At 42.0% G+C, this 496,062-nt stretch overlaps 2 protein-coding genes, 1 long non-coding RNA gene and 1 pseudogene across 8 annotated transcripts; 3 read left to right on the top strand and 1 right to left on the bottom strand.

Moving 5' to 3' along the window:
- The first annotated feature begins 42,208 nt into the window (after positions 1-42,208).
- Positions 42,209-387,162, top strand: sik3 (SIK family kinase 3). 4 transcript variants are annotated; one of them, XM_073030105.1, is made up of 25 exons: positions 42,209-42,417; positions 180,541-180,657; positions 187,767-187,830; positions 227,200-227,361; positions 270,508-270,632; positions 272,599-272,722; positions 306,969-307,087; positions 309,712-309,822; positions 312,276-312,419; positions 323,623-323,700; positions 325,458-325,567; positions 326,625-326,781; positions 329,987-330,136; positions 332,134-332,207; positions 334,285-334,428; positions 344,139-344,301; positions 346,337-346,462; positions 349,050-349,150; positions 352,612-352,727; positions 355,167-355,533; positions 358,541-359,442; positions 370,725-370,867; positions 376,515-376,641; positions 380,648-380,849; positions 385,618-387,162. In XM_073030105.1, the coding sequence occupies exons 1-24, from the start codon at positions 42,244-42,246 to the stop codon at positions 380,836-380,838; spliced, it is 4,089 nt and encodes a 1,362-aa protein (XP_072886206.1). In that variant the 5' UTR covers positions 42,209-42,243; the 3' UTR covers positions 380,839-380,849; positions 385,618-387,162. The 4 variants fall into 4 exon arrangements, with proteins under 4 accessions (XP_072886206.1, XP_072886207.1, XP_072886205.1 ...); XM_073030104.1 differs by having other exon boundaries at positions 42,210-42,417; positions 329,981-330,136; positions 385,707-387,162; XM_073030103.1 differs by having other exon boundaries at positions 42,210-42,417; positions 329,981-330,136.
- On the bottom strand, positions 52,220-52,997 carry LOC140716695 (chymotrypsin-like elastase family member 2B pseudogene; annotated as a pseudogene).
- A 25,394-nt stretch (positions 387,163-412,556) lies between the features above and the next one.
- LOC140716694 (uncharacterized) lies at positions 412,557-425,365 on the top strand. Its single transcript, XR_012096352.1, has 3 exons — positions 412,557-412,665; positions 416,600-416,721; positions 422,339-425,365. It is a non-coding gene; the product is annotated as an uncharacterized lncRNA (long non-coding RNA).
- Positions 425,366-483,231: 57,866 nt separating this feature from the next.
- On the top strand, positions 483,232-495,593 carry LOC140716945 (uncharacterized). Of its 3 annotated transcripts, none has more exons than XM_073030100.1 (4): positions 483,232-483,322; positions 487,740-487,804; positions 491,469-491,622; positions 494,491-495,593. In XM_073030100.1, exons 2-4 carry the CDS (start codon positions 487,762-487,764, stop codon positions 494,981-494,983), a joined length of 690 nt encoding a protein of 229 aa, XP_072886201.1. In that variant the 5' UTR covers positions 483,232-483,322; positions 487,740-487,761; the 3' UTR covers positions 494,984-495,593. The 3 variants fall into 3 exon arrangements, with proteins under 3 accessions (XP_072886201.1, XP_072886203.1, XP_072886202.1); XM_073030102.1 differs by lacking the exon at positions 483,232-483,322 and adding an exon at positions 484,620-484,633; XM_073030101.1 differs by lacking the exon at positions 483,232-483,322 and adding an exon at positions 484,741-484,815.
- The last annotated feature ends 469 nt before the right edge of the window (positions 495,594-496,062 follow it).

Raw genomic sequence — 496,062 nt, 5'->3', positions numbered from 1 at the left:
TAACAAGTTTATTAGAATGTCTTATCTGGAGTAATTTGTTACCACACATTAATCTTTGAAATTTTTGGAACAAATTGAGTTCTTCCTTAATCATTTTAGTCTCCTTTTATTCTTCAACATTCACTCATAATAAGTGAATATAGAGTTATGCTTCTCTAAGGCAGAAAAAGTAGTGTTTTTAAGAATATACTCTGTTTTATCAAACTTCACAGATAATGCCCATTTTTAAAAAATTCCACATTGAACACAAATACAGTAAGTTTATTAGAAGGTTATTTCTTTGTAGTTAGTTTTCACATGTTAAGCTTGAAATGATGAACTAATCAAGTTCTTCCTAAATCCTTTTTGTTTCATTTGTCACTGATAATGAGTGAAAATAGACTTCGGCTTCTCTCAGGTAATTTACACACCAGTCAACCTGATACTGTCACGTTAAATGTTAACTCTACTTATTACAGTAACAATTTGACACCTACAATCTAAAACCTATTAAACATGAAAAGTATTTGAAACAGCTTGTCCTCTGTCTTTGACATTAAGGCAGTGGTGCAATGCTGCAACCGTGATTCTTGTAAACAGGAAGATCTTAACAATGCAATCCCCTTTAAATATCGCCGTATCAATACAGCAAAGTGACTCTCAATGTCAGCTCCTATTGTTCAAGTTGTTACAATGTAAGAGTATCATTAAGTCTCACTAAAATTGTGTAAGATGGCATGATTGTAAAACAATTATTGGCATAAAATCAAGTTAGTTTTTGCATAATGATTTCTATCAGCCCATTCTGTATGGCTCATCTACAGGACCCTTTTGACCTTTGTCATCCCATAAGTCTTTGTCTTATTCTCCTTTCACATTTCAGTTTGCCTTCCTACCTACCCCTTGTAAGGATCAATGCCCTTGGTATTTGTCTTCAGTGCTACATAAAAATATATTTCAAAAACCCAAGCTACTCAAGGATCTCTGGTAACTTCTGAAATGGAATTGTGTTAAATACCACTCACTAAGTAGAGAGATTTAGAAGAAAAAGCCTAATATTACAACAGAAGTACAAGAGACTGCAAATACTGGGATCTGGAACAACATACAGAAACACAAGTGATTCTGCAGATGCTGGAAATCCAGAGTAACACACACCCAAGCCATCAGACTCCTCAATACCCAGAGTCTGGACTGACACCCACTTACTGCCCTCTACTGTGCCTATTGTCTTGTTCATTATTTCTTGTAATGCCTGCACTGTTTTGTGCACTTTATGCAGTCCCGGGTAGGTCTGTAGTCTCGTGTAGATTTTGTACTGTTTCATTAACACCATGGTCCTGAAAAACGTTGTCTTGTTTTTACTATGTACTGTATGGTCGAAATGACAATAAAAAGTGACTTGACTTGACTTGATAAAATGCAAGAAGAACTCAGTAGGTCAGGAAGCATCTATGGAGAGGAATAAACAGTCAGCGTTTTGGTAAGGGTCTTGACCCAAAATATCAAACAAATTGCCTGAGGAACTCAGGATCAAGCAGCATCCAGATGAAGACAGCCTCCGCTACATTGGTGACACCCGATGTAGATTGGAGAACCACTTTGTTGAGCACCCTCGAGCCATCTGCAAAAAGCAGGAGTTCCCAGTGGCCCACCATTTTAATTCCAATCCCAATTCCTATTCCAAGATGTTGGTCCACCTCCTCCTCTACTGCCACGCTCAGACTGGAGGAGCAACACCTTATATTCCAATCACTAACAAGATTGTGACTGGAATCAAACAAGAATAGGTTGAGTGAACTCGGCCTTTTCTCCTTGGAGCGACGGAGGATGAGAGGTGACCTGATAGAGGTGTATAAGATGATGAGAGGCATTGATCGTGTGGATAGTCAGAGGCTTTTTCCCAGGGCTGAAATGGTTACCACAAGAGGGCACAGGTTTAAGGTGCTTGGGAGAAGGTACAGAGGAGATGTCAGAGGTAAGTTTTTTTACACAGAGAGTAGTGAGTGTGTGGAATGGGCTGCCGGTAAAGGTAGTGGAGCCGGATACGATAGGGTCTTTTAAGAGACCCCTGGACAGGTACATGGAGCTCAGAAAAAAAAAGGGCTATGGGTAACCCTAGGTAATTCCTAAGGTAAGGACATGTTCGGCACAGCTTTGTGGGCTGAAGGGTCTGTATTGTGCTGTAGGTTTTCTATGTTTCTAAGAGAAAATTTGCAGATGCTGGAATTCAGAGCAACACACCCAAAATGCTGGAGGAATTCAGCAGGCCAGACAGCATCTAGGAAAATAGTACAGTTGATGTTTATTTTGTATTTTGTTTCTGTCTGAAACAAAATACATCACAATGTCATTTGTTTTGATGTCAAAAATGCACAAACTGTGATTTCTAACTGATAAACAATCAGGAAAGGAAGAGGTACTATTAGTTGCTAAGTTAATTTAGGGGAAACATTTGGTTTGTTAATAAACAGATTTTTGTATCCATGCCCTGAAACACAATTCACGGACCATGTTCTGAAGTTTAACTTCACAGTTCAGTGAAACAACATCTTCTAACTTTGGAAGAAATGGGATCCAAATTCCACCTATGCCTGGAAAAAAAGTCATCATCACAAAATTCAGCTTTCAACACCCACTTCAGTTGTTTCACATAGCAGGCAAAACTGAGCAACATGAAAGATGCTGCTCATTGACTGTTTATTCCTCTCCATAGATGCTGCCTGACCTGCTGAGTTTCTCCAGATTTCTGCAGAATCTCTTGTGTTTATGATCTGTAGAGGAAAATGGATCGTTGTGTTTTGTATTGAGATCCTTCTGCTGTTTCTGTTCTCAGTGATGGCTTTCTCATTAAAAGTCCACCTGCACTTCAAAATCCTCCTTTACACAACATTGCTAGATGAGTAGAAAGGATAAGATCAGAATCGGGTTTATTGTCATTGGCATATGTCATGAAATTTGTTGTCTTGTGGCAGCAGAACAGTGCAATACATAAAATTACTTTTAATTACAATAAGAATATATTAAAATAAATAAGTAATCAGATAACTGGATAGATAAATAATAAATAAACAAAAAATAGATAGATAGATAGATGCAAAAACAGAGCAAAATAGACAGGTTTACCCATGAACCCTTGAATTTTACCTTACTGCCAAAAAAAAGAATGATGTGGAGGATGCAGCAGGCTGTTCTTTTACAGAACACTCCAAGAAGAAGCTATGGAATAGAGTCACGGTCATAGGACTTTACAGCATAGAAATCAACCTTTCAGCATACTATGATGCCTCTCTACTCTCACCCCATTTGCCTTGTATATTTAAATATCTGTCCAAATGCCTTTTAAAAATTGCAGTTGTATCTGCCTCCACCAGTTCCACTGTCAGCTCATTCCAGATATCCACTAACCTTGTGTGAAAAACTTGCTCCTCAGATCTCCTTTAAGAGCACATACAGTACCACCAGTCTCAAGGACAGCTTCTAGCCCACTGCTATTAGACTACCGAATAGTCCCCTATTCTGACACGATAACTCTTGACCTCACAATCTACCTCGCTTTGATGTTGCAAATTATTGTCTGTCTGCAGTGCTCTTTCTCTGTAACTGTCGCACTTAATTCGGCATTCTGTTATTGTTTTCCCTTGCATCAATTTAACGCTTGGATATACTGAAATGATCTATATGGATGGCATACAAAACAAAATTTTCACTATACATGTGACAATAATAAACCAATAAATTTAAATTTATCAATTTAAATTTCTCCCCTTTTACCCTCAACCTATGTTCCAGACTCCTCTTCACTGGCTAAAAGACCCTGACTACCTACTCTATCAAAGCCCCTCATAATCTTATAAATCTCTGTCTGCGCTCTAATGAGAAAAGAATCTTTCTAATCTCCCCTTCATTCCAGGTAACATCTGAGTAAATCTCTTCTGTTACCACATCCCTCCTGTAGTGTGGAGACCAGAACTTTATACAATGAGGCCCTCCTTTGGTCAGGGTTCACCATGGATGTTGTGTGCCAGGTGACTACATGACATACAAGCCAGGACAGTATAATATGGAGAGCAAACTGTCCCCCACGTGGCAGGGTCCCCCTCTCCACACAGCTGATGAACCAAAAGGAACGGCAGAAACTGATACAGTTTGGCACCAGTGGCATCGCAGGATTTGCCAGTCAGCATTGACCTCAGTGTTGGACTGCCTTAGGGACTCCGGCTCCGGATTTTTCCTCGGGGTTTACTCCTGAAGCCTTCCCCATAATTGGGTACAGCCACAAGCAGTGGAGGTTTGAGATCAGAGTTCTCCTTCTCCTAGATGAGCTGCCAAGCTCATCAGACAAGCCCGATCTGCCTGAAGCGACTGGTTTCAAGGCACCAGTAACGCACCTTTGCCCCTTCTCCTGTCAGTAGTAGTTAAGCCAACGTGAAGGCCAGGAGGTGGACTTGGTTGTCAGAGGCTATTTGAGATGTACGCCATAGGGAGCATTTCATTTCATTTTTCAATCTTTTTATTGATTTTCAATTAAAGAATATACAAATCAGAGGAGGAGTTTAGCAAACCGATAATATAAAAGACATATAAACAGCAATAATAAAAACAGAAAGTATATAATGTCAAAATCGAATAGGTAAAATGTCACGCTGTTATATATACAATGGTCAAAAAAAACTACAACTCCTCATAGCAATCATAAAAAAAAGATTGGAAATTTTATTTGATAAAGGAAAAAAAACCCACTAACTAAACTGAAATTAAAAAAAAGAGAAAGAAAGATTGGGCAGTCCGATTGAGGATAAAATTTTTAAAAAAGGGAGAAAAAAAGAAACATCCTTCCAGTCATCTCCGAACCTTCATGGATAAGGATTTTCCCCAAAAGAGAATAAAGAAAAATAAATAAATAAATAGATTAGATCATATGAAAATATTGAATAAAGGGTTGCCAGACTTGTTCAAAATTAAAGGATGTATCAAATGTCCGGCTTCTAATTTTCTCCAAGCTTAGACATGACATAATGGAGGAGAGCCAATAAAAAACAGTAGGCGGATTAGTTTCTTTCCAGTGTAGCAAAATAGCTCTCCTACCGGGGAGCATTTAATAGGTAGTGGGAGCTTGTCCCCACTAGCACCCCCAGCTGTAACAACCTTAAGGAACCTTTACACAATATACTGCAGATGCTGGAATTCTTGAGCAACACACACAAAAAGTGCTGGAGAAACACAGCTGGTCAGGCAGCATCTATGGAGGGCAATAAACAGTCGGTGTTTCAGGCCCTTCATGAAAATCTTGATGAATGGGCTCAGCTCAAAATGCAATATTTCAAGCATAGACTGACCAATGTTTTGTAGGGCTGCAACATGGAATCCCAACTCTTAGACCCAAAACCTTATCCTCTGAAGGTAAAGATACCTTCTTCACTACTACCTGTGTCACTATCTTCAGGGAAAGAAATAAATAATAAGTAATACTGAGATCATGAATTGTAGAGTCCTTGAAAATAAGTCTGTAGGTCATGGAATCAGTTGAGAGTAGTGTTGAGTGAACTTATTCACACTGGTTCAGGAGCCTAATGCTTGAAGCCTCATGCTTGAAATGCTTAATGCCTGAACCTGATAGTGTGTGACCTAAGGCTCCTGTACCTCTTTCCTGGTGGTAGTAGTGGGAAGGACACATGGCCTGGATGGTGGGGGTCTTTGATGATGGATGCTGCTTTCCTGTGGCACCACTCCATGGAAATATGCTCAGTGGTGGGGAGGGCTTTGTCTGTGATGGACTGGGCTGTATCCACCACTTTCTGTCACCTTTTTTATTCATGGGCATTGGTGTTTCCATAACAGGTCTTTGAGCACCTTAAAAATTTAAAATTTGTGATCACTTGGTAATAAGATTCAGTCTCTGAATATAAATGCAAAAACAAATCTATTCAAAACATAATGCCCATCACCTCCCTCTGATGCTCCTCCCACTTTTTCTTTCTTCCATGGCCTTCTGTCAGACTCCCCCTTCTCCAACCCTGTATCTCTTTCACCAACTTCCCAGCTCTTTACTTCATCCGTCGACCTCCTGGTTTCACCTATCACCTTCTGTTTCTCTCTCTCCTACCCCTACCTTTTAAATCCACTCCTCAGCTTTTCTTCTCCAGTCCTGCTGAAGGATCTCAGCCTGAAACGTCGACTGTAGTCTTTTCCGTAGATGCTGCCTGACCTGCTGAGTTCTTCCAGCATTTTGTGTGTGTTGCTTGGATTTCCAGCATCTGCAGATTTCCTTGTGTTTGTAATCAGATGCGGACCATTCTGCTTCACCAGTGTTTAGCCCCCATCATGACCCCTTAAAGAAAGTGGGTCCCTAGAGTAATTGAAGTTGAAGGAAAGATTTCAAATTTTCAATGTTGGCCAATTTGTTTTCAATTAGTGATAAAGATTGGTGTTTTGCATAGTGGAACTGATGTGGTAGGGGAGGAAACCAGGAAAGCTCAAATCCTTTTCAGGAACATCTGCAATTCTCTGGGGAGCCTCAAAATAACTTTTAGAGAGGTGCAATTTCCTGGAGGAGGGGAAATTTAGTCACTGCCTTAATGCTTTCTTTGACTTTTATATGCGGTTTTGTGCAGAGCTGTACTTGGTGACAGTTAAATTGAATGCATTATTATTTTCAACATGGTGAATCATACTTGTTTGAGAAGCAAAAAAAAGGTTTCTTCATCCATATGGAGACAGCATCATTCCCATAGAATCACGTTCACTCTTACAGAGTAAATGGAGACCGTTCAGTGTTTGGTAATTACTGAGTTCTGCACGCCTTCGCTCTCAGAAGAAAAAGCTGCATTTAGAAGGAGTCATTTAATGTCCTAAACATCCAATTTGTACTCAAAGACCAAAATAAATGTATTAATAAAGTACGTACATGTCACCATGAACTACCCTGAGATTAATTTCCTTGCAGGCATTCACAGTGGAACAAAGGAATACAAAAGAATCAATGAGAAGCTACACACAAACAGCTAATGTGCAAAAAGATGTCTGCGATTAAAAATGAAAAAAAATCTGCAGATGCTGGAAATCCAGAGAAACACACACAAAATGCTGGAGGAACTCAGCAGGACAGGCAGCATCTGGGGAGGGGAATAAGCGGTTGATGTTTTGGACCAAGATCCTTCATCGAGATTGGAAAAGGAGGAGGAAGAAGCCAGAATAATAAATCACAAAATGCTGGAGGAACTCTTCCCTCTTCCTTTCATGTCTGGATGAAGGGTCTCGGCCTGAAATGTTGACTCTTTATTCCCCTCCAAAGATGCAGCTTGACCTGTCAAATTACTCCAATTTATATGGTTCTCATTTTTCAAAATGCATTTCAGTTAGGATTTTTTAACATTTGAGGAATTAAAGATAACGCATACACCCAGTGGCCACCTTATTAGATACCTCCTGTATCTATTAATGTGGCCACTGCGTGTATGTTTGTGGTCTTCTGCTGCTGTAGCCCATCCACTTGGAGGTTCGACGTGTTGTGCATTTACAGATGCTCTTCTGCACACCACTGTTGTAACGTGTGGTTATTTGAGTTACTGTCACCTTCCTGTCAGCTTGAACCAGTCTGGCCATTCTCCTCTGACCTCTCTCATTAACAAGGTGTTTTTACCCTCAGAACTGCTGCACATTGGATTTTTTTAAAATCTTTTACATTATTCTCTGTAAACTCTAGAGACTGTTGTGTGTGAAAATCCCAGGAGATCAGCAGTTTCTGAGATACTCAAACCACCCTGTCTGGCACCAATGATCATTCCACTGTCAAAATCACAAAGATTGTACTTCTTCCTCATTCTGATGTTTGGTCCAAACAACAACTGAACCTCTTGACCATGTCTGCGTGCTTTTATGCAATGAGTTGCTGTCACATGATTGGCTGATTAGATATTTGCATTAATGAGCAGGTGTACAGGTGTGCCTAATAAAGTGGCCATTGAGTGTAGATCTTCCTTTTCAATGTATTTCTACTTAAAGTAACAGAGTGTATGTTCATAACCCCCCCCCCCCCCCCAATAAATCTCCTTCCATACAGTTAAAGCCAGATTCTTCCCCACAGGTACTCACTGACTCAGATGTGGTTGCCAACATCCACACCTTAATGGCCTCCTTCCTTAGATAGCAAAAAATATACACTGCATGTCCATAAGTTCCCACAGTTGTCTTGACTATATTTCGACCTACTCTGACTTCTGCAAGGATGCCACTCCATTCTCCCACTTACCCCCCCTCCATCAAGCCTCTGAGATGCCATAGTGCCGAAGAGCTGAAACCGGATCCCCAACAACCAGTGGCCCATCGATACTAATGCCTGCACTGGGTCCATATCCTTCTATGACTGTCAAAATGTCTCTTAAATGTAGTGGTTGTATCTCCTCTGGCAGCATATTCCTGACCTCTGTGTAAAAGAAATAATTATATCAGATCCTTTTCAAAACATCTTCCTCTCACCTTAAACCTATGCCCTGTTACATAGAGTCAGGGAAGAAACAGGCCATTCGGCCCAACAACTCTATGCCAGCCTGCATGATTATCTATACTAATCTCACTGACATATGTCTCTGCATTTCAAAGGCATACAGTTAAGGTTAGTTGGTTCTGGGTCTGCTATATTGGCACTGGAAGCATGGCAATATTTCTGGGCTGCTCCTAGCACATCATCGGATTGTGCCAGTCATTGATGCAAAACTATGCATTTCACTGTATGATGTACATGTTACAAATAAAGCTAATCTCTAAAGTCTTAAAATCTTCTGTTCTTCTCACTCCCTCTCTCTCACCAACTACCCTCATCTTATAGTTTTGTTTCTTTGTCTTAGTTCTCTCTAGCTGCCTTTATTATTCTATCAACTAATGACTAAACTACAAACGTTTGTAGTCATTGATCATCAAAGATTTTATCCTCATGGCAGTGATATTTTCTATGTCCTCTCCATCGCTTCCCCACCTTCTCTGCAACTTAAAACTAACTCTTTTTCTTTCTTTCCCAGTTCTGATGAAGGGTCTTCCATATGAAATGTTAATTCTGTTCTACTCCTAGACGCTGTCTGACCTGTCCCGTTCCTCCAGTGCTTTTTGATTTCCAGCATCTGCAGAATCTCTTGTGCTTATCTCTATATCATTAGCCTTTAGGTTACCAGTCCAGTAATTTAACCTCCACACGACAGTACCATCAGTCAAGGAGAGCTATGGCAGTGTTGAAAAACAAACTACATTCCACAAAATGGAAGAATGAATCATATTCATGCAGAACCTTATCACAATGTACAGTGATGTCTCCAAATGCTTCAGATATGATAAATAATCCCTCACAGCAGCAATTCTTTCCCTGGGCAATGCGGCAGCTATTTAGTGTAGAGAGCATTGCATAAATCTATTTGTGGTTTGTTTTGGCTACCTTCAGGTGGATATCAGTCAAAGCACCCGGGATCATCTCCTTGAATGTTGCGGCAGAATCCAAAGCGCTTGAGTCAGCAGAAAGAGAGGTCTCATCGAGCTCAGTCGGATAAAGATGATAGATTTCCTTCCCTAAGTATTGAAGACTCAAATATATTTTTAAAAATTTAAATAGTTAAAGTAAATGAAAAATAATTTTCCCAGTTCCGGGCTGCACATAAGAGGTGGGAGTCAATGGAATGAGGAGGTCACTGAAGATTATGGAAGGAGAGGGGTGGCATTAATAAAATCAAAGTGATTTAGTTAAAAAGAGCAAAAAAAAGTGAAAATGAATAAAAATATCAGCCTGCTTTTTACCCCTGTCCTGTGATTCCTGGCAGTCGTCTGAATCACTGGAGAGCCCCAGCTCCTTAATAGGAGTGACGAATGTGAGAGGTGGGAATGATGCATGTTTTACAGTGTGTGGTATGGGGCACAATGGGACTGTTGTTGTCAAGGACCAGTGGGCAAAACCCGCTCTGGGTCTGTGAGTCTACTGGAGGAGTGTGTGTGTGTGTGTGTGTGTGTGTGTGTGTGTGTGTGTGTGTGTGTGTGTGTGTGTGTGTGTGTGTGTGTGTGTGTGTGTGTGTGTGTGTGTGTGTGTGTGTGTGTGTGTGTGTGAGTATGTGAGTGAGAGTGTGTATGTGTGTGAGAGAGAGAGTGAGAGTGTGTATGTGTGTGAGAGAGAGAGTGTGTGTTGGTCTGTGTGTGAGTATCTGAGTGTGTGTGTGTGTGTGTTGGTCTGTGTGTGAGTATGTGAGTGAGAGTGTGTATGTGTGTGAGAGAGAGTGTGTGTGTTGGTCTGTGTGTGAGTATCTGAGTGAGTGTGTGTGTGTGTGTGTGTGTGTGTGTGTGTGTGTGTGTGTGTGTGTGTGTGTGTGTGTGTGTGTGTGTGTGTGTGTTGGTCTGTGTGTGAGTATCTGAGTGTGTGAGAGAGTGTGTGTTGGTCTGTATGTGAGTGTGTGTGAGAGAGAGAGTGTGTGTTGGACTATGTGTGAGTATCTGAGTGTGTGTGTGTGTGTGTGAGAGAGAGAGTGTGTGTTGGTCTGTGTGTGAGTATATGAGTGTGTGTGTGTGTGTGAGAGAGAGTGTGTGTTGGTCTGTGTGTGAGTATCTGAGTGAGAGTGTGTGTGTGTGAGAGTGTGTTGGTCTGTGTGTGAGTATCTGGGTGAGAGTGTGTGTGTGTGTGTGAGAGAGTGTGTGTTGGTCTGTGTGTGAGTATATGAGTGTGTGTGTGAGAGAGAGTGTGTGTTGGTCTGAGTGTGAGTATCTGAGTGAGAGTGTGTGTTGGTCTGTGTGTGAGTATGTGAAAGAGAGTGTGTGTTGGTCTGTGTGTGAGTATCTGAGTGAGAGTGTGTGTGTGTGAGAGTGTGTTGGTCTGTGTGTGAGTATCTGGGTGAGAGTGTGTGTGTGTGTGTGTGTGTGAGAGAGTGTGTGTTGGTCTGTGTGTGAGTATATGAGTGTGTGTGTGAGTGAGAGTGTGTGTTGGTCTGAGTGTGAGTATCTGAGTGAGAGTGTGTGTTGGTCTGTGTGTGAGTATGTGAAAGAGAGTGTGTGTTGGTCTGTGTGTGAGTATCTGAGTGAGAGTGTGTGTGTGTGTGTGTGAGAGTGTGTTGGTCTGTGTGTGAGTATCTGACTGAGAGTGTGTGTGTGTGTGTGTGTGTGTGTGTGTGTGTGTGTGTGTGAGAGAGTGTGTTGGTCTGTGTGTGAGTATCTGACTGAGAGTGTGTGTGTGTGTGTGTGTGTGTGTGTGTGAGTGTGTTGGTCTGTGTGTGAGTATCTGAGTGAGAGTGTGTGTGTGTGTGTGTGAGAGTGTGTTGGTCTGTGTGTGAGTATCTGACTGAGAGTGTGTGTGTGTGTGTGTGTGTGTGTGTGTGTGTGAGAGTGTGTTGGTCTGTGTGTGAGTATCTGAGTGAGAGTGTGTGTGTGTGTGTGTGTGAGAGTGTGTTGGTCTGTGTGTGAGTATCAGTGTGTGTGTGAGAGTGTGTTGGTCTGTGTGTGAGTATCTGACTGAGAGTGTGTGTGTGTGTGTGTGAGAGTGTGTTGGTCTGTGTGTGAGTATCTGAGTGAGAGTGTGTTGGTCTGTGTGTGAGTATCTGGGTGAGAGTGTGTGTGTGTGTGAGAGAGAGTGTGTGTTGGTCTGTGTGTGAGTATCTGAGTGAGAGTGTGTGTGTGTGTGTGTGAGAGTGTGTTGGTCTGTGTGTGAGTATCTGACTGAGAGTGTGTGTGTGAGAGTGTGTTGGTCTGTGTGTGAGTATCAGTGTGTGTGTGGGAGGGAGTTTGGGAAAGCAGCTTGTTTTGCTGTTGTATATTGTTGTTGTTTGTGTTGTTCTGTTGAACATTGTGGATATGCTATGTTGGCGCGGAATGTGTGGTGACACTTGTGGGCTGCCCCCAGCACATCCTTATGTTGTGTTGGCTGTCAACGCAAATGATGCATTTCTCTGTATGTCTTGATGTACATTTGATAAATAAATGAATCTGACTCTGAAATGATCATGAATCTGGGTGCATGAACAAGATGTGGCCTCCTCACCCCAGCCCACTGACTTGTTTTGATGTACATGTGATAAATGAACCTGAATCTGGCTACAAATGGGAAGGGACACAGCCACTCTGCTGAAGTCACTCAGAACAATTTTGGATTCATGGACTTTGGAGGTGTTCATGGCCTATGGCCATGATTTAGGGGGTTCCTGCATGAAAGGAGTCTTCAGGAATCATTTCATGACTTGATGAAGGACTCAGCTCTAAAATGTTCTTTTATGCAACTTCTCCCCAAAATAAATGAGATTTGCTAATGTGAAGCTGCTAATTTGGTTTAATAATTGAGTCGTAATGATCTATGGGGTCTTTTATTGTCAGTACCTGCAGTTGAACTCTGTCTTTCTGTGTGTTTCCCCCTAGCTGTCAGTCTGGTTTTGTATTGCCATGTGCTCCTGTCCCCACTCCTGCTCTACTCCGGCCCCTGTATCACCGAGTACACCGTCTCTCACCTGTTTCTCATTATTACCTGTTTTGCTGCCACCCGTGTCTCATTGTGCTCCACCTATCATCTGCCTCTCTGTTTATTGCTCAGTGTATTTCAGTCCTGTGTTTTCACCTGTTTGTTGCCAGATTGTGCCAGTGAGTTTTCCTGAGTCTTTCCAGCATTTGTATCTGTACCCTGTCCATCTGAATATTGACTCTGCCTGTTTCCCGATTCTGGTGTTTGGATTTCTCTGCTTGAACTTTGACACTGACTTTGTTTGCACCTTGGGATTTGTTTCTCAGTTAATATCACTGTGTGCACAGTACTGGGTCTGCAGTTTGGATCCCTGCTCCAGCATCCTGACAGTTATTTAGTTTACCTGAACTTTTGCCAGTGAACCACACTGATTCAGAGGGATGCCACATTCACTCAGCATTTCCCAGCATCCCAAGGTCTGAGTCATGTTTATGTAGTGAAGGGGATCTTTCATAAATGCAGAATTGGCTTTTTATTCAAACAAAATCAGTAAATAAACAGAACTAAATCAAATTTAAATGTGAAAGTTTGTGTTAGTTTAGAAGTACAATGAAGCAAGGGTGGCATGGTAGCATAGCAGTTAGCATAACACTATTACAGTGCCAGTGACCAGTGGTTCAATTCCCACCGCTGCCTGTACATTCTCCCCGTGACCATCTGGGCTTCCTCCAGGTGCTTGGGTTTCCCTCACATTCAAAACATGTACTAGTTAGTAGGTTAATTGGACACATAAGTGTGATTGTGTGGTACAGGCTCAGTGGGCTGGAAGGGTCTGGTAATGTGCTGTTTCTCTATATAAAAAAGAAGTGAATGGTGGATAGTGCAGATATAAATTTTTGAGATTGATGGTCATTCTTAAGTGTTTCTGCATGAACACAACTTTGAATGTAGTATTAGCAGAATGGCTTCACAAAGGAAATTTCTGCTGCCTGGTAGCTATTTGCAATGTTTAATTCAGGTCATCAGGGTCACAGAGTGAGAGGAAATGACTGTCTATCTTCAAAAACAATGTTCATAGTCATTTTATTATTTCATACTTCTGATTCCTAGAACAATAAAAAGGCCTGTTTCTAATGGAGCACTCTTCATGATCTCAGTAGATCCAAAGTGTTGTAAAATCCTTTTGGAACTATCTTGATTGTGGTGTAAGAAATATAAGCCCCTATGATAACAAGTTGATAATAACCAGATAATGCTTTCAGTAATGCTTTTAAAGGATAAATATTAACCAGGCACAAATAGCATAAACACCATGGGATCTTCTGCATGAGAGAGCAGTCAGATCTCACTTTAACATCTCATTCAATCATTACCTTATCTCAGTGCTGTCATGGAGTGGAGTCAATTTTAGCTTGGTTTCTTGTTGTAATATGTACTGAGATACAGTGAAAAACCTGTCTTGCATACCGTTCATATAGATCATATCATTACACAGTGCATTGAGTTCAAACAAGGTGAAACAGAATGCAGAATAAAGTGTAACAGTTACAGAGAGAGTGCAGTGCAGGTAGAGAATAAGGTGCAAGAACATAAGGTAGATTGTGAGGTCAACAGTCCATCTTATCAAAGTTAAGACCAAAATTTATTATCAAAGTACATATGTTACCATATAATACCCTGAGATTAATTTTCTTGCAGACATGTACAGGAAAAAGATTAGTGTACTAGGGAACCATTCAATAGTCTTACAACAATGGGATAGAAGTTGTCCTTGGAGCCTGGTGGTATGGACTTCCAGGCTTTTGCATGCTGTGCTCAATGGGAGGGGGGAAAATGTCCAGGGTGGGTGGAGTCTTTGTTTTAGTGACGCACTGAGAAGTACAGATCGAATCCCTGGAGGGGCAGCTGGTTCCTGTGATGTTCTGAGGCTCAAAGGTTTCAGCTACAAACTCCAAAGGAAGGCTGAGAGTGTTACACTGTGCCCCAATTGCAAATGAGCTATGGACTTCACATAAGAAGAGTATTAAAGATGATGCTTAGGTGTAGTTCAAGACTTTCCTTCTTTCTTCAATCATATGTTTTTTCTTTGTGAGATGATTTCCTTCTGACGTCCACTGGAGCTGTGTTGGGACCAATGACTGAAGATAGTGCAGTGGGCTGAAGTGAATCTCACTCCCAGTCTTGTTGCTGGAGACATTGTTGAACATATTACAGGATGAAAATTAATTGGCATGAACTATTTTCTGGTCTGGTGTGATAATACCCTTCACCTTCAATATGGCACAACAACGAGGCAATTGGAAGAAGGGACTTGTTTTGTTCTATCTGCTTAAGACTTTAACAAAGTAAAGTGGCATCAATGATCAATACAAAATCATTACTGTGCAGTAAAGAGTCAAAAATTGAAAACAAGCTGAATCCAAAGGTACCTTAGTGGGTAAGTAGGTGAACGCAGTGCAGGAGCAGAGGTGTATCAGTTCATTTCCTACTTCTTCTGCAAAATGATGCATGAAGCCAAACCACCTTGGACTGAGTGAGCAATCTGTAAAAAGGCACTGCTAAACTGTCTACTCATCTCTGATTGCATCTTTTGTGACCAGGATGGGAAATGGCTGTGTATGGAGAAGACTTGATTTTCCGGTGCACTCTTGTCTTGCTTTCTTTGTTCACCCTCAAGAACATGAGGACATCTAAAATCAACCTAGCTCCATGTTATTTCACATCAAGCCTATTCAGCTCATTATCTCTAATCTTGTTGACCTTCAAGGCTCTTGGTTAAACCACCAACCCCCCCTCCTACCTTGCATATTATAATTCCTATCCTGGTTTTGAAGTTTGCCCGTGGTCTTTTTCCTCCATATCTTTGCTATCTCCGACAGCTCAACAACTCTCTGAGATGACTGCACTTCTCCAGTGCTGAACTTCAGTGTATCCCAGAAGTGGAAAGAAATATAAAGATAAACTTTATTTGTCACGTACATTGAAACACATAGTGAAATGCATTGTTTGCATCATCGACCAACACAATCTGAGGATGTGCTGGAGGCAGCCCGCAAGTGTTGCCGTGCTTCTTGCACCAACATAGCATTGCCACAACTTACTAACCTCAACTCGGATGTCTTTCGAATATGGGAGGAATCCCACATGTTCATGGGAAGAGCATCCAAACTCCTTACAGTCCGTGGTGGGAATTGAAACCTGACTGGTGTCGTAAAGTGTTGTACTAACTTCTACACTACTGTGTCTGTGAAGCTGTGTCTTCAGCTGCCACACCTGGAAATTACTTCCCAAAACTTCTCCACTTCACCCTCTCCACTCCTCCTTTTGTCAACCTTTTGGACATCTTAATATCCCTTAATTGACTCAACTATTTATTTTCATAACTTTCCCACAAATCCCCTTAATAAATTTAAGCTGAGTTAATACAAGTGGAATATCATTGTTGTATGGGATTTTTATCATCTTTGATACATTAATAAAAAATATGAGTGGGAGAAACAGACTGCAGTAAATTATCACCGCAAACACACACATAACACCAAAATGGTTACCATGGACACCAAAAGCACTTCCAGCAAGATGAATGTAGAAATACACCTGAAAATGGCACAAAATAAGTCCACTGGTTTAGAGAATACAAGATAGTAAATAACAAATGTAAAGGCAGCCCTCAGAAAATCAGGAAAATAAATCCAAAATTTCAATTATTTAATATACAACTGAGGAGAAGAAAATAATACCAAGAACGCACAAGGAGGAAAGACATTTGTTTATTAGTATTGACCCACGCAATCAGAAGAGGATTTTGTGAGACATGTTGCCAGGACTTAAGAACCTGAGTTACAGGGAAAGGCCGAATAGGTTAGGACTTTATTCCCTAGAGCGTAGAAAATCGAGAGGAGATTTGATAGAGGTATACAAAATTATGAGGGGTGTAGATAGGGTAAATGCAAGCAGACTTTTTCCACTGTGGTTGGGTAGGACTACAACAAGACACCATGGTTATGGGTGAAAGGTGAAATATTTAAGGGGAATATGAGGGGAACTTCTTCACTCAGAGGACGGTGAGAGTGTGGAACTAGTTGTTAGTGGAAGTGGTGGATGCATAAGATATAAGAGCAGAAGTAGGCCATTCGGCCCAACGAGTCTGCTCCGCTTTTCAATCATGGGCTGATCCAATTCTTCCAGTCATCCAAACTCCCCTGCCTTCACCCCATACCCTTTGATGCCCTGGCTAATCAAGAACCAATCTATCTCTGCCTTAAATGCACCCAATGACTTGGCCTCCACAGCTGCTCATGGCAACAAATTCCACAGATTTATTGTAACTAAATTACTCTGACTATAGTAATTTCTCCGCATCTCTGTTCTAAACGGATGTCCTTCAATCCTGAAGTCCTGTCCTTTTGTCCTGGACTCCCCTACCATGGGAAGTAACTTTGCCATATCTAATCTGTTCAGCCCTTTTAACATTCAGAATGTTTCTATGATATCCCCCCTCATTCTCCTGAACTCCAGGGAATACAGCCCAAGAGCTGCCAGATGTTCCTCATACAGTAACCCCTTCATTCCTGGAATCATTCTTGTGAATCTTCTCTGAACCCTCTCCAATGTCGGTATATCCTTTCTAAAATAAGGAGCCCAAAACTGCACACAATACTCCAAGTGTGGTCTCACGAGTGCCTTATAGAGCCTGAACATCACATCCCTGCTCTTATATTCTATACCTCTAGAAATGAATGCCAACATTGCATTCGCCTTCTTCACAACTGACTCAACCTGGAGGTTAACCTTTAGGGCAGGGGTGTCAAACTCATTTTAGGTCACGGGCCGGATTGAGCAAAATGCAGCTTCATGCGGGCCGGATCAGTCGGACGCGTGCGAACGCAGCTTTCGTTGCCTCCGTTTTTTCAGCCTGCTCTCATGTGTCTCAGTCTCTGCTATAACTACAAAGTGTTTCACTTTACAAATTCCGTTTCTTATGAAGAAGACTGCCGAGCAAGACTGCCGAATAAACACTAAAAACCCTGAAAACCTGGTACCTGAATAAACTCAGCATTAGCCATATCATACGCCATAGGCACTTCGATTACTGGGGCCAGCTTTAATAGTAATTAGATATTATCTCGCAGGCCAAAGATAATTCCACCGCGGGCCGGATTTGGCCCGCGGGCCTTGAGTTTGACATATATGCTTTAGGGTATCCTGCACAAGGACTCCCAAGTCCCTTTGCATTTTTGTATTTTGAATTCTCTCCCCATCTAAATAATAGTCTGCCTGTTTATTTCTTTCACCAAAGTACATGACCACACACTTTCCAACATTGTATTTAATTTGCCACTTCTTTGCCCATTCCTCTAAACTATCTAAGTCTCTCTGTTTCCTCAACACTACCCACTCCTCCACCTATCTTTGTACCATCAGCAAATTTAGCCACAAAACCATTAATCCCATATTTCAAATCAATGACATACATCATAAAAAGCAGCGGTCCCAACACTGACCCCTGTGGAACTCCACTGGTAACCAGCAGCCAGCCAGAATAGGATCCCTTTATTCCCACTCTCTGCTTCCTGCTGATTAGCCAATGCTCCACCCATGCTAGTAACTCCATGGGATCTTATCTTGCTAAGCAGCCTCATGTGCAGCACCTTGTCAAAGGCCTTCTGGAAATCCAAGTACACCACATCTACTGCATCTCCTTTGTCTACCCTGCTTGTAATTTCCTCAAAGAATTGCAGTAGGTTTGTCAGGCAGGATTTTCCTTTCAGTCCAAAGCCAGCTTGGTTTCCTCGGTTGTCATGTGCCTCCAGGTACTCCGTAATCTCATCCCTAACAATCGATTCCAACAACTTCCCAACCACTGATGTCAGGCTAACAGGTCTATAGTTTCCTTTCTGCTGCCTCCCACCCTTCTTCAATAGCGGGAGTAGTATTTGCAATTTTCCAGTCATCCGGTACAATGCCAGAATCTATCCAGTCTTGAAAGATCATCGTGAATGCCTCCGCAATCTCTCCAGCTGTTTCCTTCAGAACCCGAGGGTGCATTCCATCAGGTCCAGGAGATTTATCCACCCTCAGACCATTAAGCTTCCTGAGCACCTTCTCAGTTGTAATTTTCACTGCACAAACTTCACTTCCCTGACACTCTTGGATGTCCGGTATACTGCAGATGTCTTCCACTGTGAAGACTGATGCAAAATACAAAAAGATGAAGCTTTAGAGTAAAAAATAAACAATAGAAACTGAAATGGTTATCAAGCAGCAAATTGAACTGTGTGCCAGCACAATGGATATCTCTGAGTAAACAGGATTTGCATACACCTACACTTCAGACTTTGCTAATATGTCAGGCAGCACACCTACCTATGGAACATTTGTGTGAGAGACAGTCAGCATACTGGGCACTCAAGAGGCTGTTTTGCACTTTTTTATGCCACAGTTAAGTCAAGGGAAATTTAGTGGAGGGGCAAAGGTTCTCACTGACATAGTTCTTCAGACAAGAGCACCATAAACAGTCAATGCAGTGTCCCTGTCATAAGGCACAGGAGCAGAATTAAGTCACTTGGACAAACGAGTCCGCTCTGCCATTCCATCATGGCTGATTTATTGTTCATCTGAACCCCATTCCTCTGCTTTCTCCCCATAACCTTTGACACCCTGACTAACCAAGAACATATCAACCTCTGCTTTAAATATACTCAATGAATTGGCCTCCACAGCCATCTGTGGCAATGAATTCCACAGATTCACCATCCTCTGGCTAAAGAAATTCCTCATTATCTTCATTCTAAACAGACGTCTCTCTATTCTGAGTTTGTGCCCTCTGGTCCTAGACTCCTGCACTATAGGAAACATCCTCTCCACATTCACTCTATCAAGGCCTATGGTAAACTATGTGTATACCTGTCTGGACACGCCCCTCTGCTGACTGCTCCCGTGGCTCCTCCCACAGACCCCTGTATAAAGGCGATTGGAGGCACTGCTCCTCCCTCAGTCTCCAGGATGTTGTGTGATGGTCTCTTGCTGCTGACAGTGCTTTCTTCCAGCTAATAAAAGCCTATCGTTTGCCTCCCGTCTCCGAGGGTTATTGGTGGTGCATCAAGGCCTTTCAATATTTAGTAGGTTACAATTAGATCCCCTCCTGAACATTCTTCTAAACTCCAGTGAGTACAGACCCAGAGCCATCAAACGCTTCTCACACATTAACCCTTTCATTCCCGGAATAATTCTCGTGAACCTCCTCTGGACCCTCTCCAATGCTAGCACACCTTTTCTTTGATAAGGTCCCAAAACTGCTCACAATACTCCAAATGTGGTCTGACCAGTGCCTTATAAAGCCTCAGCATTGCATCCTTGCTCTCATATTCTAGTCCTTTCAAAATGAATTACATTTGCCTTGCTCACCACAGACTCAACCTACAAGCTAACATTTAGGGAATCCTGCACAAGGACTCTCAAGTCCCTTTGCGCCTCAGATTTTTGAATTTTCTCCCCCTTTTTTCTATGCTTTATTCCTTTTATTAAGGTGCATGACCATACACTTCCCAGCACTTTATTCAATCTGCCACTTCTTTGCCCATTCTCCCAATCTATCCAAGTCTTTCTGCCGACTCCCTGCTTCCTCAACACTACCTGCTCCTCCACCTATCTTTGTATTGTCAGCAGACCAGGCTATCAAATCGTCAATCCTATCATCCAAATCTCATTTGTCCATCCAGCCTGTTCTTTCCTCAAAGAATTCCAACAGATTTGTCAGGCAAGATTTTCCCTTGAGGAAACCATACTGAATTCAGCCTATTATATCATGCACCTCCAAGTACCCCAAAACTCATCCTTGATAATTGACTCCATCCTCTTCCCTCCCACTGAAGTCAGACTAACTGGCCCATAATTTTCTTTCCCTTGCCTCCCTCTGCAATTTTCCAGTCCTCCAGTACTACCTGACATGTACTTCAAGAGGCAGGAGCCTTAAAGCAGCAAATACCATTCTGATCACCCTAATCTGTATGAAGTAGATAACCAAAGATGTTTCTGGAAAAATAAAATTGGTAAATTCATCATTTATTATTCTCACATGGTCCAAGGCACAGTAAAAAAACTTGTCTTGCCCACTGTTCAAAGAGATCAAATCATTACAACAGTGCAGAATCAGAATCATTGAGTTACAATGGAAAGCAGTAGCTGAATGAAGTGTCACATGTGAATGTCTGAAAGCAAGGTTGACTCACACATGGGCATGGTTGGTTGAGTAAAGGTGACACAAAATGATGCAGAAGTCGACATTATTGTGTTTTATTCCGACAATCCAACCAGCAGCAAAAGCAGGCCACAGCGATGAGGTTTCTCGCAGGTTGGCAACGCTTGTTTAAAAGTACAGAAGGGATAAACACCATTGTCGGAGCGGCCAGTGGTGAGAGTAGGAGTGACAGGCTTTGGCTCAAAAGAGGTGTTGGCTCTGGGTAAGCTTCTGTTAAGGTTCTCTCTCACTGTGTAGTAAATAGCTGTTCTGTGTTCTTCGTGCCGGATGTTGGAGTAGTGGGAGACCCAGAGTCTCCCGGGGAACTACATCTGCGTGAAGTGCATCCGGCTGCAGCTCCTTGAAGACCGTGTTAGGGAACTAGAGCAGCAGCTGGATGACCTTCGGCTTGTACGGGAGAGTGAGGAGATCATCGATCAGAGTTACAGGGAAGTAGTCACTCATAAGTTGCAGGAGGTGAGTAGCTGTGTGACTGTCAGGAGAAGGAATGAGAAGGTGAATGCAGGGCACCCCTGTGGCTATTCCCCTCAATATTAAGTATACAGTTTAGGATACTGTTGTGGGAATAACCTCCTGGGTGAATGCCACGGAGACCAGGTTACAGGCACTGAGCGTGGGTCCATGGTGCAGAAGGGAATGAGGGAGAAGAGGGGAGCGGTAGTGATAGGGGGCTAAATAGTGAGGGGAACAGACAGGAGATTCTGTGGATGTGAACGGGACACGTAGAGAGTATCTTGCTCCCTGGTGCCAGGGTCAGGGATGTCTCAGATCACGTCCACTACATTTTGGAGAGGGAAGGAGAGCAGCCAGATGTCTTGGTACATGTACATACCCATGACATAGGAAGGAAAAGCGATGAATCCCTGAAGAGAGAATTTAGAGAGCCAGGTAGAAAGCTGAGAAGCAGGACCTCCCGGGTAGTAATTTCTGGATCGCTGCCTGCGCCACGCACCAGTGAGAGTAGAAACAGGATGACTTGGCAGATAAATGCGAGGCTGAGAAGCTGGTGCAGGGGGCAGGGCTTCATGTTCTTGGGTCATTGGGATCTCCTCTGAGGGAGATATGACCTGTTCAAAAGTGACGGTTTGTACCCGAACCCAAGGGGGACATTATTCTCATGGGCAGGTTTGTTAGAGCTGTTGGGGAGGGTTTAAACTAACTTGGCGGGGGGATGGGAACTGGAGTGAAGGGACTCAGGATAGGACGGATGGTAAAAAAGCAAAGATAGCATCCAGTCAGGCTGTCAGGAAGGGCAGGCAGGAGATAGGGCAAAATTGCAGCCAGCAGGGTGAGTATCAGTGCATTGGGGATGCAGAATCAAAAAGGGTGGCAAATGCAGTACTCAAAGTGTTATATATGAATGCACGGAGTAAAATAAATAAGGTGGATGATCTTGTTGCACTTTTACAGATTGTCAGGTATGATGTTGTGGCCATCACTGAATCATGGCTGAAGGGTGGCTGTAATTGGGAGATGAATGTCCAAGTTTACACGTAGTATCGGAGGGAGAGGAAGGTAGGCAGAGGGAGTGGTGTGGCTCTACTGGTAAAGAATGGCATCAAATCAGTAGAAAGATGTGACATAGGATCAGAAGATGATGAATCGTAGTGGGTTGAGTTAAGAAACTGCAAGGGTAAAAGGACGTTGATGGCAGTTATATACAGGCCTCCCAACAGTGGCTGGCAGGCGGACCACAGGTTACAGCAGGAAATAGAAAAGGCGAGTCAAAAGGGCAATAGTCATGGGAGATTTTAAACATGCAGGTCGATTGGGAAAATCAGGTTGGTAATGATCTCAAGAGAGTGAGTTTGTTGAATGCCTAAGAGGTGGGTTTTTAGAGCAGTTTGTTGTTGAACCTACTAGGGGATATACTGGATTGGGGGTATGTAATGAACCGGAGGCAATTAGAGAACTTAAGGTAAAAGAACCCTTAGGAACCAGTGATTACAATATAATTGTGTACAACTTAAAATTTGATAGGGAGAAAGTAAAGTCTGATGTAGCAGTATTTCAGTGGAGTAAGGGAAATTACAGTGGTATGAGAGAAGAATTAGCCAAAGTAAATTGGAAGGAGGTGCTGGCAGGGATGTCAGCAGAGCAGCAATGGTGTGCGTTTCTGGGAAAAATGAGGAAGGTGCAGGACATGTGTATTCCAAAAATGAAGAAATACTCAAATGGCAAAATAGTACAACCTTAGCTGACGAGAGTTCAAAGCTATTGTAAAAGCAAAAGAAAGGGCATAGAACAAAGCAAAAATTGGTAGGAAGATAGAGGATTGGGAAGTTTTAAAAAACCTACAGAGTGCAACTAATAAAATTATTGGAAGGGAAAAGATGAAATATGAAAGCAAGCTAGTAAATTATATCAAAGTGGATAGTAAAAGTTTTTTTTGAAGTATGTTAAAAATAAGTGAAATGAGAATGGGTATAAGACCATTAGAAAATAAGGCAGGAGAAATAATAATGGGGGAGAGGGAGATGGTTGATGAACTAAATGAATATTTTGCGTCGGTCTTCATTGTGGAAGACACTAGCAGTATGCCAGGTGTTGAAGGGTGTGTGAGGGAAGAGAAGTGGGTGCAGTTACTGTTACAAGGGAGAAGGTGCTCAAAAAGGTACATAAGCCACCCAGATCAGATGAACTGCACCCTAGGGTTCTGAAAGGGATAGCGTTAGAGATTGTGGAGGATTAGTAACATTTTTTCAAAAATCATTAGACTCTGGCATGGTGCCAGAGGACTGGAAAATTGCAAATATCACTCCACTCCTTAAAGAAAGGAGGAAGGTAGCCGGGAGGTATTTATAGATAGCCTGATCTCAGTGGTTGGGAAAATGTTAGATTCAATTGTTAAGGATGAGGTTATGGAGTACTTGGTGACACAGGACAAGGTAGGACAAAGTCAGCATGGTTTCCTTCAGGGAAAATCTTGCCTGACGAACCTGTTGGAATTCTGAGGAGATTACAAGTAGGATAGATAAAAGGGATGCAGTGGATGTTGTATATTTGGACTTTCAGGAGGCCTCTGACAAGGTGCCACACATGAGGCTGCTAACCAAGTTAAGTGCAAATGGCATTACAGGAAAGTTACTGGCACAGTTAGAGCATTGGCTGATTGGTAGGAGGCAGCGAGTGGGAATAAAAGGATTCTTGTCTGGTTGGCAGCCAGCGACTAGTGGTGTTCTGCAGGGGTCAGTGTTGGGACAGATTCTTTTTAGGCTCATCTTGGACAATGACTCCCATCCATTCCATAATGTACTGGTTAGGCACAGGAGTACGTTCAGCCAGAGACTCATTCCACCGAGATGCAATACTGAGCATCATAGGAAGTCATTTCTGCCTGTGGCCATCAAACTTTACAACTCCTCCCTCGGAATGTCAGACACCCTGAGCCAATAGGCTGGTCCTGGACTTATTTCCACTTGGAATAATTAACTTATTATTATTTAATTATTTATGGTTTTATATTGCTATATTTCTACACTATTCTTGGTTGGTGCGACTGTAACAGAACCCAATTTCCCTTGGGATCAATAAAGTATGTCTGTCTGTCTGTCTGTATATCAAAGATTTAAAAGATGGAGTAGATAGCTTCGTTGTCAAGTTTGCAGATGATACGAAGATTGGTGGAAGGGCAGGTAATGTTGAGGAAACAGGTAGTCTGCAGAAGGATTTAGACAGATTAGGAGAATGGGCAAGAAAGTGGCAAAAGAAATACAATGATGGAAAATGCATGGTCATGCACTTTGGTAGTAGAAACAAATATGCAGACTATTTTTCTAAACAGGGTGGGGGGAATTAAAAAATCTGAGATGTAAAGGGATTTGGGAGTCCTTGTGAAGAACACCTGTAAGATTAACTTACAGGTTGAGTTGGTGGTGAGGAAGGCAAATGCAATGTTATCATTCATTTCAAGAGGTCTAGAATACAAGAGCAAGGATGTGATGCTGAGGCTTTATAAGGCACTGGTGAGGCCTCACCTCGAGTATTGTGAACAGTTTTGGAAAAGATGTGTTGGCATTGAAGAGGGTTCTGAGGAGGTTCACAAAGATGATTCCAGAAATGGAAGGGTTATCATAGGAAGAATGAATGTTTGATGGATCTGGGTCTGTACTCACTGGAATTTAGAGGGATGAGGAGGGATCTCATTGAAATCTTTCAAATGTTGAAAGGCCGAGACCAAGTAAATGTGGAAAGGATGTTTCCCATGGTGGGGGAGTTTAGGACAAGAGGGCACAGCCTCAGGATAGAGTGGCATCCATTTAAAACAGAGATACGGAGAAATGTCTTTAGCCAGAGGGTGGTGAATTTGTGGAATTTGTTGCCAAATGCAGCTGTGGAGGCCAGCTCTTTGGGTGTATTTAAGGCAGAGATCGATAGGTTCTTGATTGGACATGGCACCACAGATTACGGGGAGAAGGCCGGGGAGTAGGGCTGAGGAAAGAAAAGTGGATCAGCCATGATTGAATGGTGGAGCAGACTCGATGAGCCAAATGATCTGATTCTGCTCCTGTGTCTTATGGTCTTATGGCCTTTTTCCAGTCAGGAAAAACAATCCGATCTCAAATCAAAATCCTGAAAAAAATACGAGGAGATTGAGTTTCTTAGCAACACTTTTCAGGTAAATTGCATGTAAGTACCTCATCACATCACAGTGTTCCCCCTTCCCTCAGTGAAATTATTCAGTCAAAGTCAGCATGTGCATGCATTAAAATGAGCTTGAGTATCTGTTGTACAGATAAGGTGCAACGTTGAAAACAGATAAGGAATATTGCACTTGCACAAAGAGGTAAGGGTTTGCCACTGTAATTCCTCTCTCTATGACCTCCTGAAGCCGATAATCAGGCTGAGTTCTGCACTCTGTGCTTGCACAGAAATGGACTGACCTTATGGAAGAGTAAATGCACAGAAATGGACTGACCTTGAGTAAATGCACAGAAATGGACTGACCTTATGGAAGAGTAAATGCACAGAAATGGACTGACCTTGAGTAAATGCACAGAAATGGACTGACCTTATGAAGAGTAAGGTCATTGGGCTGTGGGCTTGCCATGCATAAGAAGTTGGGTCATGTAGTTTATGGTAATTGTTAAATGATAGATAATTAGATTCCTTCAACAAAACAAATGAGAGGATGGGTTTAAAGGAGAACATATGGAAGACAAGTGGTTTTACTAACCTGCCCCGACCACTCGTTATTCTGCAACAACTCAATGAACTTCTTCTTGTTCTAATTAGAACATAGAACATAAAACAGTACAGCACAGTCCAGCCCCTTCAACCCAGAATGTTGTGCTGACATTTTAACCTACTCTAAGATCAATCTAACCCTTCCCTCCATGTTTCTTTCATCTCTCTCTTGTATAACTTATGTCTAATTTATCGTCTGAGTATTAGCTGGACCTATGTGCCTGTGATGCCACTGTAAGCATATCCTTCATTGTACCTGTACCTCACCACCTGTGCACAAGGCAGTAAACTCATCTTGACTTGGTTGATGTAGTAGGTGCATGGAACAGGCTGCCAGGGCTGGTGGTAGAGGCAGATACATTAGGGACATTTAAGACAATCTTAAAGAGGCATATGGATGAAAGAAAAATAGAGGGCTATGTGGGAGGGAAGGGTTTGATTGATCTTGGAGTAAATTAAAAAATCAGCATAACATCGTGGGCTGAAAGCCCTGTAGTGTGCTGTACTGCTCTATGTTCATCTAGACTTTCATGAAACCTCTCAAATCCATCAGAAGATAGATAAACCAACTTCAACTCTCTGTCCCAAGCCAAGAAGCCTGTTATTAGAATCCCCACTTCACACTGAAAATGATTACACTGAGGACCAAGTGTATAGAAAGCCTTCAAGGACTGCAAGATTCCATTATTCCTTCTGGAAAGCCATTGATGCAGAGACCATTAACACTTCACAGCTATGAAGGCCAGATTGCATAGTCTGCATACCTAAAACCAGAATCCTGATACAAGCAATCCACTTGGAGCTAAAGGAAGGTAGAGAAAACACTTTAATAACACACTCAAAGCCTCCTTGAAATAAGTGTCACATCCTCAGTGACTCCGTGGCCTGAAACAGTTCAAAAAGGTGGGAAAGCATTCAAGAATGCTCTCTGATAGGTACACATAGTGGCCAGACCAACCAGAGGTTACAGCTGTATTTACGTACCATAGAACCATAGAACACTACAGCACAGTACAGGCCCTTCAGCCCTCCATGTTGTGCTGACCCATATAATCCTTAAAAAAAAGTACAAACGACCATATGGCACAAACTCAAAAATATCCCTGGTGTCTGGGATTCATTATCAAGAATGCAGATTGGAAGAAGCCAGATGTTCATGATCCAGTCCTCATTAGGGGATCGGAGGTGGAGAGGATTAGTAGCTTTAAATTCCTTGGCATTCTCATATCAGAGAATTGTCCTGAGACCAGAACATAATGTCACAAAGAAGATACAACAGTGCCTCTATTTTCTTTGAAGTTTACATAGATTTGGCATGTCTTCTAAAACTTTGACAAACTTCTGTAGATGCACAGTGGAGAGTATCCTCATTGGTAGCATTACAGCTTGGTATGGGAAAACCAATGCCAGGAATGGAAAAGGCAACAGAAAGTGATGGATACAGCCCAGTTCATCACGTGAAAAGCCTTCCCCACCATTAAGCACATTTCCATGGAGCGCTGACACAAGAAAGCAGCATCCATCGTCAAGGATCCCCACTATCCAGACCATGCCCTCTTCACGCTACTACCATCGGGCAGGAGGTGCAGAAGACTTAGGCCCAACACCACCAGGTCCAGAAACCGTTATTACCCTACCACGACCAGGCTCCTGATGTGGCATGGATAGCTTCAATCACTGCAACTCTGAACTGATTCTATAATCTACAGACTCTATTTCAAGGACTGTGTACAACTTATGCTCTGATGCACCATCAATAACTCTCGGAGACTGGAAGTGAACGATAGGCTTTTATTAACAGCAAAAGGGAGCATGACATGTTGAAGACTGAGGGAGGAGCAGTGCCTCCAATCGCCTTTATACCGGGGTCTGTGGGAGGAGCCACAGGAGCAGTCAGCAGGGGTCTGTGGGAGGAGCCACAGGAGCAGTCAGCAGGGGTCTGTGGGAGGAGCCACAGGAGCAGTCAGCGGGGGGGGCATGTCCAGTCAGGTATATACATAGTTTACCACAGGCTCTTTGTATTTTTATATTTGCACAATTTGTCTTCTTTTGTGCATTGGCTGTTTGTCAGTCTTTGTTCATGTATAGTTTTATGAATTCTATTGTATTTCTTTATTTTCATGTAAATGCCTGCAAGAAAATGAATATCAAGGTAGCATATGGTAGTATCATAAACTTAGTTTGAACTTTAAAATTTACTTTGAACTTCAGTCTAAAATTGTTTTTTACTTTTTTGCCATCATAAGAATGTAAGAAAATCTGCCCCATTGAGAGCCCAATTTCTTGCCATTTTACAAATAGCCCTCTTTTCTGTTATGTGGATAACTTCATGTTTTTTTACATTATATTCCATCTGCTTTGTTCTCACCTACTCATTCAGCTTGTCTGTCTCCCCTTGAAGCCACTTTTCATCCTCCTCCACACTCACAATCCCACCTAGTTTAATATTGTTGTATCATTAAAACAGCATTGTGAATCACTCTAACACCATTTGTGAAAGTCACTAAAATGAGTGAGAACTTCACTTGTGAGGTTCACAGAATGACTTTGTTGGGTTTAGCTATATAAATGCTATGCTGAAGTTGTTGGTTTCAGTGCAGGGTTCTCTACTGATATAGAACACTACAGCAAAGTACAGGCCATTCAACCCACCATGTTCTGCCGACATTTTAACCTACTCTAGGATCAATCTAACCCTTCCTTCTTACATAGCTCTCCATTTTCCTATCATCCATGTGCTTATCTAAGGATCACAACAAGAGAAAATCTGCAGATGCTGGAAATCCAAACAACACCCACAAAATGCTGAAGGAACTCAGCAGGCCAGACAGCATCTAGGAAAAGAGTACAGTCAATGTTTCCAGCCGAAATCTTTCGGCAGGACTGGAGAAAAAAGAGCTGAGGAGTAGATTTAAAACGTGGGGGGAGGGGAGGGAGAAACACAAGGTGACAGGTGAAACCTGGGAAACCTGGGTGGGGGGGGGGGGGATGAAGTAAAGAGATACAGGGCTGGAGAAGGGAAGTCTGATAGGAGAGGACAGAAGGCCATGGAAGAAAGAAAAGGGGGGGAAGAGCACCAAAAGGAAGTGATGGGCAGGAAAGGAGATAAGTTGAGAAAGGGAGAAGGAAAAGAGGATGGGGAATAATGAAGGTGGGTGGAGGGGGGCATTACCGGAAGTTAGAGAAATCAATGTTCATGCTATCAGATTAGAGGCTACCCAGGCAGAATACAAAGTGTTGTTCCTGCAAACTGAGCATGGCCTTATCATGACAGTGGGGGAGGCCATGGATGGACATGTTGGAATGGGAATGGGAAGTGGAATTAAAATGGGTGGCCACCAGCAGATCCTGCTTTTTCTGGCATAAGGAGTATAGGTGCTCAGCGAAGTGGTCTCTCAATCTATGTTGGGTCTCGCCAATATAGAGGAGGCCACACCAGGAGCACCAAAAGCAGTAGCTGACCCCAATAGACTCACAGGTGAAGTGTCACCTCACCTGGAAGGAATATTTGGGGCCTTGAATGGTAGTGAGGGAGGAGGTGTAGCACTTGTTCCGCTTGCAAGAATAAGTGGCAAGAAGGAGTAAGTTTGCATTGAGACTCTGACTAGTGGATGCTTTAGGGAGTGAAACAGGGACCCAGCTATTCAAAACTAATATCAATAATTTGGATGAGGGGATCAGGTGTAATCCGTCTAATTTTGTTGCCGAGGTTTCAGGGAACATAGAGTGTGAGGACATGCAGATGCTTTATAATGTTACAAAAATATATAATGTCACAACAGAAAAGAGAAAGGAGGGGTATTATTTAAATGTCACAATGTTGAAAGGTGTTCGTTCTCAAAAGGTCTTGCGTGCCCTTGGACACAATTCACTGAAATTTAAAGTGTATATTATGCAATTAGATAGGCATGTGGTGTATTGGCCTTTAATGCAAGAGAATTTGAGCACATGGGTGGACTTGCTTCAGTTAGCTAGGGCCTTGGTTTGATCACATCTGCAATGTTATGAACAGGTCTGGTTATCTTTCCTAAGGCAAAGCATTCTTGCAATACTTGCAATAAATATTAATCAGTTTAATTCTCGGGATGACAGTTCTATTGTAAAATAAGAGATTGAAGAGATTACCCCTTTTCTATCCCAAGTTCAATGTGATCTCAATAAAACACACGAAGTTCTTAGAGGAATTTGGATGCAAAATTTGAGGAGTATTTGCTGGCTCTGGGCATGTACTTACTGGAGAAGAATGAGGTTGGATCTCATTGAAACCTATTGAATATTGAAAGGCCTAGATAGAGTGGATGGGGAGTGGATGTTTCCTATAGTGGGGGCAGTCCATTTTGTGTGTGTTACACAAGATTTCCAGTATCTACAGAATCTCTTGTGTTTAAGGTGTCTTGAACTAGGGATCATGGTTCCAAAACAATGGCCAGACCTCCAGGAGAGAGAAGAAATTTATTCACTCAGTCAATCTTTGAAATCCCCTAATCATTTTTGAATGGTAGAGCATGCATGAGGAGCTAAATGACCTAATCTTACATTTATTTCTCATTATTTAATTGCAGGTTTATATCTTTCAGGAATTGCTCACTTTTATTGGCATTAAAAAAGAAATGTTGTTCAAGGATCAAAACATGTTTTTAGAAAATGATCGTTTTTTCAGGCTATAATCACTGTCCAATGTTCATCTTGTGAACTGGATTTCTAAAGCTGAAACATTTCACTCTTTTCTTTAATAGGTGAAATCCCATTGCATTGCTTAATATCAACATATCCGAGGATCTATCCTGGACCCAAAATATTGATGCAGCTACAAAGAAGGCACAACAACAGCTATATCTCATTAGGAGTTTGAGGAGATCACCATAGACACTCACAAATCTCTACAGATGCACTGTGGAGAGCATTCTAACTGGTTGCGTCACTATCTGGTATGGTGGGGGACTACTGCACAGGATCAAAGTAAGTTGCAGAGAGTGGTAAACTTAGTCAGCTCCATCATGGGCACTAGCCTCCGTAGTATCCAGGACATCTTCAGAGGAGTGATGCCTCAAGAAGTCAGCGTCTGGCTCTCCTCCATTAAGTCATGTTTAAGTTTGGAAAAAATTAGAAGCAGGACGTTTGATACATCTTTTAATTTTGAGCAAGTCTGGCAACCCTTTATTCAATATTTTCATATGATTTAATTTTTTTAATCTATTTATTTTTCTTTATTTTCTTTAGGGAAAATCTTTCCTTATCCGCGAAGGTTCGGAAGTGACTGGAAGGATGTTTTCTCTCTTTCTTTTTCTTCTAATTTTATCCTCAAATGGACTGCCCAATCTTTCTTTTCTTTTTTTGTTTGTTTGGTTTAGTGGGGATTTTTTTCCTTTTATTAAATAAAATTTCCCATTTTTTTTTACGATTTGTTAAGAGTTGTGGTTTCTTGATTATATTATATATATAACAGCGTAACATTATACTTATCTGATTTTGACAATATATACTTTTTTTTGCTGTTTATACATCTTTTGTATTATCTGTTTGCTAAAACTTCTCCTCTGATTTGTATATTTTTTACTGGAAAATCAATAAAAAGATTGAAAAATGAAGAAGTCAGTGTCCATCATTAAGGATCCCCATCACCCGGGATATGCCCTCTTCTCATTGCTACTGTCAAAAAGGAGGTACAGGAGCTTGAAGACACACACTCAGTGATTCAGGAACAGCTTCTTCCCTTCTGCCATCCAATTTCTGAATGGATATTGAACCCGTGAACACTACCTCACTAATTTTTAATTTCAATTTTTGCATGACTTACTTAATTTAACTATTATGTATATACACACTGTAATTCATGTTTTTTCTCTCTGTTATCATGTATTGCATTGTACTGCTGCCGTAAAAACAACAAATTTCACAACATACACTGGTGATCTTGAACCTGATTCTGATAACGCATTGGAAAGTACAACATACAAAGACCTTCTCACAAAATTTCATGTTGCAATGAGACAATAGGTCACATTTCCACATTTAATCAAAGAGGCACATTTAATTCATACTTTAGGCCAGAAAAGAGGAGAGTTTTGGAAAAGTAATTATAAGACTTAAATATAAATAGTATATCTTGGAAATCCTTTATAATTCAGGCAGCGTTTTTGGTGAGTAGCAGAATTATCTGTTCGAGTCTGTAACCTTTAGGGTATAACTTTTAATTGGTAAATTAGTATTTTTTAATTATTGTCACGTGTCCCAAGGTACAGTGAAAAACTTGCATGCTATCAATACAACAGTGCATTGAGGTAGTACAAGGGGAAACAATAACAGAATGCAGAATAAGATAATACATACCAAATGCTGGAGGAACTCAACAGGCCAGGCAGGAATGAACAGTCGATGTTTTGGGTTGAGACCCTTCATCAGAACTGGAAAGGAAGGGGGCAGAAACCAGAATAACAATGTGGGGAGAGGGGAAGAAGTACAAGCTGTAAGGTGATAGGTGAAGCCAGGTGAGGTGGAAGGTGGGTAGGTGGAGATGAAATCAGAAGTTGGGAGCTGATAGGTGGAATAGGACTGAAAAAGGAGGAATCTGATAGGAGAGGAGAGTGGACCATAGGAGAAAGGGGTCGAGGAGGAATAAGGTGTTACATTTACAGAGAAAGGTTTTTAAAGAAAGAGCAAGGAGGAGAGAGAGAGATTTGGAAAGGGTAGGGGGTTAGTAGGGAGGAGTTTGGGGTCACCAGTAGTCCAATGTACCCAACCCTTCCCAAACCACAACAGCTGATGAACACTTCAGAAAAGCATTCTAATGTTTTAGTGAGCTTGTAGAACATCCTCCTCCAATATTAAAATTCATGCACACCTCTGCTGAGAGATGATTGAATCACTTTTACTGCAGAGTGGGAGAGTGAAGGACCCATTTTCTGTTGTAGAGTTAAATAATCAGGACATAGGTCCAACTTCATCAAGGAATGAAATGGGAATTTTAAAGTAGGAGAATGCTCTGCTTTGGAACTCACTGCCAGAATGGGAAGTAATGGCGGAATTTTCTTACATTTAAAAATATATCCAGTTTAGACACCACAATGCTCTAATCTGAGAGCTTTGAAATTATATTAGGCAGTGCAGCATTTTATCTACTGACATAAAAGGCCAAATGGCCCCCTTCTGTGCTATAAATTGCCATGAATTTATGTTTCTATAAAGTGAAGAGGTAATAGTTAGGTGATAACATGTCTGTATTTTTATAATACTGTCAAATTTAAAAGAAAAGAAAGGAGCTCAACGGTATCATGCCCCTGAAAAAGAACAGAATAGTGATGTAATTTTCCTAATTAAGAATAAAATGTTATCACAAAGAAAAATAAATATGAATAAGCTGACTCTTTAGGAGCCATTATTAGCACTGCTAAAAAGACAATAATATGATGTGACTTGTACCCAGGAATATGACTCAATTATCTCAAAGCAGATTATTTGCTTTTCATTCTGGCTGATTACTGTCTAAAATAACATTATAAAACTACTTTCTCAAAATTTCCCCAGTTTACTGTAGATGTACTTATACCCAGAATATGTGTAATTCCAAAGAGCATAGTGCCTGGTTAGGAATGAATTTACTAATAGATAATTTTGTTGATTTTTACACAAATTGCTACCTAAAATATATATTTCTTAGTCTGGAACCAGATGACTGGAATATATAAACAGAAGTACAAATTTGTGTAAGTTCCAATTTGTATCAGAAGGCTAAGGCAAGCTGTTGTAGAATTTGAGAAGAGTGTTGTACTCTGCCCAGCCCATCAGGAAAAGCCTCCCCACTACTGAGCTCATCCACAAGGAGAGCTGCATCCATTTCTCTCCTCAGTTCCTCCAATAGTTTGTTTTTAGCTTCAGTGTTTCAGCCTTTTCTGATATCAATATTTAGCAAACACATAACATTCCAAACCTTCAAAAATACTGGCAGCACATTTTTAAGAAACCTTAGAATTAAAATGTAAATATATTAGAGTGATCTTGCCGCTATCAAACCTGCATCTTTCTTTCTGTCTGTGCAGGCCCTATTACATTGTTCAGTGATCTTAAAGGCTTTAATTCACCTAATTTGATATCAGAATTTGGCATTCAATTCAAATTCAGAATTATTTATCACTTGTACATGGAAACATACAGTGAATTGTGTTGTTTGTATTAATAACCCAAGGATGTGCTGGGGGCAGCCTGCAAGTGGCACCATACATTTTGGCTCCACGATGTTCAGCAAAACAACACAAACAACAATAACAACAATGCAACAACAGCAACAAAACAAAACAACCCTTTTCTTCCTCCCGACCACCCATCCACTCACACACATGGACCGGCCGTCTCCAGGTGCTCAGTTCCAGTGATGACTTGCGGACCAGGCTTCTGACTTCCAAATACGCTGACCCAGGGATCTTCACTTCCGGACTTGCTGACTTTGGTCTTCAGACTTCAATATCAACCTTAGGACTCACTGATCACAGGATTTTGAACTCTGAACCTCAAACTCTGGACTTGCATGGGCCTTTGACCCCAGGAACCAATTTTATAACTTAGCAAGGAACAGGCAGAGCTGTACAAAAGGATCAAGAAATTGTGTGTGTGCTCTAATCACTGGGTTTAGTTGCCTTGAAGAAGTAATTCTATGCAACATCCCTATGACACAGGTTTCTAGTAAATCCCAAGTAAAAGCAGAAAATATTTGAAAATGTCGGTCAGGTAGCATTGGTGGAAATAAAAATAGAGTTAACATTTCAGGTTTGAAACCTATTGTCAGATCTGGGAAATAAAGAAGCTAATTAGTTTTTAATAGCAGAGAAGGTGGGGGCAGGAGGGATAAAATAAAGGTGCAGTAGTGGGCACTCGGATGAGCCCAAGTTGAGCCTTTTCCTTGTAGGATACAAGAAACAATATTTGTTTCAGTCCAACTCAGGTCCCCTCCTTAAGTCTTTCTGCAGAACATTGACAAGTCCATTGGTGCCTTTTTTCATTCATACAGAACTTGGAAACGTCATCAGTTTTCCTGCCAATTTCCACCTTTCTCTCACCTTTACATGGTCCATTTTCCATTTCTTTCTGATGAGATTTTCTGCACAGATGCCTCTGCGCAGTCTTGAGGTAATTACCGAAGGTCAAAGCCCTAAGGTCGAAGGCTGAAGTCAACAAGTCTGGAATTTGAAGCCTCTGCGTCATTGTGTATGGAATTTGGAGGCCTGTTGGTGAGCCTGGGCCAGGGACTGGAGACTGGAGGCCCAGAGAGCTGTCTGTGAGTGTGAGTGAGTGGGTGGGAGGGAGGGAAGGAGGAAAGGGGCTTGTTTTGCTGTTGTTGTCATTGTTGTTGTTGTTGTTGTTGCTTGTGTTGTTCTGCCGAACATTGTGGACATGCTGTGTTGACAAAAGAATGTGTAGTGACACTTGCAGGCTGCCCCAGCACATCCTTTGGTTATGTTGGTGTTAATGCAAATGACACATTTCAGTGTGTATTTCCATGTATATGTGATAAATGACTCTGAATCTCTACCATACCGAAGAGAGTCCTTGCTCACATCTTCTCTAGTTCCTACACCATTGTCCCATCAGCTTCTGTATTCAACAAATCACCCTTTGCAATTTCCACTGGCTCTTACAAATTCCTAACACTCTCCCTTCTCCTTTCCCATTTTGAATTCCCTGATCTGTTTTTCCATTCTCACCTGCTCACCTGCTACTCCCCACCATTTGTCACTTCCTTTTGCAACTGAAGCAGTTGTGACCTCTGTCCTTTCACCATCCAGAGATCCAAACAATCTATCTTGCTGAAACAATGATTCACTTGCATTTCTATTGATCTAATACTCTGTAGCTGCTGTTCACAGTATAGTTTCCTTTGCACTGGAGAATATTAGAATATTACTTACAAAGCATCTGCATTCCGTCTGCAGGACTGACAGTGTGAGTGTGCACATGACTGCCATTTTAATTCCTCTTCCCACTCACACTCTGAGCTTTTTGCCTGTGGCCTCTAGCACTGTTGCAATGAGGCCTAATGCGAGCTTGAGGAACAAAATCCTGTTTTGCATCTCAGCATGTTGCAGTCTTCTGGATTTAACATTGAATTATCCACTCTTTTATTACTTTGATCTTTCTTTCATCCTGTATCAGAAATGGCCATTTCTTCCAGTTCATTTATTTCATTAGGAGATTTGGTATGTCACAAAGACTCAAGCAAATTTCTACAAATGTAGATAAGGCCACTCTCAGGTTGGAGGAGTAACACCTCATATTCCAAACTGATGGCATGAATATCAATTTATCCTTCTGGTAATTTTACCCCCTCCCTCTTCCTTTATTCCCCACTCCGGCCCCTTCCCTCTTCTCCTCATCTGCCTATCACCTCCCTTTGCTGCCCCTCCTCCTTCCCTTTCTCCCATGATCTGCTCTCCTCTCCTATCAGTTTCCTTCTTTTCCAGCTCTTTACCTTTTCCTGGTGCAAGTTGATGGGTGTAGGCAGTTTAAATGATTTCAGCATGGACTAGATGGGCCAAAGAGCCTGTTTCTGTGCTGTATTTCTTTATGACTCTATTACTTCATCCCCTTTCCCTGTCCACCTGGCTTTACCCATCACCTAATTTGTCCTCCTTCCCCTCCCCCCCACCTTTATATTCTGGTATCTTTCCCCTTCCTTTCCAGTCCTGAGGAAGGGTCTTGGCCGAAGCATTGACTGTTTATTCATTTCCATAGATGCTGTCTGACCTGCAGAGTTCCTTCAGCATTTTGTATGTGTTGCTCTGGATTTCCAGCATCTGCAGAACCTCTTGTGTTTTAACAGATGTACCGTGGAGATCATTCTGAGTGGTTGCCTCATTGTCTGTTATGGAGGGGTCACTGCACGGGATCGGAAAAAGCTTTCAGAGGGTTGCAAACTCAGCCAGCTCTATCATGGGCACTAGCCTTCCCAGTATCCAGGACATCTTCAAAAGGATCCACATCGCCCGGGTCATGCCCTCTTCTCATTGCTACCATCAAGGAAGAGGTACAGAAGCCTGAAGGCACACACTCAATGATTCAGGAACAGTTTATTTTCCTTTACTATCACGTTTCTGAATGGACATTGAACAAACCCATGAACACCACCTCACGATTTTTGCTCTCTGTTTGCACTCCTTATTTTTAATATATTTCTTATTGTAATTTATAGTATGTTCTATGTCTTGCACTGTGCTGTTGCTGTAAGACAACAAATTTCATGACATATGTCAGTGATATTAAACCCGATTCTGTTTCTGATTATTGCTGATCTGGGCTCAGCTTTTCTCTTTCTATTAGTAAGGACTGGTGTGCTGAGCATATTCTATAACACTTCTATGAGTTTAAAGAAGCATTATCTGATTCTAACTGTACATTTACTTATTTGGTTTCACCCTATCACAGATATTCCCTCTGCCCTCCAGTTCCACCTCCTCTGCTACTGAGTACTAAGAGGACACACACAAGGCCGCAGATGCTGGAAATACACTTTCAGTTCCTCCAGCTCCTCTGAGGATTACTACTGAAAATTAATCTGTTATCTCTCTTTCCCAGCTCTAACAGAGGGTCTCTGATCTGAAACATTAGTTATGTTTCTTTTTATACAGATGCTGCCTTAACTGCTGAGTTCCTCCAGTATTTTGTGTGTGTTCTCTGGATTTCCAGCATCTGCAGATTTTCTCTTGTGCAGTATTGTGATCTGTGGGTATCTTCACTGATTCTGAAAATACAATTACTCAGATGAGGCAGAGCTAAAAACAGAACACATTATTGAACAGCCATTTTCAAACTGAACAATGCCTGGTGCAAAAATGCATCAAGGTGATAGAATGAGCCTTAAATGTAGACTGTGCTGACTACCCTTTACACAAAAATAATAATCCAAGCAAGCCACCTCAGTTATTAAACCAGATTAAGAGTGTCATGGTGGCATTGCAGTTAATGTGACGCTGTCACAGTTCAGAGCATCAGAGTTTAGAGTTCAATTCTGGACAATGTGGTTCATTGGGCCAGAAGTGCCAGTTCTGCACTGTATTTCTAAAATAAAAAAGGAAAAATATTATTATTTGCATGTGCCTATTTACAGGTACAAATGTTAAATTACTGCTTTTCATCCTTTCATATTTAAAAATCTTCATTTCAAAATTCAAAGTAAATTTATTATCAAAGTACATACATGTCACCATATAGAACCCTGAGATTAATTTTCTTGCGGGCAAGCTCAATAAACCCATAGAATAATAACCACAACAGAATCAATGAAAGTCTGCACCAACTTGGATGCTCAACTAGTGTTCTAAAGACAACAAACTGCAAATACAAAAAGAAGAAATAATAATAATAATATAAATAAGCAATAAATATCAAGAACTTGAGATGAAGAGTCCATTGATTGTGGGAACATTTCAATCATGGGGCAAGTGAGGTTATCCCTTTTGGTTCAAGAACCTAATGGTTGAGGGGTAGTAACTGTTCCTGAACCTGGTGGTGTGAATCCTGAGGCTTCTGTACCTTCTTCCTGATTGCTGCAGCAAGAAAAGAGAATGTCCTGGGTGGTGGGGGTCCCTAATGATGGATGCCGCTTTCCTGCAACAGCATTTCATGTAGATGTGCTCAATAGTCGTAAGGGCTTTACCCATAATGGACTGGGCTGTATCCACTTTTAGTAGGATTTCCTGTTCAAGGGCATTGGTGTTTCCATTCCAGGCTGTGACACAGCCAGTCAATATGCTCTTCACTACACATCTATAGAAGCTTGTCAAAGTTTTAGATGTCATGCAGAACTCTCTGCCTTCTGATCCCCTGATGAGGACTGGCTCATGGACCTCTGGTTTCCTTCTCCTGAAATCAATAATTAGCTCCTTGGTCTTGCTGACATTGAGTAAGAGGTTGTTATTGAAGCACCATTCAGCTAGATTTTCAATCACCCTCCGATATGCTGATTCATCACCATCTTTGATTCAGCTTACGACAGTGGTGTCATCAGCAAACTTGAATATGGCATCGGAGCAGTGCCTAGCCACACAGTCATAAGTGTAAGGTGAGTAGAGCGGGGGCTGAGCACATTGGCTGGTAATTCGAAAGAGGTACAGTATATTTAAAAATATATTTAGTACTATTGTATGCAGCCCATAGAATGTCATCAATGATCACTGGTGCCATCTTGAAATTGTACTTAACATCTCCATAACTTTGAACACAGCATACACAGTATATAGTTTAATTAACCTTTGCACAAACACCTGATCTCTATTTAATACTTTTAAAACTATAATTATACAATGTGTTTGGTGCACAATTAAATATGAATGCAATGGCAACAGTCTCTACTTTGGTTACCTTTAATACTCCCTTTCTGCCTTCATTAATTTTCATGCTGATTTTCTGACTTTCCTTCTTTCTTCCAGTTACTAAAATGCTCCTCTCCTTTTCTTCTTGCCCATTTTTTAGCCTCTACTAAAAATCCATCCACTGATTTCCCCAGTGAGGTTTGTATCTTGAACTTGTTCTCATCCCACCTATGATCCTGCTGTGAACACATGAGATTCTGCAGATACTGGAAATCCAGAGCAACTGGATTATCATAAGATGATGAGAGGCATTGATCACATGGATAGTCAGAGGCTTTTTCCCAGGGCTGAAATGGTTGCCACAAGAGGACACAGTTTTAAGGTGCTTGGAAGTAGGTAGAGAGGAGATGCCAGGGGTAAGTTTTTTACTCAGAGAGTGGTGAGTGCATGAAATAGGCTGCTGGCAAAGGTAGTGGAGGCGGATATGATAGGGTCTTTTAAGAGACTCCTGGACAGGTACATGAGGCTTAGAAAAATAGAGGGATATGGGTAAGCCTAGTAATTTCTAAGGTAGGGACATGTTCGGCACAACGTTGTGGGCTGAAGTTCTTGTATTGTGCTGTAGGTTTTCTATGTTTCTAACTCACACAAACTGCTGGAGGAACTCAGCAGCTCAGGCAGCATCTATGGAAAAGAGCAAAGCGTTGATGAAAGGTATAATATGTTGATGCTTTACTTCCTTCCATTGATGCTGTCTGACCGTCTGAGTTCTTTCAGCATTTTGTGTGAACTCAATATTCACTGACAACATACAGAAAATGCTGGTGGAACACAGCAGACCAGGCAGCATCTATAGGAAGAAGCACTGTCGACGTCTTGGGCCAAGATCCTTTGTCCTGACGAAGGGTCTCGGCCCGAAACGTTGACTGTGCTTCTCCCTATAGATGCTGCCTGGCCTGCTGCGTTCCACCAGCATTTTGTGTGTGTTGTTTGAATTTCCAGCATCTGCAGATTTCCTTGTGTTTGCCCAATATTCACTGTTTGCCTTGAAATTACATTACCCATATTATGAACAATATTTCTAGGTAATTTTATTCCCTTGTAGCTTCTTTTGTGAGCTATCTTGGTTGAAATTCCATAACACCATAAGCTATAGGAGCAGATCCATTTTTCCTCTCAACCCTATTCTCTCGCCTTCTCTCAGTAACCTTTGATGCCCTGACTAATCAAGAACCTATCAACCTCTGCTTTAAATGTACTCAATGACTTGGCCTCCACAGCCATCTTTGGCAACAAATCCACAGATTCATCAGACTCTGGCTAAAGAGATTCCTCCTCATCTCCGTTTGAAAGGGACGCTGAGCAATGTTGTTCAGACATACATGACTGATAACATGATTGGTAGGAGTTACAGTTTATGTTCTTTTATAGAAGCGTTTATAATTATGAGCACCATAGATAAAGCATTTTCCCCAGAGAAGGGGAGTCCAAAACTAAAGGGCATAGGTTTAGGGAGAGGAGGAAAGATTTAAAACTGACCTGAGGGGCAACTTTTTCACCCAGAGTGTGGTGAATACATTAAATGAACTTCCGGAGGAAGTGGTTGAGGCAGGCACAATATTATCATTTAAGATGCACTTGGATAGGTGCATAGAGTGGCAGGTCTTACAGGGATATGGGCCGAATGCAGGAATTTGGCACCATGATCAGCCAGGCCGAAGAGCTGGATTGCCCACAAAACTGGAATGGAATCATCACTTCATTCTGAAGGGTTGCTAAGGAAAAGGATACTACCTGCTTTGTTTTTCCTTTGTGGTAGAGATGTTACTTCAGTCCATTCATACAGTGCCCAACCAGAAGGGTTAGTCCAGATCAGGCCAGGATCGAGTTATCATCTTGGCTTGTCCTACATCCTCCAAGCCTGTCCACCACATAATTGTTTCTCCTTTCCAAAAGAAATTTTCCAGAAACTCCAGGGATTCTGTTTTAACCTGCTGCTGCCACGTGACAAATAATAGTTATTGTAAATATGCTTTGTGGAATTAGGTAGATCATGGGGTTTGTTCTTGATGTTTGTTGATGCTAATAAGTCAGTATTTATTACTCCTTTCCACTTGCTCAGAGGGCATGAAGAAACAGATTTACATTCTGAAGTTATGCTCAGTGATGGGGGTGGGGACAGATTTTTTTGCCTGAAAGATGTTAGTGAACCAAGTAATGACGATTCAAAAGCATGGGCATATTCTGGTGCAAACCTGCAATCATTCAGATTTATTCGACAAGTTGTCACAGTGTGATTTAGACCCATTGTGGTTACACTGCTTTAAAAAAACCTTGGGATTTCAAGAGGAAAGCAAGTGAGCGAGGGAAGAAAGTTATTTCATAAAGTCTGCACCTTCTTGTGTTCTGAAAGCAGAAATGTACAGAGCTTAAAAGGTCTGGCAGGAAAGGCTATACTTTTCAATTAAAGCACTAAGTTTCTCTTTAAGGTGCCAATGCACTTGCTATGTCCAGCAGTTAGAAACACATCTGCAGATGTTATTTTCAAATGTACTCTTTGGAGAAGCATAGTCATTGTTGCAGGTCGATGACGTTACATCAGATGTCAGTAACATTAACTCGCCATTCTATACAGATGCTGCTTATCTTGCTGAGTATTTGCAGATTTTCTAATTTTACTTCTGATTTTCCAGCAACTATAGTATGTGTTTTGCATGTTGTTTTTATTTAGTTTCTCAGCGCTGGTGCAAGATGAGTTATTTTTGTTTTATTTAATATAGCTTTGTCAAGGACATCAGCAAATGATATTTGAATTCGGATCTCTCAGTGATAATCCTGCAAGCAGGCAGCACCAGTTTGAGAACGCACGCAACGCCTTCTCGGAAATAACCTTCAGGACATTCGCCTCATTTGCATTGACGTCAGTGCTCCTGGCCGGTCGCTCGGCCAGGAATCACGTGACCGAAACCGGCTACTGCGCGCCGGGCAGGATAAGCGGGGTCGGTGAGTGTGAGTGTGCGTGTGTGTGCGCGCGCGCCCGCTCGCCCGAGAAGCCCCGCCTTCTCTCCCACTCGGCTCGCGCCCGCCCGCCCGCTGGTGTTTTCGACAAGATGGCGTCCAGCGGTGCAGCGAGGAACGGCAGCCTTCATCAGACCTCGCCGTTACCGCCGCAGCCGCACAAAACTGGGTCGGCCAGAATCAATTGCTACGAGATCGAGAGGACCATCGGCAAGGGCAACTTCGCTGTGGTCAAGCTAGCCACTCACATCGTCACCAAAGCTAAAGTAACGTATCTCTTCCTCTCGGGGTATAATGTGTAACATCGTTATTTCCTTCACCACCGTATCATGGTCACCTTCTTTACGCTGAAGTTTTGCTGCCGACTAGGGAAGGATGGCTCTCTGAAGTGGGTAAAGCTCCACTTGGGTTGACAGCTGTAGTAGTCTAATCAGGGCAGAAACGTCTTCTTTCCTGTCTCAACTCTTCTCTCCTTTGCTTCCTTTTGTAAAAAAAAGCCGAAAACTTGGATTTTATTACCGATTAGGTTTCCCGTTCGTTCCTCCTGTAGTTGTCGGTGATGTCACTAAAGTCCCTTTATTCAGTGTTCGGCCGGAGGGGGTCAGGCAAGGCCGGGCCGGAGCTGTCAACTCGGCCTGTCTTCAGCTCTATAGCCTGTCCTCCGCCAATGCGATTTTTCCTAACATAAGTTTTTCCCAAAGTTTCCGGGGTCTGTTTGTCGCTCCTGGACCGTACACACTTCTTAAAGTAACTAATTTGCAACACACTACATGAACAATTTGCGCTCAATGTACAGAGATCATTTATTATTTACGTACATTGATCCTGGTTATTGTGATCTACACAATAATTTGTTTTTTAAAAAAAGCCGACCTGAGAAAATATCGTTGGTTTAATTGAAAGTGTAGTTACATTACTTTATTATTTGGAGTGGAAAGCATAAGTGTTCAGCTATTTCTTGTAAATAGTGAAATTATTATCGCCATATATCTATTTCCTGCAATTACTCAGTGTGAGGCATATTATTCATGCAATGTTTAGTAAAATGAAATTTTTGATTTGCTGGAAACATTTAATGGAGAATCTAGTATCAGAGTTTACAATGGAGAGGAGGTTACACATTTGTCAATTGATACACCTAAGTGTATTTCCTAAAGGTCAGTTTCAGTTCACTATTTATGACAGAAGCTAGTTTGTAATTTTCATGTGATTTAATAGGTTTCATGTTTCTATCATACAGAGAAATTTTTATCAGTTACATTTGCCTTTTCAAAGATACAAATTTGGAAGTGCACATCTGTTTTAGTGCCATCAGTATTTTTATGTGCTGCATTAATTTTTCCTATTAAGGCAGATTCTTCTGAAATCAATAGGTAAATATGTACATTATTTACTTAAGCCAATGATAAAGCCTAATTTTATTATCTTAATTTCATTTATCATAATTACTGATGAGTTTTGGATGTTGTAGCTGACTCCAATGTTAGAATATCCTTTAATACATACTGTGTATGGTCAGTGGATTTAATTTACACTTTTCTTTGAGTTAATCTTAGTCAACTATTTTTGATGTGCCCTTTAAAAAAAACTCTGCTGTGCTCTGATGACTGACGTATACTTGTATATTAAGCACCGACATTTGTATTTCTATGCTAGGAATTCTTTGAACAATTGTTGTTGAATATGTTGCCATTGCCCAACTGTACATTTGCAACTTGCAAACCTTCAATACTCTTGCGTTTAAAAAAAAAAATCTCTGCATTGTACTGCAGGAAGGAATTCTTGATGTTGTTCACACAATTTTTTTGACATCTGCAGTGAAATTTGTGTTTTTGAATCAAAATTTGGAAAATATAGAAAAAATGAAATATCTATTTGATAGTTTTTATACCTCATAATATTTTAGCCAGGCACCCCAATTTAAACCATAATAGTTGGGAGCAGATATGACATTAGTTGAGACCTGATGAGGGATAGTACTTGTTTCTGAGCCTTATGGTGTGAATACTGAGGCTCCTGTAGCTTCTTCCTGGTGACCACCCAGGATATGCTCTCTTCTTGCTGCTGCCATCAGGAAGAAGGTACAGGAGGAACAGGACTCACACCACCAGGTTCAGGAACAGTTATTACCCCTCAATCATCAGGCTCCTGAACCAAAGGGGATAACTTCACTCGCCCCATCATTGAAATATTCCCACAACCAGTGGACTCACTTCAAGGACTCTTCATCTCATGTTATTGATATTTATTGCTTACTTATTTATTATTATTTCTTCTTTTGTATTTGCACAGTTTGTTGTCTTCTGCCCTCTTGTTGAACACCCTAGTTGGGTGGTTTTTCATTGATCCTGTTACGGTTATTATGCTATAGATTTATTGAGTATGCCTGCTTGAAAATGAATCTGAGGGTTGTATATGGTGACACATATGTACTTTGATAATAAAATTTACTTTGAACTTTGAATATACTAGATCATATAACATATATTGTTATTTTACTGACTTGCTTAAATAATTATGCATTTTGATGTAGTGAACTATTAAAAACTTTTATAGCATTGTTATCTTTAGTACTTGTTTTTTTAAATTTGAAATAGCTTCTGAATTTTTTGACTACAGCTGTTCTGTGACAAAGGGTGCTAAAAATGTCTCTGTACATCCTTGTCCTACATCCTCCAATTTGGTCCTTTTCTTTCCTGTGTTGTACATGACTTTATTATTGAGTGAACAGCATATAACTTGCTCTAGATTTCTGCCTGTGCTGCTCTGCATGTGGCCGTAACGATGTAAAAACAGTAATCCAAAATAAGTCATCTGCTTTGGCTGTGGAGAATCTTATCATTATTTTCAATGTTGTGAATTTATTACATAAATCCTGTGACAGTTTTCATTTTGGCTCTGGAATGTCATTGTATTTTTGTAACATTAGAATAATTCTATATATATGATGCCAAGAAACAATTTTTCCTTTATTCTTGAATTTTTTTCTTTTTTATTTGACTGAGACATTGCCTCTGCCTTGTTTTTCTTTGGTGGGAGGAGCAACGAGGTTGTCTGAGTGACAGTTTGCACACGCTGGAGTCTAGGTGATTCTGTGTCTGGACTCCTTGAAATACTTTTCCTGAATTAAGAAAGTATGTATCTCTGTGATTCCCCCACCACTCCTGACCCTGAGGTGGAGCAGTCCGTTTTATGACAGTGCCAAGAAAGGATTTTATTTTGATTTTTTTTGGAGGTGGGATGAAAGCCAAGGAAACATTGTGGTACTTCTTGGAAGGGATTTTGGTGCACTGTTGACTTTGAATTATGCTGGCAAGGACCTGCCAAGAAAGGTCTGATTGGCACACTTAATGAGACAAGAACACTCGAAAGCAGGTAGGGTAGCGTATGCCAAAAAATTGGCCTGGTGTTATTTCAGAGTTTCTAAATCAATCTGTCATTTTTAATATACTGTATGTGAGTTAATTTTCTGAATATCCTAGAATTAGTATGTAAATTATTTAATTAAATTGTTTAAATTATTGATAGTACAGCAAGTTTTGAAATGATAACTGTTACTTAATGCTACTGCTATTCATAGTTTTTATGTTTTTGTTCTGCAGAATTGAATTATCCATAATTTGGTAAAATAACTGAAGTAGACTTCACTGTTCCTGAAAATTGTAGCCTAATATATTCTTAGTGCAGTTATTGTGAGGACATACTGTTACTCAGTGATCCTTGTAAGTAACAGAAATGTTATAAAGTCAGTTGTCTTTGGGCAAAATTATAGTCCAGTGATGTCTCAAACTATATTTTTGCTTTTAAATGGTCCGTTAGTTAGTAATTACAATCCTGGGTTGTTTTCTAACAAGTTCAAAGAGAAATAAATATGTGACCTGAAAGGGTTAGTTTCTTTCATTTTTAGGCAGTGTCTATCAGAGTGCTCTGTTACATTAAGAACTTTAGAAATAGGAGTAATGGACCATTTGGCCTTTTGAGCCCACTCTGCGATTTATGAAAATCATGGCTAATCTATCATTTTCCTGAACTCTCCCCATTTACATATTTCCTTTAATATCCATAAATCTATCAGTCTTTGTTTTGAGCTCTTTTGGGGTTGAGAATTCCTGGATTCACAATTCCCTGTGTGAATAAATGTCTTTTATCAGTCTCATCTGGTTTACACATTCTGAGAAGTTACCTCAAGTTAACCAACCCCTTTTGTGAGATCTTATCAAAAGCTGTATGAAAGTCTGAATACAATACATCCAGTGGTTCTCCCCTTTCCACTCAATTTATCGCAGCTACACAAAATGGCAGTAGATTATTTAAGCATGATTTTCTTTCATGATTCCAAGTTTTAACTGCTCAATCAAATTATTGTTTTCAACGTCATCTATTATTCAATTTTTCATTATAAAGTTTAGCATTTCCCCTAATGATATTAAGTTGGTATTTCCCTTTTTTTAAATCTACCTTTTGTAAATAGTGGGATCACATTTGCAGCCCTTTAATCCATGGAAATGGTTACAAAATCCAAAAAATCTTGGCTTTGATAACCAGATAACTGTCTATATAACAGTATCTTTCAAAGCTCATTAAGTCTATAGGATTTATGTTTTTAGTCTCACCAACTTCTCTGGTTTTATTTTTCATTAATACTTCTTTGAATTCCTTGTTTTTGTTAGTCTCCTGTTATTTGGTATTTTGTCAATTTTTTTGGACTCTATAAAGATGCACACAAAGTAGTTGCTTACTTGTCATTTCTTTATTACCATCATAATTTTTTCATCTCTGCTTGTAAACAAGCCATATTTCATGTTAGAACTTTAGTTTTCACATACTTTATCTTGTACTAGAATAATGTGAAATAAATACATAATGTATTTCTATTTCATTGACATTATTCTGGACCAAAACTGACGAAAGCAAGCTTTGCACTAATTTTGCAGATTTCAGTTGAGGCAGTAATAACAACAACCTACACTGTTCTCATAAATTTAAAAATCTCTGCTGTTTGTACTTAAGTCCTTAATTATGATCTATGCCATTGTTATAACCTCTTTTTTTTCATTTTGTCAGAAATGCATATCATTTGGAACCAGCTTTCTTACCTCTGTGTGTTTCCAGGGAAACAATTGCAGTTCCTGCATCATTACTGATCTGATTCTGACATCACTCTCTGCAGTTGTGCACATAGGTAGAGCATGTGCTTGTGATTTTTTTTTGTTAAGGGCGAACGAGAATGATAAATAGGCAGGAATGAGGATAAACAGTGCAACAGTATTGATAAATAGAGGAGTTACCCATTGCACAGGCAAAGACTGCAGCCCAATCTCAGTCTATCATGTGTGAGGATATTATGTAATTTAAAATAAGCTTAAATTCCTTATTTCTAATGTTTAAAATCCACTGAAATTTCTTCATAATTAGGCATCTGAACATCTCATGATATTTCTCATTTGTATAATTTTTATCTTTAAGCTTCTCAATTATGGATAATGTGAAAATGAAAACGTAAAACTATGTGTAACTAATTCTTTACAAAGAATGCAAGAAGTCTTAACGCTAGTAGAATAATGGTATTAAATTTGTGTGTACTGATCAGGCCTAGCTTGTTTACTATACTGTATGTCATACCTTCCACTGAGATGCTGCTACACATTCAAATTGTACAGTCTTGTGTCCAACTTCAGCTGGTTTACTTTCAGCACAGAAGCTGAGAAAACAAACTATCCATTTTACTGTGCCTACATGTTTCAAGTCTTAACTTGCTCACTGTTTCTGTGTAATCCAAGTTTGGTAATTTGAACTACAGTATGTTATGTTGTTCAACCTCTTCCTCCCACATCGATTCTGTTATTGTCATTGGCCCAGTAACATTTAGCTCCATCCCTTATGTTCTCTGCTACCAAATCCACACTTTTATCACCTGCATCTGGTCACCAGCCTCATGAAGTTATGATTCATTTTGACCATCACTACCTACATCCTCAGTTATGTGTCCATTACTCTGTTGTTAATGTACTGTTTTCCCAAAACCATGTCAATATGTTAACGTCTCTCTATAACTATACCCACCCTTCCCGGTGATATTATTATGTCTCCGCATTTAATCTTGTGCTTTTCCAAAACCAAATCACATCTTGTTTTCTGTTGTAGTTTTGCAGCCTTTTCTTCCTTTCAGACTGCTAATCTCTCTGGCCTACCAGTTCCACAAACCTTGCTTTTGGGCCATCTAAAATCTTTCCCTGTGATTGATCTTTTGATTGAGATTATGAGAAATAATGTGAACAATATAATTAATGCAGGATTTTGGTTGTCCTCCAAATGTGGAGTATGCATTCCACTGGGTCAGTAAAGATTGTTTAGATTTAACTAATTTTCTGACAACCTATTGCTGTTTTTACTAATTGGATTATCATGGTTTGTAAATCAGGGTGGAATTTATAATTATGAGATGCCATAATGTTACAATAAGTTTTTCAGTTGAAGTAAAAGCCTCCCTTTCTGGTAAAGATTATATTTTGCTCCCTGTATAAACAATGAAAATGTTTTGCACTGGGGACAAATAAGTACACAAGCTTGCAAAACTGCATAAACAGTCAGCAGTTTTTGGATTGTTCTCTTTTCACAAGGTGTCATATCATCTCACTTTTACTTAGTAATAATCTGATCATGCAAACCTTTTCTCAGCACTTTAGTTGGCTTTATGGACTGGATGACATTGATGCTATTGGAATGGATGATGAATGATATGGATACTTCAGATGCATCTGCACCTTTCTCCCACTCCCTTTTTTCATATAATGTGTGCACAGTTGCTATAGGACTTGAATTGTTGTGCAGTTTATGAGCTTACTTGAATAATTAGTGTTAGAATGTATTAATCTTAGAGCCATGTAAATATTCTCAGCGCCTCTCTAGTAGCTTGATATGTGACAATGAAGAGTTGTTAAAATCATTAAGTATTTTGGGTTGCTTGTAAGTAACTTTTGTGCACTACATATTACTAGATGCTATTAGATCATTGAATTTGAATGCAGCATTTAATGTTATTTTTCAGGTTATCACATTAAAAAATCGTTTCTATAAGAGAGAAATTTGAACACAGGTGTACACAAGTCATTGTAAGAGTCTTAAGTTTATATTATTTAGGTGGCAGTCCTCAACTAGTGTAACACACCACAAAGAACTAAAATAGACCAGATAATGTATAAGAAATGATATGTAATTAATGAAAAACATATTTTTCATGTTTATGGTTGTGTATTGTAGCTTTTTGAGCTATGTCTGTGGTCAGAGGTGTATAGTCAAAATAAAAGTAGCTAATTCAAAATTATTCAATTGGATTTTGATGTCAAAACCCTATCTCTTTCTTTCCATGAGGAAGCAATGCGTAATCTGTCATCAGATCCTTCTGATAATGTTAACTCTGTTTTCAATTTAAGCTATAAACAGTTTTACATCACAGTAGAGGAAAGAAAATCATTGTAAATTTATCATCAGCAAATATAGTATGAGATACTGATTTTATAGTCAATGAGTACTTGGTAGTTTTCATACTAAAACTGAAATTGTTTTACACTGATGATCTTGGGAATGTAACTTGGATTTGAAAACCTAATCAATTCGTAACTAATGTGAGGATCTTCCAGGTACTATGACAATTCACTTAGTTTTAGTGTTGGATCTGTTATAACTCTGGAATTGGGCTGCTGTGTTGGAGTGAAGTCTACCCTCTTAACACTGTTGTTGTGGTTGGAATGCCTCCTCAAACTTCTTTTGCCTTTTTTTCTCAACATTGCTGGATCAGTATTCTGAAATTTCCCATCTGAATTAGAGATGACTGTAAATACTATTTCCATGCCCAATAAACAAATGTATTAATGTATTTTGCTATTTTTTTGCTTACTTCAGAATTGGACTTTTATTTTGTACTGTCCCTAAACCTGAGTCTAGTACTGGTTCAGATTTCTAATTCTCCATGCTAGAATTTTTTTGAAAATTCTAATTCCAGGAAAGTTAAAATGCAGGTTAGTGTGATTTCTAAGAAAGTAAAAGATGGACCTGTTCAAAATCTAGCGGCCCCTGCTGAGAACTGGTGTCTTCAACAGTTCCAATGATGTTTGCCTCATTATACTCATCTGTAGCCATTTATGATGTAAAAGTGACCTTGTTTGCTGTTCCCAGGGAAGTGTTGAGGTTTTGAAACTTTCATCAGAGCAGAAAACTATGAAGGTTCAAACAATGAAACACAAGGATAGAATGAGACTGCTCTGTCCTATGTAACAATTTCAGCTGAATGCTCAGGAAGTCAGAATTAATCCAACCACTTTTCATCATCTTGTCCTGTAGAATGTGCTTTAAATGTTCATTCACCATTTCCCTCAAAGATATGTTCCACTTGAATAGAGCTGATTTCTTAATGTTTTTGCTGCTTTGGTGAAAGTCATCTTTTGAATATGGTGGCACCATATCAGTGGTGGACTTAGACTTTCTTTGCTTTAATGAATTTAAAATTTTGATCTATCCATTTCAGATCTCTGTTTTAGATAATAAACCCTTGTAACTATCATTCCCTACCTCTCTTAATCTGGTTAATTCATTCTGTTTCTTACAACTATGATGTCTTTTTTATAATAGACACCTTAGAGCTACACAGTATTTTTCTTATTATTATCTCGGGTATTGATATGCATTGTCAACATAACAGAAAATAATTACTATACATCTTACTGATGTTTCTCAGTTACTGAAATATATGGACCCTGCTGAGGAAGAATTTTATCCTCTTTTATATATTAGATATGCAAAATTTCAGAAGATGACTTCGTTGGAACTGAACTTGAAAAGTAGAATTCAGTCATTAGTTGCATCATTATTATAGAGTTGAAAATCTATCCATCTATCCCAAGTTTTTTTCCAAGAGCATGTTTTACTTATTAGCTGTGTTATGTAGATTTCTGCTCGTATAAATTTTAAAAGAACTATGCTTTTGAAAAAGAATCTAGTGCTTTTCTGGCATATATGACCTATAAACTCTTCTCGTGTTTCCAGCCGGATACAGGTATCAATTATAACTGACATTTTGATGCCAAACTCTGTCATCTTCATCAGGGATCATCCTCGTTGGATCAGGAATCATGTGTTTGTCATTGAAACATTGGTTATAATTGATACCTGTACTTGGCTGGAAGCACAAAAAGAGTTTATCCAACTCTGCTTTTGTTCATTCTTTTCTAATGTGATACTCTGGCTGTCCAGTAACCCGCCTTAACAACTACCATCCAGTGGCACTGACTTCAACAATAGTGAAGTGCTTTGAGCAGGTGGTTATAGATCACTTTAAACCCCATCTTCCTGCCACATTGGACCCTTCCCAGTTCGTTTATCACTCAAATCGGCCCACTGATGATGCCATAGCCCCTACACTTCACCCTGTCCCACTTGGAAAATAGTGCCTCATATGCCAGAATGCTGTTATGGATTTCAGCTCGGAATTTAATAGGATCATCCATCGGAAGCTGGTGGGTAAATTGTCCTTGTTGGGTCTCAACATTTCTCTCTGTAACTGGATCTTGGATTCTTGACAGAAAGACCACTGTCTGTCTGTGTTGACAGAAACCTCTCTAGCTCCATCACGCTGAGCACCAGTGCTCCCCAGGACTGTGCGCTCAGCCCATGCCGCTAACGTATGACTGCATTGCTAGATCCAGTTCAAACTGAATCATCAAGTTTGCTGATGACACAACAGTGGTTGGCCTCATGAATAACTTTGACATGAGAGTGTACAGAGAGAAGGTAGAGCAGCTGGTAGATTGGTGTGTGCACAGCAACTTGAGTTTCAACGTGGACAAGACCAAAGTGGTGAAGGTGCTGGCTGACCTTTACTCACTGCATGTACACGGTTCCTACGTGGAGAGAGTTAGGATTACCAAGTTTCTGGGACGGCAGTAATGGACGATCTCACCCGGTCCCTCATCACAGCTTCTTTGGTCAAGAAAGCACAGTAGCGTTTCCACTTTCTGAGGAGGTTGAGGTGAGTGAAGCTCCACTCCCTCATTTTTTTTTTCCAAGTATAAGCTAATGTTTTTATTGACTTATGGCAGACTGTTTGAATAATATATTTCATCCCCGTGGACTTCAGTTGTTTACCATAATCTGTGAAATCCAGTCATTGAAGGCAGATACACGGGTGAAGATGGGGGGCCGTTTCTTGAGGGTGCAACCGTACAATGAAGTGCATGGAAATGCCATGCACTTACCATCTTTTATCAGCACCCTGGCAGTTCAGGGGTCCACCCGAATCACCTTTGCACATGGAAACAATACCATCTCCGCCAGCACACACCAATGTATTGGGTATGTTGCCCCACCAATCTGGTTTGGAGCATGTTGCACGGTCAACGACCGGCAAAAGAACTTGCTGGAGTTTTTCAGCACGGGGACCACCGGTGTAGAGCATACCCCATCCTGTGGCATAGCACGGATAATTATTGGGAAGAAGAGTGCCAGCTTTCGGAATACAGACCACATCAATCTCCTTACTTAGGGTCATAGGGCTGGTAAACTTGAGGAGTGCAATGTTATTCCCATAGGAAATGGATGTTTCATCCCAGTTTTTGTGGATAAAGATGTTCCTTGGGGCAATTTCAATTGCAACAGATTCTGTTTCTGAAGCCTGGAGATTGTGTTTGCCAAGCACTACCCGATATGTCCAATTCTCATGGATGCAGTGGGCAGCAGTCATTACCCAGTTGTCAGCAATGAAGGATCCTCCACAATTGTGGTGCCATTCGCTGTTATTCAGATATTGGAGAGAGATCTGCCAACGCCAACTGTGAGGTACAGCTTCCACACCGCTTACGTTCAGCAATTGAGCTGGCCGACACGCTGGAGGTCCCTCTGCACAACTCCAACGCTCTCCAGGCACACGATCTCCTGCCGGCCTCATGGACACCGCAGACCCTGCAACCCGCCGGCGAATCGACCACAGCTGCTGCCACTTGCGAGTCGGCGAAGTGTTACTTCTGCGGACTCGAGAAGCACCCCCGAAAACGCTGCCCGGCCCGAGAAGCTACCTGCTCCAGCTGCGGAAAGAAGGGCCACTTCGCCAAGGCCTGTAAGTCCAAGCCGCGAGCAGGGTCGAGCAGCACAGTGTGCGAGGCATGGGGGTCGCCATCTTGGTCGGCGTCACCTCCCCACTCCCTCATTCTAATCAATTTTTACAGGAGCACCGTCGAGAGTGTCCTGACCAGCTGCATCACGGTCTGGTACGGGAATTGCAAAGTATCTGACCGCAAGTCCCTGCAAAGGATTGCGGTGACTGTTGAGAGGATCGGAGGATCATTGGGCAGTCTCTCTTCCACCCATTAGAGATATTTATCAGGAGTGCTGTGTAAGCAGGGCCCTAAGCATTGGCAATGATTTCTCCCATCCGTCCCACAGTCTCTTTGACCCCAGGCAGGCAGGAGGTACCATAGCATTAGGACAAGAATTGTTAGGATGGAAACAGCTTCTTCCCCCGGGCCATCAGACTGCAGAACCTCCTGCCACCACCCAGGTCTCATCACGTATGAAGCGACAGTAGTGTTATACTGTTTACTTTTTAACTTGTATCGTGTATGCAACTTATTATTAATTTATTGTGGTAATATTACTTTATGTGTTATGTTTGTGAATTATACATATTGTTATGCACCTTGATCCAGAAGATCGTTGTTTCATTCAGCGGTATACAGGTTACGAATGAATGATAATAAACTAAATTTGAGCTAATTTGACAGTACACATGAGAAGAAACAAGTCCATTCCAGTTATCACATGTCTATTTCTATGTACTTCCAGTAGGAGTCACTGGACACCTTGACTGCATTTTGTCATCTCTTTAGCCCAGATACATAGCAGACATTTAATTTCCAATATTACTCCCACTGAGGAAAGGTTAGCTTTTCCTCGTCTATGGACAGGATTTTGTGTCCACCATTTCAGTGTTTGTTAATCACATGGGTCAGCACCTACCAAAATTGTCCTTTTTCCCTCATTAAGTTTGCACAATTTCACTGCTGTTCCATTTTCCCTCAATGGCTTTAAAACCTGTTAGGAGATATTAAATTCCTCCTCTACTAGTACTTTTGGAATTGCAAACCAAAGTTTTTGATTTTTATCTGTATAACTTGTTCAATTCATCTGTGTTCTGGCATGTTCTCTTGTTTATGCGGGTTGAAATGGCAGCTTAAGACTTCCAAAATATTGGATGAAAGTGCTAAGAATATGTAGAGGCCTGAGTAACTCTAATGCTTTTAAAAAATATTTCACTAAATCAAGTTTTCATTTTTTAATTTTAGAATAAGTTTAGGAGATTAAAATTTGTGGTGTGAGTAGCCTGAAAAGTATTGAAATGGTAGTTGAAGCTAAGTGCAAAATATTTTCAGAAACAATTGTAAAAGGGTATGAAAAAGTAATTTAAGAATTTGTTGACATTAAATCGATTTTCAGAGTAAAAATATAACTGATGCTAAATAGGGGGCATATTCTTAAATGAAATATTGAGTATTTTCATATTAATTTGTATGCTGTAAATAGTGGCTAATGAGTTTAGTTAACCTTTTAAATAAATATAGAAAACATCTTGAATCTCATTGAGGATTTGGGTTATTGTAGCTGAGTAGAGACCTTTAGAAATTTGGCTATTTTTGTAGCTGAATAGGCACCTTCAATTCCTTCTGTAACAAAGAAACAGGAAAAGTATCTCTCAAATAGTGCACACATGAATTGGCCTGCTTCCTTTAAGTTAGGACCTTCTTTCCTGTGTATGGCCCATATTGTTTCTTTGCAGCATATGCACAGTCACTTATGGCAGTGCTCTGCATAATATTGATATAACTGTGTGAATAACATTCTTTGTGCATAAGATCCAAAGTTTAAGGTTTCTGGAAATGTTCTGCACAGTTTAGTTTCTAGACCTGAAGGTTTTGTATTTCACAAGCATGATGTACAGAAAGAAAACTTGTACGTAGACTTGGGTGGTTTGATAATATTTGAGAACCTGACAGTGAAAGGGATTGAAGACTTGCTGATAGTTGGAAAGAGCAGCTATCAACAAGTATTCCAGTATTAAAGACAGTGTGAGGATTGTAGGATTACACTTGATAACTTTAATATCATAAGTAATGATTTTAGGAAGCATGATAATTGTTGGCTACTCATCCTGGAGAGATGTGCATGATGAAGTTGAATGTGAGAGGGTACAAGCTGAAGAATGGTCCTCATTGGTACAAATGTATGAGAGGACTTGCAGGGAATTATGGAGAGTAAGAGGATGTGGATGAAACATTTTTTGCAGGTAGCACTGAGCTGAGATAAAGCAATCTTTAAACTCTGCGTTTGGTGTAGGAAGGCAGAATAGGGGTGAAGATGGAAGAAAGTAATCAGATGTTGGTTTTAATAGGTTCCTGAATAAAGCAGTGTATCAATTCCTAAACAACAAGTGTTTTTGAATTATGTATTCTAGTCCTTAAAGCAATAAATATAATTAAACTATTGTGACTGTGGTTTACTTCAGATGTGATGGTAGCACTTCAATTCAGGTACTAAGATTGTAACACCTGATTCTACAGTTATGTCTTTTCCTACATAATTAATTGACAGTATTATATATTAATGTGCACTATTTGAAGCTAATTTATGACAGCAGTCTTGGAGAAGGAAGCAATTAATTACACAGTACACCTCACTCACTAATGATATTGGTATTTGGGGACTGTCCTGAGGGAGAGCTGTAGAGTTAGAGGTGTCATTTTGGAATGAGAAGTTAATGAGGTTACTTCTTTGCTCCTATGTGAAGAGGAGGTTTTCGTGAGGCACTTAACTAACCTTTAACTAGCCTTTAACTAGCCCTATCTCCCTTAACTAATACAATCAAGATTTGAAATATTACACACTATTTGAGAGTGTTTTCTTTTTTCCTTGACAACTGTTGTGAGTTTTAAATTTTGCATCCACACCATCGATCTTGCACATGCATAATGTTGATCAGAAGTGCTGGTCACTGTAGTTGCTAAGACGTCATCAACTGTAGATTAAAAGTAACTCACTTTTTGCCACTTGTTGATGGTGTGACATAAGTTGCTATGTGAGTAGAGAAAATAGACACAGAATTTCATACACAATGACAATTTATTGTTATGAGCAACTTCATACATTTTGTGTATGTGAATTTAATGGTAGTAAAATATAAAATTTGGCAGTATGATAAGGAAGGTTCCACTGAAACTAGCAATTCTGCAAAAGTCACGATGAAATTGATTGTAGTGAAAAGTTGAGTCTCCTCTGAAATATATGCTCTTGGGGAAGACATAAAGAAGTTACAAGGATGTTGCCAGGACTGGAAAAATATAATTAGTGAAAAATTGATTAAGCTATAGTTATTTTCTTTGTGACAGAACTTGCCTTACATGATATTAGAATAAAAAATTATTAAGCAGGATGAGAAATGTGAAAATGCTTAATATGGAAATGTGAAAATACAGTTGAGGTGAGAGAGAAACTAAAATCACACTAAGAATATACTGTATATATGGGATTTGGAGCTCTGATCCTTTGTGTTTACACAGTATTCGGATGTGTGCATTGTCCTTGATATTCATTGACTTACTAACTGCAGATTCACATACCCTTGAGGCCTGCTCATGACTCCATATCAAATTTATTTTGGAGACACCAAACAAAAAAACAGTAATGTATTTGAGATTGCTCCAGAATGTGGTTTGGTGTAAGACCAGCACTGGGGTTTGTGTGTTGGCTGGCTGAAATACTTCAAAGTTCAAAGTACAGTTGGCCCTCCTTATCCGCGAATTCCGCATGCGTGAATTCAACCAACTGCGAATCGTGAAAACCCGGAAGTGCTCTTCCGGCACTTGTTGTTCGAGCATGTACAGACTTTTTTTCTTGTCATTGTTCCCTAAACAATATGCAGTATAACCACCATTTTACATAGCATTTACATTGTATTAGGTATTATAAGTAATGTAGAGATGATTTAAAGTATACGGGAGGATGTGCGTGGGTTATCGTGGATCGAGATCGAAAAAAATCGAAAGTTCTCTTACTAAGTAAGTTGGAACAGGTACATCTGGTATTATTTAGAATCAGTCAAACGTTTGTCTTAGTATATAGTATGTATTTTACCTTTCTATGCGTATAAAACACTTAAGAACGTATGTTTAAGCGCTGGGCTCAGGAACGGAAGTTCTTGGGACTCGGGACAGACCGCTCCCGAGTGCGCTCTCCACCGTGCTGGGTTGATGTGGAGGATCAAAAATCCAAAACCCAATAATTAAACCACTGTGTTGCTTAGTAATAATTGTAGCTTTCATCGGGGCAGGGCCTTTCTCACTTTATCCTTTAAAATTGTTCGGATCGTTGACTGACGTAGCCTAACGCTTTTCCAATGACCAATGGCGTTTCACAACTTTCCGATTGCTTTATTATTTCCACTTTATTTTCAATCGTGATTATTTTAGCGAACAAAAACACTGCGGATTCAGATCTCAACCGCCGGGTCCTAATGTCCACCGCACTGAGACAGGTTAAATAAGGTCTGGGGTTCCGCTGGGTCCTAAGGTCCACTGCATTGAGACTGGTTGAATAAGGGACTTGAGCATCTGCGAATTTTGGTATCCGCAAGGGGTCCCGGAACTAATCCCCCGCGGATAAGGAGGGCCGACTGTATGTACATATACTATGTGCAACCTTGAGATTTGTCTCCTCACAGGCAGTCACAAAACAAAGAAACCCAATAGAACCAATTTAAATAAAAGAAGACCCAATATACAAGGAAAAAGAACAAATTATGCAAACAGTAAAATTAAGCAAATAACTTTCAGAACTAAAGTTCACAAAAGTGAGTTCATAGCCACGAAGCTAGTCACAGAAAACTGGGGAGCACAGCAGCACCTGAACCAGGGGAGACCAACAGCAGCACCAGAACCAGGGGAGACTAACGACACCAGAAGTAGGACCGAACAACAGCACCAGAACTACAGAAGGCCATGATGAGCACAGGAACCAGGGAGACCAACAGCAGCACCACAAACATGCAAGACCAACAGCACCAGAACCTGGGAAGGCCAAGAGCAGCACCACAACCAGGGGAGACCAATATCACCAGAACCTGGGAGACCAACAGCAGCACCGAAGCAGGGAAGACTGACGGCACTGGAAACATAGGGGAGGAACAGCAGCGGAACCAGTGGAGACCAACAGCAGCTGATTCAGGGGAGACCAACAGCATCTGAACCAAGGGAGATCAACAGAACCTGAACCAGTGGTGACCAACAGCATCTGAACCAGGGGAGATCAACAGAACCTGAACCAGTGGTGACCAACAGCATCTGAACCAGGGGAGACCAACAGTTAACAGAACCAGGAGATTTTTGTTTTGCACAGGAGGTCAATGTCCTTATTTCTTGAAAAAAAGAGTATTCGGTGTAGTTGAAGTATAGTAACTCCATGCGTCATGAAATGCTAGCTAAAAGTAATTATTTACTTTTCACACAAATTTTCATGAGATGAATTTTACTGTGTCTGAAATTGTTGGATAGTGATGTGTAAATTCTGTAAGTGTAAATATCCTTTCCTTGAATAGCCATAACATGGGGTTGCTTGTCAACTACGTGTGGTGGCTAATATTTGTGACCGTGCATAAGAATCATGAAAAGATATTTATAAGTTTTAAAATGGCAAAAGCTTTACATAGTTTGGAAAACTGTTGTGCATTGCCATTATGATATTACAGTAGTATAGCGGTTAGCGCAAATGCTTTATAGTGCCAACATTCACTTATCAGGGTTTGATTCCTGCTGCTGTCTGTAAAGAGTTTGTATGTTCTCCCTGTGACTGTGTGAGTAAATTGTTCTGTTTCTATTGGCAGACTATCTCTGCTTCTTACCTGCCTACAAAATTACTTGTGGAGCTTAGTGGTATCTTAATTAAACTATGAAAAATGCTAGTCATAATTGGAGAGGATAAATTTGCAAATAAATCTGGGGGGAAAATGAGATAGAGAAAATATTAGTTAATGAAGAAGAGGGAAAATAGACATTAAATTTTACGTTGTTAAGAAATACAACAACAAAGAATCAAAGAATAGTTATTATAGTTGATATTGGAGAAGTTAATTGGTGTCTATCAGTAAGCCTGGATTAGAAGTCTTTTATGCGAGTGTCCTCAAATAGCTCTGAAATAGTCTCCTTGTGCAAGAACAGCCAACAACCATTTCATAATATTATTAAATGGATTTTTATGACTTGTATGGCAGTCAGATTATGTTTTCAAAAGCAGTTTTTGCGTTGCTGCCTTTAAAACTGTGAAGTTGTTGTCACAATAATATATGCTAATAGATCATAACTAATAGATAATAAGTAATTTTTCTTTAATGTTATATCTGTAATTTTGAGTCTTTTTTTCCCTAGTTTTATATTACAGCTTTTGTTTTTAAATACTTTATTGTCAGCATCTGCTTTCCAAGATGCATGTGCCACATACCCACTGCTCTGTGGGTAACACTTCAAAATTAAATTGCAATTATATTTATGAATTTTGTATTTATCACTAGGTGAGATGGTCTGTTTGTAGTACCATTATCCATTGTTCTCCAAGGTGAAAAGCAAGATCACAACTTCCTCAACTCTTTTTTTTCTCCATTGAAAATGTAATTTGTATTGGGATGACGATTATCCTCTATTCTTGCAATTGCCTGAAACCCTTCCTAAGCATTGGCCAAACATTTGCACAGTATTCCATTGTGGCCTCACTAATGATCTACACAAGGTTAAAATAACACAGTAACTAAGTAAACTGGATATTAAAGTAATGACAATGGCAGCTGGTGGATGTTATTTCGCAATTCAAACTTCAGAAATATAAACGGTGAGTAACAATTGCTATAGTGCATGTTTGCACTATTGAAACTTGTAGTCAAATGGCTAAAATCTTGATGACTTTAAAAATAGATAATCAGTCGTGACTATTCTAAAACATCAAGTGTATTTTCCACATTGTATGCTTGCATGGACAGATGCATGAAATAAAGAAAGAAATAGTTAATTTACTCTAGACCTAATGATTAAAGTCCTATTAAGGTTAGCCCTGATTTGGGGTTGCAGTATTGTTTGAAGTAGTATGGTCACAGCTTCTGACTTTCACTATCTTAAAAATATGGTAACACAATATTTGTTACTGGCTTTAATGCAAACACAAATGTTTTAAAATTCATGTTCTACAGCAATTTTTACATGAAATTATTGTATTAACATTTCACAGCAGCCTTAAAATGTATACATTCAATAACCTCCATTATATTGCTGATACTGTAAATCTCATTTGTTCTTTTAGCTTAACAGATTTTTGATGTACAGGTAGTCCCTGAGTTACGAACATCTGACTTATGAACATCTCGTACTTACGAACCGAGGAAGGAGAATGCCGTCCGCCATTTTAAGTCGGATTGTGAAGTCGTCCGCCATTTTAAGTCGTTGCCATTGACACTGTGTTGAGTGTGTAACTTTGTATTTGGCTTAAATTTTTCTTAGCAAAGTTCACCCTGGACCCTCCCACCCACCCCCCCCCCCCCCCCCCCCCCCCACTTTTCCGTTCGGCTGGTGGCACAGTGAGATCAGCGCTGGGCTCGAGAACGGAGATTCCCGAGTTCGATCCAATGACAGACTGCTCCCAAGTGCGCTCTCCATCTGTGCTGGGTTGATGTTGAGCTCACAACTCAACCTCGTTTTAAAAAAAACAACACTGCCACCTCCAGTTTAAATTCCCACGCGGTGTATTGAGGAGGATCAAATACCCAAACCCAGCACAGCCCCCACTTGTCCCATTTAACCTGTCTCAGTGCAGTGGACTTTAGGACCTGGGGAATTCAGTGCAGTGGTCCTTAGGACCTAGCGGAGCTCGGGACCCGCTGCCTGCGGTGTTTCTGTTCCATTGACAGGAAGCGATCACAATTGAAAATAAAGTGGAAGTAATAAAGCGTTTGGAAAGAGGTGAAACGTCATCGGTCATTGGAAAAGCGTTGGGCTACAGTCGGTCAATGATCGGAACAATCAAAGGATAAAGTGAGAATAATGGAACATGTGAAAGGCCCTGCCCCGATGAAAGTTACAATTATTGCTAAGCAATGCAGTGGTTTAATTATTGGAATACATACATTTCTTAAGTGTTTTATATGCATAGATAGGTAAAATATATACTATATACTAAGACAAACGTTTGACTAACTGACGCTAAATAATACCGGTTGTACTTGTTCCGACTTACGTGCAAATCCGACTTAAAGACGGACTCAGGAACGGAACTCGTTCATAACCCGGGGACTGCCTGTATTGCTAAATCAACAATAGAAACGAGAGGGGATAAAACTATTGGTTTCTAATTTAACCATATGACCATATAACAATTACAGCACGGAAACAGGCCATCTCGGCCCTTCTAGTCCGTGCCGAACGCTTACTCTCACCTAGTCCCACCGACCTGCACTCAGCCCATAACCCTCCATTCCTTTCCTGTCCATATACCTATCCAATTTTACTTTAAATGACAATATTGAACCTGCCTCTACCACTTCTACTGGAAGCTTGTTCCACACAGCTACCACTCTCTGAGTAAAGAAATTCTCCTTTGTGTTACCCCTATACTTTTGCCCCCTAACTCTCAACTCATGTCCTCTTGTTTGAATCTCCCCTACTCTCAATGGTGCATGGCCTAGTGGGCAAGGCATCAGACTAGTAACCTGAAGGTCACTGGTTCGAGCCTCAGCTGAGGCAGCGTGTTTGTGTCCTTGAGCAAGGCACTTAACAACACATTGCTCTGCGACATCACTGGTGCCAAGCTGCATGGGTCCTAGTGCCCTTCCCTTGGACAACATCGGTGGCGTGGAGAGGGGAAGGCCTGCAGCTTGGGCAACTGCCGGTCTCCCATACAACCCTGCCCAGGCCTGCACCCTGGAAACTCCAGGCGCAGATCCATGGTCTCTCGAGACTGACGGATGCCACACACACTCTCAATGGAAAAGGCCTGTCCATGTCAACTCTATCTATCCCCCTCATAATTTTAAATACCTCTGTCAAGTTCCCCCTCAACCTTCTATGCTCCAAAGAATAAAGACCTAACTTGTTCAACCTTTCTCTGTAACTTAGGTGCTGAAACCCAGGTAACATTCTAGTAAATCTCCTCTGTACTCTCTCTATTTTGTTGACATCTTTCCTATAATTTGGTGACCAGAACTGTACACAATACTCCAAATTTGGCCTCACCAATTTATCTATACTCGTCTGCAAATACAAGAACAAAAAAATGTTATTAGTATGGTATCCACAATAACTTTGTGATATTTGATTCACATTAGTTGGAAGAATATAAATTCCAATGCACTTGTTTATCTTGAAGTTATTTTTTAACGTTTTCCCATTGTCTTGATTGTATGTTCTTAGGTATAGAGGTTTATAATTTCTCAAGGGGTATGGATGTGGTGGACGGTTATCGTCTTCTCCCCAGGATCTACAGGGCACTGATGTAAGATGAGATGGGAGAGGTTTGAAAAAGACGACACAGAGGGTAGTGAGTATATGGAATGAGCTGTTAGAGGAAGTGGTCGAGCCAGGTACAATTGCAACAGTTAGAAGACGATTGGGTCAGTGCTTGGAGGGTTATGACGCGGGGGGGGTGGGGGGGCGGGATGATGTGACCAGCATGGGGTACTTGGGCTGAAGGAGCTGTTTCCATGCTACCCAATTTCCCTCAGGATCAATAAAATATGTCTGTCTGTCTATATTACTCAGTTTCTGACCTTTTCTCAAAGCTACTTTAACTAAGAGCGGTAGAATTACTTCCTGTAGAACCGGATATCCCAACACACTAGATTGCTGTTATACTAAAATAAGGAATGCCTACTGTTCCATGCCTTGACTACATTGGCTAAAGAGCAAAGCTCCAGAGATGAGGACAGCAAAGATGTGGTCACGGGAGGCAGAGGAGCGGCTACGGGATTGCTTCGAGTCAGTGGACTAGGCCGTGTTCAAAGACTCATCTGTGGATCTGAATGAATCCACCGACTTTATTAAAACAGTCGTAGACGAGTGTGTGCCCACAAAATCATTGGGGAGAGTCCTCACCAACCAGAAGCCCTGGCTGAACCATGAGATCTGCAGTCTGCTGATGGCCAGATCAGAGGCATCCAAGACTGGTGACCACAAAAATTACAAAAGGTACAGGTACGATCTCTGGAAAGGCATCTCACTGGCGAACTGGCAATTCTGGACCAAACTTGAATCAATGAAGGATACTCAACAGTTGTGGCAGGGCTTGAATACTATCACCTTCTATAAACACTTTGCTTCCAGATGAGCTCAATAACTTCTGTGTTCGTTTTGACCATCAAAATGTGGAGGGACCTTCACAAGCTCCCACAGCCCCCAATGATCTTGTGATTTCAGTTTCTGAGGCCAATGTGTGAGCAGCCTTCAGGAGGGTGAACCCACGAAAAGCATTCGGCTCAGATGGGGTACTAAAGACCTGTGCTGATCAACTGGCTGGAGTGTTCACTGACATCTTTAATATATCACTTTGGCAGTCTGAGGGATCCACGCATTAGCAGCCAGTTCAAGTGGGCTTCAATTTTATTGGCGCCTAAGAAAAACGTGGTGATCTGCCTCAATGACTATCATCCAGTAGCACTTACATCCACAGTGATGAAGGTTGGTGATGAAACATATCAACTCCTGCCTGAGAAGCAACTTGAATCTGCTTCAATTTGCCTACCGGAGCAGCAGGTCCTCACAGATGCCATCTCATTGGCTCTTCACTCAACTCTGGAATGTCTGGACAGCAAAGATGCATACACAAGGATGTTCTTTATAGACTACAGCTCAGCATTCAATACTATCATCCCCTCAAAACTAATCAATAATCTCCAAAACCCTGGCCTCAATACCTCCTTGTGCAATTGGATCCTCGATTTCCTCACTAGGGGACCCCAGTCAGTTCAGATTGGCAACACCATCTCCTCCACAATCTCCATTTAGCACAGGTGCACTACAAGGCTCTGTGCACTGCTCTACTCGCTTTACCCTTCTGACTGTGTGACTAAGCACTGCTCCAATGCCATATTCAAGTTTGCTGACAACACCAGTGTCATGGGCTGAATCAGCATATCAGAGGGAGATTGAAAATCTGGCTGAATGGTGCCCTAACAGCAACATCTTACTCAATGTCAGCAAAACTAAAGAGCTCATTATTGACTTCAGGAGAAGGAAACCAGAGGTCCTTGAGCCAGTCCCCAATCAGAGGTGTAGAGGGTTAGCAACTTTAAATTGCTAAGTATTATTATTTTGGAGGATCTGTCCTGGGCCCAGCTCATAAGTGCAATTACGAAGAAAGCACGGCAGTGCCTCTACTTCCTTGGGAGTTTGCAAAGGTTCTGCATGACATCTAAAACTTTGACAAGCTTCTATAGATGTGTAGTGAAGAGCATATTGACTGGCTGTGTCACAGCCTGGAATGGAAACACCAATGCCCTTGAACAGGAAATCCTACTAAAAGTGGATACAGCCCAGTCCATTACAGGTAAAGCCCTTACAACTATTGAGCACATCTACATGAAATGCTGTTGCAGGAAAGCGGCATCCATCATTAGGGACCCCCACCACCCAGGACATTCTCTTTTCTTGCTGCAGCAATCAGGAAGAAGGTACAGAAGCCTCAGGATTCACACCACCAGGTTCAGGAACAGTTACTACCCCTCAACCATTAGGTTCTTGAACCAAAAGGGATAACCTCACTTGCCCCATGATTGAAATGTTCCCACAATCAATGGACTCTTCATCTCAAGTTCTTGATATTTATTGCTTATTTATATTATTATTATTATTTCTTCTTTTTGTATTTGCAGTTTGTTGTCTTTAGTACACTAGTTGAGCATCCAAGTTGGTGCAGACTTTCATTGATACTGTTATGGTTATTATTCTATGGGTTTATTGAGCTTGCCCGCAAGAAAATTAATCTCAGGGTTCTATATGGTGACATGTATGTACTTTGATAATAAATTTGATCTTTAAACAATACTGTAAATAAAAATAGTAAGTATCATAAACTTAGCAGTGGAGAGAAAAACATGATTAATATTTTGGGTTGAACACTTTGTGAACTTCTGATTGCTTTATTTGGCTCTGATTGCCACTGCTGAGTGACAAGACATTGAAAATGTCATATACCTGTCCAAAGAAAAACTAGGACTTGAAGTGCATGATGTTCCAAAACATGATAGTGAGAAACATTAATCACAAGTTCACACCTTGTCCTCAGAAAGATACTCTGTTGGACCTCTGAGATTGTCTTCCAAAAAAAAGGAGTTAAATCTAAATACAGAATGATCAATTTGTTTTTTTAAATTTGATAGATATTGCTAGGGTCCTCCTTGACTACCATTTCCCAATGGATGGAAAGCTGATCCATGAATTGCAGTGTGCATTTTGATATCTTCATTGTCTGACAGCTCTAGGGAAAATGCAGTAAGCTGCACTGTATCTTGCCTATTATGATCTTATTAAGCCTTTGACTCTATATCATTTGTGAATAGCAACTCCTCAAATTAATCAAATTCATCTTCATTTTACACTTGCTTCATGATATCATGATGGCATAATCAATGTGAGATGCACGAGAGAGCCAGTCTCAGCACTGACGGTTTCAGGTAAGGCATTACCATTGTTCTAATGCTTTTAGATGTTTCTGGCTGCGGTACTTCACTTTGCCTCCAGCAAGCTTCCTTCTGGAGTGGGACTGATCTACAGGACCAGAGGTCCATAAGACATAGGAGCAGAATTAGGCCATTCAGCCCATCGAGTCTGCTCTGCCATTCCATCATGGTTGATTCTGGAAGCCCCTCAACTCCATACACCTCGCCATTTCCATTGATGCCCTGACTGATCAGGAAACTATCAACTTCTGCCTTAAATTTACCCATTGACTTAGTCGCCACTGCAGTCTGGCAGAGTATACCACAGATTCACTACTCTCTGGCTAAAAAAAAATTCCTCCTTGCCTCTGTTTTAAAGGGTCACCTCTCAATTTTGTGCCCTCTAGTTCTGGATACCCCCACCATAAGAAACATCCTCTCCACATCCACCCTATCTAGTCCTTTCAGTATTTGTTAGGTTTCAATGAGATCCCCCCGTATTCTTCTAACTTTTAGTGAGTACAGGCCCAAAAGCTGCCAAACGCTCCTCATATGTTAATCCTTACATTCCCAGAATCATCCTCACAAATGCCTTACTTATGTAAGGGATGTACAGGTGTTTAGGAGACTGGCATTATGGATTTGTCAGCTTCGGGTGCTATGGTTTTGCAGGCATCTTCTGCACTGTGGGCACACTGTTCCCGGCTGCATTTCTAATTTGCATACCGCTTGTGTTATGAACAGTTTATGAGAATGAAACCTTGCTAGACCCTGGGGGTGACATGTACTGAGAAATTATTTACTTCACTTGAACAACGGTCACCCTAATCTCATGACACCTGCATTTGTGCTGCCCAGAAGCCAAGCTCTAAGTCTTTGTTAACAGAAGTATAAGAAAAGATGTACTTTAGGCTGAACTTCTGCAAAGTAAAGGTCTTCTGCCAACCTGCTGCTGTACAATGTTGCTTCCTCTGTAGTCTGAGATGGTGTGAGTTACTTCCTGTATTTTGAGAGCCACCTCCATTCAAAGATGGAAATTGATGAGGAGTCACCATCACCTTTAGTTTGTTAGCATAATCTTTGGCCATCTGAGGAAAATGATGTTTGAAGACCAAGGTTGGAAAACTGGTACTAAACTCATGGTTGATTAAGCAACAGTGATTCATAACCTTTGAGATGTTTCTGAGATTTGGACAGCTTCAATACTGGTGATGTCTCCAATGTTGACTGCAAAATCTTTCAAATCCACTGAGTAACGGGTGATCTTAAAGCTTGCTGAAAAGATGAAACATTTTCAGTGACTCTTGGGAATCCCTGGTTCATGACTGCTCAAAGTGTGTAAGATGCATATTAACTATATAACATATAACAATTACAGCACGGAAACAGGCCATCTCGGCCCTTCTAGTCCGTGCCGAAAGGATTCAAAGATTCATGTATTATCAAGGTATATAACGCTGAGATTCTTCTTCTCCAGATAGCCTCAAAACCAAGAAAAAACAACCGGCAATACAATCATCAACCCCAACCCCCATCCCCCACACTAAAAGAAACAAGAGCATTAGCCCCCAAATAACCTTCTCCCCATACAAAAACGCAACAAGAACATCGACCCCCCCAACCTCTTCCCTGCACATAGTGCAAAAAGAACACTAGCCTGCACAAAGAAGCTAACAGAAGAAAACAAGAACATCAACCCTCCCCCCCCCAGCACAAATTGCCATAAGTACATCAACCCTCAAATTCCTCTCCCACACAAAAAAGATGAGAAAGATCGGGGGAAATCATAGAATATTTTAAAAAAACTAAGACTGAAAAGAAATCATCCATATCTATAAAGGCAGAAAAACCTCCGGAAGGTGTTCTGGGCACAGTGACAAGCCACACAGCTTCCCCTCTCTGGCAGCAAAGTGATCCCACCAGCGATCAAAAGTCAGGCAGCTGGCGATCTGCCTCGATGTTTGAATCGCCCTCATTGCTATAGGATGGTATTTACAGCTTCTGTGTCTGGAGCATTGAGAAATACAGTATAAGTAAAAACAAGGAGCACTGTCATCTCACAAATTATCTATCTGCCTGTTCTGGTAAGCACTTCATGCTCCATAAATGTTAGATTTTAAGCTTACGTTAGCTTCATTAGCTGTCTTGATATCCACAAAAATGGAATGCTGACGAATCATCCTTAATCTTGACGGACATAGAAGGGGATTATATTGTTTAAAATATTTCTCTTTAAGATATAATTTCAGCTTTATTTTAATAAAACTTTCTTTTCCCCCCTCTTAAGACTTGTTCAAAGTATACTCAGTTGTGTACTGATTCCTCTGAGTTAGGAACACAACAGAAGTGTAACCTTTAATGGATAGTTTGCTAATCAAGCACTTGCTAAACTTCAGAACCCTTGTAATATTTGTTTCTTCAGAACTGTTTTTGACAACTTTTGTAAACCTCTTTGCACTATTAGATGCAAGAGCTTATGAAGAAATAAGCATCTAATTCCATTTTGTTTCATTTATATAGAAAGAAAATGAGTTCTGTTGTCTAATTCTGGCTCTTCTGGTAAGCTATGATATAATGTGATATGTGAAAAATGACCTGAGGTCTTCAATGGTATGTTCTTGTGCTTCTCTTCAATTGCTTTACCCATTAGTACGAAGAAGCTGTCAGTTCTTTACTGATGCAACACACAAAATATGCTGGAGGAACTCAGCAGGTCAGGCAGCATTTATGGAAAAGAGTACAGTCAGCGTTTTGGGTTGAGACCCTTCAGCAGGACTGGAGAAAAAAAGCTGAGGAGTAAATTTAAAAGGTAAAGGGAGGGGAGAGAGAAACACAAGGTGATAAGTGAAACCTGAAGGGGAGGAATGAAGTAAAGAACTGGGTAAGTTGATTGGTGATGGAGATACAGGGCTGGAGAAGGGGGAGCCTGATAGAAGAGGACAGAAGGTCATGGAAGAAAGAAAAGAGGGAGGTGATGAGCAGGCAAGGAGTTAAGGTGAGAGAGGGAAAAGGAGATGGGTAATAGTGGGGGGGGGGGGGGGCAAGGATAAATGCCAGGAGGGATGAATGGACAAGGGAGTTGCGTAGGGAGCGATACCTGTGGAAAGCAGAAAGTAGGGGGGAGGGAAAGATGTGGTTTGTGGTGGGATCCCATTGGAGATAGCTGAAGTTGCAGAGAACTATGCGCTGGACGCCATTCCCATTCCCTTTTCCCTCTCTCATGTTATCTCCTTGCCCGCCCATTGTTTTCCTCAGGTGTTTCTCCCCCTCCCTTCTTTCTTCCATGGCCTTCTGTCAGACTCCCCCTTCTCCAGCCCTGTATTTCTTTCACCAACTTCCCAGCTCTTTAGTTCATTCCTCACCCTCTTGGTTTCACCTATCACCTTCTGTTTCTCTCTCTCCTACCCCTACCTTTTAAATCCACTCCTCAGCATTTTTTCTCCAGTCCTGCCAAAGGGTCTCGGCTGGAAACATTGACTGTAGTCTTTTCCATAGATGCTGCTTGGCCTGCTGAGTTCCTCCAGCATTTTGTGTGTGTTGCCTGGATTTCCAGCATCTGTAGATTTTCTATTGTTTGTGAATCCTTTACTCACAATAATTAATTATTACACTTCAGAACTCACTACTTGTTAATTCTCATTGGCCATTTCCAACGATTTAAAGGTACCTTCGCTGTCTTGATTTTGCAATCTTAGCAGGTAAAACACCGGCCTACAAGCATTATTTTATCTAAGCCACAGAACACTTCAGCAGTTAACTATATACTCATAATGCTAGAACACTCTTCAAGAAACTTCTCCAAAATCTGTCTTTTCAACATGACCGTGTGTCCTAATTTAACACAATTTATTCCACTGATGGTTCAGATTGTGGCCTATTGCCTTCATCTGGGCATGGTTCAGCCCATCCTTTAAAAGTGTTTTCAGATTCCATTTGAAAATGATACATTTTTCTGTGTTCTTGGCTAGATTCATTGCTGTAACAATCTTCCAGTACTTTCAGTGGGAGAGTGATGTTTCCGTACTGAATTCGTATGTGGTAACCATGGCAATATATTTGCAGTCATTATTTTGTTTTGAGGTTCTATATTTGATTGTGTAATCATACTGAGAAACGGGAATGGCCTGTGGTCGATGCACCCATTGTCAACTTCTGAATGAGGACCAAGGGGAGAGGAGAGACTTGTCTTAGAAAATAGTGCTAAATTAAGGCAAGAATATCAGCTGCTGGCATATCCAGCTTTGTACATTTTGTTCTTTTACAATGAATGCAGTAAGTGGAATTTCTCCCTGAAATTGTTTCCATTTATTTTGAAGTCTAGCACCAGGGATCAGTGTGAAAATTTGACCCAGGGTTTGGTTAGAGTTACTTAAAAGTACAAAAGTTTAAGAACTGTGCCATAGCTAATAGACCTCATAAATCTAACATCCCTTCTTCACTCCCTACCTTTAATGCTTTCTGTATGCAATTTTCATTTTCACCCTGTGACAAGATGGGCTTCCTTCAGGTGCCTCAGCTTCTTACCATATCTCAGTAATATACGGGTTAGTAGGTTAATACGCCAGTGTAAATTGCCACAAGGGTGTGGTGAGAGAATCTGTGAGCAATGAGTTGATGGATTCAGAGGAGAATAAAATAAGATGATTTTAAGTGGGTTCTTGATTGTTAGTGCAGGTTTAGCATGCCTAAGGCCTGTTTCCATGCTGAATAGCTGTAACTGCAGAACCAGTTATTGAGCTGTAAAAGTTTAGAAGCTACTGTCACCAATATCAATAACAGTAGGTTCCAGTTACGGTAATTGGGTTATCAGTTAATCGGGGCAGCGGCTTATTTGGGTCAACGCTTAAAGAACAAAGACTAATTGAGAAAATAGCTGGATTCCCTTTGTTTATTTGGGACATTATGCTTCTTAGTTGGGACAGGAGACTGTTGCCAGACAGTTTCTAGCTAGCATCAGTCATTTGTAGTTGCATGCCTGTTAGATACTACAATGTGCTTAGATCGAACGGTTTTTAAATAGCGTCATTTCTGTGTGCTTGTGTTATCCATTTGGGCTGAAAGACACGGATTCAGAATAAGTGGTTTTTGATAATGTTGTCCCTGGACATTTATTCTTGGATTACGACACTACTATGTGCAGGAAGGCAATGAAGGCAGTCCATTATCTGCATGAGGTGTCTGCGTTGATTTTGTTTATTTACAGTAAGTCAAAAGAACATGGCAGCGTACACTGGATGAATTTCTCCATTGATAACTATTAGGAACTAATGCACAGTTTTATAGTACTTTAGTAGAATTGGTAGTGTTCTAATTTGTCCTGTATTTCATTTAAATACATAATTATGTTACTCAGTTTATCTTTTTTTTTAATATCCCATTTTAACTATTTTCATGAAACTTTGGCTAATTGGGGCAGCTGCTTACTTGGGCCAAAAAGTACTGGTCCTGATATGTCCCAATCCACGGTACTTGCATCTATACCAAAAATGTACCCCTTCAGTTACGGTCTTGAGGGATGGCTTCATGAATATACAATTAACCAGAAGGTTAAGAGATAAAACAGATCTCTCCTGAACTGGCTGCGATACAATGCAGGGACATTCGTTGATGGTCTTTTCGTAAGTTGTTTCAGTGGGATAGAATCAGAATGTCTCATGAAATTGTTTTATTCTTTGAACACAATAAAATAGGCCATAGTCAGCATGGTTTCCTTAACAGAAAACTTTGCTTGACAAATCTGTTCTTTGAGGAAAGAACAGGCAGGATTGACAAAGGAGAGTCAGTGGCTGTTTATTTGGATTTTCAAAAGGCCTTCCGGGGTATTCCGGGGTGCAGAGGGGCAACTTGAGTAGCGGCAGCATGCTCAATGGTTACGATTAAATATTCTCGTTTCAACGTGATACAGCTAAAATGCACAACTACTTCCAAAATCAGTACGGTCAACAAAGATGTCTTAATACGTTTAAGTGAACTATTGCAGCTTAAAACTGATGGAAACAACACTGATTGTGGACTGAAGCGTAGGATTCCACGGAGGAAGCGTGGCTGTAGATTGGGGATACAAGTGTGTTTAAGGAAATGGGGTTTTAAACTCCCAATACTGACTATCTTGCTGGCAAATGTGCAGTCTCTAGTGAATAAAATTAATGATCTCAGAGCTATGGTGCTGATTCAGAGGGACGTTAGGACCACGTGTGTCCTTTGTTTTATGGAATCCTGATTAACCCCTTCTGTACTGGATGCAGCGATTCAGATCGACAGGCTTACTATATATACACCATCAGGATAAATCTATAGGGTACACTGTCAGGATAGATCCATAGTCTCTCTCAAAACCAGAGGTGGAGGAGTATGCCTCATGATCAACTCTTCTTAGTGCACAAGTATATCAGTGCTCTCCCAATTCTGCTCACCAGACCTGGAATATCTAGTAGTTAAGTGCCGTCCTTTTTACCTACTATGGGAGTTCTTTCGGGTCATTTTGGTAGCAGTATACATTCCACCTCAGACTAAAGTCAGGCTTTAAATGATCTGAGCAATGGGATCAACATGCACAAAACAGCGCACCCTAATGCCTTCACCATCGTTTTGGGAGATTTTAACCAGGCCAGTCTGAAAAAATCACTAAGCAATTACCATCAACCGATCACTTGCAATACCAGAGGAAACAACACACTGGACCATTGCTACACCACCATCAAGAATGCCTACTGTGCCATTCCACACCCTCACTCCGGGAAGTCTGATCACCTGGCTGTACTTCTACTCCCTGAGTATAGGCAGAGACTGAAGACTGCAGCACCAGTAGTGAAGACCAAGATGGTTTGGACAAGGGAAGCACAGGAGTGCCTACAGGACTGCTTTGAATCGGTGGACTGGACTGTATTCAGGGATTCATCTTCAAACCTGGATGAGTATGCTGCAGTTGTTACCAACTTCATTAAAACTTGTGTGGATGAGTGTGTGCCTACAAAGACTTGCTGTACATTCCCAAATCAAAAGCTGTGGATGAACCAGGAGGTATGTCAACTGCTGAAGACTAGATCTGTGGCATTCAAGTCTGGCAACCTAGGCCTCTATCAGAAAACCAGGTATGATTTGCAGAAGGCTATTTCAAGGGTGAAGAGACGATTTCGAACAAGGTTGGGGGTGACATTGGATGCATGACAACTCTGGCAGGGTTTCCAAGATGTTACTTCCTACAAAGCGAAACCCGATAGCATGAATGGCAGCGATGCTTCACTACCAGATGAACTACGCCTTCTATGCTCGCTTGGAAAGGGAGAATATAACTACAGCTTTGAAGATTTCTGCTACACCTGATGACCTTGTGATCTCTGTCTCAGAGGCCGATGTTAGGCTGTCTTTAAAGCGAGTGAACCCTCGCAAGACGGAAGGGCCTGATGGAAGGCTCTAAAAACCTATGCCAACCAACTGGTGGGAGTAGTATTCAAGGATATTTTCAACCTCTCACTGCTACGGGCGGAAGTTCCCACTTGCTTCTAAAAGGCAACTTTTATACCAGTGCCTAAGAAGAATATTGTGAGTTGCCTTAATGACTATTGCCTGGTAGCACTCACATCTACGGTGATGAAATGCTTTGAGAGGTTGGTCATGACTAGAATGAACTCCTGCCTCAGCAAGGACTTGGACTGATTGCAATTTACCTATGACCACAATAGGTCAACAGCAGCTGCAACCTCAATGGCACTTCACATGGGTTTAGACCACCTGGACAACACAAACACCTACGTCAGGTTATTGTTCATCGACTATAGATCAGCATTTAATACCATCACTCCCACAATCCTGATTGAGAAGTTGCAGAAACTGGGCCTCTGTATTTCCTTCTGCATTTGGATCCTCGACTTCCTAACCGGAAGACCACAACCTGTGCGGATTGGTAATAACATCTGCTCCTTGTTGATGATCAACACTGGTGCACCTCAGGTTGTATGAGCTTAGTCCACTGCTCTACTCTCTGTATACACATGACTGTGTGGCTAAGGATAGCTCAAATACCATATATAAATTGGCTGACGATATAACCAGATAGAATCTCAGGTGGTGACAAGAGGGCGTATAGGACTGAGATATGCCGAGGATTCAAGGATATGTCGAACATCCAATTGCAGAAAGACATCCAGGAGCAGATAGGGAGACAGATTCTGGAAAGGAGTAATAATAACAGGGTTGTCGTGGTGGGAGATTTTAATTTTCCAAATATTGATTGGCATGTCCTTCGAGCAAGGGGTTTAGATGGGGTGGAGTTTGTTAGATGTGTTCAGGAAGGTTCCCTGACACAATATGTGGGTAAGCCTACAAGAAGAGAATATAATCAGATAATTTAACAGAATGGTATACAGAATTTACAATGGTATCATATCCTAGCTTTGAACATACAAAATCAAATTGTTAATTTGAAATAAAAAAAATTGATGGATTTTTGCTAACTGAAGTGTTAAAGAAATAGGAGAAAATAGTAATATACAACAAGATAAGTCAACAGCTTTCATCTCATTGATGATTGGGATAGAGAGATACATTTGCTATTCCCATTTCTGTGTTCTCAAGGGTGCTGATTCCTGTTGGAAGAATCTAAATCTGCAAATATGATAGAATGTTGCTAGATCTTGATGCAAGGATCCAATAACTATTGTAACTTGAAAGGTTAAAATTACAGTCTATTTACTAGAGAACACCACTCATTAAGTCATGTTGAAACAAACTATTTGTTAAGTTTCTGACTCATCAGACTGGGTTTCTCACAATAATTAGTCATCTTTTAGTCAGCTGAATTTATCACAAGATGACAAGATGATTTGAATGATAGAATAAGTGGCTTTGTTGCAAAGTTTGCAGATGATACAAAGACAGGTGGTGGGGCAAGCAATTTTGAGGAAATAAGGCATCAGAATGGCTAGGAGAACGGGCAAAGAAGGGGCAGATGCAATACAGTTTGGGAAGTGTATGGTTATGCACTTTGCTAAAAGAAATGAAAGGGTTGACTATTTTCTAAATGGAGAGAAAATACAGAAAAACTGAGGAGCAAAGGGACTTGGGAGCCCTTATGCAGGATTCCCTTGTGCAGAATTTGCAGGTTGAGTCTCTGGTGAGGAAGACAAATGCGATGTTAGCATTCATTTCAAGATAACTAGAATATAAAAGCAAGGATGCAATGTTGAGACTTTATAAAGCACTGGTGAGCTCTCACTTAAAGTATTGTGAACAGATTTGGGCCTCTTAGAAAGGATGTGCTGAAACTGGAGAGGGTTCAAGGGAGGTTTATGAAAATGATTCCAGGATTGAATGGAAGATTGTTTGATGGCTCTGGGCCTGTATTCACTGGAATTCAGAAGAATGAGGGGTGACTTAATTGAAACCTATAGAATGGTGAAAACCTTGATATTGTGGGTGTGGAGAGGATGTTTCTTAATGTGGGAGAGTCTAAGATCAGACGCCACAGCCTCAGAATAGAGGGGTGTCCTTTTGGAATGGAAATGAGGAATTTCTTTCGCCAGAGAGTGGTGAATCTGTGGAATTTTTTGCCACAGACAGCTGTGGAGACCAAGTCATTATGTATATTTAAGGCAGAGGTTGATAGATTCTTGATTATTCAGGGCATGAAGGGATATGTGGTGGAGAGGGTTTCGGTGGGGCGGGGAGGGATTGGGGCTGAGAGGAAAATTGGATCAGCCATGTAGAAGTGGCAGAGCAGACTCAATGGGCTAAATGGCCTAATTCTGCTCTTGTATCTTATAGTCTTATGGATACATATGTATTGAAATTTACATAGGAAGCCATTTGTGCATCACATTGAAGTTGGACAAAAATGGAAGTAATTGGCTAAATGTTACTTCCCCGATATTGGGTTGTATAATTGCATTTTCAAATACTTTTAAATAATATGAGCATTTTTATTTTCACTAACCTTTGAGACAGTTCCAGAATTCTAATTTTTTGTAATTTTTTTCCTCATCTGCCTTCTTATCTATATTCCTTAGTTATTGATATCACTACCAAGGGAAATACTGCAAGTTCCTGTTTATATTTTGCAGGCATCCCATAATTTTGTACAGTTGAATTAAATCTTTGTTCATTTCATTTGTATTTCAAATAATATCTAACTTCTTGAACCAGCTGACATTTTTATGCATCTTCTTTGCATAATCTCTATTACTCTTACATCCTTTCTGTGGGGTCATGGAGATGTACTGTGCAGCAGTGGGTCCAAACCTGTTCACAATACTCCCAAGTGACGCCTCACTAGTGCTTTGCAGTCTCAACGCTACATCCTTGCTTTTATACTTTGGTCCTCGAGAAATAAATGCTAACATTGCATTTGCCTTTCTCACCACAGACTCAACCTGCAAATTAACCTTTAGGGAATCCTGCACAAGGACTCCCAAGTCCCTTTGAGTCCCAGTTTTATTTGTATTTACTCTCCATTTAGAAAATAATCAACCCTTTTATTTCTTCTACGAAAGTGCATGACCATACATTTCCTGACACTGTATTCCATCTGCCACTTCTTTGCCCAATCTCCTTATCTCTCTCTGCCCATCTGTGCTAATCTCATTTGGCTGCACAATACCTACATACCACTGTTTCTTTCCTATCTAAATACTTGTCCATATGCATTTTAAACTTTGCCATTGTATCTCTTTCTGCTACCTTCTCTGGCAGTTTGTTCCATTGAACCACTTTCTTTTGTGTGTGGGGGGAGGGGAAATTCCCCCTCAAGTTTTTAATTTTCTCCCAGTTTTATTAATCAAAGTAGTAGAATGGATGGGACAATGCACATAATAATGATGAGTGGAGTGATGGAGTTCAGCTTGCTTTCATGTTGTGGAGTTTAAAGTGTTAAATACAGGGCGAGAAGCTTTTTAATGAAAGTTTACATCGATGTGCCTCAGTGCTATTGCTTATGTTGCCACATTTAGCTAATTGGTGAATGTTCATCACGTAAGTGGAAGTAACTTTTAAGTGGAAGCAGAGGTTCTGTTGAGGGTTCTGGATATTTCTATTTTCGCATTGACGGTTAAAATAATTTGTGACAAAAGCATGCAATTCAAAGTTCACAATTCAAAACTGCTTCTTTAAAGCAGCTAGTGTTGATGAATTATGGACTCCTTTGCATTGCAACATGCCCTGTTAAGTATTGAGTTGCTGCCATCTTCAATTCTTTTTGTTATTGATATGTTCATCTCTTTGAGATTATTTTGGTTTCTTGAATCTGATTTTTGTGTTACATCATTAGAAATTGGTTATGTTTTAGGTTTTTCCAAGTGTAGTCATAACTTAGTTTTGCTTGATCAGTCACTTTATTGAAGCTGAATTAGATATTTTTTCCAATATTGTGCTCAAAGTGAAACCCCAGGCAATGCTCTGTCAACATAAGTAGTTTTGAGACATTGAAGCAAAACAGCAAAGCTACTTTAGAAGTTTTAATAGTTATTTCAATCTTAATAAATATATATATTTCTGTATTCTCTAGTTTGTAGTTTATGCTTTGGAGATTTTTCAGAAAGTGTGTTTTTAGTGCTTCAATTTTGCGCATTGCTATAAAAGCTGTTAGTGTAAGTTTCAAAATCCACCCTGGGATCAGTTGAAGCTTCCAGACTTTTGGTGTATGTTTTGATCCCACATTAGTAAGCTGAAGGATAATTTGGCATTCACTAATTTGATTGATGGAGTTGTTGAAACATTGGACTAGCTCTTAATGACCAAGAGGCAAAAGTCACATTAATCTTCTGGTTTGACCCCATTCCTTTCCCAAAAGAAGAAATTTAGCACCTTGCTCTTTGAACATGCCATTTCCTTGAATATGCACGGAATTGTAAATAGCATTGCTGGTGACATGTTTTTTAAGGTGGAAATGCTAGAAATTGTATGAAGTTTTATTTTTTGGGTAGATACTTGGAATTGTGGACTAATAATATTGCAAAGAATTTTGAAACATTGCTTTACTTCATTGTTTGATCTCTCAGGAGGTAAAAATGTTAAAATTTCATATCTTTGATTACAGTGTCCCTAATTTCTGGCAAGATTTTAATGAATAAACATTGCAACATATATATTCTTCCTTTCACACCACCATCCCTGAACACCTCAGACCTCCCTTCCCCCCTCTGATCACAGCTCTCATCTGTGCTGGGTTTTCACCGTTCCTTCTGCTGGGACATCAACTGTCCAGACTTTAACACTCCTCTCCTATTCCAAACCCACTCCTTTTGAACGCTTGGCTCTCCATTCCCTTTGCACCAATCCTAACCTCACCATCAATCCTGCAGATGAGGGAGGCGCTGTAGTTGCCTGGCATACTGATCTCTACCTTGCTGAGGCCCAGCACTGATATGCAGACACCTCCTCTTACTTACCCCTTGAATAGGACACTGCTCAGGAACACCAGGCCATTGTCTCCCACACCATCACCAACTTTATTGACTCTGGGGATTTCCCATCCACCACCACCAACCTCATAGTTCCTGCACCCCGCACCTCCTGTTTCTACCTCCTACCCAACACAGACCCGCTTGTCCAGGAAGACCCATTGTTTCAGCTTGTTCCTGCCCCACTGAACTCACATTTGTATACTTCGATTCTGTTTTATCCCCCTAGTTCCGTCCCTTCCTACCTACATCCGTGACACCTCACACACTTCTGATCTTTTCAAGGATTTCAAGTTTCCTGGCCCTGATTATCTTATTTTCACTATGGATGTTCAGTCCCTGTACACCTCCATCTCCCACCAGACCTACCAAGTCCCCTTCCTTCATCCACTTTGCCTCCAACTTCCCCCCGGCCCTCAAATTCACCTGGTCCATTTCAGCCACCCATTTTAATTCCACTTCCCATTCCGATATGCCCATCCATGGCTTCTTCGTGATGCGGCCTCACTTAGGTCCAACACCTTGTATTCCACTTGGGTAGCCTCCAACATGATGGAATGAACATTGATTTTTCAAATTCTGGTAATGTCTCCCACTTCTCCATTTCCCATCCCTTTTCCCCCCTCTTGCCTTGCCTGTCCACCACCTCCCTCTGGTGCTCCTCACCCCTTTTTCTTTCTTCCATGGCCTTCTGTCTCTTTCACCAATCACTTCCCAGCTCTTTACTTCATCCCCCCCCCCCAGGTTTCACCTATCACCTTGTGTTTCTCTCTCCCCTCTCCCCACCTTTTAAATCTGCTCCTCAGCTTTTTTTTCTCCAGTCCTGCCAAAGGGTTTTGGCCCAAAACGTTGACTGTATTCTTTTCCATAGATGCTACTTGGCCTGCTGAGTTCCTCCAGCATTTTGTGTGTGTTGCTTACATTGCAACATGTGTATTTTTCCTGCAGGTGAAGCCTAAAACATGAAACAGTGCAGAAATTTGAGTTTGACGATGTTCAATTTACATCCTTTGTATTCTCTATCTCGACATAGATGGATCTTTTTCTGTGGAGTTTTCTTTTAAAGCTGAGAATGTGTTTAATCTTAAAGCAGGTTGAGTAGTTCAATTTTAGTGGAAATTTCTTCAATGAAGTAAATTACAATGCAAGTTATTTGAGATTGTTTATGCATACGATTATAGTAAAATAGAATGCCCTCGTCTATCACTGTAGAACAGGGGTGTCAAACTCATTTTAGGTCACGGGCTGGATTGAGAAAAATGCAGCTTCATGCGGGCCGGATCAGTCGGACGCGTGCGAACGCAGCTTTCGTTGCCTCCGTTTTTTCAGCCTGCTCTCATGTGTCTCAGTCTCTGCTATAACTACAAAGTGTTTCACTTTACAAATTCCGTTTCTTATGAAGAAGACTGCCGAATAAACACTAAAAACCCTGAAAACCTGGTACCTGAATAAACTCAGCATTAGCCATATCATACGCCATAGGCGCTTCGATTACTGGGGCCAGCTTTAATAGTAATTAGATATTATCTCGCGGGCCGAAGTTAATTCCACCGCGGGCCGGATTTGGCCCGTGGGCCTTGAGTTTGACATATATGCTGTAGAAAAATGAAAACAATATGCAGCATTGTGTGTCAAGAACTGTTTTTCTCTTGTCTTAATATTGCTTGTTATTCTTTACTGAAGGTATTGGCTGTTTGCTGAGGTATGCCTCACACAAGTGGCTATTATTTAAGCCTGAGTGCTAGTAGTGTCGGCAGCCTGAATTCATCACAGCTGAGTCTTGTCTTCATGAAATTGTATATATGATAATGACAGAGGTCACAAGATAAAGATCAGGAGCAGAAACTTTGACTCATTTTCCCCTCCTTGTCCCAAAACTGTTGATGCATTTGCAGCATGCTACCATCATCCTGACCAATATCAGTTATCTCATCGCAGTTACGCCATAGAACTTAGCAAGTTCCTGTTCAATATGGTTCAGCTGCTATCATGGAGTAACTTTGAAGCTAGTTTTTGGAAGTTGAGGCACATTGTTATCTTTATTATAATATCTAATAATAACAGCTAATTATTAAAACAATGATTGTTACAGGATGAGATACCATAATCCGCTTCTATTGGATGACTCGTATGGAAAGTGAAGCGGGGAGGACTTCAGTGTTCAACTGAGTAAATCATGTTAAATGCATATGTATCTGCACTGTTACTTGTCCATTTCAGGTTAGATGCAATCAATTCCATCATGAATGAGACAGTCTTGCTATTATAAGACATGATTACAATAATAGTGTCCCAATTTAAAAACAAAATGTAGTGAATATAATTACTGAAATTATGAGATAACGTACTTTATTTTTACAATTTTTTTTTGCCAGCACTATCGAACTAGTTCTTGAATTTCCTTAGTTTATTATTTGTACCCTCCCTTACCATTGAGGGGAATTTATCTTTTAGTGAAAGCTATGATATTAGATATGAAATTTTGTAACTTAGCATGTAGAAATTTTGCTGGTTCTTGAGTGCAGCAATGTTTAGAATCAAATTTGTAAGCAGTGTGCATAATTTTGGATCTTGAGGGAAGGCAGGTGACAGCATTTCTCGGCAAGAGCTAAAGAGAGAAGATTGGGAACAGCTGTTATTGGATAAATCCATATCTGAGATGTGAGAGTTATAAAAGAACAGGATCAGAATCAGATTTATTATCACTGGCTTAGATTACATGAAATTTGTTGTTGTGTAACAGTAATAGGTTTCAAAGGTACATTTAATGTCAGAGAAATGTATACAGTATACATCCTGAAATGCTTTTTCTTCACAACCACCATGAAAACAAAGGAGTGCACTCAAAGAATGAATGACAGTTAAACGTTTGAACTCCAGTCCCCCAGCTCCCCTCCCTCTCACGTGTAAGCAGCAGCAAAAAATGATCCTCCCCTCCCCCCACCGGCAAAAAAAAAGCATCGGCACCCACCACCAAGCCCTCAAGTGTGTAGCAAAGCAACAGCAAAGACACAGACTTGCTGTACCCTGAAGACTACTCGCTCACCTGGTATTCAACATGCCACAGCTTCTCTCTCTCTCTAATAAGGGAGAAAGAGGTGTCTCCATTTCACAGCGAGAGGGGAGACATAACAAACAGTTCGCTGGTTTATGATGTTAAAAGTCCGTTGCATTGCTTTTTCCGAGCTCTGTGCCCAAAGATCTCGGGTATCTGGGCAAACAGCCATAGACCTTCCGACTCCCACAACACACCGATCTCCTGCTGGGACACTGACCTTCTATCCACCTGTCTCCAGAGCCATGAGATCTCGGACCTTCGAAAGCGAGCGAAGCTCTTAGGCCATGTCCTTGGCACGTTGAATAACGACCAGTCGTGAAACCCCGAGAGCAGGTCCCATTCCTGCAAAGAACTGAAGTCAGCGTTAAGTCCAGGTCAGGGTCTTCAAAAGAACCCTGAAAAAGAAAAATAGAGATATAAAGATGGAAATCCAGCTGTTTCCGAAGATGCAAGCAAAGGAGTCGCCGTTTAGTGCCATCATGACTAGGCTCTGCCCTCTGGACAATATGGTGCAAAAAGATAAAATTACTATATATTACAAAAGTAAACAGTGCAAAAGCAAATAATGAGGTATTGCTCATGGATCAGAATTCAGGATTGGCATTTTCCAGTGAGGAATAAATACTAGGATAGCAAGGGTCAGGAACATTGGATACTGATGTTGCAAATTTAGTCTAAAAGAAAAAAGAAATTGCATATTTATCAAGCTGAAGTTAGACAGAACTCTTAAAGAATATAAAGAAAGCAAGAAAGAACTTAAGCGGCATCAAAATGGCCAAAAGGGATCATAATATTCTTGGCAAGTAGGATTAAGGAAAATGCCAAGGTAATTTGGGCATGTGTTAGATCAGAGTGGGAAGTACGAATATTTCAGGCAGGTTCATATCAAGATGGAGGAACATTAAGGTGGATTAATCCGCAGGCCCTGATGGGATCCACCGAGGTTATTGAGGGAGCAAGAGAGGAGATCGCTGGGGCATTGGCAAAGATCTTTGTACCTTCTCAAGCCATAGGCAAGGTCCCAAGAAAACTGATGAGTAGCCAATGTTGTCCTTTGGTAAAGAAGGGCAGTAGGGATAATTAAGCAAATTATAGACCAGTGAACTTTATATCAGTTGTATGGAAGCTATTGAAGAGGATTCTTGGGGATAGGATTTACTCACATTAGGAAAATCATGAGTTTTATTCAGAATAGACAGCATGGCTTTATGAGAGGCAGGTCATGTCTCATGATTAATTGAGTTTTTAAGGACGTAATGAAGATGATTGATAAGGGTAGGCCCTTAAGGGTAGATGATTGATAAGATGATAATATATAGGAGCAGAATTAGGCCATTTTTCCCATCGGGTCTGCTCTGCCATTTCATTATGGCTGATTCATTCTTCCTCTAAGCCCCAATCTCCTGCTTTCTCCCCGTATCCCTTCATGCCCTGACCAATCAAGAATCTATTAACCTTTGCCTTAAATATACATACAGACTTGGCCTCCACAGCTGCCTGTGGCAATGAATTCCACAGATATACCACTCTCTGACTTAAGAAATTCCTCCTCAACTCTATTCTAAGAGGATGCTGCTCTATTCTGAGGCTGTGTCTTCTGGTCTTAGACTCCCCCACCATAGAAAACAATCTCTTCACATCTACTCTTTCAAGGTCTTTCACCATTGATAGGTTTCAATTAGGTCACCCCTCTTCTAAATTCCAGTAAATACAGGCCCACAGCTATCGACGTTCTTCATAGAACAAACTGTTTAATCTTGGAATCATTTTTGTGAACCTCCTTTGAACCTTATCTGGCTTCAGCACATGATTTCTAAGATAATGGGCCCAAATCTACTCAAATACTCCAAGTGAGGCCTCACCAGTGCTTTATAAAATATCAACATTACATCCTTGCTTTTATATTCTAGTCCTCTTGGATGGTGCTAAATGGCGACTCCCTTGCTTGCATCTTCGGAAACAGCTCTATTTCCATCTTTAAAATCTCTATTTTTCCCTTTCTGGGTTCTTTTGAAGACCCTGACCTAGAGTTAGACGTTGACTTTGGTTCTTTGTGGGAATGGGTCCTGCTCTCAGGGAGTCACGACTGGCTGTTAACTGACATGCCAAGGGCGTGGTCTAATAGTTCGGCTCGCCTTTGGAGGCCTAGGATCTCGTGGCTCTGGAGACGGGTGGATCAAAGGTTGGTATCCCAGCAGGAGATCGGTGTGTCATGGGAGTCAGAAGGTCTATGGCTGTGTGTCCAGAGACCTGAGATCTTTGGGCACAGAGCTCGGAAGAAGCGCCACAATGGACTTTTAATATCGTAAACCAGTGAGTTGTTTTGTTATGTCTCCCCTCTTGCTGTGAAACAGAGACATCTCTTTCTCCCTTATTAGGGAGAGAGAGAACGTGCCTGTGGTATGTCAAATGCCGGGTGAACGTGTAGTCTTTGGAGTACTGCAAGTCTGTGTTTTTGCTATTGCTCTTGCTGCACGTTTGAGTGCTTGGTGGTGAGTGCCGATGCTTTTTTTTTGCCGGTGGGTGGAAGGGAGTTAGACGCTGTTTGCTGCTGTGTGAATGCGGGAGGGAGGGGAGCTGTGGTGGAATTTGGGGTTCTAACATTGTAACTGTCATTCATTCTTTGGGGCACTCCTCTGTTTTTGTGGATGGTTGTGAAGAAAAAGCTTTTCAGGATGTATACTGTATACATTTCTCTGACATTAAATGTACCTTTGAAACCTTTGAATGCTAGCATTGCATTTGCCTTCCTGCCCACAGACTCAGCCTGCAAATTAACCTTTAGAGAATCCTGCACAAGGACTCCAAAATCCCTTTATGCCTCAGATTTTTGTATTTTCTCTCAATTTAGAAAATAGTCAACCCTTTTATTTCTCTACCAGAGTGCATAGCTGTACACTTCCCGAGACTGTATTCCATCTGCCACTTCTTGGTCCATTCTCCTAATCTGTCTTAGTCCTTCTGTAGCCTCTCTACTTCCTCAAAACTACCTGCCCCTCTACCTGTCTTTGTATCATCTGCAAACTTCATAATAAAGCCATCAATTTCATCATAATGTGAAAAGAATTGGTCCCAACACAGACCCCTGTGGAACACCACTAGTCACCAGCAGCCAAACAGAAGAAGCTCCCTTTATTCCAACTCTTTGCTTCCTGCCAATCAGCCACTGCTTTATCCATGCTAGAATTTTTCCTGTATTACCATGAGCTCATAGCTTGTTAAGCAGCCTTGTGTGTGGCAAATTATAAAAGGCCTTCTGAAAATTCAAGTACACAACATCCATCAATTCTCCTTTGTCTGTCCTTGTTATTTCTTCAAAGAATTCCAACAGATTTGTCAAGCAAGATTTTCCCTTGAGGGAACGATGCTGACTATGGCCTAATTTATCATGTGCCTCCAATGACCCCATAACCACATCTTTAACAATTGACTCCAACATCTTCCCAACCACAGAGGTCATACTAACTGGCCTATGGTTTCCTTTGTTTGCCTCTCTCCCTTCTTGAAGAGTGGAGTGACATTTGCAATTTTCCAATCTTCCAAAACAATTCCAGATTCTAGTGATTCCTGAAAGATCATTACTAATGCCTCCATGATCTCCTCAGCCACCTCTTTCAGAACACTGTTTCAGGTGACTTAACTACCTTCAGACCTTCTAGATTCCCAAGAACCTTCTACCTAGTAATGGCAACGTTACTCACTTTATGACCCCTGACACTAGCAACTGTGTCTTCCACAGTGACAACTGATGCAAAATACTTACTCAATTCATCCACTATTTCCTTGTCCCACATCACTACCTCTCCAACATTATTTTCCAGTGGCCTGATATCCACTCTCACCTTTTTTACACTTTATATATCTGAAAAAACTTTTGGTATCCTCTTATAATATTATTGGCAAGCTTACCTTTATTCTTTCTTAATGACTCTTTTAGTGGTCTTCTGTTGGCATTTAAAATCTTCCCAATCCTTTAACTTCCTACTTATTTTTGCTCTATTATATGCCCTCTCTTTGACTTTTATGTTGGCTTTGACATCTCTTGTTAGCCACAGTTGTTAGCCATCTTTCCTTTTTGGGATGTTGTTAGCCATCAACTGTTAGCCACAGTTGTGTCATCTTTCCTTTTTGGGATGTATATATCCTGTGCCTTCCGAATTGCTTCCTTCTTTTTCAATCAATTCTGGCCAGCTCCTCTCTCATGCCTCTCTAATTCCCCTTTACTCCACTGTCATACTGATACCTCTGACTTTAGCTGCTCCTTCTCAAATTTCAGGGTGAATTTGGTCACTTGCCCCCAAGGTTCTTTTTCCTTAAGCTCTCCTTGGACATTAAGCTCCCAGCTATAGTCCTTCTGCCATGATTCTGTGATGTCTACAACATCATACATGCCAATCAGTAACTGCTACAAGTCCATCAGCCTTATTCCATATACTGTCTGCATTCAAATATAATACCTTCAGTCCTGTATTCACCCTTTTTGATTTTGTCTGCATTTTACGCTGCAACTCATCGCTGCAATTTTGCCCCATCATCAGCAGCTTCTTGCTAGGAGCCTCACAGCACATTGCTTCTGTTTGTAAACCAACAATCTCATCTTAAACACTGTCACTCCCGATTCCCAACCCCCTGCCAAATTAGTTTAAACCCACCCGAACAACTCTAGCCAACCTACCTGCAAGGATATTGGATCCCTTTAGATTCAAGTGTAACCTGTTCCTTTTGTACAGGTTACACCTTCACCAGAAGAGATTCCAATGATCTATAAATCTGAAGTACTGCTCCCTGCTCAGCCACACATTTTCCTACCAAATCATCCTTTCTCTCTCTGGCACATGGCACTGGCAGCAATCCAGAGATTACCATGCGGGAGGTCCCGTTTCTCAGCTTTCTACCTAGCTCCCTAAAATCTCTCTTCATGACCTCCTCACCTTGGCTACCTATGTCATTGGTGCCAGTATGCACCAAAACTTCTGGCTGCTCACCCTCACCCTTGAGAATGCCATGGGCCCAATCCGAGACACCCCTGACCCTGGCACCAGGGAGCCAACATACCATCCAGGTGTCTCTATTGCGCCTACAGAGCCTCCTCTCTGTTCCTCTGACTGAGGAATCTCCTATCAACAGTACAGTCCTCTTCACCTCTCTGCCCTTCTGAGTCACAGCACCAGACTCAGTACCAGTGACCTGGTCACTGTGGCTCCCCTCTCGTAGGTCATCCCCCTCAATAGTATCTGAAGTTGAGTACTTGTTATTGAGGGGCACAGCCACAGGAGTACTCTGTACACCTGTGCATTTCGCCTTTTTCTCCTGACAGTCACATAGTTACCTCTCTGGTGCAACCATTTGCGTTCTGTTTGGACAATTTAATATTGCTCCTGCTGCCTCTTTTTCTCGCATAGACATAGAGAACTGTATCTAGCTTTCTTTATAGAGATTTGTTTCTAGCTGTACTTAATAAAATGGCCAATGAGTATGTTTGCGGTCCTCTGCTGCTCCAGCCCATCCTCTTCAAGGTTTAATGTGTTATGTATTCAGAGATTCTTTTCTGCACACCACTGTTGTAACGATAAGTTATTTGAATTACTGATGCCTTCCTATCAGCTTGAATCAGTTTGGCCATTCTTCTCTTGCCTCTTTCATTAACAAGGTGTTTTCATCCACCGAACTTCCACTCACTGGATGTCTTCTTTGTTGTTTGCACCATTCTATGTAAACTCCAGAGACTGTTGTCCATGAGAATTCCAAGAGATTGGCAATTTCTGAGATAGTCAGACCACTCTGTCTAACACCAAAAATTATTCCACAATCAAAGTCACAGGATCATATTTCTTCCCCATTCTGATGATGATTTTTAACAACAACTGAACTTTTTGACCTCTTCATGCTTTTACGCATTGAGTTGCTGCCACATGATTGGCTGATTAGATATTTGCACTAATAAGCAGGTGTTATTAATAAAGTGGTCATTGAATGTATACTAGTGCTATATATTTTGAAACATGGTCATTATTCTTTGCATGTGGCTGTTTCTTCTGTTTTGTAATGTGATTTGTCTGGAAAAACCCAACCTTTCAATATGAGGTTGTTATCAGTGGACATGGAAATTCCCTTTTGGAGTTGCACAAAAGATTAAAACTGAAAATATGATAAAGAATAATGATCTGTGGCATTCAAGACTGATGACCAGGTTTGTACAAGCAAACCAGGTATGACTTGCAGAGGGCTATCTCAAGAGCAAAGGAACAATTCCAAATGAGGTTGGAGGCAGAATCGGATGCACATCAACTCTGGGAAGGTTCGCAGGCCATTTCTTCCTACAGAGTGAAACCAAACATCGTGAATGACAGTGATGCTGCACTCCCAGATGAGCTCAACGACTTTTACGGACACTTGGAAAGCAAGAATAAAAATATAGCTACGAAAACCCCTGCAGCATCCAGTTACCCTGTGATCTTTGTCTCAGAGGCTCTCGCCAGGCGACAGGCCCAGATGGAGACCCAGTAGAGCTCTAAAATCCTGTGCCGTCAAACTGGCGGTGGTGTTGAAAGACAATTTGAATCTCTCCTTTTCACAGTCACGTTCCCATTTGCTTCAAAGGGCAACAATCTCTTCCCACCCTGTCTCTCTCTCCCTCTCTCCCTCCCTCTCCCCTCCCCCTTCCCCCCCCCCAACTGAGGCCATGCAGCTGCCCCACCAATAAATTAGTGAATTGAATATGCAGCACTATGTCAACAATGTGAAACAGGTTCTTGCAATCACAAGAAAACTGACCAAGAACAGGGGAACCCTTTGAAACAATACCGAGGGATTGAAAATCAGTTGAGTTATAGATTGAGAGAACAGAAATAAAAGCAATATACTTCTATTAAACAATACATGAAGGAAATTAGTAGTTCTTTCAGGTGAAAGATATGTTGGGTTTCATCTTAAACACCTGGAATAAGATGAAATTGAAGATAATGCACCAAACATCGTGTATGTTTATTGAATCTTCTTCATACAAGAGCAGTTTTGAATCATGAGCAAGACAAAATAACATTCTTTAAGATTTTACTTTTGTACGATAGATGCTGGAAATCTGAAACAAAAACCAAGTACTGGAAACCCGGCATCAAAATCTTCTCTTTCCTTCCCTCCGAATATGTTCATCTAAAGCAAAGCCTGTAGTAGAAATAACTGGACTTTATACAAGAATTATGATTGCTACAATTGTAATGACCAATTTTTCTGAACCTAAGACCTGCTTTACTACCTTCTCCAGGTAGATGTAGAAAAGGTATTTGCAGGTTGAGGCTTGTCAGAAGTGAGTGAGTCGGACTTAAAAGGACTTGTAAATGTTTTTTGAACCATAGAAGCAAAATACCTTAAACCAGCTCTATTTTGTTAGCACTTGTAATACATGTAATGGTCATCATTCATATTTTCAAATGTAATTGAAGACAAATATGAGTAAGATGAATGAATGGTGTATCACTGGCGATGCTGTCTTTCAGTTATTGAGGCATTTAATAGGAGGATCAATGTGGATAAGGGAGAGGAGAACAAGAATACACTGAGGTAATTAAATGGGTGATAATGTAAATCAGAATATTAATTAATATAACCTATTTTGTGTATTCTGCTCAGTACCATTAGATTGCTTATGAAACCAACTTTGAGCCAAACCAAAAATGTGCCAAACAAGGATCTGTAGAGAAAAATTGCTCTGAGAAGCTGTGCTGTTTTTCTTTATAGAAATTGATTTACTTGCTGTGTGTTTCGGCATTTTCTGCTTTTATTTCTGATTTTTAATGTGTTGTTCAGCTGTGTTATATGGAGCAGATCTTTTATGATTGCTAATCTTTCTTTCCAAACTTTAAAAGAAAAATGAAATCAAAATGTGTTCTACTTGTGCAGTTTGTTGTGCATCTACTTTTTGAGGTGGTTCATTTTATGGAATGTGTAGACAACTGGGTGACCTATTGGGGCACCCTTTGAGAGAAAGGTAGTGCAGTGTGATGTGCTTTGGAAATTAAAGAAGAAAAACTCAGTTTATTAAAGAAGAAAGATGCGTAGCAAGACAAATATAGTTCCTCCTCATTTAACGAAGGACACTTTTGATGACAAAAATTCTGGTTGAGCTGTCACCCTTCAAGAATACTCTAACGTTTTCATTTCTTTTTCCCCGGCCTTAAGCCACATATAGCTGGCCACGCTGGAATACCAGTTTCTCCAGATAAATCAACACATTCTCCATAGTTTGGCCTTGCGCCTTATGTATTGTCATAGCAAAGCCTGACTGTATCGGGAACTGGCTCTGCTGAAGAGGGACATCTTCCCCTTCTGATAAATTGAGAATGATTCTTGAGATCATGACAGTCATTTTTGAACGCATCAATGTTTATCTTTGCTACAATGAGATTGTCGTGCAGTTCTTCCACCATCATTCGCGCTCCAATGCAAAGCCTTGGTGGATCCAAGTTCCTCATTGAGATGATGGGAGATCCCCTCTTCAATTCCAGTTTATGTGGTGGCAATCCAGAGAGTTCAACTGAATCAAGGAATTCTGTTGGAAAATGAATGGCGTTAGCTTCTTCACTTATGGGTCTGGCATTAAATGTCTGATGTAATGATGGATTTGGCCTTGAATAATCACAGAAGGATTCCATCCATTCCTAGTTGGAAAGACTTCTTTGGCACCAAAGGATGTCATTTGGAGGAGGCAATTGTATTGTCTGATGTTCTTCCTGAACTCGTTCGCATTAGGTTCATCATTGCTGTATAAATTGAGGAGTTCATTAGGTAGAGTCTGCAAATTGCCAATCTTGACCTTTCCCTTCATACAGCAGAAATTTGCAGTTTCTCCAGTGAATAGGAAGGCACGACAGTGAGGGCATACTCTGGTGATCGTACCAACATCAGCAGAAATGTTACGTGTTGCGAGTCCTGCATTTTACCTTGCTCTTTCTGTTGAAAGCGGCCATTGTCTTCTTCAGCAACTCTCGCAATAATTACTCTTTGCCGCATATTCTCGAGTTGATCTTTCCTTTTCTCCTCTGTCTCTTCCTCTCTCCTCCTCTGCCTGTTTTTGTCATTCTGGAGACACGCAGCCCTTTCACCCTTGGTCTCTTCATCTCTTCTACCATTTGTTCTTTCTCTCTGATCCTGGAGTCGTGCGGCCCTGGCCTAGTCTGATTCTTGTTCTCTCCCTCTCCTTGCCGCTTGCTGACGACGTTTGGCATCATCTCTTGACCATAATGACCCCCTTCTCTTTCCACGCAACATAATTAGGCTGTCCATATTTTTTTTACCCTAATGCTGGATAGAAGATACGAAGCAGTAACACCAAAGCCTCCAGGATGCTGATTTTTCTTGGTGATGCGGTTGGCGCTCTCCTAAATGGATGTGATAGTCCTGTCCTTTTGCTGCGGTTCGTGTTGCTGCTGTGAGCATTGTGAGACGCTGATGAGGCTGGCCATGCGCATGTGTCGTGATGTCGCGTTGCGGTTTCCATGAAGGGTGGAATTGGCTCTGAGCATCATGAGGTGCTGCTGAAGCTGGCCGTGCGCATGCGCCGTGGTGTCGCGTCGTGGTTTCCATTAAAGCTGGAATCGGCTTGGGTTGTGGAAAGCGGGGCCTGTCGATTGAGGAGTGAGCAATTTTGCACGAATATATAACCCTGAAGTTTGCATGCATTCTGTAAGTTAGTACATTTTAAGTCGATTTAGTCAAAAAAAAAGTGCCGCTGTAATGCACCGTTTGGGCTAATTGGAGGTCACAAACAGAGTATGAGAGTTTTAGTAGTATATAGATTGTGACTTCAAAACTGCAGATTTTACATTGCATAACAGAGTTTGGTATATTGTTTGTTTACAGGTTTGATTTGTCCATAAATCATTTAGTGTGCATTTTTATCTCAAGCTGGCAGGTTTTGATAGAGAAGCGAATCACTGTTTGTTTCTCAGAAGACTTCAAGAGAATATCAGAATGACAGTCTATTCTTGTTGTTGATGGCTGCAAATAAGTGTGCACAGGGTTATCTGTACACACTAGGATGCATATGGCTAGAAAAGCTGCTTGGTGTGGTGATTAATGATTCCATATTTGTTTTGGCTTAACAGTAACAAAAGTTAATTATATCTGATTTATGTAATGATGATTTGTAAAAGCTAAAAAGGATTTTACATTACCTTTTTTCTTTTAAGTTACAACATACAAACTCTAAAAATCATCTAGGTTTATATACTTTTGTGCTGATCATTTAAACTATTATCCTTTAGGTTTTGCTTATATTTTTGAATACACTGACACCTGTGTATCTTACATTGTTCAGGAATTGTATGGTTAAATGTGTTCCAAAGATTGTCACAAATCAAATTTGTGTATACTTGCAAGAACAAGAATATATCCTGTACTGCTTGTAGTGCAATCTTTCATTTATTTGTTTGATGATGTAGCTTAAGTAGCTTTGTATTTATTTTCCAATTTTTTTTACATCCTTCAATAAATCTGTTGCAATAAATCATGCAAAGTGAATATTAGCTGTTTACTCATTTACAGAGTAATCACATTCTTGTTTAGCATTTGCGCATGGCATTTTGCAGCCAAGATCAATAGGTAGCAATTAAAATGCAAGTGCTGACTGTTTTTCATCTTTTTCTTCACTTTCCCTATTCCACCAGAGCTAGTTGTTACCATTGATGCACCTCCTTCCCTCTTTCCTCCCAGTTTCTGCTCTTGTTGTAAGGTAACTGAATACAAGCGGGATAATGATCTGTCCATTGTGCAGTGGACTATATTACTGGCTTCACTTAAGAACTAATCCGTTGTTTGTGTGGCAGTCCTGATTCGAGATGAATGTCATTGCTTCAAAGCAATTTTAGTTGTAACATGGAGAAGAATGAATCTGGTTATATTTTTAAAATAATAGATTCAATAAATTGAATTTTCAAGTATTTTATATGCAATAGAAGGCCACATAGGAGTCTAAAACTATAAGGTTTGTGTGGTTGATAAATGTTCAGTATTTTTACATAGAGATTGTTTCCGTTTGGATGACTTCAACCTCTTCCTATCATTCATGCACTCCCCCAATTTTGATTTGTTGATATCCCTGAATTTAATCTATCATTTGTGGATGTCGCTTTGCTACCTATGTAATTTATATTCTGTGTGTTGTCTGAATTCCAACCAAGTTTTTCAATTGTAACTGTACTTCTCCATACTTGTGTACGTGACAATAGACTGGACTTGAAGCTCCAGTATTTCATAAAGTACTTCCATCTCCAAACCTGTGCTTCTTGCTTCAAGGCACTCCTTATGCTCCCCTATTTGACCAAGCTTTTGACTAACTGTCTAATTTCATTGCAACTTGGTATTAAACTTTGATAATGCTTACATTAAACACCATATTAGCATGTTTTATGTTAAATATTTTGTTTAATATTTATGTTAAGGGCACTATATAAACATGTTATGGTATATTTCCTGAGTTGTAGTTCCCTCCATTTAAATTTGAGAAAATGGAAACAATAATTTTGGTTCTAGTAAAAAATTCATTCAGTTTTGGAGGGTACAGGTTTTCATTCCCAGCCATTGGTAAACATTCAACATTATTCACACCTTAGTAGTGTCTTATTCAATTATGATATGAACTTGCGATTACTTGTCCTCTCCATCATAAAAACTGCCTCCTTCCCTTCCTTCCTAATCCAGCGTCTTTACCTATAGCTCAGTTCATAATCTACTGAAAATTTCATTTGTGCAGTTATTTGCTGCAAACTCCACTGTTGTGATGTTGTCCCAGGCTCTTGTATCCCTTATTGATATCCATTAGTTTTAAATTCTCTAGCTTTTATATTTTGCAAATCCTGTCATAGCTTCAGCCTTTCAGGGCTAAAACCTGCTTTAGCCCTGCATATGTTCCTCTGAAAATTCTTGTCATTCTATTCTTTTGTGCATAGGCATCCCTACTTTTGAAAGCCATTTAAATCTTATGCTGAAAAATTCCCATTCTGGGATCCACTGCCTCTTGGTTCCATGACCTTCCTTAAATTCCAGCTTTTCATGAAAATTCTAGTAAATGAAGAATGTTTTCTTTCCATGGGTCCTTGCTTGTGTATGACTTTCCCCTCTGTGAAACATTTGTGGATTTTCTTTCTCCATGAAAGGTGCTCCATGGTGTACTTACAGTGTTATTATAGTAAAGTTTAAAAGTTAAATTGTTAGCATGCCTAGATTTTTGTAAATTAAATATTTTGGTAAATGTCTAAAAACTATATTGAAACTAACAAGAATAGTAACGCTGTTGTTTAAAGGAATAAAGCAAGCAGAGGAAATGGGGTATTGAATTTCTGCTGTCTACATTGTCCCTTTATGTTCTACATCAGCAGAGTTTCAAGAGTACACTATTTTGTGTCATAGCTTCAGATGTGAGAGTACTGATTTATGAGATGTTCAATTCTAGGTTTAGTTGAACTTCCAGATATTATTAAACTGGTTTGTATAGTGTTCAGTGCAGAGATGTACTTGTGTGAGATCTGTGCCAGATGCATGATTGTTCCATTAATTCTATGCTATAACTTTTCAGTTAAAATATAGCATGCAAAACATTTGTCAGCAAAACTAGTTATTCAGTCCTAAAGGTTCATGTAATTACATTGTTGATTAAGTAAAAGCCAAATATATATATATATTGGTTAAGTGTGTATGTGTGTGTGTACCCCCCCCCCCCCCGGAAGTTTTTATGTTTTATTGGATCACAGTGGAGTTAATGTGGCTTTTTTGACACTGATGAACAGAAAAAGACTCTTTCATGTCAAAGTGAAAACATATCTCTACAAAGTGCTCTAAATTAATTACAAATATAAAACAAAAGATCATTCTTTGCATAAGTACAGGTAGTCCCCGAGTTATGAACTTCTGACTTACGGACAACTCGTATTTACGAACTGAGGAAGGAGAAAGCCGTCCGCCATTTTAAGTCGTTGCCGTTGAGTGTTTAACTTTGTATTTGGCTTAAATTTTTCTTAGTAAGATTCACCCTGATCCCGCCCTCCCGTTCCGGTCGGCTGGTGGCGCAGTGAGATCAGCGCCGGACTCGAGTTCGATCCAGTGACAGACTGCTCCCGTGCCGGGTTGATGTCGATCCAGTGACTTCTGTACCATCCGTGCCGGGTTGATGTTGAGCTCGAAACTCGACCTCGTTTAAAAAAAAACACTGCCACCTCCAGTTTAAATTCCCACGTGGAATATTGCAGAGGATCAAATACCCAAACCCAGCACAGTCCCCACTTGTCCCATTTAGCCTGTCTCAGTGCGGTGGTCCTTAGGGCCCAGCGGACCTTGGGAGCCGGCGCAGCTTGGGACCCGCCGCCTGCAGTGTTTCTGTTCCATTGATGAGAAGCGATCGCGATTGAAAAGAAAGTGGAAATAATAAAGCATTTGGAAAGAGGTGAAAAGTCATCGGTCATTGGAAATGTGCAGGAAATGGGAGAGATGCGTTTGAGAACAGAATTGATGGTGTCACTGAACCCCCGTCGGAGAGAAGATTTAAATTTCTTCAGTGTAGGGGAAGCCTACAGACTCTCACAGCTACCTGGACTATTCCTCTTCCCACCCTGTCTCTTGCAAAAATGCTATCCCCTTCTCACAATTCCTCCGTCTCCGCTGCATCTGCTTCAGGATGAGGCTTTTCATTCCAGGACGAAGGAGATATCTTCCTTTTTTAAACAAAGGGGCTTCTCTTCTTCCACCACCAACTCTGCTCTCAAACTCATCTCTCCCATTTCCCGCACATCTGTCCTCACCCCATCCACCCGCCACCCCACTTGGGATAGGGTTCCCCTTGTCCTCACCTACCACCTCACCAGCCTCCAGGTCCAACGTATAATTCTCCGTAACTTCCGCCACCTCCAACGGGATCCCACTACCAAGCACATCTTTCCCTCCCCCCCCTCTTTCTGCTTTCCGCAGGGATCGCTCCCTACATGACTCCCTTGTCCACTCTTCCCCCCCATCCCTTCCCACCGATCTCCCTCCTGGCACTTATCCTTGTAAGCGAAACAAGTGCTACACCTGCCCTTACATTTCCTCCCTCACCACCATTCAGGGCCCCAGACAGTCCTTCCAGGTGAGGTGACACTTCACCTGTGAGTTGGCTGGTGTGGTATACTGCATCTGGTGCTCCCTGTGTGGCCTTTTATATATGGGTGAGACCCGACACAGACTGGGAGACCGTTTCGCTGAACACCTACGCTCGGTCCACCAGAGAAAGCAGGATCTCCCAGTGGCCACACATTTTAATTCCACATCCCATTCCCATTCTGATGTGTCTATCCATGGCCTCCTCTACTGTCAAAATGAAGCCACACTCAGGTTGGAGGAACAACACCTTATTTACCGGCTGGGTAGCCTCCAACTTGATGGCATGAACATTGACTTCTCTAACTTCCGTTAATGCCCTTTCTCCCCTTCTTACCCCATCCCTGATATATTTAGTTGTTTGTTTTTTTTTGTCTCTCTCTGCCCATCACCCTGCCTGTTCTCCATCTCCCTCTGGTGCTCCCCCCCCCCCTTCTTTCTCCTGAGGCCTCCCGTCCCATGATCCTTTCCCTTCTCCAGCTCTGTATCACTTTCGCCAATCACCTTTCCAGCTCTTAGCTTCATCCCACCCCCTCCGGTCTTCTCCTATCATTACGCATTTCCCCCTCCCACCCACTACTTTCAAATCTCTTACTATCTTTCCTTTCGGTTAGTCCTGACGAAGGGTCTCGGCCCGAAACGTCGACAGTGCTTCTTCCTGTAGACGCTGCCTGGCCTGCTCTGTTCCACCAGCATTTTGTGTGTGTTGTTTGAATTTCCAGCATCTGTAGATTTCCTCGTGTTAGAGACTTATCCACACAGACTTGAGGCTGTAATTGCTGCCAAAGGTGCATCTACTAAATACTGACTTGTAGGGGTTGAATACTTATGCAATCAGTTTTTTAGTGTTTTATATTTGTAATTAATTTAGATCCCTTTGTAGAGATCTGTTTTCACTTTGACATGAGTCTTTTTCTGTTCATCAGTGTCAAAAAAAACAAATCCATCATGATTCAGTGTTGTAGAACAGCAAAACATGAAAACTTCTGTGGGGGGGGGGGAATACTTTTTATAGGCACTATATAATTGTAAAACAGTTCAAAGTGAGCCATCATATCTTACATTTCTGGCAGGGATTCATGATACTGATTTTATAATTTGTTCTTCTTATGTTTCTGAGCACTTAAGATTATTGTAATGTTTTCATCCATTATTAATTGTAACCTTAAAAAGTTGGTGAATTTGGTCAGGTGAAATGTGAAGGTATAAAATTCTTTCCTACTTCACCATTAACTTAATTCCCTCAATGTTTCAGATAGATGAAAATGGAGGCTGAGGGAGGGAGGGAATGGGGTGTGTTAACCAACTTGATCCTGAGCGTTGGGTTGGGCATTTTGATGTTAAATGTAAAGTCCTAATGCAAATGTATCTGTTACCTCTCTTTGACCTTGGCTTGTTCCTGGAAGCATGCTAGCCAATTGAAGGCAATGCTTAAAGATTTCCAAGCTTTATATACCTTTATTATATTGGATATGGGCCAAGGGGAGACAGAGATTCTTCCTGACTCATCAAGTTAACTTTTCCCCTTGTTTGCGTGGGGCATCTTATTTTCATCTTGCTGTTTCTCCCCCATGATTCTTTTTATTTGATTATAGGAAGAATCTGAAAGCAGTGTTAATGCACCCTGAAAGTCAAGGTTTATTCATGTTTGAAACTGTTTATAATTTGGGTTTCCTGTGGTTTTAAAGAATTCATGTATAATTTGTAAATGAGCATGATTTCTATAGCTAACCTGATTGTAAGCAGAATCAAGTTTTGAGATTTGGAAGAACTCCAGAAAGCCTGAGATAGGATATTTATTATCAAAGATGTTGTGTATTACTTTTATTCTTTTACTTTCTTTTTCTGTTTTGCACTTCCTCAGGGAAAAAGATTATTCTCTCACTCTGGGCTGTGTGGGTTATAGGGAGTCAGTAGTTTTTTTTTCTAGTGTGTCGCACCAGACAGTCAGCCATTCTTGTCTGGCGCGTGGTGTCAGGATTGGTCTCCTTTTGGGTTAACTGGGTCACGATATGAACGTTCCTGACTTGGCCCTTGTTTTTTACGAGGCCGAGTGGCTAGCTCAACGCTCAACCCGGCACAGATGGAAAGCGTGCTCGGGGGTGGCCCGACTTGGATTTGAATGCAGGAGCCTTTGCTCCTGACTCCAGCGCTGATGCCATTGCGCCACCAGCCGGCCCAAGTCAGTAGGTGAATCACAGCCTGTGATGTCCTTTGTGGTCAAAGTACTTAATTGGTTTCTTAATAAACCTCAGATTCATGAGATGTGACCATAGATTTAGATTGTCCATGCAACTCTATCCAAAAGGAAGCCTTCATTGGTTTGGACTGGTGTTCTGAGGAACCCCTTAAGTAATGATTCTGTGGTATTTGCTTTGCTGAGTTCCCCCGTAAGTATACTGCAGCTGTAATAGCAGTGCATCTGCTGTGTATCCTGATCTATCGCCTATTCCTAGGTTTGCACACCAAGACACATTTTAGGTGCTGCTGGAAGATCATTGACTTGGTGAAAGTTGTTTTTTGCCTGCCCAAAACTTGCACATCTTCCAACTGCCACATTGCACGTTACAGAAGCAACTGTTGAAGGATGAACTGAAGCTTGGTGCAGCTGCTGCAATGGTTCTGTGTGGAAGGACCACAGTCTAGGCTCCCTCTGTGACTGGGAAATGGAGGGGTTGAGGGAAATCTCTCAACTATTGTAAGGGTGCATCACCCCAATGGATCATGAATAGCAGTGGTGCCATAGTTCTAAAAACAAGTTAACACTGTTGAATGTCTGGACTAAAGACAATAAGATTATTTTTAAAAATGCACTGCATTTTCCCATTTGAATATTTTTTCCCTTTAAGATAGGTAAAAACCTCAAAGACTTTTTACCATTTATAAGGCACAGTTCATAGTGATCAAACACCATCCACTTGCCTGATTAAGTGCAGCACTGGCATTAGATTTGAATTAGTTTATTGCTATATACATGAGTGCAATGAAATCCTTGTTCGAGTGAAGCTCAAAGAGTAAACAGTACAAGTGGTATTAACTTAAAATAAATGTAACAATAAGCATAGAACGATGCAAAGATAGAAGTGCAATTTGAAGTAATGCAGGAAGGAATGCTAAAGTGACAACAGAATGACTGATAGAGGTAGCAGTAAGAGACTGAGCTGTGGCAGCATCACTAGGAAGCAAAAGAAGTAATTGGTTGTGAAGTGTGATAACAATGGTAAAGAAGCTGTTAGAGAGCCAAGCTATCTGAACTTTCAAGCTCTCTTTATTTTGATGCTGATAGTCTTAAGTTACATAACCATATTGATATATTGGGCAGCACGTGAGATTTCATCCCAGTAATAATGGAGTGATGCATTTTGGGCAGTCTAATAAGTGTATGACAAACACAAAATGGGGAGTATTACAGAATAGTGGGACTTTGGTATACAAGTCCATCGATCCCTGAATATTTTTTTGTTTGGTCACAGCTGGAGTATTGTATGCAGTTTGTTTGCCCCACTGTAGGGAGGAATTGATAACTAAGGAAGGTGTAGAGGAGAATTACCAGGATATTGCCTGGGATGGAATGTTTCAATTATAAGGAGAGACTAGATAGTTCCCTTTGGAGTTACGGAGGTTGAGGGGGTGGAGAGAATCTGATAGAAATGTACACAATTATGAAGGTTACAGACCATGAATAGAAAGAAACTTTAAAATTGGAGCGCACAGCTTTAAGCTATTCTCACAATGAATAAACTCTTCTTGGGCTTCTAGCCGGGTACAGATATCAATTTTAACTGGTGATTCGATGACTAACACTGCCATCTTCATCAGCTATGATGCCTGGGCATGTCTGGTTTGGTGGTATTTAATCCTCCAACATCTGTCCCTCCTGATTAGTTAGTTCTCATCCAATCAGCTCATTTCAACGGATGCTGCCTGACCTGCTGAGTTCATCCAGCTTGTTTGTACGTGTTGATTTGACCACAGCATCTGCAGTGTACTCTGTGTTCTACTGTTCCCTCTTATTTACAATTGAATTCTAGTTCTTGGAGCAAGTCTTTGGTCTTTGTTAAAATTCTTTTCCTCTAGTTTAATTTCAATGGCTTCCTTCGACAGGCAGTCCCAAAAGCCATTGGCATGGCTGTGGTGAACTACATATACCTGTCTGGACTGCTCCTGTGGCTCCTCCCACAGACCCCTGTATAAAGGCGATTGAGGCCTGAGCCCGGCCTCATTCTCCAGGATGTAGTGTTGTTCATTCTTCCAGTCAATAAAAGCCGATATCTCGCTTCTTACGTCTCAGAGTGAGTTATTGATGGTGCATCAATTTTATTGACTGGAAGTTAAAACATGGAAACCGTTTTACGTCCGGAAAGATTGGATTTGGACCCCCAAGACCCTGAAGCAGCTCTTGCCTTTGAACTCTGGCTTGCATGCTTCCAATCATACTTGGAGGAGGTTCGTGCAACTGACCCCGCTGTTAGGCACAGAATTCTCCTCTCGAGAGTCGCCCCAAAAGTTTATTCATTCATCAGGGACCTCTCGACCTACGAAGGGGTGCTTGATGCCCTCAAAAGGCAGTACCTGCGGCCGGTGAACGCCGTCTACGCCAGACATCGCTTGGCCACGCGCAGACAGCGTCCTGCGGAGTCGTCCGCCGAATTTCTCCGAGCTCTACAGGCATTCGTGCGGACTTGTGACTGCAAAACGCTCACGGCGGAACAGCATGCGGAACTCTTGGTACGAGACGCCTTTGTGACCGGAATTAGGTCAGTGTATGTGCGCCAGCGGCTGCTGGAAAATGCTGATCTTACCTTACGCTCGGCGATCGAGACGGCCGACACGCTGGAGGCTGCTCTGCACAACGCTGACGCTGTCCAGCCGCGCAATTCCCCGCCGGTTCCGTGGATACCTCCGACCCCGCCGCCACTGGTTCCCGCGAGCGAATTCGCCAACGCCGCTGCCAGTCGCGGTTGCACGCACTCCCCGAACCCGACCAAGTGAAAGCTGTGTTATTTCTGTGGGCTTGAGAAACATCCTTGAAACCGTTGCCCAGCTCGAGAAGCGACCTTCTCCAGCTGCGGAAAACCGGGCCATTTCGCCAGAGCCTGTAAGTCTACACCGCGCGCGGGGTCGAGCAGCGCTGCATTTGAGACGTGGGGGCCGCCATCTTCCATGCCCGGATGTGGGTGGCCATCTTTGCCGGCGTCACCATGCCCCGCCCCTACTTACCCGTGTGAGACGTGGGGGCTGCCATCTTGCATGCCCGGATGTGGGCGGCCATCTTTGCCGGCGTCACCATGCCCTGCCCCCGACTCGCCGGTGTTTACCAGGCACCAAGACGGCATTTCAACTCTGGCCACCGTAACCCTCGACCAAAGCGCTCCGCACCAGCTCGCAAGGTCAATGATGGACATCCTGGTGGAGGACTAGCTGCCTGTTTGACACGGGCAGCACTGAGAGTTTAATTGACCCGGACACAGTGCAACGCTGTGGACTCGTGACACGGCTGGTAAGTCACAGGATCACCTTGGCTTCTGGGTCGCATTCCACAGACATCCGGGTGGGTTGTGTAGCGACATTGGTGGTGCAGGGCACAGAATATCGGAACTTTGCGCTACTGGTCATGCCTCGACTGTGCGCACCTGTGCTATTGGGGCTGGACTCCCAGAGCCATCTCGAAAGTGTGACTATGGCATATGACGGGCCCCTCCCACCGCTCACTGTCAGGAACCCTCAGTTTTGTGGGACTTCGCCATATACCCCGTTACCGCACACACATACACACCGAACCACAAGTCCCGCCCAGCACCATGCCGATAGCTGTGCTACTGACACTACTTGCAGCCTCTCCACCCTCAAGATCCCTCCCCCATCGCTGTTCGCCAACCTGACCCCCGACTGTAAACCGGTGGCGACTAAAAGCAGGAGGTACAGCGCAGGGTGACAGGGCCTTCATTCAGTCAGAGGTGCAGCGGCTGCTCGGGGAGGGGATCATTGAGCCGAGCACAAGCCCATGGCGGTCCCAGGTGGTTGTTGTTCGGACTGGGCAGAAAAATAGGATGGTTGTGGACTATAGTCAGACCATCAATAGGTTCACGCAACTTGACGCGTACCCCCTACCCCGCATCGTGGATATGGTCAACCAGATAGCTCAGTACAAGGTGTACTCGACAATAGATCTGAAATCCGCTTATCACCAGCTCCCCATCCGCCCAGAGGACCGCCCCTACACCGCCTTCGAGGCGGGCGGCAGGCTCTATCACTTCCTGCGCGTCCCATTTGGTGTCACCAATGGTGTCTCAGTCTTCCAGAGGGAAATGGACCGGATGGTGGACCAGTACAACCTGAAGGCCACATTTCCCTATCTAGATAACATCACCATCTGTGGTCGCGACTGGTCGGATCACGACGCCAACCTCCAACGGTTTTTCCAAGTGGCCGAAGCTTTGAACCTTACTTATAACAGGGACAAGTGTGTGTTCAGAACTACCCGACTCGCTATCCTTGGGTATCTCGTGGAAAACGGGGTCATTGACCCTGACCCCGACCGTATGCGCCCCCTGTTAGAACTCCCTCTTCCCACCACTCTCAAAGCCCTCAGACGGTGCCTGGGTTTTTTTTCCTATTACACCCAATGGGTCCCCCATTATGCAGACAAGGCCCACCCCCGGTCAAGTCTACCACTTTTCCCCTCTCTGCCGAGGCCTGTGCGGCCTTCAGCTGCATTAAAGGGGACATTATCAAAGCAACGATGCATGCGGTGGACGAGACCATTCCCTTCCAAGTAGAGAGTGACGCCTCCGATTTCGCGCTTGCCGCTACCCTCAATCAGGAAGGCAGGCCAGTAGCATTCTTTTCTCGTACCCTTCAAGGCTCTGAACTTCGGCATTCCGCGGTGGAGAAAGAAGCCCAGGCCATAGTGGAAGCTATTAGGCACTGGAGGCACTATCTCGCCGGCAAAAGGTTCACCTTGCTGACCGACCAGCGCTCGATTGCATTCATGTTCAGCAACCAACAGCAGGGCAAAATCAAAAATGATAAAATTTTGCAGTGGAGAATAGAACTCTCCACCTACAATTATGATATCCTGTACCGGCCTGGCTGACTCAATGAGCCCCCTGATGCCCTATCCCGGGGAACGTGTGCTAGCGCACAGCTCGACCAGCTGTATGCCCTTCATGCACATCTTTGCCATCCGGGGGTCACCCGATTTTACCATTTCGTTAAAGCCCGGAACCTGCCGTACTCCCTTGAGGACATCAGGACGATGACCAGGGACTGCCAAATCTGCGCTGAGTGCAAACCGCACTTCTACCGTCCTGACACGGCGCAACTTGTCAAGGCCATCCGCCCTTTTGAGCGACTGAGTGTTGACTTTAAGGGCCCCCTTCCCTGCACCGACCGCAATGTCTATTTTCTCAATATTATTGACGAGTACTCGCGATTCCCCTTTGCCATTCCCTGCCCCGACACCACTACCACGTCCGTCATAAAAGCCCTGCGCCAGCTCTTCACTCTGTTCGGATATCCCTGCTATATCCACAGTGATAGAGGGTCCTCCTTTATGAGTGACGAGCTGCGCCGGTACCTGCTAGCTAGGGGCATTGCTACTAGTCGAACCACGAGTTACAATCCCCGGGGGGAATGGACAGGTGGAGAGGGAGAATGCCACAGTGTGGAAGGCCACACTTTTAGCCCTTAAGTCAAAAGGGTTGCCGGTCTCTCGATGGCTGGAGGTCCTCCCCGAGGCGCTCCACTCTATCCGCTCCCTGTTATGTACGTCCACCAATGCCACCCCTCACGAACACCTATTCTCTTTTCCCAGGAAGTCTGTCACTGGGACCACCCTACCAGTTTGGCTGACGTCCCCGGGGCCACTGCTGCTCCGAAAACATGTGAGGAGTAATAAATACTCCCCGCTGGTCGAGAGGGTTTACCTTTTGCATGCTAACCCCCAGTATGCCTACGTGGTCTTGCCTGATGGGCGGGAGGACATGGTCTCTGTCCGCGACCTGGCGCCCGCAGGAGCAACAGACCACTACCCCGTACACTCCACGGTAACTATGAACCCTGTACCCAAGGTGACACCGCGCACACCGTGCCCCACACAGACTCCTCACGACGCTCATGTACCAGGCATCTCGTACGCGTATATTCCGGGCGCCTCGCACACACGTGAGGGATCCCTGACACCTCCAGTTAGGCCAGAACCAGCACAACCTCCGTCTCCTGTGCAATCACCACCTCCGGCACCTGTGCAATCACCACCGGCACCTGTGCAATCGCAGCCGGAGCTACGTAGATCGCAGCGACAGATTCGACCACCTGATAGACTTAACCTGTAAATATACTTGTAAGAAACTTCGCCACCTGGGGACTCTTTTTAAAACAAAGGGGGGGGTGAATGTGGTGAACTACATATACCTGTCTGGACTGCTCCTGTGGCTCCTCCCACAGACCCCTGCTGACTGCTCCTGTGGCTCCTCCCACAGACCCCTGTATAAAGGCGATTGAGGCCTGAGCCCGGCCTCATTCTCCAGGATGTAGTGTTGTTCATTCTTCCAGTCAATTAAAGCCGATATCTCGCTTCTTACGTCTCAGAGTGAGTTATTGATGGTGCATCAATGGCACACTAGTTTTGTGTCATTGAAGTGCCATTGCAAATCCAATGTTCTGCTACCGCTGATTTCTCCAGATCACCAAACAGATACACCTCCTGTGCTCCTTGATGTAGGTTTCCACCATGCATCCCATCTGGCTGATATACGCTGCTCCGCATTTACAGGGAATTCTGTAAATGCCAGCCATCTTGAGTCCCAGGTCATCTTTGACCCGCATATGCTGTGATTTGAGCTTCCTTACAGGTTTGTGGATTGCCAGGATCCTGAAGGAATACTGGATTAATACCATCCACAAACCTGTAAGGAAGCTCAAATCACTCCTTTCACGGGTGAAAGGTGACCTGGAACTGAGGATGGCATGCATCCAAACATTCAATTTACAACAGAGAATCAGAAGAATGGTTGCCTCCAATTCCTGGACATTCTAATACGACGGAAATCGGACGATAGCCTCGAGCATGGCATCTGTTGGAAACTCACTCACATGGACATGTACAATAACAGCCACCATCACGCCTTCCAACGTAGAACAGTTCTTTCTACTTTGATTAACTGTGCAAAAACTTTTTCGCACCCAGAGAGTCTCTACAAGAGGAAATAAGATAATTACACATGGCGTTCCTACAGAATGGCTACAAGATGAAGAAAATCAATTGGGTCCTTAAAAGGGCCTACAGAAAAACCAGGAAACCTAACAATGAGGAAGAACCCGTCGCTATTGCCTGTCTTCCTTATATTCCCATGGTTTCTGGAAGGATCACCAGGATCATGAAGAAATATAGGATTAATACCATCCACAAACCTGTAAGGAAGCTGAAATCACAGTTTATGTGGGTCAAACATAGAACATAGAATAGTACAGCACATTACAGGCCCTTTGGCCCACAATGTTGTGCTGACCCTCAAACCCTGCCTCCCATATATCCCCTCACCTTAAATTCCTCCATATACCTGTCTAGCAGTCTCTTAAATTTCACTAGTGTATCTGCCTCCACCACTGACTCAGGCAGTGCATTCCACGCACCAACCACTCTCTGAGTGAAAAACCTTCCTCTAATATCCCCCTTGAACTTCCCTCCCCTTACCTTAAAGCCATGTCCTCTTGTACTGAGCAGTGGTGCCCTGGGGAAGAGGCGCTGGCTGTCCACTCTGTCTATTCCTCTTAATATCTTGTACACCTCTATCATCTCCAAAGAGAAAAGCCCTAGCTCCCTTAATCTCTGATCATAATCCATACTCTCTAAACCAGGCAGCATCCTGGTAAATCTCCTCTGTACTCTTTCCAGTGCTTCCACATCCTTCCTATAGTGAGGCGACTGGAACTGGACACAGTACTCCGAGATGGCCTGGGACTCAGGGTGGCTGGCGTTGACAGGATTTCCAGTGAATGTGGAGCAGTGCATGGTGGAAACCCACAACAAGGAGCACAGGGGGTGTATCCGTTTCGGTTATCTGGAGAAATCAGGAGTAGCAGAACATTGCATTCGTAATGGCCATAGGATTGACTTCAGTACAAAACTGTTGTGCCACGCCAATGGATTTTGGAACCACCTGGTGAAGGAAGCCATTGAAATAAAACTAGAGGAAAAGAATTTTAACAAAGACAAAGGTCTCACTCTGAACTGGAATTCAATTGAAAACAAGGTGAGTCAGCAGAAACCTGATTGGATGAAGCCTAACCAATCAGGAGGGACAGACAATGTGGGTATAACTGAGATGGTCATGGGGGATTTCAGGTTGATGCCAGATCCCAAGAGAAGGAATTTGTAGAATGCCAATGAGATGGTCTTTTAGAGAAGCTTGTAGTTGAGCCCACCAGGGGGATGGCAGTTCTGGATTGGGTGTTTTGGGTGTAGTGTATTAAGCCAGATTTGATTAGGGAACTTGAGGTAAAGGAACCTTTCGGAGTCAGTGAGCATAGTATGATAGAATCCACCCTGCAATTTGAGAAAGAGAAGCTAAAATCGGATGTATCAGTATTACAGTGGAGTAAAGGCATGTAAGAGGCACGAGAGAGCAACTGGCCAAAGCTGATTGGAATAGGGCACCAGCAAGGATGATGGCAGAACAGCAATAGCTGGAGTTTCTGAGAGCAATTCGGATAGTGCAGGAAAGACGAAGAAGTATTCTAAAGGAGGATGAGGCAACTGTGGGTGACAAGGGAAGTCAAAGACAGCATAAAGACAAAAAAGGGGACATAAAGCAAAAATTAGTGGGGTTAAGAGAATTGTGCAGCTTTTAAAGACCAACAGAAGGCAACTAAAAAAGCCTTAAAGAGAGAAATGATGAAATATGATGCTAGCCAATAATATAAAACGATACATTTTTTTTCAGACATATAAAAAGCAAAAGAGAGAACTGCTGCAAAAATGACAATGGAGAGGTAGTAATGGGGGACAAAGAAATGGCCAAACTTAATAAGTGGAAGACACTAGCAGAATGCCAGAAATGCAAGAGTGTCAGAGGGCAGAAATGAGTATCATTGCTATTACTAGAAAAGGTGTTTGTAAAAAGTGAAAAGTTTGAAGGTAGATAAGTCACCTGGACCCGAGTTCTGAAAGAGGTGGCTGAAAAGATTGTGGAGACATAAGTAATGATCTTTCAAGAATTGCTAGATTCTGGAATGGTTGTGGAAGACTGGAAAATTGTAAATGTCACTCCACTCTTCAAGAAGGGAGAGGGGCAGAACAAAGGAAACTATAGGCCAGTTAGTCTAACCTCGGTGGTTGGGAAGATGTTGGAGTCTTATTTTTAGGGACGAGGTTTCAGGGTACTTGGGCCTATTTTATCATGTGCCTCTAAGTTGGCAAGGGAAAATCTTGCCTGCCAAATCGGTGGAATTCTTTGAAGAATTAACAGGCAAAGGAGGGTCAGTGGATGTTGTTTATTTGGATTTTCAGAAAGCCGTTGACAAGGTGCTGCACATGAGGCTGCTTAACAAGATAAGAGCCCTTGGTATTGCAGGAAATATACTGGTATTAATAGAAGATTGGCTGACTGGCAGGAGGCAAAGAGTGGGAATAAAGGGGGCCTTTTCTGATTGGCTGCCGGTGACTATTGGTGTTCAGCAGAGGTAGGTATAGGGACCGCTTCTTTTCATGTTATATGTCAATGATTTGGATGAAGGAATTGATGGTTTTGTAACCAAATTTGTGGATGATGCAAAGATAGGTGGAGGGGCAGGAAGTAAGGTTTTTAGAGAGACAGTTTGGGAGAATGAGCAAAGAAGTGAGGGATGGAATATAGTGTAGTGAAGTACATGGTCATGTACATTAGTTGAAGGAATAAAGGTGTGGTCTATTTTTTAAATGGGGGGGGGGAGATATTCAAAAATCAGAGATCCTCGGGGACTTGGGAGTCCTCATGCAGGATTCCCTGAATGTTAACCTGCAGGCTGAGCTGGTGGTAAGGAGGACAAATGCAATGTTAACATTCATTTCAAGAGGATTAGAACACAAAAGCAAGGATGTAATGCTGATGTTTAATAAGGCATTGGTCAGACTGCACTTGGAGTACTGTGAGCAGGTTTTGGCCCCTTATCTAAGAAAGGATGTGCTGATGTTGGAGAGGAATATGATTTCGGGAATGAAAGAGTTATTGTATGAAAAACGTTTGATGGCCTTGGTCCTGTACTCCCTGGAGTTTAGAAGAATGAGGGGGGAGCTCATTCAAACTTATTGGACATTGAAAGGTCTCGATCGTGGGTCGCCAACTTGGGGTCCACGGACCCCTTGCTTAATGGTATTAGTCCATGGCATACAAAAGGTTGGGAACCCCTATTCTAGATGAGTGGATGTGGAGAGAATGTTTCCTATAGCGTGGGACTCTGGGACCAGAGACCACAGCCACAGAAATGAGGAGGGATTTCTTTAGCCAGAGGTTGGTGAATCTGTGGAATTCATTGCCATAAATGGTTGTGGAGGCCAAGTCATTCCATATATTTAAGTTGAAGTTTGAGAGGTTCTTGATTAGTCAGGCTGTCAAAGATTATGGAGAGAAGGCAGGAGAATGGGGTTGAGAGGAATAATAAACCAGCCATGATGGAAGGGCGGAGCAGACTTGATGGGCAAAATGGCCTAATTCTTCTTGTATGTCTTATGGTCTTCATGTTGTTGGATCAAAGATGTGATGTACACAAACATCTGTTCTTTATTGTTTTACTGATAAGGAGAGTGAATTTTATAATTAATTGGGTGGCATTTGGGAAAAGCTGTGTAGCTAGGCACAGGTCAAACACCATTTATAAATTTGCTAATGACACTACTGTTGTTGGTAGTATCTCGGATGGTGATGAGGTGTTCAAAAGTAAGATAAATTGGCTCGTTGAATGGTTTCTCAACAACAAGCTTGCACTCAATTTCAGCAAGTCCAAGGAACAGCTTGTGGACTTGAGGGGGAAGTCGGGAAATCACACACCAACCCTCACTGATGAAGTTAAGAGTGGAAAGGGGGAGCATTTTTTAAATTCCTGGGCATCAATATCTACAAGGGTCTATCCTTGCCCAAACATATTGATGTGATCACCAAGAAGGTACACCAGTGGCAATACTTATTAGTGATTTGAGGAGATGTGGTATGTCACCAAAGATTAGAGCAGATATTTATAGATGTGCAGTGGAGAGCACGTGGAGAGAGTTTGTTGTATTTCCCCCCTGGTATCAAGGCTCCAATTCATAGGATCAAAAGGGGCTACAGAGCATTGTAGACACAACTAGCTCCATCACATGCCCTTCCCACCATCATCAAAAGGCGGTGTCCTCAGAAGGCAGCATTCATTATTAGGGACCTTCACCATCCAGGACATGCTCTCTGCTCATTACTGCCACCAGGGAGAAGATTCAGGAGCCTAAAGACCTAATTAGCCAGCTAGTGGTGTAGTGGCATCCATACTAGATTTTAAGGTGAGTGGTCCTGGGTACAAATCAGGCCGGCTCCTTGTACTCTTTCCACCCCTACCTAGTTGAACGCCAAACTAGCAACTGGGCCTCATTTAAAAAAAAACAAAAATGCGAAAGAAACAACAAGGTTGCCATCCGATGCGCCACAGGACGCAGCAAGGGAAAGCAACATAGTCCTATGGTTAATATTATAGGAGACGCGAGATTCCGTAGATCCTAGAAGTCTTGAGCAGTGCACACAACAGCTGAAGGAACTCAGCAGGTTAGGCAGTATCTATGGAGGAGAATGAACAGCTGATGTTTCAGGCAGAGACTCTTTATCAGTCCTCTGTCATCAAAAGACCATAGGACATAGGAGCAGAATTAGGCCATTTGGTCCATTGAGTCTGTTCCACCATTCAATCATGGATCATCCTTTTATCCTCTCCTCAGGCCCACTCCCCACAACTTTTGGTGCCGTGGCCGATCAAGAACCTGTCAAATTCTACCTTTAATACACCTAAACAACCTGGCCTCCACAGCTGCCTGTGGTAACAAATTCCACAAATTCATCACTTGTTAAAAAAAATTTCTCCACATCTGTTTTAAAAGGATGCTCCTCTATCCTGAGGCTGTGCCTTCTTATCCTAGACTGCCCCACCATGGGAAACATTCTTTCCTCATCTACTCTGACTAGGCCTTTCAACATTCAAAAGGTTTCAGTGAGATTCCCCCCCCCCCCCCCCCAATCCTTCTTAATTCCAGCGAGTACAGGCCCAGAGCCATCAAACTTTCCTCATATGGTAACCCTTTCATTCCCGGAATCATCCTTGTTTTTTAAAATATATTTTTAATTAAATTTTTAAGAGAATTACATAAAATGAATAGAATAATAGAGTAATGAAAATTAATATTAGCCCTCCCCTCCCCTTAACCCTTCCCCCCCCCCTTAACATCCCTGTCTAAAAAAAAGAAAAAAGAAGAAAGAAAGAAGGATTGCCTGGATATCGGAGGATCCCCACATGCTCCATGGAGTTCAAAATAACTTTAGTATATATCTTTTCCCCGCCAAATAACTAATAATTTTATCTTCAAAGGACCTATATATTTAATCCTATCTTTTGTAGATAAGGGTGCCAAATTTTCAAAAATATATCATATTCATTTCTTAAATTATAAGTAATTTTTTCAAGTGGAATGCAGCTATATATTTCATTATTCCAATGGTCCATAGTTAAGTATGAATCTGATTTCCAAGTAACTGCAATAGCTTTTTTGGCTACTGCCAATGCAATTTTTATAAATTTTTTCTGATATTTATTCAGTTTAGGTTTCGGTATTATCCCTTCAATATCGCCTAATAAAAATAATATTGGGCTATGTGGAAGTTGTATCCAGAATCATCCTTGTGAACCTCCCCTGAACCTTTTCCAATGCCAGCACATCTTTTCTACGATGAGGAGCCCAAAACTGTTCACAGTGCTCAAGGTGCCTTATAAAGCCTCAGCATCACATCCCTGCTCTTGTTTTCTAGACCTCCTGAAATGAATGCTAACATTGCATTTGCCTTCCTCACCACCCTATTAGGGAGAGAGTGAGCCCGTGGTGTGTCGATACCGGGTGAACAATGTAGTCTCTGGGGTAACTGCAAGTCTGTGTCTTTGCTGTGCCTTGCTCATGCTTGAGTGCTCGGTGGCAAGTGTTGATGCTTTTTTTGCCGGTGGGGGAAGGGGAATTGATGCTTGCTGCCACTTATGCCCAGGAGTGGGGAGCTGGGGGGGGGGACTTTGGGGTTCTAACATTTGTCTGTTGTTCATTCTTTGGGGCACTCCTCTGTTTTTGTGGATGGTTGTGAAGAAAAAGCATTTCAGGATGTATATTGTATACATTTCTCTGACATTATATTGTACCTTTTGATACCTTTGAAAGCTACTCTGCCTGCAAGTTAACCTTCAGGGTGTTCTGCACAAGGACTCCCAAGAGTTTTGGATTTTCTCCCTATTTAGAAAATAGTCCGCACATTTATTTCTTCTACCAATGTGCATGACCATGCATTTTCCAACATTGTATTTTATTTGCCACTTCCTTGCCCATTCTCCTAATCTGTCCAAGTGTAATAGACTCTCTGCAGTGGGGTTCTATCGGGCTTGGTGCTAAACTCTTTGCTTATTGTGTGTATAAATAAATGTTTCTTATTTGAATAGAGGAACCACAATGTGGACGTTTGTTGAAAGTACCAAAATTGGTAGCAGGAGCATAGAACAGCACAGGAACAAACCCTTTGTCTTGCCATGTACTGAATTAATTAAATGGGTAATTAAGTTAAATGTCTAACTCAAAGTGGGTACAAAACTGACAGAATGAACTTCAGTCTGAGTAGTGGGGGGGGGGGGGGGGTGGGGCTGCATGGCCTTGATTGTTGTGCAGACCAGGCTCTCATGCTGCAGCGTCACCTGTTACAACCAGGCTGCTCCACAGTGTTTACTCTCTGGTAGACAGTGGCCCCAGCATGAGACGAGGAACTGCTGTGTGAGAACTATAGTAATGTTGAAAAATGGGGCTGTTTTCCATTTCAAGTATCAGTTGTGAAGAGTGGGCCAGTGCAGCAAAATATACTGTAACCTATAAGCCTACCGAATGGCCCCTAAAATGGACTCTCAATCTACCTTGTATTGTTCTTGCACCTTATTGTTTGCCTGCAACTGTACCTTCTCTACAGCACTTTATTTTGCATTCTATTTTTGTTTTTCTCATGCGTTATCTCAATGCACTTGTGCAGTGGAATGGTTTGTGTAGATGGCATGCAAAACAAAGTTTTTCACTGTACATGTGACAAAACAGTATTGAGGTTGAGAGGCTGGAGAACTTCAAGTTTCCAAGTGTGACCATCACCAATAACCTTCCCTGGTCCATTTATGTTGATGTCACAACCAAGAAAATTCACCAATGAGGAGACTGCCGGACGATGCTGAGGATGTTCTATGAGGCTGTGGTGGCCAGTGCTATCATGTTTGCTGTTGTGTGCTGGGGCAGTAGGCTGAGGGTAGCAAACACCAACAGAATCAACAAACTCATTCGTAAGGCCAGTGATGTTGTGGGGGTGGAACTGGACTCTCTGACGGTGGTGTCTGAAAAGAGGATGCTGTCCAAGTTGCATGCCATCTTGGACAATGACTCCCATCCACTCCATAATGTAGGTACAGGAGTACATTCAGCCAGAGACTCATTCCACCGTGATGTAACACTGAGCATCATAGGAAGTCATTCCTACCTGTGGCCATCAAACTTTACAACTCCTTCCTCGGAGTGTCAGACACCCTGAGCCAATAGGCTGGCCCTGGACTTATTTCCACTGGGCATGATTAACTTATTATTATTTAATTATTTATGGTTTTATATTGCTATATTTCTACACTATTCTTGGTTGGTGCGGCTGTAACAAAACCCAGTTTCCCTCGGGATCAATAAAGTATGTCTGTCTGTCTGTCAATGCCGCTATTTCCACAGGAAGTTAAAGAAATTTGGCATATCCCCGTTAACTTTTACCGATTCTTGTTGATGGAAAGCCTTCTGTCTGAATGCATAATGGCTTGGTATGGCAGCTGTAAGAAACTGCAAACAGTTATGGACAAATCTCAGCACATCCCAGGAAACTGCTTCCTCTCTATGGGCTATATTTATACTCCTCGCTGCCTCAGTAATATATCTAACATAATTAAAGACCCCACCCACCCTAGACAGTCTCTCTTTTCCTCTCTTCCATTGGGCAGAAGATACAAAAGCCTGAAAGCACATACCACTAGGCTCAAGGACAGCTGTTCCATTGTTATCAGACTCTTGAATAGACCTCTTGTATGATAAGATGGACTCTGGACTCACAATCTACCTTGTAATGATCTTTCATTTGTTCACGTGCACTGCACTCTTGGTAGCTTTTACACTTTATTCTGCATTGTTGTTGTATTATTTTATTCTAGTCACAAATGCAATGCACTGTGTAATAATTTGATCTGTAGAAAATTATGCAAGACAAGTTTTACCCTGTAATTTGGTACATGTTGACAATAATAAACCAATTTACCAATTTTTTACCAATAAAACATTCTACCAATTATTTTTCAATTATTGTACAGTGGATTGTGACAGTTGCATTTCTATAATTGGGCATTCTCAATCAAGTCATTTTAAAGGTTGTTTAGTGTATATGCTTGTAATTTGAAAACTGGTAGAAATCATATCCATTTTATGAGGGGTGATTGATAAGTTTGTAACCTAAGGTAGAAGGAATCAATTTTAGAAAACCTAGCACATTTATTTTTCCTACATTTACACACTTAGTCCAGCGGTTGTGGAGTATATGGATCCCTTCTTGTAGAAGTCGGCGTCTTGGACCTCCAGAAGTGGTCCACAGCATGGGGCGATCGACAGGTTCGTGGCCTAAGATTCAGATTCAATTTATTGTCATTTAGAAACCACAAATGCAATGCAGTTAAAAAATGAGACAACGTTCCTCCAGAATAATATCACAAAAGCATATGACAAAACAGACTACACCAGAAAATCCATATAACGTGTGGCAATCCCCAACCCAGAGTCAGGAGAGGCTGCTGCGTATTAATATCGCGCTACCGTCTTAGCGCGTTCCCCGGAAAGGAGCTCTAAATCCACCAGACAAACAAGACCAAAAACTAAAGCTACAAAACCTGCACAAAACCACATAGTTACAACAGTGCAAACAATAGCATAATTGATAAAAAACAGACCATGGGCACAGTGAAAATAGTCCAAAGATGTTAAAGGACTATAAGTTCAAAAGAAATCACCACACAGTTTCCACAAGTCCCCAGGGTCCCGACAGACTCGCCATCCCACGCTGGTGGCAGAAGGGAATACCCCTGCTATGGACTTCCACGGTGCCAACCGACTCAGCCTCGCAGATGCAGCACACAATGAAAGCTCCGTTGAAACCAGCCTCGCAGACGCAGCACACACCGAAAGCGACCTGACCGCAGTGGACTCCGAGTCCGTCGAACCTCCGAGCCGACGACCATCCCCTCCGGCACAGCTTCTCTGAGCACCATCCTCTGCCGAGCGTATTAAGACGGCCCCGCCAACGGCCATCGGCAACGCGACCCCGAGGACTGGGGGCCTGTTCTTCCCAGCAGAGTCCCGGACCTCACAGCAGCAGCAACGAAGAAGGTCTTCCTGGAGATTTCCCGATGTTTCTCCATGCTCCCACGTCCGTTTCAATCGATTATGATTGCGCATGGCACCCCACTTCACAAATAACAGATAATCAGCTCCGGAGTGGCTGTTGCAAGCTGCGTCGCGCCGCCATCTTGGAAAAGGTAGAAGGAGATGAGGTATTAACTTAAAACTTACTGCATTTTCACTCGGAGTTGAACTCCATGTGCATGTAACAAGAGCTGTATAACTCATCTCCTTCTACCTTAGGCCATAAACTTATCTATCGCTCCTGCTGTGGACCACCTGGAGGTTCAAGACGCTCTTGTTACATGCACTTGCAGTTCACCTCTTTGATAATGCAAAAAGTTTGAAGTTAATAACTCATCTCCTTCTACCTTAGGCCACAAACTTATCAATCACCTTTGCTGTGGACCACTTCTACAAAGAAGGGTACGACGAAGTGTGTACATGTAGGAGGGGACTATGTTGAAAAATAAATGTGCTAGGTTTTCTAAAATTAACTCCTTCTACCTTAGGCCACAAACTTATCAATCATCCCTCGTATGTTTACTTTTACTAATTGGTAGAGTTTGAAGACCTAGGCAGTATTTTCATAATCATATCATAAATGATTGCTATTAAACCCTTTTAATAAGGGTTTAAGCCTAAAAAATTTCCCATGATATTGGTTGGATATGAAATCGGAAAAGTAGGTAACATCGTATTCAAAAAATCTCTGATCTGTAAATATCTAAAAAAAAAGGGATCAAGGCAAATTATATTTGTTAGACAACTGTTCAAAAGACATGAAACAGTTATCCAAAAATAAATCATGAAAACATATACCCTTCATTTTCCATACCAAAAAGGCTTGATCCATAACAGAGGGTTGAAAGACAAAATTAGATATAATAGGATTTGATAAAATAAATCTATTCAAGCCAAAAAATTTACGAAACTGAAATCATATTCGTAATACATAACCATATAACAATTGCAGCACGGTAACAGGCCATCTCGGCTCTTCTAGTCCATGCCGAACGCTTACTCTCACCTAGTCCCACCGACCTGCACTCAGCCCATAACCCTCCATTCCTTTCCTGTCCATATACCTATCCAATTTTACTTTAAGTGACAATATTGAACCTGCCTCTACCACTTCTACTGGAAGCTCGTTCCACACAGCTACCACTCTTGAGTAAAGAAGTTCCCCCTCGTGTTACCCCTAAACTTTTGCCCCCTAACTCTCAACTCATATCCTCTACTCTCAATGGAAAAAGCCTATCAACGTCAACTCTATCTATCCCCCTCATAATTTTAAATACCTCTATCAAGTCCCCCCTCAACCTTCTACACTCCAAAGAATAAATACCTAACTTGTTCAACCTTTCTCTGTAACTTAGGTGCTGAAACCCAGGTAACATTCTAGTAAATCTTCTCTGTACTCTCTCTATTTCGTTGACATCTTTCTTATAATTCGGTGACCAGAACTGTACACAATACTCCAAATTTGGCCTTACCAATGCCTTGTACAATTTTAACATTACATCCTAACTCCTATACTCAATGCTCTGATTTATAAAGGCCAGCATACCAAAAAGCTTTCTTCACCACCCTATCCACGTGAGATACCACCTTCAGGGAACTATGCACCATTATTCCTAGATCACTCTTCTACTGCATTCTTCAATGCCCTATCATTTACCATGTATGTCCTATTTTGATTAGTCCTACCAAAATGTAGCACCTCACACTTATCAGCATTAAACTCCATCTGCCATCTTTCAGCCCACTCTTCTCACTGGCCTAAATCTCTCGGCAAGCTTTGAAAACCTACTTCATTATCCACAACTCCACCTATCTTGGTATCATCTGCATACTTACTAATCCAATTTACCACCCCATCATCCAGATCATTAATGTATATGACAAACAACATTGGACCCAGTACAGATCCCTGAGGCACACCACTAGTCACCGGCCTCCAACCTGACAAACAGCTATCCACCACTACTCTCTGGCATCTCCCATCCAGCCACTGTTGAATCCACTTTACTACTTCAATATTAATACCTAACGATTGAACCTTACTAACTAACCTTCCGTGTGGAACCTTGTCAAAGGCCTTACTGAAGTCCATATAGACAACATCCACATCTTTACCCTCATCAACTTTCCTAGTAACCTCTTCAAAAAATTCAATAAGATTTGTCAAACATGACCTTCTCCACACAAATCCATGTTGACTGTTCCTACTAATCAGACCCTGTCTAGCCAGATAATTATATATACCATCTCTAAGAATACTTTCCATTAATTTACCCACCACTGATGTCAAACTTACAGGCCTATAATTGCTAGGTTTACTCTTAGAACCCTTTTTAAACAATGGAACAACATGAGCAATACGCCAATCCTCCGGCACCATTCCCGTTTCTAATGACATTTGAAATATTTCTGTCAGAGCCCCTGCTATTTGTACACTAACTTCCCTCAAGGTCCTAGGGAAAATCCTGTCAGGACCTGGAGACTTATCCACTTTTATATTCCTTAAAAGCGCTAGTACTTCCTCCTCTTTAATTGTCATAGTTTCCATAACTTCCCTACTTGTTTCCCTTACCTTACACAATTCAATATCCTTCTCCTTAGTGAATACTGAATAAAAGAAATTGTTCAAAATCTCCCCCATCTCTTTTGGCTCCACACATAGCTGTCCACTCTGATTCTCTAAGGGACCAATTTTATCTCTCACTATCCTTTTGCTATTAATATAACTGTAGAAACCCTTTGGATTTATTTTCACCTTACTTGCCAAAGCAACCTTGTATCTTTTAGCTTTTCTAATTTCTTTTTTAAGATTCTTTTTACATTCTTTATATTCCTCGAGCACCTAATTTACTCCATGGTGCCTATATTTATTGTAGATCTCTCTCTTTCTCTGAATCAAGTTTCCAATATCCCTTGAAAACCATGGCGCTCTCAAACTTTGAACCTTTCCTTTCAACCTAGCACGAACATAAAGATTCTGTACCCTCAAAATTTCACCTTTAAATGTTTGTTTAATTATTGGATTAACCATTTGTTTATTCAATTTAGAAAGAACAAAGGGAAGCGAAGTCCCTAAGATGGAAACAAATGAAAATCCTTGTGCAGAATTAGATTCAAGGTTGACCCATTGCGGACTGGCATTAGTATCCACATCTTGTGTCCAAAATATTAAATATCGAATATTAATTGCCCAATAATAAAATCTTAAATTTGGCAGTGCCAGGCCACTGTTCTTTTTGGATTTCTGCAAGTTTTTTAAATTTAACCTAGGATTTTTATTCTGCCATATGGATGAAATTTTAGAGTCAATATTATCAAAAAAGGATTTGGGAATAAAGATTGGTACCGCTTGGAAAAGATAAAAAAATTTTGGTAAAATAATCACCTTAATAGCTTTAATTTGACCAATCAGTGATATAGACAGTGAGGACCATTTGGTAAGCTACTGTTTGACCTGGTCTATTAAAGGTAAAACATTGAAGTTAAATAAATCCTTATTTTTTTTTTAGTAATTTTAACACCTAGATAAGTAAAGTGGATGGGAGAAGGAACTTCAACTTTCTTTACCTATAGAGAAATGGGAGAAAATTTTTCAATTAGTTAACTTTTCTTCTATTTGTGCTAAACATACGTTGATTCAATTTAAAGTGGTGTATATAGCTCGTATGTCTGAAGATAAATTAGCTCGTTTTTACTGTCATATAAATCCGATTTGCGATAGATATCATTCTGAGGTAGCCTCTTTCACTTGTATTTTGGTCTTGCCCTCTTTTGGAAAAATATTGGAAAGATATTTTTGATACATTCTCTACAGTTTTGCACATCGATTTACAATCTCACCCTATCACTGCAATTTTTGGTTTACCAATGATCGATCTGCCCTCTTCAGCTCAGCGGATGATTGCATTTGCTACTTTAATGGCTGGAAGATCTATTTTATTGAATTGGAAAGAGATGAATCCTCCAACTATTTCTTAGTCGTTTTCCCAAACCATATCCTGTTTAAACTTAGAAAAAATTAGAAGTGGTACCTTTGATTCCTCGGTTAAATTTGAAGAAACTTGGAGGCCATTTATCCAATACTTTCATAGAATGTAATTTGACCTTTTCCGATTCCTTTATATTATTAATTTGAGTAGACGGTGTTGACGACATTAATGATTATATTCAATATAATAGAATAGCCCAGCTTTGTTTAGTTTAGCTTAGTTTAGTTTAGTTTAGTTTTATTTCTGTTTAGTTTAGCTTTGTTTAGTTTAGTTTTATTTCTGTTTAGTTTACTTTGTTTTTGATTTTTTAATTTGGGGTTTTTTCCCATCTTTTTATTTCTTTGTATCTTGTCTATATTAATAGTTGGGGAGGTCAATTATATTGGTGTTACCTATAGTTTATACTCACATGTATTAATTGCCCACAATGTAATCCCACTGTCTTTGTACTATTATGACCACTATGTATTTGTCTAGAAAAATTCAATAAAAAGATTGAAAAAGAAAGAAAGAAGACCTAGGCAGGGCAAAGAGGTGAATGAACTGTATTAATAATCCACTGAGTACTAGAGGGATAGAAGATGAATGTGTATGGCTTGTGCTGTAAATAAATTGAAGATGTAGTGAACCTCAAGATAATCTTTGAATATTTCATCAGTATCATAATTTCAATATTGATTGAGCTTATTCACCTGCAGGTGACCATCTGTGATAGCATTTTTCCACACTTCTTTCCTATGTTGATATTTATATCTATATGAATGTCACAATGTACTCATATCTTCCTGATGGCAGTGATATTCCTACACCTAAGTTTGTTATATTTCTGGTATGTATTTATTTTTAGTATTGAATCTGTCCTCAAAAAGTCTTTACAAGTGATGTGAAGCAATGGGTGAATATATGCTTGTAGATCAGTCACCAAATATACATATCTAGGCCATTATGAAAGATTGAACGGAGTAAGAATATTAGTATTTCTCCCTGTAATGTTGGTAAACACTTCCAAACAAGCTGAAAACTGTGGACAACTTTCTCCATTTCTTTATCCATTGCAGTAGGTTCTTATGAGGCATCCTATCAGCAGATTTCTTAAAATTCAGGAAAATGTATTCTGTAATAAGACCATAAGACATAGGAGCAGAATTAGGCCATTTCATCACGGCTGATCCAATTTTTCTCTCAACTGCAACCTCCTGCCTTCTCTCCGTATCCTTTCATGCCCTGACCAATCAAGAATCTGTCGACCTCTGCCTTAAATATACATAAAGACTTGGTCTTCACTGTTGCCTGTGACAAAGAATTTTACAGAAACACCACTCTCATAAGTCACCTGGATCAGATGAATTGCACCCTGGGGTTTTGAAAGAGGTAGCGTTAGAGATTGTGGTGGCATTAGAAATGATCTTTCAAAAATGTCACTCCACTCTTTAAGAAAGGGGGAAGACAACAGAAAGGACATTATAGACCAGTTAGCCTGACCTCAGTGGTTGGGCATATGTTGGAGTCAATTGTTAAGGATGAGGTGATGGAGGAATTGGTGACACAGGACATGATTGTACAAAGTCAGCATGATTTCCTTCAGGGAAAGTCCTACCTGACAAACTTGTTGGAATTCTTTGAGGATAGATAAAGGAGATGTAGTGGATGTTGTATATTTGGACTTTCAGAAGGCCTTTGACAATGTGCCACACATGAGGCTGCTTACCAAGTTAAGAGCCCATGGTATTACAGGAAGGTTACTAATGTGGTTAGAGCATTGCCTGATTGGTAGGAGGCAGCGAGTGGGAATAAAATGATTCTTTTCTGGTTGGTTGCCGGTGACTACTGGTGTTTTGCAGTGGTCAGTGTTGGGACCACTTCTTTTTATATTGTATATAAATGACTTAGGTGATGGAATAGATGACTTTGTTGCCAAGTTTGCAGTTGATACGAAAATTGGTGGAGAGGCAGGTAGTGTTGAGGAAATGGGTAGGATGCAGAAGGACTTGGACAGATTAGGAGAATGGGCAAGAAAGCGGCAAATGACATACAGTGTTGTAAAATGCATGGCCATGTACTTTGGTAGTAGAACTAAATGTGCGGACTATTTTCTAAACAGGGTGAAAATCCAGGAATCTGAGATGCAGCGGGACTTGGGATTCCTTGTGCAGAACACCCTGAAGGTTAACTTGCAGGTTGAGTCGGTGATGAGGAAGGCAAATGCCATGTTAGCATTCATTTCAAGAGGTCTAGCGTACAAGAGCATGGATATGATGCTGAGTCTTTATAAGGCACTGGTGAGGTCTCACCTTGAGTATTGTGAACAGTTTTGGGCCCCTCATGTTAGACAATAGACAATAGGTGCAGAAGTAGACCATTCGGCCCTTTGAGTCTGCACCGCCATTCTGAGATCATGGCTGATCATCTACTATCAATACTCGGTTCCTGCCTTGTCCCCATGTCCCTTGATTCCCTTATCCATAAGATACCTATCTAGCTCCTCCTTGAAAGCATCCAGAGAATTGGCCTCCACTGCCTTCTGAGGCAGTGCATTCCAGACCCCCACAACTCTGTGGGAGAAGAAGTTTTTCCTTAACTCTGTCCTAAAGATGTCCTTAGAAAAAACTCTGTCCTTAGAAAAGATGTACTGGCATTGGAGAGGGTCCAGAGGAGGTTCACAGGGATGATTCTGGGAATGAAAGGGTTATCATACGAGGAACTTTTGATGGCTCTGGGTCTGTACTCACTGGAATTCAGAAGGATGAGGGGGGATCTCAATGAAACCTTTCGAATGTTGAAAGGCCTAGACAGAGTAGATATGGAAAGGATGTTCCCATGGTGGGAGAGTCTTGGACAAGAGGGCACAGCCTCAGGATAGAGGGACACCCTTTCAAAACAGAGATGCGGAGTCATTTCTTTCGCCAAAGGTTGGTAAATTTGTGGAATTTGTTGCCACGTGCAGCTATGGCGGCCAGGTTGTTGGGTGTATTTAAGGCAGAGATTTATAGGTTCTTGATTGGACATGGCTTCAAAGGTTACGGGGAGAAGTCCAGGTACTGGGGTTGAAGAGGAGATAGAAAAAAAAGGGATCAGCCATGATTGAATGGCGGAGCAGACTCGATGGGCCAGATGGCCTAATTCAGCTCCTATGCCTTATGGTCTCTGGCTAAAGAAATTCCTCCTCAAATCCATTCTAAAAGGATGCCCCTCTATTCTGAGGCTGTGTCCTCTGGTTGTAGACTCTCCCAGTGTAGGAAACATCCTCTCCATATCCACTCTATCAAAGCCTTAAACCATTTGATAGGTTTCAATGAGGTCACCCCTCATTCTTCTGAATACTAGTGAGTACAGGCCCAGAGCCATCAAATGCTCTTCATATGACAAGCCATTCAATCCTGCAGTCATTTTCTTAAACCTCCTTTGAACTCTCTGCAGTTTCAGCACATCCTTTCTCGGATGAGAGGCCCAAACTGCTCACAGTGCTCCAAGGCCTTACCGGTGCTTTATATAGTCTCAACATTACATCCATGCTTTTATCATTCATTTCAAGAGGACTGGAATGTAACATTGCTTTTGGCTTCCTCACCACTGACTCAACCTGTAAATTAACCTTCAGTAAATCCTGTATAAGGACAGCAAGTCCCTTTGTGCCTCTGTTTTTTGTATTTTCTCTCCATTTTGAATATAGTCAACCCTTTCATTTCTTCTGCCAAAGTGCATGACTGTGTACTTCCTGATACTGTATTACATCTGCTATTTCTTTGCCCATTTTCCTAATCTGTCTGTCCTTCTGTAGCGCCTCTACTTCCCCAAAACTACCTGCCCCTCCACCTATCTTTAGAATGTCTGCAGTCTTTGCAACCAAGTCACCAATTCCGTCATCCAAATCATTCACATATAACGTAAAAAAAAAATTTGGTCCCTACATAGACCCCTGTGGAACACCACTAGTCACCAGCAGCCAACCAGACGAGACTCCCTTTTATTCCCATTCTTCGCCTCCTGCCAATCAGTCACTCCTTTATCCGTGCTTGAATCTTCCCTGGAATACCATGGGCTCGTAGCTTGTTAAGCAGCCTCATGTATGGCACCTTGTCAAAGGCCTTCTGAAAATCCAAATATGCAACATCAAGCAACTTTCCTTTGTCTATTCTACTAGTTATTTCTTCAAAAAATTCCTACAGATTTGTCAGGTAAGATTTCTCCTTGAGGAAACCATGCTGACTTTGGCCTATTTTATTATGCACCTCCAAGTACCCCAAAACCACATCTTTAACAATAGACTGCAACATCTGAGGTCAGAATAACTGGCCAATAGTTTCCTTTCTTCTGCTCCTCTCTCCTTGAAAAGTGGATTGATGTTTGCTATCTTCTAGTCTTCTGGAACCATTCCAAAGTCTAGTGATTCTTGAAAGGTCATTAATGCTTCCACAATCTTTCAGAACACTGGGGTGTACGCCATCTAGTCCAGGTGACTTGCCTACCTTCAGACCTTTCAGTTTCCCAAGAACCTTTTCTCTAGTAATGGTAACTTAATATACTTAATGATTCCTGACACCTGGAACTTCCACCACACTGCTAGTGTCTTCCACAGGAAAGGCTGATGCAAAATACTTATTCAGTTTGTCTGCCATTTCCTTGCCTCCCATTACTACCTTTCCAGCATTGTTTTCCAGCGGTCTGATATCCATTTTCTCTTCTCTTTTACTCTTTATGTATCTGAAGAAACTTCTGGTAATTTCTTTAATATTATTTGGCTAGCTTAATGTGGTATTCCATCTTTACCTTAATGACTGTTTTAATTGCCTTCTGTTGGTTTTTAATAGCTTCCCAATATTCTAACTTACAATTAATTTTTACTCTACTATATGCCCTCTCTTTGGCTTTTATGTTGGTTTTAACTCCACTTGTTAGTCACAGTTGTGTCATTCTTCCTCTTTGGGATGTTTATATCCTGTGCCTTTCCAAATTGCTTCCAGAAATTCCAGCCATTGCTGCTCTGCCATCATTCCCGCCAGTGTTCTTTTCCAATCAACTCTGACCAACTCCTATCTCATACCTCTCTAATTCCCTTTACGTCATTGTAATACTGATACACTTGACTTTAGCTTCTCCTTCTCAAATTGCAGGGTGAATTTGATCATATTATGATCACTTACCCCCAAGGGTTCTTTTACCTTGTGCTTTCTGATCAATTTCAGTTCATTGCACGACACCAAATCCTAGAGTGGCTGATCCCCTAGTGGGCTCAACCATGAGCAGCTCTAAAAAGCAATCTCTTGCGCACTCGGGAAATTCCCCTCCTGGAATTCAGTATCAACCTGATTTTCCCAATCTGCCTGCATATTGACATTCACCATGACTATTGTAACATTGCCCTTTTGGCATGCACTTTCTATCTCCTGTTGTAATTTGTAGATCACTTCCTTACTACTGTTTGGGGTTCAACTCCCATTAACTGCTTTTTAACCTTTGCAGTTCCTTGGCCATATCCACAATGATTTAACATCTTCTGACCCTATGTTTCCTCTTTCTAATGATTTGATTTCATTTTTTACCAGCAGAGCAACGCCAATACCTCTGCCTTCCTACCTGTCCTTGCAATATAACGTGTATCCTTGGACATTAAGTTCCCAGCTTAATGTCTTTCAGCTATGATTCAGTGATGCCTACAATATCATACCTGCCAATCTGTAGCTGTGCTGCAAGTTCATCTACTTGGTGTGAGGTTTTATCAGCAGCTGTCTCCACAACCTCTTCACTGACTGTTCTGGCACTCTGGTTCCCACCCCCCTGCAACTCTAGTTTAAACCTCACCATGTAACATTAAGAACCCTTCCTGCTGGGATATTAGTCTTCCTCCAGTTCAGGTGCAAACCGTTCCATCTGTACAAGTCCCATTTCACCTGGAAGAGAGCCCAATGATTTAAAAATTTTATGCCCTCCCTCCTACATCAACTCCTTAGCCATATGTTAAATTGTATAACCTTCCTAGTTCTGGCTTCACTTGCAAGTGGCACAGGTATGCTTATAATCAGTGTTGTTACAGTCAGTTGAATGATTTAACTATGGTACATCATGCATTACATTTCAAACCTTGGAAGACTTTCATAATGCAAACCGAATCTCACAAACAACTAATCTTACACTATTCTTTCTTTTATAATCTTATAATCAAAGCACACAATTGTTACACTTCTTATTCCCTCCCATTGCACTTTGGTCATGTTTGTAACTGGAGTAATTTGAAATGTTTAGCTACATTAAGAGTATTCCATAAAAGACTGTGGGAAGTAAGCTGTCAGGTCAAACAGCATCTGTTGAGAAGGAAATAGGATTTATGTTTCATGTCAATGATTTTTTATCTGCCCTCTTGGTAATCTCTATCTTTCCACAAGTTCTGCCTCGTCTTCTGAGAGCATCTATCATCTATTTTCAATTCAGATTTACAGCATTTGCAGTTTTTTACATTTTCTCTTTCAGTTGACCCCTCTCATTAAGGAAACACCCTTATGGAAGTCACAAATCACTACCCAGGTATTTGAGATAGGGAATAAAACTATGGAACTTGTATGCATATCAATTTCTCTTTCTGGTTTAAAACAAAATTCTCTCCCACTTCCTCTATTCACACCTCCTCTCTTCTATTCAACCCTCCTCTCTTCTATTCACACCTTCTCTCTATTTAAATATTCACACCTCCTCTCCTCTCCTTCACCATTCCCCATTCCCATTTTCCCCTCTCACCATATCTCCTCAACAGTGTTGCTGGAAAGTTTGTGAACCCTGTAGAATTTTCTCTCTTTCTGCATAAATATGTCCAAAAATATGAACAGATCTTCACATGTCCTAAAGCTAGATATAGAGAACCCAATTAGATAAATAACACAAAAAATACATTGTACTTAGTCAGTTATTTATTGAGAAAAATGATCCAATATTACCTTTGCTTTCAATAACTGGTGTGACTCCCTTGTATGGCAATAACTTCAATCGTACATCTCAGCTAACTGTTGATCAGTCTTGCACATCGGTTTGGAGGAATTCTAGACCATTCCTCCTTATAAAGCTGTTTCAACTCTGGGATGTTGGTGGGCTTCCTTGCATGAACTGCTTGTACAACATTTCTCTAGGATTAAGGTCAGAATGTTGACTCAGCCATTCCAAAGCACAATTTTCTTTTTTTTTAAACCATTCTGTTGCTGATTTACTCGTGTCTTTTGGATCATTGTTTTGTTGCATTATTTAACTTTTGTTCAGCTTCAGGTGATGGACTGCTGCCCTGACATTCTAATGTAAAATGTCTTGATAGAATTTTGAATTCATTGTTCCCTTATCGATTACAAGCTGCCCAGGCCCAGAGACAGCAAAGCAGCCCCAAACTAGTGTGCATTTCTGTCAAAATATTCAACTTTTGTCTCACTTGTCCACAGAACATTGTCCCAGATGTGTTGTGGAACATCCAGGTGGCCTTTGCAAACTTGAGAAGTGCAGCCATGTTTTCTTTAGAGAGCAGTGATTTTCTCCTTGGTGTCCATGAACACCATTCTTGTTCAGTACTTTTCTGACAGTGGACACATGAACAAAGATTTTAGCAAGTTCTAGAGATTTCTTCAGGTCTTTTGCTGTTACCCTTGGGTTCTTATTCAACTCCTTCAGCATTGCACGTTGTGCTCTTGGTGTGATCTTTGCAGGACACCCACTTCTTGGGAGAGTAACAATAGTGCTGTATTTCCTCAGTTTGTAGACAATTTCTCTTACTGTGGACTGATGAATACTCAGATCTTTAGGAATGGTTTTGTAGCCTTTCCCAGCTTCATGTATCTATAATTCTTCTAAGGTCTTCTGAAAGTTGTTTTGATTGAGGCATGGTGCCCATAAAGAGATCTTTCTTGAGAAGCACAGGCTCTGTCGGTAACCTGACTTTGTGTGTCTTTTTAAAAGAGCAGGTCACCTCTATAACCCACACCTCCAATCTCATCTTATTGATTGGAACATCTGACTCCAAATAGCTTTTGTAGAAGGCACTACCCCAGAGGCTTACATACTTTTCCCAACAAATACATGTAGTATTGGATTATTTTTCTCAATAAATAAATGAACAAGTATAATGTTTTTTATGTTATTTATTTAATTGGGTTCTTTTTAACTGGTTTTGGGACAAGTGAAGATCTGATCACATTTTGGGTCATATTTCTGCAGAAATAGAGAAAATTCTACAGGGTTAACAAACTTTCTAGCACCAGTGTACCTCTGGTGCTCCTCCCCTTTCCTTTCTCCCATGCCCTTCTGTCCTCTCCTATCAGATTCCCCTTTCTCCAGCCCTTTCTCTCTTTCACCAATCAAATTCTCAGCTCTTCACATTCCCCCCCCCTTCCTTGTTCATCTGTCACTTGCCACCTTGTACTACTTCCTCCCCTCCGACCACCACCTTACCCTGACTTATCCCCTTCCTTTCCAGTCCTGATGAAGGGTCTTGGCCCGAAATGTCAACTGTTTATCTTTTCCATAGATGCTGCTTGGTCTTCTAAGTTCCTCCAGTGTTTTGTGTGTGTTGCTTGGATTTCCAACATCTGCAGATTGTCTGATGTTTGTGACTGTGTAATTAAGTTATTTAAGATGTTCAGAGTTATAATTAGTACTGAACAATCTGGCTAGCTTTTAAAAACTAATTTAAAATTTGTGGCGTGTTCAATTCTTTTTCATTGTAAGACAAATATTGTACATATTTGTACAAAATGTACAAATTTGTACATATTTGTCCTACAGTGTTTTAAAGTTAATGATACTTGTTAAACTTCCTATGTATGTCATTATTTTGTTTACTGTCAACATCAAACAGGATAAAATCAGCTTATTTCCTGTGTCCCTTATTTTTGTGAGAATTGTGAAGTACGATGGGTCATTCAAGTTGTTTGACAACCTTTTTCTGTGGCCGAAGCTCATGAATCTTGCTATAGCTGACAGTGAAATCCATGGCAAGATCACAAGATGTTGTGATATTTTTCCTGAGGCTCAGCAATTAAAACTTTATTAGTGGAAGTAAATGCTCTGTTCACCGTTAACAGAAGTTGTCACAAATTCTGTTCAGGCATTGGTGGATGAAAAGTGGTAGGATTTTATTATGAATGCAAGCTATGTTGTGTGCTGCCACAGTGCTGTTAGGATTTTGACCTAATAATGCTGAAGTATTTGTGATTCAGAGTACATTTATTATCAAAGTATGTGCACTATATACAACCTGGAGATTTGTCTCCTTACAGTCAGCCAGAAAACAAAGAAACGCAGTAAACACCACTTACAACTCTGTCCTCCATCGCATCTCCCGTATTTCACTCACCTCTGCCCTCACCCCATCCCCCCCACCAGGGATAGAGTCCCCCTGGTCCTCACCTATCACCCTACCAGCCTACAGATCCAACGTATAATCCTCTGTAACTTCCGCCACCTCCTACGGAATCCCCCCACCAGACACATCTTCCCCTCCCCCCCTACTCTCGGCTTTCCGCAGGGATCACTCCCTACGCGACTCCTTTGTCCATTCATCCCCCTGCCCCCATCCCTCCCCACCGACCTCCCTCCAGGCACTTATCCCTGCAAACGGAAGAAGTGCTACACCTGCCCTCACACTTCTTCCCTCACCACCATCCTAGGCCCCAGACAGTCCTTTCAGGTGAAGCACCACTTCACCTGCGAGTCAACTGGGGTATATACTGTATCTGGTACTCCCGATGTGGCCATTTATACATTGGGGAGACCTGCCGCAGACTGGGAGACTGTTTCGCCGAACACCGGTGCTCGGTCCTCCAGCAGTGGCGGGATCTCCCTGTGGCTTCAATTCACTTCAATTCCACAGACCACTCCCACTCCGACATGTCTGTCCATGGCCTCCTCTACCGTCAAGATGAGGCCACACACGGGTTGATGGAGCAATACCTTATCTCCCGCCTAGGTAGCCTCCTACCTGCCAGCATGAACATTCAACTCAGAGACCTCCGTTGATACCCCTGCCCCCCCCTTACCCCATCCCTATCTATAATTTTAGTCTGGTTCTCTTTCTCTCTTTCCCCCCCCCTCACTATAATCTCCCCCCAGCCCTACCTTTCTTTCTCTTTTATTTCCCATTATTCTCCACCTTCCCCCAGCCCATTTCCCTTCAGCCTATCACTTCCCAGCTCTCTACTTCATCCCTTCCCCCACTTCTTATCCCCCCCTCGACCATCCCATGTTACTTCACTCCTGATGAAGGGTTTCAGCCCGAAATGTCGTCACTACCTCCTCCCATAAATGCTGTCTGGCCTGCTGAGTTCTGCCAGCATTTTGTGTTTTTATTTATTTCCAGCATCTGCAGATTCACTCGTGTTGACAGTACACACCGTTTTTTAAAAAAAGATCTTCATACACCCAATATGCAGGAAAAAAACAAATCGTGCAAACAATAAAAATAAGCAAATAACATTCAGAACTGAAGCTCACGAAAGTGAGACCACAGCCACAAAGCCAGTCACAGCCGGTCCAGGAGCCCATTGGTTACAGGCCACAGCCTCAGTTGAGTGCAGAGATGAGTAAACCTTGCAGAGCAGCGAGCTGAACACCAACCCATCCCTCATGTTCAGCCCTGACAGTCTAACCTTTTCAATCTGGCCTGGCACTTAAATCAGCCATACAGCGGGTCATTCCTTGCTCTTGGACCTGGGTCCTGCTGCTTTGATTTGGCCCATACCCAAACTTCCCAATCTGACCAAGAGCCTGTTCCTTGCTCTTGGGCCTGGGCCTCACTACCTCGACCCTGCCATGCGTTTACAAATCAAGCTGTGCATAATTTAGATTGTTTTGTTTGAGTAGTGGTCTTTCTGTGTGGTTGCTACCTTGTTATGGTTCAGGTCACGGGTGTGTTGGGTATTGCTGAAGAAGCTGGATGAATTGTTGCTGCATGTCGCAGATCATATCATAGCCACTGGAGTCATGAATTTTTGACTTGCTGATTTATAACTATGGCTGGTTGGTATCTGTTACTAGTGATGGCAAGTAATTTTGGGTCAATCTAGAAATTTGGGCTTGTCTTGAAAAATATCTTAATAAACATTTATTCAATGACATTTAATAAGTAAATTTGGAATGTTTGCTGACAACCTCTTAATGGATATTTTATGAATAATTAAATTATGTTATTCATGAACATTTGTATTTTTGGCATATTTGGTTGTGAAGACTGGTATAGAAAAGAAACGATTCCAATACACCTGCAAAATATCTACTTACAATATATAGCAAATGCACAACGTGAATATCAGAATTGTATTTGCAACAGCAGAATAAATATTTCTGAGATGAATTGTTAATGAATAATTGTGATTGCTTCCTTCTGTTTCTGACTTCCACCCACATTGACTCAGTCGACAATACCTCCACCATACCCTCCTTTCTGCAGCTGTGATCCTATCCCTGATTGGCAATGCAATTCCCCCAACCACTTTTACCTACCTCCCTGTTCTTTGAAACATCTAAACCCCAGTACATCAAGCAGTCAATCCTGCCCTTGACAGCCATATAGCGATTGTGAGCCATATAGCCAGAGGATCATGAAGCTTGCAGAAAATTGAAACAGCGAAACCATGAAGTGATTTAAAAGCAAAGATGAGAGTTTGTGACATTGTTAATATAATGGAGCGTAAAAAAACCAAACTGCTGGAGAAGCTCTAAGCTGGTCAGGCAGCATCTGTGGAGGCAAAAGGATAATTGGTGTTTCAGGTTGAGATCTTGTTTTAGTACTGTGTATTTAAAGGGGAGATGGCCAGTATAAAGAGGCAAGGGGGGAAGGGTGCGGTTGGAGTTGGCAAGTGGTAGGTGGATGTAGGTGAAGAGGGGTTGATGTGTAGGTGGAACTACACGGGTGAGGGAAGGGTGGAATTAAATACAGAGGCTGGGAGGTGATAATTGGAAACAATAATAGGCTGCAGATTATGAAAATCTGGAAGAAAGGAAGGCAAAGTGTGGAACTACGTTTGTAGATGAGGGAAGGATAATAGCTTAAGTTTTTATTACAGTCAGCCCTCCTTATCTGCAGATTCCGCATGTGTGGATTCAACCAAGCGCGGATCGGGAAAACCGGGAAGTTTTCTCTAGAATCTAGAGTAAGTAATAAGTAATCTAGAAATGACTTAAAAGTATAGGCAGTCCCCGGGTTATGAATGAGTTCCATTCCTGAGTCCGTCTTTAAGTCGGATCTGAAGTCGGAACAGGTACATCTGGTATTATTTAGTGTCAGTTAGTCAAATGTTTTTCTTAGTATATAGTACATATTTTACCTTTCTATTCATATAAAACACTTAAGAAACACATGTATTTCAATAATAAAACCACTGTGTTGCTTAGTAATAACTGTAGCTTTCAGTGGGGCAGGGCCTTTCACATGCTCCATTAAAATTGTTCCAATCGTTGACCGACTGTAGCCTAACACTTTTCCAATGACCGATGGCGTTTCACCTCTTTCCGATCGCTTTATTACTTCCACCTTATTTTCAATTGTGATCGTGATTATTTTCGTGAACAGAAACACAGCCTGCACCGCTGGGTCCTAATATCCACTGCACTGAGACAGGTTAAATAAGGGACTTGAGCATCCGCGTATTTTGGTATCTGCGGGGAGTCTCGGAACCAATCCCTGCGGATAAGGAGAGCCGACTGTACATTGATATTTTGAAATAATATCACTGTGCAATATTATTACTTGGAAACTTTGCTGTTGATCATTCAGAAATGACTAAAATGAATTGTTGAAAAATGAACATTGCACAGTTAAGTATTTTGCACATGTGTAAGCAGTACTAGACCAGAAATCTTAACTTATTCTTTGGGTGATAAGGAAGTGATTTTCTTTCTGTACACGAAAACACCTTGGGTATTGGTTGCTTGGCAATCTTCATGGTGCAAGACTAGTCTTTAATTTGTGTTTTACCCCTCAACTTTAAGGCAAACTAAGTTAATCTACAATTACCTCGATCCTGAGGCTCGCTGCAACTTGTTTATGATGCAAACAGAAATGTCTTTGCATATTAATAAAGGAAAGGAAAATCACACAAAAGTATATTTGCATTCCAGTTGATTAAAAAGAAAGTGATATGAAAGGTTCATGTTACTCAGTGTTAAGCTGATGCTTCAAAAGCTAGAAACATCTGATCTGAGGGTTAATCTTGAAAGGAGTCTTCATTAGTCATTTATTGATATCCCCTATGCATGTAATTTATCATTTCTAGAATATTTGTTATGTATTTTAGCTATACTGTGGGAATTTTGAGATAATAATTATCACCACAAAGAGATGAATTGTCTAATGATGTTGCTAAAGCTCGTAACTGAATCATACAAAAATTCTCCAGTTCATTTCTTGGTTTATACTCTGTTAACTGACCTCAACAATATCTTCTGTTAATATTAAGGAATTAGGAAGAGAAAATATGTCAGGGCTTTTACAGTTGTTAACTGATTCAAGATTGTTTAATGCCATTTCCTGTACCCCTTTGATCCGAAGTAGCACAAAAAACCCACAAAAGGTAAAGAACACAATAATAATTAAACTGCAATAATTATACAGTAGATACATAAGATTATATACATTGATTCTATGTCCATAAAGTGATGCAAGGCACAGGAATCTCTGTACATAAGGTGACAGGAAATGATAGTGATGGAAAGGGTTCACAAAATTCTCTTGCAACTGTACATTAAAAATATAAGTATCTTTTTCCATAGCTTAGACCAGTGTAATTCTAGATGGTGTCATGTACAGTTGCAAGAAAAAGTTAGTGATTTCTTTGCAATTATCTTTCTTTCTGCATTAATTACTCAAAAAATGTGGTCTAATCTTCATCCTAGTCAGAATAATAGACAAACACAATCTGTCTAAACTAATAATACACAGACAATTGTACTTTTCATGTCTATTGAACACATTTTTAATCATTCTCGGTCTAGGCTGGAGAAAGTATGCGAACCCTTGTATTTAATAACGGGTAGAACCTCCTTTCACAGCTTATAAACTCAACCAAACATTCCTGTAGTTGCTGATCAGACTTGCACAACGACGAGGAGGAATCAGACCATTCCTCCATACAACTGTTTCAGTTCATCAATATTTCTGGGATACCTTGCATGAACAGCCCTCTTCAGGTCATGCCACAGCATCTCAATTGGGTTAAGATCTGGACTTTGCCTTCGCCATTCCAAAACACAAATTTTCTTCTTTTTAAACCATTCTGTCGTTGATTTACTTTTGTGTTTTGGATTATTGTCTTTTTACATTATCCACCCTCCATTCAGTTTTGGGTGATGGACCTCTACCCTCAATAATTGCAAGCTGTCCAGGCCCTGAGGCAGCAAAACAACCCCAAACAATTATACTCCTTCTTCAGTGCTTCACAGCTGGAATGAGGTTATGGTGTTGGTGTGTAGTGCCCTTTTTCCTCCAAGCATAGCAGTGTGCATTTCTGGAAAAAAGTTCAACTTTTGTTTCATCTGACAACAGAACATTGTCCCAGAAGCGTTGTGGAACATCCAGGTGGTATTTTTGCAAACTTGAGATGTACAGCAATGTTTTATTTGGAGAGCATTGGTTTTCTCCTTGGTGTCCTTCCGTGAACACCATTCTTGCTCAGTGTGTTTCTTATAGTGGACATGTGAACAGAGATTTTAGCAATTTCCAGAGATTTCTGTAGGTCTTTTACTGTTACCCTTGGGTTCTTTTTCACCTTCAGTATTGCACATTGTGCTCTTGGTGTGATCTTTGCAGGACACCCACTTCTAGGGAGAGCAGCAACAGTACTGAATTTCCTCCATTTGTAGGCAATTTCTCTTACTGTGGACTGATGAACACTCAGATGCACATAAAGAGATCTTTCTTAAGAAGAGCATGCTGACTTTGTGTGTCTTTTTTATAGGGCAATGCACCTCTCCAACTCAACCTCCAATCTCAACTCATTGATTGGAACACCTGACTCCAAATAGCTTTTGTAGAAGGCATTACCCCAGAGGCTGACATACTTATTTGAGCCTAGACTGTGATTGTTTAAATGGTGTACCAAGTATAGACGAAAAGAAGTACAATTGTTTTGCGTTATTGCTTTTGGCAGATTGTGTTTGTCCATTATTGTGACTTAGATGAAGATCAGTCCACATTTTATGAGTAATTAATGCAAAAAACCAGGTAACTGCAAAGGGTTCACAAACCCTTTCTTGCAACTGTATATTGTGGACATGCTCTCCAAAATAGGGTTTGGGGAGGGAATTAACTATAGGATCAAACTGTTTTGTATGGACATCAGTAGTAAAATATAAATGAATGGATGGGAAATGGAGAACTTTTCCAGGAAGTCGGGTATTTCACTCTCCACTGACTGGTTTATGTGCTGTATAAAACCCTTTGCAGAATCTATTAGGGAGGATTTGAGCGTAAGAGGAGTGATAATACCAGGCAATCGGGGGCATTCAGATCATAGCTGCTTGCTAATGGGTTGCTTATCATTGCCATAGGTTTGGCCCATTCCTGCTCCTCCGCCATGATAGTCATCCACACCATCTTCAGTTTCATCTGATGACCATGATGTGTAATTCTAGGGCAAAAAGCATACTTAGCATCAGGCTGATCATAATAGAAATTTTGTCTGTGGCTGCATCAAATTGTCCGTAGAACTGAAGAACGTAAACATCAAATACCACTGCTCAAGTTCTACCTGTCCTCAGTGTTGCAAGGGATGGGTGCAGCTTTGTTGCTGTACAGTGTCACATTCAGTTGGAAGTTGTTCACCCTGTCCTGTGTGGAAAAGTTGTATCATAAAAACACCTTTGACCACGCATCCATCAGGAAGTTGTCAGCACGGAATGTACTGCAGACCTTGTGGAGGGAAGGACAAACTGGATTAGATCATGAACAGGTTGTCAAGACCATTTGGCAGAATGTCTTTTCTTCAAGTCTAGCTTCATATAAACTGTTATCACTCATATACTTTAAATGTTTCAGTACAGTAGATAGAAACAATTGTTCCATAACAATCATAACAATGACCAAGTGACAATTGGCTGCAGGGTGTTGATTACTTAATGCGTTCTACCACTTGAGCTAGAGGTTACATTGTATAGTTCTGCTTTCTCTCCTGTCTCCAGGCAACATGCTCTTCCTTGGTAAGTAAGTACCTGTAGAATGTAGACATTTATTTTGGATGGTCTGAAATTTTTACTGCTATTTGAACATTGGCCTGAATTGTTTTATTTTCATATGCAAAACAATGTTTTCTTTGATACCTACTTCTGTATGTTAAAAAAAAGTACAGGAGTACCTTTGACAATAATTTTTAATTGAACAATTTTCACTGAGAAATGAAGTTGGTTAGCCTTGTCTTTTATTTGTTTGTGGGGATAACCTATTTTTGTTAAGCAGCTGAAATTATTTAATGTGTTTGTAACACAGCAGCCTGTGTTATATAACCAAGTGCATGCATGGTAGTAATTGGTAGTGTAAATGAATGGAAATGGTGTTATTGCCCACTAAATGAACCAAGCCTCGGTGTCTGTTTTCCATTGTGTTTAGTTTAAACAGCTAATGTTTCAAAAACTGCCTGAAAGCATGCCTCTCATAACTTTGCATGATTCACCACTTCTCATTGGTCGTATCCAACAAGGACAGGAGATCTGCGTGGGAGAGTTTTTAAAGTGGAAAAGCCGTTGGTTGCATTGGGGCAGTTCCACTCTCTTGTCCTTGGAACTTCGGGTCCAGTGGTACGAGTAATTGTCACGGACTGGGCTCTTCCTTAGTTGCAGTGGATGACCATGACTACTTCAATGCTTCTCCAGAATTGCAGAATTGCCTTTCTGGATCTCACTGTTGATCTCATCTGCTAGGACAGGGGCTCACTAGGGCTATGAGGCTTGCTGGACACTCTTAGCTGCTTTAGCCCGCCTGTTGAAGCAGTGTACTGGGGTATGGCTGCTGTCACATGCAAACAGCCACTTGGAGCCACAGGTGAGAGCTGAGTATCCGGTGGGATCCAAAGGTGAGTGAGCTGCCCCAGAATGGACATGACAAATCCCTTCACTAGAGGTGCTACCCCTCCCTGGACACCCACTACAATCTTGATCTTCTCGTTTTTTCTTTAACAGTGATTCATTTTCTGAGAAACTCATCAAAATTAATAGTATTTTCTGTTGTTTTATTTTGTTCCTTTGTAATTTTCTGGCACCATTGTGTGTCTTCAGTTTTTGTGTTCTAAAGTCAAAGTTCTGTTTATTGTCATATGCACAGGTGCAATGAAAAACTTGTGGCAGACTCATGGGTACGTAGCATCATAAAAAGATCATTCACAAGATGAACATAAATTAAATAAATAACGCAATTTTGACAAAATGAACATAATGGAACAAAGTCCATTTTAGTGCAAAATTTGTTATCTTTACAGCAGCAGTACAATGCAATGCATGATAAAATATAATGTAATTACAGTTTTGCCGATGGGTTCAAGAACTGAATGGCTGAAAGGAAGTGAGACTTTCCTGAACTTTGTGGTGTGGAACTTCAGGCTTCTGTGCCTTCTGCCTGATGGGATGCTGTATGTTGCCTTCTTGTGGCAGTACCTCCTCAAGGTACTGCCAATCATGGGGGTGGGGGGGGTGGGGGGGGGGATGTGAGTTAAAGTCCCAAAATTATACTAAGGCCATCATTGTAGAAATGATTTTTATTTTTCCATTTATAATATGTGGGCATTGTTAACAAGATCAGTGTTTATTGTTCATTCTTAGAGAGGTGATGAATTGCCTTAAACTCTGGCAGTTCACCAGTTAAAATATACTACTACTGCTGTGGACTAAGGAGTTTCAATATTTTGGTCAAGGGAGAATGAATAAAAGGAAATAAATTTATAAACCAAGATGGTGTGTGACATGAAAGGGTAGTTGCAGGTTGTGGCATACTCAATACTTTCTTCTGTGGTGCTTTTAGTTAGTAGAACTTATGACTTAGAAATGTGCTGTTGATAGGTGCACATTGTGTATATGCTGCACTCTGCACTCACTACACTGCTGTTAGAAGGAATGCCTGTTTATTTCATAATTAGTACTTATTTTGTGTGAATTAAAAAAAGTAGATATTTATTTAACTAACAATTTTGAACTGTTTTCATAATTTATGGGTTGGAAAAAATTCCAAAGGCAGGACTAACAAAAGAAAATGTTCATTCCATATAATTTTCTATTCAGTGATGGGCTTATTTTAGTAACAAACTTTACTGACCAATAAAAAAGGAACATTGCTTGTGCATTTAGTTACGTATACTTTGGAAGTGGAAGCAAAGCTTTGATTCAAATCTGATTCCTCAGGCATGATGATTAATCTAACAATGGCATTCTCCGTCACCTTTGTGACACTCTCCTACTCTCCAACTATTGATTCCCTTAAAAGGCATGCTTTAGTAGTCACCACTTCAATAAGATATTTAAGTGTAAACTGCAATAAATGTTAATTTTGTCACCTCACATCCACATATTAACCTTTTCTATTTGTGAGGCAAAGAGAAAGATGAAGAGCCACAAAAAATGTAAAATGGGAAAGGAGGAAAGTTTGTATACTTTGCTAAACTTGGCAGCTTTTCAAAATGAAAATGGTGAGGGATTAATAGGAGAAGATTAGTGAGAAAGGAAGTACAGGGCAAGAAGTATTAAGTGTTGGAAATGGAAATGAACAATTTAAATTGGTATCTTGAGAGTAAAAAAAATTGAAAATTCTTGCACTTAAGTTGTTTTGTTTGTGTTTTAATGTTACATTTTGTGATTCCCAGGTATACTAATTTCAAGAAACCTGAAAGCTTCAATATTTGCATGTTGCTACTGCATAAGGAAATTAAAATTCCGTTTTACTTTGTGGTTCTTTGATAGGCATGTACTTTTGTATTAGACTGAGTTGTTTTCTTCTCTAACAAACTGAAGTGGCATTCTTTTCACATTTCAAAAAACTCCAGTAATCTAGTGCTCCATAGTTTGCCAATCCAGATGGTTTGGCATCTGGTTGACCAGGTACAGTGTCTAATAAAGCCTCAGCATTACATCCTTGCTTTTATATTCTTATCCTCTTAAAATGAATGCAAGCATTGCATTTGCCTTCCTCATCTGCAGCTTATGGAATCCTGCATGTGTACTCCCAAGTCCCTTTAAATTTTCTCCTTGTTTAGAAAATAGTCTATACCTTTAATCCTTCTACTAAAGTGCAGGACCATACACTTCTCAACACTGTATTCCTTTTCCCACTTCTTTGCTCATTCCCCTTGTCTGCCCAAGTCCTCCTGCAGCCCCCCTGCTTTCTCAAAACTACCTGATACTCCACCTATCTTTGCATAATCCTCAAACTTGGCCACAAAGCTGTCAATTCCATCATCCAAATTTTTGTTATACAATGTAAAAAAGAAGCGGTCTCAACACCAACACCCACAGAACACCATTAGTTACCAGCAGCTGATCAAAAAAGGCTCCCTTTATTCCATATAACCATATAACAATTACAACACGGAAACAGGCCATCTTGGCCCTTCTAGTCCGTGCCAAATGCTTACTCTCACCTAGTCCCACCGACCTGCACTCAGCCCATAACCCTCCATTCCTTTCCTCTCCATATACCTATCCAATTTTACTTTAAATGACAATATTGAACCTGCCTCTACCACTTCTACTGGAAGCTTGTTCCACACAGCTATCACTCTTTGAATAAAGAAGTTCCCCCTCGTGTTACCCCTAAACTTTTGCCCCCTAACTCTCAACTCATGTCCTCTTGTTTGAATCTCCCCTACTCTCAATGGAAAAAGCCTATCAACATCAACTCTATCTATCCCCCTCATAATTTTAAATACCTCTATCAAGTCCCTCCTCAACCTTCTACGCTCCAAAGAATAAAGACCTAACTTGTTCAACCTTTCTCTGTAACTTAGGTGCTGAAACCCAGGTGACCTTTCCCACCCTTTGCTTCCTATCAATAAGCCAATGTTCTATTCATGCTAGTATCTTTCCTGTACTAGTACCATGAGCTCTTGTTAAGCAGCCTTGTTAAGCACTTTGTCAAAAGCCTTCTGAAAATCCAAGTGCACAACATCCTCTGATTCTCCTTTCTCTATCTTGCTTGTTATTTCCTCAAAGAGTTCTAGTAGATTTATCAGGCAGGACTTTCCCTTCAGGAAACCATGCTGACTTTGACCTATTTTATCATGTGCCTGCAAGTACCCCAAAAACACATCCTTAACAATTGACTCCAACTTCTTTCCAACCACTGAGTATTGGCTAACTGGCCAATAGTTTCCTTTCTTCTGCCTCTCTCCCTTCTTGAAGAGTGGAACAGCACCTGCAATTTTCCTTTACTCTGGAACCATTCAAGAATCTAGTGATTCTTGAAATATCATTGCTAATGCCTCCACAATCTCTTCAGCTACCTCTTTCAGAACCCCAGGGTGTAGTCCACCTGGTCCAAGTGTCTTATCTACCTTCAGACTTTTCAGCTTCCAAAGTCCCTTCTTCCAGGTAATAGCAGCTACACTCACTATTGCCCCTGGCACTCTTGAATATCTGGCATACTGTTAGTGTCATCCACAGTGAAGACTGATGCAAAATACTTATTTAGTTTGTCTGTCATTTCTTTGTTTTCCATTACTACCTCTCCAGCATCACTTTCTAGTGGTTCAATATCTACTCTCCCCTCTATTTTACTCTTTGTATATCTGAAAAAACTTTTGGTATCCTCTTTGATATTATTAGCTAGCTTACCTTCATCTTTTTGCTCCTTATCACTATTTTAGTTGCCTTCTGTGGTATTTGAAAGCTTCCCAATCCTCCAACTTCCCACTAAATTTTGCTTTATTATATGCCCTCTCTTTTGTTTTCATGTTGGCTTTGACTTCCCTTGACAGCCATGGTTGTGTCATCTTGCCTCTTGAATGCGTATTTCTTGGTGTGTATCTATCCTGCACCTTCCGATTTGCTTCCAGAAACTCCAGCCTTTGCTACTTTACTATTATCCTGCTAGTGTTCCCTTCCAATCAAGTTTGGCCAGCACCTCTCTCATGCCTCTGTAATTCCCTTTACTCCACTGTAATACTGATAAACCTGACTTTAGCTTCTCCCTTTCAAATTGTAGGGTGAATTCTAACATATTATGATCACTGGCCCCAAAGTGTTTCCTTACTTTAAGCTCCCTCATCAAATCTGGTTCATTGCTCAACAACCATTCCTGAGTAGCTGATCCCCTAGTGGGCTCAACCACAAGCTGCTCTAAACATAAGAGCGTAAGAAATAGAAGTAGGACACCTGGCCCATCGAGTCTGCTCCGCCATTCAATAAAATCATGGCTGATCTGGCCATGGTCTCATCTCCACCTACCTGCCTTTTCCCCACAGCCTTTAATTCCCCTACCATGCAAAAATTTATCCAGCCTTAAATATGATCAAGATCACAATATGATACAGTTCACTTTGAAATTTGAGAAGGAGAAACTAAATTCTGATGTGTCGGTATTTCAGTGGAGTAAAGGAAATTACAGTGGCCAAGGTTGACTGGAAACGGATGCTAGTAGGAAGGACAGCAGAGCAGCAATGGCTGGAGATTTTGCAAAAAATGAGGGAAGTGCAAGACAGATATATTCCAAATAAGAAGAAGTTTTCAAATGGAAGAAGGACAGTACTGTGGCTGACAAGTCAAGTCAGAGCCAAAGTAAAAGCAAAAGAGAGGGCATACAATGAAGCCAAAACTAGTGGCAAGATAGAGGATTGGAAAGCTTTTAAAAACTTGCAGAAGGAAAAGATGAATTATGAAAGGAAGCTGGCGACTAATATCAAAGACGATACTAAAAGCTTTTTAAAGTATATAAAGGGTAAAAGAGAGTTGAGGGTAGATATAGGACCAATAGAAAATGACACTGGAGATATTGTAATGAGAGACGCAGAGATGGCAGAGGAACTGAATGCGTATTTTGCATCAGTTCTTCACAGTGGAAGACATCTGCAGAATACTGGACATTCAAGAGTGTCGGGGAAGTGAAGTATGTGCAGTGAAAATTACGACTGAGAAGGTGCTCAGAAAGCTTAATGGATAAATCTGCTGGACTTGATGGAATGCACCCTCAGGTTCTGAAGGAAGTTGGAGAGATTAAGGCATTAACAGTGATCTTTCAAGAATTGATAGATTCTGGAATTGTACCAAATTACTGGAAAATTGCAAATGTTACTCTGCTATTTAAGAAGGGTGGGAGGCAACAGAAAGGAAACTATGGACCTGTTAGCCTGACATCAGTGGCTGAGAAGTTGTTCGAATTGATAGTTAGGGATGAGATTACGGAGTACCTGGGGGCACATGACAACCGAGGAAACCAAGCTGGCTTTGGACTGAAAGGAAAATCCTGCCTGAGAAAACCTCCTGCAATTTTTTGAGGAAATTACAAGCAGAGTAGACAAAAGAGATGCAGTAGATGTGGTGTACTTGGATTTTTAGAAGGTCTTTGACAAGGTCTCGCACGTGAGGCTGCTTAGCAAGATAAGAGCCCATGGAATTATAGGGGAGTTACTAGCATGGATGAACCATTGGCTGATGGGCAGGAAGCAGAGAGTGGGAATAAAGGGATCCTATTCTGGCTGGCAGCCGGTTACCAGTGGAGTTCCACAGGGGTCGGTGTTGGGATTGCTGCTTTTTACGATGTATGTCAATGATTTGAATTATGGGATTAATAGTTTTGTGGCTAAATTTGCCGATGATATAAAGATAGTGAAGGAGTGCTGAGGAAACAGAGAGCCTGCAGAGAGACTTAGATAGTTTAGGGGAATGGGCAAAGAAGTGGCAAATGAAATACAATGTTGGAAAGTGTGTGGTCATGCACTTTGGTGGAAGAAATAAATGGGCAGACTATTATTTTGATGGAGAGAGAATTTAAAATGCAGAGATGCAAAGGGACTTGGGAGTCCTTGTGCAGGATACCCTAAAGGTTAACCTCCAGGTTGAATTGGTGATGAAGAAGGCGAATACAATGTTGGCATTCATTTCTAGATGTATAGAATATAAGAGCAGGGATGTGATGTTGAGGCTCTAAGGCACTCGTGAGATCACACTTGTAGTATTGTGTGCAGTTTTGGGCTCCTATTTTAGAAAGGATGTACCGACATTGGAGAGGGTTCAGAGAAGATTCATGAGAATGATTCTAGAAATGACAGGGTTACTGTATGAGGAATGTCCGACAGCTCTTGGGCTGTATTCCCTGGAGTTCAGGAGAATGAGGGGGAATCTCACAGAAACATTCTGAATGTTAAAAGGCCTGAACAGATTAGATATGGCAAAGTTATTTCCCATGGTAGTGGACTCTAGGACAAGAGGGCACGACTTCAGGATTGAAGGACGTCCTTTTAGAACTGAGATGCGGAGAAATTACTTTAGTCAGAGGGTGGTAAATCTGTGGAATATATTGCCATGAGCAGCTGTGGAGGCCAAGTCATTGGGTGCATTTAAGGCAGAGATAGATAAGTTCTTGATTAGCCAGGGCATCAAAGGGTATTGGGAGAAGGCAGGGGAGTTGGAATGACTAGAAGAATTGTATCAGCCATGATTGAATAGCAGAGCAGACTTGATGGACCTAATGGCCTACTTCTGCTCTTATATCTTATGGTTTTAAATATATTTACTGAGGTAGCCTCCACTGCTTCATTGGGCAGAGAATTCCACAGATTCACCACTCTCTGGGAAAAGCAGTTCCTCCTCATCTCCGTTGTAAATCTACTCCTCTGAATCTTGAGGCTATGTCCCTTGGTTCTAGTCCCACTTACCAGTGGAAACAACTTTCCTGCCTCTATCTTATATAACCATATAACAATTACAGCATGGAAACAGGCCATCTTGGCCTTTCTAGTCCGTGCCGAATGCTTACTCTCACCTAGTCCCGCCGACCTACACTCAGCCCATAACCCTCCATTCCTTTCCTGTCCATATACCTGTCCAATTTTTAAAAAAATGACAATATCGAATCTGCCTCTACCACTTCTACTGGAAGCTCGTTCCACACAGCTACCCCTCTCTGAGTAAAGAAGTTCCCCCTCGTGTTACCCCTAAACTCTTGCCCCTTAACTCTCAACTCATGTCCTCTTGTTTGAATCTCCCCTGCTCTCAATGGAAAAAGCCTATCCATGTCAACTCGATCTATCCCCCTCATAATTTTAAATACCTCTATCAAGTCCCCCCTCAACCTTCTACGCTCCAAAGAATAGAGACCTAACTTGTTCAACCTTTCTCTGTAACTTAGGTGCTGAAACCCAGGTAACATTCTAGTAAATCTCCTCTGTACTCTCTCTATTTTGTTGACATCTTTCCTATAATTCGGTGACCAGAACTATACACAGTCTTATCTATCCCTTTCACAATTTTATATGTTTCTGTAAGATCTCCTCTCATTCTTCTGAATTCCAGCAAGCACAGTCCAGGAGACTTAATGTCTGCTCATAGTCTAACCCCCTCATCTCTGGAATCAACCTGGTGAACCTCCTCTGCATAGCTTTCAAAGCCAGTATATCCTTTCTCAAGTAAGGAGACCGGAACTGCACGCAGTACTCCAGTTGCAGCTTAACCTCCCTGCTCTTGAATTCAATCCCTCTAGCAATGAAAGCCAATGTTCTGTTTGCCTCCTTCATAGCCTGCTGCACCTGCAAACCAACCTTTTGCGATTCATGCACAAACACTCCCAAGTCCTTGTGCACAGCAACATGCTGCAATCTTACCATTTATATAATAATCTGATCTTCTATTTTTCCTTCCAAAGCAGATGATCTCGCATTTACCAACATTGTACTCCATCTGCAGACCCTTGCCCACACACTTAACCTATTTATATCTCTCTGCAGACTCTCTGTATCCTCTGCACAATTTGCTTTTCTACTCAATTTAGTATCATCAGCAAACTTAGATAAACTACACTTGGTCCCCTCTTCCAGGTCATTAATGTATGTCGTGAACAGTTGCGGGCTCAGCACTGACCCTTGCGGCATATTGCTCACCGCTGATTGCCAACTGGCAGAACACCCATGTATCCCAACTCTGTTTTCTATTGGTTAACCAATCCTCTATACATGCTAATACTTCACCCCCAACTCTATGCATCCTTATCTTATGGATAAGTCTCTTTTGTGGCACCTTATCGAATGCCTTCTGGAAATTAAGTTAAATAATGCCCATCTGTTCGCTGCTATTCACTGCACTTATTATATCCTCCAAGAACTCCAGTAAGTTTGTCAAAAGGGACCTGCCTTTGCTGAATCCATGCTGTGTCTGCCTGATGGATCCATTTCGTTCCAGATGTCTCGCTACTTCTTCTTTAATGATAACATCAAACATTTTCCCAACTACAGATGTTAAACTAACTGGCTTGTAGTTACCTGCCTTTTGCTTACATCCTTTTTTGAACAGTGGTGTAACATTCACCTTTTTCCAATCCGCTGGGACCTGCCCAGAGTTCAGAGAATTTTGGTGAATTATCACCAAAGCCTCTAATGCAACCTCTGCCATCTCGTAGGTGTTTTTCAAATTCTCACCCTTGGCATCCAAAATCAGCACCAACTTGATTTTCCCAATCTACCTGCATATTGAAATCCCCCATTACTATCATAGCATTGCCTTTTTGACATGCATTTTCTGTCTCCCATTGTAATTTGTAGCCCATAACCGAGCTACTACTTGGAGGCCGGTATATCACTCCCATCAGGGTCTTTTTACCCTTTCAGTTCCTTGACTCTACCCATAAGGATTCTATATCTTTCAGTCCTATACCACCTGTTTATAAGGATTTGATTTTATCTTTTCCCATTAGAACAACACCATGTGCTCTTCCTTACCTGCCTGTCCTTTCAAAATGATCTGTATTCTTGGATGTTAACCTCCCAACTATAATCTTCTTTCAGCCTCGACTCAGTGATGCCCACAACGTCATACTTGTCAATCTCTAACTGTGCTACAACTTCATCTACCTTATTTTGTATACTGGTGTGCATTCAAATATAATGCCTTCAGTCCTGTATTCAATCACCCTTCTCGATTTTTGTCCTTCACCCTCATTCCACTGCAACTCATTCCACCGATTGCAATTTTGCCTGATCATCTGCCTGTCCTTCCTGACAGTCTCACTACACATTGCCCCTGCTTGTATATCAACTGCCCAACCTCAGCCATCTCACTGTTTCCCATCTCCCTGCCAAGTAAATTTCAACCCTCCCCGACAGTTCTAGCAAACCTGCCTACAAGGTTGTTGATTCCCCTTTGGGTTCAGGTGTAACCCGTTCCTTTTTTTTACAGGTCATACCTTCCCCAAAAGAGATCCCAGTGACCTAGACATCTGAAACCCTTCCCCCCCTGCACCAGTTCCTCAGCCACACATTCATTTGCCAAATGATCTGATTCTTACCCTCACTGGCTCATGGCACAGACAGCAATCCAGAGATTACTACCCTGGAGGTCCTGCTTTTCAGCTTTCTCCCTAACTCCATGAAATTTCTTTTCAGGACCTCCTCCTTTTTCCGATCTATGTCATTGATGCCAATATGCATCAAGACCTGACTACTCACCCCCCTTTCCCCCCAGAATGCTGTGGACCTGATCTGAGACGTCTCTGACCCTGACACCTGGTAGGTAACATACCATCTGGATGACTTTTACACATTCACAGAATCTCCTGTTGCCTCCCCCAATTATGGAATCTGCTATCACTACAGTACTCTTCTCTCCGGCCCCCCCCCCATTCCCTCTGAACCACAGTGCAGAGATCTGATCTCTGGGGCTTCCCTGGTAGGTGCTTCCCCCCCCCCCCCCCCCATGACCACAGGGGCTCTGCAGTGGCTCCCCATTTCCTTTTATTGAGGATTTGATAAGCTGCAACATCATCTAAATGTATTTAAACTTCATATCTGTATAATAACGACAGGAAGAAAGAAACTTGAATTTATAAAACACCTTCATTTTCAAATATCTCAAAAGAAACTCTATGCATGGTTTATTATCTGGGGGAACAACTGCGACTGGCACGCAATAGGATGGTGTTCAGAAAATCATAAAATAATTCAGCAGAGTCAACATGGTTTTATGAAGGGAAATCGTGTTTGGCTTGTATTTAGATTTCCAGAGGGCATTCGATATGATACTACATGAAAGGTTACTGCACATGGTAGGAGTACACAGGGTTCGGAAGACCAAAAGAGAAAGTTGAGACAAATGGGTTATAGGCAGTCAGTCACAAGCAGATTATATTTCTTTCTATGCTCTTAAGTATTACCTGTGACTAGATTGTATCATTTGTGATCTGAATAATTCTTTGTTATTGGGTTGACAGAGTGCTCTCTAAGTGTAGGAATGGAAAGAGTATTACTGAAAAACCAACAGGGTACACTCATTTGGTCCTGGTACCATTTTCTTTAACAGATTATCTGATCTAGTTACAGTCCACCATAAAGAGAAGAAAATAGTAAGTTGGCATGTGCCTCTGACAATAAAGTTTTCAAACTGTAGAAAACTTTTACAGATCATACAAATCAACCTGGCACTCAGTGTCAGTAAGATGAAAGAGCTGATTGTGGACTTCAGGAAGGGTAAGACGAATGAGCACATACCAATCCTCCTAGAGGGATCAGAAGTGGAGAGAGTGAGCAGCTTCAAGTTCCTGGGTGTCAAGATCTCTGAGGATCTAACCTGGTCCTAACTTATCGATGTAGTCATAAAGAAGGCAAGACAGTGGCTATACTTTATTAGGAATTTGAAGAGATTTGGCATGCCAACAAATACATTCAAAAACTTCTGTAGTTGTACCATGGAGAGCATTCTGACAGACTGCATCACTGTCTGGTATGGAGGGACTACTGCACAGGACCAAAAGAAGCTGCAAATTTAGTCAGTCCCATTTTGGGCACTCGTCTACAAAATACCCAGGACATCTTTAGGGAGCGGTGTTTCAGAAAGGCAGTGTCCATTATTAAGGACCTCCAGCACCCAGGGCATGCCCTTTTCCTACTGTTACCATCAGGTAGGAGGTACAGAAGCCTGAAGGCACACACTCAAGTTGTCACTTTTTATTGTCATTTCGACCATAACTGCTGGTACAGTACATAGTAAAAATGAGACAACGTTTTTCAGGACCATGGTGTTACATGACACAGTACAAAAAACTACACTGAACTACATAAAAAACAACACAAAAAAAAACTACACTAGACTACAGACCTACCCAGGACTGTGTAAAGTGCACAAAACAGTGCAGGGATTACAATAAATAATAAATAAGACAATAGGGCAGTGAGGTATCAGTTCAGGCTCTGGGTATTGAGGAGTCTGATAGCTTGGGGGAAGAAACTGTTACATAGTCAGGTCGTGAGAGCCCGAATGCTTTGGTGCCTTTTCCCAGATGGCAGGAGGGAGAAGAGATTGTATGAGGGGTGCGTGGGGTCCTTCATAATGCTGTTTGCTTTGCGGATGCAGCGTGTAGTGTAAATGTCTGTGATGGTGGGAAGAGAGACCCTGATGATCTTCTCAGCTGACCTCACTATCCGCTGCAGGGTCTTGTGATCCAAGATGGTGCAATTTCTGAACCAGGCAGTGATGCAGCTGCTCAGGATGCTCTCAATACAACCCCTGTAGAATGTGATGAGGATGGGGCGGGGGTGAGAGATGGACTTTCCTCAGCCTTTGCAGAAAGTAGAGACGCTGCTGGGCTTTCTTTGCTATGGAGCTGGTGTTGAGGGACCAGGTGAGATTCTCCGCCAAGTGAACACCAAGAAATTTGGTGCTCTTAACGATCTCTACCGAGGAGCCGTCGATGTTCAGCGGTTCACTCAGCGATTCAGGAACAGCTTATTCCCCTCTGCCATCCGATTCCTAAATGGACATTGAAGCTTTGGACACTACCTCACTTTTTCTAATATACAGTATTTCTGTTTTTGCACATATTAAAAAATCTGTTCAATATATGTAAAAACACAAAATGCTGGCAGAACTCAGCAGGCCAGACTGCATCTAATACCGACGGGTATTCAATATATGTAATTGATTTACTTGTTTATTTATTATTATGTTTTATTTTATTATTTTTTCTCTCTCTATTCTAGATTATGTATTGCATTGAACTGCTGCTGCTAAGTTAACAAATTTCACGCCACATGCTGGTGAAAATAAACCTGATTCTGATTCTGATCATAGCCACACACACAAAAATGGTACAGGAAAAGATCAGTTAGGTCAATTAAGTAAATTGTGCTTCCCAATTCTTGATACATACCCTTGCACATTATAGCTCCTGAAGTTCTTATCAAGATACTTTTTAAATGTGTAATGGTTTTTCCCTTAACCATCTTTTCAGAATTGGGTTTATTGTCACTGACATATGTCATGAAATGTGTTGTTTCGAGGCAGTGGTCAGTATAATATGTAATAATTACTATAAATTACAATAAAACATATTAAATAATATGTAAACACAAAGTACACTGCAGATGCTGTGGTCAAATCAACACGTACAAAAGCTGGGTGAACTCAGCAGGTCGGGCAGCATCCGTTGAAATGAGCAGTCAATGTTTCGGGCTGAGACCCTTCATCAGGACTGAAGAAGGGGGGGCAGGGGCCCTATAAAGAAGGTGGGGGGAGGGTGGAAGGTGCAGGTGAAAAAACAATCAGAGGAAAGATCAAGGCATGGGAGAGGGGAAGCAGAGAGGGGATAGGCAGGAGAGGTGAAGAAGGAATGTAAGGGGAAAGCACAATGGGTAGTAGAAGGCGGCAGAATCATGAGAGAGGTGATAGGTAGCTGGAAGAGGAGACAGAGTGAAAGTGGGATGGTGGAGGGAGAGGGAGGGAATTACTGGAAGTTGGAGAATTCGATGTTCATACCAAGGGGCTGGAGACGGTATATGAGGTGATGCTCCTCCAACCTGAGTTTGGCCTCATCATGACAGTAGAGGAGGCCATGTATGGACATATCCGAATGGGAATGTGAAGCCGAGTTGAAGTGGGTGGCAACCGGGAGATCCTGTCCCCTGCCCCCTCCTCCTCCAGTCCTAATGAAGGGTTTCGGGCCGAAACGTTGACTGCTCATTTCAATGGATGCTGCCCGACCTGCTGAGTTCATCCTGCTTTTGTACGTGTTAAATAATATGTAGTGTGATAAAAGAGCAAAATAGTGAGCAGAAGAGATTCTGCAGATACTGGAAGTCCAGAGTAACACATGTAAAATACTGGAGGAACACAACAGGTCAGGAAGTATCTATGGAAGGGAATAAATGGTTGATGTTTTGGGCTGAGACCCTTCATCAGGATTGCAAAATTGGAAGCTGGTGTTCATGGACCATTTAGAAATCTATTGGCCATGAGGAAGAATTAATAATAGTATTATTAGTAGTTAATTAGTGAAACAATATTGCTGCGAGGGGTGTCGGAGTTTGGAGTTCAATTTCAGTGTCCTTTATAAGAAAATTTGCACACTTTTCTCGTGTGTGTGGGTTTCCTCCCACAGTCCAAAGATGTACCGGTTGGTTGGTTAATTGGTCATTGTACATTGTCCTGTGATTAGACTAGAGTTTAAATCGATGGGTTGCTGAGTGGCGCAGCTTGATGGGCTGGAAGGGCCTGATCCATGCTCTACTCTATCTCAAAATAAAATAAAGAGGCTGTTCCAAAGATGTGAGTGTGTGTCTTCAGGTTCTGGTACCTCTTCCCTGATGGTGGTAATAGGAAGAGGGCACGTTCTGGATAGATTGCACCTTCTTGAGGCAGCACCTTTGGAAGATGCACTTGATGGTGTGGAGGCTGGTGCCGATGATGGAGCTGGCTCAGTTTACAATCCTCTGCAGCTTTTTATGATCCTGTGCAGTGGCTCCTACCATACCAGGCTGTAATGCAAGCTGTCAGAACGCTCTCCATGGTACATCTGTAGAGATTTGCTAGAGTCTTTGGTGACATACCAAATCTCCTCAAGCTCATAATCAAAGGTAGCCACTGCTATGCCTTTTTCATAATTGCATCAATATGTTGGGTGCAGGACAGATCTTCAGAAATGTTGACATTTTGGAACTTGAGGCTGCTCACCCTTTTCAATGCTCAGTTGTGGAAATAAGCTTCCCGTTCATGTTAGAACCATAGAACCATTGAACATTACAGCACAGAAACAGGCCCTTCCACCCTTCTTGGCTGTGCCAAACCATTTTTCTGCCTAGTCCCACTGACCTGCACCCGGCCCATATTCCTCCATACACCTCTCATCCATGTACCTGTCCAAGTTTTTCTTAAATGTTAAAAGTGAGCCCGCATTTACCACTTCATCTGTCAGCTCATTCCACACTCCCACCACTCTCTGTGTGAAGAAGCCCTCCCTAATGTTCCTTTTAAACTTCTCTCCCTTCACCCTTAACCCATGTCCTCTGGTTTTTTTCTCCCCTAGCCTCAATGGAAAAAGCCTGCTTGCATTCACTCTATCTATACCCATCATAATTTTATACACCTCTATCAAATCTCCCCTCATTCTTCTACGCTCCAGGGAATAAAGTCCTAACCTATTCAACCTTTCTCTTTAACTCAGTTTCTCAAGTCCCGGCAACATCCTTGTAAACCTTTTCTGCACTCTTTCAACCTTATTAATATCCTTCCTGTAATTTGGTGACCAAAACTGCACACAATACTCCAAATTGGGCCTCACCAATGTCTTATACAACCTCACCATAACATTCCAACTCTTATACTCAATACTTTGATTTATAAAGGCTAATGTACCAAAAGCTGTCTTTACTACCCTATCTACCTGTGACGCCACTTTTAGGGAATTATGTATCTGTATTCCTAGATCCCTCTGTTCTACTGCATTCCTCAGTGCCCTACCATTTACCTTGTATGTTCTACCTTGGTTTTTCCTTCCAAAGTGCAATACCTCACACTTGTCTGTATTAAACTCCATCCGCCATTTTTCCAGCTGGTCCAGATCCCTCTGCAAGCTTTGAAAACCTTCCTCACTGTCCACTACACCTCCAATCTTTGTATCATCAGCAAATTTGCTGATCCAGTTTACCACATTATCATCCAGATCATTGATATAGATGACAAATAACAATGGACCCAGTGTTACGACCGTGGCCCCCTCCTTTGTGAGAATGGCAGGATCGCTATTGATTCGAGTCAGGAGACCCAGGAAATGAGAGAAAGACATGCAGAATCCACAAAGAGTTTGGAATGTGTCCTGGCCTCCGAAAGGTGGAACCATTGGAAACGGCTATTGTCTCTTGGAGACGGACTTGTGTATTGAATCCTGTACGATGCATCGAAGCCCCCAGGCAATGAACCGAGGGGGGTGGGGGGGGGTTGGTGGAGGGATTGCATCATCCCACCCTGATTGACATCTGAGACCCTGTGAGTCAGGATAAAAGAGGGTCTGAGGAACAGCCCCTTCAGACGCACCAGAAGAAACGCTAACGATCCCGTAATAGCAAAAACCGGTGGGAAGGCCACATGCGAACGTTTCCATTTGCCCCGGAATCGGTGGGCCTTTACCACAGGAGAACGGTTTTTAGCTAACAACGGGGAAATCAACTCCCAACGTCTCTCGAAGGATTGACATCATAAAAGGAATGGGCAAGTTTTAACCCGTCTTTCTCTCCAACCAAAAAGCTGCAGCTTGAATGAACTACAGTGACTTTTATATTTCCATCGGACAATACATTATCCCCTAGACAACGATAGAGCTATTTCTTATTGATTATTATTATACCCGCGCTTTTAGATTTAGTATTGACGAAGTATATTATCTGTATGTTTGCATTGATATTATTTTGTGTACTTTTATCAATAAATACTGTTAAAAATAGTACCATCAGACTTCAACGGACCTCTCTATCTTTGCTGGTAAGTGATCCAGTTATGGGGTACGTAACACCAGCACTGATCCCTGTGGCACACCACTAGTCACAGGCCTCCACTCAGAAGCAATCCTCCACTACCACTCTCTGACTTCTCTCATTGAGCCAATGTCTAATCCAATTTACTACCTCACCATGTATACTTAATGACTGAATCTTCCTAACTAACCTCCCATACGGAACCTTGTCAAAGGCCTTACTGAAGTCCATGTAGACAACATCCCCTGCCTTCCCTTCATCCGCTTTCCTGGTAACCTCCTCGAAAAACCCTAATAGATTTGTTAAACATGACCTACCACCCACAAAGCCATGTTGACTCTCCCTATTAAGTCCCTGTCTATCTAAATACTTGTAGATCCTATCTCTTAGTACTCCTTCCAGTAATTTACCTACTACCGACGTCAAACTTACTGGCCTATAATTTCCCGGATTACTTTTAGAGCCTTTTTTAAACAATGGAACAACATGAGCTATCCTCCAATCCTCTGGCACCTCATCCGTAGATATTGACATTTTAAATATATCTGCCAGGGCCCCTGCAATTTCAACACTAGTCTCCTTCAAGGTGTGAGGGAATACCCTGTCAGGTCCTGGGGATTTATCTACTCTGATTTGCCTCAAGATAGCAAGTACCTCCTCCTCTTCAATCTGTATAGGTTCCATGACCTCACTACCTGTTTGCCTTAATTCCATTGACTCCATGCCAATTTCCTTAGTAAATATAGATGCAAAAAACCCATTTAAAATCTCCCCCATTTCTTTTGGTTCCATACGTAGCTGACCACTCTGATCTTCAAGAGGACTAATTTTATCCCTTACTATCCTTTTGCTCTTAATATACCTGTGGAAGCTCTTTGGGTTATCCTTCACCTTGACTGCCAAAGCAACCTCATGTCTTCTTTTAGCCCTCCTGATTTCTTTCTTAAGTATTTTTTTGCACTTTTTATACTCCTCAAGTACCTTATTTGCTCCCTGTTTCCTATACATGTCATACACCTCTCTCTTCTTCTTTATCAGAGTTCCAATATCCTTAGAGAACCAAGGTTCCTTATCCTTATTCACTCTGCCTTTAATCCTGACAGGAACATGCAAACTCTGCACTCTCAAAATTTCTCCTTTGAAGGCCTCCCACTTACCAACGACATCCTTGCCAGATAACAACCTGTCCTAATGCACGCTTTTTAGATCCTTCCTCATTACTTCAAAATTGGCTTTTTTTCCAGTTTAGAACCTCAGCCCGAGGACCAGATCTATCTTTATCTATGATCAAGTTGAAACTAATGGTATTATGATCATTGGACCCAAAGTGTTAAACTACACACACTTCCATCACCTGTCTTAACTCGTTTCCTAATAGGAGATCTAATATTGCATCCTCTCTAGTTGGTATCTCTATATATTGATGTAGAAAACTTTCCTGAAGACATTTTACAAACTCTAACCCGTCTAAACCTTTAACAGTATGGACGTCCCAATCAATACATGGAGAATTAAAATCCTCTACTATCACAACTTTGTTGTGCAGTTGTCTGCTATCTCTCTGCAGATTTGCTCCTCCCAATTCTCGCTGACTATTGAGTGGTCTATAATACAACCCCATTAATGTGGTCATACCTTGTGAAAGAATTCTTCCTCAATTATTCTCAAATCCTCTTAACCATTAACTTAAGCTACAATCTCAAATTGCTGATCCTCTGAGAAAGGAAATTTAACCGTAATGTTTACTGTCAAAGTCTCTCATCTCTTGATACAGTTTAATTAAATCAGGCTCCATTCAAAAGAAAAAAATCTCATCGTAGATGGTCTCTTGTTATAAATTCACTTCTGTATCCTTATTTTTAGAGAATTTGGATGGCTGCAGTGTGCTCTTCGCGCCAGATGTTGGAGAACTGGGAGACCCAGGGTCTCCCGGAGAACTACATCTGTATGAAGTGCATCCGGCTGCATCTCCTTGAAGGCCGTGTTAGGGATCTGGAGCAGCAACTGGATGACCTTCGGCTTGTATGGGAGAGCGAGGATATAATTGATCAAAGTTACAGGGAGGTAGTCACGCTGAAGTTGCAGGAGGTGAGTAGCTGGGTGACCGTCAGGAGAAATGGAAATAGGCAGGTAGAGCAGATCACCTCTATGGCCATGCCCCTCAAAAACAAGTATACTGCTTTAGATACCTTTGTGGGGGATGACCTCCCAGGCAAATGCCACGGCAACCACGGGTTACAGGCTCTGAGCATGGTTCTGTGGTGCAGAAGGGGAAAAAGAGAGAAGGGACTGGTAGTGATAGGTACCCTGTAAGTGAGAGGAACAGACAGGAGATTCTGTGGACATGAATGGGACACCCGGATGGTATGTTGCCTCCCAGGGGCCAGGGTTAGGGATGTTTCAGATCACATCCACAACATTTTGGAGATGGAGGGGGAGCAGCCAGATGTCTTAGTACATATTGGTATAGGAAGGAAAGGCAATGAATTCCTGAAGAGAATTTAGAGAACTAGGTAGAAAGCTGAGAAGCAGGACCTCCCGAGTAGTAATTTCTGGATTGCTGCCTGCGCCATGCCCCAGTGAGGGTAGAAACAGGATGATTTGGCAGATAAATGCATAAGCTGAGAAGCTGGTGCAGAGGGCAGGGCTTCATGTTCTTGGATAATTGGGATCTCTTCTGGGGTAGGTATGACCTGTTCAAAAGTGATGGGTTGCACCTGAAGCCAAGGAGGGCCAATATACTCGCGGGCAGGTTTGTTAGAGCTGTTGGGGAGGGTTTAATCTAACTTGGCGGGGGGGTGGGAACTGGAATGAAGGGGCTCAGGAAAGGACGGATAGTAAAAAAAAAAGTAAAGATAGCATGCAGTAAGACTGTCAGGAAGGGCAGACAGATGGTGGGACTTAGTTGCAGCCAAAAGGCTGAGTATCAAATCATTAGGGATGCAGAGTCAGAAAGGCAGCAAGTACACTACTCAAGGTATTCCATCTAAATGTGCGTAGTATAAGAAATAAGGTGGATGATCTTGTTGCAATATTACAGATTGCCAGGTATGATGTTGTGGCCATCCCTGAATCGTGGCTGAAGGGTGGTTGTAGTTGGGAGATGAATGTCCAAGTTTACACATAGTATTGGAGGGAGAGGAAGGTAGGCAGAGGGGTTGGTGTGGCTCTACTGGTAAAGAATGGCATCAAATCAGTAGAAAGATGTGACATAGGATCAGAAGATGATGAATCGTAGTGGGTTGAGTTAAGAAACTGCAAGGGTAAAAGGACGTTGATGGCAGTTATATACAGGCCTCCCAACAGTGGCTGGCAGGCGGACCACAGGTTACAGCAGGAAATAGAAAAGGCGAGTCAAAAGGGCAATAGTCATGGGAGATTTTAAACATGCAGGTCGATTGGGAAAATCAGGTTGGTAATGATCTCAAGAGAGTGAGTTTGTTGAATGCCTAAGAGGTGGGTTTTTAGAGCAGTTTGTTGTTGAACCTACTAGGGGATATACTGGATTGGGGGTATGTAATGAACTGGAGGCAATTAGAGAACTTAAGGTAAAAGAACCCTTAGGAACCAGTGATTACAATATGATTGTGTACAACTTAAAATTTGATAGGGAGAAAGTAAAGTCTGATGTAGCAGTATTTCAGTGGAGTAAGGGAAATTACAGTGGTATGAGAGAAGAATTAGCCAAAGTAAATTGGAAGGAGGTGCTGTCAGGGATGTCAGCAGAGCAGCAATGGTGTGCGTTTCTGGGAAAAATGAGGAAGGTGCAGGACATGTGTATTCCAAAAATGAAGAAATACTCAAATGGCAAAATAGTACAACCTTAGCTGACGAGAGTTCAAAGCTATTGTAAAAGCAAAAGAAAGGGCATAGAACAAAGCAAAAATTGGTAGGAAGATAGAGGATTGGGAAGTTTTAAAAAACCTACAGAGTGCAACTAATAAAATTATTGGAAGGGAAAAGATGAAATATGAAAGCAAGCTAGTAAATTATATCAAAGTGGATAGTAAAAGTTTTTTTTGAAGTATGTTAAAAATAAGTGAAATGAGAATGGGTATAAGACCATTAGAAAATAAGGCAGGAGAAATAATAATGGGGGAGAGGGAGATGGTTGATGAACTAAATGAATATTTTGCGTCGGTCTTCATTGTGGAAGACACTAGCAGTATGCTAGGTGTTGTAGTGTGAAGGAAGAGAAATGGGTGCAGTTACAATTGCAAGAGAGAAGGTGCTCAAAATGTTGAAAGACCTGAAGGTGCATAAGTCACCCAGACCAGATGAACTGCACCCTAGGATTCTGAAAGATGTTGTCTTAGAGATTGTGGTGGCATTAGAGATGATCTTTCAAAAATCATTGGACTCTGGCAAATGTTACTCTACTCTTTAAGAACGGAGGAAGGCAGCAGAAAGGAAATTATAGACCAGTTAGTCTAACCACAGTAGTTGGGAAGATGTTCGAGTCAATTGTTAAGGATGAGGTGATGTTGGCTGCCTGTGACTAGTGTTCTGCAGGGGTCGGTGTTGCGACCACTTCTTTTTATGCTGTATATAAATGATTTGTATGATGGAATGGATGGCTTTGTTGCCAAGTTTGCAAGTGATACAAAGATCGGTGGAGGGGCAGTTACTGTTGAGAAAACAGGTAGGATGCAGAGGGACTTAAGACAGATTAGGAGAATGGGCAAGAAAGTGGCAAATGAAATACAGTATTGGAAAATGCATGGTCATGCACTTTGGTCGTAGAAATAAATATACGGACCATTTTTTAAATGGGGACAAAATCCAGGAATCTGAGATGCAGAGGGACTTGGGAGTCCATATCATATTTTTACTGAGTTAAGTATTGTATGTAATTAGTTTTGCTACAACAAGTGTATGGGACATTGGAAAAAAGTTGAATTTCCCCATGGGGATGAATAAAGTATCTATCTATCTATCTATCTATCTACCCTGAAGGGTAACTTGCAGGTTAAGATGGTGAGGAAAGCAAATGCCATGTTAGCATTCATTTCAAGAGGTCTGAATTACAAGAGCAATGACGTGATGCTGGCACTGTTGAGGCCTCACCTTGAGTCTCGTGAACAGTTTTGGGCCCCTCATCTTCAAAAAGATGTGCTGGCATTGGAGAGGGTCCAGAGGAGGTTGACAAGAGTGATTCCAGAAATGAAAGAGTTATCATATGAGGTACGTTTGACGGCTCTGGGTTTGTACTCGCTGGAATTCAGAAGGATGAGGGGGGATCTTATTAAAACCTTTCGAATGTTGAAAGGCCTAGACGGAGTAGACTCTCCCATGGTGGGGGAGTCTAGGACAAGAGGACATAGACTCAGGATAGTGGGGCACCCTTTAAAAACAGAGGTGTGGAGATATTTCTTTAGCCAGAGGGTGGTGAATTTGTGGAATTTGTTGCCACATGCAGCTGTGGAGTACAGGTCTTTGGGTGTATTTAAGGCAGAGATTGATAGGTTCTTGATTGGACATGGCATCAAAGGTTACGGGGAGAAGGCCGGGAACTGGGGTTGAGGGGGTGATAGAGAAAAAGATCAGCCACGATTGAATGGCAGAGCAGACTCGATGGGCCAGATAGCCTAATTCTGCTCCTTTGTCTTATGGTCTTATGATCTATCCATCCATCATTGTCATTACAGTTGTATGATTTGAATACATCTTCGCTAAAATACTTGCCTTTATAAGAACACGGACTTCCGGTGGCTGTAATGGAGTAAGTTGCACTAGCTACGTGCTCCGAAATTATTTGCTTACTTTGCTGTTTAAACCTATCTCGGTGAGAGCACCATGAGTACAAAGCTGTCAAAAAAAGAGACTACTTTAGAGACTTTGACTGAAATGATCCAACAAATGTCAGAGAAACTCGAAAAATTGGATAAACTGGATGACTTGGAATCCAAGTTTGATTTGTTACAGAATTCCTTCGACCTGGTTAAATCTGAACTGAAAACGCTTAATCGGAAACTTGGAAGCATACAGCAGACTGTGAATGACCACGAAATTCGTATTAAGCTACACGAAGAATCTCTGCCGGTGTTGCAGAAGGATATTGAAGGTTTCAAGAGAATTTCTAAGGATCAACTTAAAAAATACGACGCGTTACTGAAGAAACTTACAGATTTGGAGACCAGGAACCGAAGGTGCAATATCAGAACTCTTGGGCTTCCTGAAAAACTGGAGGGTAATCAACCTATCGATTTTTGTGCTCAAATGCTGAAAGATTTATTCCCTGATATATTATCGGAACTACCAAAATTTGAGCGCATTCACCAAGTTACCCCCGCCTAATTGGGATCCTGCCAAACCTCGCTCTATTATCATTCGCTTTTATGACCATCAGATTAAAGAACAGATCCATCGTGAATCAAGGAAGAAATGTGTATTACAATTTCGTGATCAACAGTTTCGGATCGTTCAAGATTATCCACCGGAAGTTCTAAGAGCTAGACAGGCTTTTAAAGAGGTCATGTCTGATCTTTTTAAGCTTGGCTGTTGCCTTTCTCTCAGAGATCCGTGTAAACTCAAGGTTACTACTTCTGATAATAAGGTTTCTTGGTTTACGAAGCCTGAAGAAACTAAGAAACTTTTACTAAGTCTCCATCCTTAAATTCAACTTTGAGTTGTTTTGTGTTAAATGTTTTAATTTCAGGTGTTCAATCAAGTAATTGGCATTTTGTTGATAACAAGGTTTCTTGGTTTTACGAGGTCTTAATCACTTGTTTGAGTAAGTAACTGGCGCCTTGTTATCTTTCAAACTATGCAAAATATGCAGGCAGACTGCATCCATTTTCTCTTTTGCTGCTTTTCGCAGCTCTTTTTAAATGATACGTTATATTCTCTCAGTGTTATGTAGGAAGCTATCTAAACCGCTTCCCTTTTAAATTATCTTCTATTTGTTTCTTTACTCTTTTTTTGCACCCGCGAGTATTTGTTGTTTTACTTATTGATTTTCCATATTTGATTTTCCTTATCTGTCTTTCCTTTTTTACCGAGACTAATACTTATAATTTCCCATGGTTTTTTTTATCGTAATTAGCAAACTTATTTACTTTGATTTTTTTATATATATATATTTACAATCATTTATTCAGCGCAGCTATACATATATATTTTCTGGAGCCACCGGAGTTTTAGGTTGGGAACGTTAGAATTAGTCTTCAGCCTCCCTTGGCTGATTTCTCTCTTTGGGGGGAGGGAGGGGGGAAATGGGTTCTTCTATAAAGCTGATTGGATGTTTTTACTGTTTTACTTATTCACTATCTACATGTCTGTGATTACCTTTTATACATTACTAAAGGATACTTGATGGATTCTTTTATTAATATACTCAGTTTTAATGTGAAAGGTCTAAATAACCCTGTTAAACAAAATAAGATTTTCTCTTATATCCAGAAACTTAAAACTCATATAATCTTTCTCCAAGAAACCTATATTCATAAAGATGATATTTCACGTTCTTTCAAAGGATGCAAGGGTATACATTTTCACTCACCCTCTCAAATCTAGATCGAGAGGCGTCTCTATCCTGTTTGATCAGAATTTATCCTGTATTCAACATAATGTAATTTCTGATACAAATGGGCGCTTTGTTATTGTTTCGGGTAGTCTTGGGAATAAACTAATCGTATTTGCGAATGTATACGCTCCAAATACAGATGACTCATTGTTCTTTGAATGTCCTTTCTCTTTTCTGCCTGATTTGAATCGGTATTCCTTAGTGATGGGTGGAGATCTTAATTTTTGGCTTGACCCTATATTAGACTGCTCTTCAAGTAAAACCCCTGTCACTAATAAATCAGTCTTACTTTTTAAATCTTTTTTATCTCAATGTGGTATTCTTGACGTGTGGCATTTTTTACACTCCCAAGAAAAGGATTATTCATATTTCTCTCAGGTTCATCATATGTACTCTCGGATTGATTTTTTTTATATAAATAGAAACTTGCTTCCACAGGTACGATTCTGTGATTATAAGGAGATTGCTTTGTCTGATCATGCACCTGTGCTTCTGGCTTTAAGATTACCTATTTACTCTGTACCAAATAGAAGTTGGCGTTTTAACTTATCATTGTTATCTGATAAAAATTTTCTAAAGTTTTTGGAAAACCATATTACTGTTTTCTTTAAAGAAAATTTTAAAGGAGATACTGCTGGTAATATAGTCTGGGATACTTTTAAAGCATATATTCGTGGAGAAATTATCTCTTACTCTACATATATAAAGAAAAAAGCTGACAAAGAAAGGTCTGACCTAGCAGCAATATTAAAAGATCTTGATCGAAAGTATGCCCTATCTCTAGATCCAAGTATATATAATAAGCGTATTGAAATCCAATCCAAGTATAATCTTCTGCTGACTTACCCAATTGAACGACAGCTGTTGAGAGATAAAACTCAATTTTACATTCATGGGGATAGAACTGGTAGTTTATTAGCCAATCGCTTAAAATCTTTTACAGTTAATTGTCAGATCACAGAAATTTTTAAAGATAATGGAACTAAGAGATCAGATCATTCTGAAATTAGCAACATATTTAAAGACTTTTGCCTTAAATTGTATCAGTCTGACTCTTCTTCAGATGATACCTATATGAATGCTTTTTTCAGTAATATCAACATTCCTACATTGTCTGCTGATAGTCTAACACAGTTAGATCAACCTATTTCCAATGAAGAAGTGGCTGAGGCTATACGTGCTTTACATCCTGTTAAGACCCCAGGACCTGATGGCTTTCCTGGGGAGTCTTATAAAATTTTCACTATGTTACTTACACCTTATTTATCCTCTGTTTTATCAGAGTCCTTTAAATCAGGTAAACTCCCTCAATCTTTTTATGAAACTTTTATTTCTCTTATTCTTAAAAAAAATAAAAATCCAGCTGAATGTTCTTCATACAGACCGATTTCTTTATTAAATGTTGATGCAAAAATTTTAGCCAAAATCTTAGCTTGAAGACTTGAAAATATTCTACCATCTATAATATCACATGACCAGACAGGAATTATTAAAAATCATTACTCACATTTTAATATACGTCGGTTATTGAATGTGATATATTCACCATCCAAAAAAATATCAGAGTGTATATTATCCTTAGATGCAGAAAAAGCCTTTGATAGGATTGAGTGGAATTATCTTTTTAAGACCTTAGAAAAGTTTAATTTTGGGCCTAATTTTATTCGTTGGGTTAAATTAATCTACTTGTCTCCTACCGCTCAGGTTATTACTAACTCCCAAATTTCTAAGCCCTTTAAATTACAGCGGGGAACTAGACAAGGATGTCCTCTTAGTCCTTTACTTTTTGCTTTAGCTATAGAACCCTTAGCAATAGCACTTCGAGAAGCTAAGGACATTTCTGGTATACTAAGGGAAGGTATGTCTCATAAAATTTCATTATACGCTGATGATATTTTACTTTTTATCTCTAACACTGAAACTTCTTTACCTTTGGTTCTTTCTTTAATCTCCCAGTTTAGTTCTTTTTCAGGATATAAGCTGAACCTACATAAAAGTGAGCTATTTCCTTTAAATGACCTAATGTCATCAAATGCCAAATTTCCGTTCAAAGTTGTTACAAGTCAATTTACATATTTAGGTGTAACAATTACTAAAAACTTCAAGAATTTATTCAAAGAGAACTTAAACCCCTTATTGAATTATGTGAAAAAGACTCTTTCTAAATGGTCCCCTTTTTCTTTATCCCTAATTGGCCGAATTAATTCGATTAAAATGAAGATTCTTCCTAAATTTTTATATCTTTTTCAGGCCTTACCTATTTTTATTCCTAAAACGTACTTTGATTCTTTAGATTCAATTTTAACCTCTTATATCTGGAATAATAAACAAGCTCTTTTAAGTAAAGTTTACTTACAAAGAAATAAAGAGATGGGTGGACTAGCCCTACCCAATTTTAGGGTTTACTATTGGGCTGCCAATATAAGGAATATTACTTTCTGGTCCTATTATATTTATCGTAAAGATTGCCCATCATGGGTCTCCTTAGAAGTTAATTCTGTAAAAAATTCCTCTATTGTCTCTCTTCTTGGATCATACTCTTCTTTTTCAGCAAATAAAACAACAGATAACATAATTGTTAAGCAAACTTTAAGGATCTGGTCTCAATTTAGAAAAATTTTTGGTTTAGCGAATTTTTCATTATCATCTCCTTACTTTTTTTTTATCCCTTTCATGACTGATAAAGTCTTTAAAGATTGGGATGAATTAGGTATGAAGTGTTTTTGGGACCTGTTTATCTCAGGATCTCTTGCTTCATTTGACCAATTGTCAAATAAATTTGCACTCCCAAAATCACATTTTTACAGATACCTTCAAATTAGAGATTTTCTACGTTTCCAATTAGCTACTTTTCCTATAGGTCCTGATAAAAATTTACTGGACGATCTTTTAAAATTAAAACCTTTTGTTAATGGTTCTATTACCGGTATCTGTAACTTGTTGATTGATTCTAGACAAGACTTTTTAGATAAAATAAAGCTTGGGAGGATGACCTAAATTGTCAGATTTCTGACAATAGATGGAATAAAATTCTTAAACGGGTTAATAAATCATCTTTCTGTGCTCGTCATTCTCTTCTACAATTTAAAGTGATTCATAGAGCTTACATTTCTAAACAGAAGCTCTCCCGTTTTTACCCGAATGTTTCTCCACTTTGTAATAAATGCAACTCTGCTGATGCCTCTTTAATTCATGTGTTTTGGTTTTGCCCTACAATTGAAAAGTTTTGGCGGGAAGTATTTCATACCTTCTCTCAACTTTTTAGGGTCCAATTTGACCCAAATCCCCTTACTGCCTTGTTTGGTATTATTGCAAATGAAGATATAACTTTAAATACTCCTAACCTACAGGTTTTAGTTTTTACCTCTCTTTTAGCAAGAAGAGCAATCTTGCTTATATGGAAGGAGTCTACCCCTCCTACACATCTTCAATGGCTACGTGATATTATGTCGTATTTAAATTTAGAAAAGATCTGCTGCTCAGTCTTAAATTTGAAACAATCTTTTTATGATATTTGGGGACCTTTCCTAAATTACTTTTCCAATTTATAAAGTTTAACAGTGCACAGACTTTTATGTATATTTTTATCTTCTCTTCTTAAGTGAATATGTTTTTTTTTCTAATTATCCATTGTCATCCATCAGCTTTTTTCTTTGGTAGTTGGTAGGGGATTGACTTTTTTCTATATATAAAAAAATTTCTTTTATGATGTATGACCTATCTTTAAATTTTTGATTACAGAGTGGTATACCTTTATGTGTTATGCTATAACATTTTGATCAATTTTATTACAATATATGAATGTACACAAGTTATGTTGAGATGTATCTATGTGTTGCACTCTATAAATCTTTTTTTTCTTCTGAATAAAAATATTGTAAAAAGAAAGCCTTTACAAGAACACCTACTGGATGCCATAAAGAAAATAAATAAATTAGGCTGATAATTTGTAAAGGGCAGTTTTATTTTAGGACTAGCTATGCAACTGCGTATATCATTGCAATTGCGTGAGAAATAATTTCTGGCTTAAATCTAATATCTAGATTTTTAATAGTAAGATTTGTGAATAGACACGTTTCATTTAATGTGTGATTATTGTAAATGAGATGATTGTGAAATCCTGGTTCTTTCTCAGTCTTGATTAATAGAGTTTTTAAACTGCAAATGTTCAGATTCATATGATTAATATGTTTTTTTAATAGACACAGGATAATTTTTAAACAATTGTTCTCTGTTGAAGAATCACATTAGGATTCTGGATATGATTAACAAATTATATAAACTGATAGTAAAATTATGAATGGCTAAGTTGTAGTGTAGCTCTGATCATTACAGTTTAGTTTATTTGCTGGATAAATTTTGATATGTTCAATTTCACTCTTAACAATTTGAGCTTCATGTGTTGCAAAGGCTATCAATGTTTAACTCTTTGACGTTTTTTTGAGCACTGTGTCAGTTGTCAATGAGACTTAGACAGACAAATGTTAGATAGGACTGTCAAGAGCAGGTGTTGGCTTGTGTTTTTTTCAGTCACTAAATAAGGATTTGAGGACAATTATACAATCCTGGCTAAGATAACTTAATTGAAGTTGGAACCATCCACTTCCTTAACTCTTTGACCCAGTCATATATTTTTAATTTTTGCCTTTGAGATTGAGCTATGATATGGTATAGACAGAAAATGTAAATACAGGTGTCCCCCGTTTTTCGAATGTTCGCTTTACGACAACTCGCTGTTACGAAAGACCTACGTTAGTACTGTTTTCGCTAACCAACGAGGATTTTTGCTTTTATGAAAAAAAGATGCCGGCTTTATACGTGTGTTTACCCCGAGAAAGACTACAATGACCGTGAAGACTTGTGTGGGCAGCTGTTTGCGCATGCGTGTACGTGCCGATTTGTTTTTCTCTGAATCGATTTTGGCTTGCTGTCTTCCTGAGTTTGATAAGTGAAACTACACCGTACCTACAATATTTCTACTTTATATAGGGTGTATATTTATGATATCATTCCTGCTTTTACTATATGTTAGAGTTATTTTAGGTTTTATGTGTTATTTGGTTTGATTTGGTAGGTTTTTTTGGGTCTGGGAATGCTCAAAAATTTTTCCCATATAAATGAATGGTAATTGCTTCTTCGCTTTAGGACATTTTGGTTTACAAATGGTTTCATAGGAATGCTGTACCTTCGGATTGCGGGGGAAACCTGTAATTATTGAACTGCTTCAAAATTCAGTGACTCCACAGTCTGTCATTAATGAGTCTGTCATTATTGAAAAGAATCGTTCCTGTTCCATTGAAACAGGTACTTTGTTACATTTGTTACATTGGATTTTCTTGCTTTGATATTGGTTTTCTGGCCTGCAGCAATATTTATGGAACGTTCAGGAGACAGTCTGTAAAAAAAAAACTTTTAATAAACTGAATATACTTTGTGGCATGGTACCATGGTAGCATAGTAGTTAGCTTAATGATTTGCAGAGACAGAGATAGGAAGTATGGGGTTCAATTCATGCCACTGTCTTTCAAAACTTCTTATGTTCTCCCCATGACCACACTTGTTTCCTCCAGGTGCTCCAGTTTCTTTCCACATTCCAAAGACATACAGATAGGTAAGGGCTAAAAAATTGTTAGCATGTTATATAGGCGCCAGAAATGTGGTGATACTTGTGGGCTGCCCTCAGCACATTCTCTGACTATGTTGGTCATTAACACAAATGACATATTTCACTAAATGTTTTGATGTTTCAATGTTCTGTGACATAAAGCTGATCTTTTTTTCTGTTCCTTGTGAGTAGTGCACATAAATCTGTACATAGCAAAGCAGACTTCATAAACTGTTAATGGTTCATCGAGCATGCGTACTCAACAGAACCAGCAAGTACTTTGGTCAGCATCGATCTCATAATTAAACTTAAAATTGAAGTAAGATTGGATAGGTTTGGGTTGCTTTCTTTGTATCAGAGCAGGATTGGGGCACTTAATTGCATAATATTGTGAAGAGACTTTTTCCATGTCATGGTGTTTTGAAAAAACAAGGGCTACAATTTTAGGATAATTGATAAAAATCTTGGAGGGGAGATGAAGAAAATCATTCCACCCAGGGAATGGTGGGCCAGAACTCATTGCCTAAAAGAGAAGCAGAAGGCTGAAATTTGGAATGTTCTGTGGGGAGTAGTGGCAGAGGCTGTTACAATAGGGAAATTTAAAGGACTCCTTGATATGCACAGGGATATAAGAAAAATGGAGGGTTAGGGGCTATGTAGGAAGGTTGCTTAAGGTTGTTATTGCTGGTGATGGTAGTGAGTATAAGCTTCTACTACCTATTAAATGCTCCCAATGGTGTGCATCTCAAGTAGCCTCTGACAACCAAGTCCAGCTGCTGGCCTTCACGTGTGGTGTTGCTAATAAGCCTGGAGGAACTGTTTCTACTTTTTTACCCCAGCCTCCCGTCTCCTGCCACCCTACTGGGGATAGGGTTCTTCGTGTCCATACCTACCACCCTACCGGCCTCTGCGAACAACACATAATTCTCTGCAACCTCCACCATCTCCAATGGGATCCCATCACCCAGCACATCTTTCCTTCCACCGCCCCCCCCCCACCCACTTTCTGCTTTCTTCAGGGATCCCCTTGTCCATTTGTCCCTCCACACTGATCTCCCTCATGGCACTTATCCTTGCAAGTGGAATGTGCTGCACCTCCCCCTACACCACCTCCCTCACTACTATTCAGGACCCTAAACAGTCCTTCCAGGTGAGGCGGCACTTCACCTGTGAGTCTGTTGGGGTCGTGTACTGTGTCCAGTGCTCCCAGTATGGCCTCCTGGTGAGACCAGCTGTAGATTAGGAGGACCGTTTTGCCGCGTACCTATGCTCTGTCCACCAGAACAGGTGATATTTCACAGTTGCCACTCATTTTAATTCCACTTCCTATTCCCATTCCTCTACTGTTACGATGAGGCCACATTCAGGTTGGAGGAACAACACCTCATATTCCATCTGGGTAGCCTCAAACCTGATGGCATAGATATTGATTTCTTGAACTTCTGTGCCTTATTTCCTTGCCTGCTGTTGCTTCCCTCTGGTGCTCCTACTTCCTTTTCTTTCTTCCATGGCTTTCTGTTCTCTCCTATCAGACTCCCTCCATCTCCAGCCCTTTATTTCTTTTTCACCAATCAACTTCCCAGCTGTTTACTTCATCCTTCCCCCTTCAGGTCACACTTATCACCTTGTGTTTCTCTGTCCCCTCTTCTACCTATTAAATCTACTCTTCAGCCTTTTTTCTCCAGTCCTGCTGAAAGGTTTCGGCCTGAAACATCAACTGTACTCTTTTCCATAGATGCTGCCTGGCCTGCGGAGTTCCTCCAGCATTTTGTGTGTGTTGCTTGGATTTCCAGCATCTGCAGATTTTCTCTTGTTTGTGATTAGATCATACTTGGCTTTGCTTGGACACAAGACCATAAGATATCGGAGCAGAATTAGGTCACTTGGCCCATCAAGTCTGCTCTGCCATTTCATCATGGCTGATCCAATTTTTCTCTCAGCCCCAATCTTGTGCCTTCTCCCCGTATCCCTTCATGCCCTGACCAAACAAGAATCTATTAACCTCTGCCTTAAATATGCATAAAGACTTGGCCTCCACAGCTGCCTGTGGGCAAAGAATTCCACAGATTCACCACTCTCTAAATAAAGAACTTCCTTCTCATCTGTTCTGAAAGCCTCTATTCTGAGGCTATATCCTCAGGTCATAGACTCTCCCACCGTAGGAAGCATCCTCTCCACATCCACTCTATCAAGGCCTTTCACCATTCAATAGGTTTTAATTAGGTCACCTCTCATTCTATCCTGGAATCATTTTCATAAACCTTCTTTGTACCTGGAGGCACATGACAAGGTAGGCCAAAGCCAGCCTGGTTTTCTGAAATCATTTTTGTAAACCTCCTTGAGTTCTTGGAGGCAGATAACAAGATATGTCAAAGCCAGCATGGTTTCCTGAAAGGAAAATCCTGCCTGACAAACCGACTGCAATTCTTTGAGGAAATTGCAAGCAGGGTCGACAAAGGAGATGCAATAGACGTGGTGTACTTGGATTTTCACAAGGCCTTTGACAAGGTGCCGCACATGAGGCTGCTTAGCAAGATAAGATCCCATGGAATTACTAGCATGGGTGGAGCATTGGCTGGTCGGCAGAAAACAGAGTGGGAATAAAGGGATCCTGTTCTGGTTGGCTGCCGGTTACCAGTGGAGTTTCACAGGGGTTGGTGTTGGGATCGCTGCTTTTTATGATGTATGTCAGTGATTTGGACTATGGGATTAACGGATTTGTGGCTAAATTTGCCGATGATACAAAGATAGGTGGAAGAGTGGGTAGTGTTGAGGAAACAGAGAGCCTGCAGAGAGACTTAGATAGCTTAAGGGAATGGGCAAAAAAGTGGCAAATGAAATACAATGTTGGAAAGTGTGTGGTCATGCACTTTGGTGGAAGAAATAAATGGGCAGACTATTATTTAGTACCTTCCTCTGCAATTCGATCCTAACCAGAAGACCACAATCTATGCAAATTTTTGATAACATCTCCTCGCTGACGATCAACACTGGTGCACCTCAGGGATGTGTGCTTAGCCCACTGCTCTACTCTCTCTATACCCATAATTGTGTGGCTAGGCATAGCTCAGTTACCATCTGCAAATCTGCTGACGATACAGTCATTGTTGGTAGAATTTTAGGTGGTGACAAGAGGACGTACAGGAGTGAGATATGCCAACTAGTGGAGTGGTGTTGCAGCAACAACCTGGCACTTAATGTCAGTAAGATGAAAGAGCTGATTGTGGACTTCAGGAAGGATAAGACAAAGGAACACATACCAATCCTCATAGAGGGATCAGAAATAGAGAAAGTGAGCAGTTTCAAGTTCCTGGGTTCCTGGGATCTCTGAGGATCTAACCTGGTCCCAACATATTGATGCAGTTATAATGAAGGCAAGCCAGCTGCTATACTTCATGAGGAGTTTGAAGAGAATTGGTATGTCACAAATGCACTCAAAAACTTCTATAGATGTACCATGGAGAGCATTCTGACAGGCTGTATCACTGTACAGTATGGAGGGGCTACTGCACAGGACCAAAAGAAGCTGCAGAGGTTTCTAAATTTAGTCAGCTTCATCTTGGGTACTAGCCTACAAAGTACCCAGGACATCTTTAGGGAGCGGTGTCTCAGAAAGGCAGCGTTCATTATTAAGGACCTCCAGCACCCAGGGCATGCCCTTTTCTCATTGCTACCATCAGGTAGAGTCAAGTCAAGTCACTTTTATTGTCATTTCGACCATAACTGCTGGTACAGTACATAGTAAAAATGAGACGTTTTTCAGGACCGTGGTGTTACATGACACAGTACAAAAACTAGACTAAACTACGTAAAAAAAAAAACAAACACAGAGAAAGCTACACTAGACTACAGACCTACACAGGACTGCATTAAAGTGCACAAAAACAGTGCAGGCATTACAATAAATAATAAACTGGACCATAGGGCAAGGTGTCAGTCCAGGCTTCGGGTATTGAGGAGTCTGATAGCTTGGGGATAGAAACTGTTACATAAATGAGGGGTGCATGGGGTCCTTCATAATGCTGTTTCCTTTGCGAATGCAGTGTGTAGTGTAAATGTCCGTGACGGCGGGAAGAGAGACCCTGATGATCTTCTCAGCTGACCTCACTATCCGCTGCAGGGTCTTGCGATCCGAGATGGTACAATTACCGAACCAGGCAGTGATGCAGCTGCTCAGGATGCTCTCAATACAACCCCTGTAGAATGTGATGAGGATGGGGGGTGGGAGATGGACTTTCCTCAGCCTTCTCACAAAGTAGAGACGCTGCTGGGCTTTCTTTGCTATGGAGCTGGTGTTGAGGGACCAGGTGAGATTGTCTGTCAGGTGAACACCAATTAACTTGATGCTCTTTGCGATCTCTACCAAGGAGCTGTCGATGTTCAGTGGGGAGTGGGTCAGCAGAGTGAACAGCAGGTGCAGAAGCCTGAAGGCACACACTCTGCGATTCAGGAACAGCTTCTTCCCCTCTGCTATCCAAGTCCTAAATGGACATTGAACCCTTGAACACTACCTCACTTTTTTAAAATATACATTATTTCTGTTTTTTGCATGATTTTTAGTCTAGATAGATAGATAGATAGATACTTTATTCATCCCCATGGGGAAATTCAACTTTTTTTCCCAATGTCCCATACACTTGTTGTAGCAAAGCTAATTACATACAATACTTAACTCAGTAAAAAAATATGATATGCATCTAAATCACCATCTCAAAAAGCATTAATAATAGCTTTTAAAAAGTTCTTAAGTCCTGGCGGTAGAATTGTAAAGCCTAATGGCATTGGGGAGTATTGACCTCTTCATCCTGTCTGAGGAGCATTGCATCGATAGTAACCTGTCACTGAAACTGCTTCTCTGTCTCTGGATGGTGCTATGTAGAGGATGTTCAGAGTTATCCATAATTGACCGTAGCCTACTCAGCGCCCTTCGCTCAGCTACCGATGTTAAACTCTCCAGTACTTTGCCCACGACAGAGCCCGCCTTCCTTACCAGCTTATTAAGACGTGAGGCGTCCCTCTTCTTAATACTTCCTCCCCAACACGCCACCACAAAGAAGAGGGCGCTCTCCACAACTGACCTATAGAACATCTTCAGCATTCATTTATATTCAATATATTCAATATATGTATACTGTAATTGATTCATTTATTTTTATTAATTCTATATTATGTATTGCATTGAACTGCAGCTGCTAAGTTAACAAATTTCACGTCAGATACCAGTGATAATAAACCCAATTCTGATTTACTGCTGCACATTGTTCGCAACTTGTATATCAGTGTTCATTAAAAGTAATCAAGCATGCAGAAAGTCGAACAACAGGAAATGCTGTTGTACACTGTAACTTCCTGTTGTTCAACCTGGAGCATTATTACTGTTTTGCCATTGGAAACAAAATATAGAGGTCAGTTAACACAGGTTATTAATGACTTGTGGAAGTATGATATTACTAAATATGGCTGGTAGCCTACTTAACTTTAATTACCTTTTCCTGTGGCACAATTATATGGCTCCCTCGAAGTTTTCCTTTGCCCTATTTCATCTTTTGCATGTTTTACATGAACCACTGCAAGCATTCAGAGTACTTTTAATGAATTTTTGCTAACATTGTTAACATGGCACTTAATGTACTTAGAGTAGACAATCATGCTTCAAATATGCCAATCTTGAAGTTTGGATCTATATTTCTAAACATTCGTGTGCATGATCTCTAATTTAGTTTGTGGTTTGTTGTAAAGATTGAGTTATTTGTCTGCTGTGTTTATGTATAGTTAAAAGAAACAAAAAAATGTTGAAACTATCAGCTGTCTACCACCTCCCTGCTTCTAACTTCATTCCCCTCCTCCACCCACCTGTCACCTGCCAGCTTGTACTCCTCCCCCATCCCTACCTTTTAAGTCTGGCTGCTTCCCCCTTCCTTTCCAGTCTTGATGAACGGTCTCAGCCTGAAACGTCGACTCTTTATTAATTTCCATAGGTGCTGTCTGATCTGCTGAGTTCCTCCAGCATTTTGTGTGTGTTACTCTGTATTTCCAGCATCTCCAGAATCTCTTGTGTAAATGTTGAAACTACTTGGCTTATTTAGAGGATATGTGGATCAACATAACGGCACAGCTCTGTGACCTTCATCAAAACCTTTGCAGCAATACAGTATGTTCTCATGCAAGGACATTGAACTGAAATGTAAACTGTTTCACTCTACACAAATGCTGACCTTTCCTAGCATTTTTTATTTATTTCAGATAGCAACTATCCCAGTATTTTGTTTTTCCATTAATATGATTGAACTCTTCTGATTTTTAAAAGGTTTTGTAGCTTTCCAAAAATATATTTTGATTAGTTTATAAGTAATTTACAATAAGCATTCAAATAAAATTGTTTCAAATTTTCATATATTTTTGAGAAGCTGATTTTTCACTTGTTTGGAAATAATTTAAAGGCACCATAATGTAGTGGTTGGCATAACGCTATTACAGTGTCAGGATTATATTCTGTTGCTGTCTGAAAGGAGTTTGTATTTTACCAATGGTTAGTATTGACAGCAGAGCTAATTTTGTGCTTGTACAACAAAAGAGAAGCACTACTGTAAAGCTGATAAAAGTTCAAAGTATAAAGTAAATTTATTATCAAAATACATATATGTCACCATATACCACCCTGAGATTCATTTTCTTGTGGACGTAGTCAGTAATTCCAATAACCATAATAGAATCAATGAAAGACCACACCAACAGGGCAGACAACCAGTGTGCAAACTCTGTCCTCTTATGAATTAGAAAAGAGTCAGCTTTATCATCATTGACATAGGTCATGGAATTTGTTGTTTTGTGATAGCAGTACTCTTAATGACATAAAAATTACTGAGTTACAAAATAAATTAAGAGTGCTAAAGACGAATAACGAGATAGTGTTCATGGACTGTTCAGAAGTCTGATGGCAGAGGGGAAGAAACTGATCCTAAAATGTTGATTATGGGTTTTCGGTCTCTGTATCTCCTTGATGGTAGCAATGAGAAGAGGGCATGCCTTTGGGTGATGGGGGTCCTTAATGATGGATGCTGCCTTCTTGAGGCAGAACCTCTTGCAGATTTCCTTGATGGTGGTGAGGTTTGTCCCATGATGGAACTGGCTGAGTCTACAACCGTCTGCAGCCTCTTTTGTTCCGGCACATTGGAACTTCCATACCAGGCAGTGACACAACCAGTCAGAATACTCTCCATCATACATTTGAGGAAATTTGAGGTTTTGGTGACATACTAAATCTCCTCTAAAATTCCGAATGAGATATAGCTGCTGGTGTGTCTTCTTCATGTTTGCATCAATATGGTTGTCCTACAGAGATCCCTTGAGATATTGACACCCAGGAATTTGAAGCTGTCTACTCTTCCCATCACTGACCTCTCAATCAGTGTTGATGTGTCATCTCCTGACTTCCCCATTCTGAAATGTGCAGTAAATGCCTTGGTCTTGCTGACATTGAGTATGAGTTTGTTGTTGTGACACCTTTCAACCAGCTGATCGATCACACTCCAATATGCCCCTTCATTGTTATCTGAGTTTGTGTCAACAGAGGTGTTTTCAGTGAATTTGTAGATGACGTTTCAGCTGTGCTTAGCCACACAGTCATAAGGTTAGGAAGAGTTGAGCAGTGGGCTAAATGGGCATCCTTGAGGTGCACCTGTGTTAAGTGTCACCCAGTCCTAATGTCCTAACACTACCTTCCTGGTTTGTTCTAATGTGATTCCTTCTATTCATGTGTTCGATTGATAAGAAAAAATTCTCGCAAGTTTCTGTGGTGGTAATGAAGCTTAATCTTATCCTTCAGTGTGACCTTTTGAGATCACATTTTTAAGTATACATTCCTCAAATTAATGCGAGATTGCTTCATTGTTTGCCTTTCCCGTGTAATATTTAATGTTTTATGTGCTTAATATTCAAAAACCTGGTATTTGTATTTATATTTTCACTCCTCCCCCTTTTCAGACTTGCATTTAGCAGCAAAGCTGCCCCCTTGTGTCAATACCACCACCCCAGTACCTTGTTTAAACAATCTTCACTGTTTGCATTTAGCTAGAGCTCCTCTTGTATAGCCTTTTTGTTTCAGTAGAAACCCATGAAATCTCTATAAGCTTCTGTAATGCAAATGAAGTCCATCTAACAAATCTGAAGCTGAATTTAAGACAATAATTTACTTGTTCTTTAAATTTAAGGCAGTGGTCCCCAACCACCGGGCGGCGGACTGGTACCGGGCCTCAAAGCATGTGCTACCGGGCCACGAGGAAATGATATGGTTTGGTGATATCAAACAATATGAGTCAGCTGCACCTTTCCTCATTCCCTGTCATGCCCACTGTTGAATTTGAACACATGTGAGGTCATCAGTCGGTCATTAACCTACAACTACTTGATGAGTAAAAAACAAATGTCGCTTGAGAGTTTCTTTGGAAGAGGTGGTAGAGGACATAAAAGGCCTAACAATGTGATAATGCAGAGACAGCTGAGGCCGAAACTGCAAAAAAAGAAAGCTTCCTTCAACAGGAAATACGATGAGTCATAAATAAAATATGGCTTTAATGCGACCGGTGACTCACATGCTCCAGGCCCCCTGTGTGTGATATGTGGAGACAAGCTGTCTAATGAGGCAATGAAGCCCTCAAAGCTGCTTCAGCACCTTGAGTCCAAGCACCCCGCACTTAAAGACAAACCCGTTGAGTTTTTTGAGTGGACAAAATGTGAGCAAGCGGGACAGAAGCAAGTGCTGAGAGCCACGAAAACTAAATAGACTGGACATAACGAATCCCCTGTGAGTATCGCTGTCTCCCATCGCCCCTCAATGGGACCATCTTGTTGCAGGCTTCCACTGATTCAGCGATATTGGTGTGCTGCAATGATTTTATATTCTCATGTGAGGAAAATATGCGCTGTGTGTTTAATATTAAATTCGTTAAATTTGTTAGATAAACCCTTTTAGAAAGGAAATTGAGTGTATTAGCCACTTATAAGTGACTTATAGTTGACTTATCACCTATATTCCGGTCGTGATTAACACCCCCCTGTTGACCAGTCTGCAAGAATATTTTCAATATTAAACTGGTCCGCAGTGCAGAAAAGGTTGGTGACCCCTGCTTTAAAAAAGTCAGGTTTCCAAATATCACTCCAGTTCTTCCAACTTGTAAATTCTGCAGCAACTTTTGCATCATGACAATGCACGCAGGTAACACTAGTTTCTGTATTGTACAAACGTACATAAATATTTCTCGTAACTGCACGTTCCTGACCTCATGAGCTTTCGGTGTAGTAGTTTCTACTGTTTCATTAACCTGTTCCACTTTAAATGAACTAACAGTTCTTTTGCGCTTCACTGCCTTTGCTTCTTTGGAATTTGACACAGTGAATCAATAATTTATTCAATAAAAACAGTACAAATAAGCCAGTTCTAAAATCTGCAGTCTTATAAAGCCTCAGCATTATCTCCTTGCTTTTATATTCTATTCCCCTTGAAATGAATGCCAACATTGCATTTGCCTCCTTTTCCACAGACTCAACCAGTAAATTAACCTTCTGGAAGTTTTGCACAAGGACTCCAAAGTCCCTTTGCACCTCTGATGTTTGAACCTTTTCCCAATTTAGATAATTGTCCGCACTATTGTTCCTTTTCCCAAAATGCATTTTCATACATTTTCCAACTCTGTATTCCATCTGCAACATTTTTTGCCCATTCTTCCAACTTGTCTAAATCCTTCTGCAATCACATTGCTTCCTCAGTACTACCTACCCCTCCACCTATCTTCGTATCATCTGCAAACTTTGCCACAAAGCCATCAATTCAATTATAAAAATCATTGACAAACAATGTGAAAAGTAGTGGTCCTGTTACTCACCCCTGAGGAACACCACTAATTACTGTGAACTGATCAGCCAACCATGTACCTTTCCAGGAGTCTCTTAAAAGACCCTATTGTATCCGCCTCCACCACTGTTGCCGGCAGCTATTACACGCACTTACCACCTGCTACGTAAAAAAACTAGCATATGACATCTCCTCTGTACCTACTTTCAAGCACCTTAAAACTGTGCCCTTTTGTGTTAGCCATTTCAGCCCTGGGAAAAAGTCTCTGATGATCCACACGATCAATGCCTCTCATCATCTTATACACCTCTATCAGGTCATCTCTTATCCTCCATCGCTCCAAGGAGAAAAGGCCAAATTCATTCAAACTATTCTCATAAGGCATGCTCTCCAATCCAGGCAACATCCTTGTAAATCTCCTCTGCACCCTTTCTATGGTTTCCACATCCTTTCTGTAGTGAAGTGACCAGAACTGAGCACAGTACTCCAAATGGGGTCTGACCAGGGTCCTATAAAGCTGTAACATTACCTCTCGGCTCTTAAACTCAATCCCACGGTTGATGAAGGCCAATACAATCTATGCCTTCTTAACCACAGAGTCAACCACGCAGCAGCTTTGAGAGTCCTATGGACTCGGACCCCAAGATCTCTCTGATCCTCCACACTGCCAAGAGTCTTACCATTAATACTATATTCTGCCATCATATTTGATCTACCAAAATGAACCACCTCACACTTAACTCCATGTGCCACTTCTCAGCCCAGTTTTGCATCGTATCGATGTCCCGCTGTAATCTCTGATAGTCCTCCACACTATCCACAATACCCCTAACCTTTGTGTCTTCAGCAAATTTACTAACTCATCCCTTCACTTCCTCATCACGAAGAGAAGGGGGTCCCAGAACAGATCCTTGAGGCATACCACTGGTCACCAAGCTCTGTGCAGAATATGACCAATCTACAGCCACTCTTTGCCTTCTGTGGGCAAGCCAATTCTGGATCCACAAAGCAAGGTCCCCTTGGATCCCATGCTTCCTTACTTTCTCAATAAGCCTTGCATGGGGTGCCTTATCAAATGCCTTGCTGAAATCCATATACACAAATCTACTGCTCTACCTTCATCAATGTGTTTAGTCACATCCTCAAAAAATTCAATCAGGCTCGTAAGGCACGACCTGCCTTTGACAAAGCCATGCTGACTATTCCTAATCATATTGTACCTCTCCAAATGTTCATAAATCCTGCCTCTCTGGATCTTCTCCATCAACTTACCAACTACTGAAGTAAGACTCACTGGTCTATAATTTCATGGGCTATCTCTACTCCCTTTCTTGAATAAGGGAACAACATCTGCAACCCTTTAATCCTCAGTAACCTCTCCCATCCCCATTGATGGTCCAAAGATCACTGTCAGAGGATCAGCATTCTCCTCCCTTGCTTCCCACAGTAGCCTGGAGTATATCGTTTGGTCTCAGTGACTTATCCAACTTGATGCTTTCCAAAAGCTCCAGCACATCCTCTTTCTTAATGTCTATATGCTCAAGCTTTTCAGTCTGCTGTAATTTATCACTACAATCGCCAAGGTCCTTTTCCGTAGTGAATACTGAAGCAAAGTATTCATTAAGTACCTCCGCTATTTCCTTTGGTTCCATACACACATTTCCACTGTCACACTTGATTGATCCTATTCTCTCATATCTTATCCTCTTGCTGTTCACATACTTGTAGGATGCCTTGGAGTTTTCCTTAATCCTGCGCTCCATGGCCTTCTCATGTCCCCTTCTGGCTCTCCTAATTTCATTCTTAAGCTCCTTCCTGCTAGATTTATAATTTTCTAGATTTCTTATCATTACCAAGTTTTTTTTTGAACCTTTCGTAAGCTTTTCTTCTTGGCTAGATTTTCAACAGCCTTTCTACACCAAGGTTCCTGTACCTTACCATCCTTTTCCTGTCTCATTGGAACATACCTCTGCAGAATATTTGCCACATTTCTGCCATACATTTCCCTGAGAACATCTCAGAATCAGAATCGGGTTTATTATCACTGGCATTTGACTATCTTCACTGTCAAGCGGCATAGGCAGTAATCCCGAGATTACTACCTTTGCGGTCCTGCTTCTCAGCTTCTTTCCTAACTCTCTGTGGTCTGTTTTCAGGACCTCCTACCAATGTCGTTGGTACCAATATGTACCGCAACCTCTGGCTGTTCACCTTCCACTTCAGGGTATCGTGGATGCGATCTGAAGCATCCTGGACCCTGGCACCTGGGAGGCAAACTAATATCCGCGTTTTTTTCCTGCGTCCACAGAATCGCCTGTCTGACCCCCTAACTATAGAGTCCCCTATCACTACTGCCTTCCTCTTCTTTTCCCTATCCTTTTGAGTCACAGGGCCAGACTCTGTGCCAGAGGCTTAGTAAAGAACAAGGAAGGAGTTAAAAGAAGTTGGGGAGGGTATTGCTAATCATTTAGTAAGAACTTTTTAAGTCAATGTAGAACTTCGAGGACACAAGATTCCATCCAAAATGATTTATGGTTGTAAACACAAAATACACTGCAGATGCTGTGGTCAAATAAACATGTACAAACAAGCAGGATGAACTCAGCAGGTTGGGCAGCATCCGTTGAAAGGAGCAGTCATGGTTTCACCTGATGAAGGGCCTCGGCCTGAAACGTTGACTGCTCCTTTCAATGGATGCTGCCCGACCTGCTGAGTTCATCCAGCTTGTTTGTACATGATTTGTGATTGACTGTTAATTGAGACTATAAATTCATTTGCATGATGTCCTGTGGACTTGAGCCAGTCTCTTACAAGGATATGCTAGGCAATTTTTAAATTACTGTATGTAAATAGCATAATTGCCCAGCCTTTATTGTAATCATGTACAGTAACACACAGTTCCTGAAGTTGCATGGAGGGCATAAACTTGCCTGGTAAGATATCCTGTCATGAAACGAGCTCTTAGGAGCAGTTCTAGAATTGTCAGATTGTACTTGAGAGTGAGCACTCTGCATCTCCAAGTATAAGAGAGTAATTGTGCCTTCCCTTCCAACAAAGTAAGTATAAGATGCTACAAGAAAAATCTGTGTGTTGTGCACTGGTGATGAATCTGTCATTCTCTTCCACGTTATTAGATCCTTTACTTCCTCATTGAAAGACCACAATCAGTGCAGACCAGTAATAACATCTTCTCCCTGAAAATCGATACAGGCACACTGCAAGGATGCGTTCTTAGCCAACTGCTCTACTCTCTCTCTACACTCATGACTGTGTGCCTATGCACAGCTCAAACGTCATCTATAAATTCACTGATGCCAGACAGTTGTTGGCAGAATCTCTGGCAATGAGGAAGCATACAGGAGTGGGATACTGTAGGTTGGTTAGTTAAGTGGTTCCTCAATTAAATATACTTTTCCATTCCATCTGCTGCTATCTCTCTTCAAGGCTATGCTAAAGGACAGGGAGTTGTGGTCACTGATTCCAAAATGCTCACAGAGAGAGATCTGTCTTCTGACCAGGTTCATTGCCAAGTACTAGAGCCAGTATAGCCTCACCTCTCATTGGCCTGTCCACATATTGTTCCTTCCTGTTCACATTTAACAACTTCTGCCCCATCAAAACCTTTTTGTGCAAAGGAGGTACCAATTAATATTAGGGAAATTGAAGTCACTCGTGACAACAACACGGATATTTTTGTACCTTTCCAAAATCTGCCTACTGATCTGCTCCTCGATATCCATGTTGCGCGCTGTTGGGAGACGTATAGAATACTTCCAATAACGTAATTGCTCCCTTCGTGTTTTTAATTTCCACCCACACTTAGTAGGCAATTCCTCTATGAAACCCCCTCCCCCTTTCTGCAGCTGTGATTCTGTATCTGATTGGCAATGCCACTCCCCCACTTCTTTTACCTCCTTCCGTGGTCCTTTTGAAACATCAGACATCCACCAACCATTCCTGCATTTGTGACAGCCAAGTCACTGTTCTGGCTACAGAGGATTTAGGGAAGCATTTGGGTGAATTTCTGGAATTATTGAAAAAGACTCTAGAGTAGACACTGTTTTAGGTTCCATCCAGAGTTTATTCCAGTTGTGTTTGCATTGGACATTTAGCACCACTTGCTCAGAGGCAATGGAATCTAACTCTGCTGTGTTTTCAATGTCAATGCACCAAACCATTTCTGGTCATGATACTAATGTCATTGTAGGTAAATACACACTTATGTCCATAGATACTGTAATGAAGGGTCTCGGTCTGAAACAACAACTTTTTGTTCTTTTCCATCAATGCTGCCTGACCTGCTGACTTCATCCAGCATTTTGTGTCTTTCTCTAGTTTTCTAATGACTGCAGAAACTCTTGTTTTAAAAATATTCTGTAAATTGTTTATGGTAAAATAATTGAGAATATATACCATTGAGGAAATGCTTTTTAATAATATTAAACTTAATTTAGAAGGTTCATCTGAAAATTCAGTATTAGATGTTGCACTTCTTTAAAGAATGTTCATAATTTTGAGTCTGAAGTTGTTCTTGATCGTTTCAACCTCATGGAAGCCTTCAACTGTCAAACGAGATACATTGTGGAAAACTGTATTCATATTTGATTCCCCTGAGAAATTTGCCTCTATTGGCAGAATGATATACAGACTGATTCTTAACCAGTGGGTGCACCATAGAACAAGTTCACCATAGGTAAGAGTATTCACAGATAAATTCTTCATTATTTATCAGCAGAAATGATCACTGCTCTAAGATTTGGGAACTTTGACCACTAATAGCAGGCATCTCAAAGCAATTAAAACGACTACTGAATTAGTCTCCATACAGTGCATCAAGTTGAGCGGTAAATTAGACATAGCAATCAATGTGGTCTTCCAGGCACACCCAGACTGCAGATATGCTCAGCCAGCTTAGTGGATGGGCCATATTGACCATGCGGTATATCTGACACCTCACTTCTGACAGTGATACACTTGAGCTTCTATGCAAAGATGGGGAAACAATTTCAATATGTTCTCAACGCTCTTTTAAAAAAAAAAGTGAGACCTCTTTGGTCCAGCTGTTGCAATTTCATAGGGGTATCTGGGAGAGTACTGATCATGTTGAGTCTCTTTGGGAGTGTGTGTGTGCCCCATGAAAGTAACCAGTGAGTGCAGGTCCTTCCACAATGCTTGCCTATCCATACGGATGAATCTTTTATTCCATTTGGGCCTGTTGAACCTGTGTGACCCTTGCCAGCCCTCTTAGAACCCACAGAACTGGAGTGAAACCATGTCATCACCCTGATGGACTCTAGAAGAAGAAGAAGAAAAAAAAACACTCCAAAGGAGTAGACTTACTAACTGCAGAATGTTCTTGTTGGCATACTTTTGTGGTAGAATTGGACATTTGACCATTTCAATGTGACTTTGTTGATAGGGTGCAAGGTAATCATGGGATCATGAGTAATGAAGTTGGCTGCCTGATCCCGACTGTTTGACCATTTCTGTAAACTTTTACAATTCCATTAAACTGATAAATATGACTGCAAGGTTTATTGCAACTTGTATACTGAAATAAAATGAGTTCTGATATAATGAACTTGGTTTTCATGATGTACTATTCACAGTAAATGCCACTTTATTGTGTACATTTATGCACGACTGCAGTGTCCATTTCTTCTACAGTGAAGCAGTTTCATTGGACGTAACCAAATTTTAGTAAACATTACCGTGAAGTCGTTCAGGGGCAGAGTAGGTGACTCTTAAAAATTGTGCATTGTATGCCAAATTAAATTTGTATGTAAACTAGTGTTATTAAAGACTGGAGACAAAAGCCACAGTGATTTCTCTCAATGAAACCATATTAATTGCAGAAAATGCTACGAATGGAGGATACAATTACTTTTAATTTGTATGCAGGAAATAAATCAATCATTTTTCAAATAGTTGGCACACAACAGGGTACTTTTGAAGGTAATTATTGTCTTAATGTGGGATATGAGGTTACACAGCAGAATGTGATGATATTCATTGATAGAGAAATATTGTTCACTCTGTCTTTTGTAAATAAATTAACTTGTAAAAAATGATTAATTCTATGTAATATTAGATGGTAATGGTTATATTTTATGAAATGAGAAGTTCATGTTTATCCTCTTTAGAAATGACTATGTACAAGTTATGATGCTCTTTGTTTCTGAAGAAGTTAGTGCTGCACCCAACAGCTTTTAGCTCGCATTAGGGTTAGTTGAAGTCTTTGGAATAATGCTTTAACAATAGTGAACACATAAAACTACTTTAATTGTTAGTCCTAATCCTTTTGTAAATTGCTTGATGGGATTTTGAGATTATGGAAGTGTATGCAATATAAACAGAGTAATAGTAGAATAAGCTGCAATTAGATACTCAAGTCTTAGAACAAAAGGATTTATTGAGATAGTGTTTTTGAAAGACATGTTGGAATTACAATTTGATTACTTGTGATAATAGCACAGATTCTCTTAAATTTTCTAATCTTCATAATTTCTGCTTTTCAGGTTGCTATAAAGATAGTAGATAAGACACAACTGGAAGAGGAAAACTTGAAGAAGATCTTCAGAGAAGTCCAAATCATGAAAATGTTAAGACACCCTCACATTATTAGGCTGTATCAGGTGAAACAGTTATGCATTTTATAAGATTTAATTTACATCTGCTATTTTCTAATAGACTAACATTAAATACCTCGGTTATACGTATCAAAATATTTCTGCTTTTACTGGAAATTAATAGTGTATCAAATACAGTAGATTTGAGTTAATTGGGCCATCGGTTAATCGAGGCAGCCACTTATTTAGGACAAGTCTTAAAGGAGAAAATCTAATCAAGAAAAAGCCGAGATTCCGTCATTCATTTGCCAGTTTCTAACTAGCATTAGTTGTGTGTACTTGTGTGGCTGTTAAACACAACACTGTGCTTAGAGTGAAAATTTTTTAAATGGCATCAATTGCGTGTGTTTGTGTTCAAAAAGCTTTGAGTTTTGTCACTGATTATTGGCGAGAAATAAGCAGTAAGACAATTCAGGACTGTCTTGCTCACTGCAGTTTCAAACATTGAGGCTTGGAGATGCCAGAAACGGCCGGGAGTGAAAATGAAATTATTTTACTACTTCAGCAAGTTAGAACAATCACCTTGAATGTTACAATGAAAATGAAAATTTGGAAGATGCAGTTGAAAGAATTGTATGAAGGTAGTCCATTATCTGCACGAGGTGTCTGCACTGATTTTGTTCATTTACAGTCAATCAAAAGAACACGGCACCTACACTGGATTAATTCACCTGCAGATAACTATTAGGAAATTGGTCAGTGCTGGTTATCCACTTTGTAACAAGCGGAACTGAGGGAAGAGTAGTGTAGCGTTTGAGGCGACGCTATTACAGCTCGGGGCTTTGGAGTTCAGAGTTCAATTCCAGTGTCCTTTGTAAGGAGCCTGTATGTCCTCTCTGTCAAATGCATGGGTTTTCTCTGGGTGCTCCAATTTCCTTCTACAGTCTGAATCCAGACTGGTTAGTATGTTAATTGGTCTTTGTAAATTTTCCTGTAATTAGCCTAAGGTTAAATGGAGCCAGAAGGGCCTGTTCTGTGTTGTATCTCAATAAACAATAAATAATCAACAAAGTACAGGTAGTCCCTGAGTTACGAACGTCCAACTTATAAACAACTCATACTTACAAACTGAGGAAGGAGAACGCCATCCGCCATTTTAAGTCAGATCACGATGCCGTCCACCATTTTAAGTCGGGTCGCGACGCCTTCTGCCATTTTAAGTCGTTGTCGGTGACACTGTGTTGAGTGTGTAACTTTGTATTTGGCTTAAATTTTTCTTAGCAAGCTTCACCCTGGACCCCGCCCCTGCCCCTTTTCCGGTCAGCTGGTGGTGCAGTGAGTTCAGCGCTGGGCTCGAGAACAGAGGTTCCCAAGTTCGATCCAGTGTCAGACCGTTTCTGAGTGCGCTCTCCATTCGTGCCGGGTTGATGTCGAGCTCGCAACTCAACCTTGTTAAAAAAAAACACTGCCACCTCCAGTTTAAATTCCCACGCGGAATATTGAGGATGATCAAATACCCAAACCCAGCGCAGCCCCCACTTGTCCCACTTAACCTGTCTCAGTGCGGTGGACTTTAGGACCCGGGGAATTCAGTGCAGTGGTCCTTGGGACCCAGTGGACCTTGGGAGCTGACAAAGCTCGGGACCCACCACCCGCAATGTTTCTGTTCCGTTGACGGGAAGCGATCACGATTGAAAATAAAGTGGAAAGAGGTGAAACATCATCGGTCATTGGAAAAGTGTTAGGCTACAGTTGGTCAACGATCGGAACAATTTTAAAGGATAAAGGATAAAGTAAGAATAATAGAGCATGTGAAAGGCCCTGCCCCACTGAGAGCTACAATTATTACTAAGCAACGCAGTGGTTTAATTATTGGAATAATATGTTTCTTAATTGTTTTATATGCATAGAAAGGTAAAATATATACTATATACTAAGACAAATGTTTGACTAACTGGCGCTAAGTAATACCAGATGTACTTGTTGCGACTTACGTACAAATCTGACTTAAAGACAGACTCAGGAATGGAACTCGTTCGTAACCTGGGGACTGCCTGTATCTAAAATTTTGAGAGTCCTACACAGGAAACAAAAGGGTCTATGTCCTGTATCAGAGAGGTCAGTAAGTGAAGGGTATAGCTATGTTAATTAGTAGAATAATTAGTAGAGGGGATCTGATAAATTTTCTTCAACAGCTAATGATATATTTGGAACTTACTGCCTAAAACAATGGAGGCTGTAATGCTAGCCACATTTTTAAAAAAAAGCGCTGGATGAGGAATGGAAACCTAACTTAAAGAACAATGGAACAGGAGTTGGGAAGCTGACGTTAATTAGTGTGGATATGACAAGCTAAATGGCTTCATTCTGTGCTATAATAGAAAAAAAGAAAACTACAGCCCAGCATAGACCATTCAGCCCATTATGTTGTGCTAACCTTAAAACCTGCTGTAAGATCAATCTAACCCTTTCCTCTTACGTAGCCATAGACCATAAGACATAGGAGCAGAATTAGGCCATCTGGCCCATTGAGTCTGCTCTGCCATTCAGTCATAGCTGATCTTTTTTTCTATCTCCTCCTCAACCCTAGTTCCTGGCCTTCTCTCCGTAACCTTTGATGCCATGTCCAATCAAGAACCTATCAATTTCTGCCTTAAATACACCAAATGACCTGGCCTCCACAGCTGCATGTGGCAACAAATTCCACAAATTCACCACCCTCTGGCTAAAGAAATTTCTCCGCATCTCTGTTTTAAATGGACGCCCCGAAATCCTGAGGCTATGCCCTCTTGTCCTAGACTCTCCCACCATGGGAAACGTCCTTTCCACATCTACTCTGTCTAGGCCTTTCAACATTCGAAAGGTTTCAATGAGATCTCCCCTTATCCTTCTGAATTCCAGTGAGTACAGACCCAGAGCCATCAAATGTTCTTGGTATGATAACCCTTTCATTCCCAGAATCATCCTTGTGAACCTCCTCTGGACCCTCTCCAATGCCAGCACATCTTTTCGAAGATGAGGAGCCCAAAACTGTTCACAATATCTCAAGGTGAGGCCTCAACAGTGCCTTCAACAGTGCCTTCTAAAGCCTCAGCATCATATCCTTGCTCTTGTATTCTAGACTTCTTAAAATGAATGCTAACATGGCATTTGCCTTCCTCACCATCGACTTAACGTACAAGTTCACCTACAGGGTGTTCTGCACAAGGTTTCACAAGTCCCTCTGTCTTTCAGATTCCTGGATTTTCTTCCCATTTAGAGAATAGTCCGCACATTTATTTCTACTACCAAAGTGCATGACCATGTATTTTCCAACATTGTATTTCAATTGCCACTTTCTTGCCCATTCTCCTAATTTGTCTAAGTCCTTCTGCATCCTACCTGCCCACTATTTTTCTATCCTCTACATACCTATCCAAGAGTTTCTTAATTGTTCCACCACCAACCCTGACAGACATCTATCACTCTCTTTTAAGAAAAAACTTAACTCTGATATTTCCCCTTTGCTTTCTTCCAATCATCTTAAAATTATAACCCCCTCGTATTAGCTATTTCTACCCTGGGGAAAAAGTTCCTGGCTATCCACTCGATCTATGCCTCTTATCTTGTACACCTCTATTGAATCACTGCTCATCCTTCGCTGCTAAGAGAAAATCTCTAGCTCGCTCGACCTATGCTCATAAGACATGCTGTCTAATCCAGGAGGCAACTATCCTCTTGTACCCTCTCTAAAGCTTCCACTCCTTCCAATAATGAGGTGACCAGAAGAATATGGTCCTATTGGGATTTTATAGAGCTGTATAAGTGCCTCAAATTTTGGGTAGGTGTTTTTTTTTGTCAATTTTCACTCATCTGAAATTACAATTTGTTTCTCTCTCCACAAATACTGCCTGATTTCTATTTCCATACTTCCTGCTTTATTTCTTGCAAAAGAGCCACGGTGTATAATTTCCTTAAAACTGTCTATATTTTTAGAAGCATTTGGGTTGTAGTTTTAATGTAGGTTGAGTTAAGCTAATACAATGTGCATTTTCTTTGATTCATTTTTCATTGTTTTGTGCTGTTTTCTTTGTGCTTTCCTGCTCTGGCCAGATGAACCTGTAAGTGTTCTGCGATATAAAATATCCTGTTTTACTTCACATAATTAATACTCATTGTAAGGGAGAAACACAAGTGCAATACCAAAGAGACAATTTGTTTAAAGCATTTAACTTAATATTTATATTTTTGAAAAAGGGCTAGGCTATTTTAAAGAAACATTACTTATTATCATATCAAGAGCATATTTTCTAAAAATATTCTTTATTCATAATGTTTAAAATAATACCAAAGGGATATGTGATTATCTTCATTCACTACATGAAGCAATTAATTTCCTTCACTCACAATATGTCAATTTCGCTAATGTTTCATCCTTAAATATTGCATCAGCGAAGCACTTGAGACACTGGGACACAGGGACTTCATTCGACTGTAAAACAATCGTCCATGCAGTGGCTGCAACAAGCTTCAGTTCAACTGTTAGCATGTACTTCTGCAGCTGTATGTGTCAGTCAGCATAATTAATTTATGGTAATTTCCTTTCACTGGAAAGCTAATGAGTTTATGTGCCTGACGCTGAATGGATAGCATATGCCGTTGGGAACAGCCCTGAGAATGCAGTCTTGTGACTTACTCAGAAGGCGCTTTTAGAAAGATCACTGCATTCCCATCCAGGCCTTTTCAACAAATATAAAAATCACATACAAATAGAAAAGGCTGTAGTAGTTAGTCATTCATAAAGGCAGAAGAATTGTGCACTGCAGGACAATATCTAAGGGTTAAGGTAATTCAGATTTTTAGAGATTTTACATTACATGGTCCTAACATTCTCTTACAATGAGCATTAATTATGTGGAGTAAAAGAGGGTATCTTAAATCACAGAAACATTGTGGAATACTTTAAAATCTTTTTCATCCAACAATATTATGAAATTGTCACGATATGGACTGGCTACATCTGAACCCAAGTGTGGACTCCAAGGTGGCGACCAGAGTTTATTCAGAAGAATTCCAATAGAACATTGGTGGCTTGGCTGAGCGACATCATGAGACGTAACATTCCCAAAACTTGGACCCTGCAATTAGCACTAACTGGGTGTCTGCTTAAGTAACACGACTAGCACGGAATCCATGAGCCTGTCACAATCACCTTCACAAGTTTAAACAGAAAGCACCAGGCATCCATATTACAAAGAGCAAGTTGCATGAGAAAAAACACAAGGAGCTCTAAGCGATTAACAACTCTTATTAAACATCAATTAACCAATTCAAGTGCTCTAAAAATTTCAGAGCCCAATTCTCTCCAGCTCACTGCATGAGCCCGAAGTAACTCAAATACCATGTAATGGTGCATTACTGTTCTTTCAGGTTTTAAAACTTTCTGGTTTCTGCAGTGTTCCAGAGAAGAGGTTGTGTTTTTGCAACTTGTCACTTTTATTGAAATGTTTCTTTATTATTTCCTTCTATTTGTTGGCTAGGGATTGCAGAACGAGAACAGTTATCTGTTCGTGCTTAAAACCACAGGCAACAGGTATCAAATATGTGTTAGTGGTCTGAACCAAAGTTGGGAATGCTTCAGTTTTGTTCTGCCATTCATTGCTGTTCATGTGTAAACTTAGAACATAGAAAAGTACAGCACTGCACAGGCCATTTGTCCTGCAATGTTATGTGGTTTTTTACCAATTTATGCTAAATGCCCTCCTCCTGTGTATCATCCATATCCCCTGCCCCCACATTCCCTTCATATTCATATTGTTTTGTCTAACTAAAACCAAGCCACACAGAAGCTAACTGGGAACTATTAAAAAAAAACTTTACTTACACAGCAAACTTCCTGGAGAGAGTGAGTTCAGGAGAATCTAAGGGATTTCACCTCACACGATGGTTTCCTCAACACAAAATTGACAATGAACAATTAACTACAATTTCAATTGCTATAATCACTTACTTTAATACTTTATATATAGTCAGGTGCATTCAGAATTACGTATTTACAATTGTGGCACATGCAAATTAGCAGAACCCCTTCAATGCCATGTTCCAAAAGCCTCCAAAATACTCCCATAATATACCCCTTTTGTTACAGTGCTGAGGAATGGTAATTGACAAAACAGAAGACTGAATTGCGCATTGAGTGGCAGGGGTACACATTTAACAATGTGCTAATAGCAGAAACGTTTGCCTTATGAAAATAGGTTGAGTGAACTCGGCCTTTTCTCCTTGGAGCGATGGAGGATGAGAGGTGACCTGATAGAGGTATATTAGATGATGAGAGGCATTGATCGTGTGGATAGTCAGAGGCTTTTTCTCAAGGCTGAAATGGCTGCCACAAGAGGGCACGGGTTTAAGGTGCTGGGGAGTAGGTACAGAGGAGATGTCAGGGGTAAGTTTTTTATGCAGAGAGTGGTGAGTGCGTGGAATGGGCTACTGGCAACGGTGGTGGAGATGGATATGATAGGGTCTTTTAAGAGACTTTTGGATAGGTGCATGGAGCTTAGAAAAATAGAGGGCTATGGGTAACCCTAGTAATTTCTAAGGTAGGGGCATGTTCGGCATAACTTTGTGGGCTGAAGGACCTGTATTGTGCTGTAGGTTTTCTATATTTCTACATTCAGCTATTGTCTTCCCTTGTGTAGTTTTAATTGGGACAGAATCAGAACTGATGATTTTACTATCCAAAATTCATAATGTTTAAGCTAATTATGCACAGTGATAAAATCAGATCTTGTGGAAAGGTCCTAAACTGGGAGAGAGCAAATTACGACAGGATAAGACAGGAGTGTTGATGGGAGCAGCTGTTAGAAATAATCAACAGATCTGATGGTATCTGTGGAGTGAGAAACAGTTATTTCAGGTCAACAATCTTTCATTAGAGCTGAGAAAAGTGAGAAATCAAATATTTTAAATTTGAGAGGGGAAAAGTGGAGAAAAGCATGGTAAAGTGATTTTCCTAAATTATGAATAAGAGAATTACTTGAGTAAATATTTTTGATAGTGAGCAGCGTTGGAATCAGTTAATTTTATATATGTGAAATGCTTTTTAAATTGATGCTATATATTTAACCACCATTACAAAACGTTAAAATTTAATTTTCATGTATTAAGTTTGGTTTCTGTATGCCCTTGTGCCACAGGTTATGGAGACAGAAAGAATGATTTATTTGGTGACAGAGTATGCAAGTGGTGGAGAGATATTTGGTGAGTGTATTTATCTTTGATTTGCAATGGATGCTATAATCTTAAAGCAAATCTGATCATGCTTCATTTTTGTTGTAATGCTGCTAAGGATTTGCATCAAATTAGACGTATTGAAGTAAAATAATTGATAATTATATTTTACAGAATCAGGTTTAATATCACTGGCATATGTTGTGAAATTTGTTGTTTTGCAGCAGTACATGGCAATACATAATAAAAATGCTATAAATTACAATAAGAATATATATATAGATATAGTAGTGCAATCAGTACAAAAAAAGTGAGGTAGTGTTCATGGATTCATTGTCCATTCAGAAATCTTGCAGTGGAGGAGAAGAAGAAGCTGTTCTTGTAATGTTGAGTGCATGTCTTCAGGCGCCTGTGTCACCTCCTTGATGGTAGTAATGAGAAGATGGCAAATCAGAGCATTGAGTATAGGAGTTGGGATGTAATGTTAAAATTGTACAAGGCATTGGTGAGGCCAAATTTGGAGTATTGTGTACAGTTCTGGTCACCGAATTATAGGAAAGATGTCAACAAAATACGAGAGAGTACAGAGGATATTTACTAGAATGTTAACCTGGGTTTCAGCACGTAATTTACAGAGAAAGGTTGAACAAGTTAGGTCTCTATTCTTTGGAGCGTAGAAGGTTGAGGGGGGACTTGATAGAGGTATTTAAAATTATGAGGGGGATAGATAGAGTTGATGTGGATAGGCTTTTTCCATTGAGAGTAGGGGAGATTCAAATAAGAGGACATGAGTTGAGAGTTAAGGGGCAAAAGTTTAGGGGTAACACGAGGGGGAACTTCTTCACTCAGAGAGTGGTAGCTGTGTGGAACGAGCTTCCAGTGGAAGTGGTAGAGGCAGGTTCGATTTTTGTCATTTAAAAAAAATTGGATAGGTATATGGACAGGAAAGGAATGGAGGGTTATGGGCTGAGTGTAGGTCGGTGGGACTAGGTGAGAGTAAGCGTTCAGCACGGACCAGAAGGGCCGAGATGGCCTGTTTCTGTGCTGTAGTTGTTATATGGTTATATGTCCTGCGTAATGGAAGTCCTCAGTGATGGACAATGCTTTTTTGAGGCATTGCCTATTGAAGGTGTCCTTGATGCTGGTGAGGCTAGTGTCCATGACGAAGCTCGCTGAGTTTACAACTTTCTGCAACTTTTTCTGATTCTGTGCAGTAGCCCCTCCTTTCCAGATTGTGATGCAATCAGTTAGAATGCTCTCCACAGTATATTTGTAGAAATTTGCGAGTGTCTTTGGTGACATGCCAAGTCTCCTCAAACACTTAATGAAATAAAGCTGCTGTCATGCCTTCTTTGTAATTGCATCAATATAAGAGCATAAGATATAGGAGCAGAAGTAGGCCATTTGGCCTATTGAGTCTGCTCTGCCTTTCAATCATGGGCTGATCCAGTTCTTCCAGTCATCCCCACTCCCCATACCCTTTGATGCCCTGGCTAATCAAGAACCTTTCTATCTCTGCCTTAAATGCACCCAGTAACTTGACCTCCACAGTGGTTCATGGCAACAAATTCCACAGATTTACCACTCTCTGACTAAAGTAATTTCACACATCTCTGTTCTAAATGGATGTCCTTCAGTCCTGAAGTCGTGCCCTCTTGTCCTGGACTCCCCTACCATGGGAAATAACTTTGTCATATCTAATCTGTTCCGGCCTTTTCACATTTGGAATGTTTATATGATATCCCCCCTCATTCCCCCGAACTCCAGGGAATACAACCCAAGAACTACCAGATGTTCCTCATACAGTAACCATGTTGTTCCTGGAATCATTCTCATGAATCTTCTCTGAATCCTCTCCAATGTCAGTATATCCTTTCTAAAAGGAGCCCAAAACTGTACACAACACTCCAAGTATGTTCTCACGAGTGTCTTATAGAGCCTCAACATCACATCCCTGCTCTGATATTCTATACCTCTGGAAATGAATGCCAACATTGCATTCGCCTTCTTCACAACCGACTCAACTTGGAGGTTAACCTTTAGGGTATCCTGCACAAGGACTTCCAAGTCCCTTTGCATCTCTGGTTTTTGAATTCTCTCCCTATCTAAATAATAGTCTGCCCATTTATTTCTTCCACCAAAGAGCATGACCATACACTTTCCACATTGTATTTCATTTGCCACTTCTTTGCACATTCCCCTAAACTGTCTAAGTCTATCTGCAGGCTCTCTGTTTCCTCAACACTAACTGCTCCTCCACCTATCTTTGTATCATTGGCAAATTTAGCCACAAATCCATTAATCTCATAGTCCAAATCATTGACATACATCGTAAAAAGCAGCAGTCCCAACATCGACTCCTGTGGAATTGCACTGGTAACCGGCAGCCAGCCAGAAAAGGATTCCTTTATTCCCACTCTCTGTTTTCTGCTGATCAGCCAATACTCCACCCATGCTAGTAACTTCCCTATCATTCCATGGGCTCTTATCTTATTAAGCAGCCTCATGTGCGACACCTTGTCAAAGGCCTTCTGAAAATCTAAATGCACCACTTCTACTGCATCTCTTTTGTCTACCCTGCTTGTAATTTCCTCAAAGAATTGCAGTAGGTTTGTCGGGCAGGATTTTCCTTTCAGGAAACCATGCTGGATTTGGCCTATCTTGTCATGTGCCTCCAGGTACTCTGTAATCTCATCTCTAACAAACAATTCCAACAACTTTGGCTCGGACCTGACTTGTCAGCCATGGTAGTGTCCTTCTTCCATTTGAAAATTTCTTATTTGGAATGTATCGCTCTTGCACTTCCCTCATTTTTCACAGAAATTCCAGCCATTGCTGCTCTGTTGTCCTTCCTGCTAGTGTCTCTTTCCAGTCAACCTTGGCCAGTTCCCCTCTCATGCCACTGTAATTTCCTTTATTCCACTGAAATACCGACACATTGGAATCTAGTTTCTCCTTCTCAAAGTTCAAAGTGAATTTGATCATATTGTGATCACTGTTCCGTCAGGCTTCCTTAACCTTAAGCTCTCTTATCACCTCCAGATCATTGTACAACACCCAATCCAGCACAGCCAATCCCTTAATGGGCTCAACAACAAGCTGTCTAAAAAGCAATCCCTTAGACATTCTACAAATTCTCTCTCTTGAGGTTCAGTGCTGGCCTGGTTCTCCCAATCCACTTTCATGTTAAAATCCCCAACAGTTATCATGACATCGCACATCTGACATGCCTTTTCTATCAACACGTACAAAGAAGCTGGATGAACTCAGCAGGTCGGGCAGCATCTGTTGAAATGAGCAGTCAACGTTTCGGGCCAAGACCTTTTGTCAGGACTGAAGAAGGGTCTCGGCCCGAAATGTTGACTGCTCATTTCAACGGATGCTGCCCGACCTGCTGAGTTCATCCAGCTTGTTTGTACGTGTTGATTTGACTACAGCATCTGCAGTGTACTTTGTGTTTACGCCTTTTCTATCTCCTGCTGTAATTTGTAATCCACATCCTGGCTACTGTTTGGAGGCCTGTATATAACTGCCATTAGGGTCCTTTTACCCTTGTCATTACTTAACTCAACCCATAGAGGCTCTGCACCTTCTGATCCTATGTCATCCCATTCTCATGATTTAATATTATTTCTTATACACAGGGCCACACACACCATATATCCTTGGATGTTCAGCTCCCAATGGCATCCATCCTTTAGCCAAGTTTCAGAGATGGCCACAATGTCATACTTGCCGATCTGTAGCTGAATTTCAAGGTCGTCCATTTCATTTCATTTCTTATGCTGCGTGCATTCAAATATAACGTTTTGAGTCCACTATTTGTTGCTTTATGTTTTAACTGTAACTCATCCCACTGACTGTGATCTATTGTCTGTCCTTTCTATCATCTCTGTTGCATGTTATCTTTATTTCTGTTTTCCCCTTCCGTAGCCCTATCACTCCGGTTCCCACCCCCATGCCAAATTAGTTTAAACCCTCCTGAATAGTTCTATTAAACCTGCCTGCTCGGATATTGGACCCCTTTTGGGTTCAGGTGTAACCCGTCCTTTTTGTACAGGTCGTACCTCCCCCAGAAGATGCCCCAATGATCCAGGAACCCATACCCCTGCCCCCCTACACCAGTCTCTCAGCCACGCATTTATATGCCTGATTATGTTATTCTTGCGCTCGTTAGCACGCGGCACAGGCAGCAATCCTGAGCTTCCTACCCTGGAGATCCTACTTTTCAGCTTCCTACCCAACTCCCTGAATTCTCTCTTCAGGAAATCCTCCCTTATTCTGCCTATGTCACTGGTACCAATGTGTACCAAGGCTTCTGGCTGTTCACACTCTCCCTTCAGAAAACTCTGCACCTGATCTGAGACATCCCGTACCCTGGCAGCTGGGAGGCAAAACACCATGCGGGTATCTCTGTCAGGTTGACAGAACCTCCTGTCTGTTCCCCTATGACTACCGCATATTGACTGAGACTCCCATACTGGAAAAGGCCTGATGAGATAGAGTTTGTCAAATGTGTTCAGAAAAATTTCCTTAATAAGGAAGTGGGGCAGGTGACAGAGGTTTATGTCAGGAACACTTTGCATCTAGCGATCATAATGCCATTAGTTTCAAAGAAGATATGGAAAAAGATAGGTCTGGTCCTTGGATTGAGATTCAAATTGGGAAAAAGCCAATTTTGGTGGTATCAGAAGTGTGTGGATTGGGACAGGCTGTTTTCTGGCAAAGGTGTACTTGGTAAGTTGGAGGCCTTCAAAAATGAAATTTTGAGGATGCAAAGCTTGTATGTGCTGTCAAAATAAAAGATAAATATAACAAGTGTAGGGAACCTTGGTTTTCCAGTGATACTGAGGCCCTGGTCAAGAAGAAAACGGAGGTGCATAGTAGGTTTAGGCAGGTAGGAATAAATAAGGTACTTGAGTATAAGAACACTTAAGAACAAAATCAAGAGTGCTGAATGAATGCATGGGGTTGTCCTAGCAGACAAGGTGAAGGAGAATCCTAACAGATTTTACAGATATGTTAGTAGCAAAAGGATTGCAAGGGGCAAAATTAGTCCTCTGGTAGATGGATTTTAATACAGGCAAGTCCAAGGTGTTGCACTTGGATAGGACCAACCAGGGAGGGACCTGTAGAGTGAACTGGAGGGCACTGAGAAGTGCGTTAGAACAATGGAATCTAAGAATATATGTCCATAATTCATAAAGAAAGCTTTTGAAACATTGGCTTTCATAAATCAAAGTATAGAGTACAGGAGATGGGATGTTATGTTGAAGTTGTACAAGATGTTGATGAGGCCATTTTGGTCACCTATCTACAGGAAAAATGTAAACAAAGTTGAACGAGTCCAGAGAAAATTTACAAGATGTCACCATGACTGGAAGACCTGAGTTATAAGGAAAGATTGAATAGTTTAGGACTTCATTCCTTGGAACGTCAAAGATTGAGGAGAGATTTGGTAGAGATATACAAAATTATGAGGGGTATAGACACAAAATGCTGGAGGAACTCAGCAGGCCGGGGAGCATCTATGGAAAAGACTAAACAGTTGACATCTTGGCCTGAAATGTTGACTATACTCTTTTCTATAGATGCTGCCTGGCCTGGTGAGTTCCTCCAGTATTTTGTGCGTTGCTTGGATTTCCAGCATCTGCAGATTTTCTGTTGTCTGGTTAAGATTTTCAAACATTGTGGGGACCTTTTCTGAATTATTTTCAAAACCTTTGATTTGCTGTTAAGGCACGGATGATGACTAATAATTTTTTTTCCTTTTTTTCTTTACTAATCAGCTTTGGTCTTGGTAGTGGGTTAGATTTTTTTATATAACAAAATTACTATATTTCAATGTTACAAATTAATCAATCTGTATGGGTTAAGGAGTCTTTATATGCGATTTAGTATAATGTATTGATATACATTCTTTCTTGTACTCTATTATATGTAATTAATAAAAATATCGGAAAAGAAAGATTTTCTGTTGCTTGAGGGATATAGATAGGGTAAATGTAAGCAAGCTTTTTCCACTGAGGTTTGGTTAGACTACAACTAGAGGGCATGGGTCATGGGCTCAGGGTTAAAGGTGAAAAGTTTAAGGGGAACATGAGGGGAAACCTGTTCACTTAGAGGGTTATGAGATTCTGGAATGAGCTGCCAGCATGATTTCAACGTTCAAGCAAAGTCTGGATAGGTATGTGGAAGTTAGTGATAGGGAGGGCTGCGGTCCCGGTGCAGGTCCATGGGAGTTGACAGTTTAAATGATTCTGAATAGACTAGATGGGCCAAAAGTTCTGTTTCTATGCTCTATTGTTCTGTGACTTTATGACGCTAGATTTTGGAGAACTTAGATTGTGTTGTAGTCCTGCTGAAGGGTTTCAGCTTGAAACATCGACTGTACTTTTATCCATAGATGCTACCTAGCCTGCTGAGTTACTCCAGTATTTTGTGTGTTGTAGTGACAGTAATTTTGCCTGGCACATATAAAAAGTGTATTTTGGAAGCAGTTTCCATTTAGGGTTGAATTACCTTATTTTTGGAAAAAAGTGTTAGTATCAAAATATTATATCTGAATAATTCCACAAATTCTAATATATGTGATACAGGATTTACCTACAGTTTTAGTCTGGACTAAACTAATTCAGCAGTTGAAGCTAACAATGTTTGACCAAGTGACCAATCAATCCTTTAATGCTTTGTTCCTTCTGATGTCATAATGTGGTACTTGGGTGGTATATTCAGAGCAATAAAATTATTGAAAATGTTAAAGCAATTTGGTGACTTGGAACATTAGTAAAATATAATGATGTGGCGACCCACTTCCTAGCGCACTCGAACCGGCTCACAAATAGCCAGCGCGCCGGCACAAAGGCCAGGTCTGCTTCACCAACAAAAGGAAAAGCCTGCGGGGGTTTGTGAGTACGTGCCCCTTACAGCATCCGCGCCCAGGGAGGGCGGGATGAGGGAGGCTTTAAAGCAAGGCTGCGAAGTTCAAATAAAATCTTCTTTAATTGCAGTTTACCGACTCCGTGTCGTTATTTTAGCGCTGCGTGTAGCACACCGCTACAATTGGTGACCCCGACGGTCCAAACGATTTTTGGACCGGAGATGACCGACACCGCATCTGTTCATGCGGTTTCGTTGAAACTGCCAAGCTTCTGGACGCTGCGACCTCACCTCTGGTTCCAGCAAGCAGAAGCCCAATTCCACGTTCCCTCGACCAGGACACAGCGGCCCAGGTTGCGGAGTTCGTACAGTCTCCCCCAGTGGACGGCAAGTACACGGAATTCAAAGCCCTGCTCCTAAGGACTTTCGGACTCTCACGGTGCGAGCGGGCTGCCCGTTTACTGCACCTGGATGGCTTGGGAGACAGACCTCCATCGGCTTTAATGAATGAGATGTTGTCTCTGGCCGGCGGACACACACCCTGCCTCATGTTTGAGCAGGCATTCCTGGAGCAGCTGCCCGAGGACATACGCCTGCTGCTATCCGACACGGATTTCAGCGACCCCCGGAAGGTGGCAGCCTGGGCGGACTTGCTGTGGAACGCTAAGAAGGTGAGTGGGGCGTCCATCTCACTGATCACCCGGCCATGCTCCCAGCAGCAAACCAGTCCAGGCCCGGCCGCAGAGCCCGCTAACCCCAGAGGCAGGGGTGGGGAGCCCAACGAACAATGGTGTTTCTACCACCAGCGGTGGGGCGCAGAAGCCCGCCGTTGTCGCCCACCCTGCCAGTTCCCAGGAAACGCCAGGGTCAGCCGCCGCTGATGGCTACAGCGGCTGGCCATCGGGATAGCTTCCTGTATGTGTGGGACAAGAGGTGGGGATGCCGTTTTTTGGTCGACACAGGTGCCGAGATCAGCGTCTTACCTCCGATGAGTTACGACACCCGCATCAGGGTACCAGGTCCCCCCCTGAGGGCCGTGAACGGCAGCACGGTAAGGACCTACGGCACCCGTACGGTGCAGCTACAGTTCGGCTCCAGCCGGTTCACGTGGGACTTCACACTGGCTGCCATAGCCCAACCGCTTCTGGGTGCGGATTTTTTGCGGGCTCACAGCCTGCTGGTCGACCTGCCGAGGCAGAGGCTGGTCCACGCCGAGACCTTTCAGACGTTCTCCCTGGGAGAAGCCCAGTTGCCAGCCCCACACCTCGACTCCATCACGCTGTCCAACAACGACTTCACCAGAGTCCTGGCTGATTTCCCATCGGTTCTGGCACCGCAGTTCACGGCAGCCATGCCCCGACACGGCGCACAGCACCACATCCCGACCCAGGGACCACCCCGGTCGGCGGCTTCCCCCAGACAAGCTCCGACTGGCGAAGGAGGAGTTCAAGAGGATGGAGGAATTGGGGATCATCCGCCGGTCCAACAGCCCATGGGCCTCCCCCCTGCACATGGTGCTCAAAGCGACGGGGCTGGAGACCGTGCGGCGACTACCGCAGGCTGAACGAGGCTACTGCACCGGACCGCTACCCTGTGCCGCACATTCAGGACTTTGCAGCAAACCTGCACGGCGCACGGATCTTCTCCAAGGTAGACCTCGTCCGAGGATACCATCAAATCCCGATGCATCCGGACGACGTCCCCAAAACGGCTTTCATCACCCCGTTGGGCCTTTTCGAGTTCCTCCGCATGCCGTTCGGCCTGAAGAATGCTGCACAGACGTTCCAGCGGTTAATGGACGCGGTGGGCCGCGACCTGGACTTCGCATTCATCTATTTGGACGACATCCTCATAGCCAGCAGCAGTCGTCAGGAGCATCTGTCCCACCTCCGTCAACTCTATGCCCGACTGAGTGACTATGGTCTAACAATCAACCCGGCCAAATGCCAGTTCGGGCTCGACACCATTGACTTCCTGGGCCACAGGATTACTAAAGACGGGGCAACCCCTCTGCCCGCTAAGGTAGATGAGGTCCGCCATTTCCCCCGACCCACCACAATCAAAGGCCTTCAGGAATTCGTAGGTATGGTCAATTTCTACCACCGCTTCCTCCCTTCAGCTGCCCGAATCATGCGCCCCCTGTTCGCCCTGCTGTCGGGTCCGGGCAAGGACATTACCTGGGACGGGGAGTCCGCCGCCACTTTCATTCAAATGAAGGAAGCCTTGGCGAATGCCGCGATGCTAGTGCACCCCAGAATGGACGTCCCTACCGCCCTCACAGTGGACGCATCTAACACGGCAGCCGGTGGGGTACTGGAGCAGCTCATCGCGGGTCGCTGGCAACCCCTGGCGTTTTTCAGCAAACACCTGCGGCCACCCGAGCTCAAATACAGTGCTTTCGACCGGGAACTGTTGGCGCTATACCTGGCAATCCGGCATTTCAGGTACTTATTAGAAGGTAGGCCCTTCACCGCGTTCACGGACCACAAGCCGCTTACCTTTACGTTCATGAAGGTGTCCGATCCCTGGTCGTCCCGCCAGCAGCGCCATCTGTCCTACATCTCTGAATACACGACGGATGTCCGGCACGTCTCGGGTAAGGACAATGTCGTGGCGGACGTGCTCTCTCGCCCTAACATTCATGCCCTTTCCCAAGAGATAGACTTTGAGGCGCTGGCAGAGGCGCAGCAGGCAGACGAGGAGATCCCGAGTTACAGAACCGCAGTCTCTGGTTTGCAGCTCCAAGACCTCCCCGTAGGCCCAGGTGAGAGGACCCTACTCTGTGGCGTCGCCACCGGCCAGCCCCGTCCCGTCATCCCGGCACCTTGGCGGTGACGCGTTTTCGACTCCATTCATAACTTGGCGCACCCCTCCATCTGGACAGTTGTCCGGATGGTCTCCAGCACGTTCGTTTGGCACGGACTCCACAAGCAGGTCAGTGAATGGGCTAGAACGTGCATGCACTGCCAGACGGCCAAGGTGCAGCGGCACACCAAAGCTCTGCCGCAGCAGTTCCACCCCACCCACCGGCGTTTCGACCACATTCATGTGGATATTGTGGACCTCCTGACTATCGTGGACTGGTTCACAAGATGGCCAGAGGCGATCCCGCTCACGGACACCACCTCCGAATCTTGCGCCCGGGCACTGATCGCCACCTGGGTGTCCCGCTTTGGTGTACCGGCCCACATTACCTCCGACAGAGGCGCCCAGTTCACCTCCAGCCTGTGGTCAGCTATGGCCAGCCTTTTGGGGACACAGCTGCACCACACCACTGCCGACCACCCACAGTCGAACGGACTAGTGGAGCGTTTCCACCGTCACCTAAAGTTGGCTCTCATGGCCCGCCTGCGAGGAGCTAACTGGGCGGACGAGCTTCCCTGGGTCCTACTCGGCATCCGCACGGCGCCCAAAGACGATCTGCACGCCTCATCGGCCGAGTTGGTGTACGGCGCACCCCTGGTCGTCCCCGGGGAGTTCATACCAGCCCCAAAGGGGCAAGAGGACGAACCCGCAGCAGTCTTGGCAGACTACGCGAGAGGCTTGGTGACCTGGCCCCCATACCCACTTCGCAGCATGGGCAGAACCCGACCTGCGTACCCAAAGACCTGCAGAACTGTAAGTTTGTGTTTGTACGAAGGGGCGGGCATCGGCCACTGCTGCAACGGCCCTACGAGGGGCCGTTCACGGTGCTCAGGAACAACGGGTCCACGTTCGTGCTGGACATTGGGGGGAGAGAGGAGGTTTTCACGGTGGACCGACTCAAACCGGCCCATGTGGACTTGGCGCAACCGGTCGAGTTTCCGGCACCGCGGCGCAGAGGCCGACCTCCCAAACAGGGTCCGGCCCAGACTGTGGACATTGGGGGGTGTATCGCCGGTTCTGGGGGGGGGGGTTATGTGGCGACCCACTTCCTAGCGCACTCGAACCGGCTCACAAATAGCCAGCGCGCCGGCACGAAGGCCAGGTCTGCTTCACCAACAAAGGGAAAAGCCTGCGGGGGTTTGTGAGTACGTGCCCCTTACAGCATCCGCGCCCAGGGAGGGCGGGATGAGGGAGGCTTTAAAGCAAGGCTGCGAAGTTCGAATAAAATCTTCTTTAATTGCAGTTTACCGACTCTGTATCGTTATTTTAGCGCTGCGTGTAGCACACCGCTACAATGACATCATTTCCTGACTAAGTGGAGTAGTACTGACTTCAATCAAAGTGGTTCATTTTCAGATCCCTTTTTATAGGCATTTTCATGGCCATTCCATTTGTACTCGTGGCCTAGAAATACTGTCACTTACAGAAGTGTCAGATACACTATGTACAGTAATTGAATTTCTAAAAATATGTCTTAATTAAAGAAAATCTTAATTTTCCTTTCATATTTTCTCTGCACTTCATGCATTTATGAATGCAAGCATGTAGTCATTCAGACTAGCATCCAGTGGTGTCTTGCATGCCTTTTGATGTAACTTCCATGATTTTTCATCACATGTATTTTTCACAGGTAAAGTGTAGGCCATTTGCGCAGAAACAAGCTTCAATAATGCACGGTTTTGCTGTCACTTAAAGGTGTTCTGCCCAAGGAAATCCCAAGTCTAAGTCCACAGCTGGAGATCTTTCTCAGAAAGGGCCTTCTTGAGCAGTATGCTCACTCCACTAGATGGCTGTTTTCTTGGGCCTAACTTTCACTGTCCTCTCCACAGCATTCTCCCATATCCCTGACATTAAAACCTTGATTTATCTCCAGCAGCCAATATGTAACAATTTGGCCAGTAGTATAGTATATTTTAGCCATTACACTGCACAGAAACAGGCTATTTGCTCCAACCAATCGATATAGAGTTTATGCTCCACTTAGAACCTCTGACTTCCCTTGGCAAAATTTGTCAATGTATCCTATTCTCTTCTCTCTCAAATGCCAGTCTATTTTCCAGCTAAAAGCATTTATCACTTTTGCATCAGCCTCTGTCAAGAGCAAGTTTTACATTCTTACATATCTACTGATAGTTTCTTTTGGTATTTCCTGTTAAATTTTCAGAATCTAGTATTGCTGGCATGTAGCGAGTGGAAGCATTCTCTCTGTGTCCACTGTGTGGAAATCTTTCATAATTTTAAAGTCTTTAGCCTTGTTTTCACAAGAGAAAAGAGGCCCAGTGTGTTTATTCTTTGTTAAAATGTATTGTCATGATTTTCTGGTTTCTCATTTGTAAATCTGGTCTGCACTTCCTCCTGTGCTCACATGCCATATAATGCCAACTGTAGATTTGTATCTTGTCAGAATAATTGTTTTATGTTTCTATATGTCACCCAGTAATTATATTTGTCCAAACGACTCTCGAGAAAATATTTAAGTTTTCCTATTTCTAATCATTGATTTCTTAATTATTAAGAAAATAAGAGTAGAAGTGTAAGCAACAGTAAAATTAATATATTAGTCTTTTGAAATACTGTCCTACACATGCATGTCAGCTTGTTTCCCACTGGCACAGTATTTTTATTTAGCTCTGTGCTGGAACTTTGTAATAAATAGCTCCTTGTCTTGAGTTTTGTTTAAAAAATAAATAATAAAGGCATAGAAGAAAGATGGAAACTAGCATAGCCATGTTTATAGAACAGCACGTGTCACATTCCTTTCGCTCAGCTTAATTGAATGCTGTACAAAGGCCCATCTATAACAGCACACATATAGCACTTTGGCATATTTTGAGAAAATTCCACAGTCACATGAAGGAGATTGCACAGGGTTCTCTGTTTTTAGACTACCATAATTGCATTCAACTTAGAAGGTCTTGATGTTTTCTGTCAAGGACAGAATTTTGTATTTTGTCACTTGTGCTAAATTGACATTAAACCAAATATTAGGTGACCGATATTCCAGTTGATCGAATGGGATTGAATGTTGGAGTGGGAGTATGATGAGAAGCCTTTACTATAGTGCCCATTTAGCATTGCCAAGTGAAGGCTAATTTTTATCTGTGTTTCAAAAGTGGTATAGGATGGGAAATGACACTGGTTCTGAAGTTTGAACTGGAAGCACTGCAGTCATTGAGTGGATTGTACAATGATAATTTTCATGAATTTTCAAAGTGAACAAATCCCATAATATACATTTTGTGATGTATGTCAATGACAAAAGAGGAAATAATGTTAAAATTGCTGGGTAAATTTACAAGTTGTAAGTGTGTGTGTGTGTATTATATATATAATATATGTGCATACTCACTCACTCCCTCCCTCCCTCCCTTGCATTCTTTGAGTGAAACAAAGGTTCCGGCATCATGGAGTTAAATTTCATTTCTGGTTGACTCCAACAATTTCCACATGAAAATAAACTTGATTGTCCATTTTGGAAATAGTTTAGAATATGCATTTCTTTCAACATGATTGAAAAGGAGAATCCCGTAAAGGGTTTCTGCCCAAAACATCAACTGTTTACTCTGTTCCATAGATGCTGCCTGGCTTGCTGAGTTCCTCTAGCATTTTGTGTGTGTTGATACAGAAAGAGATGTTCTTTTACCTCCCAGCCCTTTCTTGGTTGAATATTTTAAAAGTATTTGTGTTTAATTTTATAAGTAGTGAAGTAAAACTTCCACTCAAAGCTAGTGCCCAAATGGCATTGTCTTTACTTTAAAGGATTTATAGGGGTATGTGAAGGTCAAAATGCTCGCCATGTCAAAGACTCAGGTCATTTAGCTCTTTGCTCAACAGATGTCAGTATTCACTCTTTGCATTCTGAATTGTTCAGTAATTTTAGTGCATTTTAGATGATTTGAAAGGGATCAACAGCTTGGAACCAGTGACTGTTTAGGAGATTAGCCCCTCCACCTCCCACCTTAATTACTGGATGGCAGGGAACCAGGACTTTGGAATTTACATGGCTATTATTGGGAATTAATGTACTGTACCTATTTAAAAAGTATGCAACACCTTGAAAGTCTTCATGTTTTATTGTATTACAGCATTGAATCACAGTGGATTTAATTTGGTATTTTTTTGACACTGATCAACAGAAAAAGACCTTTGTGTCAAGGTGAAAACAGATCTCTACAAAGTGATCTAAATTAATTACAAATATAAAACACAAAATAATTGATTGCATTAATATTCACCCCTTTTAATATGACATGCTAAATCATTGGTGCAGCCAATTGGTTTTAGAAGTCACATAATTAGTTAAATGGAGGTCACTGTCTGCAGTCAAGGTGTTTCAATTGATTGTAGTAAAAATACACCTGTATCTGGAAGGTTTAACTGGTGAGTCAGTACCCTGGCAAAAACTACCCCATGAAGACACAAGAACACTCCAAGCAACTCTGCAGAATGATTATTGAAAAGCTGAAGTCAGGAGATGGATAAAAGAAAATTTCCAAGTCACTTCAGTAATCAAGAAATGGAAAGAATATGGCACGGCCATAAATCTGGATGGCAGGCCGTCCTCAAAAACTGAGTGACAGTGCAAGAAGGGGACTAGTGAGGGAGGCCACCAAGAGACCTATGACAACTCTGGAGGAGTTATAGGCTTCAGTGGCTGAGATGGAAGAGACTGCGTATACAACAAATGTTGCCTGGGTCCTTCAACAGTCGCAGCTTTATGGGAGGGTGGCAAAGAGAAAGCCGCTGTTGGAGGGGAGAAATGTCACATGAAATCTCAGCTAGCGTTTGCCAGAAGGCATGTGGAAGACTCTGAAGTCAGCTGGAAGAAGGTTCTGATCTGATGAAACCTAAATTGAGCTTTTTGGCCATCAGACTATAAGTTTGGTGTAAGCCAAACACCGCACATCATCAAAAACACACCATCCCTACCATGAAGAATGGTGGTCCATGCATCATTCAGTGGAGATGCTTCACTGTAGCAGGCTCTGGAAGGCTTGAAAAGGTAGAGGGTAAAATTAATGCAGCAAAATACAGGGAAATCCTGGAGGAAATCCTGATACAGTCTGCAAGGGAACTGTGACTTGGGAGAAGATTTGTTTTCCCACAAGACAAAGACCCCAAGCATGAAACCAAAGCTACACAGGAATGGCTTTAAAACAACAAAGTTAATGTCCTAGAGTGGCCAAGGTCAGAGTCCAGACCTTAATCCAATTGAGGATTTGCGGCTGGACTTGAAAAGGGATGTTCACTCATGATCCCTATGCAATCTGACAGAGCTAGAGCAGTTTTGTAAAGACGAATGGGGGAAAGAAATGCAGTGTCCAGATGTGCAAAGCTGATGGAGACCTATCCACACAGACTCAAGGCTGTAATTACTACCAAAGGTGCATCTACTAGATACTGACTTGAAGGAGGTGAGTAAGTATGCAATCAATTATTTTGTGTTTTATATTTGTAATTAATTTAGACCAATTTGTTTTCACTTTGATATGAAAGAGTATTTTTTTCTGTTGATCAGTATCAAAAAAGCCAAATTATATCCACTGTGATTCAATGTTGTAAAACAATAAAATGTGAGAACTTCCAAGGGGGGTGAATACTTTTTATAGGCACTGTATATGGTTACTTACTGGGAATTAGGAGCAGCTTCTAGTCTTGGATAGTTGCAGATTGGAGGAAAGTGGATCAGAATAGCACCATTTGATCTTGGTGGTTTGGTGTGGTTTAGAACGAGCAGTATATGTAGCTGGGTTTGAATTATATGGGAAGGGGGAACTGGCAGAGTGTTTGAGAATTAGGAGCAGGAGTAGGCCACCTGACATTTACAACCTGCTCTGCCATTAATTATAATTTCATGCACGTTTGCTCTTAACCCCATCCTCCTGCCACCCTACCCTGCCTAGTAGGCTTAGCTTTCCAATCAGTTTCTGAGGGAAGATTGTGTTGAATGCTAAACTGAAGTCTCTGAGCAGCATTTGAACATATGTGTCTTTTTTGTCCAGGTGGGGTCAGGGCCAGGTGGAGGGTGATGGCAATGGTGTCGTCTGTTGAACGGTTGGGACGGTACGCAAACTGCAGTGGGTCCAGTGAGGTGGGCAGCAGGGTCTTGATGTGCCTCATGACATATACTGTAAATGCCCAAGTCAGTGGGTATATTTAAGGCAGAGGTTGATAGTTCTTGATTAATCAGGGCGTTTATAGTTTATGGAGAGAAAGCAGGAGAATGGGGTTGCAAGGGATAATAAATCAGCCATGATGGAATGGCGGAGCAGATTTGATGGGCTAAGTGGCCTAAATACACTTCTATGTCTTATGGTCTTTTTGTTTTCTACGCAGATGTGTATAATTTTGCACTTCTCCATGTTATATTCCATTTGTCTTGTTCTTGCCCATTTATCGACTTCATCTACCTCCCTCTTGAAGTGTCATTCCACCCAGTTTTGTATCATTAGTTAACCTGGTGACATGTTACTTCTCCTTTCAGCTCAAATGTAGATAAAGAATATGAACATTTGGGACTCAAGTACTGATCTCTATGGTATACCTCCAGTCAGAAGCCTGCCAGCCTGAGAAACTTTCAGACTCATCATTAACTAGTTCTGAAACTGTTAAGTAGCACAGTTCAACCCCCAATTCCATGAATTCTAATTTTGTTGACTGTCTCCTGTTTGGGAAATTATCAAAGGCTTCTGAAAATTCAAATATGCCACATCAGCAGGGTTCTCCTACCTATTCCATTAGTCATATCTTCTAAGAACTCCAAAAAATTCGTCAAATCTTGTTTTGTCTTCATTCAATCCATGTCTACTCTGCTCAATTTTATAATGATTTTCCATATGTTTAGTGATTACATTTGTCCTTATAGATTGCAGTATTTCCCTACTACTGATGTTAAGTTAAAGTTTCCTGTTTTCTTCTTGGTTATTGGTTTATTATTGTCCTATGTAATGTGATACAGTGAAATACATAGATCACTGGCCTCTTGAGATTAATAGGCTTTCAATTTTATAAACTGTTTGAATAACTCTTCGATTTCATTCACTTTGCCTCCAACTTTCACCTTGCTCTCAAATTCACCTTGTCTATTTCTGACATGTCCCTTCCCTTTCTTGATCTCACTGTCTCTATCTCTGGAGACAGCTTATTCTCCGATGTCTATTACAAACCCATGGAGTCTCTCAGCTGCCATGAATATACCTCGGCCCACCCTGCTACTTGTAAAAATGCCATCCCCTTCTCTCAATTCCTCTATCTCTGCCGCATCTGCTCTCAGGATGAGGCTTTTCATTCTAGACAGAAGGAAATGTCCTTTTTTAAAGAAAGGGACTTCCCTTCCTTCACCGTCAATGCTGCCCTCAACTGCATCTCTTATATTTCATGCACGTTTGCTCTTACCCCCATCCTCCTGCCACCCTACCAAGGATAGGGTTCCTCTTATTCCCACCTACCAGCCCACCAGCCTCCATGTCCAGCACATAATTCTCCGAAACTTCCACCACTTCCAACAGGATCCCACCACCAAGCACACCCCCCGCCCCCACTTTCTGCTTTCAGCAGGGATCGCTCCCTACACGACTCCTTTGTTCATTCATCCCATCCCTCCCCACTGACCTTGCTCCTGGCACTTATCCTTGCAAGTGGAGCAAGTGCTACACCTCCTCCCTCACTGCCATTCATGGCTCTAAACAGTCCTTCCAGGTGAGTCGACACTTCACCTGTGAGTCTGATGTGGTCATATACTGTGTTCAGTGCTCCTGGTGTGGCCTCCTGTATGTCTGTGATACCTGACGTAGATCGGGAGACTGCTTCACCGAGCATTAGGGTTCGCCTAACTTCGCCTAACCCTACACTCCGTCTGCCAGAAAAAGCAGGATCTCCCAGTGGCCATCCATTCTGATTCCACTTCCCATTCCCATTCTGATGCGTCCATCATTGGCCTCCTCCACTATTGTGATGAGGTCACACTTAGGTTGGAGGAACAGTTCCTTGTATTCCATTTGGGTAGCCTCCAACCTGATGGCATGAACATTGATTTCTCAAACTTCTGGTGATGCCTCCCACCCCTCCCTCCCCCTCCACCATTTCCCATCTACTGTTCCCTCCCTCACCTTATCTTGTAGCCTGCCAATCACCTCCCTCTGGTGGTCCTCCCTCTTTTTTTCTTCCATGGCTTTCTGTCTCTTTCACCAATCAACTTCCCAGCTCTTTACTTCATTCCCCCCCGCTTCCATGTTTCACCTTGTGTTTCTCTGTCCCCTCTCCCCATCTTTTAAATCTACTCCTCAGCTTCTTTCTCCAGTCCTGCTGAACGGTTTCGGCCCGAATCGTCGACTGAAATTTTTTCCATAGATGCTGCCTGGTCTGCTGAGTTACTCCCACATTTTGTGTGTGTTGCTTTTAATATTGTATTGGCCTTCGTCGGTCGTGGTCGACCGTGGGTACTGCACCTCTGGTAGTCATTGGGAGTGGCTTCTTCAGGGCGCAAGCCAGGGCAGAGTCGATAAGGAGATCCGTCTGTTGCCCATGCAGTGGGGACCCCCCCCCCCCCCCCCCCCCCCCCCATGCTGATGACAGGTCCAAAGGAACGACAAAAGTCAATACAGTTTGGTGCCAGCAGCATTGCAGGAGTTGCCGTGCCTTGTTGGTTACAGCAGTCAGCCACCTTCAGGACTCCGACTCCGGATTTTTCCTCGGGGTTTTCTCCCAAAGCCTTTCCCGTGAGCGGGTCTGGTCGCAAGGCAGCGGAGGTTTGAAATCGCAGTTTTCTCTCTTCTAGATGAGCTACCATCTATGGTTAATGAGCCCCATCTGCCTGGAGCAACTGGGCAATTTTAATAACTGTTTCGTTATGAATTCTAATATCCTCCAGTTCCTCTTTCTCGCTAGATTCTTTGTTTACCAATATTTTTCAGTCAGTTTTCTGTGCCACTTAATACTTGTTTAATTTATTTCTCATATCCTTATTCCATTTTGTCTTTGGGGAAACCCACGTTTGCCCTCACAGGTCTTTTAATTTTTATATATCCATAGAAAATCTGACAGTTCAATTTAACAGTTCTTATCAGTTTAGATAGAAACATAGAAAACCTGCAGCACAATACAGGCCCTTCAGGCCACAATGCAGTGCCGAACACGTACGTACTTTAGAAATTACCTGTCCAGGAGTCTCTTAAAAGACCCTATCATAGCTGCCTCCACCATAGTTGCTGGCAGCCGATTCCACGCACTCACTGCTCTCTGCGTTTAAAAAAAAAACTTACCCCTGACATCCCCTCTGTACCTGCTTCCAAGCACCTTAAAACTGTGCCCTCTCATGTTAGTCATTTCAGCCCTGGGAAAAAGCCTCTGACTATCCACACGATACAGTTACATAAACATTTTACAGTTATATTCTACATCTCTTTCTCACTGATGATTTAACTCTGTGTATTGAATTTCTCTCGGGCAGTGGACTGCACTGGGGATGGGATAGAGTGGGGGAGTGGGATTAGAGACCTGTGGCCACAAACTGAAGATTGCATTGTCTATTCATGTTTTCTTTACCATGCTAGTGTTTTATACAACTGTTCTATAGCTACCATGGGGTTGGGATCTTTAAGGTCTTCTTTGTGTACAGCTTGGCAAAGATGTTCAATTACATGGATTCCATGCAGCTGCAATTGGGGAAGAATACAGGTTCTATTTCTGCATCGTTCTGGGTATAAATAATCCTAGCACTCTTTCAAATGTCTTTTTCAACAAGCTCATAGTTTTTGTGGGTGACTGAAATTAACATGTATTCCCAAGGCATTTTAGTGCACCAAATTTGGTTAAGTCTAGTCTTAATGCCCAAGTATTAACATTAAAATATGTTATGAGTGAAGTATTTTAAGGTAGGAAGTATGATGGTCTTCTCTAGGCTCCTTGTTATTTATGTTACATTGTCAATGTTTAGTCAATTTAGTCAATGTATAATATTTCTGTGATATAGTTGTATAGGTGATGGGAAGCAGAGGGTACTGGCAAAAGAAGCTTTTCTGAGAGGAAATCTGTGTCTAGTATACTGCAGGGATTGATGCTGGAACCTTTGTTGTTTGTGATATACATTGACTTGACTATGAATGTTGGAGGTTTGATTCGAAAGTCAGTGAATGACATGAAAGTTGGTGTTATGAATAGTGAGGAAAGTTGTTTAGAACTACAGCAGGATATAGATCGGATGGAAAGTTGGGCAGAGTGATGACAAATGGAGTCCATTTCCTACAAATGCCAAGGGATGCCTATTGGGAAGTCGGTTAGAGACAATGTATATAAATGGTAAGGTGTTAAGGAATATCGATGAACAAAGGAACTGTGGGGTGTAAGCCTATTGTTTCTTGAAAGTAGCAACATTGGCTGGTGAAGAAGGCACATGGCATACTGGCCTTCATATGTCAGGACATAGAATATAGAAGTTGGGATGGTATGTTGCTACTTTACAAATCATTGGTTAGACTGCACTTGGAGTATTGTGTGCAGTGTTGATTGCCACCTTGTGGTTGTGCTGGAGAGAATGCAGAGAATATTCAACAGGATGCTGTCTGGATTGGAAGGCTTTAGTTAGTTATAGGATTTGTATAGGCTGGCTTTCTGTTCCCTGGAGTGGAGGGGTTGAGAGATGACATGATAGCGATACATACAATGATAAGAGTCACAGATAAGCTAGAAGGACAAAATCTTTTTCACATGGTAGGGGCATATTTTTAAGGGAAGAGGCAGGAGTTCTCAAGGGATTTTGCAAGGAAAGGTTTTTTCTGCAGATTGTGTCTGGTACTTGGAATGTGCTGCTAGAGGATGTGGTGGAGTCAGATATAATCACTTTAAAAGAGGCATTTAGGCAGGCACCCAAATAGCCAATATATAAGAAGGATATGGACCTAGTGTGGGAAAATGGGATTAGAATAGATTAGCAAAAAGGTTGGCATGGACTTGTTGGACCAAACTCTCTGACTCAAATTTGAGGCATTAAACCTTAAAACCAATACTACAAGGCATTTCTTTATTACAATGTTATAGATAGCAACTTGTTTAGAATCAGAGTCAGGTTTATTATCACTGGCATGTGTTGTGAAATTTGTTAACTTAGCAGCAGCAGTTCAATGCAATACCTGATAATATAGAAGAAAATAATAATAATAAATAAGTTATAGTATATGCATATTGAATAGATTAAAAATCATGTAAAATAGAAATAAATATAAAGTGAGGTAGTGTTCATGGGTTCAATGTCCATTTAGGAATTGGATGGTAGAGGGGAAGAAGCTGTTCCTGAATCGCTGAGTGTGTGCCTTCAGGCTTCCGTACCTCCTACCTGATGGTAACAATGAGAAAAGGGCATGCCTTGGGTGCTGGGGGTCCTTAATAATGGATGCTGCCTTTCTGTTACACCACTCCTTGAAGATGTCCTGGGTACTTTGTAGGCTAGTACCCAAGATGGAGCCGACTAAATTTATGACCCTCTTTTACTCATGTGCAGTACCCCCCCCCCACCCCAATACCAGACAGTGATGCAGCCTGTCAGAATGCTCTCCACGGTACATCTATAGAAGTTTTTGAGTGTTTTTGTTGACATACCAAATCTCTTCAAACTCCTAATGAGGTATAGTCCCAGTCTTGCATTCTTTGTACAGTGGCATGCAAAAGTTTGGGTACCCCGGTCAAAATTTCTGTTACTGTGAATAGCTAAGTGAGTAAAAGATGACCTGATTTCCAAAAGGCATGAAGTTAAAGATAACACATTTCTTTAATATGTTAAGCAAGATTACTTTTTTATTTCCATCTTTTACAGTTTCAAAATAATAAAAAAGTAAAAGGGCCTGAAGCAAAAGTTTGGGCACCCTGCATGGTCAGTACTTAATAACACCCCGTTTAGCAATTATCACAGCTTGTAAATGCTTTCTGTAGCCAGCTAAGAGTCTTTTAATTCTTGTTTGGGGGATTTTTTGCCCATTCTTCCTTGCATAAGGTTTCTAGTTCTGTGAGATTCTTGGGCCATCTTGCATGCATTGCTCTTTTGAGGTCTATCCACAGATTTTCGATGATGTTTAGGTTGGGGGACTGTGAAGGCCATGGCAAAATCTTCAGCTTGCGCCTCTTGAGGTCGTCGACTGTGGATTTTTAGGTGTGTCTAGGATCATTATCCTGTTGTAGAAGCCATCCTCTTTACATCTTCAGCTTTTTTTTTACAGACAGTGTGATGTTGGCTTCCAGAATTTGCTGGTATTTAATTGAATTCATTCTTCCCTCTACCAGTGAAATATTCCCTGTGCCACTGGCTGCAACGCAAGCTCAAAGCATGATCGATCCACCCCCCGTGCTTAACAGTTGGAGAGATGTTCTTTTCATGAAATTCTGCACCCTTTTTTCTCCAAACATACCTTTGCTCATTGCGGCCAGAAAGTTCTATTTTAACGTCATCAGTCCACAGGACTTGTTTCCAAAATGCATCAGGCTTGTTTAGATGTCCCTTTGCAAACTTCTGAAGCTGAATTTTGTGGTGAGGACGCAGGAAAGGTTTTCTTCTGATGACTCTTCCATGAAGGTCATATTTGTGCAGGTGTCACTGCATAGTAGAACAGTGCACCACCACTCCAGAGTCTGCCAAATCTTCCTGAAGGTCTTTTACAGTCAAACGGGGGTTTTGATTTGCCTTTCTAGCAAACATACGAGCAGTTCTCTGGGAAAGTTTTCTTGGTCTTCCAGACCTGAACTTGACCTCCACTGTTCCTGTTAACTGCCATTTCTTAATTACATTACGGACTAAGGAAACGGCTACCTGAAAATGCTTTGCTATCTTCTTATAGCCTTCTCCTGCTTTGTGGGCATCATTTATTTTAATTTTCAGAGTGCTAGATAGCTGCTTAGAGGAGCCCATGGCTGCTGATTGTTGGGACAAGGTTTGAGGAGTCAGGGTATTTATAAAGGTTTGAAATTTGCATCACCTGGCCTTTCCTCATGATGACTGTGAACAAGCCATAGCCCTAACAAGCTAATTAAGGTCTGAGACCTTGGTAAAAGTTATCTGAGAGCTCAAATCTCTTGGGGTGCCCAGACTTTTGCATGGTGCTCCTTTCCTTTTTTTTCCAACTCTAAAATTGTACAAAACAAAAATAATACACTAATCTTGCTTAAAATGTTGAAAAGAATGTTTCATCTTTAACTTTATGACTTTTGGAGATCAGTTCATCTTCTACTCGCTTAACTATTCACAGCAACAGAAATTTTGACTGGGGTGCCCAAACTTTTGCATGCCACTGTAACTGTATCAATATGTTGAGTTAATTCGTAAGTTTCTTAGTTATTGAATAGTTTCTGAAAGAGAAAGTAACTTGATTTAAGATTTTGATGGCATGTAATTGTTTTTGTTGGTTAATAAAGACAGTGAGCACCAGCTTGCAAATTGTTTTGTCTTTTATATTTTTATTGAAGCTTGTGCAATTAAGAATAGTGTTTGCATCACAGTCCTCTCTTTAGTTACCTGATGAGGTAACCGTAGCTTTTGGGCCAAGGACAGATGTCATCGGGTGGTGCCCAACCTTCATAGCGTTTCAACTCTTAACCACTACATTCTCCAGTTGGCGGGTCAGCAGTGGTGGCCAAGTCACTGCCACTCTGCTCCTGACTTTTAGCTCAATTCCTCTCGCCTGCTCCATATCCAGCACGAGGCTCTTTCTGCTTCCTCCCCCATCCTGCGAGCTGCTTAGTTCTAGCTCTTTTCATCAAGGCCGAGCACAGACAGCAATCTCCATGCTGAACTTGCCAGGAACCCTCTACAGCAGATCTCCATGGTGCCACGTCTGCCATTCTTTGTCCCTGCATGCCTGGACAATTGGTACTTCAGGGCCTTCTTCTTGTGAGCCTCCTCATATCCTTCCTCCCATAGTACAATGTCTGGTCAAAGTGTGGTTTGCACCACCTCTGGGAACAGCACCTTCCTCCCCACATCAACCTTCATCTCCTACGATTTGGCAGTTTGCAACAGATTGAATTTAGGCCTCTTTGATATGACTGGTGCGGCCCTCTCCTTGATGAAAATTACTGCCCTATTTGCCTCTCTGCCAGCTGATCTTTTTACAGTAAGTGATAATTGTAATTAGTAAAATAATTCCCTTTCATCTGAGATCACTCTTCTATAAAACATCAGTGTTTCTAATCAAAATTGACTGTGCTTGTTCCTATTCATGAATTGACATTTATTTTCACATTGATTGCTAGTATTTGTCCTCTGCACTTGAATTGTGCTTCTCAATGGAGTTCTCTAAAATCAAAAAGCATTTTAAAAATTGTATCTTCAGTTGTGCTTTCAGGTACTACTTAATTTTCTACAGCAACACACTCAAAATGCTGGAGAAACTCAGAAGGTCAGGCAGCATCTATGGGAATGAATAGATAGTTGACGTTTCGTGCTGAGATCCTTCTTCAGGACTGAGAAGGAAGGGAGAATTAATAAGAGTATCATTTTCTGAAATTGCATAAAATATCTAATAAGCTACAAAATTTGAAAGATTTTTTGAAAGTGTGAATTGCAAAGACTGAATCCTTTAGTTTAGAAATATCAGGAAAGTAAGTTAAAAGGTTGTCACATAATTGAGAAAGAAACATAGAAAACCTACAGCACAATACAGGCCATTCGGCCCACAAAGTTGTGAAGAACATGTCCCTACCTCAGGAGTTACTAGGCTTCCCTATAGCCCTCTATTTTACTAAGCTCCATGTACCTATCTGAAAGCCTCTTAAAAGACCCTATTGTATCCGCATCCACCACCATTGCCGGCAGCCCATTCCGTGCGCTCGCCACTCTCTGAGTAAAAAACTTACCCCTGACATCTCCCAAGCACCTTAAACCTGTGTCCTCTTGTGGCAACCATTTCAGCCCTGGGAAAGAGCCTCTGACTATCCACACCATCAATGCCTCTTATCATCTTGTACACCTCTATCAGGTCACCTCTCATCCTCCTTCGCTCCAAGGAGAAAAGGCCGAGTTCACTCAAACTATTCTCATAAGGTATGCTACCCAATCCAGGCAACATCCTTGTAAATTTCCTCTGCACCCTTTCTATGGCTTCCACATCCTTCCTGTAGTGAGGCGACCAAACCTCAGCACAGTACTCCAAGTGGGGTCTGACCATGGTCCTATGTAGCTGCAACATTACCTCTCGGCTCCTAAATTCAATTCCACGATTGATGAAGGCCAATACGCCATCCGCCTTCTTAACCACAGAGTCAACCTGAGCAGCTGCTTTGTGCGTCCTACGGACTCAGAAATCAGTATCCCTCTGATCCTGCACACTGCAAGAGTCTTACCATTAATTCTATATTCTGCTATCATATTTGACCTACCAAAATGAACCACTTCACACTTATCTGGTTTGAACTCCATCTGCCACTTCTCAGCCCAGTTTTGCATCCGCTGTAACCTCTGACAGCCCTCCACACTATCCACAACACCTCCAACCTTTGTGTCATCAGCAAACTTACTAACCTATCCCTCCACTTCCTCATCCAGGTCATTTATAAAAATCACGAAGAGTAAGGGTCCCAGAACAGATCCATGAGGCACTCCACTGGTGACTGACCTCCATGCAGAATGTGACCCGTCTATAACCACTCTTTGCCTTCCGTGGGCAAGCCAGTTCTGGATCCACAAAGCTATGTCCCCTTGGATGTCATGCCTCCTTACTTTCTCAATAAGCCTTGCATGGGGTACCTTATCAAATGCCTTGCTGAAATCCATATATACATCTACTGCTCTTCCTTCATCAATGTGTTTAGTCACATCCTCAAAAAATTCAATCAGGCTCGTAAGGCACGACCTGCCTTTGATAAAGCCATGCTGACTATTCCTACTCATGTTATGCCTCTCCAAATGTACATAAATCCTGCCTCTCAGGATCTTCTCTATCAACTTACCAACCACTGAAGTAAGACTCACTGGTCTATAATTTCTTGGGCAATTTCTGCTCCCTTTCTTGAATAAAGGAGCAACATCTGCAACCTTTCAATCCTCCGGAACCTCTCTCGTCCCCATTGATGATGCAAAGATCATTGCCGGTGGCTCAGCAATCTCCACCCTCGCCTCCCACAGTAGCCTGGGGTACATCTCATCAGGTCCCAGGGACTTATCCAACTTGATGCTTTCCAAAAGCTTCAGCACATCCTCTTTGTTAATATCTACATACTCAAGTTTTTTAGTCTGCTGCAAGTCATCCCTACAATCACTAAGATCCTTTTCCATGGTGAATACTGAAGTAAAGTATCCGTTAAGTACCTCTGCTGTTTCCTCCGGTTCCATGCACAATTTCCCACTGTCACACTTGATAGGTCCTATTCTTTCACGTCTTATCCTCTTGCTCTTCACATACTTGTAGAATGCCTTGGGGTTTTCCTTAATTCTGCACGTCAAGGCCTTCTCATGGCCCCTTCTGGTTCCCCTAATTTCCTTCTTAAGCTCCTTCCTAGTAGTCTTATAATCTTCTAGCCCTCTATCATTGCCTAGCTCTCTGAACCTTTTGTAAGCTTTTCTTTTCTTCTTGACTAGATTTATTGCAGCCTTTGAACACCACAGTTCCTGTACCCTACCATAAATTCCCTGTCTCATTAGAACGTACCTATACAGGGCTCTACACAAATATCCCCTGAATATTTGCCACATTTCTTCCGTACTTTTCCCTGAGAACATACGTTTCCAATTTAAGCTTCCAATTTCCTGCCTGATAGCCTCATAATTCCCCTTACTCCAGTTAAACGTTTTTTTAACTTGTCTGTTCCTATCTCTCTCCAATGTTATTGTAAAGGAGATAGAATTATGATCACTATCACCAAAATGCTCTCCCATTGAGAGATCTGACACCTGACCCTCCTATTGTGGGCTTATCTACATACTATGTCAAGAAACCTTCCTGAACACATCTAACAAACTCCACCCCATCTAAACCCCTTGCTCTAGGGAGATGCCAATCAATATTTGGGAAATTAAAATCTCCCATCACGACAACTCTTATTATTACACCTTTCCAGGATCTGTTTCCCTATTTGCTCCTCGATATCCCTGTTACTATTGGGCAGCCTATAAAAAACACCCAGTAAAGTTATTGACCCCTTCCTGTTCCTAACCTCCACCCACAGAGACTCTGTAGGCAATCCCTCCATGGTGTCCACCTTTTCTGCAGCCATGACACTATCTCTGATCAATAGTGCTACGCCCCCACCTCTTTTGCCTTCCTCCCTGTCCTTTCTGAGACATTTAAAACCCAGCACTTGAAGTAACCAAACCTGTCCCTGAGCCATCCAAGTCTCTGTAATGGCCACCACATCATATCTCCAAGTACTGATTCACGTTCTCACTCCTTGCATTAAAATGGACACATCTCAAGCCTTCAGTCTGAGTGCGTCCCTTTTCTATCACCTGCCTATCTTCCCTCTTGCACTGTCTACAAGCTTTCTCTGTTTGTGAGCTAACCTCCTCTTCCCCAGTCTCTTCAGTTCGGTTCCCACCCCCCAACAATTCTACTTTAAACTCTCCCCAGTAGACTTAACAAACCTCCCTGCTAGGATATTGGTCCCGTTGGGATTCAAGTGCAACCCTTCCTTTTTGTACAGGTCACACCTGCCTCAAAAGAGGTCCCAATGATTCAGCAATCTGAATCCCTGCCCCCTGCTCCAATCCCTCAGCCACTTATTTATCCTCCACCTCATTCTATTCCTATTCTTACTGTCGTGTGGCACAGGCAGTAATCCAGAGATTACTACCTTGGCAGTCCTGCTTCTCAACTTCCTTCCTAACTCCCTGTAGTCTTTTTTCAGGACCTCCTCCCTTTTCCTGCCAATGTCATTGGTACCAATATGTACCACGACCTCTGGCTGTTCTCCCTCCCACTGCAGGATATCTTGGATGCGAAGAAATATAATTACAGAAAACAGCACCATTACAATTTTCCTTGTTGAAACTCTTGTGCAATATTTTCTAGTCATGCCACCTCTTATTCAGCATTCATATGACACTCATTTTTTAGCAACAGCTCTAATGTTCTACACCAAGAAAGTCGATTGCTCACTGGTTACGTTCTAGATTTGGCATAATCGTGTGCTCTTAAAATTAAAAACTATGTATGGCGATGGGAATGATTCGTGCAAAGTTAAGATTCAGTTGCTACCACTGGACATTTTAACATGAAGTACTGCTTTCTGACCTTCTAACTCCAGCAAGAGCTGATTTCTTGCTTGAGTTGATAATACAATTTGAGAATTTTTCATTCTGAAAAACCAACTTGGTAACAGAGCTGCGAAAGCTGAATATTTCAGAATAACCAAACAAGGAATGATATCAGCAGAGGTTGGACATGATTAAAGTTAGAAAACAAGAAGAATCAATGTATAAAATAGAATACATTGACAAGTGGCAGATGGAGTTCAACGCAGGTAAGTGTGAGGTGGTTCATTTTGGTAGGTCAGATGCAATGGCAGAATACAGCATTAATGGCATGACTCTTGACAGTGTGGAGGATCAGAGGGATCTTGGGGTCCGAGTCCATGGGACACTCAAAAGCTGCTACGCAGGATGACTCTGTGGTTAAGAAGGCATACGGTGTGTTGGCCTACATCAATCGTGGGAGCAAACGCGAGGAAATCTGTAGATGCTGGAAATTCAAACAACAACACACACAAAATGCTGGTGGAACACAGCAGGCCAGGCAGCATCTATAGGGAGAAGCACTGTCGAGGTCGAGCAGCGCTGCGTCTGAGACCTGGGGGCCGCCATCTTGCATGCCCGGATGTGAACAACCATCTTTGCCGGCATCACCATGCCCCGCCCCTACCTACCCGTGTGCGACCAGGGGGCCGCCATCTTGCATGCCCGGATGTGAGTGGCCATCTTTGCCGGCGTCACCATGCCCCGCCCCCGACTCGCCGGAGTTTACCGGGCACCTGGACGGCTCAACTCTGGCCACCGTAACCCTCGACCAAAGCGCTCCGCACCAGCTCGCAAGGTCGATGATGGACATCCTGGTGGAGGGACACAGGACTAGCTGCCTGTTTGACACAGGCAGCACTGAGAGTTTTATTGACCCGGCCACAGTGCAACGCTGTGGACTCGTGACACAGCCGGTAAGTCAGAGGATCACCTTGGCTTCTGGGTCGCATTCCACAGACATCCGGGGGGGGGGGGTTGTGTAGCGACATTGGTGGTGCAGGGCACAGAATATCGGGACTTTGCGCTCCTGGTCATGCCTCGACTGTGCGCACCTGTGCTATTGGGCCTGGACTTCCAGAGCCATCTCGAAAGTGTGACTATGGCATATGACGGGCCCCTCCCACCACTCACTGTCAGGAATCCTCAGTTTGGTTGGACTTCGCCATATACTCCGTTACCACACGCACATACACACCGAACCACACATCCCGCCCAGCACCATGCCGATAGCTGTGCTACTGACACTACTTGCAGCCTCTCCACCCTCAAGATCCCTCCCCCATCGCTGTTCACCAACCTGACCCCCGACTGTAAACCGGTGGCGACTAAAGGCAGGAGGTACAGCGCAGGGGACAGGGCCTTCATTCAGTCAGAGGTGCAGCGGCTGCTCGGGGAGGGGATCATCGAGCCAAGCACAAGCCCTTGGCGGTCCCAGGTGGTTGTTGTTCGGACTGGGCAGAAAAATAGGATGGTTGTGGACTATAGTCAGACCATCAATAGGTTCACGCAGCTTGACGCATACCCCCTACCCCGCATCGCGGATATGGTCAACCAGATAGCTCAGTACAAGGTGTACTCGACGATAGATCTGAAATCCGCTTATCACCAGCTCCCCATCCGCCCAGAGGACCGCCCCTACACCGCCTTCGAGGCGGGCGGCAGGCTCTATCACTTCCTGCGTGTCCCATTTGGTGTCACAAATGGTGTCTCAGTCTTCCAGAGGGAAATGGACCGGATGGTGGACCGGTACATGCTGAAGGCCACATTTCCCTATCTAGATAACATCACCAGCTGTGATCGCGACTGGTCGGATCACGACGCCAACCTACAACGATTTTTCCAAGTGGCCGAAGCTTTGAACCTTACTTATAACAGGGACAAGTGTGTGTTCAGAACCACCCGACTCGCTATCCTTGGGTATGTCGTGGAGAACGGGGTCATTGGCCCTGATCCCGACCGTATGTGCCCCCTGTTAGAACTCCCTCTTCCCACCACTCTCAAGGCCCTCCGGCGGTGCCTGGGTTTTTTTTCCTATTACGCCCAATGGGTCCCCCATTACGCAGACAAGGCCCGCCCCCTGGTCAAGTCTACCACTTTTCCCCTCTCTGCCGAGGCCTGCGCGGCCTTCAGCTGCATTAAAGGGGACATTGCCAAAGCAACGATGCATGCGGTGGACGAGACCATTCCCTTCCAAGTAGAGAGTGACGCCTCTGACTTCACGCTGGCTGCTACCCTCAATCAGGAAGGCAGACCAGTGGCATTTTTTTCTCGTACCCTTCAAGGCTCTGAACTTCGACACTCCGCGGTGGAGAAAGAAGCCCAGGCCATAGTGGAAGCTATTAGGCACTGGACGCACTATCTCGCTGGCAAAAGGTTCACCTTGCTGACCGACCAGCGCTCAGTTGCGTTCATGTTCAGCAACCAACAGCGGGGCAAAATCAAAAATGATAAAATTTTGCGGTGGAGAATAGAACTCTCCACCTACAATTATGATATCCTGTACCGGCCTGGCAGACTCAATGAACCCTCTGATGCCCTATCCCGGGGAACGTGTGCTAGCGCACAGCTCGACCAGCTGTATGCCCTTCATGCACATCTTTGCCATCCGGGAGTCACCCGATTTTACCATTTCGTTGAAGCCCGGAACCTGCCGTACTCCCTGGAGGACATCAGGACGATGACCAGGGACTGCCAGATCTGCGCTGAGTGCAAACCGCACTTCTACCGTCCTGACACTGCGCAGCTTGTCAAGGCCACCCGCCCTTTTGAGCGACTGAGTGTTGACTTTAAGGGCCCCCTTCCCTCCACCGACCGCAATGTCTATTTTCTCAGTATTATTGACGAGTACTTGCGATTCCCCTTTGCCATTCCCTGCCCCGACACCACTACCACGTCCGTCATAAAAGCCCTGCGCCAGCTCTTCACTCTGTTCGGATATCCCTGCTATATCCACAGTGATAGAGGGTCCTCCTTTATGAGTGACGAGTTGCGCCGGTTCCTGCTAGCTAGGGGCATTGCTACTAGTCGAACCATGAGTTATAATCCCCGGGGGAATGGACAGGTGGAGAGGGAGAATGCCACAGTGTGGAAGGCCACACTTTTAGCCCTTAAGTCAAAAGGGTGCCGGTCTCCCGATGGCAGGAGGTCCTCCCTGAGGCACTCCACTCTATCTGCTCCCTGTTGTGTACGTCCACTAATGCCACCCCTCACGAACGCCTATTCTCTTTTCCCAGGAAGTCTGTCACTGGGACCACCCTACCAGTTTGGCTGACGTCCCCGGGGCCAGTGCTGCTACGTAAACATGTGAGGAGTAATAAATACTCCCCGCTGGTCGAGAGGGTTCACCTCCTGCATGCTAACCCCCAGTATGCCTACGTGGTCTTGCCTGATGGGCGGGAGGACACGGTCTCTGTCCGCAACCTGGCACCCGCCAGAGCAGCAGACCACTACCCCGTACACTCCACGGTAACTATGAACCCTGTACCCAAGGTGACACCGCGCACACCGTGCGACACCCAGACTCCTCACGACGCTCATGTACCGGGCATCTCGTACGCGTCTATTCCAGGGGCCTCGCACACACGTGAGGGATCCCTGACACCTCCAGTTGGGCCAGAACCAGCCCAATCTCCGTCTTCGGTGCAATCACCACCTCCGGCACCTGTGCCATCACCACCTCCGGCACCTGTGCAATTGCAGCCGGAGCTACGTAGATCGCAGCGAAAGATTCGACCACCTGATAGACTTAACCTGTAAATATACTTGTAAGAAACTTCGCCACCTGGGGACTCTTTTAAAACAAAGGGGGGGTGAACGTGGTGAACTACATATACCTGTCTGGACTGCTCCTGTGGGTCCTCCCACAGACCCTTGCTGACTGCTCCTGTGGCTCCTCCCACAGACCCCTGCTGACTGCTCCTGTGGCTCCTCCCACAGACCCCTGTATAAAGGCGACTGAGTCCTGTTGCCCTGCCTCATTCCCCAGGATGTAGTGTTGTTCATTCTTCCCGTCAATAAAAGCTGATACCTCGCTTCCTACGTCTCAGCGTGAGTTATTGATGGTGCATCAGGAGGTGTACAAGATAATGAGCGGCATTGATTGTGTGGATAGTCAGAGGCTTTTTTCCAGGGCTGAAATGGCTAACACAAGAGGGCATAGTTGAAAGGCGCTTGGAGGTAGGTACAGAGGAGCTGTCAGGGGTAAGTTTTTTACGCAGAGAGTGGTGATGCGTGGATTGGGCTGCCGGCGGCGGCGGTGGGGGCGGAAGTGATAGGGTCTTTTAAGAGACTCCTGGATGGATACATGGAGCTTAGGAAATAGAGGGCTATGGGTAAGCCCAGGTAGTTCTAAGGTAAGGACATGTTCGGCACAGCTTTGTATGCCAAAGGGCCTGTATTGTGCTGCAGGTTTTCTGTTTCTATTTTGTAGTCCTCCTCAGTCTAGACTGACATCTACATCATTTATTATTATACAGGCAGTCACCCGGGTTACATATGAGTTCCGTTCCTGAGTCCTTCTTTAAGTCGGATTTGTATGTAAGTCGGAACAAGTACATCTGGTATTACTTAGCGTCAGTTAGTCAAACGTTTGTCTTAGTATATAGTATATATTTTACCTTTCTATGCATATAAAACACTTAAGAAACATATGTGTTCCAATAATTAAACCACTGCGTTGCTTAGTAATAATTGTAGATTTCATTGGGGCAGGGCCTTTCACATGCTCCATTATTCTCACTTTATCCGTTATCCATTAAAATTGTTCTGATCATTGACTGACTGTAGCCTAATGCTTTTCCAATGACTGATGGCGTTTCACCTCTTTCCAAACGTTTTATTATTTCCACTTTATTTTCAATCGCGATCGCTTCCCGTCAATGGAACAGAAACACTGCGGGCGGCAGGTCCTGAGCTCCGACGGCTCCCAAGGTCCGTTGGGTCCTAAGGACCTCCACACTGAATTCCCCGGGTCCTAAATTCCACCGCATTGTGACAGGTTAAATGGGACAATGTGCTGGGTTTGGGTATTTGATTCTCCACAATATTCCGCGTGGGAATTTAAACTGGAGGTGACAGTGTTCTTTTTTTACAAGGTCGAGTTGCAAGCTCGACATCAACCCGGCACAGGAGTGGTCTGTCACTGCATCAAACTCGGGAAACTCCGTTCTCGAGCCCAGCACTGATCTCACTGCGCCACCAGCCGACCAGAACGGAGGTGGGGTGTGGTGCAGGGTCAGGGTGAATCTTACTAAGAAAAATTTAAACCAAATACAAAGTTAAGCATTCAACACAGTGACAACGGCAACAACTTAAAATGGCGGATGCGTCGTGATCTGACTTAAAATTGCGGACGGCATTCTCCTTCCTCGGTTCGTAAGTGCAAGTTGTCCGTAAGTCAGATGCTCGTAACTCGGGGACTACCTGTATTGTAATTTGTCCTCTACTGTGCCTGTTGTCTTGTTTATTAATTATTGTACTTCCCTGCACAGTTTTGTGCACTTTATGTAGTCCTGTGCAGGGCTGTAGTCTAGTGCAGTTTTTATGTTGTTTTACGTAGTCTAGTGTAGCCTTGTGTTGTCTCATATAGCCTAGTGTAGTTTTGTGTTGTTTCATGTAGCACTAGGGTCCTGGAGGAACGTTGTTTCGTTTTTACTGTGTACTGTACCAGCAGTTTATGTTCGAAATGACAATAAATTTGACTTGATATTGAGCATTTGTGCACTATTTTTTAAAAAAAAGGTATCATCTGAAAATTCAGAAAGTTTGTTTCTGACTCATAGGGTTTAAATTATTAATGGGAATGGTAGAACTCAATGCATTTCCCACTGTGAATGACTACCCTGTCTTCCATCTTGAAGCCCATGAGAAATTCATTCTGCTGCTTGTTTTATGGCTTTGCATTCTCCAATATTACTTATAGACCTATCATGGTGTACTTTATGAAATCTATGTGCTTTATTGATATCCAGGCCTGAGCCTGTCCTAATCCAGGTTTTCAACCGGGAACACTGACAATTCCTTTCCCACACAGCGGCTCCTTGATCAAGTCACTGAATTCCTTCGGCATATTGTTTAATTTTATCAGTACCTACTTTGTTTTACTGTCTTCATTTGAAACAAATTTTTTTCTCTTTGAAATTGATGCTGACTATTCATAATTTTTTTTCCAGTTGTTCTTCAATTATCACCTTTAATAGGAATTCCATTATTTTTCAATGCAGTATTAAACTGACTGGTTTAGATTCTCTGGATCTGTTCTCTCTCCATAAATGTAGGTATCGTGTTGGCTTGTTTTTTGGCACTACATCTTTTCATAAAGATTTATTAGATATGTGTAGTAAAAACTCTATCTTTTTCCTAGATTCTTTAGTTAATATTGCAGTGGGTGAAATTCCCCCTGTATGCTTTTTGACTCATTTCCTCAATTTGCATAATTCTTTCACCTACCTTGCGTAGCCTTATGTTAGTGGTCACCAACCTTTTTAAGCCCAAGATCCCCTACTGGCCTTAATGAAAGGCAAGATTGATCCCAGATCGATTAGTTATATGCATGTGCACCGGGGCAGAAAAGACTGGAAGTAAAACCCCACAACCCGGAAGTAGAAATAATGTGTAAACACCGGGGTACCCACCCCTTTTTCTGCTCCGCAGACCTGTGTAATAATGACAATATTCTTGCGGACTGGCCGACGGGGTGGGGGGTGGGTTGTTAAACATGACCGGAATACAGTGATACTCGAAGCAGATTCCTTATGTCCAGTCTATTCCGCAATTTAGTTTTCGCGGCTCTCGGCATTTAGTTGCTGTCCTGCTTGCTCAAGTTTTTTTTTCTGCTGAAAAATCTCAACGGGTTGTCTTTAAGTGCAGGGTGCTTGGATTCAAGGTGCCAAAGCAGTTTTGAGTGCTTCATTGCCTCATTAGACAGCCTCCTGCCCGCCCGCCACCAGTCGCCTTGGCCAGGTGCAGCTGGTCATGGGTGGGGTGAGAGGACAAAGTCAGGGCCGGAGGTCCCCATGGCAGTCGCAGTCCGGAAAGAGTGACCAAGTGAGGAGTGCGACAGGACGCGCGCCCGCCCCCCCCTTGTAGGATCTATCGGCTGACAAAAGTTTGTTTCAGTAGATCGCTGCGCGATAGCTGCTCTGCTACTTATGAAACCCTGAGCCTGAATTAGGTCGTCTGCGAATATTTTAGCACTGGGTTCCCCGTGAACATTCGGTGTGCTGAACAGGTTTAGAGGGACCCATCTGTCCGCGCTCCAGGCCAGTAACAATGGCACTTCTTGCCGGCCGCACGAGGCCAACCAGTGATCCCTGGTGCAAGGGTATCACTGCGTTTAGGTGACTGATGACCTTGCGTGGGTTCAAGTTTAACAGTGGTCGTGACAGGGAATGAGGAAAGGTACAGCTGACTCATATCGTTTCCTCGCGGCCCGGTAGTTGGGGACCACTGAATTACACTGTGTAGTGCATGGCGGAGAAGCTACACGCATGCGCACTGGGCAGAAAGAACAGAACTAAAATCCCACAACCCGGAAACAATCTCTCAACAGTATTTGTGTATTTATTTTTTATTTTTTTTCGGGATCTACTGGGAAAGTCTCGAAGATCGACCAGTTGATCGCGATCGATGGGTTGGCGACCACTACCTTATATAGTTTATGCCTTTTAATGTGACTGATCCTCAAATCTTTGTATGGAATCTATTTTTTGTCTTCCTTTTCACTGCTATTAAATTATCCCTTATAATTATTGCTAATCCTCTTACTTCTTTCTCCTTCTGTATATTTTCTAATGTGCTATGCCCAACAATGTCTAATTCCATTCCCGATTTTCCTGCTGTTATATTAACTGTACTGTTGGGTTCTCCCTGACACATGATTGATTTTGGCTTCTCTTTTTCATTAGAGAGGCCCTGAAGAACTGAGAAGGATGATTTGACATGTATTGAGTAAGGGGAAGAATATAAGTAATGTGAGAGTTGAGGATGATATACGAGCCTGGGGAGTGTTTAGATAATAAGTCTACAGGTGACACAAGTGTCGATAAAGCTTGCAATAATAAGTATACTGGTATGAGGTGGATTGATATGGTGTGTCTGTAGTTAACAATGATGGAAAGGATGTGAAGTTAGAAGCTCAGATTGAGGAGAATGTGGTAGAATTCGATTTAGCAGGGCCTGACTGATATGTGGAATTTGTGACTGGATTTAAAAGGTAGCACTTAGATGAAAAGAATGCTGCTAGAAATGGATCATTGGAGAGCATTGAAAGATGCTTTGGTTGTACTATGAAGTCAACGAACAGGAGTTAGTTCTACTGATTCACAGTAGAGGGGCAGTGGGGGAATGCTTGACCATAACAAAGAATTCATAAATATGAGAAATTGCAGTGTGATGAAACAGGGACAATGCACCTTAGTTAATGATGCATAGTGTAACTTCTGTTGAAGTTAATTTAGTGCCATAACAAGGGTGGAACGTTGATTGGAAACATTTACACAAGGAGTTGAAATGAAGACCATGGATGTGTGTTATGTTTGGAGAATTTGGAAAGGGCAAGAAAATTAGAAATGGGGTCATGTTCAGAACTACAGAGGCCAGGTGGAAAATTTGGTAGAGTTTCAATGGAATGGAGCATGAGGTTCAGATGTCTCCTGAAGAAATACCCCTTGGGTTTGATAGGGAGGAAAATCCAAGAAGTAAATTAAAAATATTTAGAAATAGAACCTTGGGAGATGGTTGCTTTTCTTAGGCTGGGAAGTAGAATGCAGCAGAAGGAATTAAATTAGTGATATTAATCTTCGTGACAAATAAACCTTTGTACAAACCTGCAACATGTATGGGCTGAATCTAAGGCATAGGAGAAAGATCTAGAAAAGAATTTGAAGTGATCCTAAATGATAGCAATCCTGCATCTATGAATGATCCTGTAGAATTGAGTGGCTTTATCAAAAGAGAATGATGTGCAAATGTATTTTGTGATCTAGACAGATTTCATAATGTAGGCTATATTGGTGTTGAGGTAAGTACTTACAAATTGTGCTTCTTGGACTTGAGGGAATGCCTTCATAAAATTGTAACTTCCTTTACATTTTACAGTTAAAAATCATTTTTAAAATCCAGAATCAAATGCACACTGCATTAACAAAAATTTAATATAATTGATAGTGGATGGACCTTGCTTTCAGATTTTGTGAATTTCCATGCAATTCAATTTTGTAGCAATTTGTAGATTTACTAAAACATAAACTTTTACAGCTATCACTTTATTCATCTCTTGGCAGAGCATCAGTCTGTTGGTACATCCTACCCTTTGATTTATTTTACCAGTTTAGTATTTCATGTAAAAGTGAAATATTTACCAGACTGATATCATCAGATCCTATTTTGTAACATCTGGAATGCTTTGAATTTGGAATCATATAAACCTAGCAATATAGGAACAAGAATAAACCATTGTACCCATTTGAGAGTCTGCTCTTGATTAGATCGTGACTAATCTTGACCACAAATCTGATTTCCTGCTTTAGTCCAAATTTTCGATAACTACACTTAATAGAAATGTGTCTCTGAACCATAAAGTTCCAGTTGTTGGCACTGATAGGTTTTGAAATGCTACTACCTTGGAGTGAAAGTGCACACCCTGATGATGCTACTGAATGACTGAGGTCTCATTGGAAAACTGTATTCTTGTGACACTGAACTCAATGCCCAATTTTAGCATTGCATTTTTGAAAGTAGTGTTTGAAAAAGAAAGAAATATTTGTATTGAGGAAAAAAAGAGCTGCTGGAAATACGCAATGGGTCAGGCAACATTTGGGAGGGAAATGGACAGGCAATGTTTTGGGTCGAGGCCCTTCACCTAGACTAAAGGTATCCCTGGACTGATCCTGCTCAGACACCTCCTCCCTCATCTCCATTCATGGACAGAACATCCCTTTCAGACAAGGTAATGTCTCACCTTGTCTACCTTATTTGATGCTCTTGATGTGGCCTCCTCTACATCGATAATATGAAGTCCAATTTAGGTGACTGCTTTGCTTAGCAGCTGTGCTCTGTCTGCAGTGAAACATAGAAAACCTACAGCACAATACAGGCCCTTCAGCCCACAAAGCTGTGCCAAACATGTCACAACATAGTTTTTTTCACAACTATCATAAAACTGATCAGTGTATGAACGGTCAATCAGTACTGCGTGTACTCATCTTGAAAGCTGTGTATGATATTCTGAAAGAAAATTATATATTCTGCATGGTTGCCATTAATTGTTAGCATGGAATTTTATTGGTTGGGTTAAAAAGGAAATTCCTCCAAGAAGGCCCTATGAATGGAGGTGTGGGGTGAGACATTTGAAGGGCTGAATGTATAATCTTAAAGGGCCATTTCGTCCTTGTGACTCTACCTCCAAGAAGTCTATCACTTCAAGGTCTCCCTCCAACTTGTATTTTGTCCTAACTTAAATGCTGTCATTGTTCATTTATTGTTGCTTGCTTAAGAATCTGTACATTCTACAGTTGGTAGCAGCATAGGAGCAAGGAATGCAGCAGTTCAGGGAGAAAGCCATGAATCTTGTTAAAGCGGCAATATCCTTCTCAAGCTAACTATGAATAACTACTAAATTCAGCTATTCTGAAGTCTCTCATAGTGAATTAATTTGGGAAAACTAAATTTCCAATACTACTTTGTCAAGAATGTGCATTAAACTCAAATCTGCATAGCTGCATGTTTGGTATTGTTGTAGTTTTCCTTTGTTTAAATGTATATAATATCCTTAAGGAAAACATCCCATTAATTGTAGATTCTCAGTTCTTCTGCTTGCTGTAAATGTTGCATTTGAAATCCTACCAGGAGATATGATGGCTCAGCCTGGCAAAGGGAGACTTTTTACTATTTGCTTTTTCTCTCCTAGCCTAAACTGAGCTGTCTAGGTTCTGGCATCTCAGCTTGTTGCATGGTTGCAATCTGAATGAAAAAATCCATTTGGTCTTGTGTTGAACATGATTTCTGTTGTTAGAGGCAATGGTCTTTTCAGGAGACAGCATGGTCCTTTAAAATTATACATAGTTTTTTAGTATTTTACTTTGAACCAATAAAACTACTGAAATCGTGTTTGTGTGCTAATTATAATTGGCTTTTCTAAAATATGTATTAGATATGATGGACTTGCCTTCAAGCTAATGAATTGTTCCTATTCTCTGCATTAATTTTTTCATGTTGATTAAAACAAAAATATCTGTTAGTTGTTCAGGGAAATAATGCAGTGGTGCATAAAAAAAAGTATATAGCTTTTGGTCTTAATAAATTTACCAAAGACTAATTTTTATATGATTGTTGTTTAGTATCATCACAGTTACTGACAGAAAGATGTGAGGTGTCACTTGCTGCAGCTGTTGTTTAATTCATGTACCTGACACTGTGCCTTCTTTCCCTCTTATTTTTCAAAAATGTAGATCACCTTGTGGCCCATGGACGAATGGCAGAGAAGGAAGCCAGAAAGAAATTCAAGCAAATTGTTGCAGCTGTCCATTTTTGTCACTGTCGAAACATTGTTCATAGAGACCTAAAGGCTGAAAACTTACTCCTGGATGCTAACCTTAACATAAAGATTGCAGGTACATAGATTTTAATTTGTCATTGTTTGTAAACTACTAAATTTGATATGAATTACTTTGCATGGATTGAAACATTTGAATCAGAGCATTGAATGGTCAACATACAATACAGATGTATCACAAACATGAGAAAATCTGCTGGAGATCCAAACCAACATACACAAAATGCCAGAGGAACTCAGTAGGCCAAGCAGCATCTATGGAAAGGCTTAAATTGTCAATGTTTCGGGCTAAGACCCCTCATCAGGACTGGAAAGAAAGAGGAGAAATCAATGTAAGAAGGTGAGGGGTGGGAGAGGAGTAAGAAGTACAAGGTGGTAGGTGATAGGTGAAACCGGGAGAGGGGGAGGGGGTAAAGTAAGGAGCTGGGAAATTGATCGGTAATAGAGATGCAGGACTGGAGAAATGAGAATCTGATAGGCAAGGACAGAAGACATGGAAGAAAGGTTGTGATGGGCAGGTAAGAAGATCAGGTGAGAGAGGGAAACGAGAATGAGGAATAGTGAAGGAAAGGGGGCAATTACCAGAAGTTTGAGAAATTGATGTTCATGCCATCAGGTTGGAGGCTACCCAGAAGCAATTTAAGGTGTTGCTCCTCCAACCTGAGTGTGGCCTCATCACGATAGTAGAGGAGGCTATAGACTGACATGTCGGAATGGGAAGTAGAATTGAAATAAGTGGCTACTGGGAGATCCTGCTTTTTGTGGTGTAGGTGTTCGATGAAGCGATCTCCCAATCGACATCAGGTCTCACCTAATGTACAGGAGGCCACACCAGAAGCACCAAGCACAGACAATGACCCCAACAGACACACAGGTGAAATGTTGCCTCACCTGGAAGGACTGTTTAGGGCCTTGAATGGTAGTGAGGGAGGAGGTGTAGGGGCAGGTGTGGCACTTGTTCCACTTGTAAGGAGGGAAATCAGTGAGGAGGGATGAATGGACAAGGGTTTCATACAGAGAGCGATCCCTGTGGATAGCAGAAAGTGGGACGGGGGAGTGGAAGGAAAGATGTGCTTGGTGGTGGGATCCCATTGGAGGTGGCAGAAGTTACGCAGAAATATGTGCTGGACGTGGAGGCTGATGAGGTGGTCGGTGAGGACAAGAGGAACCCTATCCCTGGTAGGGTGGCGGGAGGATGGGGTAAGAGCAGACGTGTGTGAAATGGAAGAGGTGTGGGTGAGGGCAGCATTGATGGTGGAGGAAGGGAAGCCCTTTCTTTGAAGAAGTAGGATATCTCATTAGCTCTTGAATGAAAAGCCTCATCCTGAGAGCAGATGCGGCAGAGACGGAGGAACTGAGGAAGGGGATGACATCTTTACAAGTGACAGGGTGGGGTGAGGTATAATCCAGGTCGTCGTGAGAATCATTGGGTTTATAGAAGTAGCCTCTATCTTTTATAAACCCACTGATGCTCACAGGTTTTAGTGCAGGGTTTCCTAACCTGGGGTCCATGGACCCTTTGCTTAATGTTATTGGTCCATGACACAAAAAAGGTTGGGAATCCCTGCTTTAGTGCATGTTTTGCGTTTTTGATTGGTATAAGAAGAACCCTATGAGAGCTTAGAAAATGAAGGATTATAATTACTGCAGTAATTTTGATGATTTCATTAACAGCGAGCACAAATACTACACTAATCTATTTTAATTTGTACTTCCAGACACAAAGCATTGCTTTTACCTTAGAGGTTGATTTTATTTTCACCCCTGATCAATGTTTCTTTAGAAATGAAATCAATTACTCAGATTTTTTAACTTGCTGCTTTGTTTGGATAGCACCTTGATTTAGATATTTGGTTGAAATAGACCAGGTAGAATTTGTGCAAGTATGCATCTTAAGGATAATTTGACATTCTTTATTAGTAATCTTAAAATTGAAGCCTTCATTCAATAAGAATTGCTGTGAAACCTGTGCTAATGTTTTGAATTGGCAGCAGATCGGCATGCATCTTGCTGACAGTAACCTTGAGCTGAGCCTGGCTGCACTGTTCCATAAAACAGACCTTCATTCTTATAAACTGTTTTGGCTTAGCTTGTAGCCAAATGTTCTAAATTCTGTTGGCAGAATGTGATAGTTCTTGCCAGGCCTGTTAAAGCAGACTGTTAATTCATAATATTTTACATGCCTTTAAATCCTTTAAATCAGTTTTAATTAATTTCCTGTTAACGTCAGTTTTCCTGTTAACATCAATTTTAACTAATAATATGTAGCTTAGTTCTTTGTTAACCTTTTACATGTTTGAATAGTATTTGAAATTTTCTTGACTTGCTCTGTTTTGTGCTCTCTTTCCACCCCTTCCCTATTTTCTATTGGCTTTTGATGTTGGTAAACAAAATATAATGAGAAGAAATTTTAAGATTATGACAAATATACACGAGTGAAGTGAAAATTTCATTGGAGTATAACTGAAGATAACATAAGCTCTAAATTAAAACATCATCCTGTTGCCCTTGTGCCCATGAAGAATTCACTCTTCAGTTGTGTAGTTCTCAGATCAGCATTGTTTCTTTGCGTGCTGTTGTATTGACATGTTGCCAGGACTTGCACTTGTAGATGCAAACTCATCATTAAAGGGACATCCTCGCAACATAACCAGCATTTGGAAGTTTGGTTGATTGCCGAGCTTGGCAAAATGTTTGCACGTGTTTCAGCTCCAATCGAGAAGCCATCATCAGTGTGCAATTGAGGGTGTTTTCTCCTCAGAATGCCTGCTTATATACTCCGAGGTCCGAATGGATTTTGATTAGACCCTGGAGGAGTATATAAGCCGGCACTCTGAAGAGACAACATCCTCAACTGTGCACTGATGATGGCTTCTCGATTGGAGCCAAAACATCTGCAATCATTTTGCTAAGCTTGGCGATCAACCCAACTCTCAAGTAGCCAACCCAAGCTACCAATATTTCACAATATTTCAAATGACCAGCTTTTTCTACCTACTGGAGGGTGACACTATTTAAGAATGCCCTTCCCCCTGTACAGTAGTTTAGGTCACAGAAATTTAGCCTCAAGGATCTCACAAATCAGTACTAAATATTTTGAGATACAGAACAAAAGTTCCCTCTTTCAGAGTTCACGTGAAGGGGAGAAACAATATAAAAGAAAAGATAAATTTTATCAGTTTTAATCAAGGGTTTGCACTATGGAAAATTACGATATGAACAGCTTTTTAGGAGTGCAACTCTGTAACATGGGGATTCACTGTATTCCCAAGACATCAGAGGGATATGAATAGGAAAATGCTTCACATTATCAGTTGTAATTGTTTCCAACATTTCCTTTTTTTTTGAGTTCAGATTTCCAGTGCTGGCATTTTCAATTTCACTCTTATCAGAGTTTGTGTGAGGTTGCAGGAGGATATCTACTTACATATTGTAACCTAGAAAAGCGCACAGGCCCTGTAGACTCTGAGTAGATAAGCTCTTCACTGACTCTTGCTGCTTGGCCTCTATAATGTCTTTTATGCCTACAACCCATCTCCATGCATACTAGCAAGAGAAGTATTAGATGGAGAAAAAACTCAGGAAATTAGTTTGGAGTGTAGAAATATTGAATATGATAAGGAGGCTCAATGTTAAGAGCAAACAGTAGGGCAGTGAAGTGTCTTGGAGCAGTCTGGCAAAATATGCTGTTGAATGTTGTCTTTTCATATAGCGGGGGAAATGGAATTATTTAAAGCTGGTTATTCTCTGAGGAAGCAGGAGCTATTTTGTTACGGTTCCCTGTTCATACCAACCTGCTATGCTGCTAATTTATACTTCAAGCTCCATGTAGTTGAGAATGGCTGCATACTGTGGGTTGGAATAGGTTATACCAGAAATTTTCATTGCATGTTCGACGCTTCTTCATTAACTTGGACCTGCAGAAGCTGGAAATGACAATTGTGGGTTTGACCTGTCAGTTGGTGTAAAGATGGTTATAGGTTTGTAAAGGACATTCAGTTTGCACCTGTAGCCAGCTAGCAAATTGTACCACTTTTTGTACATGGTTCTATCAGTGAAGAGTGTAAAACATAGAACGTTGCAGCATAGAACAGATTTTGTGGCCCATTAAATCTGTGCTGACCACTGTGCTCATGCCATCTTCTTGCACATGATTCTTATCCCTCTGGTCTCTTCCTGTTCATGCGTCTATCTAAATGCAACTTAAAGATTGTCATCATGTTTGCTTCTATCACCTTCTTTGGCAGCACATTCCAGGCACCTACCACTTTCTGTAAAATAAAAACTTGCCTTACAAATTTTCTTTAAGCTTTAAGCTTTTCCCCTCTGATCTTAAACTCTCTAGTATTTGGCATTTTCACCTGGAAAAGAACTATCTACCCTATCTGTGTGTCTCTCATATTTTTATATATTTCTATCAGGTTACCCCTCAGCCTCCAAAGCTCTAGAGAAATCATAAAATATAGAACAGTATGGACCCTTCAGTCTACTATATTATGCTAACGTTTTAACCTACTCCAAGATCAATCTAACCCTTCCCTCCCACATAACCCATCAGTTTTCTGTCATCCATATGTGTATCTTCGAGTCTCTTAAATCGCCTAATGCATCTGCCTTTACTACTGTGGTTTATTTCATTTTATGCAAAAAGAAAAAATGTTTCCCAACACTATCATGAGCTCTTTGTACTGTATAGGTTTGCCATGTTTTTGAGGTGATAAAAATTTCAAAGTGATTGTTTTCCATCATGTGCTGCCCAATGTATTTGTTTTCCCTGAAATCTATTGCTTAGCTGGAAAGGTTTGCTTTCAATTACAAATATAACTTAGAAGCAGCAAGCCACTATTAGCCTTTAGTGGAGAAAAGGTAAAGTTAGCATTGTAAGACAAAGAAATATTTTAAGTGTTAGAGATTCTGTTTATGAAACTTGTATAGATAGTTTTTGAGCTCAAAATTCTATTTAAAATAATTGTTAATATTCATATTTTCACTGATGGCAGGTATCCACAATGCTATGTTAACTTTAGAAAACTTAATCTACAGGTACTCAATGTCACTCACTAATCCGAGCTTTTATGCCCCTGTACCATTCCATCATTTTTGTATTGATAATCACTAAATGCAGATTTACACTTTTGTGAGGAAATGTGTAAATTCTGCTGGCAGGATTGTGCATGCATGAATGGAATGCACTAAAATTATACCTGGATCAGTTTTACATTTTCGTAGTTGCCATTATTGTAGACTGGGTGGTTGGTGGAGTATGTTTTAAACTTCATTTTCATCTTTATGGAAACTCTCTGATAACTGTGGAACTTTCCTGAATTATAAATTGTGTGTCTTTTTTTTTGGCATGTTTCTTTTTAAAGACCAAGCTGTTTTACTTCTCATGAAAATCCAGGCTCAAGAGATTCAAATATGTTCCTACATATATGCATGCAGTTATGAGTAATTACATTCATTGGGATAAAGAAAAGGAAATTTAATAACATCCCTCTGTTCCAAAAGTATTTGCAGTGTACAGAGAATTTTTATTTTCCATGAACCCTGAGCATTCCATAATAGCTACTGTAATGCCTATAAATCACAATATTGTATTTACTTTTCTATTTTGTTCATGGTTAGAACTGTCTGTTGATACATACCGGTAGTTGTTTTCTTTTTGCTCAAGGTTAAATTTCAAGTTACTTTGATACCAGCAAATAACTTCAAATTATTAGTTCTTTAAATAATAGTGTATCACAGATTAGAAGATGGTTGTGCAGCTAGTGATACGTTAGCATTTTGTGTTGAATCCCCAAAATGAACGTGGTGCCCAATAATATACTGGTATGAATAGAATATATGAAGTATATTTGGATTTGCTTTTTATTTTACTCGGTAAATGAAAGTTATTTCATGGTCCTACGTAAACCAAGCAAAGAGTTTGTAATTTTTTTGAGACTTTGTTTTTAGTTTTTATACTTTCTTTTTCAATATTTTTATTAATTTCTACATAGAAGAATACAAAGTTCAAGAAAATACATATTATAAAACAAAGGAAAGATATAGTCATACAGAATACATTATATTTGAATCACATTGACGAACTCCTTACCCTATATTCATGTAGATTAGATTAATTCATATGTTGAGATATGAATAAATTTTATATATATAGAAAAAAAAGTGTATACCCATTACCAAAGCTGAAGCTGTATGGTAAAGAGAAAAAGGAAAAAAAAACCTTATCAGATAGTGAAATATGCTATTAACCAGCATCTGTACTTCAATGGGAAATCAAAGGTTTTGAAAATAATTCAAAAACGGTCCCCACAAATTTGAAAATTTTGGTTAGATTCAGAAATTGAACAATGAATCTTTTCTAAATTTAAGCATGCCATAACAGGCTGTAACCACTGAGCATGATTAGGCAGAGTAGCATCCTTCCATTTAAGCAAGAGTGCCCTCCTAGCCATAAGAGAGATAAAAGCCAGAATGTGCAAGTCAGATGTCTTCAAAATGATACCAAATAAGGTGGTCAAAGGATTAGACTTAAAATTTATTTTAAGAAGTACAGAAAAAGTTTGGAATACTTCCTTCCAATATTTTTCAAGACTTGGGCATGTCCAAAACATATGAATGAACGAAGTTTCTCCATGCTACACCTATCGCAGTAGGGAGATATAGCCATATAAAAACGAGATAGCTTATCCTTCGTCGTATAAGCCTTATGGACCGCTTTAAATTGTATGAGGGAATGACAGGCACATAACGATGAAGTATTAACCTGTTTAAAAATGTTTATAATGGTTCAATATCCAATATTTATGATATGTTGATGGGAATGAGAAATGATTCTTTAGACAAAATCAAAAATCTTTGGGAACAAGATTTACAGATTTCAATTTCTGAAGAAATTTGGAATGAAATTTTTTAAACTGGTTTTTATGCTCTGAGCTTGACCTATTCTTAGAAAAAATATGAATGAGTCCCAGGATCAAAAGAGATACAAGTCAAAGTTGAGTTTATTTTCATCTGCACAAGTACATGTGTGCACAGATGCAATGAAAAACTTACTTGCAGTAGCATCACAGGGACATAGCATCAGGTAAGCAGGATTCACAAGGAAAACAAAAACATAAATTCCACACATCATTCATAAGAAAGAACCAAATAAACAGAGTCCATTTTAGTCACAAACACAAGATTCTGCTAATGCTGGAAATCTTGAGCAACACACACAAAATGCTGGAGGAACTCAGCAATCAGGCAGCATCTATGAAGAGGCAAGTTCAGTCCATGTTTTGGACCAACGGCCTTCATTAGGACTGGAAAGAAAGAGGGCAGAGCCATGAAACGAAGGTAGGGGGAGGGGAAGGAGTACAAGCTGACAGGTGAGGGGGAAGGTGGGCGGGATGGGGATGGGGGGGATGAAGTAAGAAGCTGGGAGGTGATAGGTGAAAGAAGTAAATTGATGAAGAAGAAGGAATCTAATAGGAGAGGAGAGTGGACCATTGAAAAAAGGGAAAGAGGAGGTGAACCAGAGGGAGGAGATGGGTAGGTGAAGAGAAGGAGTGACAGAATGGGGAATGAAAAAAAGAGCAAAGGAGGGAGGAGTTAGAAATTACTGGAATTTAGAGAAGTTGATTTTCATCTCATCTGGTTAGAGGCTACTCAGTTGGAATGCAAAATGCTGCTCCTCCAGTCTGAGTTTGGCTTCATGGCAGTAGAGGAGGCCATGGACAGACACATGGGAATGGAAAGTTGAATTAAAATGGGTAGCCACCAGGCAATGCTACATTTAAAGATTAAAGGTTAGCTGTATTTGTTACATGTACATCAAAGCATTGAGTGAAATGCATTCTTTGTACCAATGACCACCTCAGGTTAAGATGTGCTTGAGATAGCCTAAAGTGTAGCCATGCCAGATGAGCAAAGTTGCTGAACAAGGTAGTCCTCCAGTCTCACTAATGCAGAGGACGCCACACCAGGAGCACCAGATATAGTAGCTCACCAGATTCACAAGTGGAGTGTCACCTCATCTGGAAGGACTGTTTGGGGTCCTGAATGGTGGTGATAGAGATGGTGTATGGGGCAGATGTAGCATTAAGACCATGAGACCATGAGACATAGGAGTAGAATTAGGCCATTTAGCCCATTGAGTCTGCTCTGCTTATTTGATTATGGCTGATCCCAGATCCCACTCAACCCCATACACCTGCCCTCTCACCATACTCTCACCATATCCCTTGATGTCCTGACCAATCAGGAGTCTGTCAGCTTCCACTTTAAGTATACCCACGGGCTCGGCTTCACCACATTCTACAGATTCACCACTCTTTGGCCAATAAGGAGCCCTCCTTACTTCTGTTCCTGAAAAGATCAACCATCAGTTTTGAGACTGTACCCTCTAGTTCTGGATACCCTAACCAGAGGAAACATCATCTCCACATCCACTTTATCTATCCCTTTCAACATTTGGTAGGTTTCAATGAGATCCCCCTGTATTCTTCTAAATTCCAGTGATTACAGACCCAACACTGTCAAACGCTCCTCATATGCTAACCCTTTCATTCCCGGAATCAACCTTGTGAACCTCCTATGGACTCTGTCCACTGACAACACATTCTTTCTGAGATAAAGTGCCCAAAGCAGTTGATAATACTCTTAAGTGCGACCTGACTGGTGCCTTTTAAAGCCTCAGCATTATCTCCTTGTTTTTATATTCTATTTCCCTTGAAATAAATGTCAACATTGCATTTGCCACCTTTACCACAGATTCAACCTGTGAATTAACCTTCTGGGAGTCTTGCACAAGGATGCCAAAGTCCCTTTGAACCTCTGATGTTTGAACCTTCTCCCCATTTAGATAATAGTTTGCACTTCTGTTACTTTTACCAAAATACATTTTCATACATTTTCCAACACACTATTTCATATTTGTCATATTTGCAAGGATATTTTAGTGCAAAGTGATCAAAGAGATCGCTAAACAGGTTAATGCTTCAGGTGCAAAACCTTTGTTGAAGTATTTCAGACCTGAAACATTAACTGCTGACTGTTAGCTAATGGTCTTTACTGTAGAAGACACTAACAGTGTGGCAGGTGCGAGGGAAGAGAAGTGAATGCAGTTAATATGACAAGGGAGAAGGTGCTCAAAAAGTTGAAAGACCTAAAGGTGCGTAAGTCACCTGGACCAGCTGAATTGCACCCTAGGGTAATGACAGAAGTGGTGGTAGAGATTGTGGAGGCATTAGTAGTGATCTTTCAGGAATCATTGGACTCTGGCATGGTTCCAGAGGACTGGAAAATTACAAATGTCACACCACTCTTTAAGAAACGAGGGAGGCAGCAGAAAGGAAATTATAGACCAGTTAGCCTGACCTCAGTGGTTGGAAAGATGTTGGAGTCAATTGTTAAGGATGGGGTTATAGAGTACTTGGTGACACAGGGCAAGGTAGGGCAAAGTCAGCATGGTTTCCTTAAGGGATAATCTTGCCTGACGAACCTGTTGGAATTCTTTGAGGAGATAAAGGAGATGCAGTGGATTTTCAGAAGGAGTTTGACAAGGTGCCACACACAAGGCTGCTTACCAAGTTAAGAGCCCATGGTATTACAGGAAAGTTCAAGCATGGTTAGAGCATTGGCTGATTGGTAGGAGGCAGTGAGTGAAAATAAAAGGATCCTTTTCTGATTGGTTGCCAGTGACTAGTGATGTTAAGCAAGGATTGGTGTTGAGACCACTTTTTTAGGCTGTATGTCAATGTTTTAGATGATGGAGTAGATGGCTTTGTTTCCAAGTTTGCGGATGATACGAAGATTGGTGGAGGTGCAGGTCGTGTTGAGGAAACAAGAAGGTTGCAGAAGGACTTAGATTAGGGGAATGGACAAGAAAGTGGCAAATGAAATACAGTGTTGGAAACTGAATGGTCATGCACTTTTGTAGACGAAATACATGTGCCGACTATTTTCTAACTGGGGAGAAAATCCAAGAATCTGAGATGCAAAGGGACTCAGGAGTCCTTGTGCAGAACTCCCCACAGGTTAATTTGCAGGTTGAGTCGCTGGTGAGGAAGGCAAATGCAATGTTATCATTCATTTCAAGAGATCTAGAATACAAGAGCAAGGATGTGACGCTGAGGCTTTATAAGGCACTGTTGAGGCCTCACCTTGAGTATTGTGAACAGTTTTGGGCTCCTCATCTAAGAAAAGATGTGCTGGCATTGGAGTGGTTTTAGAGAAGGTTCACAAGGATAATTCCAGGAATGGAAGGTTACCATATGAGGAATGTTTGATGGCTCTGGGTTTGTACTCGCTGAATTTAGAAGGATGGGGTGGAATCTCATTGAAACCTTTCAAATGTTGAAAGGCCCAGACAGAGTAGATGCGGAATGGATGTTTCCCATGGTGGGGGAGTCTAGGACAAGAGGGCACAGTCTCAGGATAGAGGGGTGTCTATTTAAAGCAGAGATGCGGTGAAATTTCTTTAGGCAGAGGGTGGTGAATTTGTGGAATTTGTTATCACAGGGAGCTGTGGAGGCCAGATTGTTGGGTGTATTTAAGGCAGAGATTAAGAAGTTCTTGATTGGCCATGACATCAAAGGTTACAGGACAAAGGCTTGGGAATGGGGCTAAGGAGGCAGGGGTGTGAGGAATGGATCAGCCATAAGTGAATGGTGGAGCAGACTTAATGGGTCAAATGGCCCAACTCTGCTCCAAAGTCTTATAGTACTAACAGATTTCTAGCATCTACTGTTTTGTTGATTTTCATTTTATATTTGAAAGCGATTTTGTAGTTAAGCATCCTCTAGGGAATAGTGGTGAGCACATGGAAGAATTCTGGGTAGTACAAGGGTAGTACAGTGGTGCAGGTAATTGAGCTGCTGTCTCACAGTGCCAAAGAGGAGTCAGACATCAGGAAGAACCGTGGTAGTAGGGGACTCCATAGTAAGAGGTACGGAAAGCGGTTTCTGCGGCAACAGGCGAGATTTAAGGATGGTGTGTTGCCTCCCTGGTGCTAGGATCCAGGACATCATGGACCGATTGCAGGGAATCCTCAAAGGTGAAGGTGAACAGCCGGAAGTGGTAGTGCATGTCGGCACAAATGACATTGGGAAGAAGAGGAGGAAGGACATTCTGCAGCGGGACTTCAGAGAACTCGGAAGAAGGCTGAAAAGCAGGACTTCCAGGATGGTTATCTCTGGTTTGCTTCCAGTTCCTCGTGCTGGAGAGGGCAGGAACAGGGAGATAATGGATCTGAATGTGTGGCTGAGGAACTGGTGCAGGAAGCAAGGATTTACATTCTTGGACCACTGGGATCTGTTTTGGAGTAGGGATGAATTGTACAAAAGGGGCGCGTTGCACCTTAATAGGCGGGGGACCAGCATTCTGGCAGACAGGTTTGCCACTGCAACATGGATGTGTTTAAACTAAGTAGTGGGGGGGAGGGGGAAGAACTGGAAATATAAGGATGGAGTTGAAGGGAAAGTGAAAATAAGAAAAGTTAAAAAGGACAACAGAATCAATGGAGTAGAAAGCTCAAGAAGAGATCATACAGTATGGCCAAGTGAAATAGGAATTGATATGAAAGGAGAGGGGAGTAACGAATTAAAAGTATTATATATGAACGTACAAAGTATAAGGAATAAAGTAGATGAGCTTGAGGCTCAGTTGGAAATTGGCAAGTACGATGTTGTGAGAATAACAGAGACATGGCTTCAAGCGGATAGGGCCTGGGAAATGAATATTCAAGGATATACATCTTATCGAAAGGACAGACTGACTGGCAGAGGGGGTGGGGTGGCTCTGTTGGTGAGGAATGATATTCAGTCCCTTGCGAGGGGGGACATAGAAACAGGGGATGTAGAGTCAGTATGGATAGAACTGAGAAATTCTAAGGGTAGAAAGACCCTAATGGGAGTTATCTACATGCCCCCAAACAGCAGTCTGGATGTAGGGTGTAAGTTGAATGAAGAGTTAAAATTGGCATGTCGCAAAGGTAATGATACAGTTGTCATGGGGGATTTCAACATGCAGGTAGACTGGGAGAATCAGAATGGTACTGGACCCCAAGAAAGGGAGTTTATGGAGTGCCTCCGAGATGGAGTCTTAGAACAGCTTGTACTGGAGCCTACCAGGGAGAAGGCAATTCTAGATTTAGTGTTGTGCAATGAACCGGATTTGATCAGGGACCTTGAGGTAAAGGAACCATTAGGAGGTAGTAACCATAATATGATATGTTTTAACCAACAATTTGAGAAGGAGAAGGGAAAATCGGATGTGTCAGTATTACAGTTGAACAAAGGGAACTATGGAGCTATGATGGAGGAGCTGGCCAAAGTTCAATGGAACAATACCCTAGCAGGGAAGACAATGGAACAAAAATGGCAGGTATTTCTGGGAATAATGCAGAAGGTGCAGGATTGGTTCATTCCAAAGAGGAAGAAAGATCCTAAGGGGAGTAAGGGGCGGCCGTGGCTGACGAGGGAAGTAAAGAGCAGTATAAAAATAAAAGAGAAGAAATATAACATAGCAAAGATGAGCGGGAAACCGGAGGACTGGGAAGCTTTTAAAGAGCAACAGAAGATAACAAAAAAGGCAATACTCCAAGAAAAAATGAGGTACGAAGGTAAACTAGCCAAGGATGTAAAGGAGGATAGTAAAAACTTCTTTAGGTATGTGAATAGCAAAAAAATAGTTAAGACCAAAATTGGGCCATTGAAGACAGAAACGGGTGAATTTATTATGGGGAACAAGGAAATGGCAGATGAGTTGAACAGATACTTTGGATCTGTCTTCACTAGGGAAGACACAAACAATCTCCCAGATGTAATAGTGGCCAAAGGAACTAGGGTAAAGGATGAACTGAAGGAAATTTATATTAGGCAAGAAACAGTGTTGGATAGACTGTTGAGTCTGAAGGCTGATAAGTCCCTGGGACCTGATGGTCTGCATCCCAGGGTACTTAAAGAGGTGGCTCTAGAAATCGTGGACGTATTGGTAATCATTTTCCAATGTTCTATAGATTCAGGAATAGTTCCTGCTGATTGGAGGGTGGCTAATGTTGTCCCACTTTTCAAGAAAGGAGGGAGAGAGAAAACAGGGAATTATAGACCGGTTAGCCTGACGTCAGTGGTGGGAAAGATGCTGGAGTCAATTATAAAAGAGGAAATTACGACACATTTGGATAGCAGTAGAAGGATCAGTCCGAGTCAGCATGGATTTATGAAGGGAAAATCATGCTTGATTAATCTTCTGGAGTTTTTTGAGGATGTAACTATGAAAATGGACAAGGGAGAGCCAGTGGATGTAGTGTATCTGGACTTCCAGAAAGCTTTTGATAAAGTCCCACATAGGAGATTAGTGGGCAAAATTAGGGCACATGGTATTGGGGCAGAGTACTGACATGGATTGAAAATTGGCTGGCTGACAGGAAACAAGGAGTAGCGATTAACGGGTCCCTTTTGGAATGGCAGGCTGTGACTAGTGGGATACCGCAAGGTTCGGTGCTGAGACCGCAGCTGTTTACAATATACATGAGTGATTTAGATGAAGGGATTAAAAGTAGCATTAGCAAATTTGCTGACGACACAAAGCTGGGTGGCAGTGTGAAATGTCAGGAGGATGTTATGAGAATGCAGGGTGACTTGGACAGGTTGGGTGAGTGGGCAAATGTATGGCAGATGCAGTTTAATGTGGATAAATGTGAGGTTATCCACTTTGGTGGCAAGAACAGGAAGGCAGATTACTATCAAAATGGAGTCAAGTTAGGAAAAGGGGAAGTACAACGAGATCTAGGTGTTCTTGTACATCAGTCAATGAAAGCAAGCATGCAGGTACAGCAGGCAGTGAAGAAAGCTAATGACATGCTGGCCTTTATAACAAGAGGAATTGAGTATAGGAGTAAAGAGGTCCTTCTGCAGCTGTACAGGGCCCTGGTGAGACCGTACCTGGAGTATTGTGTGCAGTTTTGGTCTCCAAATTTGAGGAAGGACATTCTTGCTATTGAGGGAGTGCAGCGTAGGTTCACGAGGTTAATTCCCGGGATGGCGGAACTGTCATAGGTTGAACGATTGGAGCGACTGGGCTTGTATACACTGGAATTTAGAAGGATGAGAGGGGATCTGATTGAAACATATAAGGTTATTAAGGGATTGGACACACTGGAGGCAGGAAGCATGTTCCCGCTGATGGGTGAGTCCAGAACTAGAGGCCACAGTTTAAGAATAAGGGGTAGGCCATTTAGAACAGAGATGCGGAAAAACTTTTTCACCCAGAGAGTGGTGGATATGTGGAATGCTCTGTCCCAGAAGGCAGTGGAGGCCAAGTCTCTGGATGCATTCAAGAGAGAGTTAGATAGAGCTCTTATAGATAGCGGGGTCAAGGGATATGGGGAGAGGGCAGGAACGGGGTACTGATTGTGTATGATCAGCCATGATCACAGTGAATGGTGGTGCTGGCTAGAAGGGCCGAATGGCCTACTCCTGCACCTTTTGTCTATTGACCCAGCTTCAGTCCTTACCTCAGGTCCTGTTTGTGTGCGTCTGCATGTTGTCCCTGTGATTGTGGGTTTCCAATCTCCTCTCACTTCCCAGTAACATTCAGATCAGAAGGTTAGTTAGCCATTGTAAATTGTCCTGGGTGAATTGACTTTATTTCTTACATCCTTCACATACGAGACAAGCACATATCTTTACCTTGCGTTTCTGTCTAAATGTGCAATGTGCAATTTGTAATAATTTGTATTAAATATTATGTACAACAGGGCAGTCAATATAGCATAGGAATACAGTTGTATCAGTGTGAATTAGTCTGATGGCCTGATGAAAGATGGTATCCTGGAGCCTGTTAGTCCTGGCTTTAATGCTGCGGTACTGTTTCCCAGATGGTAGCAGCTGGAACAGTTTGTGGTTGGAGTGGCTCAGGTCCCCCAATGATCCTACGGGCCCTTTTTACACATCTGTCCTTGCAAATGTCCTGAATCATGGGAGGTTCACAACCACAGAGTCCTGCGATTGAGGGAAGTACAGTTCCCATACCAGGCAGTGATGCAGCCAGTCAGGATGCTCTCAATTGTGCCCCTGTAGAAAGTTCTTAGAATTTGGGAGCCCATACTAAACTACTTCAACTGTCTGAGGTGAAAGTAGTCCTGTTGTGCTTTTTTCACCACACAGCTGGTATGTACAGATCACGTGAGATCCTTGGTGATGTGTATGCCAAGGAACTTGAAGCTGTTCACCCTCTCAACCATTGATGTCACTAGGGGTTAGCCTGTCTCCATTCCTCTTGTACTCCACAACAAGCTCCTTTGTTTTTGCAGCATTGAGAGAGAGGTTGTTTTCTTGACAGCATTGTGTCAGGGTGATGACTTCTCTGTAGGCTGCCTCGTTATTATTTGAGATAAGGCCAATCAATGTAGAATGATCAGCAAATTTAATTAACAGATTGGAGCTGTGGGTGGCGACGCAGTCGTGGATACACAGAAAGTAAAGGAGGGGGCTTAGGACACAGACCTGAGGGGCACCTGTGTTGAGCGGCAGAAGTGAGGGAACCCACTTTTACCACCTGCTGGCAATCTGACAAGAAGTCCAGGATCCAGCTGTACAAGGCAGGGTGAAGGCCGAGATCTCTGAGCTTCTTGTCAAGCCTGGAGGGAATTATGGTGTTGAACACTGAACTGTAGTCCAAGAACAGCATTCTCACATGTGTATCCTTCTTCTCCAGATGTGTAAGGACGGTGTTTGGAGCTATGGCTATTGCGTCATCTGTCAATTGGTTGGGTCAGTAGGTGAATTGTAGTGGTCTAGTGTGGGTGGTAGCATGCTGCAGATGTAGTCCTTGACCAGCTTCTCAAAACCATTTACTTATTATTGAGGTGAGTGCAGCAGGATGCCAGTCGTTCAGACATGTTACCTTGGTCTTTTTAGGTACAGGAACAATGGTAGTTGTTTTGAAGCAAGAGAGCACTCTACACTGGGAGAGAGAGAGAGATTAAAAATGTCTGTAAACAAATGTCTGCCAGTTGTGCCGTGCACATCCTGACTACCTGCCCTGGATGCCTGGGATGCCGTCTGGTCCCACAGCCTTGTGATTGTCCACCCGTTGGAAACACCTGCGTAACTCAGCCACAGAAATGGCCAAGGTGCAGGTTGCTTCGGCAGCTCTCCTTGGGGGCTCAGCGTTCGTGACATCGAACTGAGTGTAAAAGAGATTCAACTCATTTCGGAAAGAGGCATTGATGTTGGAAACTCCTTTGCGTTTAGCTTTGAAGTCTGTGATGGTGTGCAGACCTTGCCATAAGCTGCGTGTTGTTGGTGGAGAGTTGTGTCTGGATCTTGTCCCTGTATTGTCGTTTCACTGCATTTACTGAGGTCCTTCTGGTTGCCAGCAATGTAATTTCTGTCCTGCGTGATAAGTGCTGCACGCACGGAACTGTTGATCCAGGGCTTCTGGTTTGGATGGACCCTGACCGAATTTTGGGGGACAACATCCTCGATGCACTTCCAGATGAAGCTTGTGACCCTATCTGTGAACTCAGAGACATGCTCATCATGAAAGCCATTCCAGTTGACGTTATCAAAGCAATCCTGTATGAAGGAGACCGATTGGTTTCCAAACTTCCAAAAAAAGTGGACGAAGGAGCGCTTTGTAAGCATTGCGGAAGGGACAGTAGCAAAGGTCGAGTATGCTATCTCCCCGTGTGCTCACCTGGATGTGTTGACAAAACTTGGGACAGACTTTAGATAACGATATTCTATTAAAGTCTCTGGTGACAAGGCAGCCTCTGGGTGTACAATCTCCATGGTGCTGATTGTCTTGTACAGTTCCTTGAGAGCCAGGTCAGTATCAGTCTGCGGCGGATTATACACAACTGTGGTAATAACCACCATGAACTGCTTAGGCAACCAGAAAAGTCGAATTGGTGAGTGGTCAAATTGGGTGGTGGGTGGAGGGGGTTGAAGACAATGTGGGGAGAATAATAAATGGAATTCATGTAGCTTTTAATTGTGTATGGTTGATAGTTAATGTGGCCCAGAAACAGAAAACCTACAGCACAGTACAGGCCCTTCGGCCCACAAAGCTGTGCCAAACATGTCCTTACCGTAGAACTACCTGGACTTACCCATAGCCCTCTATTTTTCTAAGCTCCATATATCCATCCAGGAGTCTCTTAAAAGATCCTGTAGTTTCCGTCTCCACCGCCGCCGGCAGCTCATGCCACGCGCTCAGCACTCTGTGTAAACAACTTATCCTTGACATCTCCTCTGTACCTACCTCCAAGCACCTTAAAACTATGCCCTCTTGTGCTAGCCATTTCAGCCCTGGGAAAAAGCCTCTGACTATCCACACGATCAATGCCTCTCATCATCTTGTACACCTCTATCAGGTCACCTCTCATCCTCCATCGCTCTAAGGAGAAAAGGCCGAGTTCACTCAACCTATTCTCATAAGGCATGCTCCCCAATCCAGGCAACATCCTTGTAAATCTCCTTTGTACCCTTTCTATGGTTTCCACATCCTTCCTGTGGTGAGGCGACCATAATTGAGCACAGTTCTCCAAGTGGGTCTGACCAGGGTCCTATATAGCTGCAACATTACCTCTCGGCTCTTAAACTCAATCCCACGATTGATGAAGGCCAATGCTCCATATGCCTTCTTAACCACAGGGTCAACCTGCGTAGTAGCTTTTGAGTGTCCAATGGACTCGGACCCTAAGGATCCCTCTGATCCTCCACACTACCAAGAGTCTTACCATTAATGTTATATTCTGCCATCATATTTGACCTAACAAAATGAACCACTTCACACTTATCTGGGTTGAACTCTATCTACCACTTCTCAGCCCAGTTTTGCATCCTTACAATGTCCTGCTGTAACCTCTGACAGCCCTGCACACTATCCATAACACCCCAGCCTTTGTGTCATCAGCAAATTTACTAACCCATCCCTCCACTTCCTCATCCAGATCATTTATAAAAATCAGAAAGAGTAGGGGTCTTAGAACAGATCCCTGAGGCACACTACTGGTCACCAGCCTCCATGCAGAATATGAGCCGTCTACAACCACTCTTTGCCTTCTGTGGGCAAAGCAGTTCTGGTTCCACAAAGCAATGTCCCCTTGGATCCCATGCCTCCTTACTTTCTGAATAAGCCTTGCATGGGGTACCTTATCAAATACCTTGCTAAAATCCATATCCACTGCATCTACGGCTCTACCCTCATCAAAGTGTTTAGTCACATCCTCAAAAAATTCAATCAGGCTCCTAAGGCACGACCTGCCTTTGACAAAGCCATGCTGACTATTCCTAATCATATTATGTTTCTTCAAATGTTCATAAATCCTGCCTCTCAGGATCTACTTCATCAACTTATTAGCCACTGAAGTCAGACTCACTGGTCTATAATTTCCTGGGCTATCTCTACTCCCTTTCTTGAATAAGGGAACAATATCCGCAACCCTCTAATCCTCCAGAACCTCTCCCATCCTCATTGATGATGCAAAGATCTTCGCCAGAGGCTCAGCAATCTCATCCCTCGCTTCCCACTGTAGCCTGGGTTACATGCCGTCCGGTCCCGGTGACTTATCCAACTTGATGCTTTCCTAAAGCTCCAGCACATCCTCTTCCTTAATACCTACATGCTCAAGCTTTTCAGTCCGCTGCATGTCATTCCTACAATCGTTAAGATCCTTTTCCGTAGTGAATACTGAAGCAAAGTATTCATTAAGTACCTCTGCCATCTCCTCCGGTTCCATACACAATTGGGTTGTAGGGCTTATTTCCATGTTGCATTGCTTGGAGCTTAAAATTAGTGAAGCATTGTAATAGTGATGGTATGTCAGTATGTGGTGGACTGTTTTGGTTCCCCTGTTTAAGAATCACTTCTGGACTTCAGAGATATATACTATTATGAATGGTTAAGAACGTTAGGTCGATATTCTTTGGAACTGAGAAGAGGAATGGTGATGTTATTCAAACATTTAGAGAAAGGGTGGATGGTAGGTTCTTGAGTCCAATATGAGAGAATTTTGAACAAGGGAACACAGTAACAGGATGAGGGAAGGTCATTTAAAACTGAAGTGGATATAAGTTTCTTCTCTTGGGGGATGGTTAATGTCAGGATTTCTCTTTCCCCAGAGGATTGTGGAGTCTAGAACAGTGAAATATTTATAGAGAAAGTGGGTAACCTTTTCAAAGATTGAAGAACTGAGGGTTATGAAGAACTGATACAGACAAGAAGTTAAGGCTTTGGACAAATCAGCCATGATCATATTGAATGACAGAGGAAGGGCCAAGTGGCATGCTCTGTTTTATTGTGTTTGATGTTGCTTCATATGTGTAGAACATTTACTTTGACTTAACCTGTCCTTACCTTCCACCCTTGGTCTCAGCATCCACTGCATTATCCTCTGCCATTTCTGCCAACTCAAATGTGACCTCACCATCAGTCAAATCTTCCCTATGCCTTCCTTCCCACTTTCTGCTTTCTGTAAGGGCTGTTGTCTTGGGATTCCTTAGTCCACTCTTCCCTTCCTATGCATCCCTCCCAGGCCCCTGGCACTTCTCACTGCAAATTATGGGGTTGTAACACCTCCCCCTTTATTTCCTATCTCATCACCATTCAGGGTTTGAAACAGCTCATCCAGGTGAGGCAGAAATTGACAGTGTCTCTGTTGGCGTGTGGCCAAGTGGTTAAGGCTTTGGGCTGGCGATCTGAAGGTCATTAGTTCAAGCCTCAGCTGAGGCAGTGTATGTGTCCTTGAGCAAGGCACTTAACCACACACTGCTCCTGCACTTTTATAGCCCAGCGGTGGTGGTTGGTGCAGTATGGACAAGACAAGACCAACCTTGTGCACTGGATTCAGTGCTCACAGTGTGTCCTCCTCTGTGTTGGTGAAACTAGGTAAAGACGGGGCGACTGTTTCAGAAAGCACTTGCACTCTGTCACCCTGGCCATTTTCAGCTTCCAATTGCATGTCATTTTATTGCTTTTTATTTTACTCTTTATTGCTGCAGAGAGGACAAATACAGATTGGAAGAACAACATCTTGTATTCTGCTTGCATAGCTCACAACCCTGTTTTCAAGTTCCAGCTAACTGACACTCCTGGTTATTTCTTCCCACAGATGCCCACCTATTCTTCTTTTCCCTTCCATTTTCTTTTTTCCACACAGATTTGCTTTTTATGCTTCTCCCTTTGTATGCCTCTCCCATTCCCCTCTCCTGGTAGTTACATCTTCACAAAAACCCCTCCCCATTCTATTACATTTATTACCTACCAATCTCTGTACAACCCCCTGCCTCATGTTGTTCCATCATTCCCTCTCCATCTGGTTCCATCTATTATCTTCCAGGATCTATCCCACATCTCACCTTATATTGAAGTTGTATAGGACATTGGTGAGGCCTAATTTGGAGTATTGTGTGCAGTTTTGGTCACCTACCTATAGGAATGATGTAAACAAGGTTGAAAGAGTACAGAGAAAATTTACAGGGGATGTTGCTGGGGATTTGATAGTGATATTCAAAATTATGAGGGGTAGAGACTGGGTAAATATAATCAAGCTTTTACCACTGAGGTTGGGTGGGACTACAACCAGAGGTCATGAGCTAAGGGTGAAAGGTGAGGAATTTAAGGGGAAAGTGAGGGGATACCTCTTCACTCAGAGGGTTGTGAGAGTGTGGAATGAGCTGCCAGCACAAGTGGTGCAAGTGAGCTTGATTTCAATGCTTAGGAGAAGTTTTGATAGGTGCGTGGATAGTAGCAATATGGAGGGATATGGTCTTGGTGCAGGTCGATGGGAGTAGGCAGTTTAAATGGTTTTGGCATGGACTAAATGGGCTGAAGGGCTTTTTCTGTGCTATATTCCCTATGACTCTCCCTGATCCCAGCAATCATTCCTCTTCCCTCTCATTCTTGATGCAGAGTCTCGGCCCGAAATGTTGACTTGTACTGTTTGCTCTCACAGGTGATACTTCACTGGCTTAGTTCTTTCAGTGTCCTGTATTTTGTTTCCAAGATTCCAGTATCCTCAATTTCTTCTGTCTTCATTTAGTTCCACCTTTCTCTCTGTGAGGTTCACAAAAAAAATGTTAAAAGTCCTTCAATAGTTCTGAGAGTATATTCATTGGTTATATTTGTAAGCCTATATTCCTGTACCTCCAAGGCTGTCTGAGAACCTTGTGGTATCTTAGTAATTGTAAAATTAATGAAAGTGACATTGATTTAATACAAGTTCTATAGTTCCCAATGTTCATAACCGTGAAACTTGCAATGAAGCGCTCTTCAATTAACGTGTCACTAGTCTGCACTGAGTAAACATTAGGCTAGTTGGTATTACATAATATAAAAATTAAAGCATTTATTTAGGGAAATGGACTCGGGAATGTAAACATATTAATTACAATTGTAAGCTGCTCAACTTTCATATTTACCATTGGTGCTTACTGAGTTTCTTGTGTGCATTCATTGAATATAATAATTTTGAGTACTTAGTTTTTCTTGTGATTTAAATCATGTACTTAATATGTTTTTAAACATTAAAGTTTATAGCTATAGTGGAATATGATATCAGTAAAATATTTTAAACAATTTAAGGTAAGTCAGATAATTTTAATCTCAGGCATTCAGTGGCTTCAGTTTGTGCTGGAATTAGCTGAGACGTCGGTTATTAGGTGATGTACAGTGATTGGATTGGCAAGTATTGAAATTATTACTCCAGTATTGGGAAAAAATTAGCTGCCAATATATTCAGTCCTGAGCAAAGTTGGAGTTGCAACCCCCACCCTTGCTCATTGATAGAATTTTTTGATGAGAGAGTTGAAGGAATAGAAATGCTGTGTCTGAGTCCCAGAATCCTTTAGATAGAATGGTACCTAAGAGGCTTATCAGCAAAGCTGAAATACTTGACGCAGAAAAATCATTGGGTATTGATATGAAGACTGACAACAGAAAGACATGGGAAACACAAAAGCATAACAGAAGATAAAATGTAAAAGCAGGAACATCATGATGAATCTTTATAAAATACAGGTCTGGCCTCAACTGGAGGATTGTGTTTAATTCTGGTTGCTACATTACAGGAAGGATGTGAAGGCATTAGAGTCATTCCAAATAAAAGTACATAAATATGTCCTGCATTAAAATACTATAGTTACTAAAGTTCAAAGTAAAATTTATTATCTGAGTACATACATGTCACCACATACAACCCTGAGATTCTTTTTCTGCGAGCATACTTAGCAAATCTATTGAACAGTAACTGTAAACAGGATCTGTTAACTATAAACATCAGGAACTGTAAACAAATTGTGCAAATATAGATGATAAATAAATAGCAATAAATAATGAGCATGAAATAACAAGATAAAGCAGTCCTTAAATGAGTGTATTTATCTCCTTTTGAACAATGGTTCAGGTGTAATAACTGTTCCTGAACTTGGTGGTGCGAGTCCTGAGGCACTTGTATCTTCTACCTGAAGTTAACACTAAGAAGAGAGCATGGCCTGGGTGGTGAGGATCTTTGATGATGAATGCTGCTTTTTTACGGCAGCGTTTCATGTAGCTGTGCTCAATGGTTGGGAGTGTTTTTACCCATGATGTACTGGGTCAAATCCACTACCTTCTGTAGGATTTTCCACTCAAAGGCATTGGTGTTTCCATACCAGGCCGTAATGCAGCCAGTCAGCACACTTTCCACCTCACATCTATAGAGGTTTGCCAAGGTTTTCGATGACATGCCGAATCTCTGCAGACTCCTGAGGAAGTAGAGACGCTGTTGTGCTTTATTCACGATAATATTTATATAATGGGTCCAGGACAAGTCCCCTGAGATAGTGACACCCAGGAATTTAAAGTTACTGACCCTCCACCTCTGATCCTCTGATTATTGGCTCATGGACCCCTGGTTTCCCTCTCCTGAAGTCTACAATCAGTTCCTTGGTCTTGTTGACATTGAGTGAGAGGTTGTTGTTACACCACCCAACCAAGTTTTCAGTCTCCCTCATGTACGTTGATTCATCCCCATCTTGGATACAACCCACAACAGTGGTGTGTGTTGTCAGCAAACTTGTATATGGTGTTGGAGCTGTACTTAGCCACACAGTCCTAGGTGTAAAGCAAGTGGAGCAGGGGGGCTAAGTACAGATCCCTGTGGTGCTCCTGTGCTGATGGAGGTTGTGGAGGAGATGTTTTTGCCAATCTGAATTGATTGGGGTCTACAAGTGAGGAAATCCAGGATCCAATTGCACCAAGGGGCATTGAGGCCCAGGTCTTGGAGTTTACTGATTAGCTTTGAGGGGACGATGGTGTTAAGCGCTGCACTGTAATTGACAAAGAGCATCCTGATGTATGCATCTTTGCTGTCCAGATGTTCCAAGGTTGTATGAAGAGCCTACGAGATAGCATCTGTTGTAGACCTGTTGCTTTGGTAGGTGAATTGGAGTGGATCCAAATCACCAGTCAGACAGGAGCTGATGCGCTTCAACACCAGCCTCTCAAAACAGTTCATCATTGTGGATGTAAGTGCCACTGGGCAATAGTCATTTAGATAGGTTACCACGCTCTTCTTGGATACATTACTAGGATACATTAGCAAGCAAGCAAGTTTATTTGTATACCATTTTTCAAACACAAGGCAGTTCAAAGAACAAGCTATAAAAATCAAACATCAAATTTCAGACAATATATAAGAGAATAAAATCACACAAAAAATAGATATGATAAATAGAAGTTACAGTGAAGGAGATTCTAATTAAAAGCTACAGTGAAAAGAAAAGTTTTAAGCCTTGATTTAAAAGAGCTTAAAGTTGGTGCAGACTTCAGGTTCTCTGTAAGGTAATTCCAGATACGTGGAGCATGGTAGCTAAAAGCTGCTTCACCATGTTTAGTTTTGACCTGGGAGATGGTAATCAGACTGCCCCATATGATCTGAGAGCTCGGGAAGGTTCATAATGCAGCAAGAGATAGGAAACATATTTTGGCCCTAGAGTATTCAGTGCTTTATAAACCAATAGTAAAATTTTAAAGTCAATCCTCCGATGAACAGGAAGCCAGTGTGGCGATCTGAGAACTGGAGTGTTATGTTCTATTTTCTTGGTCTTAGTAAGGACTCTAGCAGCAGTGTTCTGAATGAGCTGCAGCTGCCTGAGGGACTTTTTCCAGAGACCTGTGAAAACACCATTACAGTAGTCAAGACCACTAAAAATAAACGCATGGATGAATTTTTTGAGATCTTGCTGTGACATTCTTTATTTTTAAGTTGGTAGTAGGCTGACTTTGTAATTGTTTTAATATGGCAGTTAAAATTTAAGCTGGAGTCCATCACAACATCAAGGTTTCTGGTTTGGTTTGTGAACTGTAATGATATGGATTGTAAGTTAGCACTGACTTTTAATCATTTTTTGGCAACCAAAAACAATTATTTCAGATTTCTCTTCGGAGATTTCTTTTCTAGAGGAAATTTTGGCTCATCCAATCAGTAATTTGTTTAATACAGTTTTTTAATGATTGTATGGGAACCTAGTCACTTAATGACACTGTTATATAAATCTGAGTGTCATTTGCATAAGTAAGTGAGTCACTAATCTGCATAATTAAGTGTCATTAATGAGTTTAGTATTCTTTCCATAGGAAAAGAAAAAGCTTAGTAAAGATTTGATAGAGGTATATTAAACAGTGAGGGAAACTGGACAGTGGGAGGTTGAGCCTTAATGGTGAATTATGTCTATTGATCAATCTTCTGCAGACTGCTCCATTGAAGTACCTTTCCCTGACAAACCCCATCCTTCACTGCTCATACTGAATGATTCACCATATCTAAATAATGTCTTTAAGTTATTGTGTAGTGTGGCTATGTCTAAACTAAAATCAGTGAAACTGATTTACAGTTTGCTTCCAGCTTCACTTGCTTGCTCAAACCTGTCAGTGAGCAGATTAGAGTTCTTGACAGCTGCGGAAGGTTATGGTAATGGAAGAAAGTTGAGTGAGTGGATGCGTACGCCAGTTACAGCTTGTAAAATAGAAGAAAATGGTGAGATTGTTGATGTGGAAAGGGTTGCCTCCGAGCATACTATCGATAGCCATAGTCCTACAGTTGGCCACAAATCATGTAGACCAGTTAGGCCAGTACCCACTCTCCATTGAAGTGATGTGATTGTGTTCTTTCTTTATATTTCTTGCTGCTGGTGCCAGTACTGCATTGCCATAGCTTGCACAGTGGAATAAACTGTGTCAGCGGTTAGGGTATTGTCCATGATGGTTGAATAGCGCATTAAGTGTGCAAGCTGTGAAATGCTAGTGTGAGATTAAGAGTACTAAGTATATTTTGGGGAAATGGTTGAGATTAGGTCCTGATTGTTGGAATTCAGATTATTAATAAGTGGATGAGATCAACATTGAGAATCAGTGGCCAGGAAGTGGTTCTGCAATGTTTTGTGGAGAGCGAAGGGCATGCCAATGCACAGAAGAAGCCATGGTCATCCACTACAACCAAGGAAGACCCCAGTTATGACGACTACTTATACCACTGGCCTTGGACTTCCAAGATTGAGAGAGTGGCATCTGTCCCAGAGCAACAGCTTTTCCACTTTAAAATCTCCTGCACACATTTCTTTGTGCAAAGTTCAAAGTAAATTTTTATTATCAAAGTATGTATATGTCACCAAATTGTGCAGTTCACAACAGAAGAACTACACAAATCTGTTATTATCAATTATGACAGACAACCAATCAATCGAGACTAGTGGTACAGTTTGAGTGAGATGAATTTTTTTTAAAAATCACTGATCCTAATCAAGGTGGATATCTTTGAATTACATACTTAATTACATCCAGACCTTGGGACTGTGCTCTTCACATTCATGCCTGACACTCTTTTCCCATTTAAAAAAAAGTACTGCAAATGCTGGAAATGTGAAATAAAAACAGAAAATGCTGGAAACACTCAGCAAGTCAGGTAGCATCTGTGGAACAAGGAGGAGTTGCATTTTAGTTGAAAGATCCTTCATCAGAATTCGTACAAAGATCATGGGAAGTGGAAAAATGTTCTAAGGAAGGATCTTCAAGTTTAAACATTAATGCAATTTTGTATTTTACTGTTAATACCTGACCTCTTAAGGCTTTTCAGTATTTTTTGTTTTTCTATCTCCTTTAACTCTTGTTTTAGTGTGTGTAGGGAGAGCCTCTTTACCCTTGAAGGTACAGGACGTTTTTCTTTCTCCTGTCATGTGGGAACACCTGTGCAGAATTAGAAAATCTGATTAGGTATTTTCTATCTCACCCAATAAGCTATAAATGCCTTTGGAATGAATTACATTGCCATTTTTACTCACTAAACACTTTAAGTGTAAACTGACTTTTTAAAATGTGATGTAGTATGATAACAGGCCCTTCCAGTGCAATGAGTCTGTGCCACCAATTACACCCATGTGACGAATTAACCTACTCATCCATACATCTTTGGAATGTGGAAGGAAACTGGAGTAACCGCAGGAAACCCACACGGTCACAGAGAGAACGTACAAACTCTTTACGGACAGTGGTGGGATTTAGATATTCATTAAGCTGGATCCTGTGATTCAGCACAATATCAGAAAGTTGTGATAGTGCTACAGAGTGTGCACAGGAAATTCACCAGGGTGTTGCCTAAGATGGAAAGCTTCAGTTATGAGAAGAGACTGGGTATGTTTTCCTTGGGGTAGAGGAGGTTAAGAGGGGACATGATTGAGATGCATAAAATCTTGAGGGACATAAATAGTAGATTGCAGGAAATTATTTCCTATATCAGAATCAGAAATAGGTTTAATATCACTGGCATGTGTCATGAAATTCATTAACTTAGCAGCAGTTCAATGCTATACATAATATAGAAGAAGAAAAAAATAAAAGTAATAATAAATAAATAAGTAAATCAGTTACAGTACGGTATATGTATAATGAATAGATTAAAAATCATGCAAAAACAGAAATAATATTTAAAAAGTGAAGTAGTGTTCACAGGATCAATGTTCATTTAGGAATCAGATAACAGAGGTACATAAAACTGGAAGATAGATTTAAGGTAAGGAATAAGATTTAGAGGGGATCTGAGCAGGACCTTTTCCACCACGAGTGTGGAAATACATTGCCTGAGAGAATGGTAAAAGTAGACACGCTGACTGTATTTTAGAGACTTGACGAACACTTGAATCACCTTGGTGTGGAAAACTGGGGAAAAATACTGGAAGATATGATTAATATGGATGGTTCCTGATTGCAATGAATGTTGTAGGCTGAATAGATTGATTCCATGCTGTATAATTCTGTAACTATAAGATATGCAATGTGTTAACATTATAAATTGGTGGAAGCTATTAAAACTGCAGATGGTGGAAATCTGAAATAAAAATAAAATGCTGGAAATCCTTAGCTGGTTAGGCAACATCTACAGAAAGAAAAACAGTTAATATTTCAGACCGAAGACCCATTATCAGGGAAATTAACACTGGCTAGATTCAGTCATGTGGATGAAATTACATTAGTTGAAGCTATGGAAATTCTTCTGTGTTATTGTATTAAACTTGGACTTTGAGATTAGTCTGACATTTTTATTTGTGCAAAGTTTCACTTGGAGAAATAGAAGATTGCACCTTATCAGGGCTGGAGTATCAGAACTACTCCAACTTTCAGAATGCTTGGCCTTTATCTCAGAGACTCCACTCATTGGGATCTCTGACTTTCCAGTTGGCCACATCTTGGGCTTGCTGTGGCCCACATAATCCCAGAATCAAGACTCGCTTGTTTCTCCAGCAGATCCTATGAACCAAACCAATTGCATTCATGGTTTGGAGTAATGAATTACAGGGATGTGTATTAATGGATTTTCCCACAAAAATCAGAAACAAATTATCAGATTCTGTGTTTAATTTGTTTGTTTTATTACAAACACACAACTAATTGAGAATTCCTGATATTTGGAGACTAGATTAACTAAAAGCTGTTCTGAAAATTTCCTTTAATTGCTGTTGATGTGATTTTTTTTAAACTTCTGTAATACTGGTATAGTATTAGGTAATTAGAAAAATATGTGCAGTTTAATCTGTGGATAAGGATGTTGCTGTATCAGTGTTGATCAGGTGGATAGTGGTCAAAGATGGCATAATTTCATTTTATGTCAGGACTGATTGTCTTGGGAATTGCAGGAACAGACCTGAGTTGATCACATTTATATTCCTGTGTAGTAAGCTGCTAATTAAATTTAATTTTTATGTGGGCTGGGTACTATAGTGCTCAAAGGATTTGTGTGGGCCGTTAGCTTGAGATGATAACGCTGTTGGTTTTAAGAGCTCACGTCACACATGTGTTTGGTGTATTGTGCAAATTCAATTGGAAAATTCTGCTAAATGATCACAGATGAGACAGATTTTTTTCATCTTGCTTAAAATCAGTTTGTATTGAGATACACTTCTGATGATTCCTGCATCATGGCCATTTGGGTTATGGGAATTCACCCTTGCAGAATTCACAAGTCACTACCCATAAAAACTGAAGTACAGAATAAATCTTGCTGTGATGTAAGTTATCAGCAGCGTGTGGTGAAAACTGCCCAGCGGATTATCGACACCTAATTACCCACCATTGAGAACATCTACCATAAACGCTACACGTATAACAAGCTGGAGGAACTCAGCGGGTTGGGCAGCATCTGTGGAAATGAGCAGTAAACGTTTCGGGCCGAGACCCTTCATCAGGACTGTCATAAACGCTGCCTGGGCAGGGTGAAAAGCATTATCAAGGATGCATCTCACCCTAACCATGGACTTTTTACTCCCCTCCCATCCGGTAGGCGCTACAAGAGCCTCCGCTCCCGCACCAGCAGGCACAGGAAGAGCTTCTGAACCTGAACCTCACATCACAGTGCTAAGCAGTATTGCACCCATATTGGATAAAGCTATACTTTCTGGCAATTATTTATGGATTTCTTAACTAATAGTCATAGAACACGACACACTGGGGAGGGTTTAAACTAAGGTGGCAGGATGATGAAAACCAGAGTGATAGGGATTTGGAGGGGGCAGTTGGTATACAAGTTGATGCAGTGTGTAGTGTGACTGAGGAAGGGCAGGCAGATGATAGGGTAAAACTGCAGTCAATGGGATGAGCTGAAGTGTAACATGGGAGCAGAATCAAAAAGGGTGATGAATACAGGTCAAGGTGTTATACAGTGGTGCTAGTAAGTTTGTGAAACTTGTAGATTTTTCTCTATTTCTGCATAAATATGAACTAAGATGTGACAAACTGAGTTAGGGAACTGGAGCTGGATGAACTTCAGATCATTCATGAGGCAGAGGCAGAAATAGACAGGAGTTTCAGGGAGACAGTCACCCCTAAAAGTGAGGAGGCAGGTAACTGGGTGACTGTCAGGAAGGGAAGGAGAATAGTTAGAAAGAGCAGAGCACTCCTGTAGCCGTTCCCATCAACAATAAGTATGCTGTTTTGGATACTGTTGGTGGGGACGACTTATCAGGGACAAGTTGTAGTGGTCGCGTGACCCCTGTTTCCATCCAAGGGGTCAGTGTGGACATGGTGGAGGATTACAAATACCTGGGGATATGAATTGACAATAAACTGGACTGGTCAAAGAACACTGAGGCTGTCTACAAGAAGGGGGCAGAGCCGTCTCTATTTCCTGAGGAGTCTGAGGTCCTTTAACATCTGCCGGACGATGCTGAGGATGTTCTATGAGGCTGTGGTGGCCAGTGCTATCGTGTTTGTTGTTGTGCGCTGGGACAGCAGGCTGAGGGTAGCAGATACCAACAGAATCAACAAATTCATTTGTAAGGCCAGTGATGTTGTGGGGGTGAAACTGGACTCTCTGACGGTGGTGTCTGAAAAGAGGATGCTGTCCAAGTTGCATGCCATCTCGGACAATGACTCCCATGTACTCCATAATGTACTGGTTAGGCACAGGAGTACGTTCAGCCAGAGACTCATTCCACTGAGATGTAACACTGAGCGTCATAGGAAGTCATTCCTGCCTGTGGCCATCAAACTTTACAACTCCTCCCTCGGAGTGTCAGACACCCTGAACCAATAGGCTGGTCCTGGACTTATTTCCACTTGGCATGATTAACTTATTTATTTAAATAAATTTAATTATTTATGGTTTTATATTGCTATATTTCTACACTATTCTTGGTTGCCGCGGCTGTAACGAAATCCAATTTCCCTCGGGATCAATAAAGTATGTCTGTCTGTCTCTGGCACTGAGACTGAACCCTCGGCTCAGAAAGGAAGGAGGGAAAAGAGGAGAGCAGTAGTGATAGGGGATTCGATAGTTAGGGGGACAGATAAGAGGTTCTGTGGGAGAGATCGAGAATCCCGGATGGTCTGTTGCCTACCTGGTGCCAGGGTCTGCGATATCTCAGATCGAGTTCTCGGTATTCTCAGGAGGGAGGATGAGTAGCCAGTAAGTGGAAGGCCTTCAAAGACAAAATTTTGAGAGTGCAGAGTTTGCATGTTCCTGCCAGGATTAAAGGCAAAGTTAACAGGCATAGGGAACCTTGGTTTTCAAGGGATATTGGTGATCTGGTTAAGAAAAAGAGAGAGGTGTATAGCAGGTATAGGCAACAAGGAACAAATGAGGTACTTGAAGAGTATAGAAAATGTAAGAAAATACTAAAGAAGGAAATCAGGAAGGCAAAAAGAAGACATGAGGTTGCTTTGGCAGATAATGTGAAGATAAACCCGAAGGGTTTCTACAAGTATATTAAGATTAAAAGGACAGTAAGGGACAAAATTGGTCCCCTAGAAGATCAGAGTGGTCGTCTCTGTGTGGAGCCTCACGAGATGGGGGAGATCTTAAAACAGTTTTTTTGCATCAGTATTTACTTAGGAAACTGGTATAGTGTATATGGAAGGAAGAGAAACAAGCAGTAGTGTCATGGAACATATAGAGATTAAAGAGGAGGAGGTGCTTGCTGCCTTACAGCTAATAAAGGTAGATAAATCCCCCCGGGCCTGACATGATATTTCCTCGGACCTTGAGAGAGACTCGTGTGGAAATTGCAGGGTCCCTGGCAGAAATATTTAAAATGTCCTTAGACATGGGTGTGGTGCCGGAGGATTGGAGGGTAGCTCATGTTGTTCCATTGTTTAATTATGTTATGGTGTGGTTGTATAAGACATTGGTGAGGTGAAATTCGGGGTATTGTGTGCAGTTCTGGTCACCTAACTATAGGAAGTATATCAGTAAGATTGAAAGTGTGCAGAGAAGATTTACTAGGATGTTGCCGGGTCTTCAGGAGTTGAATTACAGGAAAGATTGAACAGGTTAGGACTTTATTCCTTGGAGCGTAGAAGAATGAGGGGGATTTGATAGAGGTTTAAAAAATTATGAGGTGTATAGACAGAGTAAATGCGAGTAGGCTCTTTCTACTTAGATTAGGAGAGATAAATATGAGAGGACATGGCTTTAGGAAGGGGAAAGGTTTAAGGGGAACTTTAGGGGGAACTTCTTCACTCAGAAAGTGGTGGGAGTGTGGAACGAGCTGCCATCTGACGTGGTAAATGCGGTCTCACTCTTTTAAGTTTTAAGAATAAATTGGATAGATACGTGGATGGGAGAGGTCTGGACGGTTATGGACTGGGTGCAGGTCAATGGGACTAGCGGAATAAAGTTTCGACACAGACTAGAAGGACCGAATAGCCTGTTTTCTGTGCTGTAGTGTTCTCTGGTCTATTAGATTTTCATGCAAGTCCTAAAACTAGATAAAGAGAACCCAATTAAATAAATAACACAAAAAATTATACTTGTTTATTTTTATTGAGAAAAATGATCGATATTACATGAATTTGTTGGAAAAAGTATGTGAGCTTCTAGTGTAATGCCATCTATGGAAGCTATTTGGAGTCAGGTGTTCTGATCAATGATATGAGATTGGAGGTGTGGGTTGTAGAGGTGGCCTACGCTTTTAAAAAGACACACAAAGTCAGGTTACTGACAGAGCCTGTGCTTCTCAAGGAAATCTCTTTAGAAGAAGAATTGGAGAGACATGCCAAGCTGGAAAAGGCTACAAAAGCATTTCTAAAGACCTGACTGTTCATCAGTCCACAGTCAGAAAAAATGTCTAAAAACGGAGGAAATTCAGTACTGTTGCTACTTTCCCGAGGAGTGGGTGTCCTGCAAAGATCACACCAAGCGCGCAATGTGCAATGCTGAAGGAGTTGAAAAAGAACCCAAGGATAACAGCAAAAGACCTGCAGAAATCTCTAGAACTTGCTAAAGTCTCTGTTCATGTGCCCACTATAAGAAAAACACTGAACAAGAATGGTGTTCATGGAAAGCCACCACGGAGAAAACCGCTGCTCTCCAAAAAGGACATTGCTGCACATCTCAAGTTTGCAAAGACCACCTGGATGTTCCACAATGCTTCTGGGACTGTGTTCCACGGACAGATGAGACAAAACAGAACCATAAAACATTACAGCAGAGAAACAGGCCTTTTGCCCCTGCTTGGCTGTGCCGAACCATTTTTCTGCCTAGTCCCACTGACCTGCACCTGGCCCATATCCCTCCATACACATCTCATCCATGTACCTGTTCAAGTTTTTCTTAAGTGTTAAAAGTGAGCCCACATTTACAACTTCATCTGGCAGCTCATTCCACACTCCCACCACTCTCTTTGTGAAGAAACCCCCCCACTAATGTTCCCTTTAAACTTTCCCCCCTTCACCCTTAACTTATGTCCTCTGGTTTTTTTCTCCCGTAGCCTCAGTGGAAAAAGCCTGCTTGCATTCACTCTATCTATACCCATCATAATTTTATACACCTCTATCAAGTCTCCCCTCATTCTTCTATGCTCCAGGGAATAAAGTCCTAACCTATTTAACCTTTCTCTGTAACTCAGTTTTCTCAAGTCCCGGCAACATCCTTGTAAACCTCCTCTGCACTCTTTCAACCTTATTAATATCCTTACTGTAATTCAGTGACCAAAACTGTACACAATACTCCAAATTTGGCCTAACCAATGCCTTATACAACCTCACCATAACATTCCAACTCTTATACTCAATACTTTGATTTATAAAGGCCAATGTACCAAAAGCTCTCTTTACAACCCTATCTACTTGTGACGCCACTTTTAGGGAATTATGTAGCTGTACTCCCAGATCCCTCTGTTCTATTGCACTCCTCTAATACCATTTACCTTGTATGTTCTACCTTGGTTTCTCCTTCCAAGGTGCAATACCTCACACTTGTCTGTATTAAATTCCACCTTCCTCACTGCCCACTACACCTCCAATCTTTGTATCATCGGCAAATTTGCTGATCCAATTTACCACATTATCATCCAGATCATTGATATAGATGACAAATAACAATGGACCCAGCACTGATCCCTGTGGCACGCCACTAGTCACAGGCCTCCACTCAGAGAAGCAATCCTCCACTACCACTCTCTGACTTCTCCCATTGAACCAATGTCTAATCCAATTTACTACCTCACCATGTATACCTAGCGACTGAATCTTCCTAACTAACCTCCTATGCGGGACCTTGTCAAAGGCCTTACTGAAGTCCATGTAGGCAACATCACTGCCTTCCCTTCATCCACTTTCCTGGTAACCTCCTCAAAAAACCCTAATAGATTTGTTAAACATGACTTACCATGCACAAAGCCATGTTGACTCTCCCTAATAAGTCCATGTCCATCCAAATACTTGTATATCCAATCTCTTAGTACTCCTTCCAATAATTTACGTACCACAGATGTGAAATTTACCAGCCGATAATTTCCCGGATTACTTTTTGAGCCTTTTTTAAACAACAGAACAACATGAGCTATCTTCCAATCCTCCGGCACCTCACCTGTGGATACCGACATTTTAAATATATCTGCCAGGGCCCCTGCAATTTCAACACTAGTCTCCTTCAAGGTCCGAGGGAATACCCTGTCAGGTTCTGGGGGTTTATCTACTCTGACTTACCTCAAAATAGCAAGCACCTCCTCCTCTTCAATCTGTATAGGTTCCATGACCTCACTACTTGTTTGCCTCATTTCCATTGACTCCATGCCAGTTTCCTTAGTAAATACAGATACAAAAAACCCATTTAAGATCTCCCCCATTTCTTTTGGTTCCATACATAGCCGACCACTCTGATCTTCAAGAGGACCAATTTTATCCCTTACTATCCTTTTGCTCCTAATATACCTGTAGAAGCTCTTTGGATTATCCTTCACCTTGACTGCCAAAGCTACCACATGTCTTCTTTTAGTCCTCCTGATTTCTTTCTTGAGTTTTTTTTTTGCACTTTTTATACTCCTCAAGTACCTTGCAATATCCCTAGAGAACCAAGGTTCCTTATTCTTATTCACTTTGCCTTTAAATCCTGACAGGAACATACAAACTCTGCACTCTCAAAATTTCTCCTTTGAAGGCCTCCCACTTACCAATCACATCCTTGCCAGAGAACAACCTGTCCCAATCCACGCTTTTTAGATCCTTTCTCATTTCTTCAAATTTGGCCTTGTTCCAGTTTAGAACTTCAACCAGATCTGTCTTTATCCATGATCAAGTTGAAACTGATGGTGTTATGATCACTGGAAATGTTCCCCTACACGCACTTCCGTCACCTGTCCTAACTCGTTTCCTAATAGAAGATCTAATATTGCATCCTCTCTAGTCGGTACCTCTATATATTGACTTAGAAAACTTTCCTGAACACATTTTACAAACTCTAACCCGTCTAGCTCTTTAACAGTATGGGAGTCCCAATCAATATGTGGAAAATTAAAATCCCCTACTATCCTACTATCACAGCTTTATGTTTCCTGCAGTTGTCTGCCATCTCTCTGCAGATTTGCTCCTCCAATTCTCGCTGACTATTGGGTGGTCTATAATACAACTCCATTAATGTGGTTCATACCTTTCCTGCTTCTCAGCTCCACCTGTATGGCCTCGGTAGACAAGCCCTGTAATCTGTTCTGTCTGAGCACTGCTGTAACATTTTTCCTGACTAGCAATGTCACCCGCCTACCCTTCATTTCTCTGCCTCTATCACATCTGAAACATCGGAACCCTGGAACATTAAGTTGCCAGTCCTGCGCCTCCTGTAGCTAAGTTTCACTAATGCCTACAATGTCATAATTCCATGTGTCAATCCACGCCCTCAGCTCATCAGCCTTCCCCACAATACTCCTCGCATTGAAATAGACACACCTCAGAAGATTATTACCACCACACACAACCCTTCTATTTGTGACTTTGCATGAAACTTTAACATCATTTATTTTCACCCCCCGCTCCACTATCTACTCTGTCACTCTGGTTCCCATCCCCCTGCAAATCTAGTTTGAAAGTTGAACTTTCTGGGAGAAGTGCACATTGCTATGTTTGGAGGAGAAAGGGCATTGCACACAAACAGCAAAACCTCATCCCAACTGTGAAGCATGGTGGAAGGAGCATCATGGTTTGGAGCTGCTTTGCTGCCTCAGGGCCTGGACAGCTTGCAATCATTGAGGGAACAATGAATTCAAAATTGTATCAAGACATTTTACAGGAGAATATCAGGGTAGCAGTCCGTCACCTGAAGCTTAATAGATGTTGGACAATGATCCGAAGGACAAGAGTAAATCAACAACAGAATAGCTTAAAAAGAAAAAAAATTGTGTTTTGTAATGGCCAAGTCAAAGTCCTTACCTTAATCCTATAGGAGTGTTGTGGAAGGACCTGAAGCAAGCAGTTCATGCAAGGAAGCCCACCAACATCCCAGAGTTGAAGCAGTCTTGTAAGGAGGAATGGCCTAAAATTCCTCCAAGCTGATGTGCAGGACTGATCAACAGTTGCTGAAAACGTTTGGTTGAAGTTATTGCTGTACAAGGGGGTCACACCAGTTACTGAGAGCAAAGGTTCACATACTTTTTTCCAATAAATACATGTAATATTGGATTGTATTTCTCAATAAATAAATGAACAAGTATAATTTTTTGTGTTATTTATCTAATTAGGTTCTCTTTATCTATATTTAGGACTTACATGAAGACCTGATCACATTTTAAGTCATATTATCGAGAGATAGAAAAAATTCCACAGGTTTCACAAACTTTCTAGCACCACTGTATTTGAATGCATGCAGTATATGGAATAAGGAAAGATGATCTTGTAGTGCAGTTTGAGATTGGCAGGCATGACACTGTGGGATCTCCAAGCCATGGCTGAAAGAAAATTATAGCTGGGAGTTTAATATCTAAGGATACACATTGTATTAAAAGGACAGGCAGGTAGGCAGAGGGGCTGGTATCACTCTGTTGATAAAAAATGAAATCAAATCATTAGTAAGAGGTGACATAGGGTCGGAAGATGTAAAACCCTTGTTGGTAAAGTACTAAGGTAGGTGGCGTTTTGGATAATGAAGTAGGTTTTCAAAGTTTGCAGAGAGATTTAGGCCAGTTAGAAGAGTGGGCTGAACGATGGCAGATGGAGTTTAATGCTGGTAAGTGTGAGGTGCTACATTTTGGTAGGAATAATCCAAATAGGACATACATGGTAAATGGTAGGGCATTGAAGAATGCAGTAGAACAGAGTGATCTAGGAATAATGGTGCATAGTTCCCTGAAGGTGGAATCTCATGTGGATAGGGTGGTGAAGAAAGCTTTTGGTATGTTGGCCTTTATAAATCAGAGCATTGAGTATAGGAGTAAACACGAGGAAATCTGCAGATGCTGGAAATTCAAACAACAACACACACAAAATGCTGGTGGAACACAGCAGGCCAGGCAGCATCTATAGGGAGAAGCGCTGTCGACGTTTCGGCCGAGACCCTTCGTCAGGACTAACCGAAAGGAAAGATAGTAAGAGATTTGAAAGTAGTGGGGGGAGGGGAAATGCGAAATGATAGGAGAAGACCGGAGGGGGTGGGATGAAGCTAAGAGCTGGAAAGGTGATTGGCGAAAGTGATACAGAGCTGGAGAAGGGAAAGGATCATGGGACGGGAGGCCTCAGGAGAAAGAAAGGGGGGGGGGGGAGCACCAGAGGGAGATGGAGATCAGGCAAACAACTAAATATATCAGGGATGGGGTAAGAAGGGGAGGAAGGGCATTAACGGAAGTTAGAGAAGTCAATGTTCATGCCATCAGGTTGGAGGCTATCCAGCCGGAATATAACGTGTTGTTCCTCCAACCTGAGTTTGGATTCATTTTGACAATAGAGGAGGCCATGGATAGACATATCAGAATGGGAATGGAACATAGAATTAAAATGTGTGGCCACTGAGAGATCCTGCTTTTTCTGGCGGACTGAGCGTAGGTGTTCAGTGAAACGGTCTCCCAGTCTGCGTCGGGTCTCACCAATATATAAAAGGCCACACCGGGAACACCGGACGCAGTATACCACACCAGCCGACTCACAGGTGAAGTGTCGCCTCACCTGGAAGGACTGACTGGGGCCCTGAATGGTGGTGAGGGAGGAAGTGTAAGGGCAGGTGTAGCACTTGTTCCGTTTACTCTCACCAATATATAAAAGGCTACACCGGGAGCACCGGAGTATAGGTGTTGGGATGTAATGTTAAAATTGTACAAGGCATTGGTAAGGCCGAATTCGGAGTATTGTGTACAGTTCTGGTCACCGAATTGTAGGAAAGATGTCAACAAAATAGAGAGAGTACAGAGAAGATTTACTAGAATGTTACCTGGGTTTCAGCACCCAAGTTACAGGGAAGGGTTGAACAAGTTAGGTCTTTATTCTTTGGAGCGTGGAAGGTTGATGGGGGGACTTGATAGAGGTATTTAAAATTATGAGGGGGATAGATAGAGTTGACGTGGATAGGCTTTTTCCATTGAGAGTAGGGGAGATTCAAATAAGAGGACATGAGTTGAGAGTTAGGGGGCAAAAGTTTAAGGGTAACACGAGGGGGAATTTCTTTACTCAGAGAGTGATAGCTGTGTGGAACGAGCTTCCAGTAGAAGTGGTAGAGGCAGGTTTGGTATTGTCATTGAAAGTAAAATTGGATAGGTATATGGATAGGAAAGGAATGGAGGGTTATGGGCTGAGTGCGGGTCAGTGGGACTAGGTGAGAGTAAGCGTTCGGCACGGACTAGAAGGGCCGAGATGGCCTGTTTCCGTGCTGTAATTGTTATATGGTTAAAGTTAAGAAACTGCAAGAGTAAAAAGACCCTGACGGAAGTTATATATAACCCCCCGAATAGCAGCCAAGTTGTGGGATATAACTTGCAAAGAGAAATGGGGCATGTAACAAGGGTAATGATATGATCGTCATGGGGGATTTCAATATGCAAGTAGTTTTGGGAAAATCAGGTTGGTGCTAGAGAGAGAATTTGTAGAATGATGGATTTTTAGAATAACCTGTGGTTGAGCCAATTAGGGGAAAGGCAATTATGGATTGGGTGCTGTGTAATGAACCAGATTTGATGAAGGAGCTTTAAGGTAAAGGAACCCTGGGCAGAAAGTGATCATAATTTGACAGAAATAACCCTATAGTTTGAGAGGGAGAAGCTAAAGTCAGATGTATCAGGATTACATGATGATTTGAAGGCACTGGTCAGACCACACATTGAGTATTGTGAGCAATTTTGGCTCCCTCATTTTAGAAAAGATGTACTGGCATTCTAGAGGGTTCAGAGGAGGTTCATGAAAATGATTCTGGGAATGAAAGGGTTAACACATGAGAAGCGTTTGATGTCTGTAGGCCTGTACTCTCTGGAATTTAGAAGAAGGTGGGGGGAGATCTCTTTGAAACCTATTGAATATTGGAAGTCCTATGTAGGTAGAGTGAATGTGGAGAGGATGTTTGCTATAGTGGGTGAGTCAAGAGAGCACAACCTCAGAACAGAAGGATGTCCCTTTGTAGAACAGAGTTGCGAAGAAATTTCTTTAGCCAGAGGGTGGTGAATCTGTGGACTTCATTGCCCACAGGTGGCTGTAGAGGCCAAGTCATTGAGTATTTTTAAAGCAGAGGTTGATGGGGTCTTGTTTAGTCAGGGTGTCAAAGGTTACAGGAAGAAGGCTGGAAAATGGGACTGAGTGGGATAATAAATCAGCCATGAAGGAATGGTGGAGCTGACTCGATGAGCCGAGTAACCTAGTTCTACTCCTGTGTCTGATGGTTTTATAATCTTACAGAACAGAAGTCCTCAGACACATCTAGTCTGTGCCAAACTATTAATCTGTCTCATCCTATCGACCTGCACCCGGACCACAGCCTTCCATATTCTTCTCATCTGCGTACTTATCCAAATTTCTCTTAAATGCTGAAATCAAACCTGCATCCACCACTTCTGCTGGCTGCTTGTTCCATACTCTCACCACTCTCTGAGTGAAGAAGTTCTTCCTCATTTTCCACTTAAACATTTTACCTTTCACCCATAATCTATGACCTGTAGTTCAAGTCTCACCAAACCTCAGTCCTGAAGAATACTCTTGGCCTGAAATGTCGACTGTTTACTCTTTTCCATTGCTGCTGCCAGGCCTGCAGAGTTCCTCCAGCATTTTGTGTGTCCTGTTTTGGATTTCCAGCATCTGTAGATTTTCTCGTATCCGTGGTAAAAGCCTACTTGCAATTACCCTATCTTTCATTTCCTCTCACAGTTGAAAGATATACTGGTTGGTCGTTGTAAGGCTAGGATTAAATTGAAGGATTGCTGAGTGGCATGGGTCGAAGGGCCGGAAGGGCCTACCCTGTGCTGTATCCCAATAAATAAATAATAATTAATTTTGTATACCTTTATCTATTCTCCCTTCATTCTCCTCTGCTCCAGGGAATTAAATCCTCATCTATTCACCCTTTCCCTATAACTCAGGTCCTCAAGTCCTGGCAACTCCTTTGTAAATTTTCTCTGCACTCTTTTAATCTTATTGATATTTTTCTTCTTGTTAGGTGACCAGAACTGCACACAATACTCCAAATTAGGCCTCACCAACATGAGGTCTAATGAGGGATCATTGTTCCATTCTTTGGTGATGGATTGTGTAGAGCTGCAATAGAAAGTTGACAAGCAATCTCTTTAACTCCATTCTATAGTGTACTGTACTCTTATTATGAATATGAGTACATCAAATAATCCATTATGTAACTGTGCATTAATGGATTTAATTTCAATCAGTTAATGTAGATTTTTGCCATTGAGTTTTTCTTGCTAGTCTGGTCATGCTGATCAATTGTTTAGTCTGTTGATGTACTTAGTGTATAGGTGCGAATGTTTTAAATATCAGCTGAGAAATTTCCAGTAAGCACACTTAAATACTTAATTGCAACCAATATGATGAGCAGTGAAAATATTATACCCTCCTCAGAAGAAATTTGGTTTTAGAAATGTTAACATGAAAACAAATCAGAAAGTTCACATGAAGACAGCTTGCTTTGTTCAAAAGAACGCAGAAAGAAAATACTTCTCACCTGCTGTTTTAGATGCTTGGCTACTGACTATTTTTCACTGTCCTATTAATAACAACTGACCAACCATTATGGAATTTATTTTCAGCTGCAGAGAATCTGTTTCTAATCCATGCCACTCAATAAGATTAAACTTTAAGCAAAGAGAACACAGATACAGAACAAAGGCCTGGAAATTCTATCTCATCGCACAAGGATTTTATATGATAAAGTATTTTTAGAAAGTGATTGTGTGCTTTGTACACTAATAGGACAATTTGGAAGTTAGATGCAAGTCATTTATATAAAAAGTACAATATGCAAAAACTGCTGGACATGTGTATTGACATAAAATGGTGTGTATTTTGGAGACATTTACAAGAAAATATACTGGGCAGACAAGGCTTACAAATAATTTCACTCACTGCAACAATTCAAAATAAATTTCAATTGAAAATTGAAGTTTGCTTTGACTTTTATTTAAATAGTTGAACTTTATATGGCCATGTGATGGGGATTCCTTGATGCCCATATCTTCCATATATGTTTTGTCAGAGATTGTTTATACTTCTCCGTTTGTTGCTGATGTTCATGGCCCGAAACCACGTAATATCTCTCCAGCTCCTTTGCATAACACCTGAACAATCCATCTGATATCTCCCTCATCAAATCTTTCAGGGTCTGTTATTTTTTCATTCTTTTCTTTTCATTTGACCATCACTAATAGGATCATAGACACAAGACCGTCTTGATCCTTTCCCAGGCTTCCAAATGCTCACTAACTCTTTCTCCTCTACAGTGTGGTCCTGTTCTTCCACTCCACAGGTTCCCCCCCCCCCCCCACTTTCTAACCTCCTCACCAATTCCCCCAGCATCTTCCCAGCCAATTCATTTCTTCCATGATCTTCACAAATCTGCACTGATAGGAGTTTGCATGAGAAATTTTGTGCCCATTTTCTCAAACAAGCCTTGTGTGCATAAAGTTTTAGAGAGCCTCCATCCTAGTTTAGTAAACGTTTTTATTCACAGTACTGCTTCTAGACCATGATATCTCCACTTGACAATGTTTTTGTCAGCTTTTTTTTTGACTAATATATTTGACCTTCAGTATGTAATGCATTCTATTGATACATTATTTAAAATGCAAACTTTAGATTAATTTGTTGAGCTGAAAGAACAATCTGGTAGTTTGTTGACATAGCCCAGTTCAGCTTCCAAATTTTTGTTCAGTAGTTGCTTTTGCTTAATCGGAGTGATGAATAACAATATTCATTTAAAGAATTAGATATTCTGTTCCAGGCATGTCTTTGTTTTCCTTCTCTAATGTAGTTCAGTGCTTTTTACTAATTGTCACACCTTTGTGGATCTGTTCATTATTGATTTAACTTGTTTTCATTGGTGTTCTGAATGTATGTGTAGATCAGAATAATAACTTGTCCTGATTGCTATCTAGTGTCCTTCCTCATCTGATAAATCAGTACTCCTCTGTGTTGAACAACACTTGGAAGAAACATTGAAAGTAGCAGAGCACAGAATAATCTCCGCATAAGGGACTTGTACTTTCGCCACCACTGAGTGAGTTTGTTGAGTCCCGAAACACATACCAACCAGACCAGATCCATGTCAGATGGTGAGCAAACTAACATGAGGTATAAATCCACTGAACAATAAATGGCAGATTGCCAGAGTTCTCTGTCCTGGGCCAGTCTTTCCCTCCTCTCCCAGGGATGAGGTCTTCAGAGCTTCTATTGGTGTTTCTGTAGCTCTGGGTGGGTTTTGAGAGGATAGGGTTGTTAACCCCATGCCCAACCCTCCTCCTTTTATAGCCAGACTTGGGACCATCCATGGAAGTCCCCTATTATAAATATCCTATGTGTTATCTTTAACCAGAAACTCTCCTGGAACAGTTGAGTGAGTGCTATGTCTACAAGGACAGGTCGCAAGCTGGGTATCCCACAGTGAGTGAATCTCCAATGTGACTCACCCATGAGTGACTGAACAATGCCATCCCACTATCTGTAGGGCAAATCAAGAATGTGATGTAATAGTCTCCACTTGTCTGGCTTAGGGAGCTCAATGCTATCCAGGACAAAGTGACCTACTGGTTTGACGATCATTCCTTCCAGCACCAGCAGGCTGTGGCTGAAATGTATACTATCTACAAAATGTATTGCAGACACATGCTTAGGATACTCTGATATAACCGTTTGTACATGCAGCCTCTTCAAATAGGAAAGTCAAGGACATAAGGCATGTGGGACTAGCACCACCTGCATACCCATTAACCCTACTTAGAAATACGTAGCTGTTCCTTCATTGTTGCTGGGTATGAATTGATTATTTTCTACCCAACAGCACTGTGCAAATACTTAAGTAATTCAAGAAGTACTTGTACCTTTACTTCTCAAGTGCAATTTGGCATGAACAGTAAACGTTGAACTTGTGTCCCAAAAGATGAAGCTATTATTGTAAATACCAGGGATTAGCATAAAGTGATGCAACTTTTATGTATAAAGATAACACACACAGAAACACAGTTTATTTATGTAAACAGGCCCTGCCTTGTTCTCTTGCTACCAGGAAGGAGGTACAGGAGCCTGAAGGCACACACTGAACAATTCAGGAACGGCTTCTTGCCCTCTGCTATCAGTTTCTGAATGGACATTGAACCCTTGGACACTACCTCACTACTTTTTTATTTCTACTTTTGCACTACTTATTTAATTTAACTATATATATATTTACTGTACTTCACACTTTTTCTATTATTATGTATTGCATTGACCTGCTGCTGCAAAGACAACAAATTTCACGACATATGCTGGTGATATTAATTCTGCTTAATTTATATTTCAGACTTTGGATTTAGTAACATTTTTACACCAGGACAGTTACTGAAAACATGGTGTGGGAGTCCACCATATGCAGCTCCTGAACTGTTTGAAGGAAAAGAATATGATGGCCCCAAAGTGGATATATGGGTGAGTTTTAAAGACAGTTTTCATATATATTAGTTTGCTCTTTGACAAAACTGTTATAGACCATAGAACCATAGAACACTACAGCACAGTACAGGCCCTTCAGCCCTCCATGTTGTGCCGACCCATATAATCCTTAAAAAAAGTACTAAACCCACACTACCCCATAACCCTCCATTTTTCTTTCATCCATGTGCCTGTCCAAGAGGCTCTTAAATACCCCTAAGGTTTTAGCCTCCACCACCATCCCTGGCAAGTCATTCCAGGCACTCACAACCCTCTATGTAAAAAAACTTACCCCTGATGTCTCCCCTAAACTTCCCTCCCTTAATTTTGTACATGTGCCCTCTGGTGTTTGCATTGTTTTATGTTTTCATTATTAATGTAACTTTTTTTTATTGTTTATGCCTTGAGAAGTTTGTGTATTATTTCATTGTCTACTGAAAGATGCTATGTAAACAAAGAGCAAAAATATTCCTCTCTACTGCTGGAAAAATTGAGGTGATTAATATAAACTTTGCAGTTAATTGCTGTTTTTTCATATGTTGCCATGAGAAATTTTTCTCCACCCTCACTTGCTGTCCCCGTTTTTTTTTCATATTTGGCACAGTGTGAGATAAAACAGCTTTTATATTTTGTGCAAGGAAGTAAGAACATCAAATTGCAATTAATAAAATCTTTCTTCTGAATATACTACCAAAGTTTTGCTGATTCTCTAAGGTAATACAGCATGAGAATGGACCCTTTGGCCCAACTGGTCCACACCAATCAAGGTGCCCATCTCAGCTTTTTCCATTTGCTTGTGTTCGGCCCATATCCCCCTTGACCTTTCCTATCCATGTACGTATCCAAATGCTTTTTAAATGTTGTTATTTGTATCTGTTCAACTACTTTCTCTGGCAACTCATTCCATATATGGATCACCCTCTGTGCGTAGAAGTTACCCCTCTGGTCCTATTTGCATCTTTCCCATTCATCTTAAACCTATCCTCTGTAGTTTTTGGTTCCCTTTACTTGGAAAAAAGATTGTTTGCATTCCGCCTAACTGTATCCCTTATGATTTTACACACCACTATTCTATGGTTTTGGAATGCTACTTGGATATGATACAGTTCCTTTCAACTGAGAGAATCCAGTCTATGAGGAAAGGTCAGATTATTCAGGTGTGAACCACAAAGAGCAGTGGAAATGTGGGATTCCTTCACCTAGAAAGAAGTTGATATGAAAGTTCCAGGACTAAAATTGCGAAATTTTCATTGGGTTAGAAGATAAAGGAATACAGATTAATGTTGAGGCACAAATCAGAGAAGATCAAATCCAAAGGGCAGAACAAGTACATGGGGCTGAATGGGTTTTTCTTGTTCCAATAAATGGCTAACACAGTAGAAGTCTTGTATGTGAAAGGAAGATTTTAATGGGATGTGTTTCTTTTAATGTGCTCGTTAAATGAGGGTTATTTGTGAACACATCATCACAACGCAAGGATTGGGATCAGCCAGGATGAATTTCTTAGAAACCTGTTTTGTATCAATTTTAAATAATTTTGATGCTGCTTTAATGTAGAGTCAGTTCCAGCTAATTAATTATTGAGATCCATCACAACACAACAGACATGTATCACAGAGAGTGAGTTAGGCTGTTGGTGATAATAACTTCCTGGAATATTCAAAGATTGGAAAATGGCTTTGAATTGAATAATGACCTTTTGCAACTCTTTCTGAACAACCCAATGCATTTTAAAGCTAGTATAATGTGAAATGTGACAGCCAATTTGTGCATAACAAGCTCCCAGGGAATTTTAGCGTATCGGAGTAAGACTGATTAAAGTGTTGCTGAGGATTCTGCAATGTTTGCAGGTTCACACCAGATATTAACAGCAGTGGAGAAAGAAAGAACAAAAGAATAGTTAAGTACAACGTATAATTTATGGTAGCATGATTGATCTTACTCTATATACTTTTTCTTTCAGAGTTTGGGGGTGGTGCTATATGTGCTGGTATGTGGGGCCCTGCCATTTGATGGCAACACACTGCAAAACCTGCGGGCCAGGGTACTAAGTGGCAAATTTCGAATTCCATTCTTTATGTCTACAGGTAAGAAAAGTTGTTTTGCACTATTAGGTGAAAGAAAAAAAATGGTCTTAAAATATTCATGGAATTCTGAGATATATATTTTATGAGCAAAGCTAGTTATTTAGGTTTTGATACAATTTTTTATTCTGTATGGCAACAAATAGTAGCCACGAAGTGGGTTTAAGATTGCAAAGAGAGCTGGAAAAGGCATGTAATAAGGGTAATGACACAATTGTAATAGGGGACTTCAATATGCAAGGGGATTGGGGAAAATCGGGTTGGTGTCGGATTGCAAGTGAGGGAGTTTGTTGAATGCCTGCGAGATGGCTTTTTGAAGCCACTTGTGCTTGAGCCTACTCAGGGAAAGGCTATCTTAGACTGGATGTTGTGCAATAACTTAGTTATTAAGGAGCTTAATGTAAAGGAACCCTTAGGAAGTAGTGATCATAATATGATTAAATTCATATTGCAGTTTGAGAGGGAGAAGCATAAGTCACATGTATCAGTATCACAGTGGAATAAAAGGAATTACAGAAGCATGAGAGAGGAGCTTTCCCAGGCGGATTGGAGGAGGATACTAGTGAGGATGACAGCAGAGCAGAGGTAGTGGAAGTTTCTTGGAATAGTTCACAAGGCACAGGATAGAAATGCCCTACAGAAGAAGTAGTTCTCAAATGGCTGGAGTAGGCAACTGTGGCTGATGAGGGAAGTTGAGGATTGCATTAAAGCCAAGAAAAGGGCATATAAAGTAGCAAAAGTGAGTGGGATGATTGGGAAGCTTTCAAAATCCAAGCCATAAGGGAAAAGATGAAATATGAGGGCAAACTAGCCAGTAATATAAAGCAGGATACCAAAAGTTTTTTTTCAGTTATATAAAGAGTAAAAGGGAGGTGAGAATTGATAATAGACCACTGGAAAATGATGCTGGTGATGCAGTAATGGGGGACAAAAATATTCCTCTCTACTGCTGGAAAAATTTAATGCAGATGAACTTAATGAGTATTTTGCATTAGTCTTCACTGTGGAAGGCACTAGCAGTGGGCCAGAGGTCCATGAGTGTCAGGGAGCAGGAGTGAGTGCCATTGCTATTACAAAGGAAAAAGTGCAAGGCAAACTGAAAGGTTTTAAGGTGGATAAGTCACCAGGACCAGTTGGACTACATCCCAGAATCCTGAGAGATGTTGCTGAAGAGATAACGGATGTATTGGTCATGATCTTTCAAGAATCACTTGATTCTGGCACGGACCCGGAGGACTGGAAGACTATAAATGCCACTCCATTCTTTAAGAAGGGTGGAAGGCAAAAGAAAGGTAATTATAGGCCAATTAGCCTAACCCCATGGTTGGGAAAGTGCTGGAGTCTGTTATTAAGGATGATGTTTTGGGTACTTGGAGACTACTGATAAAATAAGTCAAAGTCAGCATGGTTTCTGTAAAGGGAAATCTTGTCTGACAAACCTGTTAGAGTTCTTCAAGGAAGTAACAAGCAGGGTGGACAAAGGAAAGGCAGTGGATGCCATTTACTTAGATTTTCAGAAGGCATTTGATAAGGTGCCTCACATGAGGCTGCTTAACAAGATAAAATCCCATGGTGTTACAGGAAAGATACTGGCATGGATAGAAGAATGGCTGACAGGCAGGAGGCAGCGAGTGGGAATAAAAGGGGTCTTTTCTGGTTGGCTGCCAGTGACTAGTGCTGTTCCTCAGGGGTCATTATTGGGACCGCTACTTTTCACATTGCGTGTCAATGATTTGCATAATGGAATTAAAGGCTTTGTGGCAAAGCTTGCAACTGATACGAAGATAGGTGGAGGGGTAGGTAGTGCTGAGGAAGCAATGCGATTGCAGCAGGACTTAGACAAATTGGAAGAATGGGCAAAAAAAAGTGGCAGATGGAATACAGAGTTGGGAAATTTATGATAATGCATTTTGGTTGAAGGAACCATAGTGTGGACTATTATCTAAATGAGGAGAAGGTTCAAACATCAGAGGTACAGAGGGACTTAGGAACCCTCATGCAAGACTCCCAGAAGGTTAATTTACAGGTTGAAACATAGAAACCATACAACACAATACTAGGCCCTTCGGTCCACAATGCTGTGCCGAACATGTATTTACTTTAGAAATTACCTCGGGTTACCCATAGCCCTCTATTTTTCTAAGCTCCATGTACCTATCCAGGAATCTCTTCAAAGATCCTATTGTATCCTCCTCCACCACAGTCACAGTCACAGGCAGCCCATTCCATGCACTCACCACTCTCTGTGTAAAAAAAAAACTTATCCCTGACATCCCCTCTGTACCTACTTCCAAGCATCTTAAAACTGTGCCCTTTCATGTTAGCCATATCAGCCCTGGGAAAAAGCCTCTGACTATCCACACGATCAATGCCTCTCATCATCTCATACTTCTCTATCAGGTCACCTCTCATCCTCCATTATTCCAAGGAGCAAAGACCAAGAAAAGGTCAAGTCTGTCATGAAGAAGGCAAATGCAATGTTGGCATTTATTCCAAGGATTACAGAATATAAAAACAAGGAGATAATACTAAAGCTTTATAAGACACTAGTCAGGCTGCACTTGGAGTACTGTCGACAGTTTTGGGCCCTGTATCTCGGAAAGGATGTGTTGTCATTGGAGTGAGTCCAGTGGAAGTGTCAAGAGGATGATTCCAGGAATGTAGAGGTTAACATATGAGGAGTGTTTGGCAGCTTTGGGCCTGTACTCACTGGAATGCGTGGAGACCTCATTGAAACCTACTGAATGTTGAAAGCACAAGATGGGGTGGATGTGGAGAGGATGTTTCCAATGGTGGGGGTATCCAGAACTAGAGGGCACAGCCTCAAAATTGAGGGGCAAACTTTTAGAACAGAGGTAAGGAGGAATTTTTTTATCCAGAGAATAGTGAATCTGTGGAGTGCTCTGCCACAGTCTGCAGTGTAGTCCAAGACGGTGGGTATATTTAAGGCAGAAGTTGATAGTTTCCTGATTGGTCAGGGCATTAAAGGATATGGCGAGAAGGCAGGTTTACGGGGTTGAGTGGGATTCGGTATCAGCCATGATGGAATGGCAGAGCAGACTCGATGGGCTGAATGGTTTAATTCTGCTACTGTGTCTTATAGTCTATATTAAGCAAGCATTGGTTAGTATAATTTGATCTCTGTTTTGACTTTAAACTAAATCCCTTTGTAGTTCCTACAGATGGAAAGAATAGATGTCGATTCTTAGGATATGCTTGCCTTTTACAGTTTAAAGAGAGCCACCTTTATTCTTGATGGAAATGCAATCAACTAACTAAATTGGAACTTCTGTATGTTAGAGAATTTTGAAAGTTACTTTGATTTAAAGTACCATAAAACCATAGAACACATACAGCACAGTACAGGCCCTTCAGCTCTCCATGTTGTGCCGACCCATATAATCCTTAAAAAAAAAAGTACTAAACCCACACTACCCCATAACCTTCCATTTTTCGTTCATCCATGTGCCTGTCTCTTAAATATCCCTAATGTTTTAGCCTCCACCACCATCCCTGGCAAGTCATTCCAGGCACTCACAACCCTCTGTGTAAAAAAAAAACACTTACCCCTGATGTCTCCCCTAAACTTCCCTCCCTTAATTTTGTACATATGCCCTCTGGTGTTTGCTATTGGTGCCCTGGGAAACAGGTACTGACTATCCACCCTATCTATGCCTCTCATAATCTTGTAGACCTCTATCAAGTCCCCTGTCATTCTTCTACGCTCCAAAGAGAAAAGTCCCAGCTCTGCTAACCTTGCTTCATATGACTTGTTCTCCAATCCAGGCAACATCCTGGTAAATCTCCTCTGCAACCTCTCCATAGCTTCCACATCCTTCCTATAATGAAGTGACCAGAATTGAACACAATACTCTTTTAGTGCGGTCTCACCAGAGATTTGTAGAGTTGCAACATGACCTCTCTACTCTTGAACTCAATCCCCCTGTTAATGAAGCCTAGCATCCCAGAGGCCTTCTTAACTACCCTATCAACCTGTGCAGTGACCTTGAGGGATGTATGGATTTGAACCCCAAGGTCCTTTGTTCATCCACACTCTTAAGTAATTGACCATTAATCCTGTACTCAGTCTTCTGGTTTGTCCTTCCAAAATGCATCACCTCACACTTGTCCGGATTGAACTCCATCTACCATTTTTCTGCCCAACTCTGCAGCCTGTCTATATCCTCTTGTAACCTTCGACCACCGACAGCTCCATCCACGACTCCTCCAATCTTCGTGTCATCTGCAAACTTACTCACCCATCCTTCCGCCTACACATCCAGGTCATTTATAAAAATCACAAATAGCAGGGGTCCCAGGACAGATCCCTGCGGCACTCCACTAGTCACCGACCTCCAGGCAGAATACTTTCCTTCCACAACTACCCTCTGCTTTCTTCCTTTAAGCCAATTTTTTATCCAAACAGCCAAGGTTCCACTTATCCCATGCCTCATGACTTTCTGGATGAGTCTCTCATGAGGGACCTTGTCAAATGCTTTGCTAAAGTCCATGTAGACCACATCCACTGCCCTACTATCTTCAATTTCTTTTGTTACCTCTTCAAAAAACTCAATCAGGCTCGTGAGGCACGATCTTCTCTTCACAAAGTCATGTTGACTATCCATGAGTAGACTGTACTTCTCCAAATGCTCATAGATCCTATCCTTAAGAATCCTTTCCAGTAGTTTGCATACCACTGATGTAAGACTCACTGGTCTATAGTTCCCAGGTTTCTCCCTATTACCTTTTTTAAACAAGGGAACTACATTTGCCATTCTCCAGTCCTCCGGCACTTCCCCTGCAGCCAAAGAGGATTCAAAGATCATGGCTAATGCTCCTGCGATCTCTTCTCTCAATTCCCACAACAACCTGGGGTGTATCATATCCGGCCCTGGGGATTTATCAATCTTAATGTTTTTAAGAAGATCCAGCACTTCTTCCTTAATCTCCACATTGTCCAGCACACAGGCCCGCTCTACTTCAACCTCATCCTGATCAAGATCCTTTTCACTTGTGAATACTGAAGCAAAGTATTCATTTAGGACCTCCCCAACCTCCTCCGCCTCCAGGCACATGTTGCCCTCCTTATCCTTTAGCGGTCCCACCTTCGTTCTCGTCATCTTCCTATTCTTCACATACGCATAGAACACCTTGGGGTTCTCCTTAATCCTACATGCCAAGGCCTTCTCATGTCTCCTTTGAGCTCTCCTAAGTCCTTTCTTTATCTCCTTCCTGGCTACCCTATATTTCTCATGAACTCTTCCAACTTCCTGCTTCTTATATCTAACATATGTTTCCTTTTTCCTCTTGATGAGTTGCCTCACGTTTTGTCAGCCACGGTTCCCTTTTCCTACCATTTTTTCCTTGCCTCAGTGGGACAAACCTATCCTGAACCCAGCTCAAGTGGTCCCTAAATTTCTCCCACATTACTTCTGTGCTTTCCCCTTTGAACATCTGTTTCCAATTTACTCTCACTAGTCCCTGCCTCATCCCTTCATAGTTAGCCCTTACCCAGTTAAGCACTTTACCATTTCGTCTGATTTTATCCCTTTCCATAGCTATGCTGAAGCTAAGGGAGTTGTGGTCACTCTCACCAAAATGCTCCCCCACCAAGAGGACTGTCACCTGGCCAGGTTCATTACCCAGAACTAGATCCAGTATAGCCTCTGCTCTCGTCGGCCGGTCCACATACTGTGTCAGGAATCCTTCTTGAACACACCTGACAAATTCAGCCCCATCTATCCTCCTTGCACTCAGGAGGTGCCAGTCAATATGAGGGAAGTTGAAATCACCCATAACTACTACCCTGTATTTCCTGCTCCATTCTAAAATCTGCCTGCTTATCTGCTCCTCGGTGTGCCGAGGGCTATTTGGGGGCCTATAGACTACTCCCAGCACAGTGATTGATCCCTTCCTATTACTGACTTCCACCCACACCGACTCAGTCCTCCCTTTCTATAGCAGTGATACTATCCCTGACCAGCAATGCCACTTCCCCCCCCCCCCACCCCCCCCGTTTCTACCTCCCATCAAGCCTGCCCGCCAGGATATTGGTCCCCCTGGGATTCAAGTGCAACCCATCCTTTTTGTACAGGTCACACCCGCCCCAAAAGAGGTAAGTAATTTCACTTAACTATAACATTTCACATTATATTTCCATAAAAATCCTAATGTGAAACTTGTGAGGGTGAAAATCTCAATGTGTTTAATCAAATATCTGTGATGCAATTTGAAAAGCAGACATCATAGTGTAATGCTTAAATGGTTTCTTTAATTTCGACAGGATTTATTGATAGTGCTGGAAATGGCATTCATAGCTCACAGGGTGGGAAATAAAATTAATGTGGCACAAGGCTTGTCGGCGTTGATTTGCTGGTTTAAAGTGTTACCAGCATTGAAGCTATTAAAAATGGAAGTAAATTATAGAAATTAAAAAAGAAATAAAAGCACACTATACCCCCTGCCTCCTAGTCCATAGCATCACAAGCACCATTGAAATCAGTTATGTCTGTATAAATTGGCGCAGGCAATTTCCCGAGCACATACGTTGGGGAATTTCAGCAACTTGGTAGCTTGCTCTTGGATCGGTGGCAGTGTAAACTGATAGATTTAGTATTCTGAATCTAAAAATAAGTTAGAACTTCTGCATTTGACAATGCACGTGCGGTGGTGTCAAACCTAAAATGTTTAAGTAGTTAAGTGCCTGTGATTTCACTTGGAGCTGTCAGCATTAACCCCCAAGATCAGATCCATTATATTTCTTAATTATTTTGAGATGTAGGCAAGATTCATTTCATTCTGAATACAAATTTGAATACATTTTGAATACAAAAATAATTTTCAACTGCAGCAGTTGTGTTCAGTGTTCTATTTCAGAGTTTTAAGTGTGGCCTAAATAACATATACACTCAGTGACCACTTTATTAATTACCTCCTGTACCTAATAAAGTAGCCACTGATTGTATATTCATGGTCTTCTGCTGCTGTAGCCCATCCGCTTCAAGTTTTGACGTGATGTACATTTAGAGATGCTCCTCTGCACACCACTGTTGTAACGTGTAGTTATTTGAGTTACTGTCACCTTAAATCAGAATGGCCATTCTCCTCTGACCTCTCTCATTAACACAGTATTTTCATCCACAGAACTACTGCTCACTGGATTTTTATTTGTTTTTCGCACCATTCTCTGTAAACATTGAAATTATTGTGCATGAAAATCCCAGGGATCTCAATTACTGAGATACTCAAGCCCCCCCATCTGGCACCACAATCATTTCATGGTCAGAGTCACTTGGATCACATTTTTTCCCCATTCTGATATTTGGTTTGAACAACAACTGAACCTTTTGGCCATGTCTGCATGCTTTCATGTATTATGTTGCTGCCACATGATTGGCTGATTAAATATTTGCATTAACAAGCAGGTATACAAGGTGTACCTAATAAAATAGCTACTGAGTGTATAACTTGCTGGATGTCTTGGTTGCAACCTATGTATTTTTTAAGGCACAAAATTGATCTCAGATGAAAAAATTTGGAATCTCATCTTGTTTTTGAGGAAAGTGAGAAAGCAAATTTCTCAAATAAGAGAGCAAGACTAATCTGAGTGCCTTCTTGAATCACATATTTCTTTCATTTTACTAGAGAATGGGTTTCGGCAGGTACAGAGAAGAGTATTGTATGTTAATGACTGTGAAGCAGAGTGGGAAGTCTCTGATCTTGAGAAGGATGAAAGTTTAGTAGACTGTAAATCTAGAAGAGGTTTATCATCCAGGGAAGCCACAGACTTTCTGGAGACTGGCAATTCCAATTGAAAAAATTGCTTTAGTCTGTTCTTTCCTGGTGGCAGCTAATGAGTTGGAGAGTCTGGCTCAGATGGATGGGAAGGCAGCTAAGAGTATAGAGATTATTAAGATATGGATACGGGAGTGTAAGAGGGATGGTAAAAGGATGGGGAGAAGAGGGGAATAGGCAAAACTTTTGGGAAGGGGGCAGAGTTGTACATGAGATATCAATGTAGGAAGATAGGCAAGTCCTGAGTTGGAGGCGAGAGGAATTAGAGTATTGCATCAGAAATATGGAAGGCTGATGAGAGGAGAGGAAAAGGTGAGCGGGGGGGAAGAGGGAGAGATTTCAAATTGGCATTTAATTGGATTGAAGGCAGCAGTTGGTTTTCTCCTGGCTTTCTTGACAAGGTTTTAATTCTCTTTTTTTTTTTTTTTTTTTTTTCTAAATTTTATTTAAATTTTTAAATAATTACAAGTGAAGAAAAAAAAAGATATGTGACCCTTCCCCCCTCCCCTTACTCCCTCCCCCCTAACTACCCTATATAAAAAAAATTAAGAAAGAAAGAAAAGAAAGAAAGAAAGAGTGCCTGGTTGTTGGTAGGTCTCCACATGCTCCATGGAGTTCTTAATAACTTTAGTATATATATTTATTTTTTTTCCCCAAGTAGCCATTAATTTTCTCTTCAGAGCACCTATATATTTAATCCTGTCTTTTGTAAATAAGGGCCCCAGATTTTCAAAAATGTTTCATATTTATCTCTTAAGTTATAAGTAATTTTTTCTAATGGAATACAGCCATAGATTTCTTTTTTCCAACAATCTATACTTAAATATGTATCTGATTTCCAAGTAATTGCAATAGCCTTTTTGGCTACAGCCAGCGCAGTTTTTATAAATTCTTTCTGATATTTATTAAGTTTGAGTTTTGGTTTTGTCCCTTCAATATCACCTAGTAAAAGTAATATTGGATTATGAGGAAGTTTTATTCCCGTAATTTGTTCCAATAAAAGTCTTAAATTTGTCCAAAAAGGTTGAATTTTAGAGCAAGACCATGTAGAATGTAAAAATGTACCAGTTTCTTGGTTACATCGGAAACACTGATCAGATAAACTTGGATTTAATTTATTTATTTTTTGTGGTGTAATATATAATTGATGTAAAAAATTATATTGCACTAATCTTAACCGAACATTTATTGTATTTGTCATACTGTCAAGACACAGTCTTGACCAATTTGTTTCTTCAATTTTAATATTCAAATCACTTTCCCATTTTTGTCTTGACTTATGGACTCCTTGTTTAGTTGCCTGGTTTTGAATCAAATTATACATACAAGATATAAATTTTTTAATATTTCCTTTTTGAATTAAAATTTCTATTTCTTTAGATTTCGGCAATAACATTGTTTGACCTAGTTTTTCTCTTATATAAGCCCTTAATTGAAAGTAACAAAATAAAGTGTTATTTGATATTTTATATTTATTCTTTAGTTGATCAAATGACATTAATATACCTCCTTCAAAACAATCTCCTATATATTTAATCCCTTGTTGAAACCAATTATATAAAAGTTGGTTATCCATTGTAAAAGGAATAAGTCTATTTTGAATTAAAGATCTCTTTGCTAATAAAGATTTTTTTGTCTCATCATCAACATTTATCTTATTCCATAAATCAATCAAATGTTTTAATATAGGAGATTCTTTCTTTTCCCGTATCCATTTAGATTCCCATTTATATATAAAATCTTCTGGTACGTTTTCTCCTATTTTGTCCATTTCTATTCTAATCCATGCCGGTTTATCTTTCTCAAAAAAAGATGCAATAAATCTAAGTTGATTTGCTTTATAATAGTTCTTAAAATTTGGAAGTTGTAACCCTCCTAGATCAAATTTCCATGTCAATTTTTCCAACGATATTCTTGACATCTTACCTTTCCAAAGAAACTTCCTCACATATTTATTTATCTCTTGAAAAAACTTCTGGGGTAATTGTATTGGTAATGATTGAAATAAATATTGTAGTCTAGGGAATATATTCATTTTTATAGTATTTACTCTACCTACTAATGTTATTGGTAATGCCATCCATTTATCAAGATCCTCCTGAATTTTTTTTAAAAGTGGTAAATAGTTTAATTTATATAAGTTTTTTATGTCATTATCAATTCTTATACCTAAATATTTTATACCATTTGCCGGCCATCTAAATTGAGTTATTAATCGACATTGACTATAATCTCCATTAGTAAGAGGTAAAATTTCGCTTTTATCCCAATTTACTTTATAACCTGATATTTTCCCATATTCTTCTAGTCTATAAGATAATTTACCCAATGAATGTAATGGATCTGTTAAATAAAGTAGAACATCATCAGCAAATAAATTAATCTTATATTCTTCCTGATTAACTCTAAAACCTTTAATATCTGGATCCATTCTGATTAATTCAGCTAATGGCTCTATTGCCAACACAAACAAAGCAGGTGACAATGGACAACCTTGCCTAGTTGATCTTGTTAACTGAAATGGTGTCGAAATTTGACCATTCGTCACTACTTTAGCTTTGGGATTAGTATTCAAGGCGTTAATCCATCTTATAAATGGTGTTCCTAATCCATATTTTTCCAATACCTTGAATAAAAAATCCCATTCCAATCTATCAAACGCTTTTTCTGCATCTAAAGCAACTGCCACACTCATTTCCTCCCTCTTTTGCGCTAAATGGATTATACTAATTAATCGGGTTACGTTATCTGCCGATTGTCTATTTTTAATAAATCCTGTTTGATCCATATGCACTAATTTTGGTAAACATTTAGATAATCTATTAGATAAGATTTTTGCTATTATTTTATAATCAGTATTTAATAAAGAAATAGGTCTATATGATGCTGGTTTTAGAAGATCTCTATCTTTTTTTGGCAACACTATTAAAACAGCTGTTGAAAAAGATTCTGGAAGTCTATGTGTTCTTTCCGCTTGATGTATTAACTCCATAAAAGGAGAAATTAATAAATCTTTAAACTTTTTATAAAATTCAGGCGGAAAACCATCTTCTCCTGGGGATTTATTACTTTGAAGTGATCCTAGAGCTTCTTCAACTTCCTTCACTGTAAAAGGCATACCTAATCCCTTCTGTTCTTCCATATCTAATTTTGGAAGAGTTATTTGTGCTAAAAATCTTTCTATCTTAGCATCATCGTTTTTTGATTCTGATTTATACAACTCAGAATAAAAGTTCTTAAAAGCCTCATTAATTTCTAGAGGTTTATAAGTAACCTCATTCACTTTTGTTCGGATTGCATTTATTGTTTTGGAAACCTGATCTGTTTTTAATTGCCATGCAAGGACCTTATGTGATCTTTCACCTAGTTCATAATATCTCTGTTTAGTTCTCATAATTGCTTTTTCTGTTCGATATGTCTGGAGTGTATTGTATTTTAACTTCTTATTGATAAGTTGTCTTCGTTTTTCTTCTGTCATATTTCTTTGAGATTCTTTTTCTAATTTTATAATCTCTTTTTCCAGTTGATCTATTTCTATCATATATTCCTTCTTAATTTTAGAAGTATAACTTATTATCTGACCTCTCAAATATGCCTTCATTGTTTCCCACAGTATGAATTTATCATCAACTGAATGTAAATTTGTATCTAAAAAAAACTGAATTTGTTTTTTCATAAAATCACAGAAATCCTGTCGTTTTAGTAAAATTGAGTTAAATCTCCATCTATAAATTGATTCCTCTTTATCTATCATAATCATTGTCATTATTAAAGGAGAGTGATCAGACAATATTCTTGCTTTATATTCCACATTTTTCACTCTATCTTGAATATTCGTTGATAATAAGAAAAAATCTATCCTTGAATATGTTTTATGTCTATTTGAATAAAATGAATAATCTCTTTCTTTTGGATTGATTCTTCTCCATATATCAATCAAATTTAGATCTTTCATCAATGATAGAGTTAATTTTACTACTTTTGATTTTGTAATAGCCTTTATTGATCTATCTAAAACTGGATCTAGACAAAAATTAAAATCTCCACCTATTAATATTTTATCATGTGCATTAGCCAAATTCAGAAAAACCTCCTGTATAAATTTTACATCGTTTTCATTTGGTGCATAAATATTCATAAGTGTCCATAGTTCTGAAAAAATTTGACAATGTATAATTAAATATCTTCCTGCCGAATCAATTAATACATTTTGTATTTTAATTGGTAAGTTTTTATTAACCAATATTGCAACTCCTCTCGCCTTTGAATTAAATGAAGCTGCAATAACATTTCCAACCCAGTCTCTTTTTAATTTCTGATGTTCTATGTCCGTTAAATGAGTTTCTTGTAAGAAAGCTATGTCTATTTTCATTTTTTTAATATATGTTAAAATTCTTTTTCTTTTTACTGGTCCATTAAGCCCATTAACATTAAAACTTAAAAAATTCAATAAGTTAGTCATTATTTTTAATTATGTTACTCCAATCTATAATAATACCTAATCTTTCAACTGTCATGGTATCTTGGGAAATCTTTTTAGAAGTCTCCATGTTGCTATGTGTGTCCCCACCAATCATCCAGGCAAAAAAGTAAAAGAAAAATAGAGTATAAGGAAAAAAACAAAATACCCCCCTACTAATGTTGTGAAAGAAAAAAAACACAACATTACCCCCCTCTGTTGTACGGGTCATGGCAATCGCCATGATTACACACGTGAATCCCGTAGTAACCGATTCAAAGTTCCCCATCCCCCCCGCAACGTAAAAAGTATATATATAAGAAAAGGAAAGAAAAAAAAACACATTCTTATCAATTAACATTTCTAAAATTTTACTTTTCTCCCTTGTATCGTCCTTAAATGTCCATCAATTCCATTCACTGTCTCTATCTTCATCTTTAACCATTACATTTATAAGTCTCTACGTTGAATTAGGGAATAGATGGAAGTTTTTGTGCGAACACCTCCGCATCTCGATAATCGGAAAAAAATTTTTTTCCCTCTTCCAGAAAAACTATCAGTGTTGCTGGGTGACGCATTAAAAATTTATAACCTTTTTCCCATAAAATTTTTTTTGCTGAATTAAATTCTTTCTTTCTCTTCAAAAGGTTATAACTTATATCAGGATAAAAAAGAACTGGTTTCTCTGCTATCATCAATGGACCCTTTCTTCTTTTGGCACCTTGGGCAGCCGCCCTCAAAATCTTTTCTTTATCCTGGTATCTTAAACATCTTATCAAAATTGATCGCGGATTTTGTTCATCTTGAGATCTTGGTCTTAAAGCTCTGTGTGCCCTTTCAATCTCAATTGAAAATTCTTCCCCCATTTCCAATTTTTCAGGAATCCATTTTTGAAAAAATTTTATTGGGTCTTCTCCTTCGATGCCTTCTTTAAGTCCAACAATTTTAATATTGTTGCGTCTATTAAAATTTTCAAGTTTATCCATTTTTTCCACGAGTTGTTTTCTTTCTGATGTCCAGGCAATATTATCTACTTCCATTTCCTTCATTCTTCCATCCATGTCTTCCATTTTCATTTCCAAATCTGTAATTTTCTTTTCCATTTTTTCTTGTTTCTTTGTCATATTATCAAACATAGCCTCCATACTCATCATTTTTTCTTTCATTACTTTTTGGTTACTTTTAATTACTTTTAATGCTTTTAATTTATGCATTATTTGCCTCAAAATCTTGTATATATTTTCAAAGGACTTCTCATCTCCGTCTTTACCTAGTTGTTCCAGAGAGTCTGATTCTCTGTCAGAGTCGGTGTCACTTTCAGTTGAAGTCGCTGTTGGGATTTGTAGTTTTTGCTGTTGTCGTTCGCGCACGCTCACTCCTGTAAGCTTGCGCAGTTCTCGTTGATCTTTTCCTTTCGAAATGGCCGATGTTGCTGCAGTTTCCTGTTCCATTTCGCCAGTAGCGTGTTGTACCTGAGTCCGCGGTTCTTCGGTAGAAGTAGGCCTTGATTCTTTTCGAACTTCAGCTGTCTTCGCGGTAGTATTTTTCTTCGTCCTCTGTCTATGAGGCATAGCTTGAAACAATCCAAAGTAATTTATAAGTAACCTTATGAAAGTATTGGCTAGTTCTTCTTCATTTAAGTATTAATTTATTGGTTTTTTACGGGAGGGCTGGGTTCCAGCGTCTCGATCCTACGTCATCACGTGACGTCCCCCCAAGGTTTTAATTCTCAATGTCCACACTAAGGCTTTAATTCTCAATGTCCACACTAAAAGAATGACCACCATTAAGTTTGTTGGTGTCTGTGGAACAACTCTTTACAAGTAATCATTACTCCTTTTCTGAAAGTATTGATAGCAGATATTAGAAACAGAAACATAGAAAGTCTACAGTATAATACAGGTGCTTCGGCCCACAATGCTGTGCTGAACATGTACTTACTTTAGAAATTACCTAGGGTTTCCCATAGCCCTCTATTTTTCTAAGCTCCATGTACCTATCCAGGAGTCTGTTAAAAGACCCTATCATATCCGCCTCCACCACTGTCGCTGGCAGCCCATTCCATGCACTCACCACTCTCTGTGTAAAAAAAAAATATTAAAAAAAAAAAAATTCTTACCCCTGACATCTCCTCTGAACCTACGCCCAAGCTCCTTAAAACTGTGCCCTCTTGTACTAGCCATTTCAACCCTGGGAAAAAAGCCTTTGATTGTCCACATGATCAATGCCTCTCATCATCTTATACACCTCTATCAGGTTTCCTCTCATCCTCCGTTGCTCCAAGGAGAAAAAGCCAAGTTAACTTAACCTGTTCTCATAAGGCATGCTCCCCAATCCAGGCAAAATCCTTGTAAATCTCCTCTGCACCCTTTCTATGGCTTCCACATCCTTTCTGTGGTGAGGCGACCAGAACTGAGCATAGTACTCCAAGTGGGGTCTGACCAGGGCAATATTTTATATCATTTTAAAAAAAAATTCTTTTGTGCTTTATCAGATATTACATGTGATTGCAAATGGTAAAATTGCATAAATTAAATACAGAATGCTGGGCAAAACTCTATCCCAGCCTACTTAGTCTTTTACCATAGCTGAAATTTTACTATCCTGGCAACATCCTCCTAAACTTAACTTTTACTCTATCCATTGGAACCTCATATATTTGTGTGCAGAACTGTACCCAGTATTCATGCCATGGTATAACATAGTGTTAAGCATTTTATTGCAGCCTCTCTGCTCTTGTGTTATGTCTTGGCTAAGGAAAACATTTGTGTATGAGTTCTCCAGTTCTCCACATCTTCCTGGCACAACAAGGTAAGGAAATACATAATAAATCCTCCCATTTATTGTGTATTTCCTTGCTTTGTTGCACCTCCCCAAATGCATTGCCTCATACTTCTTTGGATATATTTCCTTTTTCTGACTAAACTATATCTTCCTGTAGTGTAAAGCATTCTTCCCCACTGTCAAAAACAGGTGCTATTTTTTTGTCATCTACATTCAAGTTTAAATCATTGTTATGTAGCACAAAAGGCAAAGGACTGATTACTGACACTATGAAACTCCACGAGGAGCTGCTCCGGTTAAAACTACCTAATTTGAATAATAAATGGGTACCTGTATTGAGCAATACACCCAAAATGCTGGAGGAACTTGGTTGGTCAGGCAGCATCTCTGTAGGGAGATGAACAGTCGACATTCAGGCTGAGACCTTCATCGGTCCTGATGTGATTTTTCAGGATTTCCAGCATCTGCAGAATCTCTTTCATCTCTAATGCAATTGTATTGAGAACCCAATAATATATAGGTTATTAATTCATCATTTAGTAGTCCGAATATATATACCATCAAGGCAGCGTTTCCATTCTTTGTAATCAGTACCCTCATTATATCATATTCTCCATAGTCTGTCAGTAATATTTAGATAGCAAGATAGATACTTTATTAATCCCAAAGGAAATTAGAGTATCACACTCTAATTACACGTGCACAGATATAAATATTAGAAGAGCAATAGAAAGGATAAAAAATAAGTTACCTCAAACAGCCCAACAGGAGGGAAGCCATCGCTTCCCTGGTATAGGTTGACTCATTATAGAGCCTGTGTGCATACATCTACTGATGCTTCTGGACACATCATCAGTGATGTTCCTGGAATCATCGGGTGTTTCGGGTCTTTCAACATCATACACCCTTCTCCAGGTGACCCAGCCGGGGCTGATCAGACCCGAGCTTGTGTCCAGATAGCTAGCTACACATGACTCCATGGCTCCCCCTCTTGAGCCACAACCATCTTGAGGCCCTCTCTGCCACATCGGTGGTACTGCGGATGGCTCTCCTCTTCCTCTCTCCCTCGATGCCCAAATTGCTGTAGGCTCTGGCTAAGGAACGGGCTGTGAATCCCCTACAACCAACTTCCACTGAGAGACACCTCGCTCTCCATCCAGCCTGCTGGCAGTTGCTGACCAGTCCTGTGTACTTAGATAGCTTCCTTTCAAAGGCCTCTTCCAAATGATCTTCCCATGGGACTGTCAGCTCCAGCATCGCCACCTGCTTCATAGACTCAGACACAAGGACAATGTCTGGTTGCAGGGTGGTGGCTGCGATATGGTTGGGGAACCCTAGCTGCCTTTCGAGGTCCACCAACAGCTGCCAGTCTCTTGCAGCACAGTTGTTTCAGTATATTACTAAAAGTGTTCCTCTGTTCAGCCAAGGTGGCATGCAGAGGGTGAGTAACATTGTCTAGTATTACCATGGTTTTAGAACAGAGAGTATGACTGCAAGGCCAGTTTTCTGTTCTGTGTGTCAGATGTGGGATGCTCAGGAGACTTCCAGCCTCCCCGATTTCCACATCTGCAGCTCAATAACCTTCAGCTTGTTAGGGAGAGTGAGGAGGTGATAGACAGGAGCTTACAGGCAAGTAGTCACCCCGGGGCCACAGGAGACAGATAAGTGAGTGACCGTCAGGAGAGGGAAGGGAGGGTGTCAGATAGTGGAGAGCAACCATGTGGCTGTCTCCCTTAACAATAAGTACTCCACTTTGAGTGCTGTCGGTGGGGGGGGGGGGGGGGGCGGGGGGCGGGGTGTGTGTGGGTGGACCTACCTGGGGGAAGCAACAGTGGCTGTGCCTCCGGCACCGAGTCTGGCCCTGTGGCTCAGAAGTGTAGGGAACGGAAGAGGAGGGCAGCAGTAATAGGGAACTCTATAGTTAGGGAGGCAGGCAGGCGATTCTGTGGGCGCAAAAAAGAAACAAGGATGGTAGTTTGCCTCCCAGGTGCCGGGGTTCTTGATGTTTCTGAGCGCATCCAAAATATCCTTATATGGGAGGCTGAACAGCCAGAGGTCGTGGTACATATTGGTACCAGTGGCATAGGTAGGAAAAGGGTGGAGTCCTGAAAGCAGAATACAGGGAATTAGGAAGGAAGTTGAGAAGCAGGACCTCAAAAGGCAGTAATTTCACAGTAAGTATAAGAATAGAATGAGCTGGAGGGTAAATGTGTGGCTGAGGGATTGGAGCAGGGGGCAGGGATTCAGATTTCTGGATCATTGAGACCTCTTTTGGGGCAGCTGTGATCTGTACAAAAAGGACGGTTTAAACGAGATTTGCAGGGGGGTGAAAACCAAAGTGAAGAGACAAAGGATGGGGGGGTTGGAGCACAAGTAGAGACACCTTGTATGGAGTTTGTGAGGAAGGATGGGCAGATGTTAGATCAAAGATGCACTCAGCCTGATGGTTTGAGATGTTTATGATATACTTTGCATTAAAATAGACACAAGGCAGATGAACTTAGAGCGTGGATCAATACGTGGAACTGTGACGTTGTGGCCATTACAGAGACTTGGATGTCTCAGGAGCAGGGATGGCTGCTGAATGTGCCAGGCTTTAGATGGTTTCAAAAAGAACAGAGAGAGAGGCAAAGGAGGTGGGGCGTGGCATTGCTAATTAAGCATAGTGTTACGGTCGCAGAAAAGGAGGAAGTCATGGAGGGGTAGTCTACTGAGTCAGTGTGGGTGGAAGTCAGAAACAGGAAAGGGGCAGTAACTCTACTGGATGTTTTGTATAGACCCCTGAATAGTAACAGGGATATCGAGGGGCAGATAAGAAGGCAGATGCTGGAGTGGTGCAATAATAGGGTTGTTGTGATGGGCGATGTTAACTTTATTAATATCGATTAGCATCTCCTTAGCACAACGGGTTTAGATGAGGTAGAGTTTGTTAAGTGTGTCCAGGAAGGTTTCTTGACGCAATATGCAGATAATCTAACTAGAGGAGAGGCTGTACTTGATCTGGTATTGGGAAATTAACGTGGTCAGGTGTCAGATTTCTCAGTGGGAGAGCATTTTGGAGGTAGTGACCACAACTCTATCTCCTTCACCATAGTGCTGGAGAGCAATAAGAGCAGAAAATTTGGGAAAACATTTAATTGGGGTAGGGAGAGATATGCAATTAGGCAGGAACTTGTGAGCGTAAATTGGGGGTAGATGTTCTCGGGGAAATGCATGGCAGAAGTGTGACAAATGTTCAGGGAATATTTGCATGGTGTTCTGCATAGGTATGTTCCATTGAGGCAGGTAAAAGAACCATTGTATACAAAAGATGTAGAAAATCTAGTTAAGAAGATAAAAGCTTACGAAAAGTTCAGAATACTGTTAGAGCTCTAGAAAATTCCAAAGTTGCTAGGAAGGAGCTTAAGAATGGATTAGGAGAGCTAGTAGGGGCCATGAGAAGACCTTAGTGAGCAGGATTATGGAAAACCCCAAGGCATTTCACATGTATGTGAAGAGCAAGAGGATGAGCCGTGTGACAATAGGACCAATCAGGTGAGATCGTGGAAACGTGTGCGTGGAGTCGGAGGAGGTAGCGGAGGTACTTAATGAATACTTTGCTTCAGTACTCACCAGGGAAAGAGACCTTGGCGAATGTGGGGATGACTTACAGGAGACTGAAACGCTTGAGCATATAGACATTAAGAAAGAGGATGTGCTGGAGCTTTTGAAAAGCATTAAGTTAGATAAGTCACCGGGACCGGATGAGATATACCCCAGTCTACTGTGGGAAGCAAAGAAGAAGATTGGTGAGCATCTTCCGATGAACTTTGAGTCATCAACAGGGACGGGAGAAGTACTAGATGATTGGAGGGTTGCAAATGTTGTTCCCTTGTTCAAGAAATGGAGTAGAGATAACCCAGGAAATTATAGACCAGTGAGTCTGACTTCAGTGGTGGGCAAGTTGTTGAAGAAGATCCTGAGAGGCAGGATTTATGAGCATTTGGAGAGACGTAATCTGATTAGGGATAGTCATCATGGCTTTGTCAAGGCCAGGCCATGCCTTATGAGCCTGATTGAATTCTTTGAGGATGTAACAGAACACATTGATGAAGGTCGAGCAGTGGATGTAGTGTATATGGATTTCAGTAAGGCATTTGATAAGGTTCCCCATGCAAGTCTCCTTCAGAAAGTAAGGAGGCATGGGATCCAAGGAAACCATGCTTTGTGGATCCAGAATTGGCTTGCCCACAGAAAGCAAAAGGGTGGTTGTTGATGGTTTGTATTCTGCATGAAGGTCAGTGACCATTGGTGTTCTGCAGGGATTTGTTCTGGGACCCCTCCTCTTTGTGATTTTTATAAATGACCTGGATGAAGAAGTAGAAGGGTGGCTTTGTAAGTTTGCTGATGACACAAAGGTTGGGGGTGTTGTGGATAGTCTGGAGGGTTGTCAGAGGTTACAGCGCAGCAGCAGTAGGATGCAGAACTGGGCTGAGAAGTGGCAGATGGACTTCAAGCCAGATAAGTGTGAAATAGTTCATTTTGGTAGGTCCAGTTTGAAGACAATATAATATAAGTGGTAAGACTCTTTGCAGTGTGGAGGATCTGAGAGATCTTGGCGTCTGTGTCGATAGGACACTCAAAGCTCTACACAGGTTGACAATGTTGTCAATAAGGCGTATGGTGTGTTGGCATTCATCAACCGTGAGATTGAGTTCAAGAGCTATGAGGTAATGGTACAGCTGTATATAAGACTTTGGTCAGATCTCACTTGGAGTACTGTGTTCAGTTCTGGTTGCAACACTACAAGAAAGATGTGATACTATAGGGAAAGTGCAGAGGAGATTTACAAGGATGTTGCCTGGATTGGAGAGCATACCTTATGGAAATAGGTTGAGTGTACTCGGCCTTTTCTCCTTGGAGCGACAGAGGATGAGAGGTGGCCTGATCGAAGTGTATAAGATGATGAGGGGCATTGATTGTGTGGATAGCCAGAGGCTTTTTCCCAGGGCTGAAATGGCTAACATGAGGGGGCATAGTTTTAAGGTGCTTGGAAATGGGTACCGAGAGGATAAGGCAATGGTGAGGCCTCACCTTGAGTATTGTGAACAGTGTTGGGCCCCTCAGTGGACCAGAGCACTTAACTCTGCTCCTGTGTTTATGGGATGTCAGGGATAAGTTTTTCACACAGAGAGTGGAATGCATTGCCGGTGGTGGTGTTGGCAGAAGATAAAATAGGGTCTTTTAAGAGCCTCTTAAAAGGTACATGGAGCTCATGAAAGTAGAGGGCTATGCGCTAGAGAAATTCTAGACAGTCTCTAGTATAGGTTACATGGTTGGTATAACATTGTGGGCCGAAGGGCCTGCAATGTGCTGTAAATTTCTATGTTCTATGTTTTTTTTGTAGGGTCCTTTGTTCTACTGCAGCCTCAAGTGTGTCCAGTTTGACTTCTATAACAGAGCCAGCCTTTCTAATCAGTTTGTTGAGTCTGTTGGCATCAACCGTGTTGATGTTATTGCCCCAGCACACCACTGCACAGAAGATTTATTTGGAAGCAGTAGTATGTGCAAGTCACTGGCTATATTTGACATTGATTCGTACTGGCATTCATACAATAATTGTAGAATTATTTATTTCAGTGTCAGGTAGTTTGTAATTTTATTCAAAAGCAGACTTTGCCTACTTGGTCCCTATGATTTATCTTAATCTAAGTTTCTGATTCAGTTAATTTTGACATTTTGTCTAATCTGTTGTTATGCCCATTTAGTATTACAGAAGTGTTCCTATTCTTTGAGCAACATTTCTCTCGAATAACATTTAAATTATGAATTAACTTTATAAGTGAAACTAAATAATGTTAGTAAAGCAATTCAAAGTATTAGTAGAAATGCTTAAAATTAAATACTAACTGGTTGTTGGAGAAAACTTTGAGCAAAATGGAGTACACTGGATTCAGTAAGTTGTAGCTATATTTAATTGTCCTTGTCACCATCCCTGTGACATTTCGTATAATGTTTCTTGCCATTATAACTGTCAGAATTTTCTTTGCTAAAACTGCCATATATTACTGCGCTATCAATATAAAAATCACGAGTATAAGGACAGAAGTACTGGCTGTTCCATGGAAACGTACTGAATAAAAATTCTGGATTTCTGCAATCCTAAAATTTATCAGGTTCCATATAGAATAATTTCAAAAACTGACTGTTAAGCTTTTGATCTGATCTGAGGGTTTAAAAGAAGGAAGACATTTGGAATTGCAGCTTACTTCTCAGTTTACTGTTGTTTAATGTTGTATTGATTACTCTGCTCTACAGCTCATCTTTTCACATTTTTAAAGCTTCCAGTTCTTAATTTTTTTCAAAATGTTTCCCATAGAGCTAAATTTACTGTTTAATTAAACATAGTTCTTCAAAGAATCAATGAATATTTTGTTTGCTTGATTGATTAGAATTTTCTTCCGATGATCTAGACTAATTGTGTAATGCTTATTGATCTATTCTCTTTTCTAGTAACTTTTCACAAATTAGAGTTGGTGCTGATTTTACAAGGATACAAAATCCAATTATAACTGAGAAAACATCTTTATTCATGTTTAATACAATACTTTATTTTTTGTAATGAAATTGTCAAGCAGGACATTTTTAAAGCGCAACATGCAAAAATAAAAATCAATGATTTTGCACAGGAAATTATTTGTGGCTAGATAAATCTAGGTCAGTTAGAATTGGTCTTTTCATTGACCTAAAAATCAATTTTATTTGGAGATGTAGATTTAATTCCAGATTTGCAATAAGTTCCTGTTTGCCTTCATCTAAATATGTTTTTCTCTGGTTCAGAAATTAAATGATTGGTTCATACTTTCAGAGTTGCTTCCAGATATTAATTTATTCTGGTGGTTGGTGCAGTACTCTGCAGACTGATACTAGTCTATCAGTTAGTGATGAAATTGCTCTGATTTCCATACCTGCAGCATAGACTTCTAGTTTTGATTTTACTGAGAGTATATATTTTATTATTTACTCTATACTTTTTAATATTTCTCTTATAATTATTGTTTTGACTGATAAAGAAGTCGATGAGATTTCACAACATGATCATATCCATCATTTGCCATAAAATGGTGACAAGGTAGCATCTTGCTTCCATTGTATTATTACAAATAATGCATTCTGCATCTGATATTAAAAATACCAATTAAAATCTATCCTTCGAAAGTTCAAGGAAATCCTCTTGTGAATGTGTCAATGTTGTCAGGGGGCTTACATGAATAAAGTAATGTAAAAAACTATTATGAAGCCATATAAAGTTTTGTATCAAATTACTTAGAAACTGCCCTGTTTAATATTCTGAACATTTTTTTTGTGTTTGGAAATCCTCCAGCTTGAACCTTTTCAGAGTCCTGAATGTTCTGGTTCGTATTTTAAAATTGAGCTAACTTATCTGTATAACTCAAGATGTGCTTTGCTGTCACTTATTGCTTCCAAAATATTTATATTGTTTCTTTTAATACCTCTGTAACTCAAGGCATTTCATCATGGTAGTTAACAAATTTTGGTTTCTGGCACTCAGCAGCTGTAATATGTGCCTTTGTTTTGTTATCTTGTCTGTCACTTCTTTTATACAGTGCAATTTAGTATTTCCTCACCATCTCTTGAGCAATATTCTGTTATACAGTTGTGACCTCTTTTTCTCCTGCGATTATGTATTTGAACTTTACTGACAAGAATTTTCATTGTTGCTGCTTTTGGTGCAGCTAGTTTTCAAACTGCCATTTTTTGTCCTCTTCAAATCTGTTCTTGCACAGGAGGTCTCGAAATATCTGCATGAGGAAAAATGATTATCACATCGTAGCTCATTAATCCAGGGGGCCCCTTCAATTCACTACTTCCATAAAACAACAATTTCTATCTTTAAAATTTCCAGACATTCTTTCCTTCCATTGTCGCAGCTCAAGTTGTGTTAAATGTTCTGTGAGTGTCCTGACATTAATTAAAAATATACACATCTCTTGTTTGCACTTGTGTCCTTATGTTCAATTGTTCAATTCAAGTGTTTCAAATTGATCTTTTCTGTACAGTTTGCTTTATTAAGTCTGTGTGTAAGATGAAGGGTTTCGGCCTGAAATGTTGACAGTTAATTTTCCTCCTCTGTTTGTTGAATGTAAAAGCTGTTTTGAAAGTTTGGAGAAGGTCTCTTTGGGAGTGTGTAAGTGCTTTTAGAAGTTCTCTATGGAGAGAAAACAAATAATGTTCACGAGTTGTGAATGCATATAGCTAAGTTACCATTTGATAACATTTTTTGCAGATCTATTTAGAAGCTATATTTGATGCTCAGAGGAAAAGAAATACAATTCAACCTTTGTTTAAAGTAGATTAATGCAAAGTTCTTGTTCAAGCCTCAGGCTCCTTCCCTGCCCTCAGTTACCCAACAAGTAATTTCTTTTTCTTCTCCATCACCTCTTTTGAATTTTGTTTTTTTTTCTTAAAAGTAATTTGTGCATTGCCTTGTATTCACACTCTAAACTGTAGGCTCAATATTCATCTGGTTTAAAATCCACCCATCCTATTCAGTGATCCTTTCAAGTTGCCTTATACGTTTTTCAGTCCTAAATAAAAAATGCAGTTGCTGTTCTTGTAGCTTTCTGTTATTTGCAATTGATTTAGAATAATGTAATTGGTTTCTTCTGTATACCACTGAATGCTATGCTGTTAACCAATATGATTTTGTTGAATGATTAATAATGAAATTCTGACAACTATGGCAATCAGTTCTTTGTAACCTAGGGGCTCCGCTGAGGACATGAGATGCAGGAACAGCTTCAACATCCTCCTTATTCTTTTACTTTCTTTATCATGGGATTAAAATGATTGATAATGTACTGACTGTGGCCTCATCTGTTTCTGCACTATTGTCAATTATGTTGATAAGTTAGTGATGGAATTGTATGGAATTACATAGAAATAACCACATAGAATATGCTCTGTGCCTTAAACAGTCTGCAGTGGTATTTATAGTACACCCAGGCAGTCACTCTAATCCAACATAGCTTTCATTATTCCCAGTGTTTGTTTAAAACTCTTTACTCATTAGAATTTTATATGCTTTCTTTTTTAGCATCATCTGAAAGTTTGGGTACCTGAAACATCATCTGAAAGTATGTAGCACAGATAGTTCCAAAGCAAAATCTTCAGCAACTGGGATTTGCATCCAGTTACATTGAAAGCTGTTCTACTCTTCCTTTCCTCTGTTTCAACCAACATTTTATTCTTGTTTGTAATATTTCTTTTCTGTTCTCCAGCATTTTTGGCCAAAAGTCTCTTTGTCACACTTGAGATGCTCTTCTGCACACCACTGTTGTACCGTGTGGTTATTTGAGTTACTGTCACCTTCCTGTCAGCTTGAACCAGTCTGGCCATTCTCCTCTGACCTCTCTCATTAACAAGGTGTTTTCACCCACAGAACTGCCGCTCATTGGATGTTTTTTTGTTTATTGCAGCATTCTCTAGAGACTGTGGTGTGTGAAAATCCCAGGAGATCTGCAGTTTCTGAGATACTCAAACCACCCCGTCTGGCACCAACTATTATTCTATGGTCAAAGTCACTTAGATCACATTTCTTCCCCATTCTGATATTTGGTCTGAACAACAACTGAACCTCCTGACCATGTCTACATGACTTTATACATTGATTGGCTGATTAGATATTTGCATTAATGAGCAGATGTACAGGTGTGCTTAATAAGGTGGCCACTGAATGTATCCATTCTCTAACTTCTAGAAATTCCTGATAGTGCAATTCCATAATTACTTAGACCATTTGGTTCCTTAATTAAATAAATAAATATTCCCCCCCAAAAAATTGCACCCTTAGTTAGAGATTATGTTGGGTTTAGATATAACAATTCTTGTTGCCATTCTGCACTTGTAGTATTCTGCGCTATTTTGTTTCCTTTCCAAAAAAAAATTGTTTTGGCTTTGAAGTTCAAATTCAGTAATGTGATCCCTGGATTCTGGAAGGAGAGATTGAGCGGGATTGGCTTCTCATTCTATTCAGTGTTTACAAAACTGAGAGGTAAATTAATTATTCTGAGGAATTAACGGGGCAAATGCTGAGAGGCTGTTTTGTCTCCTGGGAGGGTTCAGAAATATGATTCAACATAAATGTTTGGCCATTTGGCACCAAGATGAGGGCAAGTTTTTGTCAAAGGGGATTATGAATCTTTGGATCTCCAAAGTATCAATATCATATGATACACACTATTGTAGACATGTATCAGTGAAGTAATTTCACAGCTGGAATAAGTGGGGCCACAGCAGGGAATTCAAGGACATGGGGAACTGGCAGGCAAATGGATTTGAGATACAGGGATCAGCCATGATTCTTAATGTCTGAGCAGGCTCAAAGATGTGTGTGCAATATTCTTCCTTCTATTTCTTATGCTTTTTTGTTTTTTCGATGAAAATATTTACTGTACTATACTGGCTAGCTTTGAATCCAGGAAATAATTCTGCATTATTTATCGCAAGATAAATGTTCATAATTGTAAACTTCCTTATCATTTCACCTCCACCCTTCTCAGTGCTGTCAGAAACCATAAACAATGTGCTGGAGGAACTCAGTTGGTCAAGCACCAGAGGCCCCTTCGCTGATCCTTGCCTAGCATCATTGGTCACAGACCTCCATTCAGAATATCATACCGTTCACTACTGGAGGTCCTTAATAATGGACGCTGCCTTTTTGAGACGCCGCTCCTTGAAGATGTCTTGGGTACTTTGTAAGCTAGTACCCAAGATGGGGCCGACTAAATTTTCAACCCTCTGCTGCTTCTTTCGGTCCTGTGCAGTAGGCCCCCCCCATACCAGATAGTGATGCAGCCTGTCAGAATGCTCTCCACGGTATATCTATAGAAGTTTTTGAGTGTATTTGTTGACTTGCCAAATCTCTTCAAGCTCCTAATGGATTATAGTCACTGTCTTGCCTTCTTTATAACTGCATCAATATATTGTGACCAGGTTACATCGTCAGAGATCTTGACATTCAGAACTTGAAACTGCTCAGTGTCTCCACTTCTGATCCCTCTATGAATAAATATTGAAACATGAGATAAAGAGCCTTGAAATTGAGTCCATAGATTGTGGGAACATTTCAATGATGGGGAAAGTGAAGTTGAGTGGTTATCCCCTTTGTTCAAGGGCCTGATGGTTGAGGGGTAGTAACTCTTCCTGAACCTGGTGGTGTGAGTTCTAAGGCCCTTGTATCTTCTTCCTGATGGCAGCAGCGAGAAGAGAATGTCCTGGGTGGTGGGTGTCCCTGATGATGGATGCTGCTTTCCTGCAATAGCATTTCATGTAGATGTGCTCAGTGGTTGGGAGGGCTTTTCCTGTGATGGACTGAGCCGTATTCACTGCTTTTTGTAGAATTATCTGTACAAGAACATTGGTGTTTCCATACCAGGCTGTGATGCAGCCAGTTAATATACTCTCCACTACACATCTATAGAAGTTTGTCAGAGTTTTAGATATCAAACCAAATCTCTGCAAACTCCTGAGGAAGTAGAGGTGCTGCCATGCCTTCTTCGTAACTGCACTTGTGTGCTGGGCCCTGGATAGATCTCCTGAAACAATAGCGTCAGGAATTTAAAGTGTTGACCCTCCAATGAGGATTGGCTTATGGACATTTAGTTTCCCTCTCCTGAAGTCAATAATTAGTTCCTTGGTCTTGCTGACATTGAGTGAGAGGTTGTTATAATAACACCACTCAGCCAGATTTTCAGTCTCTCTCCTATAAGCTGATTCATCACCACTTTTGATTTGGCGTATGATAGCAGTGTCATCAGCAAACTTGATGTAAGGAATTGGAGTTGTGCTTAGCCACACAGTTATAAGTGTAAAACGAGTAGAGCAGTGGGCTAAGTACAGAGTTTGTGGTGCACCTGCGCTGATAGAGATCGTGGAGATGTTGTTGCCAATCTGAACTGACTGTGGTCTACAAGTCAGGAAATTGAGGATCCAATTGCACAAGGAGGTATTGAGGCCAAGGTCTTGGAGCTTATTGATTAGGTTTGAGGGGATGATAGTATTGAATGCTGAGCTGTAGTCGATTATTAAAAAAAAGCATCCTGATGTATACATCTTTACTATCGTGATGTTTCAGGGTTGAGTAAAGAGTGAATGTTATGGCATCTGCTGTGGATCAGTTGCTCCTGTAGGCAAATTGGAGCAGATCTAAGTCATTTCTCAGTCAGGAGTTGATCACCGACCTCACTATGGATGTAAGAGCTACTGGGTAATTGTCATTGAGGCAGGTTACCACGTTTTTCTTGAGCACTAGTATAATTGAAGCCTGCTTGAAGCAGGTTGGTAGCACATACTTTTGAGGCGAGACGTTAAAGATCTCAGTGAACACAGCAGCTAGTTGATCAGCACAGGTCTTTAGTAAGTGGCCAGGTACCTCGCCTGGGCCAGATACTTTCCGTGGGTTCACCCTCCTGAAGGCAGCTCACTCATTAGCTTCAGAGGTTGAAATCATAGGATCATCGGGAGATGTGGGAGTTTGTAATGGTTCTTCCATGTTTTGATGGTCAAAGTAAGCAGAGAAGTCATTGAACTCACCTGGAAGCGAAGCCTTGCTGTCCCCCATGTCACTTGATTCAACTTTATAAGAGGTGATATTATTCAAGCCCTGCCACAACTGTTGAGCATCCTTCGTTGATTCAAGTTTGGTCCGGAATTTCTATGTTGCCCATGAGATAGCTTTCCAGAGATCGTACCTGAACCTCGTGTAGCTTTCTTGGTCACTAGACTGAATGCTTCTGATCTGGCTCTCAGCAGATTTCAGATCTCATGGTTCATCCAGGTCTTCTGGTTGGGGAAGACTGAATGATTTAGTGGCAACACACTTGTCTACAACTGTTTTAAAGTATATTACAACCATGGTGTATTCATTCAGATCGCTAGATAAGCAGTTGAACACGGGTGAGTCCACTGACTCAAAGCAATCTGATAGCCAGCTGCTCTTCTGCCTCCTGCAACCACTTCTTTGCTGTCCTAATCTCTGGAGCTTTGCTCTTTAGCCTCTACCTGTATGCAGATAGGAGAAGGACAGCCAAGTGATCTGATTTACCAAAATGCAGTCTGGGCAGGAACAGTAGACTTTCTTTATCTTTGTATAACAGTGGTCTGGTATGTAGGGACCTCTGCTGCTATAGGTTATATGCTGATGGTAATTGGGCAGGGCTTTCTTCAAACAAGCCTGGTTGAAGTCTCTGACTGATTTGAAATGCATCAGGATGGACTGTTTCTTGTTTGGAGATGGCATCATGCAGTAGCAAGGTAGTGTTCATTTTACTTTTCATTGTAACTTATAACAATTTTTTTATGTCTTGCATTGTGCTGCTTCCACGAAAACAACAAATTTCAGGACATGTCAGTGATAGTAAGCATGATTCTGATTCTGTTTAAGTCTCTTGTACTTCCACTGCAAAAGAACCAAGCCCGCAGTGAATTCAACCGCTGACTTTTTTCTTGATGTATCTTCGTTAGGCTTAAGCTCTGAATTCTGAGTTGCTATCCATCACTGCTGCTCAATCATTTAAAAGAACATTTGCACACAAGCTCATAATTTGCTAACTTGTAAACAATGAAGGAATAGACATAGAATGTAGCATGCACTAAACAAAGTGAGTGAACTTTTATTGTAGTTTGTTATCTATTATACAACAAAATAAATTGTTAATTTTCTGAAAGTAACACTGGTTAAATATGCGTGAATGTACTGTATGTATGTGCATACATATGTGCTTTTATCTCTAGGTTTTGATTGTCCCTGTGATAATTGAAAATGCTGATATTGCATTCTAGATAGCAGTTACAAAGTGTATTCATTATACCTTTCTGTGCTGTATTCAGACCTAATTCAAAGAATTAAGAGGACATTGATAACCCGTTGTACTACTAAAACCTGAATATGAAACATGTTTCTACTAAAAATAAGAAATTATTTTTTATGCGCTTTCATGATTATTTATGTTGCTTCAAGAGCAAGGGAGATCAGTTTGACTAATTATTTCAGATGCAGACCTGAAGTATATATTTTAATTGTAACCCAGACAGGTAGTGTTTTAGAACTATGAAATGCATTTTGAGATCTGAAAGCACATAGTTATTAGTTTCCTTACCCCGGACTGCTTGCTTCTGCCTGTAACCCAAGGTCCAGAAACCTGACTGTCCAGGTAGGCTTATTGTTTCTGTCTGCTCCTGTCCCACTGAACTCATGTTGTCATACCAAGACTCTATTCTATCCCCCTTAGTTCAGTCCCTTCCCACCTAAATCCATGTCACTTTTCATGCCTTCAGTCTCCTCAGTAACATTCAATTCCCTGGCCCTGACTGCCTCACTTTCACCATGGATGTTCAGTCCCTAAACACTTTTATCCCCCATCAAGAAGGCCTCAAAGCTTTCCACTTGTTTCTTGAAAAAAGAATCAACCAGTTTCCCTCCACCACCACCCTCTTTCATCTGGCAGAACTGGTCCTCACCCTCAACAATTTTTCCTTCGGCTCCTCCCACTTTCTCCAGACTCAAGAAGAAGCCATGGGCCTCAGCTATACCTGCCTCTTCATTGGTTATGTAGAACAGTGCATGTTCCAAGTCTTTTCCGGTAACGCTCCCCCAGCTCTTCCTCTGCTATATTGATGACTGCATTGGTACTGCTTCATGCACCTGTGCTGAGCTTATTAATTTAATCAATTTTGCCTTTAACTTCCACCCTGCCTTAAATTCACCTGGTCTATTTCTGACACCTCCCTCCCTTTTCTCAATCTCTTTGTCTCCATCTCTGGAGACAAACTGTCAACAGACATCTTGTATAAACCTACTGATTCTCACAGTTATCTTGACTGTACCTCTTCCCACCCTGTCTCCTGTAAAGATGCTATTCCCTTTTCTCAGTTCCTTTATCGCTGCATCTTTTCTCATGATGCGGCTTTCCTTTCCAGGACATCAGAGATGTCCTCCTCCTTCAAAGAATTGGGTTTCCGTTTCTCCACTGTAGATATTGCCCTCACCCGCATCTCCTCCATTTCTCGAATATCCGCGCGTACCCCATCTTTCCGCTGCCTTAACAGAGATAGAGTTCGTCTTGTCCTTACCTACCACCCCATGAGCCTCTGCTTCAAACACATTATCCTCCACAATTTCCGCCATCTCCAAAAGGATCCTTCCACAAAACATAGCTTTATCCCCCCACCCCAAGTTTTCCACAAGGATCGCTTCCTCTGTGATTCTGTTGCCCATTCGTCCCTCCCCACTAATCTCCTTCCCGGTACTTATCCCTTCAAACAGCCAAAGTGCTACACCTGCCCACTCACCTCCTCCATCACTTCCACTCAGGGCTCCCAACAGTCATTCCAGGCAAGGCAACATTTCACCTTTGAATCTTCTGGGGTTGTCTATTGTGTCCGGTGCTCTCGACGCGGTCTCCTCTACATTGTTGGAATCAGTTGTAAATTGGGTGACTGCTTCTTCAAGCACCTCCTGCTCCATCCATCAAAAGCAGAACTTCCTGGTGGCCAAACATTTTAATTCTGACATGTTGATCGATGACCTCCTCTTGTGCCAAGATAAGGCCACCCTCAGGGTGGAGGAGCAACATCTTATATTCGGCCTGTGTAGGGTCCAACCCGATGGCATGAACGTCGATTTCTTCTTCCAGTAAATAATTTTTCCTTCCCCCCTCCTCTCTTCTTCTATTCTCCATTCTGGCCTCTTTACCTCTTCTCACTCACCTATCACCTCCCCTTGGATCCCCTCCTCCTTCCCTTTCTCCTGTGGTCCACTCTCTGCTTCTATCAGATTCTTTACTATCCAGTCCTTTACCTTTCCCACTCATACTCACCAGTCTTCACCTTCCAGCTCGCCTCCTTCCCCTCTTCCCACCTTTTTTATTCTGGCATCTTCCTCCTTCCTTTCCAGTCCTGAGGAAGGGTCTCGGTTGAATTGTTGACTGTTTATTCATTTCCATAGATACAGCCTGACTTGCTAAGTTCCTCCAACATTTTGAGCGTGTTGGTCTGGATTTCCAGTATTAGCAAACTTTCTTGTGTTTATGTTAGTTATTAGACAGCTATTTGTTGTTTACTGATCCCATTTGGCACTCGGGATTCCTCGAAGTGCCAAGACCTCAAGTTATTAAAATACTTGGTGGCTACCAGATGTATTGTAAGGTAAAATTAATTTTGAGATGTATAATTTGATCTCCATTTGCCATTATGTAGGTTATTTTGCAATACTGAATAATTTTAATAGGTAGACAATGTATTTTTGTGGACTTGGAGAATAATAAAACAATGTAAATTTATAGGTTGCAACTCAGTTTCTGTCTCTCTGTATTATAGTATTAATGTTTAATGCATTACATTTAAAAAGAAACAGAAGCTTTGTTCTATTATAAACTGGTTAGTCTTCTCGATTTTGCAGTGTACATGCGATTGCGAATTTCTCACTCAGTTTACACTGCACAAGGTTCCACTCTATTGTCATTTAGTGTTCTTGAAGTTGCCAGGTAGTAATTAACTGCCAAACTTCTTAAGTTGGAATCCTGCAGCTGGAATTAAGTATATTTATACATCATTTTCATCAGTTTTATGAATAACATGCAAAATAAATTTGTTACTGTGGTTGATTAGATTTTTTTGGACTTGGAGTTCAAAATTGCACCATCTTGGATCGCAAGACCCTGCAGCGGATAGTGAGGTCAGCTGAGAAGATCATCGGGGTCTCTCTTCCCGCCATTACGGACATTTACATTGCACGCTGCATCCGCAAAGCAAATAGCATTATGAAGGACCCCATGCACCCCTCATACAAACTCTTCTCCCTCCTGCCGTCTGGGAAAAGGCACCAAAGCATTCAGGCTCTCACGACCAGACTATGTAACAATTTCTTCCTTCAAGCTATCAGACTCCTCAATACCCAGAGCCTGGACTGACACCTTACTGCCCTATTGTCTTTTTTATTATTTATTATAATGCCTGCACAGTTTTGTGCACTTTATGCAGTCCTGGGTAGGTCTGTAGTCTAGTGTAGTTTTTTTTTCTGTGTTGTTTTTTACGTAGTTCAGTCTAGTTTTTGTACTATGTCATGTAACACCATGGTCCTGAAAAAAAAATTGTCTCATTTTTACTATGTACTGTACCAGCAGTTATGGTCGAAATGACAATAAAAAGTGACTTGACTTGACTTGAATATACCCAGTTCATAAAACAAAAATGGTACTTTTTTGTTGAAAATCCAATTACCTGGATTAATATAATTTTGTGAATATTTCCTCAGAATCAGAACCAGAATCAGGTTTATTATCACAGGCATGTGCCGTGAAATTTGTTAATTTAGCAGCAGCAGTTCAATAATAATTAAAAAAAACAGGAAAAAATAAATTAAATCTTATTCAGTATACTTTATATAGTATATCTATATTGAATAGATTAAAAATCGTGCAAAAAACAGAAATACTATATATTAAAAGAAAGTGAGGTAGTGTCCAAGGGTTCAATGTTCATTCAGGAATTGGATGGCAGAAGGGAAGAAGCTGTTCCTGAATTGCTGAGTGCGTGCCTTCAGGTTTCTGTACCTCCTACCCGATGGTAACAGTGAAAAAAGGGTATGCCCTGGGTATTGGAGGTCCTTAATAATGGACGCTGCCTTTCTGAGACAGCGCTCCTTGAAGATGTCCTGGTACTTTGTAGGCTAGTACCCAAGATGGAGCTGAGGTAAATTTTCAACCCTCTGCAGCTTCTTTCGGTCCTGTGCAGTAGCCCCCCACCCCATACCAGATAGTGATGCAGCCTCTCCACGGTACATCTGTAGAAGTTTTTGAGTGTATTTGTTGACATACCAAATCTCTTCATACTCCTAATGAAGTATAGCCTCTGTCTTGCCTTCTTTATAACTGCATCAGTATGTTGGGACCAGGTTACATCCTCCAAGATCTTGACATTCAGGAACTTGAAACTGCTCACTCTCTCCACTTCTGATCCCTCTTTGAGGATTGGTATGTGTTCCTTATTCTTACGCTTCCTGAAGTCCACAATGAGCTCTTTCATCTTACTGTCTGCTATGAAATTTGTCTTCTCATTTTCCTACAGTTTTTGTTGATTTTCTTAACATATTTTGTGGTAAAAAATCTCCTAAGAATTACACTTAAAGTTTTCTTGATCTCACTGGTCTGACAAATGATAGCTCTTACTTTCTCAAGAGTAATTCTCAGGAGATATTTTGTGAATCCAAACCTCATAGTCTGCCCTCATTGAATTCCCTGATCTTTTATGATTTCAATTGCAGACCCAAAAGCATCTGATCTGCCCTGCTCAAGAGTTTAGGATGCCAATTACTATTAGCTTCCTAGAATTACTACAAGCTACTGCTGCTGAATTCTACCATATTTCAGTCTTTTTCTCACTGCTGAATTAGGGCGGGCATGTAGACTTCTCTTTCAAGGAGGGGAAAATTATCTGAGTTTCCTGAGGCCCATATGAGCAGGTTCAGGAACAGTTATTACCCCTTAACCACATCAGGCTGCTGAACCAAAATGGATAACTTCACTCACCCCAACACTCAACTGATTCTGCAACCTACGGACTCACTTTCAAGGATCGTACAACTCATTTTCTCAATATTATGTATGTACGTATCTATCCATCTGTCTGTACATCTTTGTGTGTAGTTTTCCATTGATTCTACTGTATGTACTTTTCCATGTACTTTGATGGTAAATTTACTTGAAGTTTAAATTAGTTTTTGAGCACTGTTACACCAAAATGCTGTTGCACTTGAAAGTTTTGATTTTTTATGCGATTTTCATTAACTCATTGGGGTGACACACTGTTGTTTTAATGGCAATAAAATGGTGAGGAACAATCTTTTGGCCACTAGATCCCATAATAAGTTGTTTATATGTTATGCATCTTTACAAAATAATCCTAGTTTAAATTGTCCCTTGTATCAATGGGTTCTTTATAATATGAGGAGAGAATCAGCTTAATGCTTTAAAATTCCTCAAAGCATATGCTTATATCTACCAAACAAGGCAGCATTTTTATTTAAAGTACAGTTTGTATTTTGTTTGTTTGTTATAATGTAATAGTACTTTGGACAGTTTTAAACCTCATCTACAAAACAACTAAAGCTTACATGTGTTGGTCTGGTTGCTGATTACACTTATTTCTTTTCAGAATGTGAACATTTGATTCGACATATGCTTGTGCTAGACCCAAGCAAACGCTTGTCTGTGGAACAAATCTGCAAACATAAATGGATGAAAATAGGGGAACCAGATCCAGAGTTTGACCGGGTGAGCATAATTCAGTGCCTACCTACTATTCTGTAGAAGGAAGCCCAATCAGCCCATCAGGTCCTTATTAGGTTTGAGCAAAGCAATCCATCAGTCCTATTTTCCCCCTCTTTCCCTGCAACTTGTTCTTTTGCACATACCCAACAAGTCCCTTTTAATTCTTCTGCCACTTACGTACACTAGAGGGTAATTTCTAGTAAGCATTTCACTTGCCCAAGAGGCAACTAGAGCATCCAGTGGAAATGCACAGTTGCACACAGAATATGCAAACTCCACAAGGACTTTGTCCTTCAGTCTCTTCTCTCCCATTCTAAAAGTCAGCACTTAAAAAAAAACCCTCTATTGTTGAAAAGGAAACCTGTCACAGATTATTTCTTGATCTGACAGTAGTGTACTATCTGGCAAAATGTACTATTACAAGAAAGTTTAACAAATAGTTTGATTTCTTGTCCTTAAAGTGAAACATCACATTGTTGTGGCTCATCACAATAATGTCTCAGTCAAGGTAGAATCACTTCTTTACATATGAAGGTAAAATTGCAATTTTGGACTTTTTTATTTTAATCACACCTCTGTTTAAAAAAAGTCTTTTCCAAATATGTAAATATAATAAAAGTTCAAAGCCTTGTGACAAAATCAGTGGAGGTGGGTATGGATCCCATGTGTTTCAGCAGTGGATTCTGTTCTACTGCCAGTGCCTCAGTAATTTTTTTTTTCACTAAATAGTTTCCGCTTTTACTTGAAAGGCTTATTGATTTAGTTGAATTAACCATGATGTTCCAACCACTACAGCTGATGTCAGAATCCATAAACCTAGAACGGAAAAACTGCTGTTTGAGGTCCCTGTTCACTAATGGTGGGTGAGGAAAGCAAGTAGGCTTTACTTGAATGATATGTTGTTTAGTTCGCATTATGGGTTGTAAAGATGAGGACTTTTTTCACATCCAGGTCATCAGGGTTGAATAATGAGTGCCAATGTTGTCAGTGATGGAAATAGAAACACTTTGGTATTGTATTTTGTCTCTAAAAATGTTCTTGAGTGAAACTAAGATAGATAGATAGATAGATAGATACTTTATTCATCCCCATGGGGAAATTCAACTTTTTTCCAATGTCCCATACACTTGTTGTAGCAAAACTAATTACATACAATACTTAACTCAGTAAAAAAAATATGATATGCATCTAAATCACCATCTCAAAAAGCATTAATAATAGCTTTAAAAAGTTCTTAAGTCCTGGTGGTAGAATTGTAAAGCCTAATGGCATTGGGGAGTATTGACCTCTTCATCCTGTCTGAGGAGTATTGCATCGATAGTAACCTGTCGCTGAAACTGCTTCTCTGTCTCTGGATGGTGCTATGTAGAGGATGTTCAGAGTTATCCATAATTGACCGTAGCCTACTCAGCGCCCTTCGCTCAGCTACCGATGTTAAACTCTCCAGTACTTTGCCCACGACAGAGCCCGCCTTCCTTACCAGCTTATTAAGACGTGAGGCGTCCCTCTTCTTAATGCTTCCTCCCCAACACGCCACCACAAAGAAGAGGGCGCTCTCCACAACTGACCTATAGAACATCTTCAGCATCTCACTACAGACATTGAATGACGCCAACCTTCTTAGGAAGTACATTCGACTCTGTGCCTTCCTGCACAAGGCATCTGTGTTGGCAGTCCAGTCTAGCTTCTCGTCTAACTGTACTCCCAGATACTTGTAGGTCTTAACCTGCTCCACACATTCTCCATTAATGATCACTGGCTCCATATGAGGCCTAGATCTCCTAAAGTCCACCACCATCTCCATCTAAGATGGAGACTAAGATCCAAACTAAGGCTGATGCTTCAGTGTAGATCAGAAGTTGTTGGAGACGCTGTCATCAAATAAGGTCAGAGATTGGAGTACAAGAGGTCTCTCTTACTGTCCTGCCGGACATTCATCTTTCATTCAATCTTACCAAAATCAAAACAACTAGAAAAATGTTTGTACTTCTGTGGTACTTATTACAGCTTCAGGACACTCCTGGGTGCATCATAGCCAGTTACTTGAAATTAGATCACTGTTACATGGCAACCATTTTACATACGGGAAAGTACAGCAGACAAATAAATTAGAGGTTTTTAGTAGTGGTTGAAGGATAAATATTGACAAAGGGGCAATGAGCATCCCTTCTTCAAAAGGACCGTCTGGTGTCTTGTGTTCTGATTTTAAAGATGACAATGCCAGTGTAATGCACTGCACGAATGACAGTGTAAAATGCATAGATTTCTAAATCAGAAATAAGAATGACCCCTCTTACCATGCTATGCACTGATATGCTGTGAACATTTGCTTATATTGCTAAATTAATGTATTTTGAAGTAGTTAATTGACTTATGGGCCTTGGGAAGTCCTGAAGAGATGTAAAGCGCTATAAAAAATCTCAAATTGAAATCTAGTGAAATTGAGTGATTGTGTCATTTTACATCTGGATGATTCGAATTTCAGACTTCATTTACAAATGACTGATGTTAAGTAACTATTAGTTTTATACATCCTGAACACATAAAAGTTCCATTTTTTAAAAAAAAATGCAAAATGCTGTAAAGTTGAAGGCAAAATGTTTTAATTATATTATTGCTTTTCATAGTTAATAACAGAATCCAAGCAGGTCAAAGTAGAGATTAAAACAGAGCCTCTGAATGAACAGGTGCTCATGTACATGGCAGAATTGGGTCTGGAAAGAGAACGCACACTACAGGTACTTTGAGTCTCCTATTGTGTTTTTGTACTGTCCAAAGTGTGTGCAGTTATTCAATTTTTAACATGAATTCTTCTCTTTGATCATGTTTGTTGTGTGTTATTTAATTTGTCTTGTCGTCATTGATATTTTGATTGAGTTGCCAACCAGTTTGCAAGTAATCAATTACCATTGGTAGGTATCATGGTCAAAACAAAGCCTTGTTTTAAACCCTTCTAAACCCTTTAAACTCCAACGTGGAACTAGACAAGGTTGTCCTTTGAGCCCTCTGCTTTTTGATTTGGCATTAGAACCCTTAGCAATTACTTTTCGAGAGTCTAAAGAGATTACTGGTATTTTAGGGAGAGGTACTATTCATAAATTGTCACTCTATGCTGATGACTTATTGCTTTTTATATCTAATGTTACAACCTCTTTACCATTTGTGTTCTGTCTACTGACTAATTTTAGTCAGTTCTCAGGATATAAATTAAATTTATGTAAGAGTGAACTGTTTCCTTTAAACAATTTAATACCATCTGATATTAACCTTCCTTTTAAAATTTTAAGAAAACAATTTACATATTTAAGAGTAACAGTTACTAAGAATTATAAAGATTTATTTAAGGAAATTTTTTTAACTTTAATGAATTATGTTAAGAAACACTTTCTAATTGGTCGCCTCTCTCTTTATCACTGATCGACTGAATTAATTCTATTAAAATGAATATCTTACCTAAATTTATATACCTTTTTCAAGCTGTGCCTGTTTTTATTCCTAAATTTTTTTTGACTCTTTGGATTTAATTCTTTCTTCCTACATATGGAAGAATAAAAAACCTCGAATAAATAAAGCTCACCTTCAAAAAACCAAACAGAATGGAGGCTTTGCCTTACCCTATTTTAGGTTATATTATTGGGCAGTTAATATGCAAAATATTATGTTCTGGATATACTACATTAACTGTGAGAATTGCCGAATATGGGTTTCTTTGGAAGTCAACTCTTATGAAATTTTCCATTATTTCTTTACTTGGATCCTCGCTTCCTTTATCTTTAAATAAACTAACTGACAATGTGGTGGTCAAATATACTTTGAGGATTTGGTTGCAGTTTAGAAAACATTTTGGTTTATTGAGATTCTCCCTCTCGAGTCCCATCTTTTCTAATTTTTTTTTAAACCATCTTTAATTGACCTATCTTTTAAAGGATGGGATAGATTGGGTATTAAATGATTTCAGGATTTGTTTGATGCAGGGAATCTCTCTTTTGTGTAACTTCCAACAAAATTTAACCTTTCCAATATTCACTTTTTTCGATACTTACAGATTAGAGATTTTTTAAGGTCCCAACTACATACATTTCCTACAAATCCAGATAAGAATATAATAGATACAATTTTTAATCTGAAACCCTTTGACAGCGGTTCAATATCTTACATTTGCGGTCTGCTGTTGGGACTGGAAAAGGCCTCTTTAGATAAAATTGAAGGAGACTGGGAAAATGATTTACAGATTTTCGTATCTGAAGAGAGCTGGAAGAGTATTTTAAAATTGATTAATTCTTCATCATTATGTGCTTGTCATTCTTCATTACAATTCAAAGTGGTACATAGAGTTCATACGTCTAAAGACAAGCTCTCTCGTTTCTATGCAGATATTTCCCCCTACTGTGATAGATGTACTAATGGAGTGGCCACACTAATTTATATGATTTGGACATGTCTGAACCTTGAAAAATTTTGGAAAGATGTATTTCAAACTTTTTTGTACTTTTCAATGTTAGTTTTAAGCCCAATCCCTTGACTGTCATGTTTGGAATTGTTGAGGGTAGTATTACAAAACTGAAGCCATCTAATTTGCGGGTATTGGCCTTTATGTCTCTTATGGCCAGGAGGGCGATCTTGCTCAAATGGAAGGAGGCTGCCCCACCCACTCATTTTCAATGGCTATCTGAAATTATGTTGTCCCTTGATCTAGAGAAGATTCATTGTTCAGTTTCTGATTCTAAACATGATTTTCTAATGTTATGGGGACCCTTTCTGAGTTATTTTCATAATCTTTGAACTGTTATTAAAGTATGGATCTGAGCCTTTATTAATATAATATTATATAGCAAGGTATTTTTTTCTCTTTTTTTCACCAACCAGCTCATTTTGGTAGTGGGGGTAGATTTTTTAAATAAAATACAATTATTTCATTCCATTTCATAATTCAATCATTTTTTCTACATGATTGATCTGGAATATGGGATACTGTGATCATATTACTTTGATTTAAATGTAATGTGATTTGTATTACTTGTATCTTTATGAATTTTGTATTTGTATTCATGCAATTTATATAATATTAATAAAAATATTGAAAGAGAAAACATATCCTTGTTAATGCTGCATACGGAAGAGTAAATTGATAATGTTTTTCAATCAGCTTTTATGCAGGTCAGTTTAACACTGGCTTTACTTTTATTTCTAGTCATTGAAGACAGATGCCTATGATCAATTTAATGCAATTTACAGTCTGCTGTGTGACAAGTTAAAGCGGCATAAGACATTGCGTATCTCTGCACCGCCAAGCGTTCCTCGCTCTATGCCCTTTCAGTCGCCTGCAAATGTCCAGGTAAAGTGCAGTGAATTCCATAGATTTGTGACAAATTTTGATAAATGTTGCATGATCATCTTTGAACAAGTTAATATGAAATTCCTTACAGGATGTGTAGTGAAGATTAACTAGAATGGTTCAAAGCTTGGCTGGTTTACTTAACACTGTCATAAAGACAATCAAATATTCTACTTTCATAATTCTGTGTGGCAATAAGTTCCAAAGGTTCATCACCACTGAGGAATAGTTTTTTTTATGGCAATCCCTTGTTTTTAAAACAGTAACCTTTAATTAAAGAATCCCCTTTTTTTAAAAAAAAAATTCTCCCTGATTCCACCCTGTCAAGATCTTCAGGACTTATTTGTTTCAATTAAAGGGTCTTAATTCTTCTTAGACAACATGCGAAAATGTATATGTGTTATGGAAAGTATCTCTTAATCAAAGAGTACTTTATTGTCTGTAAAATTAATGCCTGCCACCTCTGCTTCATAGGCTGATGAGACTGGAAGCACTCTACTGAGATTTCCCCCTGACAGCAACCATGTTCTTCTTTTCCTGGTATTCTTCAGCCTATGATTCATGACCCTTATGCTCCAAGGTTGCATGTTACTCTTACTCCGGTGCAGGCAGCTGTCTTGGATTGCTGGTTTGTGCAGAACATGACACATAACAATGAAGTTTCTGAATCAGCTAGGCAAATACTGAAGCTCACCCTTAGGAATTCACAAGTGAGAATGTCTCTACCTCCTACCCTAAGGCCACGTCCACACTACGCTGGATAAATCCATAACCGAAGCTTTTTCTCTTCGTTTTTACCCTCCGCCCACACTAAGACAGTGTTTTCGTCCCCCGAAACAGGAGCTTTTCAAAAATGCTTTCCAGGGTGGGTACTTTTGAAAACACTGCTCAGGCAGATCAGTGTAGATGGGGTAACCGGAGACTTCTGAAAGCACTGTCAGACGGCAGCGCGCCATTTCATTGTTTTCTTGAACGCAACCTAACAATTTCAGAACAGACGGCAACGAGACTGAAGCCAGAAGAGTTAGAAATGCACTCACCAAATACTTTGGTGTAACTTACTGAAGTTACTGAAGAAATAAGTATACTGTACTCACTTTGTCCTGTTTTCTGTCCTTGCTCGTATGAAGGTGGTTTACCTATTTATGCAAGTTCTTTTCTGACAATAGATGTGTAACAGCCTAATGTAACATTGTATGGAAATGCAAGATAATACTGATGCAGACATGTTTTACACATTCAACAAGGTGCTTTATTAATGGAACAGAGTTGGTCAGTTTTTCAATGTTCGTCGTCAGCCAGGTCATACAGTCTGAACTCCCTGTCGGTTGCCTCCATACGCTTCAGTATTTGTTTTTTTTACTTTTAAATCTTCCTGTGCGAGAGCCAACAGCTGCCCGTCGTTTAAGTTTTTGTAGTCTGTAACTGAACAAACACGCACCATCTTTCACAGCGAGATTCAACACCAAGCATGTCGCTTGTTTTCGGTAGATGTTTTCCTGCATATGCAGGAGGAGATTCGACGAAATCTCCGTTTCAATGTGGATAGAGATATTTTTAGAAACGCATAGTGTGGACGCCTATCGTTTTTACATGAAGCCGGCGTCTTCAAAATTATCCGGTCTAGTGTGGATGTAGCCTAAGGTTTCCTACTCACCCAATCTGACTGTCATTTCCATAACAATAGCTCTCGTACTAGGTTACTGCCAGAGAAACCCCAACTGAAGCACCTATTGAAAGTGTATAACTGCTGGAGAAAGCACACGCCGTTAGTCAGTGTACACAGTGGATATCTGAAGTTATTTTCATAGCTTGCAACGAGTTCTGAAAAACTCCGGTTTTAGGGGACGAAAACGCTGTTTTAGTGTGGACGGAGGGTAAAAATGAAGAGAAAAAGCTTCGGTTACAGATTTATCCGGAGTAGTGTGGACGTAGCTACAAGTTGTCAGACTGTTCAACTATTGTAACTGTACAGCTACATTTGTAGGCTGCACTCAAGATCCAATCAATATGAGTAAGAGCATTGTGCAAGTTGTGACATAGTTTGCTGTTGGGGCAGGGGTGCAGGAATACATATGTTGCACCAGCATGAAAAGAATGCAGAGTGCTGGGTCCAGTTACATGATGGGTGTTACTTTACCAGTAACTGATAACTAGAATGACATAACCTGGGTTAAAATGACTTGAGGCACTATTTATGCATAACAATTGGATGCAAATTGATTGACATTCTAGATGAGTTTTGTTTGAAAATGGTTGCATTGGAAATGGCTGTGTACATTTGCTAGAATGGATTTTTTGGAGTTTAGGAGTTAATAGAAATTTTGTAGTTACGGAAAATGTTCAGAAAACTCTTGGGACCATTCACAATAATTGCTACTTAGCACATCAAAAGTTTCCATCTGCAGACAAAATCAGATATTTCAACCAATTTTCTGTGTTTAATGAAGTTTGAAAAGTTGATTTAAGGCTGATCTACCCACTTATCTCACTTGAAATTAGTAGTTCCACTGAGTCTACGTGCAAAGAGAGGGTGGTGTGAAATTCTAAGATCATACATTTTTGTGGAAGTATTTGAATGCATTCTCAAAGATAAAACTGACATGGTGTTTAAAAAAATTATGTGAGCGCTGTGTATCGTAGATTTGTATCACTTACTCAGTTTCTTAACCCATATAATAGATTTTAAAGCAGTTAAAGATTTGTGTTCCTATCACACATTAATTATTTTTGAGTAAATTTTAAAAAATCTTACAACTTTGAGAAAGTGTTGAATTCATTGTTTTTTTACTTTGACTGGTGAACTATTCTGGAGAGCATTTTTAGCTTTGAAAATTTATTCAATCCATGTTTCCCCGCTACCTGAAAGTAGTGTTCCTATGAAATCTTTCATAAGCTGAAATGGTGTAAAGCGAAGAAGCATTAATTTATATGGCACATAAAACCTAAAATAACAGTAACATATAGTAAAAGCAGGAATGATATGATAAATACACAGCCTATATAAAGTAGAAATAATATATGTACGGTGTAGTTTCACTTACCAGAATTGGGAAGACAGCAAGCACACTGGAAGGTTCACGCGTTTTTCTATCATACAGTTCTTTGTAAGCACTCAAAACATCCTGCAAACCTGCCCTAAACCTATGTGCCCTTTCAAAATTAAAGTCATACTTTTCTGCAATCATTGCAGCACTGTCAATTGTGGCAAAAATCTCACACAGTTCAAAGCTATGGCGGCTTGATGCTGAGAGCAAAACAAACGCTGAACGCTATTTTCGCTTTTTGCCACTCTTGTTGCTCGGGATGCGCACCACCTCTATAACGGCTGGCTGCAAGACAAACGCTGAACGCTATTTTCGCTTTTTGCCACTCTTGCTAATCACGGCACACGCTGCCTCTATAATGGCTCGCTGCAAAACTAACGCTGAACACTATTTTCGCTTTTCGCCACTCTTGCTACTCAGGGTGCGCGCTGCCTCTATAATGGCTCGCTGCAAAACAAATGCTGAACGCTATTTTCGCTTCTCGCCACTCTTGCTGCTCGGGGTGCGCGCTGCCTTTATAAATGGCTGTCTGCAAAACAAACGCTGAACGCTATTTTCCCTTTTCGCCACTCTCAATGCTCGGGGTGTGCACTGCCTCTATAACGGCTTGCTGCGAAACAAACGCTGAACGCCATTTTTGCTTTTCGCCACTCTCGCTAATCGCGGCGCACGCTGCCTCTATAATGGCTGGCTGCAAAACAAACGCTGAACGCTATTTTCACTTCTCGCCTTTTTTTGTAAAAGCGAAAATCCTCTTTGGATTTCTTCTGGTTAGCGAAAATAGGTACTAATGTAGGTCTTTCGTAAAAGCAAAGTGGTGTAAAGCGAACTTTTGTAAAACGGGTGATACCTGTACTCTTGCACACATGCACTCACTGGCCACTTTATTAGCCAAGGCTATTGGGGAGAGTTTAAACTAGAATTGCTGGGGGGTGGGAACCAAACTGAAGAGACAGAGGAAAGGCACTGTTGCCTCACAAATAGAGAAAGCTTGGAGACAGTGTGAGAGGGAGGATAGGCAGGTAATAAAGAAGGGATGCACTCAGACCGATGGTTTGAGATGTGTCTATTCTAATGCAAGAAGCATCATGAACAAAGCGGATGAGCTTAGAGTGTGGATCAGTACTTGGAGCTATGATGTTGTGGCCACTACAGAGACTTGGATGGCCCAGGGGCAGGAATGGCTACTTCGAGTGCCAGGCTTTAGATGTTTCAGAAAGGACAGCGAGGGAGGGTGGAAAGGACAGGTGGGGGTGTGGCACTGCTGATCAGAGATAGTGTCACGACTGCCAAAAAGAAGGAAGTCATGGAGGGATTGTCTACTGAGTTTCTGTGGGTGGAAGTTAGAAATAGGAAGAGGTCAATAACTCTACTGGGTGTTTTTTTATAGACCACCCAATAGTAACATGGACATCGAGGAGCAGATAGGAGACAGATTCTGGAAAGGTGTAATAATGACAAGGTTGTTGTGGTGAGAGATTTTAATTTCTCAAATATTGATTGGCATGTCCCTAGAGCGAGGGGTTTAGATGGGGTGGAGTTTGTTAGGTGTGTTTAGGAAGGTTTCCTGACACAATATGTAGATAAGCCTAAAGAGGAGAGGCTGTACTTGATCTGGTATTGGGAAATGAACCTTGTCAGGTGTCAGATCTCTCAGTGGGAGAGCATTTTGGAGATAGTGATCACAATTCTATCTCCTTTACCACAGCATTGGAGAGGGATAGGAACAGACAAGTTAGGAAAGTGTTTAATTGGAGTAAGGGGAAATATGAAGCCATCAGGCAGGAAATTGGAAGCATAAATTGGGAACAGATGTTCTCAGGGAAATGTATGGAAGAAATGTGGCAAATGTTCAGGGGATATTTGCATGATGTTCTGCATAGGTACGTTCCAATGAGACAGGGAAAGGCTGGTAGGGTACAGGAACCGTGGTGTACAAAGGCTGTTGAAAATCCAGTCAAGAAGAAAAGAAAAGCTTACAAACGATTCAAAATAACTAGGTAATGATGGAGATCTAGAAGATTATAAAGCTAGTTGGAAGGAGTTTAAGAATGAAATTAGGAGAGCCAGAAGGGGCCTTGGCGGGCATGATTAAGGAAAACCCAAAGGCATTCTATAAGTATGTAAAGAGCAAGAGGATAAAACGTGACAGAAACAATCAAGTGTGACAGTGGAAAAGTGTTTGGAACCAGAGGAGATAGCAGAGATACTTAATACTTTGCTTCAGTAATCACTACGGAAAAGGATCTTGGCGATTGTAGGGATGATTTACAGTGGATTGAAAAGCTTGAGCATATGGACATTAAGAAATAGGATGTGTTGGAGCTTTTGGAAAACATCAAGGTGGATAAGTCTCTGGGACTGGATGAGATGTACTCCAGGCTATTGTGGGAGGCGAGGGAGGAGATTGCTGAGCTTCTGGCAATGATTTTTACATCATCAATGGGGACGGGAGAGGTTCTGGAGGATTGAAGGGTTGCAGATGTTGTTTCCTTATTGAAGAAAGGGAGTAGAGATAGCCCAGGAAATTATAGACCAGTGAGTCTTACTTCAATGGTTGGTAAATTGATGGAAAAGTTTATGAGAGGCAGGATTTACGAACATTTGGAGAGGCATAATATGATTAGTAATAGTCAGCATGGCTTTGTCAAGGGCAGGTCGTGCCTTACGAGCCTGATTGAACTTTTTGAGGATGTGACTAAACACATTGAAAGTAGAGCAGTAGATGCAGTGTCTATGGATTTCAGCAAGACATTTGATAAGGTACCCCACGCAAGGCTTACTGAAAAAAGTAAGGAGGCATGGGATCCAAGGGGACCTTGCTTTGTGGATCCAGAATTGGCTTGCTCACAGAAGGCTCAGAGAAATTGTAGACGTGTCATATTCTGCATGGAGTTTGGTGACCAGTGGTATGCCTCAGGGATCTGTTCTAGGACCCCTTCTCTTGGTGATTTTTATAAATGACCTGGATGAGGAAGTGGAGGGATGGGTTAGTAAGTTTGCTGATGACACAATTGTTGGGGGTGTTGTGGATAGTGTGGAGGGCTGTCAGAGGTTACAGTGGGACATCGATAGGATGCAAAACTGGGCTGAGGTGGCAGATGGAGTTCAAACCAAGAAAGTGTGAGGTGGTTCATTTTGGTAGGTCAAATATGATGGCAGACTATAGTATTAACAGTAAGACTCTTGGCAGTGTGGAGGATCAGAGGGATCTTGGGGTCCAAGTCCATAGGACACTCAAAGCTGCTGCGCAGGTTGTCTCTGTGCTTAAGAAGGCATACGGTACATTGGCTTTCATCAACCGTGGGATTGAGTCAAGAGCCGAGAGGTAATGTTGCAGCTATATAGGACCCTGGTCAGACCCCACTTGGAGTACTGTGCTTAATTCTGGTCACCTCACTACAGGAAGGATGTGGAAACTATAGAAAGGGTACAGAGGAGATTTACAAGGATGTTGCCTGGATTGGGGAGCATGCCTTATGAGAATAGGTTGAGTGAACTGGGCCTTTTCTCCTTGAAGCAATGGAGGATGAGAGGTGACCCTGACAGAGGTGTATAAGATGATGAGAGGCATTGATTGTGTGGATGGTCAGAGGCTTTTTCCCAGGGCTGAAATGGCTAACACGAGAGGGCACAATTTGAAGGTGCTTGGAAGTAGGTACAGAGGAGATGTCGGGAGTAAGATTTTTACGCAGAGTGGTGAGTGCGTGGAATGGGCTGCAGACAACGGTGGTGGAGGCAGATATGATAGGTCTTTTTAAGAGACTCCTGGAAAGGTACCTGGAGCATAGAAAAATAGAGGGCTGTGGGTAACCCTAGGTAATTTCTAAAGTAACTACATGTTTGGCACAGCATTGTGGGTTGAAGGGCCTATATTGTGCTGTAGGTTTTCTATGATTCTATACTTGAACTTTCATATAAATTCAGACTCTCCTCTGGATTAATAATCAGTCCTCTGGTTGCTAGTCTTAACAATGTAATGATTGTGCCCCATTAGTTATTTCAACACCTTCAGTTTCTCTGGTATTTGAAACCAAATATTGGTATGTAAGGATAAAAGCGGCTAGTTCCCTCACAGGTGTTTGTGATCATTGATGGATTTCTTCCTGTTACGCCATTCAGCCCATTGAGTCCATTATGCCATTCCATCATGGCTGATGTATTATCCTTCTCAACCCCATTCTCGTGCCTTCTCCCTGTAACCTTGGACATACTTACTAATCAAGAACTTTAAATATACCCAAAGTGCTCACAATACCCCAAATGCGGTCTGACCAATGCCTTATAAAGTCTCAACATTACATCCTCCCTTTTATATTCTCTCAAAATGAAGGCTAACACTGCTTTTTCCTTCATTACTACCAACTCAACCTTCAAGTTAACATTTAAGGAATCTTGTACTAGAACTCCCAAGTCCCTTTGCACCTCTGATTTTTGAATTCACTCCCTGTTTGGATCCAACCAATTGACTTAAGGTGTTTTATTATTTCATATTGCTAAGACATAATTCCTATATTAGTGTTTTTTATGATGCAAAGTCATTGTACAGCCATCAATGTGCAAAAAATCAATAATGAAAACAAAAATTTGAGCAAGATTCAGCAGGTAAGGCACTCATCTGTTGAAAGAGGAACAGAGTTAAGATTTCAGGTCAGTGACCTCACAGAATCAGAGTTGATGAAAGGTCATCATCATGAGACATTAACTCTGGCTTTCTCTTTTCAGACATCGCCTGACCACTCTTGCTGAGTCTTTCCTGTATTTGCTGTGTCTATTTAAAGTTTACAGCATCTGCAATTTCCTTTTGCTTTTTGAAACAGTTTTCTAAAATAAAGAGAGGTACAGCTCAACCATGACAACTGAGGTGCTTTTGTGCCGTTTGATTAAAGTAATATTTGGTTGTGTGGCTTAATTTTGTGTCATTAAAAGAATAAGTGTACTGTCACATGTCAGACATAAATAATATCTGATAGTTTCATATGCCAGATATAAAGTTTTGGTGTGGTTCATTTCTTTTATAATGAAGGACCTTGACAAAACAATTAATTTTTCTGTCCGTGAAACGTATTATTTACAAAATAGCAGATGGCCGTAGACTTAACTACCAATATGTCTGGGAATGTTGTGTCATAAGAGCATAGCAACTTTGGGGGAAAAAGGCATTTAAATCATCAGAAGCTCAGCAAATTAGTACTTTATTTAAAAAGTTTTTAAAAATGTAAAAGTTTTTATTATGTTTAAATTTAAGCCTTTAAATTAAAATTTTCATTTGGTTCTATCATTATTGCTTTCTTTCTCACTGTAAAATGACGTACTACTGTACCTTATCTGTTCCATCAATACCTTAGGCATTTCAGCATGTAAAGCTTTGATCTATCTTTATGATTTATCTTTATATTGTACCCTTTTTTAAAGTTAGGTATTGTTTTATTTTTTGGCATGGTACCATTAATTAAACCAGCTTATCTGTGGTCTTGCATGTACATTGTGAACTTTAAGTTAAGCAGACGTACATTCTTTTTTATTGGTTTTACCTTAAACATTTTTAATTATATTTTAGGTTAATGAATGAGGTAAGTTTGAATAAATATAATTCTGAATATCTGCTGTACAAGTACTCATTTAATTTATTCCTGTGAGAAGTTTCTATTTTCTTACTATTAATGCTTGGATATTGTTGCAAGACAGATGTGTAGCCCTTTTAGTGCAACTTCTGTGTGATATTAGGTTATTTCGAGTATAATTATGTGAGGAATCACATACAGCAATTCCACACATAATTTTCTTTCCAAGACTGTTTCTACTTTGCAAATTTTGTACTATTTTGAATTGGAATTGACCTTATTGCTTACATCCTTCATATACATGAGTAAAATTTTTTATGTTACGTCTCTGTCTAAATGTTCAATGTGCAATTTGTAGTAATTCATAATAAACGTTATGTACAATAGGATAGTCAATATAGCATGGAAATACAGTTGTGTCAGCATGAGTTAAGCAGTCTGATGGCCTGGTGGAAGAAGCTGTCCCAGAGCCCGTTGGTCCTGGCTTTTATGCTGCGGTACCGTTTCCCGGATGGTAGCAGCTGAAACAGTTTGTGGTTGGGTTGACTCCGGTCCCCAGTGATCCTAATGGGCCCTTTTAACACACTTGTCTTTGTAAATATCCGGAATAGTGGGAAGTTACATCTACGGTACTAATGCTCTGGGCTGTCCGCACCACTCTCTCTGCAAAGTCCTGCATTTGAAGGAAGTACAGTTCCCATACCAGGCAGTGATGCAGCCAGTCAGGATGCTCTCAATTGTGCCCTTGTAGAAAGTTCGTAGGATTTGGAGGGCCATACCAAAATCCTTCAACTGTCTGAGGCGAAAGAGGCGCTGTTGTGCCTTTTTCACCACACATCTGATATGTAATCTTGTGAGATCCTCGGTGATGTTTATGCCGAGGAAATTAAAGCTGTTCATTCTCTCGACCCCAGATCCATTGATGTCAATAGGGGTTAGCCTGTCTCCATTCCCTCTGTAGTCCACAACCAGCTCCTTTGTTTTTGCGACATCGAGGGAGAGGTTGTTTTCTTGGCACCACTGTGTCAGGATGATGACTTCTTCTCTGTAGGCTGCCTCGTTATTATTTGAGATTAGGGCAATCAGTGTAGTGTCATCAGCAAATTTAATTAGCAGATTAAACACAAAGTATACTGCAGATGCTGTGGTCAAATCAACAAGTACAAACAAGTTGGATGAACTCAGCAGGTCGGGCAGCATCCGTGGAAACGAACAGTCAACGTTTCGGGCCGAGACCCATCATCAGGACTGAAGAAGGAGGGAGAGGGTGGAAGGTGCCAGGTGAAAAACCAATCAGAGGAAAAGTCAAGGGGTGGGGGAGGGGAAGCAGGGAGGGGATAGGCAGGAGAGGTGAAGAAGGAATGTAAGGGGAAAGCACTATGGGTAGTAGAAGAAGGCAGAATCATGAGAGAGGTGATAGGCAGCTGGAAGAGGAGGCAGAGTGAAAGTGGGGTGGGAGAAGGGAGAGGGAGGGAATTACCGGAAGTTGGATAATTCGATGTTCATACCAAGGGGCTGGAGACTACCCAGATGGTATATGAGGTGTTGCTCCTCCAACCTGAGTTTGGCCTCATCATGACAGTAGAGGAGGCCATGTATGGACATATCCAAATGGGAATGTGAAGCAGAGTTGAAATGGGTGGCAACTGGGAGATCCTGTCTGTTGTGGCGGATGGAACGGAGGTGCTCAATGAAGCAGTCCCCCAATCTGCGTCGGGTCTCGCCAATGTAGAGGAGTCCGCACCGGATGCAATAGATGATCCCAGCAGACTCACAAGTGAAGTGTTGCCTCACCTGGAAGGACTGTTTGGGGCCCTGAATGGTGGTAAGAGAGGAGGTGTAGGGACAAGTGTAGCACTTACGCTTGCAGGGATAAGTACCAGGTGGGAGATCTATGGGGAGGGACGTGTGGACCAAGCAGTTGCGGAGGGAAACAGTCCTTCCAGGTGAGGCAACACTTCACTTGTGCCCCAAACCTTCTTTTTAGGGCCCCTGCCCCCTCCTTCTTCAGTCCTGACAAAGGGTCTCGGCCCGAAGCATTGACTGCTCGTTTCCACGGATGCTGCCCGACCTGCTGAGTTCATCCAGCTTGTTTGTACGTGTTAATTAGCAGATTAGTGCTGTGGGTGGTGACACAGTCATGAGTATACAGAGAGTAAAGGAGGGGGTTTAGGACACAGCCCTGAGGGGCACCTGTGTTGAGGGTCAGAGGGGCACAGGTGAGGGAGCATACCAAGTATTTTACCTTGACTGAGTTATACACTGAGTTATATATACTTACTGTTTGTCAGCATTGTTCTTTTGTAAAAGAGTATTTGTTTTCTTTTCACTGAGTTTTTTTTTAACTTTATCAATCGTACTCTTCCTTTGTGCCATTTAAAGTCATAAGTCCTTGCCTTTTTTGTGGACTGCATTGGTGCCTTGTTCATCATTGTCCAGTTGTTATCTGTCCATTGTACCTTAAAGCTAGTGTTTTCACAGGTAGCTGAACTGAAGTCTTTAGATATGAAATAGTTTTACTTTCATGTAGAGGTTTACAGTGTGGAGGAACTGACTTCTTCTTTTCTGTTTTTCCTATGGTCAATCAACCAGACTGAGCAGACAGGTAACGCATTAAGTCTGAATGTGCCACAGGTACAGCTCATCAATCCGGAGAACCAGATAGTGCAGGTCAGTCATGACTGTTTTCATCATTGGATGTTTTATGATAAATACTTACTGCTCTGCTATTGAGTCATTGAACATTTTCTTCCAGTGCTACCCATACTTGCATAATATTGAAAAATCTTAGAATTAATTGAGTTATCTTGATGAAATGCTTGTTTCTTTCTTTCATGTGTATAAAGAATATGAAAAATTCACAAAGCTTCACTGTTATGAATAAACAGGTTTATTGGTCATGGATTACCTTATTTGAAATGTCTTTATATTTGTTACACAGCAATTACATGTGTTAGGTTTCTTTTATTGATCGTCAGTAGAATCAACCAGTGACCAAAATTTTAGATTTTGACAAAAAAAGTAAAACTGACATATGAACATCTCACCTCTTGTCATGAAATTATTGGAATATTCCCAAAATCTTGACCAGACCAGTCTCATGAATGCCTTTGACAGGAAGGGTTTAGAGGCTGAATGTTCTGTAGTGAATGACTCACTTGATTTCTCAAAACATTTTCTTTATTTACGAGCTACACAAAGGGAATGTGACAGAATAATCATTAATTTTCAGAATGAGTGCTGTTCTAACACTCAATAATTTCAGCACCATCCAGAACAATACATCTGCTTAATTGATCCTTTATCCATCTACTTGTATGTTAAATCCTTCCAGTAAGAATGTACTATTACAACAGTATTTACCATGTACTAAATTCCCTTTCCAGCTCAACACAACTTTTATGGCACCTTTCTCCCATAGCCAAGACTTGGGAAAGTCATCCCTGGCAACTTATCCTCCTGTGTCCCACCCTATCTGACTTGGAAATGTATTGGAATTACCTAATTACTGGATCAAGGTTCTGAATTAAATACCTAACAGCAATGTGGGAGTAACTCATATGGACTGCAGTGGTTTAAGGCAGGTGACTGCCACTCTGTCATGGGCTATTAAATGTGGCAGAAATGCTGTTCTTGGCTGGATACCATCAGCCTTTGATGAAATTTAGAAATCTTCTTCATCCCTTTTTAGCTTTCTCTTTATGTACCAAGAATTTTACATTTTTATGTCTGACATATCTCAAGTAGATTCATTAGTTTCTTGGTGCCATGGCCTTTTTAATGCGAAAATGTTTTGATTTTATAATAGGTGATGATCAGTTATATTATATTATAATGGGAATATTTGGTTTTCGTTCATACCTTACTCACTGCAAAGACATTTTCTACCCAAGCATGTTATTAACTATTTAAGAAATGGAGTGCAGAGTTTTGAAAATGGATAATACCTGCACATCATTTCAGTGTAGTTGATAAGGCATATTATAAATTTTTTTAAATGTTAACTTAATATAGTTTTAGGTTGGGTATGGGTTTACAAACAAATTAATCAAAATCTTCTAAATTATTATTATTTCTTATAATTCTAATTCCAATTAAACTACCATTGCCGTGGTATTTTCCAAGTTAGTCATTGCAAGAAGCTACATTCTTACGATTTTGTCTAATTGTTTAATTTACTTGTTTACTTGTATTACTTTTAATTAGAATAGAATTTTGAGAGGATCTCTGAAGCATTAATAACTCCTATTAACAAAATTTATAGATTCAGAGATTCTTTACTAAGATTGAGATTTTATTCCATCAAATCTAAATTTGATTTAGAATTGAAATATCAGATTCAGCTTGATTGTGATGAAGGAGAATAATGCCAGTGGATTTTGTTATGATTGCCACTTATCACATGTAATGTTACATTACCTCCTTAGACTGATGGCAACATGAATCTTGATAGCGATGAAGGTGAAGAGCCATCACCAGAAGCGTTGGCACGATATCTCTCCATGAGAAGACATACTGTTGGAGTTGCTGACCCTAGGTTGGTACTAACATTTTAGTAATTTTGTCTACAGAACCAGTACGTATAAAAAATAAAATTGGATGGCTGTACATTTAAATTTAATCCACACTGAATGTAGTCATTCCAAAGTAAAGACTGACTGGCTCTTTTTTGGGGGAAATGTGATAAGATTCAAAAGTACATATTAGCGAGAGGAAAGGTGATTTCATTCCTCATTTATTGTTTTCGGATATAGCAAATATGACAGCCTTATGCAATATGCATCTTAAATTTACTTTTAGACTTCCTTGATGTTTTAGGAGATGTATGTTCAACAATACAAATGAAACTTCTGTGCAGATATAGAAATTGTACAGCAACTGAGGTTGAGAGAGCAAGAAGAAAGGGAAAAGGAATTTGTATAGAATGGGAATTGCACTTGACTGGAAAATTAGGTAAATGAGGTTGTCTTTCCTTGGATATGAATTAGCTTCAGTGCATAAACAGGTATACATAAATGTGATATACTTGGAATTTCTCAAGATCTGGACAGTTCGAACAATGGGGATAGAATACACAATTTGAAAACTACTTTTTGAACTTCTGTTATGTTATTTTATAAATTAAGAGTTAAACAGTTTTGCTAGAAAACTTGCAGCTTTCATGTTTTAAAAGATGGTGTTACAGTGCCCCCAGTGGTGTAGTGGATAAAGCATAACTTGGTGCAGCACAAAATGTGTATGGAAAGGTTCCAGTTATAATCAGATCAGTGTGCTCTGCCAGAATGTGAAGACCTAGTGCTATGAAGGTGGAAAATTGCATATGTTTCCTAAGATTAACTGTAATCAAAAGATTCTTTGAAGCAAATTTTTTTATCGGTAGGCAATACAAGGACATGATAAAACCCAGCGTGATTCCACAGACCCGTCCCGCTCCTCAAATCATAGTAGAAAAACAAGTTACAGATGCTCACTCTTTGACCCCGATGTCTAGATTGTTTGATGAAGCTACCACTATTGTGCAAGCTCAATATAATTTAAAATTAAATAATAAAGCTAATTATAATTAATAAAATTCTGGTTGTTTAATAATGCAGAACTGAAGTTCCAGAAGATCTGCAGAAATGCCACCTGCCTGGTTTTCCACGTACCGTGCCTCAGGCTCCTTTCCTGCAAGTTGTTCCAAATGTTAATTTAATGCAGAACATGCTTCCCACGCAGAATTTACAGCCAGCCACACAATTGGAGTACAAGGTATGATGCCTCTACTTAAAATTTATTAGTAAGTAATAGATGAGGTTTAACTGAATACTCTACAGTCCCTGAGCCAAATATCAGTCATGTCCCCACATTGGAAGCTCCAACCATTTGTCACTGTTGACTCTAGACATTCTGTAACCAGAAATCTCAGTCACAAGATTTCAAATGGTTCTATTTATTATCAGAGAATGTATACAGTATACTACCTGAAATATTTGGTCTTTGCAGATATCCATAAAAAAACCCAGAAGAACCCCAATAGAATGAACAACAGAAAAACAGTAGAACCCCAAAGCCCCCTCACCCGTGCAAGCAGCAGCAAAGCATCAACCTCCCCTATCCCCCCACCACCCACCAAGCAATAGCAAAGCACCCAAAGTGAGACCATGATCTGTAGTCAGCAAAAACTATTGTTTACCCAACAGTTTGTCATGCCACAGGCTCTCTCACAAGGGGCAGAGATATGTCACTGTGAAAGGGCAGACTAACAGTCGCTGCTATGGTGTTACAGTCTGCCGTATCACTTTTTATTCTGAGATTCTCTGACTCGAGAATCAGCAGCAAACTCTCCCCACCATCAAAAGTGAGAGAGTAAGAGAGAGTGTGAGCTCTCAACTACAGAGACCTCCATCTGCACATCCGCCGCAGCAAAATCCTGATGTTCCTTCTCCCACAATGCTTCAGTTGGCACCACCAGCCTGGAATTGCTCATCCACAGGGCCACACCCCAAAAGTGCCATCTTTCAAGCCACGCCTGGAGAACGTTGGAAAACGGCTGGCTGGCGGACTCCAGGAGCGGGAACTCATCTGCCATGAGAAAAAGGAGTTTAGAGTGCCATTTCAGATCAGGGACCTTGATAGAACCCCATCCACCTTGAAGGAGGGTGGGGGGAGAGACATTAAAGAGAGGAATTTAAGCTGTTTTCGCAGACAAGGTTGAAGAGGCAGCCACTTGACGGCATCTTAACTCCATGCAAATTATTAATTTAATTAATGGAAATCTCTCATCATGCGAACAGATCCAGGAATCAACATAGACATTATGAGGAGCTTAGAAATACAAGTATGTGCAGGGCTTTCAGGTATAAATTACACAACTTAAAATATCAGTTTCATAAATGATTTAATAAATGAAAGTCATTGAATTGTGGAATTTGGATCAATAATTTGTGACTATGTGTAAATGAGAGGAATAAACGTGATTTTTTCATGTTGGGATTGAAATGACTTCCACCCAGGTTTTGAAGGTTCTGAGGTGACTAGTGAGACCAGTGTGGGAACCTCGGACTCTGACAAGGGTGAAGAAGGTTATGGCTGATGGGATGTGTAGAGGGTAGTTTGTGAGGGAATGTACTTCCTTTGCCATGAGGTTCTCAATACCACCCCCAATGTTCCTTTTCATTAAATGGTCATTGGGCAGTGATTCCCAGAGTTATCCCAATAAAAAGTAGGAAACATTCTGGGAATTAAACTCCTCAACTCCTTTCACGCTTGCAAAGGAAGACCTATTGTCTAATAAACTGCAAAGAATATTAGTTAGTGAAGTAATTCTAGGGAAGAAAAAGAAACATGATAATTGCAGATGTCAACCTAAATGATGAGTTCATAATACAAGATGAAAACTCGCCACTTCATTCTTAATGGTGAAGTACTTGATCATCTTTCTAGAGAGAAAAAGATTACAATCCAATAACTGTATTTCTGCATAGATTTTGGACCTTTAATTGGCAGAAATTTTAATAAATCAAATTTGATAAATGTCCCATTTCCAAAATGAAGCATCCTATAAATGTTTTGATTGCTAGTAATTTTCTTTGTATAAAACAAATATCAGAGAAGTTGAGCTTGAGTGCATATCACATTTACAGTATTTTCAGCACAGATCAGTTTTGTAGTGATGTACAAATATTAATTGATTAAGATCATGTTTATAATTTTTAAGAGACAATCACTTTCACGCTTTCCAAATTGGGCATGGCAAGATGCAGTCCTGGGGCTGTTTAGTTCAGAGCTGCTAAATCAAGTTCAATGTAGCCCTATTGGTTAAGTTACTGGAATGGCATTTTGAGGTCCAAGCTGTAAACCTAAGGTATTAGTTTAAAAGGGCAGCTTGGAAATTTGAATTCGAGTAATTAAGTAAATCCACAATAAAATGTTAGCACTAATAAGTGAGAATTATTTACTGGTCGTTGTTAATACATGCATTCATGAAGGACCATCATAGAAGAAAAACTTCAATCCTCATGCTGTAAGACCGAAATGCAACTCTTGACCCACTAGCATGAATGACTCTTAATTGCCTATAATGTTCTGGCTGGATTGAAGCAACCTTTGGAATCCTGTTAGTTTGTTTCTCCAGAGATAGTAGTGTAACTGAAAACGTTTAAAGCAAGTGACAGAGCAACTTCCTCTGTGTAACCAAGCAGAATGAATTGAAAATACACGTGGACTAAGATGTTAACTGTCCTGTGCTATCATCAGTGGGATCATCAGTTGATCTGCCACCTGTCTTCAGGAGTTTCGGCCCGCTTATGATCAAGACTCCCTCGAGGTGGTGGGCCAGCAGTGCTAAAGCACCACCTCCCACTGATGAGCTTAACAACTTGGCATCGGCCTCTATCAGAGTTGTTGGTCGCTTCCATCTAACAGATAGTCTATTCTTCAGGTATCTATGCAGCTACTGAAGAGTTTACAAAAGATGGATACACTGTCTGACTATCTGCCCCTCTGGACGTACTTAGTCCACACCCATGATGATCCTGCCTCTGCTGCCTCAGCTACAGCCATGCTGGTTGACTTGATCTCTCTTCTAGTAAAGCCAAGATCATGCAGCCACTCTGGAGAGTGAACGCAATAAAGCTACGGCGCAATAACCCACGTTCCAGAGTTTGCATACATTGTATACATTTAATTTGTAATCTTTGTTATCTTTTTGTCCTCAGTTTCTTTGCTTTTGCTTCCTGTGGTGTTTTATTACCTTCCGTTCTGATATTGAATTGATTTCCAATTACACAATTCACCCATTCATTCTCACATCGACTAATGTAAATTTATTATTGAAAAAAGGTAATTAAGGTAAGTTACTATAGTTTATTGCTGTTTCTAGTCAGGAAGTTACCATCATTCAGTGAACAGAATGTTAATTCTCTGTAGATGTGTATATGTTCTTGCATCTCTCTTTTGAATTCTTAAGGAACAGTCCTTACTTCAACCTCCAACTCTACAATTGCTAAATGGTATGGGACCTCTCGGCCGTCGTGCTTCTGATGGTGGAGCCAACATCCAGTTGCACGCCCAGCAGTTACTAAAACGTCCAAGAGGCCCTTCACCTTTGGTCACCATGAATCCAGTAAGTTTTTTTTTGTCATCTATATCAATGATCCAGATGAAATTGTGGTAAACTGGATCAGTAGATTTGCAGATGACACAAGATTGAGGTGTAGTGGACAGTGAGGACAGCTAGCAAAGATCTAGACCAGCTGAGAAAATGAGCTGAAAAATGGCAGATGGAATTTAATGCAGGCAAGTGTGAGGTGTTGCACTTTGGTAGGACAAACCAGTATAGGTCTTGCATGGTGAGTGGTAGGGCAGAGGGGAGTATTGTAGAACAGATGGATTTGGGAATGCAGATTCATAACTCCTTGAAAATGGTGTCACAAGTAGATAGGGTTGTAAGGAGAGCTTTTGGCACACTGGCATTCATGAATCAGTATTGAGAACTGGAGATGGGATGTTATGTTGAAGTTCTATAAGACATTGGTGAGGCCAGATTTGGAGTATTGTGTGCAGTTCTGGTCGCTTACCTACAGGTATCAATAAGATTGAAAGAGGCTTTTCCCATTGAGGTTATGCAAGATTAGAACTAGAGATCATAGCTTTAGAGTGAAAAGTGAAATGTTTCAGGGAAACTGAAAAAGAACTCTTTCACTCAGAAGGTGGTGTGAGTGTGGACATGCTACCAGTGGAAGTGGTGGATGCAGATTTTATTGCAACATTCAAGAGAAGTTTGCATAAGTACATGGACGAGAGGTATGGAGGGCTATGACCTAGGTGCAGGTTGATGAGACCAGCCAGAATAATAGTTCGGTTCGGACTAGATGAGCAGAAGGACCTGGTTCTGTGGTGCAGTGCTGTATGGTGTTTTGAGCCAAGATGTGACCCTGATGAAGGGTCTCAGCCTGAAACTTTGACTGTTTATTCTCCTCTATAGGTGCTGCCTGACTGGCTGAGTTCCTCCAGCATTTTGTGTGTTTGCTCGGGAAGAGCTTGTATTATTATTTACATAAAAATGTTAGATCTACACAGCTAGGAACATGGTGGAACTTAAAAATATCTGTTTATTTTCTCAGCTTATAGCAATTGTATGTGGTATTTGAGATGGTGATTAGATTTGTTGATGAGCAGGATAGTGGCAATTTTCATCTGCTTGTGAAAGCACATTTCCTTTGTTTTCACTTAGAGCATTTGCCTTGTTGAAAAGTGTAAGAGAATGTAAAATATTTTATTACTACCATGTACCACCATATTTAGAAATGCTGGTGTACTTTTTAAAAGTATTTATCTTGTACAAACAAATAGCCTTGACCTATCTATTTAGAGTAGAAGTTCCCAACCTTTATTATGCCATGGACCTTACCATTAACCGATTGGTCCATAGACCCAGGTTGGGAACCCCTGATTTAGAGTCACTAAAAATATTTCAAGAGATGTTCTTTCCTTGCCAGTAGGTAGCATATTGAGCAGTTGTTAACTGATTCATTGATATACAGAAGTCACTTAATTAATCATCTTGTAAATTAAAGTCTTTCACTGCAGTACTTTATTCATGATCTTTCCAATACCTTGATGTGCTCCTCAAGACTGTTTGCCACCATGGTGCCCCTCTCTTAGGACAATGTTTCTCCTTAAAATTATGTTGCAATGTTGCACACTTGTTTCACCTTATTCAGATTATAAGATTAGGATGTTATGTTACAGCTGTACAAGACATTGGTTAGACTTCATTTAGTGTACTATGTGGAGTTCTGGTTGTGATACTACAGGGGAATTGTAGCAATAGAGAACCAAAAACAAAATCACCATGATGTTGCCTGGAATGGAGTGCTGCTGTTTTAGGGAGAGATTGGATTGACTGGGTTTACTTTCACTGAAGTATCATAAACTGATAGGTAACTTTACAGTTTTATAAAATTATGCCTGAGCAAGGATTGGATATAATTACAATATTTAAAGGCATTTGGACAAGTGGTTGACTAGACAAGGAGTGAGGGATATACAGTTATTGATTCCTTTTCCTTGTAGTTTGTCTATACCTTGCATATCACTATGTACTCATTTTTCTCACAGCATGCTGTGCCAGTTGTGACACCAGTGGATGAGGAGGGCTCAGATGGTGAGCCAGACCAGGAAGCTGTGCAAAGGTATGTAACAGTACAGGTGAGCTGAGCCTTAAGATTTTCCCCAGAAGGAAATATGTCTTGAATATTCCTAGTTCTGTTCTGTTTACTTCTACATGCCTTGGCTTTGCCTCAGTCTATCAACTGCTGAAAGTATCAACCACTGCTTCATGATTCCTAGGAATCAACTTTTGAGTTCTTACTTCTGACCTCAAGCTTCCATAAACTTCAACTCATCCTGTGTTCTGTTGTTATTCTCCAGCATACAAAGTCCATCTCATCTTAAGTTTTTTTAAAAATTCCTTCCTGGTCTTATATTGTTCTGTGGCTCTGACTTTTATCAATTCATCCTTAATTCACTCACATCCAGTAGCCTAGATTTTGACATGCCCTCTCTTTAAAGCCCTTGGAGCATTTTCTTTACCCTTCCTTAAAATCTACATTTTTCTGTAATTTCAGTTTGATGTGATACCAGTAAAATAATTTTCAAGAAGTTTCTAATCTGTAAATATCTGGAAAAATGTGATCTAGGCAAACTATATTTATTAGACAACTGTTCAAAAGACACGAGACAGTTATCCATAAATAAGTCTCAAAAACACTTTATTCCCTTCGTTCTCCTTAAAAGAAAAGCTTGATCAATTCTGGATGGTTGGAAGAAAATATTAGATATAATAGGACTTGATAGGAAAAATTTATTCAATCCAAAAAAATTTATGAAATTGAAACCATATTCGTATTGTATGTTTAGTTATTGGATTAGTCATTTGTTTATTCAGTTTAGTAAGTGCAAAGGGAAGCGAGGCTCCTTAGATAGAAGCCAATGAGACCCCTGTACAGACTTGCGCTGGAGGTTCACCCATCGTGGACAATGAATTTCATCCAGATCTTGTGTCTAAAACATAAAATATCGAATATTAATTGCCCAATAATAGAATCTTAAATTCAGCATTGCCAAACCACCCTCCTTTTTTGATTTCAGTAAATATTTCTTACTTAACCTAGGATTTTTATTCTGCCATATATATGAAGAAATGTTCGAATTAATAATATCAAAAAAGGATTTAGAAATGAATTTGGTACCGCCTGAAGTAGATACAGAAATTTAGGTAAAGTAATCATCTTAATAGCATTAATTCTACCAATCAACGATAAGGACAATGGGGACCATTTAGTAAGCAGTTTTTTTTAACATGATCTACCTTTTTGAACAATCTTTTGGTGTGTTTTCAAGATCTCTTTTTGGCCTAGTGCTTATTTTCTTGCTTGTGCATCTCTGAAGCACTTTACGATGCCCCTCTGTGTTTTCAATGTTGTTATCTAAATATTGTTATGTAGAAAAGGAAAATTATTGTAGCCTGATGAACCAACAACTTTTGCACACTAATCACATTGTCAAATATCTATCATTTCCATTCAAGAACCTGTACTGAGCAGAAAAGGTCAAATTATCTTTATTTCTCCAATAAGAATACATTATGCATGGAACTGGGTATCTATTGTAGCTTACCATGAGCAATGCCATGGGAGATCAGATAATGCTTAGTAATTGTATAAGGAAGAAATCAGTTCTATTTATGATATGCCACTTTAAGGACTGTTGTGAGCTTTATCTTGTTGGGCAGCTTTTGGGTTCTGTTCCAATAAATAGCTTTCTATTTAAATCATCTATCTCAGTTCTTGCTGACTAAAAATAATTTAGCCTTTGCTCGCTTCGGAAACACTGCCTTACACAAGTTGCTTTTGAGAGCAAAACAACCTGTAGAGAAACAAAGTTTATTTGATAATATCTTACACATAAATCAAGTTAATCAATAAAATAAATGAAACTGGCAGATAACAATGATAAGTTATATCTATTCTCATCATTAACTAACCCTAGGCATGCTTGATGCTCCTACTTAGTGCAAAGAAATTATCTTTATAAACCTTAATAAATACTACTCTACCTTAAAGAGTTAACATGGCTTTTAAAAGTAACATTAAATTAGATAGTTATTGAAAATTTATAAACTAAATTTAGCCATAGCTTTCTATCTACTAGACTGCAGTATTACATTATGTAGATAAATTTCAACTTAAATATACACTTGTGTTGCAGGTATCTGGCTAACAGGTCTAAACGCCACACTCTCGCAATGACCAATCCTACAGCTGAGGTCCCCCTAGATTTGCAGAGGCAGCTGGGACAGCAGCAGGCAATCCGTTCACGGGCCTGGGTTCCTCACCCTGAGCAGCACAGCCGGTGAGTGGCTTTTGCATTGAGGTCTGAGTCTGAACCTCCAATATTAGCTGATTTCAGCATTCCAGAGAAAGTAGAATAGATTTGAGAGATCTCCTGTGCCCCATTAAAAAGAAAAAAGTAGTTGTCTAGATGCCTATCTTGATCTTTCAGTGCTAATACAAGATATTAAGAGGAATAGGCAGAGTGGATAGCCAGCTCCTCTTCCCCATGGCACCATTGCTCAGTACAAGAGGACATGGCTTTAAGGTAAGGGGAGGGAAGTTCAAGGGGGATATTAGAGGAAGGTTTTTCACTCAGAGAGTGGTTGGTGCGTGGAATGCACTGCCTGAGTCAGTGGTGGAGGCAGATACATTAGAGAACTTTAAGAGACTACTAGACAGGTATATGGAGGAATTTAAGGTGGGAGGTTATATGGGAGGCAGGGTTTGACGGTCGGCACAACATTGCGGGCCGAAGTGCCTGTAATGTGCTGTACTATTCTATGTTCTAATACACAAGTGGCATGTCTAGGTAGAAAAGGATGTATATTTTGTACAGTTCTTTTCAATCCATAGTGCAAGTTTCTAATCCAGCTGAATCTTTTGGAGAGGCATTTAGCACGGGATCCCAAAATGTCCTCATCCAACTTCTAACAACCAGTTACAGAGCAGCAAGCATAGGGAATGTGTTAGTTGTTTAGAAACATAGAAAACCTTCAGTACAATACAGGCCCTTCGGCCCATAAAGCTGTGCCGAACATGTCCTTACCTTAGAAATTACCTTGGGTTACCCATAGCCCTCTTATTTTACTGAGCTCCATGTAGCTGTCCAGGAGTCTCTTAAGAGACCCTATCATATCCGCCTCCACCACCGTCGCTGGCAGCCCATTCCACGCACTTGCCACTCTTTGCATTAAAAAACTAACCCCTGACATCTCCTCTGTACCTACTTCCAAGCACCTTAACCCTGTGCCCTCTCGTGCAAGCCAGTTCAGTCTTGGGAAAAAGCCTTTGTCTATCCACACAATCAATGCCTCTCATCATCTTATACACCTCTATCAGGTCACCTCTCATTCTCCATTGCTCCAAGGAGAAAAGGCCAAGTTCACTCAACCTGTTCTCATAAGGCATGCTCCCCTATCCAGGCAACATCCTTGTAAATCTCTGCACCCTTTCTATGGTTTCCACATCCTTCCTATAGTGAAGCGACCAGAACTGAGCACAGTACTCCAAGTGGGGTCTGATCAGGGTCCTATATAGCTGCAACGTTACCTCTCAGCTCCTAAACTCAATCCCATGATTGATGAAGGCCAATGCACCGTATGCTTTCTTAACCACAGAGTCAACCTGCGTAACAGCTTTGAGTGTCCTGTGGACTCGGACCCCAAGATCCCGCTGATCCTCCACACTGCCAAGAGCCTTACCATTAATACTATATTCTGTCATCATAGTTGACCTACCAAAATGAACCACCTCACACTTAACCTGAGTTGAACTCCATCTGCCACTTCTCAGCCCAGTTTTGAGTGGAAAAGCAAATTGTACTGAGGATGTGGAGAGTCTGCAGAGGGATGTAGATAGGTTAAGTGAGTGGGCCAAGGTCTGGCAGATGGAATACAATGTTGGTAAATGCAAGATCATCCACTTTGGAAGAAATAATAGCAGAGCAGATTATTATTTAAATGGTGAAAGACTGCAGTATGCTGTTGTGCAGAGGGACTTGGGAGTGCTTGTTCATGAATCGCAAAAAGTTGGCTTGCAGGTACAACAGGTTATTAAGAAGGCAAACAGAATGTTGGCCTTCATTGCCTGAGGGATTGAATTCAAGAGCAGGGAGGTCATGCTGCAACTATACAGGATACTGGTGAGGCTGCACCTTGTGTACTGGTGCAGTTCTGGTCTACATACTTAAGGAAGGATATACTGGCTTTGGAGGCAGTGCAGAGGATGTTCAGGTTGATTCCAGGGATGAAGGGGTTAACCTATGAGGAGAGATTGAGTCACCTGGGACTATACTCTCTGGAGTTCAGAAGAATGAGAGGGGATCTTATAGAAACATACAAAGTTTTGAAAGGGATAGATAAGATAGAAGTAGGAAAGTTGTTTCCATTGGTAGGTGAGACTAGAACTAAAGGACATTGCCTCAAGATTCAGGGGAGAAGATTTAGTACGGAGATGAGGAGAAACTGTTGTTCCCAGAGAGTGGTGAATCTGTGGAATTCTCTGCCCAGGGAAACAGTTGAGGCTTCTTCACTAAATATATTTAAGATATAGTTAGATAGATTTTTACATAGTAAGGGAATTATGGGTTATGGGGAAAAGGCAGGTAGATAGAGATGAGTTTACAGACAGATCAGCCGTGATCTTATTGAATAGCGGGGCAAGCTCAATGGGTCGGATGGCCTACTCCTGCTCCTATTTCTTATGTTCTTATGTTTGCATCCTATCAATGTCCCGCTGTAACCTCCAATCTTTGTGTCATCAGCAAATTTACTAACCCATTCCTCCACTTCCTCATCCAGGTCATTTATAAAAATCATGAAGAGTAGGGGTCCCAGAACAGATCCCTGAGGCACTCCACTGGTCACCGACCTCCATGCAGAATATGACCCGTCTACAACTACTCTTTGCCTTCTGTGGGCAAGCCAGTTCTGGATCCACAAAGCAATGTTCCCTTGGATCTCATGCCTCCTTACTTTCTCAATAAGCCTTGCATGGGGTACCTTATCAAATACTTCGCTAAAACCATATACAGTACATCTACGGCTCTACCTTCATCAATGTGTTTAGTCACATCCTCAAAAAATTCAATCAGGCTTGTAAGGCACGACCTGCCTTTGACAAAGCAATATTGACTATTCCTAATCATATTATGCCTCTCCAAATGTTCATATATCTTGCCTCTCAGGATCTTAAGCCTTTGTGGCGCAGAATATTGTGAAAGTGGAAAATGGAAGAGACTAAAAATAGTTTGAGGAATCAAGTAATAGCTTAATAGGTCATTACTTGTTAAGTAATTTGTGCAACTGACCACATGTGTGCACTTAGTTCTTGTTATTTCTTAGCTTACCCATAAGGTAAGGGCTGGTGGCATAAAGGGGAGATTTTAAAAAAAATGCAAAATGTAACAGGTCCTCCCCAGGTTATGACAGGGTACCGTTCCTATGAACTGTTTATAACCCAAGTGGTTTGTAAGTCTGAATTGTGGCTGTGAGCTATGTTCCCACACTGCAGCCCTCAGAAGCTATGAAATCCATACTGCTGGTCTTCCAAATGCTCACGTGTACAGGTTGTACATAAGTTGGCCATTCTTAACACAGGGAGGAAATGTAATAATTAATCACATTTGGTAATGATTATGTCAGAACATTTAAGAAAAAATCCAAAAGTGAAAATTAAGAGGTGTAAGAAAAGAGTTCAGAAACTGAATGAGGTTAGATCACTTCATTGTGGAGGAAGCATGGGCACAGACACAGTATTTCACATGGCCTTTTGTGCTAAGATTCCAATGAAAACCACCGAATGAAATAATAGTGGAAAAATTATTGAAGCTTCAGGGTAGGATTAGACAAGAGGAAATATTTCCAAAACTACATGCTAAGAAATTACATTTGTAAACATAACCTATCACTTAAGGACAAAACCTAATAGTAATCATTGTTTTCAATTTTCACATTTTATGAAAACCTGATTAAATCAATGGAAATTTTTTATTTTGCTCTTTTGTGTTTTATTCATTTTCAAGATGTGGCCTTCACTGGCAAGTAAAACTTTTATTGTTCATCCGGACTGCTATTTCAGAGGGTGGTTAAAAGTCAACTACATTATTGGGAGTTTGCAGTTATATGAACCATAAACATAAGAGACCTGATGAATAGTCTTAGCTTGAAACGTCAACTGTTTGTTCCCCTCTATAGATGCTGCCTGACCTGCTGAGTTTCTCCAGCATTTGTGTGTGTTGTTATGTATGGACCAGGTCTGGTAAGGGAAACGTGTTTCCTTCCCTGAAGGGCATTTTGTGAACAAGATGACTTTTTACAAAACCTGATAGGTTCATGATCACTATTAATGATAATAGATTTTTTATTCCAGACCTACTTTGTAAATTGACTTTAAATTCCCCATTTGCTGAGATGAGATTCATGTCACAGGATCTTTAATCCAGATCTCTGATTCTCTCCTGACAGCATAATTAAAATCCACTGTATTCACAGCCTCAGTCACTAAAGTTGTTAAGAACTTCTCTCTGTACACGATGGTATTAGTGAATCTCCCTTGACTGTGCTCATGAAAAGTCAGGGTAAATGAATTAGTCTGAGAGTACTGGTAATGCTGCAGACACGTCAGTGGTTGAAGTCACCTATGCCCACTTTGGTGGGGAAAGGTATGGGAGAGAGATAAGTGTCAAGTCACACACACAAAATGCTGGTAGAACGCAGCAGGCCAGGCAGCATCTATAAGAAGAAGTACAGTCGACGTTTTGGGCCGAGACCCTTGAAGGGTCTCAGCCAGAAATGTCAGCTGTACTTCTTCCTATAGATGCTGCCTGGCCTGTTGCATTCCACCAACATTGTGTGTGTGTTGCTTGAATTTTCAGCATCTGCAGATTTCCTCGTGTCTAAGTGTCAAGCCTGACTTTTTTGGTTAATGGGTAAGAATGGTGGCCCAGATTCTTTTTACTATGTAGGAATGAAAGACTTTGTTTTACTCAGAGTGCACCTCTTCCCCTCCCTTTCCCCTCAATAATGAGCAAAGGAAAATTATTTCAGAATAATGTTATGGAGGGCAATGGGGGGGGGGGGGGGTGGAAGTAGATCATCACTTCAGTGTCAATGATCAAGTTAATCTCAGCTTGGAGAATTGAGCTGGTCCTGTGGGGCTGTTTTGAAATATTATAGAGTCATTACTCCTTGTAACCCTTGCTGCAATACATACAATATTTTTGAACTATTGCAGCAACTGACTATATTTAATTTCGTTATTTCCTCTAGTTCGCTCACACACTGGCCTCTCTGTCCTTGGCTTTCAACGCTACTCCAATACTATTTAATGTAAAGTGTGAGGAAGTCACTTCATTTTTTAACTAATGTAGTACATCTTTCCTAACTCAAGACTGAATTAAACAGGTTCTTCTAATGATTCTGATATTGCCAAGTGTTACATCTTTAGATTGATCTTTTTTATGTTTTTACTTTTCTCACTTAATCTTCGTCATTTGTATCTTCTACCCTGTCACAAATATTCCTTCTCATTTCTTAAATTACCTCTGCTGTTTCTCTGCATCTTAAAACTTGTTTCATCTCAATTTTTCAGTTTATGATGAAAGTTCATCAATCAGATACATCAATTTTGTTTGCTTTTCACAGTTGCTGGCTGACTTGCTGACTACTTTCAAAATCTAGTTTTTATTTGTTTTCCTGTATCTTGACATTCCTCACAATTTTAATGTATGTAGTTTTACCATTTGCTATTTGAGGATAAATACTTGTAATTTAGTCTTATTTTAATATTAGTTATCAACATTCTATTGCAGAAACAGCTTGCAGTTCCTCCAGCATTGTTTGTGTGTTGCTTGGATTTCCAGCATCTACAGATTTTCTCTTGTTTGTAATTGCATTTATATAGTACTGTTGATATTGTTAAACAGTTCAAGGAAAATTGTCAGCTCAAATTTGACAGGTGCATATATTTGCTGAAAGAGACCCAAAACTTGGTCAGTATGGTAGCTTTCTGAAGGAGATGTATGAAGGTGGAATAGTTTAAACAGAAAACTTCCAAACTTTAAGGCCTTGTCAACGGACTACTTTGTCAGCAGTGGAGCAACTGAAGAGAGAAAAGTGCCATATGCCAGAATTGGATACCTGGTTATATGTAGATTACAGAAATGGGAAAGGAAAGGCCATAGAAATCCCAAAGATAATAGTCACTCTCATTGAGAAAAACAGCCACTTAGCATTTCACAAATGATGTTTTCTACAGGTTAAGTGGTATGCCCATGATTAACTGCAGGTTCACATGTAATCCTATAGTTGTACTATTCTCTGAGGAGAATGGTTTGCAAAAGAGATTATATAACTGCACATATTTAATACTACTCTATGTACAACTTTTAAAACCAAGTAATGTAGTAATGGGCTTGAAAATATATTTTACCTTATCTTAGAATTTTACTTGTATTTAGTGTGGTTGCCAAGAATTTTACTAAATTTGCCATTTCATCAGATATACAGTGCCTATAAAAACTATTCCCCTACCCCCCCCCCCCCCCCCCCCGGGAAGTTTTCATGTTTTATTGTTTTACAACATTGAATCACAGTGGATTTAATTTGGCTTTTCTGACACTGATCAACAGAAACAGACTTACATGTCAAAGTGAAACAAATTTCTACAAATTGATCTAAATTTATTCCAATAATTAAACCCAAAATAATTGATTGCATAATTACTCACCCCCTTAAAGTCAGTATTTTAGAAGATGCACCTTTGGCAGTAATTACAGCCTTGAATCTGTGTGGAGAGGTCTCTATCAGTTTTGTACTTCAGGGCACCGCAATTTTCCCTCACTTTCTTAACAAAACTGTTCAAGCCTGTCAGATTGCATAGGGATCGTGAGTGAACAACCACAAATTATCAGTTGGATTGAGGTCTGGACTCTGACTTGGCTACTCCAGGATATGAACTTTGTTGATTTTAAGCCATTCCTGTGTAGCTTTGGCTTTATGCCTGAGGTCACTATCTTGCCGGAAAACAAATCTTCTCTGAAGTCGCAGTTCTCTTGCAGACTGCTTCAAGTTTTCCTCCATTTTTCCCTGTATTTTGCTACATTTCTTTTACCCTCCACCTTCACAAGCCTTCCAGAGCCTGCTGCAGTGAAACATCCCCACAAGCATGATGCAAGGACCACCATGCTTCGTGGTAGGGATGGTGTGTTTTTGATGATGTGCGGCGCTTGGCTTATGCCAAACATCACGTTTATTCTGAAGGCCAAAAAGCTCAATTTAGGTTTCATCAGAGCATAGAATCTTCTTCCAGCTGACTTCAGAGTCTCTCACATGCCTTCTGGTTTTCATGAGAGTTTTTTTCAACAGTTGTTGTATGCAGTCTCTCCCATCTCAGCCACCGAAGCTTGTAACTCCTCCAGAGTTGTCTTGGGTCTCTTGATGGCTTTCCCCACTAGTCCCCTTCTTGCTCGGTCACTCAGTTTTGAGGACGGCCTGCTCTAGGTAGATATACGACTGTGCCATGTTCTTTCCATTTCTTGATGATTGACTTAGCTGTACTCCAAGGGATATTCAGTGATTTGGAAATTTTCTTTTATCCATCTCCTGACTTCTGCTTTTCAATAACATTTTTACAGAGTTGCTTGGAGTGTTCTTTTGTCTTCCTGGTGTAGTTTTTGCTAGGATACTGACTCACCAGCAGTTGGACCTTCCAGATGAGGTGCATTTTTTTTAACTATAGTCAACTGAAACAGCTTGACTGCACACAGGTGATCTCCATTTAACTAATTATGTGACTTCTAAAACCAGTGATAATTCGGTGTGTCATATTAAAGGGGGTGAATACTTATGCAATCAATTATTTTATGTTTTATATTTGTAATTAATTTAGATCTTTGTAGAGATCTGTTTTCACTTTGATACGATGGTCTTTTTCTGTTGATCAGTGTCAAAAAAAGCCAAATTAAATCCTGACGAAGGGTCTCAGCCCGAAACTCGACTGTACTTCTTCCTATAGATGCTGCCTGGCCTGCTGCGTTCCACCAGCATTTTGTATGTGTTGCTTGAATTTCCAGTATCTGCAGATTTCCTCGTGTTTGCAAATTAAATCCACTGTGATTCAATGTTATAAAACATGAAAACTTGCAAGGGGATGAATACTTTTTATAGGCACTGTAATGCAACAGATTAACAGAACTAAAATCTGAAAGCACACACTTAAATGTAGTTTACAATCAGTATTTACATAAACCACATGATTGCTGTTACACTGGAGTTCTCAGTAAAGGAGATAATTGATAAAATATGGAAGCTGTTAATAGCAACAAATTCCCATCTACAGTGCAATTCAGTGGCTTTGCAGGAATTGGGAGTTTTACTTAGTGATTCAACAGAAACAGCGGGGATATCAAGATTCTTATCTTTTAACCCTTGATCCTAAAGCTAACTTTTTTGTTCATTTGTGAGAAAATCTTGAAATTGTAATTCAGATGACATGAGTTGGGTATTTTTTTAATATATGGTTAGGTTTTGTAATCTTATAATCAGTCCTGTGATCATGTTTCATTATTTGTGTTAATTTCAAGATATTTAATTATCAAGTTGTTTTGTTTAATTCCCCTTTAAATAATGCTGAAGTTTAATCTTATTATTTTAAGAGCAATAAATCTAAAACAAATATGCTAGAAGTAATGCTCATTGGTGTTGAGTGTGCAAGCAGCTGTTATATTTGACAATTCCTGTGTTTTGTAAACTTAGTAGCAACAAATTAAATTATTGTTTTGCTCATTAACTTAATTTAAATGGTCATAATGATCAGTGAAGAACCCACAAAAGAGCAGTGTTTATTGTTGAAAATCAGCATTTTTCATAAGTAACACTAACTCAATAATATTGTATTATTAAAATATTTTCTCATTATGGAGTACAGTAGACTTTTAATAATCTACCATATAATTCTGTACAATCAAGTGAGAGTCTTGATTTCCTGATACTTTCAAAAGTAGTTGTCACATCAGGACAGCTTGTAATAATATGTTTAGACCACCAGGTTTCATTGCAGCCTGATAGCCATGAAGTCTCTTGTGAACATCCAAGAGAGTGATACAGTTTTTTAGACCATCGATATTACCTTTAATTTTAGAGCATGCAAGCTAGAATTTGTATGTTTTTAGCTTTACAGCAGCTGATACAAAGATTGAATTAAGAAATACTTGCTTCTTGAGGTGGTACCATGCCTAACATCAAATGCTAAGGTGGTTCAGCTGCAGCCGGAATGAAATTTTTACAGAAAGTGAAAGTATAATCACTAAATACATAAAACAAATCCACTAAGACATTTTTTAGGTAAAAAATAATTCTTAGTGTGTAATGGATAAATTGACCTATTATTTTCTTCTAGTGATGCTGGGAAGTAGAAATATCTATCATTGTATCTTTCAGAGGTGTGGATTGGTGAATTGATTCATTATTTTAAAGTTGTTTTCTCTTTATATAGCACTTTCTTTGTAACAAGTAACCGCTTGGAAAGTGTCTCTATGGAAGTGTTTACTTTATCAGATAGATTATGGGAATGAAATTAGTGTTCTGCAGAAAAGGATAAAAAGAAAACCACATACCTTACAGTCCTACTGCTCCAGTGTGTTCTTCATTGTTTGATGTAGCTTACATTTCAAATGAGTAATTTATCTTAGAAGAAATATGAGTCGTAAACATATTTTACCCGACTTTTACTTGACAATTTCAATCTTTCTGCAACACAACATATTGACCATTTGTGAATTCATTAATGCAGGTTTGCACAGAGCAAAGTAAATAAATTGGGAATAAATTATGGAAATTGCATGTGTAGGGGTTTGGAAAGAGCTGCATAAAGATCTGAGAAGACTTGTCTTGAAACAGTTATAAAATGGAACAGTGCTTGATGCAAATTTGAGGTTCAGGTGGCAAATGGAGTTTAATTTGTTGCACTTTCACAAACCTATTAATTTTCTAAATTGTGTCTGTTTTGCAGTGTTTGCTATAAAGACCCCAACACTCTGCACCTTCCAACTGAAAGGTTCTCTCCAGTTCGTCGTTTCTCAGATGGTGCTGCTAGCATACAGGCATTCAAAGCTCATCTAGAGAAAATGGAGAAAAGCACAAACACAAACAGTAGCATTAAGCAGCTACAGCAGGTGAGCAATTAGACAGCACTGATTAGAAAAAGTCGAGCAGTCCAGGGTGCAGTAATGCTGCCTGAAGATCTGAGGCTTGGAAGTAGTTTAATTGATCTCATTAGCCATTCCCAGACATAGAATCACAGAGAATGATGCAGACTTTTAGACCGCCTGCCCCATGCTGACCTTTTGCTCATTTACACTATTTAATTTGCCTTCGTTAGGTCCAAATTGTTATCTGCCTCTTAACGATATCAATTGTAAAAATAAAAATAAATAGAAATCTGATTCCACCACATCTTGAGCTGGGCATTCCAGATACATATCAACCATTCACAATGTTTTTTTAAAAAAACTCCCCTTCACCCCCTCCACCCTTATATACCCTTTACAACTCCCTCCTCTCATTCTAAACCTATGATATTCCTACCATGGAAAAAATGATGTTGATTATTTAACATTTATGGTTTTCATAATATTATATGCTTGTATCAGGTCACCCCAAGCCTCCTTAGCTCAAAGAGAAACAAATCTAGTCTATTCAATTCCACCCCCCCCCCCCCCCAACTAAAATCTTCCAATTGGCTAAATCTGGAGACAAAAGAGATTGAAAACAATCAATACCTGTGGCTGCTTGGTTTTTGCTTCTGATGATTTTCCTTTGTTCTGTCCAGTGCAACCCATGTTATAGTGTACTGACCAGAACTACACACAATATTCCTAGTGTAGTTTAACCAGTGTTTTGTAAAAGTTAAATTGTGTCCTAAACATTGTATTCTAAACCTTGATTTATGAAGGCAAATGTGCCATATGCCTTCTTCACTGGCCTATCTACCAATGTGTCTCTTTTAGGGAACTATGGACTTGAACCTCAAGGTCCTTCAGTTCTTGAACATTTCTTGGTGCCCTGCATTTATTGTCCATAATTGTCTTACTCATTTGTCTTCCTGAATTGCATCATCTCACACTTGTTGGGATTAAATCCCATCTGCCAACACTTCAACAAGTTTTCCACCTGATTTATATCCCACCTTAGCTAACCTTATGATCCACAATAACACCAATTTCTTTGTCATCTGAAATCTAAATCCCCCTGAAAGCTCATTCTGCACCATCATGCCCGTAAATGCCCAGAGGTGGGACATATTCAGAGATGCTGACCAGATACTGGTATTGAATATTGACTACCTAAATAGATGGCCTCCCTACTATTGTATCCACCCTGCTATCCAGGCTAAACATTTGATTACTCATGAAGATAAACTTGTTTGGAAAAGACAATGCCATTAAGGAGAAGAATTTCATTTTTCAGTAATATCTCTTAACTAAATTTGCAGCTGAAGAAAATACTCAAAGTGGGATTCCTTGAATGGGATACCTGTGATAGGAAGGTATCTTTGCTTGGATATGTAGAAGTTTTTACCAATTAGCTTGATTATGTAACCTACTGAAATTGAAGCTTTGTTTGAATTTTCTATGGGTATGATGGGTATCAAGTGCAGGCCCTAATCAATTGCTTCTTGACAATTGTTCACTTATGTGATAAAATGAAAATGGAAAAGAAACTGTTTTAACCAGCAGTCTTGGATAATTTTACTCTCATAATTCATGATCTGGGGGTTGCTGGCAATGACAGTATTGATTGTCCATCATTTATTTTCCTTTAAGAAAATGATGAAGAACTGTGATCAACTACATGATCATTTACAAATAGCGAAACCTAAACTACAAATAGGGAAAAGTACTTGTGAATACTGAGGGTTGTTCATACAGTTTACCTTTGATTATTAAGCAAAATATTGTCACATTACACCAGAAGTAAGCACTTACTATAAACACTTTATGATGCACATGTTAGATGATTATTGTTTTGTCAGAAATGAAAATCAGAGCATTCATTTATCTTACATATAAATCCAGCAATTTTTGTACTTCGATTGATAAGAAAATTATTTTTGATTAATCTTGCTTGGATTGGTTACTACAAATTTCAGAAGCTCAAATTTCAAATCTTGTCTCCAAAGGACCACCTCTAAGCTCTTTTCATTTTTAGGAATGTGAACATTTGCAAAAGATATATGGAAATGCAATGGATGAAAAAATATTTGAGAAGACGCAACAACAGCACATTCTTTATCAACAAGAACAGCAACAACAAATTCGACACCAACAGATTCAGGTAGGTAATGATTTAAAATGCGGAGCCGAAAGAGATGGGGGAGATTTTGAACAATTTCGGTATTCACTAAGGAGAAGGATATTGAATTGTGTAAGGTAAGGGAAACAAGTAGGGAAGTTATGGAAACTATGACGATTAAAGAGGAGGAAGTACTGGTGCTTTTAAGGAATATAAAAGTGGATAAATCTCCGGGTCCTGACAGGATATTCCTTAGGACCTTGAGGGAAGTTGGTGTAGAAATAGCAGGGGCTCTGATAGAAATATTTCAAATATCATTAGAAACGGGGATGGTGCCGGAGGATTGGCGTATTGCTCATGTGGTTCCATTGTTTAAAAAGGGTTCTAAGAGTAAACCTAGCAATTATAGGCCTGTCAGTTTAACGTCAGTGGTGGGTAAATTAATGGAAAGTATTCTTAGAGATGGTATATATAATTATCTAGATAGACAGGATCTGATTAGGAACAGTCAACATGGATTTGTGCATGTAAGGTCATATTTGACAAATCTTATTGAATTTTTTGAAGCGGTTACAAGGGAAGTTGACGAGGGTAAAGCAATGGATGTTGTGTATATGGACTTCAGTAAGGCCTTTGACTAGGTTCCTCACGGAAGGTTCAATCATTAGGTATTAATATTGAAGTAGTAAAATGGATTCAACAATGGCTGGATGGGAGATGCCAGAGAGTAGTGGTGGATAACTGTTTGTCAGGTTGGAGACCGGTGACTAGTGCTGTGCCTCAGGGATCTGTACTGGGTCCAATGTTGTTTGTCATATACGTTAATGATCTGGATGATGGGGTGGTAAATTGAATTAGTAAGTATGCAGATGATACTAAAGTAGGTGGCGTTGTGGATAATGAAGTAGGTTTTCAAAGCTTGCAGAGAGATTTAGGCCAGTTAGAAGAGTGGGCTGAACGATGGCAGATGGAGTTTAATGCTGATAAGTGTGAGGTGCTGCATTTTGGTAGGAATAATCCAAATAGGATATATATGATAAATGGTAGGGCATTGAAGACTGCAGTAGAACAGAGTGATCTAGGAATAATGGTGCATAGTTCCCAGAAGGTGGAATCTCATGTGGATAGGGTGGTGAAGAAAGCTTTTGGCATGCTGGCCTTTATAAATCAGAGCATTGAGTATAGGAGTTGGGATGTAATGTTAGAATTGTACAAGGCATTGGTGAGGCCAAATTTGGAGTATTGTGTACAGTTCTGGTCACCGAATTATAGGAAAGATGTCAACAAAATAGAGAGAGTACGGAGAAGATTTACTAGAATGTTAACCTGGGTTTCAGCACCTAAGTTACAGGGAAAGGTTGAACAAGTTAGGTCTTTATTCTTTGGAGCGTAGAAGGTTGAGGGGGGACTTGATAGAGTTGATGTGGGTAGGCTTTTTCCATTGAGAGTAGTGGAGATTCAAACAAGAGGACATGAGTTGAGAGGGGGCAAAAGTTTAAGGGTAACACGAGAGGGAATTTCTTTACTCAGAGAGTGGTAGCTGTGTGGAACGAGCTTCCAGTAGAAGTGGTAGAGGCAGGTTTGGTATTGTCATTTAAAGTAAAATTGGATAGGTATATGGACAGGAAAGGAATGGAGGGTTATGGGCTGAGTGCGGGCCAGTGGGACTAGGTGAGGGTGAGCGTTCGGCACGGACTAGAAGGGCCAAGATGGCCTGTTTCCGTGCTGTAATTGTTATATGGTTATATATGGCATGCCCTTTGTTCTATGAATGCTATTGAACTTAATGATTGTCATAGAGTCATAGAACACTTCAGCAATGAAACAGGCCCTTTGGCCCATGTAGTCCATGCCAAATGATTATTCTGCCTAGTCCTATTGACTTGCACCTGAACCATCCGTGTACTTATCCAAGCTTGTCTTAAATGTTAAATTGAAACTGCATCCACCACTTCATTTGGTATTCTCACCACCCTCTGAGTGAAGTTCTCATGTTTGCCTTTCACCCTTAACCCATGACTTCTAGTTCTAGTCTCATCCAACTTCAGTGGAAAAAGCCTGCTTGTATTTACCTGATCCGTACCCCTCATAATTTTCTATACCTCTATCAAATCTCCTCTCATTCTTCAATACTGTAGGGAATAAAGTCCTAACCTATTCAACCTTTCCTTATAACTCAGGTCCTCATTTCCTGACAACATCCTTGTAAATTCTCTCCGTACTCTTTCAATGTTATTAAAATCTTTTGCCTTTTCAGTTGAAAAGAGAGGACTTCAGAGAGAAGGATATATGGAAACACTTAACATTTTAGCTTGTTGAATGGTACCAATAATTTGTGAGATTAAGAAGATGAAAGATTCAGTTGTGCTACAAGAATTTTTTGTTAGTTTCATTGGTAGAAAAACATAGTCCAGCCTGTATAAAAGGCCTTTTTAGATTTTCAGGAGTGTCAAACTAAGGGAGGTAGGATGTACAGGTTATGGAAAATTATAGAGTATAGATTTAATTGCATGGAAAGTATTAAAGTAAAAATTGTGACTATTATATTCATAGCTGGCAACCAGTGCATTTATTACTGCTAATTTATTTTTACTGCCAAACGCAATCATTCATTTCTTTGCCGCTAAAGGAATGTATTCGCCCAGCACAGCCTTCACCTCCATTGTCAACAGCTTCATTGGTACAACATGTGGAAAACCAGCCAGCATTAATTACTCACCAGCTTCAGAGGTGAGCAATCCAAGCACATTTTATCCTGGCTTGAGTAATTATATAATAATGTCTTTTATAATAACTATAAAATAATATCCTCTGGGTCCGATTAAAGGTGTATTTGGTCGTCTTGTATGTCTTTTTTATGATTGAAGTCACTGCTGGATGCTTATCTGCAGAGAGGTAAGTACTGTAGAACTTATTCCATCAGTGAGTTGCTCAATAGTTATGGAGCTGGACTTATTGCATATCATTGTGTTGTCGCCTGGACTTGTGTACAGTTGTTCCGAGATGGAGTGAGTAATTGTCTTGGGCGTTTTTATTGGGATTGCAAGACCCTGTTGGACATTGGTAATGTAGAATACTACAAGTCCAGTTCACTGGTTCATTGGTGAGACCAGCACAGTCATGCACTCAGGGACTTGAACTATATATTTTTTTCTTTGTGAATTTTTCTGAAGTTCTAACTATTTGTGCTATTTTGCAGAATGCTGTGTGCTGTTGTTAATATGTATTGCATCTTGACACCAGAGGAGTGCTGTTTTATTTAGCTATATTCAAGTATGGCTGAATGATAATTAAACTTGAAGTTGAACTTTTTAATTTTGTAAGCACTGTATTTTCATAAGTTTATTAATATTGTGATTCTAATTGACTGGCACTTCTGATCCTTTTACTGTGAGTTTAATTCTCATGCCAGACTCTCATAATCAATAGTAACTCTAAAAGAGGGCTGTCCTGTTGTAGCTGGCAGCCCAGACGTTGGGCTTTGGTTCTCAAGTTTGTTCAGACAATTCAAATGAACTTTAAAGATCTAATTTGCACATAAGGGCTTGAAGTTCTTCCAATATCCAGAACATTGCTTTGGCAAGTTTTTGTTGTTGAATGAATACAAGTTTCCCCTGCTATTCGAAGGTAGAGCGTTCCTTTGAAATGGTTCGTAAGCCGGATTGTTGTAAAGTGAAGAAGCAATTACCATTTATTTATATGGGAAAAATTTGTGTGCGTTCGCAGACCCAAAAAATAACCTACCAAATCATGCCAAATAACACATAAAACCTAAAATAATAGTAACATACAGTAAAAGCAGGAATGATCTGATAAATACACAGCCTATATAATGTAGGAATACTTTTCTGCAATTATTGCAGCACTGTCCACCGCAGCAAAAATCTCATGCAAGCGCTATCGGCAGCACTCGCGGCCAAAACACACTGCGCAAAGCGCTCTCGGCAGCACTCGCGGCCAAAACACACTGCGCAAAGCGCTCTCGGCAGCACTCGCGGCCAAAACACACTGCGCAAAGCGCTATCGGCAGCACTCGCGGCAAAAACACACTGCGCAAAGCGCTATCGGCAGCACTCGCGGCAAAAACACACTGTGCAAAGCGCTATCGGCAGCACTCGCGGCAAAAACACACTGTGCAAAGCGCTATCGGCAGCACTCGCGGCAAAAACACACTGTGCAAAGCGCTATCGGCAGCACTCGCGGCAAAAACACACTGCGCAAAGCGCTCTCGGCAGCACTTGCAGCAAAAACACACTGCGCAAACGCTCCCGGCAGAAGCACACGGCGCAAGTGCTCCCGGCAGAAGCACTCTTTCCAGTCCATTAGGCTTTACAATTCAACCGCCAGGACTTAAGAACTTTTTAAAAGCTATTATTAATGCTTTTTGAGATAGTGATTTAGATGCATATCATATTTTTTACTGAGTTAAGTATTGTATGTAATTAGTTTTGCTACAACAAGTGTATGGGACATTGGAAAAAAAAGTTGAATTTCCCCATGGGGATGAATAAAGTATCTATCTATCTATCTAAAAATACACAGCCTATATAAAGAAGAAATAATGTATGTACAGTGTAGTTTCACTTACCGGAATCGAGAAGAAAGCGAGCACACTGATGATGGTGTGTTAGGCTGAGTCGTTGGAGGTTGGGGTGGTGGGAGACTTGGGTGTCATCTCATCATTGTCTGTTTCCATCAGGACAGGCAGGTCACCTTCTTCTACGTCTGCCTGCCTTGATGTCAAAGGTCGAGTGTTGTCGTCTGCTGTGGCTGATGTGGAGGGTTTGAAAAACGACAGTATGCTTGACTGCTTAGCCTCGCGCATTTTTCTATAATACACGTCTTTGTAAGCACTCAAACCATCCTGCAAATATGCCCTCAACCTACGTACCCTTTCAAAATTAAAGTCATACTTTTCTGCAATCATTGCAGCGTTGTCAATCGCAGCGAAAATCTCACGCAATTGCTTCCCGTTCAGTTCCTGGACGCCTTCACTTTCGGGCCGTTCACTACTGCGTTTGGCTTCAATTGTTATCCTTTCCTGTTGCATTGCATCAGCTCTTCATCTCTCAGTTCTTGGTCATGGGATGCCAAAACCTCTTCAACATCATCATTGTCAACTTCCACAAGCCCTTAGCCAAACTCATTATATCCTTACTTTGTTCACCACGATCGAAGCGCTTAATTATGTCTAGTTTTACGCTAAGTGTAACCCTACGCACTCTTTTAGGCTTTTCCGATACCTTAGAACTCATCTTGCTAACGGATGCACAAAATAAATCGACATAAAGCACAGATGCTCACAGGGATGTGTATAAGCAATGCAGGCTAGAATGCAGTTCCAGGGGAGGGACTTGGCTGCTCGGCGCGCGCTCACCTTTTTTCATAACAGGGAAATCACATTCTGTTAGTGAAAACAGGTAACTAATGTAGGTCTTTCATAACAGCGAGTTGTCGTAAAGCGAACGTTCGAAAAACAGGGACACCTGTAATGATTTTTCAAAAATATTTTGGTGTGTAATTGTGAATAAGCTGCATATGAATTGGAGCGGATGAACTTGCATGTTAAATCACTTGAGGAACAATGCAGTAATAAGGTAGTATTGATTTTTTGACTTGCCATTTGCTGAAAACTTATGTTTAAATAATAAAAAGTTGGTATTGCTATTATTAACATAGAATTAGTTTGAAAGTAGAACATTTGGAATACACTATAAGATTTTTAAACAGACTTTAAAGAGGCGCCATGTTCTTGATGGGCCAAATGGCCTAATTCTGCTCCCATGTCTTATGTTGAATTAAATGTCCTTTTAATAAATATGCTTCTTCAGTATCTTTCAAACTTTACTAATTGGGATATGGCTAGTGCTTTTAGAACTGTAATATGTGAAGTATTTGTTAAATTGTATGTTTATAAACTTACTTCCAACCACATCAAGTGCTACTTGTTCAAAAAACACCTATTATATGAAATTTGGCTAATGGCCAAAGCACATATATTGCATAGGCTCTTTAAAATCCCATTTAATTTGGGTGTGATACATTTATAGGAAGTTGTTATTTAATAAAGTCACTGGGAAGCTCTACAATTCAAATAAAGTAACATTTTGAAATTATATGACGAAGGTCCATTAATTGAAACCTCTTTTATCTGCCATCAAATTACAACTTAAAAAAATTGCCTTCTACAGGTTACGAATTCAACATGAACAGTCAAGCCCCCCTCCAAACCATCCCAACAATCATCTCTTCAGCAAGTCTAATAACAGTCCTCCACCTGGCACTACAGCCATCATGCAGTCCAGCAGTAAGTATCATCCAATGCCATTTATAGAGACTAGGTTATCCAGACTAAACACCTTTTGGTACTCTAACTTGTTTTGCTTGATGTCTGATTAATGTTGTTTTGATGTTCAAGCAGGATGAATCTAATCATAATCTCAATCTTAACAGTATTCTGGTATTAACTGCCTGTTTTTATCATTCTGGATAATATATTAATACATATATAGTCAAACAACTTTGCATATCTTGTAATGAGCAAACAGAACATGGATTTGTCTGTAGTTTTATTTGTAAATTTGAACATGGTGATTATTCTCCATTGTTACGTTCCCCAGTAACCGGGTGACTTACCAGCAAAGATAGAGAGGTCCGCTGAAGCCTGCTGATACTATTTTCAAACGTTTTATTTATAAAGGGGCACAAACGTATGGTTAATACAAAACATTCAGATCATATACATCGTCAAAACTCAATCCAAAGCACAGGTAAAGTAATAATCAATCAAAAATAAGCTCTATCGTTGTCTAGGGGATACTGAGTCCAATGGAATATAAGAGTCACTCAAAGTCTGCAGGCTTCCCCGTTTCGGGAACCGCTGGCATTTCACGTGTTGGAGAGAGAGAAAAGGAACACTTGCCCGTCGTCCTTGCGAAGCAAATCCCTGCTGTTAGTTAAAGCGGTTTTTCCTTTTGGGTCCAGCCACAGACTCCCGATCCGGAATCTAACGCACGTGTCTTCCTTCAGAATGGCTTCCCGCTCCGACGGGAAGCACTACCGTGTCTTCTTCGTGTGTCTCCTTGGTGCGTCTGAGGCCCCGCCTCGGCAGCCCACCTTTTATCTGGACTGGCAGGGTTGTAGATGTCAATCAGGGTGGGGGCGAGGCAATCTTTCCCCCATCACCCATCTCACATTGCCCTGAGGATTTGCACGTAGGCCAGTTCCTTATTCTACAAAGGTGTCTCCCAAGACAATGGCTATGTCCAAGGCTTTTGTCTTGCTGAGCGACCAGCCCACATTCCAAACCGTAAGGCTCTCTCTCTCTCTCTCTCTCTCTTTGCGATTCTCACAAAGGAGGGGGCTGAGGTCATGACACCATGTATACAAGATGTTTGGCTGATTGAACAAGTGAAATGTATTTTCCTGCAGCCTATAATATTACTCATTTAAGCTACTTCTAGTTTTTTTAAATATGCTGTGTTTTATGGCACGCTCCCATTCTAAATAAACTAAGGTCAACTAAAAACTATAGTACATTCTCACGTGAAATACTCAGTTTAACTTTTTTCATCTTCATGCTCGTTGTCAGGTTATGTGTTGTTGCATAGTTAAAACAGGAATTTTCTTCTGGCAATAAAATCCATGGTTGCTAAATCATTATTTGGGTATAAAATCAGTCTAGAGCTTCTGACCAAAGCTGTTCAGTTGAATTAATGAGTTAATTGGGCCTTCTATTAATATTAAGCTACCGTAGATTCCAGACTACAGAGCGCACCTGATTAAAAGCCGCTGGCTCTAATTTTAGAAATTAAATCAATTTTTTACTTGTACAGGCCGCACCGGATTTTCGGCCGCAGGTGTCCCACGTTGTAATATGAGATATTTACACAGAAAGATATTACACGTGAGGATTTTTTAACTTTTAATTAAATCCATATGGTAACATAAACAAATACATATTGCAAATGCTTTTTTTCGAACCGTGCCTGTAACGCGGCTACTTTTAAATATACGTTGCGTATACTTTTTTACTGAACAACATTCCAATATCTCCTAACGACTGGTAAAAAATATATATACTGCAGCCTACCAGGAAAAGTTATTGATTGCCTTTAACTTAAAAGCAGCGTTTTGGCTCCGCCGCTCCCCCCCGCCGTCCCGTTTATCGCAAACCGGCATTTTTCCCACAAGACGCGGCGAAACCGGGTGTGACGTCATAGCATCCCGCGATGTAGTACAGAAAACAAATATAGTTAAAACTCTTCTAACTTTAACTAACAAATGAATTACTAAGCGAAAATATTATAAACTAAATAACTGCCATAAAGGCAGCACAATGCTTTTCTTCGAGTGTTTTCCATGTTGATGAGGGTGAGTACAAATGACTGATTTACAATAATTTAATTGTGAAAGTGCGCTTGATTTATCGTACAATTTCATTGGACCTCTGTGAACTACTCATCAATTTTATTGGTCTACTGTTACGAGGCAAAATGTTTTTGGCGGCATGAAAAAAAATCATGTATTAGCTGCTTCGTATTAAAGGCCGCAGAGTTCAAAGCTGTTCAAAATGTGGGAAAAAAGTAGCGGCTTAAAATCCGGAATCTACGGTATTTGAAACTTTCCAGGTTCCCAGGCTAACATGGGATCTTGCTGGAAATGTTTCACTGGAATGAGTAGACTGGACCATTGCAGTAGAAGTTCACTGTCTGAAATGGATGTTTTTACATTTTTAATTTTTTAGGTTGTGCTGCTGCCTCCCCATCTCAATTTCAAGGCATACCCTCCCAACATGCTCTGTTTCAGCAGCCCAGTAACAGCCCTCCTCCTCCAAACCTTAATCTTCCTCGAATGAATTTACAACCTGGATTGTCACAGCAGTCGCAAACACAGCCAGTTACAATTCAAGTACAGGAACCACCTGATATGCTCAGCAACAACTTGCTACAAAGTGCTGGGCAAAATCTGCATACCACACGTCCCCGTGGAATCATCGGTTCAGGGAATCAGATTCCCCTTCAGCAGAGAGGGTTGCACATGCCATCTCTTGGGCTTGGACAACACAGGGCCTTGGCAAAGCAACTGAGTGCAGATAGTGCAGAGGTAAACAGGTAAGAGTATACTTGAATCACATTGCTAAGTTTTAATACTTTAGCTGATTAAAATTAAAAGTTAGTAAGGAATCTAGTAACTTACATAGTTATGCAGGAATTGTTTCTGCTGTCAGCAGTGTGTTGTCAATAATCATTAGAACTATTTCTGCATTACTGATTTAAAATAACAAGTTGATTTTTTAAAAAATTAGGCTTTGATTCTTAATTTTAGATTTTATTTTTAATTTACATTTTAATATGGTTAATATAATTATCTTCAAATGGAAATCTTCACACAGCATGCAAAATTTGACTTCAAAAATAGTTTTAGTTATGATTTTACTGCAATGTGTAGATCAAGATATTTTATTGGGAAATTAAGATGAATAATGGATGACATTGTTTCTGGGTATTTTAGAACAGTGTACAGCAGAAGAAAAATGAAGAACTCCAGCGCCAAACCAAACAAATGGTACTAAATGTTAGCAATACGCACAAAATGCTGGAGGTACCTCAGTAGGCCAGGCAGCATCTATGGAAAAGAGGAAACAGATAATTCTGGCCGAGACCCTTTGACATGCGTCCTGAAGAGGGGCCTTGGCCCAAAACTGCGACTGTTTCCTCTTTTCCATAAATGCTATCCAGCCTGCTGAGTTCCCCCAGCATTTTGTGCATTGCGTTGGATTTCCAGCATCTGCAGACTTTCTCATGTTTGTGGTACTAAATTTCGGCTTGGTTCTGGATTACTTCATCTTTTGTAAATTACATTGTAGTTTTTAAAGCTTTAAAGTTCAGAAAGGAAGCTACTACAAAAACCACATATTTGTACGTCACCTGTAAAATGGTAATACATACTAAGATGCTTCACGGGAGTGTTAATAAATTTGACCAAATTGTAAAAAAGATTTCAGGGCAGGAAATAATAGAGGTGGGTTAGAAGAATTATCTTAATTGGAGGAAAAAAACACTAAACTTAGGCTGGCTGCTTAAGACACTAGCAGCTGAAGAAATGGCCTTGAGTGTTGGAGTAATTAATAAAGAGGCCAGAACTAAAGGAGAACCAATATCATGGAGAATCTAGGAATAGAGAAGAGTCCAGAGATAGAGGTTTGAGTTGAAGGTGTACAGTTCTCAAGCCCAACCCCAAATTTTTAAAACTCCCTACTTCTGAATACAACAGAAGTAGGAAAAGACATGTTCCAAAAGAAATGGCCTGACCTATAAATGTTTTAATGTGTTTGTGAGCATTCCATTTAGCTTTCCAATAGTTAAAGGAAGATGCTTAGGGAATAATGTAAATTACTTTACAATGCACATTTGCAAGGAAAGGCAATAGTACTTCCTCTGACTTTCCCAAGTTTAGTTAATAATATTGGTTCAAAATCCTATTTGAGATCAGATTCTCTAACCTCTGTCTTGCTGGGCATAAGCTGTTTCATTCGATTTCCTTTGAATCCTCCTGTCAAATTCTTCACTGCCAATGTGTAACTCATACATTAGTTGCTGCAGGTTTGTTTCCCGTAGTAGTATTCTGCTGTAGTAGTTGGGAGTGCTGCCCAACCAATAGAATGCCAAACCTGCTAAACAGGGTTTCTCCCCCACTGTTGTCAATGCAGCCTTCACTCATATAGCTTCTACTTTACAGACACCTGCCCTCACTTCATACCCCCCCACCACCAGAAATAACAGGGATAGAGTTCCCCTAGTCCTCACCTATGACCCTACAATCCAACATACAATTCCCTGCATCTTCTGCTATCTCAGATTGGTTCCCAACACCAATTCATCCCCTCCCCTTCCCTCTTTATTTTGCACAGCGATTGGTCTCTCCAAGACTTCCTGGTCAGCTTGTTCCTCACCTGCCGATCTTTCTCTAGGCACTAATCCCCACAGCACACTAAGTGTTCACCTCCCACACTGCCATTCAGGGCCCTAAACAGTCCCTCCAGTTGAGGCGGTCCTTTGCTTTTGAATCCACTGGTGTCATTTATTGCATCCAGTGCTCCCTGTGTGGCATTCTCTATAGCAGTGAGACTTGACGCAGATTGGAGAATCGCTTTGTTGAATACCTTTGTTCTGCCCGCTGTAGCAGCCATAATCTTCCAGTAGCTGGTCATTTTAATTTTACTTCCCATTTCTATCCCAACATGTCTGTCTACAGCCTCCTCTACAGTTAAGTTGACACTGGATGTAAATTATATATTCCACTTCAGTAGTCTCCAGCCTGATGGCATTCTTCTAACTTCCGCTAACCATCTCTCTCTGCCCTCTCTTTCCCCACCTTCTCAATCCTCCCATCTTTTCCCTTTCTCACCTCCTTCCCTTTATTCCATGTTCCACTGTCCTATCAGATTTCATCTTCTTCAGCCCTTTGTCACTTACATCCTTCTTATCTGTATTTACCATTCACCTGCTAGCTCTTGTACTACCACTTTTCCCACCTTGTATACTGTCTATCTCACTTCTTTCTTTCCAGTCCTGATAATTGGTCTTAGCCTGAAACATTGATTGTTCATTTCTCTCCCTAGATGCTGCCTGATCTGCTGAATTCCTCTTGCTTTCTGTGTGTGCTGCTAATCAGACTGCCTCCCTGGGGAATAATCCAGTTACAGGTCTAATGCACAGAACACAGGGCAGCCCCTACTTATAGGAGCAAAGCTATTTCCTTCTCCCGCTTACCAAACTGCCCTGTTACTGTAATGGTTAATAGCTGTGATAATACTGTGTCAATAAGTGAACTGCAGATGCTAGTTCAGTCTGTCTTTGAGCATTTTTCAAATCTCTAATATGGAAGTTCACTGATATATATATATTCAGACCCAAAACCTAGGTCAAGGTTTCAAATGCTATCTTGCAAGATCTACAGTAGAATTCTATAAATATAACTTCTCGGTTTACATTATGAAATAAAAAATCCAACTTGCTCACTAATGTCCTGACACTCCTCTGAACTAGCTTATATGTGACTGTCAGTTTAATTCATAACTATCATAAACTTTTAACACTGATCTCTATTTGTTTTCAGTCGCCCTATTAGTCGATTTTCTCCTTTGAGCTACGATCAGTCGCACTTGCACCCTCACCTTTTCCAGGAGCAGCTTCGATTTTTAACTAACAACTTCAGTCCAGCAGCAGCAATGTTTTCCCAAGGCATGAAAGTTTCACAGATGGACTCACTTTCAAACTATAACCAAACCATAGCTGGTAAAGCCGTAATGCAGCATGAGCATCAACAAGATTTCACAGCTTCATCACTACATCAGGCTTTGCTTTCTCCAACGCCACCTGACTACACAAGACACCAGCAAGTTTGTCAGCAGTATGGCCATATGATTCAGGGACTGCTTTCACCCAGGCACTCGTTGACAGGCCAACAGGACCTGCGCTTACCTCCTGCTGAAATGCCACATTTTTTAAAACGTCACCAGCGGCAGCAACATCAGCAAGAATATGACTTGCTGAGACACATAAACCAAGGGGTGGGGGATGCTGGAAACATGACTGCCAACTTATGCGGGCACCAACAGACTTTATCAGAGCGACAAACATTAAATATGCCTTATCATAGTACAGAACCATATCATCAGCATCATCTACTGCAGGTCAGAGGCCAAGATCATATTCCACAGCCCCCTTCGTCATCCCAAGGCCACAGTTTTGTACATCACCCCCCGCTGATGCATTCGGAGAGTATGGAAGAGGACTGTGTGAATGAGGGGAACAGGGAGGGGTATCCAGACAATACTGACTCAACTGACACATCCACCAAATGCTGTCAAGAGAATCCAGAGCTGCTCAATATTATTAGGTGTGGGGCTGCAGAGACACTACTTGCAAATATAAATCATGTGCACAAAATGGGTGTTTCACAGCCGTACAGTCATCAGGCAGTCCCTGGCTTTGCAACAGGCAAAGTGCCAAGCAGAGGTAAGTGATGAAAAGTAGCATTTATCAATAATGGGATGCCTTTTCATACCATTCCTTAACACCTGATCATTACAGAAAGAAAACTTACCTGGTATCTCACCTTAAATGATTTTTGTATAGTCTGGTCCTGAATAATACTCAGTCACTTAATCACTTAAAATGACATTGATGTTTCGGTAGCACTTACAGTACTAGTTAGTTAAAAAAGAAGCCTAGCATGATTCTTTATTCAGCAGATTTATTTTTTATTTGCTTTACCAAAATTTAATACTGGAAAAACTTCACCAGTGATGGGACTGGTGTCTGACAAATTGCATGCTACTGACATGCGGGATGTTAGCTTTCCGTTTAGGAGGCTGTAACTGTAATTGTTTTTTGCCTAGTCCATCCTCCCACTTTGAACCTTCCCTGTGTAACCACTATTCTGACTTGTGAGTATCCATATTTTCCTTGTTGGTAAAAAATGAAATCAAATCCTTAGAAAGAAGTGACATAGGATCGGAAGATGTAGATTCATTCTTGGTAGAGTTAAGGAACTGTAAGGGTAAAAAGATCCTGATGAGAGTTACATATAGGTCTCAGAACAGTAGCCAGAATGTAGGCTAGAAATTACAATGGGGACTAGAAAGTGCATGTCGAAAGGCTAATGTTACGATAGTCATGGGGGATTTCAAGGGGCAGGGAGATTGGGAAAATTGGGTTGGTGCTGGATCCCAAGAGGGGGGGATTTTGTAGAATGCCTACAAAGGGAGATCAGCTATTCTGGATTGTGTGTTGTGCAATGAACTGGAATTGATTTGGAGAGATAAAGGGTACTAGTGACAGGATTCTGTCTGCAATTTGAGAAGGAGAAGCTAAACTCAGATGTTTCAGTACTACAGTGGAGTAAAGGAAATTACAGAGGCACAAGAGAGGAGCTGGCCAAAACTGATTGGAAGGAAACACTAGCAGGGATGATGGTGGAACAGCAATGGATAGAGTTTCTGGGAGCAATTTGGAAGGTGCAGCACAAATACATCCCAAAGAAGATGTGTTCTAAAGACCCTGATGGGAGTTACATACAGGCCGCTGAACAGTAGCCAGGATGTGGGATGCAAATTACAATGGGAGATAGAAAAGGCATGTAACAAGGGCAATGTTACAGTAGTCATGGGGGAATTTCAATATGCAGGTTGATTGGGAAAATCAGGCTGGTGCTATACCCGGAGAGAATTTGTAGAATGCCTATGAAATGGCTTTTTGGAATAGCTTGTGGCTGAGCCCACTATGGGAGACGCAATTCTGGATTGAGTGTTTGATTAAGGAACTCATGGTAAAGGAACCCGTAGAAAAAAATGATCATATAATGAGAGAAATCACCCTGCAATTTGAGAGGGAGAAGATAATGTCAGATGTATTAGTATTACAGTGGAGTAAAGGGAATTACAAAGGCCTGAGAGAGAAGCTGGCAGAGTTGATTGGAAGGGGGCACTATCAGCGATGACAGAAGAACAGCAATAGCTGGAGTTTCTGGGAGCAATTTGGAAGGTGCAGGGTAGATGCATAACCAGCCAGTGGTGTAGTAGCATCCGCACCAGAATTCGAAGCGAGTGGTCTCGGGTTCGAATCTGGCTGGCTGGCTCCTTGCATGTTTTCCATCCATGCTGGGTTGAGCATCGAGCTAGAAACTCGGCCTCAAAAAAAACAGACAAATGCTAAAGAGTTGGAAAGGTTGCTGCCTAATGCACCACAAGGCACAGAGAGAAACGGGTAGATACATTCCAAAGATGAAGTATTCTAAAGGGAGGATGAGGCAGGTGTAGCTGATAAGGGAAGTCAAAGACAGCACAAAATCAAAAGAGGGGGCCTATAATAGAACAATAATTAGTGGGAAGTTAGAGGATTGGAAGTTTTTTTAAAAAACCAACAGAAGGCAACTAAAAAAAACACAGAGAGAAAAGATGAAATATGAAGGTAAGCTTGCAAATAATTTCAAAGAGTATACAAAAAGTTTCTTTCAGATATATAAAGAGTAAAAGAGAGATGAGCATGGATATTGAGCTGCTGGAAAATGACGCTGGAGAGGTAGTAATGGGGGCCAAAGAAATGGTGGACGAGCTTAATAAGTATTTTGCATCAGTCTTCACCATGGAAGACACTAGCTATATGCCATAAATTTGAGAGTGTCGAGGGCAGAAGTGATTGCAGTTGCTATTACTCAGGAGAAGGTGTTTGGGAAACTGAAAGGTCTGGAGGTAGATAAGTCACCTAGACCAGATGAACTACATGCGAGGATTCTGAAAGAGGTTGCTGAAGAAATTGTGAAGACCTTAGCAATGATCTTTAAGAATCACTAGATTCTGGAATGGTTCTAGAGGACTGGAAAATTGCAAATGTCACTCCACTATTTAAGAAGGGAGGCAGGCACAAGAAAGGAAATTATAGGCCAGTAAGTCTGACTTTAGTGGTTGGGAAGATGAAGTTCATTATTAAGGATGAAGCTTTGTGATACTTGCAGATGCATGATAAAGTAGGCCAATGCCAGCATGGCTTCTTTAAGGGGAAATCTTGCCTGACAAATCTGTTGGGATCTGATGTGAAATAACAGGCAGTATAGACAAAGAAAAACAAATCATAAACAAGAAATTCTGTAGGTGCTGGAAATCCAAAGCAACCCAGACAAAATCCTGAGGATATAACAGGCAGGATGGACAAAAGAGAGTCAGTGGATATTGTTCACTTGGATTTTGAGAAGGCTTTTGACAAAGTTCCGCAAGAGGCTGCTTAACAAGATAAGAACCAATGATATTACAGGAAAGATACTAGCATGGATAGAAGATTGGCTGATTGGCAACAGGCAAAGTGTTGGAATAAAGGGGGCCTATTCTGTTGGCTGCCAATGGCAAGTGGTGTTCTGTAGGGGTCGGTATTGGGACCGTTTCTTTTCACATTATGTGTCAACAATTTGGATGATAGAATCAACGGCTTCGTGGCCAAATTTGCAGATGATAACAAAGATTAGGTGGAGGGACATGTCGTGTTGAAGAAGCAAGGTGTCTGCAGAAGAACTTAGATTGGGAGAATGGGCAAAGAAGTGGTAGGTGGAATATAGTGTATTGTCATGCAGTTTGGTAGAAGGAATAAAGACCCTAGGCTATTTTCTAAATGGAGAGAAAATTCAAAAATCAGAGGTGCAAAGGGATTTGGGAATCCTCGTGTAACTTGCAGGTTCAGTGGATGGTAAAGAAGGCAAATGCAATCTTAGCATTCATTTCAAGAGGACTAGAATATAAGCAAAGATGTGATCCTGGAGGCTTTATAAAGCATTGGTCAGACTTACGAACATTTTTGTGCCACTTTTCTAAGAAACTGCACTGGCATTGGAGAGGGTCCAGAGGATGATCACGAGAATGATCCTGAGAATGATCCCGAGAATGATCCCAGGAATGAAAGGGTTAATGTATGAAGAGTGCTTGATGGCTCTGGGCCTGTACTTGCTGACATTTAGAAGAATTGGGATCCCATTGAATATTGAAAGTGCTAGATAGAGTGGATGTGGAACGGATGTGCCGTGAGTCTAGGATCAGAGGGCTCAATCTCAGAATAGAGGGACACCTATTTAGAACAATAGACAATAGGTGCAGAAGTAGGCCATTCAGCCCTTCTAGCCAGCACCGCCATTCACTGTGATCATGGCTGATCATACACAATCAGTACCCCGTTCCTGCCCTCTCCCCATATCCCTTGACCCCGCTATCTATAAGAGCTCTATCTAATGCTCTCTTGAATGCATCCAGAGACTTGGCCTCCACTGCCTTCTGGGACAGAGCATTCCACATATCCACCACTCTCTGGGTGAAAAAGTTTTTCCGCATCTCTGTTCTAAATGGCCTACCCCTTATTCTTAAACTGTGGCCTCTAGTTCTGGACTCACCCATCAGCGGGAACATGCTTCCTGCCTTCAGTGTGTCCAATCCCATAATAACCTTATATGTTTCAATCAGATCCCCTCTCATCCTTCTAAATTCCAGTGTATACAAGCCCAGTCGCTCCAATCGTTCAACATATGACAGTCCCGCCATTCTGGGAATTAACCTTGTGAACCTACGCTGCACTCCCTCAATAGCAAGAATGTCCTTCCTCAAATTTGGAGACCAAAACTGCACACAATACTGAGGACAGAGCTGAGGAAGAATTTCTTCAGCTAGAGGGTGGTGAATCAGTGGAATTTATTGCGATGTACAGCTGTGGAGGCCAAGTCATTGAGTATATTTAAAGCAGAGGTTGGTAGTTTCTTGGTTAGGGTGTCAAATGTTACGGGAAGAAGGCAGGAGAATGGGATTAAGAGAGATAATAAATCAGTCATGATTGAATGGCAGAGCAGATTCAATGAGCTGAAGGACTTAATTCCACACTTATTTCTTATGGTCTTATAGTCTTATAAATAAACTTGAATATTGATAAATAAAGTTGAATCTTGAATCTAGTTGTTTCCACATTTAAAATGTGTGTGGGTTGGTAGGTTATTTAGGGACTGTAGATTGTTTCTACTCTGTTAGTGAGTGGTAGAATCAGGGCATGTTGATGAGAATACGGGGAGAATAAGTTACAGGAAAAAATAGCAAGTTAATGGGGTTGCTGTCTGCCCAGGAACAAACTCAATGGGCCAAAGTGGTTTCCCCCTTCTCTGTCATCTTGAAATATGGAAACAGGAAAAATTCCATGCTGCACTGAAAAAAGAAAAGCAAGTTCTGGTTTGTTACCCAGAGCAGCACTCTTATCACACTCTAGATAGATAGATGGAACCATAGAACATTACAGCACAGAAACAGGCCTTTTGGCCCTTCTTGGCTGTGCTGAACCATTTTTCTGCCGAGTCCCACTGATCTGCACCTAGACCATATCCCTCCATACCCCTCTCATCCATGTACCTGTCCAAATTTTTCTTAAATGTTAAAAGTGAGCCTGCATTCACCACTTCAACTGGCAGCTCATTCCACACTCCCACTACTCTCTGTGTGAAGAAGCTTCCCTTAATGTTCCCTTTAAACTTTTCCCTTTTCACCCTTAATCCATGTGCTCTGGTTTTTTTTCTCCCCTAGCCTCAGTAGAAAAAGCCTGCTTGCATTCACTCTATCTATACCCATCATAATTTTATACACCTCTATCAAATCTCCCCTCATTCTTCTACGCTCCAGGGAATGAAGTCCTAACCTATTCAACCTTTCTCTGTAACTCAGTTTCTCAAGTCTCAGCAGCATCCTTGTAAACCTTCTCTGCACTCTTTCAACCTTATTAATATCCTTCCTGTAATTAGGTGACCAAACTGCATACAATACTCCAAATTCAGCCTCACCAATGTCTTATACAACCTCACCATAACATTCCAACTCTTATACTCAGTACTGTGATTTATGACCCTATCTACCTGTGACACCACTTTTAGGGAATTTTGTATCCCTCTGTTCTACTGCACTCCTCAGTGTCCCACCATTTACCTTGTATGTTCTACCTTGGTTTGTCCTTCCGAAGTGCAATACCTCACACTTGTCTGCATTAAACTCCATCTGCCATTTTTCAGCCCATTTTTCCAGCTGGTCCAAATCCCCCCGCAAGCTTTGAAAACCTTCCTCACCGTCCACTACACCGCCAATCTTTGTATCATCAGCAAATTTGCTGATCCAATTTACCACATTATCATCCAGATCATTAATATAGATTACAAATAACAATGGACCCTGTGGCACACCACTAGTCACAGGCCTCCACTCAGAGAAGCAATCCTCCACTACCACTCTCTGGCTTCTCCCATTGAGCCAATGTCTAATCCATTTTGCTACCTCACCATGTATACCTAGCGACTGAATCTTCCTAACTAACCTCCCATGTGGGACCTTGTCAAAGGCCTTACTGAAGTCCATTTGACAACATCCACTGCCTTCCCTTCATCCATTTTCCTGGTAACCTCCTCGAAAAACACTAATAGATTGGTTAAACATGACTTACTACGCACAAAGCCATGTTGACTTTCCCTAATAAGTCCCTGTCTATCCAAATACTTGTATCTCTTAGTACTCCTTCCAATAATTTACCTACTACCGCATTAGGGTAGTAGGTAACCCTCCAATCCTTGGGCACCTCACCTGTGGATACCGACATTTTAAATATATCTGCCAGGGCCCCTGCAATTTCAACACTAGTCTCCTTCAAGGTCCGAGGGAATACTCTGTCAGGTCCTGGGGATTTATCTACTCTGATTTGCCTCAAGACAGCAAGCACCTCCTCCTGTTTAATCTGTATAGGTCCCATGACCTCACTACTTGTTTGCCTCATTTCCATTGACTCCTTGCCAGTTTCCTTAGTAAATACAGATTCAAAAATCCCATTTAAGATCTCCCCCATTTCTTCTGGTTCCATACATAGCCGACCACTCTGATCTTCAAGAGGACCAATTTTATCCCTTATTATCCTTTTGCTCTTAATATACCTGTAGAAGCTCTTTGGATTATCCTTCACCTTGACTGCCAAAGCAACCTCATGTCTTTTAGCCCTCCTGATTTCTTTCTTAAGTATTTTCTTGCACTTTTTATACTCCTCAAGTACCTTATTTGCTTCCTGTTTCCTAAACATGTCATACATCTTTCTCTTCTTCTTTATCAGAGTTCCAATATCCCTAGAGAACCAAGGTTCCTTATTCTTATTCACTTTGCCTTTAATCCTGACAGGAACATACAAACTCTGCTCTCTCAAAATTTCCCCTTTGAAGGCCTCCCACTTACCAATCACATCCTTGCCAGAGAACAACCTGTCCCAATCCACACTTTTTAGATCCTTTCTCATTTCTTCAAATTTGGCCTTTTTCCAGTTTAGTACCTCAACCCGAGGACCAGATCTGCCTTTATCCATGACCAAGTTGAAACTACTGGCGTTATGATCGCTGGACCCAAAGAGGTCCCCTACGCACAGTTCCGTCACCTGTCCTAACTCGTTTCCTAATAGGAGATCTAATATGGTACCTTGATATGGTACTATGATCTTTAGTTGGTACCTCTATATATTGATTTAGAAAACTTTCCTGAACACATTTTGCAAACTCTAACCCATCTAGACCTTTAACAGTATGGGAGTCCCAATCAATACATGGAAAATTAATCTCCCCTACTATCACAACTTTATGTCTCCTGCAGTTGTCTGCTATCTCTCTGCAGATATGCTCCTCCAATTCTTGCTGACTATTGGGTGGTCTATAATACAACACCATTAATGTGGTCATATCTTTCCTGTTTCTCAGCTCCACCCGTATGGCCTCGGTAGACAAGCCCTCTAATCTGTCCTGTCTGAGCACTGCTGTAACATTTTCCCTGACTAGCAATGCCACCCCCCACCCTTCATCCCTCTGCCCCTATCACGTCTGAAACATCAGAACCCTGGAACATTAAGCTGTCAGTCCTGCCCCTCCTGTAGCCAAGTTTCACTAATGGCTATAATGTCATAATTCCATGTGTCAATCCATGCCCTCAGCTCGTCTGCCTTCCCCACAATACTCCTCGCATTGAAATAGACACACCTCAGAAGATTATTACCATCACACATAACCCTTCTATTTCTGACTTTGCATGAACTTTTAACATCATTTATTTTCATCCCCGCTCCACTATCTACTCTGGCAGTCTGGTTCCCATCCCCCTGCAAACTTCCCCAATAGCACTAGCAAACCTCCCTGCAAGGATATTGGTCCCCCTGTACTTCAGGTGTAACCCATCTCTCTTGTACAGGTCTCACCTGCCCCAGAAGAGGTCCCAATGATCCAAAAATCTGAAACCCTGCCCCCTACGCCAGTTCCTCAGCCATGTGTTCATCCTCCAGAGCATCCTACACTTACCCTCACTGGCACGTGGCACAGGTAGCAATCCTGAGATTACTACCCTCGAGGTCCTGCTTTTTAACTTCCTACCAAGTTCTCTATACTCACTCTTCAGGACCTTCTCACTCTTTCTTCCTACGTCATTGATACCGATGTGTACCATGACATCTGGCTGCTCACCCTCCCACTTCAGAATGCTGTGCACGTGCTCAGAGACATCCCTGACCCTGGCACCCAGGAGGCAACAAACCATTTGGGAGTCTCTGTCACGACCACAGAACCTCCTGTCTGTACCTCTAACTATCGAGTCCCCTATCACTACCGCTCTCCTCTTCTTCCATCCTCCCTTCTGCACTGTAGAACCAGACTCAGTGCCAGAGATCCGGATGCCACAGCTTGTCCCAGGTAAGACATTCCCCCCCCCCCCCCCCCCCAACAGTATCCAAATCGGTATGCTTGTTGTTGAGGGGAATGGCCACGGGAACCCTGCTCTGCCTGCCCTTTCCCCTTCCCTCACCTGACGGTAACCCAATTACCTGTGCCCTGCTCCTTTGGCGTAGCTACTTCCCTGAAACTACTATCTATAAACTTCTCATTCTCCTAAATGATCCGGAGGTCATCCAGAGCCTGCTCCAGTTCCTAACGCGGTTTGTTAGGAGCTGCAGCTGGATGCACTTCTTGCAGGTGTCGTTGTCAGGGACACCGGAGGTCTTCCTGACTTCCCACATCCTGCAAGAGGAGCATTCCAACATCCTGCCTGGCATTCTCTCTAAACTGACTCGTTAAAAAAGAAATCAAATGAGAAAACAACAACACCAACTTACTGGAACCTACCCTCATCTCTGCCTGTTCATGCCGAAGCCTGTTGAGCCAAAGCTGTCCCACTCTGACTCAGAGGGGATGTTAGGGGTGTTTTTCACACAGAGAGTGGTGTGTGCGTGGAATGCACTGCCAGCGGCAGTGGTGGAAGCGGATACGATAGTTCCTTTTAAGAGCCTCTTAGATCGGTACATGGAGCTTAGATAAATAGAGGGCTATGCGCTAGGGAAATTCTAGGCAGTCTGTAGAGTAGGTTACATGGTTGGCACAACATTACAGGCCTTTTGGCCACAATGTGCTGTAAATTTCTATGTTCTGTGTATGTAATTGTTTTTTGTAATCAAAAACACAATTACTGCATCTAATGTCGTTAATTCAGCAGTATTTCAAGCCAGAAATGTCAACTACTGATGTATCGTACATCATTTTTAGCTTTTGATAAGAATGTTTCAGCTTTAGAAGGGTGGATTGTATTTTATGTTAGCTCCCAAAAGCAGAATTTTATTCACTTTACAATTTGAATGTATTTTCTCACTTAGGCTTGCATTGATAATTGGTGCAGACCCAATACTTCAGGCCCCAGTAAAAGAAGTCTGGCATTTAAACAACTGTTAATTACTATTGCATGGCTTTGATTCAATAGGTTGTGACTAGTTATTGGTCCTTAACATTTGTCATTTATCTTTCTGTTAGTCACTGATATTAAAAGCATGCCTCTTCTAATAAAACTTCATTAATTCCTGCAATACTGAGAGCTTTGCTGCTAATAACATGATTAACATTAGTGTATTTGCTCATGATACGAAAATAATTGGAAAGGCATATTGTGATGAGGACTGTGACTTGGCTGTGGGATGTAGATAGACTGAATGGGCGAAAACTTGGCAAATGGAGATTACTGCAAGAATGTATAAGGTCATGTATAAGGTAAGTGGAATTAAAAGACATTGGCATCTCAGTAGAAAATGACTGCAAAGTACAGAGAGGCACAAAAACAAGAAAATCTGCAAATGCTGGAAATCCAAGGAACACACAAAATACTGGAGGAAATCAGCAGGCCAGGCAGCATGTGTAGAAAAGAATAAACAGCCGACATTTTGGGCTGAGACCCTTTGTTAGGACTGAAAAAGATATGAGGTTAGAGCAAGAAGGTGCAATAGAGGAGGCCATGGACTGGCATATGGGAATGGGAAGTAAAATTGAAGTTGGTGGCCACCATTTTACTTCCCATTCCCATTCCGACATGTCTGTCCATGCCTCCTTTCCTGCCGCGATGAGACCACACTCAGGTTGGAGAAACAACACCTTATGTTCTGTCTAGGTAGCCTCCAAACTGATGGCATAAGCATCGATTTTTTGAACTTCTGGTTAACTGCCCCCACCATTCCCATTCCTGTTTCCCTCTCTCACCTTATCTCCTTACCTGCCTATCACCTCCTTCTGGTGCTCTTCCCCCTTCCCTTTCTTCCATGATCTATCAGACATCTCCTATCAGATTCTCCTTCTCCAGCCCTTTACCTCTTTCACCTATCAACTTCCCAGCTCTTTACTTCACCCTTTCCACTCTCCCAGTTTCACCTATCACCTACCACCTTGTACTACTTCCTCTCCTCTCCCCACCTTGCTCTAACTTCTCATCTTTTTTTTCCAGTCCTGATGAAAGGTCTTGGCCTGAAACGTCGACTGTTTACTCTTTTCCATACATGCTGCCTGGCCTGTAAAGTACAGAGAGGTTTAGTTCTTCTTATGCATGAATCATGTTAACAGATAAATACGTCACGTAGTTAAGAGAGCAAGTAGCCTATGTTGGCCTTTACTGCAATGAGGGTGTTTGTTGCACAGGGTTTTGCTGAGGTCACACCAGGAATACTGTGCCTAGTCCTGGTCTCTTTACCCTAGAAGGAAAATAATTGTGTACTTTTAGGGATATAGTTATATAGCTTTGGCAGTCCAAAAGAGATTCACTTGGCCAGTTGAGAAGAATGATCTGTCGAGAGGCTAAAGAGGTTGGGTCTGAATTCTTTGGAGTTTAGGAGAACGAAGGGTGATCTTATTGAAACAAATAAGGTCCTAAGGGGGTATGCCAGATTAGATGTTAGGATGTTTTCATTTGCGGGAGAATCTCAAACAAGGGGACATAGTTCCAATATAAGGGGCCAGTCAATTACAACTGAAGTATGTTGGAGGGTGCTGAATCTCTGGAGTTCTCTGTCCAGGGAGTTGTGGAGGCTAGCTTATTAGAAGTATTAAAGTGGAGGTAGATAGATTTTGAAAGATTGGGCTTGAGGGCTGTCTGTAGGGAGGATGGGGAGATGGGTGTTGTCACACAGTGTAGATATTAAGTCTGAGTGTAGATCAGCCATGATCATATTGAAAAGCAGGAGACTTGAAGCCAGGTGGCCTCCTCCTCCTCATGTTCCTTTGTTTTTGTGTACAGTTCAAGTGATTAGGAAATGATATGTTCATCAGTTTTGGGTGCTACAGTGTGACAGAATACAGAGGAGATGAACAGGAAAAGTGTTATGAGATCCTGAACAACAACATAATAAATATTAGTCACTTCAGCTGATAAATTGTAACAGATGATGTGAAACTGCTTCAAAACTTTCTCTTATTTCAGAGTCCATAACAGGGGATCGAATGGATGGAAGGGCCTCTATGCAGCCAATGGAAGTAAATGATCACAATGGAATAGGTTACACAAGACAGTCAACTAAAATTCTCCAACGGCATCACACCATTCAGACAAGTGATGATGCTTATGTATGTGCAAAATATTTAATTCTCTTGCACCATTAGCTGTTAAATAGCTTGATTCCCTTGATTTACAGTGTGATAGAGAAGTTTTAAGTAAAAATGATGTATGTGGTTAATATGTTCAATTCTTTTGTTTTTCTTTTTTTTTCCATTCTTGGCCCAGTAACGTTCAAAGTTAATTACCATTGATTTAACCAAATATTATGATTGGAAATCACCAAGATGCATGACATTTAACTATGATCCCTTAAAACATTGGCAAAATCTTCCTCTAAATTTCTTCTCTTTAACTGTGGCTTCATCCCAACTCTTTCGTAATGTAATAAAGGACAAAAAACTGAAAATACTCAAACAGGTCTAGCCAGCATCTATAGAGGCAGAAACTGAGCTTACAGTTTAGGTCAATGACCCTTCATCAGAACTGGAAAAGTGAGAAAATGTGCACATTTTAAGTTACAGAGTTGTGAGACATAGCCATGCCAACCTTTCAGTCATTTGCAATAATCCCATTTGTCCTCATTCAGTGTGTATCGATCATAAGTGCCTGTCTGAATGTCTCTGAAACATAGTGTTTGTATCTGATTCCGTGTTCCCTCTGGCAATGAGTTCCAGATAGCAACTGCTCCCTATTTTAAAAAAATTGTACCTCCTCAAATTGCTTTAAACTTAAACTCATCTTAAACTTATGCCCTCTTGTTTTAGAAACATAGAAAACCTACAGCACAATACAGGCCCTTTGGCCCACAAAGCTGTGCCGAACATGTCCTTACCCTAGAACTACCTAGGGTTACCCATAGCCCTCTATTTTCTAAGCTCCATGTACCCATCCAGGAGTCTCTTAAAAGACCCTATCGTTTCTGCCTCCACTGCCGCCACATGCAGCCCATTCCATGCATTCACCACTCTCTGTATAAAAAAAAATTTACCCCTGACATCTCCTCTGTACCTATTTCCAAGCACCTTAAAACTATGCCCTCACGTACTAGCCATTTCAGCCCTGGGAAAAAGCCTCTGACTGTCCACATGATCAATGCCTCTCATTATCTTGTACACTTCTATCAGGTCACCTCTTATCCTCCATCGCTCCAAGGAGAAAAGGCCGAGTTCACTCAACCTATTCTCATAAGGCATGCTCCCCAATCCAGGCAACATCCTTGTAACTCTCCTCTGCACCCTTTCTATGGTTTCCACATCCTTGCTGAGGTGACCAGAATTGAGCACAGTACTCCAAGTGGGGTCTGACCAGGGTCATATATAGCTGCTGTCACGGTTGATGAAGGCCAATACACCATATGCATTCTTAACCACAGAGTCAACCTGCGTAGCAGCTTTGAGTGTCCTATGGACTCAGACCTCAAGATCCCTCTGATCCTCCTCACTGCCAAGAGTCTTACCATTAATTCTATTTTCTGCCATCATATTTGACCTACCAAAATGAACCACCTCACTTTTCTGGGTTGAACTCCATCTGCCACTTCTCAGCCCAGTTTTGCATCCTATCAATGTCCCGCTGTAACCTCTGACAACTCACCACACTATCCACAATACCCCCAACCTTTGTGTCATCAGCAAATTTACTAACTCATTCCTCCACTTCCTCATCCATGTCATTTATAAAAATCACAAAGAGTAGGGGTCGCAGAACAGATCCCTGAGGCACTCCACTGGTCACCGACCTCCATGCAGAATATGACCCATCTACAACTACTCTTTGCTTTCTGTGGGCAAGCCAGTTCTGGATCCACAAAGCAATGTTCCCTTGGATCTCATGCCTCCTTACTTTCTCAATAAGCCTTGCATGGGGTACCTTATCAAATGCCTTGCTGAAATCCATATACACTGCATCTACGGGTCTACCTTCATCACTGTGTTTAGTCACATCCTCAAAAAATTCAATCAGGCTCGTAAGGCACGACCTGTCTTTGACAAAGCCATGCTGACCATTCCTAATCACATTATGCCTCTCCAAATGTTCATAAATCCTGCCTCTCAGGATCTTTTCCATCAACTTACCAACCACTGAAGTAAGACTCACTGGTCTATAATTTCCTGGGCTATCTCTACTCCCTTTCTTGAATAAAGGAACAACATTCACAACCCTCCAATCCTCTGGAACCTCTCCCGTCCCCATTGATGATGCAAAGATCATTGTCAGAGGCTCAGCAATCTCCCTCGCTTCCCACAGTAGCCTGGGGTACATCTCATCAGGTCCCAGTGACTTATCCAACTTGTTGCTTTCCAAAAGTTCCAGCACATCCTCTTTCTTAATGTCTACATGCTCAAGCTTTTCAGTCTGTTGCAAGTCATCCCTACAATTGCCAAGATCCTTTTTCATAGTGAATACTGAAGCAAAGTATTCATTAAGTATCTCTGCTATCTCCTCCAGTTCCATACACAATTTCCCACTGTCTCACTTGATAGGTCCTATTCTTTCACATCTTATCCTCTTGCTCTTCACATACTTGTAGAATGCCTTGGGATTTTCCTTAATTCTGTCTGCCAAGGCCTTCTGGCTCTCCTAATTTCTTTCTTAAGCTCCTTCCTGCTAGCCTTATAATCTTCTAGCTCTCTATCATTACCTAGCTTTTTGAACCTTTTGTGAGCTCTTCTTTTCTTCTTGACTAGATTTACAACAGCCTTTGTACACCACAGTTCCTGTACCCTACCATCCTTCCCCTGTCTCATTGGAACATACCTATGCTGAACTCCACGCAAATATCCCCTGAACATTTGCCACATTTCTTCTATATGTTTCCCTGAGAGCATCTGTTTCCAATTTATGCTTCCAAGTTCCTGCCTGATAGACTCATATTTCCCCTTACCCCAATTAAATGTTTCCCTAACTCGTCTCTTCCTACCCCTCTCCAATGCTGTGGTAAAGGAGATAGAATTGTGATCACTATCTCCAAAATGCTCTCCCACTGAGAGACCTGACACTTGACCAGGTTCATTTCCCAATAACAGATCAAGTACAGCTTCTCCTCGCGTAGGCTTATCTACATATTGTGTCAAGATACCTTCCTGAACACACCTAACAAACTCCACCCCATCTAAACTCCTTGCTCTAGGGAGATACCAATCAATGTTTGGGAAATTAAAATCTCCCACCATGACAACCCTGTTATTATTGCACCTTTCCAGAATCTGTCTTCCTATATGCTCCTCGATGTCCCTGTTACTATTGGGTGGTCTATAAGAAACACCCAGTAGAGTTATTGACCTCTTCCTATTCCTAACTTCCACCCACAGAGACTTCGAAGACAACCCCTCCATGCCTTCCTCCTTTTCTGCAGCCGTGACACTATCCCTGATCAACAGTACCATGCCCCCACCTCTTTAGCCTCCCTCCCTGTCCTTTCTGAAACATCTAAAACCTGGCACTTGAAGTAGCCATTCCTGCCCCTGCACAACCCAGGTCTCTGTAATTGCCACAACATCATAGCTTCAAGTGCTGATCCACACTCTAAGCTCATCCGCTTTGTTCATAATACTCCTTGCATTAAAATAAACACATCTCACACCATCGGTCTGAGCGCATACCTTCTCTATCACCTGCCTATCCTCCCTTTTGCACTATCTCCCTTTCTCTATTTGCGAGCCAACCTCCCGTTCCTCTGGCACATCAGTTCGGTTCCCACCCCCCCCAGCAATTCTAGTTTAAACTCTCCCCAATAGCCTTAGCAAACCTCCCTGCCAGGATATTGTTCCCCCTGGGATTCAAGTGCAAACCGTTCTTTTTGTACAGGTCACACCTGCCCCACATGTGGATAACCCTACTAAGATTTGACCTTTTCCTATCTCTAGCTCCAATAATTCGTTTTTACTTCTATCACGTCACTCCTCGGCCGCCTTTACTCCAGGGAAAACATACTTAGCCTACTCAATCTTTCACCATTGTTGTTGTTCCTCTCTGCACTTTGTGGCGCATCAGGCAGCAACCTTATTTCTTCAGCATTTGTCTTTTTTATGAGGCTGACTTGTTAGCTCGTCGCTCAACCCAGCACAGATGGAAAGTGTGCAAGGAGCCAGCTGGATTCGGACCTGGGACCACTCGCCTCGAAGCCCACAGCAGATGCCCCTGCACCACTGGCCGGCAAAATCTTTCACCATAACAAAAACAAAAAACTATACATAACAGACAAAGACTAACAACCAACCAACGTGAAAAAGAAGACAAACTGTGTGAATAAAAAAATAATACTGAGAATATGTGTTGTAACGAGTCTTTGAAAGTAAGCCTTTAGGTTGTATAATAAGATGCTCCTCAGGGCTGTGTCCTAAGCCCCCTCCTTTACTCTCTGTATACCCATGACTGTGTTGCCACCCGCAGCTCCAATTTGCTAATTAAATTTGCTGACAACACTACACTGATTGGCCTAATCTCAAACAATAATGAGGCATCTTACAGAGAGGAAGTCATCACCCTGACACAGTGGTGTCAAGAAAACAACCTCTCCCTCGATGTCGCAAAAACAAAGGAGCTGGTTGCAGACTACAGGAGGAATGGAGACAGGCTAACCCTTATTGATGTCAGTGGACCTGGGGTTGAGAGGGTAAACAGCTTTAAGTTCCTCGGCATACACGTCAGCGAGGATCTCGCCTAGTCTGTACACACCAGCTGTGTGGTGAAAAAGGTACAACAGTGCCTCTTTCACCTCAGACAGTTGAAGAAGTTTGGTATGGCCCTCCAAATCCTAAGAACTTTCTACAGGGGCACAATTGAGAGCATCCTGACTGGCTGCATCACTGCCTGGTATGGGAACTGTACCTCCCTTAACTACGGGACTCTGCAGAGAGTGGTGCCGCCAGCCCAGCACATCCGTAGATGTGAACTTCCCACTACTTAGGACATTTACAAAAACAGGCATGTAAAATGGGCCCGAAGGATCACTGGGGACCTGAGTCACCCCAACCACAAATTGTTCCCACTGCTACCATCTGGGAAACTGTACCGCAGTATAAAAGCCAGGACCAACAGGCTCTGGAACAACTTCTTCCACCAGGCCATCAGATTGATTAATTCAAGCTGATACAATTGTATTTCTATGTTGTTCTGTTGTGCATACTATTTATTATAAATTACTATAAATTGCACATTTCACATTTAGACGGAGACGTAACGTAAATATTTTTACTCCTCATGTATATGAAGGATGTAAGTAATAAAATCAATTCAATTCAAGTTCAGAGTAGTGGTAAATAAAGTTACCTGTGCCTTCCAATGTACAGAACCAGGCCCTTCTGCCCTCCTTGTCAATACTGATATTCAATTCCTATCTGTAATAATCTGCTGAAGCCTACTGTGCCCTAGTGTTCATCCTGATGCTTCTTAAATTTTGTGGGAATACCCGTCTCCACCATCTTCTCAGGAGTGTGCCCAGATTGCAACCCCGGTCTGGGTGAAAAAATTTCTTTCTCTGTTTCCCTCTAAAGATCTTACTCCTCACCTTAAACCTACTGTGCGTCTTCTGATGTGTGTTCCTTTTGGAGGAAAGATTTCCAAGCTAGTTCATTCATGTGAAGTCATCACCATTTTAAATTTTTATGAATAATGAGGCAAGAAAATCTTTATGGTTTTAAAATACTAATTTTGCTACTTCCTAAATTTGTTTGCTTGTTGCCAGATTTAATTTGCTTTTCATTCCTCCTAAAGGACCAAGCCGAGCCTTCAGGGATGAGTTTATTAGCTGGAAAGGTGCTTAGCTCTGCTCGTATGTCAGATATTCTTAGCCAGTCATCACTCACGGGGAGTCAACAACTGCAGAACAGAGAGAGTGAAGGTGAGAACTTCTGGAATGTGATAAACAATGATATTTTAAATAAATAAAGTTGCACATCTGCAATTAGTCCAAACCAATTGTACTTTTTGCTTTGAGATTATATCTGCATCAATAATTAATATTTTTGAATTATTTAGAGAAAAATTCAATTCTGTATAATTGATTTTTCTGCTGTTTTTCTTGAGATGGCATAAGTTGGATACTATATGGTGCATACTCTGCATTCACTATTCATAAGTGATTTTGAGAGAATGATTTTGGATGCAAACAACAGAAAATCTGCAGATGCTGGAAATCCCAGCAACACAAGCAAAATGCTCGAGGAACTCAGCAGGCCAGGCAACATCTATGGAAAAGAGTACAGTCGGCGATTTGGGCCGAAACCCTTCGGCAAGACTGGTGAAAAAAAAGCTGAGGGGTAGATTTAAAAGGTGGGGAGGGAGTGGAGAGAGAAGCACCAAGTGATAGTTGAAACCTGGAAGCGGGGGGTGGGGGGGATGAAGTAAAGAGCTGGGAAGTTGATTGGTGAAAGAGACAGAAGGCCAAGGAAGAAAGAAAAGGGGGAGGAGCACCAGAGGAAGGCGATGGGCAGGCAAGAAGATAATGTGCGAGAGGGAAAAGGAGATGAGAAATGGTGAAGGAGAGTGGCAGTTGGGGGTAATTACCAGAAGTTCAAGACATTGATGCTCATGCCATCAGGTTGGAGGCTACCCACCTGGAATATAAGGTATTGTTCGACCAACCTAAGTATGGCCTTATTGCGACATTGGAGGAGGCCATGGATAGACATATTGGAATCAGAATGGGAAATAGATGGAGAATGGTAAAGGGGTGGCGGTCATTACCGTAAGTTCGAGAAATCAATGTTCATGCCATCAGGTTGGAGGCTACCCACCTGGAATATAAGGTATTGTTCGTCCAACCTAAGTATGGCCTTATTGCAACATTGGAGGAGGCCATGGATAGACATATCAAATGGAAATGGGAAGTGGTATTAAAATGGGTGGCTACTGGGAGATCCTGCTTGTTCTGGCGGATGGAGCATAGGTGCTCAGTGAAGCAGTCTCCCAATCTGCATCAGGTTTCACTGGTATACAGGAGGTCACACCAGGAGCACCGAACACAGTATATGACCACATCAGACTCACAGATGAAGTGTCAGCTCACCTGGAAGGACTGTTAAGAGCCATGAATGGTAGTGAGGGAGGAGTTGTAGCAGTTGTTCCACTTGCAAGGATAAGTGCCAGGAGGGAAATCAGTGGGGAGAGTGGAATGGACATGGGAGTCGCATAGGGAACGATCTCTGTGGAAAGCAGAAAGTGGGGATGGAAAGATGTGCTTGGTGGTTGGATCCCATTGGAGATGGCAGAAGTTTCGAAGAATTATGTGCTGGACGCGGAGGCTGGTGAGGTTGTAGGTGAGGACAAGAGGAACCCTATCCCTGGTAGGGTGGCAGGATCCCAGTGGCCAACCATTTTAATTCTATTTCCCATTCTGATTCCAATATGTCTATCCATGGCCGCCTCCACTGTTGTGATGAGGCCACACTTAGGTTGGAGGAACAGCACCTTGTATTCCGTTTGGGTAGCCTCCAACCTGATGGCATGAACATCGATGTCTCGAACTTCTGGTAATTACCCCCAACCGCCTCTCTCCTTCACCATTTCCCATCCCCTTTTCCCTCTCTCACCTTGTCTCCTTACCTGCCCATCACCTCCCTCTGGTGCTCCTCCCTTTTCTTTCTTCCATGACCTTCTGTCTCTTTCACCAATCACTTCCCAGCTCTTTATTTCATCCCTCCCCTCCAGGTTTCACCTATCACCTGGTGTTTTTCTCTCCCCTCCCCCCAGCTTTTAAGTCTACTCCTCAGCTTTTTTTTCTCCAGTCCTGCCAAACAGTCTGGGCCTGAAACGTCGACTGTACTCTTTTTCCATGGATGCTACATGGCCTGCTGAGTTCCTCCAGCATTCTGTGTGATTTTGGATGCAACTCCTTTTGTATGATTATTTCTACTGCAGCTGCATGAAGGATATTGTATCTAATCAGTCTCCACACTCAATGCTATTAGCTCAGTGAACATGATTTAGCTGAGTAAAATAACTAAGCTTAAAATTGGAGATAATCAATTTAAACAGAACAGGTGCTGTTTTCTCCCAATAGGGATTATTAGTTTTTAGTTCCAAGTGCTCCTGCCGCATTTTGTCACCCTGCAACCTTATCCTTCCATCTCTTTCAATTGTGGAGGACGGCATGTGTATAAATGTCTCTCTCCAGCAGACTTCATCATGATTCCAGTATTTCTACTACTTTTTAATGTTTTTTAATTGTACATATGATTTTTTTGTGTTCTATCGCTGAGCAGCAGTGAATCATCTGATTGGCCTGTCAGAGTTCTCTTTGGGAACTAGTTGACTTGATCAGCATTTCTGATCTGGCTATTGTTCACAATTACATTTAATTTAAAAAATCAAAATGAGGATTATTTAAAAAAAATTGTGACAAGATTTTAGTTATCCTGAAAATAAAATCATATTAGGTCAGTTGTCAAAGCAGTTCCATGAGACTCTTGTGAGCATTCTGTTTCTTCTTTTAACGTGTTTTGTGGTGGAAAATCATATGTAGAATAATGGGAGAGAAATTCATCAAACTCTATCACTATTTGTATATGTCTGACTAAATCTTGATTAGCTTGTGCTTTCCTGTGTTAAATTATAGATCGTTAATCATACTTACATTTAGCTAACAATATTATGAAACTTGCATTGGTATGATACCTTTCAGCATTAGATATAAGAATCAGGAGTAAGTCATGTTGCATTTTGAGCTTGAGGTCATATTGCCTCTTGAACTTGTATGAATCATATCGTCCTTCAAATCCCCTTACCAGCCCAGTTGCTATATCTTTTGATTGCCTTGGCACCGAAATATATTGTTTCTATAAAACAATTGGTAAGTAACATTAAAAAGAACTGAAAGTGTTGTGCAAAGTATAACATGGAAGCAGCAATCAACAAATATAGACAGCAGATTTCTTTGTGATGCTCAAAAGACAACTGGATAAGTTTTGAAAGGAAATTATTTTTCAGAGCTGTGAGAAGAGGATCCAAGAGAGTGACTATCTGGATTGCTCTTGTATAGAGCTAGTATGGATAGGACAGGTCAAGTAGCCTCCATGCATGCTGTGATTTTATAAAAATGCTGACTCTAAGTTCCTTCTAAAGATAGAAAGCAAAATCCATCCAGGGCTGCAGGAAGAATTCAATGTGATTTTGAGAATGTCTCATGAAAACTGCGAATAATTTCAGTTATATATGTTCAGATTATGAACAACCTTGATTCAATTTTCTGCAACTAAGTCTGAAGACAGAGTGAGAATGTAATGGGCAAGAATGGCAGGGTGTAGAAAGTCAGATCTTGTCTGAAGTGCCACAGGGAAATGTCTCTCAGTAGGAAAGCAGATATAACCAGAAGGAAAGGTGAGGGTGAGCCATACTTCATGCCTTATAGGAGTTACTTTCTCTTTTATTGGCTGGAGTTGACCATTCGCTGCATGACAACATTTAAAATTAGTACAGTGCTAACATGGCACAAAATATTGTAGTCTCTCCATCTTAAAATGGTAATTGAAAATCAAAACTAAATCTTTCTAAAAAAAAACCCTGCAAACTATTTTTGATGAAACTAGAATAAATATTTGGTGAGGGTATTACTGGCTTGTGGTTTTTCACTCTATAATTAGATCTTAGAAACGTTGATTAAAATCCTGTGATTTCAAGTAGTAAAAGCAGGATTTGACAATCATTTGTAAACTAGTGAATCTAACTAAGAATAGCTAAAAATAGGAAATGTATATTCCAAAGCACTGGTAAATGCATTGTTTCTGTTAGTCCTGCCACTGGCCTTGGGTATAACTGACTAAGATTTGGATGTAAACCATGCATTAAGATTTGATTTAAATTGTTTTGTTTTTATTATCTTCTCATTGATTCTTACCTGTTTTTCACAGAGCATGATGGAAGTTCACAAAGTTCTGCTGAACCAAACCCAGGAGAGGGTTCAGCACATTCAAATAGTCCTTGCTACCCTGCCAAATGCATCACTGACATCCTGAAAGAACTGAATCCACCATTTGACAGCAAACTACATACCTACAAACATTCTGATTTGGCCTTTGGAATGGAGCAGGCAGGCGTGTAACGGATAGTGTGGTGAGCTATGGTGTTATAAGGAATTTGTGCATGTTTGGTTTATCTAGTATTTCATTCGTTTAAAAAAAACTGATAGAAATACTAGACAAGCCCAACATTATCAGTGAAGAATGGAATGGAGTTAAAGCTTCAGATCAATGACTTTTTTGCCGTATTTTGAAATTCTGCCTCAGTTAAAATAATGTTTTAAATTGACTTCTTCATGATATATTGTCTGTATATTCCAATCGTATTTTCAAGGTTTTGATGTTTTAAAAGGTAGTTAGCCATCAAGCTTTTTTTTTTATTTGATATCTGACAAATTTCCTCATTGTGATTAACTGTTCAGCTTATGTGATGATAGCAATGTTCTTCAAATCCCCTACAACATCTGCCTGATAGAATATACAGTTAAGTAGGTCTTTGTGGGTACCTTGAGCTCAGAGAAGTATAACACTCTGCAGTTGACTAGGTCAGGTTGTTCCATTTTGCTCTGTTTCTAGTTGATAGCACCACTATCTGTGTGCTAGCTTTGCTGACAATTTATTTTCCATTACAGTGAAACCTGATCTTTATTTTTCCAATAGAGTCATAGAACACTACAGCACAGAAACAGGCCCTTTGGTCCATCTCATCTGTACCAAACAATTAAACTGTCTGGTCCCATTGACATGCATCTGGACCATAGCCCATCCATGTACCTATCAAAATTCACCTTAAATGCTGAAATTTAATGCTTCCACTGGCAACTCATTCCACTCTCTCACCACCCTCTGAGTGAAGAAGTTCCATAAGACATAGGAACAGAATTAGGCCACTCAGCCCATCGAGTCTGCTCTGCCATTCCATCATGGCTGATTTATTATTCCTCTAAACCCCATTCTTCTGCCTTTGCACTGTAATCTTTGAAGCCCCGAATAACCAAGAACCTGTCAACCTCTGCTTTAAATATCCCAATGACTTCACCTCCACAGCCATCTGTGGCAATGAATTCCACGGATTCACCACCCTCTGGCTAAAGAAATTCTTCTCCATCTCTGTTATATAAAGGGAGGTCCCTCTATTCTGCAGTTGTTCCCTATGGATTCAACCACTGTAGGAAACAACTTCTTTGCATCCACTCTGTTTCGGCCTTTCAATCTTCAATAGGTTTCAGTGAGATTCCCCTCATTCTTCTAATCTCCAGTGAGTACAGGCCTAGAGCCATCAAAAGCTCCTTGTACGTTAAGCCTTTCCCTGGGATCATTCTCGTGAATCTCTCTGGACTCTCTCCAATGCCAGTACATCTTTTCGTAGATATGGGGCCCAAAATTGCTCAATACTCTTAAGTGCAGTCTGACCAATGCCTTGTAAAGCTTCAGCATCACATCCTTGCTCTTATATTCTAATTCTCTCAAAATCAGCATTTGCCTTCCTTAACACTGACTAAACCTGCAAGTTAACCTTTAGAGAACCCTGCATGCGGACTTCCCAGTCCCTTTGCACCGCTGATTTTTGAATTTTCTCCTCATTTAGAAAACAGTTTACACCTTTATTCCTTCTACTGAAGTGTATGACCAGACACTTCCTTACAATCTGCCACTTCTTTGCCCATTATACCAATCTGTCCAAGTCCTTATGCAGACTCCCTGCTTCATCAACACTACCTGCCCCTCCGCCTATTCTTGTATCATCCACAAACTTGACTACAAAGCCATCAGTTCCATCATCCAAAAGAAGCAGTCCCAATACCGACACCTGCGGAACACCACTAGTCACTGGCAGCCAACCAGAGTAGCCCCCCCTTTGTTCTAATAAGGTCCTTGCCTCCTGTCAACCAGCCAGTCTTCTCTCCATGCTAGTATCTTTCCTGTAATACTATGGGCTCTTACCTTGTTAAGCAGCCTCATGTGCAGCATTTTGTCAAAGGCCTTCTGAAAATCCAAGTAAACAATATCCACTGACTGTCCTTTATCTATCCTGCTTGATTTTTCCTCAAAGAATTCCAACAGATTTGTCAGGCAAAATTTCCCTTAGGAAGCCATGCTGGCATTGGCCTACTTTATCATGCGTCTGCAAGTATCACAAAGCTTCATCCTTAATAATGAACTTCATCTTCCCAACCACTAAAGTCAGACTTACTGGCCTATAATTTCCTTTCTTGTGCCTGCCTCCCTTCTTAAATAGTGGAGTGACATTTGCAATTTTCCAGTCCTCCAGAACCATTCCAGAATCTAGTGATTCTTAAAGATCATTGCTAAGGTCCTCACAATCTCTTCAGCCATCTCTTTCAGAACTCTGGCGTGTAGTCCATTTGGTCCAGGTGACTTATCTACCTTAAGACCTTTCAGCTTCCCAAGTAATATTCCTTTGTAATAGCAGCTACACTCACTTCTGCCCCGACACACTCGAATTTCTGGCATACTGCTAGTGTCTCTTGAGTGAAGACGGACGCAGATTTTTTATTAAGGTCATCTGCCATGTCTACGTCCCTCATTACTACCTCTCTAACGTCATCTTCCAACGGTCCAATACTCACTCTTGCCATTTTCAGACTCTTTATATTTGGAAAAACATTTGGTATCCTCTTTGATATTATTGGCTATCTTCATATTTCATCTTTTCTCTCCTTATGTTTTTTTGTAGTTGCCTTCTGTTGTTTTTTAAAAGTTCTCCTATCTCTAACTTCCCACTAATTCTTGTTATATTATTTACCCTCTTTGCTATATGTTGTGTTTGACTTCCCTTGTCAGTCACACACAGCTGTGTCATTCTCCCTTTAGAATACTATTTCATTTCTGGAATGTATCTACTCTGCACCTTCCAAGTTGCCCCAGAAGCTCCAGACACTGCTGTTCTGCTGTAATCCCTACTCATGTCCCTTTCTGATCAGCTTTGTCCAGCTTCTCTCTCATGCCTCTATAATTCCCTTAGTGGACTCAACCACAAGCTGCTCTAAAAAGCTATTTTGTAGGCATTCTGCAAATTCTTTCTCTTGAGATCCAGCACCAGACTGGTTTTCTCAACTTAGCTGCATATTGAAACCCGCCTTGACTATCGTAACATTGTCCTTATTACATGACTTTTCTATCTCCCGTTGTAATTTTTAGCCCACATCCTTGCTTACTCTTCAGAGGCCTGTATATAATTCCCATCAGGGTCTTTTTAATTCTGCAGTTTCTTAAGTCTATCCATGAGGTTTCTACATCTTTCAGTCCTGTGTTCCCCCTCATTTTCCCCTTAAACATTTCACCTTTCACCCTTAACCTGTGACTTCTAATTATAATCTCACCCAAACTCAGTGGTAAAAGCCTGCTTGCATTTACCCTATCTATGCCCCTTGTAATTTTGTATACCTCTATGAAATCTCCCCTCGTTTTATTACGCTATTCAACCTTTCTCTATAACTCAGTTCCACAAGTCCTGGCAACATCTTTGTAAGTTTTCTCTGCATTCTTTCAATCTTATTAGCATCTTTCCTGTAGATCGGTGACCAGAACTGCACACAATACTAGTCCTCACCAACATCTTATACAACTTCAACATAACATCCCAATCCTGTACTTAATAGCAGTGTGCACAAAATGCTAGAGGAACTTAGCAGGTTAGGTAGCATATTTAGAAATGAATATACATTGGATGTTTTGAGCCAGACCCTTCTTCAGGACTGCAAAGAAAGGGGGAAGAAGCCAGAATAAGTCGCTGAGAGGAGGGGAAGAAGTGTGAGCTCAGTATATTGATTTATAAAGGCCAAGATGCCAAAAGCTTTCTTTACAAACTTATCTACTTGTGATGCCACTTTCAAGGAGTTATGGACTGAATTCCCAGATCTCTTTGTTCTACCACACTCCTCAGTACGCCACCATTCACTGTGTAAAACCTACCCTGGTGGCCCTCCCAAAGTGCAACACCACACTTGTGTGCATTAAATTCTGTGTGCCATTTTTCCAAATGCATGTTTTGATAGCCTTCTTTGATGTTCACTACACCCTCAATCTTGTTACCATCCATAAATTTGCTCCTGTTTACTATATTATCATCCAGATTGTTGATATAGACAAGAAACAACAATGGACTCAGCACTGATCCCTGCAGCACACCACTAGTCACAGGCCTCCAATCAGAGAGGCAACCACCTACTATCACTCTCTGGCTTCTCCCACAAAGCTACTGTCTAATTCAATTTACAACTTCATATTGAATGCAAAATGACTGAACCTTGATGACCAACCTCCCACGCAGGACCATGTCAAAGGCCTTGCTAGACACCATCCACTGCCTTGCCTTCATCAACTTCCCTGCTAACTTTCCCAAAAAATTCTATAAGATTAGTTGGACATGACCTACCATACACAAAGCCATGTTGATTATCCCTCATCAGTCTCCGTTTATCCAAATACTTATGTACCAGGTCCCTTGGAATACCTTCTAATAACTTTCCCACAACTGATGTCAGGCTCAGCAGCCTATAATTTCTTGGCTTATTCTTAGAGTCTTTCTTGAACAATGGAACAATATTCACACCTCACCCATTGCTAAGGACATTTTAAGTATCTCTGCTAGGGCCCCTACAATGGCCATATCTAAACATTAGCCCAGAAAAGTCATTTTCTGCTCATTATTTTGCTGCTGACTATATTGAAATCCTGTCAACTTCACTGATTGACATCATAATCTTGTTGCTCGGCTGGTCTCAGCCACTCACTGAGGTAGCGAGGGAGCTAGGTCACTAACTAGTTATAAAGTTGAAATATCTTTCATTCATCCATTACATCCAGCTAATCGCTAGTTTTTTTTTGTTCTTCTGCAGATGAGTGTGTTCAGCTATGAGGTGAAAGGTCCATTTTGCCAACATTATCTATCAGCATCATGCCCAAACTTCATTGTATTTCTTTCCAGCACAATATCGTGACTCATCCCCTGTCAGTTGAGTGGTTGCGCTGCTTGCCACACCTGTCAGTACCAGTCATGTGGAAAAGAGAAGATTGAAGTTTGCAAGATTACAAAAATGAGAGTGCAAAAGGCCATGGCTCCCAGGCAGTCTCATGTCAAGCCCTCTCCTGACCTAAGCCTGCCGAAACAAAACCCCACCAAGCCCTGTGATGTCACTTTATCCAGGGAGAGTAACTGAGTAGTTCAGCATGCGCCCTGAGGCCTAATTTTCTCTGTGAGCAATAAGACTGCTTGCTGTCCCTCTGGTACTCCTCCATTTTCAATTTTTGCCTAACAGTGGTGCAATATGCTTTGTTTTCATGTTTCTTTACCCATGTTGATCACTGCGTTTTCTTTCTCTTGTTAATATCTGCGTCATTTACCAAAAAAAAGTGTACGACCATTTCTTTTGAGGCAAGTTAGATTTTTATTTCCCATCCCTGTAGAACCTATTATGTTACTTTAAAATATGAATTAAATGAACTGTGTTAAAAGGAAATTGTCAAAATAGATGATTTTGTTATATTTGAATTGTAACTTGCACCTTTGTTAAAGTATTTTTCCCTTTTAATGGCATTGTAATTGTGACTAGTTTCCTTGTGCCAGGTGAAACTTGTTAATGTTAACCCTTTGAAATCTCAGTGCGTATTATGTTTCTATGTCTTCTTTTATATAAAAACACCTAGAGCCTGCCAAAAAGATCAGGTTAAGGTTACTTTCTGAACTCTAAAATTTATCAGAAAAAGTACAGTTAGATAGAAAGATTTATCTGTTTCAAAAAATGTAAGAAGCAGAACTTTGAAAGGAATTTGCACGAATGGAAAGAGACTACAACTAACCCAGTCAAGCAGTGTTGAACTGTGATTTTATGAATCTTTTTTTTAAAATAAAAACAAAAAAGTAGCTTGGGACAGAAAATTTTTAGACCTGATTGAAAATTAAAATATCATCCACTTATCTGCTTCTGAACTACATATCTGCCCAACTTCTGTCATTTGTAAACTTTTTGTTACTTTTATTTGGTGAAAAAAATTTAAAAACTTGATATTCAGCTGTTTAACGGGAAGGTACCAAGAAAACACTGAAAGCTTTTATTGTATGTATCTTTTCTTTGTTTACATGACACTGTATTTATGGGAGAGTCAACTGCCAATCCAAGGAAATAAAATAACTGAAATGCAGTGCCATCTCTCATCTGTAACACATTTTTAATGTTGCTTTGTATTGTAGTAATCAATACGCAGTATATGTTGAATGTATATTAATATACTTTGCTATTTCTGTTTCGGAAATGTTGAAAGTACTTTTTTTCTTGTTTATGTTGGACAAAAGGTTCAGTGATCTAGTACATTGTGTGGGTCACTTGCAACTAGTAATTTAGTTGGAAAGTGGGATCATGACAAATAAAACCTATGTAATTTGACCTGACAAATGTTATTATTTAGTTTTTGTAAAGTTACCAGCAATGTTGTTTCTCAGTTATTCAATATATATCACAATACATTTATGATGTCTCTTTTTCAATTGCATTGGTCCAAAATTCAGTGCTTGTAGTTAGCTTGTTGAATTGTGTGGTGGTGATGACACACACATGTGATAAAGGTCTAAATCTATATATTAAAGCAATTAATGCTGGTCTGTGAGAAATTAGTGTTTAATTTTGCACATTAATCTCCATTTATATTAATACATGATATTAGGTAAAACTTTTGCGATTATTACTGAAATGCACCCAAAGCACAAATATTTATATGAAAGTTTGAGAGGTTGTTGCACAACATTTTATAATCAGTGCATACTAAAAATTCCTGGACCAAAGAAGAACCTAAACTTGTACAGTGCCTCACATCCTGAAGTCTGAAATGCACTCTTGTGATTAGTCTCCCATATCCTCTACTTTAGTTATTTAATTGGTTCATTGAGTCCCAGGATGGACTGATTAATTATGCCATTGTCAGATCAGACTGCAAATTCAAAAGTTTCGGGTGTGAGCAGCTGCATATATGGGAGAATCCAGTAAATATAACATATGTAGAGCCAACAGTATTTGAGCACATTCCATTAAATATCCAGAACTATTCATGTTATTAACATGTGTTATGTTTAGTCTGTGTAAAATTTCCATGTATTCCCTGTGACTTCATGGGTTTCCTCTCACATCACAAAGATTTGCAAGTAGGTGGTGAATAAGACACTAATTAATGGGTGAGTGGTAGAATTTGGGAGGAAGTTGATGGGAATGTTGAGAGAATAACAAGTGGAATAAATATACATGGATGCTTGATGGTCAGTATGGATTTGGTGGGTGGAAGCGCCTGTTTCAGTATTGAATGATGTCATGATTTTTCTAAAAGAAATAGAAACTTCTGTTTTGTGTGTAAGTATAATATTGCTAAATTGAATTAAAACATCAGTGATGGATATTGTGTCTGCACAACTACATATTAGCTAAGTAAAAACGTACATGTGGGGGTAAGGTTAACTGGTGTATTCACTTTGCAGAGGGAGAACAACTGATCAGTGCACATAGGTAAGTTATCAGTCAGGAAGTAGTGCTAAGGGGAGTCATTGCACTAAAAGAAATAGATCCATACATTACACTTTCTCCCCCTTTAGATTAATGTAACATAAAACTGTATACATAACAAAATATTCAATTTCCCTTTCACAAACCATATTCAAATAAACATGCTTTCGCAATAACAGTCCATTACTAACTTCACTATACTAAAGATTCAGTCTTTTGGGTGGTGCCCTTTTTCTTTCAGGATAGCACCTCTGGACCTGTGGAGTGGTATCAAGTTTGGCAGGTGTCTTGTCAAAGACAACTTTCTCTGTTGCAGGTGTCACGTTGCTGTTAGTGACATATCATCACTGAGTGGCAAATCCAGTGGATGCACTGAGCCTGTGTTGTTGGATTCTGTTGACTTGGGTGTGTTCTTCAGCTAAGTATCCAGAATCTGGTCCACATGATGTCTCCATGTCTGATCTCCAACATTCACTGTGTACATTTGTAGTCTAGTTCTTGTAGCTATCCTACTGGATGTCCACTTGTCTTCTCAGTAATCACATGCTAGGACTTCATGTTCAACCTCGAAGTTCCTTGCTGATTTACGTGACAATGAGTTCTGGTTTCAGGAGGTCTATGCTAGAACTCAGGCTCCTGCTCATGAACAGCATTGGAGTTGCTTGATTTGCTGTCACATGAATAGAGTTCTGATACACAAAATCAAAGTTGTTCATCTTGTGCTGTGGAGAAAAGTCCTTCTTGTCCATAGCTTTAATCAACTTATTGAAGGTTTGGACAAACCTTTCAGCCAACCTGTTCATTGGTGAGGAGCTGACTTGAAATGTTTGATGTTTTTCTTCATGAAGTCAGAATTCTTCTGATGTGTATTGTAGTCCATTGTCACTCACAATTTGTTGTGGTAAGCCATTTCTGGAGAAGATGGTCCTCAGGGTGCACACAGTCTTTGCTGAGGTGGTTGACTTCATTGGTATGACCTCTGGCCACTTCGAATGAGCATCCACAACAATCAGAAACATGGAATTCATGAATGGTTCAGCAAAGTCAATATGTACTCTTTGCCATGGTGATGATGGCCGCTTCCACGGGTGTAATGGTGCTTGTGGGGGTGCATTTTGAACTTTGTGGCATCCCAAACAGCTTTCGATCAAGTCTTCAATCTGTCTATCTATTCCTGGCCACCACTCATTGCTCCAGGTGAGACACTTCATCTTGACTGTACCCAGGTGTCCTTCATGTAGATTCTCTAGTGTTCATTGACATACAGACAGTTGGTCTCATCTCACTGAGATCTTTGGAAACAGGATTACCATGAGCTGGCCATCCTTGCATGGTGATGTCATAGACTTTTGACAATGTCGGGTCATTGCTTGTTTCTCCTTGTATTTCAGATTTGCTACCAGCAGCTGGTCCACCAATGCTGTATGGAACATCTCTGCTGGAACTTTTCTTCTTCAGTTGTGAACAGTGGAAGACATGACAAGCCGTCAGTGTTGCTGTGTTGTTTGGTACCCTCGAGTTCTATGTCATAAGAGTGGGCTCCAAAGAACAGGGCCCAACGTTGTAACCGGGTAGCAGACATCACTGGGATTTCCTTCATGAGATTGAAATTGAACACATGGGGCAGTTGATCTGTCATGAGAATAAACTTTTGACCATAAAAGTAGTAGTAGAACTTCTTTATTCCCCTTTCTAGACTAACGGCCTCTTAGTCAATCTGTGCGTTGTTACGTTCTGCGCTTGTCAGTGATCTTGAAGCAAATGCAATTGGATGTTCAGATCCATCTTTCATAGTGTATGACAAAACAGCTCCAATGCCAAAAGAGGACACATCACACACAAGACTGATGGGCAGTGATATGTCATAATGGGCGGGCAGTTCATCAGATGTTATTCGTCGCTTTGTTTCCTTGAATGCTCTTTTACATCTTTCTGACCATTCCCACTTTACTCCTGTCTGAAACAGTGCATTCAATGGATGCAGCACTGTAACAATGTTTGGGAGAAACCGGTGGTAGTAGTTTACAAGAATCAAGTATGACCCGAGTTGTGACACGTTTTTTTGGTTTGGGTGCCTTCAGCACTTCTTCAATCTTAATTATAGCTTATGTCATCCTTGGTTGTCAATTACATGCCCACAATATGAGATTTCATTCTTGAGAAACTCACATTTGTCTCTCTCGCATGCAGACCGTACTCACTCAGCTTGCTAAGCACTTTACCAAGGTTCTGGAGATGTTCTTCATCATTCTTGCCAGTCACGATGATGTCATCAAGGTAACATTGTGTTCCTGCGTTATCTGGGAGCACTTGGTCCATTGCTCTTTGCCAAATTGCTGGAGCTGCTGCAATGCCAAAGGCAAGATGATTATACTGGAACAGTCTTTGTGAGTGTTGATTGTGAGGAATTTCCTGCTTCTCAGTATCCATTTGCAGATAGGCTTGTGACAAGTGAATCTTTGAAAATCCTCTCCCTGCCCACCAAAGATGCAAAGATCTCTTCTGTTCATGGCAGGAGATACTACACAATACGTTTGATGCTCACTTTGAAGTCCCTACGTATGTGAACTGCTCAGTCTTACCTTTCTTGATCACTGGGACAATGGGCCTGGCCCAATCACTTCATTCAACCTTGGAGAGAATTCCAGACCCCTCCAAGCTCTGAAGTTCAACCTCCACTTTAAGACGTGTATAAGGCACTGGATGCGCTTTATGGGATCTTGGTGTTGCTACTTCATCCAGTTCAATTCTGGCCTTAATACCTTTGAGTTTACCAAAACCCTCTCAAAGACCATCTCATTAGCAATAAGCAGCTGTGACAGTCTCTGGTTAGTGCTACCATTTGGGCTGCAGTTGACTGTTGATGCCACACTGAGAGCTTTGATTGTGTGCCTGTCTAGTTGGATTTTTCTCACCCATTTTCAAAAAGTTCTAGCCCTCCACTTTTCAATACATAAAGCTCTAACTGCTGTTTTTTTGCCTCTGTACATCACATTTACTTTCAGTTTGCCTTTGGGAAACCCTTTTTCACCTGTGTAAGTCTTTAGCATCACTGAGATCTTTTCTAATGGTAGCTTAGAAAACAGTCTGTTGCAGTCAGCCTCAAAAATTACGGACAAAGCTGACCCTGTATCCAGCTCCATTTTCAGTTTTACACCAGACACATCTGCTGTGATGTATGTGATTTTGAAACCTGCTTCAGTAATGCTATACAGTTCTAGGCATGACAGCTCACCTTTGTCAAAGTCTGTGTTGTCGTCTGATTCTGTTTCACATTTGGTCACATTATGCATTTAGTTTTGTGTTTGAAACTTTTCACTAGGTGTGGTTTTTATTTTTGCTTTTTGTCTGACTTGCACACTCTATATGACTTTGGCTGGGACACTTCATGCAAACTTTTTCTTTGAACCAACAATCATTTGCATTATGGGAGCATTTGCCATGTCGATAATATTTTTGGTGTTTTGCATCAATCAGGGTCATTTTGTGCATTTCACATTCTAAACTCTTTTTCTGTAGTTTTGGTGCACCCTTTTCTGCAGTCTCCAACAATATTGCAATGGTCAATGCCTGTTCTATGGTTAGGTCTCTTTCTGACAATTGCCTCTTTTGAGTACTTTGACTCATGTGAGGGCATGCCACATACAAGCCTGTTAGCTAATGCATCAGAAAGTTCATCTCCAAAGTCGCAGTATTGGGAAAGTTTGCGCATTTCAGCAATGTATTCACAAATGCTTTCATCCTTTGACTGGTTCCTTTTGTGAAATCTAAATCTCTCAGCTATTACCGGTAGTTAATGGCTGAAGTGATTTTGTAAAATTGTAATAATTTTGTCAAACGTCTTGCTTGCTGGCTTTTCAGGAATTACTAGGTTGCATAAGACTCTGTACGTTTTAGCACCCATTAAGCTAAGAAGTGTGGAAACTTTCTTTTCCTTATCTATGTTGTTCATATTACAATACAGTTCAACACTCAATATAACCATATAACAATTACAGCATGGAAACAGGCCATCTCGGCCCTTCTAGTCCATGCTGAATGCTTACTCTCACCTAGTCCCATTGCCCTGCACTCAGCCCATAACCCTCCATTCCTTTCCTGTCCATATACCTATCCAATTTTACTTTAAATGACAATACCAAACCTGCCTCTACCACTTCTACTGGAAGCTCGTTCCACACAGCTACCACTCTCTGAGTAAAAAAATTCCCCCTCGTGTTACCCTTGAACTTTTGCCCCCTAACTCTCAACTTATGTCCTCTTGTTTGTATCTCCCCTACTCTCAATGGAAAAAGCCTATCCACGTCAACTCTATCTATCCCCCTAATAATTTTAAATACCTCTGTCAAGTCCCCCCTCAACCTTCTACGCTCCAAAGAATAAAGACCTAACTTGTTTAATCTTTCCCTGTAACTTAGGTGCTGAAACCCAGGTAACATTCTGGTAAATCTTCTCTGTACTCTCTCTATTTTGTTGACATCTTTCCTATAATTTGGTGACCAGAACTGTACACAATATTCCAAATTCAGCCTTACCAATGCCTTGTACAATTTTAACATTATATCCCAACTCCTATACTCAATGCTCTGATTTATAAAGGCCAGCATACCAAAAGCTTTCTTCACCACCCTATCCACATGAGATTCCACCTTCAGGGAACTATACACCATTATTCCTAGATCACTCTGTTCTACTGCATTCTTCAATGCCCTACCATTTATCATGTATGTCCTATTTGGATTATTCCTACCAAAATGTAGCACCTCACACTTATCAGCATTAAACTCCATCTGCTGTCGTTCAGCCCACTCTATTAACTGGCCTAAATCTCTGCAAACTTTGAAAACCTACTTCATTATCCACAACGCCACCTACCTTAGTATCATCCGCATACTTACTAATCCAATTTACCACCCCATCATCCAGATCATTAATGTATATGACAAACAACATTGGACCCAGTACAGATCCCTGAGGCACACCACTAGTCACTGGCCTCCAACCTGACAGACGGTTATCCACCACTACACTCTGGCATCTCCCATCCAGCCACTGTTGAATCCATTTTACTACTTCAATATTAATACCTAATGATTGAACCTTCCTAACTAACCTTCCGTGCGGAACCTAGTCAAAGGCCTTACTGAAGTCCATATACACAACATCCATTGCTTTATCCTCGTCAACTTCCCTAGTAACCTCTTCAAAAAATTCAATAAGATTTGTCAAACATGACCTTCCACGCACAAATCCATGTTGACTGTTCCTAATCAGACCCTGTCTATCCAGATAATTATATATACCATCTCTAAGAATACTTTCCAATAATTTACCCACCACTGACGTCAAACTGACAGGCCTATAATTGCTAGGTTTACTTTTAGAACCCTTTTTAAACAATGGAACCACATGAGCAATTCGCCAATCCTCCGGCACCATCCCCGTTTCTAATGACATTTGAAATATTTCTGTCAGCCCTGCTATTTCTACACTAACCTCCCTCAAGGTCCTAGGGAATATCCTGTCAGGATCCGGAGATTTATCCACTTTTATATTCCTTAAGAGCGCCAGTCCTTCCTCCTCTTTAATCGTCATAGTTTCCATAACTTCCCTACTTGTTTCCCTTACCTTACACAATTCAATATCCTTCTCCTTAGTGAATACCGAAGTAAAGAAATTATTCAAAATCTCCCAAAATCCTATACGATTCCCAATCTTCATTAGCACTATCAAATTTGTCAACTTTCCCAACAAAGGCCATCGTCACATTATTTTCACTTTGATTTTGCTAGTTATGTGCCTCTTGCTGTGTACCATGCACTATTACTGAAGCATCCCTTTGTTAGCATCTGTGACAGCCTCTTCCATACTCTTTCCTTTCGCTCTTTCCCTCCTTTTCTTTGCATTCTGTCATCTCATAACTGTTGGTGCAGTTGGTGATATCCGCTGACGTTCAGGTTCGTAGTTGTTACTGGTTTGTGGTGTCTGTACAGCTACATATCAATTAAATAAAAGCACGCATGTGGAGGTGAGGTTAAGACCATAAGGTTCGATATTGTCATTTAAAAACAAAATTGGAATGGTATATGGACAGGAAAGGAATGGAGGGTTATGGGCTGAGTGCAGGTTGGTGGGACTAGATGAGAGTAAGCGTTCGGCATGGACTAGAAGGGCCGAGATGGCCTGTTTCCAGGCTGTAATTGTTATATATGGTTATACATAAGACATAGGATCAGAATTAGGCCATTTGGCCCATTGAGTTTGCTCAGCCATTAAATCATAGCTGATCCTTTTTTTATCCGTCCTCAGCCCCACACCCTGGCATTTTCCCCGTAACCTTTGATGCCATGTCCAATCAAGAACCTATCGATCTCTGCCTTAAATACACCCAGCGACCTGGCCTCCACAGCTGCATGTGGCAACAAATTCCTCAAATTCATCACCCTTTGGCTAAAGAAATTTCTCCGCATCTCTGTTTTAACTGAACACCCCTCTATCCTGAGGCTGTATCCTCTTGTCCTAGACTCCCCCACCATGGGAAACATCCTTTCCACATCTGCTCTGTCTAGGCCTTTCAACATTCGAAAGGTTTCAATGAGATACCCCCTCACCCTTCTAAATTCCAGTGAGTACAGACCCAGAGCCATCAAACGTTCCTCATATGATAACCCTTTCATTCCCAGAATCATCCTTGTGAACCTCCTCAGAACCCTCTCTAATGCCAGCACATCTTTTCTTAGATGTGGAGCCCAAAACTGTTCACAGTGCTCAAGGTGAGGCCTCACCAGTGCCTTATAAAGCCTCAGCATCACCTCCTTGCTCTCATATTCTAGACCTCTAAAAATGAATGCTAACATGGCATTTGCCTTCCTCACCACTGACTCTACTTGCAAGTTAACAATAGAACCATAGAACATTACAGCACAGAAACAGGCCTTTTGGCCCTTCTTGGCTGTGCCGAACCATTTTTCTGCCTAGTCCCACTGACATGCACCTGGGCCATATCCCTCCAAACCCCTCTCATCCATATACCTGTCCAAGTTTTTCTTAAATGTCAAAAGTGACATTCACCACTTCATCTGGCAGCTCATTCCACACTCCCACCACTCTCTGCGTGAAGAAGACCCCCCCTAATGTTCCCTTTAAACTTTTCCCCCTTCACCCTTAACCCATGACCTCTGGTTTTTTCTCCCCTAGCCTCAGTAGAAAAAGCCTGCTTGCATTCACTCTATCTATACCCATCATAATTTTATACACCTCTATCAAATCACCCCTCATTCTCCTATGCTCCAGGGAATAAAGTCCTAACCTATTCAACCTTTCTCTGTAACTCAGTTTCTCAAGTCCCGGCAACATCCTTGTAAACCTTCTCTGCACTCTTTCAACCTTATTAATATCCTTCCTGTAATTAGGTGACTAAAACTGCACACAATACTCCAAATTCGGTCTCACCAATGTCTTATACAACCTCACCATTACATTCCAACTCCTATACTAAATACTTTGATTTATAAAGGCCAATGTACCAAAAGCTCTCTTTTACGACCCTATCTACTTGTGACGCCACTTAGGGAATTATGTATCTGTACTCCCAGATCCCTCTGTTCTACTGCACTCCTCAGTGTCCTACCGAAGTGCAATACCTCATACTTGTCCACATTAAACTCCATCTGCCATTTTTCAGCCCATTCCTCCAACTGGTCCAAATCTCTCTGCAAGCTTTGAAAACCTTCCTCACTGTCCACTACACCTCCAAACTTTGTTGATCCAATTTGCCACATTATCATCCAGATCATTGATATAGATGACAAATAACAATGGACCCAGCACTGATCCCTATGGCACACCACTAGTCACAGGCCTCCACTCAGAGTAGCAATCCTCCACTACCACTCTCTGGCTTCTCCCATTGAGCCAATGTCTAATCCAATTTACTACCTCTCCATGTATACCTAGCGACTGAATCTTCCTAACTAACCTCCCATGTAGGACCTTGTCAAAGGCCTTACTGAAGTCCATGTATACAACATCCACTGCCTTCATCCACTTTCCTGGTAACTTCCTCGAAAAACTCTAATAGATTGGTTAAACATGACCTACCACGCACAAAGCCATGCTGACTTTTTCTAATAAGTCCCTGTCTATCCAAATACTTGTAGATCCTATCTCTTAGTATTCCTTCCAATAATTTACCTACTACTGATGTCAAACTTACCAGCCTATAATTTCCCGGCTTACTTTTTGAGCCTTTTTTAAACAACGGAACTACATGAGCTATCCTCCAGTCCTCTGGCACCTGACCCGTGGATATCGACATTTTAATTATTTCTTCCAGGGCCCCTGCAATTTCAACACTAGTCTCCTTCAAGGTCCGAGGGAATACCCTGTCATGTCCTGGGGATTTATCTACTCTGATTTGCCTCAAGACAGCAAGCACCGCCTCCACTTTAATCTGTATAAGTTCCATGACCTCCCTACTTGTTTGCCTTGTTTCCATAGACTCCATTCCAGTTTCCTTAGTAAATATAGATGCAAAAAAACCCATTTAATATCTCTCCCATTTCTTTTAGTTCCATACATAGCCGACTACTCTGATCTTCAAGAGGACCAATCTTATCCCTTACTATCCTTTTGCTCTTAACATACCTGTCGAAGCTCTTAGGATTATCCTTCACCCTGACTGCCAAAGCAACCTCATGTCTTCTTTCAGCCCTCCTGATTTCTTTCTTAAGTATTTTCTTACTCTTTTTATACTCCTCAAGCATCTTATTTGCTCCCTGTTTCCTATACATGTCATACATCTTTCTCTTCTTCTTTATCAGAGTTCCAATATCCCTCGAGAACCAAGGTTCCTTATTCTTATTCACTTTGCCTTTAACCCTGACAGGAACATACAAACTCTGCACTCTCAAAATTTCTCCTTTGAAGGCCTCCCACTTACCAATCACATCCTTGCCAAAGAACAACCTGTCCCAATCCTCGCTTTTTAGATCCTTTCTCATTTCCAACCCGAGGACCAGATCTATCTTTATCCATGATCAAGTTGAAACTAATGGTGTTATGATCACTGGAACCAAAGTGTTCCCCTACACACACTTCCGTCACTTGTCCCAACTCATTTCCTAATAGGAGATCTAATATTGCATCCTCTCTAGTCGGTACCTCTATATATTGATTTAGAAAACTTTCCTGAACACATTTTACAAACTCTAACCCATCTAGACCTTTAACAGTATGGGAGTCCCAATCAATGTGTGGAAAATTTACCAAGGTGTGGAACAACCTTTAGGTTGTTCTGCATAAGGACTCCCAAGTTCCTTTGCATCTCAGTTTTTTGGATTTTCTTCCCATTTAGAAAATAGTCTTCACATTTATTCCTACTACTAAATTGCATGACCATGCATATTCCAACATTGTATTTCATTTGCTGCTGTCTTGTCATTCTCCTAATCTGTCCAAGTCCTTCTGCAGCCTACCTGTTTCCTCAACACTATGTGCCCATCAACCAATTTTTGTATCATTTGCAAACTTGGCAACAAAGTAATCTATTCCATCTTCTAAATCATTTATACACGACATAAAAAGAAGTGGTTCCAACATCAACCCCTGCGGAACACCACTAGTCACTGGCAGCCAACCAGAAAAAGATCCTTTTATTCCCACTCGCTGTCTTCTACCAATCAGCCAATGCTTTAATCATGCCAGTAGCTTTCCTGTAATGCCATGGGCTCTTAACTTGGTAGGCAGCCTCATGTGTAGTACCTTATCAAAGGCCTTCTGAAAGTACAAATATACAACATCCACTGCATCCCCTTGTCTGTCCTTCGTGTAATCTCAATGATGCTGTGATCTCAACTCTAAATTATTCTGATGTACTCTTGTTCAGCCTTGCATCATCTGCCCTATGTTCCCAGTGTATTATGAAAAAGTAGAAAAATAGTCTACTTCAGGGCAGCATGGTAGCATAGCAGTTTGCGCAATGCTTCACATCAGCCAGCTGTAAGACTGGGGTTTGATTCCCGCTGTTGTTTGTATGTTCTTCCCATGACTGCGTAGGTTTCCTCTGGGTGCTCCAGTTTACTCCCACATTCCAAAGACATACGGTTAAGGTTAATAGTGGGCATGCTATGTTAACACTTTAAGCATAGCGACACTTGCGAACTGCCCAGCGCATTCCTCAGTGATTTGACTTGATGCACAATGATGCATTTCATGGTATGCTTTGACGTACATGTGACAAATAAAGCTATTCTAATCTAAATCAATGTTACATTCTATTTTGGATTGTATCTTACTTGCTTCATGATGTCTAGAAATGCTTTGGCCAGAGAAACAATTCTCGCATGCACCAGATTCCATTGATACCTTTGATAAAGTTTACATGGATTTGTGTGCTTGAAAGTACTCTTCACCAGAGCCATCAAATTAAATAGTTAAAGCATGTTTAAATTTTAAAAGACATGTATCGTAGGAAAGACAGATGAACTCATGCCATGGAACAACATTTAGAATTATGAGATTGTAACCATCAGTGAGACATAGTTGCAGGAGGGGCAGGACTGGCAGCTCAATATTCCAGGGTACAAACACGCTGCTGCCCGACCTGCTGAGTTCCTCCAGCATGTTTGTACGTGTTGATTTGACCTCAGCATCTGCAGTGTACTTTGTGTTCAATATTCCAGGGTTCCGTTGTTTTAGACATGACAGAGTAGGAACAATTAAAGGACAGGGGTGGTGTAACTAGTCAGGTAAAATGTCACAGTAGTACTCAGAATAGACGGGAGAACTCATCTAGTGAAGCTTTATAGGTGAAAATGGGGAATAAGGAAGGTATGATCATTTTAACAGGGCTATATTACAGACCACTCAACAGTCTGGGGGATTCAGAGGAACAAATTTGTAGTGAGATCACAGACTGTTGCAAGAAACATAAGGTTGTGATAGCAGGTGATTTTAACTTTCCACATATTGACTGGGAATCCCATACTATTAAAGGACTAGATGGGATAGAGTTTGTCAAATGTATTCAGGAAGGTTTTCTTAATCAGTACGTAGAAGTCCCAACAAGAGAGCATGCCATATTTGATCTGCTATTAGGGAATGAGACAGGGCAGGTGACAGAAGTTTATGTAGGTGAAAACTTTGCATCAAGTTATCAGAATGCCATTAGTTTCAAAGTAAAAATGCAAAAAGATTGGTCTGGTCCGCAGGTTGAGATTCTAATTTGGAGAAAAGCCAATTTTGATGGTATCAGAAAGGATCTGACAAGTGTTGATTGGGATATGCTGTTTTCCATATTTGGCAAGTGGGAGGCCTTCAAAAGTGAACTTTGAAAGTAGAAAGCATGTATGTGCTTGTCAGAATAAAAGCTAATGATAGCAGATTTTCAAAAGAGATTGAGGCCCCAGTTAAGGAAAAAAAAGGAGGTGCATTGCAAGTATAGGTAGGTAAGATCAAATGAGCTGCTTGTAGAGTATAAGAGATGCAAGAGACCACTTAAGAAAGAAATCAAGAAGGCTAAAAGAAGCCATGAGGTTGCCTTAGTGGACAAGGTGAAGGAAAATCAGAATCAGGTTTAATATCACCAGCACACGTCTTGAAATTTGTAGAATCCTAAGGGATTCTACAGGTGTGTTGAGAACAAAAGGATTACAAGGGACAAAATTGGTCCTCTAGAAGATCAGAATGATATTCCATGTGTGGACCCAAAAGAGATAGGGGAGATGTTAAGTATATTTTTTGCACTTGTATTTACTCAGGAGGCATCAACAAAGTCTATCGCAATGAGGCAAAATGGCTTCAACTTCATGGAGCCTGTACAGATTACAGAGGAGGAGGTGTTTGCTATACTGAGGCAAATCAAGGTGGATAAAACCCCAAGGCCTGACAAGGTGTTCCCTCGGACCCTTCTGGAGGCAAGTGCAGAAACTGCAGGGCCCCAGCAAAGATATTTAAATCATCATTAGTGTCTGGTGAGGTCCTGAAGGATTGGAGGATAGTCAATGTAGTTCCACTGTTTAAGTAAGGCTGTAAAAATAAACCAAGAAAATATAGGCTGGTGAGCCTGACATCACTAGTGGCGAAGTTATTGGAAGGTGTTCTAAGGGAAGAGAAATATAAGTATTTAGATAGACATGGACTGATTAAAGATAGTCAGCATGGCTTTATGCATGGTAGGTTGTGTCTAACCAGTCTTAGTTTTTTGAGGAAGTTACCAGGAAAGTGGATGAAGGCAAGACAGTGGATATTGGACTTCAGTAAGGTATTTGACAAAATCCTGCATGAGAGATTGGTCAAGAAGGTTCAGTCAGTCAGCATTCAAGATGAGGTAGTAAACTGGATTAGACATCAGCTTTGTGGGAGAACCCAGAGAGTGGTAGTAGAGGTTTGCCTCCCTGACTGGAGGCCTGTGACTTACGGTGTGCTGCAAGGATCTGGGCTGGGTCCGTTGTTGTTTGTCATCTATATCAACAATCTGGACGGTAATTTGGTTAATTGGATCAACAAATTTGCGGATGACACCAAAATTGCGGGTGCAGTGGACAGTGAGAAAGACTATCATGGTTTTCAGAGGGATCTGGACCAGTTGGAAAAATGAGCTGTGAAATGGCAGATAGAAATTAATGCGGACAAGTGCGAGGTGCTGCACTTTGGTAGGACCAACCAGGTGGAGTGTGGTAGAACAAAGGGATCTGAGAATACAGGTCCATAATTCACTGAGTGGTGTCACAGGTAGATAGTGTTGTAAAGAAAGCTTTTAGCACATTGGCCTTCATTAATCAATGTATTGAATACCGGAGATGGGATGTTATGTTGCAGTTGCTTAAGACATTGGTGAGAACTAATCTGTAGTATTGTGAGCAGTTTTGGTCACCTACTTAAAGGAAAGATGTAAATAAGGTTAAAAGAGTACAGAGAAAATTTACAAGGATGTTGCCAGGTCTGGAGGACCTGAGTTATGTAGGCCTCCGTTAGTCTCGATAGACCATGGATTTGCACCTTGGAAAGTTTCCAGGGCCCAAGCCTGGGCAAGGTTTTTTTTTAATGGAAGACTAGCAGTTGCCCAAGCTGTAAGTCTCCCCTCTCCACGCCACCGATGTTGTCCACAGGAAGGGCATTAGACCTGAGCTATATGGAAAGATTGAATAGGTTAGGACTTTATTCCTTGGAATGTAGAAGATAAGAGGAGAGATTTGATACAGGTGTAAAAAATTATAAGGGGTATAGATAGGGTAAATGCAAGCAGGCTTTTTCCACTGAGGTTGCGTGGAACTTCAACTAGAGGTTATGAGTTAAAGGTGAAAGGTGAAAAGTTTAAGGGGAACATGAGGAGACACTTCTTCACTGAGAGGGTCATGTGTGTGTGGAACAAGCTGCCAGCGCAAGTGGTACATGCGAGCTCATTTTCAATGTTTTAGAGAAGTTTGGATAGGTACATGAGTGATAGGGGTATGGAGGGCTATGGTCCTGGTGCAGTTTGATGGGAGTAGGCAGTTTAAATGGTTCTGCATAGATGGGCAGAAGGGCCTGTTTCCGTGCTGCATTTTTCTATGACTATGTGGAGGCATTGCATGAATGTTTTGTTTGTGGTGTTAAAGGTAGAAAGAGTAATGAAATGTAGTATAATTTCTAACGGCAAGCATGTGAAAGAATCATAAAAAATCGATGCTTGCTTTTAGTATTGTCGATACTTGGATTGTGAATGATCCTGGCAAGATCAGAATTGTGGATCTCTTTTTCTTATTTCTGAAAGGTTGAGGTGACCTGTCCTGAATGAGTGTAAACCATTGTTTCTTGATCACATATGAAGGAACCGAACTGCTGGAAATAATCTGTTCCCACAACACATCCTCATTACAAGGCACAGCAGCGTTTACACCTTTTGAGGAGATTGAGGCATACGAAGCTATCTTCCCCTCATTCTAACAACTCTTTAGAAGAGCACCATTGAGAGTGTCCTGTTTCTCTCCAAGTGATCATCATGTGGCATGGAAGCTACAAGACATTGGACCACAAGATCCTACAGAGAACTGTAAAGACCACCGAGAGGGTCACCAGGGCCGCCCCCCACCCCACCCCTATTTGTGACATTTACTGGGAGCATTGCAGATAAAGGATCCAAAACATTGTTGAGGATCCCTACCACCCATCCCTCAATCTCTTTGATGCACTACTGTCAGGAAGGAGGTACAGGAGTATCAGGACTAGGACTGACAGACTGAGTAACAGCTTCTTCCCTCAGGCTGTGAGACTAATGAATACCCTGCCACCACCGAGGTCTCATCACTGGGACAATGAGCTGTTTACTGTTTACCTGTGCTGTGCACTACATGCATTTTGAATTATATTTTATTAACTTATTTATGGTAGCATTTTATGTGCTCTGTGTGATATATGTTTTGTGGGTGCACCTTGGTCTGGAGGAATGTTGTTTTGTTTGTTAAATATGTGTACTGTACAGGAAGATGAAAATAAACTTGAGCTTGACTAGAAAGTTTTAGAATGAGCAAGTGACAAAGACCTGAATAGGTAAGAGAGATAGGTTCACATCCTTCAAATATGTCAGTGAATTACTCAGCTTGTCTGAATCCAGCTCACAGCTTAATTGAGTTCTTCCATAACGGTGAGATTGATCTTGCAAAGGATGTCTATGATATAAAATGTTTCCTCTCCCCACCTCAAAGCACAGGAAGGTGTTGAGTTGATGCAAGTTTTGTGGTTAAGTACCTAAGAATATGAGGAAGGTACCCCCAACAAAACTCCTAATACCTAAACAGGTCAGGTGAAGAGCTCTTGGTGGGGAAGCATTTTGGTGAGAGTGACCACAACTCCCTTAGCTTCAGCATAGCTATGGAAAGGGATAAAATCAGATGAAATGGTAAAGTGCTTAACTGGGGAAGGGCTAACTATGAAGGGATGAGGCAGGAACTAGCGAGAGTAAATTGGAAACAGATATTCAAAGGGGAAAGCACAGAAGTAATGTGGGAGAAGTTTAGGGACCACTTGAGCTGGGTTCAGGATAGGTTTGTCCCACTGAGGCAAGGAAAAAATGGTAGGAAAAGGGAACCGTGGCTGACAAAACATGTGAGGCAACTCGTCAAGAGGAAAAAGGAAGCATATATTAGATATAAAAAGCAGGAACTTGGAGGGGCTTATGAGAAATATAGGGTAGCCAGGAAGGAGATAAAGAAAGGACTTAGGAGAGCTTGAAGGGGGCATGAGAAGGCCTTGGCATGTAGGATTAAGGAGAACCCCAAGGCGTTCTATGCGTATGTGAAGAATAGGAGGATGACAAGAACGAAGGTGGGACCTCTAAAGGATAAAGAGGGCAACATGTGCCTGGAGGCGGAGGAGGTTGGGGAGGTCCTAAATGAATACTTTGCTTCAGTATTCACAAGTGAAAAGGATCTTGATCAGGATGAGGTTGAAGTAGAGCGGGCCTGTGTGCTGGACAATGTGGAGATTAGGGAAGAAGAAGTGCTGGATCTTCTTAAAAACATTAAGATTAATAAATCCCCAGGGCTGGATATGATACACCCCAGGTTGTTGTGGGAATTGAGAGAAGAGATCACAGGAGCATTAGCCATGATCTTTGAATCCTCTTTGGTTCAGGGGAAGTGCCGGAGGATCGGAGAATGGCAAATGTAGTTCCCTTGTTTAAAAAAAGTAATAGGGAGAAACCTGGGAACTATAGACCGGTGGGTCTTACATCAGTGGTATGTAAACTACTGGAAAGGATTCTCAAGGATAGGATCTGCGAGCATTTAGAGAAGTACAGTCTACTCATGGATAGTCAACATGGCTTTGTGAAGGGAAGATCATGCCTCACGAGCCTGATTGAGTTTTTTGAAGAGGTAACAAAAGAAATTGATGAGGGTAGGGCAGTGGATGTGGTCTACATGGACTTTAACAAGGCATTTGACAAGGTCCCTCATGAGAGACTCATCCAGAAAGTCATGAGGCGTGGGATAAGTGGAACCTTGGCTGTTTGGATAAAAAAATTGGCTTACAGGAAGAAAGCAGAGGGTAGTTGTGGAAGGAAAGTATTCTGCCTGGAGGTCGGTGACTAGTGGAGTGCCGCAGGGATCTGTCCTGGGACCCCTGCTATTTGTGATTTTTATAAATGACTTGGATGTAGAGGCAGAAGGATGGTTGAGTAAGTTTGCGGATGACACGAAGATTGGAGGAGTTGTGGATGGAGCTGTCGGTGGTCGAAGGTTACAAGAGGATATAGACAGGCTGCAGAGTTGGGCAGAAAAATGGCAGATGGAGTTCAATCCGGACAAGTGTGAGGTGATGCATTTTGGAAGGACAAACCAAAAGACTGAGTACAGGATTAATGGTCAGTTACTTAAGAGTGTGGATGAACAAAGGACCTTGGGGTTCAAATCCATATGTCCCTCAAGGTCACTGTGCAGGTTGATAGGGTAGTTAAGAAGGCCTATGGGATGCTAGGCTTCATTAACAGGGGGATTGAGTTCAAGAGTAGAGAGGTCATGTTGCAACTCTACAAATCTCTGGTGAAACCGCATTTAGAGTATTGTGTTCAGTTCTGGTCACCTCATTATAGGAAGGATGTGGAAGCTATGGAGAGGTTGCAGAGGAGATTTACCAGGATGTTGCCTGGATTGGAGAACGAGTCATATGAAGCAAGGATATCAGAGCTGGGACTTTTCTCTTTGGAGCGTAGAAGAATGAGAGAGGACTTGATAGAGGTCTACAAGATTATGAGAGGCATTGATAGGGTGGATAGTCAGTACCTGTTTCCCAGGGCACCAATAGCAAACACCAGAGGGCATATGTACAAAATTAAGGGAGGGAAGTTTAGGGGAGACATCAGGGGTAAGTTTTTTACACTGAGGGTTGTGAATGCCTGAAATGACTTGCCAGGGATGGTGGAGGAGGCTAAAACATTAGGGGTATTTAAGAGCCTCTTGGACAGGCACATGGAATTCTTTCCAAACTTTCTGCAAGAATTATTTCCGGAAATTTTGGCATCTTTACCTATGATTGATTGAGTTCACAGGTCTCCCGTGTTTAGACCTCCTAACAGAGATAGACCAAGATCAGTAACAATCTGTTTTCATGAATTTAAAACAAAGGAACTGTTAATAGGCGAATCTTGTCGAAGAGGCATGATTGGCTATCATGGTTGGAAGATTAGAATTGTTGAAGATTACTCTTGACGCTGTACAGGAACGTGCTAAATTCAAAGAAGTTATGTCCAAGTTTTTAAACAAAGGTTTCAAGCTTTCCCTTCGCTATCCAGCTCGTCTCAGAATCACACTGAAAAATGGATCTTCTGAATGGTTTCATTCGACTGCTGAAGCACAAAGGTTTTTAAAATCTGAAGGTTAGCTGGTTAGTTTGTCCTTACATGAAGACACAAGATTAACAATAACAACACAGAATAGTACAGCACAGTACAGGCCCTTCAGCCCACAATGTTGTGCAAATATAACATATTTGCTGCACAAATCACTCTCTCACCTAGATGGGGTCAGTTGTGCTGTGAGGATTACATTCCTTGACTTCTCTAGTGCCTTTAACACCATCCAGCCCAAGATCTTAAGGCACAAACTAACGGAGATGGGAGTAGACTCTCACATGGTGGATTGGATAGTAGACTACTTGACAGATAGACCTCAGTATGTGCGGTTGGGAGACTGTAGGTCTGACACGGTGGTCAGCAGCACAGGAGCGCCGCAGGGAACCGTACTCTCTCCGGTCCTGTTCACCCTGTACACATCAGACTTCCAATATAACTCGCTGATGACACGGCCATAGTGGGGTGTGTCAGGAATGGACAGGAGGAGGAGTATAGGAAACTGATACAGGACTTTGTGATATGGTGCAACTCAAACTACCTGCGTCTCAATATCACCAAGACCAAGGAGATGGTGGTGGACTTTAGGAGATCTAGGCCTCATATGGAGCCAGTGATCATTAATGGAGAATGTGTGGAGCAGGTTAAGACCTACAAGTATCTGGGAGTACAGTTAGACGAGAAGCTAGACTGGACTGCCAACACAGATACCTTGTGCAGGAAGGCACAGAGTCGACTGTACTTCCTTAGAAGGTTGGCGTCATTCAATGTCTGTAGTGAGATGCTGAAGATGTTCTATAGGTCAGTTGTGGAGAGCGCCCTCTTCTTTGTGGTGGCGTGTTGGGAGGAAGCATTAAGAAGAGGGACGCCTCACGTCTTAATAAGCTGGTGAGGAAGGCGGGCTCTGTCATGGGCAAAGTACTGGAGAGTTTAACATCGGTAGCTGAGCGAAGGGCGCTGAGTAGGCTACGGTCAATTATGGAAAACTCTGAACATCCTCTACATAACACCATCCAGAGACAGAGAAGCAGTTTCAGTGACAGGTTACTATCGATGCAATGCTCCTCAGACAGGATGAAGAGGTCAATACTCCCCAATGCCATTAGGCTTTACAATTCAACCGACAGGACTTAAGAACTTTTTAAAAGCTATTATTAATGCTTTTTGAGATAGTGATTTAGATGCATATCATATTTTTTACTGAGTTAAGTATTGTATGTAATTAGTTTTGCTACAACAAGTGTATGGGACATTGGAAAAAAAAAAGTTGAATTTCCCCATGGGGATGAATAAAGTATCTATCTATCTATCTATCTAAACCTCACCTCCCATATAACCCCCCCCCCCCACCTTAAATGAGAAACTTTTAATTTGCAAATCCTGTAGAAGGGGCATGATTCATTATAGAGTGGAATATTAAGATTCTCGAAGACTGTTCGCTTGAGGTTATGCAGGATTGTGCTAAGTTTAAGCAAGCTTTGTTGGAATTTTTTTAACAAGGGTTTTAACCCATCCCTTGGCTACCCAGTTTGACTGAGAATCTCATTAAAGATGGATCCTTCGAATGGGTTTGTTTGAATGCTGAAGCACAAAGATTTTTAAAATTTGAAAGCTAACTGCTTAGCCTGTTTTTTCATGAAGATATAAGATTAAATGTTTAATGTCTTTCTGTATGAATGATTGTATCTTTTACTTTTGGTAAACCTTTGTAACTAATTTCCTTTTGTATTTTTTAATACTGTATTTTTGATATATGAGAATTGAATTTCTTGTTTGGATATTGTTTAGTCTAGGTTGGAATATAAATAACCTTGAAACTAATTGGAGTGATCCCCAGGTTTTTTTTTTGGGGGGGGGGGGTTGTCTGTAGTTGTAGATGCCGGCTCTCTATTGGTCAGTCTTCTTTCTTTGGGAGGTGGGCAGGGGTATGATTTTTTTTCTCTCAGAAGCTGTTTTTGAATTTTTTTTTAGCCAACTTGTTGCTTGGCTACAAATTCTCAAGGATTATGGATTGGTTTTAACTTATATTTTAACCCTTCCTTTAAATAATATTAAAATGGATCAAGCTATTAATTTACTCAATCTTAACATGAAAGGGTTAAATCACCTTGTTAAACGTAATAAGATTTTTGCTTATATTAGGAAATTTAAGGTCCCTATTATTTTTTTTTACAAGAAACTCGCATACGCAAATGTGATAATCTACATTCTTTTAGCCATTGGAAAAGATTTTGTTTTCATTCATCTTTTCAGGCCAAATCTAGAGGAGTTTTGATTCTTATAGATAATACACTTTCCTATGTCCAACATAAAGTAGTGTCTGATACTGATGAACGTATTGTTATAGTTTCAGGATAATAAATTAATAGATAATAAATTAATAGTATTTGCCAATGTGTATGGCCCAAATGTAGATGATCCAGGATTCTTTGAGTGTTTTTTTCGATTTTACCAGATCTGAGTCTTTATTCTTTGGTGATGGGAGGAGATTTTAACTGCTGGCTAGACCCAATTTTAGACCGATCATCTTCTACACCAGCATCTCTTAATAAATCAGCTTTGTTTATTCAATCTTCTTTATTGAAATGTGGTATTGTTGATATTTGGCATTTCTTATATCCTTTAGATAGGGAGTACTCGTTTTTTTCCCATGTTCATCATACATATTCCAGGATTTATTTTTTTATTGATAGTCAAATTATTTCATCAGTTTGTTCCTGTGAATATAAAGAGATTGCTGTTTCAGATCATGCTCCTGCATTTCTATTTTTAAATCTCCCTGGTTTTCCTCAAACAGATTTTGGTGTTTTAATACAACTTTGTTAACTGATAAGGAATTTTTAAAATTTCTAGAGGGACATATTATTTTGTTTTTTGAAGAGAATAAAAAGGAAGAGTCTTCTAATCTTATTGTATGGGATACTTTCAAGGCCTATGTAATGCCCAGGGCTATCGACTTGTGTTTGTCTAGGGGAAAATCCGTCCACCTGCCAAACCGTGTCTCCCGTTTGCGTAGATGCTGTGAAGTGCACACTGGTACAAACTCACACACACAATATCAGACAGCACACAATGTACGGTTTACAGATTACACTTTATAAATCTTACTGGAACTAGGTAATTAATAGCAATACAATATAAAAAGAAAAGAAAAAAAGTGCCAAAACTTATCAGAGTTCAATCAGTTTGTGCACAACCGTTGGAGCTCAATTATCGAAGCCTTCTGTCCACCGTTCGATCTTCTCCGACCTCCTCGACCTGCCGCCTGGGACCAACCTTGGTGGTCAGCCAGAGCGTGTCCAGCATGACCTTCCTCTTCGGTTCTCCTCCCGAAAATCCCTGCACTGACTCCAGGTTCCCACACATACAGACAGAATAACATCGCTTTCAGTGGTTAGTTCCTCCGTTATCAATAATTATAACCCAAACATTTCAACTAAACAGAGCATTACCTCATCAGTTACATACAAAGCAGCCATTTCATTCTAACGCTACAGAGAAGCCATTTTATATATGCAGTTAACATTACAGTTAATAATCTGAGAACCCTGCACCTATATTAGAGGACAAATTATTTCTCATACTGCAAATGTTAAGAATAAAGCTAATAAAGAAAGAATTGAATTAGTCAATGAATTGAAACAATTAGATCAAAAATATGCTATAGCACCAGATCCTGTTTTATATAAAAGACGTGTTGAAGTTAAAACTAAATATGATCTTCTGTTAAACATATCCAATTGAAACTCAGCTTCTTAAAGATAAAACTCAATTTTACATTCACAGAGATAAATCAGGCAAAATATTGGCCAACCAATTAAAAACTTCTGTAGTTAAGTGACAAATTAAAGAAATTTGCAAAACTAATGGTGATAGGACAACTGATCACTCTGAAATAAATGATACCTTTAGAGAATTCTATTCTAAACTTTATAGTTCTGATTCCCCTAAAGATAATACTGTAATGAATAATTTTCTAGATCAATTAAATATCCCTGCACTTTCTGCAGATAATTGCAAACAGATGGATTAACCCATTTCTTATGAGGAAATTGATGAGGCTACATGTTCATTACACTTGGGGAAGGCTCACATTAGGGTTAGGGTTAGGTCCTCAAGTCCCATTTATTCTAATTTTTTTAAACCCTCCATGACTGATTTAGTTTTTAAGGAATGGGACAGGTTGGGTATTAAATGTTTTTGGGATCTGTTTTTTGGAGGAAAACATTTTTCATTTAAGCAATTGTCAGCTAAATATAGTTTACCCAAAACTCACTTTTTTTTAGATATTTACAAATCAGAGACTTTTTAAGATCTCAATTATGTACATTTCCTATAAGCTCAGATAAGAACTTACTAGACGTAATTTTTAGTTTGACACCTTTTCATAATGGTTCAATATCTAATATTTATGGTATGTTACTGGAGACGAAGAATGTTCCATTAGACAAAATTAAGAATCTCTGGGGACAAGATTTACAGACGTCAATACCTGAGGAAACTTTAAATGAAATTTTTAAACTGCTTAATACTCCATCGCAATGTGCTCGTCATTCCCTCATACAATTTAAGGCGGTACATAGAGCTCATATAACTAAGGATAAGCTATCTCGTTTTTATATCTCCCTACTGTGACAGATGTAATAATGAAGAAGCTTCATTAATTCATATGTTTTGGACTTGTCTGAATCTTGAAAAATATTGGAAGGAAGTTTTTAAAAATTTTTCCCTTACTTTTTAAAGTCATTTTTAAGCCTAACCCTCTGACAGCCCGATTCGGTATTGTTGCAGGAAGGCATATTAAGCTGAAGGCATCTGATTTACATATTTTGGCCTTTAGTTCTCTTATAGCTAGGAGGACGCTTTTGTTTAAATGGAAAGATGTTTTTCCTCCTACTCATGTTCAGTGGTTATGTGACGTTATGTCATGTTTAGATCTGGCGAAGATTCGTTGTTTAATTTCTGAATCTCGTCAAGACCTTCCAAACATTGTGGGGACCTTTTCTGAATTATTTTCAAAACCTTCAATTCATTGTTTAAACTCAGATATTGACTATTATTAATTTTTATTATATGAGAAGGTATTTTACCTTCTTTTCTCCTTAATAAACAGCTTTGGTCTAGGTAGGGGTTAGATTCTTTTTTTTGTAATAAATTAGTATATTTCAATATAACTATTGATTAACTTACATGAGATTGTTATTATGAACAGATATAATGTAATTGGTAGATTTAAAAAAATCTTTTTTGACCTTTTATATACACTTTCTTGTACTCTGTATTCTTCTATGTAGAAACTAATAAAAATATTGGAAAAGAAAAAAAAAAGAAATTACCAAGGGTTACCTACCCATAGCCCTCTATTTTTCTAAATGCCATGTACCTATTCAGGAGTCTCTTAAAAGGCCCCATTGTATCCGCCTCCATGACAGTCACCAACAGCCCATTTCACGCACTCATCACTCTCTGCTTAAAAAAACCTTACCCCTGATATCCCCTCTGTACCTACTTCCAAGCACCTTAAAACTGTGCCCTCTCGTGTTAGCCATTTCAGCCCTGGGAAAAAGCCTCTGATTATCCACACGATCGATGCCTGTCATCATCTAATACACCTCTGTCAGATCACCCCTCATTTTCCATCGCTTCAAGGAGAAAAGGCCGAGATCACTCAACCTGTCTTCATAAGGCATGCTCCCCAATCCAGGCAACATCCTTGTAAATCTCCTCTGCACCTTTTCTATGGTTTCCACATCCTTCCTGTAGTGAAGCGACCAGAACTGAGCACAGTACTCGAAGTGGGATCTGACCAGGGTCCCATATAGCTGTAATGTTATCTCTCAGCTCTTGAACTCAATCCCACAATTGATGAAGGCAAATAAACCGTATGCCTTCTTAACCGCACAGTCAACCTGCACAGCAGCTTTGAGTGTCCTATGGACACGGACCCCAAGATCCCGTTGATCCTCCACACTGCCAAGAATCTTACCATTAATACTATATTCTGCCATCATATTTGACCTACCAAAATGAACCACCTCACAATTATCTAGTTGAAGTCCATCTGCCACTTCTCAGCCCAGTTTTGCATCCTATCAATGTCCCACTGTAACCTCTGACAGCCCTCCATACTATCCACAACACCCCCAACATTTGTGTCATCAACATATTTACTAACCCATCCCTCCACTTCCTCGTCCAGGTCATTTATAAAAATCATGAAGGGTAAGGGTCCCAGAACAGATCCCTGAGGCAATCCACTGGTCACCGACTTCCATGCAGAATATGACCCATCTACAACCACTTCTGTGGGCAAGCCAATTCTGGATCCACAAAGCAACGTCCAATTTGATCCCATGCTCCTTTCTTTCTCAATAAGCCTTGCTGAAATCCTGATACACTACATCTACTGCTCTCCCTTCAGTCACATCCTTAAAAAAATTCAATCAGGCTCGTAATGCGTGACCTGCCCTTGACAAAGCCATGCTGACTATTCCTAATCATATTATGCCTCTCCAAATGTTCATAAATCCTGCCTCTCAGGATCTTTTCCATCAATTTACCAACCACTGAAGTAAGACTCGCTGGTCTATAATTTCCTGGGCTATCTCTACTCCCTTTCTTGAATAAGGGAACAACATCCGCAACCCTCCAATCCTCCGGAACCTCTCCCGTCTCCATTGATGATACAAAGATCATCACCAGAGGCTCAGCAATCTCCTCCCTTGCCTCCCTCCTACCGTAGCCTGGGTTACAATTGCTGATAATTTTAGCAAGACATGAAGTAGGAACTAGATGAGTTGGTACAAAGAAATATGGTTAAAAGGAGTCAAAATTTGTTGTATTGGAATGAAATTGTTAAACATAACCTTTGCACTATTCTAGTGTTTGTTGGAATTTGGGAGCTCTGGTCATTGATCTCTGCACTTGCACATAACTAAAGCTTACAAAGCTCAGTTATAGTTCTCTTCCTTATCAGATGAGATAACTGCTGCTTGATATATACAAGAATGCCTGGGAGCTAGGCAGCAGCAGAAGAAAACAAATCCAGCAAACAACAACTTAAATAATAACAGGTGAGACAGAGATGATTTCAAATCCCATAACTTTAACATCTTAGCTGTCACACATGATGTTGTTGAAATGATTTGCTTGAGAATATTTACTTTGCAGTTAGGTGTTCCATTGTAAAAATGTTAATTATTTTCAGATTTATTTTAACTTGAATTTTAATAAATACTGTTAAAGGACTTCAGTTTAAAAGAAATGTCTACTGAAAATTAAACTTCATTAAAAATGTTCATGAACACTATCAGTTGTGAAAATCCTATTTTAAAAACCATATTCTAAATCTAACAGGACATTGAGGATCTTCTTCTCTACTATATTGAGAATTTATGACATAGGCGTAATAGACAAGTGGTCTTCTGTTTTAATTATCTTACCTTCAGTATGAAGGCGATTGAATTAGTGAAGCACTACATGATCCAACACCTTTACTTGGTTTAAGGAATTTACATTTCACTTGAATTAGTTGATGCTGCTTTTGGATGGTAAAATGGTAATTTGTTTACACTCCACTGCATTTTTGAGGAAGTGCTGCAATAACAGGACCAGCGACCCAGGTTCAATTCATGCTGCTGACTGTAAGACATTTGAGCATCTCCCTGCGATTATGCCGGCTTCCTCCGGGTGCTCTGGTTTCCTCCCACATTCCTCTGACATCCAGGTTAGTGGGTTAATTGGTCACATGGTGCAGGCTCATTGGGCTGGAAGGGCCTGTTACTGTCCTGCGCCTCTAAATAAAATAAAATAAAAATTGATTTCTCCTCTGGATGTCCACGATGCTTGCTTTGAGTAGAATTATCAGTGAACAGTCAAGAGTGGAAATAATGACAGTTTTAATATATCCCCAGCTTAGCAAGAGATATTGAAGCAAATCATGATGAAACCTGAAACTTCTCTGAACACCAAGCAAGATATTAACTGAGCAATGGTCAAGTTATAAACCTAGAAATTGTATTGCTTTGACCTTAATAAACTTGCAAAGACTGAGTGTGAATTCATGTAGGCATGACAATCAGAAATTCTAAATTATTTCTTTACAGTGTCTAAGTCAGCAGTCATCATGAGGGCAGTTATAGACAATAGACAATAGTTGTCATGACTTTTCTACTCTTTACACCCTGAACCATTGAAGTAATGCACAACTCTATAGACACAGTTTTCATTTAAAAGCAACATTTGATGCTGCAAAGTTTAATTGTTTAATTACTTTATTGATATTGTTTAATGATTAACAAAGCAGTGGACACTAGCTGTAAAACTATTAAGCTGAATAAAATACCATCCAGATATCCGTATTACTGTCTTTAGGATATCTGTAACAAAGCACATTATTGAAGCAAATTAAAAATTAAGTAGAATCAGATGCTTTTGAAATATCTAATGTGCATTTTGTATTTATCTCACAAGACGATTCAATGGTCAATGCCCAAATAAAGTTCAAAGTAAAATTTATTATCAGAGTACATACATGTCACCACATACAACCCTGAGATTCCTTTTTCTGTGGGCATACTCAGCAAATCTATAGAACAGTAACTGTAAACAGGATCAATGAACAACAAACTGTGCAAATGCAGATATAAATAGCAATAAATAACAATAGGGAGTCCTTAAAATGAGACCGTTGGTTGTGGGAACACCAGAAATAGAATCAGTGTAGTTATTCCCTTTTGTTCAAGAGCCTGATGGTTGAGGGGTAGTAACTGTTCTTGAACCTGGCGGTGTGAGTCCTGAGGTAATAGTTCGTGTTTTTATTGTTTAATTTACCTTTCACAGGCCTTTCATTTTGTTACTAAAAATATCTTTGGAAGTCAAGTGGATATTTTGATTAAAAAGTAACCCAATTCAAATTACTTATGACTTTGAACTTGTAAGTGGATCATTTACACTTTTGGAAGCTATTACAAAGATGGCCACAATCACAATCCGCCAGCATCTCACTTTCTCCGTTGCTGCCTTGAAGTTTCTGTCTATGGATAGGATGCATATCTGCAGCTACTTAATGCCTGCCCGTGCTTCTGAAATGGCTTTTCTCCCCATTTGCGAGAAAAAGGGTGGGTGCCAAACTGTATCATGGTCTTATTTTCAGGAGGATTGATGAACTGGTACGTTCTCAGTTTTCCCTCTCACTGTCTAATGGGAATGTTAAGCCTGTCAGACAGCTGATGATATCAGTTCCTGTCAGTTGTAACTCACTTGGAAGCACATTCATTTCAGAGGTTTGTAAGTCTTTCCTGAGACTTTGACAGAGATCCATGTATCCAGTATCCACTTCAGTGCAATACAACAAAGTGCAATACACCGGGTGGTAGCTGTCTTTGGATGATTTGCTCAAGGATCATCTCAAGGATTACATCTACAGCATACTACCACCCAAACTGGACCCCCTACAATTTGCCTACCGATACAACTGATTGACAGATGATACAATAGCCACAGCTCTACACATCTGGAAAAGAGGGATGCTTATGTGAGATTGCTGTTCTTGGACTACAGTTCAGCATTCAACCCCATAATTCCATCCAGGCTCGACAGGAAGCTCAGAGACCTCAGCCTTGACCCTACCTTGTGCAGCTGGATCCTGGACTTCCTGTCAGATCGCTGGCAGGTGATAAGAGTGGGCTCCCTCACCTCCACCCCTTGACTCTCAATACAGGAGCCCCTCAGGGCTGTGTACTGAGTCCCCTCCTTTACTCCCCATATACCTGTGACTGTGTCACTATCCACAGCTCCAATCTGCTAATTAAATTTGCCAACGACACTACATTAATTGGCCTAATCTCAAACAATAACGAGGTAGCCTACAGGGAAGAAGTTATCTCTCTGACACAGTGGTGACAAGAAAACAACCTCTCCCTCGATGTCACAAAAACAAAGGAGCTGGTTGTGGATTACAGGAGGAATGGAGACGGGCTAACCCCTATTGACATCAATGGATCTGAGGTTGAGAGGGTGAACAGCTTCAAGTTCCTCAGCATCCACATCACCGAGGACCTCATGTGGTCTGTACACACCAGCTATATTGGTGATAAAGGCACAACAGCGCCTCTTTCTCCTCAGACGGTTGAGAAAGTTTGGTATGGGCCCCCAAATCCCAAGAACTTTCTACAGGGGCACAATTGAGAGCATCCTGACTGTCTGTATCACTGCCTGGTATGGGAACTGTACCTCCCTCAATCGCAGGACTCTGCAGAGAGTGGTGCGGACTGCCCAGCGCATCTGTAGTTGTGAACTTCCCATGGTTCAGGACATTTACAATGACAGGTGTGTAAACAGGGCCTGTAGGATCATTAGGGACCCAAACCATCCCAACCACAATCTATTCCAGCTGCTACAATCAGGGAAATGGTACCACAGCACAAAATCCAGGACCAACAGGCTCCAAGACAGCTTTTTCCACCAGACCATCAGACTGAAGAACTCACACTGATTTGAGTGTACTCCATGTTACATTGACTGTTCTATTTATTGTAACTTATTATAAATTACTATGATTGCACATTGCACATTTAGATGGAGACGTAACGTAAAGATTTTTACTCCTAATGTATGTGAAAGATGTAAGAAATAAAGTCAATTCAATAATATCTCTATGTCTCTACATTTATGTAATCTGTGTCCTCTGGTCCTGGACTCTCTCACTAATGGAAGCATCCTCTGAACATTCTTCTAAACTTCAGTGAGTACAGGCCTAGAGCCATCAAATACACCTCATACATTAACCTTTTCATTACTGGGATCATTCTCATGAACCTCCTGTAGATCCTCTCCAATGCCAGTGCACCCCTTCTTAGATAAGGGGCCCAAAGCTGCTCACAACACTTAAAATGTGGTCTGGGCCATGTGACAAAATTGAAGACAATTTAAAATAAAAAGTATTACTCTGACCCGGGTTAATATGTTTTAACTGTAACACCATTTGCCTGCTATTATTTTGTATAGGAACATGAGGTGCAAACTTATGGAAGCTGGGCTGCAAACTGATCTGAATGAAATAAGGAATGACTGGCAAATGAGTGACACAGCTAGAGGTGCTATTGAACAGAATGATAATTCCAAGATTGGTAAGCAGCTCAATTAAGTATTGATGTTCCATCAAAACACTTGGATATTTTATAAAGTAGCAAGAACAATGAGTCTATTCTGTTGTTCAGTGAGCAGACCCACTGTATGCTCTAACTCCATGCCTCGTCTTTTTCTCAAATTTCTGAATACCATTGTTGATCACAGATGTAAAATTAATAATAAACCTATCAGGGCTGAAATGGCTAACCTGAGAGGACACAGGTTTAAGATGCTTGGGAGTAGGTACAGAGATGATCTCAGGGGTAAGTTTTTTACTCAGAGAGTGGTGAGTGCATGGAATGGGCTGCCAGTGATGGTGGTGGGGGCGGATACAATAGGATCTTTTAAGAGACTCCTGGATGGATACATGGAGCTTAGAAAAATAGAGGGCTATGGGTAAGCCTAGGTAGTTCTAAGTTAAGGACATGTTCGGCACAGCTTTGTGGGCCGAAGAGCCTGTGTTGTGCTGTAGGTTTTCTATGTTTCTAACAATGTTTACTATCTGTGGATTGTTTCCAAGCTTCATTCCCTGTAAACAAGACTGTGATTCTTAAACTTTGCACTGAGTCATTCTTCCCCTCTGCAATCAGATTTCTGAATGGACAATGAACCAACCCATGAACACCACCTCACTGTTTTTTTGCTCTTTTTTTGCACTGCTTATATAGAACATAGAAAAGGACAGCAGAACAGGCCATTCAGCCCACATTGTTGTGCTATACCAGCTAAAAAAGCAAATCAAACAGACCCAAACACCTGTTCCTCCTACCTACACCATGTCCAAATCCGTCCATCTTCCTTATATCCATGTGCCTATCCAAATGTCTCTTAAACATCTCTAACGCATTTGCCTCTACCACCATACCAAGCAGCACATTCCAGGTATCCACGACTCTCTGAGTGAAAAACTTACCCCTCATATCCCCTTTGAACCTCTCACCTCTTCCTCTCTCACCTTCAATGCATGCCCTCTGGTATCAGACATCTCAACCCCAGGAAACAGATACCCCCTGTCCACTCTATCTATGCCTCTCATAATCTTGTAAACCTCTATCAGATCTCCCCTCAGCCTCCGCCGCTCCAGAGAAAACAACCCAAGTTTGTCCAACCTCTCGTGATAGCACGTGCCCTCTAGACCAGGCAGCATCCCGGTGAACCTCTTCTGCACCCTCTCCAAACCCTCAACATCCTTCTAAACCAGGCAGCATCCCGGTGAACCTCTTCTGCACCCTCGCCAAACCCTCAACATCCTTCTAAACCAGGCAGCATCCTGGTAAACCTCTTCTGCACCCTCTCCAAACCTTCAACATCCTTCTAAACCAGGCAGCATCCTGGTAAACCTCTTCTGCACCCTCGCCAAACCCTCAACATCCTTCTAAACCAGGCAGCATCCCGGTGAACCTCTTCTGCACCCTCGACAAACCCTCAACATCCTTCTAAACCGGGCAGCATCCTGGTGAGCCTCTTCTGCACCCTCGCCAAACCCTCAACATCCTTCTAAACCGGGCAGCATCCCGGTAAACCTCTTCTGCACCCTCGCCAAACCCTCAACATCCTTCTAAACCGGGCAGCATCCCGGTAAACCTCTTCTGCACCCTCTCCAAACCCTCAACATCCTTCTAAACCAGGCAGCATCCTGGTAAACCTCTTCTGCACCCTCTCCAAACCCTCAACATCCTTCTAAACCAGGCAGCATCCTGGTAAACGTCTTCTGCACCCTCTCCAAACCCTCAACATCCTTCTAAACCAGGCAGCATCCTGGTAAACCTCTTCTGCACCCTCGCCAAACCCTCAACATCCTTCTAAACCAGGCAGCATCCTGGTAAACCTCTTCTGCACCCTCGCCAAACCCTCAACATCCTTCTAAACCAGGCAGCATCCTGGTAAACGTCTTCTGCACCCTCTCCAAACCCTCAACATCCTGCTAAACCAGGCAGCATCCTGGTAAACCTCTTCTGCACCCTCGCCAAACCCTCAACATCCTTCTAAACCAGGCAGCATCCTGGTAAACCTCTTCTGCACCCTCGCCAAACCCTCAACATCCTTCTAAACCAGGCAGCATCCTGGTAAACCTCTTCTGCAACCTCGCCAAACCCTCAACATCCTTCTAAACCAGGCAGCATCCTGGTAAACCTCTTCTGCACCCTCTCCAAACCCTCAACATCCTTCTAAACCAGGCAGCATCCTGGTAAACCTCTTCTGCACCCTCTCCAAACCCTCAACATCCTTCTAAACCAGGCAGCATCCCGGTAAACCTCTTCTGCACCCTCTCCAAACCCTCAACATCCTTCTAAACCAGGCAGCATCCTGGTAAACCTCTTCTGCACCCTCGCCAAACCCTCAACATCCTTCTAAACCAGGCAGCATCCTGGTAAACCTCTTCTGCACCCTCTCCAAACCCTCAACATCCTTCTAAACCAGGCAGCATTCTGGTAAACCTCTTCTGCACCCTCTCCAAACCCTCAACATCCTTCTAAACCAGGCAGCATCCCGGTAAACCTCTTCTGCACCCTCTCCAAACCCTCAACATCCTTCTAAACCAGGCAGCATCCTGGTAAACCTCTTCTGCACCCTCTCCAAACCCTCAACATCCTTCTAAACCAGGCAGCATCCCGGTAAACCTCTTCTGCACCCTCTCCAAACCCTCAACATCCTTCTAAACCAGGCAGCATCCTGGTAAACCTCTTCTGCACCCTCTCCAAACCCTCAACATCCTTCTAAACCAGGCAGCATCCTGGTAAACCTCTTCTGCACCCTCTCCAAACCCTCAACATCCTTCTAAACCAGGCAGCATCCTGGTAAACGTCTTCTGCACCCTCTCCAAACCCTCAACATCCTTCTAAACCAGGCAGCATCCTGGTAAACGTCTTCTGCACCCTCTCCAAACCCTCAACATCCTTCTAAACCAGGCAGCATCCTGGTAAACCTCTTCTGCACCCTCGCCAAACCCTCAACATCCTTCTAAACCAGGCAGCATCCCGGTGAACCTCTTCTGCACCCTTGCCAAACCCTCAACATCCTTCTAAACCAGGCAGCATCCCGGTGAACCTCTTCTGCACCCTCTCCAAACCCTCAACATCCTTCTAAACCAGGCAGCATCCTGGTAAACGTCTTCTGCACCCTCTCCAAACCCTCAACATCCTTCTAAAACAGGCAGCATCCTGGTAAACGTCTTCTGCACCCTCTCCAAACCCTCAACATCCTTCTAAACCAGGCAGCATCCTGGTAAACCTCTTCTGCACCCTCGCCAAACCCTCAACATCCTTCTAAACCAGGCAGCATCCTGGTAAACCTCTTCTGCACCCTCGCCAAACCCTCAACATCCTTCTAAACCAGGCAGCATCCTGGTAAACCTCTTCTGCACCCTCTCCAAACCCTCAACATCCTTCTAAACCAGGCAGCATCCTGGTAAACCTCTTCTGCACCCTCTCCAAACCCTCAACATCCTTCTAAACCAGGCAACATCCTGGTAAACCTCTTCTGCACCCTCTCCAAACCCTCAACATCCTTCTAAACCAGGCAGCATCCTGGTAAACCTCTTCTGCACCCTCTCCAAACCCTCAACATCCTTCTAAACCAGGCAGCATCCTGGTAAACCTCTTCTGCACCCTCGCCAAACCCTCAACATCCTTCTAAACCAGGCAGCATCCCGGTGAACCTCTTCTGCACCCTCGCCAAACCCTCAACATCCTTCTAAACCAGGCAGCATCCTGGTAATCCTCTTCTGCACCCTCTCCAAACCCTCAACATCCTTCTAAACCAGGCAGCATCCTGGTAAACCTCTTCTGCACCCTCTCCAAACCCTCAACATCCTTCTAAACCAGGCACCATCCTGGTAAACCTCTTCTGCACCCTCTCCAAACCCTCAACATCCTTCTAATCCAGGCAGCATCCTGGTAAACCTCTTCTGCACCCTCTCCAAACCCTCAACATCCTTCTAAACCAGGGAGCATCCTGGTAAACGTCTTCTGCACCCTTGCCAAACCCTCAACATCCTTCTAAACCAGGCAGCATCCCGGTGAACCTCTTCTGCACCCTCTCCAAACCCTCAACATCCTTCTAAACCAGGCAGCATCCTGGTAAACCTCTTCTGCACCCTCGCCAAACCCTCAACATCCTTCTAAACCAGGCAGCATCCCGGTAAACCTCTTCTGCACCCTCTCCAAACCCTCAACATCCTTCCTTCCTAAAATATACACACTTCAAACTATCTGACCCACTATACCTGTTATTTCAATTTTGCCTTTCAATACTTTCCCTGACATCTACCTCCTGGCCCAATCCTTCCCTCACTGACCTGGAGCTCCAGTTCCCAGCCCCCTGCAAAACTAGTTTAAACTCTCCCGAGTAGCATCAGCAAACCTCCCGGCTAGTTCAAGTGCAACCCGTCTTTCTTATACAAGTTAACCCTCTCAATAGGCTCATATGCAAACAGTGCTCGATAGCTAACTCTGCTAACAGCCTTGTGACTCAGCAGTGAGGGGGTCACCTTTCATAAGCAATAATCATCTAGATTTGGTATGATTTGGGGTTCAACCAAACAGGAAAGTTGTGGTGTACTGATTAATGGAAACTCAAATGAGCAAATGCTGTGTGAATACTGCCCATACACATTTATCGGTCGGCAAGAAATTACAAATCGTACTCCGCATGAAGTTAGAAAGAAAGGATGTTTATCAATTTAAGCTTTATTAAACAGTTAATAGGAAAAAGAAAAGAAAGGGCCCATTCCAGTTAAACCAGTCCAATGTGCTCCTGATGTTCGGATCTCATAGTAGTGTATCTCTTACTCAGGAGCTGAACCCATAATCTGTGTAAAAGCTCCTACCAGATTCCAAACCCCTCGAAATCCATCTTAGGCAAACCGACTCTCTCTCAGGAGTACGGGCCTTTCCTCCTTGGAGCCATTCATCTGTACAAAATACTTGCAACAAAGACTCTACCTCGAACTGGATTCTGCGGCATTTTTCCTTGTGCCTGCTCCACAGCTCCTGCCAAAAAGACCCCAAACTGCTACTGTCCTTCAGAAAACTCTTCCCTACAGCTTTCTAGAACCTTCTCTCACATCCCACAATCCTGATTGGCTGACTCACATTCCTAAGCTGGACAACATGGGTCCTTATCTGAGCCAAAGCCAAAACATACTTTCCAGCATGGTACACTGCCTTTACAGAAATCTGCTAATATGAACTACCTCACAGCATAGCAGTGGAAATCTTAACCAGGGCATTACACGTACAACAAGAGATACAGTGTGGAACAGGCCCAACGAGCCATGTTGCCCAGCAACCCACCTACTTAACACTAGTCGAATCACTGGACAATTTACAATGACCAATGAACATACTAATCGTTACATCTTTGAAATGTGGGAGGAAACCTGAGGAAATCAATGCACTCACGTGAAGGATGTAGAAACTCCTTACAGACAATGTTGAAATTGAACTCTGAACTCTGACACCCTGAGCTGAAGTAAAGCGGCACCCCAAATTCCCTTATAGAACCCACCCTGCATCTCTTTTATGGCTCTATACACTCTCCAAGCTGTAATCAAAATACTCACAGTTGTGGTCAGACAAGGGCATTATAACTTAAAATATACTTCTTATTTTGCAGATTATAGGTAATATTTTATTGGCAAAAATTATCTACTGGATGAACTCAGTGCGTAGACTGGTATCTATGGAAGAAAGGAATGGTCAACTTTTTGGATTGAGACCTGCTCGGCCTGCTTGAGTTTTTCCAGTGGATTCTTTGTTGCTCCAGATTCCAGCATCTGCAGTCTTTTGAGTCTCTAAATTAGGTTATGTGCCCACTATCTGTACTATCCATGAACATTTTAATAATCTGTGTACATGGACTCCTGACTCTTTGATCTTCCACCATTTCTAGCTTTTAACCATTCAACAAGAACATTATTCTAACTTCATTGGATTCAAAATGGATAGCCCCTCAGTTTAACCCATTGCAAACACATGACATTGTTTGCCTTCAGTAGTTTTTCCAGCTGCACTCACAGGGAAGCCACAAACATTTTTGCCAGTTTATTCCTGTTTGTGTTCAGGGTCTCAGTCAGTTTCCTAACTAGATAATTGACTTGCTTTTAATTACATGAGTTCAAATTTACTGTCATTCAACCGTATGCACGTATACCATCAAACGAAGCAACGTTTTGGACCAAGGTGCTGCAGTTATAGCATACTTTGAATAACAATCACATTCCAAGAAATTTCTGGGATACCTATATAACAATCAATAACATTTCTCTATTCACAACTGTGGAATATATTTATCTCCAATAAGGTACCTTCAAAATGTATTGGGTTGGGACAGGGAAGTCCAAGCCATTCCCAAATACAATTCCTCCAAAATGGCTAACTGCATGTTCAGCTATTTATATAGTTAGCTCCAGAATTCCACCCCTAAACATTTCCTCTTCTGTACCACTCTTTTTCTTTGTAGTGTATTTTGACCAAACTTTCTGTCATGTGCTTTAATATCATTTTAATAGTATTATTTTTTAATGATGCTTTTCTTTTGCCTCACTGAAAGCTCTACTTAAATTCAAATTCTTGGTCATAGTCATAGTGATAGAACACTACAGCACAGAAGAAGGCCCTTTAGCCCATCTAGTCCATGCCGATTTATTATTCTGCCTTGTCCCATCACCTTGCACCCAGGTCATAGACCTCCAGACCCCTTCCATCCATGTACCTATCCTAATTTCTCTTAAATGTTGAAGTCGAACTCACATCCACCACTTCCACTGGCAGCTCACTCCATACTCTTACCAGCCTCTAAGTGAAGAAGTTCCCTCTTAAATATTTCACCTTTCACCCTTAACCCACGACCTCTAGTTTTGGTCTTTTGATGGTGGTGTAACATATCTCAAATTAAACAATCAAATTACTTAAGAACATAAAAAAATACAACAGAAGTGATATCATCTTAGTCATTTTTGGTTTCCTCAATAGCCTCAAGATTTCAAAGAGTTTGGACAACCTTGGTGTCTCTGTTGCAGAGCTGCCAAAAGTAGTTACTCCTTTGTCAGATGAAGTTCATGAGATATTCCAAAAAGACAGTGCAAAGCTTGAGGAGGAGTTTCAGAAGAGCTTAAAAGAGTTCAAAACCCAAATCCTTCTCTACACTGAAGATATCTACAACAGAGTCAACCAGAATGTTGAGGAGTACCCAAAGTGTAATGGAGGTCCTCTGGCTGGAGATCTTAAGGAGGTAGCTCTTCAGAATGCCAAGGAGTTCCATCAAATATTGACCCCCATTACCTGAGGAGTTCCAGGAGAAAATGAGGTCCAAAATTGAGGATTTTAATAAGAAGATCAACCCATATACTATATCAATTCACGATATCGCCAACCAACGGCTGGAATCCTTCCAAAAGAATGCTTCTCCTTATTCCAGGAAATTTAATGAACTGTTCTATGAATGCTTTGTGAATCTGAGAATGAAATTCACCCCTTTGGTCCAAGAGATCAATTACTTTGAAAGCAGATTACTGTCTCCAGGGATTACGTTTTGCCAAATTTTCAGTTAAAAACAGATTTTAAGAAACTCAAATGGTTGTTACTGCCATGATGAGGCCACTCTCAGATTGGAGGAACAACACCTCATTTTCTGTTTGGGTAGCCTCCAACCTGATGGCATTAATACTGATTTCTCTAACTTCCTAAATGTCTTCCATTCCTACTCCTCTCTTCCATTCCCCATTCTCGCTCCCTTCTTACTGCTGCTCTTCTCACCTGCCTATCACCTCCCTCTGGTGCCCCTCCCCCTTCCCATTCTCCAATGCTGCACTCTCCTCTCCTATCAGATTCCTCCTTCTTCAGTCTTTTACCCTTTCCACCTATCAACTGCCAACTTTTCACATCATCCTTTCTCCCCCACCCACCTACCTTCCCCCACACCTGGTTTCACCTATCACCTGCCAACTGTGCTCTTCCCCTCACCACACTTTTATTGCAGTATTTTTGTTTCTTGCCACAATAAATAAATAAAAACAAAACACCCTGTTAATGTAAATAGCTTGTGATTCCTTATGACTGAAATATGAATGTTCTGCTATGCATTCTTATAACAATAGCTATTTCTGTGTAAGATATACCTAATCTCCTGCCTTCTCTCCATATCCCTTCATGGCCTGACTAATCAAGAACCTTTGCCTTAAATACAACCAATGACGGCCTCTACAGCCGCCTGTGGCAATGAATTCCACAAATTCACCACTCTCTGGCTTAAGGAATTCCTCCTTCTTTCCATTCTAAAAGGACTTCGCTCTATTCTGAGGCTGTGTCCTCTGGCCTTAGACTCCCCCACCATAGGAAACATCCTCTCCACATCCACTCTATCAAGGCCTTTCACCATTCGACAGGTTTCAATGAGGTCACCTCTTATTCTTCTGAATTCTGGTGAATACAGGCCCAGAGCCATCAAGCGCTCCTCATATAATAAGCTTTTCAATCCTGGTATCATTTTTTGTGAACCTCCTTTAAGGTTGGAAATGGATCTCAAGAGGGTGAGTTTGTTGAATGCCTACGAGGTAGCTTTTTAGAGCGGTTTGTCGTTGGGCCTACTAGGGGATCAGCTATACTGGATTGGGTGTTATGTAATGAACTGGAGGAACTGTGAGCTGCACGTTAGACTGTTTCATGAAAATGGGCCCTTTTCTTTTTTGTTGCTTTTTCTTTACTAACCCTTTAGTCAAATTAAGAATTATAAAGCTAAATCGTTTACTTGTATGTGATGTACTACCTGTTATTTCATGGTACTTATTTGTAACAGAGTGACAAATTACGCAGCAACCACACAAACAGGGTTTTGGGTTGGGCTCACACCTCAATCTCACACGTTTTGCGGGGCCGGAAATTGTCTTCCCTAGACTTGCACAGCTACGGAACCAGAGTGTTTCATGAGGAAGGTGCAGGGTAGATGTATTCCAAACACAAAGAGATACTCAAATGGCAAAATAGTACAACCTGGCTGACAAGGGAAGTCAAAGCTAGTGTAAAAGCAAAAGAGAGGGCATAGAACAAAGCAAAAATTAGCAGGAAGATAGAGGATTGGGAAGCTTTTAAAAACCTACAGAGAGCAACTAGAAGATTCATTAGGAGGGAAAAGATGAAATATGAATGCAAGCTAGCAAACAATATCAAAGTGGCTAGTAAAAGCTTTTCCAAGTATTTAAAAAATAAGAGAGTTGGGAGTGGATATCGGACCACTAGAAAATGAGGTTGGAGAGATAATAACGGGGGACAAGGAGATGACAGATGAACTAAATGAGTATTCTGCATCAGTCTTCTCTGTGGAAGACACTAGCAGTGTGCCTGATGTTGAAGGGTGTGAGGGTAGAGAATTGAGTGCAGTTACTATTACAAGGGAGAAGGTGCTTGAAAAGTTAAAAGACCTAAGGATACATAAATCACCCAGACCAGGTGAACTGCACCCTAGGGTTCTGAAAGAGGTAGCTTTAGAGATTGTGGCGGCATTAGAAATGATCTTTCAAAAATCATTGGACTCTGGCATGGTGCCAGAGGACTGGAAAATTGCAAATGTCACTTCAATCTTCAAGAAGGGAGAGAGGCAGAAGAAAGGAAATTATAGACCAGTTAGTCTGACCCTAGTGGTTGGGAAGTTATTGGAGTAAATTTTTAAGGATGAGATTATGGAGTACTTGATGACACAGGACAAGATAGGACAAAGTCAGCATGATCTCCTTCATGGAAAATTCTGCCTGACGAACCTGTTAGAATTCTTTGAAGAGATTACAAGTAGGATAGATAAAGGGGATGTAGTGGATGTTGTATATTTGGACTTTCAGAAGGTCTTTGACAAGTTGCCATACGTGAGGCTGCTTACCAAATTTAGAACCAATGGCATTACAGGAAAGTTAGAGGATTGGCTGATTGGCATGAGGGGCAAGTGGGAATCAAAAGATCCTTTTCTGGTTGGCTGCCAGTGACTAGTAGTGTTCCACAGGGGTCGGTGTTGGGACCACTTCTTTTTATGCTGAAAATCAATGATTTAGATGATGGAATAGATGGCTTTGTTGCCGAGTTTGCAGATGATACAAAGATCGGTGGAGGGGCAGGTAGTGTTGAGGAAACAGGTGATAACTTAAAAGTTGTGGTGTTGTGGATGATCTGGAGGGTTGTCAAAGGTTACAGCAGGACATCGATAAGATACAGAACTGGGCTGAGAAGTGGCAGATGGAGTTCAACCAGATAAGTGTGAAGTGGTTCATTTTGGTAGGTCAAATATGATGGCAGAATGTAGTATTAAATAGTAAGACTCTTGGCAGTGTGGAGGATCAGTGAGATCTTGGGGTCCGAGTCCATAGGACACTCAAAGCTGCTGAGCAGGTTGTCAGTGTTGTTAAGAAGGCGTATGGTGTGTTGGCCTTCATTAATCGTGGGATTGAATTCAAGAGCCGAGAGGTAATGTTGCATCTACATAGGACCCTGGTCAGACCCCACTTGGAGTACTGTGCTCAGTTCTGGTCCCTCACTACAGGAAGGATGTGGATACTACAGAGAGAGTGCAGAGGAGATTTACAAGGATGTTGCCTGGATTGGGGAGCATACTTTACAAGAATAGGTTGAGTGAACTTGACCTTTTCTCCTTGGAGCAGTGAAGGATGAGAGGTGACCTGATCGAGGTGTATAAAATGATGAGAGGCATTGATTGTGTGGATAGCCAAAGGCATTTTCCTAGGGCTGAAATGGCTAACACGAGGGGGCATAGTTTTAAGGTGCTTGGAAGTACGTATGGGGGGGAGATGTCAAAGGTAGGTTTTTTACTCAGAGAGTGGTGGGTGTGTGGAATGCATTGTCAGCAAAGGTGGTGGAGGTGGATACAATAGGGTCTTTTAAGAGACTCTTAGATAGGTACACGGAGCTAAGAAAAATTGAGGGCTATGTGGTAGGGAAATTCTTGGCAGTCTGTAGAGTGGGTTACATGGTCGGCACAATGTTGTGGGCCAAAGGGCCTGTAATGTGCTGAAGATTTCTATGTTTCTATGTTTTCTATGTATACAGTACCTGGAGTATTGTGTGCATTTTTGGTCCCCTAATCTGAGGAAAGACATTCTTGCCATAGAGGGAGTACAAAGAAGTTTCACCAGATTGATTCCTGGGATGGCAGGACTTTCATATGAAGAAAGACTGGATCGACTAGGCTTATACTCACTGGAATTTAGAAGATTGAGGGGGGATCTTATTGAAACGTATAAAATTCTAAAGGGATTGGACAGGCTAGATGCAGGAAGATTGTTTCCGATGTTGGGGGAGTCGAGAACGAGGGGTCACAGTTTAAGGATAAAGGGGAAGCCTTTTAGGACCGAGATGAGGAAAAACTTCTTCACACAGAGAGTGGTGAATCTGTGGAATTCTCTGCCACAGGAAACAGTTGAGGCCGGTTCATTGGTTATATTTAAGAGGAAGTTAGATATGGCCCTTGTGGCTAAAGGGATCAGGGGGTATGGAGAGAAAGCAGGTACAGGGTTCTGAGTTGGATGATCAGCCATGATCATACTGAATGGCGGTGCAGGCTCGAAGGGCCGAATGGCCTACTCCTGCACCTATTTTCTACGTTTCTATGTTTCTGTTTTTAAGCAGGTAGGCTGCAGAAGGACTTAAACAGATTAGGATAATGGGCATGAGAGTGGCAGATGACATGCAATGTTGGAAAATGCATGGTCATGCACTTTGGTCATAGAAATAAATGTACAGACCACTTTCTAAATGGGGAGAAAATCCAAAAATCTGAGATGCAAAGGATCTTGGGAGTCTTTATGCAGAACAACCTGAAGGATAACTTGCAAGTAGAGTCGGTGGTGAGGAAGACAAATGCAATGTTAGCATTCATTTCAAGAGGTCTAGAATACAAGAGCAGGGATGTGATGCTGAGGCTTTATAAGTCACTGATGAGGCTTCACCTTGAGTATTGTGAACGGTTTTGGGCTCCTCAGCTAAGAAAGGATGTGCTGGCTTTGGAGAGGGTTGAGAGGATGATTCCGGGAATGAAAAGGTTATCATGTGAGGAACGTCTGATAGCTCTGGGTTTGTACTCACTGGAATTTAGAAGGATGAGGGGGGATCTTATTGAAACCTTTTGAATGTTGAAAGGCTTAGGCAGAGTAGATGTGGAGAGGATGTTTCCCATGGCAGGAGAGTCTAGGACAAGAAGGCACAGCCTCAGGATAGAGAGGTGTCCATTTAAAACAGAGATGTGGAGAATTATTTTTAGCCAAAGGATGGTGAATTTGTGGAATTTGTTACCACAGGCAGCTGTATAGGCCAAGTCATTGGGTGTATTTAAGGCAGAGATTGATAGTGTTGTAATGTGAGTATTATTAAAAGTAAGTTAATACTAATCGGGGAGCTGTTGGTAGCAAGAGGCGGGATCCGGGGTTGGCGGGGTCTTTACTTCCGCTCTTTCTACTCCCAGTATGCATTGTATGTAGTTCCTCTACCCATGCCGCACGAGGTACCTGGAAGCCTCTGTATTGTAAATATCATTTGCTGTCCCAGATAAAGATGCTCTTTTGGCCATCAAATGGTCGAGTGGTCTTTTTGTAAAGTAGAAGTTACCACATATTTTTGGCGATGAGGTAAACTGGTTTTGTGGACCCGTTTTCGATCAGGAGCTGTGAGCGGGCGAGGAGCCTCGTGTTCGGATGGCTACGTTCGGAACGGTCGGTGTGTTCGACGAGCAAATCGAGGAGTGGCCGGAGTACGAGGAAAGGTTGGGCCACTTTTTCTGTGCTAATGGAATTACTGAGGAGGCTAAGAAGCACTCTATTCTCCTGAGTGTGTGTGGGGCAAAGATGTACAAGCTGATACGGAACTTAGCTACACCACGGAAACCGGGAGAAATTCCATACGACGAACTGGTCAAGCTCGTGGGGAATTACTGAGGAATTACCACAATCCGAAGCCTTTGGTGATAGTTCAATGGTTCAAGTTTCACAGCCATGTCTGGAAGCCAGGTCAGTCTGTGGGCGATTTTGTGGCCGAGCTTCGGCAGCTGTCGGAGCATTGTGATTTTGGAACCGTGTTGGCTGACATGCTCCGTGACAGATTAGTATGCGGCATTAATAATGCCGCCGTACAACGCCGCTTGTTGGGGGAAACCCCACCATTGACTTTCAAGACAGCTCTAGAGATTGCTCAAGGCATGAAGTTGGCTGCTGATAATGCCAAAGATATACAGAAAGGATATGGGGGGTCGCAGTCGACGGCAGTGCTCCAAGTCAGGAGGGAGACTGGTAAACAGGCAAAGCGGGTGGAATGTTTTCGGTGCGGAGGAACACACTAAGCAAATGTTTGTAAATTCAAAGATACTGTCTGCCATGCTTGTAGCAAGAAGGGACATTTAGCTAAAAAGTGCAGGAGCATAAAGGGTAAGGTTAAGCCTGGGCAGGGGAAAGCTCAACAGACTCAGGCAGCCACACACCACCTAGGAGAAGCAGACGGAGAGGCAGCGTGTGCCTACAACATGTTTGGGGTGGAAACGGATGAGGGACCACCTGAACCATACTATGCCACAGTTACTGTCGGGGAAAGGACATTAAGTTCGAGATTGATTCAGGGGCTACTGCTTTGGTTGTTAGTGAAGAGACCTACAGGAGGACATGGGGATCCAACCTGCCTCCCATCAGACCATCTAAGCTCCAACTCAGGACCTATACGGGGCAGCCCATACCTCATTTAGGGGTGATATATGTGGATATTTCGGCCGGGGGCCAGAAGGCTGAAGCCAGGCTGGTGATAGCTAAGGACAGTGGGCCCAGTCTTCTGGGCCACGATTGGCTTCACAAAATCCGGCTTGACTGGCATGAAGTTAAGTATGCACACATGATGGAGGACATTCTGCAGCGGTATAGTGACGTTTTCAGGGACGAGCTGGGCACACTGAAGGGCGTGACCGTGAAACTCTATGTCAACCCTGAGGCCACATCACGTTTTTTTAAGCCCAGGTCGGTGCCCTCTGCCATGAAAGGCAAAGTCGAGGAGGATCTGGAACATTCACAGGGGCTGGGCATCATTGAGCCCGTCCAGTTTTCAAGGTGGGCAGCTCCTATTGTTCCAGTTTTGAAGACAGATAAAACAGTGAGGATATGTGGGGACTACAAGCTTACGGTGAATCAGGTCTCTAAGCTGGAGGAGTACCCATTGCCACGGGTGGATGACCTGTTTACAACCCTGTCAGGAGGTAAACTGTTCACAAAGCTGAACATGAGCCACGCCTTCCAACAGTTGCTGCTCGACGAGGATTCAAAGGAGTACGTCATCATCAACACGCACAAGGGTTTATTCAAATACACTCGCCTGGTGTTTGGAGTGGTGTCTCGCCCCGCCGTTTTCCAAAGGACAATGGACTGTTTGCTGCAGGGGATTCTGCATGTAGCAGTGTATCTTGATGATATTTTGATCACGGGAGCAATGGAGGGGGAGCATCTGGCTAATTTAGAACAGGTGCTGAAGAGACTCTCAGACGCAGGGCTGCGGTTGAAACGTGGAAAATGTGTGTTCCTGGCTCTGAGTGTGACCTACCTGGGACACAAGATTACAGCTGAGGGGCTTTGCCCAGTGGAGGACAAAGTGAGAGCTATCAAGGAGGCCCCAAGCCCCAAGAGCGTCACTGAACTCAGATCATTTTTGGGCATGGTGAATTATTATGGCAAGTTTCTTCCTGACCTCTCAAAGGTTTTGGCCCCACTGTATAAGCTGCTTCACAATGACACTACGTGGCGGTGGGGTGAAGAGCAGGAGGAAGCTTTCAAGGAAGTGAAAGAACTCCTCCACTCAGCGAAGCTGCTCGTTCACTATGACCCAGACAAAGAGATCACCCTTTCATGCGACGCTTCGCCCTATGGAGTCGGGGCAGTTCTCTCCCATGTAATGGAGGACCGTTCAGAGAATCCTATTGGTTTTGCTTCACGTACCCTGACGGCTGCTGAGAAGGGATATTCACAGCTAGACAAAGAAGGTCTGGCCATTGTTTTTGTGGTCAAACGTTTTCATCAGTACCTCTACGGACGTGCATTTACAATTTATACGGACCATAAAGCACTGATGAGCCTTTTTAGGGAGACCAGATGCATCACCGCTAGCCTCAGCCAGGATACAGCGTTGGGCTCTCACACTGTCAGCCTACCAGTATACTATCGTGTACAGAGCGGGTGGGGATAATGCAAACGCCGATGCGCTGAGTCGACTCCCTTTACCTGAGACGCTTGTTACTACATATGTGCCTCCAGAGACTGTGTTTTCATTGGAGAGGCTGTCTGCGACACCTGTAAAGGTGACCCAGATCAAGCAATGGACAGAGAGGGACCCAGTCCTGTCTCAAGCCAAGACTTTTCTTTTACAAGGTTGGCCCAGAGTTGTGGAAGGAGAGGAACTGAGACCTTATGCCAAACGCAAGACTGAACTGAGTCTGCAGGATGGTTGCATTTTCTGGGGGGCGAGGATCATCGTGCCTCCCCCGGGCCGTTCACAGATTGTGGAGGAAATTCATGAGACTCATCCAGGGATGTCTCGAATGAAAAGCCTTGCAAGATCCTACATCTGGTGACCAAGAATGGATCAGGATCTGGAGAACAAGGTAAAATCATGCATGCAATGTCAGACCAATCAGAACATGCCACCACCAGCTCCTATGCACCCATGGGAGTGGCCAGTCTACCCCTGGTCTAGGTTACATTTGGACTTTGCTGGTCTCTGTATGGGACAGATGTTTCTTATAATGGTAGGTGCGCATTCCAAATGGATCGAAGCTCACATCATGAGCAACATCACAGCCCCTCAACCATAGACAAACTCAGGCAGGTGTTTGCAGCCCACGGGTTGCCTGACACTCTGGTCACTGATAATGGCCCGACGTTCACCAGTGAGCTGTTTGGTGAGTTCATGCGGCAGAATGGCATTCGTCACATTCGGACGGCCCCTTTCCACCCAGCCTCAAATGGTTTGGCTGAGCGGGCTGTTCAGACAGTGAAGGAAGGCCTGAAGCGGATGACAGGGAACTCCCTTAGTACCCGGCTTTCACGTTTCCTGTTTAAATACCGCCTCACTCCACAGACTACGACTGCATGCACTCCAGCAGAGATGCTGATGGGGCATAGGCTCAAGTCAAGATTGAACCTGCTGCGCCCGGACATGAAGGCAAAAGTGGAGAGAAAGCAGGAAAAGCAGAAGGAGGGACATGATCAACATGCGCGAGACAGACAGTTAGAACCGGATGACAATGTCTATGTGAGAAACAATCAGCAATGGCTACCTGGTGTTATTCTTAAGCAGAGTGGTCCAGTCTCCTATGTCGTTAAGCTGACTGATGGGCGTGTTTTCCGCAGACATCAGGACCATGTGTGCCTGCATCATGATTCCGACTCAGAGGTAGACAGTTCCATGGAGTTTCCAATGGTGAGACAGACTACTGGGGAAGCATGTCCACCAGTGACTTTGCTAGAGGGAGACACACTGGCAGAGGGGGCAGAGTCCCCTGAAGAGGATGGACATTCTCACGCAGACACACAGACCCCTCTCGTGTCCCCAACACTAGATCCACCCAAAACGTCCTCACCAGCGGTGCCTGCTGGGTCACCGGGGGTAGTGCGTAGAACGGAGCGCCCTCACAAACCTCCTAACAGACTGAATCTTTGATTGGATAGTTTCTTTTGTTGTTAGATTGGATGTTGAATATGCCATGTTTTTTTTACGTGTTTTTGTATTGGTAACCTGTTGCTAACGATACCACTGTTTTTAATTCCCAGTTCTTCTATATTTGGGGAATGTTGGATTTTAAAGGGGGAGAAGTGTTGTAATGTGAGTATTATTAAAAGTAAGTAAATACTAATCGGGGAGCTGTGGTAGCAAGAGGTGGGATCCGGGGTTGGTGGGGTTTTTATTTCCGCTCTTTTTACTCCCAGTATGCATTGTATGTAGTTCCTCCACCCAGGCCGCACGAGGTACCTGGAAGCCTCTGTATTGTAAATATCATTTGCCATCCCAGATAAAGATGCTCTTTTGGCCATCAAGTTGTCGAGTGGTCTTTTTGTAAAGTAGAAGTTATCACAGGTAGGTTCTTGATTGGACACAGCATCAAAGGATTCAGGGAGGAGGCCGGGGAGTGGAGCTGAAGAGGGGAAAAAGGATTAGCCATAATTTAATAGTGGAGCAGACTCGATTGGTCAAAATGGCCTAATTCTGCTCCTATGTCTTATGGTCTTTGGCCCACAATATTTCGATATACACGTGACAAATAAAGCTAATCCCTTTGAAAGTGGCATTGACATAGAGATAAACTTGAATTTCAAACATTAACAGAAACCTGTTTTTTCCCACAATCCGTTCTCATTGTTTTGCACCATTTGCAGAATGGTCAATGTTTAATTTAGTGCAGTCACAACCTTTTTGATCATGTTGCAAGAGTTTGTATTGAAGCCATGTTGCAATTTGAAGGGTTAGGGATCGGGGCAGGCTGCTGAGGGCATTTCTGTGGGGATAGGGTTTAGCAGTCACAAAGCAGAAACTAGTTGTGGAGACACAGGATTCTGCAGATGCTGGAAATCCAGAGCAACACACACAAATGCTGGAGGAACTCAGCAGGTCAGGCAGTGTCGAAAGGGGAATAAACAGTTGACTTTTTGGGCAGAGACTCTTCATCAAATAATTATGGAAGATGAGACATTAGGGTACAATGCAGAATAATACAACAGAACAATGCCTTGTCATACCCTGCATTATCAAGAAAAATGTGCAAGGACCAAAATAAAGTCAGTCATCAATTAAATTAAGTTAGTATTTATTATGTTTTAAGGCAGAGACCTTTCAGGTTCCCAGTGAAGGGTGCTGGCCTGAAACATTGACTGTTTATTCCCCTGCATAGATGCTACCTGACCTGCTGAGTTCCTCCAGCATTTTGTGTGTGTTACTCAAGCAGTCATGGAGAATGCACACAACAAAAGATGTGGAGCCTCACAATAGCATATTTTAGTCCAGAGTCAGGGTGGAAACCAGCCTTTGGCTGAAAATCCCATCAAGCCTGTTTACCAATCACAAACACAGGGCATGGCTTCATGGTGATCAAAGTTGCTTAGAGGTTAGCATTTGACCAGGAGGCAGGGACAGAGTGGCTGTTATGGAGTAGTCCAGATAATGATGATTCAAACCACTGGATTTACAGAGACATACACTCAGTGGCCAGGTTCCTTAAGGTTGTTACAGCTGGGGGTGTCAGTGGGGACAAGCTCCCACTACCTATTAAATGCTCCCTATGGCGTACATCTCAAATAGCCTCTGACAATCAAGTCCACCTCCTGGCCTTCACGTTGGCTTAACTACTACTGACAGGAGAAGGGGCAAAGGTGCGTTACTGGTGCCTTGAAACCAGTCGCTTCAGGCAGATCGGGCTTGTCTGATGAGCTTGGCAGCTCATCTAGGAGAAGGAGAACTCTGATCTCAAACCTCCACTGCTTGTGGCTGTACCCAATTATGGGGAAGGCTTCAGGAGTAAACCCCGAGGAAAAATCCGGAGCCGGAGTCCCTAAGGCAGTCCAACACTGAGGTCAATGCTGACTGGCAAATCCTGCGATGCCACTGGTGCCAAACTGTATCAGTTTCTGCCGTTCCTTTTGGTTCATCAGCTGTGTGGAGAGGGGGACCCTGCCACGTGGGGGACAGTTTGCTCTCCATATTATACTGTCCTGGCTTGTATGTCATGTAGTCACCTGGAATGTAACATCTACAGTTGACCCAGTCCAATGGCCTCATTCTTTGGCCACTTTATTAGGCACACCTAAACATCTGCTCGTTAATGCAAATATCTAATCAGCCAATCATGTGACAGCAACTCAATGCATAAAAGCATGCAGACATGGTCAAGAGGTTCAGTTGTTGTTTGGACCAAACATCAGAATGAGGAAGAAGTACAATCTTTGTGATTTTGACAGTGGAATGATCATTGGTGCCAGACAGGGTGGTTTGAGTATCTCAGAAACTGTTGAACTCACAGGATTTTCACACATAACAGTCTCTAGAATGTATAGAGAATGGTGTGAAAAACACCAAAACATCCAGTGAGCAGTAGTTCTGTGGGTGAAAACACCTTGTTAATGGGAGAGGTCAGAGGAGAATGGCCAGACTGGTTCAAACGGACAGGAAGGTGACAGTAACTCAAATAACCACACGTTACAACAGTGGTGTGCAGAAGCATTTCTGAATGCACAGTACATCAAATCTTGAAGTGGATGAGCTACAACAGCAGAATATACAATCAGCACCACTTTACGTACAGGAAGTACCAATAAAGTGGCCACTGAGTGTAGATTGTTAATGGGTGTTGCAATATAAAGATGCTTATGCCTGTTAAGGTTTATAGGAGGTGATATAACTCAACTGATCATTCTACTGTTTTGCTAGGTGATGTCTCTTGTCTAATACAGATAGATGGTTAATGGCCAGAGCGCGCACACCATCCAATGTGCTCTGCAATTGTATTTCTTCTATAAACAGGCAAAACTCAGATGTTTTTACAGCTCAAAGACAACAGTGTGAGAGAGGGAAAGAATCTCAGCTCTGATAGACACCGATAATGTCGAGACTTCATGGATTTCTACCTCAGTAAATTAAAGAATTATACAAAAAGTCTTTATCCTCAGAATTCACAAAGACAAACATAATGAAAGATGTTAAGTCCAGTAATAAATGAAAGCCATAGTATGTTAACTCAAACAACATAAAAGAACTGGGCAAAACCAGAGCAAGTCTGTTTGGGTTGTCATGAGTGTTCATGTGAGCAACATGTTTTGGGTTTTGTCTGGGAGTCACTAATTACAGCTTCAGACTGAATCACTGTTGGAATTGCAGGAGCATTCTGCTTCCTTCAGTCTCTGCAGGCTGTGAAGTTATCACAAAGGGAACCTTGTCAAAGTAGAGATATAGTAGATTCTACATTTCCAATTTGCAAGATAAACAGGCATTGAAAACTTCTGCCACAGGTTGTTACTTTGTCGTATTAATCGACCTTTCCTGTTGGATGTAGAGCTTTCATTGCCTTTAACCATAACATTTACACACAACAGAAAGTGAATTAGTTTGGAAAGACAAGCATGTCTTTAACTGTACTTGTGGTAAATGAAATGTAATTCCCTCGGCAGCTCTGAGCAGAGGAACACACTCAAACTGAGTTTCCCGATATACACCTGCTTCCAATGTTCACTTTGTGACTTTAAAACAAAGAGAATCTACCCCAGGTGGTTTTCATTCATTACTAAGCACTATTAAAGCTGTACCTTGTAGGGTCATCGGCAGAGTTGCTCCCTCCATCAACATTGCTGGGGTTCATCAACGGCTGGAAGTTCTTTGTTGAAGAACAATTACAAATGATATCTGGAACCATTAGCTCAATACATCAGACAAAATGAAGATATCAGGGGAATTACTATTAAAGGGACAGAGCATAAATTGGCTTGTTACACGGATGACATTTTGATCTATCTAGGGCAACCAACATACTCTGTACCAAACTTGATGCAATCGTTTGAACAATATGGTCAATTGTCAGGATACAAGATCAACATAGATTAAAAACCCAATTACTTTCATATAACTATAGCCCACCAAGAGATATTGAAAGCAGATATCCCTGGGCATGGCAAACAGTCTTTCAAATATTTGGGCATCATTATACCAAAAGATTTGGCAAAATTATCAGAATTCAATTATCAACCTATATATAAAAAAATTAAGGAAGATATAACAAGATGGAACCTAATTCCTTTTTTAAATCAAAATCAATTCAAAATCAAAATCAATTCAATGAATGGAACAAAATGTGATCAAGATATATTTGGCAAGGTAAAAGGCCTAGAGTTGGTCTCAAAACTGCAATTAATTCTGGTTTTTAGGCTGTCAGCACCACTCTCTGTAGAGTCCTACGATCAAGGTTGATACAGTTCCCATACCAGGCAGTTATACCTCCTGGTATGGACCTCCAGGGTTGTGATCTCAGGATTGCCACTTGTGCAAAGTGCCAGTGAGGCCAGTTCTATGGAGATTACACAGTTTAATACGTGGCTAAAGGGTTGGTGTAGGAGGGAGGGCTTTAGATTTTTGGATCATTGCTCTCTCTTCCAGGGAAGGTGAGACTTGTACAGAAGAGATGGTTTGTACCTGAACTGGAGGGGGACTAATATCCTGGCGAGAAGGGTTGTTAATATTGCACAGGATGGGGGGGGGGGGTGTGTGGTTTGAACTAGAGTTGCAGGGGATGGGAACCAGAGTGCCAGAACAGTTAGTGGAGAGGTTGTGGAGACAGATGTTGGCAAGACCTCAGACAAAGTCAGGAATCAAAAGATTGAGCATGGTGTGACTAGTGTGTATATTTCAATCCAAGACATATTGTAGGAAAGGCAGATGAGTTCAGAGTATGGATTGACACCTGGAATTATGATATTGTAGCCATTAGTCAGATTTGGTTACAGGAGGGGAAGGACTGTCTGCTCAATATTCTTGGGTTCTGTTGTTTTTAGTCGTGACAGAGCGGGTGGGATTACTAGTCAGGGAAAATGTCATGGCAGTGCTCAGTCAAGACTGAGAAATAAGAAAGGTATGACCATGTTAATGGGGCTGTATTACAGACCAACCAACCGTACAAGGGATTTAAGGAAACAAAGTTGTAGAGAGATCACAGAATGCTGCAAGAAACATAGGTTTGTTATAGTAGGTGGTTTTTAACTTTCCACATATTGACTGGGAATTCCATACTGTTGAATGACTAGATGGGATAGAGTTTGTCAAATCTGTTCAGGAAAGTTTTCTTAATCAGTTCATAGAAGTCCCAATGGGAGAGTGTGTGATACTTGATCTGTTATTACAGATTGAGACAGGGCAGGTGACAGAGTTTGTGTAGGGAAACACTTTGCACCTAGTGATAACAATGCCATTAGTTTCAAGTTAGTTATGGAAAAGGATAGGTCTGGTCCAGGGTTGAGATTCTAAACTGGAGAAAGGCCAGTTTTGATGGTATCAGAAAGGATCTGGCAAGTGTGGATTGGGACAGGGTGCCTAATGGCAAATGTGCACTTGGTAATTGAACGGCTTTCAAAGGTGAAATTTTGAGGGTACAAAGCTTGTATGTGCAAGGAATAACAAGTTTGGATTTCGAGAGATGTTAAGGTCCTGGTGAAGAAAAATAAGGAGGTGCTTAGCAGGTATAGGGAGGTAGGAACAAATGAGGTACTTGTGGGGTATATGAAATACAAGAGAAGACTTAAGAAAGAAATCAGGCGGGCTAAAAGAAGGCAAGAGGTTGCTCTAGCAGACAAGGTGAAGGGGGATCCTAAGGGATATGTTAAAAGGATTGCAAGGGACAGAATGGTCCTGTGGAAGATCAGAATGGTAATGCATGTGTGGAGTCAGAAGAGATGGGGGAGACGGTAAATGGATTTTTTTGCATCAGGAGATGGACAGAAGTGAGGCAAAGCAGCAGCGAAGTCATGGGCCCCGTACAGATTACGGAGGAGGAGGTGTTTGCTGCCTTGAGGCTAATCAGGGTGGATAAATCCCCAGGGCCTGACAAGGTGTCCCCTCAGACCCTGTGGGAGGCAAGTGCAGAAATTACAGGGACCCCAGCAGAGAGAGTTAAAACATCTTTAGCCACGGATCAGGTACCGGAGGAGTGGAGGATAGCTAAGGTTGTTCCGTCGTTTAAGAAAGGCTGTAAGAATAAACCAGGAAATTATAGGCTGGTGAGCCTGACATCAGTAGTGGGAAAGTTATTGGAAGTCATTCTAAGGGACCGGATATATGACTATTTGGAAAGACAGGGACTGATTAGGGAAAGTCAGCATGACTTTGTGCATGGTATGTCTTGTCTAACCAATCTTATTGAGTTTTTCAAAGAAGTTACCAGCAAAGTTGATGAAGAGAATGTGGTTGATGTTGTCTATGTGGACTTTAGCAAGGATTTGACAAGGTCACGCATGGAGTTTGGTCAAGAATGTTCAGTACTCAGTATTCAAGATGAGGTAGTAAATTGGATTAGACATTGGTTTTGTGGGAGAAGCCAGAGAGTGGTAGTAGATGGTTGCCTCTCTGCCTGGAGTCCTGTGATTAGAAGAATACCGCAGGGATCAGTGCTGAGTCTGTTGTTGTTTGTCATCTATATCAACGATCTGGATTATTATGTAGTTAACTGGATCAGCAAATTTGTCGATAACACCAAGATTAGGTGTGTAGTGTACAATGATTTAGACTATCGAAGTTTGCATCGGGATCTGGACCAGCTGGAAAAACGGGCTGAAAAATGGCAGATGGAATTTAATGCACACAAGTGTGGTGTTGCACTTTGGGAGGGCCACCAGGGTAGGTTTTACACAGTGAATGGTGGCGTACTGAGGAGTGTGGTAGAACAAGGGGATCTGAAAATAAAGGTACATAATTCATTGAAAGAGGCATAGAACAAAGAGATCTGGGAATTCAGTCCATAACTCCTTGAAATTGGCGTCATAAGTAGATAGGGTCATAAAAAAAGATGTTGTCACATTGGCTTTCATAAATAAAAGTATTGAGTGCAGAAGATGGGATGTTATGTTGAAGTTGTATAAGATGTTGGTGAGGTCTAATTTGGAGTATTGTGTGCAGTTCTGCTCACCAATCTACAGAAAAGATGCTAATAAGGTTGAAAGAGTACTGAAAAAATTTACAAGTATTTTGCCGGGTCTGGAGGACCTGAGTTATAATAACCATATAACAATTACAGCATGGAAACAGGCCATCTTGGCCCTTCTAGTCCGTGCTGAACGCTTACTCTCACCTAGTCCCACTGACCTGCACTCAGCCCATAACCATCCATTCCTTTCCTGTCCATATACCTATCCAATTTTTTTTATATGGAAAGATTGTATAGGTTAGGACTGTATTTCCTATAACTTAGAAGACTGAGGGGAGATTTGATGGAGGCATACAAAATTACGAAGGGTATAGATAGGGTAAGTGCAAGCAAGCTTTTTCCACTGAGCTTGGGTGAGACTACAAATAGAGGTCATGTGTTAAGAGTGAAAGGTAAAATGTATAAGGGAACCATGAGGGGAAACTTCACTCAAAGGGCAGTGAGAGTATGGAATGAGCGGCCCATGCAAATGGTGGATGCAATTTATATTTCAATGTTTAAGAAAAGTTTGATGTGAGGGAAATGGAGGGCTATGGTCTGGGTGTAGGTCAATGGGACTAAGCAGTTTAAGTGGTTTGGCATGGACTAGATGGGCCAAAGGGCCTGTTTTAGTGCTGTTGTTGTCTATGACTCTATTTCCTGGCTCCTTTATTTTCTCTTCAATTAGTTTTTATGTTTTGGAGTTACAAAACATGACATTGGTGACGAGCAAGTTTTAAAAGAAATCGAGACAACGACCTACCTGTTGAAGCACAGTGAACATTCAAGTTCAAAGAAAAATGAGCACACACTTCTTTTGTTGGGACAGACACAGTTGAGTTTTAAAAGAGGCAAAAAATGGACAAATTCATGGGTTCATTAACAGTGAGTACTGGAGATAATAAATAAAAAGCAGAAATGGTTGGCTACATCAGAAAGATTGATGGTTTCAAGTACACAAGCGATAACTGGGTATTATATACTAAGTAAATTGAGCAGTATTTTCAAGCAAATGAACAGCCAATGAGAAATGAGTGCCAGTTATGCTGAGTGCATTGGATTTAATGCAGTGGTCCTTAACCTTTTTTATGCCATGTACCCCTTTGTCAGTCTGGTGAAGCCTGTGGACCCCTTTGCAGAATAATGTATTTAAATATATAGAATAAAATATATAGAATTACAAAAGAAACCAATTATATTGAAATATAGATATCAAAATATTAATAAAAGACATTTTTTAATGACATATCAGTGTGAAGGCTGTTATTGCTTAGCTTGAAGAACATTCAGCTGTGGGGTAGCCTTTGATAAAGCAGCAATGCATGTCATGTTGGACATCCAGTCGATTTAGAATTTTGGTTTTAATGATTGCAAGTGTTGAAAATGCTGATTTGCAAAGATCTGTTGTTGCAAATGGAATTAAAGTTTCCATAGCTCGCTTTCCAAGGCAAGGATAGGCTTCTCTCAAGGAACGCTAGAATTCTCCAAGGCTTTTTGAGTTAAACTTCAATTGTACTAAGAATTTTGTCCCAAGATCAATGAGTTCATCTTTAGCTAGTGTGGTGAACTACATATACCTGTCTGGACATGCCCCCCCCCCCCCTCTGCTGACTGCTCCTGTGGCTCCTCCCACAGACCCCGGTATAAAGGCGATTGGAGGCACTGCTCCTTCCTCAGTCTCCACGATGTTGTGTGGTGGTCGCTTGCTGCTGACGGTGCTTTCTTCCAGCCAATAAAAGCCTACCTTAACTCACGTCTCCAAGAGTTATTGATGGTGCATCAGCTAGATCAAATCTTTGATACAGTTTATATCAGAAAGAAAATGATTGTGGATTCATGGTTCAACTTTAATGCCAACAAGATGGAAATAACTTTTGAAAGGAGTTCCAAAGTGTTTCCAGATGTTCGCAGACGTCTTTCTTCAACAAAATTGACAGAGAATTTTGTATCTCTGCTCCATCTCAGTAAAGCACTTCCTCCAGCATTTAAAAGTTTGCAAAGATAGTGGTCTCTTGTCTTTTCTTCCATACTGGCAGCTTAGCCAAGAAAGCTTGTAATTTTTCAGTGGATCAATTTTTCTATGGATACAGTCCTTTTTTCAAACTCTTCCAAAAGTGGGTTTTCGTTTTCTTTCAGAAAAAACATGAAACTTGTCCTTAGTTTGAACAAGCGCTTCAAGATGGTGAACTTTGAACTTCTGTGTGGTAGAGAAGCACTTCATATTCTGCACCCATTTCTTGACAAAGTTGTTTAAAAATGCAATTATTCTGAGACCTGTTTCTAATAAAGTTAATGACTTTTATGGCTGTTGACAAAACTTCTTTCATGTTTGTTGGAAGAGTCAGTGGACGTCTGTGTAAAAAGAGTCAATGAGTGATGATGACGTGAGGAGCTTCTCTTTTTCACTAAAGTAGCAAAACCAGACATATTACAAAGCATCACAGGAACTTCATCTGTGCAAAGAGTATAAAGTTTTATTTCCAGTCAAGGTTTTGTCAGCAACAAAACATTTGTCCATTTCCAAAACAACAACAGCCTTTGTAGTCTCCAAAAGGGATTCGCCAAATAAGAATTCTTCTTTTGATGGCGAAGTCCCTTTGCACTTCAGATTTTTTCCTCCATTTTGAAAATAGTCAACACTTTTATTTCTTCTATTAAAGTACATGACCATAAACTTCCTGACACTGTACTCCATCTACATCTTCTTTGCTCATTCTCTCAATCTGTCTAAGTCCTTCTGCAGCCTCTCTGCTTCTCCAACACGACCTACCCCTCCACCTCTCTTCATATCATTTGCAAACTTGGCCTCCAATTCCTTCATCCAAATCATTGACATATAATGTAAAATGAATTGGTCCCAATACAGACCCCTGTGGAACACCACTCGTCATTGGTAGCCTGTGGTAAACTATGTGTATACCTGTCTGGACACGCCCCCCTGCTGACTGCTCCTGTGGCTCCTCCCACAGACCCCTGTATAAAGGCGATTGGAGGCACTGCTCCCCCCTCAGTCTCCGAGATGCCGTGCTCCATTTTGCTGCTAATAAAAGCCTATTGTTCACCTCCCGTCTCCGAGAGTTATCGATGGTGCATCAATTTTATTAGTAGCAATTTTAAAGCATGGAGAGCATTTTATGACCTGACAGATTGGATCTCGACCCTCAATCCCAGGGAGCCGGCGACGCTTTCGAACTCTGGCTAGCATGCTTCGAATCGTACCTGGAGGAGATTCATGTGACCGACCCTGCCACAAAGCGCAGGGTTCTCCTCTCCAGAGTCACTGCAAGGGTCAACTCCATGATCAGAGACCAAACGGACTACCAGGGTGCGATGGATGCCCTCAAAAGACAATACCAGCGGCCAGTGAGCACTGTCTACACAAGACATCGCTTAGCGACATGGCGGCAGCGGGCCAGAGAGTCGAGCGCTGAGTTTGTCCGGGCCCTACAGACACTCGTGCGGGCCTGCAACTGCAGGGGACTGACGGCGGAACAGCATGCGGAGCTGCTAGTAAGAGACGCCTTTGTTACGGGGATCAGGTCAGTGTACGTGCGCCAGCGGCTGCTGGAACATGTCGATCTTACCTTACATTCGGCGATCGAGCTGGCCGACACGCTGGAGGCCGCTCTGCACAATGCTGACGCTCTCCAGGCGCGTGATCTCCTGCCAGCCTCGTGGACACTGCAGACCCCGCAACCCGCCGGCGAATCGACCTCGGCTGCTGCCAGTCGAGAGTCCATGAAGTCCCCGCAACCCACCGGCATGTCGACCACGGCTGCTGCCAGTCACAAGTCTGCGCAGTGTTACTTCTACGGACTCGAGAAGCACCCCCAAAAACGCTACCTGGCCCGAGAAGCTACCTGCTCCAGCTGCGGAAAGAAGGGCCACTTCGCCAAGGCCTGTAAGTCTAAACCATGAGCGGGGTTGAGCAGCGCTGCGTGCGAGGCATGGGGCAGCCATCTTGGTCGCTGCCATCTTGCCTGCCCGCTACGTGCAAGGCATGGAGGCGGCCATCTTTGTTGACGCCAACTCACCCTGCCTCCAACCCACGGGTGCTTACCGGGCACCAAGATAGCGATTCAACTCTGGCCTCCGTGACCCTCGACCAAAGCGCTCCACACCAGCTCCCAAGGTCAATGATGGACATCCTGATGGAGGGGCACAGGACTAGCTGCCTGTTTGACACGGGTAGCACTGAGAGTTTTATTCACCCGGACACAGTACAATGCTGCGGACTCGTGACACAGCCAGTAAGCCAGAGGGTCACCTTGGCTTCTGGATCGCATTCCACAGACATCTGGGGGGGTTGTGTAGCGACATTGGTGGTGCAGGGCACAGAATATCGGGACTTTGCGTTACTGGTCATGCCTCAACTGTGTGCCCCTGTGCTATTGGGGCTCGACTTCCAGAGCCACCTGAAAAGTATTACAATGGAGTATGACGGGCCCCTCCCACCAATCACTGTCAGGAATCCTCAGTTTTGAGGGACTTCATCATATACCCCGCTACTGACCACACACACACACCGACCCGCACATCCCACCAAGCACCATGCCGACAGCTGCGCTACTGACACCACTTGCAGCCTCTCCACCCTCAAGATCCCTCCCCCACCGCTGTTCGCCAACCTGACCCCCGACTGTAAACCTGTGGTAACTAAAAGCAGGAGGTACAGTGCGGGGGACAGGGCCTTCATTCAGTCAGAGGTGCAGCGGCTGATCAGGGAGGGGATGATTGAGCCAAGCACAAGTCCTTGGAGGGCCCAGGTGGTCGTTGTTCGGACTGGGCAGAAAAATAGGATGGTCGTGGACTATAGCCAGACCATCAATAGGTTCACGCAGCTTGACGCGTACCCCCTACCCCGCATCGTGGATATGGTCAACCAGATAGCTCAGTACAAGGTGTACTCGACCATAGACCTGAAATCCGCTTATCACCAGCTCCCCATCCGCCCAGAGGACCGCCCCTACACCACCTTCGAGGCGGGCGGCAGGCTCTATCACTTCCTGCGCGTCCCCTTCGGTGTCACAAATTGTGTCTCTGTTTACCAGAGGGAAATGGACCAGATAGTGGACCAGTGCCAACTGAAGGCCACGTTCCCATATCTGGATAACATCACCATCTGTGGTCACGACTGGCAGGATCACGACACCAATCTCCAACGATTTTTCCAAGTGGCCAAAGGCCTGAATCTTACCTATAACAGGGACAAGTGTGTGTTCGGAACCACCCGACTTGCTATCCTTGGGTATGTCGTGGAGAACGGGGTCATTGGCCCTGATCCCGACCGTATGCGCCCCCTGTTAGAACTCCCTCTTCCCACCACTCTCAAGGCCCTCTGGCGGTGCCTGGGTTTTTTTCCTATTACGCCCAATGGGTCCCCCATTACGCAGACAAGGCCCGCCCCCTGGTCAGGTCTACCACTTTTCCCCTCTCTGCCGAGGCCCGCGTGTCCTTCAGCTGCATTAAAGGGGACATTGCCAAAGCAACGATGCATGCGGTGGACGAGACCATTCCCTTCCAAGTAGAGAGTGACGCCTCTGACGTCGCGCTGGCTGCTACCCTCAATCAGGCAGGCAGACCAGTAGCATTCTTCTCTCGTACCCTTCAAGGCTCTGAAATTCGGCACTCCACGGTGGAGAAAGAAGCCCAGGCCATAGTGGAAGCTATTAGGCACTGGAGGCACTATCTCGCCGGCAAAAGGTTCACCTTGCTGACCGACCAGCGCTCAGTTGCGTTCATGTTCAGCAACCAACAGCGGGGCAAAATCAAAAATGATAAAATTTTGCGGTGGAGAATAGAACTCTCCACCTACAACTATGATATCCTGTACCGGCCTGGCAGGCTCAATGAACCGTCTGATGCCCTATCCCGGGGACCGTGTGCTAGTGCCCAGCTCGACCAGCTGTATGCCCTTCATGCCCAACTTTGCCACCCGGGGGTCACCCGGTTTTATCACTTCATTAAAGCCCGGAACCTGCCGTACTCCCTGGAGGACATCAGGACGATGACCGGGGCTGCCAAGTCTGCGCTAAGTGCAAACCGCACTTCTACCGTCCTGAAAAGGCGCAACTTATCAAGGCCACCCGCCCCTTTGAGCGACTGAGTGTTGACTTTAAGGGCCCCCTTCCCTCCACCGACCGCAATGTCTACTTTCTCAACATTATCGATGAGTACTCGCGGTTCCCCTTTGCCATCCCCTGACCCGACACCACTGCCACGTCCGTCATAAAAGCCCTGCGCCAGCTCTTCACTCTGTTCGGATATCCCTGCTATATCCACAGTGATAGAGGGTCCTCCTTTATGAGTGACGAGCTGCGCCAGTACCTGCTGGCTAGGGGTATTGCTACTAGTCGAACCACGAGTTATAATCCCCGGGGAAATGGACAGGTGGAGAGGGAGAATGCCACGGTGTGGAAGGCCACACTCTTAGCCCTTAGGTCAAAGGGATTGCCGGTCTCTCGCTGGCAGGAGGTCCTCCCCGAGGTGCTCCACTCCATCTGCTCTCTGTTATGTACGTCCACCAATGCCACCCCTCATGAGCGACTCTTTTCTTTTCCCAGGAAGTCTGCCACTGGGACCACCCTACCGGCTTGGCTGACGTCCCCAGGGCCAGTGCTGCTCCGGAAACATGCGAGGAGCAATAAATACTCCCCGATGGTCGAGAGGGTTCACCTACTTCATGCGAACCCCCAGTATGCCTACGTGGTCTTACCTGATGGGCGGGAGGACACGGTCTCCGTCCGCGACCTGGCGCCCGCAGGAGCACCAGACCCCTACCCCGAACACTCCACGGTGACTATGAACCCCGTACCCACCGATGTATATACCCACGAGACACCGCGCACGCCAAGCCCTACACAGACTCCTCATGACACTCCCATACCGGGTGCCACGCACACGCATGAGGGATTACTGACGCATAATGGGCTGACACCTCAAGTCAGGCCGGAGCCAGCACAACCATCGTCACCGGTACAATCACCACCGGTGCTACGTAGATCGCAGCGACAGACTCGACCACCTGATAGACTTAACCTGTAAATATACTTGTGAGAAACTTTGCCCCGTGGGGACTCTCTTTTAAAACAAAGAATGTGAATGTGAATGTGGTGAACTACATATACCTGTCTGGACACACCCCCAACTGACTGCTCCTGTGGCTCCTCCCACAGACCCCTGCTGACAGCTCCTGTGGCTCCTCCCACAGACCCCTGCTGACTGCTCCTGTGGCTCCTCCCACAGACCCACTGCTCCTGTGGCTCCTCCCACAGACCCCCTGCTGACTGCTCCTGTGGCTCCTCCCACAGACCCCCTGCTGACAGCTCCTGTGACTCCTCCCAAAGACCCTGCTGACAGCTCCTGTGGCTCCTCTCACAGACCCACTGCTCCTGTGACTCCTCCCACAGACCCTGCTGACAGCTCCTGTGGCTCCTCCCACAGACCCCCTGCTGACTGCTCCTGTGGCTCCTCCCACATACCCCTGCTGACAGCTCCTGTGGCTCCTCCCACAGACCCCTGCTGACTCCTCCCACAGACCCGCTGCTGACTCCTCCTGTGGCTCCTCCCACTGACCCCTGCTGACTGCTCCTGTGGCTCCTCCCACAGACCCCTGCTGACTGCTCCTGTGGCTCCTCCCACAGACCCCTGCTGACTGCTCCTGTGGCTCCTCCCACAGACCCCTGCTGACTGCTCCTGTGGCTCCTCCCACAGACCCACTGCTGACAGCTCCTGTGGCTCCTCCCACAGACCCCCCCCACTGACTGCTCCTGTGGCTCCTCCCACAGACCCAATGCTCCTGTGACTCCTCCCACAGACCCCTGTCTGGACTGCTCCTGTGGCTCCTCCCACTGACCCCTGCTGACTGTTCCTGTGGCTCCTCCCACAGACCCCCTGCTGACTCCTCCCACAGACCCCTGCTGTCTGCTCCTGTGGCTCCTCCCACAGACCCCTGCTGACTGCTCCTGTGGCTCCTCCCACAGACCCTTGCTGACTGCTCCTGTGGCTCCTCCCACAGACCCACTGCTGACTGCTCCTGTGGCTCCTCCCACAGACACCCTGCTGACTGCTCCTGTGGCTCCTCCCACAGACCCCCCCCCACTGACTGCTCCTGTGGCTCCTCCCACAGACCCAATGCTCCTGTGACTCCTCCCACAGACCCCTGTCTGGACTGCTCCTGTGGCTCCTCCCACAGACCCCCTGCTGACTGCTCCTGTGGCTCCTCCCACTGACCCCTGCTGACTGTTCCTGTGGCTCCTCCCACAGACCCCTGCTGACTCCTCCCACAGACCCCTGCTGACTGCTCCTGTGGCTCCTCCCACAGACCCCTGCTGACTGCTCCTGTGGCTCCTCCCACAGACCCCTGCTGACTGCTCCTGTGGCTCCTCCCACAGACCCCCTGCTGACTGCTCCTGTGACTCCTCCCACAGACCCCTGCTGACTGCTCCTGTGGCTCCTCCCACAGACCCCTGCTGACTCCTCCCACAGACCCCTGCTGACTGCTCCTGTGGCTCCTCCCACAGACCCCCGCTGACTGCTCCTGTGGCTCCTCCCACAGACCCCTGCTGACTGCTCCTGTGGCTCCTCCCACAGACCCCTGCTGACAGCTCCTGTGGCTCCTCCCACAGACCCCTGCTGACTCCTCCTGCTGACTCCTCCCACAGACCCCTGCTGACTCCTCCCACAGACCCCTGCTGACTGCTCCTGTGGCTCCTCCCACAGACCCACTGCTCCTGTGGCTCCTCCCACAGACCCCTGCTGACTGCTCCTGTGGCTCCTCCCACAGACCCCTGCTGACTCCTCCCACAGACCCCTGCTGACTGCTCCTGTGGCTCCTCCCACAGACCCCTGCTGACAGCTCCTGTGGCTCCTCCCACAGACCCACTGCTCCTGTGGCTCCTCCCACAGACCCCTGCTGACTCCTCCCACAGACCCCCTGCTGACTGCTCCTGTGGCCCCTCCCACAGACCCCTGCTGACTGCTCCTGTGGCTCCTCCCACAGACCCCTGCTGACTGCTCCTGTGGCTCCTCCCACTGACCCCTGCTGACTGCTCCTGTGGCTCCTCCCACAGACCCCCTGCTGACTGCTCCTGTGGCCCCTCCCACAGACCCCCTGCTGACTGCTCCTGTGACTCCTCCCACAGACCCCTGCTGACTGCTCCTGTGGCTCCTCCCACAGACCCCTGCTGACTGCTCCTGTGGCTCCTCCCACTGACCCCTGCTGACTGCTCCTGTGGCTCCTCCCACAGACCCCCTGCTGACTGCTCCTGTGGCTCCTCCCACAGACCCCTGCTGACTGCTCCTGTGGCTCCTCCCACAGACCCCTGCTGACTGCTCCTGTGGCTCCTCCCACAGACCCTGCTGACTGCTCCTGTGGCTCCTCCCACAGACCCACTGCTCCTGTGGCTCCTCCCACAGACCCCTGCTGACTCCTCCCACAGACCCCTGCTGACTGCTCCTGTGGCTCCTCCCACAGACCCCTGCTGACTGCTCCTGTGGCTCCGCCCACAGACCCCTGCTGACTCCTCCCACAGACCCCTGCTGACTGCTCCTGTGGCTCCTCCCACAGACCCCTGCTGACTGCTCCTGTGGCTCCTCCCACAGACCCACTGCTCCTGTGGCTCCTCCCACAGACCCCTGCTGACTCCTCCCACAGACCCCCTGATGACTGCTCCTGTGGCTCCTCCCACAGACCCCTGCTGACTGCTCCTGTGGCTCCTCCCACAGACCCCTGCTGACTGCTCCTGTGGCTCCTCCCACAGACCCCTGCTGACTGCTACTGTGGCTCCTCCCACAGACCCCTGCTGACTGCTCCTGTGGCTCCTCCCACAGACCCCCTGCTGACTGCTCCTGTGGCTCCTCCCACAGACCCCTGCTGACTGCTCCTGTGGCTCCTCCCACAGACCCCTGCTGACTGCTACTGTGGCTCCTCCCACAGACCCCTGCTGACTGCTCCTGTGGCTCCTCCCACAGACCCCCTGCTGACTGCTCCTGTGGCTCCTCCCACAGACCCCTGCTGACTCCTCCCACAGACCCCTGCTGACTGCTCCTGTGGCTCCTCCCACAGACCCCTGCTGACTGCTCCTGTGGCTCCTCCCACAGACCCCTGCTGACTGCTCCTGTGGCTCCTCCCACAGACCCACTGCTCCTGTGGCTCCTCCCACAGACCCACTGCTCCTGTGGCTCCTCCCACAGACCCACTGCTCCTGTGGCTCCTCCCACAGACCCCTGCTGACTCCTCCCACAGACCCTGCTGACTGCTCCTGTGGCTCCTCCCACAGACCCCTGCTGACTGCTCCTGTGGCTCCTCCCACAGACCCCCGCTGACTGCTCCTGTGGCTCCTCCCACAGACCCCTGCTGACTGCTCCTGTGGCTCCTCCCACAGACCCACTGCTGACTGCTCCTGTGGCTCCTCCCACAGACCCCTGCTGACTGCTCCTGTGGCTCCTCCCACAGACCCACTGCTCCTGTGGCTCCTCCCACAGACCCCTGCTGACTCCTCCCACAGACCCCTGCTGACTGCTCCTCTGGCTCCTCCCACAGACCCCCTGCTGACTGCTCCTGTGACTCCTCCCACTGACCCCTGCTGACTGCTCCTGTGGCTCCTCCCACAGACCCCTGCTGACTGCTCCTGTGACTCCTCCCACTGACCCCTGCTGACTGCTCCTGTGGCTCCTCCCACAGACCCCCTGCTGACTGCTCCTGTGGCTCCTCCCACAGACCCCTGCTGACTGCTCCTGTGGCTCCTCCCACTGACCCCTGCTGACTGCTCCTGTGGCTCCTCCCACAGACCCCTGCTGACTGCTCCTGTGGCTCCTCCCACTGACCCCTGCTGACTGCTCCTGTGGCTCCTCCCACAGACCCCCTGTCTGACTGCTCCTGTGGCTCCTCCCACAGACCCCCTGCTGACTGTTCCTGTGGCCCCTCCCACAGACCCCCTGCTGACTGCTCCTGTGACTCCTCCCACAGACCCCTGCTGACTGCTCCTGTGGCTCCTCCCACAGACCCCTGCTGACTGCTCCTGTGGCTCCTCCCACTGACCCCTGCTGACTGCTCCTGTGGCTCCTCCCACAGACCCCCTGCTGACTGCTCCTGTGGCTCCTCCCACAGACCCCTGCTGACTGCTCCTGTGGCTCCTCCCACAGACCCCTGCTGACTGCTCCTGTGGCTCCTCCCACAGACCCTGCTGACTGCTCCTGTGGCTCCTCCCACAGACCCACTGCTCCTGTGGCTCCTCCCACAGACCCCTGCTGACTCCTCCCACAGACCCCTGCTGACTGCTCCTGTGGCTCCTCCCACAGACCCCTGCTGACTGCTCCTGTGGCTCCTCCCACAGACCCCTGCTGACTCCTCCCACAGACCCCTGCTGACTGCTCCTGTGGCTCCTCCCACAGACCCCTGCTGACTGCTCCTGTGGCTCCTCCCACAGACCCACTGCTCCTGTGGCTCCTCCCACAGACCCCTGCTGACTCCTCCCACAGACCCCCTGATGACTGCTCCTGTGGCTCCTCCCACAGACCCCTGCTGACTGCTCCTGTGGCTCCTCCCACAGACCCCTGCTGACTGCTCCTGTGGCTCCTCCCACAGACCCCTGCTGACTGCTACTGTGGCTCCTCCCACAGACCCCTGCTGACTGCTCCTGTGGCTCCTCCCACAGACCCCCTGCTGACTGCTCCTGTGGCTCCTCCCACAGACCCCTGCTGACTGCTCCTGTGGCTCCTCCCACAGACCCCTGCTGACTGCTACTGTGGCTCCTCCCACAGACCCCTGCTGACTGCTCCTGTGGCTCCTCCCACAGACCCCCTGCTGACTGCTCCTGTGGCTCCTCCCACAGACCCCTGCTGACTCCTCCCACAGACCCCTGCTGACTGCTCCTGTGGCTCCTCCCACAGACCCCTGCTGACTGCTCCTGTGGCTCCTCCCACAGACCCCTGCTGACTGCTCCTGTGGCTCCTCCCACAGACCCACTGCTCCTGTGGCTCCTCCCACAGACCCACTGCTCCTGTGGCTCCTCCCACAGACCCACTGCTCCTGTGGCTCCTCCCACAGACCCCTGCTGACTCCTCCCACAGACCCTGCTGACTGCTCCTGTGGCTCCTCCCACAGACCCCTGCTGACTGCTCCTGTGGCTCCTCCCACAGACCCCCGCTGACTGCTCCTGTGGCTCCTCCCACAGACCCCTGCTGACTGCTCCTGTGGCTCCTCCCACAGACCCACTGCTGACTGCTCCTGTGGCTCCTCCCACAGACCCCTGCTGACTGCTCCTGTGGCTCCTCCCACAGACCCACTGCTCCTGTGGCTCCTCCCACAGACCCCTGCTGACTCCTCCCACAGACCCCTGCTGACTGCTCCTCTGGCTCCTCCCACAGACCCCCTGCTGACTGCTCCTGTGACTCCTCCCACTGACCCCTGCTGACTGCTCCTGTGGCTCCTCCCACAGACCCCTGCTGACTGCTCCTGTGACTCCTCCCACTGACCCCTGCTGACTGCTCCTGTGGCTCCTCCCACAGACCCCCTGCTGACTGCTCCTGTGGCTCCTCCCACAGACCCCTGCTGACTGCTCCTGTGGCTCCTCCCACTGACCCCTGCTGACTGCTCCTGTGGCTCCTCCCACAGACCCCTGCTGACTGCTCCTGTGGCTCCTCCCACTGACCCCTGCTGACTGCTCCTGTGGCTCCTCCCACAGACCCCCTGTCTGACTGCTCCTGTGGCTCCTCCCACAGACCCCCTGCTGACTGTTCCTGTGGCCCCTCCCACAGACCCACTGCTGACTGCTCCTGTGGCCCCTCCCACAGACCCCCTGCTGACTGCTCCTGTGGCTCCTCCCACAGACCCCTGCTGACTGCTCCTGTGGCCCCTCCCACAGACCCACTGCTGACTGCTCCTGTGGCCCCTCCCACAGACCCCTGCTGACTGCTCCTGTGGCTCCTCCCACAGACCCCCTGCTGACTGCTCCTGTGGCTCCTCCCACAGACCCCTGCTGACTGCTCCTGTGGCTCCTCCCACAGACCCCCTGTCTGACTGCTCCTGTGGCTCCTCCCACAGACCCCGGTATAAAGGCGATTGGAGGCACTGCTCCCCCCTCAGTCTTCGAGATGCTGTGCTCCGTTTTGCTGCAAATAAAAGCCTATCGTTCTGATGCACCATCAATAACTCTCGGAGACGGGAGGCAAAAGATAGGCTTTTATTAGCTGCAAACGTGACCACAACATCTTGGAGACTGAGGGGGGAGCAGTGCCTCCAATCACCTTTATACAGGGGTCTGTGGGAGGAGCCACAGGAGCAGTCAGCAGAGGGGCGTGTCCAGACAGGTATACACATAGTTTACCACACGTTCACCTCCCGTCTCCAAGAGTTATTGATGGTGCATCATAGCCAATCAGAAAAGGCTTCCTTTATTCCTACTCTTTGCCTCCTGTCAGTCAGCCATTCTTTATCCATGCTAGAATCTTTCCTGTAATACCATGGGCTCCTAACTTGTTAAGTGCCTCATGTGTGGCACCTTGTCAAAGGCCTTCTGAAAATCCAAGTACAGAAGTTTAAAACCTCCTGCTCAAGCAAACCTGACCTCAATGATCTATAAATCTGAAACCCTGCCAGTTCCTCAACCACACATTCATCTGCCACATCATCCTATTCTTGTCCTCACTGGCATGTGACATGGGCAGCAATCCAGAGATTGCTACCCTGGAGGGTCCTACTTTTCAGCTTTCTACCTTGCTCCCTAAAATCTCTCTTCAGGACCCCCTCACCTTTCCTACCCATGACATTGATGCCAATATGCTCACCCTCCCCCTTTAGAATACTGCGGACCCGATCTGAGACATCCCTGACCCTGGCACCTGGGCGACAACATACCAATAGACAATAGGTGCAGAAGTAGACCATTCGGCCCTTCGAGCCTGCACCACCATTCTGAGATCATGGCTGATCATCTACTATCAATACCCGGTTCCTGCCTTGTCCCCATATCCCTTGATTCCCCTATCCATAAGATACCTATCTAGCTCCTTCTTGAAAGCATCCAGAGAATTGGCCTCCACTGCCTTCCGAGGCAGTGCATTCCAGACCCCCACAACTCTCTGGGAGAAGAAGTTCTTCCTTAACTCTGTCCTAAATGACCTACCCCTTATTCTCAAACCATGCCCTCTGGTACTGGACTCTCCCAGCATCTGGAACATATTTCCTGCCTCTATCTTGTCCAATCCCTTAATAATCTTATATGTTGCAATCAGATCCCCTCTCAATCTCCTTAATTCCAGCGTGTACCGTCCGGATGTCTCTATCACGTCCACAGAATCTCGTCTCTATTCCTCTGACTGAGGAATCTCCTATCACCTCTGTTCTCTTCTAAGCCACAGCACCAGACTCAGTGCCAGAAACCTGCTGACTGCGGCTCCCCCTGGTAGGTTGTCCCCCTCAACAGTATCCAAAACGGTGTACTTATAATTGAGGGGAACGTCCACAGGAGTACTCTGTACCGGCTGCCCCTTTCCCCTCTTTCTCCTGACCGTCACCCAGTTACCTGTCTCCTGCAACCTAGGGGTGACTACCTCCCTGTAGCTCCTGTCTATCACCTCCTCATTCTCCCGTATGAGTCGAAGATCATCGAGCTGCAGCTCCAGTTCCTAAATACGTTCTCTCAGGAGCTGTAACTTAGACTGCGCCTGGTACAGATGTGGTTATCCGGGAGGCTGCAGGTCTCCCAGACTTCCACATCTCACACACAGAACATGACACAGCCCCTGGAGCCATTCTCATTGCACCAACAGATGAGGAACAAAGAATGAAAAAGATGAATAAACTTGCCAGATATTTACCTTATCCAAACCTGATCTCATGGAAGCCTGATGAGCCAATGCTGGCCCACTTATACAATGACTGCTCTGCTTGCCCCTTCCTGATTTTTATTCACCTTTTCTATTGAAATCCTTTCACTAATTGGTTGCAGTCCAACTTCAAAAACTGCTGTGAAGCACTGCCTTTTTAAAATCTTCAGCCATGAACGTGTTAAGGAGCTGCAGCTCGATGACCTTTGGCTCACAAAGAAGATTGAGGAAATGATAGAGAAGAGCTACAGGGAGGTAGTCACCCTAGGTTGCAGGAGGCAGGGAACTGGGTGACTGTCAGGAGAAGGAAGGGAAATGGGGAGCACAGAGCACCCCTGTAGCCATTCCCCTCAATAATAAGTACACTGTTTTAGATACTGTTGAGGTGGACGGCCTACTGGAGGGGGGGTGGGCACAATGACTGGGCCTCTGACTCTGAGTCTGGTGCTGTGCCTCAGAGGGGAAGAGCGGGGTGAGAAGAGGACTGCAGTAGTGATGGGGATTCCATAGAGGAGTGGACGCAATAGCCTCTGAGGTGGTATGTTACCTCCCAGCTGCCAGGGTTTGGGATGTCTCGGATCAGGTCCACGTCATTTTAAAGAGGTAGGGTGAGCAGCCAGAAGTCTTATCACATATTGACACCAATGACATGGGTAGGAAAGGGGAGGAGGTCCTGAAGAGAGATTTTAGGGAGCTAGGTAGAAAGGGGAACCAATATTCTTGTGGGCAGGTTTACTAGAGCTATTCAGGAGGGTTTAATCTAATTTGGCAGGGGGATGGGAACTGGAGTGACAGGGACAAGGATAGACCAATTAGTGTGGTGAGAATGCTAACAAGGACAGGCTGATGATAGGGCAAAATTGCGATCAATGGGATGAGTTGCAATGTAAAATGGGGACAAAATCAAAAGTTGCAATTAGTACAGGACTGAAGGAATTATTTTTGAATGCACACAGTATACAGAATAAGGCAGATGAGCTTGTAGCATAGTTACAGATTGGCATGTATGACAATGTGGGCATCACTGAATCATGGCTGAAAGAGATTAAAGTTGGGAGCTTAATGTCCGAGGATACACATTGTATCAAAAGGACAGGCAGGTAGGCAGAGGGCCAAACATGAGAAAATCTGCAGATGCTGGAAATCCAAGCTACACAGACAAAATGCTGGATGAACTCAGCAGTCCTGATGAAGGGTCTCAGTCTGAAATGTCAAGCTGTACTCTTTTCCATAGATGCTGCCTGTCCTGCTGAGTCCCTCCAACACTTTGTCTGTGCAGAGGGGTGGCTCTGTTGGTTAAAAAAATGAAATCAAATTATTAGAAAGAGTTAACAGAGGGTGGAAGGCGTAGAATCCTTGAAGGTAGAGTTGAGAAACTGCAAGGATAAAAAGATCCTGATGGGGTTATATATAGAACTCCCCCCCCCACTCCAAACAGTAGTAAGGATGTGGCCTACAAATTAGAATGAGAGATAGAAAATGCATGTCAAAAGGGCAATGTGACAATAGTCAAAGGGGATTTCAATATGCAGGTAGATTGACAAAATCAGGTTGGTGCTGGATTCCAAGAGAGGGAATTTGTAGAAATTAAGAGAAGTCAAAGCCAACATACAAGCTAAAGAGAGGGCATATAATAGAGCAAAAATTGGTGAGAAGTTAGAGGATTGGGAATCTTTTAAAAGCCAACAGAAGGTAACAAAAAAAAGTCATAAAGAAGGAACAGATGGAATATGAAGGGAAGCTAGCCAATCATTTAAAAGAGGGTACCAAAAGTTTCTTCAGATATAAAAAGTGTCAAAATAAGGCGAGAGTAGACATCGGATGCTGGAGAGGTAGTAATGGGGGGACAAGGAAATGGTGGACGAAATGAATAAGTATTTTGCATCAGTCTTCACTGTGGAAGACGCTAGTAGAACGCCGGAAGTTTGAGAGTGTCAGGGGGCAGGAGTGTGTGAAGTTGCTAGGGAGAAGGTGTTTGGGAAACTGAAAGGTCTGAAGGTAGATAAGTCACCTGGACCAGATGGTGTACACCCCAGGGTTCTGAAAGAGGTGGCTGAGGAAATTGTGGAGGCATTAGTAATGATCTTCCAAGAATCACTAGATTCTGGAATGGTTCTGAAAGACTGGAAAATTGCAAATGTCACTCCACTTTTCAAGAAGATAGACAGACAGACAGACATTCTTTATTGATCCTGAGGGAAATTGGGTTTCATTACAGTCGCACAAACCAAGAATAGTGAAGAAATATAGCAATATAAAACCATAAATAATTAAATAATAATAAGTTAATCATGCCAAGTGGAAATAAGTCCAGGATCAGCCTATTGGCTCAGGGTGTCTGACACTCCGAGGGAGGAGTTGTAAAGTTTGATGGCCACAGGCAGGAATGACTTCCTATGTTGCTCAGTGTTACATCTCGGTGGAATGAGTCTGTGGCTGAATGTACTCCTGTGCCTAACCAGTACATTATGGAGTGGATGGGAGTCATTGTCCAAGATGGCATGCAACTTGGACAGCATCCTCTTTTCAGGGAGAGAGGCAGAAGAAAGGACATTGTAGGCCAATTAGTCTGACCTCAGTGGTTGGGAAGATGTTGGAATCTATTGTTAAAGATGTGGTTTTGGGGTACTTCGAGGCACATGATAAATTAGGTTGTAGTCAGCATGGATTCATTAAGGGAAAATCTTACCTGACAAATCTCTTGAAATTCTTTGAAGAAACAACAAGCAGGATAGACAAAGGAGACACGCACAACACGCTGGAGGAACTCAGCAGGTTGGGCAGCATCCGTGGAAATGAGCAGTCAACATTTCAGGCCGAGACCCTTAGTCAGGACTGAAGAGGAAGGGGGCAGGGGCCTTATGAAGAAGGTGGAAGGTGCCAGGTGAAAAACCAATCAGAGGAAAGGTCAAGGGGTGGGGGAGGGGAAGCAGGGAGGGGATAGGCAGGAGAGGTGAAGAAGGAATGTAAGGGGAAAGCACTATGGGTAGTAGAAGAAGGCAGAATCATGAGAGAGGTGATAGGCAGCTGGAAGAGCAGGCAGAGTGAAAGTGGGGTGGGAGAAGGGAGAGGGAGGGAATTACCGGAAGTTGGATAATTCGATGTTCATACCAAGGGGCTGGAGTCGACCCAGACGGTATATGAGGTGTTGCTCCTCCAACCTGAGTTTGGCCTCATCATGACAGTAGAGGAGGCCATGTATGGACATATCCGAATGGGAATGTGAAGCTGAGTTGAAGTGGGTGGCAACCGGGAGATCCTGTCTGTTGTGGCGGACGGAGTGGAGGTGCTCAATGAAGCGGTCCCCCAATCTGCATCGGGTCTCGCCGATGTAGAGGAGGCCACACCGGATGCAATAGATGACTCCAGCAGACTCACAAGTGAAGTGTTGCCTCACCTGGAAGGACTGTTTGGGGCCCTGAATGGTGGTAAGAGAGGAGGTGTAGGGACAGGTGTAGCACTTATGCCTGCAGGGATAAATGCCAGGTGGGAGATCCGTGGGGAGGGACATGTGGACCAGGGAGTCGCGGAGGGAACAATCCCTGCGAAAAGCAGAGAGGGGTAGAGAAGGAAAGATGTCCTTAGTGGTGGGGTCCTGTTGAAGGTGGCAGAAGTTGTGGAGGATAATATGCTGGATCCGGAGGCTGGTGGGGTGGTAGGTGAGGACAAGGGGAACTCGGTCCCTTTTGAGGTGACGGGAGGATGGGGTGAGGGCCGAAGTGCGGGAAATGGAGGAGATGCGGGTGAGGACATCATTGATGACGGCAGAAGGGAAACCACGATTCTTAAAGAAAGAGGACATTTGAGAAGTCCTGGAACGAAAGGACTCATCCTGGGAGCAGATGTGGCAGAGACGGAGGAACTGGGAATAGGGAATAGCATTTTTCCATGTGGCAGGGTGGAAAGAGGTATAGTCAAGGTAGATAGACAAAAGGGAGTTGATCGATGTTGTGTACTTGGATTTTCAGAAGGCCTTTGATAAGGTGTCATGCATAAGGCTGCTTAACAAGTTAAGAACTCATGGTATTACAGTAAAGATAGAAAATTGGCTGACTGGCAGGAGGCAGCGAGTGGAAATAACGGGAGCCTTTTCTGGTTGACTGCCAGTGACTAGTGGAGTTCCACAGGGGTCTGTGTTGCGACCAATTCTTTTTACGTTATATGTCAATGATTTGGATGATGGAATTGATGGCTTTGTGGCCAGGTTTGTGGACGATATGAAGATAGGTGAAGGGGCAGGTAGTTTTGAGGAAGCAGAGAGGCTACAGAAGGACTTAGATTAGGAGAATGGGAAAAGTGGCAGATGGATTACAGTGGTGGTAAATGTATGGTCATGCACTTTGGTAGAAGAAATGAAAGGGTTGATTTTTTTCTAAATGGAGAGAAAATACAAAAATCTGAAGTGCAACAGGACGTGAGAGTCTTTGTGCAGGATTCCCTAAAGGTTAACTTGCAGGTTGAGTTTGTGGTGAGGAAGACAAATGCAAAGTTAGCATTTATTTTAAGAGGACAAGCAACAATGTAATGTTGAAGGTTTATAAGGCACTGGTTGATGCACCATCAATAACTCACTCTGAGACGTAAGAAGCGAGATATCGGCTTTTATTGACTGGAAGAATTAACAACACTACATCCTGGAGAATGAGGCCGGGCTCAGGCCTCAATCGCCTTTATACAGGGGGACTGTGGGAGGAGCCACAGGAGCAGTCAGCAGGGGTCTGTGGGAGGAGCCACAGGAGCAGTCAGCAGGGGTCTGTGGGAGGAGCCACAGGAGCAGTCAGCGGGGGTCTGTGGGAGGAGCCACAGGAGCAGTCAGCAGGGGTCTGTGGGAGGAGCCACAGGAGCAGTCAGCAGGGGTCTGTGGGAGGAGCCACAGGAGCAGTCAGCAGGGGTCTGTGGGAGGAGCCACAGGAGCAGTCAGCGGGGGTCTGTGGGAGGAGCCACAGGAGCAGTCAGCAGGGGTCTGTGGGAGGAGTCACAGGAGCAGTCAGCAGGGGGTCTGTGGGAGGAGTCAGCAGGGATCTGTGGGAGGAGCCACAGGAGCAGTCAGCAGGGGTCTGTGGGAGGAGCCACAGGAGCAGTCAGCAGGGGTCTGTGGGAGGAGTCAGCAGGGGTCTGTGGGAGGAGCCACAGGAGCAGTCAGCAGGGGTCAGTGGGAGGAGCCACAGGAGCAGTCAGCAGTGGGTCTGTGGGAGGAGCCACAGGAGCAGTCAGCAGGGGTCTGTGGGAGGAGCCACGGTCTGTGGGAGGAGTCAGCAGGGGTCTGTGGGAGGAGCCACAGGAGCAGTGGGTCTGTGGGAGGAGCCACAGGAACAGTCAGCAGGGGTCTGTGGGAGGAGCCACAGGAGCAGTCAGCAGGGGTCTGTGGGAGGAGCCACAGGAGCAGTCAGCAGGGGTCTGTGGGAGGAGTCACAGGAGCAGTCAGCAGGGGTCTGTGGGAGGAGCCACAGGAGCAGTCAGCAGGGGTCTGTGGGAGGAGTCACAGGAGCAGTCAGCAGGGGTCAGTGGGAGGAGCCACAGGAGCAGTCAGCAGTGGGTCTGTGGGAGGAGCCACAGGAGCAGTCAGCAGGGGGTCTGTGGGAGGAGCAACGGTCTGTGGGAGGAGTCAGCAGGGGTCTGTGGGAGGAGCCACAGGAGCAGTGGGTCTGTGGGAGGAGCCACAGGAACAGTCAGCAGGGGTCTGTGGGAGGAGCCACAGGAGCAGTCAGCAGGGGTCTGTGGGAGGAGTCAGCAGGGGTCTGTGGGAGGAGCCACAGGAGCAGTGGGTCTGTGGGAGGAGCCACAGGAACAGTCAGCAGGGGTCTGTGGGAGGAGCCACGGTCTGTGGGAGGAGTCAGCAGGGGTCTGTGGGAGGAGCCACAGGAGCAGTGGGTCTGTGGGAGGAGCCACAGGAGCAGTCAGCAGGGGTCTGTGGGAGGAGCCACAGGAGCAGTCAGCAGGGGGTCTGTGGGAGGAGCCACAGGAGCTGTCAGCAGGGGTCTGTGGGAGGAGCCACAGGAGCAGTCAGCAGGGGGTCTGTGGGAGGAGCCACAGGAGCAGTCAGCAGGGGGTCTGTGGGAGGAGCCACAGGAGCAGTCAGCAGGGGTCAGTGGGAGGAGCCACAGGAGCAGTCAGCAGGGGTCTGTGGGAGGAGCCACAGGAGCAGTCAGCAGGGGTCTGTGGGAGGAGTCAGCAGGGGTCTGTGGGAGGAGCCACAGGAGCAGTCAGCAGGGGTCAGTGGGAGGAGCCACAGGAGCTGTCAGCAGGGGTCTGTGGGAGGAGTCAGCAGGGGTCTGTGGGAGGAGCCACAGGAGCAGTCAGCAGGGGTCTGTGGGAGGAGCCACAGGAGCAGTCAGCAGGGGTCAGTGGGAGGAGCCACAGGAGCAGTCAGCAGGGGGTCTGTGGGAGGAGTCAGCAGGGATCTGTGGGAGGAGCCACAGGAGCAGTCAGCAGGGGTCTGTGGGAGGAGCCACAGGAGCAGTCAGCAGGGGTCTGTGGGAGGAGTCACAGGAGCAGTCAGCAGGGGTCTGTGGGAGGAGCCACAGGAGCAGTCAGCAGGGGTCTGTGGGAGGAGCCACAGGAGCAGTCAGCAGGGGTCTGTGGGAGGAGCCACAGGAGCAGTCAGCAGGGGTCAGTGGGAGGAGCCACAGGAGCAGTCAGCAGGGGGTCTGTGGGAGGAGTCAGCAGGGGTCAGTGGGAGGAGCCACAGGAGCAGTCAGCAGGGGTCTGTGGGAGGAGCCACAGGAGCAGTCAGCAGGGGTCAGTGGGAGGAGCCACAGGAGCAGTCAGCAGGGGGTCTGTGGGAGGAGTCAGCAGGGATCTGTGGGAGGTGCCACAGGAGCAGTCAGCAGGGGGTCTGTGGGAGGAGCCACAGGAGCAGTCAGCAGGGGGTCTGTGGGAGGAGTCAGCAGGGATCTGTGGGAGGAGCCACAGGAGCAGTCAGCAGGGGTCTGTGGGAGGAGCCACAGGAGCAGTCAGCAGGGGTCTGTGGGAGGAGCCACAGGAGCAGTCAGCAGGGGGTCTGTGGGAGGAGTCAGCAGGGGTCTGTGGGAGGAGCCACAGGAGCAGTCAGCAGGGGTCAGTGGGAGGAGCCACAGGAGCAGTCAGCAGGGGTCTGTGGGAGGAGCCACGGTCTGTGGGAGGAGTCAGCAGGGGTCTGTGGGAGGAGCCACAGGAGCAGTCAGCAGGGGTCAGTGGGAGGAGCCACAGGAGCAGTCAGCAGTGGGTCTGTGGGAGGAGCCACAGGAGCAGTCAGCAGGGGTCTGTGGGAGGAGCCACGGTCTGTGGGAGGAGTCAGCAGGGGTCTGTGGGAGGAGCCACAGGAGCAGTGGGTCTGTGGGAGGAGCCACAGGAGCAGTCAGCAGGGGGTCTGTGGGAGGAGCCACAGGAGCAGTCAGCAGGGGGTCTGTGGGAGGAGCCACAGGAGCAGTCAGCAGGGGGTCTGTGGGAGGAGCCACAGGAGCAGTCAGCAGGGGTCAGTGGGAGGAGCCACAGGAGCAGTCAGCAGGGGTCTGTGGGAGGAGCCACAGGAGCAGTCAGCAGGGGTCTGTGGGAGGAGTCAGCAGGGGTCTGTGGGAGGAGCCACAGGAGCAGTCAGCAGGGGGTCTGTGGGAGGAGCCACAGGAGCAGTCAGCAGGGGTCTGTGGGAGGAGCCACAGGAGCAGTCAGCAGGGGTCTGTGGGAGGAGTCAGCAGGGGTCAGTGGGAGGAGCCACAGGAGCAGTCAGCAGGGGTCAGTGGGAGGAGCCACAGGAGCTGTCAGCAGGGGTCTGTGGGAGGAGTCAGCAGGGGTCTGTGGGAGGAGCCACAGGAGCAGTCAGCAGGGGGATCTGTGGGAGGAGCCACAGGAGCAGTCAGCAGGGGTCTGTGGGAGGAGCCACAGGAGCAGTCAGCAGGGGGATCTGTGGGAGGAGCCACAGGAGCAGTCAGCAGGGGTCTGTGGGAGGAGCCACAGGAGCAGTCAGCAGGGGTCTGTGGGAGGAGCCACAGGAGCAGTCAGCAGGGGTCTGTGGGAGGAGCCACAGGAGCAGTGGGTCTGTGGGAGGAGCCACAGGAGCAGTCAGCAGGGGTCTGTGGGAGGAGCCACAGGAGCAGCCCAGACAGGTGAGTCCTCATTTGGAGTATTGTGAGCAATTTTGGACCCCTTATCTATGAAAGGACGTGCTGACATGAAGAGGGTTCAAAGGAGATTCACAAAAATGATTCTGGGACTGAAAGGGTTAACGTATGAGGAGTATTTGGCTCTGGGCCTGTACTCACTGGAATTCAGCAGATCGAGAGGGGATTTCATTGAAATCTTTCAAATGGTGAAAGGCTGTGATAGAGTGGATGTAGAGAGAATGTTTCCTATGGTGGGAGAGACCAAGACCAGAGAAATTCCTCCTCATCTTTGTTCTGAATGTACGGCCCTCTACACTGAGACAGAGATGAGGAGGAATTTCTTTAGCCAGAAAATGATGAATCTGTGGAATTATCAGCCACAGGCAGTTGTGGAGACCAAGTCATTGGGTATACTTTAGGCAGAGGTTGATAGATTCTTGATTGGTCAGTGGCATGAAGGAATGCAAGGAGAAGACAGGAAATTGGGGCTGAGAAGGAAATGAATCAGTCATGAGGAAATGGCAGAGTGGACTTGATGGCCTAATTCTGCTCTTATTTATTATGGTATATGATCTTAATATAGATCCTCTGAGATGTTGGGATCCAGGAACCTGAAGTTGCTCACCCTTTCCAATATGGACTCTTCGATGGGACTGGTTTGTGCTTGTTGGTGCATAACGGGTGTCTATAAGTCAGGTGTTCCTATGCAAGGAAGGAGCTGTAATGAAGGCAGAGTGGGACCTGTGGATTTTGCCAGATGGGGTGAGACTAAACAAATAGGAGGAGTTTGGGAGGTGGCAGCCTTGTATTTCTGCTGGTCTCCTCTGGGCAGGAAATAAATATTTCCCAATGACTGGAGAAAATGCAGATACAGCTCTGCAGCTGAATTGTGAATCACACTATTCATTCTTCATTGACAAGCTGAGGTGCCAGCTTGGTATCAGCTGGTTGTATTGGCAGGCTTTACTGATTTATATAGCTGGTGATTTAGTGTTCATAGAGTTTTGTGTTTGTGGAGATGGGTTAATAGAGCAGTCTGTAGCATGTACTGTTTGGAGCTTGCATGGATCATTCTACAGACTGCTCTATTAACCCCTGATGAGACACTGATCTCAAAACATTTTGGCTTGTTTTTTTTAGCCTGTTCCAATATCTGCCAGGAGAGGGCAGCAGCTCCACTTTGAAAAGCAAAAAAGAGACAAGCATAACAAACATTTTCGTTTTCTGTACTGTTGCCTTGTGTGAATCCTGAAAGAACAAGTCAACAAACTATATGTTAATCACAAAACATAAAGAATTACAACTGTGAAGGGGAATTTTGCCCCAATGCAGTGAGAAATATTCACCACAATCCAAACCCATCTACATGGTTCCCTCAGTCACAGAGTTACAGAGCAACTATAGCACAAAAACAGGCATTTTAGCCCAACCAGCCCATGCGGACCTGATCTGAAGTCTAGTACCCAGACCATACGTCTGCAAACCCTTTCCCTCCATGTACCTATCTAAATTTCAGTTAAATGTTACATTTAAACCTGCATCCATCACTTCTGCTAACAGCTTGTTCCACACTCACTCTGAGTGAAGAAGTTTCAAATAATATTTGGATGTGATGAGCGTTCATGCCCCACCATCCTTTCAGGATGAGTCCCTGATCACCAACATTATCAGAGTGAGAAGATCTTTCCTCATCAGTACTAAGTCTTTTACTAATTACTTTAAATCTACAATAAAAACCCTGGGTTTTGATCACCTATTGAGGAAAGCAAGTCATAAGAACATGGGAGATAGAGCACAAGTAGGCTATTCTGTCCTTTGTGACTGCTCAGTCATTCAGAACCAACCTTTACATTTGGATGGCTTCTCTGTATTAACTCAGTCTCCCCCGACTCCTTTGAAATCTAGAAATCTAGCCACCTCGGAATTGGATCTACTGAGCAACTGAACCTCCACAAAGGGAAAGAATTTCAAAAGTCCACCATCCTCACAGAGAAACAAATCTCCTCTCATTTCTGCTCGAATAGTCAATCCCTCACTCAGAGGACTGTGATCACATAAGTTTCCTATCAATGCTCCATTTTCTTCCCATACCCAAAGATGTAGATAAATTGGCCAAGTGAGGGATAGGATCTGGGTGGATGATAAGATGAGAGAAGAGCAAAATGAAATTAATATAGGATAACTGTAAAGGGGTGCTCTTGGTGGGATGAAAGGCCTCTTTTTATGCTGTATGACTGTGGTTTCTATGACCATTGATACTATACCTTTCTCTTCACTACCGACTACACAGGAAACCTTCTCTGAATGAAAGACCTGTAATCCTGCTGCCTCACCAATTTCTGTTAGCCACCATCTCTACCTTAGACCTTGACATGGAAGATACATACAGTATAGTAAGTGTAACATTTCTCCCAGACCAGTCCTGATGAAGGGTCTTGGCCTGAAACATTGACTCTTTATTCCTCTCCATAGATGCTGTCTGTCCTGCTGAGTTCCTCCAGCACTCTGAGTGTGATACTTTATTCTGCCATTGTTTTCCCTCGTTTTACCTCAATGCACTGCTGGATTGACCTATATGAATGATGTGCAAGACATGTTTTTCACTGTGACAATAATAATCCTGATTGGTAATTTATCAATATCTTCCGATGAACACTGGTCTTGTTTCCAGATTGAAAGTGATCACTTTTCCCAGAAGGTAAGGATTCCACAATCCAAGATATGACATCATTTAATGTCATTTCCAGCCCACAAGTGTAAGGAGAACAAGTGTTACTCTGCATCTGATGCAGCACAAAATAAACGTAATAGGTAAATAATGACCTAAAATGCAATAAATAATGCATTAGATACCTTATATACATTGTACATCCAGAAAGTGGCACTTGGTACAGGAGTGTCTGTACATAAGGTGACAGACAGGAAATGATAAAGTAGTGGTGGTTGGGGGTGTGGAGGGGTGGTTAGTGGGTGGAGGTGTTGATCACCCTTACTACTTGGGGAAGTAAATGTTTTCGAATCCGATGGTCCTGGTGTGGAGGTGACATAACCTCCTCCATGATGAAGTTCACAGTCTTCTTGAGATCTCTGCAACTATTTTTCACCATATGGAGATATGAATTGTTTTCTGATTTTTCATTTACATGAATTGGCCGGGGATATGATTGGAGTGGTGAATTGAACCGGGATATGATTGGAATGGTGAATTGAACCGGGATATGATTGGAGTGGTGAATTGGCCCGGGATATGATTGGAGTGGTGAATTGGCCGGGGATATGATTGGAGTGGTGAATTGAACCGGGATATGATTGGAGTGGTGAATTGGCCCAGGATATGATTGGAATGGTGAATTGGCCGGGGATATGATTGGAGTGGTGAATTGGCCCGGGATATGATTGGAGTGGTGAATTGAACCGGGATATGATTGGAGTGGTGAATTGGCCGGGGATATGATTGGAGTGGTGAATTGAACCGGGATATGATTGGAATGGTGAATTGGCCTGGGATATGATTGGAATGGTGAATTGGCCCAGGATATGATTGGAGTGGTGAATTGGCCCAGGATATGATTGGAGTGGTGAATTGGCCTGGGATATGATTGGAGTGGTGAATTGAACCGGGATATGATTGGAGTGGTGAATTGGCCGGAGATATGATTGGAGTGGTGAATTGGCCTGGGATATGATTGGAATGGTGAATTGGCCGGGGATATGATTGGAGTGGTGAATTGGCCCGGGATATGATTGGAGTGGTGAATTGGCCCGGGGATATGATTGGAGTGGTGAATTGGCCCGGGATATGATTGGAATGGTGAATTGGCCCGGGATATGATTGGAATGGTGAATTGGCCTGGGATATGATTGGAGTGGTGAATTGGCCTGGGATATGATTGGAGTGGTGAATTGAACCGGGATATGATTGGAGTGGTGAATTGGCCGGGGATATGATTGGAGTGGTGAATTGGCCGGGGATATGATTGGAGTGGTGAATTGGCCGGGGATATGATTGGAGTGGTGAATTGAACCGGGATATGATTGGAGTGGTGAATTGAACCGGGATATGATTGGAGTGGTGAATTGAACCGGGATATGATTGGAGTGGTGAATTGGCCCGGGATATGATTGGAGTGGTGAATTGAACCGGGATATGATTGGAATGGTGAATTGGCCTGGGATATGATTGGAATGGTGAATTGGCCCGGGATATGATTGGAGTGGTGAATTGGCCCGGGATATGATTGGAGTGGTGAATTGAACCGGGATATGATTGGAGTGGTGAATTGGCCCGGGATATGATTGGAGTGGTGAATTGGCCCGGGATATGATTGGAGTGGTGAATTGGCCCGGGATATGATTGGAGTGGTGAATTGAACCGGGATATGATTGGAATGGTGAATTGGCCAGGGATATGATTGGAGTGGTGAATTGAACTGGGATATGATTGGAGTGGTGAATTGGCCTGGGATATGATTGGAGTGGTGAATTGAACTGGGATATGATTGGAGTGGTGAATTGGCCTGGGATATGATTGGAGTGGTGAATTGGCCGGGGATATGATTGGAGTGGTGAATTGGCCCAGGATATGATTGGAGTGGTGAATTGGCCCGGGATATGATTGGAGTGGTGAATTGGCCCGGGATATGATTGGAGTGGTGAATTGGCCCGGGATATGATTGGAGTGGTGAATTGAACCGGGATATGATTGGAGTGGTGAATTGAACTGGGATATGATTGGAGTGAACCTAGTATATTTTCCCTCTTTATGCATTACTTAATTAAGTTATTTTAAGATATTTCTTATTGTAATGTATAGCATTTATTAGTACGTATTACATTGTACTGCTGCTGCAAAACAACATATTTCATGATATATGCCAGTGATATTAAACCCGATTCCGATTTTTACTGATCATTCACGTAAAACTCCCCGGACCCTCTCCACTGCCAGCAAATCCTTTCCTAGATCTGGGGCCCAGAACTCATCACAATACTCAGAATGCAGTCTGATGAATGTCTTACAAAGCTTCAGCTCACCACTAGAAGGGGTGTGAGTGGATCGCCTCTGAACCTCTGTCTGGCGCTGTGGCACCTGTAACAAGGGGGTAGTTCCAGCCACAGCTGTTTGTCCACCCTCCACACTTGGCAAGGTGATGATCACTAGATACACAAGAGTGGGGATACACACAAAGTGCTGAAGGAACTCAGCAGGTTAGGCACCATTGTTGACGTATCGGGCCGAGACCCTTCATCGGTATCCCTTGTGCTTACACAGAAGATTGGGCCCTCTGAAAGCCTCTACTGTGCATTGAAGTCATACCTCCGAAAGAAGTGTAGGCATTCATATAGTGCCTTTCCCATCTCTTTCAGGAGATTTTAACGCACTTTATATTAGCTAATTGTAGGCAACATGGTAACCGAGATACACAAAACAAGCTCCCACAAGGGGCAATGCTATAATTGTTAAATATTCTGTTCAGTGATGTGAAACAGGAGCTAAATGTTGTCCAGGGCAGGGTTCAGGAGCAGCCATCGGGCTGCTGGACAGGCTTCACTCGCCTCAGTGATGAACAAACCGTTCAGCCTGTGGACTCTGCAGCTCACGCTCTGTGTAAAACGAACATGTGTTCAGTGATGTGAAACAGGAGCTAAATGTTGTCCAGGGCAGGGTTCAGGAGCAGCCATCGGGCTGCTGGACAGGCTTCACTCGCCTCAGTGATGAACAGACCGTTCAGCCTGTGGACTCTGCAGCTCACGCTCTGTGTATTATTTGTTTACTGTTTTAACAATTTGCACGATTTGTCCTCTTTTGTACATTGGATGTCTGTCAGCCTTTGTTGTGTGTGGCTTTTCGTGGGTTCTGTTGTGTTTCTATATTTTCCTGTGGCTGCCTGCAAGAAGATGAATCTCAAGGTTGTATTTGGTATACGTACTTCCATAATGAATTTCAACTTTGAACATTGCAATTGAGTATCTCAGGTCAAAGTCAAAGTAAATTTATAATTTAAGAGTTGTCCAGGGCAGGGTTCAGGTTGTATTTGGTATACGTACTTCCATAATGAATTTCACCTTTGAGGGATAACATCTTCTGTTTTTGTTTAAAGTCACTTTGTAAGATCTTGCAAATCAACCAGAGAGTAGATATGGGCTTGGTTTAATATCTATTTGAAATAAAGAGTTTCCAACACTGCAGTATCAGAATGTCAATCGCAGATCTGTGCTCAAGATTCCAGAATGGATCCTGAACGCAAACGTTGTTCTCAATTACTTTGGCAGCCCTCACCAGGGACCCTTCGCACCCACGCAGGCCTCGGTGGGCCATGTAAGATAGGACGGGAAAAAATGGCTTTGGGATAAGTGGTGCAAAGGGGAACACTCCCAGTGCCAGTGGAGGAGCTGAAATATCAAAAACACAGATCTGCAGACAGTGACATCGCCATCTGCGAGCTGTCTGAATAGGTACCGGGTACAAAATGTCTCCAGACTGTACAAAGGTTGCAGATTGTGTTGCCCTGTATTGTCTTTTGACAGCCTCTCAGCAAGGAAATCATACTACCTGATAAAAAACTTGTTTTCTGATAGGTTTGTCTTGCAGGAACTGAGCAATAGGTCAGGTTTAATTTATAGGTGGAGGAGATTGATTCTGGCATGTGCCTACCTCATTTGTAATTTTCCCAGCTTTGATGACTTGGAGAAAGCTCCCACGTGGATAATATTTATTTTAAAATATTCTGATGAATGTAATGTCTGACTATGTTTCCAGCTGAGATGGAAACAGTGAATCTCCATTAAAGATTGGAGATTGCTTGTTGTCATTCTTCAGTACACAAGTATAGGAGAGAATGAAATGATTGTTACTCCAGTCTAATGCAGCACAGAAACACAACAACCACAATAATCCCAATTAATATACATGTAAAACCAATCCTATAAAACACAAAGGACAAGGACACATAAAACACACTGAATACAGGAACATAAACTGACACGAGGTGCAGGAGTTCCTGGTGGACAGAAGGTAACTGACAGGGAAGGATAAACTGACAAAGTGACTCCTGACAAAATGTTATCTTCGAGGCAGCAGCAGGGGAAATGAAACACAGGAGGACAGTGATTGTGTCAGTGCAGGTATACAGTGTGGAGTGTCAGTGTGAAGTGACAGTGAATGGAGGATGGAGGGGGTGGTGAGGGACTGTGGAGAGGAGTGTGTCAGTGTAGGGATGAGGGGTGGAGTGTCAGTGTGAAGTGACAGTGAATGGGGGATGGAGGGGGTGGTGAGGGACTGTGGAGAGGAGTGTGTCAGTGTAGGGATGAGGTGTGGAGTGTCAGTGTGGAGTGACAGTGAATGGGGGATGGAGGGGGTGTGAGGGACTGTGGAGAGGAGTGTGTCAGTGTAGGGATGAGGTGAGGAGTGTCAGTGTGGAGTGACAGTGAATGGGGGGATGAAGGGGGTGGTGAGGGACTGTGGAGAGGAGTGTGTCAGTGTAGGGATGAGGTGTGGAGTGTCAGTGTGGAGTGACAGTGAATGGGGGATGGAGGGGGTGGTGAGGGACTGTGGAGAGAAGTGTGTCAGTGTAGGGATGAGGTGTGAAGTGACAGTGAATGGGAGATCGAGGAGTGGTGAGGGACTGTGGAGAGGAGTGTGTCAGTGTAGGGATGAGGTGTGGAGTGACAGTGAATGGAGAATGGAGGGGGTGGTGAGGGACTGTGGAAGGAGTGTGTCAGTGTAGGGATGAGGTGTGGAGTGTCAGTGTGGAGTGACAGTGAATGGGGGATGGAGGGGGTGGTGAGGGACTGTGGAGAGGAGTGTGTCAGTGTAGGGATGAGGTGAGGAGTGTCAGTGTGGAGTGACAGTGAATGGGGGGATGAAGGGGGTGGTGAGGGACTGTGTAGAGGAGTGTGTCAGTGTAGGGATGAGGTGTGAAGTGACAGTGAATGGGAGATCGAGGAGTGGTGAGGGACTGTGGAGAGGAGTGTGTCAGTGTAGGGATGAGGTGTGGAGTGACAGTGAATGGGGGATGGAGGGGGTGTGAGGGACTGTGGAAGGAGTGTGTCAGTGTAGGGATGAGGTGTGGAGTGTCAGTGTGGAGTGACAGTGAATGGGGGATGGAGGGGGTGGTGAGGGACTGTGGAGAGGAGTGTGTCAGTGTAGGGATGAGGTGAGGAGTGTCAGTGTGGAGTGACAGTGAATGGGGGGATGAAGGGGGTGGTGAGGGACTGTGTAGAGGAGTGTGTCAGTGTAGGGATGAGGTGTGAAGTGACAGTGAATGGGAGATCGAGGAGTGGTGAGGGACTGTGGAGAGGAGTGTGTCAGTGTAGGGATGAGGTGTGGAGTGACAGTGAATGGAGAATGGAGGGGGTGGTGAGGGACTGTGGAAGGAGTGTGTCAGTGTAGGGATGAGGTGTGGAGTGTCAGTGTGGAGTGACAGTGAATGGGGGATGGAGGGGGTGGTGAGGGACTGTGGAGAGGAGTGTGTCAGTGTAGGGATGAGGTGTGGAGTGTCAGTGTGGAGTGACAGTGAATGGGGGATGAAGGGGGTGATGAGGGACTGTGGAGTGGAGTGTGTCAGTGTAGGGATGAGGTGTGGAGTGTCAGTGTGGAGTGACAGTGAATGGGGGATGGAGGGGGTGGTGAGGGACTGTGTAGAGGAGTGTGTCAGTGTAGGGATGAGGTGTGGAGTGACAGTGAATGGGGGATGGAGGGGGTGATGAGGGACTGTGGAGAGGAGTGTGTCAGTGTAGGGATGAGGTGTAGAGTGACGGTGTGAAGTGACAGTGAATAGGGGGTGGTGAGGGACTGTGGAGTGTGTCTGTGTGTGTATGAAATGTGGAGTGATGGTGTAAAGCCCACTGTTCTACCCTCTCTACACTTGATGATTCTGATGATTCAATCTTTGCTGGCAGAATTTCTGATGGTGACAAAAAGGCGTACAGGAGTGAGATATACCAGCTATTTGAGTGTTGTAGTAGCAATGGCCTTGCACTCAATGACAACAACCCAAAGTGTGATTGCAGACTTTCGGAAGGGTAAGTCGAGGGAACAGAAACCAATCCTCATCGAGGGATCAGAAATGGAGAGAGTGAGCATTTTCATGTTCCTGGGTGGGTGCCAAGATATCTGAGGACCTAACATGGTCCTAACATATTGATGCAGCAATAAAGAAGGCAAGACTGTCTATATTTCATTATGAGTCTGAGGAGATTTGGTTTGTCACCCAAAACACTCAAAAGCTTCTACGAATGTACCATGGAAAGCATTCTGACTGGTTGCATCACTGGGGGGAGGGGGGGGCTACTGCACAAGATCAAAACAAGTTGCAGAAAGCTGTAAACTTAGTCAGCTCCATCATGGGTACCAGCCTCTGTAGTATCCAAGACATCTTCAAGGAGCAGTGCCTTTGGAAGGCGACGCCCATTATTAAGGACCTCCAGCACCCAGGGCATGCACTTTTCTCACTGTCACCATCAGGTAGGAGATACAGAAGCCTGAAGGCACACACTCAGCGATTCAGGAACAGCTTCTTCCCCTCTGCCATTTGATTCCTAAATGGACATTGAACCTCACTACTTTTTTATTTCTGTTATTTTGCAGTACTTATTTTAACTTAACTATTTTATTGACATATATATACTTAGTGCAACTGAACTTTTTTTCTCTATATTTACTTATCATGTATTTCATTGTACTGCTGTGGTAAAGGTAACAAATTTCACAACATATGCTGGAAGTTCAGGAGCCTGGATATATGCACTCATTGTTTCAGGAACAGATTCTTCCCCACCACCATCAGATTTCTGAATGGACAATGAACCTATGTACACGACCTCACTTCTTTTGCTTTCCTTTTGCACTAGTTATTTAATTCATTTACATATATATTTCTTATTGTATTTTATAGTATTCTTATGTATTCCACTGTTTTACTGGTGAAAAACAATGTACAGAATGTCAGTGGTATTAAGCCTGATTCTGATTGTGATTCTGACTCGATTTGAGTTGACTAATTAGCTACAACATAAGCAAAATTGCAGCAATAACTCTTTTCGAAAGTGGTCCACCTCATGACATTCCAATGTGCTTTGAGAAGTGAATGGTGCTAAGTAAATGTAGTTGCTTTCTTTTCTACTCTGTTATTTATGTCAGGCAACCAACTTAATTCCCATCCAAACTGATTCCAGCCCAGGTGGCTAAATGCCACCACTGATCCCCAACCCCTCCACCCACCCACACCGTGTCTTCTCTGTTTGGCATCTTCTAACCACTGCTGCTTGTCACTGCAGAGGTTTGGGCATCACACACGAAATGCTGGAGGAACTCAGCAGCTCAGGCAGCATCTGTGGAAATGAATAAACAGTCGGCAGGCATTTCAGGCTGAGACCCTTCATTGGCTATGATGTGCAATGTGTGCACTGCCTTGCCATTCAGATGGAATGTTATCCGTAACGTTGCTTACGTGTGATCTGATACTCACTATGTGCTTATCCCATGTTATTCAAGGCTTAACTGATTTCAAAATATGAGTAAATAGTTTACAGAGCTGTCCTCAGGAACCCGCTTACAAATTAACTGGAATTTCAGATGTTGTCAGGAACTTGTTTTCCTCATAGTTCTTTCTCATTCCTTTTATAACACAAGGGCACAGATTTTGGATTTTTTTGCACAATTTGCAGAACAGTGGTCAATATTTATTTTTGCACACATGATTTTTGGATTGTGATGCAAGAGTTTGTATTGGAACCAGTCCCTGCTTCTGGCAGCTTGAGGGTTGCGGATCAGGGAGGCAGTCTGTTGTGGTGGTTTTTGTGGGGGTGAGGTTCAGCAATGTGCAACGCACAGTTGTGTAGAATGCATACAACATAGGACGCTATGGTTGCGTAGCGGTTGGCGTGACACAACAAAAGATGTGGAGCCTCACAATAGCATATTTTAGTCCAGAGTCAGGGTGGAAACCAGCCTTTGGCTGAAAATCCCATCAAGCCTGTTTACCAATCACAAACACAGGGCATGGCTTCATGGTGATCAAAGTTGCTTAGAGGTTAGCATTTGACCAGGAGGCAGGGACAGAGTGGCTGAGTGTTATGAAGTAGTCCATTGTGTATAGAATTGATATCTGGTTTCTGGCATTCAGAGCCTTTCTGCTGATACCAGCCTCAACAGCAGCTCAGCACCATTTGATGTCTTCTTATCAAAGATGATAGTGATCTAATCAAAGTGTCATCAGAAGCTGCATTTTCACAGATATGGGTTGCAGATGGCTTATCTGAATACTTCTCCTGGGTAACAGAGGAGAACTGCGTTGTGTAGAGATTTGGCTGTTAAGTTCACCAAACATGTCCTTGCTGGAAGATAGCCCACTGCAGATGAGAGAATTCATTACTAGCCCTTCACTGAAGCAAATCATATCCCCCAGCTGATCCTGGTACAACCAGGGTGCTGGTCATTGGCAGGAAAACACTCACTGAACAAAGTTGTTGGATTTGAATTCTTTCATGAATGAATCTGCCGGTAATTTACGTCACACATCCTGAAAGGGAGTGGGGGTGGGGGGGAGAGCGACAATTGCCTTTAACCATAACATTTACACACAACAGAAAGTGAATTAGTTTGGAAAGACAAGCATGTCTTTAACTGTACTTGTGGTAAATGAAATGTAATTCCCTCGGCAGCTCTGAGCAGAGGAACACACTCAAACTGAGTTTCCCGATATACACCTGCTTCCAATGTTCACTTTGTGACTTTGACTCTACCCCAGGTGGTTTTCATTCATTACTAAGCACTATTAAAGCTGTACCTTGTAGGGTCATCGGCAGAGTTGCTCCCTCCATCAACATTGCTGGGGTTCATCAACGCATCATGCCTTGAAGGAGTTGGAAGGTTTTTTTTGCCAAATACAATCAGGAATTAAGGATATTTTTATAGATATTCTTAAGATATTATTTTTAAAGAGATTAAAGATTAGCTTTATTTGTTACATGTACATCAAAACATCCAGTGAACTGCATCATTTGTGACAAATCGAATCAGTGCAGATGTGCTGGGGGCAGCCCACAAGTGTCGCTACGCTTCTGGCACCAATGTAGCATGCCCACAACTCACTAACTCTAATCTTTGAGGTTGGGGGAAAAATGGAACACCCTGAGGAAACCCAAACCATCATGGGCAGAATGAGATTATGGAGTACTTGGTGACACAGGACAAGATAGTACAAAGTCAGCATGGTTTCCTTCAGGGAAAATCCTGCCTGGTGAGCCTGTTAGAATTCTTTGAGGAGATTACAAGTAGGAGAGATAAAGGGGATGTAGTGGATGTTGTATATTTGGACTTTCAGAAGGTCTTTGACAAGTTGCCATACATGAGGCTGCTTACCAAGTTAAGTGCAAATGGCATAACAGGAAAGTTACTAAGATGGTTAGAACATTGGCTGATTGGAAGAAGGCAGCGAGTGGGAATAAAAGGATCTTTGCCTGGTTGGCTGACAGTGACTAGTGATGTTCCGCAGGGGTTGGTGTTGGGACCACTTCTTTTTATGCTGTATATCAATGATTTAGATGATGAAATAGATGGCCTTTTTTGCCAAGTTTGCAGATGATACGAAGATTGGTGGAGGGGCAGGTAGTGTTGAGGAAACAGGTAGGATGCAGAAGGACTTGGACAGATTAGGAGAATGGGCAAGAGAGTGGCAAATGAAATACAATGTTGGAAAATGCATAGTCATGCACTTTGGTGGTAGAAACAAATATGCAGACTATTTTCTAACCGGGGAGAAAATTCAAAAATCTGAGATGCAAAGTCCTTGTACAAAACACTCTAAAGGTTAACTTCAGGTTAAGTCAGTGGTGAGGAAGGTGAATGCAATGTTAGTATTCATTTCAAGAGGTCTAGGATACAAGAGCAGGGATGTGATGCTGAGGCTTTATAAGACACTGGTGAGGTCTCGCTTTGAGTATTGTGAAGTTTTGGGCTCCTTATCTAAGAAAAGATGTGCTGGCATTGGAGAGGTTTCAGAGGAGGTTCACAAGGATGATTCCAGGAATGAAAGGGTTAACATACGAAAAACATTTGATGGCTCTGAGTTTGTACTCGCTGGAATTCAGAAGGATGAGGGGGGATCTCACTGAATCCTTTTGAATGTTGAAAGGACCAGGCAGAGTAGATATGGAAAGGATGTTCCCATGGTGGGAGAGTCTCGGACAAGTGGGCACAACCTCAGGATACAGGGGCATCCATTGAAAACAGAGATGCGACAAAATTTCTTTAGCCAAAAGGTGGTGAATTTGTGGAATTCATTGCCACAGGCAACTGTGAAGGCCAAGTCACTGGGTGTACTTAAGGCAGAGATTGATAGATTCTTGACTAGTCAGGGCATGAAGGGATACGGGGAGAAGACAGGAGATTGGGGCTAAGAAGGAAATGGATCAGCCATGATGAAATAGCAAAGCAGACGCATTGGACTAAATGGCCTAATTCTGCTGCTATAACTTTTGGCCTTATGGTCTTTTGGCGCCTGCGTTTCATCTGCAGAATGTCTTGTGTTCAATATAACTGGACGTATTCATACTGTAGCACTTTTTCTTCTTTTGAATACATTGCCATTAATCATGAAACATAATGCAGTACAACACAGGTGCAGGCCAATCAGCCCATGCTGACCATGGTACCAAATCAAGTTAACCCCATGTGTCTGTACACAGTCTATGTCCCTTCATTCTCTGCCTGTTAATTTGTCTGTCTAAATGCTACTGCTATATCTGATTGTCAACCCTCTCTGACAGAGCCATTCCAGGTGCCACTCTCAATGTGCTTCATTGATCTATTTTACTTCGCTCACCTTAAAGCTATGCCCTCTAGTATTTGACATTTCACCATCTATCCTGTCTCTGCCTCTCATAATTTTATAGACTTCTATAAAGTCTCCCCTCAGTCTCTGATATTCCAGGGAAACCAGTCCATGTTTGTCCTACCCCTCCTGACAGCTTACACTCTCTAATCCTGGCAACATCCTGGGAAACCTCTTTAGCACCCTCTCTAAAGCCTCCATATTCTCTCCGTAACCAGCAGATAGAACTGCACTGAATATTCCAATTGTAGCTTCACCAAAGTTTAAACATCTGCAATATGACTTCTTGACATTTGTACTCAACAATGAAGCAAGCGTGCCATATTTGTTCTTTGCCACTCCAGCAGATTGTGGTGCCCCAAGATCCTTCTACACATCAATGTTCCCAAGGATCCTGATATTCACTGTATCTTTTCCTCTTACATCTGAACTCCCAAAGTGCAACATTCCACATAGGTCAAGAACTCCATCTGACATTTCTAACTGCCCAATATCTTGCCAAATCCTTTGATATTCTTCATATCACTGTCTGGTATGCAGGGGCCACTGCACAGGGTCAGAGAACACTGCACAGGCTTGTAAAGTCAGCCAGATCCACTCCTCAGCATCAAGGACATTGCACCATTGCACCATGGGTGGCTCTGTGGCACAGGAGGGAAGGAAAAGGAGTGGGAGAGCTATAGTGATAGGGGATTTGATTGTAAGGGGAATAGATAGGCATTTCTGCGGCCGCAAACGAGACTCCAGGATGGTATGTTGCCTCCCTGGTGCAAGGGTCAAGGATGTCTCTGAGCGGCTGCAGGACATTCTAGAATGGGAGGGTGAACAGCCAGTGGTCGTGGTGCACATAGGTACCAACGATATAGGTAAAAAACGGGATGAGGTCCTACAAGGTGAATTTAGGGAGTTAGGAGATAAACTAAAAAGTAGGACCACAAAGGTAATAATCTCTGGATTACTACCAGTGCCACGTGCTAGTCAGAGTAGAAACAGGAGGATATTTCAGATGAATACGTGGCTTGAAAAATGGTGCAAGGGGGAGGGATTCAAATTTCTGGGGCATTGGAACCAGTTCTGGGGGAGGTAGGACCGGTATAAACAGGACGGTCTGCATCTGGGCTGGACTGGAACCAATGTTCGAGGGGGAGCGTTTGCTACTGCTGTTCAGGAGGCTTTAAACTAATGTGGCAGGGGGATGAGAACAAGTGCAGAGAGACAGAGGGGTGTAAAATGAAGGTAGAAGCAAAAAGTAGTAAGGTGAAAAGTAAAAGTGGCAGGCAGGCAAATCCAGGGCAAAAAGCAAAAAGAGCCACTTTTCAACATAATTGTATAAGGGCTAAGAGTGTTGTAAAAACAAGCCTGAAGGCTTTGTGTGTCAATGCGAGGAGCATTCGTAACAAGGTGGATGAATTGAATGTGCAGATAGTTATTAATGAATATGATATAGTTGGGATCACAGAGACATGGCTCCAGGGTGACCAAGGATGGGAGCTCAACATCCAGGGATATTCAATATTCAGGAGGGTAGACAGGAAAGAAAAGGAGGTGGGGTAGCATTGCTGGTTAGAGAGGAGATCAACGCAATAGAAAGGAAGGACATTAGCCTGGAGGATGTGGAATCGATATGGGTAGAGCTGCATAACACTAAGGGGCAGAAAACGCTGGTGGGAGTTGTGTACAGGCCACCTAACAGTAGTAGTGAGGTTGGGGATGGCATTAAACAGGAAATTAGAAATGCGTGCAATAAAGGAACAGTAGTTATAATGGGTGACTTCAATCTACATATCGATTGGGTGAACCAAATTGGTAAGGGTGCTGAGGAAGAGGATTTCTTGAAATGTATGCGGGATGGTTTTCTGAACCAACATGTCGAGGAACCAACTAGAGAGCAGGCCATTCTAGATTGGGTATTGAGCAATGAGGAAGGGTTAGTTAGCAATCTTGTCGTGCAAGGCCCCTTGGGTAAGAGTGACCATAATATGGTGGAATTCTTCATTAAGATGGAGAGTGACATAGTTAATTCAGAAACAAAGGTTCTGAACTTAAAGAAGGGTAACTTTGAAGGTATGAGATGTGAATTAGCTAAGATAGACTGGCAAATGATACTTAAAGGGTTGATGGTGGATATGCAATGGTAAGCATTTAAAGATTGCATGGATGAACTACAACAATTGTTCATCCCAGTTTGGCAAAAGAATAAACCAGGGAAGGTAGTCCACCCGTGGCTGACAAGGGAAATTAGGGATAGTATCAAGTCCAAAGAAGAAACATATAAATTAGCAAAAAAAAGCGGCATACCTGAGGACTGGGAGAAATTCAGAGACCGGCAGAGGAGGACAAAGGGCTTAATTAGGAAAGGGAAAAAAGATTATGAGAGAAAGCTGGCAGGGAACATAAAAACTGACTGTAAAAGCTTTTATAGATTCGTGAAAAGAAAAAGATTGGTCAAGACAAATGTAGGTCCTTTACAGTCAGAAACAGGTGAATTGATCATAGGGAACAAAGACATGGCAGACCAATTGAATAACTACTTTGGTTCTGTCTTCACTAAGGAGGGCATAAATAATCTTCCGGAAATAGTAAGGGACCGAGAGTCTAGTGAGATGGAGGAACTGAGGGAAATACATGTTAGTAGGGAAGTGGTGTTAGGTAAATTGAAGGGATTAAAGGCAGATAAATCTCCAGGGCCAGATGGTCTGCATCTCAGAGTGCTTAAGGAAGTAGCCCAAGAAATAGTGGATGCATTAGTGATAATTTTTCAAAACTCCTTAGATTCTGGATTAGTTCCTGAGGATTGGAGGGTGGCTAATGTAACCCCACTTTTTAAAAAAGGAGGGAGAGAGAAACCGGGGAATTATAGACCAGTTAGTCTGACATCGGTGGTGGGGAAAATGCTAGAGTCGGTTATCAAAGATGTGATAACAGCACATTTGGAAAGAGGTGAAATCATCGGACAAAGTCAGCATGGATTTGTGAAAGGAAAATCATGTCTGACAAATCTTATAGAATTTTTTGAAGATGTAACTAGTAGGGTGGATAGGGGAGAGCCAGTGGATGTGGTATATTTAGATTTTCAAAAGGCTTTTGACAAAGTCCCACACAGGAGATTAGTGTGCAACAAAGCACACGGTATTGGGGGTATGGTATTGATGTGGATAGAGAATTGGTTGGCAGACAGGAAGCAAAGAGTGGGAGTAAACGGGACCTTTTCAGAATGGCAGGCAGTGACTAGTGGGGTACCGCAAGGCTCAGTGCTGGGACCCCAGTTGTTCACAATATATATTAATGATTTAGACGAGGGAATTAAATGCAGCATCTCCAAGTTTGCGGATGACACAAAGCTGGGCGGCGGTGTTAGCTGTGAGGAGGATGCTAAGAGGATGCAGGGTGAATTGGATAGGTTAGGTGAGTGGGCAAATTCATGGCAGATGCAATTTAATGTGGATAAATGTGAGGTTATCCACTTTGGTTGCAAGAACAGGGAAACAGATTATTATCTGAATGGTGGCCGATTAGGAAAAGGGGAGGTGCAACGAGACCTGGGTTTCATTGTACACCAGTCATTGAAGGTGGGCATGCAGGTACAGCAGGTGGTGAAAAAGGCAAATGGTATGTTGGCATTTATAGCAAAAGGATTTGAGTACAGGAGCAGGGAGGTTCTACTGCAGTTGTATAAGGCCTTGGTGAGACCGCACCTAGAATATTGTGTGCAGTTTTGGTCCCCCAATCTGAGGAAAGACATTCTTGCCGTAGAGGGAGTACAGAGAAGGTTCACCAGATTGATTCCTGGGATGGCAGGACTTTCATATGAAGAAAGACTGGATCGACTAGGCTTATACTCACTGGAATTTAGAAGATTGAGGGGGGGATCTTATTGAAACGTATAAAATTCTAAAGGGATTGGACAGGCTAGATGCAGGAAGATCATTTCCGATGTTGGGGGAGTCCGGAACGAGGGGTCACAGTTTAAGGATAAAGGGGAAGCCTTTTAGGACCGAGATGAGGAAAAACTTCTTCACACAGAGAGTGGTGAATCTGTGTAATTCTCTGCCACAGGAAACAGTTGAGGTCGGTTCATTGGCTATATTTAAGAGGAAGTTAGATATGGCCCTTGTGGCTAAAGGGATCAGGGGGTATGGAGAGAAAGCAGGTACAGGGTTCTGAGTTGGATGATCAGCCATGATCATACTGAATGGCGGTGCAGGCTCGAAGGGCCAAATGGCCTACTCCTGCACCTATTTTCTACATTTCTATGTTTCTATTTACAATAGGTGATGCTTCAAGAAGGCAGCATCCATCATTAAGGATGGTCACCACCCAGGACATGCCCACTTCTCATTATTACCATCAGGGAGGAGGTACAGGAGCCTGAGGACACACACTCAATATTTTAGGAACAGCTTCTTTACCTCTGCCATCAGATTTCTGAACAGTCCATGAACCCATGAATACTACCTCAATATTTTTTGGCTCTTTTTTTGCACTACTTATTTAATTATATTATTTTTAATGTGTTGCACTGTACTGCTGTTGCAAAACAACTAGTTTCATGACATAAGCCAATGGTATTAAACCTCATTCTGATTGTGATTCTGATTCCACTGGAGTTGCAACCTAATGATGTAATTGCATCTGCTTATGTGTTGCCTGAACAGTTCTAAAGGCATTTATTTTATTCTTATTTATTATTGTTATTAGCATCATTATTATCATTAATGTTGGTGATGCTGCAGGTAATATTGCAGCTCTCTAAAACTCTGGTTAGATCACACTTGGAATATTGTAGTCACCTCATTATAGGAAGGATGTGGAAAATTTAGAGTGGGTGTAGAGGAGATTTACCAGGATGCTGCCTGGTTTAGAGAGCATGTCTTGTGGGCGAGCTAGGCTTTCCTCTTTGGAGTGAAGCAGGGTAAGAGATGACTTGATAGAGGTGGATGGAAGCTTCGGAGAGGGTGTAGAGGAGATTTACCAGGATGCTGCCTGGTTTAGAGAGCATGTCTTGTGGGCGAGCTAGGCTTTCCTCTTTGGAGTGAAGCAGGGTAAGAGATGACTTGATAGAGGTGGATGGAAGCTTCGGAGAGGGTGTAGAGGAGATTTACCAGGATGCTGCCTGGTTTAGAGAGCATGTCTTGTGGGCGAGCTAGGCTTTCCTCTTTGGAGTGAAGCAGGGTAAGAGATGACTTGATAGAGGTGGATGGAAGCTTCGGAGAGGGTGTAGAGGAGATTTACCAGGATGCTGCCTGGATTAGAGAGCATGTCATATCTGGAAATGGTAGGGGAGTCCAGGACAAGAGGCCACGACTTCAGGATTGAAGGACATTCATTTAGAACAGAGATGTGGAGAAATTACTTTAGTCAGAGGGTGGTAAATCTTGAGAATTTGTTGTCATGCATTTAAGGCAGAGATAGATGGGTTCTTGATTATTCAGGGCATCAAAGAGTATGGAGAGAAGGCAGGGGAGTGGGGATGACTGGAAGGATTGTGAGTGGGAGTGATGGGTGCTTGGAATATACTGTTGGGGCTGGTGGTAGAGTCTGATACATTAGGGATATTTAGGGAGATAAGCATACGGGTGTAAGGAAAATGGAGGGTTATGGGCTGTGTGGGATGGAAGGGTTAGATTGTTTTGTTGGTTATTGGTTTGTATAGGGTGGAACAACATTGTGGGCTGAAGGACCAGTACAGTGCTGTACTCTTCAATGTTCTAAATCAATGAACTGTGAAATCAGGTGGGAAATTCAATCCAAAACTGTTAGTTTCCTACTGGGTAGTACAAATTAAAATTGTATTTTATATATTTCAGAATCAGAATCAGTTTAGGAATCTGACAGGAGTGCCGAGGAGAGTGCAGGAGGAGCACAATCAGTTTTCAGAAGCAATCAGTCCAACCCTGGGCGGTTTCTGTACCCTGAGCTTTCACAGAATGATGTGGCCACCGTTGGCCTCAGAGGTAACAGTGTTAGGGTTTAATTAGATTAATGTGGTCTGACAGCTACTCGCTTTGTTAATGTTTGCCGGACACAAACACTGAAAGATCAAAAATTCTTATCCTTGACTCAATGCTGACACAAGTAAGAAAAGATGGAATTGGAACTGGTTAGCCATTCCTTATCAGATGTGAGAGATAACATCAAGCTAATAAACATTAGAAGTCAGAGCCTCACACAGCAGATCCAACATCGGTCAGGTAAGGGATGCTCCACTTTTCTGCTTTGGTCTGTACTGTATGAGCATTGGTAAAGTAGGAACATTTAACTTAGTAGGAGTTCTGTGATATACAGAATGTCATGAAACTTGTTTTGCAGCAGCAGTACATAAAAGTACTATAAATTACAATGAGAAATCTAAGTAAAAAAATTAATTTAAATAAGTAGTGCAAAAAAAAAGCCAGAAAATAGTGAGGTAGTGCTCATGGGTTCATTGTCCATTCAGAAATCTGATGGCTGAAGGGAAGCTGTTCCTAAAATGCTGAGTGTGTGTCTTCAGGCTCCTGTACCTCCTCCCTGATGATAGTAATGAGAAGAGGGTATGTCCTGGCTGGTGGGAATCCTTAAAGATGAATACCACTTTTTTGAGGCATCACCATTTGAAGGAAGATGTCCTCGATGATGGGGAGTCTAGTGCCCATGATGGAGCTAGCTGAGTTTACAACTCTCTGCAGCTTTTTCTGCTCCTGTTCGGTGGCCCCTCCAGACCAGACAGTGATGCAGCCAGTCAGAATGTTCTCCACAGTATATCTGTAGGAATTTTCCAGAATATTAGGTGACGTACCAGAAGTGTCAAATATAAGACAAATTGGTTTGGGTTTCTGCATTTTGAACAGTGCAAGTATTGATTGGACGTGATTTTAAGTTTTCTTCATCAGGCACTTTTAATGTTTGAGAGATTTGGCTCTTATGTCATTTACTGAATTAACCTTCAATTGTTCCAATTAATCATCCGATTAACTTCAGGGTCTATGCACTTTATTGCAGCCAGATATTGGGTTCTTCAAAACTGGGAGGTCTGGGAGCCTTTTCTCTGTCCAGGTCTTCAGTGTAATGCTGAGTCAAGTGTGGAGGAGATTGAACGAAGCGAGCAGCTGGCAGACCACGTTAATCTAATTAAACCCTAATGTCATTACTTCTGTGGCCACATCAGCCTGGAAAGCTCAGGGTACAGAAATGGCCCAGAATGGGACTGGTTGCTTCTGTTGTGAGGCTTATAGGAATAAAGGAGGAACTATCATTAAGAGCACAACAGAACTGATCACTGGCTTCAGCTCCAGTCTACTGCATTTCAGCATTGACCCAAACTCCACAGCTCACTGGAGGGAAGTTAAAGCATTTACACCCCTCAGGGAGAAGAAACTCCTCTTTACCTAGACCCAGAAACTACTTGATGTTCCAGCCATGATCTGATCTTTGTGTCTTTTTATTTCAATGCTGTAAGATCTGCATTTATTTTATAATATTTATTATAATATTTTATATTTTATTTTATTTAGAGATACAACATGGTAACTGATGCTTCAGGCCAAACAAGCCTGTGCCACCCAATTAGACCCATGTAAACAATTAATATACTAATCCATATGTCTTTGGACTGCGAGAGAAAACCGGAGTACCAGGAGGAAACCCAAAGTACACTGCAGATGCTGTGGTCAAATCAACACGTACAAAAGCTGGATGAACTCAGCAGGTCGGGCAGCATCCGTTGAAATGAGCAGTCAACGTTTTGGGCCGAGACCCTTCGTCAGGACTGAAGAAGGAGGGGGCAGGGGCCCTATAAAGAAGGTGGGGGGAGGGTGGAAGGTGCAGGTGAGAAACCAATCAGTGGAAATATTAAGGGGTGGGGGAGGGGATAGGCAGGAGAGGTGAAGAAGTAATGTAAGGGGAAAGCACTATGGGTAGTAGAATAGGTACTACCATCTGGGTAGTCTCCAGCCCCTCGGTATGAACATCAAATTCTCCAACTTCCGGTAATTCCCTCTCTCTCCCTTCCCACTTTCACTCTGCCTCCTCTTCTAGCTGCCTCTCACCTCTCTCATGACTCTGCCTTCTTCTACTACCTGGTCTTGGCTCAAAAGTCGACTGTTTATTCCTCTCTATGCACACTGCCTGACCTGCAGGGTTCCTCCAGTATTTTGAGTGTGTGCTGCACAATTGCAGGATTTCCACTTCTGGCAAAAGCACTTCCAATGGTGGTCTGATTGCTGACACAGTTGCAGGCTGAAGAGGCATTTGTTTCAACCAGCAAGCGAGTGTGTGACGTTCACCTCATCAATTGGCCAATGATGTTTACCCAAAATCCCAAATGAATCAGAATCAGAGTCAGCATTATTATCACTAACATTTGTCGTGATCTTTGTTGTTTTGCAGCAGCAGTACAGTGTAATACATTAAAAACTCTATAAATCACAATACAAATATATATATATAAAATAAAATTAAATAAATAGTGCAAAAAGAAAGCATAAATAGTGAGGTGGTGTATATGGGTTCATTGTCCATTCAGAAATCTGATGGCAGAGGGGAAGAAGCTATGCCTAAAACAGTGTGTGTGCCTTCAGGCTCCTGTAGCTCCTCTCTGATGGTGGTAATGAGAAGAGGGCATGTCCTGGTTAGTGGGGATCCTTAATGGTGGATGCTGCCTTTTTGAGACATCATCTTTTGAATGTGTCCTTGATGTTGGGGAGGCCAGTGCCCATGATGGAGCTGGCTGAGTTTACAACCCTCTGCAGTGGTCCCTTCATACTAGACTATTATACAATGAAGACTGTAGCTGACCTGTAACATTACAAAAGGATCCCAGAAGAGAATTAAAGTCAATTACCATGTACTAATATTCTCTCTAAATATTTCTTCTTTGAATTCGAGTCCAAGGAGCAATTGGAAACTATAGACCCGTTAGCCTGACATCAGTGGTTGGGAAGTTATTGGAATCGATTGTTAGGGATGAGATTATGGAATACCTGGAGGCACATGACAAGATAGGCCAAAACCAGCATGGTTTCCTGAAAGGAAAATCCTGCCTGACAAACCTACTGCAATTTTTTGAGGAAATTACAAGCAGGGTAGACAAAGGAGATGCAGTAGATGTGGTGTACTTGGATGTTCAGAAGGCCTTTGACAAGGTGCCGCACATGAGGCTGCTTAATAAGATAAGAGCCCATGGAATGATAGGGAAGTTACTAGCATGGGTGGAGTATTGGCTGATCGGCAGAAAACAGAGAGTGGGAATAAAGGGATCCTATTCTGGCTGGCTGCCGGTTACCGGTGGAGTTCCACAGGTGTTGGTGTTGGGATCGCTGCTTTTTACGATGTATGTCAATGATTTGGACGATGGGATTAATGGATTTGTGGCTAAATGTGCTAATGATACAAAGATAGGTGGAGAAGTGGGTAGTGTTGAGGAAACAGAGAGACTTAGATAGTTTAGGGGAATGGGCAAAGAAGTGGCAAATGAAATACAATGTTGGAAAGTGTGTGGTCATGCACTTTGGTGGAAGAAATAAATGGGCAGACTATTATTTAGGTGAAGAGAGAATTCAAAATGCAGAGATGCAAAGGGACTTGGGAGTCCTTGTGCAGGATACCATAAAGGTTAACCTCCAGGTTGAGTCGGTGGTAAAGAAGGCAAATGCAATGTTGGCATTCATTTCTAGAGGTATAGAATATAAGAGCAGGGATGTGATGTTGAGGCTCTATAAGGCACTCGTGAGACCATATTTGGAGTATTGTGTGCAGTTTTGGGCTCCTTATTTTTGAAAGCATATACTGACATTGGAGAGGGTTCAGAGAAGATTCACAAGAATGATTTCAGGAATGAAAGGGTTACCGTATGAAGAACGTCTGGCAGCTCTTGGGCTGTATTCCCTGGAGTTCAGGAGAATGAGGGGGGATCTCATAGAAACATTTCAAATGTTAAAAGTCCTGAACAGATTAGATATTTCCCATGGTAGGGGAGTCCAGGACAAGAGGGCACGACTTCAGGATTGAAGGATGTCCATTTAGAACAGAGATGTGGAGAAATTACTTTAGTCAGAGGGTGGTAAATCTGTGGAATTTGTTGCCATGAGCAGCTGTGGAGGCCAAGTCACTGGGTGCATTTAAAGCAGAGATAGATAGGTTCTTAATTAGCCAGGGCATCAAAGGGTATGGGGAGAAGGCAGGGGAGTGGGGATGACTCGATGAAGTGGATCAGCCCATGATTGAATGGCTGAATGGCCTACTTCTGCTTCTGTATCTTATGGTCTTATGGTTTAATGGCAGAGAGTTGAAAAGGTTTATGTGACAAAAGTTATTGTCTCGGTGTTAGATTGCACCAGACTGGTAGTAAGAAAGGGGAAGGAACGAGGAAGTTTTACAGGTTTGACTCAATGAAAAATAAATAAACGAAGAATTAAAAGCTGACTGGTGAATAAATTGTTAAAAAAGTATTATTTGGTAAAGAGGGCTAGGGAGGCAAGGAGCAGAAAACAAAGCTCCCTAAGACCTGGAAGCATGTCATCTTCGTATCTGTGTATGTCTCTGACAATAAATGTTATTAAGATTCAGTTCTACATCCTTTTTGTTTGCTTATTTAACTCTACCTATAATGTTTCTGTCTGTTTGATTCTGCAGAGGTTAAGGACCTAACGCCGCCATGAAGATATTTGCTGTTGCTTTGGTACTTCTGCTGGTTAAAGGTACAGATCACAAACTTTTCAAACTAACAGCAATATAACAATTAAAACTATATACCATAAAAGCAAAGCTCACATGAATTCATCATTCTGATTGATGTTCACTTTATGGGATGTGTTGTTACAGGTAGCAGTTAATACTGGAAATATTGCCAAGTCTGAGAATGCTAACACAAAATGCTTGTGAAACTCAGCATCAATGGAAGGGAATAAACAAGTCCCAATGAAGGGTCTTGGCCTGAAACAACGACTGTTTTACCCCTCCATAGATGCTGCCTGACCTGCTGAGTTCCTCCAGCATTTTGTGCTGCTCGGGTGGTGGTAGAGGCAGATACATTTGGGACTTTGAAGAAACTCATAGATAGGCACATGGCTGAAAGAAAAATAGAGGGCTAGGTAGGAGAGAAGGGTTAGATTGATCTTGGAATAGGTTAAAGTGACAGCAGAACTTTGTGGGCTGAAGGGCTTGTTCTGAGTTGCATTGTTCTCTGTTCTATGTAGCACAATAGACAAGGGATGGTCTTTTGCTCATCCATAGATGGTTGACCTAGCAGGGATTTGATTGATATTGGAAAATACTGAAAAAAAATGGTTCACAGATCTTTTACTTTTGTCAAATTATGGTTAATTCTAAGACAGTTAAAAATTAATGTACATCTTGGACGTACAGGGCTTTCGTTCTCTTTTATCTAAGACTACTTTTAAATAAAAATCAATAGAATTATTATTCGGCACAAATATAAGGGAAAGTGTGTGGCTTGTTTGAATGACTGTCTCATCTCTTCCCGCTTGATGAGAAGTGACACTGTTGGCCTGGCTGTTTGTTCCAGGTCAGTGGAGGTTGGATGTTCATCCAGAATCCCAGCCAACATTCCCCCTTCAACCACTATCTTACAACATTTTGCTTTTAGAAATTTATGCTTGGAATCAAACTTGGCTTGTTTGACTTTTCATTCAATTTTTAAATTGCATTTTCAAGGACATTGGTGTGCATACAGTGCATTCAGTGGCCACTTTATTAGGTACACCTGTACACTTGCTCATTAATGGAAATATCTAATCAGCCAATCATGTGGAAGCAACTCGACACATAAAGGAATGCAATCATGGTCAAGAGACTCAGTTGTCATTCAGACCAAACATCAGAATGGGGAAGAAATGTGATCTAAATCACTTTGACAGTGGAATGATCATTGGTGCCAGACGGGGTGGTTTGAGTATCTCAGAAACTGCTGATCTCCTGGGATTTTCACACACAGCAGTCTCTGGTGTGAAAAACAAAAAAAAAAAAATCCAATGTGCAGCAGTTCTGTGGGCAAAAACACCTTGTGATTGAGCGAGGTCAGAGGAGAATGGCCAGACTGGTTCAAGCTGACAGGAGGGTGACAGTAACTCAAATAACCACATGGTACAACAGTGGTGTGCAGAAGAGCATCTCTGAATGCAAAAAAATGTCAAATCTTGAAGCGGATGGGTTAAAGCAGCAGAACACCATGAACTTACACTCAGTGGCCACTTTGTTAGATACAGGAGGTGCCCAATAAAATGGCCACTGAGGGTATACTGGTTGCATTAAAATGCTTGCCAAATTTGTTTATAAATACATCTTTATTGAATCTGTAAATCAGGGATTGAAACTGAGGAAATTATATTTGGAGCAAAACTGATACAAGGGTGGTGGGAGTTTAATATTCTTGAGGTACTGCTGTCCCATGGCCTCACTCACAGACATGTCCATTGGTCTCAACTGAGAACATTGTATAAACTTCAGACACTCAGCCAGTAAGAAAGAAATACTTAGAGTTCTTTCACATCTTCCCGTCCCCTCAAGCCACCCCAAAGTTCTACACAGCCAGTTAAAATGAAGCCACAAAAGATGGAATCCAGAGCAGCTCACAAAGCACTGGAGGAACTCAACAGGTTGAGTAGCTTTTGTGGGAAGAAAGAAATTGTTGATGTTTTGGGCTGAACTGAAAATTTCCTTCCACAACCAATGCTGCTCAACCTGTCGAGTTCTTTTAGCGGATAGATGGCTATCAGGATTATTTTTTAGATCGCAGCCAATTAAAGTGAAAACACAAGGGACAGCAGATACTGGGATCTGGAGCAACACACAAAATACTCGGTGGGTTTGGCAGCATCTATGGAGGGGAAATGCATAGTTGACATTTCGGGTTGAGACCCCTCATCTGGACTAATTTCTCCAGCACTTTGTGTGTTGCAATTAAACAGAAGGCCAGTTACTCAAGTTATGCAGAAAATCTGGTATCCAGCTCTGCACACAACAAGTTCCCTGTCACAGCAGGTAGCTTCCTCTTCTGTTGCTGACAGAGAGATCAGAGATTGGCAGAGAAGCAGGAAGAACTTCCTTGTCCTCCAACAGAACCGTGCCAAGGGTCTTTCACACCCACCTGATCTTCTGAGTTTATTTCATTCATATAGAACAGCCTCTTACTCAATGTCAGCAAGACCAAGGAGCTGATTATTGACTTCAGGAGGAGGAAACCAGAGGTCCATGAGCCAATTCTCATCGGGGGAGTCAGAGGTGGAGAGGGTCAGCAACTTTAAATTCCTCGGTGTTATCATTTCAGAGGGCCTGTCCTGTGTCCAGTATGTAAGTGTCATAATGAAGAAAGCACAGAAGTGCCTCTATTTCCTTAGAAGTTTGCAAAGATTTGGAATACATCTAAAACATTGACAAACTTCTACAGATGTGTGTTGGAGAGTATATTGACTGACTGTGCCACAGCTTGGTATGAAAACACTAGTGCCCTTGAAAGGAAAGTCCTACAAAAAACAGTGGATATGGCTTAGTCCATTATGGGTAAAGCCTTCCTCACCATGGAACACATCTACATGGAGAGCTGTTGCAGGAAATCAGCATCCATCATCAGGGGCCCCCACCATCCAGGCCTTGCTCTCTTCTTGCTGCTGCCATCAGGAAGGAGGTACAGGTGCCTCAGGGACCAAACCACCAGGTTCAGAAACAGTTAATACCCCTCGACCATCAGGCTCCTGAACCAGAGGGGATAACTTCACTCACCCCATAATTGAAATGTTCCCACAGTCTATGGATTCACTTTCAAGGACTCTTCATCTCATGTTCTCGATATTTATTGCTTTTTATTATTATTATTTGTACTTGCACAGTTTGATGTCTTTTGCATATTGGTTGTTTGTGCAACCTGTTAGGTGTGGTCTTTCATTGATTCTATTGTCTTTCTTGGATTTACTGTGTATGCCCGCAAGAAAACAGATCTCAGGGTTGTATATGTGACATATGTTGTTTGATAATAAATTTAGTTTGAATTTTGATTTGCTGTTCTGAAAGACTAAAGTGTGGGTTCCTCTGGGTTCTTGCACATTCCAAAGGCGTACAGGTTAGTAGGTTAATTGGTCACTTGGGTGTAATTGGGTGGAGTGGGCTCATTGGGCGGAAGGGCCTGTTACTGTGCTCTATCTCTAAATAAACATTTTCAAGAAAGCATCAGTCTGGACCTTTGCACCTTGGAGATGTAAGGTTGTACCTATCAAGCTGTTTCTCTGCAGCAGCACCTGCGGTAGAGTGAGAAAAGCATGCACCACATAAGGGTGACTGCATTTCACAGCCTCCTTCCAAGAGCCACGTGGATTTCCTTACCAGCACTTTTTCTCTGTTCCTGTCTAGGATTACAGGGTGCCGCCATTCCCGTAGAAGAGTCCAAGCCCAACAAATCCACAAGCTGGCAGCAGCCTCTTTGGGACCTGTTCAAAATAGGACATGAGGTTGCCAGTGCTGCTGTTGAAATCCTATCCCAGTCTGAATTGGCCAAAACAGCTGTGTAAGTATTTGCCTACTGATTACTAAACCACTATATAAGTAATGCTCAAACGATACTTCAATCTCCCTTAGCTTGTACAAGGTGCACCTTAAAATAAAACCACAAGACCATCAGACATAGGAGCTGAATTAAGCCATTCAGCCCATCAAGTCTGTGTCGCCATTCCTACTTGGGTGAGGTATTTTCCCTCTCACCCCATTCTCTCTTCTCTCTGTAACTGTTGATGCCCTAACTAATCAAGAACCGATCAACCTCCGTTTTAAATATGCCTACTTACTTGGCCGCCACAACTGTCTGTGGCAATGAATTCCACAGATTCACCACCGTCTAGCCAAAGAAATCCTCCTCATCTCTGTTCTAAAGGAACGTCCTTCTATTCTGAGGCTGTGCCCTCTGGTCCTAGACTCTCCCACTATTGGAAACATCCTCTCCACATCCACTCTATCTAGGTCTTTCACTATTCAATAGGTTTCAGTGAGATCCTTTTACCATCACTCTATTGTCTATACACTATCTCAGAAAAGAAATTTTGATAAATATTTCTTTGTTGAAACAGATGGTGATGTATTTGTAACTTATGATAGCTTTAGATATGCATGTTATTGTTGTAAATTTATTTTTATTTAATTTTGAAATTTATAGTCATTGTATGCCTTTGTATTGTACCACTGCGCAAAACAACAAATTTCACAATATCCATACTTGATTCTGAATCTTTATTGATATCAGGTTGAAGGGTGATATATATACAAGGGGCCTGATGGTATAGGAGGTACCTAATAAAGTGGCTACTGAGCTTATGACCTCGAGTTCTTGTCTTATCCAACCTGAGGGGAAAAGCCTGTGTGCATTTACCCTATCTATACCTTTCATAACCTCTATCAAATCTCCACCCTTTCTCGTACGCTCCAGGGAAAAAAGTCCTAACTTATTCAACCTTTCCCTTTAACTCAGGTTCTCAAAACCCAGCAAATATTCTCTGAAAAGGTTCAACTCTTGCTCCAGTGTTTGGGACAAAAGCCTCAGTTGACACCCTCAACCTGCAGGAGTGATGAAAATATAATAATTTCTTGATGAGTCAGGGTGTCAGAGATTACAGGGAGAAGGCAGAAGAATGGGGTCATGAGGGATAATGAAGGAATAGCAGAGCAGACTCGATGGGCCAAATGGCCTAATCCTCCTCCTACATCTTATGGATTTATGGTGTAAATTTCTATGAGCTGGATTTCCTACTGCGTTTACTAATAAATGGCAGGGTCCTTGGGAACACTGATGTACAGAGTGATCTTGGGGTTCAAGTCCATAGCTCTGGGTCAATGTATAATGGCTCTGGGCCTGTGCTCACTGGTTTAGAAGAATGAGGGGGTATCTCACTGAAATCTATTGAATGTTGAAAGGCCTTGATAGACTGGATGTGGAGAGGATGTTTCCTCTGGTGGGGGAGTCCAGGATCAGAGGGCACAACCTCAGAATAGAGGGATGTCCATTTAGAGATGAGAAGGAATTTCTTTAGCTAGATGGTGGTGAATCTCTTGTACTTATTGCCATAGATGTCTGTGGAGGCCAAGTTATTGAGTATATTTGAAGCAGAAGTTGATAGGTTTTTGTTTAGTCAAGGTGTCAAAGGTTATGGGAAGAAGATTGAAGAATGGAGTTTGGAGGGATAATAAATCAGCCATGATCGAATGACAGAACAGATCTGGTGGGGCAAATGGCCTAATTCTGTTCCTATGTCTTATGGTCTTAAGTTCTCTCTGGAAGTAGCAAGTATGTTAAAAGGGGCTTATGGCATGCTTGCCTTCATCAGTCAGGGCACTGAGTATAAAAGTTGGGAAGTTTTGTGGCTGTATAAAACTTTGTTTAGGCTGCATTTGGTGTACTGTGATCAATTATTTTTGCGATAGTCTTTTTATTCAGGATAGAAATATAAAGTACTAGAAGGCCTAGCTTTAAGATGACAGGGGAAAATATAAAGGAGATTCACAAGGCAAGTAACCACAGAGTTGACATAATGTTTGGCACAGACATCATGGGCCAAACGTCTTTTTGCCATGCTGTACTGTTCTACGTTCTATTGCGAAAGGGATAGTGTGTGGCAGGTGGAGGTAAAGAGGCTCATAAACATAGCGACAGACCAAATGTATTGAATAAACTGTTTCCCCTTTCACCCCTTTTCTTCTCCATACTAGCCCATCTCCTCCCTCTGGTGCCCCTTCTCCTTCTCTTTCTCCCATGGTCCAATGTCCCCTCCTACTAGATTCCTTCTTCAGCCATTTGTCTCACCAACCTATCACTTCCCAGCTTCTTACTTTGTCTTTCCCTCCCCCACCCACATAGTTTCCCCCTCATCTGGCTTCACCCATCACCTGCCAGCTTGTACTCCTACCTCTCCCTCATTTTCTTATTCTGCCTTCTTCCCTCATCCTTTCCAGAGATGATGAAGGGTCTCGGCCCAAAATGTCGACTCTTTAATCCTCTCCATAAGTGTTGCCTGACTTGCTGAGTTAGAGTCATAGAACACTATAGCACAGAAACAGGCCCTTCAGCCCATCTAGTTCATACCAAACTATTTTCTCCCATTGGCCCGCACCCAGACCATTGCTCCCCATACTCCTCCCATCATTGTACTTATCTAAACTTCTCTTAAATGTTGAATCTGAACTTGCATACACCACATCCACTGGCAGCTCATTCCACAATCTCCAAAGATGCTGCCAGATCTGCTGAGTTCCTCCAGCAATTTGCATGTGTTGCTCTGGATTTCCCAGCATCTGCAGAACCCCTTGTGTGAGTAAACTGTTGGCAGGCTTTAATATGAATCAATGTAAAATGTGTAAGTTTCATTATATGATTTTTTCTCCCTTCCAGAGGAAAGCTATCAAACAGTACAGAACATTTTGATACCCTACTTGAAACATCAATAAAGGATCTGTACAACTTGTCAAAGGAGCTCGAGTGGAAAGGAATCCCTATCACTCAACATATTATGGAGCAGGGTAAGCTGCTCCAAGACAAGCTGTATGCTGCTGGTTCTCAGGTCCAGGAGGTCATTGGCAATGAAACATACAACACGATCCATGAGAAATTAGAGTCGATCCACAATGACATTCAACAATACCGCCAAAACCTAAGCCTCATAACGAGCCAATTCAATCAGACACTTGAGGGCACCACCCAACAAGTGGATGAATGGCACAGAAGAGTCACCCTTTACACTGAGCCACTGCGTGAAAAGTTCAGTGTCCGCATTGCGGAGATGAAGCAATACCTTTCACCCTTCATTCATGAAACCAAGGAGAGACTGAAGGCATTTGACGACCTTGTTGCAAAATGGAAAGAGGCACCAACTGATAATGCTTAATGATTCTGATGAGGTTAATTAGGAACAGCAAATACAAATTAAACATTAAACCAATCATAATATGTAAGACATATTATCCAGCCCCATTCCATATAGATATTTACAATTTATATGAGCACATTTTAGTGTGGTAGCAAATATTGGCATGTACTAAAGTATATTTAAACCAATATTTCCCGATGTACATTCTTGACAACTCTTCTGGGAAATTCCTCACAGTGATTGCTAAATTCATGTTGTTGTTGCTCAGTGATTCACTTGTCCAGTCTTGGTATTTAGCCCATTGATGCAAACTGGAATTTATGGAGGGAGTCACAGTGCCAGGGTTGTACCAAGCAAAACCAGATAACATCTTCTGGAGGATACAGTTGGGTGAGGAAGCTGTTGTTTAGTAACAAGTTGCTCCTTTGCAGTCTTTACAAAATGACTTGAATTTTAATTTTTTGAATAATTTGTTTTGTCTTAATAACCTTGTGCCTTATTGACTAAGAATTTAACTTTTAAAAATATATAAAGGGATCATTTCACACGAATAACATCCCTGTGTGGATAGATTAAACTGATTTTTTTATTGTTTTAGTTTCTTCCTTAATAAATATGGAATCACCAATTTGTTTTATTCTTGGTAATTTATTGAAAATATGTGGTTTTTGATATCCACTTGTCTGGCATTTCTTATTCTGGTTGGGTGAGTCCACATTGCTAACATCATGTGTTCTCAACCACACCCTCTGTAGGTGAACCGGCATGAGGGGAGAACCTTCCTTTACACTAGAGATTCTGCAGGTGCTGCAAATCCAAAGTAACACACACAAAACGCTAGAGGAACTCAACAGTTCAGGCAGCATCTGTGGAAAGGAATAAATAATCAACATCTTGGGCTGAGACCCTTCATCTGTATTTAACTTTTCACTCAGGATCCATGGCTCCATTCATATTATACCAGCTGAGAGTGGGTTGGAAAGCCCCTCTGGCCCTTAAGCTCAACATGTTTGTCTCCCTTTAGTGTCTGACCTCCAGCTCTTCTGCAGAGGCACAGAATGTAGAGAAGGACTCACCTGTAAGGACATTAGTGGGTA

This window comes from Hemitrygon akajei, chromosome 26, assembly GCF_048418815.1.
Source record: "Hemitrygon akajei chromosome 26, sHemAka1.3, whole genome shotgun sequence".
Classification (NCBI taxonomy): domain Eukaryota; kingdom Metazoa; phylum Chordata; class Chondrichthyes; order Myliobatiformes; family Dasyatidae; genus Hemitrygon; species Hemitrygon akajei.
Note: the sequence above shows the minus strand (reverse complement) of the source record. Positions and strands in the feature narration are given on the sequence as shown.

Bases quoted from the DNA above. Each gene is read 5' to 3' on its own strand.
- sik3 (XM_073030104.1), top strand. From the start codon at position 42,244: ATGGCGTCCAGCGGTGCAGCGAGGAACGGCAGCCTTCATCAGACCTCG. The intron at 227,362-270,507 runs GTACATAGATTT...TTTATATTTCAG, and splicing joins CCTTAACATAAAGATTGCAG to ACTTTGGATTTAGTAACATT. The intron at 344,302-346,336 runs GTGAGCAATTAG...TTTCATTTTTAG, and splicing joins GCATTAAGCAGCTACAGCAG to GAATGTGAACATTTGCAAAA.
- LOC140716945 (XM_073030100.1), top strand. From the start codon at position 487,762: ATGAAGATATTTGCTGTTGCTTTGGTACTTCTGCTGGTTAAAG. The intron at 487,805-491,468 runs GTACAGATCACA...GTTCCTGTCTAG, and splicing joins GGTACTTCTGCTGGTTAAAG to GATTACAGGGTGCCGCCATT. The intron at 491,623-494,490 runs GTAAGTATTTGC...TCTCCCTTCCAG, and splicing joins GAATTGGCCAAAACAGCTGT to AGGAAAGCTATCAAACAGTA.